At 40.5% G+C, this 576716-nt stretch overlaps 18 protein-coding genes and 1 long non-coding RNA gene across 42 annotated transcripts in view; 9 read left to right on the plus strand and 10 right to left on the minus strand.

The window, feature by feature from the left end:
• The window catches only part of nup155 (nucleoporin 155), a 20234-nt gene extending 18289 nt beyond the window's left edge, over positions 1 to 1945 (plus strand). Inside the window, exons 33-34 of the mRNA XM_085166722.1 lie at positions 1 to 5; positions 981 to 1945. The exon at positions 1 to 5 is cut by the window's left edge and continues 102 nt beyond it. Of these exons, the coding sequence (XP_085022848.1) occupies positions 1 to 5; positions 981 to 1119 (144 nt within the window). The 3' untranslated portion in view covers positions 1120 to 1945. The remainder of the gene's footprint in view (positions 6 to 980) is intronic.
• A 612-nt stretch (positions 1946 to 2557) lies between these two features.
• ora5 (olfactory receptor class A related 5) lies at positions 2558 to 4502 on the minus strand. Its single transcript, XM_085166723.1, has one exon. The coding sequence runs from the start codon at positions 4004 to 4006 to the stop codon at positions 2882 to 2884; it is 1125 nt and encodes a 374-aa protein (XP_085022849.1). The 5' UTR covers positions 4007 to 4502; the 3' UTR covers positions 2558 to 2881.
• Positions 4503 to 5210: 708 nt separating this feature from the next.
• zdhhc8a (zDHHC palmitoyltransferase 8a) lies at positions 5211 to 17941 on the plus strand. Of its 5 annotated transcripts, none has more exons than XM_085164674.1 (10): positions 5211 to 5806; positions 12095 to 12216; positions 12299 to 12479; positions 13132 to 13304; positions 13419 to 13521; positions 14910 to 15001; positions 15092 to 15215; positions 15315 to 15429; positions 15974 to 16086; positions 16180 to 17941. In XM_085164674.1, the coding sequence occupies exons 2-10, from the start codon at positions 12137 to 12139 to the stop codon at positions 17482 to 17484; spliced, it is 2286 nt and encodes a 761-aa protein (XP_085020800.1). In that variant the 5' UTR covers positions 5211 to 5806; positions 12095 to 12136; the 3' UTR covers positions 17485 to 17941. The 5 variants fall into 5 exon arrangements, with proteins under 5 accessions (XP_085020800.1, XP_085020802.1, XP_085020799.1 ...); XM_085164676.1 differs by having other exon boundaries at positions 5212 to 5806; positions 12326 to 12479; XM_085164673.1 differs by having other exon boundaries at positions 5220 to 5806; positions 12322 to 12479.
• A 14346-nt stretch (positions 17942 to 32287) lies between these two features.
• arvcfa (ARVCF delta catenin family member a) lies at positions 32288 to 52786 on the plus strand. Of its 3 annotated transcripts, none has more exons than XM_085167894.1 (16): positions 32288 to 32793; positions 39196 to 39372; positions 39988 to 40604; positions 41957 to 42435; positions 42508 to 42691; positions 42791 to 42908; positions 44465 to 44630; positions 45423 to 45440; positions 45567 to 45638; positions 46453 to 46580; positions 47913 to 48063; positions 48149 to 48341; positions 48611 to 48722; positions 49053 to 49140; positions 50202 to 50281; positions 51857 to 52786. In XM_085167894.1, the coding sequence occupies exons 1-16, from the start codon at positions 32773 to 32775 to the stop codon at positions 51947 to 51949; spliced, it is 2697 nt and encodes an 898-aa protein (XP_085024020.1). In that variant the 5' UTR covers positions 32288 to 32772; the 3' UTR covers positions 51950 to 52786. The 3 variants fall into 3 exon arrangements, with proteins under 3 accessions (XP_085024020.1, XP_085024019.1, XP_085024021.1); XM_085167893.1 differs by lacking the exon at positions 32288 to 32793 and adding an exon at positions 32804 to 33015; XM_085167895.1 differs by lacking the exons at positions 32288 to 32793; positions 45567 to 45638 and adding an exon at positions 32804 to 33015.
• Positions 52787 to 55624: 2838 nt separating this feature from the next.
• bmp10l (bone morphogenetic protein 10, like) lies at positions 55625 to 59680 on the plus strand. The gene is made up of 2 exons (XM_085167147.1): positions 55625 to 57308; positions 57575 to 59680. Exons 1-2 carry the CDS (start codon positions 56981 to 56983, stop codon positions 58615 to 58617), a joined length of 1371 nt encoding a protein of 456 aa, XP_085023273.1. The 5' UTR covers positions 55625 to 56980; the 3' UTR covers positions 58618 to 59680.
• A 5939-nt stretch (positions 59681 to 65619) lies between these two features.
• smad4a (SMAD family member 4a) lies at positions 65620 to 73545 on the plus strand. 2 transcript variants are annotated; one of them, XM_085167146.1, is made up of 11 exons: positions 65620 to 65986; positions 67266 to 67621; positions 67715 to 67889; positions 68123 to 68152; positions 68232 to 68435; positions 68668 to 68775; positions 69230 to 69280; positions 69393 to 69576; positions 69677 to 69845; positions 70007 to 70145; positions 70875 to 73545. In XM_085167146.1, the coding sequence occupies exons 2-11, from the start codon at positions 67382 to 67384 to the stop codon at positions 71084 to 71086; spliced, it is 1512 nt and encodes a 503-aa protein (XP_085023272.1). In that variant the 5' UTR covers positions 65620 to 65986; positions 67266 to 67381; the 3' UTR covers positions 71087 to 73545. The 2 variants fall into 2 exon arrangements, with proteins under 2 accessions (XP_085023272.1, XP_085023271.1); XM_085167145.1 differs by having other exon boundaries at positions 67330 to 67621.
• Positions 72658 to 92034, minus strand: rfx3 (regulatory factor X, 3 (influences HLA class II expression)). Its single transcript, XM_085167144.1, has 17 exons — positions 91881 to 92034; positions 86249 to 86361; positions 86041 to 86129; positions 84584 to 84842; positions 82394 to 82468; positions 81901 to 82082; positions 81644 to 81763; positions 81398 to 81522; positions 81180 to 81295; positions 79814 to 79929; positions 79513 to 79667; positions 79302 to 79399; positions 78698 to 78847; positions 78367 to 78575; positions 78108 to 78261; positions 77902 to 77944; positions 72658 to 77768 (listed from the first exon to the last, which is right to left on the minus strand). The coding sequence occupies exons 2-17, from the start codon at positions 86354 to 86356 to the stop codon at positions 77488 to 77490; spliced, it is 2280 nt and encodes a 759-aa protein (XP_085023270.1). The 5' UTR covers positions 86357 to 86361; positions 91881 to 92034; the 3' UTR covers positions 72658 to 77487.
• Positions 92035 to 94628: 2594 nt separating this feature from the next.
• glis3 (GLIS family zinc finger 3) lies at positions 94629 to 111113 on the minus strand. Its single transcript, XM_085169002.1, has 10 exons — positions 110736 to 111113; positions 109838 to 110302; positions 109045 to 109219; positions 107833 to 108964; positions 100018 to 100179; positions 99806 to 99916; positions 98322 to 98463; positions 98045 to 98123; positions 96186 to 96343; positions 94629 to 95491 (listed from the first exon to the last, which is right to left on the minus strand). Exons 2-10 carry the CDS (start codon positions 110202 to 110204, stop codon positions 95370 to 95372), a joined length of 2448 nt encoding a protein of 815 aa, XP_085025128.1. The 5' UTR covers positions 110205 to 110302; positions 110736 to 111113; the 3' UTR covers positions 94629 to 95369.
• An 81811-nt stretch (positions 111114 to 192924) lies between these two features.
• Positions 192925 to 325018, plus strand: unc5cb (unc-5 netrin receptor Cb). Of its 4 annotated transcripts, none has more exons than XM_085168904.1 (17): positions 192925 to 193581; positions 260703 to 260933; positions 269833 to 269976; positions 276037 to 276140; positions 295559 to 295739; positions 298343 to 298510; positions 298736 to 298900; positions 302794 to 302850; positions 305761 to 305952; positions 309365 to 309727; positions 314014 to 314101; positions 314226 to 314397; positions 318533 to 318766; positions 319442 to 319591; positions 319696 to 319860; positions 321047 to 321225; positions 324768 to 325018. In XM_085168904.1, exons 1-17 carry the CDS (start codon positions 193464 to 193466, stop codon positions 324925 to 324927), a joined length of 2871 nt encoding a protein of 956 aa, XP_085025030.1. In that variant the 5' UTR covers positions 192925 to 193463; the 3' UTR covers positions 324928 to 325018. The 4 variants fall into 4 exon arrangements, with proteins under 4 accessions (XP_085025030.1, XP_085025034.1, XP_085025032.1 ...); XM_085168905.1 differs by lacking the exon at positions 192925 to 193581 and adding an exon at positions 236601 to 236787; XM_085168906.1 differs by lacking the exon at positions 302794 to 302850 and having other exon boundaries at positions 192928 to 193581.
• A 124-nt stretch (positions 325019 to 325142) lies between these two features.
• Positions 325143 to 389539, minus strand: bmpr1bb (bone morphogenetic protein receptor, type IBb). Of its 2 annotated transcripts, XM_085168912.1 has the most exons (15): positions 389116 to 389539; positions 386502 to 386563; positions 385790 to 385859; positions 382330 to 382489; positions 345772 to 346100; positions 335577 to 335736; positions 334641 to 334743; positions 334301 to 334403; positions 332954 to 333044; positions 332729 to 332873; positions 332237 to 332429; positions 329495 to 329792; positions 329213 to 329388; positions 328994 to 329124; positions 325143 to 327996 (listed from the first exon to the last, which is right to left on the minus strand). In XM_085168912.1, the coding sequence occupies exons 5-15, from the start codon at positions 345857 to 345859 to the stop codon at positions 327871 to 327873; spliced, it is 1614 nt and encodes a 537-aa protein (XP_085025038.1). In that variant the 5' UTR covers positions 345860 to 346100; positions 382330 to 382489; positions 385790 to 385859; positions 386502 to 386563; positions 389116 to 389539; the 3' UTR covers positions 325143 to 327870. The 2 variants fall into 2 exon arrangements, with proteins under 2 accessions (XP_085025038.1, XP_085025039.1); XM_085168913.1 differs by lacking the exons at positions 385790 to 385859; positions 386502 to 386563; positions 389116 to 389539 and having other exon boundaries at positions 382330 to 385773.
• A 127-nt stretch (positions 389540 to 389666) lies between these two features.
• pdlim5b (PDZ and LIM domain 5b) lies at positions 389667 to 428687 on the minus strand. Of its 3 annotated transcripts, XM_085168910.1 has the most exons (14): positions 428481 to 428683; positions 424088 to 424193; positions 413376 to 413527; positions 399673 to 399709; positions 398158 to 398180; positions 397144 to 397170; positions 396679 to 396833; positions 395842 to 395869; positions 393164 to 393327; positions 391765 to 391945; positions 391399 to 391579; positions 390982 to 391102; positions 390784 to 390899; positions 390480 to 390687 (listed from the first exon to the last, which is right to left on the minus strand). In XM_085168910.1, the coding sequence occupies exons 2-14, from the start codon at positions 424184 to 424186 to the stop codon at positions 390598 to 390600; spliced, it is 1374 nt and encodes a 457-aa protein (XP_085025036.1). In that variant the 5' UTR covers positions 424187 to 424193; positions 428481 to 428683; the 3' UTR covers positions 390480 to 390597. The 3 variants fall into 3 exon arrangements, with proteins under 3 accessions (XP_085025035.1, XP_085025036.1, XP_085025037.1); XM_085168909.1 differs by lacking the exons at positions 397144 to 397170; positions 398158 to 398180 and adding an exon at positions 398833 to 399350 and having other exon boundaries at positions 389667 to 390687; positions 428481 to 428687; XM_085168911.1 differs by lacking the exon at positions 397144 to 397170 and having other exon boundaries at positions 428481 to 428682.
• Positions 414034 to 424081, minus strand: LOC146514287 (uncharacterized). The gene is made up of 2 exons (XR_014875431.1): positions 423778 to 424081; positions 414034 to 423741 (listed from the first exon to the last, which is right to left on the minus strand). It is a non-coding gene; the product is annotated as an uncharacterized LOC146514287 (long non-coding RNA).
• Positions 428688 to 433370: 4683 nt separating the features above from the next.
• Positions 433371 to 443619, minus strand: opn4xa (opsin 4xa). Its single transcript, XM_085168707.1, has 9 exons — positions 439497 to 443619; positions 437402 to 437535; positions 435670 to 435873; positions 435422 to 435593; positions 434527 to 434688; positions 434257 to 434364; positions 433996 to 434170; positions 433637 to 433785; positions 433371 to 433512 (listed from the first exon to the last, which is right to left on the minus strand). Exons 1-9 carry the CDS (start codon positions 439628 to 439630, stop codon positions 433488 to 433490), a joined length of 1263 nt encoding a protein of 420 aa, XP_085024833.1. The 5' UTR covers positions 439631 to 443619; the 3' UTR covers positions 433371 to 433487.
• A 7781-nt stretch (positions 443620 to 451400) lies between these two features.
• On the plus strand, positions 451401 to 467089 carry gdnfa (glial cell derived neurotrophic factor a). The gene is made up of 3 exons (XM_085165114.1): positions 451401 to 461960; positions 462813 to 463046; positions 465647 to 467089. The coding sequence occupies exons 2-3, from the start codon at positions 462839 to 462841 to the stop codon at positions 466210 to 466212; spliced, it is 774 nt and encodes a 257-aa protein (XP_085021240.1). The 5' UTR covers positions 451401 to 461960; positions 462813 to 462838; the 3' UTR covers positions 466213 to 467089.
• Positions 467048 to 514293, minus strand: wdr70 (WD repeat domain 70). Its single transcript, XM_085165113.1, has 18 exons — positions 514188 to 514293; positions 513074 to 513133; positions 512876 to 512959; positions 512691 to 512790; positions 512340 to 512556; positions 511137 to 511196; positions 510331 to 510464; positions 509144 to 509297; positions 504452 to 504528; positions 496991 to 497165; positions 488147 to 488246; positions 487600 to 487684; positions 487354 to 487492; positions 479749 to 479849; positions 479478 to 479557; positions 474955 to 475071; positions 472649 to 472811; positions 467048 to 471105 (listed from the first exon to the last, which is right to left on the minus strand). Exons 1-18 carry the CDS (start codon positions 514210 to 514212, stop codon positions 471021 to 471023), a joined length of 1956 nt encoding a protein of 651 aa, XP_085021239.1. The 5' UTR covers positions 514213 to 514293; the 3' UTR covers positions 467048 to 471020.
• A 784-nt stretch (positions 514294 to 515077) lies between these two features.
• On the minus strand, positions 515078 to 534036 carry cplane1 (ciliogenesis and planar polarity effector 1). 6 transcript variants are annotated; one of them, XM_085165110.1, is made up of 50 exons: positions 533902 to 534036; positions 533435 to 533563; positions 533218 to 533353; positions 533007 to 533126; positions 532422 to 532654; positions 532191 to 532294; positions 531912 to 532068; positions 531708 to 531811; positions 531091 to 531273; positions 530708 to 530957; positions 530433 to 530633; positions 529537 to 530324; positions 529207 to 529397; positions 528904 to 528984; positions 528637 to 528810; positions 527445 to 527609; positions 527127 to 527358; positions 526862 to 526998; positions 526541 to 526758; positions 526290 to 526454; positions 525861 to 526008; positions 525663 to 525772; positions 525421 to 525570; positions 525212 to 525323; positions 524609 to 524921; positions 523404 to 524519; positions 522959 to 523110; positions 522780 to 522853; positions 522628 to 522692; positions 522196 to 522460; positions 521787 to 522113; positions 521005 to 521634; positions 520734 to 520915; positions 520569 to 520647; positions 520377 to 520455; positions 519905 to 520039; positions 519651 to 519707; positions 519456 to 519541; positions 518872 to 519079; positions 518508 to 518773; positions 518281 to 518380; positions 517907 to 518080; positions 517585 to 517627; positions 517334 to 517465; positions 517072 to 517246; positions 516924 to 516979; positions 516678 to 516845; positions 515975 to 516114; positions 515616 to 515872; positions 515078 to 515397 (listed from the first exon to the last, which is right to left on the minus strand). In XM_085165110.1, the coding sequence occupies exons 2-50, from the start codon at positions 533513 to 533515 to the stop codon at positions 515251 to 515253; spliced, it is 9666 nt and encodes a 3221-aa protein (XP_085021236.1). In that variant the 5' UTR covers positions 533516 to 533563; positions 533902 to 534036; the 3' UTR covers positions 515078 to 515250. The 6 variants fall into 6 exon arrangements, with proteins under 6 accessions (XP_085021236.1, XP_085021234.1, XP_085021237.1 ...); XM_085165108.1 differs by having other exon boundaries at positions 520734 to 520912; positions 527445 to 527612; XM_085165111.1 differs by having other exon boundaries at positions 517934 to 518080; positions 527445 to 527612.
• A 9836-nt stretch (positions 534037 to 543872) lies between these two features.
• LOC146514292 (protein FAM222A-like) overlaps positions 543873 to 576716 on the plus strand; it is a 35583-nt gene continuing 2739 nt past the window's right edge. Inside the window, exons 1-2 of one of the 3 annotated variants that reach the window (XM_085165120.1) lie at positions 543873 to 544657; positions 566836 to 567001. In XM_085165120.1, the coding sequence (XP_085021246.1) occupies positions 566872 to 567001 (130 nt within the window). In that variant the 5' untranslated portion in view covers positions 543873 to 544657; positions 566836 to 566871. Of the gene's footprint in view, positions 544658 to 566832; positions 567002 to 575685 lie in introns of those variants that run through there. The other 2 variants (XM_085165119.1, XM_085165122.1) reach the window with 2 other exon arrangements.
• Positions 550125 to 551288, minus strand: LOC146514293 (uncharacterized). The gene has a single exon (XM_085165123.1). The coding sequence runs from the start codon at positions 551271 to 551273 to the stop codon at positions 550125 to 550127; it is 1149 nt and encodes a 382-aa protein (XP_085021249.1). The 5' UTR covers positions 551274 to 551288.
• On the plus strand, positions 551883 to 563915 carry LOC146514294 (uncharacterized). 4 transcript variants are annotated; one of them, XM_085165118.1, is made up of 2 exons: positions 551883 to 551920; positions 552623 to 563915. In XM_085165118.1, exon 2 carries the CDS (start codon positions 552625 to 552627, stop codon positions 557110 to 557112), a length of 4488 nt encoding a protein of 1495 aa, XP_085021244.1. In that variant the 5' UTR covers positions 551883 to 551920; positions 552623 to 552624; the 3' UTR covers positions 557113 to 563915. The 4 variants fall into 4 exon arrangements, with proteins under 4 accessions (XP_085021244.1, XP_085021242.1, XP_085021241.1 ...); XM_085165116.1 differs by having other exon boundaries at positions 551884 to 561478; positions 561511 to 563915; XM_085165115.1 differs by having other exon boundaries at positions 551884 to 561472; positions 561511 to 563915.

Genomic DNA, 576716 nt, shown 5'->3' on the forward strand with positions numbered 1-576716 from the left:
GACAGGTAATTACGGTCTGTTCAGCTCCTGGCCTGTAGTGGCTGCTGTAGTGTTCACAGCATTAACCTAAGGTCCCCAGTGAGCATTACTATCACAACTGTTGCCATCAGTCAGTGTGTAAGCTGATTATTTTATTTCTTTTAGAGACGATACACATTCATCAACATTACTGTACATGTGCCAGTGTTGGTTAAATCTCTGAACTTTTGTCCCCTGTACAGATGTTGAAAGGAAAAAAGAACACTGTTTAAAGCCATTTAAAAGAACAGAGCAAAAAAGTCCATGAAAATGAACCATATACAATAAAAACCACTGATATTAAATAGTACTGGAATAGGGAGTTTAAGTTTGCTGAGGCATTTAAAACACAATCACTTAATCACTCTTGTACTACCGATGAACCTGTGAAACTTTAACCGAGATTACATGCAAAGAAGTCATAAGAGGCATGCTTTTGTTTACTCATTGGGGGTGAAGATCATAACTAAGAACCTCTCAGGCCCAGATTATTCTCCATTTTGGACAAGGACAGCTGCAGATCCGATGCACGAGCAGGCATTCCTGTAGTCTTCCTTCTGGTAGTCTGCATTTTTTTTAGTAAGCGACTACATTTTCTAATTTTACACCAAAAATAGAAAATGTATTTAATGTTCCATAAAAGGAGCAAAATGATCACGCTTTAAATACAGGTCTTATCTTGATCACACTAGTGTGTTTTTTGTTTGTTTTTTTTACCCCTCTTCAGTGTGATGCATTTTTGCTGTTTCTAAGCAACAGATAATGCCCATCATGCCAGCTCCCAGCAGGCAGTCAGATACCGTGGACAAACATGTAAAACCTCACCTCGTTTGGCCACGTGTGATGTTTAGTTTGCACTTTGATCATTTCTCTGTGGTTTATTCAGGTCAGAGCTCACTAAGACTATATGAAGCATCCCATTTACAAACATTGTAAAGTTGTTTTTGTTTTGTTTTTTGCAGACGTCGCTTCACTAACGTGTGTCTTGACAACATCTGCGGTTACCTCGTGGAGCTGCAGTCCCTGAGCCCAAACTCTGTCCTTCAACAAACCATCGGCAACTTCAAGTCCCTGCAGGCAAAGCTGGAGAAACTCCACTGATGTAACTATGGTCATGAGTCGGGTGACTTGTGGGTGTTGCCCTGTTGGCCTTAAGTGAAAACTGCTGATTTAAAGTGTGTTTACATTGTCAGCAAAGGACAATATGATGATGACGTTTGTATTACAAAGTAGAGTTTGGCTCTTTTTTCCCCCTCCAGTTCGTTTTGCAGCTTGGAGAGACAGGTTTTTATAACTTATTTGATACATTTTGTTAGTTTAAACATTATGCAGAAATACAACCTTGGAAAGAATGACTGTTATTTGCATTGTGTGCAAATATCTGTCATACATCTAAAGATGAGAAGACACTTTTTTCATCACAAATATGAAATCCCTTTAAATTTTACAGCTTATTGGTTATAGTGGAAATGCAGTTATGTGATGGTTGATTTTTCTGGTAAAATGTCCCCAACTGAAGCCATTTCTTTACAGGGGAGTGATTTTGATTGTTCTATTGCTTGTCTGCAAACAGTTTAGTTTTATATGTTGTAATTATGTACATAACTTGGCCATAATGCCGTCTTTTCTGCCACAAGTCATTTACACATTTCATTTTATTATTTACAATGAATGTTTTGTCTGCTTGGGCGTTAGATTTAATGGTGCCATTGTGTGTGAGTGCTTTTTTTGTGATTGTTTTGAAAGCAGAACGATTTTTTAACTCTGCAAACTTTGGCCCACTTGGAAGAAAAATAAATAAAACTCATTTTTAATGAAATAAAACAGCACTGGAACAGGATGTTTTCAAAACACTACACAGAAACTAGGTGTTGTCTGCGAACTAGACACACATGTGTTCTTGGTTGAGATATATCTGTGTGAAACTCTACAAATGATCAGCAGAAAGGGGCATTTAATTGCTTTGGGTGGATGTGACACTGTTTACATAATTATCTTTAATTGAATCCCTCACTCATGCTTTCTTAGAAACATCAGGCCTACAAGGCAGTAATTGCTAAATTACAATTAGCTGTGTGTTGGAGTACACAATTGTGTTTTAATTCTTAGCCTCATGAGAAATAAACAGATTTTGACCTGATGTTGGGTTTATTTTTGTTGGTATACTTGCACATCCTCCAGTATAGTAATCCATGCATAATGTGTCTGAAGGTTTGCATCTGTTTGCCTAATGCTTGAATGTTTTTGTAGAAACCTAAGCCAGAACAAATACAGGGTTTTCCTGGAGTATGTGTAAACATTTTCCATTTGATTGTTTTAGACACATGATTGTCAGATATGTTTTTTTATAGCTGAAAAGTAGCAAACTGAACATATGGCAAACTGTTGGTACAAGCAAAAAGCCATCTTTTATTTGTGATGATGTAATCTCAGATACAATAAAGATGACAGTACCTTCTGTTAAGCGTACAACCAGTCACAGTGAAACTATTCACACTCTGAAATTACCAGAGAGCTTGTTCTAAGTAGGTGAGGGCCACTTGTCATATTGAATTTTCTGCTCTTTAAATGATAGTCAGGAGGTCTTGAAGATATCGTGCTTCTCTCAGAGGTTTAGAGGCAACTGTGGGCATTGCAAAGCCTTCAAAATATGTGTTTAAAATAGGTCTGAGTTCTGACTTCTCTGTCCTCTTTGTAAAACAGTGTGCTGACCAATTTGGATCTAGCCTTTTATAGTACAGGAGAAATAAAATGTATAAATAAATACAGATGAATAAACAGTGAAGCAGTTTGATATAATGTGTTGGACAGCTGAGTAAAAAGAGAGTACACTGAGGCTCAAGAGAAAGAGCTGGGTGTCTTTTTATCTTTTGGATGAGCAAGTAAGTTTTTTCACTCCGTGCAGGAAGATGTAGGGAATGATGCACGTGTAGGAGGCTGCGATGTAGCTGGACACCTCCACTACTATTGATGAAGTGTGGATGTTGTTAGTAATGTGCAGAAGCAAATGAGTCAGCCAGCATACCAGCACCACGCTGGCTACAGCCACCACGCTCTTGGCCGCTCTCACCTGAGTGCTTGAGTTCGGATGGGGTTTAGATGGTATCTGAGAGGGCCTCGAGAGATTTGGCTGAGCTCCAACGCTGCAGTTCTGGGGAGCATTGCGGAGACTATGGCCCGATGGCTGTCGGTTTGGAGAGGAAGGAGCAGGCACACCTGTATAAATGTGGTTTGTAGATGTATAATCTCTGAGATCTTTTGAGGTGGTTGGACCAGAGATGATGCTGACCGATGCCTTGTTGCGTTTGCTCTCAGATCTCTTTCGTTCCTCTTTAACCATCTCCTTGGTTTGATCAGAGTTATGACTCCTTATACGTTGGTGGTTTTGAAGCAGAGTGATGACAATCTGGGCACTGGTGAATACAATCCCAGCCATAGGTAAAGCGTTAGCCAGGGTTAAATAAATTGCTTCATATATTTGCCTAGCATTTGGATCAGGGAAGATCTCTACGCAGTCTTCGTGGCTGTCATTTGCCACCTCCAGTGTGAAAAAGAAGAAGTGTGGGACGCTGAAGACCACAGCCACCGTCCAGCTCCCAGCAAGCAGACAGCCCACAAGACACAGGCTGTCCATCTGCACCGGTGCGCCGCCTCGTTTCAGGGAGCCGACCAGCTTCTGGTGCCAGAAAACGCTGATGAAGAAGGTTGTGAAGATACTGCTGGTTTCAGAGAGGCCAGCGCAGAAGCAAAACACTCCACAGTAGGTCTTCCCCAGGAACCATCGCCCAACAAAATCTGCCATGGTGTCAGGCAGGTCCACCAGGTAGTTGGTGATGAGGTTGGAGATGGCCAGATTGATGAAAAGGACCTCGTTTGTGCGGATGCTGGATTTGTGCCTGGGCAGGGAGCATATAGCCAGCCAGTTGTTTCCCAGGATCCCTGCAATAAACATGAGTGCTCTGATGATGGCTTCAATCAACTCTTCCATTGTTTCACAAGATCAGGCAACAACTTGTCAGCCTTTAGATCAGTGTGGGAGCTTCACAACCTTTATATAATCTGAGGAGGATGCTGTTAGCTTTAGACATTTATAGAGGAGGGGAGAAATGGCCCAACCCCATGGAGCTTTCATTGTGCAGTCCCACTGAGATGGACGTGTGTGTTTCTCGTGTCATGCCTTCCCAGGAAACTTCCCCTGGTAGATTATAGAAACTGCCATCTGAGTAAAACACAGAAAGAGGTAAATCCAAAGCCAAATCTGAATGTTCAGTGAACAAACAGTGAGATTAAAGGGCCATCAGCCAAAGCTGTGAGTCCTCTGATAATTGACATGTATGGAGACAAAGAACAGAAACACTGTCATCCCCGGGCACCAAATGTATAATTTCCCAACAATCCAAGTAAAGCTTGTTCAAAGACATGTGAATGGAGCTCTGACCGAACGAATTCCTGCCAGCAGTTGAGAGTTTATCGGCACTAATCTTTGGTGCGTAGTAAATCATAACAAAAGTGTCCTAATTATCATCTTTTGTACTGTAGCTAGACTTTGTGATTTTCTCCATGATTTTTTTTAACGATTAGAGAAGGAACATTGTCCTTTTAATTTTACAAAGTTTCTGCCTCTGCTTGCTAAATCTTGAAAATATAACTGTTGTGCATCCTTAAATCTTCTAATCCCTTGGTCTTCCTGGTTAAACCACAGCAGGACCGTGTCTGGTGGGGTGGAGGTGGCACCAGCCCCTCCCCCAGTTTTTAAAGATGTATTTTTCTTTTATTAATCTGCTGATAAATCGCATTATTATAGCTCAAATTACTTAGCAAGAAACTAAGATAATTGGTTACAAAGCTAAAATAATACAGTGTGCACGATTTTGAAAATTGCCCTTCCACATACTCATTATGTGGAATGACACTTTTGAGCATGTGGTCCTTTAAACAACTTTTTATCGTAGATATAACGACTAAATGCTGTTTTTTTTCACTTTGCAAAACAACACAAAATGATTGCCACTTTAACGTAATAAATCTGTAAAAGGACACAGGGCACAATTTATTTCTGATTATTGCGATTTCCGGGACCCCCTCCCTCACGCCCTCTCCTGCCTAGTGGAAACACCCCTGAAAAGCCTTCAAGACAAGGCAAAGAATTTTCCACAGCCTCTTAAGTGAAAATGAATGAATTTCTTAGGAACCACGCACCAGTAAATAACTTATCACTGCAAACCCTTCATCTTATTACAGTGGTGTTATTAAGCACTGGTATGAGCAGCAGTGGTCATGTGCAACAATGGTGGGAGAACTGGAGGAAAAGAAGTAGTTCATGAGATCACAGCAGGGGGTCTCAGTCGGCCAAGTGTAGTAGTGCTTCACGTCATTGATGAGTAAAAGCACCACCTTTGGGACAGACGAGAGGCGGCATCTGTGCGCTGCTGGCGGCCGGGACAGACCAACCGGGACGCAGGAGTGAGGAGCGGCTCTGCGGGCTTTTGTTTGTATTTTTTATTTTTATTTTTTTTTGAGCTTTCGGGCTTTTTTTCTTCTTCCTCACCCCTTGACTATGATTGTCGTTTCTCGGCGTTTTGCGATTTATGAAGGGCTTTACAAACAAACGAGCAGGGACTTTTGCGGTGTATTCGCCGTGCGTTTCGTCGCTATGAGACACTGATGAGCGTGGAGAGGACAGGATGCCCGCCAGCGGCGCCGACTCGCTGAAACCCAGCGCCTTCATCCCGGTGTGCACGGCCGCCTGCCTGCTGGTCGGCTCTTCCTCCCTGTTCTTCGTCTTCACGTAAGTACCAAAGAGTCACGGGAAACTGGTGTTTTACTGCACGGATCATTCAGCTGAGCCATGCATTCAGACACCTGTCATCCACAGCTACTAAATATCAAATAGATCTGTTTAAGCGTTAGAAAATTATCACACATATCACCAGTGTCCTCTCTGGCACAGCTAAAGATGATTAAACTGAATGCAATTTACTCCACTTTTATTCTCCCTTTTTTAAATTAACATTTTATTTTGAAAATCCAAGAAGCTGTTAAAAAAAGAGCAAAATTTCCTCTCCTTTTCACTGTCTTCACTCTGCTGGCAGACCCACTAACATCTGACCTGGTTAGCTGGCAGTTTGGACTTGGGTCTGGGTGCCTGCCCGGTGCACCCTAAGGACCCAAGTGTGAGCACAGTTACTTTACGGGATAAGCCACCCACAATCAGCATGTCTCAGTGTGTCACTGTGACCCATATGTGTCATAAATTTAGCTAAAGGAAATCAAAAGAGGCTACTCGTCTTGCAAAAGCCCTGAAAATTCACTGCAAGGTTTCTCGCAATATGTGACAAACTAAAAAAAATATAGTTTTAAATATGCAATAGAGATGTTAGAGATGATGTTTCAGTCATACTGGCTTTGACCTATTTGTGAGGAAATTGAGGTTATGTCCAAGACTGAAAAGACTCCACCCAAGCCAAATTTGAATATAATATCCTATAATACCCTGAGAATCCAATTTAAACGATGACTATAAATTTGTGTAATTTGTCCAAACATTTCAAAGCTACACAGAGAACTACAAAGTAATACTAATGCACTAAATGATAAAGCTTTTCCATATTCATCATTGACTTTCTGCAGGCTCCCACATCATAGGCTATATGTCAACCTTCTGACCCCTCAATCTCTGTAGCCATATCTGACCTAGTTTTTCTCTCTATTCTCAGGCTGTGCACCGTTTCCACTGGAATCTGACACCAGATTGGGGGTATGGGATTAGATTCCTCTGGTTAATGTCATGTCATCCCCCATCTGGGAAAACCAAGTCTGCAATCTTTGAGTTCACAATAGGTTATTTGGCGAATAAGAGTCCGAATAAGTGGAAATGTTTACTGTAAATGCGAAGGGATAGTTTCGTAATTCCTTTTTCTTTGATAGTTTTCTGCAATATTTTTCCTGTGTATGTGTTTGAAATGTTTTAAATATCCCTGCTTTAGAAGAATGTGAAAATTAAATTCTTGCTCTCCTGTTTAAAACTATGCACCTTTAATCTGGTTAATCTGCAGAGATGTAGCTGTAGAAATCCGTGTGGCTGGATCAGCCACAACATTAAAACCATCTGCCTAATATTTTCGGTTCTTCCTGTACTTCTGAAGGAGATCTAATTATTTAGGGCATGAATAAGTGACCTTTAGGGGTGTCCTGTAGTGCTGGCACCAGAACATTGACAGCTGAACCTTTGGGTCATGTGTGTTGAGGAGTGGGGTCTCTGGTTTGCTTTGGTACACCTTGTGGATGGTCAGTTGGATGGGATCTGGGATTGTTGGAGGTGGAGGAGACTGGACTCTGCTCTTGAGTAATTTTTGAGATTTGTCTATACACATACATAGACACAGCTGCCATTAGGCCACCCACTGGTTTGTGAAGTCCAGCTTTTAAGCCTCAAGCTGAGCATTTTGGCTCTCACCATTTTGGCACTTTGGTGTGTTAGCTCAGATCTAACTTAAAAAACAAGGGGCATACAGTGGCACCATGTCAGCCACAAGTTAGGCCCTCTTGAAAGCAGCGGTCCCCAACCTTTTTTGCGCCACGGAGCGGTTTAATGTCCAACAAAATTTTCACGGACTGGTGATTAAGGTGTCGCGGATAAATAGAACTAAATAAAATGATACGACCAAGACAAACACTGTGGTATTTTGTAAATATAATAGTAAATGCGAATTCACTGTGTAATTGTGTAACTTTATTAGCAGCGTCCTCCTGAAATGCGCCAACAACATTGAGAGTAACATCTTCCTCTCTGCCCCTTAATGCTCTCTGGTCGCTATGGTAACGCGTAAACATTTCTTTCAAAATAAGACACAAAACTACAACACAGGAAAAGACCAAGTTAACCATTAAAAAACCCCGAAAACCATAAATTTCACCCTCAACTCTCCCATCTGGGGGTGAGGGGAGGAAAACAGGACAAAAGACACACTGTGGAAGAGAGTCAGAGATTAATAATAACTAATGATTAAATGCAAAGTTTTTTATTAACACACACACAGTGAAAAGAGGTGAGTGAAGAAGAAACATTCAGTGCATCATGGGAAGTGGGAAATGCATTGGCTTCACTTTTCACACACGGAAGCCATGTCCTTCTTTTATATACAGTCTATGGTCACATTGTACAGCTGTGTGAGGTTGGTGCTGTTGGAGCATCATTCCCATTGGTGGGTGGGGTGCAACAGTGTTTAAGTGGGTGCTGCATATCAAAGCAAAATCAACTGTAATGCTCAGTGCTTTTTGATGCTGGGACTGATCATTGTCTCTGTATTGCATTTTTATTATGGAGTGTTTTAATGTGGAATGATTTCCTTTATTCAGAAGTTTTTAAATGTTAGAATACAGAGATGTTACAAACGGGGAAAACTCTTCAGGCCTGAGACGTATAGAGACATAGAGCTCATAGGCCAGAAACTCTTGAGCATCCCTGCAGACCATCTATATCCTATGAGAGAAAAAAGAAGTCGATGAACTCCTGACATGATAGATTGAAAAGAGACTGCTTAATTGGGACTGCAATGCCAAACCAGCAAAACTAGGACACTGAAAGTGATTGAAAGTGAGTGCAAGTCAGCTGAAGCGACCTTATAACATACACTTTTAATTAATTATCACATTTCTGCAGAACAGAGACATATTCTGACCACAGGACTTCTGAATCCCACAGACTGTATCCCAATCTTTAGATAAACAACAAAACGATATGTCTGTCTTACCGACCAACAGAATAACATTTTGTTATTATTTGTGCAATTTAATGTAAATGTCTAAAATGCTCTTCTAGCTGTGCGGTTGTACATACTGCATGCAGCAGACTTAAAGGTCACTCACAACTGCCTTAAGCAGAAACATCTTCTTTGAGGAATAAACAGCAGACACTGAGTTTTGTGGACTGACGGTTAAATAGCTTGTTTATCATCTTGTATTTTTGCCTCGAAAAGCAGAGATGGACAGGTGCTGCACTCTGTTCAGCCCGTCCCCTGCAACACTGTCATCTGCCATAACATCATCGTTTAGTTCCTGTGAATCATGGAAACACACAGTAGTTAGAGAATACCAGCCAGGACAGCCTTGCACCTTTGAAGTTATGTCCTTTGTGTGCGCTCACGTGCACATTCACAGTATCATTGTTCATGTTTTTAAAGTGTTTTTAGCTTTTAAACCACAGCAAGGTGACATGAAAATTCCTCTCCAGAAATCGCAGTTACCCTGCAGCCACATCTCCTTTCATCTGCTAATATTCATGCAATTATCAGCGTCAGCAGCTCTCTATGAGCATTAGCAGTACGAGCATGCATACATTCATTTCTGTTTCCAGTCGGGCTTTGGGAGTGTCAGAGGACGACCTTTATATCCGTGGCGGCTTCTTTGTCTTCCTTTGCCTGATAAAATTCACCAGTTAACCGGTTTCCTGCTTTTGTTCCTCTGACCGTGAACTTTTGTTTGGGTCAGTGTTTAAGGTGTGGTGCATTGTTGAACGCTGCCAGATCACCAACAAAGAGCAGAAATGAGAAAGAGCAGCAGAAATCCCCCTTGTGCTGTGTTCCAGTCTGCCAGGATGCAAGCATTTTTGCATTGACAAATACTGATATTTAAAAAAGCTACAGTTGCTTAAGTGGGCCCCTAACTCCAAAAATACTGGTTTTAAATTTCTCAAGATCTTGCATGTGATCTGCTTATTGTATAGCAGTTGACTATTTCACAATAGTCAAACGAAGACAGTTATAATATGCTTAATGCTTAAATAACTTACTCAGTAAAGACTTTTCAAAGTTGGCTGATCACCTTCAGCCTCTCACGGTCATACTAGACCAAGTTTATGCTGCACTACCAAAATCTTTGAGTGTACTGATCCCATTAATCTGGCATTTTATTGATAAATTGCTTTTTTTAAAGGCTATTTTAAGTTTTTCACTGAAATTCAAAACACCAAGCTAAAGGTGCAAAAATGCATTCACACTGCGTGTGGAGAATGTATTCACATTTTCTGCATGGCTATTGTCTCTAGAAATCTGACAGATTATGATGTCATTTATGTAACTGCAGCGCTCACAAAAGGAGCCCTGGCTACTGGCAGTAGTGAAATTGCAGCTTGTCCGACTGAGTGGTGTCTGCCGTGCCACTGACCCACTGCAGGGATGAGCGCAGTGTGCAGATTGCAGAGCAGCTTACTGTTCTGCGTGATTTAATAGCGCCCCTGCCCAGACTGTTTCATTAGGTAGGGCCTGCGGCGTAATGAACTGTCCCTCCCTGCGGTCCAGATGGTCTCCGATCAATTGGTGGATGCATCCACATTACAGTCTGGTCCATATCTAGCTTCTCTTTGGTTAATACGTGGTTTGTGCTTGTAATTTAAGAGATAACTGCAAATGACAATGAGCAGTGTTACTCTGCTTAACTATGACAGTTTAAGGACATGTGAAACATGACCACACTATGTGAGAAGAACTTGGACACAAATCCCTAAAAAACTATGTGGGCTGGAGGCTCTGCTCCTTAATGTTTTTCTCACATATTTTTATATTTTAAGATTCAAATCTTTTTATTGTGCGGCATTTTTTCATATCTCAAAAGACGTGTTTTGCTCTGAAAGCGCTGAACAAAGATTGCAAGTTTTGTGAGAAGTTCCCTCACAACAATAAATGTAGTGGCTTTATGTCATGTTATAGAATATATAGTATGATGCTGTGTGATATATGGTCGCCTTGACTGCGTATGCTGTGTGTTAAGCATCTGATGTGAGGAATCCACAATGAACTGGACTGACAGAAATTGTCTGTAATCCAGAGTTCATAATCCAGGGATTACTGTGTTTGCAGCTGGCATGGCATCAGCAGGCATTCCTCCTGTGGGGCGAGACCCCTCCCCCACCCCTGCCCTAAAACCAGCCTGGGTGTGGGTTTGGTGGGTAGGTTGAGAGGGGGGTTTGGGGATTGGAGGACTCTTAATTTTGTGGCGTTTTCACTTTAAATCAGACTTTTTTTTTAATCAACTATGTTCCATGAAGTCATGTTCGAAATAAATAAATAAATCACATAACCTGTTTTGACTCGTTTTCCCTGTCAGTCCTAAAAGATACATCATATTATAGTATTTTATTATTGATCTGAACCCATACTGATAAATCCATAAGCAAAAGACTCATAGAGTAGATAGTCCAATCAACTGATGTTCAATCAAACACTGCTAACATAATCCAGTGGATATTAGTCTCTCTCTCGCTCTAATCTCATGCAGTAGAGTAGAATCGTTCACAACAGTTTTAATTAGTTAGTAGCGCTCATAGTTTGCAACATTTTATGCAATTAAACAGATCAAAATCCAACTTATGGTTAAATCCGCCAAATCTTCTTTTGACATTTTTTCCGGCCATTTGATTGCTTATTATAATTATAATATTAATAGTTATATCCATATGAGCCACCCTTTATTGTAGTTCTCTGTCTAGTAGCAGTGTGCAGCCTGTTGTTAGAGGGCTGAACATTTAATGAGTTAGTAAGGTAATTATCTACAGCTTTTTTTTTTTTTTTTTTTTGCCTCATCACATAGACACTAACGTTCACATCATTGTGCTGGGATCAGGGATGTCGCGGTGGCCGTCGTTCTATTTTCTGACTTTTCAAAGAAACGATTCAAAAGTCATCAACAGATTATTCGGTAATGAAAGTTATCTATCGTTCAAACCCTGTTGTGTAACGGGGCACAAGGTGCAGAAGGATTCTGTGCAAGGAGAGACGTCCATCGTTTAATCTCCTGTTGTGGGCACTGCTGAGCACACGCTAATACATGCTTATCTGTCACTGTAAACAATTACTTTTGGAATCCACAGCTCTCATCACAATAAATGGGATGAAGATGATCCCTTACAATCGTTTTCTTTTTTTAAAATTGTGATAGCTGCGTTAAAATTAACCTCTAAGTGTTGGATGCTTGCAGGGCTCAAAAACACCCATCCAGTTATTACAGCTGGAATTTGCATAAGTGCAACTGCAGGAAATAGTGTTTATGAATATTCTCGTGTGTGTGTGTTTGTGTTCAGGTGCCCGTGGCTGGCTGTGACCATCTGCCCTGCGGTGCCGCCATGCTGTGCCGTCCTTTTCCTTTTCGTGCTGGCCAACTTTACCATGGCAACCTTTATGGATGCCGGCGTGCTCCCAGTGGGTTAGTAATCAAAGCGAAGGGGTCGTGTTTATTATGTTTACAGCAGACTAGATCACTAGTTTATTTGGGAGTTTTATTTTAGCAACTTCACATCTTGTTTCCCAGCCAGCGAGGATGAAGACAAGGATGATGAGTTCCGCGCTCCGCTGTACAAGAACGTGAACGTGAAGGGCGTCCAGGTGCGGATGAAGTGGTGCGCGTCCTGCCATTTCTACAGACCTCCACGCTGCTCCCACTGCAGCATCTGTGATCACTGTGTGGAGGTGAGCGGAAGAAAAACTAGATGATTGAGAGGGTAAAAAAACAAAAAACACAAAAACAAATGCGGTGGGAAATTGAAATGGAGGAATTGTGTGATAAGGGTGTGGAAGGCACGGAGGGACAGATCAAGAGGGAAAATGAGTTGTTGCTTCTGAGTGAGTGTAGCAGTGTGTCGGGAGGAAAGTCAATAAGGGGGATTTCTGCAGGGTGAATGATGGCCAGAGGGTGTTGGAGAGAGAGGGGGAGAGATCTCATTAATCAGGTTAATCCTTTCTTCAGATCCTTTGTGGACTCAGTAGAAATACAATTTGAAAAAAAGGGCTCAGACAGCATCTACTGAAAAGTATGTGTTTACAAAGCACAGCAGGTCTTACTGTTCTATAGCTGCCTTTTTAATTTTTTCTCTCATTTTCTGTGTTTTTATTGTGCTGTGAGCTTTGTGTCTTTATATTTCTGTTGTGTAGCTCGTGTTTTATAGAATTTTCGGTGTGCTTTTTGCATTTTAAAGGCCCTGTTTTGGATGAGCATCGCAAATTAGCTTAAGCCATAAATGCTGCAGTATGGGATACTGTTTCATGCTACATACAAACTGTTCTACACCATACCAGCGAATAACTGATTTGTAGTATTTTCCCCCCTTTCTCAATCTTTCAGGACTTTGATCATCACTGTCCCTGGGTGAACAACTGCATCGGGAGGCGAAACTACCGCTACTTCTTTCTGTTTCTCTTGTCACTGACTTTTCACATGATTGGTGTCTTCACTTTTGGCCTCATATACGTGCTGCACCACATGGATGAATTATGGAAGCTGCACTGCACTGTCACGTATCCTTATGCACACTCAATATATGCGTGCAGCTATCTTTGCTTGCATATTTTGACTATTTTGTCTAACTGATTCTAACTAGAAGTAGTTTTCCTTATCGTTGCTTTTCCCAGTTTGGTAGTGATCAGTATATCAGGGCTGTTTCTGATCCCTGTCCTCGGTCTCACTGGATTCCACTTGTATCTGGTATCCAGAGGACGAACCACCAATGAACAAGTCAGTTTTTTCCATACATGTACATTACTGTTGAGAACATAGAAGCATATGAATGAAACTGAAGAACTTAATGATGTTGTGTTGTACAATTCTGTGCAAAAGTCATTTACTTCCAAGGAGCCAGACTTTTTAAAGTTGTCTTGAGCAATAGTTCTCCATGTTTTCTGAGGGTCTTTCAAACTTTTCCTTTGGACAAGGGCTGATTGTCTTCAATTATTTTCAGTCCAGGGCTTTTAACTGACTATTTCCAGAGGAATGTTTCTTTTAAAAAATATTGTTAAGCCACTAAACAATGACCTATAAATTGTCCAAGTGTAAAAAAGCACCTAACTATCTACATAAGACAGACAACTTGGCAAAGAATCAGTTTTAAACTGTATCTGTGCTTTGTTACTAGCAGCTTGTGGCAAATGCACATCATTTGTTCCCATTTCTTTAGCCGAATCTATGAAAAATGCCAAAGATAACACAGTTTGACAAGCATAAAATAGTATAGAAGTACAGAAGAGGCAAGTCTAAAAACTACTTACAGCAGATGGAGTATTAAGTATCATAAAGTCATGTCCGTATGAAATAGGTAAAAATATAGCAAAGCCCTGACACAGGACTTGAGAGATGCATCTGCCCCTTCAGCTGATCCATTTGCTGTTCACTGAAGCCTCATCAGAAACGGTCTCAGTGCAAGGCGGGCTGTCAAGAAGCCATTCTTAAGGAAGAGAAACAAGGTGAAAAGGCTGAGGTATGCCAAATTACACAAGAACTAGACTAGAAATCAGTGGCTGATGGAGTGATGAATCCACATGAGAAGTTGTCAATATGTATGGAGGTCAGGAGAGAGGAACAAGACTGAGTGTCTACAGCTGTCTGCAAAACACGGTGGAGGCGCTGTCATGGTTTGGGGCTGTATTTCAGTTGCTGGTGTTGGGAATAATCTTTACTGTTCAGCATGACAAAAACACACTGCTATTACTGTAAAAGCATAGCTTGATATAAAAGCACACAACTGAACGCTATCAGTTATGGATCGGCCTCTTCAGTGGACCTCAACATTACTGAAGCAGTGTGGGATCATGTTGACAGAGAGCAGAACAAAAGACAGAATCAGCTTTGATGTCCTTCAGAGTCCTGGAGAACTGTTACTGAAGACGAGTTAAAGAAATGAGAAAAAAGCTGCCAAATAGAGTTCAGATTATAATGAAGAATAAAGGTGGTCATAACAAACTTAACTTTCAAGCTTCACAGACTCTCCATAAACTGTGCTTCCATGTAGGTTTGCACGTTTCAATAAATCACTGCACCTATTTCCCATTTTCATAGCAAAATGTATGACTTTTGCACAGTACTGTATGTATACACGTAAAAATGTATATTTCCTCATATTTTCACAGGTAACTGGAAAGTTTCAGGGAGGAGTAAACCCTTTTACACGTGGCTGCTGTAACAACTTGGAGCATCTAGTTTGCAGTCCCATTTCTCCAAAGTAAGAAACGTTCTCCTCCTACATCTTCTGCTTAATTTAAACCTTTAAACTAACTTTGTTTTGCTGTCTGTCTTTGTCCTGGGACACCAGGTACACAGCAAGGCCCTGTAGGAAAGCAGTCATCCACATTCAGCCTCCGTTTCTGAGGCCAGAAATTGAAAGGCAGATGCCAGTGAAAGTCAGAGGCAACGGGATACAGAGTCTCCAGAATAAGGTAAGCACGGAGAGCTTAATATTTTCACACACTTGTCAAGTGATATATGATGTATGAGCTATATCTCTCATGTCTCTGGCTTTTTTTTTCTTCTGCCAGCAAACCTCAACCAGAGCTGTCAAGCTGTCAGACATCAAACAACCGAAAACTCCACCGCCGCTGCCTCCGAAACCAGACCACGGTCTGTTGAAGAGCCAAGTAGCTGCCATGGATGGTAATTTAAAATGACACATATGCTTATATCCTGTGATAAGCATGCATCTGTAAAGTGAAGCGGCCACATTTTTTGTAACATTTTTTTTAATTAAGTAAGAGAAAAGGGGGACACTTTGAGGACTTAATTATAATTTGATAAATAAACATGTACTGTTGGATTGTGGGCTCCAAATGTGGAATAATTACATCTTAAAAGGTTTTTTTTTTTATCAAGTCTTTTTTAAAAAGATACATCTTCTGTTATTGGAAGTACTTTTGGTTTTCGAAATCGGTAAAATGGAAACTTGTGACCCACTTTTCATAGGTTTACATCTATATTATCTATCAGAGGGCTTTTGGTGTGTGTGCTTTAGAGAGATTATGGAAAGTATTTAGAGACAAACTAATGCACTGTTGGTTTGTTTTTTATTTTTTTCCATGGGATTTGTTGATGATGAAAAACCAAGAACTCCTTTAAGCCATCTTTGCTCAGATGCATTGGCGGTTTTATTCCATATGTTTGCTGTTGCATGCCATTAATCTGAAGCTGACTTCTTTTTTAGATCCGGGGCATCATAATAAAATCGTCCTTCCTGCATCTATTCCCACCGTGCCACAGCTACGACCTGTCCTTGAGGCTATATCCAGAGGATCATCGCCCGTTCCTCCAGAACAGGTGACTTTCAGAGTTTATTCCTCAGTATATAAGTCTTGGTTTTGATTTGTGTCTGATAGACTCTGCTGTCTGTTTTGTATTGTTGTGCTTAAGTTGCTGAAGACGTCAGATCAGCAAGGGAGCAACAAAGGTCCTGACCTCCACTCTGAGTCTAAAGGAAGCCCTGTGAGATGCAGCCAACAGGCCAGCCTGCCTGTCCAGCCTTCACTCCAGACCAGCGCTGTCTCCAGCTCGCTGCAGCTCAACTCTCTGCCGCTGAACTCCCGTTCTCTCACCCTGAAACACACCAGTCGCAGTGGCAGCAAATCCCAGCTGCCAGCCATGCATGCTGACAATTTGGAATCCAGTCCCCTGCCTGGCATCCTGTCCTCTTCCAGCCTGCTGGCCAACCACAACACCAGCAGCAGCAGCATCTCCTATGATAATGTCATTCCTGCAGACCCTCAGGCCATGGCTCAGAGAGGGGCCCCTCCAGTCAGCTACCCCCATCACTTTATGACCCTGGGCACAGACGGGAACCTGCAGCGGTCGCATCCTCGCACATACAGTCCTGTGTTTATGGGCATCAGCAGACAGTCTCCTCAGCCTCGGGATCCCTCACCTTCTTTGCAGGGTCTAACCTCCAGGGATACCTCGCCTTCGTTCCAAGGTTTTATTCAAAGAGTCCCTTCTCCTGCTTTCCAAGGGCTGTTGCCAAGAGACCTTGCATCCCAAAGCGTAATGTCGCGAGATGTCCCACCTTTGGGTTTGGCGATGCGAGATGCTGCTTCTCAGAGTCCTCGAGGTAGTCTTCGGGATCTCATTCCTCCAGACATGACTCCTCCGCTGTCTGCTGCTGCGCGCTATGATAACTTTTCAAAAGCCATCATGGCTTCTATTCATGAGAGACGGGAGCTGGAGGAGCGGGAGAAGATGCTCCGTCGCCCGGTCAGGACCCAGGCGCTCTTCAGCCCTGATATGGGGATCTACGACATCCCAAGCAGGAGAAGTTTACCACCGGACAACATTCGACCTCCGGGCTCCCGGGGACCAACTCCACCGGCCTACGGCTCCAGGGAGTTTCTCATGAGTACAGGCATCCTAGGTTACAACATCAGGACCTCACCTCTCTCCAGCTCGTCCACATCTTCTCTCACACATGGTCCAAAAACTTCCAGCTCTCCTCTGCAGAATAGCAGCAGCAGCCTACAAAGCAGGGGCAGGTCTTCCTCTCCGGCCTATTACCCTCCCGAGAGGCCGGCCCCAGGCTTCCCTTCCTCTACGTCCACCCTGCCCCGCTTTTCCTCTTCCTCAACCTCCTCTGCCCCCCTGTACGCCTCCTATGCCAACACGAAACGTTCCTCTCTCCCATACTCCGGCGAGGGGAAAGACTCTGTCACTTTGGGAGCCCTGAAATGAAAAAAGAAAAGAAAAAAAGAGTCATGTTTCTGGTGGTGTGAATGACTCATCTATGCAGCGTTAGTCTCAGTCTTCACAGCTCCGCAGCGTGTAAATAAGAAGCCATTTGGGACTTCCCTTTGTAGGAGGGTGTGGGACAAATAAATACACAATGATGGATACACATAGAAACTATATTCTTGCAAGGTCATGTAAGTTTGAACAAATAAAAAAAAAACAACCCTGTGAATCTCAGGATAGCTGTGCCTCCTCTTACAGACAGAGGGAGCTCTATAAACTCAGAAGAGCTTTGTGAAGAATACAGATTAACTTATTTGTTTGTATGTCATTTGATAATGCTTTTGTGAAACAGTGTAACAATACACTTTGCCTCCTCCTGAACAACAAAAAAAGAAAACTCCCTGTTTAGTAGAATTTTGTAGCTGTTTATATGAATAAACCTATTTTGTAATTTCCACTTATGTTATTTATTTGTGATGTGAATTGCCACTAAAACACCATCCAGGGTTCCAGCAGTTCATTCAGTATAAAGGGTCTCACAATAATATTTCGCTATAAATTATAAAATTCTCCTATAATACTAAAAAAACGTGGATATACTCATAGGAACCTATAAAATGAGCAGTTGTGTCTCTACTGCCAGCCATGTTTGGGCCAATCGAAACTCTGATATGACTGCGACACATCACGTCACAAGCAAAATAACAGTATTTCCAGCAGGACGTGAGAATAAAGTGCTTTACTTCCCTTCTATGTAAAGTTTAACCACACCTGCTATAAATGAAAGCCTGCAGAGTGTGTAATAAAACTGAAAAAGGCAAAATAAATAAAGATAATAAAAAAAACCTCACACTTTAATAGAAATTGCTAGAACACATATATGTTTAGCAATAATGATAATACAAGTGGATAAAAACATATTATGAGTCCGTAAGGAGTGCGATAGGTATATTAGGGTAGTGGCTCCATACTGTCACTCTCTGCACCAAATTTGTGCACGGCACCCTCTAGTGAACAATTTCAGAAGGAGGCATAATGTTCAGCTAGAGCAGCATGATCCAGCAGATGATGCAGTTTTGGGTAAAATGCCAGAAAACAGCATGATGATGTCTATGTCAGGGGCTACGAGTAATGGAAAAGACCATAGGAGGCTCCAGCTCAAATGCAGTTTTATTACATAGTACGAGTGGGTCACATTAAGTTAATTAGAAAGAAAAAAGATGTGTCACCAAGACTTCATTCATCTACAAGAGGTGGTGTTAATGCTTCACAAGCATCAGATGAAGAATCAAGTGACAGATTTTTCTATTTTTTTCTGCTTCCGACAGCTTTAACGGGTCCGTTCTTCTGGTCGACCTTCAGCATCAGAGCGAACTTATGACTAATTCAGTGTTTCTGGCAGAAATATTTCTGATAACAGGAACTTTTACTACATCGAGCCCTGATAGACAGATTCAACGCTCTGAGGCCAAGTTTTCAGGTGAGTTATTGTTGTGTTTGACCTCAGGGCGGACAGAAGTGCAAAGATGACAGAAAGTCTTGAAAGACCTGAATGATTTAAAGTGCTGGCAGGAACTTCCAGCACTGCTGACAGATCTCTTGCCAGTGTGGTAAATTCAAAAAAACTCACTTAGTTAAAGACCTGACAACAAAAGACGTGAAACATGACACATACACACACAAAAAGGAAGCCTCTCCATTACGGTGCCAGAGTGCAACAATTAAAATGTAAACGACATTGTTAGGCAGTCATCAGAGTGCTTGTTATTGGCAAAAATGTCTAACACGTTTACAGATTACATTACACAGCCTTTTCTGTGAAGACTGTGAAGATGACAGTGAGAAACTCAGAGGGGGGAGGATGACAGACAATGTCGGGACCTTAAAAGCAATGCGAGAATCCAGGAGGAATATGAATAAGCTGTAAGAGTCACTGACATATTCTTGTCAAGGATCTGCGAACCAGTGCTCCATGCCACTTTTTAGAAGTGCGCTTTTATTTATTTGCAGTAGCAACAAGTGTGCAGCAGTGAAACGTTGCAAAACCCAACACAACAGTCGTAAAAAGCCATAAAAGACTCAATCAGGTCAATCGTGACGAGGCATTTCTGATTCCTCTTTAAAAGCCTTTTCAGCTTAAATGTAAAAGGATCGGGTTATTAAATATCACTTTTTTAAGATAACAGGCACATTTCTTCTCTAAAGCTCTGATTCGGGTTTATACTTGCTGTTTCCTTGGCTACTAATGTAAGAGCTAGTAGGCAGCGCTCTTTTAATATGTAAACACTGAGCTGGCTAAAGTTTAAAAAGGTGAAGCTTCAGAGTATGTAAAATAAAACAACCCAGTGAGGACTGGTTGGATGTGTAGCAGTAGGAAAAAAGAACTTCCTTGGCAGCACCTCAAAGCAGTTAAAGATGTAGACATGATCAAGACGACCTGCTGAAGTTCAAACAGAGCATCAGAATGGGGAAGAAATGTGGTTTAAATGACTTTGAATATAGCATAGTTGTTGATGTCAGACGGGCTGGTGTGAGTGTTTCAGATTTTCCCACACAACCACCTCTAGGGTTTACAGAGAATGATCTGAAAAAGAGAAAATATCCAGCGAGCAGCAGTTCTCTGGGTGAAAATGTCTTGCTGATAGCAGAGGAAAACAATCAGACTGCTTTGAGCCGTAAGGAAGGGAAAAGTAAATCAGGTAACCATGTGTTACAATCACAGTATGCAGAAGAGCATCTCTTGAAGCATCTTGAAGGCTACAGCAAGCAAAGACCACACAGATCCCACTGATGTCAGCTAAGAACAGGAAACAGAGGCTACAATTTGCGCCGGTTCACCAAAATTGGACAATTGTTCAGCTAAGACTTGGTTTTCTGCTGTGATATTTGGATCATAGGGCCAGAATCTGGTGTAAACAACATCAAAGCATGGATCCATCCTGCCTTGTATCAACAACACAAATTTCAGGTTGCTGGTGGCGTAATGGTACGGAGGATAGTTTCTTGTAACACTTTGGGCCCAACTGAGCCTTGTTTTAATGCCACAGCCTGAGTGTTGTTGCTGACCACGTCCATCCTTTTATGACAACAGTTGGTTGAGGAATGTTTTTAGCACCCTGTTGAATCGGTCCCATGAAAAATTAGCCAAAAAGTAAGGTACAGGTTGTACCTAATAAAGTGGCCAGTGAGTGTAGACTTTGATTGGACAATGTCAAGATTTTTAAAATGACAGTAATTGAGCTGCTGCCTTGTCTGTTCCACTCGGCAGATGTAGGCTGTGATGCATAGTTTTGTTTGCCAAATGAAAAGAAGATGAAAAAGAAAAAAATATTTTTTTTTGTGGCTGAATTGAGATTTTTCTTTCCACTCTGGACAGATGTCGTTATGAAAATGTCTGGGAAACAGCGTGGGCAAACATCACATGTTTTTAAAAAATAAGACAGCTCAGCGCTGAGACAGACGCCACGGGCTTAAAAGGGAGAAAACGTTTCTGTTTCTGCTCCATTGAAACTTAAAACAATGGCATCAATCAACACACGAACAAATCTCAGCGATGATTTTCACACTTGGTCAGGTTTTCTTCTTAAGGATGGTTTAATTTAAAGCGCTAATGCCTTGTACTTGTTCAAATGTACATCAGGGACACAATGAAGCATCACAATCCCATTGTGACAGATGAGCACACAACACAGTAGCAGAAACCCACACATCACATCACATGCATGTGCTATGCACTTCATTTGAGGCTACATATCCAGAAGCATACATCATTGCTGTGGTTTTTATATTTTCCACTTTTCACCCTTTCGACTTCAAATCTTACTCATGCGTGTGCTGTAGAAATCACTCACTTTAATGAAATGCATTTGGATGCCATGATCTGATGTTTTTTCCTCCTTCGCTCTGTTGTTTTCTTGCTGTCTCGCCCTCCTCCCCGTCTCCCCATCTCCAGCCTCCTTTTTTTTTCTAGCCCGGGGTAAAGTGATAATGACGGTAATGACAGGGATGCTGTGCAAAGACGGGATTGCAGGTCGTCGAGTTAGAGGAAAGGGATCAAAAGTATTCTGTGTAGGCTGTGTTGTCTGGAAAGCCCTCCATCTTACATCATGCTATTTTTACCGTCCATTACAAACATGTCTGTCTAATCTACATTGTCTCAGCTTTAATCTCAAAGTGCGAAACTATTGCAGCTTGGTTGCTGTGCAAAAAAATAAAAACATAAACCCCAAATATGCATGCTGTCGGATTTAAATGACACCTCCAACTTTAAACAGTCATTAAAGGGTTTATGTGCGCGTTGAAAGAGTTATTTGTTTCTGTAATTGTTTCCCCCGTAGAGTGAAGAGACGCACAACCCACCACGCAGGGTTTTTGAGCGCAGGCTTTTTCTCCTTTGTGCTTCCTCAGCTTTCTTATCAGAAATGTTTCAGTCTTATTTTTGTGTCAGTCAAAGCAGCAGTAGCTTCACTTTTCAGTGTCCCGAGCACCGCTTCTGCGTTAATCAAAAGAAAAACCCTAATTATATAACAATTAATATTCAGTACTTAAACTATTGAGCTGTACTCTGTAATATATGCTTTGTGCCTCTGGATAAATGCTTCTTTTCTGCAGTGCTCCTGGTCTTCTTACATACATGTTATGGGGAAAAAAGGAAATCGCTTGCTGGACTCGTGCTAACCTCTTTACATGATCTGATTTGATCCCAATCAATCTGGAAGTCGCCTAAATCTTTGATGAAACTTCTTCAATTGCAGCTGACTGACCTACATTCGTGCCAATGACTGTGGAGCTGTATCTTCCTCCCTCTCTCTCTATTTCTTTCCACCTCATTGATATGCCTGATGATTAGAGGCATCGCTGAACTAGCTGATTGTCATTTTCAGCTGCAGTGGCACTGATGCATTTCATTTCCCTCCCCGGGCTCTCTGTTGGTGTGATTAAGAAGTCGCTGCAGTGACACTCGACAAGGAGGATTTGGATTAATAGCAGCACTTGCTCTTTTTCTTCGTCAGACTGGGGCACATTTTATAATATTTACATTATTTATAAAGTCACTGGGAAGGGGATGCCACGTAGCACCGCTTGAAGCAAAGTTGCTCTCCGTGCAGGTGATGCTGGGAGGCAGCTATTGCTGTTTCTACAAGCTGCCAACGGGGCGCAGCATTTAGTCAAAGTGAAAAGTCAGGACACAAGGAAAAGCTTTGCCATCTATAGTCTGAAGACAGACTCTCAGTCTGACAGGAGCCCCTCTAGAAGCAGCAGGATTTGCACAGATTTTTTTCTTCTTCTTAAGTTTCATTCGCTGAAAATAAATGTGTAGATCATCTTTAAATATTTGAATATGAAAATGAAAGCTGACCTTTCTCTCCTGGAGCCGAATCGGTGACCTTTTCTGGTATTTCCAGCGTTATTATGCGCTCTGGGTGGCACCACCATCTGAAATATGAGCAGCATTCGACACTGCTGGCACCAATTTCCCGTGCTTCTTCTTCTTTTTTTGTCAACTCTTATAGATGTTTTGTCTCGGTATTGAAATGAATTAGCCTCAGCTGCACATGCCAGCTGAACAGAGCAGAGGTGGGTAGTGTGGGGGTTTAATTAGGACAGAAGTCTGCATTGAACGTGTGCCTCTGTGCGGCTGCAGGAAAAGGTTGTGAAATGCCCCGCTGAGCAGAAAAGACTGTGTGGGCATTTCATTGCAATTAATGTCTCACAATACACAGTGTAATGTAATATGTTTTCTTCTCTGTGGGTGTTTGTCAGCAGACCCTTCTTGCTGCACTGTACTGCTCAGCCTCAGTATGTTTGTGTGTATAGATTATGGGCAGCAATAATTACATTCATCTCTGCCATACTGTAGAAGCAATTTAGTAGCCTTCATCACATCCACAGCAGCCACAAACGGCATTATTGAAACTTAAAGGTGGTGTGTGTGACCGCAGAAGTGTGTGTGTGTGTGTGTGTGTGTTTCAGATGAAGTAATAAACAGTGCAGAACAGGGTTACTATTCACTCTTTACTTTAGAAAACATAGTTTCATGTGCATATTTGCGTAAAGGTGTGGAAAATTAATAAAAGATGTGAGAAAATCTATGAGATGAAGATATTTCCTGGTATAACAGTTGGTCTAAGTCTTGGCAAATGCTCATATATTAAATAGATTCTAAGCACTCAACAATGACCTTAACTGATACTTTGTATTTGCCACAAAGGGTCCTGGCTTTCTGAGTTTCAAGGAAAATCTTGTAATTCATCAGTTTGTGACAAAGGAATAAATTGCACTGTTAGACTATTAAACTATCATAAAAGGCGTGAAAAAAAACCTTTAAACCTTGAATCTGTGGAAAGTTTTAACCCTTTCATGTTGCGATTCTCAAAGAGGGACTTGTTTGAATGGCCTGTTTGTGCACAAAGCTGCAAAGGGTAGAATTAAAAAGGTTTCTGATTTGTCATAGTGCAGTGGTAGTGTTATAAAACAATGCAGCTCAGTACAAACATCTATTTATCTGACCCGAGTATGTAAAATACGCATTTACCTATAAACACAGATTGCCCTAGTTTTCAGTGATTTCTCTTTGTCTAATAGATGTGCAAACTGGATACAAATTTCTTCATATAATGCTGGCTGTTGTATTTTTTAGCAACGATAGAGTCCAGTTTTACATTCTGTTCCCAATTGCACTCATTGAATAAAGAAATATTGGAGACCATGGAAACAAAGAAGAGAGAAATCTCCTATTTATCAGAAAGTCAGTTCTCACATTTCTAAACAACACAGCAAAATGATGGATTATTTAAACTCTCATAAATGTACTGCAGTCTTTCTATTATGATCTGAGATGTGCTTCAGGGTTAAGAGCAGTGTATCCCTTGGAAACTAAAGTAGAGTCACTGAATACAAAACCACACTGATAGCTGAATTCTTGTCTAGATGCATGGTGCAGTTTTCCACCATGATCCACAGACCCTGAGGGGATACTGCGAGACAGGTTGATGAACGTTAAAATAATGCGGCTGTTTTTGCATTAATCAGGGTCACTGAATAAAGACGTATAAACATAAAACATGGGAAAAAATGCAAAAAGCATTTACAAAGTACCAAAGACAAATGAATAAATATGGCGAGGGAGGACAGTGAAAATTTCAATCTAGTCCATGGACTAACACAGTATTCAATTTTTATGTATATAAATATATACCTGTGTAAGGCTATGCAATGTTTATGGAAGTCTATGGAAAATGGGGGATTATAGTTATAATTTTATTTCAACTGCTTTAGCACGGCACAATAACCTACTTTTCCCTCCTTTTTTGACTTTTTATTTGCATAATATCTAATATAAATACACTGACCTGTCAATAAAAGTTGTACACTCGAATATTTCATTGGACAGGCTTTAGCTTTCATGGTGGCACACATTCGCTGTGGCATCGTTTCAATTAGCTGATGCAATGTCACAAGCTTGTTTTACCAAGATCTGCCATCGACGATTGGAGAATTGGACCGCTGTGTAAAGTCTTCTGCAGCACATCCCAGATATTCTCAAATTTCCAATCCTCTGAGTCTCTTCGCTTGGCTGTGACTTCGCTGTGACTCTTCTTTGAATCTGCCAGTTCAAAATGATTCTTCCAAGTTTTAATAATGCACTGATAAGCTTCTAATCTAATATTTAGTTCTGCACCCTCCTTCGATTTTCCATTTACTTGATGCAGGCTAATAATGTGGCCCTCCTGAAATGGACTAAAATCTTTTTCAACCAACCAGATATGCATTCATACATAATTAAATAATCTGTTGTCAGTAACAACTCCAGTCATTATTCAGTGGTATACTTTCACTTGTTTAGTTAAACCCAGGCGGTGGTTTTACCACACAATACAAAACAAACCCACCCATTAATGGGTGTGTCTAAAACCCTTGACGATACTGTATATCTATTGAATAATAAGTAAAACAATAAATCATCGCTCAAATAATGAGATGCAGGATTGTATATTATTAATGCTTTTCAAAAACAATACCAAATAAGTAACAGGAATAGAAAGAACACTGGTAAGCTGTTGATTCAGGTTGTGCTTAACTGGTTCACGTCCTCTCTGATTAAATGAAAAATGTTTATTTAAGCAAAAAATGATCAGTCCAAGCTGGCCAGAGTGAGGCACTAATTAGGGGCAGCTCTGCTATGCTGATGACACCCAGGTTTATATCTATTTAAAGCCAAATGCTGCTCTCCTCTCTCTACCAGCTGTTTTCAAGCAAATTGTAAGTCTTGATGTCATTTTTGACAGTACAGTCTCCTTTGATGGTGTCACACCCCATCTTTATCCACCTGTGCCCCTGTTGATCAGACCTTGATTTCTTTTTTTCTTGTCACAAATAAAAGCCTTGAATAAAAGTACCCAAGAAAAAATATAATATTAATATAAAATTTCTTTAAAAAACTGACAAATTGAAAGTATTTTCTTCAAAAATCAGCAAGCAGTCTTAGGTGTGTTGCACGTATTTTGCAGTCATTACAGCAGCAACATCATGGAAAATTCCGGAATGTTAATGTCCCCACACCCCCGCACTCTCTAATATTTAATGGCACTCTACAGTGTCTGTTCACTAATTATTAAACAAATGAAAATGCACAGCAGCATCAAGACTTTGCTGATGTTATGGAGGAATTTGGTCATATTTCTTTTAAAATCAATAAATTCATGTCCCTTTTCAGTGTACCTGGACTACAGGAAATACTTTTATTTCGATGTTATTCTTAAGTAGGTGATTTATTTCCTACACATGAAATCTTTCAGCAACACCATTTCACACCCCCATGTGCTGTTTTATCAAAGCTGCTGAAGTATTGACGTCTGCACATGTTTGAGCTGGACTTTGCTGTCTGGGTCAAAGCAGAGAAAACTAATTTATTCAGCTCATATGGCTTATTTATTACATCCTCATCCTCTTTTTTTTGCTGCTACTGTCATTATGTTTTGCTGTAGTACTGGATATTTATTTGGTGCTTATTTTTAAATGAATGCCATGGTAGATGAATGCCATGGTAGATGAATGACACCTGATGATTAAACATGTGGCAAACCCAGCGGAGGAAGGTCTCCAAACACTGAAAATGTCTATGGTAGGTGGTGTGCTGAGGCTCACATGGGTGAGAGAGGGTAAATGGTCACTTGGGGTTTGAATCCAGAAAGGCCACTTAAGTGGACGGACTGAGTAATGAGTTCACTGTAGGAGGGTTAATTCAGGCTGAAGTTAACGGCTGGAAGTTAAAAGCAGTTCAGTAAAAATGAAGGAGCCTGCAGGCAACACATGCTGTCACACTGAAAAGATGTGTGTATATCAGGTGGGTACAGACTCTTTGTGCCACAGCAGCTCTTACTGTCATTCAGCAGTGAAGCAATTTCTCTATTCAGCCTGTAGACAAAATAAAGAGAAAACTCCTTGAGTGAAATTTGCAGTTTAGACTTATTTAATGCTTATGAGCAATCTATTGCAAGTTTAAGATCTGAAATATGGAAAGAAGCCCATAGAAAAAGACAGATTAGTCTTGGCTCACAGATTAATACAGCTGGCATTCTGTACCCTTGAGTGTAGTAAAGTCAAAGTAATTTCCCAAAATTCACAACCTTGTAAATGTCAATAAATGTCATCAAATTCATTTTAAAAATTAAAAGGCCTCATCCATCATAATTCACATTTAAAGAGCTCAGCAACGTCATTCTCTTACACTAACTCAAATTCATCTGTCAGTATCAAATATTAAATCTGGTCACTTATAACTTGAAATAGGCCTGAATATATTCATGTTTTTTTTTTAAACAAACTGGAACAAATTGTGACAAGGCTTGGTCAAGATGTAAGATTAAGATTTAATAGGTGTTTGGTTTAAAGAGCACTCTCTAGGTTTGTGAGCTTTTAAAAAAATCCATCTCCGTCCCATTCACAAAGTTTTGCGCCATCTGCTAACTGACTAATAATCATGTTTTGATTTGTGACCAAATCCTCTCTGAAATCCTGCACCATACTTTTCTTTGTCATGATCCCTGACGTGGTGCCAGGATCTTGTGTTTTTATGGCTTGAATTTTTGTTTACTATTTGGCTCTTAGTTTTGTTTAATATTTTGATTCTGATTCTGATTCATTCCTTAGTATTTCAATTCCTTGATTATCTCATGTGTATAAATAGTCCTTCCCCCGAGAATTTGTCTTGTCATATGGTTACCATTCTGTTTGCTCACTTGGTTTTATGTTCTTTACTTTATTAAACTGTGTGTAGGACTTCATTAGTTTTGTTTATGGATTTTGCAAAATCCACATTGATTGACTTGTACGTTTATATCAGTCTGCCTCTTTGCACTCCTATCCAGATATATATATACAGTTGTGTATATACAGTATCTCACAATAGTGAGTACACCCCTCACATTTTTGTAAATATTTTATTCTTATTTTAATCTTTTCATGGGACAACATTGAAGATATGACACTTTGATACAATGTAAAGTAGTCAGTGTGCAGCTTGTATAACAGTGTAAATTTGCTGTCACCTCAAAATAACTCAACATACCGCCATTAATGTCTAAACCGCTGGCAACAAGGGCATGGAGTTCACTAGAGCTTCACAGGGTGCCACTGGAATCCTCTTCCACTCCTCCCTGATGACATCATGGAGCTGGTGGATGTTAGAGACCTTGCGCTCCCCCACTTTCCATTTGAGGATGCCCCACAGATGCTCAATAGGGTTTAAGTCTGGAGACATGCTTGAGCAGTCAAGTACCTTTACCCTCAGTTTATTTAGCAAGGCACTGGTCTTTATGGAGGCATGTTTGGGGTCGTTATCATGTTGGAATACTGTCCTGTGGCCAGGTTTCTGAAGGGAGGGGATCATGCTCTGCTTCAATATGTCACAGTACATGTTGCCATCCACAAATCCATTCCCTCAATTTACTGTAGCTCCCCAGTGCCAGCAGCACTCATGCAGCCCCAAACAATGACATCCTACCACCGTGCTTGACTGTAGGCAAGACACACTTGTCTTTGTACTTCTCACCTGGTTGCTGCCACACACCCCTGACCCATCTGAACCAAATAAGTTTGTCTTGGTCTCATCAGAACACAGGTAATCCATGTCCATGTCCATGTCTGCTTGTCTTCAGCAAACTGTTTGCAGGCTTTCTTATGCATTATCTTTAGAAGAGGACAGCCATGGTAAATGGTCTGTATTTGTATAGCGCTTTACTTGGTCCTAAGGACCCCAAAGCACTTTACACTATACACAATCATCCACCCATTCACACACTGGTGATGGCAAGCTGTAGCCACAGCCGCCCTGGGGCACACTGACAGAGGCGAGGCCGGACACTGGTGCCACCGGGCCTTCTGACCACCACCAGTAGGCGGTAGGTGGTCCAAGGACACAACGACCGAGACTGTTGGAGCCGGGGCTCGAACCGGCAACCTTCCGATTACAAGACGAACGCCCAACTCTTGAGCTACATCACCCATGTGATGCAGTGTGTGGCATGCGGTCTGAGCACTGACAGGCTGACCCTCCACATCTCCAACCTCTGCAGCAATGCTGGCAGCATTCATACATCTATTTTTAAAAGACAACTTCTGGATATGACACTGAGCACGTGCACTCAACTTCTTTGGTCGATCATGGCGAGGTTTGTTCTGAGTGGAACCTGTCCTGTTAACCTGCTGTATGGTCTCGACCACCGTGCTGCAGCTCAGTTTCAGGGTGTTGGCAAACTTCTTATAGCCTAGGCCATCTTTATGTAACAATTCTTTTTTTTCAGATCCTCGGAGAATTCTTTGCCATGATGTGCCCTGTTAGACTTCCAGGGACCAGTATGAGAGTGTGTGAGAGCAATAACACCAAAATCAACACACCTGTTCCCCATTTACACCGGAGACCTTGTAAAACTAACTTGTCACATGACACCAGGGAGGGAAAATGGGCCTAATTGGGCACAATTCCTAATTGGGCACAATTTGGACACTTTGGGAGGTTCATATATATATATATATATATATATATATATATATATATATATATATATATATATATATATATATATATATACTGTATATATGGGCTATTCGATACTTTGGTGTCACGGTTCGATATTTTTTCGATACAAAAAAATGTTCGTGCCTTTTTAATTTGTCATTTATGACAAATAAATTTGTCATAAACAAACATAAACAAATAAATGACAAATAAATTAGTCATTTATTAAAATTATAAATATATATATATATATAAAAAAAAATTCTATCTGATCGAGATATCACTCATCTTTGGAAAAGAGAGTTTATTACAGAGAAATGGCTCTTTCCAAAATAAAAGCTATACTATACGCTTCTTCTGGGCTATATTCTCAGCAGCATATTAAACATATCAGGTCCCCATAAGGAGAATCATGTGCTAACGGCTGTCTAAATGACTCGGGTAAAGATTGTAGCATGCGTGCTTGTTGTTTTTGTCTGCTTCCACTTGTCTTTGCACTAGGATGATGTCGGAGTAAATGTGCAGTCATATTCATTGTGTTCCCACTAGTGCTGTCAGCGTTAATCTGAAATGACGTTAATGCCACAACACTGCAAATCTCCGTTAACGAGCTACCGCGGATCGCCCCGTGCATGGGGCTGGACGGTGACAACACATTAACGAGCAAACTGCGCTAATGCACTAGTTCCCACCCATGTAATTGAGCATTGTGTGGCACATCCGACATACTGTTTTGTCCATGGCGCGCTTACCTTCAGGGTCATACTTCACATGAAGACCAAAATAGTTCCAAAGGCCAGATCTGAATGAGGGTGGGGGAGCTTCAATTTGCCATGTTGCAACGAGCTTAGCTTCTGTCTTGCTAGCTTGCGCTGCGCTCAGTGGATCTGCGCTCGACAGTGCAGCCTAGGCGGAGTAGACGAACGCAGATCCACTGAGCTCTCAACACAGACAGCATCGTCAGAAGAAAAGTTGATAAAATAAATTAAAAATTTGCATTGTTCAATACATATGCGTACCGTACGGAGCCCCGCAGGGGACATGGGAGAAAAAAAAATTAAGACGGACTTTTGCGAGATCTCGCAAAACAAACTCGGGATCTCGCAAAAGTTTTAGCCGCATTCTTCGGAGGCCGCCAGCTCGAAGCCGTCTCGACCTCCCGTTAGCTTTGAGCTAGTGGATGTCAGAAAACGTCGGAGCACTTTTGCAAATATGTGATGTCTTGTAAACCGGGCAGGTATCTGACGTTTACACAACTACATTCACGCCTCAAAATGCCTTAAAAGTGTATTTTGTGACCCAGAAAGAGTAATATTACAACTAAGTAGCTGTCGCCATTGTTGGAATTCAACTTTTGCGAGATCTCGCAAAAGTTTTGCGAGATCCCGAGTCCGTCTTAATTTTTTTTCTCCCATGTCCCCTGTGGGGCTCCGTAGTACCGGACCGAAAGCACTGTATCAAACGGTTCAATATCGATACGAGTATCATTGCACCCCTAATATATATATACACACACAACTGTAGCTGCCTCCACCAGTGTGTGAATGTGAGAGTGAATGAATAGTGGTATTGTAAAGTGCTTTGAGGGGTCCTGAAAAGCGCTATATAAAATGCAACCCATTATATATATATATATATATATATATAATATATACATATATATATTATATATACAGATCTTACTAATGTGATCACGTTCTATGGATGTTGCTTTGATTTTCTTTTGCATTTTTTTTATTTCATGCAAATGTTGTATTAAGCATAATCTGTTGATCTCTGAGACATGAAAACGAAGGCTCCTTTGGAAGAGCCACATGAGTGATTTTAGTAGCTACTCCACTGATGTGTATATTTTAAATGAAATTGCACACGACAGGTTTTTCACTAACAAAGGATTACATGAAATTACAAAGAGGAAAGGATGATTGCCTTACTGTTAAAAGAAACACACTTCAAAGATGCAGATGTGTTAGATTAGAGAAGGACAAGCTGTAGACTGTGAAAGACTATGCAATATGAAAGATCAATGATAGCGAGGGGTTCTCTTAAATCAATAAGACAGACAGCTGGAGAGCACTGGTCTGTGGATGATAGCAAATCATTTTTTATGTGAATTACTGCTGTCTCAGTACAAGTGGTCTGGTGGAAAATTGGAAGATGTCCTGGACTGCTTTTTTTTTTCATCTGAGAAAGTAAGTAAGACAGAGGACTTTATCATGATCTAGTCGAGTGGTGGATTATGCCTCAGATCAGCTGTGATATTCACAAAGGACATCTGCAATGAGTAATTCAAAATTTTATGACGATGACACCTAAAAAAAGGTGCAGCATTTACTTCACCTGCTGTTTTAGTGTGCTTTTTCTTTTTTTTTGTGGGGGAGGGGGGGGGCATATAAACTAAATGATAATGAATTGAGCAGGTACAGAATGGGGTGGCTTTGCTGGCAGACAGTGATAGGCTGTGAAAGGGAGCTTGATTTTTCTGAGCTAATCTTTTAGTTCACTAATCACGGAGCCTGTTCCTCTGTCCAGTGCTGCATGCAGTGTTTAGCCATGCTACCATCCCTCCACTGCTCAAATCCCCCTTGTTCCTTGTTATGCTGCACATGGGTGACATAGTACTGAACTAGTGCGGGCTGCTCTGCTCCAGCTGCATCAGCTTGTGAGCCCACAGGGGATGGTGTGTAGCTGCATGTGTGTGCATAATACACACTTGTAAGTGTGAGTGCATGTGTGTACACGTGTTTCCTTGGACCAGAGCTGGCAGAAAATATTGGGGGAGAGCACAGGGATTGCGGGGCTCTGCACTTACCTAAGCTCGGCATCACACAGTTGATTCAGCACCTCGCTAATAGCACACACATTAACTGCAGTACAGACCAGAGGAGGAGTGCAGTAATGAGAGAGAGCCCTGCGTTCATTCTCGCTCAGAGCATGTGTGCGTGTGCGCGTTTGTGTGTGTGTGTGAGAGAGAGAGCGCATGCGAGGGAACGTCTGCGTTGAGCAAATGTGTGCATGGTGCGTCTAGTGTGTGTTTGTGAGAGAAAGAGTAATAGAGGCAGAGCAGGAGGGAGAGAGGGAGAGAGAGAGAGAGAGAGCGCGCGGACGTGTGTTAGTGCAAGCAGGGAGGAAGGATGGCTGCTCATGTCTGAATTGCCTCAGATGCTGAAAGAGAGTCAAGGCAATATTCAGCAGAGGCAGAGAAACACAAGTCTCACTGGGGGACGCATCTTGTTCATCATTTGTGGGGAAGCAGAAAAGGTTTGGCAATGCCTGCTGAAGTGAAAGAGGTAAGTGTGTGGTGGAATGGCTCTATTTGCTCTGTACCCTCCCTCTTTTTTTTTTTTGCCCATCAGTTTTTTTTCTTCCTGCAGAGAGAAAACTGTAGCAATCCACAGCTTTGCATTCTGCCTCTGTCATGATGAATGAAAGAGGCATCAGTAGCTTCACCTCCTTACCTCTCACTGCTGGTCGGTGCGGTCTCCTTGTGTGCATGGGGACATGACGCTAAGGTCTTCATCAAGTGTGCGCATGTTTGTGAGTGTGCTCGTGTGAACATGCATGCTTTTTTTTGTTGTTGTTGTAGGCAATATCATGAGGAGGATCATATCTGATTGCATTAAGAGGAAAGGTTGTTCCTCTTGAGGGGTGTGGGGGGTGGCGGGGGGGGGGGGGGGGGGTGATGCTGCACACACTCTGCTAAGTGCATTGCCATGATGTACTGTATCAGTGAGACATTAAATCTGACCATGCAGCATTTAACTATTTGAGGCTCAGCCTGTGATCAGGAGTGAAATCTGGCTTCTGATGGAAATGTTGAGGAAGAATTTCCTCTCCCCATTTTTATAACTCTGGATTGTCATTTTGAATCAGTATTTCTTTCAAACAGAGAAGCGTGGCTATATCAAGCTTAAACATGATGCATTGCATAATGGCCCTTCTGCAGGAAATCACCCACAAATAAGAGGAGTTTTATTAAAGCGTCTGCCATTTCAGTGCAATTTTAACTCACTATTCTGCACATTTGCGCTTAAGCATCACTGATTCAACAGATAGTAGAGGGCAGATGAGTTGTGACAAAGTTGTGACTAATGTCTTCTGACATCAGCAGGCTGATGTCATGTTTTATTATCCCGTGGCAGCATTACTGTTTCAATCCTCCGTTCGGATAAAGACAAGCTGTCTGTTTAAACAAATTTATACCCCAGTTTGATCACTCACATATGACTTTGACCCTCACATGTAAATGCAATCAAGAATGCCCGTTGTTCTTTTTTGAAATAGACCTGAGACCAGATTGAATCATGGATGGTGTCTGTCATGCCCTTGAGCTGGTCACCAAAATCTGAACTTAGTCAGCATTAGATCAGCCTCTTCCTCCCAAAATAAAACCCTGAGTGCTGCTGCTGCTGGCCTCGATTCTGAGAGTTGATGGGAACAAGATTCTAATCATGTCATTCTGTCCCTGCACCACTGCACCTAACATCTATATACTATAACTCGTTTTTTCCCCCTTTAAATCTCAGTCGGATTCAGAATCGTCATCTTGACCTATTTGGCTCTGCGAGCATACTTAGTGATGGTGCAGTGAGTTATTTAAATGAGCTTTGACTCACAGGGGCCTGGCCTTCCCTGGAGCTTGAATCAGACAGAGACAGCACACAGGCCACTGTCCAGCCTATTAACATCCTGCAAATCCTTAATCAAGCCTTCTGTAGAGGACAGTAGTACCCCTTCTGTATTTTGGCCAGGCCTTCATTTAATGCTGCCTAACAATATCCAATCAGCCTCCCCCAGAGGTGTTCAGGCTAGGATCATCCCCCCGCTGCCAGTTTCTCCTGGGTGACCCTTTCATCTCCACTCCCCACTGACACATTTTGCACATGGATATGAGGGGCTCTTGTGAGGTGAGGTGTTTGAAAGCGAATCAGGCTCTCTTTCGCCCTCTCCACACATTCAGTTAGCTGCTCACTGCAGCCTGATTTAATGCAGTGGGTTTTAGTTCTCGCCTCTTGTTCAGTTTAATGCCGCAGCCTCAGAAAGAGGAAAGCTTGGGGAGATTTAACAGTTTATTTTGTTTTATCTCAGTATATTGTGCATGTGCCGTTGAGTGATCACGGGGAAAATTGATTTAGATTAGTTGGAGGACTTGTTGAGGATGGTTCACTGATGATGCAGTTGAATGATTTTCTTCATTATAAAAGATTTTAATTGTACTCTACTGTTTTGATTGGGCGCTTTCATTATTGCCTGTATAATTTTAACTCTTCACTCAGAGGGTCTTGAAGACTCAAGGATGTACATTAGCCATTTATTACAATGAGCAGAGCAGTTAATCAAATTTCTGCAGACACATACTGAAATAATTGTGAAGTTTAAAGTCAGCTGAAAATGTGTTTACAGTCAAAATGTTCCTCCAGTTATTTCTCAGACCAAGATGTTCAATAATTAATCCACTCTGCTTAATGAAACCAGTTTTGTTAAATTGGAGGGGAAATTTAACTTCTGCCTGAAATAAACAAGATTAAATTATGGAAATATCCACATTTTGTACCAGAGCAGTAGCACAGCTCAGGGCTCAGAGATGCTAAACCACGTTTCACCGATTTGTTATTAAGTAATTAACTGTCTGAGACTCGTACAGTGCCATTACAGTGTCGCTCTGCTCAGAGTTTCGCTAATGGGCCATTTCAAGAAATTCTTACTTAACACATTGTGAATAAAGTAGATACAGTTTTTAACAACACAGAGGAACCAGTATTACCTGCATGATGTTTCAGCCAGTGGAGCTGATCTGATGCATACTTAATTCTGGGGAACTCAGCATTATCCCATCCACTTCAGTTTGCAAGCACCGAAGATGGGGCAATATATGTCAAGTAATAAATATACAGAGCTGTAAAAAAGCATTTGCCCCCTTCCTCATTTTCTTATTTATTTATTTGCTGCATATTTGTCACACTTACAAGATTCAGAATATCATAGAAAAAATAGTTAAGAATACATTTAGTCTAATTAACATTAGACTAAAATAACTTTAGTAAGCGCTTGAACTGATGGCTGGTGATTCTCCTTCAGGATTTCCTGGTAGAGAGAAAAATTCATGGGTCCATCAATTATAGGATATTATCCAGATCCTGAAGCATCAACACAGCCCTAGACCATCACACATGTATATTATTTTTAATATTTTCGAATCAGTCTTGGGGATCATCAAGATGTTTTTTGGAAAATTTGGGACAAACCTTTGTGATCTTTTTGGTCAGCAGTGGTTTCTCCTTGAAACTCTTCCATGGATCCCACTTTTCCTCAGTCTCTTTCTTATTGCTGAATCATTAACTCTGAACTTAGCCATGTGAGTGAGGCCTAGATGCTATTCTGGGTTCTTCTGTGACCTCCTGGATCAGCTGTCCTTGAGTCATTTCTTTAGGCTGGCCACTCCTAGAAAAGTTCATAACTGTTTCAAGTTTTCTCCATTTTTTTTGATTACGGCTTTGATTAGGTGGTTCGGGACGTCCCAAAGCCTTAGAAATGGCTTTGCAACGCTTTCTAGACTGATAGATGTCACGATGTTGTTTCCTAGCAGCTCCTGGGTTTCTTTAGATTGTGTTTCCCCAAGTTATCTTTGTCTAATAATAAAAATAGTCTGATGATCTGAAACATTTGAGTGTGACTAGTATGCGAAAAAATTAGAAATCAAGGGCAAATACTTTTTCACAGCACTCTATCTTTGCTTAGTCTTTGAAAGCTTCCTTGTAAAATGACTGTCAAATATATATTTTTTTAATGTTGAAAGATAATTTAGCTCCCTGAAGTCATAACGTTTTAAGTTTTCACAAGTGCTGAGAAAGTTGGCTGATAACTTTATCAGTTTAAATAAGGGGAGTATTTTCTCAATTTTAACGGGAATTGAGTGTGAAAGTTCAGGAATTGCCTATTACAGCTAAAACAAATGGAAGCACACTCCAGTGCACATAAGTAAGAAAGCAATTATGCATATATCCAGGGATTATAGATATTTTTGATTAGATTACAAGATGGCAGAAACAAGCCAACTGATTCTGTATTGTGCACTCTAGTATGCATATAAGGCTTCCTTTTAGGGTTCCTTATTATGTCGCTATGTTTCTTTTACTCTCTCTCTTTGTTTTTGTGCATGATAGGCACGATCATGGACAGAACTGCCCTGAACCAGCTTGAGTCATTGTTTTCCCAGTGGACATTTTGCCCAATTAGATTACAGTTCACAAAAAAGCTCATACACAGACAGATTGTTGTGTTTTTTTTCCTCCAGACTTATATTAGTCTAATTTAAAAAGTGAGTATATTTTTCATCAGGAATTCACAGTTTGTGTTTTGAATTACATAAATTACATGATAATTGAAAGGAGATCTCAGCACTGACTCTGCTCACAACCCAACATTAAGTGCAGCTTCCTTATTATGTGCAATTGCTTTAATGACACAGTATGCTATTATAATGTTGTTTACTAAATTACAATGTCCTTTTTAATGTATTGTAAGAATTATGTACATTAGAGCATGGACAGCAATATATTTCTCAATTTCAGGCAGTTGGATTTAATTATATGCTATCAAATATGTATATGTAAATATATCCTATATATTCTTATGCATACGGTTATATTTTGGTCAGACGTCTACACACTATCATCATGGGTACGAGTGTCATGATAATTTGGGGTGTTAAATGATATCTTGAAGCTGTTCCTTTTCCAGGGTGGAATGACAGCACATATCTTCAATCACTTTACAATACAAGAATAGAGAGCACAAGTGCACATGGTTCTAAGTCTTTTAAATGGACAAGGCCAGGGCTTATTAAATTCTCATTAGTGATCATGTCTTTCATGAGTGAGTTTCTCTTTGCCAGCATAAAAATGATTTGTTTGATAGCTCTCACTGGACTGACCAATAATCAGAACAATGAGAAATCCCAAGGAACTCAGTGAAGATCTAAGATGGAAAATTGGAGATTTATGCAAGTTAGGAAGGAGCCATTTCAAAAAAACTGCATATTCCAAGATCGTTAGTTCAGACAATTGTACTTAAAACATTTGGATGTGTCACCACTTTCCCAAGGTCTGTAAGAAGACCCATCTAAGGAAATTGGTTAGATGTTCAGGACTAGCCAAGGCTCAAGTGAAGTTTTATGGTCAAGAGACAATGGATGAGCTATTTGACAAGACGTATATTTGGAGGAGTACAGATGAAGCTTTCAAACCTAAAAACACGATACTAGCTGACAAGCATGGTGGTGGGAGCCTTATACTGTTGGACAGTTTTGCTCCCAGTGGTGAAGACTAGGACTATCTCCAAATTCTTCAACTTCACCTTAAACCAACAGCTAGATAGCTAAAAGCACTTTAGTTTGGTGTTCCAGCAGGAAACGATCCTCCCAAAAAACAGGTTTTGGAATAGATAGAGCAGGTTAGCATAAAGCTCTGGAATAGCCTTGTCGAAGTCTTGACCTCAACCCGTCATAAGGAGTGTGAAGGTGGAGAAAGCAGACTTCGAGGACTTAACTAAAATAAAGTGGGGCTTTTATTGGGGCTGAGGCAGGAAATTCACATGGCTAGAGTCCAGATATTGGAATAATGATGTGGAGGAAACACAACAGTATGACACGACAAGGAACTAAGGAAAACTGAGGGCTTACATACACACACAAGGTAATTAGGGAGAGAAGACACAGATGGGAAAAAGAAGACACAGGTGAACAGAATCAGGTGGTACAGCAATATAAAGATAAGCCAGGGAATGCACAAACAAGACAACATTGAAAACACTGGGTCCTAGGCTCAGGGACCCAACCATAGTAAGTACTAAACACCAAGCGATTAAAGATGGAGAGCTGACAAAAAGACATAGGAAAGACATGATAATTAGAACTCAAGAACCAAAATATAACCTTCCAAAAAAACCCAAACAAACTATAAATTCCAGCACATAATCCAAAACAACATTACAAGAACATAGCAAATCATAAATATGGAAATTCTTAAAAAAGGACCAAGAATTACAAACTCAAACCCTAACTTGAAACTACAAAAATGTATGGACTACGCTTGAAAGCTGGACCAAACAATTTAAATGAATTCTAACACAATTCTGCCAAGAAGAGAGCGGTCAAATATCCACCTAGAATGATCCCAGAAGCTTGTCGTTAGCTACCAAAAGCATCTGGTTGAAGTGCAACTTATTAAGGACAATTTGATCCAGTATGTATGATTTTGACCTTTATGGATTCCACAGAAACTTCTGCACTTAATTCTTGTTTTTTTAGCCTGACATTTATCCATGATGAGTGTATTTAAGCTTCTGACCACAACTATATATAAAGATAGAATGCGCTATAGTTAGTATAGAGACAAAGCAAAATGATGGGGCAATTGTTTAATATTTCATAAAACAGCCACTGCTTGGCTCCCCACCCTCATCTGCTCAGCTGTGTTGATACACTGCTGCATGTGCTGTTGGACAAACTGTTTCACAAAACCTATTCTAAATTACTTTTTCTGAATAATGTTATGTATTTTTTCCCCATTTTTCATATTAGTCAATGCATTTCCTAGTAACGCTGACTGATTGATCGGGTTGGGTTGTACACAATACACACCATTAATGTGATCACTGACAAAGCTTTACGTGGTTCTTTTTTTATTATTTAGGAGCAGAGTGCAGAGGGGCCTCCTCCACTGTCTTTGTCCCAGGAAGCCAAAGAAGGAGCTCTGGATAACCCATCAGCCAGTGACGAACTGGACACGCCCACTTCCATTGCCTCTGTGATGACCTCGACCAATGAAAGCTCCACAGAAACCGACACCCCACAGCAGACAGACACTGAGGTGAATGACTTTAAGGTCACACTTTGCCACCACCTGGTAACTTAATGCACCTTGTTAATGTAGATTATGATTGATTGGCAAGTCCACAGACTTAAAAGGTGTATTAATCATTGGTCATAGAATTGAATATGGTTAGTTTAATTTGACAATAAGTTATCATACACTCTGCAATCCAAGAGTTAAAGTAAAAATCAATTTACTACACCAGACAATTAAATTTCCAGCAATTGACTCTGCTTCCAAACAGTGGCTGGGCCTCAACTTCTTTTGCTGGATTCCAATCTGAACTCATTTTCAATTAAGGGGAATTCATTATCCTTTGGCAGAAACAAAGAAGTCATTATTTACTAGGCTCACTAAGCCAGGGATGTGCTAAAAAGATGATGATTGATCATCACTATAAGAAATGGGATATGCCGTAGAATTAAAAACAAAATGATTAACACACTGCAGGTAACAGAAACAATTTTGTGCAACTGTAGTACATCCAGACCAAATACCTCCCGATGTCACTGTAAACACCAATTTTCTGGGATTAAAAGGAAAGAGAGAAAAGTGGGAAGATTAGCACAGATTCTGATAAGACTGGGATAACAGCCGCGTCTATCTTTGTAGGAGTCCAAGGCTGTGGAACAAGAGGGTGAAAAGGCCACGAGTGAGACCCAAGAATCTACAGAGATACTGCAGGAGAACCTGCAGACATCAGCCTCACCTGATCTCACATCACCATCAGTGGTTCGAGATGACGCTACCACTGAACAACCTACTCCTGAAACAAGCACTCAGCCCTCTGAGGCTGTTACACCAACCACAACAACCATCAGCACTACCATGGCACCCCCACAACCCCAGCTGATAGTGCAGCCTTCTGAGCCTCAGTCAGCTAACCCAGACAGTCAAAGCGCAGTGTACGCCCTACCTGATGCCTACAGAGGTATCGGGGGTGACTTATGTGCAGGATATGGAAGCCTGTCCCGAATTAACCTCCATGGCTACTGGTCCGCCAAAAACTTCCAGTCAGGGGCTCACTACACCTTACCCTTCCTCAGAGACAGCTATGCCTCTGCAGGCCTGAGCAGCCAGCCAGAACAGGACGGCCACAGTGAACGGGGAGAAAACCCTGTGGATATGAAGACCAACCACCCACCTCTAAATTACCCAACACTGGGGGGAATCCACCAGTTTAGGCCAATCACCACCATGGAGCTTCTCAGGGAGCCCTCGAGAACCAGGTAGGTAATGATACATTAGATGACATGTTATGGATCCCACAGTGTGTTTCTATCTTGTCATTGTGGCCTACAGATGGGGACAAATACAGCTCAGTCCTTATGTAGATAATTTGAGGGGAGAATTTGTAATTTGTAATATATTCGTGTTGGTTTGTCAGTCATTCTCTACACTATAGAGGTGAAGATTTAATAGGACATTCTTAAGTGAAGCAGTTGAGCGGGTTTGGTGTGGAGTGAGTTTATTTAGGGTAATTTATGTGTGTCTTTTGAGGAGGGGCTAGTCGGAGGCGAAGGAGTTTGGTTTATTGAAATATCAAGAAGGTCTCTGGTAATGAATTCACCTTTTACAAATGGCCTCTACAAACTGAAGCTAATCTGAAAAGCCAGTTGACCTTTGACATTCATAGCAAGCATATATCCACACTACAACTGATTAGTTTTTCTAGCATGATTAAAGCAAAAGGTTATTGACACGTTTTCTAGAAAAATTCCTGACAATTTCCGAAATTTTTTTTATAAACCTCACAACCTAACATTTTAAATATGTACATCTAATCTTTTATCAATTCCAACAGGTTGCCAAATTCCAATCTCACAGGACCCACCATGATAATACTATATACTAAATTATTTACCTGCACAAACATCTTCTTTGCTCCAGTCTCGAGTCAGCCTGGATAATAGAAAGACAGATGGACAGCAGTTAAGTAGCAGCTGGTATCAATCGGGGATGGCAGCCTGCTGCAAAGTTGATAAATAAGGAGGTTTCACCTGTTATTGGCTGCCAGAAGCTTTTCCTTCGCTCGCGCAGGCAGACAGAACTGTTTACCAAAGCTACAACACTTGTAAATTTACTGAAGCTCAATCTATTAGACACAGTGATTGTAATGTGAATCTGCTTAATTAAGCCTGTTGAATTTTAAAGAAACGATACGATAGCTTTTGGGAAATGTTCACTTTCTTGTTGAGAATATGCAGATGAAAGATACCACCTCACATACAGTGGAGTCTGAAGCTATGTGATTGTTAGCATAGCTAAGCATAAATTCTGTATGCAGGAGCAAAGAGATAACCTGGCTTTTGTTCAAAGGTGAAAATGCTAAAGTTTTAAATTTGTGGCCACTACACAACCAAAATGCACAAGCAAATTTAGGCACATTGTTTATTAAGCTACAGAGGTAAGCGGCTACTGGCTAATTTTGGTACTGGTACTAGCTAAAAAACGCTTATTAATAATTTCCACTTTTAGCAAGGAAGTAAACACATGTTCCAGATGACTTGATATATGAGATGTATTGTTATCAATCCTGATCCACACATGAATGTGTGTGTGTGTATATCTGTCTCTATAGAAGTGGCTACGACGACGCCTTCATGGCACAGCTGGAGGGGAACCTGAATCCTTTCTTCCAGGCCATGTGTCGAGCGCAGACCCTGCAGTTACCCCACAAACGAAGCAGCATGGTCAGCCTGGACAGTATCCGAAGAGACCCGCGTTGGAGAGATCCCAACCTGCATGAGGTGATCTCCATGCTCAGCCACCCAATGGACCCGGTCAAGTCCAACGCAGCAGCCTATCTGCAGCACCTGTGTTATGAGAATGACCGAATCAAGCAAGAGGTCCGCCACCTGAATGGAGTGCCAATTCTGGTGGGACTATTAGACCATCCTAAGGCAGAAGTCCACCGCAAGGCCTGCGGTGCACTGCGCAATATATCTTTCGGGAAAGACCACAATAATAAGATGGCCATCAAGAACTGTGATGGAATCCAAGCTTTAGTTAGGCTGCTGAGGAAGACTAGCAGCATGGAGGTCAAAGAGTTAGTGACAGGTATCGCTGATTTTTTTTAAAGCTACTTCTTCAACTTTATTCTTTATTCATAATTGTATTCTATCACTGCAGGCACCCTGTGGAACCTCTCATCACACGAGCCACTAAAGATGATGGTAATCAACCACGGACTTCAAACACTGACTGATGAAATCATCATCCCACACTCAGGCTGGAAGAGAGACTTAGCAGACCCCTCGAAACTGCAGAGCGCCGAGTGGACCACAGTCTTCAAGAACACCTCTGGGTGTCTGAGGTAACCCCGCTGGCCGTTGTGGAACATATGACAAACAGCCGGTAAAAGCTCACTTGTGATGGAGTTTGTGCAGCTTTGCAAACAAAGTTGTTTCTGCAGGAACGTCAGCTCAGATGGGGCCGAGGCTCGACAGAGACTGAGAGAGTGTGAGGGGTTGGTGGCTGCGCTCCTTCATGCCCTTCAGTCAGCTGTTGTCAACAAGGACACAGACAATAAGGTCGCTGCAGTCACTACTCTTATTTCAAGTTTAAGAGTAAATAAAAATCTAAATGATGACCATTATTTCTCAAAGCTGCAGAGAAATGTAACCATGCTTAAAATTGTGACATCATAACTGGTGATGCTGGTGACTCCTAATATACAACAGTGTAGCTGCATATTTGTGACATTATCACTGACTGCATGTTTATACACCATATAGTTTTTAACCTTAATAACCCCTATAGCTACTTACACCTCTACTATACAGTCATATACATTCTTATCAACCACTGTTTACCAACCCTTTAACAAAGTAGTGAGGTACATAATTGTGAATCCAAACAAGTCTGTGGGAGTCACTTGATGGAATGATTAATTGCTTGTATCGCTCTTGGGATGAAAAGATGTACTGGACATGCCCAACAAACGTGCCCGACAGATGAACTTCAGTAACTCTTCAACACTACGAGTCATGCTCCAAACTTATTTAAAATGGCCTTTAGTATTGTTACAATTCATTTTACCCAGCTGACCTGTCAGTGCTTGGGCCAGTTTGGTAAACTTCACATTTACTCCACCATTTGGACACAGAACCTAAACGTCTCAGCCATGTACCCAAGAAATGTAACTAAATATTGAACTATTTTTTCCACAGCTCTCCCAATCGTTGTACAGTTTTAGCCGCATAATTTTGGCTTTTAAATTCTATGCCCTTTTCCTTTTAAAACTACTTTTCATGACTTTTAGCAGTAGAATAAACATAGCTATCTATAGTGTTCATTTACAAAATATTTATTTACTACTTGACTATTACAGTTAGTAAAGTATTTTGAGTTATTTTGAACCTGCACAGCATAACAAGTACACCATGGGTATAAATACCCCTCTTTATGTAATGCCCATAAAACTTAACAAGGGAGATTTCAAGTGCTGCTCTAAACAACAGTTTGTAGAAATTCCACTTAGGGAAAACTGTTTGTGTTGCTCTCAGTTTGTTCGTTTCAGTGTCAGTCGACATAGGATGGATGGGGTATATCGGGATGTATTTCTCCGGGCCACAGATTTTTTTTTCTCTGATCCTGCTATTGGGAGACCGGAGCATAAAATCTTTAAACCCCGGTCATATTGGCTTATTACTTGAGCTCATTGTTTATTAGTGTCTGTCTTTCTAATTAAACCCGTGTTTAGTCTCTCTTACTGCTTAAGTGGAAGTTCTGTTTTTATTAATTTTTTAAAATGTTCTGTCTTTTAGAGTTTAGGGATGGTTTGTGAGTATATTTATTGAAGTACTTTAACTATAAAGTACTTGAAATAGAAAATCCACTGAAAGTCAAGTTGCTTTAGTCTAAACTTTAAGTTAATATTGGAAACAGCACCAGATTCAGACGGTTATTAAACGTCATCAAAGCAATCGAGGTATGGATGAGGTTCTTCAAAGCTCTTGAGATTTTCTCAAAATTCTCCTTTTTATAAGGAGACTCTAATCTAATGTCTCTGATGTGGTATTTAAAGAATTATTTTTCTATACATCCTTTTTTAAATTGCAATCTTTCATCACTGCTCTTCACGTAGTCGGTGGAGAACTGCGTCTGCATCCTTCGGAACCTGTCCTATCACGTTCACAAAGAAATACCAGGAGCGGAGCAATTTCAGGAGCCCCACGGAAATCATCTCATGAGATCCATCGGGCATCCAAAGAAAAATGAACCGGACTGTTTTTCAGGAAAAAGACCCAAAGGTTGGTAAGATACATCATAGCATGTGTGACTCAAATTAGGACTCTATATGCTGTATACAAGGTGAAAATATCTAAAACATATCCGCAGTAATTTTATGAGGGATGGACAGTTTACTATCAAAATGTTTATTCTCTTCTTCCTCCCTTTTCAGTGCTTGACACACATTTTCTGTACTAATATTCAGCGGGATACATTTTGTTTGTTTACACTTTACAGCTGTAATCTCTGACCAGATCGTTCGTTTTGCCTTTTTTGCTGTTAGGCCTCACATTTCTTTATTATCCCTTTATGCCTCTCAGAGTCTGAATATTTCATATTCCTGCAGACGGAGGAGCTGATGATAGATTTTACTTTTGGGCTGGAATGCAAGGTTCAGAAATTGGAAATTGCCTAGATATGCTTTGTTACATCAGTTATGCAATTTTTGCACCATGCCACTGATGCAACAATAAGGACAGCGAAGGCTGGACCATTATTTTTTAACATTATATACCTAAATAAAAATTAGACATGTTGCTGAGAATTAATAGGCTGCAGCACTCTGTGGAGAAGGAAACAACTTAATGGGGAACCATTAGGGTTTGAGTTAACAGTGATTTAAAGTTTTATGGTTCTGAGCAATGCTAAAGCTGACAAATACCCCTGTGAGCAAAACATTAGTCTGATGAGTTGCTCAGTGTCTCGCTACACGGAGGAGCCATGTGTTTTCTGCTGATGTGTCCGTTTTTGCGGCATAATTACATTGTTCTGACATTGTTCTTTCTTCTTTCCCTTCAAATCACATTAATCAGAAGAGTGGTTCAATCAAGGTCAGTCTGCTTATTCCTCCAGAATCTTTCCATAGCGGTGATGTTGTGATACCACGATCAATTTGTTGACATTATCGCTGTCTAAAAACCGGTGTTTGTGTGCATGTGTGTATCTGTGATGTGCAGGTTGGAAAAATGGATTTATGGACAGAAAATACAGTACATTGGATTTACCAAAATGTACAGAGCTAATGAAAGGTATCCAATAATACAGTAATAAGCCTCACACTGCACTTTAAATACAACAAATGTAGAGTACCTTTGCATCAGGCTTACTGTAAATAGCTGAAAGGTAACTGTATTAAGAAGGACTTCCACTGTCTATCATTATTATCAGTCATCAGTACCTGCTTTCTGCGTTACATTATTTGCTGTGCGAGCATGATTTTGGCATGGCCTCAAAGAGAATTCATTGAAATGCAAAGCCACACATCAGCACCTGCGCCACTTGTGGAAAATTTCATTACTAAAACAAAATAGCCCATCAACTCAAAGACTGAACGTTTTATCTGGCGTTTGCTCAAAACACTGGATGACCCACATGTCTTTATGTGGTATTGTATAAGATAAAAAAAAGAGAAAAGAACAGAAATCACTATTGTACCGTATGCTTGAATACTGTATATGTGGATCTGGCTGTCATTAGAAAAGAGATCAGAGAACAGCTTATGCCTCCCACGCTGCAGTCTGTGAATGCAAATCAGAATGACAAGCATGTTATGGTTCAGGGTCAGCTTTATTATACTTGTCAGGCATCCAGCAGCCTCCGCTCCCCTGGCTTAGTACAGAAAAAAAAGTCTCTGCAGTAGGGAGTCAGCTAGAGTAGTAATTTTCTACCACACTCTTCCATTAAACAATATATATTTAGCCCCTGACCTACCAACCTGCTGACCTGAACTGACCTACATAGACAAACGTCTTGAACACAAACATATATTTGCAAACTGGTTTGGGATCTTCTTCTTCTTCTTTTTGTTTTTTAGAGTAATATTTCTCTGACTTTGTGTTCAAGGGTTGGAGCTGCTGTACCAGCCGGAGGTGGTGAGGCTTTACCTCTCTCTTCTCACCTGCAGTCACAACCACAACACCCTGGAGGCAGCTGCAGGAGCGCTGCAGAACCTCGCTGCGGGACACTGGGCTGTGAGTAGATAGAAGAAAGAGTTATCTCTTATACGCACAAATACCTGGGTTGCTGTTGTGAAGTGTTTAAACTTTAAATGAATGAAGTTTTAAGGTGACACTTGCTTTGATTATACTCTCTATTGTTATAGAGAAGCTATAAAGAATATAGCTAAAGAAGAGCCTTAAAAAGGGGTGTTGAAGAGGTTGGCACTGTCGCCTCACAGCAAGACAGCTCTTGGTTCATATCACAGCTGGAACCTTTCTGTGTGGAGTTTGCTCTCCATTGTGCATGCTCCAAAGACTCCAAAGATGTTAGGTTCATTTGTGTGCTGTGAATCTGGGTTAGATGAAGTACTGCGTGACTGTAATGCTTCAAACATGACTTACTGTCTGAAATGCTTTGAGTGGTCAGTAAGATTACAAAATCACTAAATAAATGCACGTGTATTAGGAGAAGAGAAGAAGATGCTTAAAAGTTCTATCCTAAAGAAATACCGTAAGTGAATTAAACTGGAGCGATTTACCCTCTATTTCAATCACTGCAGCAATCACAATCAAAAGAGACAACCTCTTCAAGTCCTTCCTTGGGGATATGCGAAGCTTTCTTTTCTTGACTGGTTGGCTTTGTTTTTTCAGGCAACATCATTACGCAGCTTACTCTCTAGTCTGACCGTGTCATCGGCATCCAAAATAGCTTTTGCCACTGTGTGCCCCCCCCCCCCCCCAAGTGGGTCCATAGGTCTTCTAACTAATGTGCTTTGTAACATATAGTGCACCATGAATGTCACTACCATTTAAGAAGAAGGCCGCTCCGAAAATAAAAGGACTTTTTTTTTTTTTTTACAGCTAATCATGTCAAAAGAGAGCAGATAAAAGTGCATAATTGGATTTCTTATTCATTTATGTATTTATTTTTAGATTTTACCATAGTGTAGTGGTTGGCACATTTGCCTAACCATGTTGATCCCAGCAGGAGATGCAAATCCCTTCAGGAAGGGCATCCAGTGTAAAAAATTTGCCAAATCATGTATGTGGAGCTACCCGCTGTGGTGACCCCCTTGTGAAGGGAGCAGCCAAAGCTAGCTTCCTGTATTTTACCTTACAGTTTCAAAATTTATACACTTAAAAATCTGGTTAAACCCATTCAGTTTATACCAAGCATATTTTCCTTATTCAGTCATTATTTGAATAAACAAACATTTATTTTTCTTATATTTCAGTGGAATTTCACTGGAAAATATTGCTTCATGTTTATGAGGGCTAAGAATTAAGACTGACCAAACAACCAAACAACCAAAAACCACGATGTCTTCCCTCTGCTATTTTTCATTTCTGTGTTTCCATCTGAAGTGGTCCAGCTATATCCGGGCGACAGTGAGAAAAGAGAAAGGTCTGCCTATTCTGGTCGAGCTCCTGCGCTCAGATGTGGACAAAGCTGTGCGAGCTGTGGCCATTGCTCTTCGCAACCTGGCTATGGACAGAAGAAACAAAGATTTAATAGGTACAGGTTTCTAACGCCTGTATATGTTTGGCTCTATTCGCATAGCCGAGCTAACATTTTCAACTTTGTCTGTCTCTGGTTGCAGGGAACTATGCTCTGAGGGACCTCGTCGGTAATCTGCCGTGTGGGCAGCAGCATCCAGCGAAGAATCTCGAGGGGGATACGGTGGTGTCCATACTGAACACTATTCACGAGATCATCACAGATAACCCAGAGAACGCGCGGCTGCTCATTCAGGGTCATGCTGTGCAGAAGCTGGTGGCCATCAATAAGTCAAGGTTAAAAACCGAATCTTATACATCTACACATTTTTAAATATATAAGCTTAAATAATAAAAAAAGGCTGATCAAATAACATTTTTATAGATAAAACAGAAAAAAGATAGTATCATCGTAGTTTTATTGGCCGTAATATCTTCTTAGACTTCTGCCTCAGTGCATCGTCTCGCCATGTTCCAGTGCATTTAGAGTTTAATCATTGACACGTTACTGTCTTAGAGATTTCCTCTGCTTTTTTTATACAATATCCAATATGATCCGTTGTCAGCCAATCAGCGCGGGAGACAAAGGCAGCCTCCCATGTGCTTCAGACAATATGGGCCTACAAGGACTTGAGAAACACTCTGAACAAAGCCGGCTGGAACAAGAGCCACTTTAAGGTATCTGTGTTGATTTTGTGCCAATTTAAAACTTCAAGAAAAGACTGATTTTAACACAAGCATGATCATTCAAACCTTTTTACACATGGCAATGCATGCTGCCAAAGAGTTATAAGGAAGAAACAAGAAGATCTGTGTGGAAAAAAAGGAAAGAAAGAAAGGTTGAGAGTGTATTTTTGACCTTGATTTATATGCAGAAAAGCAGTGTTTATAGTAAGCTTTAAGCCACTTAGCAGAGGATTTCAGTGTCGTGCCACTTTATAAAATTAGAACATCACAAAAAGCAAACCATCTGTCATCCAGTAATGTTACGTTTGTCGTCTTTCAAAGCCCACAACTACCGGAGTGCCAAAAAAACCCAAGAGCGGAAAGCAAGGAAGTGATGACATCACCTTGCCTCTCATGGACAAAACTCAAGGTCAGAAAATTACAGCGTGCATTCCTTCAGTGAATTTTTATTAAATCATCATCTAAATGAGAAAAGTGTCCTCTAGCTCTGGGAATAAAAAAGCTGTCAAACACACTGAGGTTCTTCCCATGTCACGGACAAAGACATAAACATTTGCAGTCCTGGACTACATTCTTCTTAAACACTGCCCTCAAACCAGTGATGTGCCGCCAAGGTTATCAGTGCACAGACTCGGCTTATTAGCCTGAACAGTCTCTCCTGGAGGCAGGACAGGCTCATGCATCACCAGTCACATTTGATTTCAGAAGGACACCCACTTTCCCACGTCAAGAGCGACCTCTAGCTTCCCCTTAAACAGGTTTACTCTCTTCTCTCTCAGGGCTGTTTTGCAAAACATAAACACCACTTAAACATCCTTTAGGGGTTGGTGAGGGCTGGAGGTTTTTGGGCAATCTTCTCAGTGAATGATTGCATTTGCTTGTTTTTCTCTGCGCTTTTTGGTTTTAAATGGCACAAAGCAAATTTGTAAGGTAAAAGTTACACACATTTTAGCTTGTATGTGCCCCCCCCCTAAACAGATACTAAATAAATGAATAACATGCATAGAAATTGACATGAATATAATTTATCTTAATTGCTTATTAGTAAAAAAAATCCTGTTAAGTGAAGATTGATGCATTTAAGATGGGATTTTTTAGATTAAGACTGCCACACACTGACTGAAAACGTGTCTGATTAATGGTTATAGATTTTTAGGCTACTCATAAACTCTTATTATCACATCATCATGTCTGAGTGTGCAATTATCTTCACTTTAGTGGCCCCCAAATGTCTAAGGTGAGGTTAAATTCTAGTGTTTGTGTAATAGTCTTGTCCTTGTTACTACTGGGAGAGGCTCGAGCCCCTCAGTGACCCTGGAGTGGAATAAAATGGATAGATGGTGTTATTGTAATGCTCACAGCACCATAATGATTAAACGCTACAGCTGCCACTGGAGATGCAAAACGAAGCTGATCAGTACCAGTTACAAGAAATGATACTATTGATATAATAGGATTTTTCTCTTGCAGATGTTTATTCAAGCTTGGAGCCAAATGATAGAATTGGAGATGGAAAGGCACCCATTGTTGTGGAAAGAGACACTCTTCAGGTAATCCGGCTTTTTAACATTTAGCAGTGACTTTGCTTGGACCCTTCTGGTGCTAAATAGATGTAGTATTGTGCAGAAGTCTTGAGTGACCTGTTAATTTCATTATATTTTGCTTCCAAAGAGCCACAGGGGTCTTGAGCAATAGTTCTCTGGGCTTTCCGAAGGGCCTTCATAGTTTTTCTTTGGACACTGGCTGCTTTCTCACTCGTTTCTAGTCCAGTCCTTGTACCTGACCATTTTCACAAGGTTTTTATTTGGCCCTTCATCAGAAATGGTCTCTATGGAAGGATAACTGTCAGGATGCTTTTCTTAAGGAAGGGAAACAGGAAGAAAAGGCTGAAGTATTCCCCAACTACAGAAATTTTGGTTTCATCTAGCAAACACACTGGCAATGCAGTAAAAACACATACGTGCATAGAAAAACAACAACAATGACACCCTATCAGTCGTGGATTGGCCACCCCAGAGCCCCGACATCAATGTTATTGAAGTGTGATCTATCTGACAGAGAACAGAACAAAAGGCAGCCGAAGAAGAGCTTTAAATGATACTGGGCTGTGCATCTTTACAGGATAACAGTTCACAAAGCCTAAATGTTTACTCATTTTAATGCTTTCATTTAATGCTCTTCTGATGCTTTAAAAAAAAAAAGCATTTTTAAAACCTTGCTCTGGATGCAGGTTCGGTTTTTCCATTTTTTGAGAACTATGGGAGTCCTGTAGTTACTAATCAGTTATTAAACAGCCCTGCTCTCATTTTCAGGGTAGCTGATGAAATGTTTAATAAAGCGAAAAAGAGAAGGATATATCATCATAGTTTGAAAAAAGACACGAAAATAAATTCAGGTTACTTGAGTCAGGTGCACACAGTCAGTTTTATTGTGATAAACTGTTTATGGAGATTACAGTAGGAACAATATATGACAACCAACCAGTTTATAGCACCTTACAGTAAAGCTTGTATTCAACAGAGCACAGTGCAGTCATTTTTCTTTTACAGTAAGAAACTTTCACAAATGCACTTTGGACATTTTAGGAAGAATCTCATCAGGATAGTTTATATAGTTGTCCTTTCTCACATGTAACACACAGCTTCGTGGACATTCATACTCCTTGAAATGCTGTTTGTGCTCAATCGGCCGTTTGCATAGACCATTCAGGAGGCTGACCACGTGACAATATAAAATATGTCTGCAGTAATTGCACATTGGCACACTCCAAAATCACATTATTTTTTATTATTAGGTAGCTGACAGGTTAAAGACGTGCTAATGTTTGAGATCTCAGCGCTAGACATTTGCATTCTCGTGTGCACTTTCTGTCATGTGATGCCTGGAAGCCTTCTGGGCTGTGGGCTGGGCTACTTGTGTGAACGCTGCTTTATGCGGTCAGTGCACTGAAAAAAACAAAACAAACGATTGCAGCTGAAAACTGACAAATATATCTGCACTTTTACTGTAATTTAACAGAGTAACTGCTACAGCATGTAGGATTAGCAGATTGAAACTTGGTTACAGAATTTTGTTTTGAAGGATTTCTTTCTTGTGGCTTGTTTTTCTCATGCAAATCGGCCTAGGCGATAAGTGAAAGAAAGCACTTCATCAGAGCTGGCAGGCCTGCTGTGGGCCTCATGGATAACAAACCTCCACCACTGGACTCCTGGGTGTAAACGTAACAGCACGGCCAATCAAACCAGTCAAATCCTGCAGAGACATTTTCCACCGAGGATACCTGGACTCGTGCCACCTGAACATTCTTGTACAGAGAAACAAACAGATCCACTTACAAATGATTTCCTTTGTTTACATAATAATAAGATGTGCCAAATGCCTACATGTATCCATGTTTATTTGCTGATAGATTTTATGGCTTTTCGGGATGCTATAGGTGTACTGGATTCCTGAAATTTACGAGGGATTAAGTATGACATATGAAATAGCCCAAATATGCAAACTGCGGTGAATCATAACTCCAAAGAATATGACATGTGCAATTTGTATTTTACTCCTTAGCTACAGTATACTTCTTGTTTCTCAAGCTATTCAATTCTAAAATAATGTGGATTTGATGTTGTTCACATCAGTAGGTTTTGGGTTTACAATAGATTCTGATCTAAGTTCATTTCCGAACTATTTTTGTTAAGTGTTTGAGACATGTAGGATTAAGGCTATCACTGACCTAACCATCAAAAATATACTTGGAATTTTGTTTTTCTCGATTAATCTGAGTAGACTGTATGGCTATTTGCCAATCTCTGTATCTCTATTCCATTTGTTTCATGAGAGGAAAAATGGGATTGTACATGTGTAACAAAGGACTGTTAATATTCTAAATTTAGGCATTTATATTGTAATGTTTATTGTAATACTCATGTTATTAATTAAAAGTTATTTATGTGTATTAGCAAAGAGCAGTAAGCGATCCTACATTCAATACAACTCTGCTTTGCAGTGTTCCTTTTTGCATTGCGATGTTGAATGAAAATGAAAATAAATTATGTGCATAATTTCTCATTTCTGCTTTTCTTTTTATTTTCCAGACTGAAGTTTATGCCGTGTTCTGTGTTATCAGTGTGCACCTGTTAGATTAAACACCTCCCACTAGTCAGACAGATTTTTTTCTCCGAATGCTTGAACAGCGATTATTGAAGCCGTCTTTCTGAAAGCATTCACACTATGACACTAATTTGGTTACCAAGCACGCCGAAACTGAATGCTCATTGTCTGCTTCGCACTCAGTTTGCAATTTTGCGACACTCTTTTCTGCAGAACTTTGAACACAGCAGCACTCCAGGCGATGCTTATAATCTGCCTCAAGATATCATTACATATGATGGGAATGACATTTGGCTTTGGTTTTCCTTGAGGTAAGCTAGGAGAATAATTTAAGCAAAAAAAAGAGTGCTTATAGTTTCAAAGGTAGTGTCAAAGACATCAAAGATTATTTAAACAAGCCCATGAATAGCTGTATTAGACAGGTAACAGATGAAAGTAATATATAATATAGACATTAGTCTTTAAAATATCTCATAAACCAGCCTGCTGTTAGGATGCCTGGGTCGTTGACCCAGGGATTTTGAGTTTATTATATTATTTATAATTTCTAGTCTTTGGGTTTTTGTTAGAGTCATGTCTTATGGTTTGTCTCTGTGTAACCCTTAGTTGCTGTCTCCCCTGTCTGCTATATCCCCGTGTCCAGTCAGTGTCTGTGTCTGCCCTGGTCCCACATCTCTGTTCCCTCTGTTGTAGTGCCTGCATGTGAGTCTGTGTCTTTTGTTCAGTCTGTGTTATGTGTTTCCTGTTTTACTTTGAAGGTCTCTGTCTTATCTCAGTGTGTTCAGCTTACGCTTCCTTGTCTCGTCAGTTCTGATTTGCCCCAGCTGTGTTTCCCTCCTGTTGTCCATTCCCTGATTGCTCCCTCTATGTATTTAAGCCCTGTGTTTCAGTTTGTCATTGTCGTGATCTACCCTTATTTTGCTGTGTGTTCTGTCTGTGTAAAGTTTACCTTGGAGTCTCAGTTTTGTTACTTTTTTGGAGTTCAGCATTAAAGCTGTATTTAAGTTCACCTTTGATTTCCGTGAGTCTGCATTTTGGGTCCTTCATATCACCACCCCTGCGTGCACACAGCCTTCACATAACAGAAGATCGCGACCAGAACATGGACCCCGCAGACTCTTTTTCCTCGGAGTTCAACGGCGAGATGATGCGGATGGTGAGTCTGCTCGACCGCATTGCCCAGTCACAGGATTTACGGACTATGGCAGTCGGGCTAAGTGCAGTAGATGCCATCATTCGTCATAACCCTCAGCTCTCTCGGTTTGCTAAGGACACTAAGTTGGATGGCACCATTACTGCCTGGAGAGAGCAAGTCAAGGCTGGTGAGCTTGCTCTCTCACTCACTACATCTTCCCCACCACTGCCACGGACTTCCTCTCCCTCCCCACACCAGCCGGGTCCTCGTTCGCCTGCCTTTTTCCTGGCGGCTATGTGGTCGGAGGATGAGGAGGAGGTCTTCTTTTCTCCACCGGTTCCTGTTTCCTCATCCCGAAGGAAACGGCGTTCAGGCCGCCGCCACTCCAGGACTGTTGAGCAAACTCCTCTCGGGGGAGACGGTGACTGTTTATTGCATGCTCCATTTGAGCATTCTGACTCTGGACATTCTGACATCACACCCACTTCATCTGTTCTGCAACCTGGTCCTGCTGGAGGGTCCGAGGGGCCTGTCCGGCCTTCATCTGTTGGTCCCGCTGGGGGTTGTGGAGAACCGCTCCAGCCGTCTTCAGTCTCCACTGGAGGGGCTGAGTGGCCCGTTCAGCTTTCTGTCTCCGCTGAAGGGTCCGAGGGACCGCTTCAGCCGTCTGTTCCCGCCGGAGGGTCCGAGGGGCCCGTCCAGCCTCCTGTTCCCGCCGGAGGGTCCGAGGGGCCCGTCCAGCCTCCTGTTCCCGCCGGAGGGTCCGAGGGGCCCGTCCAGCCTCCTGTTCCCGCCGGAGGGTCCGAGGGGCCCGTCCAGCCTCCTGTTCCCGCCGGAGGGTCCGAGGGGCCCGTCCAGCGACCTGCGTCGCCTGCAGCGCCACCACCTGCGGCTCCCACGCCGCCCCCTGCAGCACCGCCTCGTCGGGTCCAGCCTCCGAGTCTTCAGCTTCGCCTGGTCCAGCCTCCGACTCTTCAGCTTCGCCTGGTCCAGCCTCCGACTCTTCAGCTTCGCCTGGTCCAGCCTCCGAGTCTTCAGCTTCGCCTGGTCCTGCCTCCGAGTCTTCAGCTTCGCCTGGTCCTGCCTCCGAGTCTTCAGCTTCGCCTGGTCCTGCCTCCGAGTCTTCAGCTTCGCCTGGTCCAGCCTCCGACTCTTCAGCTTCGCCTGGTCCTGCCTCCGAGTCTTCAGCTCTGGCGTCGCCTGAGGTCCCCGTGCCGTCTCGTCCTGCACGGCCTGCTCTGCCGCTTTCCGGGCCGATGACTGGACATCATTGCCGTCATGGACGGCCCCCTGAACTACGCCGCCGGTGCCTCCCGCCCGGCCGGCCTCCTGACCTGCTCGGTCGCCGCCGGTGCCTCCCGCCTGCCCGGCCCCCTGAACTGTCCTCTTGGCTCTTGGGCCGCCTGCCTCCGGGCCGCCCCCCTGAACTGCCCGGGTTTGGACTGTTGTGCCGTCAGCCTCCGGGCCGGCCTCCTGAACCTTTTCGAGACTGGTACCTGGGCCTCTGCGCCTTTCATGGGCTTTTTGTCTGTTTTCTTTTGGATTGTTGCTGGGCCGCAGTGCTTTTGTTTTGTTTTTTTTTTTTGTTTTTTTTTTGGGCTTTTGCTCCCTGTATTTTTTGTCTCTGGCTCCGTGTGTTTGTTTCATTTCCTGTTGTCCATTCCCTGATTGCTCCCTCTATGTATTTAAGCCCTGTGTTTCAGTTTGTCATTGTCGTGATCTACCCTTATTTTGCTGTGTGTTCTGTCTGTGTAAAGTTTACCTTGGAGTCTCAGTTTTGTTACTTTTTTGGAGTTCAGCATTAAAGCTGTATTTAAGTTCACCTTTGATTTCCGTGAGTCTGCATTTTGGTTCCTTCATATCACCACCCCTGCGTGCACACAGCCTTCACATAACACCTGCATACAAACAGTATTTTGAATTTTTTCACATGCGTTCCGGAGCAGGGCTAATTCACAAAACTACTCCGCTGTGGATACAAATCAGATAAAACCATGCACAAACAGGATTATGATTTCATCACCCTTGTAAAAATGTTGAATCTTATTTAAGAGGGCGAATCAAAAATTGAGATACTGAGACATTTTCTGAAGATTGCAAACCATAAAATGCTCATACTTTTTTATTTAATATTAATAACAATAATCGATTTTATATATAGGTGCCTTTCACCACACTCAAGGACACCTTACAAGGACTTAAAGAACAAAATCACAGCACAGATAAAATAACAGTAGGAAGACAATAAAAATAACTGTCAATACATCAGTCAATTTGTAATCTATTACCTGCATTTAGTGGGTCACAGTCATGTTGAGATCAGTCTCAACATCAGGCAGGGAGCGCTGAGAAAAACTCTCAAAGGCAAAAACTGAAGTCATTTCCAGCATATTTTATTTTTAATTCATTTTGCAAGTGCAGTCAAATTCAACTTTTCTCTTAATTCTGCAATACGTACAGAATGTACGACGAATTGAAATGTTTCACGCAACCCAGGGGGTAAAGCTTGAATAAATAAATACAAGACATCTATGAGATTATAATAAGTATCAAGTATAAATATGGGTTGTGTGAGTTATATGAAAGTCTATGTGCTATATGTAAAATTCAATTTGTGGTTAAAAAATATGGAAAACCACCCAAATCACACGGAAGATTATTTGATTTTAAAATGGTACATTCTACTCTGATTTTACAACTTTTTTGCCTAAATTCACTGCATGTAAATGAGAATATCAGTGGACTAAATGTCATAAGATCCTTGTGCAGAGAGAGAGGGCAGCCCATGCTTTAGCGATCTCCAAACATGCACAGCACATTGGTCAGCACAGCCCTGCCCTCAGAACCTAACCACCAGATCAACAAGGGCAAAGCTGTTTTCCCTTTGTCTCCAACTGCAACCTGTTGGCCTTTAACAGAGAAACCTCTGGAACAAGGTGTTTTCTCCAAAGGCTCTCATCTTCCTTTCTGATGTCTACTCTTTGGAATTAAGCATTTCCTCCATTCAGCCATGATCACTTCACTTTTCTCCAACCTTGGGTTTATCTACTTGCTTCTGGTGATCATTCATCTGAGCTTGAGCAGTCCTATCAACCCTGCTGAGAGCCATCACAGGGCATCACTTGGTAGTGTTGTGGTTGATAATCCACTGGTTGATGCACAGGACTTTCTAAGCCAGTTTCTGTCTACGCTGAACCTCACAAAGCTGAGGCCCCAGACCCGGCAAATTGCTGCTCACAAAGAGCCACCAGAGTACATGCTTGAGCTGTACAACCGATTTGCTAATGACCGGACTGCTGTGCCATCAGCCAACATTGTGCGCAGCTTCAATAATGAAGGTACAAGCTTCTTTTTGTTTTGGAAATATTTAAATATTACCACTTACATTTTTTCTTTCTTCACACTCTTGTCACGTTTAATGTTGTGTTCAGGAATTTAAATTATTCAACAGTTTTGACTTATGGAGGGGAAAGTGATGTACTGTAAATACTAATTATCATTGTTTTATTTCATCCTGACAATTTATGAGTGAGAGTGCCTTAAGTCTGATCACGCACATTCATACAAAAAGTTTGAAGCACGCTTTTTCATCCTTTAATTTCAGATTCATCCCCCTACGGTACAACACCCAAGGGTATAAGGATATATCCCTTGCTGTTTAATATCTCCTTGCCTCACCACGAACGAATAACATTAGCTGAACTTCGACTTTTCACTTTGGTCTGGAAGGCCCAAAGACCATCTGTTGGCTTTGATTGCAAGGTGACAATCTACAAAATACATGAGGGAGTTGTTTGGACTAAAGAGGTGGGGAAAGAAGGAAGAAGGAGGGGTAAAGAGGAGGTGTTGGAGATGAAGGATCTGGAGGAACTGGTGACAAAGCATATCCATGCAAAAGATAATAGCTGGGTGTCATTTGAACTGACGCATGTGGTTACACTCTGGCGGAAGTCAGGGTGTGCAACTCACAGACTCGAGGTTCATCTTGCATGTATGGGGTCAGAGGAGGAAGGGGCCACACAAGAGGCCACAGAGGAGGCAGAAACTTTGGTGGACATTGACAGGAGCTTGGACGGGAAACACAATACAATAATGATTGTGTTCTCAGATGATCAGAGCAGAGACCGCAAACAGGACAAACAAGAGCTCATCCAAATGATTAATCATGAGAATGACCTTCCTGAGAACATGGGCAGGGGCCAAGAACCCTTCTGGGAGCATGTTAATCACGGCCATGCTAAACAGGACGAGCTAAACCAACAGTCTCTCATGCGACCGCAGTCCAACCTTATCTATGACGCACCTCCTCGAATCCGTCGCAATGTTAAGAGCGAGTCATGCAAAAGAACACCTCTCTTTGTGGATTTTAAAGACATTGGCTGGGATTCATGGATCATCCAACCTCTGGGCTACGAAGCGTACAAGTGCAATGGCGTATGCAACCCGCCTATGACTTCTGAGGTCTCCCCCACCAAACATGCCATAGTGCAGACGCTGCTGAGTATAAAGAATCCAGATAGAGCACCGCGTGCCTGCTGTGTACCCACAAAGTTGGAGCCAATCTCACTACTTTATCACGATAATGGGGCGATTACTTTCAACCACAAGTATGAGGGAATGGTGGTGGCAGAGTGTGGCTGCAGATAGTCCTCAGAGTATTACTTATTACTAAGACTGTGTTGTGATGGATCTAAAAGTCATCATCTTAGAAACATCTCTATCTATCTATCTATCTATCTATCTATCTATCTATCTATCTATCTATCTATCTATCTATCTATCTATCTATCTATCTATCTATCTATCTATCTATCTATCTATCTATCTATCTATCTATCTATCTATCTATCTATCTATCTATCTAAGATCTTATGCATTGGTGTGTAAAAAGCACAGGTCAGGACTCAGTTGTAAATTAGAAATGAACACATGATGTAAATTTGCAATTGTATAAAGATAAATCAATAATCCTTATATTAATGTAGAATATAAGCCTTTCGATATAATGCTGCAAATCGTTAACCACAATCATCTATTACTGTAGTCGAAACAAGAGAGAGGAAACGATTGTCTGACAGCAAATATCTGAAAATCAAAGTATAAATGTTGTTCCCATCTCATGCCACATCATGAGGAGTAAGCCAAAAAGCTAAATAATGCAGACAACAGCAATAACCTTCGGAATATTTTGGGATTCTGAGAAAAATTTAACAAAAAACTTCCTTTGTAAGTCTCCACATTTTCTTCAATATCTATATTTATTTCAATAATTTATACATATTTTATGCACTACATAAACTGTAATGTGTGTGTGTTTTTTTTAAATTATGAAAAGCCTTATGATTAACAATCCTGCTGAAATGCTTTATATTGAGATATTCAGCCACAAATTTCTAAATGACATAATTTGCTTCTTTGCCCTGTGGCATGTTGGAGCCAGCCAGATGATTTAAAGACTGACATTTTTTCTCCTATTTGCTTGCCATACTTGCAGAAAATGTATTTTCAATGGCTTTTGAGCAGGAGAGGATTTTACGGTATGTTGGAGCTCTTCGGGGGCTTCTTGTCTGAAAAATGTTATTTTTCTTGCCTAATCTTGCAGTCGACTGCTGTGAAATCATGCTTTATACCAGCCATTCATATCTTGCTTTTTGGCTTTCGACATAAATGCTAATACGGTTGGTAAAAAAATAAAATATCTGAAAACAAATATGTTCACTGAGCAGTTTTTGAGCTTGTGCAACATATTTCATTGTCAGGTAATCACCGCACTCCCCATCAGTCAGCCGTAATCCCCGTCCCTCTAGCGCCACATGCCTGGCGGGCCTCACTCTGCCTGCTTCCATACCAGAGTGATAAAGAGGTGTCAGAGCCTGGAGTCTTGTAGGCCATCACTCAGGATGAGACGCCACTCCAAGTGGTAGCATTTGTGAGAAGGTGGTGTCAGATTCCTGGTCTCGAGCGCCAGCTTGTCCTAATGACAATTCTGCCATCAGGTTCCCTGCTGCCCTCTGAACCCTCCCACTTCCCTTTTTTGACACTGGCATGCTTACACTCTTATCAAGGCCAAGGCAACGGTACAAATGGAAAAAATACATGTCACATCATCACCTAGCTTTTGCTGTTAACAGTCGGAAGTAGATAACAATAATGGAATAACACTGTGGAACTTAATAGGATCCTCACGCAACGAACAGATTTACATGGGCCAAGTGTGCAGGGCAGAGATACGGACAGGCAGTGAATGGATTAATTTATCATTGTGGAACTTGGATGTGGGAAATATTTTATTTTACAGTTTTTCTCAGTCGCTTTGGTGCTTTTCTCACATCACTATTAACATTTGCACAGCAGTTAATGTATTTCTCAAAACAATTAGTGCAAACTACAAAACCTAGTGGATAACCTTCAAAAGCAGGTCACTTGCTCAAAATCAATAATCCATTCCTCAAAAGCAAGTATTCATGTCAATGAAACTGTCAGTGTCATCAAAATGAGAAGTCTTGACACCATCTTGATGAACAAATGGCTTCGTCATGTTTTCATTATGACAGTGTACAGTATTCTCTCAGTGTCTTCCAATGCAAAAAAAAGCTCAGAACTCGGTGACACTACTTGAAAATAATCAAGAGAGCACTATACACAAAATATACAGTAAAGTTAGACATTCCTGTAGTTATGGAAGTAAGTGAGTACAAGACACTGAATACGTATGTTTCACATTTTTACTGTGTAGGATTTTTGTAATTCTACAACATTGTGCAAAAGAAAAATACTCTACAGTCACGTATTTAGAATAAATGTGAGAAACACCCTTTTGGTAGAGCTGTGCACAAATGTGAACAATATAACAGTACATATTGTAACTGAACATACGTAAATCATTCTGGCACATTCAGACGTTCCTGTCTGTCTGGCCACATATTCTCATCTACATCACAACGGATATCATCCCTTGCAATGCAGCGAGGAAAGTATCTCCTGGAGTGGCGAATCCACCCTCTGCATGACTCTGCTGTGATGTCGTCACATGCTGCATCCATGGCTAGCAGGGCCATTTGTGCATGCGGTCATAAACCTTCCACCTCCAGGCAGACAAAAACTCCTCCATCGGATTAAGGAATGGGGAGTAGGGAGGGAGATATTCAACAGGTATTCTGTCATGTGCTGCAAACCACTGTCTGACCAGATGTGAGTAGTGAAAAGGGACATTATCCCACACAACAACATACTTGCTGAGTTGACATCCACCCCTCTCATTCTCAGGGACTATGGCATGAGAGAAATTGTTCAATTTCAGGGACAGGAAAAAATAATGAAAAAGAGGTATAACATTTGCTTGACAGCATTTGAAAACTAATTCACTATTTTTGTATGTAATGACTCAAGCAATGAAATAAAGACTATTATTTTTATTAGGGACTACTATTTAGCATCCAAAAGTATAGTTCATTTTGACTGACATGACATAAGCAAATGATAATGCTGTCGATGGCAGAGAATTGTAAGAAAGCACCTGATACATGTCCAAGAGCATTTGCAATTTGTTCAGAGGAAGGAGAAATTGCACAAATGACTAAATGTTGTGGAGGTTGCATTAATAGTTTTGAGAATTTTCATTTTGATCTGAGAAAAGCACCAAAGTGACTGAGAAAAACTGTAAGCATAAAGCATGAGCCACAAATATATACCAAGAATGAAGCCAACAGGAGAAGAAAAAGTCTTACTGTTTGTTTTTCTTATAATTAAGAACTTTCATTTCTGCAATATGTTTTTTTTAATTATAAACATAATCTCATTAAGGTTAAACATTTTACATGTAAACACTTTCTATTCAGCCTAAAATATCTACGAAACATTCATTAAATAGGCTTTCCTTTCTTCCAAGGCAGCGAAACCCAGAAAAGGTCAAGCTCGCTGTTACAGCAGTTGCAGATTAAAGGTACAGAACGTGACATTTGAAAAGCTTTCTGTTCATGTTAGACCATTTCTTTTATGTTTGCTCTCAGCCGCTTTGGCACGTTTCTTGGCCCCTTTTTAGATTTCTCAGTACTGAACATGCACTTTCCACAACAGTTCCTTCATGAAACAAAACACCATTAACCTCCAAAATGTTTTAACTGTCAAAATGAAATTTTACCCGCTGAGTCACAGCATTACTTTGATGCTGTATAAAACCAGGGTGGTAAAAATGCATATTCTTTCAGAACAATAGTGGACTGTGTAGGTGTATTCTTTACCTTCTAATTCCATAATAATTGTGTGTTGCATATGTTGACTGACACTGAGTAGCTGCTATTACAGACTATTAATGTTGTGATGATAGCTGACTGCTGTTGTGTTTTTTATTGTATTGTACTCAAAGAAATACTCTTCAAGAACATGTGGTTCTGCATTCTGCTTTATTCTGCCATTATGTTTGCATATAATGTAAAGGACACATCGTTCTCTCGTTCAGTGTCATGCTGGCCGAACAGCATTGTGTGCTTCAAACATCATCTGCAAATATCTATATATTCTTTTGCTCGAGTTGCTTTCGAATATTTCTGCTGAAGTTTTCAAAATATGTAAAATCCCCCTAAACGTGTGCTCATAATAAATAATAAGGCAAATGACTAAGTGCTATGGTTTACAGTGTGAAGAGTTACAGCCTGCTTATGTCTGTGTGAGCGAAACAGACATTTATATCAGTTCAATACTTTAATTGTCCAAATTAATGCAGCACTATTGCATTGTGTGAGTCATCATATTCAGAATCGCCTGTTTATTTGTCAAAATCTGCCAAACACACACATTAGAAGTCATGAGTATGAAGACTGTAAAGCATTTTTATAGAGCCTGAGCGCAGCAGAGTTACAGTAATTTGTGGTGTTGGAGGAGCTGCTAAGATAAACATTTAATGTGGGCAACAGCCTGCCAATAAGAATAAGGATATGTGATGATATAGCAATGTAAAGGAAAGTAAAAACAGAGCACAACAGTATAAAAGAAGATGTAGGAGAAAAGATCGTGGATGAAAATCTGCTGCCCAGGCAAGCGTCAGGATCACCCTCAATTTCCAGCACTGATTTGTTACTATAACGTACTATTGTACACAGTAGGCCTGTGCTCTGTGTCGACAGCCATGCCTTACATGTTGCAGATCATTAGGATTTTGTTCTGTGCTGTGTACAGTTTCTGTCTTTTTCTTACTGTGTCTGTTGTTTACATCCATGTAAAAAGGTTTTACCAGGATTTCTATGAAAAGCTAAGTATGGCCTGTTATTGTAAAACCACCTTTAGTATTAATAACTCGAGATGATTGTTTACTGTATGACTGTATCAATTTTCACACTGTCATGGAAGAATTCTGGCCCACATCATTTTTAATATTGCTTCAGTTCATTAAGATTTTCTTGGCAACTGTTTAGGCTGGTGTATGGATTTGTTTGTGTATGTGCTATTAATATATGGAAATTATGATCGCACTGCTGTCCTGCTTGGCCAGGACATTTTTAGTCTGAAGACTTTTTTCCCGGTTAAATAATAATAATAATAATAATAATAATAATAATAATAATAATAATAATAATAATAATAATAATAATAATAATAATAATAATAATAATAATAATAATAATAATAAACAACAACGGGCAGCACGGTGGCACGGTGGTTAGCACTGTTGCCGCACAGCAAGAAGGTCCTGAGTTCAATTCCAACATCAGGCCGGGGTCTTTCTGTGTGGAGTTTGCATGTTCTCCCCGTGTTTGCGTGGGTTCCCTCCGGGTACTCCGGCTTCCAAAGACATGCAGCTTGTGGGGATAGGTTAATTGGCTAATCCAAATTGTCACTAGGTGTGAATGTGCGAATGAATGTGAGTGCGAATGGTTGTCTGTCCCTGTGTGTTGGCCCTGCGACAGACTGGCGACCTGTCCAGGGTGTACCCCGCCTCTCGCCCTATGACAGCTGGGATAGGCTCCAGTGCCCCCCGCGACCCTGAAAAGGATAAGCGGAAGCGAATGGATGGATGGATGGATGGATAAACAACCCTTCCTGCTTCTCCAAGGTCATTGTTGATCTCTTTCCTCCTTGGCTTTGGGTTAGCACACAGCTGAATGTGCTCAAACTTCTTCTTTTATAAAGATGCTCACACTTTCTGATGATCATAGAGTGTATTTGATTAGCAGCACTAAAAGAAGCAATAAAAATCTCCTTAGTTATTCACAGGATTGCATTGAATCCTGTGAAAATGTTCTTTTTGACATGAAAGCAATTTTTTTTTCCTTTCCAACCTTGCTTTTGAATGCAACATTTCATAACTACTACAAAATGTCAGTCTGTTATACTCAGAAAATTAACAGTGTGGCACAGCAGGAGTTCAATGTCAGTGAAGCGTTGTAGAACAAAACTCTTAGGAAATTAGACAATGAGTAACACACTTCAAGAGTCATTGTGACAAAATAGCTAACCGTTTCCACCCCCCTGGTTTGCACTGTGCCAAAGGAAATTTTTATTTTGGCTGCACATACTTATACGCTCATGCAAAAATCTTGATTTTGACACATGAATCACAGATTTGAGATGAGTTATGGTCTTTTGCAGTTTATATATACATTGTGTTATGCTGCATGTATGAGCTGTTTTAGGAAAAGTATATTGTTACTACTGTAAAATGTTTTACAATACACATTTGAGTTGTTAGCATATTGATTGATTTTTGTCATTTAGATCAGCCGACTTACACAATTGATGATGTCTAATTTGGGAGAGTAAAACTATTCATATGAATCAAAGCAACTGAGAAAAACGTCACTAAAACTCTGTTAACAGTGGGAAGTAGATTCATGTTAAAGCTGACTGGGACATGATTGGCCATGCATTTACAGGTAGAAACTAGTGGCATGCAACAGGAAATAAATGTTTATTTGTATGCAGAACCATAAAAGATCTTCCTGGAAAAACTAGTGTTTAAGTGTCCCGGTTGTTTTTAATCAATTATTTGAAATCATAGCTTTTGTTTAATGATTATAGTTTGATCCACCCATTTAATTTAGCCCAACCAAAGGGCTAAATTCTAAATCAATCACAGTCCCAGATTGAGACTTGACTCATTGTCTCCAGTTTAACTCTGCATCTGAAAAAATGTTAAATACTTAAACTTATATATGTAGCAATGACAGATATTAATGTTAAACATAAAGCAATTTCACATAATAAAGCCAGCATATGTAGCATACAAATAAACCCCAAGACTAATTTTTTTTTTCTATACTTGTATGTATTCTATGCATCTCTCAGGAACAGTTAATTGTGGCTTTGATCACAAAGCCATGCTGTTCAAAACATTGGTTTGCTAGGGGTAACAAAAGAAAGCCTTATGACAGGAAGTCATGGTATGAATAACATAAATAATATGATCAAGTACAGAGAAACACATCTTTTTTAAAAAAATTATTTAATATTTGGTGCAGTGTACACGTAGAATATCCCAGAACTCACTGAGACTTTGATACTTGAAAAATGTAAATGTAAATGTTCGCTGTAACAATTTAGTCACTTTTCGCTCTCAGATATGAGCTTTAAGCTCACAGCAGCGCGGCGATTTTCACTGTCTTTACTGTAAAATAAACAAACAGCATCGCAGCGGCACGCCTGTCGTCTCCTGCGTGGGCATGCGCAGATGGAGCGTGGTGGGTGGAGATTTTTTTTGTTTATTTTCGTGGCTAACTAGCTAGTAAAACGCGTTGTTGTTAGCATTTATATTCCCCCTCACATTATCAGCAAAGTATAAGAAGTCGAACATATAAACGAGTGCGAGTTTAGCGAGTATTACACTGAAACGTTTTTTTAGGTTTGGGACCATCACAGAAGACCCTCGCGAGCTAGGCGTGAAGTTGATGAAGGTTAGCGTGCGCTAGCAAGCTAGCCGAAATAACGCTAAGGCGAGCTAGTTAACGCTGGAACTTCGTAGATAAAGTAAACCATATATTATCTCCTGCATCCAGGAACAAGGCTACAGCTCGGTGGTATCACTGTAAGTGCGCAACATTTTCTCTTTGATTTGTGTTGTGATTTATATATAGAATTAGTTGACGAGTAACCCAGTGTTAGCTAATGCTAACAGAGGATGAACTGGAAATTGCTGGCTCTCCTTATTCTGTTCATGAATTGTTCATTTGCTAAACGTGCATTAATATGAATACACATTTATTCATGATCACGAGCAGTGTAGTACCGACCAGGCTGGGCTGCATCATACTGGGGTATAAGGGATAGAGGAAATATAAAGTTACCCGCTTCCATTAGCTATATGGTGATTTCATCTTAAATCACCAGTTTTTTTTTTAAAACAACAACAAAACAAAACATTTTTTTTGCTCATTCATCTCCGATTTGCCTAAAAGGTGATGATCCATAGTTTGTATAGGTATAATTGTGGGTGTGAAGTTTTAGCTTCATATATGTAATACTTTTAAAGACATATTTTTCAAAAATCTGTCAACTTTCAGCACGTTTTTTCCCACTTTGAAATGTGCCTTGTTTGGCCTTGTTTGAACACGAATATCTCAAAAACTATTAAAGATATAAGCCTGAAATTATCACCAGCCTCTTTTAGCGTTGTAGGGGTTGTAATTTGTGACAGATACCGAAAACAGACAATTAGAAATGTGAACTTAGTCCCAAATTGCAGACTCTGATTGGCTTTTATGGTAAGAAAATTTCATGCTTGTATCTCGAGCATGGCCCCAGAGTTCAAAGAAAAACATATATAAACATTTAAGTTCAAATTTTACAAATTGGTCAATCAGAATGTTTACACTGATTTAAGATGAAATGACTTTATTAGGACAAAGGCTAGTTACATTTTTTTTGTGAGACTGTAGTAATAAGTAAAACTTTAACTGAGTATCAATTTATTTTTTCAGAAACTGAAGTTATTTTGTTCCCCGTACAACATACTGTATTTGTCAATGCAGTGTTGCTAATGGATGAATGGGAACTTTAAAGCAATGGTTACAAATTAATTATGTGCCTTACAACTCAAATGTCAGAATGACAACATTGTTATCAACACCTGTTCATATGTGCATAAAGTATTGAATCAAAGATACAGAAACAACCTTGAGCAGTCTTCTTTGGAAAAGTTGCCAGAAAAACTCTTCTTTCTGTGGCCAGTACATTGAGTGTTATGTCAGTTAGTTTTCTTCCCCACCTGAGGTGATTCACAGATTGATTTTTAATTTATGAATTGTGGTGTGAAATCCTGATTATTATCTCAACTCTCACTGAAGACAGTTCTCCTCCTGCTTTAGGTTGCTAAATTTGGGCAACAGTGGCTCGACAGTAATTTTACCTTCTCATTTCTTCTGGTAAAAGTAAAGAGGATACAGCTGGAAAGCCTCCCCAAGGTTGAAACCTAAGGAGCAAGATGTCAATCACAAGCACCCCCACGAGTAACGATGCCTGCTTGAGCATTGTGCACAGCCTCATGTGCCACCGTCAGGGAGGAGAGAGCGAAAGCTTCGCTAAGCGAGCTATTGAGAGCCTCGTCAAGAAGCTCAAGGAGAAGAAAGATGAGCTGGATTCCCTTATTACAGCCATCACTACAAATGGAGCTCATCCTAGCAAGTGTGTCACCATACAGCGGACTCTGGATGGACGCCTACAGGTGAAGTAGTAAATTCATACTTCTTTGTTTGTGTTACACCCTGTGACTGTAAATTGGAAAACTTAAGGACTTTGATGCACCTCTTTGCTCTAGGTGGCGGGGCGGAAAGGGTTTCCCCACGTTGTCTATGCCAGATTATGGCGATGGCCTGATCTACACAAGAACGAGTTAAAACACGTGAAATATTGCCAGTATGCGTTTGACCTGAAGTGTGACAATGTTTGTGTCAACCCATACCACTATGAGAGGGTTGTCTCTCCTGGAATTGGTGAGTAGATTTTAATTTTTGAGTTATTAATATATATAGAGTACTAATAAAGGGTTTATATAAGAATGTTACGGTTTATTCAATGTGATCATTTTCTTTGATATCATATCTCATATTTATACATAATATTTAGTTAAAATATCCAAGTTTCTTGCCTAACTTTTACTCTTGATTATTAAGCCACACTTAGAGTGATGCTGATTAAAATGTCTCGCTGTTAAATGTGTTTGCAGACTTATCAGGACTGACCCTCTCAAGTTCAGGTAGGGTGAGCATTTTCTGTTTGCTCAACATAGATTTCTGTGAATGTTCTTCAGTTCTAACCACATCCTGTTTTGCTAGGTCCACTCTTAGTAAAAGATGAGTATGACTACGATAACCAGCCATCTCACTCCAGCTCTGAAAATCACCTGCCGACGATCCAGCATCCACCATCGAGGCCGGGCCCACAGGAAACATTCAACAGCCCTGCTCTACTTCCCCCATCAGAGGGCAGCAGTTCAGCTTCTACTTCTGCTTTCTCGACCATTAGTGCCGGACCCTCAAGTAAGTCACGAAACAGTGTCAGCATCTTCTGCAAAATTAAAATAATGCAGCTACTTTAAAAAACACTGTGAATCTAAATGTTGCTGTTTTACACTTGGGGTTTGTTAGATTTAAATAAGCATTTTTTAAGGAAATGAATCAATTTGATTACTTATTTAGTCAAAGTTACTTTTATTTAGTCTTTTGTTTTAAGCTATTTATTAATGGAGCTGTTTTAAATGTATGCTTACAGATCCTACCCCGAACTGGAGCAGAAACCCCAGCTTCACCCCAGCGGGGCCTCAGCACCAGAATGGGCACCTACAGCATCATCCGCCCATGCCTCACACAGGGCATTACTGTGAGTGAATATAAAACATGCACAAGTTCTGCACAGCTTGGACAAGTCAAATCTGATAAATTCATTTGTAATTTTCTGCGTTCAAGCCAGTGGAGACAAATGTGCTATAAGGCTAATTAACCCTGTTAAGTAGTTTAGTTAAAGAATGGCTGCTGTAGCAGAACACATTAGTATTCTACAGAGACGTGAAGCCAAATAGGTGATGGTTTATTTATGAGTTATTGAAGATATTAGAGATAATACTTCTAATGTGTGAGTGGAGTTAAGCTTATCAAATTTACAAGTTGATTTGAAAATTAGTAAAATAGTCTTCACCATTGACGTCTGGTCAGTGCATTATGTTTCTGAGTCAGCCTCTTTTGGTCATTTTTAGCTGCTATGTGTTCAATACTCATTTCTAAATAAAATGTCTCTGTTTAAATACACGTGTAATTATTTTCAACATGATTTACAGGGCCTGTTACCAATGAAATTGCATTCCAGCCACCCATATCCAACCACCCTGGTAAGTACTAAGAAGAAGATCAAAGACAGTTTGCTTTTAAAAAATTTTTTTTATCCCTAATTGTGCTATGAGTGAACTTGATTGACCTCTGGTTGCTTGCTGGTTGTTTCAGCTCCAGAATACTGGTGTTCGATTGCATACTTTGAGATGGATGTCCAAGTTGGGGAGACGTTTAAAGTTCCATCCACATGTCCAATAGTGACTGTGGATGGCTATGTTGATCCATCAGGAGGGGATCGCTTCTGCTTGGGTCAACTGAGCAATGTCCACAGGACGGAGAACATAGAGAGAGCCAGGTACTATGTCACACACTTTAAAATATATCATAATATTGTTTAGTGAAGAAATTCATGTCAAATATGGTTACTATTTACTTCCTGTCCTTCATGTCGTTAGGCTCCACATCGGCAAAGGCGTGCAGCTGGAGTGCAAAGGTGAAGGAGATGTCTGGGTGCGCTGTCTGAGTGATCACGCAGTGTTTGTGCAGAGCTATTATCTGGACCGAGAGGCTGGACGTGCACCTGGCGACGCAGTTCATAAGATCTACCCCAGTGCTTACATTAAGGTGCGAATAGCATAATTATGAGATTTGGACTAATGATAATCTCAGTAGATTATGTGAAGTGTCCCTTTTTCGTTGTACTAGTAGAGAATTTTGACCATATATACACGGAGTCTCTCAATATTTGTTGACAGATTTTTAGCATTTGCCTTGTCCCCTGCCAGGTGTTTGACTTGCGTCAGTGCCACAGGCAGATGCAGCAGCAGGCAGCGACAGCTCAGGCAGCAGCTGCAGCGCAAGCAGCTGCAGTCGCTGGGAATATTCCAGGTCCAGGCTCCGTGGGAGGCATCGCCCCTGCGATCAGTGAGTCTTCCTACTGCCACTCTTAGCCTTGAACAAGTATATTGTTATGATTACTTGTGTTTTTATGACAAGCTCTATTTATGTTTGGAAAATGTTAAATATCAGACAAGAAACTCTGACCAAAGCACTTTTGAGATAAAATGTATTTATTCATAACCTGTTATGCACAGTTCGTCTTTTTTATGCATTAAAGCAAACAATGTTTTCCTTCCTTTACTTGTTGGTTTTGTCAGACTGTTTTGTGAGACTTTTTAAAAACAACTTAATTTTCTTTAACTGTCAATGATAATGACTTCTTTATAGCTGACCGGTGGTACAGTGGGTAGACTGAGTCTTTTCTGTGTGTGTCTTGCATGTTCTTCCTGTGCCTGTGTGGGCTTGATCTGGCTACATGCATATTTAGCTCAATTGTGCATGGATGAAAGGTAGAAAAAGTGCTTGAAGGGTGTAGAGTAAAGCACTGTATGAATGGATGACCTTTAGTCTGCAGTGCTTTGAGTAGTCAGTAAGGCTAGAAGGCTAAATTAAATTTAGTGGAAATGCAGTACAATATGCAACCTGATGTGAGTGGGACGAATGAGTATATTAGTAGTAGTCTCTGTGTGGTAACTGTACCTGTAGTATGTTCCACGCAGACAGACGGATTCCGTTGCCTCACGTTTCTCTGCTTTGGTTTGGCCTGTAGTGCCACATCAATCTAAAAATTGCCACTTGTAATTTCCGCTGCAGGTCTGTCAGCTGCTGCAGGCATTGGGGTCGATGACCTGCGCAGGCTGTGCATCCTCCGGATGAGCTTCGTGAAGGGCTGGGGGCCGGACTACCCACGGCAAAGCATTAAAGAGACACCCTGTTGGATTGAGATCCATTTACACCGAGCCCTGCAACTACTGGATGAAGTTCTGCACACCATGCCCATAGCTGACCCTCAACCTCTTGACTGAGTTAAAACATATGAACTGTATTAGGAAAAAACTAAAAAACTAAATAAATGAAAAATAACAGTTAAAAACAGAACAAAAAAAATCAGACTCTACTCTTAAGAGAAAAACTCCAACTATAAGCCTGGAGTGCCAAAGGAGGACTGCAAACACAGGGATGGTTAATAGTTTCTAGGAGTAGGAAGGAGGACATGAAGGCCAGCAGTATACTCCAAAACACACTTCTTTAAAATCCAGCACTGCAAGCAGTTTCCAGAATTCTGAGAGACTCGAGGTTTGCAGTTTCAGTGACTTCCAAACAGCTGGAGGAACATGTGAGTCACACTGGGAGGACTCGCAGCGCAGTGGAAGAGGACGGCCATGAAAAAGGAGGCTGATTGTTTACTAAGCGAGGCTGCTTAACATCAAACGAACACGGCCTGTGCCTCTCTAACCTCAAGGCTGAGGTTACAAAAACACTCAAGGTACAATGATAAGAATTAAAGAAAATATTTTCACTGAGAATATTAGTGCAGCATTAGTGTTGATGCTGTGCGAAGCCAATTCATCCATTTTCTTGCGTAAATTATTTAGTGAAATATTCGGCTCTCAAACAATTTAGGTGTTTGATCCCAACTCATCCTAAATGTGATTTCAGCTGGAGTATACGGCCGGTCCAGTCCTCCTCTTATGGCTCTCTTATACGGCTTCATGTACATGGAGTTATTTCCCCCTCACAGATCTGGACATTAATGTAAAATTATGTTATACATTACCCATGCTCTCGTAAACTGTAATCTTGCTTATTTTTCCAGTGCTAGCAGTCCTTGTTTGATGTGCTATGATTTATATTCTCCTTTTTTTTTTTTTTGTAATAACAGCATTTTGAAAAGCCCATTTTAGATGAACTCGGTTTCTCTTTCAACGCCATAAAACTTTCCTTTTTTAAACAACCAGTCAAGGCTGTTCTAACCCTGAGAAAGTAATGGCTTGGACTGAAAATTTTCCAAGCCAAATTTTCATTGAAATTAGGAAATAGTAAAAATAAAAATCTCACGCCTGTGTTGATATGTTACTGTATTTCTTTTACTAGCTTAGTGTCTTTTAGCACTTTATTAATTTGTAATTAATTTGTCTTCTTCATAGTCTCATTTGTGGTTACTTGTCGTAATCATATAATCTGTTAGCATAGCTGAAGGGTTTTCATTTCAAACTACTTGCGGTTTATGTGCTATCTGCCCAGAATCTGTTTTTACTTTCAAACACTCACCCACAGCAGGTTTGACTGGTGTATTTGGCTGACTTCAATACTTTAGAGACACTTTAGGTGGAGTATTTCTTTAAGATGGCTCACAATTACCCATTTTTATTTTAACGTATGAGATGAGTAACTGAGGGGTGAACTGTGAGAGGAAGTGTAAGCCATATTGATGCCAAAAAAAGCGAAAAGGTTATTGGACTGTAGTCATTTCAGTATTATGTCGCTTGTACAAGCTCGGTTTAAATTATCAGAACCATTCTAGTTTTGTTCAGCATTATTGATCAAACAATATTTTTGTTATCTGGAGCTCTGTTTACCTACAGCTGTTGCAGTATTTTATACTCTTTTTGCTACTTTTACAGTGATGAACCACCCATTCTAAAAAACGATAAAAAAAAAAAAAAAATGTACAATTTTCAAGAAATGCAACTTCATGCTTTTCTTTACAATTCTGCCATACAATCTGAATACATACAGAGTTCGAATGCTATTGATGTTTATATGTATGCATATGGTTGAATAAAATTTAATGGGCATCGCTCGGTGAGTGGATCAAGCTTGTTAAAAAGGAAGCCGGCTTTGAACAAGAAAACGTTTATTACTGCAAAGACAAGTCACAAATTTTAAGAAAAACAACACTAAAGCTAGCCTGAGCTGAGATCTGAAATATTCAGAAAAACAAACTACATGTGTCTTTAATAGTTTCTATGATCATCAATACGACACACTAAATGATAATGTCGTAAATATAAAACCCCCCGAATCATCCTGTTTTTTTTTTTTTTTTGCTTTTATGCAAAATACACGATACAAATCATCCTACACACGTTGGTTTGCTTTGCCAATTTTGAAAAATATACATTATATGAAGAAAACTTAACAGCACACAAAAGGAAAGTCACATGAAGTTTGTGTGTATATATTATATCAGATACTATACATTATCCAAAAAAAGAAGGGGGAAAAAGTAATCACAGAAGCACTTTGAGCCAACATATCAGATAAAATGTTCACCAAAAGAACAAATGAAATAGTTAAGACACAAATAAATATACCTTTTCTGTTTTTGATATATACACACTTTTGTCTAGGGTGAAGCCAAATAGAAACCTTCCCTAAACGCCACTCCCAAATGCTTGTGCTTGCATTAGAGGGTGCTACAGATGGCCACGACTCACTAGACTGTCAAATGGCACTTAGAAAAAAAAAAAAAAAAGGAAAATTACAAATCTCAAAACGGGTCACAGCATTCAGAAAATATTCAAAACAAATCACGATCATGAGAAAAAAAAAATTAATGAGAGAGCATTTTACTTACAGTTTTTATCATGGTTCATTAACCAGTTCTGTACAATAAAATGCAGGCAATCTACCATGAGCAACATGAGCGTCTGTGTGTCAAATCCAGTAAATAATCAGGAGTCCAGTCTGAGGACGTCTTTATGCTTCCTCAGCATTCTTAGTGGCAGCACCTGTGCAAGGAAATGTCTGCTCTGTAGCCTCTATCTGTAGCCCACCAGAGACCCAATAGTCACCAAGGCCCACTGCTCTGGCCGGGGTGAAATTAAAGGCACTGGAGTCCGCTATGGGTCAGTGAAGCTGCCATATTGTTCAGCTGAAGAGGCAATTCTCAGCTTTCACCAGGGTCTTAGTTGGAAATTTGCAAACAGTGGTTACAAAAACAATCTTCATCAATCTCAAAGACACTCAGAAATAAAGTATAATAGTGTTGGCTGCATTAACATTGGTCCAGCTTTTGGGAAAGAGGCAGGCTTTGAGATTGTGCCAGATGCTGATTTGGCTTTCTCAATCTGGCAAAAGTAAACTGGCTAAAGAGCTAAACTTAGTGAGAGAGATACAAAAATAAGAAGCTTCTAGCAGCACATGGCAGGGTGTGCAAGACCAGAAAGCACTTTTGATCCTAAAGGAAAACCAGTAAATCTATTTTAAGCCATTTTCACTTCGAATGCACAAAATAACTTTTCATCTCTGAGTGATGATAACATAATCCAGCTGGAGAAAGGTAAAAATGCCATTGCCAAGCAAAGAAGAAAAGTATTCTGCAAAACCTTTATTCCTAACAGTACACCCAAATTTACAACAAATTTGAACATTTTATAGACACAACCCCATTAAAGGAGCCTGTGGGAATGGTGCATTTCATTTTTTCAATTACGTGAACACATATTTATATAAGGATTTCCACAATATAAAAGAGATTAATAAATTCTCCATTTATTGGACATTTTTCATTACTTTCTCTGTTCTCTTAAGTTGCACTCAGTTTAATATCGAGAGTCAGGGCGGCAGTGTCTCGTCCGACACTCCGTTTGCTTGGCTCTTTTTGGAGACTTTTCAAGTTGTTCCTATTCAATACAGTTAAAATCTTGGATTTATGTGAGCCTAGTTCTACAATACGATCAGTGACTTTTTTTTTTCCTTAAGCCAGCAGGACAAGTGCGGCTAGTGTTACACGTTGGCAGGGCAAGCAGGGCTAGTGTTACAGATGTAGCATAGGTTTAATTGGTGAGGAAGCTGGGTTTGGAAATGTCAGAATTTACTTTTCAGATATCCTCATCCCCAAAAGGCTGAACATCAAGTAGAGTCCACTGACCCAATAGCTGAAAAGACATTTGCACTTTCCCACACTTCCCTAATGTTAAGCATGTTTTCTACACAGGCACACAAGCAAGGCTAAAAACGAAAAGTACCAGTGTACTGCTAGCATCTAAAGATGGCCGCTGAAGGGCTGTGATAACAGCATTTTTTTTTACCCTTAAATCAACATAAATGACAAAAAAAATAGAAAAGAAAAGAAAATCCAGCCTTTCTGTACAGGTCTGCTCTTTTTTCAGCAGAATAATCAAGAGTTATCATTAGTACCCATTATAACATATGCATAAGCAATTTAACAAAAACAAAATAAAACAAAAATCACAATAAATATCAATAAATAAACATTTTTGCAGAGAAATTGTACAGAGCATTTCAACAAGCATGAAAAAATAAGAACAGATATATTTTAGTAACAAAATGTTCCTATTTAGAGGATTAATCTCAATATTCTCCACAACATAGAAGGCTATAACAGTTCAAGTATAGATGTAGTCTAAGGAATCAGAAGTTAGTCACCATGCCTTTCCCATTTCACAGTCTATGAACTAATTACAGATGAGCTACCATGAGAAACATTCACATAGAAACAATCAGATCAACCACGTTAAAAAAACAAAACAAAAAAAACCCCAACAACAAATATATGTAGTGTATCATCATTATATATACTATACATATATATCTCTCTATATCTCTTTGAATATCAGAAAATATCTACTTTTGGTCCACTGTACAAAGATGATCTTTAAACAGGGAACAAAGAATGAAGCATGTCACGGGCTAAAAATTGAAAGGAACGTGTGTCAGAGGTGAGAGAAAAGCAATGCAGACTTTCTCTATCGCGTTGAGATTTGTGCAGTACAGTGGTGTGTGTGCAATAAGGTTAGGTGACTGTGCTGCACGCGTCAAAGGGCTGGCACCACTGGTTTGAGGTAGGGTGACTGATGGATGTGTTCCAACAAATACACACAAGCACACAGACGCACAGGCATAAACACACACATGCGTACATAAAAACGCAGCGCACACATAAGCATCCATGTTCACAAACACGCACGTTCACACACTTCACACAAAAACGAAGGCTAATAATGCAAGAATAGGCCTTGAGAGGGCAGAGTGAGGGCAGGGGAGAGGCTACAGACCACGATTCAGATAAGTAGCGGGCTAAGTAGAGCTGAGCTGGAGGAAACAACGGGCGTGTCTGCGCCTGCATCCCTTGGTCTCAACACTGATGAGCCAGCCCAAATCCAGCCACGAGTCACCAGAAAAGCCAAATCTGTGGCTTGGACAATGCAGAAGGGCTGTAGGCTCTCTACAGCACACAGTCAGGACTACACGGGCAGCTGCATTTAAAGATAAGGCACTATGATAAAGCCGAGGTACATTAAATCCCTGACATTCCTTCTGCTCTGCAACATGGCACTGTTGGACAGGAAACAACTTCTGTGTGGCCCCAGTTGGCTCACTCTTCAGTTTCCTCGCGTTAGTTTTTGGTCCACTGCAAACTTAAGGAATTTCATTAAGACAGAAATTGCAAAAACAGGGAAACGTGTCGGGTGAGTTGTTTTCAAGATTACAGCTTGTCACATAAACAGAATTACAGAGCATCTAAAATTAACGAAGGCAAGCGTTATGCACAGAGTGCACAGAAAAGCTAGCATTAGAGACTTTTTTTTTCCTTTTTAACAGCCTTTCTTCTTAATTTCCTATATACAAGAGTAGCAGCAGTGACATCTCTTTAGGGTTTTTTTTCTTGTTTTTATGTGGCTAAAAGCTATAAGTGTCTATCGGTGGGTGGCTACTAAATCATTCTCAAAGGGAACGGAAAAAACTGCCCCATGATCCTTAATTAAAAATCATATATAAAGGTTGTATCTTTGTCGGTTTTGTTAGCTACATACAGAAACATTTTTGTTCAACCAAAAGTGTATCAGCAGTTGGAATGTGTGACAACATGAAATCATACTAAAATTAGGAGGATTAACTAGAAAATTAAGGAAAAACGAAACAAAAACCCAAAACACAATGATAGCACCATGATTTCTTTTTTATGTAATATTAATTGAAATTATAGCAAAACTATTATGTACAATAGGTAAGGTCTTGAGTCAATCAATGCCTTTGCTCCACTGGGACTAGTGACATGGATTTGAGCTCTGAGACATCAGTAGTTATCAGTAGTAATTTGTCTTCGGGATAAAACCCATCTGCATACACAGACAGAGGCAGAAACGGGAAACATTTAACGGGTCGAATTAGTCCTTTTCCTTCAGGTCCCTTCCATCAGCTGCCGAGCACAGACTTAACGGATGACAGCACATCCAGAATCTAAGCAGTAAGACAAGGACAGAACAGCGTGGCCAGTGTATCAGGACTTCATTGCTCCTCCACTGACCCGGCTGGAAGAGGAGAGCACATCCACACTGGTGCAAACAGAGACAATGTGTGAAAAAGGACACAAACACCAAGACTTACAAAGAGAAAGATATGTGAAGAGTAACAGGGCAAAAAGAGGCCAGACAAGGTCGGCTGTGCCCCCAGACCCTCAAACAGAGGCATAGGTGTTGCCCGTGGTGCTGCAGTGGCGGATGGTCGGAGTACCAACAGAGGGGGTAAGGATGTGCTCAGTGTGGTCCTGTGGGGGCTGCGGCAAAGAGTGAAGTACACCAGGCTGGACAACACCCACCACAGGGTGGGACCCATCTTCTAGTGCCCCGACCTGGATCACCTGGATTACCTCGTGCTCCGACTTCTCCCGCTTGGCAAGAGGCTCCCCGGACTCCTCCGTGTCCTCTTCTAAGTCACTGTCCATCCCACTTGTTTCATCTAGACAGGAGAAAACAGCAAACACATGCATTAAAACGAAGCTTTAGAGACGACTGAAGATGCAGAAATCATCACAATTCAATGACATAAAAAATCTCACAATATTTGTAGCAAATATTATCCTTTTACATACCTTTGTCAATGTTAGTAAGGGATAAGGTGTTGAGACTGTCAAACTGCAAAGACAAACAATTATCATAAAGAATTTTCTGTTTAGTTGTTTTCTATTATTTCACAGTTTGTTATTTAATATAGTGTATAAGGATGGCACTAACTATGAAACATAATTTTAAAAAGTCAGAGAGAGTAAAGTGAAAACAAGATATGCAACATCTTTACCTCCCCCATGACACCAATAGGTGTCTCTCCAGTAGCTTGAGCCACACGATGTTCCACCAGGTAAAACATGTATTCATCATACAGCAGTCGAATCAGGTGGAAAGAACCAAAGCTGGCAGCACTGCGTAGGGTCAGGTCCCTGATCACCATCGAGCTGCAGAAATATAAAACACCAAAGTGTTTTTGTCTTTTCAAAACAATGCTGCACACTCTCATGTGTGTCTCAGAATACACTTATTTCCCACCCTCTACCACAGACCTGTAGAAGGACCATTTTAGCAGGAACTGTCGAGCTGCCCTGGGGAAGCTGGGCCGGTGCTCGTAGGGCTTGAGGACCTGAGTGACCACGTTGTCTAGCCACGCTGCCCATTGCTCCAGAGAGCTTTGCTGCTGTAATGTGGCCTTGAAGTCCTGCTCCAAGTGCTGAACCATTCCTTCCTCACACTGGCACACCCACGATGCCTGCTCCTATGCAACAGTCACACGGGGGTTTTATTTGGACATTTTCAGAAAACAATCGACAAAAAAACATTGGACAATTGAACAAGTGTCTATTCTTTGACACAGTAGTTAAGATCTTTAGTTCTTACCTGTACATTGGCAAAGTCAACACGATTGAGATCGCTGAGCATCTGGTTGATCTGTGATGTGTTTTGCAACACAGCACGTGCCGCCTGAGCCAGGTGGTTCAGAGATGTATATCTGCGCAATGTTTGCGCAAAGGCACTAACAGCGGCAATCTGTTAAAAGAAACAAGAGCCCAGATGTTATCTTTTTTTAAGTACACATGCATACGTATCGTAAACACATTAGTCTGCTCTAGGTATTCATGTTATCTATTATTAAACCGTAGTGTTATTACAGCCAGGCCTTGAAGTTATGCTCAGCCGCAATCCAACAAAATCATTTGAGCTCAGTGTCAGCCACCATAATTCAATTAAGTTTTATTTATGTACCTGATAAGCTTTAATGCATCCTACTGCAAATCTTACTTTGGTAGAACTACTTCACCTTATTTAGCCTGCACACAATTGCTATACATCTGCAAGCCACTTTACAAACCATCTCCTTGCTGTTGATCTCAGTCTCTAGATTTCGATGTATGCATACTTAAGGGTGAGGAACACACTCATGCTTTCTAAGTATGTGATCTGAGAGCCATGCAGCCAAATACAAACATCTGCAATAACATACCTTGGTCTGGATCATTCTCTGTGGAATGGCATTCATGGCATTGGTGAGCCAACCTTCCAGGCTTTTGGCAAAATTGCGAATGGCTTGAGTCAAGGCACCTGACAAATGATACAGAAAGGCAAATCTGACAACACTGCTTTAATGATTGAGCTGTCATAAACATTAACACAACAAACAAATAAAGCATGAGACATGTGTGACTGTGGCTCACTGGGAATGGGTCTCAGGACATCAGGAATAAGGATCTCCACAAGGGCCTGGTACATTAAATGGTCACAGGTGCTCATCCACTTGAGTACAGTTTCGTTTCTGCACAGCACCAATAGCTGTGATTTGGGGAGCCGCGCTTCAATCTCACTTATGCTGCTGCAAAATGAAAAACAAAACACAACAAAACAAAAAAACCCAGATTAACCCGTTTTTTTTTTTTTTTTAAATTTCTGACATTAAATATTTTAATATTTCTCCTTCAGACACAACATACTGCATGTATATCATTTACTTGACCTCACCTGTTTTCTGTGACAGTAGCACCCTCTACAGTGTCAGGGGGAGAATAACGCCAGAATGTCTGCCACAGCTTCTCAATCAGACTGAACTGGAGGTTGACAACCACATCCAGGATAGCCTGAAATGAAAAGAGAACAGTCATGACTGATACTGCTTTCTTTGTTCTTTTGAAAATAATGACTTCTAAAAACTTTTGCCAGTCAATTCTGTTATATTGTCAGTTTTTTCCATTGCACTTAGCGCTAAAATGAAATTCCATTCCTTTTGTATTAACAAGCGGAAACCTCTAACACGGACATTAAAATACCAAACTATCTGCAAGGGTTTGTAAGGACATTTTTTTTGTTTAACTTTTTTAATTTGGATAAAATGAAAATTTAGAGCTGTGGTCAACACTTGTGGATGATTTGATCCCTAGTTTCTGGGTCATTATCAGAGTTGAGGAGAACGTTCTGTTTCAAAATGTCAGCTGCAGGCATTTAAAGATCTCTGTCATACCTGATCTTTTCAAAAGTTGCCCCACTCTCAATCCAAAAAAACCCAACAAAACTTTAAATTCACAGACCTCTTTAAATTAAGCAAAAATGTACTTTACTGTATTTTTAGTATTAGCAGCTTTTTGTGGGGCGGCCGTGGCTCAGGTGGTAGAGCAGGTATACACATTTGAAGGTCGGTGGATCGATCCCTGGCTACTCTAGTCCGTGTGTCGAAGTATCCTTGGGCACGATACATCCATCAGAGTGTAAGTGTGAATGTCAGATTAAAAAAAAAAACATTTTAAAAAGCGCTTACACACAGATTGAAAGAAAGAAAGAAAAAAAAAGCACTGTATGAATGTGTCTGAGGTTGAGTGAATGAGACTTGTAGTGAGAAAGTGCTTTGGCTGCTCAAAGTGAGTAGAAAAGCACCATGTAAGTAAGAACCCATTTACTGTAGTTCTTGATTAAGAAAAAAGATGGTGTTATGATTGATAAAGAGAACAAAACTGACCTTACTCTGACAGAGAAAAACAGTCTTATTAGAAAATAAGTGGAAAACATGTGGGCCCTGCAGAAATTAAGTTAAGCCCGGGTTAATAGTCACACATGCGCGCGCACGCACACACACACACACACACACACACACACACACACGCGCACACACACACGCGCGCACACACACGCGCGCACACACACACACACGCGCGCGCACACACACACACACACACGATGACGCATCAATGAAGGTGATAAAATTGAAAGGGATTACTCAGACATCTTTTAGCATGAAAGAGGATCCTGACCCGTTTCCTTTGTGACATCAACTTAAGTGCCCAGTGTACCGTGTGTGTGAGACGCTGCATTGAATATAAAAAGCACTTTGTCTAACCTCACAGTGCTCTCTGTAAAGGGACTGGAGAGCTTTCACATCATCTAGGCTGATGTTCTCTGTATTGCTCTGTCCAAGGTCCAGCTCTACAAAGTCGGGGAGTGCCCGCGACGCATCTGTTGGAAGTGAACACAACAGAATCATCTAAAAGACATAATAGCCAGTATATGTCAGTTCATTTTTTAACAGACTTTTGGATAAAAAGAAAAGCCGCTGACCTAGGAACTGCTGGTGGTGCTGGCTCTGTGCTATAACTGTCTGCTCTGCAGCACCAGGATGGTGCTGCCCTCCACCTGAGTAATTCTCCCCAGAGCCACCATCAAACTTCTGCACTGGCTTGAACCTTAAAAAAACAAAAAAACAAAAAACAATAACAAAAAACCCCCGATGCCAAAATCACATTGCTTCCTACCTACTAAAACTACAACTTGCTAATATTGCAGTCCAGGCTGTGTGTGCTCTACCTCTGTTTCTGCTGAACAGGCTGCTGTCTGAGTGCCATGTACTGCATGTCTTCTTGGAGTCTGTTGAGTGGGGAATCTGGTTTCACACGTATACCATAGTAATGATATTTGGAGTTCCCTCTGCAACACAAACCCCAAAGTTAAAACACACTGATAGACTCACAGTGAGGAGGCAGGCATATTTCTAATAGATTAAAATGTCAAATCCCTAATGTAACAGCTTTTCTTTACTTAAGAAGAAGATAAAAGGCGCTAACCTTGTCCCGAGGCGTCTTGTACGGAGACCCATGAAGATGGAGCGGATGAGTTTGCCAAAAGAAGCTGCATTTACAGGGTCCAATTTCTGCTCCTGGCAATGGCGCAGATAATGATTGTAGAGAGTGGATCGTGGCAGACTTACTCCCTCTGCTGTCTCGTAGTTGTCCAACAGCCACTGGAGCTACAACAGCAAGAAAGAATTGTTTTTGATGACATTTTTTTAATCTTCTTTTTTAACTTAACAGACTCCCATGTTGCTCCTTACAAAAACCTTAGGCCAACAGTTAGTAAATATAATACTGCTCCATCACTGCTCTGCAAAAGCTTCTATAGCAGCCAGAAAATTTAAAGCGATAATAATTAAAACCAGCAACAAAAATAGCAGGCACCACACTGAACTTAAATGTACAGAGACTGGAGAGAGGCAGCAAGAGAGTGAGTTTAGCAAAAGTTAAGGTTAGACGTGGGCGAGCGTTCATAAAAGCAACTTACATGGCTGTTGAGCAGCGAGCTTCTCTGACTGGATAAACCCTCCGATTTTTGGAGAGTCTCAATCGCCATTTCAATCTGATAAACCACGAAGCACAGGACAACAAAATGTAAGGGGGGAAAATGAAAACAAAAGCAAGAAAAATAAAGAGTTGATGTACACACATGAATAGGCCACAAGCGAAAATAAAAAAAGCCAATCTAGAAAAGACTCCAAAGCAAGCACCGCTAAACCCAAGCAGAGCAGGATAACCTGTCAGTCAGGAAAAGCTTTCGAGATGACAATGATTCTGTAATACCAGACTGGCTCTTATTTTACGGGGGGGAGGGGGGGGGGGGGGGGGGGGGGGGGGGGGGGGGCATGAACACGAGACATAAAGTAAAGTGAGATATGCAGTAGTTGGAAATAAGACTCTTAAAAGACTGTTTGAAAGCTAATAATTTAGATGAAGTGTACATAAAAGTCCAGCAAAAAAGTAAGTAGACCCAGTGATTCAACACCTTGTAGAAACATTTTTAGCAGCAACAGCTTTTCAGTATGACTATCAGTGTCTCTCAATGTTATGGAAGAATTTTGGCACACTCTTCTGTACAGCGTTGGTTTAGTTCTTTCTGGTTTGCAGATATTTAGTTATGCACAGCTCTCCAGATCTCATTTAGACTGAGGGCTGGACTTTGACTAGGCCACTGTAACACCTTGATTCTTTTCTTTTTCAGCTATTCTGTTATAGATCTGGTGCTGGGCTTGGGCTCATCATTGTGTTGCATGACTCAGTTTGGACAAGCTTTAGCTGTTGGACAGATGGCCTGACACTTGATTCTAGAGTATTTTGGTCTACAGAGGAGTTCATGGTGATCACTACAAACTGCAAAACAAGCCCAAATCCTCAGCCCTCCACCACTGTGCCTAACAGCTGGTATGAGGTGATTGTGGTGATATGCTGTGTTTGGCTTTTGCCAGATGTGGTGCTGTGCCCTATGGACATCTCCACTCTGGTATCGTCCATCCAAAAGATAGTGATGAAGAAGTCTTCTAGTTTGTTTGGATACAACTTTGCAAACTGAAAACTAGCCACCATGTTCTTCTTTTTAAAGAGAAGAGGCTTTCTCCTGGCGACCCTTCCCAATAAACCATACTTCTTCAATCTTTTTCTAATTGTGTGGTAATGAACTTTAACATTTAAAATGCTAACTGAGGCCTGTCATTTTCTTCTCATTATTTTTTGCAATTTCTCTGATTATTGCACAGTCTTGGGGTAAATTGCTGGAAAGATTGTGACATTGTGTTAACCCACACCTGAATGCTCCAAACCAGCAAACTTCTGCTTTTATAGAGGTGCTCACACTTGCTGATGATCAATTAATAACGTATAATTAGCGGCACCTGGCTGCTACTTAGCCTCTTAATTCCTATGCAAAGCAATAAGGGTGCACATAGGTCTTCATAGACTTGCATAGAGTCCTGTGAAACCTGATTGCACATGTTGTTTTATGAGTAGATATTTTCTAAAATGCAAAATATTTTCTTACAGTGAATTCAGATCATTATAGCAAAATAAAAAGGCTACGATTTTCCATAAGCATGCCCTAATTTCCCCTCCTTACTGCACCTGTCTCTTAGCTCTTTATCCCTTCCCTGTCTTCTTCCTCAAAGATTGGAAATAGTAGACATATAAAATAAGGGATAAAAACAAACCCCTATATTGCTCAAATAACATTAAAGATGATAGTGTCGGTAGAATTTATATCACTCCAGAAACTCCGAGCCTACACAGTGCATTTCATACATCAGCACCACATAATGACCAGAGATAAAGCACACGCCACACACTGAAGGAAGAGTAGCACGCTAAAATTGTCTATGTATGATATGGTACAATATGTGCACACATGAAAATTTTGCACACATGACATAACTTCAAAGTTTAAATTTGGAACTCTAATTAAGAAATGGCCAATCCACATTTCGGATCAAACTAGTGCATAGATAGATGAAGCGTGACACAAACAGCATTTATGCTAATAGGAAGATTCCAAGCAAACTATTACTGGCCTGCATCTTACCAGGCAAAATTTATAAGTTACCAAATCACAACAAACTACATAACACTACTCAGATCAAGAAACAAACACACAAACGCAAAGAGGTAAAGGTAGACTGAGGACCCACACAGTCGATGCTATGCAACTTACAGTAGCTGGTGAAGCTCGTGCGGTCTGGGTTGCAGGGTGGGGTCCAGCACTGTCCATGAGGTAAGCCCCAGAACTGCTGCTGATTACCTGACCCCCCGCCAGACCCATGCTCATTCCTCCAGTGCCCCCTCCTCCATTGTTGGTCATGCCATGTGACGTCACCACAGTGGACACCTGTGCCGAGCTGCCCTGTGTGTCAAAGTAGTTCCCTCCACTGTTCTGGCTGTATAGCTGTGGCTCTGAGTAGGAGTAGGTTCTTCTGTTTAGAAGAGATGACAACAATCAGCCAGTGTGCCCAAAGTAAGGATAGAAAAATTACAAACGTTTATACATGGTAAATTTATTTTACAGACAATTTAAAATAGGTGTTATTGTGGATTTTGTGCTTTTAAGATAATTAAATGTGACAGTGGTGCACTGGTTAGCACTACACACTACCTAATTTGAAATGTGACTCTATTGAAACATCAACCACCAGCATGATATACAGTGACATAGCATAAGTCAAGTAAGCACAAAAGTAGCCTAAGCAGCATTTTCCCTGGACATTAGAAGTAAAATAGGAAAAAAAGGCTCAACACCGATTGTCACATTATACAACTGAAAAATATTTTCTATTTGGGATGATCTATCTTGGGTCAAGCTTTTTAACCAGCCGCTTAAAGTCATGCTTTTCTACCATGAAACCGAATCAATAATGTCCATCCACACCTTGTTCTTCCTGTTCCATGTAGTGCAACTAAAGAGTGCAGATACTGATGCTTTCTTGAGTCATTTGTTTACTTTTGGGTTGCACATGACCAGCTGCTAACATCCTCTGGAACAGCCCGGTTGTGCTCGACAGTATATTTTTCCGTCAAACGGTGAATCATGTTTGTTGTTTAAACTTAGAGTGGAAAAGTTTGTTTTTTTTTTGTGCATATTTTGCAAAGTATTGTGTTTGAGGTAAATCGACATCGGACGCTGAGATGGGCCTCACGCAATGACATGACTGTGCTTGTGTCACTGCTGTACATGCTGGGGAACATTAAAGCATGTAGTTGCTACAGCGACGATGTCATGATAAGACACTTTTATATCCTGTATTATCGCAGCTGATATAACACGGCATAGCCATACTTCTGCATTTTGTTTGCGTCACATATCAGCTTGGGCTTGTTATTGAGTGTGCATCTAACTCTATTCCCTAGACTCAAGAGACTCTTGGAAAGCCTCACCATTTAAAAGAAAAGACTACTTCAGGTCATTTTCAGGTGACTAAGCACCATCAAACACAGGTCTCCACACCACAAAGAAAAGAAATCTAACACAAAAACAACCATGCACTCCCACCAACATCATGTGCTTGTGACATGAATGATAGTGTGAAGAGACCGGGGAGCAGAAAGAACAGGCTTCAGAGATTTTACGTTAATATCTGTGGAGTGGTGTATGAGCAGTCTGGCTAAGTGACTCACATGGTGCCATTGGTGAAGACGCCACTGTTTTCCTCAACATACTGCACCTGTGCTGGGTAAACATGCTGAACCTGTTGAACAGTCTGGGCCTGGAAAGATAAATTGCAAAGGTTATTAATTAATCAACTTGTTTACTACACTTCTATATTGAACTAAGTAATACAAACATCCATTTCATGTGCACTGGCACCAGGCAGGCTGGACGTACCTGCTGCTGGACGGGGACCTGCTGGGTGGAGCCAGTAGGCTGGACAGGCACAGTGGTCTGAAGAGGGACAGTGGAGGTGGAGTCAGCGCCTGCTTCAGGGGTCTGCATGGCGCCTAAATAAGAAAAGGAAAACACAAAATCATTGTAGACCTGATAGTCTAACCGGTAAAGCAGCTTTTTACAGACCAGTTTATCAGAAGTTTAAAATTAACACAGGACAATATCGTGTTAATTATAATGTATTTAATCGAATATAGTGCTGAACATAAGAAAATGTGCTCAAAAATGTGTGCAAATTTTGAATTTGGCACCAGCAACACATTTAGAAAAAGTTGCGACCAGAGCAACAAGAGACTTGGTAAGTTATGTAAAGATAAAACCTGGTGAATTGTGTCACTTCACCAGCAGCATAGAGGAATCCTTGAGCGTGAAAGACTTTTATGGACAAATAGGTACAGGTTAAAGCTCATCAATGTAAAAGTACAAAGAAACTGGGGGGAGTTTCATCATCTGTGATATAAGGCTGAACAGACAAGACCTTCAAGGCCTTGTGGAGTACTGCATTGAGGACAGGCACAGCTCAGTTGAGGAAATGAAATCATGGACTCATGAAAACTTGTGAAATTAATGTCCTTGAACACAGTTTGTTGATGTGTTTAAAAAAAGAGAAAAACAAAATATAAAAGAACAAAACAAACAAACAAGAGACCCTGTATAATCATAGTGTTTTCTGTATGGGAGGACGGATTGAGGTAAAGTGAAAAGACTGTCCTGAAGTTTGACCAGGGAAAATGATTTTTGGAAACAGCAAACACCTGTGGAGTGAAAAAAGAAGAAAAGAAAAAAGAAACAGACCATTCAGCTTTTTAAATGCAAACAGTTCAAAAGCCAAGCATACCAATATGGCAGTGTAATGCACATCTATGGAATACACATTAATGCTGAGTGATATATATAACTTTGAGGGGAAAATTTGTTGCGATTTGGGGGAATCTTTTTACAGAAAAGGGTTTATTTCCTGCCTAACCACATTGTGCATCATAATAGCATGGTTATGAGTTCAAATCTGCTAAACTGGCCTGTCTGTAGTCTGGACCTGGTACTCTATCATCTGGACCATTACGAAAGCAAAATATGACAAATAAGGCCCCAAACTGTTTGAGTAGCTAAAAAAGCCTACATCAGGAATGGAATACCCATTTTGCTTGCTCCTCAAATTTAACGTCTGACTTTTCAGTTACCAAACATGTATAGGTTGTTGTTAAAAGAAAAGGTAATGTACCTTAGTGTTCATCATGCCTCTGCCCACCCCGAAAAAACAAAAAATGTAATACTCTATTCACAGCTAAATAGGGGGTTTATATTACTTGTAATTATCAGTGTAGCACACAGCTAATGCTAGTGTGCTATCAAAGATCAATGAACACCAGTTCTAATAGGCAAATAGTTTTGATGCACCAGCCAATCCACATGATTTGGTTAGGCCAGGACATAAAATGTAGGAAACCTTAGGTACCATCACAGAGCCTTGTATGTTTTACTGAAATCAATGCTAATAAAACAGCTCTAGACCAATCCTACGGAAACACCTGTTTCTGCCCTCTGGTACTCAGTGTGCCGAGAGCCTCATGCTTCAGTGACGCATGATCCTGTCTCCATGTTCACAGCCATAAACCAAGTTAATATTTAACAAACTCCAAACAGATGCTGCTTCTCATTTCTCTAACAGGCACTACTTTCACAGGTTTATATTACTTAAGACTTGCATGAAATAGTATTAACAAAAACCCCCAAAACAAAACAAAACAAAACAAAAAAACTGCCAAGAACAAAATACCTCATTATAGGTCTTTACCAGATGGGTTTAGTACTAACCAAAGACCTATATTGTACATCTTAAATTTAAGACTGCATTTATATACCTACTAAGACAGACTTTGTGAAATTAAGGACAATAGGGAGAACAAACCTGATGGTGAACCTGTGTTTGTGAGTTAATAATAGTATGACTACGCTTGCCTCCATTCCTTTCCTTTCTAGGGAAAGGCCGCCTCCTTCCCACCACAGTTTCCATGAACAAGCCTCTCTTGGTTAATTAAGCTGGGTCTCCCAACAGCTTCAAATCTCTGCAGGGACAGCTCGATCTGTCCCTTCACCTGACACTGGCTCCTCTCTTTAGACAAAAATTATCATTTGATTCTTGTTGAGGTGACTAACCTCAAATGAAAACAACCGGGTAGAGTCAACAGTAGTAGGTGCAATGAAAATGAAAGAAATAGCAGGGCAAAAGGAAAATCTTCTTAAGACACTGAAAGTTAGGACAATACGCTGACATTCTTACAACAGGATTAAACCTTTACATGCATGCTACAACAAACCAGTAACTTGGTTTAAAAGCCGGTGAATCCAAGCTACCAACCCTATTAAAGTGCCACACCTCACAAGCTTCAGCTTTTAGTTCATAGGAAAAACCATGATGGTGTCTATCACAGGTGTTTAGCCACCATTTCCTCACACAGCTTCATTGTGTCTTGATTTTATTCTTGCAAGACTCTGTATCTCTAGGACTGGCATTCTTCCCTCATTTGCTGTTTTGGTCATGGTGGCACAGACTGTCTAACACTGTCCATCAGAAATCTACGATAGATGTTCAAATGATCTGGTTATGGCAAGCCGCAGTTAATAATTCACATTGTTTTCATACCCGCTGATCTATTTGGTAAACTTGTTTGCCCTTGTGCAAAGGGGAGTCTGATATTGGAAAACACCACTCCCTTCAAAATAGAAATGTTTCATCATAAGATAAAGGTGACCACTTGGAATAACTTTGTATTGATTTGTAGTGACCTTTCCATCTAAGGGGGCAAGTGGACCCAAACCGCATCAGCAGAATGTCCCCCACAGCATAACAAGGGTCAAGGGTTTAGGTTTTTCCTTTAATCTGTCAACCATCTGCATATGAATGCTGAGAAAGGAACTACTTTGAGAGAGGACGTAGGGTTATATTCCACATTGCAGGTGAAAATCTCAAGTACAACTGATCCCACCTAATCGTAGGAAAATAGACCCTGCACTGCAGCACACTCTTGCTGCCTCACCTCAGACCCCTCCATAAAGACACACACACACACACACACACACTCCCTTGTGGCCCACTTAAATGCTGTGCTCCACTGAGCAAGTGCAAGCCCTACAAAGACTCAGAGGAACAAAAGCCACCAAGGAGTGCAACATTTTGCTCAGAGTTTTTTTTCCCCTCCTCAGTTTCTCCCGCTAATGCCACAGGCAACAAATAGTAAAGCAGGAAAGGTTCACAGTCACAGCTACCAGAAAATACAAAGAACTATAATTTGCCTCTCTAATGATTATGTATGACAAAGTTGGAGTTCTTATGCACTAAGCCAAGACATAAGAACAGGTGAACAAGCTTGAAAAGTACACCACACTCAAAGTCTCGCTTTCTATCGCTCTTTCTCTCTCACACACAAACACAGCACCACGATCACCGCTCATACAGCACCTGTGAGATGTAATTGGGAGCTGAAAAGGGAGGGGGTAGGGGGTATGCAAAGTACCACGTTTGTTTAGGAGCTGTGTTCTAAGATCGTAAAGGAGGAGTTGCTTGTAAGGACTGTCGATTCTGATTTTGATGTGAAAAACCTGCATAAATAAAAGGCAAGCATTAAACATTAAAACACTGATATGCCCAAAAATGCATAGCTGGAAAATTAAGTGCTGATAACTATGGTCATCTAAAATCTAAATGCATCCTTTATAATCTTTTACGTGTCCCCCTTTTTACATTTCTATTGAAAAGCTGTGGCAAATAACAAAACAAACGTGCTGCCGAGTGATGAAAATGGCTGACTGAATAATTGAATTAATCAGCCCCTCTTTAAGTGATTGGAAATGCAACAGGATCCAGGCAGCAGGTGGCATGGTACTATTTCTGCCCTAGTGGACTACAGGTAAGTGGTAACATGATCTTATAACTAGCAGTCTCCAACATCCTGTTTATGTGTGTGTGCATTTGGTGGGAGGGATGACCTATTTTGGGTTGTATATGCAAACAGATTAATACATGAACATTATTTTGAGCTTTAGCTTTTATTTTACAGGTGGTATGAATTACTCTGGTGCAGTGAGGTCCAGCTGCATGTGAGAGACAAGCGCTTCTCGTACAAAATACATAAGCAATCGCAGTGAAAAAGCCAAAGATGACCAACAGTTGTTGTTTCTGGATGCCCTCTCTATGATGGATGCATACAAATAAATGAAGATGGTAAAGAGTCCCCACAATGCTGCAGATGTGCCCATCTTTCCCTTCTCAGCACATGCGCGCGCGCACGCACGCACACACACACACACACACACCTGTTCTCTTGCCTAAGGGAAATCAGAGGTTGCAGGTGAACAGGTGGACTCGAGAGTAATTGTGATGCAACATTAAGAAACCTACTTTTTTTTTTATAAGAAACTGTCAGATTAAGGAATGTTCAAAACGTGAATGAAATACAAAAACAGAATAGTTTTACTCAACTCAAAAGCAGCCTGGAATGCCCACAAACAAACAACCCCCAAACAACCTCCTTTCTGTTGAGTGCCATAATAAAAACAACACACTTAACCCTCCTTCCATTCTTTGGTACTCAGGGTACAAAAAGATGAATAATAAAAATACAAAAATGAATTTCTGTCTTTAACAGGGAATCAGTAATTCTGCATTATTCTTATTGTGAAGATGGGGTGTATTAACTGTTACCGGTCCATTTGCTGAATCAATAATACAGATTAACAAAACGAGTCAAGAAAACATCACGCTGTTTAAAGGATAATCCGTTAAGTGTTGTTTTTCTCAAAGCTGCCCACTGCAAAACTTAGCCTTGCGTTATCAGTCAGCTTATCATTGCCATCTGATGCCACAAAGAGGGCAGATGGAGAGCTAGCGAAGCTATCTTGCTCCCTAAGACAAAAGGGAAAGTAATGGCTTAGCTATTGTCAATAGCAGTAAGTGTGTGTGGAAGGCTAGCTCACAGCACTTTCCATTGCTAATCGACGCACTGATCCTGTATGAGCAAACAGCTGAACCACCCGAAACACAAACTTTCAATATCCCCATAACGTTACCCTCTCCCAAAAAAAAAAGAAAAAAAAAAAGAGAGAGATACCAACAGGCATTGTCAGAAGGCATCGCTGGCGTTAGCAACAGACACCTGCTCCTGCTCCAGCTGACCAGTTAGCATCACTGACTAGCCAAGACCTACGCTACCATTCAGCGTGACAAGTTTAAACAAATAAGTTACGCAGAAAACACAATTTCCAGTCCAGCTGGAAGCGTTTCGGCCAGTTTTAGCCTCACACAACGCAGTAAGAGGCCGTAGCTAGCTCCCGGTAGCGAACAGGACCTCTCACAGCAGTGGGCATTACAGGCAACGTTAGCAAGCAGGCTAACACGTTACAAAGAAACACCCTCGCTAGCAAACTACCCCAGCGATTCATCGAGCCTTCATTCATCAGCAGACAAACATAAACCCGAGCGATAATATTTTCTTCAAAAGAACCAAACAAACTACAACGTGACGCCAGAAGAGAACTGTGTGTTGGCTAAAAATAGTAAAGAGTTTAAGCAAACCTGAGCTGTGGACTAGTTGATGAAGATGAGGATGGTGGAGGAGGTGGTAATGATGGAGAGAGAGGTTGTTGTTGGTGGGTTACAGTCGCCAGGACTACGGTGACTATGGCGCTGCCTCACTGGGCAACAGTTGCTATAAAACTGCAGCGCGCAACCTTACAGGCAGGTGGGAGGAGATTATAGCGCAACTAAAACTTAATTAAACACAAAACCATCTAATCATTTTATTTCTTCATATATAAGGATGTTAAATAAAAAAAGAAACCAAGAAATTACTTACAATTAGTTTCAGGTGCAAAGACGATGTTGTATTCTTTACAGTCTTTAACTAAGATTTTTGTTTCTCTCAGGCAAATTTTATGAGGATATCCAACCACGATTTAGGACCTCCATAATAACGCTAATAATGTGACTTCGTTTCTGTACTATCATAATTATGATCTGGCCATATGCTGATGGTGATTCCAGCGTGTAATTCCTTTGTAGGCAATTTTGCAATTTGCAAGATATTATTGTTATTATTTGCATTGTGATCAAAGATAGAGATAGATTAAGATATGGTTAATTGTAAATTTTAATAATCCCAGTAACTATTATTTGTTACAGCAAGAATCAAAGCTCTCTCGTAAGGGGTCGAGTCCTTTTCTCTCTCATTGAATGAGTTTAGTTTTCTACAGATAGATGTTTATTTTTCCTTTTGTTATTGTGTTTAATCAGACTCAGAATTTAGGGAAGAAATGCTTGTCACTGTTTTATGTTTAGAACAGGCCATGATCCTTTTGGGACCATTTATACTGACAAAACAACAACAACAAAAGCAAAACAAACAAAATATAATAAAACGTGTTTGTTAGGATACTCAAGTGCTGGGATATAATGGGGGATTTCGTGTAAAATTAAAACTGAGTGAATCACTCAATTTATTAACCTGTTAATAAACTGCAATGGGTGCAGATTTGTATTCATAATTGTCCACAGTCGATGCTTTGTGTGTCTTACTCACTACTTGACAGCCATTCTCCACTGTTCTCCTTACTATTTACTGACCACAATTTAGCATTTCTGCCAAAATTCTTACTATCCAACTAGTTTTAAATTTAGTAATTGCATCTCACTTTGTGAACAGGTACGTTGTAGTGATGCATATTGTTACTGTGCTACCTCGTGGTATTTGGTTATGACCTTTCTGACATGCTGCAAAACAATTGGTTGTTTTAGTTAAAAGGCCATAGGCTGTTTTTTATTTTATCGTCAACAAATCACAGGGCATATGCTAGTAAAGATTTTCAACTTGAAACATGTTATTCACTAAGATCAGATGTTTGACTCAAGTGTTCTGATTTAATTGCTCCCTTAATTTTATGAGGAGCATTTTGGTAATACCTGCACAACTTTAAAACTGGGACAAGTGAACAAACAAAAGACAGCATTGTTAAGAGGCTTCCTACTGCGCAGAAAGCTTAACCAACCACCTGTGTCCACTGCACACTGCACTGCTTTTTTTTTTTTTTTTTTTGATTTACAGTACTAAACAGATGCTTTTTAGAAAAGCTGTTGTTGTTGTTGCTAAGCAACTACTGAAACCCCCATCTGAAGCATGACTCTCTTGCTAAAAATTATTTTCAAGTAAAACAGTTTGTTCTTTCAATTTCAAACAAGAAGAAAGCACTGCTGTGAAGACTGTAGCCAAATAGACCCTTGCACACTTTTTATACTGAAGCACAGCAGTTGGCAGTTAATTATTTTTGTAATTTACATTAGCTTATTGCGTTCATAATTTCCTTGCAATAGTTATCACAAAGGAGTCGATCTCTTGTTCCTTTTAACTTTGTCTTGTTTTGCATAATGCAAATAAATCTAGGTATAGTTAATAATCTAACAGAGTCAAACACATAAGAACCGTTACATGAGTTTTCCTTTGAATAAGATTCATCGCTGTTATTTAAAGCAGTTTTATAAATTCACTATTCGTACTTTTTCACATGGTTTCGTGAGCCACAAAAACTCAACAACTCGTACCTTTAATTTTGTATTATATGAGTACTGTGATATTCAATATGTAAAAGCAAGCGTGTGTCCTTGTAAATGATCAGTGTGGTAAGTTTTCAAAAAAAAAAAAATGTCAGTCAGAAACTTGAATCAACTGACTCACACAGTGTTTGAGAGCTGCCTAGCAAGAGAACGTTTGATTTACCTTCTCTTTCACAAACTGCTCCCAGTGTAATGATTGCATTTATGTGCCATTGCTTTTGTAAGTTATCATAACCACCAATGTTTTAAATTCTCCATTGGTGTGCCACTTTCATGTTCTATAATATAAATGCTTATAGGTTTGATCTGTGCTCACATGCATTTGTTTTTGAGTTTTCTTTTAACGTATATACATGCCATAAACCTGCCTTAGACTGCAGATGAAAATTAGCCTGTTCATCCAAATCATTTACACATTTGACCCAAGCACTCATGTTAATTACGCTCCACTGTTCCTAAAACAAGCAATCCTCCAAACAACAAAACACGTAAACACCACGTCGGTGGTTTTGCATGCAAGATGTTAGCTGATTTTGAAATCATATGGGTTGCTGCAGATTTAAAAAGTACCTTTATGTTAATTGCGAATACAATATATTTTTGTGCTTGCTTGTTTGCATGGTAATAAAGGTAATAAAAACCCTTCCACTACCAGCTCAACCCAAAGCAACACCCCCCCCCCCCCCCAAAAAAAAAACATGTTTTTAGATGTCCATTTAAAATCAGTGGTGCAGATGAAGGTGCTAGCGTTTGATACACACCCAAGACTCAGAAGAATCTTCTGAAGTGATCCACATGGTTTATCACAAATAGTAAGGTCATCATTTTCACAAATTCTGGCACACAGGCTCATTTACCAGTTGTGGGTTCCACAATGTAATTTTCTTGCTGTGTGGACACAAACTGTAGTAAGGAAAAAGCTTAATAAAAAATATTTAAACACATTTAAAATCATTGTTCACTCATGCAGATTGCTAAATTCAAACAACAGCTCACAAACATTATAGTCAAAGGCATTCTTGCTACGTAGTTACACAGCCATGATTCTAAGAAAAAACCTTAATAAACGGTTCCTTGCATACTTTGATCGCAGTGTTCAATATTATGCAAAATGCCAACATAAACTACTCAAAGTGCTCACTACTTGTTGCACACAAGTGAGGAAATAACCTAAATTACTCTAAACATAAAAATCTTTGAGGCACAGACATTAATTTACATCGATTACTGGGAATAGGAGCCTGGGTGTTGAGTCAGACAGTACGGTACATTTACAGGAATTTAGTCGCAGTTGGGTGTAAGAGTCAATTCCTCAATTTTGACTTAACTAGGGGAGCTGTTTTATGATCCAATGTTCTTTTGTAAAAGAAGCTTCCTCCAGGTTCCAGTGTCACGTATGTCTTCTTCTCATTAAACACAGAGCAGTTCAAAAGGAAAGGAACCCACACGTGAGCCAGATCATCCCTCTGTATAGATGCAGGAGATGTGACTTGTGTCCTGGTCCATCACACTGAAGAAATCCCCTCCATGTAATTCTTGATTAGCTGCTAAAGTTTCTGCTTGATAGTGGACACCAAATCCTGCACACACACACACACACACACACACACACACACACACACACACACACACACACACACACACACACACACACACACACACGGAAATATAAAAATACATGCATTTATGTAGAGGTTATTTAAAGATTTGCTTGATTCACATTGTTAGGATTATTACAAGCTGAAGAGAGGCCGTCATTAAAGGTATGAATGTGCATACGGTCATAAGCAAATATTCCATTAGAGAACAAGCCACATCAACCTTTCATTCTTACTATGACAAAGAGCACAATTTAAGAATGTAGTTTTTAGATACTATAATGCTATAATCCAGTAGAAAAGCAGCACTAAACAAAAAAAAAACCTGTTTCTGAACCCCTTGTAAACAACACCGTCGTTGTCAAGACTGGGAGGGGGGGAGAGGTAAGGTGATATCTATTTAAAGGTACACAAAGTGAAGCTGCCTGATTATGTCTAACTAGAAAAATCACCAGCCACCTGCTACACATCATAAAAATAAAGATAAACTGCACGATTATTGTGCATGTGAGAAAATCCATTTAAACAGACTGTCAAACCGCCCACACATTTGCTAATAGGCTCTTCACATTCTCAGAAAAAACAACAACAACAACAAAAAAAAAAACCTCCCTTCGGGCGTAACTGCGTTTACATGAGTATTTTGACAAACTTGAAGAATAATGTGATTTCAAACCTGGGCTGCGATTTGCCATGTCAGGAGGCTGGCTAACCTGCTTCAAATCACAGCTGTTCTGCAGGGATGTCCCACAGGGAGGATGCGGGAGGCAGGTGGAAGAACAAGGTCTGCAGTGGTCCCCAGGGAAGAGCTGGCAAGGGGAAGGATCAACAAACCTGAAATATTTCACATCAAAATGAATACTCTGCTTGTAGAATTAAGATCATTTTATATAAATTAGCTTAGCTTTTTTTTTTTTTTTTTTAAATATATTGCTTGTATTTTACAAACCACTTAAAAGAATGGAGAACATCTCCTGCTGTCATCTCAAACTCAATCTTTGCTACATTCATGTAATGAATGAAGAATTACAGCTTTCACTTCATATGTGGCACGACTTCCCATGCAGCTGGCTTCACCTTTTTCTCTTTTTAACTCTCTGCCTAACATAACTTTTGTTCGCCAGTGAAGAAACGCGTGCTCTTTATTTTCTGCTCTGAATGGAAAAGCATGTGCAGTGCTGCTAATCTCAGGTTTTTAGGTTACAGAGTTCATGCAGATTCATTCGCTGTGATTGGAAGTTCATCTAAGCATAACATATGTACTGTGTCGGTAACTAATGATGTATTACACCACCATGCCATCTACACACTGCAATCTGTGCAGCACAAGCTCATTCATGCTATTATCAACCATCACAGTGTAAGCAAAACAGTCTGCCTGCTTTACTCCAGGCAACGTACATTTTCTTTTAATCTTCATATATTACTTTCTACCAGTCAGAAATAGTCATTAACATTACTTTTATAAATATACAGGGTTTTTTTTGTAATTGCAGAAAGAGTACATTTAAATATCATCCAAGGCCCACCGCAGTCTACTCCTCTGCTTTCATTTGGGCCAAGTAAAACATTAGCATGTCTGCTTGTGTCTATCAAGTTTATCAAGTATAAACAGGCCAAAGCTTGCAGACAATCCACAGACTGAGTGGGAACTGAAAGGAATCACAGAAAAGTGTACAAAAATGGCAACCAGGATTTTACAATTGATTTAACGTCTAAAAGGTAATTATAGCACCCTCTCCTCCCATTCAACCTTAAATGGTATTTTGGGGATTTTATGATTCACTTATTGAATTCCTCAGCTACTCTTGTCGGTGGCTATAGCATCCATTAATGCTAGCAGTTGAGACCAATGAGGCAAAGTAAGGTTTTCTTTCACATGCTGAATGTCCACACCGTGTCCTGCAGTGAATGCTTCGGCCTACCGCTGATATTAGGACAATAAATGCCAGCAAGGAGTCGTGAGCATCTGGCTGCTCGGGACAACAGAAATCCTTTATCACATGCATTGAAGTGTATAGATGAAGGGATGTTTTCCTATGGGTCCACAAGTAAAATGTGTTGCTGGTAATTCCCACCCCCCCCCCCCCCCCCCCAAGAAAAAAAAAGAAAAAAAAAAGAAAGAAGCCTCTCCTCTGCCATATGATCCACCCACACACCAAATAAAAAAAGAACGGCAACAACAAGAACAAAAAACAACTAGCCTTTGGACTCCTTCATCAGGGTGGTTTCTTTTAAACTTATTCTGATTATGAGCTTAGAGTCTTGAATCCATGACAACCGATGTTTAAGTCGACTGTTTCAGTTAATCAAGAGAGAGAAACAGAGAGAGAGAAAGGTTTGTGAAGAATTTAAATCAGTCATGGTTAGACTTCTAACTGTGCCAGTGGGAATACAAAATGAAAAGACGACACCAATACTGAAGCTAATGTGTTTTAATTTCACAGTATTAAATATAAAACATGAAAATGAAGCTATTCCTATAACAGTGAGATGATTATAATGACATTAAACTAAATCTAGATGGAGCAGTACCTGTAATTATCTTGCAAGGAGGAGGAGAACAACAGACCCAGGTGAGGATTGCTGCAGGAGTCTTCTCCCTGTGGAGCAGCTGAGGAACAGGGATGACAGACACTTCAGGGCTGTCCACCACAGCCTAAATCTAATGGATAAACCTATTATGTGCACATGGTTGCAGGGACATATGCTTACTTTAACCCCCCATTAATGCAAAGATATATATATATATCTTTGCATTAATGGGAAAGATATATATATATCTTTGCAAAGAACTACAGCTTACACATACCGGAGTATGACTCATGGGAGGCACCAGGCGATAGGCTCAAGTTGTTGTCTAGCTTTGCCAGAGGAGAGAGGCTTGGCTGCAGAGGGTGGATGGTTAAACAGTCTGTCAGGGTGTCCTGGGTCACATCAGCAGTGGATTTTATCTATACAAATAAAAAGTAAACATAAACAACATAAGGAGTTATGATAACAGTTCAGTATTGGCATTGCTGTAATATTTAGTGTCTAGTTCTACAGCCATTAAACATTTATAATGCATAGTTTTGAAATGTTGAGAAATCATGTGTGGTGAGCTTTAGTTTTCTTTTTATGTATGAGTAAAACACCTTCAAGTCTCTCATATTTGACATTATTTTCATGCCTGATGTCATCAGGCATGTGAGCACTTGTTATTTTTTGTATGTTTAAATGCTAACACGGAAAGTCAGTCATACAGAGTGAAGTTTAGCTATTATTTTCTATGAAAATAAACAAAAGCTATATTAAGGTTAATTCAAAGCATCTTCAGTGGGAATCCGGCCAAGATATGACACATGCCAAACCATTCTGGACCTAGTTTCATCACTTCAGTATCTGAGAAAGCCCTTTTAATTGTACTTTGGACTCAAGCCCATTTACGGCCTTCATAAATTCACAAAGACGGAGAAAAAAAAGGCTATAAGATCCTCGTGAGTGTTGCTATATTGTATATGGCAAAGATCCTGCACGTGTCGTTAATCTCAAACAAATATAAAATCCAGCTGTTCTTGAAAATTACATGTACAACAAAGATTCGTTATTTAACTTCTAAATGAAAAAAAGTTGAGAAGATGCAAGACTTTTATAAAGTGTCACCTTTTTTTAGTAACAACTTATCTTCTTTTGTCCGTATCTATGGCGACAGAAACTTTGGGTGCTAAAGAGCATCGCTCACATTCGTGGCAAAATCCAAACTGCAACACTTGTGGGCTTTAAAGAGAAACTATATAATGGAGTGGCCTTAAGTGTAAAATAAAGGCTGCGAAATAGAACAAACTACAAAACTGCATGTAGCTTTTGTGCACGTTATGCCAATGTTAACATAAGTATATTGCTAGTTATTTTTATTTAACAGCTTGCACACCTACATGTAAGTTAATAAAAGTCAGGTTGAAGTGAAGTACATTTTTCTGCGTACGCTTAAGTTGCAGAGTAAACAGAGTGGGATGGAAGGCACTTCACATTGAGTTAATTAAGACAAAAGAAAGCACAATGAAATGAAACGTGTAGCTCTCTCATTAACGTGGTCTCTTCTCTCTTCATAATTTAACTATTGAGAAAAAGTGTGGTAGTCCTCCCTCACTGAGGTTCACATAAGGTCTTTTATTAATCCAGTTTAATTTTTCAGTCAGTGATCGGTACGTTGTTCACTCAGTGTGATGTTTCTGGGTATTAATACTCTGCATTGTAGGTAATGTATTGGTAAGAACAACTCTCTTTGCAGTGTTATGGAGACATGGTACTTGCCTTCTTTCGTAAGTGTCGTTCTTTTGTTGAGTGGGACTTCATATGTTTCCTCAAGGAGCTGGGATCAGTGTAACGCTTTGCACAGCCAGGCACCTGGCATGCATATGGCTTCTGCACAAGCACGTATAAACACACACGTAAGCCCACGATGATGCAAATTACTGAAATACCATGCATAATTGTACATGCGTTGTTGCTGGGTTGCCGCTCACTGTGTCCAGGTGTGTACGTTGGTGCTTAGCTCTGTCACTCGAGTTGCTGAAAGCCTTGTGGCAGCCTGGGTGCTGACAAAGATAAGGTTTTTCCCCCGTGTGGCTACGCAGGTGGATCTTTAGATTTTCGAGCCGAGAGAAAGCCTTGTTGCAACCTTCGAACTGCAAATACAGTAAAAGTGTTTTCACAGATTAGCAGCATTTTAAATAGCACTTTTAAAAAAGGTCCAATGTGTTGTTGAGTATGTGTTTGGCATATCAGTGTCTGACAAAAGGCAGCTGACCTAAGAGAGCAAAGAAATACTGAACGGAAAATTTACTGTCCTTTATTTTTAGCTGACATTCAAGTAAGCCTTACTGTTCACTGCTAGTTTCATGGATGACTGGAGATGAGCTCTGAATCAGTAACACCTCAGAATGGACAAATACTTGGGGGAAACTGAGGTGATTTTACAGCAAGTTTGTTATGTAATCAAAATTAGAACTTGCTGTAGTGAACAGCAAGTTCTGTTTTTAATATCATGCAAGAACACTGTCATCTACTTACAAAGGTTGTAATCATTGTGTGGAATTGTACATATAAATCAAATGTTTTGAAAAATGGACTTGAGCATTTGGAAAGCGTTAGGATTTATTTTTGTTGGAGAAAAGGCACATACAACTACAGTCCACTGAAAAAGTATTTGATCCCTTTTTCATTTCTTAGTTTTTGCATATTTGTCACACTTGAGTGTTTCAGATAATCAAAAAATTTTAATATTAGACAAATATAACCCAAGTAAATAAAAATGGTTTTAAATAATGATTTTGGTTATTAAGAGAAAAAAAACTACAAAAACCTACCTGGCCCTGTGTGAAAAAGTAACTGCCCCTCCCCTCCGAGTTAACTGCTTAACCACATTTTTTTGGGGGAAAGCTGAGTTCAGTTTCACTAGCCACACCGAGGCACAAATGGAGAAAACTTGGAACATTGGTGAAACTTCCCTAGCAACATTACTCCAAGAACATATCGATGACTCACCCAGGAGGTCACAAAAGAACCACGAACAACCTATTAAACAACTGCAGGCATCACATGCTTCAATTAAAGTTAGTGTTTATGAGTCAACAATAAGAAAGAAACTGGGCGAAAATGGCATCCAAGGAGAAAACCACTGCTGATCAAAAAGATCATAAAGGTTTGTTTCACATTTGCCAAAACACATCGTGGTGATGCCCAAGACTTTTGTGAAAATATTTTGATGAGACAAAAGCTGAACTTTTTGCAAGGTTTGAGTTACATCTTAACAAAGCATGCAGTTAAGAAACGTGGCAGTGTGATGGTCTGGTGCCTGTTTGCTGGTTTTGGACCTGGACAACTTGTAGTAAATGTCAGAACCATGAATTCTGCTCTCTACCAGAAAGTCATGAAGGAGAATGTCCACCCATCAGTTTATCATGCTCTGAAGCTCAAGAGAATTTGCGTTATGCAGCAGGATAATGACCTGAAACACGCCAGCAAGCCCACCTCTGAATGGTTCATAAAAAATGAAGGTTTTGGAGTGGCCTAGTGAAAGCTTTAAATCTGATTGAGATGCTTTGGCATGACCTTAAACACTTTGATGTAGCTGAATTAAAACAACTCTGCAGAGAAGAGTGGGACAAAAGTGTCATAACCAACCTTTAGATTTAGGAGTGTAGTGACCTTTTTCACATATATAGGACCTGGTAGCCCTGGATAGCTTTTTTCCTTAACAAAATGAATCATAAAAGCATGATTTATATAACATTTTGTATTTACTCAGGTAATCTTTGCCTAATATTAAGATTTGTTTGATAATCTGAAATATTTAGGTGTGACAAATTTGCAAAAGTACTAGAAATTAAGAGGAATAATTATATATAAAAATATAATGAATAATAATAACAGAATGGTAATCCATTCAACAAGCCCTCTCTCTCTATGCTCAAACTTGGGAAACAGTAAAAGCTCTTGAAAAGATCATTCTTTTTTAAAATAAACTTTTTAAAAAAAAATAAAATAAACTCTTCTACTCTGAAGCTCTGCATCATAGTCCCCCCCTCCCCCCCTTTGGTTTACATTTCACACAAATACAAAATTTGAGGTAAATTAATACCTTTGATGCCGGTAGCAACACCAGCAGGGGTCAGTGTTTATACACTCATACGTCTATTGTTTTTGTTCTTGTGTGTTTTCAATCTTCTGCCTTGTATCACCTTGACAGCAGTTGGTTGCAACAGAAAAAAAAGAAAAAAGTAAAAGAAAAAAGTTGACTTTTAGTAGACTTGATAGATTTACTGTGAATCTGATGACTAAAAATTAAAGAAATACGCTGCAACAGCATCATACACATGACCTTCCACATGCTCAGTGGCTGGAGTTTCTGGAAAATACTAATGCCCTGGTAATTCCAACGAAGAAAACAACTACTTCGCAGTATAATGTGATCACAGTGACTTCATTGTGGAAATATGTGAATCATCAAAGCTTCAGGACCTTACTCTCCCTCTTCCTGCTCACAGGGGGGTTTGGAATGTCTTTAGTAAGCCTCATGGACAAAACACATAGACCATGTCTGATATTGTTATTTTTCCTCCAACACTGAATTCCTCACATACTGATACCTCTCAGTCATCACTGCCGAAGCTAAATTAATTGCTAATCTTTTTTCATCACGACTGCTAATTATTATCAACATCTAGAACAACTCTAGAACACCAACGAGCACATACTGTTTGCAATTAACCTCACAACAACATATTTTTCACATCACAGTTTGCTAAATGTTTCCAGCAAAACTATTGTTCCAACTCGCTGTTATGCCGATCATTTTTTGCATGTTGCACGGAAGCTGGAAAACGCATTTGGTCCAGGTGGCGAAGACCGGATACAAAGAATTCGTAATAATTTCTTAAGGCAAGTTCACTGCATTAAAAACGTAACAAAACGGTACAATGGAACAACCAATAAAATGCTTTACATAACCTCTTTCAGTGCATGAGAATAATGGAGCACTCTTTCCAATTCTGATTGTTCCCTTACAAAGGGTTGCATTGGCAAAATAGACCAATCCTAAATACACGGTAAAGAAAAGAATTAACAAAATACCCCCAAACCAAATTGCCTCTAGAAAAAAAACAGCACAGACAGAGATAAATAGTCTCTCAGAGCCACAGTGGACAGACAAGTGAGAACCAGCATGCAGCTGAATCCCTGCCAGGACTCCAGGACTATCTGAAGGGAAGGTAACTGTGTAACTCTCTTTCTTTCTGTCTGTCTCACGAAGCTCTCATAAAGCATAGGGGGCTTTTTAGTCTGTAACAAGGGACATTTGGCCTGAAAAGAAAGCAGTATGGCTCCTCAGTGTTGATGAGTGTTACAGCCAGCTTCTGACAGGCCCTGGCAGGTACTAATGCCCTGGCTGAACAATGACAGCTCCAGTCTGTGCCAGCAGACTCTGCCCGGTGCCCAGTGTTACTCTGAGGTCAATTCACTCTGGAATCCACTCTTCGCTGTTTCACAAGTGATATTTCTGCTCCTTTCTTGATTGTATTGACTACTATTGTTTTTTATCTCTCCGCCGTCACTTACTTCTAAATTTCACATGGAATTTAACATTTTAAGTGAGACTCTGCAGCCTCTCAGAAAAACACAAACAAACAAACAAACAAAATATGAATTATTTTGAAGTGATGACTGAGTTAGATCACTCTGAACTATTGTATAAATGGCTCTTAAAATGTTGCCAGACCTGAAATCTCATCAGGCATGCCTTTAGTGGCATTGGCAAGTGATCAGGTTACAAGTGGCTCATGTAAGGACATTTAAAGTGAAGAAACTCCAATTTCATCATCATACATCGAAAAAAGACACTGGCTGATATTGAAGGAAAAGCAGGCAAAATTAATTATTTTTTTACTTGATATACACTATTATCAATCTGTCATATTTCAAATTCTGATTAATGAAAATTAGGTAAGGTAAGTAAGATGGATATATTTTTTAAATTATTACGTTCAGAGTTGTGGTGATATTAGAAAACACTGCTTCCACAATGTACAAGCGACTCATACCAGAGAACGAGGCATGTCTCTACCACCTGAGGAGCGATGCAATCTGTGCAAACAACACAGAATATATTAAAAAAAATAAAAAATAATCCTGCTGCCACATCATGGCTGTGAAAATCTGTTGTTTGGACTCAAACTATCCCTTTAAAATCTTTCATGCTTAAATCATAGAGACGCACAAACCCAGGCATACATTAACAAACTCATCAATCATCATTAAACAGACTGTCAGATATCAGGTGCAAGTCTGGGCCTGCCCTATCTTTACTGTGTAACAAGAGCTACCTCTTTGTTGTGGTGCGGGCTTGAACATTTCATAAACCTATAAAGCATTTTTTTTTTACCTGCCAGTAATTCCCTGAGAAAAGCAAGGCTCTACATCCTGGATGTCAGTTTCTCTAAATATAAATGTATCAGTGTCTCTCCTAACTTTTCTCATTTTGTTTTAATATCTAGCAAAAACCTTATATATAATATAAATTATATATAATATATAATAACCTTTGAATTGTATTCTGGTTAATGAATATGTTCATATAAGCAGAGAAAAAAAAAGAATGAATTACAGCAATAATGTTTAGCCATGACCTTAAATAAAAATATCTTATTAAGGCACATGTGCAATAAGTTTAAATGTGTTTTCTCCTTATTCTTAGAATTATTGCGTTGCAGATGTCATATCAGTTCTGCTTTTAGGAAGTAGGCTGTACCCACTGGATTGAATCATTATTGAATGATTACAGGGAATGCAAACCCATCCAATGATTGCAGCCCCATGGCAACAGACCTGGTTTCAACTAATAAGTGAGTATTTTGGATCAAAAGGTCGACTGCAGGCATGCACGCTGTTAAAAATTAACTTGATGAAAGCAGCGACATGAAGCATGTTTGGCCGGTGGTTTGTTAATTAATCAACTTACTTTGGTATTTTCACAGCGAGAGTGATGACAAAGCAAAGCAGATAATACAATTCAAACATTTTATTTTACCTGCCTGACTATAAGTAAAAGTGCAGAAGTGTTGATGGTATCAACTTTTTTATTACTTTGGTTTAAAATGTAATATTTCAACAATTACCAAACGTGTTGGGTCCAGACATTTAATGGTCCGAGGTAACGTATTCTACTGATTTTAGTAGTCTGACATTTATGTCTTTTCATAAAACATCTCAACAAATAGTGGCTGAAGAGAGCCACATTGTCCAGGCAATGAGTCCTCACTACTTCCCTTGAACCAACCCTCATTTCTTTATATTTTGCCAGACTTTCTTGTAATTTTTTTAAAGTGGTCTTGAGCAATAGTTCTCCAGGCTTTCAAAGTTTTCTTTGGACATTAATTGCTTTTACCTTGTACCTCACCATGTTAAAGGAAAGCTTTTTGTTTCTTAAGCCACTTGACATTGATTTATGAATCATACAAGACTAAATAGCGACCTTACTCAAGGGATGAACAGGTTGTACTTCTAAATTGTAATTCTAAATTGTATCTTTGTGCACTTTTTTACTAGCAGCCTGTCACAAAAACATGTAATTTGTTCCCATTTCTTTAGTAAAACTGAAAAACTGAAAAAGATGAGTCCATGGAAAATGCCAAAAAATAAAATAGTATTTTTTTCTGATGTGAAGGATAAAAGAAAAAGTTGCAAGCTTAAAAAAAAAAAAGCCCAACTCTACAGCAGAACAGTATCTAAAAGTCACGTCCTTAAAAAACAGAAAAAATTTCCAGCAAAAACCGGGCATAGGACCTAAGAGATCCATCCGGCCCTTTAGTCGGTCCATCTACTGTTCATTGAAGCCTCATCAGAAATTCTTAAGGAAGGGAGAAAAGGGTGAAGTATGCCAAATTACACAAGAACTGGCCTGAAAATCAGTAGCAACAAGTCTTGTGAAGAAATTGCTCCATACTTTAAATTATTATTTTCCTCACCAATATGAAAAATGTCAGGAGACAGGTACAACAGTTAGTGCCTATAGTCATCTGTCTCTGTTATGGCGTTGGTGATGGTCACAGTGTCAACACAAGAAATACTATCAGCAAGTACCAGATTTTAATCCACCATGCAGTGCTATATGGAAAGGAACTGACTGCCAGTGGCTTCATATTCCAGCATGACTCTGATGGCAAACACACTGCCAGTTCAATGAAAGCATGCCCAAACTATCAGTCATGGATTGGCCTCCGCAGTGCCCTGGAGCTCGACATTATTGAAGCACTTTGGGATCATTGTGAAAGTGAACAGAACAAAAAGTAAAATGCATTGAATGTCCTCCGAGAACTCTGTAGAACTATTACAAAGACTACTTAAATAAATCACATGAAAGCTGCCTAAGAGAGTTCAATCCGTTATGAAGAATAAAGGTGAATAACAGCGATCATACCAAATATTGATTTTCAAGCTCATCAGAATTGTATAAACTGTCTTTTTGCCTCATGAACTAATTTTCCATGTATGTCTGAGCATGTTTAAATTAGTCACTGCGCCTGTTTCCAATTTTCCAAGCAAAATATAAAGAAATGCAGGGTGGCTCAAGCTATTTACTACAGGAAATCGTTCGCTGAAAAGACAACATAAAACTTGATATAACTAGACATATTGGCTATTGTTATTGATCATCAACCTTTTTCTCCTATACTGCCAGATATTAAAAATTTTAAAGTATCTTTAGACCTAACCTTATTATAATATTTTCAGAGGGTTTTGTGGTCTTATGAGGATGACTTGTAACTATCATTATCCCAACAGGCCAATTTAGAAGAAACTAGAAGATGTTATTATAAATTCCTGTATCACAATTTTTCTGTTAAAAGCTTATGAAAAGATAATATCTGCTTAATATTTACATGTTAGCATTTAGCTCAAAGCACAGCCTGAATTGAAATCTCTGAGTGAATACAACAACGGCAAAGATGGTGGTAGAAGTATAATTTTTTAAACTGGTAAATGATGGCTGCCAAGTTTTGTGACTTACTTCTAGAAGGAATTTGGTGCAACAGTGTGAATATGGACTCATTGGATTTTGACGCTAGGATGTAAAAAACAACCAGTAAATAGATTATTAAACCGCAACAGATCTAAGAGAATTACATCACTTATCTTGGAGACACAAATCTTCATCAATAATCATGGATGGATAAAGTCTGTCTCACTAGCCAAACAGCTCCTGACTACAGGGCATCAACCTTCCCAGAACCACCGCCAAGTTTGTCAGATGGTGACCTGGCAAACTCCTGGCAGCTGACAGGCAGAGTCGCTACGAGAGGGCTGTAGTGCCATGCCAGATCTAAAGTTCTGTTCTGTGCCTCCTTTGTGCTGATATAATACGGATATAATGGAGTTAACTCCCATGTCAATTATCACAGAGCTGTGCTAATTATTCCATGGCTTAAGTTAGAAGAAGAGAGGGAGCCTATATTTCTGATCTAAACACTGGCTATAAACTCAGAGCACATGAAGGAATTTGCTGGAAACTAAGCACGGTGGCTTTGAAGCAACAATCCAAACTGAAAGCAGCGAGCCTCGACATTCATTGTCTACTTGCTTTGACTGTTTTTACTCAGTTTTTTTCACCAGTTGAGTAAAATAAATATTCATCTGATTAAAAGCAAGCTTTGCTATCTGCGTGTTGTTTCAAGTGAGATAGCGTGCAGCATTTTTGTTTTTTCAAGAGGCAAAGAAAAAAAGTAAAATATTGAATTTAGTTGCATGAAAACTTGAATGAATATAGAAATGTCTGCAAGATATACCGAGCATTTGTTGGGTTTTTCTCCTGAATGGACCCTCATGTGGATAAGAAGCTTGTATCGTGCATTGAATGGCTTGAAGTTGCGTGGACAGGCTGCCCAGTAACATGTGAAATCCTCAGCCTTCCGCTGGTCCACATGCAGCTTTTCTATGTGCCTTACCAACTCCTCCTTTTGGTCATAAACTGCATTGCAGTCCAACCACCTGCAGCAGTGAGCCCCATACTCCTCCAGTTCTCCTTCTTCTTCCTCCAGCATTGGAATCTGGGGTAAAAAACTGACCCCGTGCCTGGGATGGACTGGGGGAATGGCACCCTTTGTGACAGGCTCCTGAGTAAGGGGCTTTTTTTTGCACTGATGTCTGGAGAGGTGAATGTGCTGGTGTGAGTGGTAGGGTGGTGGAGGCCCATGTGGAGGAGTGGATTCTGAGACAGGAGTCAACAGCAATGGCTCTAACTGTAGAGGTAGCAGCATTTTATTGGCGGCTGAGGTCTTCTCCAGCACCCCTTCTTCATCTGGGAGGCACTGCTGTTCCACCATCATGTTAGCCATCTGGCTTTCCAGGCCCATTCCCTCCTCAAGCATCTGCATATTTCCACATGTCGACTGCGGGGCCAGAGCTTGTGAAGAGCCTGTCATGCTGTACAGATGGCTCTGTGGAATGCAGCGGCCTCTCACACCCAGGAAGTGACCGTAACTCTCAGACTGAACAGGTGAGAGTGTGGGGTGGGAGGCTGGAGAGGTATAACCGTTGATATATGCTACAAGTGAGGTAGGTGATGTGCGTATAATGGAGTTAAAATCTATACCCAGGACATCTGACAAAGGCGACATGGAGAGTGCTCTCTTCTTAGCGCGTGTCTGTCTGGGGCTTCCGGCCTCACCTGCAAAGAGGTATGAAGGCAAGGAGGCAGAAGTGCTTGTACCACCGGATATGGTCGTGCCCGACATGGCCGTGCCAGGAGAAAGGCTGAGCTGCTCGCCGCCCTCGCTGGCTTGGGCAGAGCACTGAGGTAATCCCAGAGGAGGAAGCACACGGTAACCATATGGCCAGTCATGTCTGCCACTAAACATTGACTGTGTTTCAAACAGACTGAGGGTGGTGGATGCCAAGGATTCTCTGGACAGTAAGGACCTGAAAAAAACGGTTGTGATTCACTTGAGCAACACTCTTAACTCTTTTATCGGCACATAACATTTACTGATATCACTCACCTGGTGTCAGAGTGGGGAACCGGCACACTATGAGACTGTGGAGGAAGGTGAGGCACTGCGGGTCCTGCAGTATATGGCTGGCCTTTGACAAGAGCCATGGGACTGCTGGTCACTGTTACATTAACAGCAGCTGCTTGACCAAATACATCCATGGTAGGCCCAGACAGAGAGCAATCTGCTGGACACAAGCCCAGAATTAAATAAGCAAAATATCCACATGGGATATGCAAGCTAAGCAAAAACAAATGTTCACAAATCAGTTTAAAGCTTTGCAATAACATTACGCCACTGTCAGGAAAAGCCACTGAAAACAATAATTCAAACTGAAATACCGCACATTAAGTGGGCTATTCTTTAACTAATATTATAGAGCAGATTATTTCCCTCACCAACCAGGACAGAGACACTATCTGCTCTGTTAATCACTAATGAGCTCTTTATCTGCTTGCACTTTTCTGTGGAAAACTGCACTTTTAGGCCCTGTGCTTGGTAAATTGTTAGTAAATATGAGAACAAGATGTCGAACAGAAGGAAAAAAAATACAGAAGATGTCAAGAATGCAGAGGAAAAGTACACTTTTGGCTCCAGGGAAGGGAAGAAGTTTTTTTTTTTTTTTTTTTTTTTTTATGGGATATGTGCACCCTGATTTCTCAGTTAAAATTGAGACAGATTGTGTGCTGAGCTGGGCTTTCAGAGTATTGCACTGTTTTAAAGCTAGAAAGTCTCATTTACATTTTCCTCACACAAGTGGGTTAGTTAGAGTTGAGTAGACTTTTTTTTTTTTTTTTTTTACCTTTAAAGCTGTCAGAGAGTCTTGTCTGTATGGCAGTTGCCCCTTTTGTGTTTATAGGATGTTGAGTAGGTGGTTGCTGGTGCGGGGATCTACTCGGCATGTTTAGATGTTTTCCATTGGTCAACACCTGTCTGCGAAGACTCAGGCTTGGCAGCATAACATGAGTTTCACCCTGTTTTTCAGAGGCAAAGGAATGAACGGTCCCTCTTTTCACTTTCTGCATTCTCCCAGAAGAGGAACTAAGGTTGCTCTGCTGAGAGGAAGATACAGGCATCCTGATGGACTGGGACTGGTGTCCTCTGATCACACTTAGTGATGGGGACACACTACAAGGTGACACCAGGAGCTGACACCCTTTCCCACTCATGGCTATGGCAGATTTCCCAAAAGTCTGGAGTGCAGAAGGAAGCTGATTCAAGTAGTTGTGTTTGCTTTATACAGAAACTGGTAAACCAAGGCTCACACCTAGGAAATAACCCAAGCACAACAATACATAAAACATACGGTCTGTGTGCAATAACATATCTAAATAAAGCATTTTAAAAGTAAACCAACAATGTACAGTCTGTGTACTTTGGCACAGAACCATTCAACCATAACTAGCTCTGTATATTTGTAATAAGATTACAATGTTTCCTCTTGAAAACCTAAAAGCATATTAATCATCAAGCAAAACTATCCTAGAATAAAACATGGTTAATTCAAATAAAAACATGATCAGTAAGTGTTAATGTATTCAGGACCATAAACAGGAACTTTCTTACACGTAAGCCTATAGTGTTTTCGCTTTTCTATACTGAAAGCACCTACTCATCTAAGAAAGTGCTCATACTGGTTAAAACTATGACCTCTGCAGTGAAGTTTTGGGTTCGCTATAATTCATGACGGATGAATTTACCTGCGGCTGCTGCTGTTGTTGTTGTCGCAAACACTTTCCCCTCAAGTTTCATGTCAGGATGAATGGCTCCTCCAGTCCTCCGCTGTGACTGTAATCCGGGTAACTACCGGGTGATCAACTGTCGCGTTTCTCTCGGTGTGCGCGGAGCAGGGCAGCGAAACCTCTGCGGAATCCGCGGCGTCCCAGCTCACTCCGTTTCCAGGAACTTTCCCGATTACTCTTTTGCCCTTGACACGGCATTATATCAGCGACGTCATTTCAGACTGAGTGCACCTTAAGAGTCAATAATTACATTTTTTTTGTAGCCCTTAATGTGCTTGTGAGCGTGCACGCGAGGCAATGCGTTCAGGTGAGCTCACGCGCCACCGTGATAAATTTTTAACACGTATTCTTTATCACATATATATTTAAATATGTACTTGTTACAGAGAAACGCTCACCTATTTATTTATTTTTCTAAAGTTTTTCAATTTTTTTCAGCGCAGAAAGCACCGATTTTACATTTTAATATGGCTTCAGGTAATCTTTGGTGTCATGTGAAAGACTGTGAGGTAAATCATCAGCTGTGAGTAAGGGAAAGAGTGTGAGCCAGCTCAGTGGCCTACTTTTTCTTTTCTTTTTAAAGGTGATTTATTTATGTTTACGCTTATGCTTACGCCGAGGATCTGAAAAAAATCTTTTAAGTTTGCTCTGAGAAGGAGGAAAATCCAATCAAAAATTTTTTCCAGTGCAATTACTGCAACTCATACTTTGCTCAATCCAAATTGCAGAAATTCGTTCGTTTCTCCTTTGTATCGCTGACGGACCTCTCCAGATTTAATTATATTGATTTAATTAAGTTTGACTCTACAAATCCTTTGCTTGGTTGCCATTCAACACAAGTCATAATTTGTACGTTGCGGGGATCTGCTGTACCTGCTTTGCCCCCCCCCCCCCCCCCCAAACACACACCCACCCGCCCTCTTACGCTTTCCTTCTCTTCCTTCTCCTCCTCCAGCCCTCCACATTGTTGGGCTCTTTTCTGCTGGCTGCTGGAGTGTTTGCTCCATGGATCCTGCTCCAGGCTGGCATGGAAACCAGAATGTTTATAGAAGGAGGGCAGGTGGCTGCCCCCCCCCCCCCTTTTTTTAGGGGAAGATAAATTGAGGGGGGTCTGATTTGCAATCTGTAGTAATGATAAACTTATTGTCAGACAGACAGCATGGACTTACTGAAAATACAAGAGCAAATACAGCACAGAGACTGAGTGCTGCTTGAATAGTTGGAGCCGACAGTCACTCATAATCACTGCTGTGAATCCATCGATCAGAATAGTGGGTTGTATAAGAGCCATTAATTCCTTATGTCTTATCAGCTTTTCACTGTATTATCCAAATTGAGCAATTAGGCGGCTATGTTGCTTGGTCTTTGTTTTTTTCTTAGTTTTTTCATTTTAATTAAACTGCATGCATCAAAACCTTTAAGTTTGCACCAGGAAAGCAGCTGATTATGAACTGGTTGATGATGTTGATGAATGAGGCTGATCACTCGAGTAGCCTGCCTACCTCCAGGGTCTCTAAAGGGAAAATATCTAATTGCTGCACTTCAATCTGTAAAAGCAAACTAGGCCCTGCATGTATTCAGCGTCTTCAGATTATCACAGTGTTGCCTTTACTCGACCACTTTACATATTTTTCACATCATGATGCCTTCACCAACATTTTATTTCCATCTTTTCAATAACAGCAGTGAGTGCAGAACAGGTCGCTGTGTATGTGTTCCCTCTTTTGCCAGCAGGGGATACTGTTAGTACACTAATGAGTGGATCAAATCTTGTTGTGACGATAGCTCCACAGATTCTCAGATGCAGTGAGAAGAATATGGGGGGGGGGAAAAAGGGCATGCAACAAAGGACAAAGAATGATGTTTACGAAGGTCACAAAGAAAAAGACTGCTGCTTGTTTGCATAATTATATCAAATATACCCCGTCTTTCAGGGATCTTGTTTGCTTTGAGCACCGATTTGGCTTATTCTTCTCTCGAGTGAGCAAGTCACAGTGTGTTTACAAAAAGTCATTGTGTAACAGGATGGCAAAACACCTGAGCCGGAGGCAGAGAAACAACACAGATATGCACTTACTGTTCTTTTCAGCACCAAATGCTGCCACTTGGAGCAGTCAACAAGTGCTCTGACATTCACACATATGCACATAATGGATGATATTTACAGGTTAGAGCACCTTATGTCAAACATGACATCTTTCTGGAGGTTTTAAGAAAGTGTTAGGAGGAGAATAAGGAATGGGGACTTAATGCAATACAATGAAAAAAAGGTCTGATGAGATTTAAGTGTTGGCCATTTCTGAAGAGCTCCCATTTGTTGCAGAATTAATGCAGTAATAGACTCTCCACCACTTACAGAATCCATTTTCTGCCTCTTGATGACAGCATCAGCACTCCTGGAAGTAGCAAAGCATTCATTCTGGTGTCAAGATGAGAAATCATGGGTGATTTCTCTTTAAGTTATATTACAATAGTCACTTAAGGTAATGTACACCCCAGTGGACCCGCGATTAATTAATCTACTTTTGATTCGCTAATGACAGTTCAAGTCAAATACAAGGTTAGTGAAGACTGAGTCAATCCTTTTAACTGCAGCAGGAGGGTGTACAGTAGCGGGTGTAGGAGATATCAATTTATTGGTATCATCCCTCATTATAACGGCTCCTATTAGCCTGCGGCACCTCACATGCTTTCTCTCAGGATATTAAATCTTGAGTACAGTATTCATAACCGAGACTGCGTTAAAAGTTTCCCATAAAAATTAGCATTATGTATGTTGTTATATAGCCAAAAGTGTTAAATTAATGTTTTGTTAGATGTCTAAACAACAAAAGGAACCATTAATAGTGTGCTCTTAAGAGCAGCAGCACCTTTTGCTGCACATGAAGTACAGTAGGAAGATAAGACCCATCCATCCATCTCCTCCTCTGCTCCTCTACTGTCAGAACCAGCACCCAGATGAAGATGAGTGTGAAAGAGATGGGCTTCTGAGCATCTTTCATCTCCATCCATCAATCTTAGTTGACTACTCTAATAATCTTTACAGAAAAGTGATGACTGATGAAATAAAATAAAGGACAGCAGGGAATTTAGGCCTCCATGTTTTCTCCACCGGGCTCCATCTTTTTCCCTCCCTCCCTGCTGTGTTTCTGAACAGGATGACTCTAATAAAAGACTGCTGACACATCAGCCCCCATGTTTAGAAGTGCTGTTAAGGCCATGGGCTTGTTTTTAATTTGAGCGTACATTCAGGGTGAAGCCTAAGGGTGTTGGTGCTATAAGCTCTCTCCTTCCTTTTTGGATGTTATTACCACCGAAGCTCTGGAATCACATCTAGGACGAAGAGGCCTGAGCTTTCGAACACAATCACAGGGTTCACTCTGACACTGCCCAATCAACAGAAACATTTCCCAAGGCTTCAATACAAACACAAAGAGTGAAAAGAAGATCGGGCAACAGAAGTTGGGGATCAAAAGTGAAAAGGAATTTAATTTAAGTAACAGAAATCCAATTAAATCTGTGTTAGTCAACCATTACACGATGTGGCTCAGTCGCAAAGCCTAATGCTTTCTTTTTACTTGTAATACTTTTGTGCACCAGACCTAGAGCCTCTTCATGTGGGCACATTTGTAGTGACCCCTCTGATCTTCTTAGCATGAAAATTAAGCATACAACAAGATACAAGCATGCATTTTCTACTCACATTTTACTTTTGAAAAGCTTTGAATAGCAGTTTCATCATGTATGCTTTATACAGTCTAAGTTTACTATAGTTTTAAACTGCTTAAGATGTGTGTCCTCACCATTCACCATTAAGTGACATAGTGCAAGCTTGTAAGTGTGTGTGAGTACTTGCAGTTTCAGGAAGCTTGTTTGAAGTCTTTGGTACAAGTGCGATTGTGAGGGCTGTCAGGTCATGTAAGACAACCTAGAAGGTCCAGACATAGAAGGATGTGTCATTAGACCCCTGCCTGTAGCCCCCTGGTCAGATCCTCCCAACATCCATCTTCATTAAAAAGGTTGCTCTCTGAGCAGATGGTCATTAACAGCACCCCCCTCTTTAGTCTCGGCACCCACTATGCACTTGGACACTTCCTAGAGGGCACCCAGTGTCTCTTGGGAATTATGGGAAACTGCACTAAAATGGAAAAAAAAAGTGGTGCCAGTTGGTAATGACCACTCTGGGATCTTCATAAATCTCTTTTTTTTTTACCCCAGAAATAACAGAATACCCATGGAGCTCTAATGTAGCTGAATGTTCACTATGGCAAACTAAGGTGGAGCGGTCACAAATACACAATGAAAGGTCACAAACTGGTCAACACTGATTTGTGTTGTTGTGTCTCTGAGTTTCTTAGATGAACTAGAAGCTCATACTCTGAGACAACAAAGAATAAAATGAAGCCAATGACTCAGTGCATTAATAGCAGTTCCTCAAATGACTACCTGAGGCTAACCCCAAAAGTTAGCCAAAGCTGCAGTTAAAAAAAAGAAGCTAATTTCGACTGCTCCCTTATTCACAAGGTATATTTTAAAATATAAAATGCAATGCAGAAATAAACATACTTTGAGTCTAGCATATGTAACTCCTCCCTTCATGAAATTTGTACAGGGGGTAATTTTCACCCATTCAAATTTGATCAGGAGTTAAAGTTTTGCATTATTAGTAGCATTGCCACTGTGAGTGACAGGTGTGCTGTCAAAGGTGGCTGTAGCTGTTATATGTCTGCAAAGCCTCACCACAGTTAATTTGAGTCACAGAAAAGGGCCTGCCCATTAGATCTATACTAGTTTGTTAGAGTGTAATACTGTATTTTACTCAAAGGTTACTTTGCACCAGTTAGTAGTGTATAGCTTGCTAAACAGGCTTGCTAGCATTAGCTGGCGATGCATTAGCTAATGATTTGAGCCTCAAAATAAGACTTCACAAACCCATAATTGATCAAATTGAGGCTATATCTGTTTACTGTATACAGTCTGTCTGACTAACACAACTAATACAAATGGCCAAAAAAGTATTTTGTTTTGTTCCAGTCTGTTTTATATGACTAGCATATCAGTGTTGTTTTTAGCATGCACTTGTGTCCAGACAGGTGTGGCAGAGGATTCCTGTGTGAGAAGTTTAGAGAAATCCCAGGTGAAGCATGTCAGAGTCAGTTAGGTTCTTTTGCTTCACTGAGCCCATCAATTCTGAAACTTTTTGAACCTGATGTGAACATATCTTAACCGAGTCCCCGAAAGCTCACTCTAGGAAGAATTTCTTATACTATACATACAAATCTACAATGAAAGTTCACAAATCTGATTTTGAGGTTGTTAGCGCTGATTTGTGGTGTTGTGTCTCTGGGTTTTAATAATGTAAATGTTATCTACATTGCAGTTGAGACAGCCTCATCACAAGCATCTCCAGTGGCAGCCACCACGGATCCCAATTACTAGAGTAATCACTCCCTAGCTGAGAGCGTGGTTTCAGACAGGGTAAAGTATTATCCATCTTCATCATATTCATTATCAGGCAGCAGACGCAGGTGTCCTGGCCTCCCACTGCTCCATGCCATTAGTGACTGATAGACAGAGATACTATAATGACTTCACAGAAAACACCCACAATAAAATTATTAAAAAAACTCTTAATTTAAATAAATTGCTGAGATATGCATACTATTTTTTCTGATAATTTCAGATCTATTTTTCATTTTAGGCTGTAGCTATGCAGCGTCTGTGGACAGGCTAGCTTGTCTACAGTGCATGCACGGTCAAATGTCACGCAGCAGGGGATTTGCAGCACATCATTTGTCCTCTCCTGATTATCCTCTCCCGTCTCCTTAACAAAGAAGGTCGGTATGACAGACATATATGATCTGTGTTTGAGACGAGCACAGGACAAAAAGGTGACTGAGATAACTTGGAGAGAGTGGTGGTATGTCTGTCACATATCCATTCACCTTACACATACACATATAGGTGGAGAGAGCAACCTGCTCCCTGCTGAAAGTACCTGTACACGTACACCCAGCAGAGACTGAGTCAATGATATGTGTCGTGCAGATTGTTGTACGTGCGGTGTGGTAACAAAAATAAATCATCTAATCAGCCTACTCTCTAATGGGTTATTGTAGCACCAGGTTGACATCGTGTTCCAGTGGAAGCTCACGAGATTTCAAAATTCAGAAATGCTTTTGGGTGGGATCGTTTTCCTATCCTCTGGCACCTGGTCGAGGTCATTCTATTAGGAGGTTTGATTTACATATAAATTGAACACGCAGTATTACGCACCTCCTTAAACTCATCTGTTTCACCGCCGTATCCCATTATCTGTCTCACATACTTCAACAAGCATTTAATCTCATCTTTCATATTGTCTTATGTTTCATTATGTCTCAGGCGTTATTTATTAAAATTCATTTAGCTAATAACGCCCATGCGTGCGGCCCCTTTGTGTTGCACCGTACCTATTCTGATGCGTTTGGAGTCTGAGTATCCCGAGGTAAAATGGGAAATGTTGAAAATTCACTGGAATATGAAAAGCAATCACATTTTCTGTATCAGTAAGCAGGTCTGTTGTAGCTTGGGGTCATTCGTGCTCTCTGCTGTTGCTTGGGGAGGCATTTTGAATGATCCCCTAAGGCTCACCTAGTTAATTAAGTTTTTCTGATATTAGAACAATGTAACTTGTAATTTTACTGCTTCACAAAGCCACTTCTCTTCCGCTGCTGAGGTAAGACTTGATGGATGTTACGTCTTCTCTGCAACGATGCTTTAAGTGGAATATACCACCAGCAAAAACATTGTGTTGTGACGCGATACACGCCAATAACGTGCAAGATATAACTCTTACTTCAATTGTATATTTCTTAAGTCAGAGATTTACATTCTTGCAAAAACAAAAGCAGAAGAAAAACTGAAGAAAGTGAAAGAAACTTCTCTGAGTACACTATGTGCACATAACTAGGTACACACAACTATGCAGTGGCGTTGTCTTGGTGATATGAAGTTTGAATGCTATGAAGAGGTGGAAAGGAAGCTCCAGATATAGAAACGTGTGGGTGTGTATGTGACTTTATCCACTGCCAAGAAATAAATTAAGCAATAACATTGGCTAGGTGAGGCACTTATGAAGAGTGAGAAAACAAATTGATTCAAACCTATGTGGAAAAAGTGCAGCTGAATGGTTTTCTGCTCCACCAGTGCTAATAGTGCACTATTTTCTGCACCCCTTGAGCAGATGGTAGGGAAGGGATTAAAAAAAAAGCTCAATATTTAGTCTTCAGAAGGTGAAAAGCATGGCCTTGCAAAATGTTTTCAAAGCATTAAGAACTCATTAAACCGCAGTGTTTTGTTGCTTTCTCAGATGAACTAAACTAATAGGATAAGGAAGAACACAAATTATATTCATTAAAATTTCATGAATTTTTTTTCTTGGCATTTTTTAAAGACATTCCAACATTTGATGTCCAGGTAAGACATACAAGAAGATGTATAATTATCACAAACCTCTGAAGCCAGGAATATTTTAGCTTGTTTTTTCCCCTCATTAATAAATAGCTTTTACTGAATTTATCAACCTGTTTTTTGGGGCTACAGAAATCAAGAATGTTCAGAATAAGACCTGAAAAACCCCTCTGTGCTCCTCCACCAATTACCATCTTACTGTGGTTGAAGGGTTTCTGTGTCCAAGTGATCTCAGTGACTATGACGTAGGGGCAGTTCCCCCCTGGTAGGGTCTTCCAAGGCAAATTACTCCTAGGTGCGGGGCCACGAGACCCCTATAAAGAGAAAATTAACAGAGCACATCACCTTGCCCATGAGAGGGTGAGTGGGGCCCCACTCTAGAGCAAAGCCTGGAGGGGCTCATGGTTGATTATTTGCTGATCTTATCCCCTAAGGAAAGCACTACACGGGTCTGTGTTCAACCTATAGAAAGGGCCCTAGGGCTTGGGTGTAATGTGGTCTGAAAAATCTTCAACTACTATCATTTCAAAAGCATTTTGAGTGAAATTTGGGTCGTTGAGTTTTGCAGATGTACTGCTGGGGTTGCTGCGCAGATCTGCAGATGGTCAGCACGCCCTGAACCACAGAGTGGACACCAGAGGTGAAGGGAGCCTGAGGTCAAATAATAAATTCAAACTTGGTTAGCTTGTGAGACTGTGTGCGGAGTGTGGCTTTGGCAATGGCTGATGCAAAAACACTAGACCATGGAGAAAGACTTTCTACTGGCATTGAAGTGACTCTGGCAAAGTGTCTGATGACTCAGGAGGGGGAAGCGGTGTTCTGCCGAATAGTATATGCAGTGACAATGAAGTGTTGCTGACCTCAGCTGGGGACATAGTCAGGGGTTGGAGGGAATACATTTATGATCTCCACAAGGCTGCCATCACACCTTCCATAGGGGAAACAGAGTCTGGGGAGGAGGGGGATGACTCGTCCCATTACCAGGAAAGAGGACACTGAGAAAGTAACAAAAACCCCAAAACAACTGATACAGTGTATGAGTACCTACTCCAGGTGGGTGGAGGAGTTTAAATATCTTCAGGCCTTGTTCACATGTGGGGGGAAGTGGAGCAAATGATTGACAGACAAGTTGGTGCAGGATGTGCAGTGATATGGATGCTGGGCCATCTGCTGTGCCGGAGAAGAAGCAGAGTGTGAAGGCAAAGGCAGTGATTTATTTATGTTCCCACCCTTACCTATGGCCAGGAACTGTGGCTAATGACTAAAAGAACAACATTATAGATACAAGTGACAGAAATGAACTTCCTCCAAAAGGTGTCTGAGCTCAGACTTAGAAATAGGATGAGGAGGAGAAGTCACAGCTCCTCTCCATCAAAAGGAGCCATTTGATGTCGTTAGGGCATTTGACTAGGACGCCTCCAGAAAACCTCCTTGGTGAGATTTCTAGGCCATGTCCTACTGAGATGAGACCCCGGGGTAGACCAGGATAAGAGATTGTGTCTCTCAGCTCTAAATTGTCCCTTGTGAAGAACTGATGGAGGTGAAAATATAACCCAGGTATTTACCAGACAAAGCTATTTATAAGACTTTGATATTTTAGGACTGTAGCTGTTAGTTACAAATGGATTACTTTGTCTCAGTTGCCCTAGTTATTGCAGCAACTAGAGCGACGGGGCACAACATTAATACCACTGGTGAAATGAGTCACGAGACCATGTGATTACACTACAATTTTCAGCTAGAAAACTCAGGGTCCCGGCAATCTAATGGATGTTACTGTGCTTAAATATATTGCAGGCAGAGGTGGGGAGGCACAGGGATCCTTTTGGCCTGAGACATAATCCTATCTGCTGTGCAGTGTGTAATGGAATAAGACAAAGCTGGCCATTATAAAGGAAAAATAATTTAGTCACATTCTTGGGGCATTTTTTAAAAAAAAATGAAGACATTAGATTGGTTCACAAATAATAGAGAAAGGTGTGATAGACTATCTGTGCTACGGACCACCAGACAAAAGGCATTTTTGTCCCCAAACAAAATTTTCTTCAGTGCTGTTTGATGCAAATATGACTTCAGGCTTCTGAGTCTAAAATGTGGCAGCAGCAATTTCAGATACAAATATGTAATGAAAACATTATGTGACTGGCATGTTGTAATTAACCAATAACATATGCAAATGAGTGCACATGATCTGAATTTGAATACAGGCTGTGTTTATTATAAATTATCTCGGAGAGGTGGTTTGTTCGTGCCTACTCTGTATACATTTTTAATGTGAAATGGATTTTCACGGTTACAAACCACGTAACAAGAATTTCTGACTTACCTGGAATATCACTGATGAGATGCTTGCCGAGAAGACTAGGGTCAGTGTCTCCCAACCTCCACGGATAACAACCATTTTTTGTCACTGCGCTGCAACACACTTAATGATGTTGATTTGAATAGGAGAATATTTCCTTTTACATATGACCACCAATTACTGGAAAAAAAAACATCTCAGAATGCCAAACATTTGATGGTTACAAATGATATTGCAAATTGCAACGTTAATACAGTCTTGCAAATGATGCTGCGAGCCAACAAAACACAAAACAAGGAGCTAGAAATTATAATCAGTGATTTTATAAAATGGTTTTGTTTTGTTGCCTGGAAAATCTCTAACAGCAAGTCTGCATTGTAGTGACTTCATATTATTCCTTGTAATTTTCTATCATCACAGCGTGGTTCGTCCCATTGTGAATCACTTTGCTTCTCTAGTTCGAGTCCTCATTTTCTTGAATTTGGCACAAGCATAGTGCAATTTTTCTTCCTTGCTGTTTAGTGTAACAGTAGGCAGGGGGAAAAATAATCCCACAATGCATGAATTGTGGAAATGGGACATGACACATGTTGTATTTATTAGAAAATCAGCCTTAGAACAATGATGATTATGTCATTCTAAAAAGATTTAGAGCGCATTTGCATTGTAATAAAAAAGTAAAGTCAGGCAGCAGGCATCTAACGTTCTCTCAAGTATATTATTAATGACTCACACATGGTTTCTGACCTATAATAAATACTGTAGAGATCCTAGAGAGAAACCTCAAACGTTAGACGCGTACAATGCCTTTTGTTATATAATATTGCCTTTTTGATCTCCGTGGTGCAGTGCACATCACACAATGGTAACTGTGTATGTTAATGCAGACTGTGTTTTATGTCAAAGGTGCTGACATACTCCTCCACAGGAGGGCATCTGTCATCTTTCCATCTATCTCCCCTCAACAGAGCAAAGCTCTGCTGGCAGAATAATGAGGAGCCACAACTACAAGGTAGTTTTCTTCCCCTGCAGCAAAGCAGATTTAACACCTCTGCAACCCTCTCTCTCATGTTCAGCTCAAACAGAAGATGCAAGCTGAGGCTGACAAGTGTCTGAAAACAAATATGATGATAGACAGACTATCATGTTTTTTCAGCTAGAGCCAATAAAGTGGAATGTTATCAGGCCTCTGCTTGGCTTCACAAGAAGAAAACTCTCTTGCATCTTATATCTGCAAAAATAGACGCCAAAACCACCTTGCTTTTGCGAGCATCAGAATTATTAAGGGAAAAAAAATCCCCTGCATGTCTTTGGAAAAATGCACAAACAATTTTTTTTATATTAGTTTCCAGTTCATCTACCCAACTGATAGGTAGAAAATTTTGCCTGCAGAAATATATGGGTACAAGTATACAACCCAGCTACAAGATTACAGGAAGCTTGTCATCTTGGTTGTCCCGAAACAGGATAAATAAGGAGAATTGTCTAACTAAGTGTATCTGGAAAAAAATATTTACTAAATCAAACATGTGGATCAGGATAATCCATACAAGGCCCAGATGGAGGCAGACAGTCTACTGTGGCGACCCCTAAAGGAAGCAGCCAAAGGAAGAAGAGGTAGCAGAAGACGAAGCTGCAGGTACAACTGTACACACATTTATAGTGTTAGAGAAGTGCCAGGTAGAGCTGTTGATCAGGTCCATGGATGAGAGTAATAGATCCGTTTAGCGTTAATCAATGTCGCTCACAGGCTCATTGAGCAGTGCACTCAGCATCCCGCTTTTGTGTCAGAGAGCCTTTTAATCTAATTGGACATTAAACTCCTGTCATTATTCCTCATGCTCTGAGACTTATTTATGGCTCTCCTGCTTGCTTGTCTTTACCTTTTCATTACAGCATGCCAGTCTACATCAGCAAACTCATTAATGGAAATGAATCAAAGGAGAAAGCTGATGTGTGGCTGAAAAGTGTAATTTAATAAATGTGTGTTAGGCTGCAGTGCTCAGCACATCATTCATGTTGTTTACGGGCTGTAATGTGTTAGCAGGTGAGGGCACTTTAATAATAAAGGCCTTTCCACAAAGGCAAACATCAGCGGTGCATTTTAATACACGGACCTGCAGGGAGTGCCAGGATTATCAATGCTGAATGCAGCCCGCAGGAAGGTGTGAATGTGCTTCAGGATTAAGAAACTTTCATGTTTCATTAAGTTTACAAATAAATAATGAACGGTAATGTGGTATGCTAATGTAAATTTGGTTATTTTGTTTTTTTTTCCCTCAACTTTTTAAAAAAAATAATGTTTTTCACTGCAAATGGAAACTTTATCTAGGCAATAAAGCAGATCCTTGCTCAGGTAAATCCACTTAGTGGTTCAAGCAATTCATGGTTTTTAATTTTTGCGAATTTTTCCTATATAATTTTCATATAAACCTCTCTAAAAAGAAAGGATAATGCACCAGAAGATAATTAACAAGGCATTTTCTGCTTTTTTATGCAGTTTTTTTTTCACTAGATCTGGTGTGACCACTAATAGCAGCTAATGTTGGTGTCACCTTTCCTCAGGGCACCTGCTCTGCTTTTGTTGCTGTGACAAGTCAATATGTATGATGTGTTAATGTGACAATCTAAATACTGGAGATGGATAACATTAATAAGAAAAACTGGCAAAGCTAAATTTGCTTAGAAATCAGGTTGCTGAGGCTGATTCACATTTCCTGTAGCCGTCACCTGAGAAGATGTCAGCTGGTTTTCCCAGTGCATTAACTCTCTCGCTTTAAATCTGCACCTGTCAGTGTTTCCTTTCTGTTACAAGTGGGTCAAACGAGCATTGCCCCTTTCAGGTGGACTCAGTAAGCTAAAACCATACCTAGGTTTGAGATCTGTTTGGGTCAGCATGTGTCAGCTGTTCCTCTAGGGTTTGGTCACCCATTGCAATCAAGAATCAAAACTATATCAGAGATGCCAACATTTTTATGTCTTTACACCAACCTCTGCCCACACTGAGATGAAGGATGGCACTAGTGTCACTGAAAACACTTTACACTACAAGCCATGTGGGTCCTTTCTATGTAGAGACACATCATACTACATTAAAGTCTGAGTTATGTTATGCGTAATGTATCTAATTAGAGAAATAGTACCTAACACTGCATTTTACCTCAGTTTTAGTATCGTTCGCCTCATTGTTTTGGTTTAATGGTCTGCAAGTTTTCCTGTTTGTGTTCAGCATCACTTTCACCTGTTTGGGGAACAAAAGCTCTCTTCTGCTTCACACAATCTTTACAACAACAAAAAATACAAACAAAGTCAGCAAATGGCTAGTCAGTATACTGTAGTGGAGTAAATATAAAAGGTTCAATCATTAAGTTCCTCTTCTTGTCCATTAAAAAATCAAAAAAACATACCTGATTTTAATTTTGCTGATGCCCACATCAGGGTAATGCTCCTGTGAAATCCTGGAACTCTTCCAGTTTTAAAGCTCAGTGTCCTTTAGTTTTCAGCCTTGAATGATGCACAGCCAGCAGGCCTTGATCATGTGACCTCAGGGTCCTGCTCAGGCTGTATGGATGTAAAAGATTACTGATGTATGCTGGTGCCTGTCCATGCAGAGCTCTCAAAGTCAAAACCAGAATCTTAAAGTGAACTTGATGGGGAGCCGGTGAAACTGGATTAGCTACTACTGGATTAGCAGCTGTGGCTACAATGTAGCTTGCCATCACCAGTGTGTGAATGGGTGGATGACTGAATGTAGTGTAAAGCGTGTTGGGGTCCTTAGGGACTAAGTAAAGCGCTATACAAATACAGCCCATTTACCTTTTTACTAGGGGTGCAACGATACACAAAATTCACGGTTCGGTTCAGTTCGATACTTTGGTGTCACGGTTCGATATTTTTTTGATACAAAAAAAAAAGTTCATGCCTTTTTAATTTGTCATTTATTAAATTTTCACGGCACATTCTGCACCATATCTCTGTGCGTTCATCATTAGTTTGAAGCCAGCTCACCTCCTGCAACCACTTTTCCGAGAATACGCGCTTCTTTTGTGGTTCGGACTCCTTCTGACATTTCTTTGGAGGCGGAGGTACATCACAGTAATTGCTTAAAGGAGCTTCTTCGACATCTTTAAGAGTTCTAAACAAATGTCTGTCCTCCTCCAGAAAATCTTATGTACGCAAACACGCGTTGCAACTTCTTATCTTGTGCACGTTTTTTATTTTGACAGCGAATGCGCACCTGCGGACCACTTATGTGCAGCCCTGGTTATTTAGCTCGTCATATTGCAGCCACAGAAATTCTTTTGTCCATGAAACCATAAAGCTGCACTTTCTTTTTGCCTTATAGTCTGATTTGTCATAACTTTTCCGTTTTGTGGTAAGCTTTTCTTTGGCTGTCACTTCTTCACCCTGACCTGTCTTATTTGGCTCAGCAGAACTAAAATATATATCCTGCTGCTTTGACACACGCACACTCACATAACGCTCAGCGATTCTCTGCGCGATCAACCTCTCACATGTTTAAGCTTGCTGCGGGAGATTTCACTTGTCATGTTTGCATAGTAAGCTAATGATTGATAAGACGATGTCAGAGGAATTGGTGCGCAAATTATCATCACTCACCAATCAGTACTGTCGCTCTCTATACACAGTTCACGCGATTGCAAAGTGAAAGCAAAAAACAAGCGCAAATTCAAACGCGATTTCAATATGTCACATATTGACAGTGGCTCACCGATGCCAATGACATAATTACCCAGCTACATTTCTGAAAGAATGCAAAAGCATTGACATAGATTTTTCCTTCCTACGATAGCCCGACGGGCAGGGCAGAGAGATTTTGGTAGCCCGACTGGAAAAATCGCTAGCGATTTTGCGAGCCCTGTATCTGATGGAGAAATCACTCATCTTTGGAAAAGAGAGTTTATTACAGAGAAATGGCTCTTTCCAAAATAAAAGCTATACTATACGCTTCTTCTGGGCTATATTCTCAGCAGCATATTAAACATATCAGGTCCCCATAAGGAGAATCGTGTGCTAACGGCTGTCTAAATGACTCGGGTAAAGTTTGTAGCATGCCTGCTTGTTGTTTTTCTCTGCTTCCACTTGTCTTTGCACTAGGATGATGTCAGCATAAATGTGCAGTCATATTCGTTGTGTTCCCACTAGTGCTGTCAGCGTAAATCTCATTGAAATGACGTTAACGCCACAACACGGCAAATCTCCGTTAACGAGCTACCGCGGATCGCCCCGTGCGTGGGGCTGGACGGCCAACACGTTAACGAGCTAACTGCGCTAACACACTAGTTCCCACCCATGTAATTGAGCATTGCTGGCACATCCAACATACTGTTTTACTTTTGTCCATGACACGCTTACCTTCAGGGTCATACTTCACATGAAAACCAAAATAGTTCCAAACACCAGATCTGAATGAGGGTGGGGGAGGTTCAATTTGCCATGTTGTAAGGAGAGCTTAACTTCTGTCTGCTAGCTTGCGCTGTGCTCAGTGAATCTGCGTTTGACTACTCCGCCTAGGCTGCACTGTCGAGCGCAGATCCACTGAGCGCTCAACACAGACAGCACCGTCAGAAGGAAAGTTGATAAAATAAATTAAAAATTTTGTATTGTTCGATACATATGCGCACCGAACCGAAAGCACTGTATCGAACGGTTCAATATCGATACGAGTATCGTTGCACCCCTACTTTTTACCATTTACTCGCTGAATTATTGAAGTTCTGAACAACCTGCAGACATTCCAGTGGGGTTTTGTTAAGACAAGTGAACAATGAATTACAGTAATCCAGACGTGATGAGGCATGAATAACAATCTCCAAGTCGGTGTGTGACACAGAGGAACTCAACTTGGCAATATTTCTTATGTGATAAAAGTAAGAGTGAACCAGAGGTTTAATGTGAGCATCTAAAGTGGGAGCAGCATCAAAAGTCACTCCAAGGTTGCTGATGGAAGATTTACCAAAACATGACAAGGGGACCTTGATTTTCTATGATCTCAGACAGAAATCTTTTGGAGACACAAACAAGGACTTTTCTTTTCATTAAACTGGAGAATATTATCAGCCATCCACTTTTTAACTGAGTCTAAGCACCTACAGTATGCATGGATGTATGACCTCTTGGGACTTAAAAGAGATAAACAACTGAATGTCATCTGTGTAACAGTGATAAGAAATGTCCTTAAAATGCTCAAAATGTGCTGAAGAGGGAGCAGATACAACAGTGTTGGCAGAGGTATGAAAATGCGCAGGAAAATCTGACGTGCATGGCAAACTTCGCCAACGATATTTAGGGAGGAATAAACACACATCAGCCTTTGGCCATTTTTGATGAACGCATACGCCCCCTAGAGCGCGCTAACTTTATTAACAGCCACACAAATGTAAACCACACATCAAACATAAATGAACCATTTGACTGTCTCCATAATTGAGAGCATTTTCTCTTCTTATGTCAACACCCCCACTTGCTCTCATATTATGATGTTCTTAAGTAAACAAAAAAACAACAAACAAAGGGTTTCTTCCTCAGTACTGTATATACATGTCCGTATACCATGTTAATGCCCAAACATAAACTTCTCAAACTTGAACAGCTTAACTTTTGTTGCAGGTTTTGTCATTACATCTGCAACCATCTCTTCTGTTGAACAATAGTCCAGTTATTTTTCCTGCACTCACAGTTTTCCTCACAAAGTGGTACTTTATGTCAACATGTTTACATCTCTGTCTCGTCACAGGATTCTTCGCCAACGCAATTGCACCCTGATTATCTTCATGAACTTTTGGCGGTGCAGATTTTTGTCCATCGATACCTTGTAACAGTTGCATTAGGTACAAAACTTCTTGTAGGGTTGCAGCTAAAGCCATGTACTCAGCTTCACAGGTAGATAATGCAACAGTAGGTTGTCTTTTGGTTTTCCATGAGATTAAAGGACCATCTACAGACAAGCTAATGCAATAACCAGTTGTACTCCGTCTGTCTGTTACATCAGCTGCCCAATCAGCATCGCTGTATGCCCACAACCTCAGTTCTTTGTTGTCACATTTCCTGTAACAGTTCTTTCTCGGTTGTCCCTTTCAGATATCTCAGTACATGTTTTACTGTAGTCCATTGGTCTTCAGTTGGCTCAGTAAAGTACTGTGAAAGTTTACTGACTATAAAACTCAAGTCTGGTCTTGTGCATGTAGCCAAATAGATCAGACTACCAACTGCCTCTCTGTACCTTTTGACATCACTCATCCTTTCTGCATCATCAGCATAGTTCAGTTTTTGCTCACAAGGTGTCTGTCTTTCTTTACAATCCTGCATGTTGAATCTTTCAAGTATTTTTTCCACATATTGTTTTTGTGACATTTTTACACAGTTATCACTCTGGTCAAAATCTATACCAATGAAATGTCTCAGTTTACCCAAATCCTTCATTTTGAATTTTGCTGCAAGCATTTTCTTCACAACAGTTAGTTCACTTTCATCACTAGCAGCAATGATCAGGTCATCTACCCATACAATCAGAATCACCTTCTTATTTTCTGTCATTTTTGTGTAAACACAATGGTCAGCAGGATTCTGCACAAAGTTGTTCTCACTCAGATATTCATGCAACAACTTGTTCCAATTTCGGCCTGATTGTTTTATAGCGACTTTTCCAGCTTGCACACCAGTTTTTCATTTGTGTCGGATTTTACCTCATAGCCCTCTGGTTGTTCCATGAATACCTCACAATCTATTGGTGCGTGAAGATAGGCAGCTTTAACATCCATCTGATGTAAAAGCATGTTTTCTTGTGCTGCCTTTTGCATCAACACTCTGATACTAGTCAGGTTAGCAGTAGGGGAAAATGTTTCTTCATAATCCACACCTATCCTCTGACTATATCCTTTAGCAACATAACGTGCCTTGTACTTCTCAGATCCATCAACATTGTTTTTGACTGCGTACACCCATCTACCCCCCACTGTCTTCTTACCCTCAGGCAAAGTGGTTAAGGTAAATGTGTCATTTTCTCTTAGTGATTGCATCTCTTCATCCATTGCACTGACCCATTTCTCTGAGTTAGATGAAGTTATTGCTTCCTTGAATGTTTGGGGGATGTTACACATTGCTCTGTAACAATAATCCATGTTTGTGAGTACTTGATCACAATCCTCCTTATCAGTAACATATTCACTTAAGTACCCAGGCCTCTTTCTCACTCTGGAAGGATACCTTGCAGCCTCGCAGTCGAGTTCGTTCTCCTGTGACTGGCTGCTCATCTCAGACATGCTTACTGGGATCTGTTCCTGAGTATCTGTGTGTTCTGTACTCACATCAGTCTGTTCTCTGGTCTTGGTGAACCTGTTTGGTGTCTCAAAGTCACCCTCATCATCTGGCACCTTGTCAGTCTGTGTTTGTCTCTCTACTCTTGTTTTAGTCTCAAACTTCACCAGTCTATGCTTCTGTACTTTCCCACTGTCTGGGTAGTCGACCATATAAGCTGGACTGTTCTTGTCATATCCAACAAAAATTCCTTTCTCACACCTTGAGTCTAGTTTTCTCTTGTTCTGCCTGTAGGCATAACACACTGACCCAAATGTCTGCATCCTGGAAAGGTTTGGCCTTCTTCCTGTCAGCATTAGATATGGTGTCTGTTCTGTGCGTCTGTTAAAACATCTATTCCTCACTACAGCTGCTGTTTGCACTGCGTAAGTCCACAACTCTTTAGGTAACTGTTTCTCTATTAACATACACCTGGCCATATCAAAAAGAGTGCGCCAATTGCGTTCTGCAGTACCATTTTGGTGTGGTGAGTATGGTGCTGAGGTCTCATGCCTGATTCCATTTTTGCTAAGGAGTGCCTGATACTCATTTCCCATAAACTCTGTTCCATTGTCAGACCTGATACATTTAACTTGCCCATACGGGGCTGTATCAGCCAAAACCTTCTGTGTCGCTTTTGCTGTGTCACTCTTATTTTTCAGAAAATACACAAACACTGCACTGGAATAGTCATCAGTGAATGATAGTGCAAATCTATATCCATCTCTGGACTCTGGGTCTACTGGACCAGCTACATCTGTGTGTACCAACTCTAAGGCGGTTTTGGCTCGTGCATCAGGGTCCCTGTTTCTAGTTTGAACAAACTTTCCCTGTGTGCACACTTCACAATGCAGGACAGATTTATCTGTTTTTCCTTTGATTGCCATACCATCAACAACACCTTGTAATCTCTGAATGTCATCAGAATTACAGTGACCAAGAATTTCATGCCATGTTTGCATGTCACAGCAACCCTTACACTGGTCTTTACCTTCAGTGTTTACTGTTTGCAGGTAGTACAGTCTGTTGTACTCATATATTGGGAACCTTGTACTGTCTTTGTGTCGCAGGGTGTCTTTTCCTTGCTTGAAGATCATAGTTGCTCCATTTGAGGTAGCTGCTTTCACAGAGAAGATGTCTTGTGGATACGATGGGATGTACAGTGCCTGTTTCAAGGTTGTTTTGTGGCACTGTCCCCTGCTGTCCATCAAGCAAAACTCTGCCTCCCCTCTTTGCTCTGCAACTCCAGTGCACTTAGTGCCGTCAGCCAACTCTATGTAGTGTGACTTGGGCTGGAAACTGTCGTCGAATCTCCTGAACTTCGTTATATCTGTAACAATATGCAAAGTTGCCCCTGTGTCCACCATCAGACCCTTTTTGTTGATGCCATGCTCTGACTGGAACGCTGCATCCTTGCTGCTCACCCGGAATGCGTAGTCTTTGCTACCCGACTCCTCGGAAACTTTCCGTGCGTTGTCTTGTCGCCGTTTCCGTCTGCATGTTGAGTCCCGATGGGTGGTGCTTTTACACTCGCTACACCACTGCTTGCGCTGACACGTCCTGGCTTTGTGTCCCTTTAGTCCGCATCTGAAACACACTATGTCTGCGTTGCCGGCCCCACGGTCATTCGATTTTTCAAACGTGGGATTGTCGCTCGGTCTTGCACGTGCTTTCATGATGTTGTCATCTGACGCTGCGGCGCGCATTTTCTCTGTGTCTTCAAAGCTTCGCAATTTAGTTTTAAAGTCAGCAAAAGTCACTTCGACTTCACTTTGTGTGACATGGATAGCAAACGGTTTGAATGATTCTGGTAGTCCCTTCAAAACCATTGCTACCAATAGCCCATCACTCAATGTTTCTCCAGCATTCCTCAGGGCTGTGATTATTAGTGATGGGCAGATGAAGCTTCATGAAGCACTGAAGCTTTTCATCCAATTGGTTCACCCCAGCGCAAAGCTTCTTGAAGCTTCATTTGCTCTAGTAGGACACCTACTGGACGTAAAAATTCTATTCATTCTCATGCAAAGCTCTGTAGTGCCTAAGCATGGATGAGGTGTTGTTGTTATATCCCAGCTCCCTGGCACATAGCAAACACTTCACCTTGTACAAAAGTAAAGACAGCTTAACATATGTTTTATTGCACCATCAGTATTATGAAAATACATCTTCTGTAGAAATTTACATACCTTGTTGGGAGGAATAAAATCAAAATGTTCCCACACAGGGGAGGACATCCTCCTCTTCTTAGCTGGCTCCATTCTCTCCTGACTTTCTCTCCTCACTCTCATAAACCTCCAAACTCTCTCCAAACTGTCTCTAACTCTCACTAACCGCAACTCTCCATCAAACACCTACATTTTTGAATGAAGTCTGAGGGGTTTATATCACTGTCATATCTCGCGGCAAAGTTTGAACCGCTTCATGAACCAGTCACGTGGTACAGCCGGGCAGCGAGGCTTCGGACGTCATCATTTTCAGCTCCTCCCATAAATGAAGCAAGCCTCGATACGCGCTTCGCGGAAACGTCCCCTCAATTACTCGACACACGCTTCGAAGCCTCGATACAGAACGTCACATCACTAGTGATTATTGTCTCTGCTCATATCACATACTCAGTCACACTCTCACTGCTGGACTTTTGGAGCGAAGTGAGTTCTGTATACAGGCTAATTATACGAGGCTTTCCTTTACCTGCATAATAGTTTCTTAGAATCCTCAGCGCCTTCCGTCCATCATCCGCTGCTTCTCGCATAACAAGAGACAAACTTTTGTCATCCAAAAACTGGATCAGCTCCGCGTAGGCCTCTGTATTCTTTGCTCTGTCTTCTTCTCCCTCCGCGTCGGTAGGCTGCTCCAAAATAATGTCTCTTAAACCTTGCAAACGAAGGTGGCCCAAAAATTTAGTCTCCCATAGTTCGTAATTCTTTTCGTCTCCATCAAAAACTAGCCGAGCCCAACGGCTATTTGACTCAGCGGCTCGTCGGCTCATGGCGCTAGCATGGTATGCTAATCCTCACCGAGTGCGCAGTACGTCGCGGCGTTTTCTCTCGGTGGCAAAACCACAGGGACTCCTTCGGAAAACTTCTTAGCTTCCTGGGCCCATAACCTGTTGGCAGAGGTATGAAAATGCGCAGGAAAATCTGACGTGCATGGCAAACTTCGCCAACGATATTTAGGGAGGAATAAACACACATCAGCCTTTGGCCATTTTTGATGAACGCATACGCCCCCTAGAGCGCGCTAACTTTATTAACAGCCACACAAATGTAAACCACACATCAAACATAAATGAACCATTTGACTGTCTCCATAATTGAGAGCATTTTCTCTTCTTATGTCAACAAACAGAAACTCAGCCTATCAGGCATATTGTGATGGCCAGTGCGGTCACTGAAACTCCTTTTCTGACCATTTGCACGGACTTCAAACTTCCTCAGAGAATAAGTAAAGCAAGCAAATATAAAACTCACCCAACTTTCATTAGGGGAACATAACTGTAGCTTCAACCCATGGATCAAACAGCAATGTTAAATTGCACTGGGCCATTAGTGTAAGCACATGAATACCCGTGACAGTGTGGTTTGCACAAAATCTCCCCCATGAGGCTTCTGACGAACTACATTTAGAGAAAAAAAAGCTGACGCTGAAAAGCCGCACAAATACAATCTTTGCTCACCCCAGCTTTTAGATTTGAAGGGTGGCATTGTCTGTTTGTCACAGCAGAGGGGGTCTGGCATGGATCATGGACTCCCAAATGCAAGTGGTCAGAACTGGACTTTCATGAATTACAAAAAAATAACAATGACTGGAAACGTTGCAATCCTGCTAAAGAAGACCACCTTAAGGGGGAGCTCAGTAAAATGATGATTTTATTCCATTTGCCTTTAAGGGGATGATGGAGAACTAAACCAAGATAATGAAAATGGACTTACTTTTGCACAGACACATTACACCTCACAGCAGAGCCAGAGAGTTTCATATGCTGTGGGAGTGTCTGGTCGGGTGTGGTCCAGGTTCCTGTTGTCCGTCCCCTGGGGTGGAGTTGGCCAGCTCATCACCTGCTTCCAATTTCCGGGGCTCCATCTAGAGGGTTTTTAAGCCAGCACTGCCTGCCACTCCTCGCCAGTTCGTCCTGCCACCCGTGATTCATCACCCGTCATACTCATCAGCAGCGCTGGTTCCGTTTCCATCCCGTTCTCCAGTCTGCCTAGAACCCTAGGACCACACACTCACCTTCTCCTCACCCTGCCCTCCAGCCCGTACTTGAACTTCCCTGGACACCTTGGAACCTGGACCAGCTTCCCCACACTCTCAACCATCCCTGGGACGTTCCCACGGCAACCCCTTTCCCGCCTAATAGCCTGTGTTTTCAAGTAAGCACAAGACCCTCCACTAGAACCACTCACCTCTGCCCTTTAATTATTTCCCATTCAGTAAAACCCTTCTCCTGTGTTTGCAGAAGTTCCCGCCTGTGTTCTCCTTGTGTTCAACGTCCGTTTCTCCGCCCTTGGGCCTCCCTCAGTTCCTGCGAATGATTTCTGTTAGACCCAGTCTTGTTTAAGTTCCTTTTCCTTTCAATAAATTGTACATAGTTCAAGCAATTGAGTCTGCTCTTGAGTCCACTGCATACTTGTTTGTGACAGAGAGGCAAGGTGCTGAGGAAGAACGTGGCCATTACAAGGCTTGAGGGTCTTAGGAGACCTCCAGCTATTAATGTGTGCGGCACGCCCGTAGAGCACTTCTTCATGGGTGTTTAAGCAAGCACTTTAAATGGAAATGTACTTGACATGTTAAGAGACGTAATCATTGGGTATTTGAATTGAAGTCACTTTGCCCACAAACGTCTCGGTTTAACTCGCTCTCTCCCAGTCTTGTCATTCTTTGATGCTTTCTCACCTTTTGTGTTTCTCGTTTTGTTCTTGCTCTTGCTCTCCTCCTCCCACTCATTCTGGTACTGAATTATTTGTGTTCCTCACGGCATCCTTGCATTTTATGATTTGTTAGTGTTTGTTGGTAGTCTATGTTCATTCCCGAACTGTGAAATTGTCAGAGAGCGTGTGGGCAGTACCTTTTATAGTCGCAAGATTTGTGGTTATTTGGTGGAAATTACTATGCTGTAGCTTCAAGTCGCTAAATACGACTGTACGACCATATGACTTTTTCTGTTTCACGAGCGGAAATGTCTTGTTTTTTGCCTCAAAAAACATATTTTCCGTGCTTTAATGAAGTACTCAGGACGTGTTTAGTGAAAGCCATTGAATGACAAAATTATAAAGAAGTGCAGCAGTTTTTTGTGGGAATTTGGAAAATCCAATTATCAGATGTTCCCATATCGAATAATCACCTCTGGCTAATTTGAGTAATGTTCACGTCTGATCATTGATTGAAGTACAAAATTGTTCTCCAAAGGACATTTTGTACTATTTTTCTCAGCTACTGAACCTATTTTCTTTTGTGGAAATATAAAGTTCCAACTTTTCTAATTTCTTAAATTATACCTTCTCTAGTTTCTGCTCTGCAGCCCTTAATTGCGGCCCTATGTTTCTCACCCTTCGTCGCAGTCTGCCCTCTCATTACACCAATTACAGCCTGTGAACATTTCATTAGTCTAATATGCCTAGGCCGGGACATACAGCATTATTGTGCTGAGCCCACTGTTTCCATTACACTCTCATTGCACTGACCCCTCCCCTCGTGCCAGCCTCAACCCTTGCTGTCAACTGTAAAGCAGGAAAATTAATTGTGCGCATGTCCAGTGTTTTCCTAACAAATCAATGCATGAAAATCATTATGTTATATTGTGATATTTAGAAGCGCTCATCTTATTTGCGGTTTAACTAGCAAACAGGGAGGAGATGCCTTAAGGACAAGAGGTTTCCAATCAGAGTGTGGGTGGGGAACAAAGGTATCCAGAAAATCTTCCAAACAGATTCCAAACATGACTATTCCCACATGAACACTTTTCTTAGGAGAGCTCCTCCTTTGTTCTTTTTGCTGTGATGGCCTGTCATTTGGACTTGTCTTGCCAGGAACAGTCTGTTCCACATTAACTGCTTGAAAAGTCAAACCAGCTTGATCATTAGCCTTCACACGAGGCTCGGTCTCTCGCCCACATCTGCTACATTTATTTTAAAGTGCTCCTCATAACTTTGTGCCTTTCTTCTAGTTTCTTCATGTTCTTTGTGTTCGCTTGTTTTTCATTTTCTTTCCTCACGCAATTGATGTTTGTTGTATGGATTGGGGGGGAAAAAAAGCAAAAAAAAACCCCAAAACAAAAATAAACAGTCACACACTGCTGCCTTTGCCTATAATAGCTGTTTATGCTGCTGGAATAAAAAATAAAGTCAAATTGTATTAGACGTATGTCCTCATGACAGTATTATATAGCAAAGAATTAAATATGATCATCATAAATGTAATCTTAAATAATGTGGCTATCATTCCTTCTGTCATAAATTCATAAATCTAGCAATATGGCACAGTCTGCCTTTTTCTCCTTGAAATGGAGCCGGCTCTCTCAGCTCCTTGTGCATGGCCAATCACATACACATTGCACGGGAAATTAATTCCATTATTAAACATGCCGCACTTCAGAAATTTCAATTACCGATGGCAGCGTGAGGAGGAGAAAGAAAGTAATGCAAGCCCTCTCTAATGCATGAATATTGTATTAGGCCAAGAGAGTAATCATGGCTGATAGCTACAGAAGTCAAGTGTCTCCAGGTCCATTTATATACATGACTTTTGGCCAGATGGCCACCATAGACAACAAGTTCATTTCTGAAGGCTACTTATGCGGCCATCAAGAATTGAAATGTATGAAAGTGGTCAAGAGTGTGACAACCATGGGCTCCAAAACAAAATGGCCACTCTGCTTAATGGGTTTAAGTGGTATAATAGCAAATGCTACATAAGTGGGCAGCTCTGTTGCAAATGAATGAACACTGCTGACCTGTCTGCTTGGCAACAGCAAGAGTTTGAAATACAGAGGAACATTTTGTTGTCCACAATCATGCAGTCTGTATACTAATTAAATTTTCTCTCAGAACACAGTGTCGAAATCAACGTGTAAGCTTTTTCCGATGTCTTCTTGAAAAATTGGCAAAGCATAAACACAAGGGAACAAAGTGGTGCGTTTTGACCCCGTAGAGGACAAACACTTACCACTGTTAATTTCCTCGCTTGCCATTTCCTCATGTTTTGCAGACTTGAGCACTCTTTCCAGTTGGGTAAAATGTCCCTTGTTGCCATCGAGCCATGAGTCTGAGAGGAAAAAAAGGTCAAAGCAATTTATATGTGACACATAGAGTTTGATCGCTTTGTCATCGCCTCGGGGGCCAAACCTGCTGCTCTTATAAGTACACCCCATGCACACACACGCACGCTCACTTGTTATGAGTGTTGTGCCTGGGCGCGCACAGGGACACACTAATACACGCATGCACAAGCAGATGTGTGCACATGTGTATGCACAACGCACACACACGCACGTAACCGCTATCTGCATAAGAATGTGAGAAAACAATTTTGGTTCAGCCTGGTTTCATGCCTTTGGCGTCTCTTTGTCCTCTATGTGAAACACAGCAAAAGCATCACAGTGAAGAGGTTAAATAAAGGACTGATTTAAGATTCAACCTTATTAATAGATAATCTAGAAAGCGATTCTTTACAATGAGCAGCTCATTTAGTGAAATGCATTAATGTTTTAGATCATCCTTGAGCCTGGAATCTTGATTTTTTTATTTTATTTTTTTGGCCTGCTGCTCAGTGAAGTGTACGTCCTAACATCAGCGCTCGCTGTCAAAACGCGTCATATCCCCTGGTTCGCACAAAAAAAGGTGCACAAAAATGTCTCACCACTGGTTTCCAAAACTGCAATAACAGATGTCACATTTGGCATGACAACTTGTGGAGAAGCATATTAATTTTAGCAAGCATCTGACATCAGTTGTTAATGAAATACTTTGACATTTGGGAAATATGCTTAACTGCTCTCTGGCTGTTAAAAAACGGAGCTGCAGCAAGCAGCCAGTTAGTTTAGCTTAGTTTCAAAATTCTGGTTAGCAGGACCTCCAATGCTCAGTGTGCAACTTTTTCTTGGCCGGCATCAGTAACCTCCCAGAGTCTCTGCTGGTTGCCTGGCAACTGCCTGCAGCCAAGAAATAGAAGGAAAGGCATATGTGTGCTATATACATACAAGAAATTGCTATCAAGTGATGTCTAAAATACATTTTAGGTGTATTAACTTTTCTCTGCAATATTTATAAACAGTCAAACGTTTTGCAGTTGATTCTAAACAAGCATGAATAAGAAGTGAATGTGGGAATAATCATCAAATGAACTATTATTATTATCTACAATGTCAAAAGCCAAGTAAAGAACTAAAGAACTTATCACTGTAGCCAGAATAAAGGTAGGTTCCCACAACTCACTACACTGAAATGTCAAAATACTGGAAGGCAGAAAAAAATGAAGTCGTCTCACAGGATAGTGACCATGGAATGTCTGCTCCAACTGTACTGTAACAGATGAAATTGCCCAGATGTGTCATTATTTATCGTACACATCTGCTTGGGTTACTGGCGACAAGGAGAAGATGGAAGGGTGGAAAGACTGGGAGGCAGTAGCTGCCTACGCGAATACCCATCATGCCAATTCCACTGTGATTTATTGAGAGTCTTGCCAACGCAGGGGACAAATGACCTTCACACATAGTTATCAGTGGAAGATATCATTGGACAGAGATTTCTTTATCGCATCCCTCGTTGCCCCAGGACCCAGTCTAGACTCCGTATTCATGTCTGTGTGCAGGTGTGCAAGTGTGTGCTGTTGTATAAAACTGACATTGAGCTGGGCCTCAGGGCGGAGGAACACTTCTTTTTACTTGCTGGTTCCACTTGTGGGTCTGTCTTGCTTGTAATACCATGTCTTCATGTTGGGACAATAATGGCCAGTACCTTTTATTTCCCCTTTCTTTTACTACCAATGAATGAATGATTGAATGAAACTAACTTGACCCAGTGTGTCATGCCATATTGAAAGTTTGGACACTTTTGCTGCTACTACAGCACCACAGTAGTTCCAATAGGCTTATTTAATTTCAGCTGAGCATAGGGAAGGTTTATATAGTTTACAAATCATCACCATACATTTTTATATACAGCTTATGCAGGTTTACGGGTTTTGGGGGAAAAAGGGTCTATACACTGAATACACTTTCATATCTGGTGCACAAAGACTAGAAATATCATATGGTTGTTTGCAACAGTCTCAAGGCACCCCTTATTTCCAATCAGATGTTTCCCATATGGTATTGCATGGTGGAACATTGCACAGAGGTTACTTTGCTGGCTTCATGATTCTACCAGTTTAAATAAGATCCCGATCACTACTGAAGTTTAGACCCAGTTTAGAGCAAAACCCTGACAGTGCTTCACAGTGCTGCATATGTATTGATGATGATTTTGATGATTAAGATTTTCACATTACTCCACCTGCTGCCACTGGTTTTCAGTCCAGTTCTTGTGTAATTTGGCATAACCCAGCCCGAGAAGCTTCTTCAGTTCGGAAGCTTCTCAGATGAGAGGTGAAACGTTTTCAAGCAACTTAAAGAAGTCCAGATGCTTTTTGTTGAAAGCTCCTTAGACTACGATGACCTGGATGACTGAGAACCTTCACAGACATATTCCCTACACGTGGCTTCTTGACAGACACCCCTCCACTGAGACCATTTCTGATTATGTTTTGCTGAACAGTAGATGCGTGAAGGGTCAGAGGCTTCTCTCAGGTCCTGTGTCAGGTCTCCCGTGTTGGATTTTTTCCCTATTTTTTATGAACATGACTTTCTGATACTGTTCATCTGTTGTAGATAGGTTTTAGGTCTGACGTTTCTTGCTTTCCCTTCACTTGTCTACTTTCGTCAAATTTTTTAAGGATGTGCTCCACACCATGCAAGATATGCCAGGCTTTATGCTAATAGCACTATTATTTTTATGCTGTATTATGCCTGTTAAACTAGGCTTTTTCTTTGTTCATAGATTAAAAAAAAAAAAAAAAGAGTTAAGAGGCTTAAAACAGTCAGGTACTAGGACTGAACTGAAAATGAGTAAAAAAAACCCAGCAAGTGTCCAAAGACAAACTTTTAAAGTCTGGAGTGACACAAAATGACACAAAAGTCTGGCTCTTGGAGGAAAAAATATAAAGAAATGAGAAGTCGCTCAATACTTTTGCAAAGCCTTTTGTCTATATTTAATTCCTAAATTTAAGTAAAAACAACAACACAGGCCTTTCTTAACTACAGTAGTTTCACAACTTTCCTCAACATCTGACTGAATTTCTCGTCTGTGTGATCCTGTGTCTGTCACACTGTGGCCACGCTGATTCTGGATGTAGGAGTACAAGCTGTTTTCCGCAACCCCAGCTGGTGCGTGTCATTATGTCCCTGACGTCGCTCCAGCTTGCTATTCTAGGTCTCGCCACATTGACTTTTCAGAAATGTTTTCATTCTTCTTTCATAAAAAAACACACAAAGAGTAAGCTTTTCTAAAATTATGCACTTTTTCAGACTATGATTATACCGTCATTTTGTAAAAATAATCTACCACATTTTATGAAACTAATCTACAGGATTACAGGTTCTTTGTTTGAACTGCTTTGAATGCTGATAATCGCTTAGAGCAATCACTGGACTTAAAGGCAAAGGTGCATTGTGCACTCTTTCTTCATAAAACTTTGTAAAATCTTTACAGAAACATTATTTTACATGCAGTGTTTGCTTCCATATTTATGCACTAGACTTTGCAGTCCTCCTTTTTATTGCCTTTGCTCACTCCTTGCTATATTTCTTGCTACATTACCTTCACTTGTAGATCAAAGGAATAGTCTGAAGCCTTCACACCATCGGCACAGTTGAATGGCTAAATATAAATCTTCGTAAAACTTTGGTTCACATCTCTACTAGAGGCCAGAAACTTCACAGAGTACCTTAAAATTATGTCTAGAACTCATACTGAGTATCAGCTCTGCTCAAGTCAATAACATAATCAACTGTGGTTCAAAATACAAGGATGGAGTGCAGGAAGCTCTATTGTGGTGCCTTGCTCACAGCTAAATAGAAAAGATCCAGAAGAATGACTGTACCATACTTGCTTGCAGAACTCTTAATTGCATTTCTGGTCTCTCGCTGACATCATTATCTACAACAAACAATAATGTTGCAGATAATGAGAACACAAACAGTTTTATTACCGCTAGTTAAGTTTGTTAGACTAATTCAGGATCTTTTTCCGGGTCCACATGTCTTTATTACAAATTAAAGTATTTCCTGCCTGGTTTTCCCCATCCAGGTGATACAAAGCCTTTCTCTTTCTGCAGACATCTCCAATATTTTCCCAGTCTTTATAACGACACTAAACGGTGCTAGAAATCGGTGTGTCTCATTTGTCAGCCCTTTTTACTGGAGGCTCCTGACACTGTAGTCCACAGATCACGAACCCAATTAAAGCAAGCAATTTGTGTTAAATTTATTACGCTGAGAACCGCACTGCCATTGGCTCAGAGCTCGTCAGGCCTCACCTTTAACACATTTAGCAGTTCAGACTGGTCCCAGAGAGGTCTGTGGTCATTTTTGTTATTGTTCCTTTGATTTATCTTCCTCATAGCAGAGAAACTGGCCAGATACTGCCCTCACTGCCCACTGAGAGTAAAATAAACTACTGCTTCATTATGAACTCTCTTATACTAGACTGTACTCATATATTGGCAGCAGTATGTAGAGGGAATCAATGCTGAGTCGTTCAAATGTCTTCGCTCATCACATTTTATCCCAATTGACCATGACATTACGTTTAATAATATTACATTTTTTTAAACTCAGTTACAGCCATGATAAAACGAAAGTACACTCTCAGGTTTTACATATCTGGAAAAACTAAAAAAAAAATACTTTAGTCCTTACCAGGTTTTAAAATAAGGTAAACAGGACCTGAGACAAACTACACATGACAAAAAAAGCCAAAGAACTGTGAAAAGTAAGTACACCCCATGATTCGATATCTTGCAGAGCCACTTTTAGCAGTAGCAGTGATTTGAAGTAACTATTTTCTGAATGACTTTTTCACTATCACATTGTTGTGGCCCGCTCACACTTATTTACAACATTGCATTAGTTCACTGTGGTTTGTAAATTTATGCACATCTTCTGCGCAGCATTTCAATCAGTTTGGGGTCTGAACTTTGGCCGGGCCATTGCAACACATTCATTCTTTTCCTGTTAAATCATTCTGTTGCAGGCTTGTTGGTGTACTTGGGATCGTAGTCTTATTTCATGACCCAATTTTGGCCAAGGTTTAGTTGTCAGATGTCAAATGACCTCACATTAAACTCTAGAATACTTTGGTATCCAGAGGAATTGACTGCAAGGTGACCAGTTTGCTGTGGCTGCAAAACAAACCCAAACCCCTCTTTCCCTGCCCCGGACTTGCCCTTGGAATCCCTGGCACCTCTTCTCCCTTCATCACTGTATATCCACCGGTGTTGTAAATAAACTGTTTGACTGCACAGTACAGAGTCATGCCTAATAAGTCCAGCATCAGTAACCATGACAGGCCTCATCTGTCCAAGGATTATTGTTCCAGAAGTCTCGCTGTTCATTCAGATGCAATGCAGCAAAGCTAAGCTGTCCTGAAACATCCTTTCAAACAAGCCATACTTCTTTGGTCTTATTTTGAATTGTTCTGCCCAAAACCTTTAACTTTTAAGTTTTAACAAACTAACTGAGGCTTGTAGAGTGTGAGATGTAACTTCTGGGTTTTTGCAGTTCCTCTGAGCATTATGATCTTAGCACGAACTAGTTGGGATGACCACTCCTGGGAAAACTGGTATTCTGTTAACGAATAGCTGGTGTTTGCTGGTCCCTGAATAATTGAGACAAGAAAACTGCCAAAACTCCTGTTATTACAGAAGTGCACATACTTGCTGACAGTTGTAGCCCACCTCAGGTTGTATTTATCTCATATTAAGAGCTGCTAAGGACAAATAACTTTTTATTATGTCTTCATTAGTAAAACTCTAGAATTTAAAGAAGATGTACTTTATTTTTAGCATGACTTCAGGTATAATGAGTCATTATATTATAATATCTCAAACATGAAATATTTGTTTTGCTATGAGATAAAGATACATTAGCATAAAGGGCACATCATTGTTTTTTGCATTTATTCTACTCGGAACCTCGATTGTAATGCGCGAGCGCTGTGGTCTGAAACGAACAGATTAACAGTCATTTTTAACATCCCCCTGATTGCCACAGTATACGTTTGGAGCGAGCACTCGGAAGCAGCCTCATGAATGCAAGAGTTATTTAACAAATACTAAAACAGTCTGCAGCCCAGGAGGGGTGGAGACAACGGTATTGTTCCATTTCAAGGTTGTCAGTCTGACTGATGACTTCTAGGCCTTACATCATTCCTCTCTTTCTTTTCATTGTATTTATGATTTGAAGCAGAGGAATTACAACACAGGAGGCCTGCAGAGTTCCTACATTTATTTTAAATCTTCATTTGACTGTCAACTGCAGCTGTAGTTACTTTTTCCTCTAAAGGACATACGCATTTAAACAATATGAAAACATATACACGATCTATAGAAGTAACCTGTTTTGTGCAGGCTTAATGCAATTTTCAACCATTTTTCAAAGCACACACTGTGTTTTAAATTTTGTCCCTGCCCTCCAAACATCTATTCATGCTTTTCATGCAAAGATGCTGTATGGAAATCAAAAGACTTGAAACTTGCTTGAGATAGCTAAATCCATTCCAATGAACTGTGCCTAGTTTTTCCTTTTTTCTTCTATTTTTTCACCCCTTTTTTTCAAAAGTCTATTATCTCGGTGTGGCTATGCATTGATTATAAAAGTTTGCAGTGAAGTGGATTCACTTTTGGAAGCTCTGAAGTCTTTGATTTGTCTATTAAAGAGCTTTTTTTTTTTAAAAGCTATGGCGACTTAGATAAAATAACCCAAACATTTAGTGTTTTTAAAGAGGAAAAAGAAAACCTTGGGAATATGTTTTAAATTGCTTACACAATGCATCGAAAGTCTTGAAACCAGTCTTCACGTGATTATAAGAGAAACAGAACTTTGACAGGTGTAATATATATGTCTGCTATGATAAATGACAAAACTCAAATGAGTTTCACCAAGTTTTCTGACCGTACAGAAATGAACTGATGCTTGTTGCTGGAAGGCTGAAAAGAGTGCATTAATCAAAAATATTGTGCAATGTTGTTAGAAATTCTAAACTGGTCAAAAGAATCTATGAGGACACTCGATCATCAAAGTTCAGGGATACCAATCTGTCCAGTTAGCAAGCACATGTGAAGCTGTTTCACCTGCTTTGGTGTGAATGAAAGTGAGAACAGGTAAACTGGAGAGGCAACAGCACAATAAACCACAAAAAAGAATGCTTTTACAGGTGGTGGCTGCAGATCACTGGTTACTCCTTATTACTTGCTTACTGAGTTTTCTCTAGTTTTGCTTTTCGCTAGCATTGTTGTTGCTGCTGGTTCCAAAAAATGTACCTGCAGCCCATTCAGATTGCACAGACAGCCCAGGTTGGCATCCATATGTGCTAACACCAATCGTGGGGGTAATAAGTTCCAAAGTAACTGACAACTGTAATTGAATAACATTGCTAACACAACTTTGCTAGCATTTGTACAGACAGCATGCTAATACATGAGCAAAGAGCCCAGAGTGACGATAAATCTGAGCTCAGCCCAGCAGGTACAACCTGAAATTCAGCTAGTATTGAGAGCAGTGATGAGCACCGTAGCCTCAATTTCTACCTGTAAATGTTACTACAGTAGGACATGCTCTTGATGGTTCTTCTTTGTGTTTCTTTGTCTTCAAATTTAAACACTAAGAGAAAGATTTTGTGTGTCTTTGTTAGGATACAGTAGTATTGGCGTATGGGATCTAGCCTTGTTAATTGGTAATATGCGACAATGCGTTTTAGGTCTCTAATTACTCTAATTCAATAAAATATATATACTGCTTTCCATTCCAGAAAAGTAAAGCCTAATGTGTAAAGCATTACTTGTTTTGAGTAATGGCCCTAACACTGATCATCACAGAATGTGATGAGTCTCCCTGAAGGATCTCAGGCCCTCACAGAGTCTGATTTTGACAGTTTAGCTGTAGGGCTCTGGTGGTGCTCCTCCTGTTTCTCCTGGCACAGAGGAACAGATATTGGTCCTGCTTTGAAGTTGACATCCTTCTACATCTCTGTCTCCCGGCGTCTCCTCCACACTCGTGACACTGCTGGGAGATACATCAGGTGCAATGACTTCACAGTAAAAACCATACTTCCTTACTGGACAAATTGGTATCCTTGAATTTAACTAATTTGGTGTTAAACCGAGATGATCAAACCTCCCTTTAAAACATTTTGAGCATATTTATAGCCAAAATGAGCCAAAGTTGTTTTAAGAAGATACAGTGCCTTTTATCAACACTTATCATTTCCTAAAACATGGGGCATAATGGTTTGCTCTTTGCTATCTCTGCATTAATACAGTATGATGATCAGTCAGGTTCTTTTCCTTATAATTGTCACCTCATTGGTCCTTCCATCTTCATAAAAGACTGTCTGTCATTTAGTTTTCTGAGGGAAGCCTAGAGGAATCCACTGAGGGGGTGATTAACTGTGCTGATAAAAAATAACTTTACACTATCCATCTGCTGTATATTAAAAAAGGAGCCATCAAGCAGCACAAAAATCACAGAATGTTTTGATTTTATAATTTTTATCTCAAGCAAGAGCAGACAGAAAGCACCGAATTTAATCAGGGAGCAAATCAGAGCAATCTTCAAAGTCACAGGGGAAGCATGTATTCTATACAGAGCTGTCAAGGAAATGATCACACATGAGCACACACATTTCCTTTTTATTGGCAAAATAAATAGAATTTGTTAAACAATTTCTTCCCTAAGCAAACACACGTGCATATACGTGCATTTGCACCAACATGTGTGTGCACTCACCCATATGCACACACCGAAACCGAGGCATTGCATTAAAGGAGAGTCCCATCTGGTAGCTTGTGCAAGTGTAGCACTCAGCGGACCCTGATTTCATTATCTCAGCGTGTTCTCTGTGACCCGGAGAAAAGTGACATCTGATTTACCTCAAGATCAATTTGTATGTAAATCAGTAAGAAACTGCGGGGCAATAGAGGGGTGGGATAACAAAAGCTGTTTTTCAGTCTGTGAGCGGGTTTGCGAGTTTGGTGGATGCAGCAGTTCCCACAAAGACACTAATAGCGCTCATTTAAGTAATAGGACCCCTCGGTCTGTAAAGATAACCCCGCGCAAACCATGCTGTCTCATCGCGTCCAAGAGCAACGTGTTGGTGTGAAATATATGTAATTTTCTGTTTAATGCTCACATAGCTGATCATTTATAGACTCTGTTTACATGCTAGAAAGTGTTTTAACTTTCCAAGGTCTCTGCAAGTTGAAAAGCCAGCATTGCCCTTTTCATAATGTACTGATTATATAAAGATGCGTGGAATTATAGAGAGGTCACATGTTAATCACTCCAGTGACCTGCAGTCATGGTACTATGAACAAGACACTGATAATACTGAAATAATTATGCCAACATTTTTTTTAATTTGCTGATGTTTTCATCAGTTTCTTCCTTATTCACTTGCAGCCACTTCATTAGGTACACCCCAAATATCTGATCAGCTATTCACATGGTAGCAGCTCAGCACACTTAGACATGGTGATGTGGTTGAGACAACCTGCTGCAGTTCAAACTGGGTATCGGAACTGGAGAAAAGGGTGATTTTAGGTGACTTTGAATGTGGTTGTTGGTGTCAGAAGGTGTGGTCTGAATATTTCAGAAACTGCTGATCTACTGGGATTTTCCCACAAAACCATCTCTAGGGTTTAAGAGAACGGTCCAGAAACAACAGCCACAATTCTCTGAATGATCCCAGAGGTCAGAGGAGAATGAACAAACTAATTTGAACTGATAGGAAGACAACATTAACTCAAAAAATAAATAAATAAAATAAAAAAAAGTTCATTACAATGAAGGTATGTCTGAAAGTACAACACTTCAAACCTCCTCCGGTCAGCTAAGAACAAGAAACTGAGGCCACAAGCGCTCACCAAACTTGGATGATAAACTTGGATTCTCAAAATCTGCTGCAACATTCAGATCGTAAGGTAGAATTCAGCGTAAACAACATGAAAGCTTGGAGTCATAACAGCTCGGGCTGATGGAGGTGTAAGGGTGTGGCACACTTTAGGTCTCTTATTACCAGTTATTGCTGACCATGTACTGCCTTTTTGACCATATTCTGATAACTGCTTCCAACAGGATAATACACCATGTCACAGAGCTCAAAATATCCCAGAAGTGGTTCCCTGAACACAACAATGACCTTACTGTACTTAAATGGTCTCCACAATCACCAGATCTAAAAAAAAATCCATTTTTAATTTGTTAAATAATGTCTGTTTTTGGTATGTAATCTTATTAATGTCAGTTGTCAGTAAATTAAACAACCAGCAGCTCAGCATGGGGATGTAGTTTTTGTGTGACAATATTGTAACTTTATCAGCTTGAAACACTTTGTTTGAAGTCAGCAGACTTTCAGGAACTGTACAAATTACAGCTGGCTTCAAATGTAATGTCTGTATTTATTACACTTTTACATGTGCACACATGCGCACACACCCACATCAAACTGTCATATCAAATATGAGCTTTTGGACTGTCCAACAAAATTGCATCAATAAATTATGTTGAAGGTAGTTTCATTTTATCTGCAAGGCGAAATGGCCAATCAAAGTGGGCCAATCCCAGGGACACGGTCATATAAAGGCTCTTTCTATTATTAAATGAGTAAATCTTTTCAGGTCGACACTGACAGTTCAGATGACAATGGCTGCATTAACAACAAAACACCTTTAACTTCTACATAAAGAAGAGTTGACTTACTGCTCGGTGATGTTTCCAGAAAACAACCTGATTTGTTAAGTAATCAAGTTGTCTGTTGACTTTGCTAACAGCAACGCTTATAATTTATTATTAGGCATTATAATCACACGTTATAATTAGTGATATTTTATGTTGTGGTATGGAGCCAACGTTCAACTGCAGACTTTTGGGACAAAGAAGTGAAGTTTCAGGCTGGCTGATTCTTTCCCCCAAACATCTTACTTTGATCATTAGAGAGGTTTATGATGTAAAACTGTTTTTCATTTTAATATATACTGTATGTACACTACTGTACATCTCAGGTTTCAGTGAATGACTACAGGCTCACTTCACACTTTTCCAGCTCCTAAATGAAGCGCGCCCCGTCCTCTGTTAATGCATTAGTCTATTCTATAGAGCTTTACAGAATATAGGCATGGTGGACACTGTCGTCCTCGGGCCATTTCCTCCTCAGGTATCACTCACTCTCCTCAGCCCAGGGGGTGTTCCTAGCACTCCATGGCTCTCCTGGGCTAAAATGAGCACGGACCACCCACAAAAAGGGCTAAAAGTTTATGATGACCTATTTCGGCTTCTCCCTTCCATAAGTTACTTCATTAATGTCTGCATAACAGCACCAATAAAGGCACAGCACTCAACATCTGCTTCTTAGGACTTGCAGAAAGCACGAGTTTTGGCTCATCAAGTATTACTCAGAATAGGACCCAAAGGCACATGAAAAACTCAATGAAAAGCAGCCAAGGTGAGCTTTCTTCTTAAAATTAAAGCTGATTTACCACAGCCTGACAAAATGACATTAAAAATGCAAAAACTAAACCTAAACACAGGGGACAGAGTGAGAAGCACAGGAACACAGCTGATGGACATCAAAGGAAAAGCAACTGATCAATGTCAAAAGCGACACATAAAAAACAAGACTAAATATGCACAGAGGGATTAGGAAATGAGACACTGGTGGAAACGCAATACAGGCAGAAACAATTTAAAGCTGGACATACAATCAGGAACAAGGAGGGCAAAAAACCAAATAACCTGCAAAGTAAAACAGGAAGTACTACAAGACAAATAAGACTGAGACAGGGGAGCACAGAAGGTAGAGGGAAAAGAGGAAATTGGAGACATGAGGAGGACCACGACACGTCACACAAAAAAGCCGATAACAACAGTAGGAAGTTGTAAGGTGTTAGTTAGGTAAAAGTATTGCACTCAGTGACAGGCTCGAGGTAAAACAGGTAATTGTGACTGTACGTAGTTAAATATTCATATAAAACAGAAAGAGTTTTAAAAACAAGCGCGTCCATGCTCACAGGTGTACACACGGGTGCTCACACACACAAACTACATCCTTTTTGGCTCCTACCTCAAAGCACATTGTGCGCTGTCGATCTTACGTGCTACAATAATGTTTAATATTTAGTATTTACTGTTATATTCCCATATATCATCGTGATGTTGTTTATTGTATTTCTCTCGTTTTCTTCTGCTTGTTTTCTTTTTTCTTTCTCAACAGGTGATCCAGGTGATTGATATATGTATTTTTTTTTGTCTGCTTATTTAGTTGGTTTTTGTTTTTTTTTGCCCTTTATCCCCATCCCTCTTCTCCGCTGTCCCCCCCCCTTCCTTTCTCCCTTTTGTTTTCCTCATTCAAGTCTGTCTCATATCTAGCAAGTGAAAATAAAAAATAAATAATATAAACAATAAAAGGTGAATCAAATAGACCATTACCGCAAGGCTGGGATGGTCAATTTGGTAAAGTAAATCTGTTGGGCATCTTTCTTTGCCTTTAGACAATAATTCTGATGGCAAAAGAACCAAACGAGACAGGCAAAAACAAACAAACAAAAAAACAAAACAAAACAGAAAGAGTTCAGAGTGGACCTTTTAATGTGTTTCCATATTTTTAGTCTGCTGTGTTTCCAGCTCTATTCACAACAGCTGGCAGAATCTTCCTTAAATCTTAGTCACAAACAGAAATCTGCTTTTAAGTAATGTATGGATATCAATCGACTTTTCAGGAATTGCAAATATTTTGACACCGCTTAGGACTGTGTTCAAGTTTTAATGCTGTTTAAAAGGCTTTATTGGTTGTAAAAAAAAAAGAAAAGAAAAGAAAAAGACATGGAATATAAATTTAACTTAATAATAGTACAGTCTATTTTTTGGAACCAAACACAGCCAAAAGCCAGTATGTTTCTTTTTGCGTAGAGTGATGCTAAAAGATTATCATGCTAAATGTGCTCTCCACTTCACTGTTCATTATCAGTTGTAGCAGGTCTTGAGTGCAGACCTCACAACCCTGACACCTAGACCTAGATTTGCCCCCCCAACAATGTTGACTTAATGGCTAAAGTGTAAAAGCGGTCAACAGTAACAGCAGGCTAATGAGGTTATATTAGCATACTTAAAAGGGCTTTATCTCATGTCTAACAAGCTATTTTCCCTACAGACAGCCCCACCCCTCACCCCAGGAGACAGGGGTAATGTTTTTTTTTTTTTTTTTAGTAAGAAGAGGGAAGCTTTCTCTCATTCCAATCAATTTTATAATGCATATTTTTTCTTTGCTTCCGCTCTCTATGGTTTTAAACCACCAATTATTTATGACATTTTATTTGTGTGATACATGAGTCAGTAAGCAGTTTATTGTTATGGTTCAATTACTGTCATGTGGGTTTTTTTTCTTCCAACTTTTAGTTTTAAACTTATTTGTTATGATAATGTTTTATTGTGTCTTTCATAGTGGTGGTTTGTGACACTGCATGATGAAAAACGTAAAACATCACCCCAAATTTGGACTCTTCCTGTTTAGGTACCAAGGACATCTAAGTTTAGATGGGTCACTCCCCAGTTGGTCATATATCACATAACCATATGCCCAGCCCGTACTGGTCGATAAACATACTGGGCACACATGATTTCAAATATTCTTATTAGAATATAAAATAAGAAAGTCATTACTTTTTAGATTCTTCATTTGGGTGGAAAAGGGGATTGGAATGAGTGCAGTGTGCACATCAAAGTATACATTTTGTTTTGAAAATAAGAAATGATTTTTTTTTTTTTTTGTTTTTGTTTTAAATAGGTTTCAAATCTGTTTTCAGAACCACTGCAATGCCAAGCCAAGAAGGAGGCGCTGACAAGCACCAAATTCTGTTTGCAGAAGCCGCAGACATCTCACGAGAGATTAGGAGCGATTATGATAAAATTGAACTTTAGCAGTTACTTACTGGAGCTGCTTTAGTGGAGTGACAGAATAAAAATCTGGAGCTGGAGATAAGCATATTAGGTCCCCTTTAAAAATCTAATTATGGGATTTGTTAAACACACACAAAGATCTATCTGTCCATTAGCTTTACCTGCTTTATCCTGTAGAAGGTCTGGGTAGGGTGCTGGAGTCTTTCCCAGCTGGCGAAGATTGAGAAAAAAAATATAAACCGACTCCAAGAAATCATTTTAAATGAATCACAGAGGGGGGAAAATGAGCATTTCTAGAGCCCTCCCTCTGCTGCGTCTTTGATCAACATAAATCCTAAAAATGGAATCCAGTCTTAATTATTATTCACCATTTTGTCAATCATTATCATAAAATATTTGTTATGCAGGCTGTACATTGATTGTTGAATGCAATTCACTTTCATTTTCTAAAAATATGGGTCAGTGATACTGTAAAAACTTTATATTGTGTGATATTTTTCATTTGATTGTATAACTTTAGAACAAAGAACAAAGGACAAAAAAGGAGCCTGCCTATACATTTTTCTCCTCAACACTCCAAAGAATTAATCTCGCAAGCAGTTTTGACAAGTGACCCTGTGGGGGGTTGCTAATGTTATGGCAAGGGACCCTATTTAAGTAGTCCATGTCTTGCTTTTCTTTTTTTTCTCTCTCTCCAAACTGAGTGATCTAATTATTGCATGTTAAATAGGCATCTGGTAAATGGTGCATATAATGATGCGCTTCCACAGAATTAAGTGCCTGCCTCTCCTGCTGCTGGGCTAACGCACAAATTGGCCTTCCTCTGTTCTCTCCTCCTTTTCCCTCCTGCAATCCCTCATTTGAGTTCTGGGGTTAACCTCTTGCAGAGACATGCCTCAGGTTCTCCCCGGATTAATGACACTAGACTGAGATGAATTTTGGTCTACAAGCCATGTCACATAGAGGGGACACAACCTAACCAAATGCAACAGATACATGAACCGAATCCTCAAAATGTTGTATTTGCCCGATTTAGCAAATCTGTTGTGTTTATTTACATGCCGTACAGAAAGAAATACCCACCTTGACTGACATTTGAGGGGATCATTCGGCCTCTTCTTTAAATCAGCTCCAGGGCTGGACAAGAATTACTGTGAGAACCAAACCAAATCTCCCCCAATTCTTCACTAGACTGGGCTTTATAAATATCAGCAGGCAGCATCATATCTGCTCCATTTCAGTATAAAGCCTCACCAATGTTGCTGACATTTATCTCTATCTCCTGCCAGAGAATAACCTTTCTGAGTTATGAGAAGCTGCTCAGACCTGCCTGTTTAAATGTCGTAACACACGAGTTCATTATCAGAACTCTGAGGACGAGGCTTAAATGCCCTTCTGTGTTACTAATGTAAATAAAAGGGGAGCCCTCCCCTTCTCCCCTGGCTACCAACCCTCAAAACACTGGATTAAAATCTATTATTTGTTACCAAAAGAGTGATAACGACAACATTATTATGGCTATTGTCATTAAGCACCAAATAAATCAATAAACAGCTGTTTGAGCTCATCATACTCAGTAGGTGGGTGTACAGGGGCTTTTGTGTGGAGACACGCTTTGTCTTTTTCATGCAGATTCATAATTCATCCACGTGCCTTCAGGGGGTGCTATTTTAGCCACTATCACTCTGTAATCCTAACTTGTGCCCCTCCACGCCCTTCTGCAGAGATCTTTTAAACTATTTATCTGAATGAATTGTATAAATGTTAGAAAAGTCAGTGTGTTTCACGCACCAGCGCTGCAATAGGAAATGCATTCCAAACCAGCACAGATGGGACTCTGGATCCAAACCTGGCAGTCTCACGAGTGAGAGCTGTTCGCTTTGTGTCCGAAATCCACCCTAATCTAGTACAGCAGACTCCAGTGCAGTTCATAAATGTGCGCTTCATTCATTAGAAAAAAATGCATGCAACCATGAAATTTTAATATAATTCATCTATTTGTACTGCAACTAGGCATAGCTGGAAAAAAAATATTGGTATTGTTATCATGGATTTAAAAACTGCCCACTTTTAGACTACTAAACAACATTGACAGAAATCAACATGGTGCACTGATCTGTATTTGTGGAGGTCTGAGCATCTGACCATGTGCTCTGTGTGGACCTTTTTTTGTCAGTATGAAACCAAATCACATGACCTTGGCCTGAGTGATTGATGACAGATACTGAAGTATGCTGCATAAGCGTATTGTCTCATATCTCATTAACTGACATGCCTATTAGTCATGAGCAACATGTTCATAGACTCCATTACCCATGACAAGATTAGAAGATAAAGAGGTTTTTGTAACAGTATATAAGAGAATTTATTAGCCAGACTTATGCATGCTTTTATAAGCCTGTTTGAAAGGGATATAAAATAATCATGGGTAAAATATAGATTCAAGCTAAAACCACATTAATGCTTCTGATCTCTGTGGTGATTAAAATTAAGCAGGTATTCAAATATATAAACTGAGCAATTAATTATTTTTCTATAGGAATTTCAGAAATACTGTATGAGTAAATTCAATCACTTGCAGCTGTGCCCAAGGCAGATGGGCAATAAAATTTCCCATAAAACTGTAAGCGTACTATAAATGTTTCACACTTGTGTTTCTTGAACCCTTCCACTGTATGTAGTTCAAAACTCGGTGGTCTCATTTTTACATCAACTCTCAAACTAATGAATAAATTGAGTAAACTGCATTTTGACCATAAAAAGCCAAACTTATTTTATTATTTTCAAGCTTTGTGAAACCTTTGCATATAAATTAAATACCCTTATGTGAAAAAAGGTAAGAACATTTCCAGGAAAATAGCTTAATTTTTGAGCAAAAACTATAACAGGATTAGTTTTTGAACAAAAGCAAGAGTTGGGTGACCAAGCCTGAGTCGTGTGGCGTTTGTATTCTGCCTGTGCCATGTCTGGCCTGGTTGGCGGGCCCAGGAGCGACTGGGAAACAAGTGAGGCTGAGGAGCAGCAGACTGGAGCTGTACACTCCAGTGCCTCTGCATGCTGAGGACAGCTGACACACGCTGGTATTAAGACAGACACATCTACAGTCCAAAGTTACAGAGAGGCGAGGCTGTTCCAAAAACCTGCCTGTTCCCCCTACATCTCTCACCTGCCCATGTATTCAGCCAAGTCCCCTTGGAAACATGCTCCATGTGAACATGCATACGTGCACAAAGACAAAAGGACATGCGGCCTTAAACGTACACACGAAGGCGTATAGCTGCTGACATGAAGGCAGGGGAGGGAGGGAAAGAACACAAAGCCAAAAAACGACACACACACACACATATGCGCGCACATAACAAATACCCTATTACTGAGTCTCACATGGTCCAATACAACTGTTGTCCTGACCACATGTTCTGACCACATGTATTGACCATATCTGTTGACCTGAAGTGCTGCTTGCATGGGGAGGGGGGTCACTGGCTGTGCTGCCACACTGGAATGGATTAGCAGACAGCAGGCCTAACAGCTTGGTTTGGTGCTATCCTGCATTGCTGCCATCCTGCCTTGAGCACTGCAGATGCCACCTCACTAGTGGGTAATGCGAATGTGCAGCGAAGGTGATACTTTACTCCTAGCAGACCCCGGCTTTCGAATACATTTTTTAACACTTCACAATACTCTTTTACAGCAGTCGTAAAGTTTTATCATATTATTCTGAGCGATGCTGTACAGTTAAAGCTGAAAAGGAGCAGAAATCATTCATACTGGACAATTCAAAGATTTAGTGATACAGGTTTTATTAAGTCACGGCTCAGTGCAAAAGGCTTGTGGACTATGGTTTTATTGGTCTAATAGCTATTACGCAGGCATCATAGTCCACCAGGGAATGTCTTATAGAGGAATTCACAGCTCAAGGTCGTTCAGGTTTACAGCATGCCCACCATAAACAAACAAGCCTCACATGCGCCAATCCACTCCTCTGATACTTCCCTATGGGAGTCTGTATGTCTGCACACACGACTAGTAAAGTTGCCTTAGCTGTGAAGGTCACCTTGAGTGGCTTCCCCAGGATTTTACCTGCACTCCACTAGTGAACATGAAATCCATCACCTGGCACCACCATGGTAATAGACTCATTTTTTTCTGGCGGCTGGTTGTCGGGGAGATTCACGAGGGACACAGGTGTATTTCCCGAGCAGTGAATAATTGACCCTGTGCCAGGGGGAACGTGGAGGTCATCGCTGCCAATGACAAAAAGGACGCCTCGTAGCCTGTGTTTTCTTTTTCTTTTTTTTTGAATGGGGAGGTAGACACGAGAGAGGGCGTGGGGCAATGAAACCAAAGGAGCAATAAAATTAGTGATGAGGAAGCAACAGCGCTGAAGGAGTTAACAGAAACAAGGAAAATAGTGGACTAACTCCATTAAGCAGGATGAGTAGCAGAGGGGAGAAAAGAAGCAGAAATATTTTGGCTAGTTATTATGGCCACCATAATTTCTTTTTATTTGATTGTTATGGCCATCAGCTAACTGCAGAGTGTCAAATATGTGAAATTTGTGTTTATTTAGGGTAATTAAATTTGTGATGTTTGCATTTTAAAAGGCGGAAAGCTGACTCACTGGCCAAGAAGCATTACTTCAAAACTGCAACCAGTCAAAAAAAAAAAAAAAAAAGCCCAAACAAACTCCCATAGATCGTTTATTTCATTTTGCTCACCATAGAGCAGATGAAGAAAAAAAATCTTCTCCGATCGGTCATTCCCTTTCTTTTTGTGCTGACGTGTTTGCTAAACAAGCATGTAACATGCAAACCTAAATTCATACGTTAGGGAGGAGCGAATGAAAGAAAAAATAAGAGGCAAAGGTTCACAGCCAGTTCAAAAACAGAGAGTCAACAGTACTATTTTCCCGGTGGACCAGAGAGCGGATATTACCCGATGTGTTGTGGATATTAACGTGCAGTCTGGTCTTGCGATGTATTTACCCAAAGGGCATGGGGTCCTTGCGTCTACACATGTGATGTGTGAGGGCTGTGGCAAGAAATCTGTGCCTGGCTGCAGAGCTGGCACACTATCTGAAAATGATGTCAGAACCGTGGTGCTCCCCTTCTGTTCACATATACTGTACACACAGCCATAACGTCTTCTTCTTTTTCAAAACACTTGTATTCCCTTTATTCTGTCTTTTTGTTTTAATATTAAAGCCCTTCTTTCTTTGACGTGGCTTTAAATAAATAATTTCTGTGCAGATAAGACTGGCAACAGTAGATAAAAGACTAATTGCAAGAGCAGAGAGATGTTTATGTAGTAGTGTGATAGAATAATAAATGCCAGAGATGCCAGGTTGATGCTGTGCTTTTTTCTTCCTTTACTGCATAACACTTACTCAGACACAGAGAGTGTACATACTCCCCCGCAATAAATACATTTCAACAGATGAAGGCTTTATGAAGCAAATTACTTTTCATGTGAGCTCAACCTGGAGTATTTCTTCACAGATCCATAGTAGTAACAATCAGCGTAATAGCTGACCTTTACTTATTAAAATATCTTTTAATATCACTGTTATTGTTTAGTAGCACTTATGCCATTATCTCTGATAAATGATAAATAGCCTAACCTTAAACCATAATTAAATTGAGTTATCTACCTTTTAGATTAATCATTCTTCTCCAGTCTGGATCCTGTCGACCTTTCTGCTGCCACAAATAACTATTTTATACTTTATGTTTATTGCTTTTACTGCTTTTAAAGTTTCTTTCTCCCACCCTTTTCTTTACATTTCCTCTTCTCGTTCTGAACCACAACAGTCAAAAGGTTAAAAAAAGAAAAAAGAACATGCTAAAAAGCAGAAAATACATTTTTACATGTTTGTCAACAATGTGTGAACTTTGTGCTATTAAAAAAATTGCTTTTAAAAATCTAAGCTGCACCTGTTTTGCTTTCCACTTACCCAACGCATGGCAGATGGCTTCCCTCCGTGAGCCTGCTTTTGGCAAGGTCTCATAGGTGATTTTCAGATTGTTGAGCTGCTATCTATAATTTTGTAGGGTCCTTACAACATAACTGATACATACAGTACTTTTCCAGTCTTTAGTCACTCCTCATCTCTTTACATTTTATACTCACGCTTTACATTCAAAGTCCATTTTGACCACCTTCCTTCCTAAACACAGCCTGAACTCTCTTAGCTTTCTTGTCATTTCCTTAAGCAGTTTTCAGGAATACTTCTGCAGGCTTCTTTAAGGATATTCAAAGCTCTTGTTTCGGTGTTGAATGCTTTTTAATAATTCTCTGTCAAGATGATCTCACATTGCTTCAATAATGTTGTCGTCCAGACTCTGGGGAGGCCAATCCATGGCTGATAGTGTTCCCCTGTGGGTTTGTCTATCCAAGTATGCTTTTACTGCGTTGCGAGTGTGTTTTGGATCATTATTGTGAACCAAAAACCTCCAAGTTTGGATTCATTTTCAGTATAACTTTTGATGGCTTCTTGACAGCTACCTTAAGAAATCTTGGAGAACTATTGCTCAGGACCACTTTAAAAGAAGTCTGGAAGTCTGGAAGCAAAATATGAAGGGTGACTGACTTTTAGACAGTAGTGTACAACACTGATATTACTTCTGTTGTGAGTTTTGTGAGTATAAAATAGAACTGAGCTGAACCTGTAAATTATATAACATAAAAAACTATATCATATAATATGACAGTCATGGCAATACTGTGATAGATTTCCAAAGGTATGAGCTGAAGATGTGTTTTTCAGGGTAGCCTAAAAGTAACAGTGAAGGTTAGGTATTTAGGCCAGCAGCTGCCAGCCATTCGGTTTGCCCACCTCACTTCTGGGGATCAGGTGACCGTTGACTGTGTTTAGTCCACTGCTGTTATGAACTTTGACATAATGTCCAGATTATCCACCTATGGGCACAAAACACTTCATGATTTGACTTTGCAGAAATCAAGGGTATTTTAAAACCGGCTGTAATAATAATCCATCCATCTTACTAAAAGCCCATCCACCATAAGGATGTGGGGGGCTGGAGCCTATCCCAGTTTTCATAGTGGGAAAAACAAAATAAATCAGGGAGCTTCTCGCTGTGAGGTGACAGTGCTGACCACTTACTTTGCCACCCTATGATAATAAAACTACACAATAATACAATAATATTAAGTATATTTCTATGCATTTTACACTGACTGGAGACAAGTTTATTGTCTTTGAACAAGCTGAGTCACAGCATCTTCTGGTCACAGTCAGAGCAGGTGCTCTCCCTTTTCCTGGATCTAACACCAGAAATGCTTCAGTGCGCACTCCAGCTGCTATAAGTAGATAACTGCTCTCTAGGAAAGGGCTTTGGGGAAAGTAGGACCTGTTCAAAAATAATGGTAGCAATATTCTAAAAATTACTTGAGTCCAGAATTGCCCCTCTTGATTTAAGACCTACAATAAAACTTGTGATTAATTGCACTGCAAACCTGTCCAGAGTTGAAGTATTCAGCAACTATTAATCAGTCTAAGAACCAGATAAAGTGTTTCTCCCTCTTTTTTCTGTTGATGTGCACCTTGTGCTGCTGATCCCAAAAGTGTAACAAAGTCATTTGTTGTAATCTGGATTTAAATTCCCCTCTGTTTATGTTTTGTGAATATATATTTTTTTAAACCACAAGTTCTCTCTTAATTAAATCACGAGGTGTCCCCGCACTGGACAAAATTTCTCCCTTTTATTAAATAAGGATACAAAATGCGCCTGAAACATTTCTGGTATCTTTGATAAGGGGCACGTCTGGTCCTAAAGTACAAAAAGGAAGTCAGGTGTTGGGCTTGATAATGAGCCTCAGAGGGAGAACATATTACTAATCGAGCTGCACCAGAGCTGCTTTAAACCAAAGTGAAAGTCAATACTTAAAGTCTTTCAGGTCTGAGGTTGATTTCAATAATGAATACTGCACGGTATTCAGACACTGTCTTTTCAAAGCCGGACTAACTTTGTCTGTACAAAGCTGAGATAGCTGAATGTGGAATGTTAATGATCAAATATTGAAGGTTTGTGGTCATGCAAGGGCTGTGTATTTAATAGACCTTTTTTTTTTTGACATTGTACAAAGTCTAATTCAATTTTTTTTTCTTTTACAAAAATAAAAACTTGAAAGGCTTCAGAGCTGTCTTTGCTTTCATGGCTAAAGTTGTATAAAATCTCAGGTTACACAGAAGCTGGAGCATTTCAGTCTGATCTAGAGTTGGCTCAGTACACCTGCAAGCTGCAAAAACGAATGTTTGCAGCTGTAAATCTGAAAAAAAGAGAAAGATGGAAAGAAGGAAAGAAAAGCACAGTTTGATCATCATTCTAATGAGTTTGTTTTTTCAGGTGTCTATCGAAAGCCATCATGTGCAATAGTAGCATGTTGAAACTGAAGCCGTTACAGAGAATCAAAGTCAGCCTGTTTTTTTCCATTTAAAACTTTGCTTTCTCTACTGTGACACGTCAAAATTTCCTCCGTAATAAAAACATTTGGCCTGAATGAAAGAGACCATTTCTATCTTTTTTTTCATCAGTGCTTGGGAGGTTCCTGAGAAGACTTCCTGTCAGATTTCCTGTCACTCAATTTGCATTTTTGTTGTAAGTTAATGCCACAGTATCCTGGCTCTCGGGGGGAAAAAAATAAAAAAAAAAGTTACATGAAAGTGATCATAACGCTAAAAAAAATAACTCAAGCCTTAATATCACGACTTATATGTTTCACTCGTGTCTCATTTCTTCAAAATTTATATACACCATTTCTTTTCCCATCCGCAGTTGTCTGTATGATAACAAACCCCCGTTTGCACAGATGTGCTGCAATAGCTGCCTTTTCTTGTGTGCGGAGCTGCTCGAAGGACCCCACACTGAGAAGCTCCATCTTAGCTCTCCGCTTCCACTGAGCCACCAGCTGCAGAAATGAGCAAAGCGGGCTCTTCACAACAGGGTTATTCCACAAGAGTCTGCCAATCCAGCCCTGGTAATAATGAAATCTTTTTACTTTTTTTTTTTTTTTTTTGTAAAAGAGGAAGATGCTGAGCTGCTGCTCTGTGGATATGCAGCTCGCACAGGACAGGCAGAAACTGGCGCACTGCAAATTGTCCTGATCCTGGCTGCAGCTTTATCATGTTTGACCACGAAAGCCGATTAGTGGATTTCACCCCAGCCTGGTAGAGCTGCCTCGCTCCCAGAAGAACTTTCTTGAGGAATCCAAAGCCCGAGCACTCAGTGTGGGAATGTGTGGATTCTGACAGGGAACCATGAGTGAGGGAAATTAATCAACCCAACTAAATACATAAAAGTATGTCGGTCATTCATTGAACTGCCACAACTGGTTCACAGTTCATCACTGTGAACATCATTACCTTCACTGTTGCATGTTAAATTACTGCCGTGCAGTTGTGCGGTGTAGATTTTTCAAATGTTAATCAACAGCTGATCACAATTACCACAGACAAATGCTTTTATAATAAACACTAATATTTTGCATAGGTTTTAAAAAGAAATGTATCACTTGTGATGTTCAACTTCTTGTGCGTATGGTGGAAATGAATGTAAGCTACTGCACTTCGTAGTAAATGGTACGGCCCTTTATGATGCTCAGCTATTTCCTCATGATTAGCAAGCTGAACAAACACTCACTCTCTCTCTTTAAATGTGATTTCCTTTCATCTTCATTTTAACTGAGTTGCATTTGTTCATTTTGGTAATGCAAAAAGAAAAAGAAGGAAAAAAGATGGGGTGAGTCGAAAGTCAGTAAATGACTGTAATAGAACATCCTTATCTTGTCTGTGACTCAGACTAGAAAGGAGTGTCTGTCTGAATGACAGTGAAAACAACACAAAAGACGACTGCAGTCAGTACAGTTCAAAATATGTATCTGAGGGGAGCAGCTAGGATCGGCACTGATATACCCAGTTTTAGTGGCTCTTATGTGTTGTGTGCATCATGAGGTCTGTGTCTTAGTTATGCAGGCAGTAATGCTCCAGCTCAATTCAGCCGGACCTTTTTGGGCTTTTTGGGGGGTAATGTGCAAATGTACAAGTGTACAAAATGCTGTTAATGTCTTGTTGTTACCTTTGATACTTATTTCATATTATTGAGCCACATGAACGTTACATTTTATTGTAACCAGTCACAAAAAAGAGGAAAAAATCACTTTCATCATCTTGTTTCTTTTGTATAAGTTTAATTTTACTCATCAGATCTGACTGGCACCCCGACTCATTAATTAAAATGTCATTGTCACGGGCCATGATGTTTTTTTGAGTGTAACTTAAAAGCAGACATGTTTGTTATTTCCTACACTTTAGAGAATGTCATTGCTGCCTTTTGGATGTCACCCATGCTGAAAGATCTTTATAGCCCACCTGTACACTGTGTTGGGCCTCGCTGCCATTTACTGATATTTTAGTGAATTTTTGCCAGCATCTATTAATGTTTTACTTCACTCACTCACATGCTGTATATCACATGTCTGCATGCTGTTTAGATGTGTTTGGGTGCAAAGGGGCAAATACACATGGATTCGTTCTCTGCCACTTTACTTGTACAGACTTATAAGCTTTTATCCGTTTATGAATTATATTCTCCAGTAAATAAAAAGAGCTATGAACAATATTCAGTGTGTGTGTGTGTGTGTGTGTGTGTGCTGTCAGGTGCTTTCTAATTTCTATTTGTTTAGTATTGATTTTTTTCCTACTTTTTCATTTATTAAAAAGATTTACTGAGCAGTAAATGCATTTTAGAGCCCTGTGCGGTAGAACATTAAATGCATTGTATGATGACACCTCTGTATTTTCTTATCACTTGGAAATAAAAAGTTACAGTGTTTGAATTTATATAAAGTGGTTAAGTGACTTATACTTGGGACTAATAGAGAGAAAATCATGGAGGTGATTGAGTGCTTTAGCAGTGCCACGTGGAAGGTATACATTTCAGTGCCACAAATAAGCCTGTTCATCTATGGCCTTGTTTTTACTAGATAGATTCTTATAGCAGAACTCACTTCCATTTAAATGAGTGTGGGAAGTGATTGCTAGCCTCCTTTTGTACAACACAAATAGGTTTTGAAGGCTTGTGTACCATCTCAGCACCCTCTCTGTCATGAAATAAATTGTTTGTCTGCAAGTCAGAGAGTGTTTTATATTTCATTTGTTTGTTTTTTAAAATTTACCCACTGAATGCATTTTCTCTTATTGTAACATAAATGAATTGTTCTCACAGCATCTATTTAATCCAGCAGAATGAGAAAGGTTTCCTAACACTGTTGTTTTGCTATGCAGGTAAGTTTCTTAACAAAAAAAATTATAAATTGGTATGTATTACGTTGCCTTTACGTATCTTGTTTTATATTGTGGTGTTACATTGGTTATTAAATTGTTTTTACTTTATGTTAACTCTCTATTTCTGCATGTATATATTATATACAAGTAGTACTGTTCACCCCCTTGTGCACCCTGGATTACTTTCAGCACTCCCCCCCCCCTTGAGAACTCTCTAAAAGAACACTTTTGTGTGCACATCTTTGATTTTACCATATATCTCAGTGTTGCACAAAGCAGACATCAAACTTTTTGGTCAAACTGACCAACCTTTCAGTTTAGGATAGCCACTGGTGGTGAAACCTGGGTCTCACTGGCTATGATCCAGAGATCAGCAGCCTCCAGCAGAATAGTCCTGAGTGTCCAAACCCAAAGGCGGTGCATTAGGTCAAAAGCACAAACAGGAGCACTTTTATCACCTAAAAAAACATTAACAGGGTTGTGCACCAAGAATTCATTCCCCAAAACTGTCAGCAAGGATCTCTACTGTCATGCCCCTGAAGTGTCTTAGGGCACAAACAACACACATGCACAAACAGGTGCATGTGTGTTGGCGCACTCTCACAGCTCATTTGAACATCATACGTTTTTTTAGTCACACAAACACATTATTCAATAACATGTGGCTACTTGCCAGATATGGCTCTCTGCAACTCTGAATCATTCCCAAAATGAAATTCAAGCTAAAAGCACTAACTGCGCAAAATTCTTGTTACCCTGGCAAAAACTCCAATCCGAACCACTCAGCAGCATTAGAAAATGTTAAAGAGTGCATAGATTTTGAACTTTTAACGGTAATTAAATTTATTTGACAGCTTTTCCTATTGATAAAGACCCCCATCCTTCACTGCTATCCATCCATCCATACATACATACATCCATAAAGTCCAAGGACATTCTCTGTGAACTTGGAAAACTTTATATTCTAAATGTATAATTAGGGGACAGTTCTGTAACATTACACGTATATAATTTCCCTTTACTGGTCTGGTCCACTTCACATCAAAGTGGGCTGTATGTGACCCACAGTGTAAAGTTCAGTAGCATCCTACAACCACTGTTGGATGTAGGATGCCACAGTTGTTGTAACAAGTCATCTTGTTAAATTTCTTCCGACCTAAATATTCCACTATTAAATGCAAGTGGTATTATCACAAAGTGGAAGTGTTTAGGAACCACAGCAAATCAGCTATAAAGTAGCAAACCACATAAAGTTTCATAGCAGAGTAACTGAATGCTGAGGTGTATAGTTCATACTAACTGTCAACTCTCTGCTGATTTAGTTACTGCAGAGCTCCAAACCTTCGCTGACATTAACATCAGCACAAAACCTGTGAACCGGGAGCTTCCTGGCATGTATTTTTTTTTTCATGGATCAGCAGCTCCTGTTGGTGTAATGTGTAGGTAGCTTAGCACTTTTTGTCTATATAGTATGGCAAGAGGGTGGTAGGTGAAGTGATCCAGTGATGCACAAGGTACCGGGTCGGAAGTTCAAGTAGTTTTTGCTTTCTGTTGACTTTTTGTTTGCATTTTGTGTGGCACCATTGCATCAATGAATATACACATTTGTAAATTAAAAAAAAAAGAAAAAAGAAAGAAAGAGGTAACTGTACACTTGAAGTATTTTAATTCTGGCTAAACATTGTAATTTAATCCTTAATGCCTTTCTACTCTAAAGCTTTTCACGTTTATGCTGTTACTTGATGTACCTTAAAAAAGTGTGTGCGTGTGTGTCAGTGCATGCGAGTCTGCTGTGTGTGCACTTCTAAAAGAATCTCGAGACTGATTGGAGGAGAGATAGAGATACATCTGATTGTCATTATTTTTGCTTAACTGACAATTTCCAGAGAGTATTCCAGTCCTTGCTCTCCAAACCTACTCCATCCCTGCTGTCATTCCAGTGCATGGGCCTCTAATTGATTCTCTCTTCCATGCTGCCTTCCATATCAGGCTGACTGTCAGAAGATGGGAAGCACTGAGAGGTACACTGCTGTTTCAGCAGATCCGATGGATAGCACAAACTGTATGGACTTCTGCCTTGCAGACATGCAGAAGAGGAGAGCATCTTTGTCAGTGTGCTGTTTCCTAAACTGCTCAGTTCTGTCTAACCTGCAGAATGGCTTATTGGATTTAGTATTTCAGTCTACGTTGTCTTGTGTTCATTCTGTCCTGTTCTGCTGACACATGTTGTTAGAAACGAAACATTTGGTAATATTATTTTAATTGCTAGAAATGAAGTGAGGAAACTTTGCCGAACTTATTATTAACAAGGAAATAAAAGCAAACATTGTTTTAATTTTGATGGAATCTTAGTTGTAAAAAAAGTGTGCTTCCTTTTGTTTTATTTATTAATGTTTTCACTGGACATGTGAATAGGATCACCACATTATGTGAAGTGTGCGGCAGTGATGCTCTTGAACTGATCCTGCTGCACTGATACCTCATTCATAATCCATGAGTGCAAATATAGTAGTGCAATAAGACTATAGTTATGCAATATCTTTAGTCAAGTGAGCACTGTAGATTGCCATAAAATATACAATATTTTTTTAAATGCTTTTATCTATCTATCTATCTATCTATCTATCTATCTATCTATCTATCTATCTATCTATCTATCTATCTATCTATCTATCTATCTATCTATCTATCTATCTATCTATCTATCTATCATGTACTCTAGAAAGGCAGTTTTGTTTTGTTTGCTTGTTTTTCATCATGGACTGCTACATTCATAAACTTTTTATTATTATTTTATTATGTCGAGACAGCTGATTTAAGTCCATTAAAAATATTTCAGTATTGAAAAAAACACCATAAAACTGACATTGCACATTATTTCACTTCCAGCTAGTATAACACTGGAGTTACAAGGATTTGGGAGTTAAATGAATGTCTCTGACAGTTAATTTTCTTTTTAAAAGGCACACTCCATTATTTAATGTAGTTTGTTAAATGGTACTGAAATAAATGAGGGAATGAGCAGTAATACTGTGAATAAACAGAAATGCTACAGTGATTAATGAGCTGGGAGATGCTGCAGAACAGAAACAGAAAGACAGCTTGGTGCCTCTTTCTTCATTCTGAAGTTATTGTGGACAGGATAATCTCCTCTTTGTCCCGTGCTCTCAGAAGTTGGGTGCTCTGAAGACTTTACAAAAGTCCGTGAATATATATATGGCAGCACTACAGCAAAGTTTCTGCAGTGAGCCAAATGTATTATCATCCAGCCTGTGAAGCACATCTCTATAAGCATCTTCAGAAGGCTTTACTGTACAGCCCCAGTAGCAGTACATAAATTAATAGGAGAGCACAGTGTTCGCTTTAGAAAATTATGCAGAGAAGGCGTCATGGGCTGTCTCTTGCGCCACTGCAGCAACATTACTGTGATTAATGCTGCGTTTCACCCATCCCAGAGAAGAAAAGTCCTAAAACTGCCTCTTGTCCTTCTGCTAATGCACCAGCCAGTTTGACCTAATTGTAGCTCATATCAAGCTTGAAAGTTGTTCACTCAGAGAGTTATTAAGTATCCCATTTCCCTGTCATGAAATCGCAATTGCATCAGAGCATTTAATGTTTAATACTTCTATAAATTTACCAGCATGTGTCCTGCAGTTGGAAGCTGAATTGTCGATGCACTTTCACTGTCTCCGGCTGTGACGTACAGCCGGGGCGCTCTCCAGTTCACCCATTTCTTTGTCTGGCACAGAATGAGGGTGCGGTACGTCTACTGTGTAGTGCAGGGTGATGTTGGGTGTTCTCGGTCTTGAGTCCTAATAAGGAAAGTCACCAAGTTGCTAAAGTTGAGGAGAAAACACTTTCCAAAGAATTTCCCAATGAAAGGTTTCACTCAGTCATACCACTTTTAATCCACTATCAGTCCTTTCTAGTGCAATGTAGAAATCAAAAATATATTTTAAAACCTGTTTAAAATAAGAATATTTCTTTCATTTTTTTGAAATACAGTTAACAGTCTGTGCTTTTTCCACTCTTCAATCAGACATGACAAACTAAATATGAGTACATTTGTAAACCTCAAGGTGGCACCCCAGCCACTGCCTTACTTCCCACTGAGAGCATCTCATAAACAGCCATGTCGTCATCAGCCAACACACACTGCATCATTGATATTAACCAGAGCTTTTGGGGTGTATATATATTTATGTCATGACCAAATCTATTCTTCTTTCTGATTTTGAAAGACATATTATCCTCAAGCATAAGCTAGATGAGTTATTATTTAATACATTATAGCATCCCTTGCTTTGTAATGAGAGTCAGTAATCCAGTTAAGTGGCAAGGACGTTATTTTTGGAAACTTCCTTTTCTACATCCGAGTTCACCTCATCACCGCGCTCCCAGCCAAACACATGGTCGGTCCCAATCTGTGCCCAAATGCAGTCCAGCTGCCTGTTGTCTCCTGCACTGTTGTAAGAGGTTAATGAAAGAGTCCAGGTCCCCTGATGAAAAGACCTGTGCCGAAGCCTTTTCAAGTTAGCTTTTGTAAAACCTTAGGCAGGCCTGCAAGCCAGATATGTTTCTCTGTTTAATGAGGAATGCGTATGAGAAGGAAGTCAAAACTATCCCCTTAAACACAAAGTTCAGTAACAGCAAGTGTTTGATTGATGTGCGGATGCAGGATGAATAAAGAACGGCGACTCTTTTTAGACCTGTAGCTTAGCAAATCATTAAATCGTGCCCTTGTAGCTGTTCAACAGCCTATTTTAATCGTAAGGATTTCATATTTGCTTCATTAAATTTTTTTTTTCCCCTGACAGTTTTTAAGACCGTTTCTCCGATCCAATGCAGAAGGTGACAGATCAATACACTGACTCCAAGAAATTTCACACTTTTTTCCTGAAAACCCAAGCTGGTGTCTCATCTCAATATTCAGTAGGGTCAGACTGCCAAGAAACAAGAACACACAATGTGCCATCTGGTAAATCGTAGTCCTCTCATCAACCCTGTCCAATCTGGAGTCTCCTTCTCTCTCAAAAGAAGAAAAACAAAAAAAGACATCAATACACTAGCTTGACCAGACCAGAGGGTAGGAACATTTTTATATAGAAAATTAACAGCATTAAAAAAAAAATCAAATTCATTTGGGTTTTTTTGTCAATCTCTGTGAATAAACAAAGAGAGGACTCTATTAAATACACGCTCACGCTTAATAAACAACTGATATTTAAGGCAAAAAAAGCTCCTCAACATGAGACCAGTACTCATCCAAGATAAATGGTGTTTGTTGATGTGTGAAAAGGGGTCATCACAGCCATGCTTGGCTTCACTTCAATGCTCAGATATACAAATATTGTTTGTGTTTGTGTATGCGTGCTTATGTCTATCTGTTTGCATTTACCCCCCATCCTGGCATCCTCTATTCTTACTTTGGGGTTAGAGGACCTGTAATTGATTGCCAAGGCCCAGGAACAATGTTTTTTCTTGAGCCAGTCCCTGATGACTGAGCAGGAGGGCTGGACAAATGAGAGGAGGGGGCCTCTTCAGTTCACCACGATCCACAGACTGGAAAAGTGGGAGTATGGTGCATGCAGCTGATTTACATTTAGAGCTCTTAATTGCCTTCTTCTGAGTCCTTTTACTGGAGTTTCATACCTGTTTATGTTGCCAGCCCCTTATGTTCCTCTAGGATTTGAAATTCATGTACTGTCTCAATCGTCAATCTTACTGACAGCTCGAAAGAGCGCTCCAGCTGCCATAGAGACCAAAGGCTTAATAGTTTGCCTATAACACTAAACACTGCTTCAATTAGAATAAGTGGCATTCCTATAAAGCTGGATCTATGACTAAAATGACTAACTTGTATTTTATATTGATATATTATTTAATTTGAATATACAGTATCTTCAGTTTTCAGTGAAGAAAGAATTTCCTAAAGTAGAGAAAACACAGACATGTATGCATATATGTAACATTCCTGGTTCCAAGCTTTTGCAGCTGTGCCACCATCTAAATTGTTAGCTGTCTCCTCAATTTTTTGTGCTTTTGAGGTTCCCATATTAACCTTAAAACACTGATCTCAATATGCTGTGTCATGACAGGTCTAGTATATAGAGCTTATAATAAAAGCCGCAGTACTGTGCTTTCCACGGTCGTCTCCAACATGAAAGAACAGCAGCTCATCTAGTGTCCCCATCCTAATCACCAGAGTGCAAAAAGCTGAAATGCTGTATTAAAATACTCTCTTTGCAGAAAAGTTCCTCAGAAGGTTGCAGATGTAATACCGCGTATGCATATCAAGAGCTGATATGCGGTAGCTTCACAAAACCATAAATCCTGCAGTGTCAAAAGACATTATTTGAAGTACATTTGCTTAAACAGATAGAACAGCATATTTAAAAATGCTCCCAACAAATTGGACCCAGAGGCCGTTTGGTCATCAAGGCGAAGTAAGCCAAGGAAATGCTGTTGAATGCAAATGCCAAGTTGATAATTAAATTTGTTGGGGAATTGTATATATATAAATTTTTTAAAAAGATCTATACGAATTAAGTTTTGGTTATGTAATGGAATTACTATCACTAGAGTCATACAGAAATGCCTGAGTAACTTGAAAATTCATGGGGAACCAGTAGGTAGTTGCCCCTAAGCTAAATGTGGTTAGACCTTGCATTAAAAGTGTAGCCACTGATTTTACATCAAAGTCTGTTTACAAGTCTTAAGGAGGAGTATTAATTTATGGGTCAACAGTTTGAAGTGAGGTCTGATTGCTACTGATGTAATATGATCCAGTCACGGGCTGCTGATGGGCTAACTATATGATGGTCACAGTAAAGTTTTGAGGTTTTGGTAAGAATAATGTGTGTGACAAAAGTGCTTTATTCTGCTTCAGTGTTATTCTGGTCATTTATAACAAATTTCATTACAATTGAACACAATAAGCCTTACATACACTCATTACCTACATTCTTAAGTTAAACCTGTTCATCTTCATGTTAATACAGATATCTAAACAGTCAGTCACATTGCTGGAACTACGTGCATTTAGGCATGTAGACACGGTCATGATAACCTGCTGAAGTTCAAGCTGAGCACCGCAATAGGGAAGAAAGGTCATTTAAGTGACTTTGAATGAGGCATGGTTGTTGAGAGAGTGCTCTGAAAAAGAGAAAATATCCAGTGAGCGGCAGTTCTCTGGGCAAAAATGCCTTTTTTTGATGTTAGATGTCAGATGAGACTGGCCAGACTGCTTCAGGCTGTTTGGATGGCAACAGTAACTCAAATAACTACTCATTACAACCAAAGTATGCAGAAGATGATCTCTGATTGGACAACATATTAAACCTTTCTCAAGCCCTTGAAGCAGGTGGGCTTCAGCGCTAAAAGGCCACAACAGGTGCCGCTCCTGCTACCTAAGAACATGAACTTTGGCTACAAGTTGCAAAGACTTACCAAAACTTATCTGATCTCGATTTCTGGTGCAACATATGAATCACAGGGTGTTAGGGTTCCTGGGTCCAGTGTTTTCAGTTGGATTTTGTCACTGTATAGTTTTCCATCCCTGTTTCTCATCTTATTGTGTTAGTCATCTGTCTGTGTGCATTATGTTCAGTTCTACTACTTATCTGTCACTAGTTAGATTACGTTCAGCTGTGTACTCACCTGTTTCTTGTTATTGTCATTATCCTGTGTATTTAAGCCGACCAGGTCGCATCATTGTCTATTCTGCATGTGTTTCCAGTTCCGGTCAGTCCAGTTGTTCATGTTCAGTTCTGTTAATAAACACTGTGCTCATCTTCAACCAGCCTGCAAGTCCTGCGTTTGGGTCCTCTCTTCCCTTCCTCCACATCCACATGGTAACTGTGACACAGGGTCAGAATTCTGTGTTAACAACATGAAACCATGGATCATTCCTGCCTTGTATCAAAGGTTCAGGCTTGTGATGGTGGTGTAAGGGTGTGGGTGATATTTTCTTGGGTCTCTTACTACCAGCTGATAATCATCATAGCCTACCTGAGTGTTGTTGCTGACCATGTTCATCCTTTTATGGCCACAGTGTATCGACCCTCTGATGGCTGCTTCCAGCAGAATAATGTCACAAAGCTCACTGGTTTCCTGAACGTGACAATGATTTCACTGTACTCAAATCCAGTGAAATATGAAATTTGCATCACCAACGTTGTGATCCTATCATGTTTCTTGCCATGTGTTGGCAGTACTGAGTGCTGCACCACCAAGCTGCCTGAACTACACCCATAAATACACCCAGTGTCCATCAAACACTCCTCACAGCAACTAATTAATGCTGTGTCATAAGCTTTGGCTATTTTATAATAGATCATTTCTGCTTTGTGTATTAAGTGCTACAGATCTATCAACAGGCCATCATTTATTGTTTGTTCTTCCTTAAACCTCCCTCTTATTTTTAATGAAAACAGTTCAGGCAGAATAAAAAACTTTCCTCCCAAGTTTGGGTCAAACGTAATGGCTTACAACACGACTGATGTCTCTAAAAGCAGGTAGCTAACAGCGTGAAGGGCTCGGCGACTTTGGAGGTGGTGTACACGTTGAATGACACACAGTAGATGAAGGGAAAATGTGAGTGAACAGCATTTCCCCCAGGACTTAACATCAAAGCCTCACCAACAGGAAACACAGTTAATCTCCCTCTTCTTCCTCCCCAGTGGGGTACTGGGAGCACAATGAAGAAAAATATGGGCCAAGTGCAAGGCCTATAGAAAGATAAACACATATGTGCACAAACAAATGTGCATGTATGTGCTTTAGTGGCATTCAAACACGCGGCATAGTCATAAATAAGTCCATTGTATTTACAGTGACTACAAGCAAGCCTTTCATATTGCTGCTGGTTTTTTTCTTCCTTTTTGAAAGATCTACTTCAAAATGTTTGTCTCAGTCCTATGAGATTGTAGATCTCGAGTGGAGTGTTTACTGGCACAGCAAAAGAGGAAGAATAAATTTTACCTTTCCACATATCAGAGCTGTATCCAGCCATGACACAGTGCTCCACACTATACGCTGAGAGGAAATAGAGTTAAGGACCAAGCCCAGCTTAATGGCCTACGCTCCCTGAAATGAAGCTATAATTAAAGTTAAGTGAGCAGATGCTGAAAGAAAAAGCATTTTTTTTTGCCATAATAAATGTGGTTTTGAATTTAACACCTCGGGTAGAGGAACCTTATCTAAATGACCCTCCAGCTCCCACCACTTCTACAGTATGCTATAATGGTGTAAAGTGCGGTGACAACACCCTCCTCCACTTGTACTCGGCTCTCTCCTCCCCTCCCAGCCCGCTGGCTAAGGTTGAAACCCTTCTGTTTCAGAGGGGATTAGGTTACTGCACTTAAGTGTAGCAACAATGTTGATGAAATTGAGACCAGCAGTGTTTGTGTTGTACCTACAAGGTACCTAACCCCAAGAGCAGGAAAAGGTGTGGGAGACAAAAGCAAAGTTTAAAACTGCTTTATTTTGTTGTTGTTGCTCATTTTACTCCAGACTGTCAAGAAATGAAAGTTAATGACAGGCAAACTTGCAAGCAAGGATAAATTTGCATTTATTTATTTTCATCTACAGTTTCAGAATATGTGATTTTTCAAGAAGATGTTGCTCTATTTGCAATTGAAAATTGGCTGTGGCTGTTTTCTCAGTAAGACAGAAAACAGAAAATGTTTTTTCAAAAAGAAAGTAAGTAATTTTATGCATTTTGTCTTTGATAAATATCATACGTCAGAAATAGAAATAGATTCAATTCTCCTATCAGTTAATATTGAGTCTAAATTAGTCAAAATTTCTTTCTTTCTTTCTTTCTTTCTTTCTTTCTTTCCTTCCATCTCCATTGTCCTTCTAAAGGCTGATTAAAGGGGTGAATGGTTCTGTTTGATATCAGCCTCTTTTTAATTGAGGTTCAACCAGAGGGTAAGGACACCCTTTAGGGACTTAAAGATGAAGAACCCCCCTACTATTGCCAGTGTAACCCGGAGCAGAAACCGAACAGGGGTCCTGGAAGATCATCCGCCCCCTGCCCAGGAGGACCCCCACCAGCTCACAACTCCCCTGTTTCTCAGCCTGAAGTGAAGCCTGACTGAAAGCCCCAGCTATTCTGCCACAGCCTGTCTCAGCAGGGGAGTGGAGGAAAGCTCTCTGGGCTTCAATCTGGTGCAGTGGAGCAACAAAACTGGAATTAAGGCCTTCTTTTGTTTTCTCATCAGCACCTCCCTCAAACGTCTGGTTTCTGCTCCTAGGGCAGTGGGATCAATAACATTGTTGTCTGTATTAGCTTTTTATTTTAATTGATGTGCTTTTTACTTGTTCTTCTTTGAACATTACCCCAGCTACTAAGTGTACTGTTTACTGGGCATTAAAGGTACTAAAGCAGATGTTTAGAATGATATATTATAAGGTGCGAAAGTAAATGCCAGCCTAATATACAATATATATATACAATATATTTTATATTAATGGCTAATAGTTTTACATGAATGGACTGGCATAAAGGGCTTATAAGATATTAAATAAATGAGCCCTTGTTTCTTCGGAAGCAACTGTTTATTTACAAATTAAAGTCCTTACCTTTCAGGACTTCAAGTGCTTTTCGAGCAGCATGATTTAATGCACCATAACTCTGAGTGTTTATAATGAGTCAGACAATATATATTCATTTTACATTTTTCCCCCTCTCGGTTTGCATATTGCTCCCCTCTGGCGACAACCTAATAATGAGACAAGCAGGTCATTCCTTGAAAAAGGATGCTTATATGTACTACAGCTACTCATGAAAAAAACGCACGTTTTTTGCCCTTTATTGTTCAGTGGACACACACACATACACACACATACGACGTGCAGAAATACACTTCAACTATTCCACTTTTCTTTTAGCTTGTTCGTGGCTTGAGAAGGGCCTGCCAGCTGGTCTGCGATTGATCTGACCCCGCACTCACAGCTTGCTTGTAAGCCTACGCTGCAGCAGCGCGGCGCACTAATAGCTTGTACTTTATGCAACAAGGATGTAAATCCCAGCTCTCCACATCCAGCTCCTTCTCCCCGTTCCTCCCTTTGTGTTTACACGTCCCCCTTTCCTCTGCAGCTGTGCAGATCTGATGGCTGATGCATTAATGGGACCTGTGTTGACTAATGGGGCAGGATTGGAGTTTGACACGCTGACCCCACCCATCAGTGCTGGTTGCCACCAAGACCCCCACAGGACGTTCTCTGGAAAATGTCTCCACTGCTTATTGGAATTTCTTTGATGAGCCCGAGTTTCAGGTTACAGTAGTGCTCTCCACAGGACTGGAGAAGACTCATGTCATGTTTGTCTAAGTATCATAAGAGTGTGGATGACAGATTGGAAAGTTTATTGTGGCAACATTTTCTTTGTCACTGAGATCTTTCTTCTGCAGGATTTCCTTCTCAGTTCACTTATGCAGTCAGGAAGTAATACGTCGGCAGAGCAATTTCTCTAAGATGTTTAGATGAAGTACTTTGGCCGTTCATTGCCCTGGAACGAGACTGTTTTTCATGCGAGATCATAAGAGTGGAATGTGAAAGGGTGTAATGGATTCCTGTGTGAGCTTTCATTACATGTCATACACTGTGTTTACAGTAGCTTTTTCAGTCTGACTGCATTACCGCAACCCGCCGCTGCTCCCTACCCCCCTCGAGCGTTCATAAATCATTGTTAACAGACAGACCTGACATCCTGCTCATACATCACCACGCAAGCCTTTACTCCTCAGTAATTCAAACACTGGATGTACAAACACCCCTCGCCGTGTCATGTCAGCTCATAACGCAGACGAAACTCACACCCTAACAAAGAACAACGGGCCTCACTCTCAGACGGGCGAGATGAAAGCATCTTAGAGAAAGTGGAGAGCTCTTACACCTCGGAACATTATGCCAACCTTTTTTCTCTCATCTAACAGGAATTTGAATTTTTGTATGTAATCCTGGCAAACTGAGACAGCTAAATGAGACTGATTCAGACTATTGGGAAACTATTAATTCGATGCTGGTGAACGTGCAAAGGCAGCTGGAAAGTAAATATCGTTAAAAATGTTTGCTTTTTAAAACATAATTACCGTAGTTCATAATGAATATTGCAACTACATGCACTCATGTGACTATTTGGGATCAGAAAACACGCCGTAGAGTCTTTAAAAGTCCTAAACCTGAGATTACTGAAAATATTACAGTTTTATGAAGTTTTAGGTTATATGGAAGAAATGAAAGATAAACTTTAAGTGTGGAAATGGCTTTTTCCCCTCCTTCTCAATTGCATCCAAACATTGCTTGGCAGCCATCTGGCAATCAGAGAGCTGCTCCTGCTTTGCCAAGACTCCAGTTGTTGTCCAACTGTCACTCCACATAAAGCAAAGGACCTTTAATGCCGCTTACTCCGACTGCAATTTAAAAAAAAAGTGTGATATGTGATCTAATGACATATACATATTTATAACCAAAATTACAGCAAAACTAGTGCATTAGAAACACCATTATGACCGGGTCAGTTGAATATGTGCAGCAACTGTTTTATTGAGGGTAATCTGACACCGTTTTTAAGCATTTCCTTTGGTCTGGTTGGGCATTGTTCGTGATACGGCCATCACAATGAAACAGACAGAGAAGTCTCCTCCCTGATCACTTACTAGCTCCTTTTAAACCATCAATACCTTTTAAAGCACCACTTAGGACGAGGAACATATGTCTCCCTGCTGTCTCCCAGAGCGGCTGTAACAAGCTGGAGACCAGCACGAGCCGTATAATGGCTTTAAGACATGCAAGAGTCTGATTCACATCCAAAAAGGGAAACTTGACAAACCACACGTGCAATGTAAATAACACAAAATGTACAAATGAGGGTGTTGCCGGTGGCTGCAATTACACCTCCTGTCTGCAGTGGCCAAGGGGAGATTGCTTTAAAAAATGCTATTTGGATAGAGGTGATAGAGTTGAAGTGAAAGCCTCGTGGCACAAAATTCTATTTTTGTGCTCCTGTATCGCAAGGAATCACAAATGACTAATTCATTAATAACAAGACTACAGTTTCACAAGATATTTCCCTGATTTTCCTACCTGCGCATTAACCTCAGCAGGATTTTAGAATAAAATATTTCTTTCCCCGTCGCTTCTCATCACTAAAATGCACCCCAGCAGATCATTGATGGACTGCTGGGGTGCATTGGGGTAGGTAAAATCAGGAGTCAAGCATTGTTTCATTACTTTTAAATAACGGAGTTGGGAAACTGAAATAGAAGCATTACAATGTGTAAAGCCTGAATCCATCAGTTGTTGATGGGCACCTGTTACTGTTATTATTATTTTTAATACTGCTGTTATTATTAACGCCGTACCAATTAACACATTTCACTCCTGTCAGTACATGCATGAAAGGATAATGTTAATGGCTGTTATTTTTGCACTGGGAATGTAATTGTGTTCAAAGCACATTGGGGGAAATAAATAATATTTTGCATAAAAAGTGTCGGTAATTGCCATGAGTGGGGAAAAAAGTGACATTTTTGGTAAAAAAAAAAAAAACTGCCTCATTTGTGAGTGCAAATTAATCGGCCATCTCTAGAGTTAGCTGTCACAATAAGTTACCTAAAAGTTTTCTATTCACACGTTCACCAAGAGACCTTCAATGGTGCTCACGGGCATATTCAACTAATATTCATGTCTTTATTAGGCGATATTTGTCAGAAATCCCGTGTCAAGTCCAAGTCAAGTGTCTTTTATGTTGAGCTGCATGTGAGATTTAAGTAGACAGCAGCAGCTTTTCACTCATTGCATATTCATTACTGTGCGGTGTATTGTATAACTGCATGTTTGACTAAAGTGCAAGCAGCTTTTATCACAGTCTGCTTTTATGCACTCAGACCTAGACCTTTTGTCCCTGCCCCCATTGTCAATAATATGGCTACTGCCTTTATTATCCACGTTTATCAAGGCATCTTTAATGTCAGGGTATGAGTCCTTCATTTGTGACTCAGCACAATCTACATTAAAAAGCAGGATAATCATCCTAAATATCAAAGTCAATCTGATGCGGAAGGGCTTCAGACAAGTACTCAGCCATTTTTGGAGGAAAAATGTAAAGATCAGGTTAGATTTTGTGACCACTGTATCCAGAAAAGCAGAAGCAGGTGCTGCAGAGAGCATCATCTAACCCTCTATTCTTCACACTGTACATAGTGTAGAGCCAAATTGCAAAACTTACCTTTCTAACCACCTTATCAACCCCACCTTACTACTTTTTAATCAGGCCACCTAAAAGCTGTTCAGTCTTTCTCATTCATTTTTCATCTTGTGGCAGCTCTGGATGCCTAACTTAGACCGAGAGACACTGCCATCCATAAGGCTCCATTGCCTCTCCCAGTATGTGCACACACTTTGGTCAGCTCCCTTTGTTTTATAAATGTGCCACATATACTTAGAGGACTTTTATTAAAAACATTACGGCAGTAAAAACACACCAACAAAAAGAAAAACATTTGTTTCCCTTCATGTTCCCCTAAAATGGTCTTTAAATATTGGTTAACCATATATTTATGAGGCTATAAGAGGATTAAATAAGTTGTTGAATTAGCAAATGAGAATGTTTTTGGAAGAGCTGCTCGGAACCAATAAGCAGATGTATGCAGTCATCTTGCCATCAATGGGAACTGAAAAAAGAAAAAAGTATTGCTGCGGTATTTCTGGATCCTTCAGAAGATAAATTATTAACCAATATAATTTCCGATTCTTCTGGTGCCTATGGTATCCATGGTCACTGGTGCTATTTTCATCTTGTACCTTCTGTGCTCCCCTGTCTCTGCCTTTATGGTTTGTCAGTCTTTATGCTTCAGAGTTAGTTAGTTAATAGTTATGCAGTAGTGGGTAGTGGGCCCTGTGTTAGTCCACATCTTGTCTTAATTCTCCTCTCCTCGTACATTACTGCTTTTAAATATGTGCCTTCAAGTTACTGTATCTATTGGACTCCTGTGTTTCTTTGAGTTTTCTTTTGGCAATTAAAGGTGTTTTTTCCTCTGCTTCTGTGCTCTGTATTCAGACTTGACATTAATCATCTTTTATTTGGATTGTCTTTGGATTAAGATCAACTTTTTAGCTGACAAAATATATTCTTGTCCGCAACATATACCCCTCTATAACTTCATGAATTCAATCACAGTTAGTGGACAGGATAACAGTGTCTGGCAAACTGTACATGTTTGTTGGCAATTAACTGGAGATTCTATTACAATGGCAGTTGATCGGTGGTCTGCGGTCACTCAGTGGCATTTTAATGCAAAAATGGATCATTAAAGATGTCATGAGCATTACTAATGTTTTTTGTTTGTTTGTTTTATGGAAAACTGTAAAAATGTTTATTTAAAAAGCAATACAAGGATTAAGGGAAGGGGAACAATGTACTTGTACTTGCCCCAAACATATGTGAGGTATTATTTTGTTATTTTAGCACAAAAGTCTGAAATGAAATCCAGATTACTGTAGATATTTGAATACAAAGGCTTATTTGTAAAGTTTTTTCTTAAAAAAATGATTCATAAAGCCCCATAAAAAGTCAATTTGATGTGGTCACTCAAGAAGAACTAGTAATTATGACTAAAATGACTATTTTATTTCTTACATGGTTCATGAATTGTGTTAGATTGTGTTATTTTGCTATTGTGGAACTAATGAAGAAACAGCCCAAAGAATACAAAGAGATTATCTTGAATCTCTAAATAAATATTCTACAACAAGTAAGCTGTGTGCTAAAAATCAAAGACTACAAAATACCAAAATAACACCTCACACACACACACCTTAATTTTATATACAGATGTCAGTACAGACTAGATTTTGTTTTTTATTTTTGACATTTAACATTGAAAATGTGGCTTATTTTTGTTACTTTGTGACATTCACAACTAGGGATGGGTATCGTTTAGGTTTTATCCGATACCGGTGCCAAACCGGTACTTTTGAAACGGTGCCGGTGCTTAAACGGTGCTCAAACCGGTGCTTAAAGAATGGAGAACACAAAATTGGTCCAAAAACCTCTCATGTTTAGCTGTTTTTTTGTAAAAAGATAACAATGTTAGCCTTTTCTGCAGCTATGGGGCATATATGTTATCACTCTTGGCTGGAAGCAGTGCTTAAACAATGGAAAAAACACAAACTTTATCCAAAAACCTCTCATGTTTAACTGTTTTCCACTTTTTCTTTGGTCATTTTAGCCTTTTTGGCCAGGGTGAAGGGAGTATCTGCCATCAAACAAGAAGACAGCCGCATGTAACTACGACCGTGTTTGCTAGTTCACCTTACATGCATTAATTTAATAACGTGGTTAGCCTACTCAACGTAAATTACACACGAACAACATTAAGCTACTCACGCAGAGAAGAACGGCTGCTGCTGCCATGATCATCCGTCATCATTTCTGCTACACTAGCAGGGCTCCGGGTCCGATAACAGACACCACACCCGCAGTAGATGTGCACGGTGTGAGGTCTCGCAGCAAGCTATCAAATACGGCGCATTTTTCGGCTTTAAAAAAAACGCTATGCGTCGCCAGGTGTTTCATCGGATTTGAGGTGTTACCTCCTTTGACAGTATCACAGTATCAGCTTAAAGCACTTGTTGCAGGCTGCTGAGTTTGCATATTTTGCTGTGAAGTACAGCCAGACTTTTGACCGCTTTGCCTTGGGCATTTTTAATCTGTAGCTCTGCTCTAAAAGAACGTACGTACCTGGGCCCGCCTACTATCCTCGGAAACGTAAAATGATTGGCTAGAATCTAAAGTGTATCACATCTCAGGTGAAATGTGCGCTGCTTTTCGGTCTGGTTACTACCGTTTATGTCAGAACCGGTGCCATCATGGCACCGGACACCGGTACCCATCCCTATTCACAACACATAACTCTTTTGTACTTGTTCAGTCGTAAACTCCTCGCTTGTTTCTAAAAAGGAGGTGGAGGGGAAAAACGAGAGGAAACAAAGAATTTCTCTTAGCCCACTGCTCCAGTTTGCAACAGCATTTTTCATCCATAGCCAAAGTCTCACCTCCTCCTCTCACTGTCCTTGACACACTTACCCAAGGTGGACACGCTGACCCCATCAGCTGGTGCTGTACACATCCCATAGGGAGCCATAACACCCACCACCCCTCCAGCATCTATCTCCCAGTCCCATGTGACTTTGTGTGGCCCCTTTCAAATGCCTTGGGCTGTCCCTCAGACAATTCCCTCTCAAGAAGTGATTAATGCCTGTTTACTTCAGAAAGGCCAAACCATTTCCCTGCATGGGAGGTGGGGACTGTAGAAAAAGAAAAAAGAAAGGAAGAGGAAAGGAAGAGGGGCCGAAACAGATTCAGACAGTGAGATGCCACAGTGCGAAACATGCCATATGTGCCTGGCCTTTAAGCCGAGGTAGCGAAGGATAATAGGGGTCTTTTATATATTCAAAGAAATGCAGGAACCTCTGCAGATCTGAATCATAGCATGTAGTGAAAAGAGACTCCTTTTTTTCCAGTGATGTTTTTTTATTTAATTCCACAATGAATCACAGACATTCTGTCTCTGCCTTGGGGATATTGCAGTAATGCTCGTCTGTTGAAATGCCACCAGTCCAGGCTGCAATTAAGGTGATGTGGTTTTGAAGGACAACAGTCTAAAGAGTCTTAATGAGCTTAGGTCTCCAGTAAAAACCATCAGTGGGACAAAGAACACTAAACATAGAAGAACAAAAAATGCATGCATCCCACTGTGTGTTAACATGTGGCGGCATTGCGATTATTTCCTAGAACTTTCCACAAGCATTATTGCATGGCACACAGGATGCTGTTCTAAAATCAGTTAATTGGCTGCGTATATTTATGAGCTGTTGGCTTGTGTGTGACCTGCTAATGTTTGCCACTGTGTCTTGCATTGCTTTTGATGTTTCGGTAATAATTAATGAAGCGCCACTATTCCACCTCCATCAAGCCTTACTGCTACTATTACTGTACATAAGTTGTCATGAATCTTTTTTTGTTCATTTTTTTCCTGATCAGATTGTGACCTGCTTAGATGGATCTGATTTTGGGAAGTTTGGACTGGTGCTGGGTGCTTTGATCAAACCGGGACAGTGGAGACGATATAAGATGTGTCGAGGTAGGGGGATATCTGGTGGCACAGCAGGGCGTTCACCTTCCCCCAGGCTTGAGTGTTCAAATGAGAAGTCTGAACTATCAGTACCTGGTACTGATAGTACAGGCTCAAGGCCTGGCTTGCATCAGCAGTCACACTGAAGCCACCTGGGTGGTCTAAGGAGCTACAGGAAGCCAATATTATCAGCACCAGCACTTTGAGTATGCTATACATGATAAATAGGTAAACAGAGCTACTGAGTGTTTTTCTAGCTTATCTACGTGAAACTCGGGAGACATTTACTCATAAATAAAAATGCTCAACAATCAGATGTATTGGTCGCTCAACGTGTCCGAAGCCCCAACTCTCAACATTATATTTAATTCAAATACTAAAAAATGATAATGATTTCCCCCAAAGTTCAGGTGGTTGCAAAATAATCAATAACAGAGAACCGGCAAATTATTAAATAGATAAGATCAGAATCAAAACGCAATGATTATTTTTTATGTGCTGCAAATGTGATCAGCTTCACATCTCACTTGTACTGCATTACATAATTTAGGGGGGGGAGCCGTGTGCACTGATTGTGTAACTGTCATGTTTAAACACTCCTGGTGGCAGCAGTGTCTTCGGCTTGGTGTGTTTTACAGGATGACTCACAGTCTGATGGACAGGCAAATCGATATTTTGACTTTGTCCACTAGATTTTCTCTTACAGGAGGAGAGACGGTAATGGAAGAGGACTGTAAATAAGTGGAAGGTTCTTGACAAATGAATCCATTAACATTTGCCTGTGTCGCCTGGCGAGCAGATTTGCTGTTTTATGGAGCAAGAAAAAAGAGCTAGTAAATCTGAGGACGCTGTAAGGGTGAGGAGCTGAGAGCAAGCTGGGGAACACATCTCCCATGATGCAGCACTTTATCTCCCTCCCAAATGGCATCTTTATCTGCCTAAATTAAGTTTTGATTCCTTGCCACATACGGAGCAGCAAATCACTTTTAATACCGATATCAAGAGCAGCAGTAAAGTGTGCCCAAAGCGATGGAAAGCAGCTTTACTGTGTGGCACATGACTGCTGTCGCCGCCATTCACTGTCTCACCGTGGCTCACTGTTGCAAAGTTAAAAAAAAAAAAAAATCAGCCACAAACCATTGCTTTGTCTGCAAATCATATTGTGCCATTTGTCATAATTCAAAATCCTCAGTATTCTGGAGCTTGGCACACAGGTTGACTTTACCTAGCTACCTTTAACTCTATTAAGGAGGATAAAGGATACCCCTAAAGGTGACTTAATTTATAGCTGTGATTAATTTCCAATTCCATTTTCACTCAGTGATGTTTATCTTTGAAATTAGAGCGAAGCCAGGGTCTATTTGTGTGTTGCAGTGGGAAAGGGGGATGGGCTTTCCACATAGAAATCGCATTACATTGCCTCTGCATTATCATCAGTCTGCCTGCATATCTCTGTTTGTTTGTCTGCCTATCAATCTGTCTGTCACTGTCGGTCTAATTGATCCACAGGCTGATGGGAGAGATAGAGGTTTTGTGAGTGCTCAGCAGGAGTATGCGATGTCTGACATGAACAGCCCAGAGAGCCGTGTCTCTCTAGAAAACACATGAAGGATGTGTGAAACTAGGCTAAGAATCTGCAACCATGCTGATAGCTTTGTAAGGCAAAGTTGGACATGATGCTTTAACTGGATGCCAACATTGTCAAGCTAAATATAATTTTTTGTACAAAAGATGGATATAGACAAGGTGACATCTCTTATAAATTTGGAGGCCTCAGTTCTATTGTAGTGGCTATTTCCATATTTTAAATGACAGTAGTGAGCTTGCTTAGCAAGGGGGAGTGCATTAGTAAAGGTCAAAGTTCATGATTTAACAATGAGAAAGAGACTGGGCAAAAATGGCATCCATTGGAGAGTTCCAAGGAGAAAACCACTGCTGACCAAAAAGAACACAAGGGCTCATTTCACATTTGCCAAAAAACATCTTAACAATCCCCAAGACTGTTGGGGAAATGGGATTGATGGGTTAAATGTTCAACTTCTTGGAAGCTCCGATTCTCATTATCTCTGGTAAAAAACAAAAACAAAAAGAAACAAGAAAGATGAAAGAATTGGTAATTCTAAAGTGATTGCTGAATTTAAATGCAACACAGTAACTGGATGCCACCATTGCAACAAGCCAATTCATGATATTTCTTCCTTCCTTGTTACTTCACAAACTGGAAGTGGAATTATTCCAAAGTGGAAGCATTTAAAAACCATAGCAACTCATCCATGAAGTGAAGTTACCTGTTATTTAAAAAAATGTTGTTATAATGTTCAATGGCCACCATTTTCATGGCATTACAAGAAAAGGTCAGGGAATCAAAGCTATTAGGATTCAACATCAGGGGACCATGGCCCTGGTAACTCTTCTAGAAAACAAATAAAAACATTCGTCAAGTAGTATTCCAGATGTTTTACAGAACAGCACTGACCCACTTGTGCCTACAGATTAGAAGCAGGAGGATCGTCAAAGACCGCCTTACTGATCCCCTGGGGAACGTGAATGTTTATACGTAATGTAACGGAAATTCACGCATGAAGGTCTGACACAATAGTCACTGGAATTATTTTGAGGAATGTCAACTAACAAAATCTAATAAGTGTACCATGTGTGTTCGCCCACGCTCAGAGGTAATTTGCATCCTTGTAAGGTTCATACACAACTTCCCACTCCTTCCCATACAAACTAACCACTAAAAATACAAGTTTCTGTATCTGTCACGGTACTGGGTCATGTGACCTAGTGTTTGAGTTTTATGTATTTTTGTATTCATTTTCGATCTAGTTAATTTCTAGGTTGCTGCTTAGTCCTTATTTCTTAGTTGTTTCTGTCATCTCCCCCTGTACTCAGTCTCCCTGGTTCCTGTGTCTTTGTGTCATGTTTCATGTCTATGCGGTTATGTTAAGTTCATGTCATGTTTTATCTCCATGTCTCTGTCTCCGTGTTTCCTGTTTTATTTTGGAAGAGTCTGGTGTTCTTTGTTCATTGTAGTTAGTGTTGCTCTCCCCTGTATTGTCATTATGTTTCATTCTAGTCAACTGTGTTCTCATGTGTCTCCACTTCCCCTGATCACCTCATGTGTGTATTTAAGTCCCCAGTCTTCCTTTGTTCGTTGTCGTCGTGTTGTCTGTGTACCTCCCCTCTGGTCAAGTTAAGTGTTTTTCAGGTTTCTGTGCAGTTCATGTTTGCCATTTGGTTTATGTTGTTTTTCATGCAGCTGCACAATGAGGTTCCGTGCAGGTCATGTTCATGTCTGTTTCATCATGCCATTTGGTTCACAGTTTCCATGCATCTGCACAGCATTCTGTTCACAGTGATCATAGTTATTCCTTTCAGTCAGGTTAGTGTTTTTCCAGTTTAGGTTTTTGGTTAGTTGCGGTCTATGTCCCTGTTATGTTTTGTCCACTCCCCTCTGCATCAGCCCAAATAAAGGCTCGCTTTCAGTTTAAGTTCACTCCCGTCTCCTCGCCTGTGTTTGCGCCTGGGTCCACCACACACAATCTCCACACAGTCTGCCCCCGTTGGCCGTGACAGTATCAGGTTCCCAGAAATATTCTTCTGTGTATTCTCATTATGTATTCTCATTATGTAATGCCATTTACATGAAGTAAATATGTAGTTTCAATTTCCTTTTAGATATAGCTATCTTTGGACATTGTTTCCAGTGTAAGCAGTTACTTAGTGGGTCCCAAGAAAATAAAGGCACGGTTAAGGAATGTTTCCTACAATGTTGAAACATCCGTTTACAACAGTTCTGTGCGCTTATTTCTGGCAAAGGCATGCTAGTGAAAAGAGTTATTTGCTGAGAGGAATTTGTGGGTCAATGTTTCTGTAATACACTGACTTTTCACTCCTGACACACGGACATTTCTCAAAAGCTCCAAAGGTCTGTGGCATATGTTAAAAGACACTTTGCTTGAATGTGTCCCTTAATATTTATCTTATTCATTATGCACAAAGAAAGACTTCCATCACTTCTTTACACTATACAGTAATTGCCAAATAGAAGGCCGCTCAGCTGCACTGAGAGGCTGTTAATAATTTTCTGATTTACTAAACAACTACAGAAAATCTTGGAAGGCCTGCTATAATTCAAGCCAACTGACTCACACAAGGTGCCGTTTGCTGCTTTCAGGATACGCACCTCAGAGGCTCACGAGAGACGTCAGCGGAGAAAGTCAAAATTTGTTCAAGTTAACAGGCCACAAATAAATGACAGCTCAGTACAGCAGCGGTGTGCAGAAGGACGTTTCAGAAAGCACACATCATTTAACCTTGAATTGCACTGGCTGCAGCAGCGGAGAGCTATGCCACTTTCCACTCCAGTCAGCAAAGAACAGGAAAATGAAGCTATGTGAACCATGACCAGGACTGGATGACTGAGGAGCTAAAAAATAAATAAAAAATAAAGTGCTATCTAAAAATAAAATAAAATAAAAAAGCTCAATTGTACAGGGTGGGCCATTTATATGGATACACCGTAATAAAATGGGAATGGTTGGTGATATTAAAGTCCTGTTTGTGGCACATTAGTATATGTGAGGGGGCAAACTCCTCAAGATGGGTGGTGACCATGGTGGCCATTTAGAAGTCGGCCATCTTGGATACAACTTTTGTTTTTTCAATAGGAAGAGGGTCATGTGACACATGAAACTTATTGGTAATGTCACAAGAAAAACAATGGTGTGCTTGGTTTCAACGTAACTTTATTCTTTCATGAGTTATTTACAAGTTTGTCTTTGTTCACAGCCATTGACATGTCGAAGAGGTTAACACGTGAGGAGCAGATCGAAATTGTGTTGATATCTGGTGAACGCAGTAACCGGATCATTGCAGCAGATTTCAATGCAAGACACCCGACGAGACCACCCGTCTCCCATGCTACAGTTAGCAAACTGCTTGCTAAGTTTCGTGAAACTGGTTCAGTGTTGGATTTGCCAAAATGTGGACGCAAGAAAACTGTCACTAATGAAGAAACATCAGTGACTGTCCATCAATGTGCTGTCCATTGTGTTGATGTTTCCCTCTTTATGCACTGAAGCTGGCACGTTCCCTGAGTTTTTCCAGCAAGATGGTGCACCACCACATTATGGGTGCCAGGTCCGAGCATTCCTAGATGAACAGTTTCCTGGAAATTGGATTGGTCATCGTGGGCCAGTTGAATGGCCCCCAAGGTCTATCGATCTAACCCCCTTAGACTTTTATCTTTGGGGTCATCTGAAAGCAATTGTCTATGATGTAAAGATACGAGATGTGCAACACCTGAAACTACGGATACTGGATGCCTGTGCTGGCATTTCTCCTGTGGTGTTGTTATCAGTGTGTGAAGAGTGGGAGAAGAGGGTTGTATTGACAATCCAACACAATGGGCAGCAGATTGATGGACAGCCACTGATGTTTCTTCATTAGTGACAGTTTTCTTGCTTCCACATTTTGGCAAATCCAACACTGAACCAGTTTAACGGAACTTAGCAAGCAGTTTGCTAACTGTAGCATGGGAGATGGGTGGTCTTGTAGGGTGTCTTGCATTTAAATCTGCTGCAATGACCCGGTTACTGCGTTCACCAGATATCAACACGATTTCGATCCGCTCCTCACATGTTAACCTCTTCGACATGTCAATGGCTGTGACCAAAGAGAAACTTGTAAATAACTCATGAAAGAATAAAGTTACATTGAAACCAAGCACACCATTGTTTTTCTTGTGACATTACCAATAAGTTTGATGTGTCACATGGCCCTCTTCCTATTGAAAAAACAAAAGTTGTATCCAAGATGGCCGACTTCTAAATGGCCACCATGGTCACCACCCATCTTGAGGAGTTTGCCCCCTCACATATACTAATGTGCCACAAACAGGACTTGAATATCACCAACCATTCCCATTTTATTACAGTGTATCCATATAAATGGCCCACCCTGTACTTTAACACACTGATGAGTGGTTTGGGATATGGCCCTCATGGTCACAGTGCACCGCCCCCCCCAAATGGACACACATGGCAAGATAACACGCCATTCTTGTGCACACGTTGAATCAAGATTATTTAAAGAATGTGGCCGTGGCCTCAGTTTTCTTCACATTACTCGCTCACTCTTCATATCTCAAGCATACAGACCACCTTTGAGATAATGTGAAAGGTGTTGATAACAACATGTATATATTACTGAGAAGTCAGCGTGGACCAACCCCCACATGAGAAATCACCTTGTTGAATCTAAGCTGTTGTGAAATGCTTACTGGCACTCATTTATTTTATAGTGCTCACTCTGAGTTATTTTGTAGCGGCATTGGACTTAGGTCCCTCTCCAAATGTTTTTTTCAGCTCCTTCTGGGGGTTCATGAGATATACATGACCAGATGAGACACATAATCTCTCCAGCATGTTCTAGGTCTTCCCTTGTGCCTCCTACCAGTTGGATGTGCCTGGAAAGCTTCCAGCGAATCCTGATTAGATACCAACTGGACGCATCCTCGACTGTCTGAAAAGCACCCTTCGATATATCGGAGGATGACAACACCATCTCCATAGGTGGAACCAGAACAAACAGGTATGTTCACAGCTTTCTTACCACCACAGGGTTCACCCTGCATTTTACCCTAACTCACAACCAAAAACAAAACAATGGGCACAAACTTGGAGGTACTGGTTGCTTTACATTTTATTCAAAACTCGTTCCAGTGTGTAATAAAGCCAACATATTCCTAAATCAGACCACACCATTCCTCCCCAGCTGCACCTTTAAAGCTTGCATGAAAATCACAAACAGAATCTGTGATAAAGGAGGATGCCGGTGGAGGCTGACACCAACTAGGAGTGCCACTTCCTGCCAAGAATACAGATACAGCTGCAGCTTCCTAGTAGCCCCCTACAAAACTTCTTGAGGTCATAAGACATTTCTACAAAACACACGCAGACTGCTTGGACTTGGTTTAGCTGGTCCTCTTTTGACAGGTGAAAGAAGAAACTGCCCTGTTCCTTTCTGAAATTTCAGGTTGAAAAGTGAGGAAGTGAGTTTTGTCTATTCCTAGGTCTCATCTTGCTTATAATCTATTTCGTTAACCACAGTCAAAATTTAGAACAATCTGCAATTTCATAAGTTCATATTGCGCAAAGTGTAACACATACTTGTTTTGGTGAGTATGTGATCATGTTCAGGCTAAAAGTGGGCAACACCTATCCTTAACCCTTGTGCGTTCCACGTGAAAAAAGGGTAACTTTTTTCACGTGGAACGCACAAGGGTTAATATAACCATGCTATTGACAAAAGGTTGTTGGAAAGAGTCCACATATTCAGGTCTATATTCAAAAACCTCAAAGCCCCTCTGATTCACCTTGGTGATTTTCAATAAAACAAATACACTCAATGGATTATGTACAGAATATGTAGAATATATACCTATCATTCCTTTCAGAAGACTGAATTACTCAAATGCGAAAGCAGTTTTGTATATATAGGTGCCTCATCCTATTGATGTAACCCCTTCTGCCGGGGCTACTTGCACGAGAAGCTCTCACGAGCTCGAGAAGATGTGGAGGGTGAAGGTAACTGTGGTCCCAGTGGTAATCGGAACACTAGGTGTGGTGACTCCCAAGCTAGGTGAGTGGTTCCAGGAGATCCCAGGAACAACATCAGAGATCTCTGTCCAGAAGAGCGCAGTCCTAGGAAAAGCTAAGATACTGTGGAGGACCCTCAAGCTCCCAGGCCTCTGGTAGAGGACCTGAGCTTGAAGGATAGACTGCTTGCAAGGGCGAGAGGGGAATTTTTAAACACACACAGACACACGTCCATATGTATGTACATATATATATATGTATATGTACATATATATATATATATATATATATATATATATATGTACATATACATATATATATATATATATATGTACATATACATATATATATATATATATATATATGTACATATACATATATATATATATATGTACATATACATATATATATATATGTACATATACATATATATATATGTACATATACATATATATATGTACATATACATATATATATATATATGTATATACATATATATATATACATATACATATACACACACACACATGTATACATATATATATACACGTATATATATACACATATGTATGTATATATCTATCTATCTATATATATATATATACAGTGGGGCAAAAAAGTATTTAGTCAGCCACCGATTGTGCAAGTTCCCCCACTTAAAATGATGACAGAGGTCAGTAATTTGCACCAGAGGTACACTTCAACTGTGGGAGACAGAATGTGAAAAAAAAAAATCCATGAATTCACATGGTAGGATTTTTAAAGAATTTATTCGTAAATCAGGGTGGAAAATAAGTATTTGGTCAATAACAAAAATACAACTCAATACTTTGTAACATAACCTTTGTTGGCAATAACAGAGGTCAAACGTTTACTATAGGTCTTTACCAGGTTTGCACACACAGTAGCTGGTATTTTGGCCCATTCCTCCATGCAGATCTTCTCAAGAGCAGTGATGTTTTGGGGCTGTCGCCGAGCAACACGGACTTTCAACTCCCGCCACAGATTTTCTATGGGGTTGAGGTCTGGAGACTGGCTAGGCCACTCCAGGACTTTCAAATGCTTCTTACGGAGCCACTCCTTTGTTGCCCGGGCGGTGTGTTTTGGATCATTGTCATGTTGGAAGACCCAGCCTCGTTTCATCTTCAAAGTTCTCACTGATGGAAGGAGGTTTTGGCTCAAAATCTCACGATACTTGGCCCCATTCATTCTGTCCTTAACACGGATCAGTCGTCCTGTCCCCTTGGCAGAAAAACAGCCCCATAGCATGATGTTTCCATCCCCATGCTTCACAGTAGGTATGGTGTTCTTGGGATGCAACTCAGTATTCTTCTTCCTCCAAACACGACGAGTTGAGTTTATACCAAAAAGTTCTACTTTGGTTTCATCTGACCACATGACATTCTCCCAATCCTCTGCTGTATCATCCATGTGCTCTCTGGCAAACTTCAGACGGGCCTGGACATGCACTGGCTTCAGCAGCAGAACACGTCTGGCACTGCGGGATTTGATTCCCTGCCGTTGTAGTGTGTTACTGATGGTGACCTTTGTTACTTTGGTCCCAGCTCTCTGCAGGTCATTCACCAGGTCCCCCCGTGTGGTTCTGGGATCTTTGCTCACCGTTCTCATGATCATTTTGACCCCACGGGATGAGATCTTGCGTGGAGCCCCAGATCGAGGGAGATTATCAGTGGTCTTGTATGTCTTCCATTTTCTGATGATTGCTCCCACAGTTGATTTTTTCACACCAAGCTGCTTGCCTATTGTAGATTCACTCTTCCCAGTCTGGTGCAGGTCTACAATTCTTTTCCTGGTGTCCTTCGAAAGCTCTTTGGTCTTGGCCATGGCGGAGTTTGAAGTCTGACTGGTTGAGGCTGTGGACAGGTGTCTTTTATACAGATGATGAGGTCAAACAGGTGCCATTCATACAGGTAACGAGTGGGGGACAGAAAAGCTTCTTACAGAAGACGTTACAGGTCTGTGAGAGCCAGGGATTTTCCTTGTTTGAGGTGACCAAATACTTATTTTCCACCCAGATTTACGAATAAATTCTTTACAAATCCTACCATGTGAATTCATGGATTTTTTTTTTCACATTCTGTCTCTCACAGTTGAAGTGTACCTCTGGTGCAAATTACTGACCTCTGTCATCATTTTAAGTGGGGGAACTTGCACAATCGGTGGCTGACTAAATACTTTTTTGCCCCACTGTATATATATATATATATATATATATATATATATATATATATATATACATATATATATATATATGTATATGTATATGTATATATATATGTATATATATATATATATATATATGTATATATATATATATATATATATATATATATATATATATATATATATATATATGTATATATATATATATATATATATATATATATATATATATATGTATATATATATATATATATATATATATATATATATATATATATATATATATATATGTACATCACCATACAGTCCTGTGAAAAAGTATGTGACACCTTCCTGATTTCTTATTTTTTGCATATTAGTCAAACTTACATGTATCAGGTCATCAAATGCATTTTATTATTAAACAAACATAACCTGAATAAAATTTAAAAGGGGATTTTTTTTAAATGATGATGATTTAAGTGAAGAAGAGCCCCAATCTTCTTTGCATAGTTGTTTAATTCAGCCACACAGAAACATGTTGAGCATGAAAGACCTGCTTAAGATTGTGTTCTTTGTGGTCAGCAGAGTTTTTCACCTTGAAACTCTCCCATGGATTTTTCTTTTGTGACCTCCTAGATGAGTTGTTGATGTGCTCTTGGAGTAGTTTTATGAGGCTGGCCACTCCTGGGAAGGTTCGCCACTGTTCCAAGTTTTCTCCATCTGTGGATAATGTCTCTATCTGTGGTTCACTTGAGTCCCAAAGCCTTAGAAATGGCGTTGTAACCCTTTTTAAACTGATAGATGTCAGTGACTTTGTTTCTCATCTGTTTTTGAGTTTCTTTAAATTGTAACATGTGTTGGTTTTTGAGATCTTTTAACCTACTTTACTTTTTCAGACAGGTTCTTCTTAAGTGATTTCTTGATTCAGCAGCTCTGGCAGTAATCGGGCCTGGGTGTGGCCAGTGAAGTTCAACCTCACCTTTCCAAAAAGTGTGCTTAATTACAATTCATTTTTGATTTAACAAGGGGGGCAATTACTTAGCCAGGTAGGGTTGGATAGCTTTTTGCCTTAATAAATGAAATCATCATTTAAAAGCTGCATTTTGTATTTACTTGGGTTATCCTGATCTAATATTACAGTTTGTTAGATGATGTGAAACATTTAAGTCTGACAAATGTGCAAAAACTTAAGAATTCAGGATGCGGGCAAATACTTTTTTCACAGCACTGTGCATAAAAAGGATTACAGAGAAGGGGAGAATACTGTGTTTCTTGAATTAGATTCATATTTGAAAAGTTTAATTTTGGTACAGAGATAGTGTCAAGTTCACACGCCACATTAATCACAGTGCCAAGAGCACTGCCTAGGCATCTCTGATGCATATGTAATTACTTATCAGCTTTTATTGAAATCACTGAAACAAATTTCCCCCTGCAAAGCAAAAGTCATGTATATGTCTGTGTGTCTCTGTGTGTGGGTTTGAAAGTCTGTGAGGCTGAGCTCATCATCGATCAGGTTTTGTGACATACTATTATTACTTCTAAATAGAGCAGAAAATGGAAGCACCTATTTGCACTATACTGGTAGGGAATATAAGAAACATTTTGTGCTCTACTGTACAGGAAAAAATTGTTCTGATTTATTCTGCTACTTTATGTTGTAGCTGTGTAAACAAGGAAATGTGCAGTTATAGGTGATGGATGCTTGTGACTAAAAAGTGGCCGTATCTATGTGGGGATCATTTTCATGTTTTAGATGTCTGAGTTGTTGTCTCCTTTTAATCAACAAAAACCCTCAAACCGTTTACCAACTTCTGCGATACTTTAAATTCTCAAGTGGTTATCCTCATTCCCTGCTGAAAAACAAACAAAATTTAGATGTATCAAAAAATTATTTTGTTTTTTCTTCTTTCCTCTCCAGTTAATCATCTCATAGCCACTTGTACTTATTTTGTGACCCTTTGCCAGAGAGCAGTGGGGATAAGGGAGTGGGTATTCAGGTTTTTCTTAATGTGCGTTGGAAGACCAGGGGAAATATTTTGTTTTTAAGGAGCCAGAAATTCTTGTATTTATTTTAAAAGTCTTGAATAATTTCTTTGGTCATTGGCTGCTTTTTCCACATATTTTCAGTCCAGTCCTTGTACCATACTATTTTCAGAGCAATGTGTTTGTTTGTTTGTTTGTTTGTTTGTTTGTTTGTTTGTTTGTTTGTTTGTTTGTTTGTTTGTTCAGCAACTTAAAACTGACCTATAAGGTTACCTATGAATTAGCATATCTCAGCATGGTGTGTTTTTTTTTCTTACAAAAAAAAAAAACCCTGAGGAAACTGAAATAGGAAAAAATCCAGATCACAGAGCTGTCACGGGATCAGACAGATGTGGTCTTGCAGGATAAGTAGCTGTCAAGAAGCCATTTTAAAGAAAGGGAAACAGGGAGAAAAAGCTGAGGTATTCCAAATTACACTAAAACTGGTGTGAAAATCAATGGCGATATGTCTGATGGAATGATGAATCTAAATTTGAAGTATATGGTCAGTATGAAGTTTATCGTCAGTTTGAATGGAAAAGAGGTACAACGGTGAGTGTCTAAAGGCATCTGTAAAACACAGTGGAGGCTCTGTCATTGTTTGGGGCTGCGTTTCAGCCAGTGGTGTTGGAGATCTTGTCAATATTGATGGAATTATGAATGCAGAAAGTACAGTGAGATTTTGAGCCACCTTATAGTGTCTGATTGGCCAGTGCTTTATTTATTTTTTAGCAATACAATGATCCCAAACGCACTGGCAAGCAGTAAAAGCATACCTGGTTAGAAAAACACACAATGGCACACTATCACTCATAGATTGTCCTCCCCAGAGCCCGGACCTCAACATTACTGAAGCTGTTTGGCATCAACATATTGACTTTTAAGCTTATATACTGTATTTCCACGTATGTTTGCACATTTCAGTAAACCTTCCCATTTTCCTTGCAAAATATAAAGAAATTAAGGGTGACTAAATATTTTTGCAAAGTACTCTTAAATTAACGACTTATATCATATATGTAGGGGTGAGTTTGTTGATGTTATGGTGCTGATCTGTATTTCTAAAGTTCAAATGGGGGTAAAAACATTTTCACTGCGGATCTCTAAGCCTTGCTGTTGAGCTAGTTAATAGGTATGCCCTCATTGTCATCTGTTGTGATTTTATTTTGAAAGGATGCTTCCTGTTATGCTGCAGAGTGCACACGAGAGTTCAATAAACAAAGTCACCTTTTGGTGTGATGTTCCGGTGAAAGCTGATGCCCCACGTGTGATTATTCCTCCGACTAAATAATAAGTATCTTCAATATTCATGCAGAGCCTGCTGGAAGACCCGTCTCTGCTAACACTTGCTACACATAAATCAGTATTTAAAATAGTTTTTAAAAAAGCATATTGAAATGGACTTAAACAGCTTAAAAGGATTTTCCCTAATGATACTTTAGTTTTGGGTGCAGGAATTTACGCGCAAGTACAAGTGTTACATAACGGATTCATTCCGCCACTGCATACGCTCATATTTCTGTTAATCTAATTTCTGTCTCGTAGTCTAACCTGGATGAATGCATGATTAAAATTCTCAGCTAAAAAAAAAAAAAAAAAATCAGCATCCATTCCCCGCTGCTGTCCGGGCCAGGTTTTGATGCAGCGCCGCCACTTGCCGGAGCACTTGGATTGGCTGAAGGAGCAAGGTAGCCCGCAGAGACGGCTCCTTGCCCTGGTTCTTTCAGTGCCGTCAGTGGAGCGCTGGAGACGCGGTGCACGCACACACACTGCTCTCCCACTGCACGAGTGAAAAAGGGTTCTGCACAGACTCGGACTCTGCTGGACGGACTTTGCTTTCATGTGGGAGCATGACTTTGCCGTCAGAACATCGATCCACACCTCTAGCAAGTGAACCTTTAGAGGGAAAAGCAAGCGGATACAGATTTTAATGCAACATCCTCTGTGACGGAGGGCGATGCACCCACTTCTTGTTTCATAAAGTGTCACATGTTTGCAAAAACACTGCGCTGGATATATTTTGTCGAAAGCCATTTTCTCTTTCTTTTACACCCGGGTTGTGAGGGTTTGTGGAGTGCTGCGCAGCGTAACGAGGGACACCAGCGCGCGTTTCATATCAATTTCTCAGTGACTGGGACTCGCCTTAGAGCGTAGTTGAACTCCTCATCATGGGGTACTCTGCGCGGACTGACAGAGAAGGAGGAAGATCGCCGAGATCCTCTCCTGAGATGCCGACCGTATCCTGGCTTTTGCTTTTCCTCCTGGTTGACATCGGTGTGGCTCAAGGTAAACTTTAAAGTGTATTCTTCACCAGTGAACCTTTCGGCTTTGCTCCCAGGAAAACTTTTATGAACTCTCGTGGCGCTGTTGTGGTGGGCAAGAAAAAACGGAATCATAATTAGTCACACTCCTAATAGAAGAATACAGTGTGCCACCTCATGCCCCCGAAGTTCGGCTGTACTAGAAATAATAGGCTGTAGCCTTCATTAAAGCAGGCTGCCTACTGCTAAGCAGCTTTATGTGAGGTAAATATGAAGATACTACATCCAAAGAAGCCTTCACTGGGGAAAAAAGTTTTCATTCAATAATTTATATTAACTAGCTTTGCACTTGGAAACCAAAGCATCACAGCCCTGCATCTGTTTCTCCGAGGAAAGAAATGGAGAGGTGTTGCTCTGAAGCTCAAGAGATGCCCTTAATATTGTGGCTGTTGCTTTACATCTTACTAAACCGTTAAAGATTTTAGTGTAGGCACACAAAAATAGCATTACACGTTTAAAAAAACCTATTAGAAAACTGTAGCCACAAGAACCCTGAATCACAGCAAGTTATTACAGGTAAAATATAACATGTAGACCATTACCTGCAGTCATATTAGAATATTCCTGTTCGGGCTGCTATTAATCAAATCAAGAAAGCTGAACTTCCATTCATTCTCATATTATTCAATCTTACTCAGTGTTGATTGATGACTGCTGTAATCCCCAAATTAGAGGTCCACTATTTGAAAACAATCAGATCATCTAAGAATGAAGAATGATCTCAAAGCCCAGTGAAGCTAGTAATGCTTAAATGATCTTGACTTTTTGCTCAGGAGAATGTCTAATTAAATAAGGAAGTTTCAGTCGTGAAGTGAAGTTTGCCAAGAAAATCTTCAACAACCCCCCCCCCCCCCCCCCCCCCCCCACACACACACACACACACATCTCGGCAGCGAGCTTTCATTTGTCATTATGCTTGGTTTCAATCAGTAAGCAGATTTACAAAACCTCTCCTTCAAAGAATTGCCTGGTGAAAGATGTTTCTGTAAACTGCAGAGTGGCTGTCAGTCACAGAAATCTTGGAGATAATGCCACAACACCTGAAGCCATTTACTTAATCTTCTTTCTACCGTGCAAGATTGTCAAACAAAGGGAGCTGAGAAAAAGCCATCTGTGTTAGGATTTAGTGTTCACTATGTGTTTGTGCATGTGTATCAGATGCCAAGAGTGTATGTCTGTGGAATTAAGGTAGGTGGTCTGTCTTGTCTGGAATCTACTGTTGTCTGAATAACATGATGAGATGGAGGGGAGGGGATGGGAGGGGAGGTTTGACCGTTTCAGATATACTCCCTTCTGCAGTGACATCATGAACAGTTAGGGGTTTTTTTTGTGAGGCTTCAGTGCTCATGCAAAAGTGTTACAAGCTCAAATTGAAGTCTAAGCACATATCCCAGACAGGGGAAGAGGGTCTGTGAGCAACCTTATCTAGCTGCTCCAGACCTTCATCTCACTCCTACATAGTTAATGAGCAAGAAGAGGAAGAGGAAGAAAGAGAGAGGAAAAAAAACCCCAGCACAGGTCCAGTTTCTGAAGGGCATGGTGAGATGACATAATACCCATTCCAAAACCCCAGAGAGCCCAGTGCCATTGACTGGATGGGAATGCGAACAAGGTTCTTATCTGTCCATTAAGAAGTCGATACACTAGGAGAACATTGTTTGAGCCTAATTAATGGGCCTCGCTATTTTGGGGCACTGATGAGCTCTACACATTTTCTAATCGCTGGAGAGTCACTTCTTCAGTGTAAAACTACTGGTGATCAAAGTGGCTCACTTACCCGGGCGCTCTCTGTAACGCTGTGCTTCTACTCGCACCTCTTCAGACCTATTTTCTGTGGCTGTAAATATGTGTTTACAGTTTTTATTTATTTTTTGAGAGTGCTTTCTAATCCCATCTAGACAGAGGTGAGCACCGGGAAGTGATCCTTCTCATTAACCTGCTGAACTCTTCAGAAAGGAGACAAGTTGAGACAGATATAGGCAATGAGCTGCCAGGAAAGTAGCTGAGGGCTCTGACAGCAGCTTGATTTGAAACCCTTGGTGCAAGAAAAGATACAATTCAGTTTTTTCCATGGAGGTGTCAGAGCTCCACCGTACTGTTAAAGCTGATGGAGGATGTCAAGTTCTTACAGGGAACATATGGAATAGCTTCTCTGATAAAAGATTTATTTGGCAGGCGTGCAATCAGGTTGTATTTTTAATTGTTATTATTATTATTTTTTAAAATCTTGGAAAAAAACCAAGACATCTGAGATTAAACAGTTATTGTGCCGCATTCAATTTAGCAGTGGATCCGCTCTTTTCCGTCACATTCTGCCCCACCCTAAAAGTCCAAACTCACTCACCATTGGGCTGTGGCTCATTTTAGTCCAGTTCACATTTATTTATCCAGGTTTATTAAAAAAAAAATCAATAAATGCATATTAACCATATATGCTGCTCAATACTCTTTAGTGGGTAACATGCGTGCGTTGTGCTACATGCATGATTAGGGAGGGAAAATCACTTTTTAAAGGTGTTTCCTTTTTCTCGATTTCCTTTCATTTCCATGGCTGACCTTAACGCTGGCATTTATATAGTGTATCTCTTGTGTTAGGCAGTGGATACATGGGCGCTGGCATTCCTGGGATTAGTTCAGTTTTTCCACAGCGCTGTTCTTGCGCTGCCTCTCACACCATGTTTCTGTCTCTCCTGCCTCTCCACTTTCTGATGATGTGTCCTCTGAGGATTGTTTATGGAGAGAAAAAGTTAAAGGACAGCTATGGTTTCAGATATATTGTAACTCATACACAGTGAGGCTTCTTTGTTTTCCTTGTACGGCACACTCGTTCAGCTTTTAGGCTACTTCTGTGTGCTTCGTAAAGAATGCAGGTAAATGTGAATGTTGGTTTTTTGTTTTTTTTTCCCCCTCCCTATTATTATTCTAAGAGGCTTCCCCTGGGGCTGCTAACATTACAACCATAGAGGTCATTATATAAACTGGGTCTACATGCACAATGAGAGCATTGTACGAAGAAGCAGTACATATAAATGACCTCCTGTGATAGCCTTTGCCATCAATGCAAGCTCACAGTACGTGATATTTAAAGCAAATTTATGTAACTGAAGGATTTTGTGTAAGTGAAGGAAATTAAGATTGAGCTGTGATATGCACAGGTGAACGAAGAGAGCAAAGTAAAAAAAAAAAAAGTGTGTACACAGTATGGCTGTGTGAGGTCACAGTTGCATGCTGGTTGCGATTTAAGCCAGACGGAGCCTGGTAGCGAGTGATAATTACTGTGAAAAGTAGCTGCTGAGTTTGCTTCCTTGCTCTACTTGATGTCATATGCTATTGTTATGAAAGCAAAAACTATACTCTGTTGCTATTTTGGGGCCGGGAACAGCTGTGGCGGTGGACACGAATACTGTCTGTCATTGCACTCAGGCCTGTCGTGAAGATTTTTTAAATTTCCTTTGGTTGTGTGTTCACATTCCCCTTTAGTTCAAGTCGTCTATCTAAGAATTTTTTGGCCAGTTCATCAGAATGCCTTGGTTTGATTATTTTGTGCCTTTACTTTTCTTTTCTTTTCCAATCTTACTGCAGCATTTGAACTTTTACTTTTACCTCAGTTTGATGATGCAAATATGGCAGAGTACCAAATGATGTCTAAATCAGTCACATTTTTATAGATGGTTCACAAAGTGGGGTCTGGGGACCCCCGGGGAACGTGACCCATATCCAAGGATAATTTTCTATAAATAACTGAAGTGTTCTATATCATTAAAAGCTGCATGTGATCAGTCGGTGACCATTTATGTCAATAAAAAAATATTATGCCAACAAAAAATATTGTGTCCATTACTCCCTCCCCCATTATCAAAAGAAAGCCAAAAGAAACTCTGACATTGTGATACATCATGTCATTTTCTCATGAAACCACTCACATCTCTTAGGGTGTGGGGAACCATTCCTGCTGCTATATACTCATTAGCCAGCTTGCTAGCCTTCCATCATGGTAAAAGAGTCAAGCCAGTCGACATTTTGAGTAACACTAAGCCTAAAATGCCTAAACTCAAGGGGGCCACTGGGATTTTTCTTTCTCTCCCTCCTAATGGGCCTAAAAACATTAAACTGGCTAATGTTTCAAATAATGTGTATATATAATGGCTCACTGGGATTACGTCTTTAAACTGTACAAGTTCAACACTGTACACAGTAATCCCAGTTAGTGGATATTTAGCTCTGCCCCACCCACCTTCTATTCAAACCTTCTGTTTGTTAGAGACAGCCAATCTGAAGAATGTGAGAGGAGTTAATACGGCTTTGTTTCCGACAGTGGATAAACCGAGGCACGCTATAAGATTAATAAGTAATATTTGATTGAATCATGCAAAGCTGCTCCAGTAGAATCCTTGGATAAACTGTGGACCTGGAAATGAGCATATTAAGACCACTTTAGGATCCTGTAATCTGCCCCTCAAAACCACTAGAATGTAAATTCCTTATCAGAGAGTTAAAAACTTAAAATTTCCTATAAATTCTGCCTTGTTTTTCTCAACTCATGTTAAAATGTAATCCCTGATCATCAGCCTAATAGAAAGTCGAAGCTCCTTGTAAACTAAACCTAAACGTTTTCTTTTTCCTACTGAGTTTTGTGTTAATGCTTCCATGCAGTTTTGATGTGTTGTGCTCATACTGCATGCCTTTAAAGCAATTTAAAATTTAGCATTGCGAACATACTTGATTTGCGGGGTGAATAATAATGTTCTCAGATTGCCGTGTGCTAAAATCTTGAAGTAAATGAAAAGAGATTTGGGGAGGGGGGGGGACTTCAGAGAGGGACAGAAAGATTAGAGGTGAGGAGGAGGAGAGGGACCTCGAGGCAGGAGAGGGTGGGTGAGAGAAAAGGGTGAAAGCAAGATATGGAGCGAGGACAGGGACAGGCTTGGAAGGAGAAGAGAGTGTGTCATTAATCACCCTGTGTGACACTCTCAACTACAGGGGAGCTTCACAGTGCAACATTCACTCCTATTAGCAGTCCATTAGCAGAACTCGGCACAAGTAGCAGCACTTGACAAGCAGGCCTTTGCCAGGGAGGGTGACTTGTGTCTCAATACAATGCATGCTGCACCACCTAAATTGCGGGCGTGCATGATTTTTCTTTTTAGGGTACAGTAAGTTGGAGTGCACCACAAGGCAGAAATTACTCGCATACTGTAGGCTACGGACAGCAAATGAAAATAATTGTATAAAAGGTCCCACTTTCAATTACGCTGCTGGATGAGATCGGAGATAATGATTGTGAAGACGACGATAGTGGTGACCTGATTTCCTACCTGCTGTACACCCTTTGCCAGAAAACGGCTCTCCAAAGTTGAGATGGCTGATGCATTAGAGGTACAGTCATTTCTCATTCAAAGGCTTGTTGGCCTCTTACTAGCCAAGAGCCCTGTGATTACAGGAGCCTCGGCAAGGGAGGGAAGGGGGTGTGGACCACTGTCCCTGCTCTTGATCTACAGTTCATTTATGATTAAAGATCAGAGCCGACAGTCAGAAAATCAGGGGTTGAGGTGGGCTACAGAGGAGGACAGAGCCAAAGGGAGAGAGAGAAGTGATTATGAGTTAAGTGGCCCTTCTCATGCCATTATAAGCAGCAGGGCTGACAGAGCACATCATGAGTGAGTATAAGTACACACTCCACTCCTGCCCTTTAATTTGGCATCATGGCCTCCCCCCTGATGTTCAACCACTAATGTCCTCCTGCATTTTTGTGTTCCTAACAGGATATCAGCCAAGGACAGGCAGGTAAATGAGGGGAAAAATATGTGGAAGGAACTCAAAGGAAGTCTCACTGTATTTGTGCGTCATGTTTTTTAAAATGGAAGGAACGGCCTGGCATTTACGTAGGGCTTTTCTAGTCTTACACTGCACCTTTTCAAACACATCCATAGAGCACTTGTGTTTTATGGACTTAAGCACTTTATCTATCTTGCATCCACACCTGTGGCCAATTTAGAATAACCAATTAACCCGACGTGCACATGTTTGGACTTTGGGAGGAAGCCAGGCATGCAGGCACAGGGAGAAAATGCAAAGTCCACACAGAAAGGCCTGAAGACCAATTAATTAATCAATACGTGTTTCTTAAAGATTTGTTAAAGATGCACAATATTCAATATACAAATTATATTTGTTATACAGTAAACTAACTCTTATCCCATATTTCTGATGTTTTTTTTTAAATACAATTGTTTAATAACCATTTGCATTTTACTATAATTGAGCTGTTGCTGTTTCCAGACATGCTATTTACTCTTGTAAAGTTGATTAGGATACAAAATAAACAGAATTAGGGGGGATTTGAGAAGCTCCTAGAACGTGGCTAATCTTATGTAGTCGCACAGACGCTATAAAAAGCAAAATGTGCTGGCTGACAGAATGCAGTTATTTCCCTGATGTCCTTTAACGTTGTTCCCTGTAGTCTTAGTTTCCTGGCCCAGCATGGAGTATGAACAGCCTCGGTAACTGCTACAGAGCAAGCACTGGTCTTATGTGGCATAGCTCAATAATCTAGGCCAAAGATGGGTGGTAGGAAGTTTGAAGGTAAGATGATCCATCATCAATCCATATTCTATTTTCTCATGCTTATCCAATTTAGGGTACACCCTGGACAGGTCACTATGCTGTTGCAGGGATAACATGTTCAGTCAGCTAGCCAGCCGATAATTGTAGATTAAATCAGTTGCTTGATTTCAAGCTAAAGTGGCACTTGACAAAGTAACCGGAGCATGCTGTTTCTGACCAGAGTTGTGCATTTGGACAATTGTATTCACCTTTAAAACATCGAGAATAGACAACTTTGCATTATTTTTCTCAACAAGCAACAGAAGTGGTGGCAAGGTTGGATTTGTAGTGTTAGGGGCACTGCACATGCACAGCTCTGCTAAAATACTGATGATCACCAGTCGTTGGAAATTGTTGACAACCAACTTTTGAACCCTAACACTGTCATTAGTGTGCCTGTATCTCCTACATACATGCATACTAAATATTCCTGGTTAGACGTAAGAAATTCCCCAAAAACAAACTTATTGTAGCTGATTAATAAATAATTGGGGCTCTACAAACACTCTTGAACACAAATATCATCCTTTCATAGTACTCTTTCAGTGCTCTCCTCTGTTACCATCACGTTACCATCGTTTCTGCTAAAACCAGACTAAATGTTTAGTTCTGATGAGGAAATCGGTAATGAGCGAGATGTCAGTGGTGACTCATAACACCTGACCTGAGTCACAAATATAGCACAGACTCACTCAGATTTTGGTGTTTCTATAGAAATTCAGTCTCTTCCTCTCAGAATGGAGATGCAGCTGCTATCCCTCCCTCAGTTCTGACTCTGATTGACAAAGCTAAACCCTTAATCCCGGCTTTGCCCCGTCTTGTGCTCAGAGGCAGAGCCTCACTCGTGGAATGAGACAAAAGCAGATATATACAATGAAAAGGAACAACACTCATCTGTAATAAATGATTTGAGAAGCCGGCTTATATTGAGTTAAACTATCAAGTGGAAACAGCCGCACATTTTATATACTTGCAGACTTCAACGTTTTCCTCATTTTGTTGTCTCATCTCTGCATTTGTTAGAGGGGTGGTGGTTTCCAGTCGCTGCGCTAATGTCTGGTTGGGGAGGGCTGTGGTCTACGTATGTCAGCAGAGCAGAGAGGAAGGGGGTAGAGGTTATAGGACCCCTTGTCCCGTGTGAAACATGAGAGTAGGAGACCCACGCTCCCCATTTCCTGTCTTTACTTTATCAGCATCCGGCTCTCTTGTTATTCCTGCGCTCTTAAAGCATCTGATGAAAGCCCGACCACAGATAAATGTTTGTGCCGTCTTGTTTTTTTTATGGGGCTCAAATGAGGTACTTTACCCGCCCGTCCCCCTCCTTCATTCTCTCTCTCTTTTTTGCCTCATTCCTGTCTGCTTTTGAGATGCCACAAGAGAAGTTATAGTCTCTGGTTTATATTATGGTTCCTTAAAGATAGACTTGGGACATCTAAAAGGACAATGGGAGCTCTTGTTCTTCAAAAAGAGTAAATTTTTACTAGACATTGGGGAAGAGGCTTAGGAAAAGTTGTATTTTTTGTCTGGAAAGCCACATTTGTGCTGACTGTGTTAAATATATCTGTTTCTACCTACAGATTATTTGGCATCCTTTAGATCTGGGCAGTGAAAATTGGTAATATTTTGAAAATCCTAACTCCTAGCTATGTCCTTTGCGCTCCACTCTTTTACCATTTTAGAAATGTTCATGTACTGTACACTCATAAATTCAACGTGCTTCTGTTTTCTTAGCCTTCTTGCACTACGGTGTTTTGTGTGCTGCGCGTCTCTTTGTGTGCGCACATTGTTGTGTGCCTGCATATGGTGACAGAGTGTGTGTGCATGCGCGCATGTATGTTTATTCAATAATAACAGAGTCCGAGAAAGTCTGTTTCAGATAAATCTGTGTGAATACCAGACCATTCATCCCTAGGAAATCAATCTTTCTCATAATTCCCCTCATTTTTCTTCCATCTGTTATCTACAGAGCTGCCAAACAGACTTTTAAACAGAGCAGACCATTACCAGGGGGCAGAATTAAATGTGTGTCAGAATGCCAGCCTGTAAAGTTGTTGTTTTTACTGAGTTAAATGAGGTGCTAAATTAAAGCTTCACAATTGTTATGTACTGCTGGATGATTGATCCCCCCGCCCAACCTTCCATACACTCCTGTTGAGTCAAAATGCGAGAGAGGGATATTTTAAAAAAAACACACGTCTCTCGAAATCATGCTCGTCTTGTCTTTTTTTTCCGTAATTACACTTTGCGTGTCTCAGCAAACACTGTGGAATTCATCAGGTTTTAATGTAAAAAAAAAAGAAGACGACTTTAAAAGCAGCGTTAACTACACACTCCACCATCATCATGTCTACCACCACAGGCTCAAACAGCCTTGTGCCTGACCTGTTTTCAGCATTTCAGGCTTTATTGCTGCAAGTCCAGTAATAGTTTGAGGTTGCACTTGGGTGTCAGCACTTTCCTGTGTGTTTGTGTGTGTGTGTGTGCCATATCTCCATGATCAGACCCTGGTGTTTTAAGTACTGGCAGACAGTGTTTAACTGGGGCAGGCTCAATGGGTCTCATTTAAAGGGGGCCCAGACAGAAGCCCCACGGTGAAAGGTTATTTTATGACTCCTAACATGTAAAGCACACCGTTGAAGCTGCTGCAATTTGTGGGCTTGCCAGAGCAGGCAAAATGTACTGTATTGTTGTTCTTCTGGAATCTGTCAGGAAACCAAAAGGCGCTGCTAATAAGTTACTCTGTTGTCTTTTGATTTGTATGCATTCCTATTTTAATGAATGGTATTGAGATGAGGTTGCTAATAACAGAAGACAAATGAGCAAATCTGAAAGTTCACTTCTGTAGCTAAATGTCAGAATTACATTATGTTCTAAGACAAAAGGATTGGAAAAAGCAGCACAATATTTTCCTGCAGGGCATTGCATTCATATATTCATTGGTTTAAATGCGCTTACTTTGATACATTATAAAAGTTGTACGGTGCAGTAATGAATTGGTGGTAGAGGAGAGCTTGCAGCTTTGCCTTTGCCCCTTTCAAGGACTTAACCAAAGAGTAGGCAGAAATTGAATAATGGATGTTGTTGTGATGATTTCTCAGAAATACGAGGGGGGTTGGCAGCCCCCCCCCCCCCCCCCCCCCCAAACCAGGTCAAATGTCTGAAATGGATATATTTTGTATACAGGATGAGCTTTACTGCATTCAACACAACTCTTGTTTGATGTGTAACCTTCACAAGCTCCTAGTCCATCCAGGCTTGGAACACAAAATAGACGTTTATTGTGTTTTAAATGCTGCTGTCACATTTTACAGACTTAGGGATACAGGCATATTGGAGCGCCAGTACTGTTCCATTTTGAAAGGATAATTTTCTGCAGTTTAGAAATATGCATGAATAGCTCAAAGTTAAACTTGGTGGTTCTGAAGCTGTCAGTTGGGTGATTGCTGTGTGGTCTTTGACAACCTGTTTTTAAAATGTGTTTACGGTGTTTCCAGAAGGATAGATGCAGCTTTCCTCTACCACCAGTATAAAGTTATTTGCTAGAACTTGTTTCACATCATGGCGTTTGACTGCCTATTTACAAAGCTAGCTGCTCTGCAATCAGTCATCTGTACTTTCAATTCAATGATGTTCAATTCAGTTCAGCTTTATCTATATAGCACCAAATACGAACAGTTGCCCCAAGATGCTTCATATTATAAGGTCAAAGCCCTACAATAATACATTATAAAAGATGTACAGTGCAATAATGGCCAAATAGTGCTTACCATTAGCATGTCATTGTGGCTTTATAGTGTAGTCGTTCACTTGACAAGCAAAAAGTAGCAAAACGTTTCCCACTGTCAGGCCTTTAGTTTTACTGGTAGTTACAATATTGGCAATAATACCTTAATATTGTATTAAATGTAGAATTTTTGGAACATCACACGTTCTATTCGATTTTCCATTTAGAATAGGATTGCTCCTGGTAACTAGTTTGCTAGGTTTTTAAACAAAAGAAAAAAAGCTGGACTAGTTGCACTGACTAAAAGATGGAGAACATTTAATACTGAGCATGCTTAAAACAGACAAAGTTTACCATTGGCCAAACCAATATCTTGTGTGTATTTTATGAGCTATATCAAAATTTCTTCTTGAGTCAACTGATGTTTTAGTTAGCATGTTGAAACATTTGGCTGTGTATAACCTTGAAAGCACGCACAGTGTTAGATTAGTTTGTTTGTTTTGCTAATCTCAGTAGTGCTCGTAACAGTAGCCTCGGTCTCTTTCATGCTAGCTGCTATAGCCCAGTGCAGATAATGGTAAAACCTGGGTCTGTTATAGTTTGAACACCATCTCTGAACTGGTAACTATCAGTTTTTAAGTAAAATAAAATGAGAATACATTTTACTGACTAGTATTTCTAGCTGACTAGGAAGGTTAGCAACATTTATACTTCTAGTCACACACAAGCATGTAGTAAATGAGAGAGGGAGAGAGAGACGTGGACCAAAGCTCTCCCTCTGGCCTGGAGTGAATGATGTGGTTTATGGTCAGCATTTTAACCACCAAGGCACAGGAGTGCCCCTCTGGTATCAGGGGTTTGCCAACCTACCCATCACTTTTTAAAGATAATCGCTCATAACACACTTGAAGGGTTTGTAGAGCTGCTCTCCCTTGAGTTAAATCGATGGAGATGCGCAATCTCGGTTAGGGGGGAAAAAATGGCAGAGCTTAGTAAGATAACAGGCTTGTTTCTCTAATTCCAGACATCCATAAACTATGACTCCATACAGTACACCAGCTGCACTGGAGTCAGCACACTAACTGTAAACTGATACACCATAATGGCTTGCTGTAGATATGCAGGAGCATGTGCAGCGGAAACCGATAATTCAGTGGTGACACACCACGCATAGGGGTTCCCATGGTTTTTAGGCTGACGTGAGGTAAGCTAATCCTTTCAGGTAAAAGCAAAAAGGGTTACACTGGGGAGATGTGGTGGGGGCGAGCGGGGTAACCTCTGCTGTGTAAAAGAAGGAGCATTACCGTAGTAAATTATTCCTGCTGATGAGTTTCCTCGGTAGTCGTTGCCCGCGTTCGTTACTTCTTGCATTTAGAGAGTTGCACATTACTAAATTGCAGTATTTTTGTTTTTTAGAAGTCTACAAAGGCCTAACTTGCTTTCTGGTAGCCACTTTTTTTTTTTTATTATCACTTCTTTTCTCTACCAGATATTTTATATAGCAGCTCATTATGACACCCAGGTAACAATATGTGTCCAGAGGAGGAGTAGGGAAAAAGAAAAGAGGCGAGGTGGATACAAGGATCTCAGAGCCAGGAATAGAAGAGCCACTCGTAAGCTGCATGGCTTTTACCCACAGGATGAACAGCCTGAGAGCATCCAGGATTCAGACACATTAACCCTCAGCTATTCTGGGCTGTTTTGTGTGGCTTTTTGTTCGTGGAAGAGAAGCAAAAATCTAGTAAACAAATACAACAGTGTCGAACAAACCAATGTTTTGTAAGGATTGGGCAGCTCTGAGCGTTACCAGCTCACTTGCATATTTCCATTCCCCTGCAGTTTCTTGGGAAATTTGGCTGAGTAATCTGAACCTTATTGTGTTTCTTCTCTGTGGAACACCAGATACCAGCGCAACCTGTTTTTGGTTTTGACTGCCATTTTTCTAGTCGGCAGTTGCTCACACAGAGATTGAATTTGGGGGGCAAGGGCATGCAAACTCACGCTGGAATATTTACACAGTAGCTTCCATTCTCTTTCTGTTACTGTAGTTTGCTTTAATAAGAGCTTGACAGAATGCAGTACACTGTTGAAGGAATTTAAACCAGGCATGTCGAATCCAAGGAGTGGCAGCGGTCACTCCTTTAACACTCTGTTTTGTCTGAAGTCGCGGAGTCAAATTGGATTGATCAAAGCAGCTCTGACACACAAGGGTTGGACATGTGGGAGGACAAAAGTGATCAGCGCTTTGATGGATGTGTCACAATGAGGGGATGTAGCTGTCTAACATCTATCAGTGGATAAAGGTTTTCTCTGCTCAGCCTGCCACATCCAACTTTACTCATTTCATTTCTTTTCTTTTTTCCCGTTGGCTCTCTTCTCGCGCTCTGTTAGAAGAAGCTTCGTGTCAAGACGGGGGGGGGGGGGGGGGGGGGGGATACTGTCAGTGCCTACAAAGAGAGTTTTTGTGAAGGCTTACAGGATTATTTGCTACTGCATGGCCCCAGTTACATGCAGACAATCTCTGTCCTTTGAATTGGGGTGGTCTCTTGGGAGTGAAGCAGACATTTAAATTCAATCAGTTGCAATGCTCCCCCCTCCCTCCGTCCCCCCCTCCCCCTTGCGAAACTCACTCATCATCTCACTTCGCTGATACAATTACGAGCTGTTCTGCGTTGGCCATCTTGTTGTGATTATATATGTTTACATGGGAGGGAGGTGTTTACTGCGGAAACTTTGTCCACCTACCCGCCAACGCTCATTTAGCTACTGGAGAGAAAAAAAGAGCTTCTGTGAGATTTAATGATATTTATCATCACGTGAAGAGAGTTATGATTTCCTGACAAACATTGTGATTGTATATTCCTGAGTAACATTCTATTGAGATGAGCCGCTCCAGCTTTACTGTAAAAAAAAAAGAAGTTGATGTGTACATTATACATTTAATTCCTCTAATTAGACAGAAGGCCCCTCAAACAACATATGTTGTTTTCATATGTGCGTGGGGATCTATAGCGTCAGCTCATGCAGCCTGTGCCCACATTTGCTTGTTTCTTGTTGCATTATAATATAATGGATATACAGGCCATATGCGGCTCTGTAGGCATATGCAGATTAAAATATCAGTTATGAGATGTTTTATTCTCGAAAATGTTTTTTTTTAAATCTATTTTTTAATAAAATAAAGTTCCAAAGAAATTATAACAACATAATATGAAACCAAAGAGAATAAATAATTGGATTTTAATTTTTTTCTTTCATATTTTTGGCTTTCCACAAGAGGGTAAGTAGTTTTTTAAGTGATTGCCTCTACAATCGGTCTCTTAAATTGCAGGAGACTTTTGAAAAGAGTGAATTAAATAATTTGTTTTCCATTTCATATTTTTAAGTACCCGTCCACCCTGGCCTTGCATTGTCCAATTACTGCCACGTCCTAGTGATAACATTGCCCCACTAATCTTACTGATGGTCACATTGCCTGCTCGGGCCCCCAGCACTCTGTTTTATTGGCGGAGCATTATTCGCAGTGTTTTGACCGTTGTTTACTCCACAACATGCCACTTGTTATCTTCTGCAGCAAATGGCCATGTCTTGACCAATCTTGTCTGGCTTTTGTCTACTTTCCACTGGACGAGCAGCCATTTAGTGCAAGGGTCAGGGTTGTAATTGACAGCCACCACTAAACAAATCTGCTCGGCCCGGCGGTAGACCAACCCCAGCTCCCGTCCCCTCCCGCTACTCTAATCTAACTAATGCACCCATGTGTGTGCTGGAAAGTGAATTAAGCATAGAAAACTCAATACCTGATCCATCTGACGGAGCTGCCTGCGTGCACATTAGCAGTTTCTCTGCAGCCTCTGTAATTGTATTACACAAGTTGGCCGCTCTAACGATCGGGCCTTACACACACTTACACACTCATACACACTCTCGCTGTTGTTGTTAATCGCTGCCTTCGCTGGCCCTGGAGGCGTGCAGCAGGCCAAGAACAGAGCGATCGGGAAGGGGGGTGATGATGAGGCGAGGAGTTCAGCTCTCCCTCAAGGCTGACATGAAATGAAATCATGAAATCATAGTGTTTGTGTGTGTTTGTGTGAGCGGATTTGTGTGCATTTGTGCTCTGAAGCTGGTATATTGCACTGCATGTTCTTTTGTTTTTATTGCTCTTTTGTCATACTCGTTGTATCTGCTTCTCTGCCTTCTAATCACTGTCTTTTTGGGCACTCCTGCTGTGTGGCCCTGTTTCTGTTTCTGGCATATCCCTAAAGCCTGATATCTGTATACTGTCAGCAGTCCTACCCTTTGCCAGAGAATACAGCATGATAAGATGAGCTTAAACTCTCCTCCCTACTAATCCCCCTTATGTGGACCTATGCAAGGTTAGAAAAATATATCTCCTGAAGTATTTTTATATTATGCAGCAGATAAGGGGTAAGAACTATGGAGATGCAGATGTAATAAACCATATATTTGATCTCAGTGGTACAGTGAATGCGTACCTGTGATGATTATCCTCCTCACAGAGGTCGCTAGACTTTATCGCTGGGAGCCCAGAGAGCAGAACAAGATAGGGAGCAGAACAAAAGGACTCAGAGGGTGATTAAAGGGGTTGTTGTGTTGATTTGCTACATGTTGTCATGCAAGCAACCATTTGCTCTGGTCTCACTAATGGAGAGTTCAGCTCGAATCCAAGGAGAAGCTCTTTAAAATTTTATTCCTTCTAACAGGCTGATTTATAATGATGAGTCCCAGACTCTTTCCACCACAGCAGGACATCACAAAGAATCCTGGGAAGCATTGGGACTATATATAGAGCTACCACGAAGGGACTACAGGCACAAGAGAATTCAGCAGACAGATAGTGAAAGATGAGCCACACAGCCCAAGTCGAGGCTGACAGAGTATAGATGCCCGTTGTTGTCCGTGAGACTTCTGTGACCTGCACAGCTCCCAGGGCCTAGTGATACCCTAGTTGCCAGATGACATCCCATGATCTTGTGTCTGGGAAGAGGTCTAGCTGTTGTGTGTGTGTGTGTGTGTGTCCATGTGTGCGCCTGTGGAAAAATCCCTTAGGGAGGACTTTTCATCTACTTAGAGCGTAGGTCATCAGATATGCCTGTGTGTGTTCACCTCTGCGTCTGTGCACGTTCACATTTCTTTGTGCACACACACACATGGGAGGAAGAGGTAAGAGCTGGGATGGACAGCTTTATCATGCTTATCTGAAAGGTCACTCTGTCATTGTCGGAGCGTGCTTCACAAAACCTTCTCGTGGTCACCGCAAGGCAAACTGATCTGGGAGAGACAGAAGAAGACTGAAAGACGCAGCCTGTTCCTTGAAATGTTGCACCACTTTGAAAGAATGTGCATTCCCATCACTTGTGTTCAGGACAACAAGATCATAGTCCTGTTACATTGCTGGTATGTAGTGATGATGAATGGTAATAGCAGCTCCTTCTCATCTAAAATTAAACAGATTAAACAACAAAAATAAGCAAAAAGGAGTTCCCACAACATTGTTGGATGTCCTAAAAATAATTTCCCCCCTCTTTCATTCCTCTACTTTTACTTCTCCTTTCATATTTTTCTCATGCAGTATAAAGTTTTATTGATCCATATTTAATCTTACAGTCACGTCGTAAGAGGAAAAATACAAAAGGTGCCCCTTTCACGAGTAAATCGTATGAGGCGTGCAAAACAGATGAAACATACAAGTTTTTGTGTTTCTTTTTCACATGGGAACAGATGTCTCTTCATCTTATTTATTGTATGTATTTTTTTGTGTAAATAGTTTATAGACAGCATTAACAGGAACAGTTAGGTCATGAAATGTGTGATATCTTTGTATAGGCTCAATCGCTCTTTAAATCCTCTCACAGTCTTTTTTAAAATGAGTGCCTCTGCCCTACTCCTCCGCTCCTTTGCAACACATGAATAAAAAGCAACAATATTATGACCTTTTTTTTTCTTTAAATCATTATTTCTTTTTAAGTATGTATAATAATTACATATTTTACTACTTCTCGTCACGGAGTACTCAACAAATTCTGCGAGCACAACAAAGTCGATTGTTCTTTTCGAAAACTGTGATAAAGAATGGAAAATACTGAGAATGAATGGTGAAATAAATAAATTTGAGTCTATAGGCGGAGGAAGCTAATCATTCTCCTGTGCCTACTGTGCAGAAGCGAAATCTCTGAGCAACACTAATCCCGCTCGGTCTTCTGGTTATCTCTTCTCCTTGGTCTCCCCTGCATCCCTCAGCAGGTATTTCTCCACTGCCAAAGTCCCTCACTGACATCCATCCCATGTTTATTGCCATTCAGGTCACCTGCCACCCCTCCCAAACTGACACCCCCACTGGGCTCTGTTTGTTTCCACTGTTGTGTCCCAGTGACATTATCCACAGTAATCCAATTGAAAGCTCCTCAGACCCTGAGCTGGGTTCTGTGGGGTTGAGACGTTTCCATGGGGATCGCATGGATTCCTAATTAAGCTCATTAAAGCTTGTTATTAAAGCTCGTTAAATCTCATCCTGACATGGTAGCGCCACTACTGGTGCCTAACTTTACAAATTCATACAGAAACATGCCCTCCACCCCTACCCTTTACAAACACACACACACACACACACACACACACGCGCTAAGGAACAGTTACAGATTTGCACACTTGCACACACCGGTCTAATGCACTTTGTTCAGTGTAATTAAAGCTCTCAGTAAGCCCTGTGGCTTTCCCAGCTGCTTAGTTTGAACAGAAATGGAGAAGTGACACAACACAGATTCGGTGAAAAATAAAATCCAAACTCAACCACCTTACTATTTCTTCTATTTATTGTTGTTATTATTACTACCCAGCGTGGTGCACTGTGTGGAACATTTGCCTTGGACATTAAAAAAAACTAAGGATCATCAAAGAAATAAACATTTATAATATAAATTCAAAAATGGTCCAAGCCCTGAAAGAGTGAGCAGGTAGGCATCCAATTGAAAGATGCGCTTGAGCCTTGGAAGGCATTTTGGTCAAGTGGATGGATGGGGAATAAAGAGAGCTCCACTTTATTTTTCACTCAGGCACGTTAGTCCCTCTTGTCGCCCTCACTCTAAATTTATACGTCAACGCCAAATATTGTTCTTTGACTGCGAGCAGGAACAGTAAACTATGATGTTTCTTTTGGGGTCTTCAGGGGTCTGAGTGGAACAGCATGTGAGGGTATGTGTGCGTGTAGAGAGGAGGAGAAAGAGAGCAAGAGAGACTCCTCTCGCAACCTGAATCAGCCCTTTGATGCTGACTGGCCTTGACATCAACAATGTGGCCTTTCACAGCCCCCACCCACCTCTGAGGAGCTTACCAAGAACACACACGTACAGAGTCTTTCTTTCTGTGTCACTCTCCCATTTAGTTTTTTTTTTGTTTGTTTATTTTTTTGTAGTTCACAAGGGAATAGCTAGAAAGAAAATATTCCAAGGAAGGGGGTGGAAGTATTTACATGAGCCCTGTAAATAATAGAGAGCATTGGACTCAGTGAGAAATGGTCATTCTGCAAATTCCCCAGCAGAACCAATGAGGCTCAGAGATCTTGTTAAGTCCTCTGCAGAAATTACATGGTAAACACCAGAGAAATGAAAGGATATTGAGGAAGAGTGAACAGTGGAATTGGTCAGGGCCAGAGGGACACATTATATCGCAGTGGATTTCTTAAGTGCCCCCTCACAGTGTTCTTTTCCCCCTTCCTCCTCGTCCCTTTAAAACAGTTTCGTCTTCTCCTTTACCAGTCGTGTCATTCCTTTGACATTAAAGGGATTTCAGTGCTGTCTCACAATGGCTGTGGTTAAAGAGTTTGTTCCAGATAAATGTTGAAACATTCAGAGTCCTCTGAAGAGAGGTTCTGAAGTTCACTCTGCCGGGGGACATCCATCATTGACATCTCTGCTAATTTCGGTGACACGTTCGGCAAAACATGCCCAGCTGTGTGTAAAAGAAACACATGAACTCAGTGTTTCCATGTGATTTTATTACTCCATACTTTTCAGCAGCTTACAAAGGCAGACAGTTATATCAAACATGTGTTTCTTTAATGCTCAATGTGTGAAAAGAATTGACTGTGATTGCCCCAGCAGATGATGTTTTCAGATGTGTGTTGGGCTAGAGGAGCATAAATTCTCTAAACTTAATCTGTGTTTACTCTGGGCAGGCTGTGATGGACTTGTTAGCATTAATTAGCATTAATTCTGTAGTAACACTGCTAAAGTGTGCAGCTGTGGGTAAAAAGAAATTTATGGAGGTTGACAAAACTTGACAGAGGTGAAGATCAGCCCTTTGGCCTGTGGCCTTCTGCGCACCATAATAACATGAGAGTAATGAGAGAAATAATGACTAGTGTATGATTTAGTTCACTCAGTATAGATACTCATCAAGAAGTTGTTGCATACCCCAAATCCAAAAAGAAAGAAGCACTTTCCTAGTTTTATGTTACTGCAGAAAGCAACAACAGGCCAGTGGTTAGGACATTAGCTCTCTCTCTCTCCTCTGACTGTCTCCAGTTAAACACATCTCACAGAGCATGCTATTTCCTGAAGATGAATGCTACTCTGTGATGAGCCGGGCTAAATGTATCCAGTCATTTCCCCTGGAGCACGAGCCTGTGTTTAGGTGACGGGACGTCCTGAGGATGTGGGTAGTCACAGTATGGCTGCTTTGGTGCCTTACTGCCTGCCGGTCTGCCACGTGGACATTGGCCATTAAATCTGTTGTTTTCGTCTTTTTTATTTCTTTACTGAAAGCTCAGCCACACGCCTGACCTGAAAATGGGTATGGAGGCATATGAAGATTTCAGAGGAATCGTGTGAATTTTTACTTCTTCTTGGTTCAGTTTTAGCCACCCATACAAAATGAAATTGTAGCTAAAGCTTGTAGAGGTCAGAAAAAGAAACCGACCAGTTTAATGTGTCTGGTTATTAAGTTAGTTTAGAGCCACTCGTGATTTAGACTGCAGTAATCACCATAATGGCTACAGTAGATGTACAATCCTGCTGCCCACTGATGGTTTAGGGAATCTTGTTTTTTCAGCCTGTATAGCGCCAGGTCAAACCAGCTGCTGTCAAGGAGCCTTTGAGTTTTACCCCGCTGTTGCCTCTGCGCCTGCATCCACAGCTTCAGTGGTCAGAGGCTCATATTCAAGTCTTTCTGACAGAGGTGGTTTGCTTTGATAGTCAGGCCTGTTTACCGCTCCATGTCCTGGGGGCTAACCGAGCTCAGATCACCCTCAAATGAACTGAAGAGTGAGGGAAATATTCAACACAGCTGTGCTTACTCTGGGAGCAGGGGCCAGGAGAGACGTGCTGCTATGCTTTCAGGTACTGGGCAGGTCTCGCCTCTGAAGCTGTCTTTAGAGAGCCTGTTTGCATTTATAAAAATGTTTGCTTGGATATGAAAATGAAGATTTCCCCAGTGGCAAGGGATGGGAACGTAAAGAGAGAAAGCGAGCTGGATGGAGATAAAAGTTTTTTTTTAACAGGTAGCAAATCAGCTAACCCAGCGGCTGCTAGGGAATATACTAGCAACTCCTCAGCAAATCAAAGGTAGGCTGAGGGTTCAAGCTGGCAATTTCTCCCTGAGTAAATCTAGCCAGTCTCTCCCTAGAAGGTTGGATTAAGAAAAATGCTTGTGTGAATGTCATTTACTGGATGGTTTTTTGGGGGGCTTTTTTTTTGCGTCGGCCTTGTCTTATGCAGGGTTAATGTACATTCCTCCACTGAATATGAGGATTTGTGTTGGGTAAACATTTGGCCTTTCCTCTTTATTCACTGAGTCAAAATTTCTCTTACCCAGTTTTGTTACTTTGACCAATTTACCATCTCTGTGTCTGCACAATGGACCCAAGGCTGGCAGCATCAGTGTGAGTGGAACAGAGAGAAACTGTGGTGTAATGAATAGAGGGCATGGCTATTTGGCAGTCCAAGTGGATGGGAGGGGGTCACATAAGCTGTTAAAGTGGGCAGTCAAGAAATATGGCAGGTAGTATGGAAACAGCTTTGGCTTGCCAATAACTGACGTTCATCATGTTTAATGAACATTTCTGGTTTAGAATTAAACAGCCAGCTGTGGAGCAGTTGTCACTCATATGTGTTTATGCTCTCTGACCATGCTTAGCCTTCTCTAATTATTGACCTATTTTTCATTCATGAGAGAGTGTCCTTGGAGATTTATTCACATGCAAGCATGTCCAGTTTCCCCAAATTAGGATCCATACAGTGCCGTTTACCCATGCCCCATTTTCCCTGTTGCTGTCTTACACAAGCACACATACAGGCACACCTTAAACGTGTTATTTTAAATGCAAAAAATACATACTAAACATTCTGCAATTTATGCACTGAAGCACTGCGTTGCATAGAATGAGCTGTAGCAGGTTTTGGTATACGCTATGACCCCGAGCTGTAACCACGATCAGTTAAAAGATTTACATTTTGTCTAATTAACGCAAAAATCACTGGACAAATGCAAATGTGTCTTTTTCAGACGTTGCCAAGTCAATGTAATGCCTAGTAAAATATGGAACAACTGTTGTCAAGAGAAGTGGAAAGTCATGAGCAAGCTGTGAGCAAAACCATGTTGTGAGTGTATCCATTCTGCCCACTGCGTTGCTGGCGTCCAGGCTGGCCTCCTGTTTGCGTGTGCATCCTGTACCCCTCTGCTTCACAGCCCTCCCTACGCTTCTCCATATTTCCACTAGTTCTTTCTGTCCAAGCTTTGCCTGGTGTGAGTTCTGGCATGCTGGCCCTGCCCTGCCCTCCTCTTCTACTCTGCTCCACTTCCTCCCCCTGGCTCAGTGGCCTGGCTGCCCGGCGGGGGCAGCCTGCTCACCTCCGGGGCAGCTGGCATGCCTGATGGCCCCATTCATCAGACCTGCGGGTGAGGGGTGGGGGTCTCACATACGAAAGAGGTGGGGGTTTATCGTTGACTTTATTGGGATAGTTATTAAATAAGCCATGATGACAGGGGAGGCAGAGGAATGCTTTCAACTTCCTCTGCAGGAGATGTCTTACACAAACCCTAAAACTAGATGGATGACGGAAGGAGGGAGGGACAAAGGCAAACAGTAATTTTGTCATCCAAAATGGGGGAAGAAAAAATGGTCACGGAGATGTATTTATGAAGTGAGTACCTCTCTGAAAACAAATAGGGGGTTTTTTGAAGAGAAAAGTGATGGGGAAAATGAGGATAGTTTAAAGTGTGAATGGGAAAGGCTCTAGTTTGTTGTCTTTTAAAGATAGATGACTTGCCTGGCGGCCTGCAATGTTGAGGCTGGTGGCTGAATGGCTTATGACTGAATAACAGAACCCCCTCCTGAGATTGGCCAGTAACACACACAACACACACACACAGAGTCCATTGAGTGTCCCAGCAGGAGAGAAGACACAGCCTCTGGGCCAGGGGCCAGTGCAGGGATCCAGAGGGCAGTGAAAGTCTCCCCACAGTTTCCAATACAGCCAACAGTTAACTATTGGCATGGGAAAACCCAGCCCAGTGCCTCCACACCCTCAGCTGCATTCAAGCCTAACAGTAGCACATCCTTGTGTGCATGAGATTCCCTCGACCCTAACCCTTCTCCACAGCTGCTGAACAAGAGAAAAAAGAAAGCTGCAGCACCAGAAACAGAGGGACACAGAGAGAATGGACACCAGAGGTGAGAAACCATAGTCCCCAGGGCAAAATGAATGACTCACTGACATCCACTTGGCTTGCCTTCGATGTCGAGTCCTTCTGAACAATGCTAGAAAAAGAAAACATTAAAATCCACGACATTTATTGCCACATTCATCATTCAGTTATTTGTGTTAAACTAACTCTCTGAGGGCTTCCTTCTATATTACCTGGGCTACAGTAATAGCTCACCGACTGCAGCCGCAACAAAAATGATGTTACAATTTGTGAAATAAGCTTTCACAAGGCGTGGCTGAAGAGTGTTGCCATGGAATAGTAATTACTGAGGTTCAGTCTTTTGCCACATGTATATTATTTAAGGTCTACTTTGAGAGGACTGAGCCAGTGATTGACAGGGTTTTAATAGTTTTGCAATTTTCATTAGTTTTTATTTTTATTTAGTTTTGACTTCAGATTTTCAATTTTATATCGTTTTAATTAGTTTTTACCAATTGTTTGCTAGTTTAGTTTAGTTTTTATTTTTTTGAAAATCCTTAGTTTCAGTTTAGTTTTGATTAGTTTCAGTTATAGTTTTAGTTGTGTTTGCAATAATTAAGTGTAACAAAATCCCAGTTTCATCATATCAGTCATTCTCTTCTGCTTATCCTTGGATATGTTGCTATTCCAGCTACCATACCCTTGACCCTGGACAGGTCGCCTGTCTGTCGCAGGGCTAACACGCAGAGACAGACAACTCACATTCCCACTTATGGGTTCTTTAAATAAATAAATAAATAAAGGCAGATGAACAACCATTGATACCAGGCAACTATAAAATGTATATCTTGGCCCCAATGAGACTATTAACTCTTGTAGCACCGGGTGTTCGTAATTTTGGTTCAAGTGAATTGATAAACTTTTTGAAGGCAATTGACTCACACAGTTGTGTAGATATCCCCGTCATGTTGTCTCGGGATGCATCACGCTGCCTTGCCTGGGTTAGCTTCTGTTTTCTGGGGATGAGGGTTGAGTGTGCTCCCTTACCTTCTCAAGGTAAGCTAGGTTAGCCTTCTTGTGTGAGCTTTTCAAGTGCACTTTAAGGTTTGTGGGATTTTTTTCCCTTTAGAAATGTCCCTCATAATTTGTCTGTTTCCACTACAAGACACTTGCTTTATCCAAAACACAGTCATATTCAAAGTAATCCCAAATTGGACTCTGGCTCCCGACTTTTCCTGACATGATTCTGCGCGAGGACGGAGCAGCAACACAGACGACTCGACTAACGTACTTGCCACCTGCTGGCATAATGAGACACAGCAAGAAAAAAATCTGGAAACTAAACTTCATTTTCACCCTTGACTATTGTATGACACGCACACATCAATGAAAACTAAACACATTTTTGCTATAAATTCAGTTAATTTTAGTTAGTTTTGTGAACACTCATTATAGTTTTAGTTAGTTTTCCTTTTTTTGTTTTTATTTTTATTTCCGTTAACGAAAATGTTTTTTCACTTCTAGTTTTCGTTAACGATAATAACCTTGGAGATTGAGCCCATTGTTGCCATTTGTTTTCCCTTGAAGAGCTTAATAGCTTTGTTGCTTCTATATGCAGCCAAAATTGAGCAAAGCGTTAGTTCAATCAGGCTACAATGTTAGGCCTGCAACAGACTGGAGGTCTGTCCAGGGTGTACCTGGCCTCTTCTGGTCCTGAATTGGATATAAACTTAGGGTTAGCCTGAAATGTTGGTGGATCAGTATCTGCTAGCCGCTTTGCAACCAACCTTTTTTTTGTGCTATTCCTTTCATGCTATGTTGTACTCAATCAATGTCATCTCTGTTATCCCTGAATGCTCTGTTCTTAGGGGTTGTGCTGCTGCTCTCAATGCCTCTGGCTTTCATGTGCATGTGGAAGCTCAAACAGGTCTCAGAAGAGACTCATAGCGCCAAATCTGAACTGCTTGGATGGAAATAACAATCATCTTTTGACTACACTGGTCTTTACTGACTGAACTTCTGTTAACAAAGCAAAAAAAAAAAGTTCTAAGTATCTCTTTCTGAAAATAATCACTATAGTGCATCTTGAACAATTGTTTTTTCATTCCAATGGATTGAACACTATCCATAAGATAAGTAAGCAGATTCACTTTTCTGCTTGGTTTCTGGTCTTGTTGTCATATTATGTTCGTACAGTGTTTTTTTTTTTTTTTTTTAAATTTGGCTAGCGAGGCTACTGGGTAAAAGACTGTTTTTGAGGGGAAAATAACAAGAGTAGCTTTACTGCAGCCAAGTTTCCCATGAAAAAAAAATTAGCAATGTACTTGCTCATTACAAATAAACAAATACAGCTGCCGGCATAATGAAATGTACTTCAAAACATGTGCACATGTTCAAGAGCCCATCTATGCTTCAGTCTTAAAAATGCACTTACAGGCATGCTTGCACCACTGTCAGTTTTCATCCTTCGCCTCAGTCTCGTAATTATCTTGTCAATTAACCTGGAGCTGGAAGGATAAATGACACACTCGTCTCCTTCACCGTTTCACCATGGCTCCTGTTTTCCTCCGCTTCCAAATGAATGCAAAGCCGAGCGAGGGAGAGGCTGATGTATGTTTTTTGAAAATCAGGAGGTATTTGAATTTGACTTTGCTGATAATTTCAAGGTTGCTCTTCCCCGCTGAACTGTCTGCTTTTCTTTGATTCCATCATGATGTGCAAAGTGGCAAAAACCTCAGATTCTTGTAATCGTAGCGAGCTGTATTTCACTTAAAGCCCTGATCTTTTTTTTGTTAAGTCATAGCGTCGATGCAAAATACAGTAAAACTTATATGAAGTATAATTCCTTTGAAACCAAACAAAAAAAGCCAAACAGTTTTTTGTTGTTTTACACGATTGAGTGTACCGCTATTGATAACACCCGTATTATCTAAAAATGAGAAACGGATGTGGGTGATTAAACTAAATTTTCTGTTACGATTTTGGCTCCCAGCCATAATAGAAATGAGGCTTTCTCTCTCCTTTTTTGTTTGTTGTTATTATAAATCCAGTGCAGCCCTTTCCTTTGACAGTAGTTTGATTTTGCATCTTACTAAAAAGTCCAAGTAAAATCACAAGGTTTCTGTAGGTGAACGGGTGGAAGGAATATTAACATGTGCCTGTTGGTTTTCCATTTTCTGTCACACATCCTGTGCTTGCTGTGAACATCTCCCAAAGCACATAAGTCCGCTGCTGCCTGGCTGGGCCTCTCTCTGCCCCCTCTGCCCCCGCAGAATGGAGGCAGACTGCCTCCCTGCCAGCCTGTCAGTGCTCTTGTGAGAACAGGCTTTACTGTCAAAGCCGCAGCCAACTCCCTGTCGGATGATCCCGCGTGCCCACCACGCTCACCTCCTTTCTTTAGTATTATATGAACAGTATTTAAAGTTCAAGAAAATCCCATTTAAAAAAAAAAATAAAGACATGATTTTATTAAATTCAATAAATGCACAATGTTTGTTAATGAATGGCTGTGTTCAGCTCGGTTAGATTATCGACCAACTTAATGTTTATTATGATTTTTGGTGTCTTTAAACAAGCGCCGTTGTATTTTAACACAAATGTGATAAAATCACAAACAGTCTTGCACATGTGCAGGTGTGCTTATGGACTGACTTTCACTTGGTGCCTGACTAAAGTACGCTGGTCACCTCCAAGAGGATCCTCTTTTCTATTGCAGCAGTTACTTATTGTCGCAAACCGGAAGAGACTCGCTTCCCCACGGCAAATGTGCCAAGTTGTGCCGAGTCGCTTGCACAGGTGTAGCAAGGCTGTTGTTACCTTGTTGAGTGAAGCAGTGGAGACAGGTGAACTGATGAGGACTCAATTCTTCATTTCATTACCGACCTGTTGTCTGCTCATCTGTTCCTGTCTGCTTTTCGAGTGCTCTCAGCTGCAGTTTGTTGCTGGTCTAATTGAGTTACTGCAGGTTTGTGCTCTGTATTACTTTCTTACTGTTTTTTTTGTTTTGGGGTCTTTTTTTTTTTTTATAATACAGGCTGAGTACTGCACATACCAGTGACATTTCATCATCCCAGTTTAGCTAAATCGTTTTTTTTTACTACCTGCCTTTCTGAATTAAACACTGGTAACAGTTTTCACCAGCCACATTTGCATGCAAGACTACAATTAATACATTTGAAGAGGAATTTAACTTTTTTTTTTAACACATTGGGATATTATCATTATCACGAATCATTTTACCACTCTAACTGTGTCATGAAAATCTAACACTGTGACCCTAATACAATAAAGTCCTAATAAAAATAGGTTTCTCCCTCTGAAATATCTTTCTATTTCCTTGTCTGGACTGTTTTTCTCTCATATTTTGCACCTTGATGAAAGCAGACATAAAAAAGCTTGCTTCATCCAGTTCAGTGAATCAAACAAATGAATATAGGCTTTTCGCCCTCATTTGCTCTGTGTTAGGTATGCTTTGTGCCACATCTGTAGCAGTGCATGTCAAATCTTCATCTGTTCATCAGCGTAGATGCGCCTGTCTGCGAATGTGTCATGCGTTCGGAAAAAGGGACAGTGCGCAGTCACATCTGGCCGCATAAACTGCAGTGCTCGCTGAACCCACGCGGGATTCGGCTCTCACTGCAGAATTCCAAACCTCAGCAACAACGACAAGCGCTTTATTGAAAATCTAAAAATAGCGTGACAAGAGATGAATATCTGTAGCATCTAATTCATTTTAACAAGACTCATGAAACCAAATGAAGTGGCATACGGTTTGGGAGAAGAGAAGGGAGAAACGTGGTTTTAGTTTTGAGTGATGAATGCCACTTTTTATCCTCCAGTGCTCAACGTGTCTGGAAAAAGCTGGATTTTGAACATTTTCAGTGTGTGCCCCCAAGGACATTCTGAATGCACCATACCTAGAACTTAAAAATAAAGCTTTCTTGTGGTGGGGATGATGCATTTTTCATTTTCTTTAGAAGTCTCAGACAAATTCGCTCTGAGATTCTATAGAGCAAATTTTATATTAACTAATTGTTTCTAAGTGCAGTCTAGAGATGGACAAAAGTGCTTCTATTGTCAGTGCAAGCAGACAGTCAATAACGCAGGCTGGGCAGTTTTGTTTTTTTCCTCCTAACTGACTAACTGACTCATTATTCTGTATCAACTCATTGAATCTCTGCTGTCAAAACATGTTTGTGTACAGACGAGCCACTGCTGACAGATGTGAAAGGCATTTAATAAGCAATATAGCAGTCACAATTTTCCATCGAGGATAAAGCAAGAAACATAGCTTTAACATACCAGATTAACAATGAGCCGTTAAAGGTAAGGGGAGGATTTAGGTTTTAAATCTTGTTTTAAGCGATTTTCTCCTATTTGGCAAACCTAAATGGAAGAGAAGGACTGTAATGTGCTATCTATAATGTGTTATCTGCTGATATTGGCAGTAAGATTTATCAAAGATTACTTATTTCTTTATTTTTTATTTTATGGAATAGATATCCGTGCCACTATTTCTTTTCTCCAACACCTGACCTTCGGGCGTGACTCTGCAGCGATGCGGACTAAGACCTTCAGATATTGGCATTCTAACACTTAGTAATTGCCATTATAACACCTCAGACATGAAGTACCAGCGCCTTGCCCCATGTGACCGTGCATAGCAACGCTTATACATCACACTCCACTAAGCGCATCCACTGCCTTGTGTGTGTGCGTGTGTCTGTGTAGGTGTGTGTGTCTGTCTGTGTGTGTGTGTGTGGACAAAGACAGGAGGAAAGAAAGAAAAACAGAGAGAAGGAGATACGATCTGTCCATCAGCTCCTTTATCAGTGCATCTGTCCTGTAGGTGCATATCTGGGGCTGCTCACTCCACTGAGCACTCAATCACTGGGGCTGGTCTGCGTGAATTTTGTGCCAGAGGAATGAGTGTGTGTCAATACATGTGTTGCAAGGTTACCCATGTGGAAGCAGATCAACACACTGAATGAATTAACACACGTGTTTGAGGTGGTTGGGATGGTGGTGGGGGGGTGGGGGGTCTCTCACTGTAGTCTTTTCACAACTCCTCCAGGTTATGCCACTTGCGCTCGGAGCAAAGCTTTTGTGAGCTCAGGCTTTTAATTTTTCAGAAGCTCATGCTTGTTAACTTAACCTTAGAGTGACCTCGCTGATGTCAGTCTCCTTGGGTTGCCATGCCTCACCCCTTTCTTTCTTTTCTTTTTTTTTCCTTCTTCTTCTTTTAAACCAGCCCGCAAAATGTCTCAGAGATTAATTCAATGGTAGGATTGGGACTTAATTACAGAACCAACATAAAAGACTTTGGTGGTTGCATAGCACCGTAGTCCCAGCAGGGCTGATGGGGATGGTTTAGATAATGTATTAAACTGTGCGTACTATACTGGGCTGTTGGGTCACCTTTTAAGACGTTAACAAGCTGGTAAATGGATTTTCTTAATTAGACAATATAACATGTATAATAAACAGTGATTAAGTTGGATTTGAAATTGCTATAGTTACCTTTGAAAGTGTGCGTCACATCCCATTAATATTCTGTCGCTTTTTTTCTTGGCGCTGGATTTTTCAAATGCATAGGGAGCTTAAGAGCAACAACGAGGGAAAGCGCTAGAACAGCGGGCGGCGCAAATGTAAATGTAGATGAAAAGGACAATATATTTCCCTAAACAGAGAACACATGCTGGTGCTGTGGCCTGTGGAGCATCTCTCTGCGGAGAACTAGCTACAGCATCCCCCTGCACTCATCATGTCATACCAGATAAGAGCGAAAAGAAGTGGAAAGAGGAAGGAACCGAGGCGGAGGGACTGCATTTGACATTCAGCCCCCCTCTTTCCCGCCAGTCATCCATTTAACCCTGCCACCGTGACTGGTGCAATATTAATGCTCTTAAACGCAGATGAGGTGAAAATGTGTCTGAAGGAGCAGATCCCTGCGGGGAGAGCAGCTGCATACATGCATGGGGTTATGAACACACACATGCATACACAAACACACGTGCATGCATGCACTTGCGCACACGGGCACGCAAATAGTGCACAAAAAGAGACTTGGATGTTTCTTTAAAAAAGGCATTGTCCATTTACATTCAGTTGGTCTCTTGAGCCAGATGTAGTCTTTTTACTGTACATGATCATTTCAGCAGCCTGCCTGCCTAAGTGTTTGAACAGGCTCCTTTCCTGCTGTTTGAAACTGAAACAGGCTTAGCAGAGATTTAGGGATCAAGGTGTGTTTATGTGAAACCCTAAACCAGCTCAAATGCAGGCTATTCTGCCAAATACCCCCGAATGCTCACTCGTGTGGCTGGGCCCTTTGCACTCAGCGTGGAATGTTGATCTAAGAGGAAGAGGAGGCAGGTGAGAGGCGAGATGTGAGGGCAGGAAATCGATTTGGTCCCGTGTTACCTGAATAATGAATAAGGTGCTGTGTCCCTGGGTTAAAGGGCTATAAGTGGACAGAAGAAGAAGAGATGGAAATTTGTTTGGGCCTGAACTGCTTACTTTTGTGCTTATAATAAGATTCTAGCGAATGTGACTATAAGCACCACTTTGTTAAAGATAAAATCGGGTCTATATTCTAAATCTTATATACAAATTAAGAGCCTGTCCACCTATTTGTCTTGCTATTAATCTCATTGTACTGAGCTTGGCTGTTTTTCAAGTATTGCTCTTGCGAGATAGTCCTAAATAAATAGGCAATAAATGGCAAAAGAAAAGTTATTACACTTACTTTTAGACAAAAGGCCAACTTTTATTTTAGCTTTCACAAATATGGTATCGATTATATGTTATGGTAATATTATATGAATTGAACTAATGTCCCTTTTGTTTTTCTTATAGAGAACTGCCCATAAAACATTAGCGCTAATGTATGCTGATTGATCCGTTAAGGATTTACAAGAAGACGCACTCCCTTGATTGCACCGGTTTTATAACAATAACTACAGCCAATGTTAGGAATATTAATAAATCAAGACCGAAGCTGTTTGTGTGTATGAGAGGAAGCGCATGGATTCGGTGGTGACTGCTATCGGCTGGAAATTTTCTGCAGCTCCTCGTTGGATTTTGTGTGAAATCAAAATGGCAAATGCCATAAAGTGGCTCATGTGGCTGAGAGCCTGATTCATTCTGGCCTAGCTCGCAAATATCCCCTAGTAAAAGTGGAAGTTTTGAGAGTGGAAGTTGTCCTGTGTTTAGTGATTCTCTGCCTTGATTCTAAAAATTAGCTCAAAGTAACATAAATTCAGCTGATTGTGGTTTGTTTTGAAAGAATTTTAGTATTACCAAAAATCATCCAGAATTCATTTCATCCAGTATGTGTCAGCACATATCTGTAGCATGGATTAAAAAAAGATATTTGCTTTAAATAGGCCAAGACTGCCTCATGCCTTCGTAGCTGTAATCGGGATGATGTGACCTCCCTAGCACAGTACTTCAGGGAGTAGCATATTGCAGCACTTCAGTTATTGCGGTCCACACCTCTTAGCCCCATGCCAAACCCCCAACCTTTAGTTAATGCTACCCTGCACTGAGCGAATCCCACATTGCTGTTTCACTTTCTGCATTATCTAACCCCGCTTTAGCTGCTCCAGTAACAGCTAGTGCTCCCAGTAATTTTATATTCTCTTTTATTCTGTGAAAAGTGTGTTCGAGGGGTCTCGGGGGTTGATGGAAGCAGTTGTGTTGGCGAGGGGAGAAGGAGAAGTGCTAAACAAGAGAACCGAGGTCCTCGGGGAGAGTGAGCTCAAAACAACTTTGCAGCGCTCTGTAACCTTAACTGTTGCTGCTGAAAGACCAAGAAGTTATTTTGCAGCCCCCAAAATACTTGCCATTAAGTGACTCTGAACCTCTGAGAGTGTTTTCCTGTCACCACTGCCCTTGGCTGGCTTTTAGGGGATGTTTTGCTTGGATCCTTTATTGACATGTGGGTTAAAAAAAATGAAAAAATGTTGCACGTTGAGTCATGCAAGTGAAATTTAACAGATTTGAACTTCTGACACTCTGGTGAGGGAGGGGAGAAAGTATATGTGAAAACTTTTGCATCAGTAGGATCATGTCGCTGTACTGGATGAAGTCAGTTCCTTAAGCGATGTCCTAGCCACTACAAATATGCATTTTAAAAACCTCTCAACCCCAAAAATGTGGGAGTAGCTTTTTTTCTTTTTTTCTTTCTTTCTGTTTTTTTGTTTTGTTAAAGCAACACCCTACGAATGACCTCTCCTTTTTCACAGCTGCTGCTCTCACAAATGCTTCTGTACCGATTACTTTTGCTTCGTAACACAAGAAAAAACACATCGACACAGAAGCACACACACAGGCTCTCACGAGGGTGTTAATGGCAATAGGATGACAAAGATAGGGTTAAAATTTAGCTTTCAATATTTGAGATACTCAGAGGAGTTTGGCATGTGTTTCAATCGCTGTTTCGTTTAGTCTGCCTCTCTCATGGTGTCTCAGGTAAGCGATTGTAAAGAGACATTAGAATGCTTAAGGAAACAGATGGTGCTATGTAACCTACTTATATCATTGATTTATCTTTTTATCCAATTGTGTTTCCTTTTGTAACCTTACTCTGGGCTATATCTCTTCATAGTATGAAGCTGCACCCGCTGAAATGTTTATCGACAGTCCCTGCATATTCAATAAGCAGTCAGTAGGTTCTGTAGCGTGGGTATCACATAAATTTCATCGCTTGCTGTGTTTGAATTTGCCACTGGGGCTTCCTCTTTTCATGGAAAGTTGTTAAAAATCCAAATATATATATATATATATATATATATATATATATATATATATATATATATATATATATAATTTTTTTTTTTTTCTAACTTTCAAAGATCCCAGAAGACGCAGTATTTGATGTCATTGTTTGTTGCATGAAGGAGAGCGGTGTGCGCTGTAGCCCAAATAATTGGCGGAGGATTCTCAGCAGGGGAAGGTAAACTGAAAGTGACACCAGGGTGGAAGGCTCGGCATGATGCCGTCTTCCTTTCAGCGCTTCAGCTCAAACTACAGACCCTCTACAGTTCCACCATAACACAAGAGAGAGCTCCCTGTCTGGATGAGCAGAGAGCATTTGGCAGGCCCAAATGCTGATTTCCCCCCCGCTCTCTTCCCATTAATCTTTTATATCCAGGGCTAAATATGAGCCGAGTTGATGTGACGCTGCATCTGTGTCAGGGGCCATCTAAGTAGGAGGGGAGGGCCTGTTGAGGTTAAGTGCTCTGGTGTCTGTGACTTGGGGGACATGAAGAGAAGAAAGAGGGAGGGGTGTAGTTTGAGGGAAACTGAAGGTGAGAGAAAAGGGGTGCGGAAAACAATGGGAACATCGTCCCATGAGGGGAGACCTCAAAGTTAGGGTGAGATTTTATGAGTTTAGACTCGAAGCTTGTGCGTCCTTACACAGACATATACAGACAAGCAGACGTACAGCTGGTGAGCCTGAAACAAATGATCACCTAATCCAGGCCGCTCTCATGTTTCAACCCCGGCCCCAAAATTCTGTGAGTCCATTCATATTTAATGTTCACTGTAACAATTCAAATATTCATTCATTTTTCTAAAGCCTGGCTAAAATAAGACATGTTACACAGGTCAACACATACTTGTTTATATAGTTAAATCAAGCTTCTCCAGTTTATTTTTAATCAGTTTAAACAATGTGATTTCATAGCTTTATTTTTTATGTTGGTACATTTGGACTTTCTTTAAAGCGATTTAAAAGTATGCTAGAGAAGCTGGATTTCATTGACAACTAACATAGTAAGATGCCAGTTATTTTGTAGCAGGTAAATTTAACTGATATCTTACTATTTCAAGTTGTTGTTACGATACCAGAGGCCGTGCATAAAAATCCGACACAACCAAGGTGACATCACAAATGGATTTTTTGGTGTCTGGATTTTTTTTCCACTATAAACATATTTTGTTCAGATGGTGGAGCTCAAGAGTCAAACTAATGCTAGCATGCTCGCAAGGTGCATGAGTGAATCTCACTACAATCGAAGTCGTACTGTTACTGTACTAAATAGGTGAAGTTTTGTGTTTAAAAAAAAGAAAAGAAAAAAAATCACACCAGTACTCAAAGTGCTTGATACAGCTTGCCTCATTTGCCAAGCACTTTTTTCTAAGTGCTTTCTATCTAGCATTCACACTTCAATGAATGCATCGGAGTGCAACTTGTGGTGCAGTACCTGCTCTATCTTCTGAGCTACAGCCAACCTATGAAATTGGAGGAATGGTTACAGAGACCAAAAACATGTTTATTTCTTCTCTAAAGTTGAGTCATTTTTAACCTCAAGTGGCCATTTTGTGAACTGCAGTTTTTGGCTTTATTCCTGGAAGTTTCACCTTGAATATGATGCTAGTTCTTGCTTACACTGGATGCATCTAATTTGTAAGGCTCCTACAAGTTCAAAATGCTGTTGTATCTTATTATCACGTGGCTTTTAAGCTAATAACCTTTAATATATGAACCAACTCCATGATGGAATGTGGTCATTTCCTTTATTTCTTTATTTCCAGGCAACAGGAAATAAATAAGTATGGAGTGATGAATGCTGTTTTTTTTAAAATTGTAGGTTCAAATCATTGTTAATATGCAAAGTTTAGGAGAGAGGTACAACAGTGAATTTCTACAAGCATCCGTATAACTCCGTTAAGGTCTGTCATGCCAGTGGTGGTGGAGATCTTGTCAAAACTGATGGAATTATAAATGCAGAAAAGTGCCATCAGATTTTGATACACCATGCAGTACCATCTGGAAAGCATCTGATTGACAACTGCATCTTTTGTCAGCATGATAATGATCTCAAACACACTGCCAATGTAGTGAAAACATACCTGCATAATAAAACACACAATGGAACACTATCTGTCATGGATTGGCCTTCCAAGAGCTCAGATCTCAACATTACTGAGGCAGTGTGGGATCGTCTTGATAGTGAACAGAACAAAAGGCAGTCAATATGCAAAGTAGAGCTTTGAATGTCCTTCAGGAAGCCGGGAGAACTATTCCCGAAGACTACTTAAAGAACTGACAAGAAGGCTTGTCAAAGAGTGTTCAGGCTGTGTTGAAGAATAAACACGGCACTGTAGTGCTTATTTGAATCATATCTATCTAATAGACTGTAATTTCTTTATGTAAATGGAGAGTCCTCTTCACACACAGAGGTTAATTATGGAGTTCCACAGGGTTCTGTCCTAGGACCTTTTCCTTCCCACTGTCACCAAAGCACTTGCTCATAGCGGGTCATATGATTGCTGGTGTTTTCTCTGTCTTCTTGTAGGGGTTTTTACCTTACAATATAAAGCACCTTAAAACAAATGTTGTTGTGATTTGGCACTATATAAATAAAACTAAATTGAATAAAAGCAGTCACACCAAATATTGATTTTCAAGCTTGTTAGAATGATGAAAACTCAGTTTTTGCCTTAGAAAAACACAGAAATATAGTATCTGAGTTTTCCTAGCAAAATATAAAGAAATAAATAGAATAGTACATCACCCAGTGCTCACCAACACAGATGTTTCTTTCAAGAGGAGATCGGGTCAGTAACAAGAGTAACGTTCAACTTTTGATTTCAAGTTCTCTCGCCAGTTGCCACAAAATAAATGTTCAACTCAAAGAATCAGGGCTGAATCTTTCTCTAATGATTTGAAACATTTGCTTTCAGTAGGCAGCTGGACGAGTTTCTTTCTGTAAAAATCCTGTTATTCCCCTCCGAAGAGGATAGAGGCATAATATTCCAGTTACTATCAATGAAGTTTTTTTTTTTAGAAAATTCGCACAGCAGTGGTTTTGATATCTGGGCTAATGCAGATCTTCATGGGGTATTACTACACAACTGGATTTTTCTCAAAGTGCCGTATGACTCTATTGTTGCTGAAATTTGAAGGGAGTGCTGGGGATGCAGTAGAGCACACAGCAGCTCTTGCTGCCTCTTGCTTTGTCTCTTGCTGTGCACTGCAGCACACACACACACACACAGGCGCACACATACATAAGGCACAGCAAGTCCCTGCTGTGATGTGAGATTGTATGCTACAAGATGCTGATTGAAACCTATGTCTGTGTCTCCTCGCGTATATGAGTTTGTGCGCATGAAGCAGAATACGGCACAGCAGAATGCACCCTGATCATCATATCAAAACAATAATGAGGAGAAAAGTCAACATTGTTCTCTGCCACGCTCCATTAACAACAGCAGAATCCATAATCGTATTCATTTTCAAGCAGCTTTATTTAATAAAGTGGAATAGGCCTGGTACCTCCATTACCATAATGCCACTTAACATTAATCTTGGTCATTAAAGAAGACTCATACACAACCCCCAGGCATCTGAGTCATAGGAATTAGGGATGAACTGCGGGAAAAGAAGTGCTTATAACTGTAATGATGTGTTTGCCCCTGTTTTTCAAATAAGGAGTCGCTGCAAAAATCCAAAGATTCTTAATGTATCTGGAGGTATTGATGCTGCCAACCATGACTTGGAGGTGAGGTTTTGATCTTCTGCTTCTGGATGTAAACAACTCATTAGGCAGAGAGCAGAATGCCTGCTGACTGGCAGGGACAGCAGGGGTGCTGGGGATAGCTGGGAACATGTTAACTATCTCGGTATCACTATCTCTCTTGGTTGCTCTTCTACTCCACTTTCATCCGCTCATCAGCCACCAGAGGCTTACTTGGGAGATGTGAGGGTATAATTGTGTCTTACTCACAATACCCACTTCTTCTCTCTGTCTGTCCTCTTTACCTGGTGATTGAGTCTGAACCTGCTTTAAACTCCCCTTGTTTCCCCTTCCTCTTACTATTTTAGATATCCTTTTATTCCACCTTCTCATCCCTACCTTTTTCTTCCCCCCTCCCTCGCTGGGCTGTCTCCTCTCACGCATTCGTGGTCTCTTAATCAATAACCCCCCTAGCTGCTTCTCAGCATTCTGCATTTCCTCCGGCTCCCTGTGTCTCACTTCTACTTTGAAGAGGATGTCAGACAGCCTTTCCTCATATGGAGCCATTTTCATTCAGCTCCATCACTCCAGAGACGTGACCTCTCGGCGTACTTCTTTCTTTCCCCTCCCTACCTACGGTGTCTCTTCATTGCTCTTGTACCTGCAGTTCTCAGCTGAGTCACTTAGGAGCTCATTAACAAAGAAATTCTGTGGTCATGTGAGCCTCTCGCCTCTTGCAAGAAACGGTAAACGTCTATTGTTTGACTACTTTGATTAGTGAGACGCTCTTAACAGGGAAGGCTATGAATTTTACATTGTGGCTGAGTGCGGCGCACATGGCACACAACACCCAAGCAGCCCTCCAGCAAATGAATTTAACCTTAAAAACTTTATCATTTATTCCTGCAGATCCCATCGCTTGGCCCACTCAAAAAACCTCAGTGTGGAGTAGCGCTGTTCTTTAGCAAAGAAGCAGACTTACAAATCCATATTTACTGCTGCTGTGATCAATGACTAGTGCTCTCAACAAGCGAAGATAGTTTCCATTGGTGATGCATTGATTTGAGCTAGTAGTTCATGCATACTAATGAGTCTTCTGATCCATAAAAGAAGAGCTTTAAAGTCAGTTTTACAATAATGATCCAGTATCGAGCAGCCTGATTAAGACATGAGGCACAGCTCAAAAACTGATTTTAAGGTTGTTTTTCCATGTTCGTTGGGCAGGCTGTATCATAACTTTTCTTTATTAGTTATCAAAGTTAGTCCAACAGTGCTAATTGGACTTTTATTGCCCAGGCCTTTTCAACTTTGATTGGTACTTTTCAGCCATCTAGTTCCTCTTTTAGTTGAAAGTATGCTTCGTCAAGTTGTCTGCTGGCCCACTTACCTCCAGCCAGCGAGTTGAGAAAGGATTAGTGTCCCTTTGTCCCACTGACTGGAACCTCGGACTCTGTGACAGATCTGAGAGGCACCAGAGTCCCATCAGATCAACTGCACTAATTAACTTGTTTAAACAAAGTGGGAGGGGGAGTCAGGAGAAAAGCTTTCAGTCTTCAAAAAAGCCATTAAAGTGGAGCAGGGAGGGAGGGGGGATAAGTGACACAAAAGAGGTGCTGTGCAGTTTATTGACGGCCTGGAACCTGAGTCTTTTCTCTCTGTATGCGTTTATGTGATGGGAGACAAGATTATGGAGCGCCGGGTTTACAGCGCAGGTTAGTCAGGAATGAGAAGCTTCTGAGAAATCCCAGATGTGAGCAACTTAACTGTTGACCCCTGCGTATGGAGTCTAATTAGAAGTCGCAAGCACGAGTTCTTAAAAGAAAGAATGGAGAGAATTTAGAAGGGTCAAATAGATAACTAAACATACCTAAGGGAAGGGCTCAGGGCACAGCTTTATTATTAACTCCATTTAGCTTGATGATTCAGCTTCACTCATACCCAGTTCATCAGGCAGTTTGTCTCTGCTCCCAAGTCACTGGATGAGTATATTTCTTGATACTGTGCACGCACTAATCTGCCTACTAATTTTCATTTACCATGCTATTTTTGATGCAGTCACAGAATTTGCAACAGCGATTATAAAGCTAAGCTTAACAAGGTCCATACACATAGGCCTTCACCGAATTGTATATGTGGTGCATATCACCTTGTTCTTCCGCCTCCTTTATGCTGTGGCTGTCTGTCTGTCTTCATGATTGCTCGTATTGTAATTAGATTTTTTTTTCTCCCTTACAGACCAGCAGAACACTCGCCTTGGGGATTTTGTAGCACCGAGAGTTAATAATAGACACGTTCAGGCTGAGTAAAAGCAGCATTTCCACAGGGGCTTTGTTTAGAAATAAAAAGCCCCCCTACCCGTCAGCATGCAGTGGACACTCATGCCCACACGGTCTTTAAATGGCACAGTCGTATCTTGGGCTTTGATGTATACCTAAGATCAACTCTCGTTTAGAAAATCCCTTGATTTTAAACAACATCTTGCACTACAAATGTCAAAATGGTATCATTACAGCGTGGAATATACACAAACAGATGCATAGACAGAGAGAGAAGGAGCCATGTTAGAGTTGCAGGAATGCCTCAGTGTGATGTATGATCTTCATTTCCCCCCCCCTATGGGCCATCTCCAGCTCAGCACCAGCCATAAGACAGACAGAGGAAATGAACGCTGGGGAATTTATCTCCCATCCTGGCATTGTTTCTGCCTGGTGAGCTCTGAATTAACACATTTATTAAAGTGCTGGGTTGAGACCTCCACTTATTACGGGGCAGAACTGCTGAGCAGGGATTGTGTGTTATGTGTTTTTGTAAAAGCACAAATGGAAATGAATGCTGAATTAAAAGGATGGAAAATTAAAAGGTGGCACCATCACTCCTATCATCTGTGTATTTATACCAAGGGCCAGAGAGATAATTGGAATGAGCACAGCAACAGAAACAGTGTTTGTATTTTCATAGTTATACATTTGCAATGAGCTCATTTTAATTCAGTTTGCCTCATATAGTATTTTCATCTAGCATAATAACATATTGTGTTTTTACATGACTGCTGTGGTCCGAGACCTGACTGGCTGATGCAGTCTCATTGTGAGATAATATCTAATAGCCTTTGACCATTTCTCTTTATGTAGTTTATTGCTAGATCTTGGCAGTTACACAGGAAGCGTGTGTGATTTGTCCCTTCAGAGAAAATTGGAAAAAAACACACGTTAGAGCATGGGTGTCAAATATAAGGCTCAGGGAGCCAATCCAGGCCACTGGAAGGTTTTGGAAAATGTTAGGGAGTACAAAGATTTTAAACTTTAAAATTTATGAAAATAAAGTTAAACCATTAATACACATAATTAAGTAAAGTAATAGATATACAATTACATGATAGCAATAAAAAATGGGGCTTTTCTATCTATAGATATTAGGGAGAAAAAAACTATGTGAATTAGGAACTTTATATTTTATAATTTTTATAAAAGGTAAAATTTAACGTCTTTGTAATTACAGGACACTTCCGCTTTTTTTCTGTAATTTCACACGTTTATCAGGTGAGATAAGACTAATACGATCAAAGTGGGCTGTTTGAGGGTACAGAAAAGGTTTCATCTTAAAGTTTTGTCTATGCTTTTGGCGTTTTTTGCTGTTTTGTGCTGTCCCTAGCTACTTGACGGTTGAGTCAAGGTATATTTGAAGCTGGCACGTCCTTGCAAATTTTAGCAGATTTTGGAACGCGGATAACAAATCCATCATGCTTGAGCGTGTTGAATGTGCATGTTAGCCTTTTGACAGGTTGGGGGGCATTTGCTAAAGTGAAGTAAATGGATGTAGCTATTCCACAGAAACTGCCTGCATAAAAGAAGGGTGAACAAGCTCAAACGCCATGGGCAGGTTTAAATCATTGGGCACCCTGGCCACTAGTTAATAACGTCCTTGACACAGCATTAAATAAGTGGCAACAACCAACATTATAAACATTCCTTCATTGGTGATTGCATCACTCAGTAGCTCCCCACTAAAATGCATCAGTGTCAAAGTTTAGAGAGGCAGCAGAGCAGGAAATGCTCCTGATTAATAAAATCTGAATACACATTTGCCAGAATTTGAACAGTGACTACACTGATTCTTTTGATGAGACTCGAATGTGCAGCCTTTGAAACTGGTGTAGGCCCAGTGATATATAAAACCGCTTCTTCATCTTGTCTCCTTTCCTGTGCTAGTTCCTGCTCTTTTCCTACAATGACTGTACTGCCTCTGTCTTGGGGCTGGAAGGTAAAGCAGTAGCTTTGATTTGGTTCCTGTGCAGCGGTCTTTAACTTTGCCCTCCAGTTCTTTTCCTTTCTCCACCCTGGACTGATGTCTCAGGGGCACCTCATCTCCTGTCTCTCCCTCACTCCTTCATCCACTGTACCTCCACCTCAACCCCTACGGCTGCTACAGTCAGCCGGGCTAATAGAGCCACTTACTGCCTCTTTAAATCTTTACGGTGCTGGTTAACCCTTTATTGATGTTCCCAGACCCCTCGGCTGCCTGCAGGCTGGCCAGCCTGTAAATCTACAACCTGGGCTTGATCACCTGCTCGCGGGGAGACTTTGAGTAAATGCAGGCTTGGTCATTAGACAAAAAGGGGAGAAAAAAAAATTAAGTATGGCCATTCGTCAAAAACGAAACAGTGATATGTGTGTTTCCTCTGCAAGCCTTTTGTTCTGCTTTAAGGCTGTTGCCTTCTGGTGTCTGCTGCCACTTGAGATGGGACATGCTGAACATTATGTGGCTTGCCAATTTACGCAGTGACACGGCGGGAAGCAAGGAAAAAGTTCTCAACTCAGCTGGTGCACTCCTATATCTGACTCTAATTTATTTTAGCTCGAGGCTTCTTTTTGCCTGTTTTTTTGTACGTGCGTGCGCACAACGACAAGCTGGCAGCGACAAGTTATCAGCGACTTCAGCTCTTGTAAGTAAGATGTGTCTCTACATCAAATGGATCAGCCTCAGTGGCAATGGGTAATCTGATCACAAAGCTAAGATGTATACACATTAGCTGTAATCTTACGAGGCCCATTTCCAGCAATATAAGTGAAAGTTAAATGGGGGAAAAAAAATGAGAAGAGAGAGAAAAGTGTGTAAGAGTGCCGGTTGTAAGTGAACAATGACAGGCATCTAGATCATACGTCTCGGATCATTTCACCTTCCATATTGGAGTTTATGGTTTGTAGATTCTACTGCAGTAAAGAACGTATTTTCTGAGGCAGATGTTAGCTTTTGATTGATTTTCTTCTTGCCACAGAGCTCCTCACAGATGCTCACTTTGTGTTCCTTGACTATTTGTAATACAGAGACACACTAAAGCCTTTAAAACCATCAGCAGATCTCCCTCGAGACTCCAGAGCTTTATGCAGTCTGGAGGGCTTGTCCAAATACATAATAATCCATCTATGGTCTTTAAAATATATACCCATCCTCATCCTATATGATTCTGTTTTCATTTGAAAGCCCTGGCTGAGGGAAATGTGGCTCATGACATCTCCGCTGGTATGCATGCAAGCATCTCCACACAAAAGGTGGCCTCAGTTGTGGCCCAATAAACTCCGAAAGCCTGTTTAGCTTCCTTTTTTCTTTCTGCCCCTCCTTTCCAAAGGCCAGCAGTATCCTTTTACCTCAGGCGGGGTTGGTCCGATGATCTGGGACATGTTAGCCAGCTGCCAAATGAAAGGGGATAAATCACGCAAATGAAAACAAATAGAGCCAGGTCGGCTTAACTCTAATTAAAGCCGGTTCCCCTACTCTCTAAACTCTGCTGTGTCCTACATACTTGACAGTGCTCCCGGAAACATGTGTTCCTCCCGAATTCCTCCATCTCTGAAACAGAGCCATGTGTGGCTGCACAGGGGGCAGGGTATGGCTGCACCGCGGCTTCTTTACATTTTGACCAATTCGCATATACAGTGGGGCAAAAAAGTATTTAGTCAGCCACCGATTGTGCAAGTTCCCCCACTTAAAATGATGACAGAGGTCAGTAATTTGCACCAGAGGTACACTTCAACTGTGAGAGACAGAATGTGAAAAAAAAAAATCCATGAATTCACATGGTAGGATTTGTAAAGAATTTATTCGTAAATCAGGGTGGAAAATAAGTATTTGGTCACCTCAAACAAGGAAAATCCCTGGCTCTCACAGACCTGTAACGTCTTCTGTAAGAAGCTTTTCTGTCCCCCACTCGTTACCTGTATGAATGGCACCTGTTTGACCTCATCATCTGTATAAAAGACACCTGTCCACAGCCTCAACCAGTCAGACTCCAAACTCCGCCATGGCCAAGACCAAAGAGCTTTCGAAGGACACCAGGAAAAGAATTGTAGACCTGCACCAGACTGGGAAGAGTGAATCTACAATAGGCAAGCAGCTTGGTGTGAAAAAATCAACTGTGGGAGCAATCATCAGAAAATGGAAGACATACAAGACCACTGATAATCTCCCTCGATCTGGGGCTCCACGCAAGATCTCATCCCGTGGGGTCAAAATGATCATGAGAACGGTGAGCAAAGATCCCAGAACCACACGGGGGGACCTGGTGAATGACCTGCAGAGAGCTGGGACCAAAGTAACAAAGGTCACCATCAGTAACACACTACAACGGCAGGGAATCAAATCCCGCAGTGCCAGACGTGTTCCGCTGCTGAAGCCAGTGCATGTCCAGGCCTGTCTGAAGTTTGCCAGAGAGCACATGGATGATACAGCAGAGGATTGGGAGAATGTCATGTGGTCAGATGAAACCAAAGTAGAACTTTTTGGTATAAACTCAACTCGTCGTGTTTGGAGGAAGAAGAATACTGAGTTGCATCCCAAGAACACCATACCTACTGTGAAGCATGGGGGTGGAAACATCATGCTATGGGGCTGTTTTTCTGCCAAGGGGACAGGACGACTGATCCGTGTTAAGGACAGAATGAATGGGGCCAAGTATCGTGAGATTTTGAGCCAAAACCTCCTTCCATCAGTGAGAACTTTGAAGATGAAACGAGGCTGGGTCTTCCAACATGACAATGATCCAAAACACACCGCCCGGGCAACAAAGGAGTGGCTCCGTAAGAAGCATTTGAAAGTCCTGGAGTGGCCTAGCCAGTCTCCAGACCTCAACCCCATAGAAAATCTGTGGCGGGAGTTGAATGTCCGTGTTGCTCGGCGACAGCCCCAAAACATCACTGCTCTTGAGAAGATCTGCATGGAGGAATGGGCCAAAATACCAGCTACTGTGTGTGCAAACCTGGTAAAGACCTATAGTAAACGTTTGACCTCTGTTATTGCCAACAAAGGTTATGTTACAAAGTATTGAGTTGTATTTTTGTTATTGACCAAATACTTATTTTCCACCCTGATTTACGAATAAATTCTTTACAAATCCTACCATGTGAATTCATGGATTTTTTTTTTTCACATTCTGTCTCTCACAGTTGAAGTGTACCTCTGGTGCAAATTACTGACCTCTGTCATCATTTTAAGTGGGGGAACTTGCACAATCGGTGGCTGACTAAATACTTTTTTGCCCCACTGTAACCGAGATACCAGCGAGTGAAAAGCGGTTGTGTAATGCTTTAATAATGTTTTAATGCACTGCAGTGTATTTCCGTGCCCCTTGAAAAAAGTATTCCTGCACTCATGTGTTTCTCTCTTTCTCTCTCTCTCTTTTTCCCTTCTCCCCTGTCGGTCCACGTTTTCCCGTGCCTGCTGATTCTGCTGCATATAGGTAAGGAAAAAAAATCCACCACATTATTACCTTTTCATCTGAATACTTTATGAATTGCTACAAATGATGCAAAGTTTGTTTGTATGAATTATACAAGCGTGGTCTAAGAATGCTTTTGCATGCTTATCGTATGAACTTATACACATAACTGTAATTCCAGACTAATCAGCACTGGCTGGCTACTAAGTTAATGGGCCAAAGGGATCAGCGACATGAACCTGCCCCTGCACGGCATGTGTCACTCTGCATTACTGCACTTTTTCATTTATATTACTAAGTCAGTTCCATTCACAGTGCTTCTATTCAGAGGAATAGCTGTGTTGGCTGCAACTTGTTTACATGTGTGCTTGTGTGTGTGTGTGTATATGTGTGCTTAACTGCAAATCAAATGCCACATTTGAAGGTGAAACGGATCAGCTTTCCTTTTTTATTTTTTATTTTTATTCAGTTTCCTTGTATGCTCAGGCTGAATGAGACATAAATGATCCTATGTAGGTCTTGTGATATGACAACGAGACAGCAGATTAGAGTGCCTCAGGTGGACGTCTGTCTTTTCTCCAGCTCATTCTTATCCACCGCTGAAAGAAAATATCAAGTTGCTACTCTCCGTAATCCTCCCCATCGCAGGGCTCAGTGGCTCCTCTCTAGCTGACCGTAAAGCGCAGAGAGTGCCTCAGTTGTCATACAGCGGGAGGCAGAAGTGCCCTCCAGAAACAACCGTTTCTGCTTTGCCTGAGTGTGTCCGCGCACAGGGAAAACAGGAAGGCTCACTGACCCATGGATCAGTTCAATTAGCATTTGCCAACGACACCTGCTTGCAACCAGCCACTCTAGTGTGAGCGTGTGCATGTATGTGTGTATGTGTGTGTGTTTGTGCTAGTATTGCTGCACAACCCCATTAAAAATTAAAACACAAGGCTGGGAGTGCACTGGGGTAGACCTTCTGTTCCCCTTTCTCATCAAAAATAAAAGGACAGAAAAGTATTTTTAAAAAATGGAAAAAGAAGTGGGGGAGATGAGAGGGTTTTACAGCAGCTAGTTTGTGTGTGTGTGTGTGTGTGTGTGTGTGTGTGTGTGTGTGTGTGTGTAGCAGGGTCGAGTGCATGAGCGAAAAACAAGCAAATTAATTGTTAAAATAAAAGATGAAGGCAATTATGAAAGTAAAAGCCCTGTTAACATATTATGAAAGTAAGATTTGGTAGTGCAGATGAAGGTATTCGTTTCAGCAGATTTTGTAACACCTGCTTTCATGCTGGGTCAGTTTTAACCTGAAGCACTGAGCAGAATAGATAGACAGGCCGTTATGAAAAGAGGGTCAAAGGTCAAAAAGTGTAGCCACCCAGCTCGTAATGACTTTAACCTATGACCCTGCGCCGTGTCATGAGTTGTCTCTTAATGTAGCATGAGTGATACCTTGGCAGCCTTTTCACATTCTTACATCTGTGTCTCAGCGGAGAGAAGAAAAGCTCAGATTGCTGAAAAATAAATAAATAAAAACCCAAAGTTGCGATGGCTAGGTTGTAAATAGCTGCTGAAAGTTTATCTCCAGGAAGCCCCCTACTGTAGCATGGCGTTTGTGCTTCCTTGTAGCCAGCATCCCGGCTTTGTGTCTAATGGAACAGAAGACTTCAAACGTGACTAATTGTTATCTATTTGTTTGTTAATGTGTCTCTTGTTTGGTGCTGTTGGGAACAGATGTGCCTGATGAGCTTTGTGAAGTGGCAGAGATATGCACTGGGATGAGCCTAATCAGTAGCACAATTATAAGTTGTGGAGTACATCATCTGCGCGAGCTGAGGAGGAAAATTGTTGTTTTTCATTTGGTGTGCATGCAGCATCTTGAGCATGTCCCTTTCACAGTTAGAGAGCTGCCAAGTTTTCCAAGAAGAAGGGGGAAAAAAGGAAAGAGGAGCCCTATACTGTGTGCTTGGTTCAGCACGGGAAGCATAAAGAGTAACTGATATGGGTGTGTTCCAGCCTGTATAAAAAATACATGGAAAGGTTAAGAAGAAGATGATGTTTTTAGTGAGAAATTGGGGTGGATCTGTTGTTGCTAGTGGAAGAGTGGTGACATGCTTGCTGACCTTCTACGTGACCCTCTGTGGTGATGCCTGCAGGCTTCGGTAAAGGCAGCGACCTCAGAGCTCAGTGCAATAAGCCTTGGGATGGCCTGTAAACACATGCTGGGTCAGGTGCTGTTAAAGAGTTTCTAATCAGAGGGCATAGTTTTTTTAGTCAGGTTATTGCTGTGACTATAAACAAATTCAGACTTCATGTTGCCTTTTATTCAAATTTGAAAATTTCTATTATTGTTATTTAGTATTAATGCAGTGAAAATAACAACGGCTCCCTTAGACCAGATGTTTTTTGCATTTGCAGTGGATGTGATTGAGCACTGAGGACTTGATTTGTGTGTGTGTTTAAACTTGTCCAGTAGATCCCACTTTTTCTTCTTTTCTCTTTTCTATGTGTGCAGCTTTTAGCACATGCCTTCTAGCGTCAGACCCTGTGAGGCCACTGAAATGTGCTGGGTGTTGAGGTTGTGTTTGAGCAGGTCACAGCTCAGCAGATGACATGGCCTCCTTTGTCAGTGTGGAGCACAGAAATAATTCAACTTTAAGGTTTTCGGAACAAAAAGACAAGTATAATATTTATCTGCAGTGATGTCTTTGCATTTAAATGTTCAGATGGAGTCACATTATTATAATGTTACTTTGCAGTATATTGTTATAATATGGATGATTTTTTTTCCTTGTTTTTTGTATCAGTCATTATTATAATGCTTTTTATTTATATATTATAAATATTTTCCATCTTTCTCTTTTCAGTTCTTCCTACCACGCTGTATTATAGAGTGAACATCAAATTAGTGTTATTAACTAGTGCTTTCAAGAAATGAAAGCTCAGTTTCACTTTCATTCAGTCACTTCACTATTTAGTAAAAGTAAATTGTGGCACCAAATGGACAATTACAAATAAATCAATAAATAAAAACAGAATTCAGAATCATGGCTTTCTCATGTGCGTGTTCGTTGTCTTCCTGGAGGAATGAAAACTCCAAACCGAATCTCATCAGGGATCAAACTCTGCCTCCAAAGAGGCAGAAATCTCTGCAGGCTGTCTGGAAAGGCTACACATTCAAATTGCATTTTTACTGCACAACACATTGCAGCTGAACACACTTCACACCACTTTTGTGCTCTGAATGCTGAGAGGACTGTCACCATATGGAATGAGGTTTTGTTATGTGTGTGCGTGCCATACACTATTCTCTGTGCATACGTATCTGTGCGAATTCATACCTCTTTAGATGATGTATTGTGTTTTTGCTTGCATGTCTGCAAAGTGTAAAAATCTCACTCTGTGAAGTGTGTTATCCTAGTGTGTCACCAGCACCAGGAGATAATGGTACTAGACAGAGGCTAATGTACAGTCCTATAAACCGTAATGGATCCAGCGGGAATACAGAGCTGATATGAAACTTGTAGGCCACTCTTGTGGTATATTGCCTTTAATATTGTGTGGTTGACTCTGTGTATGGTGCATGATGGGCAAGAATGTTTAGAGGAACAGCAGGATTATGACATGGCTATATTAAAAAGACATTAAAATAATATGACCCACTCACAGGGATAGGTGGATTGCTGAACCAGGCTCTCCTTTGCAAGTAGATGGAAGATCATTTTTGGGGGGGATTTTAATGGTTTGAAATTATTCAGCTGTTTTGGAGATAGGATGTGAAATGATGCTGATTTTATCAGTCTCCTCCACTGAACTTTGCCATTAATCTGAGTGTGCATTGTTTATTCCACCTATTATTAACACAACGGCAGACAAATGGATTAAATAAAAGTCTCTGGTAAGGATGTCCCATTCGCTGTTTTATGGAGAACCCTGGGATCTAACGTAGTCTCTGTGATCAAAGAAAAGAAAAACAAGTTATGATGTTTATATTATGTTATATTGTTTAGTGTAGTCGGGGACAGGGGTGCTCGCATGACCAGATACGCCATTAATCATTCTGTCGAGCAGGGAGGGAGCCAGGGCCACGGGGCGAGGGGTCGGGGTGGGGTGGTTTGTAAGGGTGGGGTGTGAGGGGCAGTGACAGTTTGGCAAGGTGATGTGAGCCGAGCTACTAGCCTGTGGAGAAGTCCCCCTCCCTTCAATCTCCCCCAATATCACACCATCTCTCCCTCAGTAGCTTCCGCTCTCTTTTTCTCTGTCACCTTCTTCTATCTTACCAGCCACATTTTCATTCCCTCTATTAAGGCACTGTGTTTACCCCCCGGTGTGTATCTCCTGGGCCCGAATGTCACTCACGCGCTGTGAGTGCTAGGCCCCACATATCACATGGTGATAGGATATATTGAGTTCACGGAGTGTGAGTTCATAAATGTGGGTGTGTAACACTTTAAACGCGGGAGCAGTATTACTAACACAGTGTATTCTCTATGTGTAAAGTGCAGTGATCCAAAATGATCAAACTGGTGCTGATAGAAATCTCGCTCTGAGGCTGGCACTGGATACAAATCCAAGCTCTTCAGTTTTACTCAACAAATGATATATTTTGACCTGTGAGTTACAACATTTAGGTTAGGGAATCATTGGAGTCGTCAGGTTCATTACCTCTGGGGACCACTGATGTTTATTCAAATGCCACAAAACTCAGTTTAATAGTTGGCATTTGACCCTGGACAACCAAAACACTCATTATTATTTTCATATCTACTATTCAACAGATAAAAAGGATTTGAAAATTAAGTGTGAGGTCTTTACCTTTGAAAAGAGTGTTGTTGTGACTTGGCACTGTTTAAATAAAATTGAACAGAACTGAATAGATGCCTGTTTTTGTTTTGTTTTTTGCCTATATCATCCAGACTTGCATGTCTCAGTATTTTGTAGGTACTCTCTTCTGACATAAACTAATAAGCATATACCAACAATTTATATATTTACTTTTTAAACACGCAACCTCTCTATGTGGATCCTGCACAGTCACTTTTTTGTGGCTCCTCGTGGCGTGTCGGTTGCGAGATGAATGATTGACTTGGGGCAAAATTTTAGGGGTGCTTTTTCCTATTCACTAACAGATATGTGTTCAGTGTTGCATTTAGAGTTACAATGACCATCAAATCATAATAACATAAAAAAGTAATGTGTCTTTCCAATGTTGGTATGCTGTAAAGACATCACTTGTAGCTCAGTTGCATTAAGTTCACCCTGTAGTCAGGCGTGGAGCTTTTTTTTTTTGTGATTACTGACTAATATGATTTGAGAGTAAATGTCGTTGTAGCTCCTCTTCATCACAGCCGAGCCTTTGATGTTTTAAATTCAGTCCAAGGATTGCACGCTTCTTAATAGGATGACAAATTTGTAGAGGCCCATGATTCACGAAACCATTTCTAAACCAATTAGATAAAAACCCCCAAAACCCATGGTCATCAAGCTAAAAACAAGACTGTAAATTACAGCTCGTGTCAGTCACGACTTGTTGTCACATAAACGCTTACGCCTTCTGACAACTGAAAACATTAAATAAACACTTTTTAGAAATGTTGTCATTCTGAGTTGGTTTTAAATGTCAAGTGCACTGCGTGTAGCTCACGTAGGCCTGAAATTTAAGGAAAAAAAAAAAAGAAAGAGCCTCTGATCTGCAAAGTCCTGATATGAACTGGAAGCAGCAGTGGACATTCCTTTAACACAACCGCGGGGATAATTGGTTTCTTTAAGGAAAACATTCTGTGGTAGACTTTCAAACATTCTTAAAGGTTCATCCCTGTATGTCTACTCTTTGATCTGTCAGCACGATTTCCCCGAGAGGTTTCTCCCTTTATGTTGTGTGTCTCCATTGAATGCATGCTCCTTGTTGGACATGCATTTGCGGTATGCCAGTTAGTATTTTTTTTTTGACTGAAGGCCACGTGTGTACGAGTTTTCAGCAGTGACATCAAGGACGTGCCATGGACAGAAACCCCGGGGAGTTGAATCAGCACGACAGCCAGACTCACAACTATCTAAAGCGTGTCATCTAATTTAACCTCTGAACTTAGTCTGAGTCACATAATCAAAGACCATAAATGTCTATAAATGCGTATTGCTTGTTTGTCGCATTTTTAAAAAAATCGAACTTTTAGCTCTTTCTTCATCACTCTCTTTGTTTCTTCCTCCATATTATTTTATGTCCTGGTTCGCGAGCGAGGCTTCTGTGTCTGACGTGCATTAAACACCTGCTTTGAAAACAGAGATCAGTCGTGTGGAAAAGCCCAACAGAAGCCTTCAAGGGCTGTGGATCACAGGCAAAGTCAAATATTTGGCTATGGAGTGTCTGGGAGGTGCATAGAAGAAATCTTTTCATCCCTTCCCCCAGATGAGGATTTCTGCAGCTGTCAGAATGCATCTGAGGGTTTTGGGGAATGAGTCCTGGCAGGTGACAGGGTGAGCTGATTAGTGATTGCAGTATGGCTGTGTTATGACAAGTGGCTCACCATTATTGTTGGAATTCCCCCCCAAAATTGCTAAATTTACGGTATGGTATACTTTCAGTATATCCCACCGTTGGTCTGTGTCAACAAAGATTTACCTCTCTTCCTTTTGTTGGTACCAGAGAGGGCATGATTGGCTACTGCAGACAATAATGCTAGACCAAGAAATACTGACTAGAAAAACAGAGTAAAATGGGAAAAAATACTGGCAGAACACCTATGGTACGTAGAAACCAGGTGTTTATTTTGACAATGGTATTATTTAATGATACCTTTAATAATATCTATTATCTGATTTTCTTTTTTTACTTATTATTTTTACTTTTGTTACTTTTAGCGATACACAATCTATTGTTGCTGTAGCACCAGTTGCTTGATGAAAGTGAATACGAGAGTTCTGTAATGTCCACCCGAGGGCATGGCAGCAGTTTTTTTTTTTGTCTCTAAAACGTTGAGAGGGGGAGCAAAAGCACTTACATTTTCACCACGAGACTGCGGTGCAATTTCCTTTAGTGTAGACAATTTAAAAGCAGTGAAACATACGATACCTACGAACTGAATACCACACCGTAAAGGAATAACAGTATCATCGCTGTAAGGCACCACTTTTAACTGTTAGTGTCTGAAGTGGCAAGTTCAGGAATCTTGATGTCTTATTCATCGGAGACGGGGAGGAACCCGGGATTAGTGTACTCACAGCAGCCATATGAGAAGATTATTACAGTGAAGGAACTACAAATGATCTGGAGTTCACTGTAGCATCTGAAAAAAGTCCTGATTTGTTTACTGGATTCACGAAGGAGATGTTGCATATGAATATTTTAATGTTAATGTCCATGCTCTATGAGGGAATTTGTGACCAATTAAATCACATTAGAGGAAACGAGAAATGATCACTGGTACCACTTCCAAATGTACAGCCAGCTGAATGGGCCGCATCTTGTTCTACGTAATCAATTTACCTCTTTCTTGTTTTTTTAGGCCACCGTTAACTTGACAAGACTCAGCTTTTGCCAAAAAAGCACTTTAGGGATATTTTAGCAAAAAGCTGCAGGGAGTTGTTTGAGAAACGGGACATGAGGCCAGACTGAAAAAAGGGCATCTTCATATATTTTAGCTCTCATTATTTATTACATCGTGTTTCTTAAGTTCCGCCAAATAAAGTTAAAGAAATGCAACACTCTGCATCGCTGCCCTGTGGAGGAACCTCAGCTGCTTGTGTCTGCACTGAGGTTCAGTCTGAAACCAGGATAATTGGCTGTTTCTTTATGTCTGCTGTGTACTGTCATTTCTTGCCTTTAGTATTTTAGATATCTGCCATTGGGGAGTGTCAAAGAGATGTATGCAGTAGAGATGAGAAGAGGCAGCCCCTACTTTTTAGTCCGCTGTGCTGTTGCTATCTGTGGCTATTTATCTGCATATTCCTGCGGGTGACAGGGAACGTGGCTGAGCTCGGCTCTGGCTGAGCTCCGTCCTTGGAAGTGGGGTGAGCAGCGGACAGGCTGGGAGTCAGACAGATGCCCTCAGCTTACCACAGATCATTAATGCATGAGGGCGATGGAGATGGGCAGTATCTTGTTCCACTGGAGAAAAGGTCACAGCCAATGGAGACTGCAGAGGAAAAACAACATGAGTTGAGGGTGCAGGGAGATGCAAAGTAAGAAGGGAGGTAGAGAAGGGGTAGAAGAGAAGGAGGCTAGAAAACCAGAGCATGCAGAAGAATTCTTAGTGTGGCAGTGTTATGTTTGACTGTATATATGTATGAATGTATGTGTACTTGTCCAGGTTTGTCCATACACTGTACTACCTGTGCATGCATGCATGTTTTATGATAAGTGATCCCAGTATATCTGATTTGCCTTTGAATCAATAGCTATATTTCATATGTACAGCAGAAGGAAAATATTGAATTTAGTCTAAACATGGCAGTTTTTAATAAATCTGGTTTCTTGGGTTGTCAATATGAAGGCTATGATTACTTATCAGGGATTTTTCCCACCACTCCAGTATTCAACTGCAAACACTTTAAATCCTCACATTTAATATGATTTTGCAAAAAAACACAATGTTTTAAGCAGTTCCTTTTATGTCTACATTAGAGTGGATTCTAATGGTGAAGCATGCAAAAACATTCCCAAAGGGGGAAAAACATAAACACTGAGGAAGTTTGTACTTGAGAGTAGTCTTTAATGGCATAACAATGGAAAACACACATTGACATGTTTTCCCCGAAGAGATATTTGGCATGCATTATCAGGCTGGAATAGCACACACCACGTCTCAGTTTGACACAAGTGTATACTGTACTAGTACGTGTCTGCTTTTAATACATTAAATAATGCATTAAAAATGGGACTCTCCAACTTCTCTTTTAAATGCCATTTCACTAACAGCAGTGCAAAGTCACTGCATAGCCTGCTCATGTAGGGCCATGCATTGTCCTCAGGTTCTCACTCATCACGTTCAGCTTTAAAAAGCCAAGGTGACAAGTGTCAGGATAGATATTTAAGCCTCTATTACCTACAAAATACCAAGTCTGCCAAAGCTCATCTTTACATTTTTACTTACTTCAGTATCCTTTTCTAAAAAAAAGCTTGCGATACATCGATGCAACCTTTGTATCCCAAATTTTAGTCATGTACATCTGTAATACGTCCATAGTAACTAAATATATTGCTGAAAAGTGCAAAAAGCCTCAAAAGAAATTGAAAAATTCCTTTTGCACACATTTTCTAGATACAGAAATGTCAAAGTTGTATCCCTCAAAATTATAAATGGACATGGCACAAAATCATTTCAAAGCACAGAAATTGTATTTTGAGTATGTGCATAGCTTCATTTTTGACATACTCTCGTTTTTATAAATGGCAAGAAGAATGCATATTGTGTACAATTTTTGATAGTGTCCCAGGAACTGTATTTACTGAAAGGTATAAAGTTAAATATTACTTTCCTGGGAAAATGACATCACTTTTCTGTTGTTACAGTTAGTTGTACGCACAAAAACACGTGATGGTCTATCCTGACGACCTGATGATGTATAATTTATCTGCTGTGAACAGCTGATTAGATCAATAAAGCACCTATAATTGGATTATGAAGTTTTTGTTGTTGCTCTCACTTTTCACTTGAGTTCTGCAAAATTTCTGTGTTAGTAGAAGAAAACAACAGTCTGGGACACATTGAAGGTGTGATATACTCATCCAGTTTTGCATGGTAAAAAGGATTATTGCTCTAACTTATTTGGTTTCAATTTACCAGCATTTTGAAATCGATCTGCAAATGAGAGTTTGGTAATAAAGAATTAAAAGACTGATGTAGCTTCCTGATCTGAAAAGTAAAGCCAGTACAGAGGTGCCTTAGAGATGCATTCTTTGACCAGTTTTAGTCCACATGCTTTGGGCAGATGCTTCAAAATGCTCAGCTTAAAGACTTGAAGATCCAGTCAGTGACTTTAGAGTGCCTACATCCATCTTTTATCTACAGTCTATGAATTCAATACATAATTCAACTCATATGTTGAATGACATTATCTGTAAATTTCCAGGCTGTGATACCTGGATGCTTCCACTTGATTTATTTTCTCAGACTTGGCTAAAATCTCCCCAGAGCCACAGAAGACATTATTCAAGTTTTCTTTTTCACAAGCTCCCCATGACCATTAAATTCACTGCCAACTTAATGTTGAAATAATGCAGTCCCTGTAAAGACATTTTTCAGTCTCGTGCTTCCTTGGAGAGTGACAGTGATGAACCGTCTTGTGTTTGCAAACATTTCCACACAATACACACAATATCCATTATTAGATTTTTTCCCATTTCCCCTCCCCGTTCTCATTTAATTTTGCAGAGATTAACTTTTTAAGCCAATGCTACAGATTTGTCTCGTAAATGTGCGTATTCCACATGAGATGCCAGGAATCTGCTCTGCTCAAGCGTGGCTGTGTAAACGAGTGTTGTGGCTGCGAGGTCGGCATGTTGTGGCTGTCTTTGGCTTTCTCTCCCCAGCCGGTTTCTGCTTGTCCGTGGGGTGCCATGGCTTGCTTTTCTATTGCGGGCATGGCAGAAGCAACGGGTGGGGTAGTGTAAAGGGACATGGGGAGATGGAGGCTTGGGGGAGTGCATACTTACTCCTCATTGCCCCTCCATTATATGTGGTTGACCTATTTCAGCAGTGAGCAGCAGAGAGCTGGGAGGGGTACAGGGCAAAATCACAGGCTGACAGTAGTCCCCTGGTGAGCGGAGCAGGGTGTGTGATTGCCTAATGGAGTCACCCCCCCACCCCCCACCTCCATCCCCGCCACCCATCGCACACACATACACGTACGCAAACACACACACTCACACAAAACAAACATGCACCAAATATCTTCCTGCCCTTCTACCAACTGTCTTTTCCTCTTAACACATCCATTAACAGGTGTGATGTCTGTGCGTGAGTGTGTGTGTGTGTATGTGTGTGTGTGTATGCGTTCACGCGCGTGTGTGAAACACAGGTTGCTGGGCAGTGTTGTATTTCTGTTACGTGTTCTTGTTTATGTACAGTGTTTCAGTGGAATAGATCATTTCTTATTCTGCTGCCAGCAGAACACTTTCAGTCTTTGGAGCTCTAGTGAAGTACTGTTTGGTGTTTAGATGGCGTCGGAGGACGAAGCTAACAAGCTAGTCCAAAATTCCCCATAGATGTTCAACTGGGTTCAGAACCAAAGGCAATAGCAAATGCCTCATAATATTTGCATGTATCGAATACCTGTGAGCCTCTGGCCGTTATTCTTGTTTTACTTACATGTGTGTCCGCGCTTGTGGGTTTGTGTCTGTAGCTCGAGTCAAAAGTGGACGACTCTAAACACAAGCATACTTGTCAAGATACGACATGTAGTCTCATATAGATGACGGTGCATGGGATCACCATATGGAGATGGGTCTCATCTCTGTGAGATGTCTTGTCACATTTGTGTGACTAGACATAGTTCCCAAGCAGAGAAACTAAAGTCGTAGCTTTTAGTTCGCTCTTTTTCATTCTCTATTTTCACATCTTGATTTGAAATCTCATATTTCTCCCTCAAACTTTCCCTTCTGGCTTTATGGAAACTTGTCTGGGTTGGTTTGAATCCGTGTGCAGTTTCTCTTCCCACAGTGAAGTAAATAAATAAATAAATCAAAATCAAAATTGACCAGGGCAGCAGAATCTGATCTGAAGTAGTCAGTCAAGACATATTTCAGATGCACTCTGTTTCCAGATGTGAACTGCAATCTATCTCAGCCGGATATGGAAGCAGTCGGGATATGATCCTGTGATACCAGGTTCGGTCAGGGTCATAGCAGCATAGTGGCATTGTTTATGAGTGTGCAGCACTGGCATCATATGTCCACTTTTGTCTGTGTCTGTTATACAATGAAGTAGCGCCATAATTACTGCAGATTCCTCACTGTCACTCCATCTTTAAGCCTGCTCTACCACCTATAGAAGCATTCATTGGATCATAAGGCAGGGATTGTATAGAAATGATTCATTACTTGATATTTGAGTAAGCAAGGATACAGAGGATCATTCAAGATGTTATTGCAAGAGAATGGAACAGTATGAAATGGGCTGATTCATGGTCATGATGATCATGGGCTGTTTAAACCAATTTTGCCAGGGCTTTGCATGTAAGGGAGTCCCCCAAATGGACCCAAGTGCATGTGAGCTAATGGGTGTTGGCACACCCAAAAACTACACAGTCGCCATCCTACAGTAATTACACATGTATGTAATGCAGCCTGTGTGCAGAAACCAGCGTGGTGCAATTACCCTCGAATGCTTACAAAGCCCTTTTCTTTTTAGGCGTAAGCCCAGCAAGCGTCCTGGCTACCCTTAAATAAGCATGCAGGAGGACACACTAGCGGTACGGAAATACAATGGAAAGATTCTGCACCGCAGAACTATTTGTAAAGCAGCCAAAGAAGCTGCAATTCTGACTGTGTTGCTGTGCAGCTCCTCTTGTTCGAATGAATTCAGCATTTTTAAAATAACACGCTTAATCTACATGGAAGAGCAAATATGCTGCAGGCCTGCTGAGATGCAAGTTTTTGACTGTAAATTCAAGTTGAATATGAATTGTTGTCAGAAATGCAGAAGAAAAGTAGAAATGCATTAATTATTGCTTAAATTCAGAGGGGGATTGTGTTTGTAGCGAAACCAGCCTACTGTATGTGTGCATAATATAGATAGTTTATTACCTATTTCTATAGGAATAAAGCTTGAAACATAGAAAAATCAGCCTTTATATTATAAGTGAATGACATTTATTATCTTTGGATCAGGCAGTCAAGTATCTGGAAGCACAAGATGGATTTGTAGTAGCAAATCCTACTACTTTTTTACAGCATAAAAGCAAGTGAGTCGATGGTGACAGCTGTCAGATTTTGTTGAGCAGACTGTTGGGATACACTCTGATAACTGATCAGCTGGTCAGTCTTCTTTTGCGACTGAGGCTTTTTAGAACTTATAGTAACACTAGCTGGCTTCATCTGTGTTTTTGATAAAGTGAGTGGTTGCAGTTTTCTCGACAGAAGCACTGTTGCAATTTTTTTTTACTGCCATCTAATGCTCTCTGCACTGTAAATAAAGAATTAGCATGTTGTACAACAGCGAGCTTGTGTAACAGTATTAAGATTTTAACAGTATTACAGCCATATCTAACACTTGAGCTGTTAGGCCCAAAGCGGCATAATAAATTGCTGGAAAAGCGGATAGAGTTTGTGTTTTGTGCTCTCGGTGTGTATCTGGTGTCACTTGCATGTGTGTGTGTGTGCATGTCATCGCCCTTAGGCCTAGATACGGAGTCATGTCTATTAGCTGGCTATTGCGGTCGGGTTCTTGTTTTTATTATCAGCATCATAACGGCAGCATTTGTGCGTGTGGGTGTGTGCGCGTTTCTGCCCTTTAATATATCACCTCCTGCTCTCCCTCTAGTGATCCCGGGGCTAAGATTTATGATTCTGCATTACATCTGCCTTGTCACATTAATTCAGCCATCACACAAAGACACATGTACACACATGCAAACGCATACTTCACCCCTCCACACACAAACACACCCACATACACACCCATGGTTAGACTATCAAAGCCCGCATTAGAGCATACACCCATGTTTGGTATATTACAGCGCACAACAAATCCTGATCTTCTCATTTCCCATCATATCTGAGGTCTTTAGTAGATGGCTGCAGGTCAAAATACACAAATCCTCAGCTCAGCAGTAGGCCCGGGAACAGAGTAGAAGGCACAATTGTGGAGAGAACATTAAAAAGAGAGAGAGAGAACTTTTCAAGGCACCGTATGTCTCTTTATGGTTTCTCACTTTGCAGTTTGATTGACGAGATGGCGAGAATAAGATTTAGGTTGATGTGGGCATGAGGGCTCTATGTGCCCGTGCATCTCAGAGGAATAAGCAGGCAGCCAGATTCTGTGACAGACGTGCAGAATAGACTATGCTCTGGGGATGGTGTCTCACACTTTCTGACACACTTCCAGTCTGTAATGTCCTTCAGATAAAGTGCTGCTAGGGATTTTTGTGAGGTTGGACATTCGAGTGCTTTAGAATATATGTGTGAGGTAGGCATATAAAATGAGAACACATCACTGAGAAATGATGAGATGGTTGCCTTGTCTTGATTCTATGTAGTTATGCAGTTACGATCCTCATCGCTACACCTGTACATCGCTGTTATGTCTTCTCTAACCTTGCTGTCTTGTATCAATGGTACCGCTATTGCTTTGTGAATCCATAGAAAAATACACAAAAATTCAAATTGAGTCTTAATGTCTATATAATATAATACAAATGATTTACATTTAGAAGTCCTCCACTCAGAACTTTTGAATGTATTTGCAGTGTCACGTGTCATCTTCGGCTGATAGCTGCACAGTAGAGGAGCGGTGTAATTCAAAGCAGAAAGACATGGTATTATAAACATTCTGCTTTTAAAAATCTGCTGAAATCACACTCTAATCTCTTTGTATGCATATGTCCAAATTATCAATGGCTTTACACTAAGGCAAGGCTAGACGAGACACAGAAACATTAACATGAACATGTTGAAAGGGTTTGAAGAATGGAAAATTCTTGAGCTTTACATGCAAGTAACAAAAGGCCATAAGAGTAATTAATTCATGTATAGCAGATAAAGTATATGTTTTGATATACACAGGACAAATATTGAAGTGTAGCTCATGAGCAGATTGGCAGCTTCTACTTGTCGGTACTCGTGTCTTTTCAGGAGTCTAATTTAGTGCTGAAAAAGAGTTTGTTACTGTTAATTTTCTTTGATAAGCAGCTCTTCTCCAGTGTGAAGACAGTCTACACTGGTGGTGAAAGGCGTGAGATTTTTCTCTCTGTCTTTTTGAAGACACGGGTACATTGGTAAACCACTTCTAAAGCTAATGTGAGGTATTTGAGAAATCCTCTGAACCGCTTTATGGGTACGTTTAAAACAAATGCCAAAATGTCAAATGCAAAAACAAATGTAAATGAGATTATTTTGCTGACACTTTCTTGCATGGACAATTAATTTCTCCAGAGTTTATGTTGTTGATAAGTTATGTAGCTTATTCTGATCATAGTTTTTTTTTTTGTTTTTTTTAATGAGATGATCCTGTGCATCTGTTGTCATCTTTTGTTTGTATGTCTGGCCTTTTGGCCTTTCGATAGTGGCAGAAACAGGCTGCCTACTGCTATGGGCCAATTAGCCAAGTAGAGGCATCGCATCAAGGCGTTGGGCACAGTGAGGGGTCAGAGAGTGCAGCGCGTCTCCTTCTGACAAGCACAGCTCCACTCCATGGCCCGCTGGTCAGTATGGGGTAGGGTGATGGCCCTGTCTGGTTTCGGGCACCCAGGGGTGTGACATGTGACAAGTGAATAGGCTTGCCATTTTTGCGATAAAAGGACCAGTCGTTATGTCTGCAAGTGAAGCCAAGCAATGGGGCTTATGTATGCAATGGCTGCTTTAAAACATCATTTAAGTGTTTGTGCATCAGTGAATGCAAGTGCTCGAGTTGTGGGTGGGCAGGAAGGCGCGGGAGCATGACACATATTCATATTGACACCTGTCATTGAGGACTTGAAGCATAAAGATGGCAAATACCCATCCTGTGTGAAGTTAATTGGGGTTTGTGTTGTACTGTCTGTGTTTGAACCCCTGCTGTACCTCTTTGGAATGGGTTAGGTTGAACAGCCCACTTGTTCCTTACACCTTTTTCCTCTCTTTTTCTCTCCCGTAAACTCAGAAAGCAATGTATGTGCCGTGCCTTGCTGCACCATAAATTAGTCCTGGGTGGCGGCATGGTGCTTGCTGGGTAATTTGGACAATGGGGCGTTTGACAGCTCACCCATCACAGCTACAACGCCCCAGGGAGCCACTTCTCCTCCAGAGCTTTTCTCTGTCTCCTTGCGCTCTCCTCCCTCAGTGCTGATGGACTGACTCTCTAAGTAGCAGCATCATTCTCCAATCAAGCACCGAAATGACTTTTCATCCATGAGCACATACGGGAGGGAAAGGGGGGTGGATGGGGAGCATATTGTATCCAATGAGAAGGTAATTGTAACTGCAGGAGACTGAGGAGAAAAAAACATTTAGAAAAAGCAATAGAAAAACAGAGAATGTGACACATAAGGATAGGGGAGCTAAAATAACATCCCAAAATGAAATTAAATATGTAAAATGTTGGTCATGCATTAAGTTAATGGCAACTTTAAGGTTGTAAGACAACAAGTGTGAATGCAAACACATTCTCAAACATTATAAAAGAATAAAGAGGAGAAACATAAATCATCTAAATGGGCTTTAATTGCCAATAGTCGTACTCGTTTATGCATCAAAGCAATTCAACCACTTGCTCACTGAATTGAAAAGCCTACTATTGGTCTTTACACATAAATTTTAATTGTCTTGTTTTTTTTTCCTTGTTTTTTCCTAGTTACTTTTCAGTGTTCATGTTCCCACTTGTAAAGGGAAAAATCTCATAGGCGGACGTTGGATGAACACTGAATAAAATGCTGCTTTCTTTAGTTTAAAAAGATCGCTCACCTATCTCGTTTGTCGAGGTCTCGGGCATCTCTCGTGCTTTTTCTCACCTCTTTAGTGTCTCCTATCACATAACTGAATAATTATTAATTAATAGAATTACATTTGGTTTGAGAAACATAGAGCAGATTTCTAGTCTTCAATCCATCATTTAATATCTATTACCAGCTAAAAAGTCTGACCAGATTAACTGCTTTCCTGGCACACAGCGTGTTTTCAACCACAGGCAGTAACATTTAAAAATGTGTTGATCTAAAAATTTCCATTTAGTCTTCTATTACGTCAAAATATAGTTTTTGGGGCAGTGAAAATGTGTTTAAAAAATGAAATGGTGAACCTTGATAATTATGATGCTTTGACCTAGTCTTTTCTGGCACCATCATGCAACTGGACAGGCAGTGACCAAGGCCTAGCATGACCCTGGCAACCGCCAGCTGCTTCCTGCCAGAGTGCAGGCAGAGAGAACCAAGTGAAGGTCGGGGATAATGATCAGAGAGAACATGTAAACGCAGACAGTAAGAAAGACATGATTGCATGTGCAAAGTCACAAAGACAGAAGTAGGTCTGTCCTCCCAAAAAAAAAAAAAAAAAAACCACAATCAGCTTTTGCTGATTTATTTTTTTGTATTTTTTAATATTGTTTTTTTATTCTCCACCTATCTGGCCACTTATAAGTCACAGAGGAAGCTGTGGAAAAGTTTAGGAAGCTGATTATCGTGCAAACTTTACATGTGCATCTCTTTTTCTCCCATTCTTTAATATTCCAGTATTTTTCAGCTGCGCGTTTGTACTTCACCACAGTGGCCGAACTCAGTTTGCGCATTAATTTTTCCAATTACATCACATGCGCCGGTAAAGATAAAACCAGTGAATTGGGGTTTGCTATACTGAGCACATTTAATTATTCATTCTGTTTATTTGGTGTACGTGAACTCTCCCTCCAGGTCGCTGTGATTTCAGCCTGCAATGACATGACTATGTGCAGTGAGCTGATTGAGCTCAATGCTGACTTTTAGGGAATGTCTTCTTGTTGTTTTTCTTTTTCTTTTTTTTAATTTCTCCTCCCCTGCTAGGTTGTGTGATGGTAGGATTCCCTAGAGATGATATATGAGTGTGCTTTGCATGCCTCAGCAGAGAGGCTCAGATAGGACGGGGCGAGGGAGAGGTCACTGGCCCTTAACAGTAATCAATAAATACCTGCCGCAGCCAAGTGTGAGACGGGACCCTGCAGACAATGTGTGTAGACACACGAGTGTATATAAAGCACTCAGCTGGAAAGAGACATCAGAGTGGAAGGAAGCCTGTACTTATTCTGCCCATTTCTCATGGAGCTTCTAAAGGATTTTGCTTTTAAACCAACAGCCATACATATCGATTTTGAGCCAATGGGATGTATGGGTCTTTACTTAATCCAATACTAACAAGTATTGACTGGGGAAAGTCATTACCATAGATTTATGTTCACTCAATATAATGGGTAGGTGTGCTTAAAGTACATTTATTGGGAGATCTGATTGACAGTCTACTTATCCTGCTTCACTTGACTTGACAGCTGGATGGTTTATTATTCTGCTTGACCACCCAGATGCAAAGCACCTCTTGTCCTTCCCCATAGCGGAGTAGCAAAACACCGCCAAGTAAAACTCCACCCTTGTCCAGCGATCAAGCCAACCAGTCTTTTTCTATATCCAGATGAGGGATGTATACATGAATGATGAGAGGGCTGAGTGAAAAGAAGGTGAAAGGAAGAAGGCAAGAAGGAATAAGAGGAGAGCAAAGTGGACAAATCAGAATAAAACGGGGATGAACAGAGAGGAGGTTTATGTTGGTGTTCATTCTTTTTCATGCTTGACTCACCGCTGATGGAAGGGAAACATTGTCCAACTGATACAGTGCTTTCTTTGGGACAATAAATCAGCTTGAGTACAGATAAAATGGAGACGGCTTATCTTGCGCGGTGATGTCACAGCCCAGCATTGAAATGCTGTTATCAAAAGCACTCACATACAATATATGATATAAGATATACGGTCTTACAAATATTCACACCAGGCATGCAGTGCAGGAAAATGGTTCATTCTATAGTATGTGCAGCAAACATAGTGTACATAATGCAGGCTATTTTCTAATCAAAAAGTATCACCTGTATCAGTAAACAACACCTTACAGTGTATTTTCAGCATTTCAGAAATGGCTTTTGAAAACTGAAGCCCTATCATCTAGTCTAAAAATTTTGTAGTAATATTGTGTTTCAGTGTTTTACTTTGAAATCCCATTTACTTCTACTCACTGTAGAAAATCCACACAAATCTCCCTGGTTCCAGATTTGGACATATGCAGAGTGTCTGTTGCGAAGAACTGACTTTGGCTACAGCTGGCACCTAAACACAAAATTTAAAAGAACAAGAGCTTTTACAAGTTTTTGTGACTTCAGTGGCTCAAGAGAGAGAGAGAGCAGGTCATCCACTGTCAGGTCGGTGGTTCGATCCATGGCTAACTGCCCTTGCCCAAGATATTGGACCCCAACTCATTTCCAGTGCATCCATCAACGTTTGATAGCTGCATTGCAATGTAACTGTCAATCCATGACGTGCCTTCAGTGTGTGTGTCTGTGTGCGTGTGTGTCAAAGGGGCAATGGATGAGCAACTGAAGTCCAGAATACCCCAGATATGCTATGGTCGTTTTTTGTTGTTGATTTGAACTGCGTTGTTCGGACGACTTTTGATCAACCAGTTTCCACTTATAAATACTCCTATAAATTATCTATTATTACTTTATTCCATATCTAAGATGCAGTAACATGATTTTAAGCCAAAAAATGTTAAAGAAAATATTGGCAATATCAGTATCAACTCGCCAAAATAATAACCAGCAAAGTAAACACTGGCTAATTAAACTGGTCACTCTTGGTTTTGCTGGTTTTGCAATCTGTTTAGCACTTACTGCATAGAGGTTTCTCCTGTTACGTTGTGCTTGTATTACATTAGAACCATTTGTCATACTGGACCTAATAAGGTTCTAAGAATACACATTTTTTCCAGAGGTTGCCCGATAGTCGTAAACTGCTTTCTAGGCTTGTGTAACTGAGGCATTCACTTGATCCTACATTGTTATTGTGATTATCACACGTCCAGAATGGTCAACTTCACGTGGTTAGTGCTCACATGTTTGCAAAATCTCAGTGTTGACCACATTGAAGTTGCGAAATATGATCTCATATTTATTATGAATTTCTTTCTTTCTTCTCTGATGTGGGTTTCCCACTTTTCTATGCAACTGTGATTCATTTATGCAACACTTCTTTTTTTAGTGTACCTCTTATCTCGGACTCTGTCTTAATATATGTTGTTGTGCCAGTGCTATGAGCCTGTTTTGACTATTGTTCATGATTTGTTCATGTCCAAAATGTAAGCATCCCTTAATATTGCTGCACTCCCACAGTTACTGGAGTGAACTCAAGCCAAAATAGAGAGTCACTGCCAAGACCTTCTCTTATCTTGCTTCACTCCCACTCACTAATCGCGGATTAATTCGATTAATTCTGATCTGTCTTTCCATTTTCCAGACCAGCGTGCCTTCTACCTAATAAATTCATTGACGATGCAAAATGGCAGTATCCATTCATCCAGTAAACTTATTTTTAAGGGTTTTCTTTTTCTTTAGCAGCTCATTTGCCTTCAAAATTCTTTTTGTTCTTGTGTTGTGAATTTGATCTAAAATTCAAGTAATATTCAATTTGAGTCTTAAAATATTCACTAATAAGAGTTACAGTATGCATTAGGAAAACTTACCCCAATTACAGAGCAAAATACAATTTGAATAAAAGTGCTGCAAGGACATATTTCATTAAATTTTAAACACTCAATATGAAAGCAATTTAGATTTTTTCTGATTAAAGTCAAGTTACAGAATTGCAGATGCTTGGAAAAGTGCATATTGCATATCAAACACTGAAGGCATGCCATATTAATGTTCCTGTTAAAAGGACAGTGACACTAAAAATGTATTTCATAATGCATGTTTGGTCTTTAGAAGCATTGCAATATGCCATTACACAACATAACTGTGCATTGTCACGAGCACTCATTATTTTTAATATGCCAGTGCCTAAACATCTAAACTATTTTATCACCAACTGAAAAAGAAAAAGTCTGAGCTTTTGTTGCCCTCTGCATTGTTTCGGTGAGGGAGCAAAGGTGGAACGTACTGAGATGTTAAGCAGTGATTTACAAAATGCGATACACAGGGATCAGTAATTGGCTATATCATGAAACAGTCGTGATTCAAAAAGTGCATTTAAAGAGATTACGGACAATTTACATCAACACACAAGCATATCGTGTCTATGAACAGGTTAGAGGTGTTAATAAACCTGGCTTATTAACTGGCTAACTTCCAAGTACAATCCATCTATCCATTTTCTTGCACTTCTTCAATTCAGGGTTACAGCGGGTGGATGCCCATCCCAGCTGTCATAAGCAGATGCATCCTGGACAGGTCACTTTCTGGACTAACACAGAAAGACACACAGCCAGTTTAAAATAACCAATGAATGTCTTTGGAATTGGGGAAGAAGCCCACATAGAAAGGCCCCAGACTGGATTTAAACCCAGGATCTTCTTGCTGCAAGGTGGCCAGTGCTAATCATCACACCACTATGCAAGCATGAAAACAAATTAGCATCAGTCCACACTGTCAAGTCACACTAATCCCAACCCAACTAAATCCTCCCACATTTATATGAAAGGAAGAATGTTATCACTTATATATAATTTCAGATTGCTCCCAACACAGGTTGTTGCTTAAATATACCCTTGTATGTTGCCTTTTAACAAACCTTGCACATCAGAGAAAGCAAGTGTTCCTGATTAATGTTCCTGCAGTTCAGTCTGTTTATTTTCTACTTTTTGTGAACTGACTCTGTTGAGGTGCATAGTTTGTTTATGCACTCGGCCGACGCTGGATGGGTCCTCTTAATTTCCCTGCTTGCTCATTGTAGACCTGTACATTCGGTCTATGCTAGTTTCCAGCCACTTGTGCCTTACAGCACGGTGCCTCACATTACTTTCCAGCTTTCACTGGCTGTAGGTGACAAGGAAGAAGCTTTCCAGTCACATTTCAAAGAACGAAAATAACAAATCTGTCCAGGGAAGTGAATGTGAGTATATGTTTCTTATACGGGAAACGTACACCACAAACATAAAACTACTAATGCAGGGTGTTGAGGGGGAGCAGAATGATTGGTAAGAGTCAGGGTCTTTCATTTTGTCATGTTTCGTTTTTTCCCCATTTCTGGGCTGATTTTTCACTGCAGGGCTAGTTCCATTCACTTGAATTTATTATTTCTTGCACTGAGGAAGCTGATGAAGTCCAATGTCTGTAAGCGAGTTTGTGCGTGCCTCCGCGCACATTAACGCTTGTGCCGGGTGTATGTGTGCGAGGAGATGAGACACGCGTCTCTTTATGTGTAAGGGAGCCACGCTTTCATGGCTGTTTCAGATCTCCCTGCCTCAGAGTTCGACAGAGCGACGGAGCCAGAAGCGAGAGGGAGAGATGGAGAGATAATAGGAATGGAGGGTGAAAGAAGGCTAACACAGTCTTTAATGAGTTTCCTTGGCTCTCTTTGCCTGTTTCTGGGTCAGGGTCCCCTGGCTGAGGATGTGGGTGGACTGAGGACGATAGAGCAGAAAAGAACAGTGTAAGCCAAGGTCTGCTTAAATAGACTTGTACATTATAGAGTCATCACCTACAGTACATAAAGATGCATGGGAGGAAAGGCCACACAATGTTTAGCTTATTTCTTGAATTGACAGCGAATGATGGAAGTTAATCAAAACAACTAATGGTCTTGTTGTGGCTCTTTATTGCACGTACACAAACACAAACCCCAAAGGTCAAAGGTCACTTATAGCTTATATTCAACTAGCAGCAGCTTACAAGTCCATAAAAATACATCCAAGCTTACTCTTTTTTGATGAAATGCAATCACACACCTACAAAACAGGATGTGCAAATGGTAAATGGACAGGTTCTCATAAGACCTCACCTGCATCATAACAGGACAGAGAGAGACCCCTCCTCCGCCTTGCTGAAGGTGGCTTTGGCCATTTTCTGGTTGACTCCTCCTGCCCTTTCATTTCCTAGCAATCAACTTCAATCTGTGGCAGGTATGGAGGGAGAGATAACATTAGGGAGACATCATGGGGAGATATCTGCTCAGCCAAGACATTATTTAGTGCTCTCAAAGCATCCAAGAGGCAACCTCTGTCAGACAACAAGGCTCCAGCATGTCCACACAGGACAGAGAAATAGGTAGATAGAAGGACATGGAAGAATTACTGATGGGCTGATAAAGTATTTTGTTATCTGAACAGTCTGCCTTCCTGTTTCTGTCCTCCTGTGCTATGTTACTGTCTGTCTGCTGCAACTCTCTTTCAATGACTCAATCCATGTCTGTCTGTCTGAGTTGTCTCCCAGTGTTCCTCCGTCTCTCACCTTATGTTTCCCACTGTAGCTCTGTCTCTATTACTTTGCCTTCTTTCTTTCGCGCTTGTGAATAATTAATGTCTACCGGTTCGATGGTAATAATAGAACAGATCTGGAGGTGACAAATGGGATGGCCAATAGGCTTCATCCTTCCTTCTTCAAAGAGTTACAAAGTTAGCCGGGCTCATTTGGTGGGAGTGTACACCCATATATTTGTGCCACTTTTTTTTTTTCTTCCCTCCATGTTTGTGTGTGCATGCACATGCAGTTGTGTGTATGTGATTTAAGACAGGGAGATGAAAGGGACTTGTAATTACAGGGAAGCATATCTGTCTACTGCAGAAGTATCCGAGGAATGGCATAAAATGGGCCAGAAGCCTGAGGTCATTAGATGTGGAGCATGTGTGCGTGCTCGCATGCCCGTGTGCGAGAAAGTGACAAAAGCAAAGAGCGTGCGCGCGAGAGAGAAAATGGGAGACACGGATAGATCAGCTTATAATTTCAGTTCCTCGGAGTCGACCTCTGAACTCTGCTTCTCATTATTGGCTCTGCCGTGCTCGCTTCTCAGCAGTAGCTGATTGTGGTTAGACCGAGGAGGCAGTCTTATTGCCGGAGAGGAATCACAGAATTTCCTGCGCTCTAAAATACACTTGTGTAAACATTCCAAAATATCAAATGATAGGGATTTCACTGTGTGCTGTGCACATGGATAATCCCATGCAAAGGCTGTGGTTATAATACTGTCCCACTGTCTCTTGTCTGCTTTCCGCTCTTCCATCCCGTCCTCCCACTTTCTGTCTTGGGATTTTGGCTTCTGTTCTCCACTTCGTCCTCTCTTTCCTTCTAACCATTCTTCCTTTGTTTCTCTCTTCACAGTTGAGGATGACTTCATTGGTCTTGGTGAGCTGCCAGAAACGTTCCCCTCAGATCCCCCAGAGCCGCTGCCCGTGTTTTTAATGGAACCAGAGGAGGCCTACATAGTCAAGAACAAGCCTGTTAACCTGTACTGCAAGGCCACACCTGCCACCCAAATCTACTTCAAGTGCAACAGCGAGTGGGTTCACCAGAAGGAGCACACTGTGGAGGAGAGGGTTGACGAAAACTCTGGTCAGTAGAAAGATCGGCTACGTGCTGACTAGCAACTCTGTTTTAGAAGACATCTTGCTGCACAGACCATTAATAAAAATTGTTTTCTTCACAGAAATGCAATGTTATGACAGCTATAACATGATTTGGTTTTATATTATCGTTTAAGAAAATCAAAGCACTTGGTTAAGGTTCGCAGAAGGTTGTTGTTCTGATAAAAAGTTGAAACCATAACCTTGAATTACAATATAATGTTTTCATATTTTCCCAAAAGCAAGTGTATGAGTATGAGTTCTGGCAAAAGTGTCTTTACAAACATACACACAATGTGAATCTCTGCTTATAAATCTTATTGTCCAGCATATTTAACTGCTGACCTTGCCACTCAGACTGTAGGTGAGGTATCTTTCATTTGGCACCATCATTTCCATCACAATCATGCGTTTATGCATTTGAGCGTGTATATTTTGTTTCGGTGCCTGCTCAATAATCCAGATAAGGAAATTCCAGAAAGTTTTTCAAACGGTGTTTGTGGAGTGGAGAAAGAGTTTGCCGCTCATTCAAGTGACCTCTTCAGTTTCTGCAGGTTTCCTCAACTTCATAAACAACACAGATGCAATAATGACCGAAGCGAGCGCCATTGCCTAACAAAGAGCCACATGCTCAGTTTCATGATTGTTAATATGCAAATTGTTTTGGCCACTGATCGTTCACAGAGAGTTGGGGAATGGCTGCACAGCACTGTAACATGGGGAAAGATGTATTCGTACGCCCCCTCGTCAGTTCAAGATGGTTGTTCCCTTTTCAATTGGGATAACTGCTGCTTAAACGATCACCACTGGAGATCACCATTAGTGATCCTTTATGTGTCAGGAGTTTGAGCAACAGCTGAGATGCATTTTTTCCTCAAAAACACAATGTTTTTCTGGCTTTCAAACCTGAAAACACCCTACAGTACACCAAAAATTGTTCTGCCCTCTGGCACAAGAGCAAAACAGTGTACGCGATTAAGTGCTGAGAAGATTGCCGTAATATGGGGATACCAAGCAACTTTTGGCACAACACTGAAGAGCTGCCTTGTTGGGCCTGAACCCCTACAGACCAGATGTCACTCCTTTAGCAATGATGTTGTCACATCCTTGTCGGGGGAGAAAAGGTGGTTTGAGCAGGAAAGTCAAGGAAGCCGCGTATGTGAAAAGAGAACGGCCATCTCTGAACTAAGAAAAGGGTACATCTTTCAGTGCTGTGATTGCAGTCATTTCCCAATTTTCTGTGAATAGTACTCATGACTGTGGATCAGTGTTCTTGTCAATTTACATTTTAAACTGAGCTTGTGCCTCGTTGTTAGTCAGTGGTTCCAGTTTCCGTCATTATGCAGCTGAGACTGAAGAGTTCATTTGGGTGAGTGATGAAACGTTTCTTCCACTGAAAACGCTGCGCATAGATGAACAGAATCAACTTTTTGGGATATGTCTGTTTACGTACCTGTTTTGTTGAGCATCAAGAGGAAGTGATGGTAGTGAAGCTCCGGTACGGTTGTTTTTAAGAATTCAGTCCCCAAAGGCACCAGAGCCATTACACACAACAGCCCAGCACTGATTGGCTGCATTCAGCTGCTGTATTGGAAATTGAGTTCGTTCTGTCACCCACAGGTACCAATCACATCGCATTTACCCTTTTCATTCCACTGTTTTGACACACACACACACACACACACACACACACACACACACACACACACACACACACACACACACACACACACACACACACACACACAGATAGTTTCTCCTTTACTTAAACGTGAATTCACACACATGTGCATACACTTTGAACATCGGAAAGCGTGTTTTAACTTTGGCATTTAATAAAAAATACCTCTGAAGCCAGAGCATATACAAAAGAAGCGTTACAGCAGTGGTACAAGATACAAAAGCAGATACACAGACAAAAGGATTCTTGCAGTGAGCACAAACATGAAAGGAGTTATTGGGGAAAAAAACAAGAAAAACAACACGCTTTCCAACCTGAAATACTTTTATTTTGTGACCTAGTGTACTTTAGGTTGAATACACCGATCTGAGCTTGTGTTTCGTAGTTATGATTATGACAAAGAAGAGGGTGAGGTATCAGTGGCTCTTAGCCTTTATGTCAGAAGGTTTTTAGCTAAAAGCATCAACATGGAAAACAACCCACACATCATACACGCACCCACTCTACATAGCCATATCCACAGGCTATTTACTGCAAAGATATTCATTCATTTATGCTCTTGCACCCAGCACAAACACACACAACACCACAAGAGCTCAGTGGATGTGTGTAGCCCTTCTCATCCCACTCCACTGCGCTCTGATTTCCCCAGATTGGCAAAAAAGAAACACCAATAGAAACTGGCCAGCATGGTCAATAACACTGACAGTGTAGCCCAAAGAAATCTGATCTCTTCCTCTGTACGAGTAAATCTTGAGCCCATTTTCTCTTTTTCTCTCGTCTTACCTCTGTTAAGGTGTTCTGATCATAAAATAAGAGATTGCGAGATTAAAAATGTTTATGAGACAAAGGATAGAAATTACAGGTGTTCCTGGATTCCATTCAACTTTTCTTTTAAATACAATCAATTAAATTCATTGTTAGATGCCTCACTTGATTTGTTTTTCTTTCTTCACAAGAAAGAAGACAATGTGCTAATGTGCTGCTGCTGCAGCTTTAAATCTGTCTAGTTCTGGCCCATGATTGTGTCTCTGTATCCGTAATCAACACAAAACACAAGTCTGAAATTATATCACATGACTTTTTTTTCCTACTTCTCACCAAAGTTTAAATGAATTGTTAACACTTTTAAAATTTACTCTTTATCCTTGCACTTTTGCACAGTGCTGTACATACAGGGGAACACTGTATACATATACACAAACAAAGGGAAGAGACATAGTGCAAAAGTTTTAAAGGGCACATAGTTAAAAAGATAACACTAGGTTCTATTTAAAAGATTTCACCTTCTTCGATCAGTATTGTAGCATAAACCATACAATAAAAACACAGGGACATCCCAGAAAAAAAACTTTGGAAAAATGTGATTGATGAGCACATGTCAGGGAAAAGATACAATTTTCCTGTCACTGAACATGCACAGTACAGGAACATCAGCCTCTAAGAAATGGAAAGAGAATTACACAGTTGTAATTCTGACAACTAAAAGCTTTCCTCAAAAACACATCTCTCTTTCTCTCTCTCTTTTTTACTTACAAAAAGGACTTTTTTCTGTTAAAAAGGCTACAAATCAGCTTTGACTCAATCCTGTGAGGCAGTAAAACATAAACGTAAATGTTGTGAATACTTTTTAAAGGCACTGAATGACGCAAATGACATTAATTTTAAAATTTAAGATGTTTGCGTCATGAAATCCTACTGGCTAAAAGCACAATGTGTGCGTCATCAGTAGCTGGAATGCAATCAGCAATACAGGACTTGATTCACTGTACAATGTTAACCACAGCATGAACCAACTTACCTGCTGCCTTACATCATTGGTGCTGAAGTGGCTTCAGGTTTATGTAACGTCTAAAGGTGCTGTAAGCCACAAGTAGCACATGAGCATTAAAAAACATACACTACATAAAAAACACCTCAACAAGTGGCATGATTGTACATGATCTTTTTGCAAGGAGCCGGTGATTACATGCAGAATAAAGGGGCCATTTGAAGAGTTTCTTTTGATCAGCAGCCAGTTATAAAAGTAAAACAGCATGTGCATTTGCCTGTGCAAAGGAAAAATAGTCCAAAAGAAAAAGGGAACTTATATTTACACAATTGCCAGAAGGAAGCGTCATTCTGACATGTGGCCATGAACCATTTCAAATTGGTTGGTGCTAGATTGGATCAGCAGGAGGGCTGCTTTGCTGTGATTGGTTATTCAGTTGTCTGCCGTATGTGACGACAGACTCTCCTGACCATCTGGTAGATAAAGGTGCATTAGAAGAAGCGAATTAAAAAGTACTGTCTGAAATGTTTTTATCACTGTGGGCTTCACTTTATGTGCAGGCGTTTCACAAACAAAGGCAGGTCATCTAGAACCAAAGCCACTGAGAAAACATTCATAATTTTAAAGGTAAGAACAAGGCATTAGCTACCCAGCTCACATTACTAAAATATCATTGCACATTATGGCTTCAATAAATATATCTGAGTGATGTTCTGCTGATTATGTTAAAACGTTCCTGTGGTATTGTGTAAAATGATCAAACGAGGGATGTCAACTAGGAAATGGTTGAATAAATGCAATACTAGATTGTAATCTACCCACCCTGAATATGAGGTCAAAGGAAATTGGCTCATGTGCGCATCTACAATCATGTGAAAAGAACATTTTTACAGAACAGAACATTATGTGCAGTCCTGTGACAAAGTAAGTGCACCTTTAGTGCTTCTATAGGACTTAATTTTGTTTGTTGGGTGTAAAAAGAACTAGAAAGGACATGCAAGTAAGCCTGGACAGATACAACACCCGAGCAAAATAACTGGGTATTGAATGCAAAACCTTTTTGACGATTTTGTAGGTGCTTAACGTGGCCCAAAACATTGTAGCATTTTTAAAGACACTTCATAGTCTCTGTGAGTGGAGAATGCATTGATCTGTGCAAATGAGTAGCAAATTAATTATAAGTAGGTGCAGGTAGTGCAACGTACACCGGAGACAGCTTGTCACTTTCTCTGAGATATACGTTAAAAGATCTAACAGATGCACTCTTTATCTCACAGGAATATCAGGGCACTTATGCCTCCCACCTCCTCCATCTCTCCTTCAGTGACGAATACCATTTTGCTTGACTGGTTTGATCAATAATGTTTCCTGGTGCTAACAATAGGCTGCTAGGCTAGCTCATGTTAAAAACCACATAAATAATGAATCCTCTCAAAATGAAGCCCCTAATTTAGCCAGTTATTAATGGCTTAGGAAGATAGTAGCCCTGCCTCACTGGCCCTGACACAGTTTACACACCTTGATTGTAAATTGAATGGCCGGTTTTATTTTGTTATCATTGTATTGATATAAAGCACACTTAGAAATTCTAGCTGAGCACATATGAAGTCACTGGATGAGGTCAGCGGGCTCGTTTCAGAGCTCTGATTTTTCCATCAGGGTGATTCTTCAGATGTGTTTGAAGTGCAACACAGGAAAGGAAGAGTTTAATCCAGGTTTAGTAATCCCCGTGAAGTCATGAATGACTCTTAAAGGAGACTGATAACCACTGCAGGCATCGTCATCATTTTCGATTCTCTAATGGTATAGAGTATGCTAACAACATCAGGCGGATAATTGATCACTGTAGAGCCCTTTATGTCTGCAGCGCTGACAGAAAAAAAACAAATGACTGATTCTTGCGCACGTTTTAGACCTTCTGAGAATTATGAGAATCTACTTACTGTTTCCACTATTGATTTTCCCTCTGCTAGACTGGATGTGATGCTCCCACAAAAGCACATCCATCATCACATTCTCAAACTAACAAAACATCCTCTCAGGCGAGCATACTGGCATCAAGTAGCGACGACCAGAGGCGCACTCTTTGGCACTCGCACATATGTGTTGAAAGCCATACACGCCGAAGCAAACGGTGACACAACAGACGTGGCTGTACCCCTGCCTGCTGGCACACTGTGTAAATTTTACATGAGAGGTAAGCTAGTGTGTGGGATGTCACTATGCTTGCTCTGTGCCAGAACAAGGAGGCTGTGTGAATTCACTGAACCTGAAATAAATTGGCATGTTCGTTTTTTAACCATCCAATTTCTTTGCATTTTCCATTTAACCAGAATGTCACACAGCTACCATATAAACCAATCAGAGCTGTGCTCTAATAATCTAAGGAAAAAGGTTCAGGATTTACACAGAGATAATGGTTTTAATGGGCATACCAGCAGAGCAGGATTAGTATTCACTCCTGAGATGCTGTCTCAGGCAGTTATCAGGCAATAATCTCTCACATAATAATTAGTGATAGAAAGTCTGCTGTTACATTAACATGAGTGGCAGAGATGACTGCACATATGTAAAACTAAAGTAACACTGAGACGAGTTGTTTCGGCACAACGTTTGATTTGAGCCAGGAGCCTTGATTCAGATTACTTCTTTCTTTTCTTCTCCGGTTTTCACATCACAAACTAAGTTTACAAATTGTTGCAAATTAGCTTATCATCTGAATCAGTTGGCAGTGATTCACGCTGCAAAGAGCTGGATGTCAGTCAGAGATTAGATCACTGATTAAATGCACATTGCGGCACAGATGAGTCAATGATCTATGACACAGTTTTGAGACTGTACATAATAGCGATGCCACATTGACAGCACATGGTGTCTCTTAGGTAAGCTTAGTTAAAAAGATATTTTTTAGCATAATGGCTAAGTTAGGTACACTCAGATATACAGTTTAGAGCTCTGGCTGATGTTGGATTTAGATGTCACAGAGCTATTTTTGGAGATCTGTCAACACAACACAGTTGCATCTAATACAAAGCAATGATGGTTTGACAGAATAGTCAGTACTACTGTCAGCGGTTGCTATAAGGCACACATACAGTAAGACCTACATAATGATATTTTCTGCTTTATTGGCTTAGCCCAAACACTGTAAGCTTTGTTGCTTTGTGATTTAATTTTTATTTTTTTTGTGGAAATTTCCAAACTTGATTATCTAGAGCAGGGGTGTCCAACATAATGCCCATGGGCCAGAATCGGCCCAGTCAGGCTGTGGAAAAAGTGAAGGAGGGCATACATTTTTTACTTTTAACCGTGTTTTCATAAGACCTCCCCCACTGGCCATTCGCACTACACCAAAGTAATAGAGATAAACAGTGACATGACAGGAACATTTTTTTCACCATCTGCTATAGAAATACTTATTTATTTTTTTATATGGGTCTTTGCTTTAAAAGTTAAAAAAAAAGGTCTGTTTTATTATTACAAAACACTCTGAGCAATGAGATACCAGAAAATATTCAGTAATTTTGTACATTAATTCTCACAATTTAAGTCCAAAGAGTCGTGCTGACAGATTTTTCATTTACTTATACGCATTTCTTCATCTTGTATGAAACCTGAGACGTACTGTTGAAATTGCTCTTCTTTATCTTATAATAAGATACCTTAGGGATGTTGTTAAACTTCTTTACATTGAAAGAAAGGGCAGCTTCACTGGTCCGACCCAAGATGTAAAATAATTTTGACAGCTATGACAGCACAAAAAGTGCAAAATTCAAAACTGGTACCTATCAATACCTACCCTTAAAGTTGCAAGTAGGTAATTTATTCATTTAATACAGTATCTCTAACTTTGAAGAAGAAAAAACCTCCCTTACAGAGTAACAGTTGTAGTCTTTTGTCAACACAGGCATTAATCATTAATTCCACCACAGCCCACTGTTTAAATTAGCATGCACTCTGTACAGCCCTTTTAATTTGTGCCCTGTCAAGAGACACCAGCCACACTATTCTTTTTGAATTAACAGACAATGATAGGGGGTTGTTGCAGACAACCTAATGTTCAACAATAGGATTAAAATGACCCAAAGATTTGAACATTTTTGCAGAAAAAAATAGAAAAAAGGTTTGCACCACTCTTTAAGTGCTGAGTTAAAATAGATTTGTTTCCAATTCAACAGTTAGTCATCGTCTCAGCTAACAACAAACCTTTCTACAGGGCAAGGCACTAAAACTCGATGACTAATGACTGGGGGGGGGGGGGGGGGGGGGGGGAACAAATGACGGCCAGTGTTTTGGAACTGATGTCAGGGCCTGAATTTGGTATACAAACAACATGGTGTTGATGGCACAGGCAGCTGCTGATGGTGTAATGGTGCGGGGAATGCATACAAAAAGGCGATTCAAGAACAACTGGCAGCGATTTGATAGTCCCACTTTCACATCATTGCTGACCAGGTACATGAGCATGAGAGTTCCAGGAAAATGACATCAGCTTAATTTCTTTCCAGTAGGATACACAAACCCCATATCTAAGCCTAATGGGGCAGCACTGTTGGGATGAGGTGGCATGGGATATTCACAGCGTGAAAGTTCTTTTTAAAAAATCTGCACAAATGTTGCAGGACTGCTGAATGTGGATCCATGCAAAATGCGAGATGTTCCAGTGCCCAGCAGCATCCAAATGCAGTTATAGGGACCATCTCCATACATATGGAATACTTTACTTCTATTAGTTACAAGCGTGCTCTCGTTTTAGTTCGGATACTTGTTGAGATTCTCATGATGTCTGCAAAACGCAGTCTGTTGCAAATGCATTTTTTTTTCTCAACCTAGCCTTTTTGAATGCATCATTGTCCTCTTAAATGTTCCATCCTGTCAGAAAAAATATTATGGATTGAGAAATGAAATAAGCACTATAATAACTAATAAGCATAATACACGCATAGACTGTTCCTAGGTTGCATGTACATAACTCAAATGCTCCAACAAATAGGAATTTACAGACATGCAGAGATGTGCACACGCTATGGTAGCAGCATAATCTGCTCTAGAGGGGCAGCTGTGGGTAGAGGCATTTGTTTTGGGGATGATTTGTTTGTTTGGGCCCTGGCACCCAAATGAGCAGTAATCAGAGGAGTTAGCAAACAGGATTGTGTTAGCCATGACGCTGAGAATCCTCCCCCACAAGGCCCAGACCCAAGCAGCTCAGTGCTCTGGCTCTAGAATCAGGACAGACTGACACAAATATGTATTGTTTGAGTTTGGTGTGTATGATGTCACATTATTTTAACCATTTCAGCTGTCCATTTGCTTATATTTTCTGGTGTTCAAATTAATGTCATTTTCCTGCACGGTCAATTCTTTGTTTTTTGTTCTGTTTACTGTTTCACGTCTCCATGATTTAAAAAAAAAAATCCTTTATGCTCTTTTTCCCAGGTTTGGTCGTGAGGGAGGCCAGCATAGAGATCACTCGGCAGCAAGTGGAGGAATTGTTTGGGCCAGAGGACTTCTGGTGTCAGTGTGTGGCCTGGAGCTCCGCTGGGACCACCAAGAGCCGCAAAGCTCATGTCCGCATCGCCTGTGAGTATACTCCCCCTCCTTTCATCCCTCTCTTCAGGCCATTATTCACTTATCGTCTCTCTCATCTTTGTATTTCTCTCCAAACAAAACCTTTCGGTTGCCAAGAAAACGCATCTCAGCGACGGACTTGTGTATCTTCACAGATTCTGGAGATAGTAGCAGTGAAAAGGAGGTTTTGCTAACATGAGATTCAAGCGTCGCTTTGAACTTGAGTTGGTAAAAAGCCAGTACAGTGGTTTCCTTGCGGGCAGCACAGACCTGAAGAAGAAGCACAGAGGGGGAGAAAAAGAGCTGAAGTGGCGTCTGTGCACTAGGAGAGCTGTGGTGCATGTTTATGACTTCATTTGTGTATGGTCCTCCTTTGTTCTCGGTTTGTCGTCCTGCTGAAAAAACACCACACAATTGTTTCTAAATAATGAGAAACATTCTGTACTGGATCTAAAGTTTGGGCTCATTTTTTAACAGTGTTCCCCAAAGGATGTGGCAAAGAAAATCAGAAAAAAGGGTAATGAAACCCCAGAAGACATGATGCAGAAAGCAAGAGCTGCTTAAGTCTGACTGTGACATCAAGGCAACATTTTTGCAACACAGCTATAACGTGACACAACTACTTACACGTTTTTGTCAAAATTCCACCTGAAGGAAATCCTATTATAGTATCGGCTAGATCATTGCACTTCCACCTCCTGTCAAGTAGTTTCAAGGCACCATGACTGACGCATCTTTCCCATCTTCACTGTTTCTCTTTAGACTTGTGGCAAACTGGGGGGAAAAAAACCTGCAATACACACTTGGAGAGTGTATTGTAGTTTATGTCAAATATATTGTCAACACTGGATAAGGATATGACTTGAGCTGTTGATGTTTGGTGGGGAACTGTCAGAATGATTTCATCTTTGCTATACAGTGGCTCAGAAAGCACCTCGCAAAGTCAATATCCAGGATTTCACCTGAACCGCTCAATTAAAAGCAACTTAGCAGTGATGGAGCTGTCTCTCCCTATTTTTATTCGATCATCTCCACTTCTTTGTATTACTAGCTCTGTATTTGCTCCATATTCTGCACAGTTTGTCTCTGAATTTAGTGCATTCCCCTTCATTTCCAACACCAGTATCTCTTCTTATTACTGCTTCTATTATACTAGCCTGGTGAATCCGAATCACGCCTCTCAGTCTCCCACTGAGTCCACTCCCGCTGCTCCACCTCCTATAATCACCCGTGATGAGCAGCCTGCCAGCACTAACCTATCCCTCAAATCACAATGGACCCCTCTTCCCCTCCCATTAGCTTCTGCTGAATGGATTAGCTCCTCTACTGGGCTTTCTCTCCAGGCAGGCTTCTTGTCAGAGCCAGACTCTATCCCGTTAGGCTAATGGAAACTGGGGTTGTTTTCCTCTCCTCTCCCATCATCTAAACATATACAGTTTAATCAGACGGTGAGTCACATCTAGCGCAGATGAGTTAAGAGGCTGCCGTGTTGAAGAAGGAGCTTTCAGTCTTGCTGGAAGTTTGGCTGAAATTACTGTGAGAGCCTGTCAGAGGAAGAGAGAACGTGGGCATTTTTTGTGTGTCCTTCTCTTCATGTGACCTCCACAGAACCGTTTTAATTGGCCTCTATTTTTGGGGTGCAGTTATTGCTTGCCACCGAGGGGTAATAAAAGTATTTTCACAGAAGCAAATTAAATAAATTAATCAAATCAGAAGAAATGGCTTTCAGGACTGGCGGAGGGGAATCATACACAGAGAAAGCAAATTGATTTTCTTGTCTGTTTGTGGACTTTTGGAGCAGGTAAAACCAAAGCAGCATTGCATGTGACTTTCCTCGGGATTAAAACTCAGAGTAGGCCTCCTGATATCAGATTGCACCAGTAGCTAATGATTTACTAAGCAAGAAAAGTAATAATTTCTGAAGTGCGCAGTGCTGGTGTAATTTTGCCTGACAAGTAGCCACTTAAGGTAATGGTTGTCATATGTGTATCTTTCTGTGGGCCTGCGAGGCTGGAAGTGTTTGCTTGCTGAGGGGAGAATGGTGTGTCTCCCGCAGGAATGTCTACTCAGCTGCTCCCACACCCTCTATGCCGCAGTACCGCTCAGGGTTACGAGAAGTGAGGAAAGGAGAGACTCCAGCGGGGAGGTGTAATTTAAACCGACATCCAATAAAAATCTATATTGCAAAATAATCGCTCGTATGCTACTTACTGTTTCATCACAGGTACATTTTGATTAGTGAACTACAAAAGCAGCGGGTGTTCGATTTTTAGTTGAATAAGAAGGCTGAGGACTAAAAGTGTGAATATTCCACATAAACACACAAACACTGGCCTTTGCCACTGATAGTAACAGTGTTGCCTGTTAAGCGAATTTATGCTCTGAATAGTAAATGCATAATTTAACTAAGAAGAGCTATGAAATGAAAGGAAGAAAAAGAATTGGGTTTTGTTCCAAACAAAAAGAGAATAAAATATGTAATAGGAACCCACCGGCCACTTCATTAGGAACAATTTGCTAATAGCAGGTTGGACCTTTTTTTTGCATTCAGAACTGCCTCAGTTCTTTATGGCACAGAATCAACAAGGTGCTGGAAACATTCGTGAGAGATTTTGGTCCATATTGACACATTTGTAGCCCATTCATCGCCTGCATGTACATGATGTGAGATGAGATTGTTGTGGCCATGGGAGTTCTTTGAATACAGTGAACTGTATATTCATGAAACCAGCTAGAGATGATTTGAGTTTTGTTTATGCAAAATTCTGACCCTACCATCTGAATGTCACAGCAGAAATCGAGACTTGTCAGACCAGGCAGCATTTTTCCAATCTTCTGAGCCCATGCGAGCTTTAGCCGCAGTTTCCTATTCTTAGCTGATAGGAGTGGCGCCTCGCGTGGCTGCTTTAGCCCATCTGCTTCAAGGTTTGACATGTCAAACGGTTATTTGAGTTACTTTTGCGTTCCTATCAACATGAAGCAGTCTAGCCATTCTCCTCTGACACCTGGCATCAGCAAGTCTGGTATTTCAGAAGCTGTTGCTCAATAGATATTTTCTCTTTTTTGGATGTTTTCACTTTATTCAGGATGAGGGGCGGGGGTGTCAAAAGACCTCAGACAGGTCACCCGTCTAATGCAGAGCTTAGACAGAAACCATTCACGCTCACATTCACACCTATGGCCAACTGTTACCAGTTAACCTGACACATGCATGTTTTTGGACTGTGGGGGAAGTCAGAGTACCTGGACAGATAATTAAATTTGTTAGATTTGACTGTAGTGCAAATTTTATGAATCATAAAGTTATCAGTGTGTACCTGTCATACCGTGACTTCTAATTATTTTATCGTTAAGGTAGCATCCATCGCTATAGAATATCTCCTTTCCTTTCCTCCTGCCCACTTTATCTTAAGGAAACCAAACAGCTTGTGTGTCCTTGGATTGAATTCGAAAAACCTCTGTCAAAGAATATACCCCTGCAGTCATTCTTTCTTTTAATTTCATACCAGACTTTTACGGAAATTACTTTCAATTCAGCAGTCACCCTTTCAGCCATTACAATACATTGAAATGTGCTGAATTATAACATATTCCCCTGAAGACACGGGTACTCTCGGGTTGAACTGGAACAAGGATACCTCATGAATTTGTTATTTTAAGGATCATTTTTCCAAATAAAAAATGAACCGTAAAATGACTATAGGTATTCTTTAGTGTTTCCAGGTGCTGCATCATCATGTATTCTGTAATAGGAACATGATCTGTCTTCTTCCCTTCGGGGATGCAGACCAGTTCATTCTAAACAGTGAAACATGTCTATTTTAAAATAATGTCTCTAAACCTAATAGCTATTGAAAGAAATGAAAGCAAATGAAGAAACAAAAAAAAATCTGTTGTGATCAGTCTTTGGAGATCTCTTGTTTTATTACAGGTGGTAATGCTCTTTTCATTCTGTATCCATTCATACACCATCTCCCCAGACACTGAAAAGCATTTCTTTACTATGATAGATAAGGAAAGTATATCCTGTTACACACTGTGCCTAAGAGTCTTGAGAGTCTTTAGAGATTTACACGCAGTTTGCTTTGACTTTTCAAGTGCAAATCCTGCCATGCGATCTGTGTCACTTCAGACAGTATGCCCACATCTAAAGTCCATGTGCTATTCTAGGACTATAAAATATAATAAATCTGTGCCTTATGTTGGTACACAATGTCAGTAGTTGTACATTACTGCAGCATTCTCTGAAGAAGAACAGCTGTATCCTTTTAAAAGATCGAGTCCCGAAATGAAGGTCACTGCAGGATTTGTTTTCATGGACACAGTTAGGTGTGGGTTGGACTTTCCATGTGGTCCCTCTGCTTTTAGGGTTCCTCCAGGTACTTCGGCTTCAACACTCCAATGACATGCAGGTTAGGTTAGCTGGACTTTCTAAATTGGCCATAAGGGTGGATGTCATCATGCAAGTCTCTGTGTCTGTTTGTTAGCTGTGTGATGGACAGGCAACCTCTTCTGTCTTTGCCCTGCTTCTCTGTCCCCAGTGTCACGACTCTGGTCGGTTAAGCATTTAAAAAATAGACCAAGGGATGGGTGAACTTTTTTTAATGTTAATTAAGAGCCCATGTTGGCTTATCAAAGATAGGATCTTCAGGTCAGCCTTCATTCTATAGCTTGTATAGTTCAGTGCTGCCAACATCGAAAGCTACAGGAAATTGGTGTAATGCAAAATACAGTTTTATAACTGGGGTTTTTTTGGGGGTTTTTTTTAAGCGTAATGTAAAACTAATTAAATGTAGTAAGTAACATGTGGCATGTGGTTGTTTTTCTAGAGAAAAGAGTTCTAATGGGTGCAATCATGTCCAAGTCTCTCCTCTGAGCATCTCATCTCAGTTAGACTTCCTGGTAAAATAAAATACAGTAGATGACATCATTTTTCATTATTTTGATGAAAGATTAACATACATTGCAATACATTACATTACATTTCAAAATGCATTTTTGGTAGAATAACCAGTGACATCTGTTAGATTATAAAGCTTGCATTCTCGACATTGGTAAGTTGTCATATTTCCGATTGACTGACAGATGTATAAATATCTACCAAGTACTCATGGCCACCTTTGTGGTACTTCTTGCTGCAGTTTGCTGTGATGGCACGCACGCATGCACACAAACACTCACACTCTCTCTCTCACACACACACACACACGCACGGACGCACACAAAGAAAGAGACAGCTGGTGATAGAGCCTTTTGGTTTGTTTTACCCTTCAGTCATTCTTGACTGTGTGCGTTTCCCCATCCACATACAGTATAGGTGCCACATTTTCTACATTTGTCTCCTCAGGAAAGGGAACAAAGTTATGTAGAATTGTTGTCTGGAATAAAATATGTTTTTGTGCTTTGCTGAATGAAGTTATTCACCCCCAAACCGAATGTGTCAATAAAAGTGCGTATGACGAGAATTTTGCAATGCTTGTGAAAATGGTATCACTGGGGTTTGAAGGATTGATTGTAGACATGATGCTTCAGTGCCTCTAACGTTGCTAAGTACTACTGTACCTCCTCTCCTCGCCCCTTCTCGTCAGTTGATGCCCACTGCTACTTTCTCAGTCTGTGCAGCATGATATATGTCTAATGGGCTTCAGGTTCCAGTGTAGCATGACACCTTCAGTAATCCTAGCCTGTCAGCTCCACTATACCTTCCCTGCACTAATCCATAAGGGCTCTCACGCCAAGAAAATGTTGGTTTTCTGATGGAGCGCAAGTGAGCCCCTTCTCCCTATTTTCCATCCATCTATTTCAAGCAAGTGTGTGTGTGTGTGTTGAAGATGAGCTTGGAGACATAACACTCACCTATAGTCTGTTTTATATATACTGCTTTTGCACAGAGGCAGGTCTTATTGACAACTTAACCTTTCTTTTCTTTTAATTGTTTTTATAGTTTGTGGCATTAACACTGGTCGGCTTTATGTTTAATCTTAAACATATTTCAGGATATACTGTCGATGTTCCAGTATGATATGCTTTCATTTAGCACTAATACACAATGTCTTTTATGTGTTTTTTCAGACTTGAGAAAGACATTTGACCAGGAACCTCTTGGAAAAGAAGTGTCACTTGAACAGGAAGTGTTACTTCAATGTCGCCCACCCGAAGGCATCCCAGCTGCTGAGGTAAGGTCCAAAAGGGTGTTTCATGAAGCCAGTGCACGTTTGTTGTTAGGATAATTGGTTTGAACAGGTAAGTACTTTTCAGGGAAATGCAGGCAAACTGCTCTCACCTCAAATCCACCCAACTGACTTCTTTAAAAAGAGGTAATTTTCACTGACTTTTGGGATGGGTTTTTGGAGATATGCCATCATTATTCTTGGCATTATTTTTTGTTAAGTATATAAAATGTTAAAATATCACCTACAATATTGTACTGCATAGCGAGCTCATGCATTTTTTAGCATATATTGTAATTTTGGTAGTGCCAGTCACTGATTCTGTTCTTCTATTCTCTAAATAATTCAGGTAGAAACTGTGTGTTGATTACAGAATTTGCCTCAGTTTTAAACTTGCCTATTTCAGAGGTTTCAAATAAAATAACACTGAATAAATCTGACACGCCACACTGCGCAGATAAGGACATTTTTCACCACTGCCCGGGTTATTAAAGTTCTTTGGGTATTTCCTGAACATCGGCCTGTCACTGCAATTTGGAGGAGAGAAAATTGTAATTATCTGCCGAGGGATAAAAAAAAAAAAAACACATTCAGTTGTGTGACTTTGCTACCTTAGCTTGGCCAGTATCTCCTCCCTGCCATTCTTTCTCCCTGCTCGACAGTAGAACCCTATTAGGACTGTATTTGAAAAGGCTCAGTTGAGATTGCAGGACCATAGATACAGGATGAAAGTGTGGTTTGATGGTTTGGTCGGGAGGTGTTTTTTTTTTCAGTTGTGAGTTGTAGGGACTGAACTCTGTAAAAGCTTATGAATGACCCGGAAAAGCTGAGTTAAGTGAGTGGAACTGCACAGCATTTATCCCTGCTGAAAGTGCTGACAAGCTCAATGGACGAAAGTTTAGGAGTAGCACTCTGCAGACTCTCCTCATACAATCCAGGCTTTAGTCTGATAGTTTTCCTGTAACAGCTGTATAGTAATGGTGATTTCTACAGCCAGTCTGAGGTTACTGTAAGCCCTGGATTAGCTCAGTGTAGCGATCAAAGACCTAGCTTGATTACAATCATACCACATCCTTCTGAATTGCTGTGGCAATCCAGATGTACAGTGAAGAGTAAACAGGAGATTCTGTTCGCCTGGAGTAAAGGAGCCGCTGTTGTTTTAGTGTAGATACCCAAGGCGGCCATCAATTGAGAAAACAGAGCACTCATACTATGTTTAGCTATTGTAGTAATTGACCTCTTTTAAAAACATTATAGTCTTTTCAGATTTCCCTTCACTTGTATTCAGACTAAAGTCAGTAATTGCTTTCTATTTACTTTTCTTTCCATGATCTACCTGACTTTTCAGCGTGTGTACAGAGGCACACTTCCAACTCTTTTAACTGGTCCCTCTTACCTCATGGCTGCTAAAAAAGACAACAGTCCCATTTCACTAGATAGTTCCCCCACTCTTTTCTTCTGAACTCAAACTCAGCTGCCTCGGAGGGAAAAAGGACAAAACCGAATGCTGCTTTTTCATCTGTGTTTGTCAGGCCTCTTCTCACATAAGCTCGCCAGAGAAAAAACCTTGGAAAAAGCAGATGGGCTAAGTCTGTGGTTACATATGAATCTGGAGAAATATGTAGCAGCCGCTGTTGAGAGAAAGATCTGTCATATTTCACCCACTCAAGACACAAAAAAATATAGAGAGGATGAAGGCAGAAGGAGAAGAGCTGTTAAGGTTTGTCGGGGATTGGATCCACCGAGTTGTTGTCAGGCCTCCAATGAGCTGTCAGCTCACTCTGTGGTTCCTTTGCAGGCCTTTGCCCAGAGAGCAAGAGGCTGGCAGGATGGCAGAGCTGTGGCGGAGCCATAAAAACCCCATACTCCCACAGCACTTTTTCTTTAAATCATGTGCTGTGTGGCTTCTCTGTCATAAAAAACGTACAAGTAAGGCATGCACATCTGCTGACTGTCCATGTACTGCATTGTCATATGTTTTAACTTCCACTGACATGTTCCCATGACAGTATACCAGCAAGGACATTAATTTGCCTGCATACAGAGAACTTGCTGCCAAAAGACTGTTCGTCCGTTCCATGTAATTACCGGTGTGATTCCTGGCTCACCAGCCAAAATTAATTCACATGGACTGCAAAATAGATTCACCACTAATAAATGACAAGGAAGAATCTGAATTCTGTGCTTCCTCTTTTCAATTGAGAATATATATATATGTGTATATATACAGTGGGGCAAAAAAGTATTTAGTCAGCCACCGATTGTGCAAGTTCCCCCACTTAAAATGATGACAGAGGTCAGTAATTTGCACCAGAGGTACACTTCAACTTTGAGAGACAGAATGAAAAAAAAAATCCATGAATTCACATGGTAGGATTTGTAAAGAATTTATTCGTAAATCAGGGTGGAAAATAAGTATTTGGTCACCTCAAACAAGGAAAATCCCTGGCTCTCACAGACCTGTAACGTCTTCTGTAAGAAGCTTTTCTGTCCCCCACTCGTTACCTGTATGAATGGCACCTGTTTGACCTCATCATCTGTATAAAAGACACCTGTCCACAGCCTCAACCAGTCAGACTCCAAACTCCGCCATGGCCAAGACCAAAGAGCTTTCGAAGGACACCAGGAAAAGAATTGTAGACCTGCACCAGACTGGGAAGAGTGAATCTACAATAGGCAAGCAGCTTGGTGTGAAAAAATCAACTGTGGGAGCAATCATCAGAAAATGGAAGACATACAAGACCACTGATAATCTCCCTCGATCTGGGGCTCCACGCAAGATCTCATCCCGTGGGGTCAAAATGATCATGAGAACGGTGAGCAAAGATCCCAGAACCACACGGGGGGACCTGGTGAATGACCTGCAGAGAGCTGGGACCAAAGTAACAAAGGTCACCATCAGTAACACACTACAACGGCAGGGAATCAAATCCCGCAGTGCCAGACGTGTTCCGCTGCTGAAGCCAGTGCATGTCCAGGCCCGTCTGAAGTTTGCCAGAGAGCACATGGATGATACAGCAGAGGATTGGGAGAATGTCATGTGGTCAGATGAAACCAAAGTAGAACTTTTTGGTATAAACTCAACTCATCGTGTTTGGAGGAAGAAGAATACTGAGTTGCATCCCAAGAACACCATACCTACTGTGAAGCATGGGGGTGGAAACATCATGCTATGGGGCTGTTTTTCTGCCAAGGGGACAGGACGACTGATCCGTGTTAAGGACAGAATGAATGGGGCCAAGTATCGTGAGATTTTGAGCCAAAACCTCCTTCAATCAGTGAGAACTTTGAAGATGAAACGAGGCTGGGTCTTCCAACATGACAATGATCCAAAACACACCGCCCGGGCAACAAAGGAGTGGCTCCGTAAGAAGCATTTGAAAGTCCTGGAGTGGCCTAGCCAGTCTCCAGACCTCAATCCCATAGAAAATCTGTGGCGGGAGTTGAAAGTCCGTGTTGCTCGGCGACAGCCCCAAAACATCACTGCTCTTGAGAAGATCTGCATGGAGGAATGGGCCAAAATACCAGCTACTGTGTGTGCAAACCTGGTAAAGACCTATAGTAAACGTTTGACCTCTGTTATTGCCAACAAAGGTTATGTTACAAAGTATTGAGTTGTATTTTTGTTATTGACCAAATACTTATTTTCCACCCTGATTTACGAATAAATTCTTTACAAATCCTACCATGTGAATTCATGGATTTTTTTTTCACATTCTGTCTCTCACAGTTGAAGTGTACCTCTGGTGCAAATTACTGACCTCTGTCATCATTTTAAGTGGGGGAACTTGCACAATCGGTGGCTGACTAAATACTTTTTTGCCCCACTGTATATATATATGTGTGTGTGTGTGTGTGTGTGTGTGTGTGTGTGTATATATGTATGTATGTATATATATGTATGTATATGTATATGTATATATATGTATGTATATGTATATGTATATGTATGTATATATATATGTGTGTATATATATATATATATGTATGTATATGTGTATATATGTATATGTATATATGTATATATGTATGTATATGTATATGTATGTATATATGTGTATATATATATGTGTGTGTGTGTGTGTATATGTGTGTGTGTGTGTGTATATATATATATATGTATCGATATTGAACCGTTCGATACAGTGCTTTCGGTTCAGTACACATATGTATCGAACAATACAGCATTTTTAATTTATTTTATCAACTTTCCTTCTGATGGTGCTGTCTGTGTTGAGCGCTCATTGGATCTGCGCTCGACAGTGCAGCCTAGGCGGAGTAGTGCAGATTCACTGAGCGCAGGGCAAGCTAGCGAGACAGAAGTTAAGCTCTCCTTGCAACATGGCAAATTGGACCTCCCCCACCCTCATTCAGATCTGGCGTTTGGAACTATTTTGGTTTTCATGTGACGTATGACCCTGAAGGTAAGCGTGTCATGGACTAAAGTAAAACAGTATGTTGGATGTGCCACGCAATGCTCAATTACATGGGTGGGAACTAGTGTGTTAGCGCAGTTAGCCTGTTAACGTGTTGGCCGTCCACCCCCATGCACGGGGCAATCCGCGGTAGCTCGTTAGCGGAGATTTGCCGTGTTGTGGCGTTAACCTCATTTCAGATTTACGCTGACAGCACTAGTGGGAACACAACGAATATGACTGCACATTTACACCGACATCATCCTAGTGCGGAGACAAGTGGAAGCAGACAAAAACAACAAGCACGCATGCTACAAACTTTACCCGAGTCATTTAGACAGCCGTTAGCACATGATTCTCCTTATGGGGACCTGATATGTTTAATATGCTGCTGAGAATATAGCCCAGAAGAAGCGTATAGTATAGCTTTTATTTTGGAAAGAGCCATTTCTCTGTAATAAATTCTCTTTTCCAAAGATGAGTGATTCCTCAATCAGATACAGGGCTCGCAAAATCGCTAGCCTGGACGTCTCGGGGCTAGCGATTTTTCCAGTCGGGCTGCCCTGCCCTGCCTGTCGGCCTATCGTAGGAAGGAAAAATATATGTCAATGCTTTTGCATTCTTTCGGAAATGTAGCTGGGTAATTATGTCATTGGCATCGGTGAGCCACTGTCAATATGTGACATATTGAAATCGCGTTTGAATTTGCGCTTGTTTTTTGCTTTCACTTTGCAATCGCATGAACTGTGTATAGAGAGCGACAGTACTGATTGGTGAGTGATGATAATTTGCGCACCAATTCCTCTGACATCATCTTATCGATCGTTAGCTTACTATGCAAACATGACAAGTGAAATCTCCCGCAGCAAGCTTAAACATGTGAGAGGTTAATCGCGCAGAGAATCGCTGAGCGTTATGTGAGTGTGCGTGTAAAAGCAGCAGGATATATATTTTCGTTCTGCTGAGCCAAATAAGACAGGTCAGCGTGAATAAGTGACAGCCAAAGAAAAGCTTACCACTTAACGGAAAAGTTATGACAAATCAGACTATAAGGCAAAAAGAAAGTGCAGCTTTATGGTTTCATGGACAAAAGAATTTCTGTGGCTGCAATATGACGAGCTAAATAACCAGGGCTGCACATAAGTGGTCCGCAGGTGCGCATTCGCTGTCAAAATAAATGCGCACAAGATAAGAAGTTGCAACGCGTGTTTGCATACATAAGATTTTCTGGAGGAGGACAGACATTTGTTTAGAACTCTTAAAGATGTCGAAGAAGCTCCTTTAAGCAATTACTTTGGTGTTCCTCCACCTCCAAAGAAATGTCAGGAGGAGTCCGAACCACAAAAGAATGGTGCAGAATGTGCCGTGAAAATTTAATAAATGACAAATTAATAAAAAGGCATGAACATTTTTTTTGTATCGAAAAAATATCAAACCGTGACACCAAAGTATCGAACCAAACCGAACCATGAATTTTGTGTAGCGTTGCACCCCTAGTATATATACATATGTATTTATGTGTGTATATATGTGTGTGTGTATGTGTATATATATATATATATATATATATACTGTTTCTTCTGTATACATGGCTCTGCATATTTGTTTTATTTTGCAGTTTTTCTTTTACAGTTTGGTTTTAGTTTAAATATTTGCATGTTTCAGTTTTGACTGCTCAAAAGTGTTTGGCTTTAGTTTATCTACTTATTTTTTTCAGTGTTAGTTTCTGCTAGTTTCCTTCATCCAATGACTACTGGGATAAGCCACAGCCTCCAAAAGTAGTAGAGAAAGAGCATAGATGGATTTATTTCAAAGGGAAATTTAAGACATACACAGGAGGCATTACAGTATAAACACTTAGATCACACTCACGTAGACACCCCAGTTTTGCGTAAGATGAAGTAAATCCACTCCAAGCTGGTTGTGTTAACAGACTAAAACTAACAAAGTGGGACATTTCCTACACATACATATACAATATACAAAAAAGCACTGGTCTACAGATTGGGGTGTTTTCAGTCCCATTACCAGAGTACCTAGTTACTTGCGTAAAATCAAGTAACTAGGTAAGCAGTCTTGCTTTTAAAAAAATAATGGGTCAATCTTTAAAGAGGTCACTGAAGATTTTGCTGTTATAGGATGCTACCATTGCAACAGGTCAGGTTTGGAAATGTCTTACCTGCTAGTGGAAGTGGAAGCATTTAGGAACCACAGTCACAAGATGGAAGACCATTTAAAGTTACAAAGCGGGATTGCCGAGTCTTGAGGAACATAATGCGTAATTCGCCAACACTCTGCTGACTCAATAATTGCAGAGCTCCAAACCTCCTCCTACATTAACATCAGCACAAAAACTGTTCACCGGGAGCTTTGTGACATGGGTTTCGATGACCCAGCAGCTTCTCTATGTTTAACCCTTTAAGACCTACCATAGAACCAAGTCCGCCAGAGCTTATATTATATTTTTACATGCTGTAGTGCCATTTTTGGGAGCATTTCAAGTTGATATACATCAATACAACCATTATAGCCCAATTTTTAATAATATGTATGCATTAAGTGCATACCCATATGAAAAAGATATATATCAATCTTATAAAGTTTGTATCTGTCTTGTGTGAAACTTGTATGAAAAGCATACAAGAGTGAAAACAGATATAAGATCCCTTGAAAAATTATATAATGAAACTTGTATGTTTTGGATACTTACTAAAACAATATATGAAAGTAATGAGAAAGTGGCCACTTTCATGAATAAATCATGTAAGCCTTATAAGATTTAGTAAGTCATATAATTTTTACTATTTCTTTTCCATATGGGTAATAATTACATAAATTGCAAAAAAAGTGCAATAAACTACAAAAAAAAATTGAAAATCATTTTTGTTTTTTTAACATATATTTCTAGTTACAGAAATTTAAGAGGCTTATGCCTCAAAACTGTAAGTACAAAAAAGTTTATAATAAAAATTTATTTTGAGTGTCTTCATAGTTTTATTTTTGAAATACACCAATTCTTATTTACTACAGGAAAAACGAAAATAAATATTATAATGCAAATTTGCAAAAAAAAAAGCATATGCATCAAAATAAACTATTTCCAGCAGTGCAAAGTGATGTCTAAGCATCCCAGAAACAATACAGAAAGTCATAAAGTCAAACATAACTTTTAAAAACACCAGTATAGGCTCATAAGGCCCTGAAGGTAAAAAAAAAAAACTACATTTCCGAGACAATGATGTCACTTCCGGTTTCAGGCAGGTGTGATAGTTTGCGCTGATGATCTATTCCAACATAGGAAGTGTTACAACAGCTGATCGGATCAGTAAAGCTTGTTTCTGGAATATTGTGTTTTTATTGCTGCAAGTGGTTTTTATGCAATTTTTGCAAAGCTATATGTGGAAGGAAACTGTGACCGAGGACAAGCTGATGGCATAAGATGTAAGTACAACTCCTCCGGTTTCATATGCAAAAAAAATTATTGCGCTAGCTTACCTGGTTGCAGTTCTACCGGGAATTAAAAACAGCTATGCAAAGTAGTTGCATAGTATTAAAAGTAGTTTTTTTTTCCGGTAGCATAAACTTTTATTTAACTGTAATAACCCTGTCTATTGCTACTGTTGATTGGTGGCTAAAAACATTGTTCCACAGGTAGTAACATATTGCTCTGTTGTTTTGCTTTAGAAAAGATTATGAGCTTTCATTAGAACTGAAAGCACTGATAGTTTGTGTTATTTCAAGGTGAATAATTTTGGTTAAGCTTTCAAAAAGGCATTCTGTCGAGATCAGCTACAATGCCAAAAGTGTTTCAGCTGTTTGAAACAATTAGTTACCAAAGTAGTTCAGCGTCCTCCCAACCACATACATACTTGCACATTCAAAGAAGAAAGAAGGCCACATTTTGCAGAATCAAAGTAAGTCAATCCTAATTAGTTTTGATCTCAGATTACAAAGAACTGCACTGTTTGATGCGAGCTATTATCTATCTCCTGGTTCGTCTTTGTCTTCCCACTTTTTCAGATGATTTACATTATAAGCTGTCATGATGGTTTACCATAGTAATGACATCCTGTGATTCTTTTTAAGTGGTTTTGAGTTTTTCTTGGCTTTCTGCGTGGGCTGTTGCCCTGAAAACTAAACATTATGCTGAATAGCTTGGATTGCTTCTGTGATGATGCAGCAAGTTTTCATAAAAAACACATGAAACATCTCAGAGGTTTGGTACTTGAAGTTCAATCTGAGCCATTTTCATGTTTACTTAACTTATTTTTACTGAAGCACAGTAAAAATGCACACACACACACACACACACACACACACACACACACAGTTTTGCACACACAAAGAAAACAAGCAGCAGGCATTTATCTTGGCTCTCCCTGTGACCATTACCAATGGAACTTTGGCCTTTGAGAGCTGAAATACAGCGAGTTGGGTTTCTGGAATAGCACAGGGATTAAGTCATCTGAATGTCTTGTATGGTCTGAATAAATTAGACACTCAACAGGCTCCCTTAAAGTCATTGTTACACGTTTCCATAGCCATGAATATTTGATATGTACTTAATGAAGAGCAGAAGGAAAATCTAACTGTTGAGGCTATTCTAGGAACAGTAGAATCGGAGTGATTTGGCACAAAGGCTCTGTGCACTGTTTCACTGTTATATCGGCTTAGTGGCTGAGTGCTATCCGTAGTTATAGTAATAAAGGTAAAGATGGGAACTGAGAGCTTCTCATCAGCTCAATGCAGATCCTTCCCTTTGAAAACCCTCAGGAGGCTCTTTCATCCACATCTAAAGGACCTCTAGACAAGCAGCAGCGGCCTCTTTTTATACTTAATATGTGGCAGCCTTATAAACTCGACAGCAAAAAGAATTGTTTCTTTTCTTCGCCCATTCCCTCCGTCTCCATTTCGGAGCGCTTGTCACAGTCCTGAGACAAAGACAAGAGTTCAGAGGTTACGCCGGACCGGGAGGCACTGTGCCTATTTCCATGGAAGCAGGATTTTAATTCAGGCATCTCCTCAGTCTGTCGGGGTCCTGCCGTGTTATCACGGGTAACGAGTCATTGATGCTCTGCAGGGTACGGGCCCTGCTGCCATGATTAAGTCCGTTGGCTTACTAAGAAGAAAGATGGGAAACACAAAGATCTTTACTTCACACTTTCTCATCCAGAGAGGGGAGAAAACTAATGCAGATGAATTAAAACAGCTGAGACACAAAATTCAATCCATTTCAGTTCATGAAAGATGTCATTGTTAATTTAAAAATATGTTCAAAATGCTTCATTATTATATATAATCCAGTATAGTTCTTATATCTGGTATGCGGCACTTATCAAGCTTCATCATCAACCCCATTTTACACATAGAGCATGTAAGCAATTAGTGTTTTTTAAGCCCACTTTTACTTAATTAGTGATATGAAGGCATGCTGCGACCGGTTGCCCATATGTTCACCTTGTCAGAAAATAGCTGAGTGCTTTTACTGCTGTAAAAATGCTGCATAGTTGCGTTATGAGAGTGCCAAGAATGTCAAGAGAAAAACACTTTAGTGCCCAGTGGAACAGGGAGGGCATTTTCATTAAGGCAACCCATGGGAAGAAAGAGTCACAAGGCCAGTCTAAATCCCTGTGGCAACCAACTAAAGATTGCCCTTCAGGCACTCACCTGTCAATCATTGCAGGTTTCCCGTGAAAAGACTGCGATTAATCCTAGTAGCCCCGCATTTGTGAGGTCTGCTGCCCTCACAGCCCTTTCTACTGTTGGGTGGGTATGGTTTATTTGTCAAATGTATTTCATTCTGAAGATGATTTTCCCTGCATATATTAAGTCAGACTTCTGCTGAGAAAGGAAAGAAACTGTTGTAGAAAAAAAAATCCTGAATCCCTGCTCCCTATAGTAACGGTGTGTGGTGGTTGTGTTACAGTGAGGGAAGTATTTTGGGTCACTGATCTATATAAAGGTGTTGTGAGTGACTTTATTCTATCAGAAAATATTTCTGTGTATCTTTTTGCAGTATAAGAGGTCACCGAGTAAGTTAATTCTGAAAATGATGTGGATCATAAAGTACAGTTTCATAACAAGCAACAGCATGTGGAATCTATCTGTATAGTAAAGGCGGAAGAACTTGTAGAATCACTGACCCCATAGACTTCCATAATTAAATGAACAGCATCCGTCCATGAATGTATTCTACAACTCATCCACTTATATTAAAGATTAGTTATACATTATTATAGTTGTGGCTGCTTTTAGTGACAGGTGGATGCTGACACAGCAGCTGTAGCCAGTAGTTGCTCATTTGAATCACTAAGTGGATTGCTTAATTGTATTAACAGCTCATCCAAAGGGACTGTGCTCCAGTTTTTGTGGGGGAACTCTATTTGGATATTACTTAATTGAAATAATTAGCAGGTGCCCATGTGTCTCTCTGATGCACTTTTAAAGTCTATAAGTGCTCTTTGGTAACCAACCGTGCTTGTGTCAGCTGATATCCTAGCAGTCCAGCATCTCGTCCACCGGAAGCAATTTGCAGCAACGTTCTTACCAGAGATCATAGAAAGTGACATTTAGCAACATTATGATGACAGGTGAAATAACCACTGGCAATATGAAGTGGGTGAGTCCCGAGTTAAACTCGGGAATTGCGAGCAACTGAAGCAGCTACTGGTAAGAATAAAGGCTACAACTGGCATGACTGGATGGTAAATGAATCAGAGAATTGCTTTGGCAATGTCCGCGAGCAACTGACCATAAACAAACAACCAAACAAAAAAGCAAAACATGACGAGTGAATCAAATCGCTTCCTGTGTGAACGCCCCTTAAGACATTGTTTACTTTAATCTGCATGCAAGAAACTGATTCTGGAAGACAAAACCAAACCAACATTATGTATTAGAGTCCCACTCGCCATTTGTAAGATTTTGAAATTTAGGCTATCTGGAAGCATATTTTTCACAAGCCCTTTTTTAGCAAACAAATAACGTTTGTTACAGATCATATAGTAAAAGAATAACAAAACCCCCACATTTTTCCAAGCAAAGAATACAACATAGTGCGACTGTTCTTATTTGGTGGGAAAATTATTTTTTTATCACCTAAAAAAACCAAAAAAACTCCTTACCACCTTTAAGCTGTTTGCACAGGGCTTGTGCTGTTTCAGTTTATTCGTATTCCTGAAGGTTGCATTCTGTATACCAAGTGAGATCTGACCTCTTGAGCAGCTCAGAAACCCCTCTCCCTTGATGGAGTTATCATCTAAGCTTTGTTAAAAGTCAGGGCAGTCTCAGGGAAACCAAGCACTGAATGCAGAGAGTATATTAAACAGTTCTCTGACTGGGAAAGCCAGAGCCTTAGTAATGGTTTATGTTAGGTTGTTATTTAAAAATTCTAATGAAATAACATGTGTGCCATGCCTCTCAATAGCCAACTTGCACTTATCCACCCACATGTGGTGAATTTATTTAAAAAAAAAAGTATTGGCAGAAATCCCATAATCACATTATCACTGTCAGAATTTAATCATCCATTTAGTGACAGAAGGAGGATTTACAGAGACATTTTTAAACTATGGATTCTTAAGGTAGTTTCCCAACAAACAGACATTGGTAAAAGAGTATTGTTTTGCCACACGTATGAGGTAAATGTACCGGGAAAAGGGAAAACAGAGTAAGCAGTGCCTCGCTATCCTTGGAGCCAGTTTAAGAAATGCCTGTGTTCCCTCAGCAGACTGTAGAGGAGAGCTAAAGGTGGAAATGAACTGGGAGAGGTCATTATTCCTGGCTCGAGTCTTAGCGATCCATCTCCTCTATGGACACCTACAGTAGTAACCGCTCCAACTCCACTACTGTTATCTAAATTTGCCCTCTCTCCTCCTCCTCCCTAACCTGTCCCATTCCAGCTCCTCCAGAAAACACCCTCACAGACAAATATACTGGTTCGGCTACAACAAGCAATACCGGCATTAACGCTCACTAACATTTTTCCCATCACATCTCAAGATATCACACGTTTGAGCATTTGGGCTTGTTAATATTTATACAGCTCACATTTCCATACTTGTCATGCAGGCAGATGCAGAGCATATGGCTTGTTGTCTGTAAGTGAATGATTGAATAATCAGTTTATAACCTTTAGTGGCTCATTCTCCAGGTGTGTCATTCAAGCCTGGAGCAGATATATACTGTGAAAAAAGGGAAATGAATAAATTATATCTGATACATAGTTATAGTGCATGTGGAAAAGCAGAAGAGCTCATAATGACTTCTCTGTAGAAGTCTTGCACATTGCTGTGGAATGGTTTTTTTTCTCTCCCCGTTCTTTCTTTTCACACCCCTTTCCACCCCCACACTCTTCTGTACACTCTATTTCTGACACGACAGCGATGAGTAATGAATGGTTTTGCTTTGCAGTGGTTCTTAACAAGTGAGAGGATTGTATACAGTGTGTTCTGTCTATTGGGCTAATTAGTGTTTTGCTGGCACACCCAGGCAGAAACATCCCACTCAGTGGCTACTCCTACATTGCTGCTGTAACCAGGTCTTCAGCCAGTAATGTTTGATAGTGGGAGAAGAAGTGACAGTGGAGGCGCACCAAAGCTGCACTCTTATTTGAAAGCTGGGTGGTTTAAAGGACGTAGGCCACCTGGGTAGTCATTTAAAATAGAGCTATGCCTCACTGAGAGCAAAACTAATGGTGCACCGAGGGGCTACAGCTCCATTTATTAAGTTTTGATTTTAGACATTCAGGCTAAGGTCGTGGAGTTGCATGTAAAATAAAATAACACAACATATCAAAGCATTTAGCAGCTAGTGCTAACTATAAAACTATATAACTATAAAACACTGTAAAGGTTTACCTTATGAACTCCATGAGATCTCAATATATCAGTCTTGTTTAGCGCTCATGTCTGCTGACCCCAAGTGGTCGTGCTAAAAAAAACAAATTATGTGTGGATAAGTGGATGGATGGATAGATGTTTCAATGATGGATGGATAAGTGGGTGGTTGGATGGATGGATGTACAAAAGCAGAAATTAAACATCAGGTATGTTCCTTCCTGGAGAACTGCATCTTTAGTGGAGACTGCACGTGTTGAGTAGATTCTCACCGGTTCTGTGAAGAATACTGCTGTCTGTTTTATCACATCAAATTCCACTCATTATTCTTTAGCTGCTTATCTTACTCTATCAAAATTGGGGGCTGTAGCCTATCTGAGGGGAGTACACCCTTCATTCCCTCCTTGTGATGAGACGCCATCTTCAAAGCTCAAAGCTGGACAGATTACGCTATGAACCTTTCCAATATAAAACAAGGTGTAACTTTAACATTACTGTGACTCCACTTGGTGTAAAGCCCTATGCAATAGGGAAAAGGATATAGAGTCACTCCATACCAAAATCAGTTATTTGGCTTCAGTTAAATTTGACCAAACTTAAAATGTCATTGTAACGACATTTAAAACGCAATAACTGAGAATACTCACGGACAGTTTCCAAGGCAACAACATAAACCCATCATCCATAGCAGAACAAGCTAGTCACACCATGTGCTCTGCCATGCCCCACTACCACTGACTGCACTTTCTTAATGCCATAAGGTGGCACTGTGGTTCACGAAACTTCTCAAACATTTGCATGCTTTGATACCGAGAGCAGCTCAGCGTGAGCTCACCCTCCAGTGTTTACCAGTGCAACAAACTTTTGGTTCTCATTGTCTAATACTCTGCCCCAAACAACTTATTGCGTAAAAAACCTTCCATGAACTCTTTATTTTTCAGTAATGATGGGAACAAACGTTAGTATACAAACCTAGTTTTTTGTGTTTGCATCTTCATGTGACATTATCACGGTGTGGTTTATAAATACGTTTTCTGTGATTTTCATTTAAAAATGATATAAAGGGTTCTGGTATAATTAATCTGATTGAACAGATAACCCATGTACTTTAAGGCAGTTGCAGAGGCCTTGGTTCAAATCTGCTCCAAGGCCATTAACTGCATGCCCTTGGCCTGCTTTACCGTCTTCTCTCCTCTATCCGTCTTAAGTAAAGGCTAAAAAATACATTAAATTAATCAAAAACTGACCAATTCACCCTTTCATTTGCTCCATGCAAATTTCTACAAGCTACATTTCATGAACAAATTTGTCTTGTCAATGGAATAACCCAGCATTTTATAATTGCACGAGATTTGCAAATTTCAGATGATCCCACCTCTGAAATAATTTAGTCTAGTCCGTGCACAAGAAGTCAATGGACTTTTATTGGCTTCAATGTCTAATTTTCTTAATCGATCCGTATTATTTGTGTAAATACAATTCAGTATGTTAATCTGTGAATATCGATGTGATTTTTCTTTGTTAACCTCGTGCTTTAGACTTTGTCCCTTCTCATTCATCTTAAATCTTCCTTTCTTCAAGCAAAAGTCACTTGTTTGTAACATTTTTCCCCCCAATCGTCCATCTTTCTTCTTTCTTGTCCGTCCTTGCCTCTCGGTGATGATGTATTAGATATATTTTGGAACACTAGTGACTGCCCTCCTGGATGTGCACCTGCTCTCCTTCTCACTCATCTGTCTTTCTCCTCTTTGTCTTACCATCTCTCATTTACCTGTCCCCCTCGATTCCTAGTTCTACGTGCCCCCCCCCCCCCACACACACACACACACACACTCACTTTCCCTCTCTCGCTCACTCTCTCACTGTGTGTCACTTTGCTGTCTTCAGCCAGACAGGCTTTTTCTTTATGGCGGCTGACATGTGGCAATTTCCTTTCGTTAATGACAAGAAATGTGCCAATTACCTCTCCGGATGTTTTACTGCCAATCAGACGCTAACGAGCTGTGAGCGTGAGCATTTGGATGTGTGTGTACAACTTTGTGTATCTGTGTTTATGTCTTTTGAATCTGTTGGCATGAAAGAAACCTGAACAAGTTCAATGTGACATGAAGTTTTCTGCACATATGCAATTGGTATACAGACTGTGTAGCTTAATTCCTTTAAAGACTGGTACTAGATTAGATCATACAGAAGTATGCCGTGCTGTGATTGTGATTCTGTTCAGTTCAGGTTTATCTATATAACGCCAATTAACAACAATAGTTGCCTCAAGGCACTGTATTATTGTAAGGTACAGAACCTATAATGATACAGAGAAATCTCCAACAATCAGATGACACCCTATGAGCAAGCACTTGTCACCAGTGGGAAGGAAAAACTCCCTTTTAACAGAGGTGAGTGAAGGAGAAACACCCAGTGCATAATGGGAAGCCCCCAGCAGCCTACGCCTATTGTAACATAACTAAGGAAGGATTCAGGGTCACCTGATCCGCCACACTTATTACACCACATATGCATAAACAGACAGTCTGCAAAGAAGAGTCTGTAAAAAACTTCCACCTGAAAAAGCACAGATCATGCTAAAAGTATTCTTTCACGACATATACAACTTACACACAATATTACACAATACACACTATACATATATATACACAATATTACAGTTTTTGATGCTTGCATGTTGCACTTTGAATTTTAAAAAATTTATGTGTGTGTGTGTGTGTGTGTGTGTGTGTGTGTGTGTGTGTGTGTGTATGAATTTCAGTGGCCCTAATCTTCTTCTGTAACATGTAGCTTTACCTGTTCAAAGTACGTTTCAAATTAACGGAGCATATGTGAAATTGTACAAAGAAATCCTATCACATGAAGGAACATGCCAAAAAATAGAGTGGTTTCATCCTTTAAATGTGCAAATTTGCTGCTTTTACTTTTAAGAAGTTTGATAATAAAACCTGTTTAAGCTACCTGTCAGCAGCAAACCTCAATTTAAAAAAAACAAAAAAAACAACAACATTAAACATGTATTTTCGCCAAGTCTAAAACTGACCCATTTAGCTGTTTTGTGATCTTTTCGAATGTCCGGAGCATTATCAGTTGCCTGACAAAGAAACCATCAGTCACAGCCCTGTAGCCAAACAACCTTTTATAAATGAGTCCTAAATATAGTCAGTACAAAATAATCGGTGAACCATTGCTCAGTTTAGCTCTCTCACACGTTTCCCCCTTTTGACATGAGTTTCTACCACTTTATATTTCTTGTCACTCTGTCTCCCTCCCACCCCTCCATCTGCACTGAAAAGCGCTTTTGTTCAATTTTTAATTACCTTCTCATATAAAAGTGCTCTTGACATCTGAACACAGCAAATTTGAAGAGGCAGCCTCTGTGATTGGTGCAAAATTGGATAACCACCTCTTTGTATCAACTGTCAATCTCTATTCTAAGAAGAGACCTTTCACTTTTTAATTCCCTGTGCCCAACACACACTGATGCAGGCACCAAAAGAGAAAATATTTATGTCAAAAACAACAACAAAACACAAAAACAGCCATTGTTTCTCCTTTTTGCATCATTAGATTGTTTGCTTTTGGTATTGCTTGTGTGTGGGAACAAAAGACAAAAAATGGCTGATCACTGTCAAATCTTTGTTCTCTGAACATGGGGGTCCTTCTTTTTGGTAGTGCTCGAAATGTTTCAGAGTTTTATTCATTATTAAAGACTGAGGGTGACACACACATGCACAGAAAATGTATGGGACCCGTACTCAGTAACTCTCCTGATGCCTGCACTTAAATTAGTCAGTTCTACATATATAAATATACGTAGAATTCTATACATATGTATAGAATATAAACCTTCTTGTTATATTTTTACAGTTACAGTTTGTTATTGCCATCTTTGTAGTGAGATCGTGATAATGTACACAGCATATGTGACTTAGTTGTGTCGGTATATAATAAGAGAAACTTTGTAGAAGATGTCTGACTGCCACCTGAGCTGCTGTCAAAATAATTTAAAGAAGACAGCTCAATAGCAGCAAACAACTAACTATAAACACTCACCAGCCACTTCATTAGGTACACCTTGCTAGTACCAGATTGGACCCCTTTTTACCCTCAATCTCTCCTAATTCTTGCACAGTTCCTGCAGATTCAGCAGCTGTACATCCATGATGTAAATCTGCTGTTCTACCACATTGCAAAGGTGATCTATTGGATTGAGATCTGGTGACTGTAGAGCAGCGGTCCCCAACCTTTTTTGCGCCACGGACCGGTTTATGCCCGACAATATTTTCACGGACCGGCCTTTAAGGTGTCGCGGAAAAATACAACAAAATAAAACTAGTGCCGCTACTGAAAAATAGAAGAGTTATTCATAACACACGTGAAAAAACCCAAGAAAACCGAGTTTAATGAGAAAAACAATAACAAAATAACGCTGAACACCGATAAAAACCCTGAAAACCATACATTTCACACCTGAGCCTCAAATCTCGCGGCCCGATACCAAACGACTCACGGACCGGTACCGGTCTGAGGCCCGGGGGTTGGGGACCGCTGCTGTAGAGGACATTTGAATAGAGTGAATACATGAATGGAGCTGAATGACATGATGTGTTACCCTTCTGGGTGTGTGTGTATGTAAACTCTGCTTTTATTAATGATCTAGACAGAAGTCTAATGAACTAGGTTAACATCAAAGATTTCTTTTTGCATGAGTTCCTTGCAGAAATTATTATTTTTTAAATAATGATGTATCTGTGAATGATGTATCTCCTATATATTGCAAAATACAGTCTGTCATGCTGCACTTTGTTCTCAAGGGAGAGAAATGTTTAGTTATATTTAATAGACTGCAAGTGATGGAACTGCGTCCCTCGTGGCTCTGTGACATTGATTCGACTGATACGTGTTTATAGAGGAAGAAATTCATAAGCACCAAATCAACAGTGAATATACATTAAGCTTACAGTGGTTCACTGAAATGCTCTGCTGATCTTGTGTTTTAAACCCCGTGTTTTTTCCGATGTAAGTGTGTGATGGGATAAGTGCCTGTTGATGTGTTGTATGCAACAATTTGGGACGTGTTTACTGAGAATTAACTGTGAAAGGAAGTATTTAAAGTCTCTATTTTAAGATAAGATAACCTTTACATAGCAAAAACTAGAAAAAGAAAGAGCAGGTAGTCTTGCTGAGGTGCGATGCCGGTGATGCTGATATCCCAGTGCATGTCATAGTGGGTCTGTATTCTCTTTTGAGAAACTCCTAACAATGCCGGTCTTATAACAATGGCCAGTGTATTGTACGTTTTCACAGCACAAAATGCTGTTTCTGTGTTGTTGCCTAAGAAATTCAAAAACAACAGTGACTGTTTTGTCTTGGCCAGTCTCATATCAGGTTATTGCCCTACTTTTTGCGATATTCTATCTCTCATGAGAAAGCCCCTTTATAAACATCCTGCTTATCTTTCTCTGTAGTCCTCCTTGGTGTCTTATCTCTTATCAGGCCCTGTTACTCATGGGCTATCACAATGCACAGGAAGTTAGCTGTTTGCCAGGCCTCTTCATCACTGGACAGTTTCTTTGAAGAAAACCAGAGAACCAGGAAATATTTTGAATCAAACTGGCTGCGGACTGTGAGGCGGCACATGTTTTTCTTTTCTCTCTTCTTGAAGAGAGAAAAGGGATCTCGGTGAATTACAGCAAATAAAGACTCCAAATGATCTTCTGTTCCGTGATAGTGCCTGGAGTGCAATATCAGTTTCATTTGGAAAAATGAAACTCAAAAGAAAAGGTCAGAGAGCTTCTCAGCCTGAGGAATTCTGGAGAGTTTTCTTGTCTCTGTTGTCTGACAGCGCTGCTGTTACTGTGGCGCTTTGTTCTAGGGGGAGAATAAAAAAAGCATGAAAGCTATTGACTTTTTGTAGCAGGACCTCAGAGTAAACATAGTAATCCTGGCACTCACAGTTATTTGAGAGGTTAGACAGAAACTACACAAAAACGATCACTGTTTAAACACTTCACTTTGATTTTTGGTACAATTTAATGAGGTTAAACTGTCTTATATCTCCTTTCACATCCTTTTAAAAAAAAAAAAAGCATTTCTGTTGCCTCCAAGCTCGCAGTTTTCTTTCTCACTTTCACATTCCTATTTGCTTTGTTGTTGTTTTTTGTAGGTGGAGTGGCTTAAGAACGAGGAGGTTATCGACCCTGCAGACGACAGAAACTTCTACATCACCATCGACCACAACCTCATTATTAAACAGGCTCGCCTCTCTGACACGGCCAACTACACCTGTGTGGCAAAGAACATTGTGGCGAAAAGACGCAGCACAACTGCCACAGTTATTGTCTATGGTAACCTACAGTCTTACCTTTCTGCACGTTAATACAATTCAAAGTTGTTTACATGTGTCCGACCAGCTCATTGTTCTTACTAACCACACGGCTGATTAGTAAAGTGAGGCACTAGTGTTGAGGAAACTTCCTTTATGAAGTTCAGCTCGGCTCAAAGTAAAAACAAATTTCAAAGTCACTCTGCATACATCAAATCTCCCTCTCTCTCTCTCCTGCAGCGTGTAACATTCACTCATTTTGTTCCTGCCAGAAGGTGTGCAAGGATTGGAAGATTTGTTTTTTTTTCTCTTTTTTGATCTGCAGAGGTGCTGATGTGGCTGAGCTGTACTTAAAGAGACCCCTGCTGTGGTTTCACGCAGGCTCGCGCACTGTCTCTCTAACATCAGCTAACATGACTGTTATTGCACAGCACGGTTCTGACGTTAAACTTCAACAGCTGCTGGAGGCTACTTAAGACAGAACAAATGACACGTGAAGCAAATGTTCCTTTGAACCTCAGACATTGTTTTTTTTTCTTTATAAATGACTACTGGCTTGATAGCTCATTTAACTGAGGCCAGCAGAGTTCATCCTGTGCTTGATAGAACTTTTCATGGCTTTGCCAATTTAACTCTAAAAACTGAATAATAAAACAGCTGCCCTCTTTCAGGTGCAGAAGTGCTTACAGATTTTATTCACTTTGCACGAACAGTGTAATGCATATTTCTAAATGAAGGTGGCGTATAAATACAGATGTGCATATAGTGCACATACCATAAAGGTGACCAGATGTCTGATACCATTATCAGAGTTTAGCTTCAAAGCCAGAATTTTCTCATCATGTTCCCTTATCTCTTCCCTGGACTTACTGCATGGTTAGTATCATAATAGGAAGGCAGTGAGACAAGTGTCTCTTCAAGAATTTCATGTTACTAGCAGAGTATATTAGAGCCAAGTGTCAAAAAAGCACTTTGATGTCAGCCTGTCCTTTTCCTTTCCAAAGAGGACTACACAAGCTTTTATGTATACCCTGATTACCTAAAAAGGATGGGACTCTGTCTTAAGTGTGAAAGAGATTGCACTGACCTATAAATCAGTTAAACGCTATATTCATCTAAAAGAAAAAGCTGAACATGTCAAAATATTGGATAGGCCAACAAAAAACAGTTGTTTAATGCTGCTAAAAAGAGAATCAGGACCCCCTGGAGTAACCTCTTATGATCTGTTCAGTTAATCTATAATATACTGTAATATCATTAAAGGATTCAGAGAATTTGGATAAATCTCAGCGCACCAGGGTAAAGTCTGCAAATTGTTATCGAATGGCTGTGTCCTTTGGCTGCTCATGTGGCACCAGATATGATTCTGTAGTGGAAAAGTGGAAAACACAGCTTGAGTTCAGAAACACTTCTGAAAACCTCTGCAAATAAAAACAAATGGTGTAAAAATAAGATCCAGAAACGCTGCAGCTTTCTCTCTGCCTCATCCTGTGGGTCGGTGCCGGTGCACAGCTTAAGAGTATCAGTATCAGAAATGGTATGGGGGGAACATTAGTGCACATGGTATATGTGACCAGCATTGTTGATGCTAAACAGTATGTACATGTTTTGGATATGGGTCTGTAGTAAGTCTGTAGTCCAGGTGCTAAACTGGCCTGCCTTTGGTTCAGACCTGTTGGAAACATTTGTTTCAATGTGAAACAAAAATAGTTTTGCAAATCTTTTGCATTTTACACAGTCGTTCAGCTGTTTTGGAAATAAGTTTCTTTTGGAAAGGGGAAGCATAAGTTGACAGTACTATTGAACAATATTACTGTACGTGAAAGTATACACATTTCCCTGCAAAGAAGTGTGAGAAAACCTAGAGAATAGGGCTATGCCTAATACTAGTGATATATAAATTAGAAGGAAAGGGAGCATGTTTATATCCCAGAGGTTTCCAGCAAAATCCCAGAGAAAGATACTAGAAACAGTAAGTTGATAAGAAGAAAATGGCAGGGAGAGAAGAAGAAAAAAAGAGGCGCGAAAGACAGAAGATAGAGCCTTTATTCATGGAGGAGACAAAGCAGACAGTAAATAAATGTGGGTCTTCCCCCAGAGTCCAATATTTTGGGCTTCACTCATACGCATGTCACATTTGAAGGTCTGAGACTCCAAGGGGCCTGGTTCCACCATCTGAAATGCCACAGACTTGTTCTCAGCCACAAGCCCTGATGTCACTCTGCGCTGGATTTAGTCGCTGACAGAGATGGATGAGAGAGGGAAGAGAGGCATTAGAGGGAATCAGTGAATGGAAAATGCAGCAGTCTGACCAGAATTTACTGTCTGTCTGCAGTGCAAAGTAATTGCCCGATAGTTTAAGGTCAAAATGCAAAACAACATGAACAATATTGGTACATTTTATAGTAGACAAATCACTTGAACCTCTGAGCTGGGCTTTCTTAGACAGTCAAATTAATGAGCTGGTCACTGAAAACAAACATGCAGAGTTTTTAATTTCATGGGTTTCATGGGTCTTTCACTCTAATTCACACAAATGTGTGTTTTATTTTATTATTCAATTTAACAGTTTCACAGACCATAATCAAGTTATAGTTAACATGTTTTACCACCGTGTGTTTCCAGTGAATGGTGGATGGTCGACATGGACAGAGTGGTCAGTGTGTAACAGCCGCTGCGGCCGTGGTTACCAGAAACGCACACGCAGCTGTACTAACCCAGCGCCACTCAATGGCGGTGCCATCTGTGAAGGGCAAGGCATCCAGAAGCTACCGTGTAATCCTCTCTGCCCAGGTATTAAAATGATAACACGCCCATCAGTACGTGGGCGTGTTGAGTTCAGGTGCACATAAACGAAATGCATTCAATTTGATGCGACTCTGTACGTTTGCACAAATTCCGTCCTGTTTGTGCGTCCACCGCACCCACTCCCCCTGCTCGCGCGCTAAATTCATCTTCATCTTCTCATTTGCCATCTCGTTCACTCGACCCTCATCTGTCCTGTCTGTTATGTGATAGTGGATGGCCTGTGGACAGAGTGGAGTAAGTGGTCCACCTGTGGGACAGAGTGCACCCACTGGAGGAGGAGAGAATGCAGCGACCCAGCACCCAAAAACGGGGGAAAGGACTGTGAGGGCATGGTGCTCCAGTCTAAGAACTGCACCGATGGGCTGTGCATGCAGAGTGAGTACCCGATTAATCCTCTGCGACTGTCTGACCTGCCAACAAAAGAAATCTCTTCACCCTTTGACCGGGACTTTCACTGTGCTCTTTCATCACTGCGCGCTGTGTTTCACATCCTCACATAACACGCTCACCCTGTCCTCACCCAGTCTGTTTCACTTCACTCATACATAAACAATAAGACAAGCCGAAACGCCTCTCTGTCCTCTGCACTTGATCTGTTTCTCTTTATTTTTATGTACACAACAGAAAAAAGCGTTTTTGATCAAAGCAACATAAAATCAAGAACCACCACACATCTTCCTGTGTCAGTTCTATTGCAAGCATAAGTACATGTTTAAAAAAAAAAAGTGCTTGGCCGCAAGAGGACGCAATCTAACTAATTATCCTTGTCATAAGCTAAGAATTTGGGAGGTATATTTGAAAATAATAAGTCATTATGCACTAATTACAGAAAGGGGAGGGGGCACAACGACTAAACTGCTTTGATTACTACCTTTATTGAAAAACTCTGGATTCCTGCGTCCAACGATAGGAAACGCAAGGCCACAAAGTAGCACGTGTTTGGACTCGCCCTCTTTTCCGAGCTGGCCTTTATGTTCACTGTAAAGTGAACAAATACATATCATTTGGTATTACAATAACTTAAAAAACCACAAACGACATCCAGATGCACCAGCATTTTTCTTTCTTTGCTTTTACTATGTCTTTCAAGTAGCAAACTAAAGCCAGTTTGTGGTGCAGCCAGATATTTTTCTGCAGGCAGAGAATTGTTTTCTTCTCCTCTTTGTTCCAGTGAAGTTAAAAACAGCCACGCACTCCAGTGAAGCCAACAATCCTGCTTCCTCTGCCTTATAACACATTCACAGATTAGAATCGAGCCGCAGTTGCTTTGATGCACGTTTGCGTGTATGTGTTTGCATGTGTTTGCATGCGTGCCGCAGTATTATGTTGTTACAGGGTGAAACACCTACATCCTAAAACATCAAAACTAAACCAAAAGTGCTAGTAGTGATTCTGTGCCTTTTAATAAAAAGAGAGAGTCTGTGAAAGGGAGAGAGCATTGCAGAGTAAGTGAATTAAACTCTGTGTCTAGTTGAATAAAATTCTTATTTAATAAACATCTCTGTAGGTGTAGGACCCAATCGCTGTCACAAATGCCTCTGTCGTGTGTATAACCTATTACAGTTGGTGATGTGACACTAATAATATAACAGCAGCTCAGCTGCTAGATGTATAAAATTTGAGACAGCTAGCGACTGCTGTGTGTAGCAGATCTGAGTTTTTGCTGCACCATAAGGTTGTAAACTGCTACCTGTCGATGTGATGTAGCGTAGGTTACATCTTCAGATGCAGATGGCTGGTGGATCTGTATGCCTCTGAAGTAAATGCCTGCCGTCACACGCATGTTCTATATGTGCTAAGGACGGTGTTCAGGAAACGTTTTAACATCAGAGAGAGGTTGCATTAGCTCATTATGAGAGGGAGCACGTATGTAAACAGCATATAGAAGCGAGAGAGAGAGAGAAAAAAAATCAATAAGAAGGCCGTGACAGATGTGCTGTTATTTGTCTCTCTTCGTCTTGTTTTATTTCCCTCTGCAACACAACATATGTTCACCCCACACTTTCCTGCCCTTCTGTACGCCCTTTGCAACTCAGCCTACACCAAAAGCATTAGTTCTTGGTAGATTGATGGCTAGTTTTCAGAGAATATAAAGCCATAATGTTATAGATTTAGGATCATTTCAGAGATTGATTTTCTTTCTTTTCTTTTTTTTGGGGAAGCTAAAAGGGTGAAGCCACTTATGTCAATGCTAATGACCATTTCCACAAGCATTTAGGAGAACGGCCCATTATCTGAAAGCTCATGTTATGGCAAATATGATTGGGAATGGAAGTTGTGTGCAATCTGAACTCACCTTGGACCGCTGGTCTGCTCCCTCTAGTGCAGGGCCGTGATCTGAGCAAACACGTGTCTGTGGATTCCATTGCAGCTTGATCTTATTTTCTGTTGTTTGAATTTATTTAAATCATTTCAATTGAAGTCCATCACCGAAATCCACCGAAGGAATTTGATAGACCAGACCTTGAAATAGAACGTGGTGCTCAGCTCCATCACTGCCTCCTGCACAAATACAACTGACTCGCGTCAAAAAGAGTTGTTATAATTAACTTTGCAGCTTGTTTATCACATTTAGACTGTCAGGGAGTTTTCTGTGGGGGAGGGGTTGGATTTAACAAAGTTATGTGTCTTTAAATTGATCTAGAAAGGTTGCACTCTGCGTGTTTAGAGAGAAGTTCCCAACTCTTACACATGTAGAGTTTTCACTGTTCACTTAGCCTGACCTGTCTAAATCTCTATTTTGCGCTCCCCCTGTGGTCTGCAGCTCTTGATACTGATGTTGTTTTTCAAGCCTTTGGTAACCCTGCTCTCTGACACGACATTTTCTCTGACATATTGATCTAGAGAGAGGGGAACACCGACTCCAGCAAGGGGACACGCTTCATTGCTATCGAACACCAGAGGCAGGACAGCCGTGACTCCTAAGCCTCAGTTCAGACTCTTAAGTTTCAGTTCAGCCTCCAAACGCCATAAAGTTATATCCTCTGTGTTTTATATGCGGTTTCAAAGATTAGTTAAAATGTCAATAAATATTATTTGTCATGTAATTAGCAATTTCATTAAACATAGAAGAGTAAGGAGCCTTTAAATAACGTGACAAATGACTTTCTCTTCCCTAAATGACAGTGTATTTCCCAGAGATTGGAAATCTGTCACATTCAAAGGAGTAATTGTTAAAACACAGACAATGATTTCCTGTACTATGCTTCCCTCTTCTTCTCCCAGCTCTGTGTTGCAATAAAGAATAAACTTCGGCGCTCTGACGTTTCCTTCGGAGCCCACCCACTGAAGCATGCCTTTATGTCGGCTGTGCTGTAGACTCGGTTGGGCTGAATAGAAACTCCACAGGATGGGTTCAAATGGGCCATCAGTTAGACTGAATGCAACAGCCAACCTCCCCCTGCTCCGTCCCGGCATCCCGGTTGCCTGATTACATGTACACACCAATCCCATCTATCAGGCCATTGATTTGCCTGTCAGTCCACTTGTCTTCCTGTGGCTCTCTCCCTTTTCCAATAAGGACTTCATTGTTTGTATAGTTGTTTATGGATGTCCCAGGGAGACTGAATATTATGTGTGCTTGTGCACTATTCCTGGCTCTGTCTTTCTAGCCTGCTTTGCACTTCATTTCAGTAAAAAACCTGGCCACAACAAAAACCAACCAAGACCCCAGTTTGGCACAAAAAAAACACACACACACACATAAAAAAAAAAAAAACAACCTATCTTAGCTGAAGATTTTTCTAATCTCTCAATCGCATGTCTTCAACTTTCCACATCACTGTCCTTCAGCCCTTTTCCACTTCCTGCTTCCCTAACATAATCATTCCTTTTATCTCGCGCACTACCCTCTCCATCCACCTTCCAGTGACAGATGAAAGGCTGTAGGTTCTGCCGACTCGGCTGGAGCCCACACTTTATCAGCCCCTCCATCCCCCTCACCTGCCAGCATCAGTCCTGCTGCTGCTAAGGCACTAAGCCCAGTTGATGGATCGTGCCACTCTCTTACAGAACCTCCATGTTTCCCCTGCTCTCCTCATCCATCTCCATACACAGATATAGAGAGGAGGGGCCAAATCAAGAAAGATCGCTTCCCCGTGCCATCACTCCTACTCATGAGTTTGTTGCTGTCTCATTTGTTGAGTTTGTTTTTCTGTTGGAAATTTGATTTTCATCATCCCTCTCCTCCCCCCACCCTCATCTTTCTCTCTTCCCTCCCCTTCTCCATACCTCTCTCTCTGCTATCCATATCCGCTTCTCTCTTCAAGGTTCCTTATATCAGAAGTCCTCTGAGGCAAAAGACAAGAGTGATATTGGAAATTCATGTGAGTTATTGTTTTGTTTTGTTCCCCCCCCATTTCGTTCTTTTTTCATTATTTCTGCATTCTTCTCACGTCTGCCTTTGTTTTTTTTTAAAGGCATCTTTAATGCTTTAATGTGCACGACCTGAATTTGCAGTCTTACATACAGATCCTCCTTTTTAGCAAAAAGCAACATTTCAGAAATAGCCATTTTGCACTAAAAGCATAAAACAAAACACAACAACGTGTCCATAAGTAAAATGAAAAACAATGTTTGCAAATGTTCTTCTGTGTCCATCTGCAAGTTATTGTTGCTCTTCTGTTTTTATTCATAACCACCTCAGGATATGATCCATTTTGATCGCCCTAACCCTTTCCTCGTAATGTGTCTGTGCTAGCAGGCTGCTTGTTTACAGCCACGCTACTATTCTCAAAGTAAGAGCTGACCCTGCTCTTTACCCTGGCGAACTTTGCCTCACCAGCGGCTCATGCATCGTGTCAAGCAGACATTTTAACCTACCAGATAGTAAAGCTTTCGGAAATGAACATTGTTTATTGATCAGTTACCAGGCAAGAGCATAAACTCAAAATAATATTTGCTGTGACCTCCATTTGGTTTAAAATATCACCATATCTCATAAAAATATCCTCAGTATGTGTGTGTGTATATATATATATATATATATATAAATTCTCAGCTAGAAGAATTTTTGTAGGTTGTTCTTGCACAGTTCTTCTGTGGATTTCGGCTGCTTTAAGATTTTTGTCTCTTCATGTATAATTTAGGGCTGACTCAATGTTGTGGTCGGAGTGAGGGGCGAGGCTCTGTAAGACTGCTTCTTGGTTCTAAAGGTCTTTGTAAATCTGGCTGTTTTTGGGTTGTTGTTAGTTTAAATGTGTCCTTTTCAAAGAGCCCATTTGTTGGTATATGCTATGGTTAAGAATTTGAACATCTATGCTGATTTTTTTTTGGGGGGGGGGGGGGGGGGGCATTATTTTCCATCTCTCACCCATCCCTTTGTAAATTTTTGCAACCTTGCTGAGAATGAAGTGTTCAATAATCCCTTTCAGTTGAAATTACATTCTCAAACTTTCATCACTGACTCCCTGCTCTGTTTTCTGTTTGTGTCTGCGCTAGAGGAAGGATTAGAGGATGTATCTTTAATGCGATGTCTCACTCCAGGCTGAAAAGTCATGGCTAGGACATGCATGTCCTTCCTCACAGAAAACATGTATGGGAGCACTGCAATATTAATACCCTTTTTTCCCCACTTAAATTGTAGTCTTTCAATAAAAATTACAGAAATGATCTTTAATTGAAATGGAGGTCACTCTGAATATTATTCAATAGGGATTCATCAAGAAATTAAATGTAATATGATTTAAATAAAGTGTTGAATAGTGGACTTATTTAATTACATTGAAATCCTTTTTGTGGAATAAACATCAAACCATAAGTTACTGAAAAAGAAGCTAGAAAGGAAGTATGTGATTAAAACGACACAACGCGTGACTTTCACTTGTCACGAAAGCACTCTGCTCTTGGTTTCCTTTCGCTCCGCTCCTTTATCCTCCTTTGTGCACGAGAACACAAGAGACACAGACTGAGTGCCATCTGTATCCCTGAGACACACGAGGCTAATTTACACAAATGCTCGGCCATCATGCACGTCTTCAAAGCGCCCTGTATGGATTTATGGGTGACACTGCCATCTACTGGTGCAGATATTGTGCAATTTAAACACACACATCATCTCAAAAATTGTTGTCTGCCCGTCACAACACCTTCTGGTTCTCCTGTTGATAAGAGTGTGTTTGTAAGCATTTGCTTTGGCGTTTGCCTTTCTTTAGACAATGACTTCACTTGTGCAATGTCCACGCATGTGTTGAACAATACGTGCATACATGCTCATACATGCCTTTTGACATTTCGTGTCCTCCACATAAGAGCTTCACCCCCATTTGTCAACTTGGTGACAGTGAAGGACATTCCTTATCAAACACCAAAGAGAGTTCAGACTGTCAGTAGGCATCCATTAAAAGGTTTGATCTTTTAATGAGAGCCTGTCTGAGTCTGTATTTCTAAAAGGCACATATATCCATGCCAGGCCTACTAATCACTGAGGCTTCTCCAGCTGGATAGTGGACAGAAAGTCTCTGGGAGGGAGACGGAGATGAAAGACAATTTGAGAAATGTGAGCCATGTCTAGATCTTATCTGCAGTGTGTAAGAACAAAAACAGAGACAGACTCTGAACTTCAGCACAGAGCATGGTAATTTGAAGATGAAAACATCGACATCTCTGTCTTCAGAACTTTTGATCTTGGTTCTGAGCAGAAATCTTTGTGTCACTGGACTGCGGTGGAACAGCCTTCTATATTAATTGTGCTGTTTAAATAAATTTTTGTCACCATTTACTTTATTATATTGTTATTACATTGTTATTTTATCACATGACACAGTGCAGTATGTATTATTTCAAGAATTCTGAGGCCATTTTTAACATTCGCATTCAAGATAGTGAACAGATGTTGGCGTGCCTTTTAGTGTGTCGCACATGTCCAAAGCAAACAGTGAAAAAAGGCCCGATGATGTGTGTCAAACTAAGTTGCCTGCATCATTATCTCGCCTCAGTTTTAACAATCAAGAGAGCCTCGTGTTTTTTTCATGAACTGTGTTTCCCACAGCAGGTCAGCATTAATCAAAAAAGACTGGAGCTATACTTCGTGCATTTATTTCTCAGTAGATAGTTATTAATATCCGGCTCAATCGTAAACCAGGATATTACCCTGCTGATAATGGCTTCATCACAAGTCCTGCATACTGAGAGAAAAAGGCTTTATGTCATAAATGGAAGCATTACGAGATCTTAAAAGACTATTTTTTTTTTTCTGTCTGTGTTTTTTGTCTTTTGTCCCCAAACTCCTTCTCCAGTGGCCCCCACTACTGATGATGTAGCTCTTTATGTGGGTATTGTGATAGCAGTGATCATGTGCCTGGTTATCTCCGTCGTCGTGGCACTCTTCATCTACAGGAAGAACCACCGGGACTTCAGCTCTGACATCATTGATTCCTCTGCCCTCAACGGAGGGTTCCAGCCGGTCAGCATTAAGACCGCTCGCAAAGGTGAGTTATACGAGAGAGGCGTGTGTGAGTGTTTGAGCGTTGGTTTTGCTATATATCAAAATGTAACATGCATCTCAAATCGGTACATAAATAGATTAAACTTTCTTCTGTGTGAAAGGTAAGTGCACCTTTGCTGTCCTAGAGTTGCCCCCTTTAATCCAAGGAACTATTAGATCCGTAACTGTGTCACTGTCTTAAAATTCTTACCATTTTTCCAAGTAAAAATCCCTTCAGTTGCAAGATATTTGAAGAAAAGGCCATTTGAATGGGATTCTATAGCCCTCCATTTGTTCTTTTTGAGCCCATTATTAGTGGATTTCCTTTTGTCATTAGTATAATTATCCTGTTAAAATGTCCATTGATGGTTTAGTTTCAGCTTTTGGGCAAATGGTCTCACAATATCTTCATTTGCTCTTTGATATCATGAAGAATTAATTGTTAAATCAATCACTGCAAGCTGCCCGGTCCCAGATGCAGCTAACCCTAATCCATTACATTTGGTGAGCTGTTATTGGTCTGCGCCAAACATTTTTTTGTATTCTGACCAAGCAGTTCTGCCCTCGATTCGCCTGTCTACATCACATTATTCCAAGACGCGTCTGGTTTGTACCTGTATGTTCACTGGCCAGCTGTGATTTTGCTCTAATGTTCTTTTTGGACAACTTTTCAACTTTTTCCTGGAACGCCTCTCACGCACGTCAGATTTTAAGATTTTCTGGTTGTATATTCAAGCACTTGCATCCCAACAGTTGCAAAATAAACCCGCAAATCATGGGATCAAGTTTTCAAGTATTCCTTGATGACTTCTTTTTTGCATCAGACAGTCTGCTTTTGCTGTGGCAGCTGTTCCCACATATGGAAATAGCTATTATTTTACCAAGAAGTGTAATAAATTTAACAAATGAGGCAAAACTTAAATGCACAAAGTTTTGAAAGAACCTAATGTACCAAATGTTTTCTCAAAACCTGCCCAAAAACCGTGTTAAAAACTGAATATTTTGTTTCCGTAAAATTAAGATACAGAAAGTGGCTCCATGTATTGTTGAAGCTTAAGCACAATTCAATCCTCTTTTAGTAAAGGTGTTGCTACTTAATGGTACAGACTCAGTTCAGCAGATTAAAAAAAATGTAATACTCGACCTTAGACACACCTGTGTTGTCAGGCATATGGAATGACTTTCATTAGTACTGGCATTAATAATGGCTTCATTATCTTCAAAACATTACCTTAACCCACTGAGACAAGTCTGACTCTGGCAGCACGTGCGTCAGCCGTGGTGAAACTATTAAAATGCTTGCTGTGGGAGGCCACATTATGCCCAGTCATTAAAGCACAATAAGGCCAGTCTCTGTGTAATTATATTTGGACTGTTGATGCAGGACTTAAAGTAAGTTACATGCATGAGGACAGGTCACCGTGAACTGGCCAAAAAGACAGCAGGGAGAGAGACAGAAATATGTAACTGTGTTGTAAATGATTAGTGTGAGCTTTTGGAAAGAGAAAATAAATAAATAAATAAAAGCAGAAGAGATAAAAATACAATGAAGAGACTAGAGAGGAAGCTTTTTAATGTGGGACAATTCAAAAAGATAAACACCATCGAACAACAACCCTTGTTAAAGGTGTTGCTTCTGTCACCGCTCTTATAAAGTAAAGGATAATTTGAAGCCAAGCCTATTTAAAACAGCTCCCGAGCAGAAGGCACTTAGGTTAAAGAATCTGCCAATATTCAAGCGTTTTTTATTTATTTATTATTTTCTAAAAGAAATCCAAACTCTGAAACTGTATAATGAAGCTGAATTTATATGAATAACATTATATTTAAATCATTTTACTTTCTGTTGATTATATATCCTTAGTCTTAAATACAACATTATCCTTCACCTTTACAGATATAGTTAATATATTAAGTATTATAATATATATAGATGATACTGTGGGGTTTTTCATATTTCATATGTTTGAACCACCTGATCATGACAGAAACAATTGGTGGTGATTTAAAAAACAGTGGTGTTGGAGGGATCATATAAGTTGATCCACTTTACTTCCACCTTATCTCTGTCTTTCCTAAAGTAGCCTACTAAAAGCTGTAATTTATGTTCCATATACTGTATGAAGCATGCATAAAGCACATCACACACAATTTGCTGTGAAGAAGATAATTCATGGGTGGAAATGACACATCCTCCACACAGTGCTCAGTGCAAACAAGGGTTAAATTGGAATTTGTAATGTTTGGGAGGGGGGGTCCCTTATTTCAGTGTTGCCATCGGTGCGCGTGCTGTGTGCAGGAGCAACAGTGATAGGGGAAATAGTCCTACATGCAAAGAAGAATTAACATGATTAATCTAATTTGACAGAGTATGTGAACTATAACAAGGTCTGATCTCTGCTGACAGCTCTCTGCTCTGAAATGTGGCAGTGTGTAACAAATTCTCATGTTTCTGTGTCAAATACACAGTAGGAAAGATGGTGTAGGAACTGGTGTTTGAATAGATGCAGACCAGTTAAGGGAATCATTGAGATTTTGCGTTTTACGGTGCTAGACACAGGCATTAATGATGTGCTAGGAGATGATTGTGTTAGCTTTAATTACCAAGAAGTGGTGCAATTTGAGTTTCTGTGATATTTTGCTCAAATCTTGTTTGCTGGTCATGACATTTTGACTTGAGCTTAAACCTGCAAGCCATGTTAATGCGACACTTAGCTGAGATTATCCCTTGTTAAGTAGGTCTCAGTTTCATCCTGCAGTCCGTGGCACCTGTGCAATCTAATTAACAAAAGAGGGGGGAGGGGGGTTATCTGAAACCTGGTTTTGGGGGAAACCTGAGGAAAATATACAGTTTTATATGATGAGAGCAGAAGCATATTTTGTTTAATTTCCTAATACAGATTGTGAAAATATGGGCCATACATTCTTGGAGATGGATGTTGCAAAAAATGCCCTCCAGTGACACACTAGTACTTGCACTACTTCTAATTTATTACTGGAACAACTTTTCTGACTCTCATTAACATCTGCATCATTTAGAAACTTGTGAGGGGGTGGAGACAGTGGAGAAGCTGGAGGACAGAGAGGCCCCCACTGACCCTCGCTCCACCCACTCAGTCCAGCTATTGAACATTTATCCTACTGGGTAAACCGAACATTCACGGTGCCATCTGTTACTCATAAATCACAGCTGCACCTATAACTTCTCTGACTGAGTAATGTTTCTTGGTGGTGAAGTGGACCTCCCTAATGAGTAAAAAACAAAAAAGCCGTGCTGCAGTCTCACTGATTGCTGCCAGCAGTTCATTTCCTCATGGATATATAGGCTTCAAGTTAGTTTCTTCCTGATTCCTTTCCCAATACATGTGTTAAGACATTTATTCTGCTTTACCCATGTTGTTTTCTTTCCTTTGCAGCTGATCTCCTATCAGCACCCCCTGACCTGACCTCAGCAGCTGCCATGTACCGCGGCCCAGTTTACGCTCTCCATGACGTGGGTGACAAAATACCCATGACCAATTCTCCTCTGCTTGACCCGCTCCCTAACTTGAAGATTAAGGTGTACAATTCTTCAGGCTTAGTGACTCCACAGGATGACCTAGGAGGAGAATTTTCCTCTAAACTGTCACCTAAGCTGCCACACTGCCTACTGGACAACGGTGACAACACAATGGGCCGGCGCACACAGACCCAGACGTTGCTCCGCACCAGGGATCCATCATGCACTGCTCTGGGCTCGTTCAGCTCCCAGGGAGGACAGCTTATTGTGCCCAACTCAGGTACTATACTAGCCAAAGATAGGTAGTGATTTTCCATATTTATATATATTTATTTTATAGGTGATTCAGTTGGATATCAAGAAAAAATGTTGCATATTTCAAAGTATGCAGGAATGTAAAAAAGAAATAGTTTAAAAAATGAATAAACGAGCTTAAGTTCATGAAAAGCAGCATCTGCTACTTCCAGCAGATTCTATCAGTGTTCGTCTTAAAACTCATTAGCTGTCTTTTGTGAGTTATGATTGGAGCCACATTTTTCATTCACTCAGTGGCACATCAGCATTTAGTAATAGCACCTCCACTTGTGTGTATGTGCATGTGTGAATGTCTATGTGTGCACATACTGAAAGGAAACTCATCTCATTGTATAGCCTGATAGGAAATGAAATATACCATCAGCTTTTCTCATTGTGTCCTTAAATGTCTACTCTTGTTTCACTTAATAATGTGCTGGTGATGATGATCTTGGCCCACGTTTCCCTTAAAGATCCCATTTTAAAAAAACATTAAAAGAAACTTCAAACACAAAACTTGCTGGTGTCTCCACTGGATTTCTGCCAGTCTCATAGTGATGACAAGACTCCGGGAAGTCACTATGTCTGACCAGGAAATGATCTGGCACATAATACCCTCCTCATAAAAGTGCAAGTTTACATTATTTATTTTGATTAGTGAACATTAGAGGTTGTGGTAGAGCCAGGCTGGCCGTCTCCTCCTGTCTTTATGCTGAGAAAAGTTTACTGGCTGCAGATTTTCTTTGATTTAGTTAACACGTTTGACAGTGATATTAATCTTGTCATCAACTCTCTGCAAGAAAATACATTTCAGAAAGTTGCTACCTCCACCAAGGAGGTTATGTTTTTGGTAAGGTTTGCATGCATGCTTGTCATTCTGTCTGAATTCTGATAAAACTTTGCAGGAGTGTATAGTGGGGTCAACTTAGCAATCCATTCAAATTTGGCTTACGGTCTTAAGGTCTTCAAAGTCAACTTCATGATTTATTGGTTCAAAATTTACAGAAAGCCTTTTAATTATAAACTGATTCTTACAAATGGGGTGTGTACTGTCAACCTCTAGAAAGATTTCAAATATTATGGCATATTTGACCTCTGACCTCTCCTTCAAGGTCAATAGACTGATTTGAAAGGTCAAAGTGATAATAATGCTATATAGAGCTATTTAAAACTATGTTCCTTACCACCATGGTTGGTATTGACATTGTATAGGCATATAGCGAATGATATATGGGGATTCTAAATATCACGTTATAGTTTGCATCCAAACTTCATATGACATGTGACCTCTGCGCTCACTTTTTCAAGTTGACCCCAAAATGTGTGACATCTTTAACCCTTTAAAACCGGTCGGAGCGGGCACGCTCTGTTTTGCGTAACTATTTTTAAATCCCGGTAGCTCTGCAACCACGTGAGCTAGCGCAATATTTTTTTTTGCATATGAAACCTGAGGAGTTGTACTTACATCTTATGCCATCAGCTTGTCCTCGGTCACAGTTTCCTTCCACATATAGCTTTGCAAAAACTGCATAAAAAGCGCTTGCAGCAACAAAAACATAATATTCCAGAAACACGCTTTGCCGATCCGATCAGCTGTTCATAACACTTCCTACATTGGAATAGACGTCAGCGCGAACTATCGCATGTCCGCCATAACTTGCCCGAAACCGGAAGTGACGTCATTTTCGCGGAAATGTAGTTTTTTATCGTCCCGGCCTCAATGAGCATATACTCGTGTTTTTAAAAGTTATGTTTGACTTTATGACTTTCTGTGTCATTTCTGGGATGCTCAGGACTCATATTGCACTGCTGGAAATAGTTTATTTTGATGCATATGCTGCTTTTTTGCAAATTTGCACTATAATGTTTAGTTTCGTTTTTCCTGCAGTATATAGAAATTGGTGTATTTCAAAAATAAAACTATGAAGGCACTCAAAATAAATTTCCTGTGGTGGGAAACTATTTTGTGCAACTTTTTTGTATTTACAGTTTTGAGGGATAAGCCTCTTAAATTTCTCTAACTAGAAATATATGTTAAAAAAACAAAAACGATTTTCAATTTTTTTTGTAGTTTATTGCACTTTTTTGCAATTTATGTAATTACTATGCACTTAATTCATACATATTATTAAAATCTAGGCTGTAATGGTTGTATTGATGTATAGCAACTTGAAATGCTCCCAAAAATGGCTCCACAGCATGTAAAAATATAATATAAGCTCTGGCGGACTTGGTTCTATGGTAGGTCTTAAAGGGTTAAAGAAAGTATTGTCAAGAGAAAGAGAATGAGCTGCCTAGTTAGTTAGAAATATACTGTTGTATAGTATTATATAATAAGCTCAAGCTATTTACAAATCATTACCTATTATCCATTACCTACTCCTACACACGCCTACATGTTTCTGTAGTCAAAGTAAACATGTGTGATTCTACCCTTAACTGCCTTTTACAGCACTACAAACTTCTTAAAGTACATTTAAACAGAACAAAGAAAACAAAATTAATATATACAAATTGCTTTTCCCTTAAAAGTAAACTACTGGCCAGAGAGTGAGCTGCCTTGGTGAAGGTTTATGCTCCCTGAGTGCTTCCTGTTTAGAGATTGCTTTTACTCAAAGCTTAGCTTCATTTCAGTTGTTAATAGAAGCTCGTTTTCTCCCCTGGAAAAACGACTTGCCATCCATAAGTCAAATTTTCAGTTTATTATCTCTAGATTTCAAGTCGGGTATCTCAAAATTGCGACTTACTGACTTAAGCAAGAAGCAAGAGGAAAAAAACGGCAAAATTTTTTTACATTTTTTTTCTGGGGCTCAAACAAGCTTCCAAACTTGTTACACTTGCTCTCGCTGTCAGTGCAATATGAAGATTTGGGTATGTGAGAGCTTAAATATAAAGAGCTCTTCAGTAAAGTGAAAAATACAAAACCATTGCAGCTCTCAGTAGACACGGCAGTTCAAATCAACCATAAATGTTAACTTAAGAATTGTTAATCTTTGCAAACCCCAAGCAAACCTCTCAGTAAAAATAAAAGAATTATTTTTAAAGCATATGCAGTATCATTCAATACTTTGCTGTCTGTAGCAGTATATCCCTGATGATCTGCGACTTTGAAATAAGCTAAGCCATGTGCAGCCCATCAGCATATTGACTGCACGTAGTATGACAAGAGTTGATGGATACCCAAGGTGTGTGCACCAGAAGTGCTGGAGGTGTCCCGTTTCAGGCAGCTTACATTAGCCATGCTGTCCTCACTTCAAACACATGCAGACTGTTTGTAACGCACCGCAGATGCATGCTGACAGGCAGAGACAAACTAGCAGTGACATTAAAGGATACGCAGACTTCTCACATTTCTTAAATTTCTCTCTTTTTTTTTCATTTTGATAACTGTAAAATGTTCTCAGCTGTTGGCTGCGCTCAGCCACCTCATCATGTTACATAGGAATAGGGAGAGGAAAGAGCACATTTGATATTTGATCTGTTTGTGAGTCTGGGTAATGAAATATTTTGTGGTGCTGTCACTGTGGCTGTTTGGTATTTTGCATCTTAAAATGCATTTCTCATCTCTTTGAAGCTTTGCTGTGAGGCAGAGTAGCAGCGCGCGAGACGTTCCCTTGGCAGAGTTGTGATTGCCTCGCTAGCTAGCTGGAGAAGCTGTCTGTCACCTTTTGAAAAGTTCAGTACAAGGACATGGGAAATCAATGAGCTATCTGAGATCCCTCCCCCACCACCACTCCAGAGAGAAGCCATGTGTGTGTTTGTGTGTGCGTATGCATGATGGAAATTGGGGGTTAGGCTTCTAAAAAACGCACACACGCGTATCGGCTAGGACATCTTATCGAATAAATCTGAGATGGAAAAATGTAAATCGCGCCTGCTGCAGCAATATGCCAAGGCTGTGACGAGCAAAGAGATCATTGATTTTTAGAAATGAAATTCCACATCATTTCCTGATACCATAAAAGAAGGTGGTAAAATTACATAGTTGCTGTGTGTGGGACTGAACGGCAGTGCAATTATTATTGTGTTTATCCAGGAAAAAAATTCGATTCATATCTCTGTAGTTGTGCAGCACTGCATGAAGACACACTAGTTAAATGTAAAATTATAATTTACCTTTCTATATGTGGAGTAGCCAGGATTCACCAGCCTGTTGGTCTCACTCTCTATACTCTCACATTCTTGCAAAAGTCTCATAACAAGCACTGACAGTATAAAGACACCTCTCGTATACCTGTCAACTTATCTTTTTTTTTGCTTTTTGCTTCCCAGGGGTTAGTCTGCTAATTCCTGCAGGGGCTATTCCTCAGGGCAGAGTGTATGAGATGTATGTGACAGTTCACAGGAAGGACAACATGAGGTATGCGACGACACCCCAGAACCTTATTTGCTGCTGTCAACCGCTCCATGTCACACATACATACTGAGAGTGCCATCAGATTGTGGCTAAATATTGTATGTATGCTATCCCTGTGCGCCTCCAGGCCCTCGGTGGAAGATGGCCAAACGGTGCTCAGCCCTATGGTGAGCTGCGGACCCCCGGGGACCCTGTTGACTCGTCCGGTCATCATCACCATGCATCACTGCGCCGTGTGCGATGGCCAGCAGGACTGGTTGATCCAGCTCAAAAGCCAGTCGCCGCAGAATCAGTGGGAGGTGAGATGTGAGATTCATAGAGAAATTTGTGCTACAGTAGACTCTAATGTCTATTGACTGCGCTCGAGTTTCGAAAATGGGCTTCTTACGGTCGCACGCACACAAGAATTGAAATTATGTGTTTACAACCGAATCTCTGCTCAGTGTGTCAGCGAGCAGTGAAAAAGAAAAGATGCTGTGAGAAATAAATCCATGATATGGCATGGGAGAACTGATAGGATGGAGGAGGTGAAAGGGATCAACCTCCCCTGCGTTGTTTGTCCAACTTATAGCAGTACTCAAAGTAAACCCCTGCTGCACATAGGAGCTGAAATAGTACCTCTCTAATAGCAGGGAATGGACTGGGACTGTTTTCTTGCACAGGCTGTTTCCTTGTACCTTTATAACGGCAGGTTTTTCATCAGGTGTGAACATGTATGGGGGGTTTCTGTTCGTGTTGCTCTTCCCTTTTGCTGTTTTTGTCACACACACTGATGCAGAAATGAACCAATTACCAAGGGATCGTTTGCAGAGAAACTTGAAACAAATCTGCTTGTTAGAAGGAAACTTTGTTAGAAATGTGCCAGGTGGTCAGCTTCACTCCCAAACATATCTCTCAGCACCTCACCTGACGTGGCCGACCTTCTTGCGGGCAGCTATCAGCATCTTTTTCTTAGCTGTCAAAAGAAAAAAAGTCTTCCTTCCTTGTGGTTTTTAATTAACTTTCTACTCAAACCTTTTTTAAAGAGAAAGGCTCCCTTAAAGATAAAAGCAATTAATAAAGGTTAGCAGGAGCAGGGCACAGTACAGGAAGCATAATGAAAGGCAATGCTTTAGTGATACGTAACACGACTCCAGTCTATCCAGGCTTATTGCATAAATGATAAGATGATAATCAAAATGCACATTACTCTCAGGAAGGCCATGTCCAAATATATAGCATCAGTCTATACCCAATAATAAGGCCTTCTGTCAGATCATCATTAAATAGTGACTTAAATAATGTAATTTTCAGCAAGCCCTTGCATAATTTCCTCTTGCTGAAGCGATGACATTACTTACAGAGCCGAGGAAAAACTGCCCAACTGGCCCCCACATGCCTTCGTGACATTGATGAATTACTTGGACACAGCCAATAAAGCTCAGTGTAAACTGAGGATTTTTAAGGAAGAAATGATTCCTGATTACATCTCCGTCCTGCCACAAATGCAGATGGTAATATGTGATGTGACGGCGGCTTCCTTCGTATGAGTTTCCTTTTCCCTCTGAGGCCAGCCTCGGCGCTGCATGAGTGAAATATTGCTTTATATGACATGCTCTGTCAAAATGTGTTTTCATCACTGCAGTGGATACAGGAGAGATGAGCTCCTCCAAAGGAGTTTTTCACGGATATTTATATTGAGAATAATCAGTTCCGTTGGCGTCTGGGAGCCCGCAGCCCTCCCCAGTTGATGCACGCACGCACACACCGATTCACACACAATCTCATGGTGTTGTGATGATGATGAAGATGGCGTGTCATATAATGAGGAACATGTGGGGATTTCTGCTTCAGTAACTCTCCTACTTAAAATCCTCCCACGTCTACATGGGAGGGGAAAAAAAGCCAGCTGATGAATTTTTGACTAAATTAACGTTTGTATGTTTGTATGTTTAATTGTTTCTGCCTGCACACAGTACCACATATGAAGCAGGGCCACTTTTTCACTGTGCGTTCCAATTATCCCCCAATAAGGATCCCTAGTGCCATCCCACAGGAGCAGTTAAGAGTCTAATGATCTGCCATAATACTGCTGTTAAACGGCCTAGCTCACAATAAAATGCTGTAATTCCTCTTCTGTCTCTCATAATAGGCTGAATTAATACCAGTGTGCCACTCTGTGAGAGTGTTTGGATTAGAGCGAGAACGACGGAGAGACGGAGAGAAAGAATAAGCGCGATGAAGAGAGATGAAGAGAGGGTTAAAGAAAAAGAGGGAGAGTCGCAGGAGGCTCCTCAGACCTTGCAATCCTAATGAAAGAGAAATGTGTCCTGGCATTGGTGTCGTTACAGGGGTCAGCTGCAAATAGTCGGGATATTTATGCTTCCATTTTCCGCGTGAGACAGTCTCAAATATTAGTAATACACACACACACTAAGTGTTACTTCCAGAGTACACGGCTTCTGTGAAAAGGTCAGGACATTAATTGTGCTTTCTACATTAAAATGCAATTTAAATTCATTCTGTTTCAGTTAAATGTAACTGAGCACATTTCTGTGTGGCAAAAAAGCAACACATGTACAAGTTTAGCTATTAATTACCCAGTGGCAAAGATTTCATGTAAAAAAAATGTGGTTTTCACTAATTAGCCAATCCAATTTAACGTTTACAAATCCACACTTGAGGCTTTTAAATACACTCTTTTAAATACACAGACTCACTACTGTAGGCCAGTTAATATATGCATAACTCCACGCAATATACTATACAGTAACTCTGTAGTCTAGTGGTTAACAATAACATGTAAAAGATCACACAGTAGTTCAAGACCAGGAGGAGACACAAATCCCAGGAAGGGCTGTAACAGAAAGTGCATCCACAAGAAAAATCTGTGGTGACCCTTTGCAAATAAAGAGGCAGCTGAAAGAAAAAGAAGACACTGTACCGATTATTTATCTAATCGGTTTCAAACATGGAATTCAGCAAACAAGCTGTGACATTTTCTATTCTTTTGATAAAATTGCTGCATATTTTCCAGTTTTTCTGCAATGCCAGATGTACAAATAAGGCAAGAATATGGTTCTCACATAGGTTTCCCTGGACAACATGCATTAAACCGTTTACAGTTGCTCTTCTCCTGAAAGCCACTTTGCAACCCTCCTCTGTACCGTCACCTCCTTTTCATGCTGTGTTTGAAGTAATCAGGGTGATGTTTGTTGAGGTCTACTCTGGGTCATTTCTATCTTGGGAAACAGCTAGGGAATTATTTCAACCACTGGATGCATTTCAGAGGCTTTACTCTTGATTTATATGCTTTTGACTGAGTAAGTCAAATTTATGACTTCAAAACTTCATCTGAGCTTCTTCATTTCACGTAAAAGAAAATAATTCAAATTACGTCAATCTTATATTTTGCTCCAGTGGTCCAATGACAATTGTATCTACACAGTGCTGTGCGGGTCGAGGGATTTATCCCTCTCATAGCACTGTAGGCTCAGGCATTCAACATTCTTCCTTTGCCAATGTATTCCCCAGTTCAGTGAATTTCAGATATTTGATCCATGATGCATGTCCTCTGTGTAGCTCTCTTATGCTGGCACGCCCTGTCATGTGCGTGTATATATACATATGCAAATATATAAACAGAACTGTGACATCTATAGCACTTTCTACACTGCAACATGGACACAATTTTAAGGTTTATGCGCGTATGCAAACGCAGCACTGCAGGCTACTTGGGGTTTAATATCTTGAATTATCCAAGGACACTTCAGCATTGTATGCAGGAGTTGGGGATTAAGCCACTAACCACAGTCAGCCCTATGCCATTAAAAACAACAAGGTTTTGGGGAGGTCATGGGTAACCAATGAGCAGTGTGCAGGTCCATCTATGAAATGTAACTGAAACAAGAAGCATTACCTGTGCAAATGATTTAAGAAAAAGCAACTTCAGGGTACTAAAGTCGACTTCTAAATAGTTGAACATGCACAATTTTACACTAAAACCATTCATAAATGCAAGTCTTGCTTACTTTATGTAAAGAAAAATTATATTTTCTGCCTTTATCATCAGCCATCACGAACATGACTGCAGTTTTCAAATGGCTAATGGGCCCGATCAAAAAAGTAATCAAAAGAGAGCATGCATGCCAGTTTTGGTACTTGTATCTATCTGTGAACATTTTGCTGTAATGTGAAGTTATCTGCTTCACAAAACAGATCAATACAACCAAATAGAAATAACAGCTGTAGCAGTATTGTGCGAGCTATAGTTTGGTCTTACTTAACAGCAAATGGAGATATGTAGGGAAAATTGGATATGGCATATTTTGCTCTAGTCAAAAATCGTATTAACCATGCCCCACTTCTATTTTTTGCTTGATACATACATAACAAAACCCAGGCTTATTCTTCAACATTCCTCTTTTTTCCCTTTTCTCCTTGTCCACGCTCTAGGATATAGTGGTAGTAGGAGAAGAGAATTTCACCACACCTTGCTATATCCAAATGGATGACGAGGCTTGCCACATCCTGACAGAGACGCTGGGCACCTATTGCCTCGTGGGTCAATCTCTCAGCGCTGCCACCACTAAGCGCCTCAAACTAGCCATCTTTGGCCCCGTCACCTGCCCAGCCATGGAGTATCACATCAGAGTCTACTGCCTGGACGACACACAGGACGCACTCAAGGTAAATGCGCAGCACGCTGTACTGAATGTGTGCATAGCCTTTGTCTCATTATTTGTATCACTGAAATGAATATAATTGTGATTTTTTTTTTCACTGTAACTGAATTGTTTATGCGTAAGCACAGCCAGCAGATGATGTGTGGGAGGCAGAATGAGAAATCTTTGTGTTGGTGTGTCACAATAAGGAGATACAAGCGCCTGTATTTGAATAACGTTGCCTCTATTGGAAAGACAGAGCTGCTGCAACAACACAAAATAAGCCACATATCCCTCCTTCTCTACTGTTGTCTCATCACCTCAATTCTGTTTAATACCTTCATGCGCCTGCATGAAGGAAAGATAAGGAAGGATTATTGTACTGAGGAGGGATATTGAACACAGTTATTAAGTTTGGGAATGAGTAATGAGAAGTGATAGTGATCCTGCTGCAAGGACACACAAGTTGATTTCAGGTTTGCATGTCTAGATTTAAGTTTGTAAAGCCCTGCGGGTGATTATAATGTAATATTTTATTAAAAAATAATCATTTGTAAATGTACTTGTGAGAATTCCCCAGAGACTATTATCACAGGAATACAGCAGCAGTTTGTCTGCTTTTCAACTGGTATAAAGAAGAAGCTTTTTGAGGTCGGTATAGATGGTGTCCTTGTAATCAAGCTTGCTTTTGTTTATTTAGGAAGTCCTTCAAATGGAGAAGCAGATGGGTGGGAAACTGTTGGATGAACCAAAGACTCTCATCTTTAAGGACAGCACCCACAACCTGAGGCTTTCCATCCATGATGTTCCCCACACATTATGGAAGAGCAAACTGCTAGCCAAGTACCAGGTAAACTGCTCATTTTACTCCTTTTTCAGTAAAAGGCCATGCACAGTGTGCCACGTGGTTTCTTCCACCGATGTAACTCCTCTACACTTTCCACTTCTCTGCAGGAGCTTTCCTTTCAGCAGGTGTGGAGCGGCTCACAAAGGAACCTCCACTGCTGCTTTACCCTGGAGCGCTTCTCTTCCAGCACGGTGGACCTGACCTGCAAAATATGTGTGCGCCAAGTGGAAGGAGAAGGACAGATTTTTCAGCTGGACACTACACTGTCGGAGGTAGCGTTTGATACTTGGAGTAAACATCACCCCCCTGCCCCTGCAGGTGGATGCTGGGCCGGTGGAGGGGTTGAAGCAGCAGGCAGTGATGCAGGGCATCAGCACCACTGACTTGTCAGAGGGAGATTGGAGATTTTGGAGCCTTAAAAAAAACAATAAATTAGGTGGGGACGGTGTATGACACGAGGAGAGTGAAACATGTAAATGTGTATGACGGACAGGCTCAAGTTGGATGCCAGACCTTTAAGTATAACAAATTAAATACCATCCGATTTCATTATATTCACATAAAAGAGCATTACACGACTAGCACTACGGGCCGAGGAAAAATGCTTGTATTTGATTTTGTAATGAACTGTTTCCCTCCTAATGCTTTCACTTGATTTATAAAGGCTTAAAGTAATTATTCACCTTGACTGGATACAGGGCATAGCCTTCGAAATTATAATGGAAACCTCAAAGGTCTGTGCAACTTTTGTGCTCTGCTTTCACATGAATTTTGCATCCAGAGCTGTTTTGACTCTTCCCCTCCACCTCGCCCTCATTGTCCTTCCACCGAGCCAGACGCTCGGAATGAATTTAACCTCGTTTCCATTTCCTCTTCCCGCTTTTTGCAACGTTCACAAAAACTGGCAAGGTGTGAGACAGGGGACTTTCAACCATGCCGCCTACATAGAGTCTTGCTTATGACAAGAGAGGAGCACAGGAGGGTATAATAAGCCTGCCCCCCCCAGTCATGCTGCACTTGCTTTACAAAGGCCATCTGGCTAGGAGAATAGAGCTTGAGGGATGGAGGAGCACTCATGCTTTGTGCTCAGTAATGAGATAAATTACAGTACATACAGTGCAGAGCTGTGTTACTGCCTGGCCTTGGTTCATTTGTCTCTGGGTCTTGATCTGGTTTCTGTAGCCAGACATCCAGTGCTTAATCCTCCAGATGCAGTATATTTAAAAGAAAATCACTCAGCTTGCATCAGTAAATGGATGGCGATGCAACGAAGGGTTTTCAATTTTTTTTATGGCACCTGGAAAAAGAAATTTCCTGTGCTACAAATCCATTTGAACTACATTATGTTTCATTTTGCGAGGTGTTGAATTATGTCCAGGCAGTCTGCAAACTAGGGGGAAAAAAGCCACAGCTACAGTCTGTGTCTCTGCTTTAATCCCTCTCATTCTCTCTTTACAGGATTCCCAGAGTATTGACACATCCCTGCTGGATCCTGCCAGCAACATCACGACACTGGTAGGGCCAAATGCCTTTCGCATCCCTGTTTCTATCCGTCAGAAGCTGTGCGGCAGCCTGGACGCACCGCAGACCAGAGGCAATGACTGGAGGATGTTGGCCCACAAACTCAATCTTGACAGGTGGGTTGACAAACAATGTAAAGGGTGAAATGGTGACTTACATTCACAGTCACAGTCTGGCCACAGAAGCAGGCTTTACTTTAAAGTTAAATAGTTTAAACAAAACTATTTTTCTGTTAATATAGACGACTAAAATGAAATATATTAGAATTTGTTTTAAAAAAGTAATTATTCATTTATCCATCCAGCAGGCCAGCCATCCGTACATCTTATATATTACATATTATGTATTGAATCATAGCTAACGAGAGGAGATGACCCATAAGCCTTTTATATATTACATTATGCATTTGTTCATATTACTAGAGGTTGTTGTTTAGTCATACAGGTTTAATTACTGATCTGTGGTCTCACTTGGAAAACATTTAAGTGTCACTTTTCAGCCTGCAAGATTAACGTTTTGAACAGGCATAGTTTAGATTTATTAACCTAACTAAACAACCAGTGAACACATACATAATGAACAGAACATAAACCGCAGCTCCAGGTTTAAAGGGTTTTTTTTTCTCCCACTGGGACCCGGACTGTCCGCTGAAACACAAGTATTAGAAATATCAGATGCAACTTTAAAATAGCCACACTGATAATGTTCATTGATTGGTTTAAAAAACCAGTTATCAACATATTTATTTGTCATTTCACAGCATGGGCCTTTTGTCATGAAGGTTGTGTGTTTTCCTTGTGGCTGCATGGGTTAATTAATGATTCTACATTGTCCTTAGATGCATATGTGAGCATGAATCGTCTGAGTTGCTGTGTTAGTTGCTGTGATGGGACTGGCCAACTGTCTGCAGTGTACCGCACCCTCACCCAATGTGTCCTAGGATAGGGTCTAAGTGGCTCTAACACCTAAATAGCTTCTAAATACAGTGTAATTAACTGTCAATTTTCTGTTTATTCATAGTGGTTTTTATAGCGTGGTACCAGTAAAGAAAGAACGGCTGTTTTTTCATTAGAAGTAAACATTAAGAGTCCATGGGGACTCCAACTGTTGATAAGTTATCTATTTTTAATTTGATTGTGAGTGATCTGTGGGAATGTGACTCATTCTGATAAACATCAGAGCTGAGGAAAGATGAAAAAAACAATGGAGACAGAGTGACGTTCCTCTTTTTAAAACATCATCCCCGTGTCTTTGATAGTCTTCCATTTGTGATGGACGTACAGTGCGCACCCATTTTTAAGGTCCCAGCTCAGCAGGGCAGCCTTATCACAGACAGCAGCTGCAGATTGACGAGACCACTGGCAGACTTTGGCATGAAGGACAAAGGGTGAAGGCGAGAGACTCGAATGAATGAATGAAAAAAAAAAAAAGTAATACATATATATATATATATATATATATATATATATATATATACACACACACACACACGTGTGTGTATATTCGATATTGAACCGTTCGATACAGTGCTTTCGGTTCGGTACACATATGTATCGAACAATACAGCATTTTTAATTTATTTTATCAACTTTCCTTCTGACGGTGCTGTCTGTGTTGAGCGCTCATTGGATCTGCGCTCGACAGTGCAGCCTAGGCGGAGTAGTGCAGATTCACTGAGCGCAGGGCAAGCTAGCAAGACAGAAGTTAAGCTCTCCTTGCAACATGGCAAATTGGACCTCCCCCACCCTCATTCAGATCTGGCGTTTGGAACTATTTTGGTTTTCGTGTGACGTATGACCCTGTAGGTAAGCGCGTCATGGACTAAAGTAAAACAGTATGTTGGATGTGCCACGCAATGCTCAATTACATGGGTGGGAACTAGTGTGTTAGCGCAGTTAGCCCGTTAATGTGTTGGCCGTCCACCCCCATGTAAGGGGCAATCCACGGTAGCTCGTTAGCGGTTAACCTCATTTCAGATTTACGCTGACAGCACTAGTGGGAACACAACGAATATGACTGCACATTTATGCTGACATCATCCTAGTGCGGAGACAAGTGGAAGCAGACAAAAACAACAAGCACGCATGCTACAAACTTTACCCGAGTCATTTAGACAGCCTTTAGCACATGATTCTCCTTATGGGGACCTGATATGTTTAATATGCTGCTGAGAATATAGCCCAGAAGAAGCGTATAGTATAGCTTTTATTTTGGAAAGAGCCATTTCTCTGTAATAAACTCTCTTTTCCAAAGATGAGTGATTCCTCAATCAGATACAGGGCTCGCAAAATCGCTAGCCCGACGTCCCGGGGCTAGCGATTTTTCCAGTCGGGCTGCCCTGCCCTGCCTGTCGGCCTATCGTAGGAAGGAAAAATATATGTCAATGCTTTTGCATTCTTTCAGAAATGTAGCTGGGTAATTATGTCATTGGCATCGGTGAGCCACTGTCAATATGTGACATATTGAAATCGAGTTTGAATTTGTGCTTGTTTTTTGCTTTCACTTTGCAATCGTGTGAACTGTGTATAGAGAGCGACAGTACTGATTGGTGAGTGATGATAATTTGCGCACCAATTCCTCTGACATCATCTTATCGATCGTTAGCTTACTATGCAAACATGACAAGTGAAATCTCCCGCAGCAAGCTTAAACATGTGAGAGGTTAATCGCGCAGAGAATCGCTGAGCGTTATGTGAGTGTGCGTGTAAAAGCAGCAGGATATATATTTTCGTTCTGCTGAGCCAAATAAGACAGGTCAGCGTGAAGAAGTGACAGCCAAAGAAAAGCTTACCACAAAACGGAAAAGTTATGACAAATCAGACTATAAGGCAAAAAGAAAGTGCAGCTTTATGGTTTCATGGACAAAAGAATTTCTGTGGCTGCAATATGACGAGCTAAATAACCAGGGCTGCACATAAGTGGTCCGCAGGTGCGCATTCGCTGTCAAAATAAATGCGCACAAGATAAGAAGTTGCAACGCGTGTTTGCATACATAAGATTTTCTGGAGGAGGACAGACATTTGTTTAGAACTCTTAAAGATGTCGAAGAAGCTCCTTTAAGCAATTACTTTGGTGTTCCTCCACCTCCAAAGAAATGTCAGGAGGAGTCCGAACCACAAAAGAATGGTGCAGAATGTGCCGTGAAAATTTAATAAATGACAAATTAATAAAAAGGCATGAACATTTTTTTTGTATCAAAAAAATATCGAACCGTGACACCAAAGTATCGAACCGAACCGTGAATTTTGTGTATCGTTGCACCCCTAATATACACATATATATATATATATACACATATATACACATATATATATACACATATATACACATATATATATACACATATATAAACACATATATATATACACATATATAAACACATATATATATATATATATACACATATATACACATATATATATACACATATATAAACACATATATATATATATATATACACATATATACACATATATATATATACACATAGAAAGATAGATAGATAGAAAGTAAGAATTAAAGTATTTGACGATGAAAAGATTATTGCAGCACACCAGTGAGTTTTTTATTACTAATAAGCAAACTCATTCCTCTCTATTAACCATTTATCTGCTTTTCTAACCTACCTCTCTCTGGTTTCACATGATCACTCTTTTAGGTATCTTAACTACTTTGCCACCAAATCCAGCCCCACTGGAGTGATCCTGGACTTGTGGGAGGCCCAGCATTTTCCTGACGGCAACCTCAGTCGCCTTGCCCAAGTACTGGAGGAGATGGGACGCCATGACAGCCTTGTTCCTGCGGTGACTGAACACTGACATCTGCCTGCCAGGGACAAGTGACATTCCAGGGAGGAAGAAGACACAAAGTGAATATGAAAAGAGGGTGGACCCCCTCAAACACACCCCACACACACCCCAAAAAACAACAACAAAAAAAAGCAGGAAAAGTCATTCTCGATGACAAATGCACGCACACACACTCACAGAAGCTGCCTGTGTGTACACTCAAAGAAGTAAGGAGATAGTCACAGCCAGGTCTACCCTGCCATGACCCAGTTAAATATTGGCAACAAAGGTTGTGAAAACTTGGAGAGTAAACAAGAATCTCTGCCAGTCATTTTCAGGCTGTTTCTCTCCTCGTTCTTTCGCTCTCTCTCTCTCTCTCTCCCTCTCTTGTAAGAATGATTTGATATTTTTGGCTATGGTTTCCTTGGAAACATGTTTCCAGTTTATTCGGATGGACTGTGGAGATGTGGATGATGCCCTCACAACAGTGACACGCACTAAAGAGGTCAATGGATCAAAGGAGGAAGATCGGCGAAAGAACGTCTCATTCTCCAAAAATCAGTCTCCATGGCAACTCCATGGAAAAGTATGTGTTCTGTGACAACATAGTGTTTAATGATATGCCTATTTATACGTCTTTTTTGTATCTTATGCTGTCTGTCACTGAACCGTATTTCGTTTCTGCTTTCATTGCGTTTGACTGTATTACAGCACCACCTGGTGGACACCTGGCGCTGTAACTATTCTTTCTGTCGTCCACATTTATAACACAGAGGGAACTCAACGATCATAATCATTACACCGTTTTTTAAGTGTCGTTATAACTGCTATTAATACTTTTAGTCATGTTATGTATAATTATTGCTTTTCTATTATGGGTGATATTTTTGAGTTGCATTGGTGATTATTTTTCTTTTTCTTTTCTTTTGTTTTTAGCAGGATCATTTGGCTAACTACATATCTCTACATATCGTATAGCCTGTTAACAAAAGGATATGGGAAATTAGCCAGACTGAAAAAAAAGTGAGTGATGCAAATTTGTGTGACGTTCATGATGATGTCACGTTCACATAAGATACCAGGCAGAGCGAAGAGGGAGATGGTGCAGAAAGGGAAATCAAACCAGTATATTTTTGTAGGACCAGTCCAACTGAAAACAACTGCTTTTTACCAAATACCTGACATGTAAGGTTTAATACAGAGGGTGATCATCTAAATATTGTCTCAATCAACCGAAGTTCATGCGTACTTTTGGAGGATAAGAGATTTTAACTCAGACAACGATGTTTGTACATTCACTACAGAAGCCATCAATATCACGATGACACTGATTCTGTGCATAAAAATGATCTGTAAATGTGACATTCCTTTGATGGAGCAGCAGTTGCGCCCATACAAGTGTTCTTGGTTGGTTTTGTTTTTTTGAATGGCAGTTGTCCCAGTTTTCTTGAAGCCGTCTATGCAAACTTTGCATCCCTTTGAAACAATCTCTACATTCTCAGTGGGCTAGCCTTTGCATTCCCTAGTTGTTCTTCAGCTTCATGATTAATATTGTGTATAGTGAGAATGTAGCCTGTCTGTTTCTTGCACTCATGATGTTCCTCGCAACGGCTTGCATTTCATCTGTCAAGTTATTGTACAAACTGTAAGAAAGAATTTTTAAGACTAATAATAAATTATATTTATATGCAACATTGAAAATGGAGTGCGACCATTTGACTTGTGAGACTGTTTAAAAAGAAAAAAACCTTATGGGCTTTCAAGATATATTTTTCAAATATTTTTTTAATAGGGAATGTTCTGCAGATCCACTCATACACCATCATTACTTACATATGTACAGATTAAATAAGGCACGTGCTACAGTGGCAGAGTGGATGAGACATATATGTATAGACACTGATCAAAAATGCATTTTACCATCCAACAAGGCAATAATACATAGATTTCAGATCAGCTTCGTATGGATGAAAAAGAAACGTGACCAGAAAGATGAGACGATGCAGGATAGCAAAGCCCAGATCTAAAGAGAGGTTGTATGTGTATATACATACATACACACACAAATGTATAAATATATATATAAATACATACACAGGTTATAAAGAATCATCTGGTTTCAAAAGGCATCCTGTACATTTTAAACTAAAAGGCTAAATATGGACGGATGGTATATATCCATACGATAGTCAAACTATAAAAACAACCACGTGAACCTCACAAATTCTCTCTGTTGTCTCCGGCTGTTGAATTAAAGCACACTGAAATCAGAAATCAGATGATTCTTTTTTGATTCACCTTGAGTGTGTGTGTGTGTGTGTGTGTGTGTGTGTGTGTGTATGCATGTATATTTGTTTAATATATCTATATCTATATATATATATATCTATATCTATCTATTAATCATGTTTCTGTTTGTTCAGCAATAATAATAATAATGGTATGAATCCACATCTTCTACACTGAGATCAATGGATGACTATCATCGTCATAAGTCCACTGTGATATCACAGCATGCAGCGGCTGACTCAGAAAAAAACAAAACAGCAAAACACACACACACACAAAGCAGCTTTGACAGTACAAAAGACTGCCCGTAGAATACTGCTATATGGCTTTAGAGGAGCAGCGCAAGAGCATCCTCCAGATTTTAGTCCTGCAAGGCCCCCTGAACAGTCTGGAACCAGAAACCACTTAGCTTTCACAGAAAGCACAGTCTGAACACTGAGGGAGAGGCGCCTCAGACAATGGTAGAGCAGATGTCCCCTGATATAATAAATTTTTTGGTATATATCATTATTCTGGCCCTACGGTGACCATTATCTCTATCACTCATCCTCCCTGTCAGTTATATTTGTTCTATTATTCACAGTCTCTCTTTTTTTCTTCCCTTTCTTCTGGCCAGCTTGAGTGGCCTGTGCCAGTGGTAATGATGAAACTCTGGGAGATGATATCTTTTCTGTGGACTCTCTGTCACAGTTTGATATCTTGGGACTCTAACATCTTCGCAAGAGTCTTCTTCACCCTTAGGGCTGTGAGACGACAAGTTGGATTGTGAGCCCAGCACTCCGACATGAGTTTCCCCATCTGTCGTAGACACTAAAGACACACACGACCATATGCATAAGAATACAAGTACATTTTAGGCAAATGGTTTAATCCATGATTACTAATTATTTATGGGCATGCAAAAATATGTTTAGCAAAAATGTACCTTACATCCACCAAGACCTACAAAGTCAACCTATAACGTTGTGTTTATGTGCAAAGTGCAGGCTTTTATTATTTGCCAAGCTGAAACCCATTTTAATATACTTGATATCATTTTGAGTATAATTATTATTTTTATTTATGTGGATATAATAAATGGGTAGCATTTAATAATAAATATCAATTAGAAAAAGCGGTTATAATCAATAACTGTAATCCACATAACACAGTAATAATAAAAAAATGTGATATTAAGAAACCCCATATATCATTCCCTGTATGCTCACTCTATATGCTGTAGAAATAACATAGTTTAAAAAGGCCAATGTAGAATCACTTCAAAGGTGAAATATGAAATGCTATTTTAAATCCTTATACAAAGCTTTCTATATTTTGATAATACACACCACACTTCATCATAGTTTCTAAGTTATAAGGCTTTTTCTCAATTTCCGACCAATAAATCATAAACTTGACCTTGAATGACCTTTGTAGATGATCTACACTGCTACAAAGTTTCATCAGAATCCATTCAAGACATTTCGAGTCATCATGTTTACAGACAGGAAGAATGATACGCATGCAAGCACTACTACAAACATAACCTCCTTGGCAGAGGAAATAATTTTACTGATAAAGTTTTACAGGTAAACTGTAAACTAAAGAATACTCTGGAAAAGTGTATGATTAACAGCTGTTGTGCTAATAACAGCTGTTTCAATGCATCATTTCTCTCATACTATGAGGCAGAAATCTCCACTTAGAATGCAGATTAATGCATATTTACATGGATTTATTTTAATGTAAGTAACCATGTTGATGTAATGACGTTCACACATAAACACCATTAAGTTTAAGTTTTAAAAATGGATAAAGATAAGAGTACCTCATCACTGCTCCATCGATTAGCAAATGAAGGTCTTTGTTTTTTTATGCAAACCACTTCTCTCATGTCCTCATATGAAGGATCGGAGGGGACGAGGTCATAATAAGGAAGCTGATGTTCCTCCACAATACCTGGAATTATAATGAAAGAAAATGTCCATTAATTATCATTAATAAAATATTAAGACACTTCAAGTCAAAATAAACACATCTTCCTCACCTCCAGAGATGCATCGTCGGGCCATCTCCCAGATAATAAGGCCAAAACTATACATGTCAGCTGTTATAAAAGACTGGAAGTGGCTCCTGTTGAGGGTCTCATCCAGTACTTCAGGTGGCATGTAGCGCTTTGTTCCAACGCGTAGGTTAGGAGGGATGTCTACTTCATTGGTGTCACTGAGACAGGGAGGGAAAAAAGGAATGAGCCAAAGAATTTTTAGCATCGTCCAGTATTCCCCTTAATTAAAATAAACGCTCAAAAGACTCAAAATGTCTTGTGTACCTATTAAACTTGACAGCCAGACCGAGGTCTGCAATACAGCAGGATCCATTCTTTTTAACCAAGATGTTTTTGCTCTTCAGGTCTCTGTGTGCAATAGCTGGTTTGCCCTGTGTGCCGTAGATCTCAGTGTGGAGATGACAAAGGCCTGATATGGAGGAATACGCCAGCTTCAGAAGAGCCTTGACGTCTAAGGTGTTGGACTTGAGGTAGTCGTATAAAGAGCCATTCTCGTGGTAGTCTGTAATTAAGTACAGCTGAGTCCACGAGCCGGTTCCTTTGATGTCGGCTGCAATGAATCCTGGGGATTAGATAGCTGGTGTGAGGGGATTAAAATATACACACAGAAATCAATGCGCATGGTTTCATTCACTTTTGGGGACATTTCACCAACTTCTGCTCAGTCACTGAACATCCATTTGTGTGTGTAACTTCTAAAACTTAGAATCAAACATAGTGCATGTTTAATATCATGCCAGACGATGTGGAGGTGGAAGTAGAAACCATGCACTGTATTTTTTCTTTCTAATACTCATTTTCCATTTGTTAGTCAGCTATTACCTCTGCTTTTGATATGCAAAACCCAGTGTATCGCTATATCTCCCTGGAGACATGTTAAAAAAATGTGTATCTTTACAGATATTTCATATTTTTTTTGTCTTTGTCTATGACAGCTTGCTGTTCAGACTTTAATTGCTACACTTGTTAACAATGAGTTCTGAGCAAACCCAACACTCCTTTCCTCTAAATCTAGAGATTTCAAAGTCTGACCCGCATGAGTGTGGAAGCAGAACAAAATGAGACCTCTTTAGTTTTAAATCTAAATTGTCTTAACATTAACATAGAAATCAAATGTTAATAGACCTGAAAAACCTATAAAACCTACATAAATATAAATATAGCCCTTTGAGCAGATGCATAAATACTAAATGTGCAACCGTCAATCATTCACGGGCTTTTGACATTGGCACTCAGTTATCAAAACTTCCAGAGCCCTCTGAAACTCCAGAAATTAGTCGTTAACCCCAGAGGCTAAGTCAGCAGTCCAGTCAATGAGTTCCCAGAAGAGCCTAAACTAGGGGTGTCAAACGTAAGGCCTGGGGGCCAGAATTGGCTTGCGACACTCCAATCCAGCCCTCTAGATTGGAATGACAGCATAAATTTTGGACTTTTACCTGAATTTTCAAAGGTTTTACAGCTTTTCCTTCTGATAAAGTCCTCCCCCGTAGCTATTCATACCATACCAAAGTAATGAAGTAATAAAAAGCAAATAAATACCAGAAGAGATCATATTTTATCACTCACTACTGCAGAAATTTCTGTTTTTTTAACAATAGATCCACATAAAAAAAAAGAAAGAAAAGAAAATATGATTATACAATAACTATTAAAGTAATTTTACACATTTGCCAGAGAGTCATGCTAACAGATTCCTTTCATTCATTACAGCAGCATTCCTCTAACATGTGAAAAAACTGTGGAGATTGTACTTTTTTTTCTTATATTACTATATTATTCGTTGACATGATCTTCAACAGTATAGGTCCTTACTAGACCAAGAGATACGTATTTAAGACTGATGATAAAAATGGTATGGAGATTCAGACTGACGTAGATGCTTTGTTGGAGCGCCAAAGACGGGACAACAACTTGTCTGTTCCTAAAATGCCCTCCATTAACCTAAAGGTTGATCCTGAAATTGCTGCCATGAGGCCTCTAAATCAGATGGCGTGGATGATGACAGCAGCTACAGCAGCTTCATCTCCTATGTAGAAATCTACAACTACAACATCTACGATCTCCTGGAGGAAAGATGCAATCAAGCCCACATCATGTATGTGGCTGGTTGTCTGGAGGTGGAAGTCAAATCCGCAGAGGAGGCTTTTCAAGTGTTCTGGAGAGGTCAAAAAAAGAGGAAGGTTGCAAACACTTGGCTGAACAGAAAGCCCAATCGCTCCCACAGTGTGTTCATTATTAAACTGGCTCAGGCCCCTCTTGATGCAAAAGGCAAGAATGTTCTCCAGGATAAGAACCAGATAAGTGTCAGGCAGCTGTGCCTGGTGGACTTGGCATGAAGTGAGCGACCTGGCAGGACAGGGGCAGAAGGCACTAGTATACCTGAAGCAGGTAATATAAATTAGTCTTTGCTGAATCTGAGGACATGCATCAAGATACTTTGAGAAAAACAAATGTGTGGCACAAACAAGATATCAAAACTCCAAAATAACCCACCAGAAAAACGACTTTGATAGCGATGGAAATGTTAGAATGGTTGTCTGTGGAAGTCACGTGGTACGCCCGCCCAAGATGGCAACAGATGGGGGTGCCGGGGCTCCATGGGACACCAACTTGGAATGGGAAATTATTTTTGGAACTGTCGATCCTTTTATGCATTTGCATAAAATTGCGTATCAAACTTGGACTTTAGATTTCCTTTTGGTATTAGTTATTTTATGGCCTTATTCCTGTATTCATGGATGTACCATTTGAAAGTTCACCTTTTTCTTCTTAAATAAACTTTCATACATTTAATACAGCAGTTGACTGTTCTCTCTTGGATTTTTTGTCTTTACCATTATATTTGCAACATTAACACATTCCGTAGAGTAACTACTTTCCTGACCTAAACTGACCTGTGAGAAGAAAAAACAAACAAACCTTAATTGTGCTGAATGCAACCGCTGCTCACTGTTAACTAAGTGCATTCATTCTTTTACACTCACTTCGCAGTTTTCAGGACCTTACCCAGTATGTTGTCATGTCTCATCAGGAAGGTCTGATAGATTTCAGTCTCTCTGAACCAGCTTTCTTCCTCAGTGGTGAAGAAGACTTTGACAGCCACTCTCTCTCCTCTCCACTTGCCCATCCAGACTTCTCCATATCGTCCTTTTCCAATCTGCTTAACCATCTGAATCTGCTTGGCGATGGTGCGCTGCACCTGGAAACAAATTATTGAAACAACAAAACAAAATAAATTCCATTTTTACAAAGACAAGTCTCTTTAAAATCCCTTTTTTTCATTCTAAATATAGAAAAACTTCCTTCTGAGCATCTTGCTCTGTTTAAGTTTTATACGAGTGAACAGGTTGATGTAATTCAGAAATTTTACTGCACTAAAAATCATTGTGTGACATTTTCTTCTGCATATATTTACAAACAATGGAGTGACACAGTGATTATTTTATCACAGTTAATCTCAGCTTGAGGTGAAGCAGAGGTGTAGAGAGTTTTGCTTACCAGTAGAGGGAGTCCTGACCCAGAGCCAGACCCAATGCTACGGGAATGCTCTATCAAGTCCTTCAGAGATTCCCCAGGAGGAATGTAGGTCTCATCCTGCTCCAGATCAATACTGTAGCGTGGCCGTGACTCCTGCCGTTTATATCTGCCGCAGAAAGTTTGCTGAGTGAACATCCAGAGGTGTGAAAGTGTTTAAATTCTGTGTGTATGAGACGACCTTCTTACCTTAGGTAACAAAATACGAGGATGATGCCAAGGATGATGCTGCAAACTGTGACTGAAATTAAGAGAGCCATGTACTGGATACTGTGGTAATCTAAAAATGTAATGATGAGAAGATGTAAATTAGAGTTTTTAATTTTTTTTAATTTAGCGATTTTGAAACAACAAAAAAAATAAAATCCTGGTCTGGTCAAGATGGAAAGTCAACAAAACAACTACTGATGAATGGTGGTGACAGTCAGTTGTTCATGGGTGTCATTCCAAATATCTCTCATTGGCAGGGACAAGTTTTCCCCCTACCATCTCTCTATTTCTTCCCTGCACCCCCTTTTCTGACTGCCTTATCGATCACATCCCGCTCCCAAATCTCACATATCAGATGTCACACGGACATCTACAGAAACCCCAGAGGTCTGAAGCAGCTCTGGGGCTCTAGACTTTCTGCACTGGTCCTGTCAATCAGAAGCACAGAAACACGAATGCCTGAACAGTGATACTTAATGGTGGGGAAGAAAATAACACACACAAACACAATAAGAATTAATGGATAAAGAACTTCTTATAAGGTCACTGCATATTAACTGATGACAAGTAATGTTTCAAATAAACCTACATTTAAAGGAAAACATAATGCATAGAATAAATTACTACCATAACTGTCCATTGTTACTGTTTAAAAACTGACTTCATCCTCAGACGTGAGAGCAGCGCTTGCTGTTTTCTTGTGCTAATCTTTCACTTGGTGATAAAGCCGCGTTTGCAACTTTTTTAAACACTTCTTTCTGGCCCATTGAGATTTTGTTCTATCCTATCCTCAGATCATAGTAAGAACTGTTCCTTGTTATTAAAACTGATAAGAATGAACCTCAAACTACGAAAAAAGAGTCAAATAACAAAACAGCAGAGGTAGCTTGAATGTATAAAAAATACACATAGGTTAGTGTATGTGACAGAGGGAGAGAGAAGGTGTGTGTATGTGTGTGTTAGTTAGTGGGTTGTGGCATGACAGATGGACAGATATCTCACATCCGCCTTGAGGCAAGAAACTCAAGCAGGCCCTGGGGAGAGGCTGTCCTTTTCATTAGAGGGTGAGAGAACAAGCCAAATCTGCAGGCTCCGTTTCATCTCTCTCTCCTTCTCTCTCTCTGTCTCTCTGCATGTGCCACTTCACTCCAGCACCACACTGTGGTTTGTAACAGCTTAAACTGTCACTACCCATCACCAACCCAGCGTGGCCTAAAAGAGCCAGTTTTGAAAGCCACTCACACTTTAAAGAGGGGCAGGATTTCATTATGTGGGGAAAAAATGTGTGAAAGAGTGGATGTGTGTGTGTGTGTGTGTTTGTCTTACTTGATGTCATCAGTGGAGGAAGGGTGGGACGCAAGTCTCTGTTGCAGAAGTCTTGATCCGTGCAACACTCGAGAGCTCTCCTTGAACGTGCGTTCCACGTGTCCTTTCATGTACACAAACAAAATGTCAGAACTGTGCATGTCTATGTAACACTAATGAGAGGAATCTAGTTAGCATTTTGTAATATAACAAAAGCTCTTCTACTGTGTATAAAGTAAACACAATGGACTCGACAATTCTTATTTAAATGGGTCTCATCAACAGTAAGTCAAGTAAAGCTTATAAAGGTTTAAAAAGATTTCACGGGTGACACACGCACATTCACATGCAGCAGACTTACTCTGCATTGAAACTCAGAGCCAGCCAGTCCCAGGCAACCTGCAGTGAGTACAGCAATCCCCCCCTCCTCCTCCTCCACCATAGTGAAGCAGTAACCATCAGTCCTACAAAGAATATGCACACAATTTCACCATTACAGAAATCCAAATAAATATTTAGATTTGAAGATCATTTTTATTGACTGTCAGCATGTTAGTCGCGTGTCTAATCTAGTGGCATGAGTAATTGTGACAATACCAGGAATACACTAGCACATTTATGAATGTTTTGAATGTGAAAGAGCCCTGACTTCAGTTCAGGAGATGAGGCTTGAGGTGAGGACGATGAGGATGAAATGGAAATGAGGAAGTACAGAGAGCGGTGGTGATTGTGGCCGCTGTATTCATGGCAGGGCAACATGGTGGCTTCCACAAATTAACGCCTATATATTTTCAATGGATTCATTCTAAGCTTACGAGAATCCATCAATTTGTAGGAATATGTAATTACACACTAAATTATGTATATTTATGAGTACATTTTTACCTTTAAATATAGTCAGAAAATTGAAATGAACTAATAATGACACAAAACAAATAGATAGCAAAGATGACAAATAGTACATTCATATCCTTATATTTTAAATAACTGCATCTAAGCACATATAGACCTTGTACCACTAAGTATTAAAATGTAATCTCTGAAACACAAAGAAACAAACAACTGAAATGGATAATGAGAGTAGAAATAAGCTGTGCCTCACGAAGCTTCAGGGGTTTCAGAAGAATGGAGCTGAATTAAAACATTTGTGTGCTTCTGATCTAATCACGCAATTATGAGTCTTTTTTAATTACACCGGGTAAATGTTTGCGTTGTCTTTTAATGGGCTTAATACAGTGTTTTTTAATAGTTTGTATGTGTCTGTTTTGTGAGCGTGCAAGTGTGTAGTCCAGCATACATGCAAGTGTTGTTGACCGAGTCTTCAGGACAGTGATGGTAGCAGTGGCACCAAAGCATGTTCTGAGCTAAAACTGTGGCTGCGCTGCTGCTCTCCTCCACCCTTCGATCCGATGCCCCCTTCCCCCCGTTCTTCAGGAGCATGGTGTCCAACATATTAGCTGTACAGTGAAGACACAGGAGACAGAGAACTTTAGTACACTGATCAGTGATTCACTGGAAAAATCACTGGAAAATCAGTGATTTGATCAATAATAATAACACATCCCCTTTTTCAAAACCTGTCAGGTGTCTTCCTAGCTTAGCATTGTTTGGAGTTTAACAGTGTGCTGCTGAAAGAAACCCTGCTGTTCTGAATTTAACTCCAAGTGGTCAGAGTTTAGCAGAGATGATAAAGGAGCTGATCAAGGAAACAAGTGAAAACATAATATGAAGTATGTGTATCTATTGCATCTCCCACCTCACTGATCAATGGACCGATTTGCAAACTTCATAAACTCATATTCACAGTAGAACACATAACATAGATAACATATCAAGTGTTTAAACAGAGGCATTTTAGTATTTCATGAAAAATATTAGCTCTATTTTAAATTGTTGGCAGCAACGGGCCTCAAAAAAGTTGGGATAGGGGAGGAAAAGACTGAAAAAAGGAAGCGGTACTATAAAGAAACAGCTGGGGAAGAGTTTTTAGAAACAAAGGGGAGAGGTTTAGCAACCTGCAAACAAACTGTGTCTATAAATTGCAGAATAATTTAGGAATAATGTTCTGTAATCAAAGGAGCTTGCAAAGAAAAGCGTCTGGACTTCTTTAAAGAAGTCCAGACGCTTTTCTTTGCAAGCTCCTTTGACTACGATGACCTGGATGACTGAGAACCTTCACAGACAATGTTCTGTAATGCAAAATTGTTTAATTGACTTTGAATATATCATCATCTACAGTACATAATAGCATCAAAATTTCAAAGAATCTGAAAAAAGCTCTGTGTGCAAGGGACAAAGCTGAAAATCAGTATTTTTAGCTTTGTCAGAAAATCAGTATTCGATGTTCCTCTCATCCTCACTGAACTCAAAACAAGCATGACTCTGTCATGGACATCAGAAACACCAGAACCAGACCAGAAATCTTTGTCTGTGAACACAGTTCAGCTTGCCAGCCACAAATGCAGGTTAAATCTTTACCATGCTAAGAAGCAGCCACAAATGAGCAAGATCCAGAAAGGCTGCTGTCCTCTCTGGTCTGAAACTGGAAAACTATTCTGTGGTCCGACAAATCAAAATTTGAAATCCTTTTTTGGAAAACATGGATGCCATTGCCCTTGTGGATTAAAGAAGAGAGGGACCATCCAGCTTGTTATCAGCGCTCCTTTCAAAGTCTTGCACCTCTGATTGGTTCCGGCACATCTGGAAAGGTACCTTGAATGCTAAAAGGTATATACAGTTTTTAGAGGAACATATATTCTTCTATCTAGATTACATCTTTGCAGGGAAGGACTTCCATATCCTTAACTGCCCTGCCTGTAATCCGGACCTTTCACCAACTAAAACCATTTGGAGTACCATGAAACAAAAAATATGACAAAGAACAGCCAGGACTGTTGAGAAGCTAGAATCCTATATCAGACCAGAGTGAGACAACATTCCTCAGTCCAGCAGCCTGCCTCCCACAGACTGTTGTTAAAAGAAAAGGGAATCTACACAGTGGCAAACACGGCCCCACCTTTTATGAGATGTGTTGCATGACCTGATATTCTTCTGGAAATGGTACATTTTCTCAGTTTAAACATTTGATAGGTTCTGATTGTTTAAGGCCTTTTTATGTGAGGTTTGGGTGGATGGATGGATTGCCCTGACCTGACTGTGTGCTAAACAAAAGGAAATTAGTTATTTAATTGTTTAGACTGTGAATAATGCCAGATATATGACCTGTAATCGTACATTGTCAAATACATACACATGTATAACAAATATTTGGGCTAAAAAATAATGCAAGCTGAAATCTCCAAAAGAAGTATAATTATTTAAACCAGTATGACACACTATAATAACCCTGCTCATTGGTATAGAAACATTTTTCAATTGAAAATAACTGTGCAGCTTATGTGCTTATTTTTTCACTCTCACTGTAAAGTAGCTGAAGCTGCATAAAATCTTTCAGTGCAAAATCAAATCAGTCATGACAGCAGATAATCCCCAAAGACCACTGTGGTCAAAGAGCGGAACAGCATTGTGCCACACTAGATGGATGTCTTTCTCTTGCTCTCTGTCCGATTCTCACTTTTCCTTTTTCCTTCACATTATTTTCCTTGTATGTATGTGTGTGTGTGTGTGTATATATATATTTAAAAAATTAACCTGTTTAACAGATTATACACAGCGAAGCCAAAGTCAAGGCTTTCAAGACATCAAGAATGCCCATTTCCATGTTAGCGCTCAGTGTCAGTCAAATCCAAGAAAAGTTTCCTCCTGATAGATGCAACAAGATCTAAAGGGCAGAAACAGCCAGAAAACCAACCAGGCATTAAAAGGGAGACATGATTAATCCTCCAGAGGAGTATGTGATGAAAAGGCTAAATCAGACTGCAATACCAAATACAGTGACTATTCTTTAAGTGGGACTCTGTGTCCTTTCACTCTGTGTTGCTGTTTCTGTCAGAGGGGAAGTTTGTGGAGGTGTTCAGATCCTCCCTCACAGTGGCCTTGGTCTCTCTATCACATCTGTTTTGCAAATATTCAAAACAAGGACACAAGAATGGAATGTTTCACGAGTCTGTGAGGAACTTTCTGTCTTGAAGAGCTCTGATTCACTTCATCTTTTGCTAAACAAGGTGCACGTTGTGCCATAACAGCACTTAACTGCAATGACATAAACACAAAAATGATTATGCATTACGTAGAGCAGCACATGGATTACACATTTTCTAAACAGTTCATTTGGCTAAACAGATTAGTCTCAAACAATTTGTACTTATAAATAAACTTGCTTGATTACACATACTGTTTGACATGAAGGCAATAAGTTTTAAAGTTTGCTGTACAAAGTATGCAGATTCTATCATATCCGCCAGTTCATTGACTGGTGGACCAATATATAATTCCAATTAAGCAAATGTTGGGAGGCTGTGTAAATTTTTAAACAACAGAACATGATCTGCAAGCTCTATAAACTCACATTTTATTTACAGTAGAACACAGAAAATGTATCAAGTGTTTAAACTGAGACATTGTGGCATCTCATTAAAAATATAGTTATGTTGCTGCCATCAATTTGAAATTGAGGATATAGATAAGGCCGAAAATCACTATTGGATGGGCCCTCAACCTCACTACAATACAAACTGTCTGTTATGGAAGTCATAATGAAGGTATTTATCCAACAAGTTTTAAAGCCTGCTGTACATAGTATATGAGTAATTTTACTGCAGAGTCACTGATGTTCAACATATGACTAAAAAACCTCAATGATGGGAAGAAAAAAATCAAAGAGAAACTACCTCTCTTAAATTAAAGATAAGAAAATAACCAAGATGTGACATTTTCTTCACATTGACTCTCACATAATGTGTCAAATGCATTCTCCCAATTAGGCGGTCTAGCTGCAGAATGTCTCATCCCTCTCTCTCTTACATCTCACTGCCAATACCACCTTTCATCATTTCCTGCTGTTTCCAGCCTTTCAACATCCCAACTTCCATCTGCAGACCCTGGAGGTTTATTTATTTACCCATTATCGCCTCATTATTTGTATTTGCAGGAGAGTGGCATCAAATTCTACTAATATTCTGTGTCCTATGGTAAATGGTAAATGGCCTGTATTTGTATAGCGCTTTTACTAGTCCCGCCTAGGGACCCCAAAGCGCTTTTACACATCCAGTCATCCACCCATTCACTCTCACATTACACACTGGTGGAGGCAAGCTACAGTTGTAGCCACAGCTGCCCTGGGGCAGACTGACAGAAGCGAGGCTGCCATATCGCGCCATCGGCCCTTCTGGCCAACACCAGTAGGCGGTAGGTGAAGTGTCTTGCCCAAGGACACAACGACCGAGACTGTCCGAGCCGGGGCTCGAACCGGCAACCTTCCGATTACAAGGCGAACTCCCAATTCTTGAGCCACGATCGTCCTATAACTTAATGTGTCTGGAAATCACATTAAGTTTGACTCATTAAGCTACTAAAAACACCTCACCAGTGCACTGTCACCCATGTATGCACATATATATACTGCCCACCTTTCATTTCGTTTCGTCCTTATATTTACTCTCGTCTTGGAGATGCATAAGCTTACATGGACCCTCACACAAACTTGCATTGTCAGCGACGTAGCATGCTGAAGGTCACCCAGAAACCTGATCTGCATCCCTCACACATTCCACAGGCAGCTCCTCTGTCTCTGACACAATATTACACACACACACACACCCTCTGAGCAAGCGAAGTGTAATTATGGTGAATTACTCCAGCTGGAGAACCTTCAGTCACAGCTCATCACCATCGGTGGCACTGTACATGCGAGTGCTTCCACACTGGATTGAACTTTTCCAAACATGTCTGCATTATTGACGGTAGTTTATCTGCCACCTTTATGACCATGTTTCTCATTTCTGTTCATTTCTGAAGTCTGTGACTGAGCAATATTGGCCTTGTTTGTGACACAACATCCTTCCTTTTTTTATAGTGCTAAGCGAAGCATGACTATGACCTCTGTAACAATCTTATAATGGCAGCAATAACAAATGGGAGCCGTCATGGAAGAATCATGGAAATTCCCACGTGATAACATGTTCTGTTTGTTAGGATTTTTGGGTGTGTTTTTTTTAAACATTTTTTAAGACATGCATTTTTTTAAATTAACTTTATTATTTTTGCCAGTTCTAATGGAAGACGTGCTTCCATTTTTCCTTATTCTAACCAAATGTTCGACTTTTACTGATTGTTTTAAGTTGAGTCAGTTTGAGGTGCTACATTGTTGTTTCATTGAACTTTTTTTACTTTCCTTTTTCTTTTTTTACAAATAAAAGTTTTTAATAAAAACAGTAACAAAAATGGGATGTGTTGCAGTTTGCATGCCTTGAAAAATAAGCACTCCAATTAACAGAGCTGTATAACAGGAGCAGACTTCACAGACTAGACAACAGGCATTTAATCTGTGAGCTGTGACCACTGCACAGACTGTTAACTGTTCGTCATGGGTGCAGAGGAGGATAAGTTACTCCAGGTGGCCATGATAAATCACCTTCTCAAAAAGAGGCATCTTCCCCCTTGTCTGCCGGGTGCACTCTGACCCTGAGGGGGTCATAACCAACCTGCAAAGGGCCCATACATCCTCCTCCACCCTGCCACTGCACTCTCATTCCTCTTAACCCCCTACAGGCTTCAAAGGCCTGTGCCACATGAGACACTCACACATGTGCGCATATTGTACACGCACACACAAGAAAGTGTCCGAGGAGCACATTCCACACTCTTCGCTTCTTCTTCTCTGCTGCTGCTACACCCACATCAGGTCATCGGTTTCCAGCGCGCAGCTTCCACCAACCTGTTTTCTCTTTATCGGCTGCCTTTCTGAAGGATTGACAGGGGCTCCCACCAGACAGAGCAATAATACCACGACAAATTTATGGAGTTGACCCTGCCCTGCATTTTTCTCAAATCCCACCCTCGAAAAAAAACTAGCTCCACTGTCAGAAACGAAATTCTACATATGGGTGTGAATACAGCAAAGAGCTGCTATATCCACATGCAAATACTCAAACACAGGCAGATGTACACACAGACAGACGAAATAACTGCTCTATTCACAACAGATGCCAGCAACATAAAGAGACAGAGACACAGAGGCCTATATATAGGGTGCGCAGATGCACTAAACTTCTTAATCTTGCATATAATTGTATGAATCTCGCAAAAGGTTTGTAGACAGACACACACTGGCTGACGAACACACACATTGATAGACAAGAAACAGGTGTAGGTGCTGACACCACAAGTGTATCTGTCTCCTCTCAAACCCATCTTCTCTTATTTATTTTTTTAACATTATCTACCCACAATTCCCATCAACGCGTCTCACTGCTCGTCTATCTATTCATGTGGTCTGGACTTACTGGAAAAAGCCACAAGCGACTGAAAAATTCTGGGGTTCATTACAGACTGCAGCCATAGCGCCACCACAATATGTCACCTTAGCCATTCTGCCTCCCCCCCCTCCCATAAAAAGGAAATGTTGGCAGACGCTTCTCTTTTGTACTTAAGGTTGTTTAATCTATGTAAGTATTGTATATTGTAAGTATAGCATAGTACACGCACATGTCTATATGCTAAATATGAAAGTACAGCCAGGAGAGTAGTATCTTAGGGTGAAAAACTTGAGCCACCCCTACATTACGTATGTTTTGCTTTCAAGGAGCTTTACAGAATTTCATGTAAAGTTTTAAAGGGGTCTTCAACAATAGCTCTCCAAGCTTTTTGAAGGTCTTTCAAAGTTTTTCTATGAACATTGGATGTTTTTTTCAGACCAGTTCAGTGCAGTCAAGCATAAAAGGACACCTTAATGAAGGGATGAATTAGTGTTGTGTCTAGACATTACAGGAACCAATTTTAAAATATATCTTTAGGCTCTTTGTTAGTAGCAGCCTGTCTAAAATAGAACATAGTTTCTTCCCATTTCTTTAGTTGACTCTATGGAAAATGACACAAATAACACAGTTTGACAGTATAAAAAGTATTTTTGCACCAACAACATGATTCCCAAAGAGCTATTAGCTAAAAACTTCTCAGTATCCTGTACAGAGTGTCCTTAAGAAAATTGAGCAAACTGGTCTAGTGGAGGGGAAAAAATGGCAGTCTTAAGAAACCATCTCCAGCAGATATCTGACAATCATGTTGATAAGAAATAGGAAAAAATCCACCAAATGCACCTGATGCAGGACCTGAGAGATAAATCTGACCGTTCAGTTCATCAACTGTTCTACTGTTCACTGAAGCCTCAGTAGCACTCAGTGGAAGGGTGGCTGTCAAAAACTACATTTCAGACAGTGTTGATGGGATCTTATCAAATCATATTTTGATCAACCCTGTAATACCATCTAGACAGCATCTGGTTGCAACAGCTTTATTTTTCAGCAGTGACAATGTTCTCAAACACACCGTCTGTGTTCTAAAAGCATACCCGGATAGACAAAAACAGTGTGGAATCATCTTGGCAGCACGCAGCACTTAAAGAAGAGCTTTGAATGTCCTCCAAAAACCCTGGACAACTATTACTGAAGGCTACCTAAAGAAATATCAAGAAAGCTTGGCTAACATAGTTTAGGCTGTGTGGAATAATAAAGGTGCTCATACCCAATTCTAAATTTGAAGCTCATTAGAATTACACAAACTCTCTTTTTGCCTTATATATTCCATTTTCAAGTATGTTTGCCTTTGACTAAGGACTTTTGCACACTCACAAAATCCACCTGCTGCTACCTCTAAAGTCTAGTAAGAATCCCAGCTGAAGCCTGCAAACATAGTTAACTTTGTTAACTAATTGTTAGACAACAGGGCCCTTTTATGTAACTTCATATTTCAAAAGGATTCAACTAGGGTTTAGTAGTCCCTTCAGTACGTTCTTAAAACTCACAAAAAGTAGTCCCAAGTTTCCAAACCTCACAAAGCAATATATTAACATGGTTCACATGAATGACTAATAGACACACACACAGACACACACATATAGAGTTTTTACTCCCAGGCTTGACCGCTGGAGCAGCACATCTGCCTGGGGATCAAATTCTGTGTGGGGGAACCGTATCCACATCCTGACAGGAAGCAGCACACAGAACGCTGAAGGAGCTCGGTCCTGCTGAGGACCAACTGCTGCTGTTTTGTACTGCTGGACCGCTACGCCACGCTACACTCTGACCTTACTGTGCAGCGCTTAGCTTCACAAACATGTTCCAAAGGAAAGGTATATTATTGTTGCATATAATTTTTGTCCTTGCAAAGTACTGAGCAAAAACCTCTGCATGTTTGTCTGGAAGATTTTGAGTTAGGTATCATCCTCCTTGAGCATCCAAAAACGCCCGCTCTCCATTTAAAATAACTTCAAATAATGTATGCAGTACGTGCATTAGTCAAGACTTTTGTCTCGTATAAATAACATAATTATTAATTGCAGTAAAAATGTAACACTACCTACAGAACATTAAACTTATTCAGGTTTTCCTGCAGGCTGTCTAAACCACTGCATGTTCAATGCACATTTTTCAAATATGTGAAATATATATCGCTGGAAGTAAAATATAAATGGCAAGTTATTTTAGTAGCAGCTCTTCAGTGAAGACTCCTGATTATAAAAATCTTTCAAGAGAATTCCTCCAGTTTACTCAAGCAAACTTTCAGACCTTTTATATTTTCACGTCACTAAGCCAAACACATACCATGTCAACTTCTCCCGCGTCAACTTTTGTTCATTTTTCCCTTGAATGGTAGTAGCTGAACCAGCAGCGATACCACAGATATTTTATCGATCAGTGACAAACATGGGGAAAGCCTAACCCAAAATATAAGGAGGAAATTAACACATATCAATGTATCAGTTTCAAAAAAGCCTAACTTATTACGATATAACCGACCCTATTTTTGATATTTCCACTGCATTGCCACAGGATGAACAGTGTTTGGACTCATCTATTCTCTGTGAACCTTACCAGCCTAGGGAAACAGGTGGCAAACTGGCTGTGCTACTTAGATTTATGGGCTACCTCCCACATGTTAAACTCATTTGGGTGACCTTTAAAAGATCAAATCACAGGGGAAAAAGAAAAGGTATTGATAAAAGTTAGTGGGGGAAAAAGCTGAGCATAGGGGAGTGAAACTAAGGAAGCTCAAGAATAACCTTAGTATAAAACTTTCCCAATAAGCTCTTCAGCTTCATTTCGGGAAGTATTTATCAGTCTGTGCTGACAGGAATAAGCAGACACTTTGCCTCCAGTTAGTTAACGCTGCAGTTTTGGAAGAGTGAAAATCAATGTTGCTCTCCGGAGGCATTTTTGATGAGTTTTGCTCCAGTAACCCACATAGTTTAGATCTGAGTTGGGCTAATTCACTAAAAAGGATTCATCAGCAAGAGCAACTGTGAAAGTTACATTTATATATATATATATATATCAAATCATCTAAATATTAATTGTGATGCTGAATTTTTGAAGCCTTCCGTTTTCCAATGAGCCTCTATCCTATACTAAGAAAACAATTTAACTAACGGAGAGCAAGATGAGGCCAACACAGCACTGGGTGAACAAATGGGAGAAGTGGCATGCCATCTATCACTTAAGGGAAATCCACTCACAGCTAAGAGTCATGCTGAAATTTTCCAGACCATCTCTTTATGGCAGACTTTATAAACACTGCATGTTACTGTGTGCAAGCAGATGCTGGTTTTACAGCTTGACACCAAACTCTGTTGTTACAAAGTATGAAAGTCAAGGTGCAACTAATGATTTGTTTAATGTTTCTGTTTTTTAATATTAGAACTAACTTTTTTTTTTAAATTATCTGTAATAGTTGGTGTAAAAGGTTTTAAGAAAAAGAAAATGCAACATGAAAAATTGCAGAATTCATTGATTAATTTTGAAATTTTTAGATTTTAAACAAAGAATTTAAGTGTTGATTTCTGTGTCATAATATCTGTAAATAGCAATAAAAACTGAAAACCACCTAAACATGGTAATACCCATACTGACCTACTCCAACCAGAACAAATGGGAAAGTGTCATTTTCTTGAGACTGGGAGTTCAGCTTGTCACAACCTTACGGGGCACTGTGACATTGCTAGCATTCATAATAAAAGACAACTGGCTGTCCATCTTCAAACAATTCAAAACATGAACGGGGATTTGGGGACATGAGGGTTGTGGGGGTGGACAGGACGGCAGAGATAAATGCACACCGGTTTTCATGGCAGCCCCTGTGGAGATCATAATAGCTTTTCATCATAAATACCCCAGGGCAAAAAATAGACTGACTAGCTCACGCAGTGTATGATATCGCCTATAAAACATGTGAAAACGTGCTTCTAACTCAACCAGTAAAAGAAGTGCATAACCAGTCTAGTCTCAACATACACAGGAAGAAAACATGCCTATGATGTAAGCCAAACGGTTAATTAAAACATAAAGACAGCAGGACAGCAGAAACATCAAAACACTCACCATCAGACCCAGGGCTCAGTGATGCTAGTCCAGTCACCAGGAGAACAGCCTGCCAGGCCCACTCCTGAGGCAGCCACACCACCATCATGCCAGCATTAACTTTCCTCAAACCCCTGAGGTCCTGGCACAGCGAACACACCCCGCGCAACAAGGAGGAGGTGCGAGAGTGCACTTTATATCCTTCTGGTGAAAGAGGCTCAGTGCTCTTTTCTGTACAAGTGTTTCTCTGTGAGTAACTTCCCCCTCAGCACTCTCAGGAACTTCCCACAGCACAGTCGCCTTGCAGCCTCCAGCACTACTCCACACTGACAGCCTGGGAGAGACAGACACTGAGAAAAGGGGGGGGGGGGGCAAAAGAGAGGGAGGAGGGTGTTACTTTGTTGCTCTCTCACTGTGCTATTTGTCCAGCCCTTTCGATGTCCACCGCAGAGGGAACAGCTGAGTATATCTACACATCCCCGAGGTGCTGCTACAACACAGGCACACGGGGCAAATTTTCTCATCCCTCATACCCAGAAAAGACAGCAGTGCAGAGGGGGCATTCGGGGGTGAACCGGGGCGATGGATGCAAGCATGAGGCTCCATGAGGTGTGAAAGGTAGCAGTGAAGCCATTATGAACTGGTGCAAACACACAGCATGCCAAGAGGGACACAGAAGCTACAGAGTGAGCTCAAGACTATAAACTTACAGAGGACATGTGTATATATACTATGGTAAAGCAAACTGATATCAAATCCTGCAAGGCAGAGAGAGTATGAACAACTAAAGCAAGAACCTAGAGGAAAATTTGCATTTGTTGTTAATACAAATAGGTTATTGCAAGTTATCCATCTTGGCTCGGCATCAGTGCTCCAGACATGACATTTACGTCTTTCTCACCGCAGAGGTTATTTAATGGCATCTAAGTCTCCCCCTTAACAATTAGAAAATCTTAAGAAAGATTATAAAATAAAAGGCTTTCATCTGCACCTTTCATTTGTTTGATAGTTGAAGAAGAAAGGCGACGCATTCCACAATAATCATCAGGGGAAAAAGAAAAAGAAACCGACCTTTCCACAACCCCATCTTGACCTAAAGTGTGCTGAGCTACAGCTGCAGACGCAGGTGTTGTGTGAATGGCAAAAATCGCGCAGGCATTAATCTGTAACTAACAGTATGGTATTAAAGTTCAGATGAAGGCTCAATCTTGTTCAGTTGCTCCTGTGAGCCTGTGTGTTAAAGGGGTGAAAACACAACCACGCGAAGAACTTCAGCAGGGATCAGCCCATCACACATCAGGTGATTAGAGGCGATTAGAGCTCACACCTCCAGGCACCGCCACAACTTTGCAACTTTACACTAATCCAGCACGCATGCAAACTTACAACCGAACAGAAGAAACATGAATAACAATAGGTCAAGAGGATTGACTAAGCCGTGTACCATAGTGCGTCAACTCTACAAGAGCGCCTATAGAAATCATAAACGTTTCAGAGAGGGAAGAATTTCCACAATCACATGCCGTATGTATGGGTCTTCTGGGTGGAGTTTCATTCATTCCAAATGGTTCAAGGGGACACAAACAAAGCAAATGTGGTGCTAAAACAAGGCAAAAACAACAACAGCCAAATGGGCTTCTCCACCCACAACTGTCCCCTCCGAAAGTCTCACTGGGTGGGAACATCGGTTCCCAGAAGCCTCTTCGTCTTTCTAGTGCTCCAGCCTTAAAGCTGTCACTCCTGATTTGTGCATTTCTGTGTATTACATGTGATAAGTCAGACTATTCTGGAGCATGAACGCGTGGGGAGCAATGTGAATGGGTCATTGCACCTTACACACCCTACTGCGCTCCATCAAATGCCCAGCGTGGAGCCTCTCTGGACTCTCACACAGCCTACTTGGGCCCAAAGGCCAGTGATGGGGGGCCCAGTGGAGTAAGCAGCTCCGTAGGTGGGCGTCACTCCACCAAACAAAGGGGTTCAAAGTGGGGCAGACTGGTTGCAAGAGCTATTTTCAGTTAAATTAATTCTTCCTTTCCTGTGTGATAGCACATCTGCTATCACACATATTTAAAGACTATTTATACTGCTTGAGAAATTGTTTGTCTCATAGTCAGCTGTAGGATCAATCATCAATTCAAAATGAATGGGAATTCCCTATGTGGCTCTGTCTTTCTAGGAAAATAAAATCTATGATGATCTTAACCATTTTTTTGTTCTAAATTTATGAAATACACCTTGGTCAATATCATGGATTGGATATTTCAGCTTGTACTGGCTTGATCTTTCCTTAATAAATTGTTCTCTTGCAGGCCTTGCAGCCTTGCACCTTTAAGAAGCTGCAGACCTAAATAAATGAAGAACTCATTTAATGACTATTGCTTACAGTGTGAAATATAATGTGCAACAACTATTACTGTCTAGTTTGTTTGCGATGAAATATGCTCTGACCACAGGGTGGGTTTAGGTCAAAAGACACCCACTGATTCAGATGTACTTTCCTGTGCACAATATTATGCAGAGTTATCAAAAGGTCACAAAGCCAAAGAAGGGCTTTCACGGGCCAAAAAATACATAGCCCAAAAAGCGTGCACGCACATGTCCCCAGTGAGACACTTTTATTAGAATGGTTGGGTGACCATCCTGGGACATATCTTTTTATAACCTCATTTTATTTTTATGTCTGCTCAAAATTTCTTCATCAGACTAAAGATTTTTCCTTCTCCCTGTTGGTTCTGATTACAGCTCATCGATACAGCGCAAAACCCTCTTCTCACTGCTCTTTTCCATCAATATTGTTGCAGTATTGCTGTATGCTGTAACTTAAAAAATCAGGACAATTCTAATAAATCCCAAATGATTCCAGTAAGCATGAAAAGCAGGCGTAAAATTGCAGTAAAATTGCATGGGTAATGACATGAGGGAAACTGCACTACACTAAGCTATTTGAAGAGAACAAATTACTGCTTTTACCTGAATAAAATAAAAAAAATCTTGTTTTTTTGTTTCTTCTATAAACCACATACTTGTATGAGCCCCTTTCACTTGCCATTTTAGGTACAGTAACTTCTTTGGTGCTGCTCTACCATAGCTCTGGCTTAGTAAACTGGGTGCTGTGCTACTTCGCCCACTTTGATTTGGAGGGCTTGTGTGGAGAGTAGATTAGCTCAGAGATTATTGTCACTTCGTTTTGCAGATTTTATATGCTTCACATTCTGCCCTCTAGCAGTCAGAGATCAATTATTGCATTGTTTGTAATAATCTGTCTCCATTTCATAAAGTAATAATTTTCTTTTGAAACAGAGACCCTACTTTAATACCCGCACTAGCATTGCAATGCACCATGAAAATGAGCCATGATTTTTGTTTCAGAAAGTGACTTTAAAGAAGCGGGCACGCATTTCATCACACAGCAAGAGGAACGGGATAGATGACTGTGAAAAATCACCGCTAACCTGTGAAACAAAAAGCCATGGCAGGACACAGATGATGAAATTACTCTCAGAAGATGGAATGCGTGTCTTGAACGATTTTTCAGCTGGGGCCAAACTGACCCTCAGCTCTGTGAAATTAGGAGGATTTTCAGCAGCTCGGCGTTAAAACGGCTGTCACCGAATCCTGGAAAGCACTTTATTACCGTGGCAACACAGCTGTCTAGACCAAATGGTCCAATCGGGGTACGAGAGTCAGGAAAGCGTGACACTATCTTCATCATCCAGCAGGACAAAGATTAGCTTCCTTTCTTCACTGAGTTATAAGAAAAGATTATTAACCACATTTGATACAATGGAGCTGAACTAGTGCTCTGTCTTTTAGTTTTCAGAGATCCAGGTGACATCGCTGAGATCACAGCTTTTGTCTAACCAACAGTGAAATTAGTGGTCTTATGAACGTGAAGACGGGAATTAGCAACTTAACAATACTCACAAACTCTATCAATCTGACAGAGTCTTCATCAAACAAGCATTCAATATGTTGTGTGTGTGTGTGAGTGTGTGTGTGTGTGTTCTAGCTATCTTTGTGAGGACCGAAATCTGCATTCTACTATACTTGTGAGAACCAAAAGTCACTTGTGAGGACACACAACCCGGTCCTCACAAATTTGAAGGCATTTAAAGGCATTTTTGAGACTCAAAATGTGGTTTTAGTGTCAAGGTTACAATTAGGTTATGGTTAGGTTTAGGGTAAGGGTCAGGGTTAGGCATTCATTTTTGATGGTTAGGGTTAGGGTAAGGGGCTAGGGAAAGCATTATGTCAATGAAGGTCCTCACTAAGATAGCTGAATGGGGTTGTGTGTGTGTGTGTGTGTGTGTGTGTGTGTGTGTGTGTGTGTGTGCGCGCATGTGTGTGTGCGTGTGTGTGTGTGTGTGTGCCTGTGCCTGTGTGTATTTTAATATAGGTAAGTGATGTACGCAAAAAAAGTGTAAAATAAATAAGAAAATTGAATGCCATAAAAAATTACAAAAACAAGTTAAGTTATGTAATTAATTAAAAATTAATGAAGGTACCTAGTTAAACAAAAAGGTTTTTAACTGGTTTTCAAAAGACTCCACAGAGTCAGCTAAATGTAATTTTAGTGGCAGACTCTTTCAAAGCCTTGGTGCCCCAGACTGACAAGCTCATCACCTGGTCTTCAGTTTTTTAGGTGGAACAGCAGATTCTGAGCATGTGATTAAACACTGCACGCAGCAGTGCATTTGGTAAGAAGCTGAGATAAACAGAGACTTTACATGCAAGAGGAAACCTAGGAAGGAATCAAATATTACATTAAGATTCTGAACACTGGATTTAGCAGCGGAACAAAAAGAAGTAAGAGTCTGACTGACTTCAGAATGTAAATCGGGAGGCGCTGTGATCTTGGCCTCAGTTTTGTTCAAGCTTAGGTCAAGGTAACTGAAGGGCCAAGCACAAATCAAGATTAAACAGCCTATCCAGCTGGTGAGGATTAAAAGACATACAACTGAATGTCAAGAGCATAGAAATGATAATGTTTTTTCCTTGCCACCATTGCCTAGTGCTCGCTCATAGGAGTTCATTTGATTGTTGGGGTTTTCTCCAGAATACTATATTGTAGGAGGTATAAAGCACCTTGAGGCAGCTTTTGATTAGTGCTGCATAACTAAATAAACTAAATAAACTGAATAGAACAGAACCTTGGTCACTCTTTTATTGTCATATCTGCACCTTTACTCTCCGTCACTTTACTCCTGTGAGAGGCATTAAAATAATGTGAAGACCATGTTCCATTCTATTGTTTTATATATATTTGTTCTGGATTTTTTTTTTTTTATATTTCCAAATAGGTTGCAGCCTACAATGCTAAGACTTAACAATGCCCATGTGTAGACAGGACACCTTCTCTACTGAATCTCTAAGGATAATTCAGAATATAAATCTATAACTATATTGGGAGAATGTGAATATCCCCAGCAAAGCCTCGACCTTCAAGTAAAAGAAAGATCTTCATGAATATTAAAGATTCCCACAATAGTAGGGCCAAATCACTGCGCTGAGATTGACGTTTTGAATACTTTTTAGAATGCTGAGTGGGAAGAAAAACTCCATTCATAAAGAGTGAAAAGGCTGTCACAGCAAGATTCTCCCTCCTTCCCCTCCCTCTGTCTGTCATGCTGTCTCATTCTCTCACTCAGTCCGTCTCACCGTCTCTTTCTTCATGACACTACGACGTGACACCGGAGAGCACTGAAACATGATCACACTTCTGTTGAATCACTTTTCTCAGCCAATATTATTGTTGTTAATCACTATAACCTCTGAAGAAACGCTGGAGGGTTCGTGCTGGCTGTTAAATGCTCATCTGAAGTTTCAAACTGAAACTAAAAAGCTCGTGATAGAATATGTAATGCAATTATGTTTGATTCGGGATGTGACCTGTCTGATGGAAAATAACAATGCTTGTAAACTCCTCTGAAATTCTCTGGGAACACATATCCACGTACTAGCATTTATGGCATCAAGACGACCATTAAATGCACAGTTCGCAAGTAATAATTAAGTCTGTCGCAACCGTGCACTTTCTTCATCAGACTATAAATGTCAAAAGTTTGTGATCCTCATAAACCTTTCACTGCACACTGCCTCCAGCTAGTCAAGTAAAATGAATGCAGAGAGGACATGTAAAGCTGTATTTGCATTTTCTAGTGCATTGTGAATAAATTATTTTATCATGACGGAAACATTTTTTAATGTCATACCCCTACTTAAATATCAATTGTAAAATGCAAATTCCCACAATCTGAGATCTTACGAAACCCAGTACGTGCTTAACTGCCTGTGTAATCAAATTAAAATCTTAAAATGTAATCCAGTTCTGCCTGTTTTTATGACGTAAATAAGGTGAATACCCACTCCACTCTAGCTTCTTTAGCCCTGTTTGTGCGGCAGGTCTCATCTGCGGCCCTTATTGGGCTGGTGTGGCTCGTTTCCAGTGACACCAGCAGCACTTGGGACCAGCGTGCCAGCGCTCAATAAAAGCCCTCAGAGCTCAGCTCCTGTGTGGCTCTCTTCCCTCAGACACCTGTTTTTTTCTTCTTCTTTTTTTTTACACAATGTTCTTTTCTTCTTGCCCTTTTATTTTGCACTAAACAACATTACACACTTAATTTCTTCAAGCATGCTCTAATTTACACCTCTGATTATGCTACACATCAGGGCTAGCTGAAGTTCTTTCCTTGTTTCTTTCATTTAAAGTAAATAAACATTTAATAATAATGAGAGATAATGAGAGACAATGTGGTCATAATAGACATGGTCAGCAACAACACTCAGGGACTCTGTTGTATTTTAACGAAGGTACTAAGGGGCCCAAAGTGTGTCGACAACATACCCCTCTCACCATTACACTTACACATTTTTTTTATTTTTAATTTGTATGCTTGTCCCTTTTCATCATGGCCATGTAGCTTATTTTGTGACAACATTCAGTTTTTGTTCTTTGGCTGTGGTTTTAATTCAATTACATGCTTAGCCACTGAGGGTCATGGTTTTTTGGGGGTTATTTTGGATTTCCTAGCTAATCTGCATATTTTGTTACTTTTGAGCCTTAGTTTTGTTTAGGAATACATTTTGCTGTCTTTTGGTTTTTATAATTATTCTAGTGTTCTGAATTTGGTTAGAGGGATTATTCTGTTTTGATTTCATTCATGCTTGGTCATTTTATTTTTGTATTTCTTTAGTTTGGCCCCCATTGTGTCTGCTTGCATTTTTTTTTTGTTAAGTTGGCGTCTGTTTTCCCGTTACTACTTGTTTTTTTTAGTAGTCCTTTGTCTGTTTTACCTTTACGCTGCTTTTATGTCCTCCATCTAATTGATTGGTTTCACCTGTACCTTGTCTTATTCCCCTGGTTAACCCTCAGTGTGCCGCTCCTGTGTTCTTTCTCAGTGTTTCTGTTAATCTCCCCTTAGTTTATCCTGTCTGGTTAAAGTTTTGTTGGAAAGTATTTTGAATGCATGCTAAGGCAGCCTGCCTGTCTTTGACCCCCGCTCCACTAGACTACATTATCTTCTATAAAAACAGAAATATTCAATAATTAATATGATTTGTTTATTAAGAGTCAAATAATGGGATGAAGCAGTAGCTTCAGGATAAAGCTAACTATAACTACACTACATTGTTGTTTAATTTTGGAAGCTTTTAGACTGGCGATTGTTAAACTTTCTGGCAAAGAAGCACATCAGTCCATCATTGGCTTACTAAGGTCTGGTTTTAAAGTCTGGGCTGTAGCAGGAAGTCAAAGAACACATGTAGGCACAAGTTCCAAACTCCACACAGGAAGGCGTCAGCTGGGAGACTCTGGATTCGAGCCCAGTGTGAGGTGAGTGTGATAACCACTGTGGTACCCAAGATGGCAAATATATTAATTTTCATTTAATAATTGCAACATTCATATATATATATATATATATATATATATATATATATATATATATATATATATATATGTGTGTGTGTGTGTGTGTGTGTATATATATATATAAAAAACACCCAGCACGCCCCTGCGGGCGGTTTATCCTTCAAGCTCGGGTCCTCTACCAGAGGCCTGGGAGCTTGAGGGTCCTGCGCAGTATGTTAGCTGTTCCCAGGACTGCGCTCTTCTGGACAGAGATCTCCGATGTTATTCCCGGGATCTGCTGGAGCCACTCGCCTAGCTTGGGAGTCACCGCACCTAGTGCTCCGATTACCACGGGGACCACTGTTACCTTCACCCTCCACATCCTCTCGAGCTCTTCTCTGAGCCCTTGGTATTTCTCCAGCTTCTCGTGTTCCTTCTTCCTGATATTGCTGTCATTCGGAACCGCTACATCGATCACTACGGCCGTCTTCTTCTGTTTGTCTACCACCACTATGTCCGGTTGGTTAACCACCACCATTTTGTCCGTCTGTATCTGGAAGTCCCACAGGATCTTAGCTCGGTCATTCTCCACCACCCTTGGGGGCATTTCCCATTTTGACCTCGGGACTTCCAGGTTATACTCGGCACAGATGTTCCTGTACACTATGCCGGCCACTTGGTTATGGCGTTCCATGTATGCCTTGCCTGCTAGCATCTTGCACCCTGCTGTTATGTGCTGGATTGTCTCTGGGGCATCTTTACACAGCCTGCACCTGGGGTCTTGCCTGGTGTGATAGACCCCAGCCTCTATGGATCTTGTACTCAGAGCTTGTTCTTGTGCTGCCATGATTAGTGCCTCTGTGCTATCTTTCAGTCCAGCTTTGTCCAGCCACTGGTAGGATTTCTGGATATCAGCCACCTCCTCTATCTGCCGGTGTTACATACCGTGCAGGGGCCTGTCCTTCCATGATGGTTCCTCGTCTCCCTCCTCTTTCTTGGGTTTCTGCTGCCTGAGGTATTCACTGAGCACGCTGTCAGTTGGGGCCATCTTCGTGATGTATTCTTGGATGTTCGTTGTCTCATCCTGGACTGTGGTGCTGACACTCACCAGTCCCCGGCCCCCTTCCTTCCGCTTAGCGTACAGCCTCAGGGTGCTGGACTTGGGGTGAAACCCTCCATGCATGGTAAGGAGCTTTCTTGTCTTTATGTCAGTGGCTTCTATCTCCTCCTTTGGCCAGCCTATTACCCCAGCAGGGTACCTGATCACGGGCAGGGCGTACGTGTTGATGGCCCGGATCTTGTTCTTACCGTTCAACTGACTCCTCAGGACTTGCTTGACCCTCTGCAGGTACTTGGTGGTTGCAGCTTTCCTAGCGGTCTCTTCATGGTTCCCATTCGCCTGCGGGATCCCCAGGTACTTGTAACTGTCCTCTATGTCTGCAATGTTGCCTTCTGGTAGTTCAATCCCCTCAGTTCTGATTACCTTCCCTCTCTTTGTTACCATCCGACTACACTTCTCCAGCCCGAACGACATTCCAATGTCATTGCTGTATAGCCTGGTAGTGTGGATCAGGGAATCGATGTCTCGTTCACTCTTGGCATACAGCTTGATGTCATCCATGTACAGGAGGTGGCTGACAACTGCTCCGTTCCGTAGTCGGTATCCGTAGCCAGTCTTGTTAATGATCTCACTGAGGGGGTTCAGGCCTATGCAGAACAGCAGTGGGGACAGAGCATCTCCTTGGTAGATCCCGCACTTGATGGTGACTTGTGCTATGGGCTTGGAGTTGGCCTCTAGTGTTAGTGACCCTAAGAGCCTGATGAAGGCTCTTAGGGTCCCATTGATCTTGTACAATTCTAGGCATTCCAGTATCCAGCTGTGGGGCATTGAGTCATAGGCCTTCTTGTAATCAATCCAGGCAGTGCACAGGTTGGTTAGTCTGGTCTTGCAGTCTCGGCTGACTGTTCTGTCTACCAGTAGCTGGTGTTTTGCACCTCTGGTATTCTTGCCAATTCCTTTCTGTGTCCCGCTCATGTATTGACCCATGTGCCTGTTCATCTTAGCCGATATGATGCCTGACAGGAGTTTCCATGTAGTACTGAGGCAGGTTATTGGTCGGTAGTTGGAGGGGACTGGTCCCTTCTTGGGGTCCTTGGGGATCAGGACCGTCCGACCTTCGGTTAGCCATTCCGGGTGTCCCTCGTTAACTAGCAGCTGGTTCAACCCCGGCGGAAGGGGCTACATGAATAGGATGAGGGACCTATGGATATATATATATATATATATATATATATATATATATATATATATATATATATATATATATATATGACTTCCAGATATGTCTATTTCTGTAATCCAGTTTATCTAATACCATTCATTTCACAACTAACATGCAAACTCTACATCCTCCTGTTCTGAGATGTTAACTGATATACCTGTGAGGGGATTTTTTTTCTTTATTCTCAATCTGCTACTCAAAATCTACAGCTGCAGTGCATGTCGACATGATCAGATTTCCTACTAAAATATATACTTTTCTTTGTGTATGTAGCTTCTTCGTGAGAACCTTATTAAAGCTTCAGCAATGTCGTAATCTCTTTAGAAATAACCACCAGCAATGGAGCCCAGCTCAGCCTACAGTTACAACAAAGCACAAGGTCCTTTCTGTTGACAAACTGGTAGCTGCACCTGAAACACACCTGTGGCTCAGATTTCAAACACTGGCACAAACAGCTGCACAACACTCCGAGATGTCCATCTGGCTCTGAAGGTGCCATTAGGAAGGTGATTTTTCATGGCCAAGGCAACAACGCAGACTGGCCAAGAACAGCAGAATAAAATCCTTTGCCTCACTCTCATTCTCTGTGTCTGCCTCTGAAGGTCACTGGACCAGGTTGTGGTCCTGGATCTCTACAGCGTGAGACCTGTTGTCTTTGTCAGCGAACTTGGCTGCCACTGAGCCACACTTTAGCTAATTCCCTCACAGCTCTGTTTCCAATCATTTTCTGGCCACTTGGATCTCTTTAGTTTGGCAAGTTACATAACTCATATTGCAAACATACACTGACCAAAAGCAGCAGTTTGCTGAAATAACACTATGCAGCAGTGTGTAAACCTATAATTAATGGCTCATGACAAAAAAGCAAGATTTTACAGCTTTGAAATAGACTAATAAACAGTTAGGCACATAATGTCACTATCACCCAAGGTATGTTGTGAATCTTATTGCTTTGTAACTATTTTCCTTTGCAAAAAGAACGGGGGGGGGGGGGGGGGGGGTGTTTTTACCTAGCAACTACATGAATATAAATAGTCTACAAACTAAGGCTTACACATGATCGTTTCTCAGTAAAGGGAACAAAAAGTGCTCTCATTTCTCAAACTGAGAAATGAGAGGAAATTTCCTTAACATGGCCTTTGTGCAGCAGGAACTGGGAAACCAAATCTCTCCTTGTCAAGTCATCCAGGAGCATTTAATGAAAGGATTGTTGCGGCATGTCTGCTGGGCTGCATCGGGCGGACGTTACTAACTAAAGGGTCTAATTAAGGGGTTCCTCTGACGGTCAGACAAAGCAGACAGCAGGGGTTAAGACGCTGGCTCACAAACTGGCCGTGACCCTCACACCTGCCTGCTTCCATTACACTGCAACATGCCTGCACACATTGGACAGGCTCCTACTGACACATCACTATGGAACTGGTACTCATACAAACCACCCCCCCCCCCCCCACACACACACACACACACACACGAGCTGAGACAAAATTTAAGAATGAGGCAAGAGCCAACCAGATCTATAGGCAAGTAGTTACACTTAAATGTGTGATGATGAATTTAGAAAAAAAAATCCAGCCATGGAAGTGTTGATCAGTGCAGAGAAGCATAATCCTGAGGTCTGTATTTGCACACACACAAATCTGAAACATCAAAGGAGTTATAATGAAGATCATCTTTTCAGAGTATCAGAGGCATCAGTGTAATCTGTTTCCCTTCCTTAATGTGTGCAAAGAGGTGCTTTGACCAAATAACCCTATAATATAGATACTTTAATATTAACTGCAGTAAGTGAAGTCTTACAAGCTTCTAGGGCCCCCGTAGGCGAGAGCGTCAAAAGTTCATGCCCTCTTTTCAGTGTACACCCTGGAAAAACAAAAAGACTGCCTAGCGTGAGCTAAGGCTCTGCCACTAATAGGACTGATTGTTACACAGTGGCTCCACCTGTCTCTCACTCCAATTAGTTGTTCCAGCCACTGCAGAGACATATTGCAAAATAGGAAAAGCTTGAAAAGCCCCCCCTCAAAAAAAAAACAAAAGAAAATGTAGCCAGCGTGAAACATAACTACATGTCCATTTGTGTAGGGAAAACAAAGGATGAAAAGACACAATAGTTGTCTTTCAGTTTTACTTTAAAAGGCAGCAAAGGGCAAGGTGACACGAGTCAACCAAAGCACCTGCTTCCTTTAAGGTTCACCCAAGACTGTGATGCTGTGAATATGTAGTGTTTCCCATATCGCGTGCTCTTTAACGAGCTCTAATAGAGTGTGTGCCCACTGAATGTCATTCCTAAGCAGCAGGGGGACATTTAATAGAGAGACCAGCTCGGGCAACATATAATGTGTCAAATCTGTCAAGAATAATAAGAAGTGGAAAGTGTGAGCCCAAACTACCACACTGTGAAATAAAACAAAAGCCAATTAACATTTTAGTTGGTAAACAAGCAAATGTCTTTAATCTTGTTCCATTTTCAGCTGCCAGAGGATACGTTCTGCTGTAATTCAGAGCAAACAAAGCTGTCAGGATAACACAGATTTATTTAAGAAAACATAAGACAGTTGGAAGAACTGTCTGAATTATTAAATTATTGCAATATTTATGTTTTTCCTCTCTATTTTTTGAACCTTAAATTTTTTTTTCTTTCTATTTTTTTTAAGCAACGGTCTTAATACAAAGACTGCACAAGAAATTTTCAGAACAATTGGCCCCTGTGCTGACAGCCTATTTAGACAAACAACAAGCCTGTGTTATTTATTTGCCCACTGAATCCCCTTTTACGTGGTCCCTGCCCCTGGCTGCGGTAACGCAAGAAGGAAAGGATACAGCCCAACCCTTGGAACAGTTATTGGGCTTCATTCATGCACCTCTCTACGGACTAGTTGACACAGACAGGTGGGGTTTAAATGGCAAATTAACTGCCCGTAGATGCCCCCAGAAAGAATCTCTTCACTACGCCTAGACGCTCTGAGCCTTTGTGATTAATGGTGTCTGGACAAATTTTCGTTTTACAGCTTTATATAAATCAGAGGGAATTAACAGAAGGAGCCGGCCCACTGCCTCTGCTCAAACTACCTGCTCTGTGTTGTTGGAGTGTGATTGAGACGGGCTGCAGGGTGAGAGCAGGAGGGAGAGAGAGGGAGGGAGTCTTCAGCACATATTTTCCATGTGCGGCCACACCCCTCCCTCGACTGTGGTGCTGAAAGCTCTTTTGTGTGTTTGTGAGTGGTGTGAAGGCTACAGTGATAAAGTATTCACCACAGAAGTTTAACGTGCACGGTCACTAAAAACTTTTAATATTAAATTTGTGCTTAACTTAGTAGCTTCTTTGTCATTGCAAATTAAGGTGAGGCTTTAAAAGTCCTTTTATTTAAAAGACAAACAAACAAACTCTTAACTCTTTAAAACATTTCGATTCTCTTACATCAAATAAGCACGAAATCAGCAAATATAAGACTGAGAGGCCATCCGTTCACTAACATAGCAAAGACACTGAACGGAAGAAGAGATGAAAAGATTCAGTTACCGTGATTCCTCCCTGAGCACATGGCTGCCTTATTAAATTAACTAAATGAGTAAATGGAATAAGGTGTACGTTTTCTGACCAGACAAGGACACACAGTAGCTGAAATGTGTGAATCTCACAGCTGGACTTACTCAGTAAAATTCTCACTTCCATGCTGGAGCAAATCAAGGACACTGACCTTTTGCTAAAGTAGATTTTTTTTCCCATCAGAGGCAGTTTGGTAATGCCTAAAAGAGCAGTAAAGTTACAGGTGGCGCACTGGAGTTTTAGCGTGCTAAAACACACTTCAAGATCAAAGGTATTTTTGATATGGCTCTTACTAAACTTACAAACCTACAACATTTTTTTTGATAAGTCAGAATTTAGAAGATAGTATTGAGGTACATCATTTATTCTTGTCTGTCAGACTAAACTGCTGGTAAAATATGCCATGCCAATTTTCCCATTTATTTACACGTCAACATATTAATTGTCCTTAATTACCAAACTCCATCAAAAAAGTCTCAATTTTACTCTGTTATCATAAAATAGTAAAGCCATAGGTAATCCCTGTTGTTTGTGACATAGTTAGGGAGCACAAAAACCCCCAAAACAATCCAATATACGAATTCTGCAGCCATGCAATCTAATTACAAACACATGTAAATATGTCAGCATTCAGGGGTTAAATTTAAAGTCACTGAAGGTCAAGTATGAAGTTTAATTTGACTCCAAAATCAAATCCTTATCCACTTGGCGAACAACAACAAATTATAGTGTCTAATACAACAACCACAAAACACACTTTTCCATTTATTTATTCTAATCTCACTGGCTTCGCCTCCTTGCACTCAAGGGGCTGCCCATAATAATCCCCGTGCTCTAACAAAAGCAGTAGAGACATTCCTGTTTTCCTCCAGGAAGTTTTGAGTGAGTGTTAAACCATCTGCTCCTGTGGCTGATGGGAAACCCAGGGGCTTTGCAGTCTTGGCAGCGAAATCCTGTCTCTGGTTGCCTGGTTGACCCACAGTTCATTTATCAATCAGACAATTTTGGCCTTAATTAGAAGAAACAGTCCATCAGCTTAGATTGAGGCGCCACTGAAAGACTTATTTCAGTGGGAAAGGTAATTTGCTTAATAATACTCTTCTTCATAGTCTGCGTTCCCTCAAATCTGTCAGTCCCTACACATGGTGGAAAATATGGACACCTGTTTTTTGTCTTATGAAAAACAGATTTCAGCAGCTTTGGATGAAAATGAAAAAAACAAAACACACTGAATCATTTGATTTTACACACACACACACACACACATATGTGTATGTATATATATATATATATACAAAAAATGTAGCATATTTATAATTTTAGGCATCCCATTTGTTTTTAGACAAATATGCAGTACACTACAAGTCTAATACACAGAGAAAAATTCATATCCTCAGTGTGGGAGTAATAAAAGACATGTGAGATGTTCATGATGGACCGTCTGTGAAAGAGAGCCACATCAGAGACTCACTAGTTTGTCTGAATATCTAACATCTGTGTGACATTATGAAGCCATAACTGAGTTGTACGTCTCAAACAATTTGATATATTATCATAAAGAACCCTCTCCTCCTGCAATTATTTAACAATCAATGAGATTTATTATTTTATTTTTCACTAAAAACCCTAACAATAAAGCCATATTCCATAATGCACACTTTGATATTACTTTCTAAGAATGCCGGGGAATTGCAGCTATAAAAATTCCAACAACTTCAAAATGCAAACAAAATGGACTGCAAAGCAAAGCTTTCAGAAGAAACTGGAAACAGATTGGTAAGCCCAAAAGTTGTCATAAAATTGTACTTAAGCATTTTCATTATAGTTGCACCTCCAAAATATTAAAGAAGGGACAAGGGTAGAAGCTTTTGTTGTTGGTTATTTTTATTTTTGCTTCATTTTCTTTTGTTGAAGCTATGAAAAATGTCATAAATGACAGTTTGACAGGCATGAAATAGTATTTTACAGCATCAAGGTGATTCCTAAAAAGATACTTTGCATATTTCACCATGGTGTGCAGTGTGTCATCTAATTTATGGAGGGAGTCAGGAGAGAAGTACAACAGTGACTATCTACAGCCATCTGTAAAACACGGTGGCGGCTAGGTGTTCGGCTGCATTTCAACCAGAGGTGTTGGAGACTTTATCAACATTTACAAAATTATAAACAAAAAAAGTGCCAGGTTTTGATCCATCATAGATAACATCTGGAAAGAACCTGACTAGCAGTGGCTTGATTTTTCAAGAAGCCTGGAGAACTATTCCTGAAAACTAGTTAAAGAAATTATGAGAAACGCTTGCCTAAGAGAGTTTAGGCTAAAAGTGGTCATAACAAATAATGACTTCTTTCTTTCTGTTTTTTTAAAATGCACTTATTTGAATAAATTACTGCATATGTCTCCCATTTTCGTAGCAAAATATAATGAGATGAGTAGTGACTTTAGCACAATACTGTATATAGCATCTTTTAATCTATTCTGTGGGGAACTTTAGTGTTTCTCTTTCTCTCACACACTAGTGGCAATGAGGTCACAATCAAATTTTATCCACTGATGACTACTCCACAATACACTTTAGGATATGCTGTGGTTCTGTTGTGAGAAATTTTAAGTATTATTATATATATCTCTCCATCAGCAATAGCTTATTTTGTGGCGTCCAGACGTGCAGTAAATTACTGGGCATTGTATTCCATGTAAATCTTTCTCCCTTGAGGTCTGAGTGCATTAGATCCGGAGCTATCAGTACCCTTTCCCCCTGACAGTGTTGTTTGCTCTCTTCCAATGATAGCACAATGAAAACACAGGAAGTAGCCTCGAGAGCGCGGGGCCTGCGATCGATGTCTCTGTGTCCAACTATAAGCTAGGTGATGTCTTAACAGCTGCCTTCCTCACTTCTCAAACCTCTCTTTCCCTGCGATAGCCCGTCAAGCTTCCCTCAACCACTAATGTATCTGAATGCAGTGTCATCCAGCGCGTCTCGCATCAGTCGATATATACTGGAAATGCTAGCCATCTTTGAAACATCACTCCTTCACTTACTGTAAGTGCACATCACAGAGGGCACCATCCCCACAGTGCTGACAAGGAGGAAGACTACACCAGGCGGCCCCAGCCATGACAGAGCATCATCATATGCAACCACAGACATAGTTTTTACTACTAAAATTGCAGTGTGTAGACTGCGTGTCTAAATTGGGCTCTTATTTTAAGATATGAGCCTGTATTTCACATCATTCCAGGAGTAAGAGATACTTTAAAAAAGACGTCGCTGGGAATGGAGTATGATAATGTGCAGCTCTGTTCTTATGTCCTTTGATACTTCTTGGCTTTAATGTTGACTTTTATGAGTTCTGGGCAACAAAATCCATAATTGCTGCACATTGGCAACTGAGCCATATAAAACAATGAAGGAAAAGAAAAACAACTAAAAAAGAGACTAAACAACTCCTGCTATTAGGTACAAACATAACTTTTTGCAATATGATATATAATGATTGCAAAGAGCAATAGAACTAAACTAGTAAGTCAGTCTGGCTGATGTATAACGGCGTTTCCAGAGAGGATTGGATGCTGTAAAAAATCCAGTAATAATGTTTATGTGTTTCTTAATAAACGTCAGGGAAATGCAAAGACATTAGATGCAACTGAAAAACTAGATCCTCCTACTGTCAGCGCACAGAGATCCAAGGGATGGTGATGGATTAGTCAGTAGGCCACAATTTCATATATTCACGTATATTTTTTTATCTTTGCATATTAGACTATACTTGTAATTGTGGATTCTTCATTATCATTTAAATGAAAATGAAATTAAAGTAACTGTGCTTGTCTCTGGACCATTCAATAGTATTTTCCCTTTTGTGTCTGGGTTTCAATGGGCCGATGAAATTGTTCATATGATGTATTGTCCGTTTAACATGGGTTAAATGGTTTGAAAATCATTGCATTTTTTTTTTTTTTGGGGGGGGGGGGGGATTAAATTAATAAATGGGGTTATATTGATTTGTATTGTTAAAAAGCATTTAGGGGGGCATATAGCAGCAGTTTCTGCCAAATATCTATTTTTTACTTGTGAACAGGACCATAAGATGAGGCCTACATTTTCTCTTGCAGAAGGAGAAAGTGTCTGCAGTCAGAACACACTAGTAAAATCCACTCTGACTTCATGGAAAAGTGTTGATTTTCTTCAAATGATTGTATCTGGTTGTTTTCTACTCTCTTGACTCTTGGTGTTGGCTGTGAAGCCTGGAAAGTTGTTGGCAGAAGCTTCTTATTAGACTGTTCCACTTTAAAACCTTCTGCTTTCCATATTTTTCACAAGGTATTCATACACCTGGTTTTGGTTATTGTGATACATCAAGCTTGGGAAACTATTACACACATAAAGGTATATGCAATGTCAAATGGCACCATTAAGATGTGGAGAGTGTGAAGAAAATTTCAAGGCCAAATCACCCAATGCTTGAGTTGCCCACAGAACGTATTATTACTGTTGTGAATTCAGTACATGGTGTTTTTATTAGGTTTCGAGCCAAAAAAAAAAAAAAAAAAAAATAGAAATATAGCTATTAGTTCTCTTTGCAGGGGTGTTTCCTGGGATTTGGGCGCTTTGGGGTGTTTTTTTTTGATCCACAGGACATTGGAATATTTAATCAGAGAGAAAATCAGTGTCCTAGAACACATTGGGTGTGATTTATGCACTTGAGGGCTGCCTTATGTCATTGGACAGGTTTATTACATGAAAAGTGGCTGTTCAAGAATTTAAATATAATATCGCTGTTTTTCTCCCTTTGTCTGGTTCTGCTGGATGTTTCTTCCTTTTAAAAGGGAGTTTTTCCTTCCCACTTTCACCAAATATTTTCATAAAGGGGTCATTTAATTGTCTGCTTTTCCCTGTATCATTGAAAGTAGTCGTATATATATTTAAAGTATATATTTAAAGTAGAAATACACTGAGCCTGTACTTTGGTACAGTAAAATACTCAAGTGCCAGTGAATCTACTGTTGCTAGATTGTTGTTGTTATCAGTACTCTCATGCAGTGGCTTTGATGGGGGCACCAGAGGAGACTACAGGGGCAACAAAACCACCACATGCCCCTGCTACTGAGAACAAGATGACAAATGTGGGAGGCATCTGTTCAAAGTAATACATACATACAAATCCTATTAAAATGACAGCACACAAACAAGCGACTCCTACAGAACAAGAAAATCTCCTTACAATATAAACACTGACACTGCTGTTGGCTTGGTTCTCAAAACTGAGTCAGGCAGCTGGGTACACTTTTCATACCTTATTAGTGCTTTTATTTTTTATTTTCCTGTCCAAGGAAACAAGCCCTTGTTATAGTGCATTTGTCACTCTTTACTGGAATAAAGGTTACTGTCTCAGTATGTGTGAATTAGTTAACTGTGACAAATTTCTACACTTTCCCCGTATTTGTCATGTAATTTATACCCACTTCTTATCTGATCTAACTTCCACTGACAGCAACAATAAAAGTGCATATTCCAATAATATTTTGAGTTCGCTGTAACCTCCCCAGTCATAGTAATTAATGGCGCCATGGGTCCTATGAGAGTGGGACCAGCTGCATGTTATGTCTTGTCACCAGTCCCAATCTGTTTGACACCTTCGGCCACATCTCTCTCTTCCGATGCCAAGAATACTGATGGAGTACTGGTCTGAGGACTCTTTGTGCCCACCCTCAGAGAACAAACACTATTAAGACTCGACAATGTGCCCCTCTGCCCATCCCCAGAGTGCAGGCAGTGCCAGCGTCTGTAACTGGAGAACAGAGAGCAAAACAGCTGCTCCCAGTCTATCCTGCATCTGCCACAACTGTGATTTCATGGAACAAAGCGAGAATGCAACCACACGGTTCGACTGGCTGTTCAGTCACACTCCAGCCATTGTCCCTGTCACTCTCTCTCTTTCTGTCTACCTTCTCTTCTTATGTCAACTGGATGGATATTTTTCTAACATTTTCAATCTATCATCAGCAATTGCTCTGCCTGGTATTTTTATGCTCGCACACTTCACTGTATATAACATCTTTCACCCCCACTTCACACACTTATCCTGTAAAGCAGTGGTGCACCCAGTTGGTCACCAAGGCCACTGCTTGGGTTCTTCCAACTGACTGATCAGGGGGGTTTGAGTAACTGCTGTCCCAAAGACAGACGCATCAGACAGACTGTAGCTACCAATTTAGCCATGCCTGCTATTATCATCTACAGTGGTCTGGCTGCTCCTATTAACAGAGGGGTGCATTAAATAATGTACAATTATGACGTTAGGTGTCTCACAGAAATGTTTAAAAACAAATTATGCAAAATATGTTGGAAAAAAATATGAGTAAGACACCCAATCAGAGTGACAACAAGACGCTAGTTTATAACACTGTTACACAAAACTCCTGGATCTTTCAGTGAACCAGTTATCATTGTTTCCTATTAATGATGGTTGTTATCAGTTCTTCTTGGACAGAATCATGACCTAAGAGCAAGATGTGGATCATTAGCAGCATTTCTGCACATTTGAAGTTGATCTACTGCCAGTGACACTTTAATTCTTTTCATTCCCCAGAAGTGTACGTACAGCATTAATGTCTGAGAAATTTCAAACAAAGATTTCTATCCGACTCATTAAAATTCTTATTCACAGATATTTCCAAGCTCTTTGACACTTTCTCAATGAAGTGTTGACAGCAGCTCTTGACAGCACACCTGAACACTGCTCCCTTCGTGGCTGCATCTCTTTACTACATAAGAGCGGAAGGGATTTGTCAGACTATTCGATGCTCTGTCAGAGTATTTGTGTCTTAGAAAGGTAACATTTTTTTCACATACCCACAGGCAAAAAAGTTTTGTTTTTGTGTTTTGTTTTGGGGGTTTTAACAAATGATGTTTAAACAGAGCAGGGTTGAGGGTCCCTACACTGACAAGCTATTGTGGTGTATAAACAGGATATACATTTCTGCAGTCAGCCCCTTGTTTTTCCTCTATTTCTCTCAGCTAGTCCAAATGCACACAGTTCATTTGATAATTAACAGCTCAAATATGAAAAAATTATGAGAGGAGACACGGTCGGTGCAGGAGTTAAACCAGGGCACTGGTTTAATTTCACATTACTACATCAAAATACTACAATAATAACAAAAATAGCATGATAATAATCTCATATTTGGTAATTACATGAGTATAGTTGAGCCCTGCAGGCTTGTTTGCGAGACAAAAACATTTTATTATTAAACAAAGTATTTTGACATAATAAAACTGGAGGTTTTTTTTAATTTTTTTTTATGATTTTGGCTGAGTTAAAAAATGCTCTTTATTATTCCTGTGTAATGAAAAATAATCATACACAACAAATTCTATCTGTTTGCTCGTTCACTAACATGCACAGGGTTTAAGACTCCTCCAAACTTGCACTTTGGCTGGCAACTTTTTTGAGTAGAGCGGACTCCCTCTAGTGCACTTTAGCTTAATTAGGATAGATGAACACAGTGTGTTAGTCAGGAGAAATGAAGAATTAAAAGCACATACGACAACTAATAATGAAAAGACTTCTGGGACAGACATTTAAACTGAACTGGAAAATAAACTACGCAAGTTTGCCTTTTTCGCCCTAACATAATGACTCCACTATGAGCCGTTAAATCTACCACAAATTGTGCTCAGCTTGTACTTGCTGCTATAGTTAGATGTGGCAAGGCATGCAGCCTGTGTGGCTAAGTGCCCATAGGTACAGCAGATTGTCGGTCCACCAGACAGGCTGTCTAGGAAGGATCAATACAGGATTACATACAAATCCCTCCCTTCAGACCTTGATTTCAATTATGCACAATCGTGAAGTGTTAAGTTTTCCCTTGCAAAGCTTCTTGAATTGTCCAGACAGGCAACAACATCAGCCTTCTGCTTCTCTATTTTACACAAAACAGTTTGGCAAAACAAGAAAACTTCTTCAAAATATTAGTTTTTCACAAAATCTCAAGATAACTCTTTCTCTCTCTCTCTCTGTGTGTGTGTGTGTGTGTGTGTGTGTGTGTGTGTGTGTGTGTGTGAGAGAGAGAGAGAGAGAGAGAGAGAGAGATTGCCATCATCATGTGTGTCCATGCAGGGAGAGGAAAAAGGGAAACAGAGGAAAGCTGGCTCACACTGTTTGAGCCCACAGTGGACGAGGCTCACTTTGCAGGGTTCTATGAATAACTAAAACAGATGACTGACAGAGTGACTGACACTCATGGAAATCAACTAGGACGTTGGGTTCTATGTTGCCTGTAAAATATCCATAAAATCAACCAATAACAACTGGTCAGGCAGCACTTAATACAGTACACAAAAAGTGTCAGATCCTGAGAAAAACATCACCCTCTGAGGCTGTAAAATGAAGCCATTGCACAAGTGCCAAAAACTGCAGTTTTGAAAATGTCCACTTTAGGCTGGCTCCAAAAACAAAAGTCAATACCCATAGCTTCCTCCTATAAAAATGTCTAACCTTTAAAGTAAGAATAAAACGCTAAAGTGACTGTCAGTCTACACACTCAATTACCCCATTCCCATCTGTGACTACTGCACAGAGGGATGAGTTCATCCCTTACACACTGTGCATATTTTAGGCCGTCACACACACAGCAAGTGTCTTTCCAAAAGGTTGAACTACACACATCTACTGACATTAATAAACAAATGAATGATTAATCCTTAATTAATGTTTCATAGAGCAGGAAGAGTGTGTTGTATTTGGAGAAAAACACATGTTATCACACATCATAATGCCATAATGATCTGACACTTTTTGTGTACTGTATTAAGACATAATATCAAAGCAGTCATGATGATGAAGAAGCTTCTCGGATGAGAGGTGAAACGTCTTCAAGCAACTTAAAGAAGTCCAGATGCTTTTCTTTCCAAGTTCCTTAGATTTAAATATATTATTTTCTTATATATCTACTGCAAGTTAGAACTGGGATGTATAAATCATGTATAAACATTACGACTATTAAACACCATCCTCACTGCTATATTGTAATAAATTAATTTATAATTGTCAAATTTTAATTAAATATTTAATTAACACTTAGAACACAAAAATACAAATAAAACGTATCTCAATTTTGCACTAAAAAGATGACAATTATAGTATTTTTTATTGCTTTCAATTGTCAAAATGTGTCAAATTTGACCCTAAAACTATGTAAGCTGTTTGTTAAACTCTAAAAAGATTTAAATTTACAGACTATTAGCAGTGTGATCATCTTATCTAAGTCGCTGACCTACCCAACATGTACTAGTATCCTGTGGGGTTGTGTTTTGGAGCATTTTTAATGGAAATAACCAACAATATTATGGTTTAATGTATTTTACATGAACTGCATTTATGGCTAATATTTTGTTTTTATATTTATAGCAATATTTAGAAGCTATCTGTGTCTGTGTGACGCACCACACTAACCAAGCTATTAACTGTTAGCTGATAATTTAACACTTGAACCTGCAGCCGTCGTTCAAATGTGTTCAACTTACCAGAGCAACTATGAAAATGAAGCAGAGAGAAATGGTACCACAGCTAATGATGCTAAATCATGTGATCAACATAGCTCTTTACCAAAAGAGAGCAGACCAATCAATGAAAAGAAATAAGAGATACAACAGCCAGACTTACAAAATATTTTATATTAATCACGCTGATAACCAGTTTACTGGTGGCAGCTGACAAAAAAAACCTTGAGTAAAAACTTATACTTGCTTGGTCATTTTAAAGACCCATGACCCTGATGAAGGCCACAACCCAAAACACGTTGGTCAATTATTAAAGTTGTTCATCTTCCCTCAAGTGTTGCTGGAGTTCCTGCATTGTGAATCATTTTAAAGAAATAAATACATCATATGGAACGCCAGGACTGCCATAATGAATTAATTAAATACACCATTAAATAATTAATTAAATGTGGCAATAATTAAATAAAAATGGGAAATAATTAATTAAATAAATAGTTATGACACATTTAATTAATTAATTATTGACACATTTAATTAATTATATATGTATTTCACATTTTAATTAATTATTGACACATTTAATTAATTATTTAATGATATATTTATTTATTTCATTTTGGCAGTCCTGGCGCCTGGCTCTCATCTTGAATTAATTTTATCTGTCAACCTCACCCATCAAACTCAGGGGGCGGGGTTAACGCTGATCGACTCAAAACCATTGCTTTGGCCTGGTGGCCATTGTTTTTAGCACACAACAACCTGCATGTGGAAACTAACAGAACTGAACTTTGAAAAACCCTGTTTGAGTGTCACCAAATACAGTTTTAATATTTTTTTAGCCGAGAATGTAATGGTTTAATCTTCATGTGTCTGGTCGGTTTGTCAAGATACAGCCTCTTTGCAAAAGTGCTTCGATGATTTCGGAGATGTCTGCCCAGTCTCACGGCAAAGCGTGGGATAGACCCGCTCGCCTCGCAAGCAATCGAGCTGTTATTACCGCCGACAAAGCGCAGGCCCCGGTACACCTGTAATAATCCCCGCTGACACGGACTTCTTTTACTGAGGTTATATTTATCAGGGTTTTATTTCCTGATGTTCTTATGTGTCCTACGTGTTTCAGTCGCCAGTTCTGAATTATAACTAACATTAAAAACACATTTAAGGAGGAGAGAGAGCAAATAAATTCGATTAACAGCTGATCTTTGGGTTTTTGTTCAGTAATCAGTGTGACCTGCTTATAAAGGCATAAAAGAGATAACGTTGGTGTTTCCTCATGTAGTAACTGCTGGCTTTAACTGTACAAAGGTTGTTCGACACTATGACACACATACAGACTTCATGATGTTCGGCTAATATTTTTATTATGAATATTAATCATGAGGCTAAATGAACCTGTACACCATGGAGGAAGATCAGCATATCCACGATATCTTCAGCTCTCTGAGTTAACCCAGAGTTTCCCAGCTGACTAATCTAACTGTCATCTACGAATAATTCACGGGTCATATCAATATGATTTTACAGAAAAGCATCCTTAATACTGCCAACTATTCCAGAGACGTGAACATCTACAGCATAAAGAACACAAAAATATAGCAGTCTAACGCAACACTGTAACAGAGATGAACCGTCAGTTTGTCGCAGATCAAAGTGGAATGAAAGCGATTGGTTGAACAGGTGTGATCTGTGTTTTCTGCATTTTCATCAGCATAAGAGACTCAGCAGCAGATTACAATAACAGTTATACATTTAATAAATTACCAAATGAACGCAAGAAACGAGCAAACCTGTTCCGACAATTTGAGTTTGTGTTCCCTCAGCTGCAGACTCGCTGCTGTTTAAATGTTTGAGAGGAAGATTCGATATAAAGCAAACGTCAAACATAGACTCAGTCTGCGTTCACATTTGATATGAGGGCAGGACGGATAATGGCTGTGTCCTGTTTTAAGATCATACATGTAAAATTGTTGTCTGACCTCCGTCGATCCAGCCGCTCAGAGTTAACTGAAGTTAACTTGGATAAATTATAGTTAAGGAGTATCACAGATAACACCCACGTGAGCTGTGTGACTGTTCACCACTACACTGAAATCAGTAGGCTATTACTGAAATACACGTGCTATTTCATAAACTATGATATAAATAGGGAGGCCCTACTAACATATAGTTTTAAAGGACACCTTCCTGCCTTTAGTCTCATTCATGAGCAGTATTAGTTTTCTTCTAACGTCCAGAAGTCTGCACGATGTGTTTCATAGTTTGTAACAAACCTTTGACAGTTAAACATAACATGACAGAAAAAGCAAAAAAATAAATAAATGAATAAAAAGAGAGAGAGAGAAAAAAAAATCACACAAATTATATGTTAACCTCATTTATTTTTAGTTAAGTAAACTCAAAAAATTCTAACAGATCTGGTGCTTAGAATACAGTTGAATAACTATTAAAAAACAGATGATTATATAATATTTCTGTCCAGGTTGCAGTCTGCATTATGAACATGTAGTTGGAAACTCTGCTCCTCTCGGTGGAAATGCACCTTCTCTTTCCTCTTTGTATAAAAACATTTTAAAAGTCAGTTTAATCTCAAAATTAACTGTTAAATCCAAAACACACCAGATAAAGAAAAGCGAATAGTTCAGTCTAACACATGTGTCAGTGAACCATTAAACGTCTGTAAAACTGTGCAGTTATGAAACGTAACTTTAACCTCAGCCAAACCGATTTGCTCAGTTGTAAATAAAACAGCGAAGTAAACGTGACCCGACAGACAAAACCTGAGTGAATTAAGTCCAGCGTTTAACACTGAGAGCTAAAACTCAGGTTAGGTTTCAAAGCTGTGTGCCGGTGATTGGACATCAGCCGCTGATGAAGTGGGTTCGCCTATAAAGTGCTCTGTTGGGAAACAAGCTCCAACCGCTCTGCACTCGGGAAAAACTATATTTACTTATCTTGTGCAGAAAAATGTGCTGACATTGCGTTATATCGAGCACCGGCTGCCCAGTTAAACTGTGACTATCACCAGGTAACGTGGGTGTTTCTTGAATTAGCAGCAGGTGTTAAACAGCTGACAGGTGAGGAGGAGGATGCATGCAGGTAAACTGAGGGTCTGTTGAGCTGATCGCTGGTTTCGTGAGAAAAATGTCAGCTCGTTCTTTATGTTACAGAAGCACAGAGACACAAGACCAGGCGGAAAGACACGATCGTTCGGTGAAAATGAGAATCTGCGAATGCAAAATGTGGAACACGGAGAGTGGAATATGTAAACAAACCAGTTAACGTAACCCCCTCGGTGCACTCTGCATGCTCACTGTTAGCAGAGCTACTGAAATCTCTGAAAACATCTGAGCACTTTTGCAAACATGTTCTATGTTGACAACCTGACGAGACATGTGAAGATTACAGCGCGACATTCGCGGCTAAAACACTGTTAAAAGTGTAGTTGGTGACAGAAAAACAGGGTATTTTAAAACTACACCACCACCATTGCTGCCTGTGATTTGAAATGCATTCTGGGATACTTGGCTGCCCCAAGTCTACACAAGCAATCCATTATTTAGGATCAACCTGTTTTGACTGGCTTTGCACGTCAACCAATCAAATGTTAGAGAAGCTGCATGGGCAGCGTTAACCCCGCCCCCTGAGTTTGATGGGTGAGGCTGACAGATAAAATTAATTCAAGATGAGAGCCAGGCACCAGGACTGCCAAAATGAAATAAATAAATATATCATTAAATAATTAATTAAATGTGTCAATAATTAATTAAAATGTGAAATACATAAATAATTAATTAAATGCGTCAATAAATAATTGATTAAATGTGTCAATAATTAATTAAAATGTGAAATACATAAATAATTAATTAAATGTATCAATAATTAATTAAAATGTGAAATACATAAATAATTAATTAAATGTGTCAATAAATAATTAATTAAATGTGTCAATAATTAATTAAAATGTGAAATACATAAATAATTAATTAAATGTGTCAATAATTAATTAATTACTTGTGTCATAACTATTTATTTAATTAATTATTTCCCATTTTAATTAATTATTGCCACATTTAATTAATTATTTAATGGTGTATTTAATTAATTCATTATGGCAGTCCTGGCGTTCCATAACATCATCACTCCAGCAGTTTTAAAATGAAATCTACTGTAAAAAAAGTTGTTGATTATCCACAAAATGCAAATGTTACCCACTTACAATAATCAACTTTTTTAAAGGGAACTACTGGCTTTAATGAAAATCATGTAAGTAAAAGTCTAAGCAGACCCACACATGCTGCGTATACCCAAATAAAACATAACCACTCTCCACCCTTCAAACAAATGATAGACCAAACAGTATTTCTTAATTGTAACAAGGATATTTTAAACATATCAAACCACAATGGCACTGAGCCAAATTACTGTATTTACTTAGCTAATTCCGAGAGCTTTTAAACTTTGAAAGCAACACTGCCAAACTATCAACAACAGGGGAACACACATCTGCCTCATCTGTCAACACATCCCAGCAGAGCCAATAACAAACCCTGAGCTCCGAGTGAGGTAGCAGAGAGGTCAGTGGACGGAGCAGAAGGAGAGGAGAGAATGAGTGTCTATTCACTGCATGCTCACCAGGCCTACACTCAGTCTGCCCAACCCCCTGGGAACTAAAGCCACAACGGGCAACCTGAAACCCATGATATCATCCTCAGAAAGCACAAGCTACCAGGACCAGAGAGAAAGTGTACCAAACCCAAAGTCAACATCACACAATTGCTCGGTTTAATTGTATTTAAAGAGGAGCAGCTGTAGGAAATTAAGAGGTTCACCAGTAAAGTATTGTACCTGTGTGACAACATGCAAAATCTCTCGAAATCTGGCTGACTTATAAATTATACACTGACTCTAATGGCAACCTTTGTTGCAACAACATAAAATGCACTACCTTCAAATCGTCACTTGAAGCTGGCTCCAAAAATGAGCCAAGCCCCTTTTTTGCTTATTGGCATGGTCAGGTGTTGACTTACAAGTGGGTCCTGAAACTGTGGACATGCTAGAACCGCTAGATGTCTGCTAGGCTTCACCTTTGCTAACGAATAACTAACTGTACCCACAGACTTTCCGAGAAATCTGTGTACCAGTTTGTTTGTTTTATTTATTTATTGTTGGTGGGGGCATTCAGTAATACTATTATTATTGAATGCATTAGTTGTTGCCATAATTATCAGGTTTTGGGTCTTAGTAACACAATTATACACTGTATATAAAAGATGGCATTAGACACTCAGTTTGAGCTTTTTGCCATCTTGGTATTCTGAAACCAGACAAGATTTCATTTTGTTTAGTGATATTTTTTTTTTAGCTTTTGAAGCATTTTTTTCTATTTGCTGGTGCATTTGAATTGTCAGCACCACAGAGAATGCAGGTTTAAGTCATGTCACATTTTAAATTTGAAACTCTGTCCATCCTTTATATACAGTCTATCACAGTACCTATACAGTGTATGGATGCTATTCTAGTTAAACAGTGCTCGCTGATAACTTAACCCTCTCATCTAATTGGGTTCACTTTTAGCAATGGCAAAGGTCAAATGCCAGATAGGTTTTGGGTATATATTTACGATTGCTATCCTTAAGAGAGATGAAGTCTTTGAGCTTTGACTGAAAACAGGCATAAAAAATTCTCTATCATGCCTCATTTGTTGCTTCTGCAAGCCATAACTGAAACACCACTTTCAAAAGATGAGGTGAAGAGATTTGGGTCATTAATAGTCATTAGTCATTTTATGCTAAATATATATGATAAAAATCTTTTTCATCAGTCGATAAATCTTTGATCAAGAAATCTGCTGGTTTCTTTTTGATTTGTGTTCAGAAACTGCAATCCTTTCTTTCTGCTTTTTCTGCTTGATGATGGTTCGCATCTTATGAGGTTGCATTCACAAAACCTCGTCTTGATTGCTAACATAGAAACGTGCACCTACAGTAAATGGAAACATGCACCGCACTTCCTGTGCAGTCAAAAAGAGGGTTTCCTTTGCAATATGAACATCTTTCTTAACACCCACATATCTTGTCCTTAACGTGGTCTTGGTTTCCATTTTCTAGCTGATATATCTCTGATTGCTCCTTTTTTTAGCCTCATGACCTTTTCACTCTCATACCCACCTATTCTCACCCCTTATAAAAAGACAACGCCAACTCATATTAAAAGGAAACTTTCAACCTTTATGCTTAGTTTTCAAATTTAATACATTTTAAAGCAGAGAACCTAAAGAACAAGAAATAACTTGAACAAAACTCAGATAACTATCATTCTGTGTATCTTATTACTGCTGCGATAAATTACTGGTTGCATGAATTAACTTATTGTAAATCATGTTTGTTTAAAAAGGGGGGATTAAAGTTTCTGTGAGTCTACAGATGACTCATCATGAAGAAATGTATTGTTAAGTGAGTGGCCTGGTATTCTTTTATAATTATATCCAGCCTGGGTTTGAGCCAATACAAAGAAAATAACGTTAAGAAACAATTTCCATATTACACAAATGCATGCTTTGTAAACCAAATCAGACACTGATTTGTATCAGTCCAAATTCATTTCAGTATTGCCCTCCATTTAATCCCTCTTCCAGAAAGTAGCCTCTGAGCTGCACTTGTCTGAAAATGAAAAGGTTAGTGGAAAATACAGATAAAAACACATACTTTTATTTTTTTTTACACTGAGATGTAGTGATAAATGTCTTCCAATTGGGAAAGGTATGGCAATGTTAGTGGAGACCCAAACAGGCAGTATTTTTAGTGTGTGTGTGTGTGTAGAGTGGGAGAGGACAAACGGTCAAACATGTCATCACATGCTACACATGATGGATGGCAGTTTCCGCCTTCTCCAGAAGTTTATGTAAAGGACTCCTACTGCTGTTCAGCTTAATGGTATCCAAGGGTGACAACCACAAGGCTTTTCATCTGAAGTGTCCGTCTAACACAGAAAATGGAACCTCAGGCCACTGCAGACTATATCACTCTTAACTGATGGGCATTACTCCATCAATATCATTAGCTTGCTGCAGTGTTTTCAAACAGCAACTAATTTAATCTTTTCAGCGCTGCAAACCATAACTAGCTCTCATATACTTAATCCTATAGAGACAACAACATATTCATCATGGTGATTGGGATGGCCTGTTTTAAGGACTAACTACATCCTTTTTGAGAATGAAGTGGGTAAAAAGTCACTGAAATGTCACGATGATCCTCTGCAGTATGTTTATCATTGTTTATTGGATGCTAATCAGCAGTTATGGCTTTCTTATGATCTCTGCAGTTTGCATTTGAAGGCTCTGTGTGAAGGAATGTAAACAATCATGGTGACCAACTTCAGTCTCATTATGGCTTCTGTTTGTTTATGACACTAATCTGTGGTTGTTGGCCTTCAGGATGAAGTCATAACTGCTGCTGTATTTGTGTGTGTGTGTCACTGCAGAAAAGCAGTGTCCTTGGTTTTGATTGGCAATTTACTGTAATACTGTACGCTATTTTACATCAGCAGATTCATAGTCCACTGTGCAGATAAGTTTTGTACAATTGTGTCACACACTGCACAGTTTTCAGTTTTCAGCATGGCATACTTTCTCCTTCACATGAGACATCAATCCTGCACCTTCATTGGACTGGCTTGTGATCAAAGTCTGTCAGATTCACTGGTGATGATTCTTCTTTATGGTTCAATGTCAAAGCAAGGAGACGGCACACTGAGTTATACATGCCAGACATAGAAACAGCTGTCCTGTCACTCTGTATCTAATGAAGACAGACAGTGGGTAAAGAAACGATTGGATGCAGTGATCCATCCTTTGAATTCACAGGGGACTGAGATGGCCATGAACTCTATTTGTACTGGGTCCCCAATATAAACTTGCGCATCTGCGTAAGACAATTACAGCCTGATTAGGTTTCTGCAGCAACATATAAAGTGAAACAAGAGATCTATAGCAAGAACTTAATCTTCAAAGTCTGATTATGTATGAATTTAAATACAGACAGCAGTCAAATTTACCATCACATGAATGAATTAAATCATGGTGTGACTGGAAAAATAGCTTAGATTTACATTGTGTAAAATATCACCACTAGATGTGCGGTCATCTGAGATCTGTTTTCTTACCCCTCCCATTTCAAGCGCATAATTCTAGCTATGGTGGTTTCTGTTAGTGTAGGATATCAGTCTTCTGTTTACCTCAGCTATCAATATGTGTCAGTGTTTATTTACTCTGGAGGAGACTGTCAAACTTAATTAAAAGAGTCCAATACAAGTCGAAGAGTTAATAAGGCTCTGACGAATTCTTGTCCGCTTGCTGAGGATATCCTGAACTTTTCTTATGGTAAGCGCTGCTGTTTTTCCCGCCCTTAGCCTCTGTTAGCTGCTGTTAGTCAGCAAAATTGGTATGGCCCAGATCTGGCCCACACAATGTGCTTATACATGGCCCGCATACCGCAAAGAATGACGGCCCTTTGGTGGCCCAGATCTGGTTTGCCAAAGGTGGCCCATACATGGGCCAGCACAAGGCCAGTTGCAGACACACTGGTGGTCCTTTGCTGGCCCACGTGTGGATTATCTCTGGCAAACCTGGTCTGGACCACCAAAGGGCCGTCATTCTTTGCGGTATGCAGGCCATGTGTAAGTTGTGTGCAGCCATGGGCCAGTTGCAGACACAAATGATAAAACTCTGTTCAGACAGTGAATGGACTGATTCTTATATAGCGTTTTTCAATTCTACCAGATTACCCAAAGTGCTCTATACAACACGCCACAGTCACCCAATCACACACTTTCTCTTAACTGAGTGCTTTCTAACTACATTCATACTCAAACTCTTGACATGCAGACTGGATGAGCCAGGGATCAAACCACTAACCTTCCGATCAATAGGTGACCTGCTCTACCGCCTGAGCTACGGCCACCCACTGGCAGAGATGAGTAAACCATCACTAGGTTTTGGATATAGTGTAAACTCACAAACCTGTCAAACCTGCATTTGAAACGTTGGCTACCATAGCAGTATAGTATTGCAACATGGCATTTGGGTCTTCTAACTAAAATAAGAAAATAGGAACATAAATAGTGCATCATTGCCAGACCTGGCCCACATCTGGTTGACATACACTCTGCCATAACACCGATCACTCAGAAGTGGCAGCTTGATGCCAGATCCCGCCAGACCTGTTTTCTATGGGCCTGGGCCACATAAACCAACCCACAATCGAGCCAGATGTGGCATGCCATCACATAGATCACATCACATCTATGCCAGGCCTGGCCTATATCAGGATGACATACGTCTTATCATGCCAGAAGTCAGCCAGCAGTGCCGGCTTGATACCAGATCCGGGCCAGACCTGCTTGCTATGTGGGCATTAGTGAAACTAATGTTTGAAACTAAGTTAAACCTAACATTGTTGGGCGGAGACACTTTGCAAATAAACTTGTATAAGATGGGAGAATGTGATGAAATTGTTTATCAGAGGGAACATGAGATATTTTTTTTCGACACTAACATTAGCCGGCATAATGTTAGCTTAAAACCCTCTGCTGTTGATCTTAAGCTAGCTCACTGTTAGCTATCAGACAGGAGGGTTGCATGTCAAATCTGCTGACAAGAAGTAACTGTTACAATATTGGGACCAAATGAGCATGTTTATGCACGTTTCTGTGTGTTGGTGCCATGATTTCAGTTCAGGACATGAGGGTTAACTTGAGTAGGAAAAGGATGATATTTTCTCCAGATGTGCATCACGTTTTCTTTTTCCTTCACGTTTTCGCTTCTTTGGTGAAGGGGAACCCTTGTCAGATGATAAAAGACAGGTATGAGTTTGAATTACAGTTTGCCACTAAATCACATAACCAGAGTAGTTAGAATGTATTGATGACTACTGCCATTAGACAGCTATCTCTACAGATGCACATGCAAGCAATCCTTTCAATCATCAACCTGGTAATTAAAACTGTACCTATTATAGAAGGGACAAACAGAAGCTACAAAACATTTAGTATGCTACAAAAAAGCAGCAGCAAACGCAACATATGTTCAGCACTAAGTTGCAATGATGATCCTCCTTCCTTTTTTCAAATGTATTCATGTAGTGGACTTCACTTGTACTAACCCCTTGTACTAAACTTGACAAACATGCACGCAAACAACAGAATGTACCATTCCAAACATGTTGGAACAGACAAAGTTTGTTCTGAGTGAAAACCCTAAGGGCTTTGTCCTTGCCAGAGCATCTCTCAACCCCCGTCTTCTATCCCAACATCCTTCATCCTTCTGATGAAACCCTGGGGAATGTTCAATTTTAGGGACTAAACTCCAGATTTGCCCCTAAAGACTGTCTCTCTCCCTTTGCTCTGTTTTGCTTGGTTTAGGCCAATTTACTGCTTGCAGTTATACTATTACCACTGTCAAGCCACCATATTCCCACAAGAGCGAGAGAATATTCCCACAGTACAGTCCTGATGTGCAGCTTACACCAACACTGAAACCTAGTAAAACAACACTGAGGAGGACCTCTACGAGCTTTGCCAACAGGCCTTATTGACAAGTTAGGACCATTAACTTTACTCGCTTGTTGACACTGGTTTGCCGCGATGCCCCATCATCAGTCAGTCTTGAGTGCTTTGGATGAATCCCAGTCAGACCTGAATCATGAAGCTGGAGGCAGATCTGGGAAACAGCGACCACAGTTGAGTCCACACACAGACAGTGGCCAAAAAAACTCTGCCTCCTCTCTGTCCAAAGCTGTCAATGTGACTGTGGCAATCCTGTCCGTGATTGATGACCGTGGCTCTGCATATTTCTGAAGCTGACACGTGCTGCCTCTGTTGGCCGGGTGTCCTCTCTGTTCTATTTTGTTTACATTATTCGTCTTATTTCTCTGACCAGCCCAGCTGTCGAGTGCATATGGAAGGGTTTTTTTTTCCATGCCCTCAGTTGTCCAGGTATGTGTAACAAAATCTTGAGTTCTGTTTTGAAAACCCTGGGAGTTCCAGTCGTTTTCACATTTGAGGTTTTTCTTTAAGCTCCCCCACCCCCGCCTTCCCTCTCACCCACTTGTACTCCCATAGAATTGTCCACCCAAAGCTTCTGACTGCTTAATTTGTAGCACTTCCAAAAAGTAAAACAAACATAGGTTTAAAAAAAAAAACAGTGGGCACCACCCAGCATCTTGACCACTTTATGTAATGAAGTAAAAAGGCCTCTGTGTGTGCCTACATTATTAGTGTTTTTAAAATCGGGCATTTTCAGCTTACCTTTTATGTTGGCATCAGAGAGAAAAAAGTTACTGACTTTCCAATTTCTTCATGTTTTATTCTCAAAACATGAGCTTTCGGCTTGATCCTATGAAAAAATGACCAATCAAAATAATTGTTCGAGGTTACAGCACACAGTTGGAGAACAAAAGGAGCACCTGTCTACCAACACAAGTACAAGCACAAACCAACACATCAAAACACACACACTTCATAAAAGTTTGGGGAGTGAGAGTGAACTCTAAAACAGGGACATAGCTGTTTCATCATACAGTCTTGCAGGTTAGTCACTCAAACTTAACTAGTTATTTCATCTTTTGCATGACCCTAAACTGAAGCAGCTGATGCTGAAATCAGACAAAGATCAGGTATAAATGTTAGGTTCTTTAAACTGAAAAAAAGTTAATCGAGTTAACAGAATCAGACCCACATACGAGTGTGTGGATCCAACAGGCTTTCAGACTGCACAAAATGTCCCAGAGTCTACATTTTCAATGCTTTACAAACAGATGCAAAGTATCTTGCCTATGAGTGAATTTGACTGTAAGAAAGAAACTAACCATGAATTCCTTATATGTCTACATGCATACAAGGTCGGTAAAAAGGTTGAAGCAGTAGAGCACAGAAACCAAGTAACCATCTCCTGATCCTTAAAATGTGATCTGTGCATTGTGGCACAGCAACATTGGTGCATGCAGCTCCACATGTGTCACCACACAGAAGAAATTAACAGCTGTAACTTCTCTTAAACACCTGCAATAACAATCCAGCGTGTAGCAGGTTAGCTAGCTTCCCTGCTCTCCCTCTCTTTCTTTGCATTGTCATTTGATCCAACCTCTGCCCTACGTAAAATTCTCAGAGCTACAGAAGAGGTTTGGAAAGCAAAGCAGAGAGGCCGGTCTCTTCTGAGTCTGGATACAACCGTAAGTAAAGATGAAGGAAGAATGAAAGATTGATGTGGCCAAAATGTGTTTCCCTAGGACGTTAATTTAGAAAGCAGGACATACTCTCCACTGAGTCTGTATCAAGTCTTTTTTAGACCACAGTTGGAACTGAAATACACACAGAGTTACCAGTGAGGCTGGGTGGCTAAAATAAATATGCTGATATTACTAAGCAGTCACATTTAAAACAACAAGTCTTCCAAAGGCGTCGCTTTAGTTGTTTCCCATATCTTCACTTGAGGGCAGACCCAACGCAACTTGAACTAATTTATTTAGAGGAGCCTGGAGCTTTTCTTTCACTGATGTCATCAGTCATCTTTGCCGCAAATACAGAAAACAAGTAACTTAATCGCAATTGCAAACACTGCTACCTAGGTGAGTCAAATTAGGCTGAATGCCAGCGAGTAGCTGTAAAAGGTTTAACGGTTAAAATTTCAAGATTTCCAGAGTAATACACGATAAACTTCCACACAGAACAAATAATATCTTCTGGAAAACAGATCACAAAAAAAAAAAGAAAAAAAAGTTGGGAAAGCCTTGAAAACCATGACAGCTCAACACAAATGCAAACTGTTTTAACAAAGGACAACAGGTGTCATTAAAGTGTAACTGTCCACCAGAGATATATTCAGCAAACGAGGCTTGGCAGCTTGTAGCTGCTCTCATGCAACATACAGTAACTTGACTCACCTTTTGTTTGCTGCAGTAGTTTATTTAATCTGAGGTTATAGTGCTTTTCATGAAGTGTTGACACGAGTTTGTCACCTGTTACCTCTTTTGGCTCATTCCCTAATCTCGCGACTAATCCCAAACCCTGTCAGGGATTCCACCGTGTGTCGTGTCTGACAATGTATGTGTGTGGTTGTTTCCAAATAAAGCAGAGCGAGCAGCTGGGATCCAAACATCACAACAGAAGCTGACGACATGGTGAAGTGAACAATTAATCTCCAAACGCTGTGAACGCGACTGACAAATGCGGAACACTTTATCTTGGCAGGATCTTCTCATGTGGTTCAAGGTAATGCTATTTTTAATCATCGGCACACAGAGCGCTTCATTCTTCACCGTATGTTCCAGGATGAGACTGGGTCTTTAATTAACAGATTAGCATTGATATGAGATGTCATTCTGAATACAGACTCACCTGATCTGATCTATGCAAACTCAGCTTCTTCTACTGAAGTATCCTCCTCCTCCTCTTCTATTCCCTGGCTTTAAAATGCAAATCTCTGATGTCAGCACATTTCCTCGCAGACTGCCTCACAGGTATGACTCTGAATACCCTCTGCCCTCTCCCAAACCTGCTGGAAAACAAAAGACACACACAAAACCCATTTTGCAATCTGTCATCAAGGGCTGGGAAGCAGGAAAAATACGCACGAGACAGAAATTGATTTCATGTGTTTCTCCATCTCCTCTCGCAGTCTGACTGGCACTCACTGTCGCTTCCTATTAATCAGACGCGGTGCAGAAAAAGGTCGACAGCAGAGCAGACATGCTGAGGACCGTAGAACAAAGCTTTTTCAGATTAGTATGTTGAAAGATCAAACTGTCAAATGAGATCAGGGTGACATGTTTTGAATGAGGTGAAAGGCAGAGCCCGCTCTTTATACACATATAAGGAAATATGAACTTCTCAGGAAAAGAAGGCAAGCGCCATGAAACATATTTCAGAGACCTTGAGACAATATTGTATGAGCAAAATTACAGTGAGCCACAGCTGGGTGCTGAAGTGAAACAGCGAAGTTCCTTCACGGTGCAAACAGGTGACTCGTACTGTGTTTCTGGGTGGTCTCGGCTGACCTGTATTTTCTTAATAAACCAGTTAGGGTGTAATTATAGGCTGTCGAGCTGCCAGCGTGTCAGACTTGTATGTGTGAGTGAAAGTGCTGACAGTGTCATATCAGCTGTGTGAACTTACATGTGAACCATATACACACAAAAATGGAGAAAATATTTGCATAACTGTAATTTTTTTTTGTTTTAGTATCATCTTTTTTTCCACCCATGCAGACTCACACAGCTGTCTTTTATTTGCCAGGATCCAGCAGCAAATGGTGATACATTGTGAACTTTAACACACAGATTCTTGACATTCTTTATGGGTGTGAGTTACTCTCCAACTCAAACTGGTGTTTGGCTTCAGGACGCTTTTCTTTCCGGACAGCAGGTCACTGTCGCAGAAGGAGTTCAAGCAATCCTTTCCCACATATACAGACTATTATTGACCTCTGTACATGCAGGAAGTCCATTTTTTCACAGTCTTGCACAGGTTCAGCTCCCTGACTGAACACCACTTGAAACAAGGACTCCAGGTTTGGAGCTGCATCAGCATATTTTGCTGTGTATGACGGGTCTTGCAGCGGCACGCTCAATGTTGCTTAATGTAAAAGGAATGCTAATTAAACGATGCAACAAGCCAACTCAGGGCCGAAACCAAGATGCAAAGATATAAAAATGTATCCATGAGCTACTATATGTTTATATTGCTGAAATGCACTATGCAAGTAGGCTGAAATATTTTTTATGCAGGAAAATATGTAGAAGTATCAATCACAAGATGACCTTCCATAACGCCACTGAGCTCTCAGACCGCATCCATCCTGAAAGAGTATTACATGTTTTTATACACTCACCGGACACTTTATTAGGTACACCTCCCTTTTGTCTTGAGAACTGCCAAAGTTCTTTGCATCATAGATTCAAGATATTGCTGGAAACATTCATCAGAGATTTTGGTCCATATTTACATGGCAGAATCACACAGTTGCTGCAGATTTGTTAGTTGCACGTGCAAGACGTGAATCTCCTGTTCCATCCAAAAGGCGCTCTATTAGATTGAGATCTGGTGACGATGGAGAGATTTGAGTACAGTGAAGTCATTGTTGTGTTCAAGAAACCAGTTTGAGATGATTTGAGCTTGATGACATGGCACATTATCCTGCTGGAAGCATCCATCAGAAGATAAGTACACTGTGGTAATAAAAGGATGGGCATGGTCAGCATCTGCTCAAGTAAATTGTGGGTTTTATATTGTTCTCAGTTGGTACTGAGGGCACCACCTCAGTGAGTGACACCCAGAGTGGTTTCTGCTGCTGTAGCCCAACTGCTTAAAGGTTTGATGTTTTGTGCCTTCAGAGATGATCTTCTGCTAACCTTGGTTGTGACGAGTGGTTATTTCAACTCTTGCTATCCTATCAGCTTGGTCCAGTTTGAACATTCTCCTCTTACCCGTGGCATGAACAAGGTACTTTTGCACAGAGAACTGACACTCACTATTTTCTTTTTTGTGGAACATTCTCTGTAAACCCTAGTGATGGGAAAATCCCACTAGACCTGCAGTTTCTGAAACACTTAGACCAGCCAGTCTGGCACTAACAGCCATACATGGTCAAACTCGCTTAAATCACCTTTCTTCCCCATTCTGATGCTCAGCTCGCAGGTTGCCTTGACCTGCAGCTCAGTGCATTTAGGCACACACACAGTTCCTAAATGCACTGACTAGAGAACAAACTGTTATCTATTAACGAACAGTTGAACAGGTGTACCTAACAAAGCGGCTGCTGAATGTAAACCGGATAAAGATAAATCATACTGGGAGGTAAAAGTTGTACTTCACAGTTAAAAGGAATGTGGAAAAGGGGTCCTCTTGTCTCATCAGTCAGACCATGGCTATCTTCAAACCTTCATTTTTACTAACCACCTGTAAAGTTTTGTGACTGTGTCGTTCACAGTTGTGATACAGACAAACAACTGCCAAAGAACTCAGACTACAGCTGTGGCTACAGCAGGTTACACAGAGACAGAATCAAAGGGTGAAAATAACATGACTTACACTTGTTTGAATTGGATTTGATGAATTCTTCTGGTACTCATTTATACTGACATTTTGCATTTTTGGATTTCTGTGTCTATTTCCTTGTTTCAGCATCGTCTTAACATTACCACAATTAAATTTCTTTCTTTTTTTTTTTGTTTGTCTTATTTTTATGAGAAGGTACATTCATCAATACAGTGCTCTAGTAATTTACTCAGGTGTGTTTCTGAGAGTGTCTAAAATTTACTACACTATATCAGATGTTGATCTTCTTCATTTCAGTTAGTCAGGTCAGTAGAGGGAGTCTGAGCCTGACCCAAAACTTGAGTGGAGAAAACAGGATTCTATTATAGTCAGAGCGGTTTATTTTACATAGCCTATCAACAGGCCGAGCAGAAAGTCAATTAGCCTGCCACTTTGGAGGCCAACTGCACGCACACACACACACACACACACACACACACACACACACACACACACACACACACACACACACACACACACACACACACACACACACACAGGATGAGCTCTGTCAAATACTACCTCTAACTCCAGGAAAACAGAAAACGTGATCAATACAGCTTTTAGTTTTGGATTACATTTTCTTCACAATATTATCGGTGTGGAGCTTCAAGTGAGACCACTCAACTTTACATTTGTGAGTTCCCATTTAACAAAAGAGCTCGGTTTTACAGTCAGTCATGTGCATATAAACAGATACTATTCCATTTATAAGAAATGTTCTCAGGCACATGGATAGAGAGTGCATGAGAGTTTGACTCACCATCCAAACCCAGGGCATCAGAAAGCATCCTGTCACCATGCCCAGCCAGAGCTTCAGCACTTGTCCTTCTCTGGAAGAAATAAAAGTGGAAATACTGGAAGAAGCTCATATGTCTGTCATAAAACTGCAGACTAAATTTCAAACTCAGGTCATTTCCCCACTTTTGCATTAACCCAATCACGCAAGGTACCCTTCTCCTTTCTGCTCTTTGATCTTCAATCATCTTCCACTCATCCTCTTTTTTTTTAATACAATCCTATTTTTCTCCAGTAATACGATGAACTTACAGGCAACCTCCCATCATCTTCATTAGTCTTTCATCAGCAACCCTACATAAAACGATGAGTGGGTCATTTGTACTTATGTGTTTGTGAATTAGCATTAATTGTCAAAGTCCCAGGGGAATCTAAGCTAACTGAAACAAGATCGACTATTTCAGATTGGAACATGTAACCTGTGCTTCCAGGTTAATTATATCCAGAGAGGAGTAATAGGAAAAATCTACGAATGGTAATGACGACAGAAACTTATCATTTAAAATAAAGAATTTAACTAAGGCAGGATAAGATTTCTGAGAGAAAAGCTTCCCAGGTGCCACCTATGTTAAATACTGTTCCTGTTTCAAAGAGCTTAGTATGGAGATTTTAGGATGGGATGACAGACAGTAGCGGACAAAATATGAGTGAATGAATGGCAGATGGAAAAGCCATACCTGTGGAAAATTCTTGATGTGAGATGCTCTTCCTTCAGGGAGTGCACACAGAGGAGAAGAAGCTAAAAGAAATGATGAAAACATATAGAGTCCTGGCAGCTGGAAAAGGCATTGAGCAAAGCCTGTCTGTAACTGGATCTCTGATAGTTTGTATCTCGATATACTCCATTTGTCTCTGTGCTCATGTTACATGAGTGTGAGGTGATGAGCTAAAGTCTTCATTATTGCTTTTTTTCTGCAGCCCTGACAAAACTCTATGAGTAAAAACTTCTCCCTCCTCATTACCTGTGCGGTCCTCAAATACTGCTCCTATTGAGCTTGTTAATATGCGGCAGTGATCTCTGCCTGGATTGGCTGTCCTTGCTTCCTGTAATTATAAGGGAGGAAACTTGAGGTGAAAGGTCGCAGCTTGCTAAGTTTAGCCCTGTGGACAAATCCAGACATAGGCCAGTATCTAACCACAGTGATTAGGAGTGTTTGTGCATTTATGTGCACCACACACATAAATATGATGCTATTTGATTTAAAATTCTGATTTGTCTAAAGCCACATATCCATCACTTGTGATTCCTCATCATTGCTACACATTTCCACCCGTGAAGGTTTCAATCAACCAGATGAAGAAATCTATTGGTTAATTACTCTTAGTCAACACTGCAGTCCATACAGAGCTCTGTGGGAACTCCATCTGACATTTTTCACAGACAGGGCCGCCCTCATGCTGCTGCATAACAGGCCTAACAAGTAGAATATACACACACTGTGTTAGTCATCAGTGCCAGAGAGTCCACCACACTGAAACACTTGTAGCAGGAGTCTGCGGTAGACCACAAAGGGCTGCCTTGCCAGCCACCCTCACTTGACATGCCATCATGCCTAAGGACAGGCGTGACTCCTGCCAGGGGCAGAGCCAGGGCAAGAACCGGGTGGTGGGCGGTGGTTTGATCACTCTCTGTGAGTTTAATATTACCAATAAACACTCACTCTGTTGTGCCTCAAAGAGCCTCTCTGTCTTGTAGAAAGTTAGAGGGGCTGCTGATGTGTTCCAAGACTACACCACAGGCCTGAATGAGGTGTATTGCTCCCACCGGGCTCAGAGATAGTCGTGTAAACATGAGACGATGTCATAGACAGTTTACTTTGTGTCATCCGTTCAGTGGTCAAATATTTCCATCAACCCTATGCCACTGAACTCTCACAGAGAGAACAGTCCCCCACATACAAGCTCCTGAATAATCAGGCCCCATCTTGTGTTAAAGACCTCATGGTACCATATCATCCCAACACAGCACTTCACTCTCAGGTTTGCTGGCTTAATTGTGGTTCATGGTATATTTAAAATTAGAATGGGAGGCACAGCCTTCAGGTTTCAGGGCCCTTTTCTCTGGAACCAGCTCTTAGTTTGGATTCAGGAGACAGCAACTCTCATTACTCTACTTTCAAGGCTAGGCTTAAAACTTTCCTTTTTAATAAAGCTTATAGTTAGGGCTGGATCAAGTGCCCCTGAATCATCCTTTAGTTATGCTGCAATAGGTCTAGGCTTCTGGGGGATTCCCATGAGTATTTCTTCTTCACTCATTAGGTCTTCATACACCACTCTGCATTTAATCATTAGTGATTATTTATCTCTGACTCTCTTCCATAGCTCGTCATTTGTCCTGTCTTCCTCCCCTCAGCTACAGATGGACGCCCCTCCCTGAGCCTAGTTCTGTCAGAGGTTTCTTCCTGTTGAAAGGGAGTTTTTTTTCTTCCCACTGTCGCCAAGTGCTTGCTCATAGCTGGTTATCTGATTGTAGGGTCTTCACATTACAATATCAAGCACCTTGAGTGCTTGTAAAATTAGTAATTGTAATTGTAATTGTAAAATTGAATTGAACTGTTAATACCTTCAATCTACCTCTAGTCATAGAGGCAGTGTAAATCTACGTATTTTATCCCCCCTGCATTATCTACATCCCAGCTGACCAATAAGTACAACAGTGGCAAATCAAATTAATCACAGTGATTACATGATTACATAGACTTTGATTATATCATATGATCTTTATCAGCTGATGGAGTTTACCCAATTTGATATGTAATCAGTTTAATAAGTCAGATTAAACACCAATAATGTATTATAAGTGAACTACTGGGCTAACCTTATCTGGTGATGAAGATGACCGTCATAATCAATGCAATGAAAACAACTTTGAATATCTATCGCAAAATTGGCCAAATTGTCGAATTTAACAGGGGAGACCTTGATAACAACTTTACTCAGTGGGTTAAAACAACTGTTTCTTATCATAACGCAACTCCGAGGCCATTGTCCATCTGACCAGGCATCAAAGATGTACCGCCGCGATCAATTTAAGCATCATCAGCACCGTCACAGACTCCACCAATAACGCTGTCCGGCGTCGCGCAGATCGCCCGCAGCTGCTGCCACTAAATAACCCCCCTCGTAGGGAGTCAAATAAGCACTTCGGCTGAATTCATTTGAACAGTAGCACGGAAAACAAATCACGGACCCCTTCGGGTTTCACTGACGAAAGTCTGGACATCCACTGCACGAGTACTTCCCAGTGCAGCTAAAACTGCGCTCCCACAGAGACAACAAAAATATACTTACCGTCTCTTCTTAAAGCTGCACAATAAAATCCCAGCCGGTCCTGATTTCAAATCTACTCTGGTCTCTTTTATTTGTGCCCATGTGCCTCTACGTCTGGAGTTTTCGAAGTGTAGGCTACCGATAGTTTTTGGAGGCTGCTTAAATCTCGTGTCCCACAGCTCCCACCTCTGACGTCTTGGAGAATGGCAATAACCTGAGCTCCTGCAGTTATTTGAATATCACTGGATATGTTTTCAGTTATTCCTGAATCTCTCACACTTTATAGCCTATAGCAGTTACAAGACAAGACAGAAGACCAAGTATAGTTTCTTTAATTCTTATGTAGACATTTGTAAGCTACTTAAATTTCTTACTGAAGTTTAAGTGCATGGTGCCCGTCTGCCTGCCTCTTAAGCTTCCCCTCATAATAATAGTTATATCATACACATATCAAGCAGTGATACATCACACACTCATCTCAATGCTTTCTGTCCATCTAACGTCTCATAAACAGAGCATAAACAACAACAGTTTGGATCTAGTGTCCGGTGCAAAAGAATAGAATAACATGGTTTTGAAATGATGCATGGCAGCCAATGTTGGACCGTTTTATTTCAATGAATGCATAGAAAGTGTGCAAAACAAACAAACCAAAACCTGACAGCAGAACTCCACTTTTGAAAATATATTTTAAAATTGTTTTTTGTAACTTGAAAATCCCACAAAACTGTGATTGAATGGCTTAGCACAAAATAGGAAAAATAAAATGCTTTTTAATGCCAGGAGCTGGTTCAATACCACTGGAAGGATGCTCATTTAAACATTTAACTACTGAAGTATAGACTTTACAACATGAACAGAAACAGCTGGATGTCCCCACTTTATTCACTTGACATTAGGAAGTCTTTTCAAAATACTCCTGGATGCATCAATAGTAAAATACATGCACAATATATAAATTGCACATTTTAATAGGTTACTGCCTGGTGTTTTCATTTCATTGTGATAACTAAACAGCACATCATTTAAAGATTTTACTAAAAATACTATTAATAATATTTCCCATTGTTATGCCAGACTGAGTGATCCCTGTCTAAAATATACTTTGTTTTTATTATTATTTAAAGTTAAATAAGCTTAATTTTTAAACCCTGTAAACTAATTTTTTCTCATCTTCAACACACCACCACCACACGGGTATTAAAAATGCATCGGTGTAGATACGGAACTGACAAAGAAGTCAACAGTGCACTGAATTTACTCTTGCATATTAAAAGTTATGTGACATAACTAATGATAATAGTCAATACCAATACTAGAGCATAGAATGAAGCTTACAGTGGAATCTCTAACCAAATATTATTATTATTAAAGAATGCCAGTAATCCAGTTTATTTATTTATTTTTGTTTAAATCAAGAACATATTTAACATTTGCTTGAAATATAACTTGCTGCAAACTGATGCTCCCTCTCTCTCTTATGTATATTCACAGAAGGTCAGCTCAGATGTTGACAGTGTGGGCGTGTTTCTTGCACAAAGGTTTGTCTTTCTTGGAGAAGAATGCCTGACCCTCAAGGTTAGTAGAGCACACCTGTAGAGAGAAACAAACATAATATAGTTGGTTTACTTAATGCGACATGTGGATTTCCAGCTCTTATTGCACAGAGAATTCATCTCCTGAACATACCGCGCACACAAAACAGGTGTCGTGCCAGGTGAATCCTAGAGCCTTCAAGAACTTGTCCCCTGCCTCAATGGGGAAGTCGCAGCCATGACAGTTGGTCCCAAACAGGTTGTAGTAATCTGAGTGAACAGCAAATTGACCAAATGTTAGTCTGTTTGAACAAGACATTGTCTTTATTTTCTTTACAAAACATCGTTTAACCTTTTTCACAGTATGGCTGTCCGTCCTCCATGTGAAACGTGTTGCCTCTGATTGGGAGGTGGCAGGCCGAACAGACGAAACAGGACACGTGCCAGGTCTGTTTCAGGGCATTCATGATCTCCTGTGGAGAAAATATATCAGCAGCTGATATATGGACAGCAGCTCCTGCTATAAACACATGATTGTACACAGTTAACAATATTAAGGAAAGTTAGCTACAACTTACATATGTATATGTGCTACAATCATATTACAGCTCTTTTTTGAATATGTCAACACACAGTATGTGCTGTATATTTTTAAATGTGTAATCACACACACTTCAGTGGATTTGATCAGTGTTTGCTTCATTTCCTGGAATAGAGTGGAGGGTAATAGGAGTTTCTAGTTAAAGCGGACAAAGACACTTTAACCCACCCCCAGAATCTTCTGTTGGCAGCGGGCGCAGGTGGGAGCAAAGAACTGCTCATAGCACTGCACACAGTACACCTTGTTCCCCTCCTCCACAAATCCATGGTCTGCCAGGGAGGAGCGGCAGTGAGCGCAGTTGAACTCCTCAGGGTGCCATGCCATACCCATGGCCACAAGGAATGGTCCCCTGGTGGGATTGAGCACAGATTATAAACATAAGCAAAGCGCCACTTGAAGAGTTTTACATAAACATTCTGCATAATAAGCTGTAGGCTGTACAGACCTTTAGACTTATTTAAATGTAAATGTAGCTGATGAGGAATGTTTTACTGTTCCAAAGCTCCTTTGCCAAATGTAGTTTTTCTGACGTACCTGATGATATCGTTGCACTTGCAGCACATTGGGGTGCGCGTACCAGCTGGGATGTGCTCAGCACGCTGTACCAGAGAGTTGAGGTCCTCAGGATGTGGCCGCGGGGTGGGGCGGTCTGGTCCTTTTGGAGCAGGATTGGTGATTTTGCCAAATGAAGGAAGTGCTCCACCCTTAGGAAAACCTAAATGAGAAAAAGCTATGGGTCAGACGACTGAAGAAAAAAAAAGAAAAAAGATAAAGTCCTGGTTTATGTTTCAAAATGAAAATGAACAAACAACTAGTAGTTACTAGATGCAGTTAATAGAAAAGATGAGATTAGGGGTGTGTGTGGTCAGATGAGGAATGGGAATTATTTAATGACTTCAGTGCCTGAACCATGACAGATCAGGCTTGGACAGAGCCACCCAACTGTGATTTTCCTACTGAGGCAAACAAATTCCAAGACACCTGGAAAAACAGAACGGTTTTTAACAGAAACTGATTCTTACTGGAAGCGATTTTTAGGTCTTTAAACACAAAGAACACTGAGACTTTTAAAGCTGGGGAAAATATTTTCCCGTGTAGCAAATGCTATTTGCCTTTTAGGCAGCAGCTCTTTCACCTCAGTCTGTTTTTGTGGCTGTGATTTTATCTCTGCCCTCCTCACAGCTTTAGAAAACAGGCATAGAAATCTTTTAATCCAAACACAATGAAAAATGATTCTGATGTGATGATGATGATGATGATGTGCTGCAATTTAAATTGTGAAAATGATAAATCACCTATAAACACTGTAAATCTGAATGATGCCAGGCACATTCCACATACTCAGTCCCCTTTCACAGATATGTGCTTGTTTACTTGAACTCAGGCACTTGTTAATCTGATAAATAACAGTCAAAGACCTCACTGTGTCGCCTCCTGCTCTCTTTCACCTTTCAGCAGATGTTTTTAAAGGCTTCCAGGGAAATACTTTTGGATGCACAGTGCATCTGTTCATGTGCGACAGCATGCTTTTATCATACAGCTGGATTGATAATAATGATCACAGGCTGATTCCTTTCAACAAAAAGACAATTTGCTTTACTTCCTAAAGTTTTCATGCCAGGGTTTTCTGTATTTAAAGAACAGCTTTTAAAGAATAAAACCTATAAAACCTCACTTTCACAATTGGCTAAGGGGATCTTAGGAAAAGCCAGTAATCTAAGCACATTAACTGAATAACTCTGGCTTTTATGGAGCTCATAATCTTAAATAGCTTGGTGTCAGATAAGATGAATGGGTGCTGCCATCTGTAGGCTAGAAGCAACAACTACATCACGTGATCTATGTTCAAGGCAGAAGCAGAACCGTGTAAGTGGCTGTAAACAACAGAAGTAGGAAGCGAAAAGGAGGATTTCTGTACAGGATGTTACTCTACCTGATGGAGCTGCAGGCTGATAGGGGGCTTTGTTCTGGGCTGCAGGACTTTTAAATGAGGAAGCAGGGACAACCTTGCCATTTGTGGGTGCCACTGCAGGTTTGGAGTATGTTTTCGCTGCAGGTGAGGTGTGCACAGTGGGATTGGTTTTCTCAACAGACTCACTAAAAACAGATATACATATGTCATAATTCAGCAACACACACACACACACACACACACACACACACACACGCACACACGTGTGCACAGTAATTTTTCCATGACTTCAGAGGACATTACATTGACATTTTGATGTAGTATAAACCCATAACTACTACTTGTTTGGCCCTAACCTGAACCATGTTTTCACCTTAAGCTTTAATGACCAGCAGTAGGATGAGTCACTGGCTCACATTTGCATAATCAACCGTCTTCTTTGAACTGAAAATGAATGTGTGTACGGAACCATTTTAACCACGTCTCCCTTGATGTAAGAAAACTTGCAACCGTTGGAGAGACAGTGACAGACGGCAAGGGATCCCAGTTAGCGATCACTCGGCAGACCAGCTTTGCTTCAACAGGTTAACAATTTGTACATCTGGATTATTTTTCAGCCAGATCACATTGAATCTTATCAAACAACTAAGTCTATGTGTTACAACAGACTTGAGGTTTTATGTTTATTTGTAGTTTTGATCTCATCCAATGTGTTTTCTCTGTCTTATGCTGTCTGTAATGTGTTACTGTTTGAATGACCAGTAACTCATATAAAAAACAATCCAAGCAAAACTACACCGAAAAGTTCTTCTAGTGACAAGCATCATGAAGAATAGTTAACCGTTTCAAACTGGATGCTATTTTGAATAATGTAATGCAATACAGTTCTGTGGAAAACAAAGTAAATCCTTACTGCTTCCATAGGAATTAAGAGGCTGCGTAGCTACTTCCAAATGATTAACTGATCAGAGTGTGAGCAGCATAAGTTTTGTCATTTTACTGGTTTGGAGCATTTAGCATTTGTGTTAGCACAAATATGGTTTGTTTGCATTCCTCTAAAGTATTTTAGAGTCAAATGTGAGGCCATATGTCCAACAGCTAAAGCTAACTGAATGATCACAAGTCTGAATGTCTAATGTCTGAAAAAGAAAAGAACCCGTGTGCTTTAATGGCCCCATCAAAGTCCGACCTCAACCTAACTGAAACGGTTTGGTGGGACTGTGCTTAAACTAATGCCCTACAAGGTGCAGAATTGTGGAGTTTTTATTACATGACTGGAAATTTTAATTTAAATTCTTCATGTACAGAAAATTCTTTCACATCACACACATTCAAAAACTGGAAATTTCTTACTGGCAAAGCGACTTTTTCCATCACAGAAGAATAAAAGAAGAAAAGAGTGGAAAAAGATCAAGAGCAACACAGAAAGAAGTTTATTGAGGTAAAATCATACAAGGTGGACAAATATCACTTTGGTTAGTGTACAAAATACAAGAAAAAGACAGAAAATGCTCAGAATGATAAGGAATAAGATTAAGAGTGGAGGCTCAGATATGAACAACTCACTACAGAAACGCATACTATACACTACAGAATCACGTTGTGCTTCATTTTCAGTCAAACACATGTACTTCCATGCATGAATCATTTATATATTTAAATTACATGTCACCAGAAAAAATATACTTTAAAACTATTTTTGCAACATAGTTTGTTTTCTTGTTACTTTAGAATTGGACATTTTAAAAGAGTGTGCCAAATGATGGGTGCAACTATGCTGCTGCGCAAAGGCCAACAATGTAAATTTAATCAAAAATCAAAATTAAATAAAGCATTAAGCAAAACAAACCCTTTTCTACTACACATTTAGCACTCGTGCTGAAACGCCATGATGCCAGTCTCTCAGCTTGTTGTACTTGTGTCCTATAACTTCTGGGTCCAACTTGTTCAATCTGATTTGCCCCGCGAGAAAGGATTAAAGAAAAGAAGAGAACAGGGAAAGGTGGAAAGGTTAAGTAAGTTAAGTAAAGATAACACATGCAAGCAAGGAAGCAAAGGTATGAATTAAGGAAGTATAGAAAACCTACTCTTTATAAACTTTTATTTATTAAACAAAGCAGATGTGCAATAGTCACTTCTCCCTCAAGAAAAGTTCTCTGAATTAAATGTCACAAACAGAAGGAGAGCAAGAATCTCTTCTTGGCAGATCTGCTTTTACCCACGTACCATTTAACAACCCACAACGCGCAGAGTGAATGACACACTGGTTGGTTGGGGTTCTGGTACAGTGGGCAGACTGTGTTTACTGCGGATTAACTCAACTTCAACATGAGAAAAGCCGTAGAAATCACGGCCTACGCTAAGCCAGTGGCTGTCTCCACTCACCCATCTTCCCCCCCGAGAGCTTTGAAACTGGCTTCTCCAAATTAAGAATAATTCGAGCGTTAAGATCAGGAAATCAGTGCTTTACTTTAAATCACAGGCTCGTCCGTATGCTTATACAATTATTCTGAGGGCCAATTCTGAACCCAAAACCTCTGTGATCAAGAACTTCTTATAACAGTACAACTGCCAAAGCAGATGCATTTCTTTCTGCAAAAGTACTCAAAACGCAGACACCCAGACAGTGAGAAAAATGAAGCCAGACAGAGGGGGGAAAAAACCCTCAAACATACACCAAATAAGATTACAGTACTTACTTCTTTCCACTGTTGTCTGGGGTTTGTTCTGCAACAGAAAATAACCAAAAACACCAGTGAAAATGAAGCTGAATGTGGATTAAATAGTCAGTGAACATATATGAAGACGCATGCTTTTATAATTTATGGGCTGTGGACATAAAGCTTATCAGCTTCTGAAGGAAGGCAAGGCCAGAAAAGGTTTTACGCTCAGCTTTCTAAAGGTTGTAGCTTTACCTCTACTCGAACCTATTTTAGGCTCATTTTGTGATAAGACTTCCTGAACTATTCTCCAGTTGCTCAGCTGCAGACACACCACACACAACAAATCACATGTGTTTCACACCAGTCTGGTAAGTGTGCCTGACAAAATTAGAGGGAAAAGACATCTGATCTTACTTCACTGAAGTGAGCCACTGTAAATGTCATCATGCATCTGAACTGATCCACAAACACTTGCACGCACTACGCTTAGAGCTGGAGGAAAAGCCCAAACCACAGCCTGCTCATGTAACATCAAATGTCACTTACAGTCAAAACTGTAATATGAAATAATAAATCAATCATATGGTGATGAAAGCTTTTTTCTATTATTTGAGGAAGCTGCAAAATCACTATAATCTACACCAGCAATAGAAGTCCGAGTATAAAAATGCTGTTATTTGAAATACTATACTAGAAGTTAGCTTTAAAGAAAGTAGAAATATACTATATAATATAAATATAATAAAATTAATTAAATTGCAATTACAAGCAGTGGTTTAGAAACTGGAATTTAACACTGAACTGATCCTTACAGTATTTCCTGGTTCCTGAAATAATGTCCAGCTAGTTTCAGCATTTTATTTTGGTACACACCGTTCTCAGTGCCAGTCATCTGGGCCAGGATACGGAAGGAGCGTGACTGGGAGGTGCCTGTCCGTGGGTGCCAGTCCTCTGTGTCCTCAATCAGACGCTTCTTGCTGGCATCACTTAGTGGGGATGAATGATTCTCAGGCTGCACAGCGGCTTTCCTTTATAATTAAACAAATAAGAAGAAATCATATTAAGGACGTGGTAAACTTCTGTGCTTTAAACATGCATCAAGGAGGATAATCACTGCCCGACATAACACAAATAATGAATTTAGTACAAGTTCAAATATTTAACACAGTCAAACAATTTTAAATGCACACTTGAGGTGTAACACTCTTGCCATCACGGCAACCAACACACACGCTGTGCACACATGTGCAAAAGCTCAGTACTGAGTCAGTATCAATAGAAGGTGCAGCTTGTAGATGCAGGTTTCACACTGTGACCTAAAAGCTATTCGATTTTTACCTCCGAGGTCTAGCTGGAGGTGAAGTTCTGCAGGCGAGCAATGAGAATGTACAGAGGAGAAAAGGAACAAGGACAGAAATGATCTGAAAGTTCAAGCCTCATAGAGCTCCAAATATTTAGTATGACATTATTCTGCTTATATGTGACACTGCCCAGATTTTTCTACATTTCACTATTGGAGTAAAAGTCAGCCAGTGAATAAAATCTATGAAACGTCCTTAAAAACTCTGCTTAATGTCTAATGCTTGATGACATGAGTTAAGAGAAGCCAAAAACAGTTTAATTCAACACACGGGGTGCATGTTAACAGCAGGGAGTGACCGAGAAATGACAATGACCACAATTCACCACAAGATGGGAGTGATGTGCTCTTGAATTAAGGGCTCGTCTTTTCCACCCAAACTAATTTTACCGCACTCTGGAATACAATAAGTGTAGTGTTCGAGTACTGGTCTAAGCTTTGGGTCGATTGAATGTCAAAAGCCCAAGTTTATGCAAGCTGCTCCACTATGTGTTTGTTTCAAGAGAGAGGAGACACGGTGCGATCAAAAAGCGCACAAAACAGGCTATTCTCAACCAAAACACAATACACTGGCTGTATTTGATTGGCCTTGAATAAACACAGTAGCAGATGGAGCCAGACAGATGCAGAGCTGAGTGACTTAAGAGGCCCAGTGTGATGACAGGCCAGACTTCACTGGGTGTAAACACGGTATTAACCAGCACAGAGTCTGATGCTACTAAAAAAATAATAATTAACAGCATGAAGTGACCTCCTGCTGGGTGTCGTGTGGGGGTTAGAATCAGAGATTGGTTATTTACAGGGTTTCACAGTTCCTTGGACCTTGAAATAAGCAAGTATGGTAATTTAATGAATAGAAACATAAGGTTTGTGAGGATTAGGTCAAAGAGGTGCAAGCAGCATGCATTCGGTAATCATAAAGTAGAGAGATGTAAAGGCTATAATCACATTCCACATGGTTAAAAAGCTACTTTATCATTCACTGCACTAACTTGGTATCTGTCTCTTCTTCCTCCTGTGGGTAAAGAAAGGGTAAATGGAAAATAATTGAAGCCCATAAGGAACATAAATAGACCAGTCGGAAAGAACAAGTATAGTTCAAAACACTCTTTTGAGAGAATGTGCATTGAGGAAACCACAGAAACCACAACAAGAAGACATGCAGGTTAGCACACAAGCTCACACACGCACACACACACACACACACACACACACACCCTCTAGAGGCCAACAGTCCAAGATTGCAGGCAAAGAAAAGACTGACGAGATGGTAAAGAAAGCAGTTTTACATGTAAAGGATCAGGCTACTGTAGCCCGGCTACTGATCCAAAAACCTGCTGATGAAGACCAATCCAGCCAAACTGCTTCCTCTGTGGTCTTTAGAAGTACATAGCTGCAAGGATTTAAGCTAATTAAAAACAAATGTTGATGCAAGTACTGCAGTTTAGATAGAGTATCTGTTTGACAGCTGTAAAGTGTAAACGAGCTCCCACTGCCAGTGAGGTAAGAGCGGAAAATCAGATTAGGATATTTCATATTCATTCAAGGCAATATTTTAGGAAATTTGAGACGCTACGATGTCTGTGGTTTACTGAAGCACATATTGTGTTTATATTAAATAACAGTTTCCTCCTTTAGTTCCTTTTAGATTGATAAATGGTACATACCCATTAACATGCTCTGACACTCCCTGGCTCTCCAAAAGACCTCGCCTCTGTCCGATAGCCACCTCACAAGCATTGGCATTGGAGTAAAGGTTAATAGGTGTGTTATAGACAGAGGGCTGTGGGACGTTAGGATTGGAGGAGGTGGTTGTCATTCTGGCAGGAGAGGAGGAGTTGGATGAGGAGGAAGAGGTGGATGAGGACGTGAAGGTGGAGCGACCAGGGCTGGGTTTGGGAACTGAACTGGCTGGAGCCGAGTCTGTGGCAGCTTGGCTCGACCTCAGCGGAAACGGAGGTTGCGGCGGTTGGGAAGGGGCAGCTGGTGTAAAAGCAGATGACTCAGAGGGTATAGAAGCGACTTTAGGAGCAGCCGGTGAGGAGGAAGCCCCACTGCTGCTGCCGCCAAATGGACGAGCGGTCTTGTTGTATGCAGGAGTGGCCTGACTTATTGGCTTGGTGTATGTGGTGCTTGGGGAAGGGTGAGTGATTGGAACGGGCTTAATGATTTCTTGAGGTTCATCCTGCATGAAAGTGAAGACAAACAACATGCACAAACAAGTTCACAACAAAACATCCCATGCGTGTACTCTAAAACAGCATTCCCAACAGCACAGCACAACATGTAAATAAACTGTGTTTTCACGCACTTTGTTTGTGCCATATGGTTAAAAATGGTGCTCTGGGCCATTGCACATGCCAAACCAAAACTGTGGTTCAACATAATCTCAGAAGGGCACAGCGAGGATGCTTACTTGCATGTAAACCTATAATATTTCATAAATAAATAGAGATGAAAATAGCTTAAGCTAATCTATTTTTTATAGCAAATATTTTCCTTCATACCTTGGGTACTCCATCTTTAGAGGGGGCAGCAGAGGGCCTGAAAAGACAGAAAGAAGACTATTTAATCAGTGCTCATTAAGCATCTTTTCAGCATCATTTTGCAATTGACTTGGTTTCACTAGACCTGCTAAATGTATAATAGACAAACATGGTTCAAGTCGTGGCTTAATTCGCTTGTGGTCAATTAATAGGTTTCATTATGAGCTGCCAAACACCGGTCTTATACTTAACATCTCTGTCTTTTTCCAAAGGCCCTGTTCTCAGACCTGTTCTTAGGATTAGAGAGGATTTCCTAAGAATTTCTGGAGAAGGTGTAAAAGCATAATCAATATCAATTTCAACAAAGGCCACGGTGGGAAAAGAGAATCACTTCAAAGGACAGACATATGCACTTTATCCACATGCTTCAATTTAATGCAAAATGCACATCCGGTATAGACATCTCATGTACAACTCTCAACTATAAAGTTCACTAAAAATAGCGCGATTTACAAGCATGAATATGACCGCTACTGCTAAACCCTAATTTAGAGTTTCTCTACGTAGAGCCTATTATGCAGCCTACGCACGTGGCTGACGCCAGTGCAAACATTTATACCTGCAACAGACTGTGTTGATGTGGTGTGTTGTTACATTTCTTGGTTAGTGCACATCAGATTACGTCATGTTTCAGCACACGGTTTGAGAACAGTTTGCGGTTACAGTGTACCTGCTGAATAGATTTAATGCAGAGAAACAAATAAACCATAACATGGGGAATTTAATTAAACAAAGGCTTACACATAATTTTATACAGGCCTAAATGTAGAAACTTAATGGTTGCATGTAAAATTTAATTTAAAAAAAAAAGTTTTGTACTGCCCAAGCTGTAAACTCTTCAAAACCCAAACTACATAATTTAAAAACAAAGATCACCTTGCACCAATTCAGAGTAAAAGTATTAATGATAATAATCACAATGTGTGATAATATAATGCTGTGGGAGAAGAGAGTAATCTGTTTTTCTCAAGATGTTTAGGAAAACATTGAAATCTGCATCATGTATGTACAAATATCATAACCAGCACAGTTCTTAGCGTCAAACAAAACTAACCAATTGTAAGCCCTTGTTAGGTAAATTAAAGGCTTTTAAAAGTGGACCCTACTAAGCTCTTTTCTTTACGCATATACATTTTTAGAGTCTACTTCAATAACCTTGCATGTTTTACAATTCACAATAGTCTTTACTGATCTTATGCTGAGCCTTGCTGCAGCCCCTCAGCTCATTCTCTGTCTGAAAGAAACTGTTTTATGCATCTTTCTATTACTTTCTTGTGATTGGCTGTCCCTCATAAACCAGAGATGTACGGCTGCGATCATCATATGAGGGATATATGCTCTCACTGACATCATACAAAGACGCTTAGAGCAGTCTAAAGTGATTACTTGTACATATCCTTCTTCTTAATTTCATAATTTGATGCTTGGCTACCTTGAGCCACCACCACTGTAACAGCATATAAAAATAATGACAAGCACAAAACACGCTTAGTGATCTCTTAAGATTCAAATACAGACAGAGGCATTCATTAACAATGTGTCCTATATTTGGGCTGAACATGAAGACAATGTGCCTCTTATGCCTCATTAAGATAAAACAAAAAAACAAAAAAAAGACAGACAGTGAGTCAGCAAGGCTGGTTCCGGACCAGGAGCTACGGTATGTCCTCTGGCTCGCTTCCTTTCGCTGCCATCCCTTATAAGGAAAACAGTCAACAAATTCATGCATTTCCTTTCTGATTGTGCTGAAGTGCAATAACTGAGCCAAAACCAGGTTATTAAAGAGCCCCACCCTTCAACCAGATGTTGATGTCATCTGTGCCCTTGCTTGCATTGACTGTTTTCCACTTAACAGTTAATATACAGTATGCTTATTTTCCAGTGTACTATTCCATTGCACTATTAGGCTATAGTTGCTTATGAAGGAAACACCACACTGTGCCAAGGAAAACAGCAAAAGGTCTAAAGATCAAACAGCACAGTCCATGAAAAACAGAAACCGGCCTAAAATGAGGCAGTATGTATCCGATATCAGTGTCGCAGACTGGGGCAGCTGGGCGGATTCACTCTGTCAGCCTTTTCCCAGAGCAAACTGAACAAACACTTGACAGGGTGGTCCCGTGAACATCTGCTCCGCTCAACCCCTCTGCTATCCTAGCTGGACCTGCTTTTGTTCTCCTACGACAAAGAGACAAACACTGCGTAACACAACGGGCCCACAAGTGTGTATTTAAGGTTCAAAGTCCAGCTGTATGTGTTGGTTAAGCTCAGTTTAACTAGATGTTCAGACCTAAGAGTGTCAAGGGTGTCGTGACAACTATCTGTGTTGTTCTACTTTTCATTATGAAGCTGGTTTCTGTTGAGAAACTAACTATTATTTTATATATTATATAAGATTACTGGACTGTTTTCCTTCTGTATCAAAGCACCACTACTTGTATTACTGTATATATTCATGAAGACATAGTTCCACCTTTAGTATTTGTCTAATCGTGTGTCACAGGCAAAGATTTATGTCTTATGTGCACAAAATTTTAGATTCTAGATTATGCACCAAATGAAATGATGAATAATAAATATTACATCTGGTTGACTTCTAAATTAGACACCAAAAAGATTTCTTCAGAGGAAAAAAAGAGTTCTCAGTGTGCCCACTCTGTCACACACCAACACACACACACACACACACACACACACACACAGAACACGAGAATGAGGAGGCAACAGGAGGAATCAGCCTGAGGGCAAAGCAATGTGACGTATTTCCACTCTGCCTGCGTCTCTTTGAGGGCCAAGAGAAACAGTCTGGCATATGGCATTTGACTGAATGATGGAGAGACTAATAGACACAGCTTTCTCAACACAGACATGTGCCTTACCAGCCTGCAGACCCGCATATCCACTTTTTGATGGAGAGGAAAAACTGCTCACATAGGAGTGGCCGTTAATTTTCCCCATACGCGTTTCACACGCATTTTCTGATGTTGGAAAGAATCTATAGAAACATCTGTCTGATTAAAGCTCAGATATCACACATGGGAAGATAGGGCTGACTATAATTCATGCACACAAAAGGTTACATTATTCCAAAACCTCTGCTGAACGAAGTCTGCCCTGTTATGTTTAACTTCTGAAAAACTGTTGGAACTTTGTAGCTGATGTGGAAATCACAATGTGTTTTCTCAGACATGGAAGAAAGAAGATGGCGCTGTCACTTGGTGTTCGCTCGCTCTGTGGTATAGTATCGCTTCCTGTTCCTGCTCAAACACAGTGGTGTTTCTGAGTAGCTTATTTGCTTAGCAGTTTAATTAACAACTTCTAAATACATTCTTTTTTTCACAGTATAATCTTCACGTGCTTCATCCGAAGCACACTTTCTGTGTACTCACTACCTAATTTATAGCCAAAGTATTCACTCACTGTCTCTGTACTGTTTCGCTAGCTTAGCTCGTAGCCGACCCGTTAGCACCATGGCTACTTCACCTGTCCCTTCTGCACTTTCTTGCTCATTGTGTCAGATGTTTAGTTACTCCTCGGCCTCCTTTAGCGGTAATGATATCTGTAACAAATGTAGCATATTTGCAGCTCTGGAGGCCAGGATTACTGATCTGGAGACTCGGCTACGCACCTTGCACTCACCCTTAGCTAGCCAGGCCCCTGTAGCTGGTGCAGCCGAAGATAGCGTAGGCCCCGCTAGCTGTTCCCCGGCAGACCCCAAGCAGCTGGGGAAAGGCTGGGTAACGGTGAGGAGGAAGCGTAGTCCTAAACAGAAGCCCCAGGTACACCACCAACCCGTTCATATGTCTAACCGTTTTTCCCCACTCGGTGACACACCCGCTGGGGGTCAAACTCTGGTAATTGGTGATTCTGTTCTCAGACATGTGAAGCTAGAGACACCGGCAACCATAGTCAATTGTCTTCCAGGGGCCAGAGCAGGCGACATTGAAGGAAATTTAAAACTGCTGGCTAAGGGTAAACGTAAATTCAATAAAATCATAATTCACGTCGGCAGTAATGACACCCGGTTACGCCAATCGGAGGTCACTAAAATCAATATTGAATCGGTGTGTAACTCTGCCAAAACAATGTCGGACTGTAGTTTTCTCTGGTCCCCTCCCCAATCAGACCAGGAGTGACATGTTTAGCCGCATGTTCTCCTTAAATTGCTGGCTGTCTGAGTGGTGTCCCAGAAACGATGTGGGCTTCATAGATAATTGGCAAACCTTCTGGAGGAAACCTGGTCTTGTTAGGAGAGATGGCATCCATCCCACTTTGGATGGAGCAGCTCTCATTTCTAGAAATATCGACAAATTTATTAAACCCCTCAAAACATGACTATCCAGAGTTGGGACCAGGAAGCAGAGTTGCAGTCTTACACGCCTCTCTGCAGCTTCTCTCCTCCTGCTACCCCCCCAAAAACCCATCTCCATAGAGACTGTGTCTGCTTCCAAAAAGACAAAAAACAAACTAAAAACCAGCAACAAACAACTTAAACATTTACAAAGAAAGAACAATACAGTATCCACATCTGAACCAAAGAGTAAAACAGTGAAATGTGGACTATTAAATATTAGGTCTCTCTCTTCCAAGTCTCTGTTAGTACATGACTTAATAATTGATCAACAAATTGATTTACTCTGCCTTACAGAAACCTGGTTGCAGCAGGATGATTATGTTAGCTTAAATGAATCAACAACCCCGAGCCATTCTAACTACCAGAAATCTCGAAGCACAGGTCGAGGGGGCGGTGTGGCAGCAATTTTTCACACCAGTCTATTAATTAATGAAAGACCAAGACAGACTTTTAATTCATTTGAAAGCCTGATGCTTAACATTATCCACCCCAGCTGTGAAACTCAGAAACCAGTCTTACTTGTTATCATCTATCGTCCACCTGGGCCTTACACAGAGTTTCTGTCTGATTTCTCAGACTTTATATCTGATTTAGTTCTGAGCTCAGATAAAATAATTATTGTGGGTGATTTTAACATCCATGTAGATGCTAAAAATGACAGCCTCAACATGGCATTTAATCTGTTGTTAGACTCAATTGGTTTCTCTCAAAATGTAAAAGAACCCACCCACCACTTTAATCACACTCTAGATCTTGTTTTAACATATGGCATAGAAACTGAACATTTAACAGTGTTTCCTGAAAACCCTCTCCTGTCTGATCATTTCTTGATAACATTTACATTTACAATAATTGATTACGCAGCAGTGGAGAGTGGACTTTATCAAAGTAGATGTCTTTCTGAAAGCGCTGTAACTAAGTTTAAGAATATAATCCAGCCACTGTTATCATCGTCAATGCCCTGTACCAACACAGAGCAGAGCAGCTATCTGAACGCTACCCCAACAGAGGTCGATTATCTTGTTAATAATTTCACCTCCTCACTACGTACGACTCTGGATACTGTAGCTCCAGTGAAAACTAATGTCTCTAATCAGAAGTACCTGACCCCGTGGTATAACTCTCAAACACGTACCCTCAAGCAGACGACTCGTAATCTGGAGAGGAAATGGCGTGTCACAAATTTAGAGGATCATCATTTAGCCTGGAGAAATAGTTTGTTGCTTTATAAGAAAGCCCTCCGCAAAGCCAGAACAGCTTACTATTCGTCACTGATTGAAGAAAATAAGAACAACCCCAGGTTTCTCTTCAGCACTGTAGCCAGGCTGACAAAAAGTCAGAGCTCTTTTGAGCCAACCATCCCTTTAACGTTAACTAGTGATGACTTCATGAACTTCTTCACAAATAAAATTTTTATCATTAGAGAAAAAATTACCAATAATCATCCCACAGATGTAATATTATCTACAGCTACTTGTAGTTCCATTGATGTTAAGTTAGACTCTTTTTTTCCAATCGATCTTTCTGAGTTAACGTCAATAATTACTTCCTCCAAACCATCAACGTGTCTTTTAGACCCCATTCCTACAAAACTGCTCAAAGAAGTTCTGCCATTGATTAATTCTTCGATCTTATATATGATCAACCTATCTCTAATAATCGGCTATGTACCACAGGCCTTCAAGGTGGCTGCAGTTAAACCTTTACTCAAAAAGCCATCTCTAGACCCAGCAGTCTTAGCTAATTATAGGCCAATCTCCAACCTTCCTTTCATATCAAAAATCCTTGAAAGAGTAGTTGTCAAACAGCTAACAGATCATCTGCAGAGGAATGGTTTATTTGAAGAGTTTCAGTCAGGTTTCAGAGCTCATCACAGCACAGAAACAGCTTTAGTGAAGGTTACAAATGATCTTCTTATGGCCTCTGACAGTGGACTCATCTCTGTGCTTGTCCTGCTAGACCTTAGTGCAGCATTCGATACTGTTGACCATAATATTCTATTAGAGCGATTAGAACATGCTGTAGGTATTACAGGTATTGCACTGCAGTGGTTTGTATCATATCTATCTAATAGACTCCAATTTGTGCATGTAAATGGAGAGTCCTCTTCACACACTGAGGTTAATTATGGAGTTCCACAGGGTTCAGTGCTAGGACCAATTCTGTTTACATTATACATGCTTCCCCTAGGCAGCATCATTAGAAGACATAGCATACATTTTCACTGCTATGCAGATGACACCCAGCTCTATCTGTCCATGAAGCCAGATAACACACACCAATTAGTTAAACTGCAGGAATGTCTTAAAGACATAAAGACTTGGATGGCCACTAACTTTCTGCTTCTCAACTCAGATAAAACTGAGGTCATTGTACTCGGCGCTGAAAAGCTTAGAAATTTGGTATCTAACCAGATTCTTACTCTGGATGGCATTACCTTGGCCTCCAGTAACACTGTGAGGAACCTTGGAGTCATTTTTGACCAGGACATGTCCTTCAACGCACATATTAAACAAATATGTAAGACTGCGTTCTTCCATTTGCGCAACATCTCTAAAATTAGAAATATCCTGTCTCAGAGTGACGCTGAAAAACTAGTTCATGCATTTATTACTTCCAGGCTGGACTACTGCAATTCATTATTATCAGGATGTCCAAAAAACTCACTGAAAAGCCTTCAGTTAATCCAAAATGCTGCAGCAAGAGTACTGATAGGGACTAGAAAGAGAGAGCATATTTCTCCTGTTTTGGCTTCCCTTCATTGGCTTCCTGTTAAATCCAGAATTGAATTCAAAATCCTGCTCCTCACATACAAGGTCTTAAATAATCAGGCCCCATCTTATCTTAATGACCTTGTAGTACCATATCACCCTATTAGAGCACTTCGCTCTCGCTCTGCAGGCCTACTTGTTGTTCCTAGAGTATTTAAAAGTAGAATGGGAGGGAGAGCCTTCAGTTTTCAGGCCCCTCTTCTGTGGAACCAGCTTCCAGTTTGGATTCGGGAGACAGACACTATCTCTACTTTTAAGATTAGGCTTAAAACTTTCCTTTTTGCTAAAGCATATAGTTAGGGCTGGACCAGGTGACCCTGAATCCTCCCTTAGTTATGCTGCAATAGATGTAGGCTGCCGGGGGATTCCCATGATGCATTGAGTTTTTCCTTTCCAGTCACCTTTCTCACTCACTATGTATTAACAGACCTCTCTGTATTGAATCGTATCTGTTATTAATCTCTGTCTCTCTTCCACAGCATGTCTTTATCCTGTCTTCCTTCTCTCACCCCAACCGGTCGCAGCAGATGGCCGCCCCTCCCTGAGCCTGGTTCTGCCGGAGGTTTCTTCCTGTTAAAAGGGAGTTTTTCCTTCCCACTGTCGCCAAAGTGCTTGCTCATAGGGGGTCATATGATTGTTGGGCTTTTCTCTGTATCTATGAAGCGCCTTGAGGCGACATTTGTTGTGATTTGGCGCTATATAAATAAAATTGAATTGAATTGAATTGAATTGAATTGAATTGAATTGAATGAACAAAAACAAAAAGGGAAAGAAAACAACTAAGTTCAACAGATATGAGACATTAGGGGATGTGGTGGAAAAAACATTTTTTTGTATTTGTGTTTTTATGCAGCCAGCCTATCCGGTCAATGGCAAAACTCGGCATGTGTTTGGCACAATGCTTTTCCTGTCTGTCCATGCGCCCTCCCCCTTCATATTTCAATATGAATGCGCATCTCTGAAGAGGAAATAGTGAATGTTACAACAGACAGTTCAAGAGTGGGGACGGAGGTTTAAATAGGTGACACACACATGCTGCTCACTGAGGTAAAGCTTATCAGCATGTAACTAGTCAGTTGCCTGGATACCAACTAACATAGTAATCTCCTGTCTCTGCACGTCCGGTGTGTGTATATATTTGCCGAGCCAGAACCCTGAGCTCTTGTCCGTATCAGCTGTCACGTGTGTTAGATTGATACCATTCGCACGTGCATCACTCTGAATATTACAGCTCCTCCACACGTGAAAGTGATACTCACTGATCGCGTGCGCTTGTCTTGGCAAGAAAATTGCAATATGTAAAAAAGTGAACTACAGCATCATAACAAGATATTCAGATTTCAGTTTGATTATATTCAGCAAACCCAAGTCACATCCAGACCAGGTTGATTTATGCTGGAAAATGAATTTTCCTTAAGGATGAATCACTGAACCCACAACAGAATAAACAGATTCCAGTTAATGTATTTTTTGAAAGCAGTGTCCAAGCAATTTAATAAACCCTCATCCTTTCTTACGTTTCTTCCAACCACCACACCACATCTGACTAAGCCAGCAGTAAGTGAGGGCTTTGGACTGCATTGGATTGTTCTGTATCTTCCTGTGATATAAACAGCGTAAGACAGGTTGGGTGTACATTGGCTATATATAGATGTGTCTGCAGACAGACTCCAGAGCAGCCTAGCAGGTGACTACTGTTTAGCTAAAAACATAGACTGCAGCTAAAGCACAGGCTGCAGATACAAATCTAATGATAGCAGAAGTGATGCCAAATTCATAGGATTCTGGTTAGAAGAGGGTATTTTTGCAATTTTCTACTTTCTCCCTCCCATTTAAAGGTTTCTTTTGACTTTTTGAAAACAATCAAAAGCACGATGATCGGTTCTTCTGGGCAGCAAACTTTCTGTATCGGATCATTAATATAGCAGTTGCACAATTAACACCTTTCAAAAGGATTCTCACGCTGTTAGTGCTAAATGTGGAAAAGAAAATCCAAAAAGAGTGGTTCACAGGGGCTGGCTGTGCTGATCCGTATTATCTTTGAGGTTTTGGAACCAGGTGCACCCTGCCACAAGCTTTCGGAAATGGTGTTTTATTACACTGTGCTGCATATTTCAGTGACAATAAATAAACATCAATTATCATACTTTCCTAAGACTTCTTTCCACAGCTGCCAATGTTAGCTGGTCAGCAACAAGATTTCCATGAAACTGGAACAAAAAAATAGATAAAATTCACTCAAGCCCACTCTTCATGTTGACTCTGTGCACAACAAAGATGATGTGGAAGATCTCAGTCTGAAACATTTAGACAGCCAGTGTTTTGAGGTCATTAAAAATAACCATTTTCAGCAAATGCTGTCTTGTGTGTAAATGTGCATGCCGGTAAAACTAAACCATAGAAGTGACTGGATTCACCACAAAAACAGCCAAACTAAATATAATTATACTGAGTCTTCCTGGCTGTGATTCCAATTCAAAACATGAAACTGCAAAACTAAATAATATAAATTCCACTCGGATTAATGACATTCTGACAATGAGCAAACAGAGATGCTTAAATTCCTTTTCTCATACTACAGTCTTGGAAAATAAAACCGGTTTTATCCATTTACCAGAAACTCTATGACAGCTCACCCTCATCTAGTCATTTGTTATGATTTACTATATAACGCAACAACAGGATAGGAAGGGCACTTCCAAGGTTCATTTCCTTTCTGATGATAACATGTTTATCCTCACCTAGCAACAATAAAATAACATTAATGCATTGAAATCAGTGTCTGTGTGGTACAAACAAGTTGTGCAATTTGACTTCAAATTCCTCGGGGCCCTTATGTAGATTCACTTCAGTGATCGCCTATTTTTTCCACATTGGAAGCTATACAAAAAGGTTGGGACACTGTTAAATGTAAATAAAAGAAGAATGGACAATAAATGATTTTTACATTTCATAAACCAGTATTTTCTTCACAAAACAGAAAAGATATAAAATGTACCACTGAGAAAATGTACCAGTAAAGGTCATATACTAGTTAGGTTTGAATTTGATGGCCATATGAGCAGAACTTTATCAAAATGCAAAAAACTGTATACAAATTGTTGATTACACAATAATATATTTTTCAACATAGCATTGCAAAGGATTTAAAAATCTCATTATTTATAGCACGTATAGTACATGTGGAGTTGGCAGTTTGTAAATCTGGGAAGGCGCCATCAGTACTGAAAGGTATATACAGGTTTTAGAGCATCACATGTTCCCAGACATCTTGTTCAGGGAAGGCCTTGCGTATTTCAGAAAGACAGTGCTAAACCACATATTCCATCTATTGGCTTTATGGCTCGGCTTCGTAGTACAAGAACTTGGGTGCTGGGCGTCTGCCTGCAATCCAGACCTTTCACCAACTGAAACCAATTGAAACATCATGAAACAAAAAAATATGACAAAGACAACCCGGGACTATCAGACAAGAATGAGACAACGTTCCTTTCTCAAAACTCCAGCAACTGGTCTCCAGACTTTTAAAAGACGACGAAATGCTACACAGTGGTAAATTTGGTTGTGTCACAACATTTGTGATGGCATTAAATTCAAACTTGAAACTTAAAAATGTTACATTTTCTCAGTTTAAATATGTCATTCATTTTCTGTGTTCTACTTTGAGTAAAATACAGATTCATAAGATTTGTATATCATTGCATTCTGATATTAATTTACATTTTACATTGGCGTCTTTAAACACCATCATTAGTTTGCATGCCATACCTGACAAGTGTCTTAAGACAATTTTGGGCCATTACACATTTCCAGAAAAGACACTGACAATGGTTTTAGAAGTCTGTGTTATTCTACTGGATGACTGGAATTTGGCATTTTAAATGACTGAGTGCTTCTAAGCAGTCAGAACATATGACCGACATCATTTTCATAGTCACTGAACCTTTCAGTAACACCTGGTGTCTTATGAAGGGAGCCATTGTCATCCTAGAAGAGACCACTCCTACCAGAATAGAAACTAAGCTATTTTCTATGCAGCGTCACCGTGTCAGACTAACTTTTCATGCAAAATTAAATGTACTTAAAGTGTCATTTTTTTAGACTTTGATATTAATGACCATAATATTCTTTCATATCAAACTCCTGATAGAAAATCAATACATATATGCCGTCTAGAAAATGCACCGTTAAATGTTGTCAGATGAATGATGCTATTTGGATGGTCACATATCTTCTATGTGAACTGTTTTTCATAGCTCACATTCTTCAGAGCTACATAATATAGGAATCTTTTAACTGCCATATTAATCATCTCTTGGTAGTCTTGTAATGTTGCTATGGCACAAACAGTCTTATCAGCAAATTCATCCATTCGCTTCCGCTTATCCTTTTTCAGGGTCGCGGGGGGCGCTGGAGCCTATCCCAGCTGTCATAGGGCGAGAGGCGGGGTACACCCTGGACAGGTCGCCAGTCTGTTGCAGGGCTAACACATAGGGACAGACAACCATTCACACTCACATTCATTTGCACACTCACACCTAGTGACAATTTGGATTATCCAATTAACCTATCCCCACAAGCTGCATGTCTTTGGACGGTGGGAGGAAGCCGGAGTACCCGGAGGGAACCCACGCAAACACGGAGAGAACATGCAAACTCAGCAAATCGTAGCACATAATTGGAGATGGTAAAGCTTCACACCAAGTATCAGTTATGCACACTGGGTTTGAAGTATTTCAGAAAACAGCAGCATAAAAGTACTAATCAGGTTATGTACTGTAGTATTCTTAAGAGTTTTTATACAAACCAATATAATGCACCCTGTACACTATAAATAATGTATTTAAGCACAGAGTATTTCAAATACTCTGTCACTCAACAAGATAAGCAATAATAAAATTTCAGAGCAGCATATGAAAATGAAGCCATAAACAAAATACTGCAGTAATGTAATATTTGCAACAAGAAGGCTTTTGTTGTTTATTGAGTGAATTTACGTATACTCTGAAATGGCAATGTTTGATGTTTCATTGCGCATCCATTACCCGCACTAGATTACATACAGCTGCAGGACGGGGTTATTTTCAGACAGTTTTCCCACGATTAAAGCACAGAGGCTCCTTTCTCCTTTGATGTGGTGTTGGAATGACAGTACAAGCAAACCAGGCTTAAGTTTTCTGTCAACAAATTTTATAGTTTGGAAAGTGTGCGTGCTTGCTTTGGTTCTCTTTGTTTATGTGACAGTAAAGTCGCTCTTCGCTGGATTCGTATACACTGTTAGATTCACCACTTCACCTCATTCAAACAAAAGACTCGCCAATAAAAATAGTACCGAGTTTCACTATTGCTAATTTTAATCCCTCCTCTTCTTCCCTATTGTATCACAAACTGGATACAAAAATATCTGATGATATCTAATATATTTACCAATATCTTGATCATTACAATAAATATACTCAATAAATATAAATTGTATTGTATATTTTAAAGGCAATTCTCCGTGTTCAATAAGTACATTGAGATATTTACTACAATTCAAATTGATTTTAATGCTGTTCCTACACTTCTATATTAGCATAGTAGTTTCATAAAACCTGGGATTCTATTCTTTCCCTGGTCAACTCTGTTCCCCTTCCAGAAGATTAACTGAATGGCTCCCATTAAGATAAACAGCAAATTTGACTGTTCAGTCAGGAAACTGATAGAGGCCACTTTTTCTCACTGATGTGGCGATATGGTTGCCAAGCATTTGGCAGAAAATCCACATTTTTCTCTATTTATAAGTTTATTCCTCTAAACATCAGTACATTTCTACTCCAAATGTGTGTTTATGGGTGTTTTCCCATAGAGTTAGGCTTGTTTGTTGTCAGCTATGAGAACAGAGCATGATTAACATGTGTTGTGCAGGGAAATATGTCTTTGAAATGTCTTTGAAATGTCTTTTTTTTTTTTTTTTTTTTTTTATTTAGGTATATTATTTTATGTTTATACCAATGCATTCAAGGCCAAGTTAGTCTATAAAATGATTTATTATATGCTATAGTTGACTATAAATAAGGCTTTTACATGATTAAATGTAAAAAATATAATAAAATATTATGCCAATAAAACCAATTTCCACTGATTTTACTGCAGCTCAGTGCAAAAACACTGAACTGTTTTAATTAGCACAGCAAGACTTCATCTGCTTTAAATAATAAAAATGTCTAATTAAATAAAGCACAAATAAAGTAAAGTTATAACAAATCAAGCTTCTTATTGCAGTTGTCAGCCTTTCTGTCCTACAAAAAGTACCTTAAAATATTTACTATAACTTTTGTCAAAATACTTTTAATTTGCTTCAATACACACAAGTAGGAAAAATCACTTCATAGTGCTTTTGAAGCTGTGTTAAACCAGCTATAACAGCATATTAATAAAAATCTAAATGTTGACAGGAGTCCCAGGGAAGTCTGTCTAGTCACATAAGTAAGTGAAATTCATAGGTTGTCCTGAAGAAGTCCCAAGATGTGTGAGTGATGTGATTTTCATGCAGTTACCTCTGTAGAGTGAGGCTGAGATTGCCTGTGCAGGCCTTAATCTTGTTCTGGGCCTCGAGGTGATTCATGCTGTCTGTGGAAATCCCATTAATCGACAGAATGATGTCTCCAACACTCATCTTGGCTTTGACGGCCTTGCCTCCATCAGTCAGCTGCAAAGACGCAGAAAAAAAATACCAGTAAGAAAAGTATGATCATTATGGACTCAAATTAATGCTATTCACATAGCATTTAAGTTCAAACAACTCTGCCTCTGTGTAGTTGAAGGAGCGAAAGAATGTTAACCAGTAATTATGATGCATGTATACTGTGCTCATTTTTTCCCTTGTAATCACTAACTATTGTGAATTCCTTTCCACTTCCTGTCTTATGTAATTGTTGTCAGATAAGATAGTCATCTTATTCTCCTCACAGCATCAACATCACAACATCAGCGAGAGGACTCTAAATCTACCCAAAACCATCTTCCCATAAAAAAGCCAAAACATTCCCACAAAGATGACTCACATGACCAAATGACAAATGACCACAAATCAAAACCATATGGTTTGAAAGTTTTCATTTTAATCATTAAAAAATAAAAATAAGAGTCCTCGCCTGGTCAGGCAGGGACTTCCAGAAGCATTCCTGGAGCCCCTCCAGGCTTTTTTTCTCCCTTTTGTGTAATTTGTTATTGTGATGGTAAAAGGTGCTGGTGCACAGATTGTGTTCTCTCTTGTAGAAGTTAATTTTATTTTGTTCCACTTCTTGGCTTGATTCAACCTTCCATTCATTAAAATTTTGGGTGCATCACACAATCAGTGTGTTTACCTGCTGTGTAACACAGCTACTGCTGTTTATGTAGTATCCACTTATTTTTATTTAAATTGAGTTTTATTAGGTTTTCTATCCCTTGCTATCATGCTGGACTTTTTTGGAATCAACATAAAAAAAAAAAAATTAAAAAAACATGATGATGACATGACTGGTGCAGTGACTGATCAGTGATTAGAAGGGCGAGTACACTTCATCAATCACTCAGCACACTCTTAACACTCAAAACCTGTATAGCCACGTTTAGGCAGAAAAGGGATTCTGCGTACTCATCCTGTGCTGGTCTTGTCAATGTCTCTTAATGTTGTGAAAGAGCAAAACTCAGAAAGTGTCAGCACATGCAAGCGAAGAGGGTGTGAAGCCTGAAGGAGGGATTTTGTCGATCGATTCAGTGGATTATTGAATGAAATGTACCAGCTTTGTACATAAAACTCTGTATTAACCTATAAAATTTACATGTATCCAAATGCACGTGTTTTTCATCTCTCAACATCAAGTTATCTTTTAAGTTAATCATTTTAAAGCCGATTTACAAGGGGAAAAGACAAACAAGGTGTTTACTTTCGCCACTGCTAGATAATACCTTTAGGTTATCAGTAACACTAAAAGCAGCCAGTTGAACGTAATGAAAGTGCCATTGTGTGAGCTCTCATAGTAACAAAAGGAGGGGGAAACAGTGGGAAAGAGGGGGGCAGAAAGAATGAGGAAATGACAACAGTGGTTTGAATTGACTGACACATTTCTCTGGAGCTGTGCATTCCTCATGTTTCCCACAAGTTCAATAGCAGGAAGTGTCAAATGCCCAGCTTAGATGGATCTACCCATACCAGCATCCAGGAAAAACTATAGCGCTGTCACATGCTAAGTACGACTAACAAAAGGCAGAGTGCTCACTACACTAGCCACAACACAATCATAGCTTCAACTGACTCAAGTGTATGACACAGACCAGACTCCGTAAACGATGGCAGGTGTGCCTCTGAGTCTCCCGTGACACATTTACTTTCAGCAAAGTAACTTGTAGCTCTTCGGGGCAATAAAAGTGATGTAAGCACTGTTCAGAGATTACTGACATCTGCCAGCTATGTCTAAATCTGCTGCACAGCTCCGGAGGCCAACAGCAAAGAGCTGCTGAGGGGTTGTGAATGCACACATCCGTGAGACATGGCTCTCCACTAAACAGAGTCTCTTTTTTCCTGTGCCTGTGAGTGTCAGGCAGAGAGAAAGGGTGGAAAACAAGATCGGAAGTTCTCTCCTTGTAAGGATGCGATTGCTACTGCTCTTTACATGGAAAGCTCTCAGAAATGCAGCACCTCAAGACAAGAAGAAACAGGCTCTTGTAATATTCTGAGGAAAAGAAATGCGTTGTTGGATGGGCTTTAGTCTGTAGAGAGCAGAGAGATAACCTTCACTCAAACACCGTCTTTCTCATGTGGCCACGAAACAAATAGGCGTTACAGTAAGAATCCCTGGCATGTGTAGTCTATAAATATAAATGGAGAGGCTTGAGACACTCGTGATGGAACGGAGATAAGTAATGAACAGGAACTTTGGCTGTGCTTCTCCAGTTCTCTCAAAAGATCAACATGTTTTAGCAAAGTGTCGTCAAATCCAATTATCCAGGCCATATTATATAATGTGTGGAATCAAAAACCTCTTTTCAAATGTTGCTATAAAATCATCCAAAAGGGTTTCACACAGCATAACTTGCAGTAAAAAAATCAGAAAAATTTTGTGCTTTCCAAATTAATGACATCTTTTTCCAACTTTGTTTACATGAATGGGATTCCAGCCGCATAATGGTGTGACTGTGGCGCTACAGCGGTCCTCCCACACTGGTGATTTTACTGATAATAACTGGTTGTTCCACACTACAACTAAACATGTACTAACTCCAGCACTACTACATCCTGCCTGCAGTTAAATTCACCAATACATGGCAGATTTGTGCAGGGATCGCCAAATTCATTCCTGGTACAAAAAAGCATTTTAAGAACTCAATATTCAAACAAACCAAAAAAAAGGACACCTACGAAACCTCACAAGTGGAACAGAAGTCAAGAAAACGTAACACTGTTTCCAAAATGTCCATTGCTTCCATGTGTCTTCATCTATTGTAAAGTCATAATCAAATAGAGACACAAAGAAAAAAGGGAAAAAGTTTCATGTGTGAAGAATTAAATGTGCACTCAATTATTAATGTATCCTTAATATAGTGATATGTAAACAAAGACAAAGAAAACACATTTATAAGATTTATTTTGGTGGGGAAAAAAAAGAGATTCTGTTTTTACAGCTAAATTTATAACACATGCGTTCCTTCTCTGGAGTCTGTGCCAAATGTCTTAATACTCTTGGATTCTTTACTAAACTCAATGCTGTATTTTTATACCACTGATTTATGATTTTATTGTTACACCAACTTTTTTTTTTCTTAAGTTCAGGCAAAACTCTTCCTAGAAGAAGAGGAAGACACTTCTTCTGTCAATTATAAATTGATTAAACTGGGTGTGTTTATGGTAATACAACACATTTAAGATCACACTCCAATTTTATGGGGTTAGCAATCATCCTCCTGGCTGGTCAGTGTCTAGTTTCCTGGCTTTAAGGAAATTATGGAGTAAGGAAGAAGGTTGCGGTCATTTTTCATCTGGGAAGTCATGTTGGAGGAAGTGTCTTGTGGTAAGAGCTGGCAGGCATGCGAGATGAATGTCACGTCTGTATAGGATAGTGTAAGATAGAGTACCTTATATGGAAAAAGACCGAGACCTAAAATTATACCATCACAAACGCACATGATAAAGCAAACTGACCTCCTCTCACTGGTACCTACTATTAAAGTGGCCTTAGACTAGCATGCTTTCAAACTCCTGTGTTATTCTTTCCTGCAAATAATACAGTGTGTCGACCTCCTTCTGTAGATTTGGGAACACCAAATAGAAAACCTTAAAGAGCCTAAATACATGTTTGAGATTTTATTTGAAAAGATGCCAAAAATACAATACAGCCCTAAGGTTAACAGTTCATAGGAGTGATACAAAACAATTCCACATGAAAAATTAACTTTTAAAGCTCACCAAAAGGTAAATATTTACCGCACAGTCTCTTCTATTTGACAGCACAGTGTGCAGCAACCTGCTGTACTAGCACGTACAGTACAGCTCATTGTCAAGACGTCATCTTTAAGATGGCACACCTGCAACACCTTGCGCAAACTGTTCAAACAGTAAAGCGGAAGAGTATGCATCATTGGAGAGGAAGCATACATTGGGAGGGGACCACATTGTAGCTACTCTTTCTCCTTTAAGCCAAACATCCCAATTAAGGGCACTTGAACAGAGGTAGAAAGCGGTTGTCATGGTTTGACCCCGGTCTCACTCTGCATCAGTCTGGCTGCTAGAAAGCACGAGATGCCAAGCAGACCTACAAGGAGGTCTTAGTCAAATTGCCATGGCAACGCAAACAAAACACACAAAGCAGTACCAACCCTGCACTGAATACTGAATGCTCTCCAGTCAGGTCAAAAACAAACCCGGCTGACTAACACTGCTGAGCCAGATGATATGAAAAGGCTTTTAGACATGGTGAGGATTAAGCCAAGTGCCCGTTTCTACCTTTATCTATGATTTGTGCAACTCTTACATGAATTAATAAAAATGGGATTTTTTTGGACTTTTATTGAACTAAGTGGCACGGTCATTTTCAGTGTTTACCTACTGCTCTGCTACATTAACGCATTAATGGCAGAATTGGCAAAAAATAAATAAATAAATAAAATTAAAATAAAAAATGTGTAGTCACCTAACATTTCAATACATTTATTGCATATGTGCTTATTCTAGTTCATGGAAACTGGCAAGTCAAATCAAAGAAGTAGATTTACTTTTAAATATACTTTATCCAAAAAAGTGTGAGTGATCTAAATCAAAATCAAGTGACAGCTTAGTTATCCTTTATAGCTTTGCCATGTAACGTTAGGGAGACTGGAAGCAGATGCTTGCAATACAACTCAAGACAGACACCGGAGAGATCAAACACATACTACAAATAACGGTTTCCAACAAACCCATATGTAACCTGAACAGGCACATATTGAAAGACTGTTTAAACCAGAATTAAGACCTTGCAGTTATATGTATATATGTGGGGACCAAAGACTCGTGTCACCCATTAAGTATCCAAATAAATGTGAAAAATGGTCACAATCTGCTTCTCTGTTGCTGAATCATAACATTGAGTAATGGCAGGAAATGTGGTTTTGCATGAGCTATAATACCACACTGCAAGTTAAGCTTGGGCTTTTTAAAACGTTACCAGTTTACTGTTCAGCATTTTAGTGTATAAAGGTTTCAAGGACGGCCAAGAAAAATGGCTTGACTGCGAAATTCTGATTTAACTTCAAGTTCAAGTAGAAACTAGTTCCAAATATGAAGAAATTCCCCCAAGGCATTGTAGAGATTTCACATTCACTAGAATAGGACTGACAGAAAACCCAACAGCATCCATCCATCCATCCATTCACTTCCGCTTATCCTTTTCAGGGTCGCGGGGGGCGCTGGAGCCTATCCCAGCTGTCATAGGGCGAGAGGCGGGGTACACCCTGGACAGGTCGCCAGTCTGTCGCAGGGCCAACACACAGGGACAGACAACCAGTCGCACTCACATTCACTCACACATTCACACCTAGTGGCAATTTGGATTATCCAATTAACCTATCCCCACAAGCTGCATGTCTTTGGACATGGGAGGAAGCCGGAGTACCCGGAGGGAACCCACGCAAACACGGGGAGAACATGCAAACTCCACACAGAAAGACCCCGGCCTGATGGTGGAATTGAACTCAGGACCTTCTTGCTGTGCGGCAACAGTGCTAACCACCGTGCCACCGTGCTGCCAACACCGTGCTGTGGACAGCATATAGCACATAATGTTAAAAGTACTTTGTAGCATTTATGTTCATGTATTCATCATGATACTGAGCGATATTGGGTAGATTTAATTGCTTTCTACATTTTAGTTTCTATGTAACAAAGCTCAAGAGATTTTATACAAGGAAAAAAATGCAAAACAATGTTTAGTGCTTTGCAACAAAGGCCACAAGCTATCGGTCTCAATGGTTTCCTGAAATGCTTGCTTTTATGTTTTCTGGGCCTGGGCCATAAATTATGGCTTATAGTCAAACAGCAAGAATATCCTTTATCCAAAGAGCTTAACAAGATTCAAATACTGTGTAGCAATAACGAAAAACCCAATTCTCCTGGTTGCATAGTATGCAACCAGGAGAATTGGGTTTTTTTTCCTGTTACTTGGACTTCAACAGTTGCTGTAAATTTGCCATGACAAGTTCACATGAACATTTTGAGAACAATATCTAAAGTTGATCCTTATGTGGCCAAAAATAATACAACACCCTCAAATAAGTGTCTTTTCTGAACCACCTGCATTTTAGTTGAGAAATGTTTCTTCTTTTGATTCCAGAGAAAACATTTTAAGCAGCTCTTTGTCACTGGAGCTTATCCTCACCATTTCACAATGTTTTATAGCGGTGTGACAAGTATGATGCAGTTAAACTGCAGTTTTGGTTAGCCTTTGAAACACTGGATTTTTAAAGTGGCTAAGAAAAATGTTTGTGAAGAGGAATGTTTGGTGAGTGAAGAACATGTTTAAAGTTAAATTAAAGAGCGCAGTGAAGGGTGCTGGAAACCAAAAATATTCACAATACTTGCAAAAAAGGCAATAGTTTCACAGTTTCTTACTGAACACTCAAAACACGAACGTTCATTTATTACTCGGTGGGGAGTTTTCTATTAATACATGAACAGTATTATCATACCATAAGAAAACTTCCCCTCCCTAACGTGAATGCACAAACTGTAAAATGTACCTACTGTGTTGTTGATGTTTTTGCCCAGATATACTACGCCATCAGATTCTTCTCCTTTCAGTGTCAAAATAGCAAAAAAAAAACCAAAAATGTGATATGCCAGTGGTGCTTGACAATACACGTACTCTTGGCTGGGGTGGAAATGCTCAAAGTAAACACAGGGCCAAAATGAGTTTCTATTATTTTCCCTTAAAGCATCACAACCCACTAAAACAACAATAACAAAAAACAAGAGGAGGAAGTGAGGGGTCGGGGGGGGGGGGGGGGGGGGGGGAATCATTGTGGTGACCCTCAAATGACCCAGCAAGCAGGCATGATAGATCCAGACATGCGTAACAGAATTACAGTTCTGTGCAAAAGTCTTGAGTCGCCCTTCCTGTTTTTTATATTCTGTTAGGAAAGTGAGAAATAAGTGCAGCAATGTATTGAAACACACATAAACATACATGGATATACAATAAGAGGCAGAAATTTGAGATTGTTCTAATAAGCTTGAAAGTCATATATTCTTCAACACAGCCTGAACTCACTTAGTCAAGCTTTCTTGTCATGTCTTTAAGCAGGCTTCAGGAACAGTTCTCCAGGCTTCTTGAAGGACATTCAAAGCTCTTCTTTGGATATTGGCTACCTTAGGTTCTGATCTCTGTCAGGATGATCCCACACTGGGGAAGCCAGTCAATGACTGATAGTGTTCCACTGTGAGTTTGTCTATCCAGGTATGCTTTCACTGCACTGGTAGTGTGTTTGGGATCATTGTCGTTCTGAAGAATGAAGCCATTGCCAATCAAATGTTTTCCAGATGGTATTACACTGTGGATCAAAATGTGTACTTCCACTGTGTTTACAGATGGCTGTAGACACTAACTGTTGTACCTCTCTCCAGATCTCTTCGTATATACACCGATGATCTGGATGCTAGCAATAAAGTACCCAAAGATACAATTTAAAATGCACTGTCAAGTTGTTATATGTAGACACAAGATTAATTCACTCCTCACTCCATAGGACAGTGTTAAGTGGTTCAACAAATTGGGGAAAAAACCCCAAATATTCCTCTAAAAATGTTTAGATACAAGGACTGAACTGAAAATGGGTGAAAAAGCAGCCAATGTCCAAAGGAAACCTTTGAAAAAGCTTCAGAAAGCCTGAAGAACTATTGATCAAGACTACTTTGAAAAAAAATTACAAGAAAGTCTGGGTCCTTGGAAGCAAAGAATAAAGCAATGACAAATGACAATTACATTTAGACTGTAATGATATAATTGCACTTTTCTTCTGTCTTTTGAAGATATGCCTAAAAAGTGAACAAACACAGATTGCCATGGATGGAGAAACAGAAACAGAGACACGCACACAAGTAATATGCACAATTGGATCCCTGCTCCATAAATCAGCCATACAGTATTAAGAGATCCACTCTTCACAGTGCGCAGCCTTGTTGGAAGGTTACGTGAACAATTACATATCCACTCACTCAAATTTTTCTAACACATCTGAGGCGCACATCAATCCTGCCTTTTTTTCAAAAATAGAAAATGTTCATGTAGAGCATATATCTTTTCAACACTCATTCAAAGAGCAAAATTTTAAAAAGGCATCGGAACAAACGGCTGCTGTGTTCTTGTGACCACCCTCATTTTCTTTGTATAATCTTTGAATTATGTGCATATGGTAAACATATGTAAAGTGATTACATCATTATTCCACAGCAATCTCATCCATTTAAGCAAAAATACATGCACGCTTTTATGTGATGTCAACAAAGTAAGTCTCACTCCAAATTAAGTCTGTTTAACATTGTGGATCTGTAATGAACCTTAAAATGAGCTCAAGGTCAACGCAATTTTCTCATCACTCATCTAATGAAGGAACTGAAGTAATGATTAAACTGTTGGCAGATGTTTCCACATATGTACTGCCTACCAACTTAACAGTGACCTTTACTAACCTAGAAACCAGATGCGGCTGATAGCTCTGACAATTTTACGGATGGCATACCGCTCTACTACACACAATCATTTATAGGCAGTGCCATTTGTGACCACAAGATTCTGACTAAGATAATCAAAGAAAAGGATTAAGCTTATTCCTCGTGCCTTAAAAATAACAAAAAAAGAATCTAAGCCATTCACTGGTCATGTGGTGGGACAAAAATGTGTCACAGGAATGACACTACGTTCACACTGCAGGCAAAAGCGCATCAAATCCGATTTTTTTTTTTACCCTATGCGACCCATATCCGATCATGGTATGACAGCGTGAACGGCACAAATCCGATATTTTCAAATCCAATCTGGGTCACTTTTGTATGTGGTACTGAATCCGATACATATCCGATGTTTTAGAAAGCGACTGCTGTTTGAATGGTCAAGTCGCATTAAATCCGTCTTTTACGTCACTGACACAAGACAGACGCCAATTATCAGCGCCGGAGAAGCGCCCGAGAAGACATCGTAAACGCTTCCTGGCCATCCAGCGTAGATGTCAGTGAAACTGTTGGGAAGACAACGTTGGAGAAACGTGAACATTTTATTTGTACTGTATAATCCGCAGATTCTGACAGAAATCTGCAACTATCCTTTGAAGCACCGCTCCTCTAAAACAGCAATAAGGATAATTATAAGAGTTGTGGTTCCTGGTTTAGCAGTACTATGACACGCTCCAAACCACAAATGACTCAACAGAAAGCTTCTGTTGACCTCCCCCCCCACCCCCACCAAAGCTCACCTGTATGACTTTGTTTCTTATACAGCAGCTATAGCTAGATATGAGGGCATATATAGCTGTGCAGACTTATAAAGTCAATTTCGAATTGTCATAAAGTATATAGGTGCTCAAAGTGATCTGGATAGACAGAAAAATGCCTTTGTGTGGATGCATTTTGTACTATAAGATGTGATGACAAGAAGGTTTGCTGACAACCACGCCGTTATGTCCTGCATGCCGCTGTTATCATAGCTGCAAAACCTAAAAATAGACGGGGAAGCTATGCTGGCCTTTTAAATGCTCTCAGAGTTACATTGTCAAACACAGAAGAAAAGTCATTTCTCTCCTCACATGATATTCAAAGTTCTGTAACTGATCCTGCCACTAACAAATAAACAAAGTGACTGACCTTTGTCATAGAGTTGAGATTACAGTTTCAAAACAGGATATAGTGGGAACTAAATGATACTGCCCACAGAAGCACAGCTGCACTCAAAACACAGAGGACAAGTTGCTTCCTTATAATCCTACTTTACAACAGGAAAGGCTACTATAATAAAGACAACTCAGATGTCCTTGGGAAGAAATAGATTCTGACTTTGCAAACAGTGAGCTGCACTGAAGGCTTCCTTTAATTTTTGCAGCAACCACAGCAATTTGCACACAATCCTCTCACACTGTGTACCTAAACAGTATGTCTGTGTGTAGGCTGAGGCCCAGACCTCATAAACAATCATACTTTTTAAACAGCGGGCCATCCATCAGCCTCAGGACTTGAAAGAATACGGCCACTCAACTTCTGAATTTATGTGACTTCAAGTCCTAAATAGTTATTACAGATCCATTGTGGCTTTCTAGAGTTTCACTCAGTTAAGACATTTGAAGACAGGTTCTTATGCTTCCACAGCACACGGTCAGCAAAGGTCAGCACACTTAGCACTATCGCTCATCAGCCGTTAACACCTATACGCCGCGTCCCCCAAATCTTTCCAGAGCAACCACGTGAGGTTCAAGGGACTTTTTCCAATTGACAAATGTTGTGAAAATAATGTCACGTCACATTATTTTCACAATAGGCATGGCCTTGCTGTGACGCATGTTAAGGTCAGTGGAGATAGAGTGACAGGGGCATGAAGTGTTAACAAAAGTGTCTAAATGCAGCACTGAGTGTCACATACGAGACAAATGACACACGCACTTTTGTCAGTGACAAGGCAAATGGCATAATAGGAATGACCAGCATTCCTCTGAAGTGACTGTCATGAAGTGAAGCATGCATAACTTGTGTGTGTGTGTGTGTCCCACTCACCCGTGAGATGGTGAGGGGAAGACAGAAGTCCTTCCCTCCCTGCAGTCTGAAGCCCCAAGGGGCGGGGCCATCCAGGGTGACATTGTAGTTGGTGTTCATGATGTACCTAGAAACAGAACAACACATATCAATCTCAAATCAATATTCTGAAGCTTCACTTTGGGGCTAATATGTTATATTATAATCACACTTTCCTCTACACATGATCCAACAAAGAAGCATTTTTATAAATGCACCACTCTTTTTCTAATAGAAAGACTGGTCACATTTTTCATTCCTGGGGTTTAGGGCTGTAAGGATCGACAGATGAGGGATGAAATGCCCCATCTGCATTCACATCTTGCTAACAACTTGTTTTAATCCCAAGTGTGGTGTGTAACAGAATGAGTGTACTAAGCCTGCGAAGGGAGTTAAGAAAAGGCATACCCTGCACTGCCAGAGACTTGTTAGAGATCAGCTTCAATTCACTGGCAACAGTTTGATTTTCTTTTTCGCACCGCCATCCTTTTTGGCTAAATGAGACACCACCTACATCACCTTTTGGGACAAATACGCTATTTATGTGAATTATGTACATGGAAATTAGTAAGAAAGTAGAACTTAATTGAGCAAAACTTACTTGGTGCAAATAATGTAGTTCACGCACTATTAAGTTTCACTGGTTTAAGCTGTGCCTGTCATGCATTCCTTTTCCCCTAAAAGACTGAAGCAGCAAACATTTATTGGAAGTGAAACTGAGGTTAAATCCAGTGACATGTTACGATTTAGCGCTTCATAAAATTCATTAGACTGATTATTGAGGAAACTGGGATGTTTGCAAAATATGCTTTTCTAGCGCGCGTGGGTGCGTGCGTGCGTGCGTGCGTGCGTCAAAATCACTGCGACTCTTCTGTCAACAGCAGTGAATCTGTCACTGTGCCGGTCAGATCGGGCAAGTCTGAAAAACCACAAATCATGTAAGAAACATTTAATCTCTACCTGAGCCAACAGGCTGACACAAAAATATGGCATCAAAGCCTAACCCAAAACCATTATATGTCACACACTGTATGTTTTAATTACAAGAAAATGAAATATGGAAGCACATTTTTTAGCAAATAACTTCAAAAACATCTAAAAACCAAAAAGCTGCAGTTTTCTAACTAACTAAAGGTCTGACACGAGATCAGTAACCAGTCTTTGTACTTGAATAACTTTCTCTTTTATTACTGGTTTTCATGGAGAAGATTTCCCTTTAAGGACATAACCTGGCAGCTGAAACACATCAGAGAATGTAACTCGTACTGTGTACAATTTCATTGCCTGGCGTGAAAAAGAGGCATAAAAAAAAATATTCACACATTTTTTGCATTTTTTCCCAATGGGTATTTCATGAATAATAATGCCTTGTCATCCCACAGCTATGCCTTTTTGGTGTCATAATTCATGCTACCATTACAAGTTCCCTAAGGGACAAAGCAGCACCTGTTAGAACCCGTCACCTGGTTAGTTGTACTAGACATAAATCAGATCAGAGTGTTGGCCTGCGCACATCATCTCATCATCACGCCCAGAGGGAAATGAGCTCTTAAAAGAAGAGGACACAAAAGACTGTTGGGAGCCTTAAAATCATGTGTGAAAGTGATATGGAGAAGGTGAACACCCGAATAGCACAAAGCACACACACAGCAGTAGTATGCAGTATTTAGGACAGGCAAGGCAAGCTGTCACAAAACCTCCATGAGGTAAACAGGGTGACTTGAAAGAAAAAATGGCATTTTAACCTCTTTTAACGCCGTTCTAAATGTAATTTTTCTTCTAAAATATATGACTGGGTTGTGTTTTTACAAAACATTAGGCTACATTTTTATATGACAATGAAAAACACTGACGGTCAACTTGGTGAACTTATTAAAAACATACTCATAGTCATTGCTGTAGTGGCAACTATATAATATAATATAATATAATATAATATAATATAATATAATATAATATATATATATATATATATATATATATATATATATATATATATATATGTGTGTGTGTGTGTGTGTGGCCATAGCTCTGTTATTTGTAGAACATAATAATAATATTATCAAACCAAACTAATCACCAGGAAAAATATGCAAGTCTATATTAAAACTCAAACTGATTGAAAACAGCTGTCTGCCTGCTCAGGGTGACCTAAGGCTGAGTTGTGAGCCAGGAAGTGTATTTTTGGCTAAAATGAAAAATCCCTTCCTAAATATAAACTCCATAAACTGCATTCACCCAATTCAGCTCGTCAAAGTACAGCGTCACATGTTAAACATATTTGATAAATATTTTAATAAATCATTCTTTCAGCACAAATACAAATGTTTGTCTTATTCTTTAACAATTTATTGTAACACAGCAGAGCTACACAAACCAACAGGGCTCCAAAAACAAGAACATGAAAGCGTCTAACTTCCTAACCTCAAAATAAGGAACTCAACCACACCTTTGACACTGCCAGAAGCTTTGTTTACTATCCCACTTGAGTTCACTCCGCTAAACCTCCAACGCTGACAAAGAAATTGTTTTATTGATAGTGACAGGACACAACAAACAAATACCGTCTGTGCAACGGGAAGATCTTTGACCCAGAAAATGATGTCTTGGCAACACACATGCACACACGCAGGCCTGAAGTTTCTCAGTTGTTTAACTTATTCGTTCAGTGTGAGTTTTCAGGAGTCTCAAGAAAGCAAAAATACTGCAAAACTGGTTCACGCTGACTGAAGTCACACATTACCTAATATGGAGAGAACAAACATTACGCTCATCTCATGTTGCTGCTTGTTTTGCAATCTGCAGTGATATCATGCATAGACATGAGCAGACACACCTTTTAATGTCTTCATAGAAAAGCAATTGAGTTGGGAATGAGAAAATATTAACAAGACTAACGTCAAACCTTCTCTAAACTGGTTAAGGGATGAATTTGAGCCTTTTTTTTTTTTTTAAATCATTCAAGTTCCTCTCACAATGCTGCTTTCTTCTGATAAACATTTCAGCACAATCACGCTATCAAGTTATGGCTCAGGCAATTGTATGTACTTAGATGTCATTTAACTTCCTGGATCTTAACCACACAGTCTGAACTCAAAAGTTCCTGGATTTACATTAAACCATAGGTGTCAAACTCTGGCAGGCGGGCCAAATTTGGCCCGCAGCCTAATTACATTTGGCCCGCAAAGCCATACCAAGTTACTATTAGAGCTGGCCTACTGGTATTATACAGCTAATATATATATTGTTTAGTATTAAGCTTTGCTTGTTCCATATTCAGTTTTTCAGCAAAACTTGTTTGAGTCCATAAGAAAAGATTCATTCTTATATCTAGAGGAAGATTTTTTTTCCAATAAATATTAATGTTAGCCTGCGACTTTGTTCCAGTTTTGAATTTTGGCCCACTGTGTATTTGAGTTTGACACCCCTGCATTAAACAGTAAAACTTGTATGTTACTGCACATGTGGCCTCACAAAACCTGTGAGTCAAATCACACTTTGACTTACATTTCGATCTATATGTAACTCCAAACATCAGTTCCTGCTTGTAGCAAGATTTAAAAAGAAAAAAAACAAAACATGACACAGGCTTCAAAATAAAAAGCTCAAAATGAAAATTCCATTCATGGTAGGAAAGCCGTCTCAGTTACGAATCACACACATTGAATGTAAATAGCATTCACAAACTGCTTTCCCAGCATGTCAAACTACAGCTGTGTCAAGTCCGGTTTCCTACATGTGATCTCCAGGTAACGCGGTCTGAAGAAGGAAACTTTAAACGGTCTGCACGTCAAACGCGTGTCCTGTGCAGTTACTGCAAGATATGTTGACTCACTTAAGTGGAGTATGTTTGCATTGTCACACCCAGGCAATGGTGATCACATGAAATTGATCATACTCAAATGATTGCATTTTGCATAAATAAATGACAATGTCAAAATTAAAAGCTACTTCTTATCAAACATGCAACTTTTCAACATGCACCCTTTTAATTTAGCGTGCTGCCTCACAGTGCGCGATGAGTGCACTAGTAGTAACAGCAACGGTTGTTTGCACCCATGTGTCCCCTCTGAAAGAGGTAAGAGAAGCGAAATGAAGCCGAACCAAAAGTCTCTTAGCAGCTCTCAGACACAATAAAGCACATGTTTAATATAATGGTGAATATTTCCACATGGACTTTTAGCCTGCTTGAAACCGTTCTCACGCAAACTGGGTAAAACAAATTCGTAACTCCGTTTGCAGGACTGAAAATTTAAATACGGTTATTCTTCTTGGAAATGCTTTGTAACGGAAACATGAAGCTGTAAAATAGCGAGCGTAACTTTCTCTGAATTGTTACTAAGAAAACTGGCGAGATGTGCCGCGCAGAACTCACCTTGCTGTGTGGAGCCGGGTTTGGTGGTGAGAGAGAAGCAGCAGTGTGTTTAGTCCCTTCTCAGTTTTGAACAACTGGACTGAGCGGAACTGAAACTTCCGTGTTAAAGCCAAACCTATCTGGCTACCGGGTAGGAGGGCTTTAGCGCGCCAGGCGGTTCACTGGAGGCGACGCGGCTGCCTGCAGGCGTGGGCTTGTTTAGTGCTGGGGCAGTGCAGGTGAGTGGTGGTGAATAAAAAGCACGGTGGATGAGACTGCAAGTGCACACTTGATAACTGGTGGTATGCGATACTGCAAAACTCGGTGCTGATGCCAAATAAATACAGGGCCGGTGTCACAGACACCATTGCCAATACCGATACCGTAAAAAGGCAGCTTATAGTGCGTCAGGATTTATGACATGAATCGTCACAAGTTCTGAACACATTTTAATGACCACGACTTAAGACAAGAGGCTTTTCAGGGTTTTTTTTTATGTATTTTGAAATATTTCTTTTTTTCTCCCTGGAATGTAAACGTGTCTGTCTCTAAAGCACTTTGGCTCAACTTCTTTTGTTTAAGTGTGTTATAGGCTATAAATAAATTAGATAGAACAGTCAACACAAAAAGTTTTGGACTTTTCTCATGCTCAATTCAGTGAGCTACATACTGAACTTCCTAGAAACTTCCTAGAAGCTAAGTATCGATCCTAAGTAAGTATTGATCCTGTCCGATACCAGTACCAACGCTGGTATTGACACTATCGATATTTAGATCAAATCCTCCACCTCTACAGTTACAACAGTTTAAACTCAAGAGCCTACTACAACTACAAAAACCCCAAACTGTTCCATCTTCACTGTTTTTTTGTTTTTTTGTTTTGTTTTGTTTTGTTTTTAGTCACTTTTGACAAATAGACAGTATTTAGCTTGTGTTGTATGAAAGCTTAAAAAATATTTTTTTTTAAAGGACCCAAAATAATAGTATCACTTAAATTTGTGTCCATAGCTTCTTAAATTGGTTCATTTACAACCTGTTAACGTTTTGCCTGATGTAACGGTCTAATTAACAATAATTTTACCTCTGTAGTGGATTTAGTCACAAGTGAATGCTATCAAAATATCAATATTATCGATACCAGATTGATATTGACAGAATCAATACATTGTTTCTGTCATTTAAATTCAGTAATGTATGTAGCCTGTGTAATTGTTTAAATTAATTTTCTTTTTAGGAATGAAAAAGAAGAACCTCAAACTTTCACTTTGAGAAATGTCTTTTTGTGTTTACTGTTATGTCTATTTTCTGTATAGCCTGTAACACACTTAAACGAAAGAAGTTGATCCAAAGTGTTTTGGAGACAGATACATTTACATCACAGAGAAAATTATATGAAAAGCTAAAAGGTGTGTTTTGTTGTGTTAACTAATTATTGTGTAATATTAAAAAATGATCATTAAAATGTGTTCAGGAATTGCAAATGAACAGTGAGTCATGTCACAAGTCATGACAAGCTCCTCTATAAACTGCCTTCGTAAGTTAAAACTATCTGTATCAGTATTGGTATCAGCAATACTGCCCCTGTATTTACTTGGTATTGGATTAATGTCAAACTTTGCAGTGTCGCACAGCAGTAGATTTAGGCCTGCAGCAAAAATGAAGAAGTTAAAATAGCCTCACTGGCATTTTTGAGCTAAGGAAAGTTAGTAATTGAGTAGTAGCTGATTGTCAGTGGTTACTGGAAGGTATGAGGCTGATACTTTTGCATGATCTTATGAAAGAAATATTTAAGCATCTGACAGGGCACTGACTTCCCCTGTTGCATCACTGAGCGATGTCATCATGTTTTCCACTAACTTGTGGCGTACCAGTGTGCAGGTCAGACATGCTGTAATACATTTTGAATGATCAGCGGAGACATCAGTGTTCCCTGCTTTGCATTTGTGGTGGGAATTTAAAAAAAAATAACTGCATTAATGTTTAAAATTCAAAATACATGTAAAATACATGTAAAATATTCACAGAGGAATCCCACACAAATTCCTTTGTTGAGTTTAAGGCCTCCTTTTGCATTGATTTGGATTGTATAACCAATAAAGCCTTTTCTCATTTTTTACACTTACATTTATAAATTTGATTTTTGTTATCATGTGGCTGCTGTAATATGGCAGTGATTTAGGTTTTAGTGTTAGTGTGCCCTCTAGTGGTCAGAAAAATGCTTCACATCCACATTCACTGTGGACTTTGACTGAAGATACCAGGTGCCCTCGGGATAGAAATTTATTTCAGAGGGTGCAATGTCATTTGAAAATGAAAGCAGAAAGGATTTGCCTCGACCTATACTTGTTTGTTACTTAAAGGCCCTTAAGCAGTTTTTACATTTCTTCACATCAGCCATATCTGGAAGGATTAAAAGGTCTAGTGTACTGCGCCGCTATATCTTAGTATGATTTAACTGTAACTGAATGAAACAGGGAGTTGTTACTTTTTTCAGCTGGAGGCAGCAGAAAACTGTTAAAAGTAATTACCTTTCTACCTGCTCTGAATGTCTGCTTCCTCTCGCTTTCATGCATTATATGCAAAAGTGTCGATTGTTATATGCAAAAAAAAGAAATTTCTTCAGTAATAAATCGCTTTAAAGTAAAATAGTGGAACAGATTTATTTTGGATGTATTTTTGCTTTAGATTGAAATAAAGATACTGAAAATCATTTGCAAAAGAGCATATGGAAACCTTTATTTATGGCAGCAAATACACACATAAGTGTGTGAACAAAGACTCGATGCATGTCAGTGATTGTGACAGTTCTATGCCCGAGAACATGTACTGACAAAACGGTGCATTTGTTGTGTCTTCTGCACATAAATTCACATACTTTGACTTGCACAATGCTTCATAATAAAAATAGTTCCCAAAATACTTCCAGTGAATAAAAGCGGTACAAAAACATTTTGATCTGACTGTGATCCAAGTTGGATCAGAATGCTTTCTGTTTCAGATAAATGTTGAGTTGCAGACTAACCGTGTCACTGTCTTCCCAGTCTTAGGTTGTAAAAATCCTAATCTGCGGGATCACAAAAACTTGTTGTTATTCAGTGTCTTTAATGCAATCAAATCAGTTCATCGATGAGCAACACTCATTATAAACAAATATATTTAACCTTCTAAATAATACAATATAGAACAGACTTTTACATGAAATACAGCAGTGATCATATTTTACTGAGGCATATAAATACATGTAGCCTTAGTTATAATGTAAACAAATGGATACAATTAGCTTCCTCATTCAGTGCTGTTTTAAAAAGAGAATCCTCAGCGTCCTTACAACAAGATGATAATAAACAAGTCCTCGGACACACACACATACACACACACACACACAAACACACACACGCAGACAAAGAAGATCCTTAACTATGCACCTATCCAGCGTTTTCCCAGTTTGAATACAATACCAGCACAGTGGCTTTGGATATCTACTGATGCCAAATATACCAAATATCTGATGCTGATGTTAAATTGACAAGCTGTATTCCTCACTCTGTGAAAGAGATTGAGAAATATTATTACATTTTTTATTAAAATGATATATCCTGGCTCCAAATGTACTGTAATGCATATATTAACAGCTTATTAAATGGCAATGAAAACAAAGTATTTTTTTGTTTTGTTTGTTTGTTTGTTTTTACATATATGGTCTTGTCTTATTTTAGCTTAGTGTGAGAGGCATTGTTATATGCTGCTGTTATTCAGTGTTGCACAAGGTTCTCGTTTTCTTGCTCTAACTGTGCACTTGTGTGTCAGTTGTGGAGTGGAGCTGGCAAGAGACTGAGATCATATTAAGTGACTAAGCCTGCAATGAAAGCTACCCAACGAGTGTTACAAATATCTGATCCAAGCGCTGGATTGGTGCATCTCTTTAACATTTAACAAGCTAGTGTTTTTGAAAGAAATCTTCACACATTAATTAACTGAACATAGTTGCAAAATTGTGACTGTAATTTAACTGCAAAATGTCTTTGGTGCTCTGCAACTTTGTTATTGGAAAATAGTCAGAATACAACCATTTGGCACCCAGTTTAGTTGGTGTCCACTGTTGCAAAGAAACGCATCACATACAAGTTGTGCTCATCTGCACAGATGGCAGTTATTTGCAAACCTTGGCGATTGCAGTCAATTCAAGTCAGACCAGAGTTGTTTGGAGACAAGTTCCTCCTATAATGTGACTCGTGTAATCGCCTTGTGGTGAAAACTGGTTGCCCAGAGGTTAAGACTGTTAAGCACTAGTTATAATGTAAACAAATGGATACAATTAGCTTCCTCATTCAGTGCTGTTTTAAAAAGAGAATCCTCAGCGTCCTTACAACAAGATGATAATAAACAAGTCCTCGGACACACACACATACACACACACACACACACACACACAAACACACACACGCAGACAAAGAAGATCCTTAACTATGCACCTATCCAGCGTTTTCCCAGTTTGAATACAATACCAGCACAGTGGCTTTGGATATCTACTGATGCCAAATATACCAAATATCTGATGCTGATGTTAAATTGACAAGCTGTATTCCTCACTCTGTGAAAGAGCCACTAACTAGTCAACCTCTGGTTGACTAGTTAGTGGCTGTAACTACTTGTAATTGTTTCTTTGTTTTGCAGTTACTGGGTAACTGTTGAGTTTTGCAAGTTAGTTGCAAGAAGGTTGACATCCTATTTTTGCGCTAGTGTTGCTGAACCATAAGTCAATTCACAGTTCTCTCTGTCTGCTTTGTGTAACTTCATTTATTTTTCTCAAAACAGCCTTCCTCCAAACATCAGTCTTTGAAATTGAGTGTGAAGATTACACTGGATGAGGACTTCATATTTTTTGTGCTTTTTTTTCTTCTTGTTTAAACTCTTATCATACCCATCTTTACATTTCTTTGGCTGATTCCAGATTGTAGATTGTCCGTATTCCTCTTCCTTCCAATTTGCAATAGAAGTCTTTTAATTGACTCAGTCAATAGATCGTGATCACAACTGTTCACTGAACCTTGCTCTGAGAATTAAAATGAAATATAAATGTAAGTGTTTTGTGGGAAAAAGACATGTTTTATCTTCAAAGCGTTTGACTTGCCAGTAATATGAATTGGAAATCAACAGTTCAAATGATTAGGGCCTACCTTAGCTGTTCCTGGCTTCGGCTTTTCTTTCTTTTTGTGTGTTTAGTCAATGACTGACACTCTCTATCCCTCAGAGTTCCAAGGGAATAGCTGGATCCCAAAGTATGACTCTGATCAATAGGATTCAGCTCCACATCATTCCAAACATGCTACAAGACACGTATGTATATCAAGGTAAGAATTTACATCTGCATATTTCCAACATGCAACTGCTCTTGTGGTAAAACTACTACAACTACTGACATATCTAACTAAACCCACTTTATATGAATGGGACGGTAATTGTATACTGCTGTAAACAGTTAACATGCTCAGGATTTTTCTCACTTTCAAAGACTAGTGCAGCATCCAGTACTCACCGTGTCAGTTGTTGTAATGGAGGAAACTATGTGCAGCTTGGATGTGGAGTCTGATGACTGTCTACTCAGCACGGAGTCCCTTAAGGAGGATTCGCTGAGCGATACTGATATGCAGTCTTTCCTGCGAGCATGGGCTAGGAAGTGCAAGCAAGGTACTTTTTCTGCAAGGGTGATCCTGTTGAAGAAAAACATGATCTTTTAACAAATTGTGCCATTACGTTTCAGAATTAGTTTGTCAGTTAATTACATGATCGCAGTTACCTGTATTTTGAGTGAATTATGGCATAGATTACAGGATTGTATATGGCTGATGACTTGGCTATAACAGCTGGGACGGCTTTGGAATAAGGGCTGAGAATGCCTCCATATCTGATGGACAGAGATGAAACATGGTAAGAGATGATCATACTTATACTGTAGCTTGAAATGCTTTAAGTAAGGGTGTTCTACTACCTGCAACTCCCTGCAAACCAGGGTCTACCAAGCTATTTTTACATATCCTAGCATTAAGTGCTAACGTATCATATTTACCCAGCCCATGCTATGAGGGTGACACATGCATAGGGGGACCAAGAAAGCACAAACACTATGATGACCACAAAAGCAATCTTGGCTAGCTTCCATTCAGTTTTGATGGAGTGCTGTTGGATCAGTTTTGACTTCCTCACTTGATTGCCCAACTGCTCCACATCTCTATAAGAAGACAAAGAATTTCGTGGTCAGTAACATATTATAAGACTTTAGAGGGTGAAATGAAGGCCAGAGGAGTGGGTCAGCGATCTACTGAGAAACTGGGATCTCACTTTGACATTTACCACCTTTTTAAACATCATTGCACATGCATACACTTAGTTTAAATTGAAGTCCCAAACTGACCAGGTGCATGTGAGCATTTACAGTGTGCACCGATCCTATGATCTGAATGATGTTGATGGCCGCAAAACTCATTTTAAATTATGCTGAAGCAGGCATGTGCTGGAATGCTTTACAGCCCAGGCAGTCAAAGGGAAAGGTTATTAGTTAGAGGTCTCACGAGCTTGCAGTAGAACTGCACTAATTGTCCTATAGGACAAATTGACTATGTACAATCCTGCAAATGTAGACAGAAACATTGAGATGCATGATCCTGCTCTGATGACCTCAGACTTAAAAACTTGAGTTTAGTCCACTAAAAACTGATGCTTGGTCCCTGGGTTGTAGCCAAAAACCCTACTTTCATCACTTCTTGCAGTACTCGCCATAAAGGTGAGTACTGTTTATTGGAAAAGGTATTTTTTTTCCCCTGGCTACATGCAAGTGGCCAGAATGGGACTTCCAGCAAACATGTATTAAAATGACTTCCTAAAAACAATATTAAATTATGCATATTCAGAAAAAAGTAATATTTATAATATTGAATATTATAAATCTATTTATTTAGATGTACCTGCTTGCTTGGCGAATTGCTAGGAACATGCAGAGGTAACAGTAGGATATAATACCAAGAGGGATGAAGAATACGAAGCAGCACAACATCAAAGTGTAACTTTTATTGGCTGGAGTGGAGGTCACATAGTCCCATGTGCACGAGGTCATCAGACCTTCTGGTATATATGAACCTTTAGAGAAAAAAAAGTATGATAAGGTGGACGCTTACTTAAAAATTGGTAAGGAGGGAAAAATTAAGTCACTTACTCCATCCTAAGAGGGGTGCGAGGCTCCAGGCTAATGAATATAGCCACACGAGGGCAATAATGAGGTAAGTGCGTCTCGCGGAGGTCCATTGTAACGCCTGCAGAGGTTTGGTGATAACAACATAGCGGTCTATAGAGATGGCCAGAAGGTTTATCATTGAGGCGATTCCAAATAAAGCACCACAGAAGGCATATATTTTACATCCTGCAGGGGGGAAAGGAAAAAAGTACACATTTATTTATTTATTTTTGTTCTCTGTTAGACTGGTGAACACATCTCCACTAAACATTTTTCCACTATCAACAGATTCTAACAAAAAAAAAAGGTGCTATATAAAGTAAGAAAGTGCATACTTTATTTATCCATTGGTTGGGAAATGTCTTCATTACAGCAGTTAAAATTAAGTTATGGTATGTAGCTCAATAAGAGATTTCAATATGATTACAATATGAACAACGTTTATGTAGATATATGTGTAAAGGATAAAGATATTTAATATTAAATGTAAATTATTTATACAGTCATGGTAAAATGAAAAGCACATCCTGTGTTAACTCTAAGGTTTTACATATCAGGACATAATAAATACAAACTGGTCCTTATCATTAGGTAGATACAACCTCATATAAGCTGCAAGCAGATCATTTATTTAATAAGAAACTAAGACAAAATGCAGAACTGAAACAGAAAATGCAGTGTGTGAAATACTAAGCACATCCTTGTTGCCTCGATATGAACTAAAAGGGAAAGTATCAGCCAGGCACTGTTAATCAGCAAATGTGAGCACCTCTATAAAACTACAAGTTTGTGATCATTTGCTGGTCTGCAGCATTCAGGTTTCCCACAATCTTCCCAGAACTCGACATTGCCCCAAGGTTAGGCCATGCAACTATGTAGGCCTCGGTTAGAACATTAAATGTTAAAGTTCATGACAATACAATTAGAAAAAGACTGAACAAGCAAGACTTATTCGGAGGGATTGCCAGTACAAGCCTCCCGGTTTCGAGTCTGTGTGTCTTCCCCTGTTGAATCTGAACAAACCGCAAGACTTGTGGAACAATGTCCTTTGGAGAGACACGACCAAAGTGTTTGGTCACAATGATCAGTAAAAGCTAAACACAGCAAATTAGCATAATCCTCATACCAGCTGTGGTGGTGGAGAAGTGATGATTTGGGCTTGTTTTGCAGCCACAGGACCTGGGAACCTTGCACTCACTGAGTCAACCATGAACTCCTCTGTTAACCAAAGTGTTCTAGAGTCAAATATGAAGCTAAAGCTTGGCAGAAATTGTGTCATGCCGACAATGATCCCGAGCACATCAGCAAATGATTAAATGTACAGCAGCATGCCTAAAAAAGAATCAAGGAGTTCCCATGACCCAGTCAAAGCCCAGACCTTAGTCTGCCTGAAATGCTGTGGTGGGACCTTAAGAGAGCTGCACATAAACAAATGCCCAAAAACCTCAGTGAACTAAAGCAACATTGTGAAGAAGAGTGGGCCAAAATTCCTCCAGAAAGATATACAGAAAAACACTGATACTGAAAACTACTACTTTAAGTTATTGTTGGTTGCATGAGCTACTGAGTCACGGGGATATCATAGCCTTTCACACACTTCTTCTTCATGTTGGCTCACATTTTGTTGTCAGGTTCTATTTATCTCATTCTAAGACCTGATATAATTATTTGTATTATCCTCTGATATGCAAAACCTTGGATGTAGGAAAAATACCTGTTATGCCAAAAATCCAACCCTTGTAAAGGGAATTGACAAAGAAGATGGGTGATTGTGTAATTGCCATGAGGAAGTCACTGACTGCCAGGTTAATGATGAAGAAGTTGGGGGGTGTCCGCAGCTTCTTGTTGCTGAAACACATTAAAAGCGATTAGTATCCCACAAACCAGTTTTACTGTCACACTACTCTTCATTGTAACATGACCGGCAGGGACATTATTACCCCACCACGGTGCTCATTGTGTGTTCATCATGAGAGCTTTTGTTTGCCCTGGAGTTGTTTGTAGACATGGTCAATTCGGTGTTCATCCAATAGTTTGTATGTTATAGTCCCACTCAACAAAGGAATTACGAAGTACTAATAACACCAAATAACAGTGTCAAATACATTTTAGATGAAATGCTAGCTCAGCTTCAATAACAATTGATTTTTTTAATGACTACCTTGTTACAGCCTAAGGACTAAATCAATCAGTTACCACATGTAAGTATTCGTTAAAAGTCACTTGCATTATTATTATTAATAAATTCTATTGTTTACTACATTACATGTTAATAGGATGTAATTATATTTTATTTTATCTGTCATAACTAGAGATGCACCAGTTACAATTTTGCCTGATTCAGAAGTTTGACTTTATAAAACTAAGAATATGCAAACAAAAACAAACTTTTCTTCAATGGAAAATATTATTTTCGCTATTGTCATTAGAATTTCAACCACTTGTATATATTTCAGAGGTTTTCCACATGATGTTTGTGATTTTTGACTAATTCTATAAGTAGAATTTATACATTAAAAAACTTCTCCACAGCTTCCTTATATCAAGTAAAATACAACAATTGTAATGGACTATATGCTACATGTTATCTAGTGCTTAAATGATAGCTGTAGCTGCACAGTAATCACAAAATCAAAACCTGACAAGCATGTCTTTGGACGGGTTCAAATCTAGAACTTGCTTTAAGGTTACTAAAGCGCCACTGTGCTGCCCAGATATTTGTTATACTCGCTAACTCATAACTCATCTAACAACACTTTAATCTCGATGTCTTTTATTCACTGCAACCTGCATCCACAGATATATTTTTTAATGCTCACACACACACATAAAGATGGACGTATCAGAGGGTACTTCAGGCTCAATATCTGGCCTGATCGAACTTCAAAATAGGGATGCTAGAACTGGAGATTGAAGATGCTTGAGAAAATTTGCACACTGTGGCCTTGTCCTCCTGTGGATCCACCGCCTCTGTAGGGTTCTGGTGCTATGAGCATATTTAAAAGTAGAATGGCAGGAAGCGCCTTCAGTTTTCCGGCCCATCTTCTGTTGAACCAGCTCCCACATTACTTTTAAGATTAGGCTTCAAACTTTCCTTTTTGACAAAGCTTATAGTTAGGGCTGGATCAGGTGACACGGAATCCTCCCTTAGTTATGCTGCAATAGATTTAGGCTGCTGGGGGATTCCCATCATTGTTGGGGTTTGTCTATATTATTTTAGGGTCTTTGCCTTACAATATTAAGCACCTTGACGTGACTGTTGTTGGAAATTGAGAATACATAAATAAAAGTGAATTGAATAGAACTGAATTCTAACAGATTGGTACAGTCTACATCTGCAGTAATGCGAATGCTGTACTGGGCAGCTGTGGTAAAGAGAAATCTGAAAGCAAAGACTTAAATATACCAGTTGATCTACAATCCCACCCTGATATACGTAATTGACAGAAATGACCTTCCTCTGCCTGGCCTCTCCCTTACAGACAGGATGAGGAGCTTGGTCATTCAGCCAGGACTCAGAATAGAGCCACCTCAAATGGCTCACTGAAATTATTTGAAATGTTATGAGCATCATCAAATCCAAATGAATAGCAGAAAATTCATCCGCCCATCACATTTTTTGTGTAACCACAATTTAAAAACACTCAGGGTGCCGTGTGAAAAGTAAATAAGACACATATTTTATAAAACACACAAAAAAGTATCAAATATTAAAATATTCCAAACTTATTTTCAGGTCCGCAAAGATGCAGCTCTAAAAGATAAACATATTTGTTCCCATGATCATTTCCATGTGTAGGGTGGCTTACCAGTAAAAGGCATACATGACCAAGGCGTTCCCGGTAACGCCCACTGTTCCAATCACAGAAACGACAAAAGCAAAGATGTAGTGAATGTGGTCCTGGACCTCCACCAGCTGATAGAAGCCACGCTCCACGTCCATTTCTGTGACTTCAACCACACAGACGTCAGCATCAGTGGATCTTTGTGCACAACGGTTTCTTTCAGACACACACACAATATTCAGCTTTGAGCTGCTTAACTCCCCAGCAAAAAATATTATGATCAACAACTATAATACTGCATGTGAGGCTGAAAACAGACTGCAAGACTGCAACACTCTACTTAGTTACTGTTTCTGTTCACTGCAATTGATTTTTGTGGATTTCTCTTCAATAATGTGCCATCTAAGCGTCATCATAGGATTAATCATGTTAGGTTTGGTGAGAACTGTTTTTTTCCTATTCCCTAAAGGTCTTGAGGTTATATTGTGATGTTCTTTTGTATCAATTGGAGGATTGTTTTGATATTTTATATACATATTAATTTAGGTTAATGTCAACATTTAAATTGTCCACATACTTTCACAAATTGAGCTTAGAGTTTGATCAGGCAGGCCATGAAATCATCCTCAGCCTCAGTTCTTCATGTCAGCTGATCCCAATGCCAGCCCACATCCATCTCACATGCTGTTTAGGCTGCTCAAAACTATTGCACATCTCCAGCCAGCTTCGTGACTCACCTCAGACCCTGCTCCTCCTTTCATGCCGAGTCTTATTTAGTCAACACGACATCTGTCATCTGCCTGCTTTGTTATATGCTGCTGCTCTTGGTTTTCCACATACTATAATTCTTCTGACTATAATGCTCCTGAATGATTTTTAGTGACTGCTTTATGTCAATTAAAAAATAAGTCAACTTGAATCCTTTTTTAATTTCTTTTAAAATTAGATCCCTCATTTTAAAAACACTGCAGTAAACTGTGATGGTAAATTCAGTTTTTCAGTCTAGTTCAGTTTTATTTATAAAGCACCAAATCACAACAACAGTGGCCTCTAGACACTTTATATTGTAAGGTAAAGATCACTGCAATAATTGCTGAACATCAGTGTATGTGCAAGTTGATTTTGTAAACAGCAGGTGTTAGCATATAGCTTAAAGCTACACTGATTTTGGGGTAGCTTTAAATGTTTTCACACTTCCTGTTCATAGCTGCCGTTTCTTACATTTAGCACGCAGTACGGAGTAGTTAGCACCAGCTGCATTCCCACTGAAAACTGTTTAGGAGAGGACACCGTTGTGTTGTGACACTGGGTAAAACCAGTGCACTAGGAAGTATCTAGATTAAAAACTCTATTATCTAGCTGCTTTGGAGATTTCCTTTCCTGCATGCATCTTTGTTGGTTAATCTATAGAAAAGCTCAGAGCTGAATGCACATTTGAAAACTACTTTAGAGAGCACGTCTGTACACTTTTAATCTTATGGGTATATCATGGGGCCATGTGTATTACCAACAATGCTGCTCAAAAAACAAACAAAAAAAATAGTGAGGGGAGCTTTTCTTTCTCAGGGTTACTGAGCAGATGTATAGAAGTTTATAGAAGGATCTGAGGTTGACATCATTGGGTGGGGTAAGAAATCAGACACTAAAAATTTACATCTGGCATCTCGCTTTATTTTGTTCAGGTTGCTCTGATTTTGTTAGCTTTGTACATTCTGAGACTTTTTAACCCTCTTTAAATTTCTTAATTTCTTTGATTTAAGATTTAATGACAGGAGAAATTGACCATTAGCTCAGTGTCTCCTCAGTGTTGGGACGCACACGCTTCCCTATGGAGTGGAATAAGAACTCATGTCTGTTAATATATATGCACCACAAAAATCTTCTATACAGTCCAGAGCTTTCATAAATCCGGTTATTCTCAAGACACATATTTCAAAATTGATGTCTCTTTGGGAGCTGAGGTTTATGGAAGCATAACAGCATTTTGTTTAAATGTCAAATTATAGTTTTTTCTGTAAATAAGAAATGTTTATTACACAGATGGCATAGATGAAGTCCTGGAATTTCTGATTAAACAGGGTTATGTTTTGTTAATGTAATGGAGTTAATACCATGTAATATTAACTGCATCTTCAGAATAAGAAGAAGTTAGCTACCGGTAAATCTGACACTTTACTGCATTAATAATTTGATTGTTTAAGAACAAGAACATTGAAAATTAAGTTAAGTGATAGCACGATATTTACTCAGTCACAGCTGTGGTGAGTCTTATTGATATTGCATAAATTGTCTTTTCAATGTTGTTTTTGCACACCTTTTAAAATCCACTAAATGTGTTTATGTTTTTGAAATGATGGAGCTGAATTTTATTTTGTGCTATTAACCATAATCATACACATAGACATGCCACAGAGTGGGTGGAGTACACATAGACATTCACTGTATGAAACCAACACGTTGATCTCTTGCTATCCTCTCAGCAAAGTCTTTGTGCGTCAAAGGAACTTAAAATGACCGCTTACTTCCCCACATTAGGCATCAAAGCATTGTTTCACATGAAAGGCTCAAGTCCCATAAATTGCATGCACATCTAATCAATGTCACTGCTGAACTTGCATTGTCTGCTTCACGTAGTGCTCCTTGCTGACAGGGTATGCATCTGTCCTAATTCAATTACTGCTCATGAGTATTTATTTAAATCCTAAATAAGAGTTTAAAGAAATCTCCCTGTAATAACAGTAATAATTTATTTAAATAAACTTCAGAGGAGTTTGCTCCATACTACTCATGCAAAACTTAGCTAAAGCTAAGCTAAATTAACAGAACATTACTTTACCGTTTTCTCCAGAAAGCCCCTGTGTTCTGCGGCAGTGAAGCTGCACAGTGTATAATAGTGAACACTCCCCCCCAAATCCAAATGCAGGCTTCTGCTGCTGTCAGTGCTGGATAGAAGATGAGAATACCCAGAAGGGCAGAAAGCAAGCAAGCAACGCACTGACCCAACCTCCCCTGCAAGCCTCCCATCACACACAGCTCTCTTATGGCAAAACACATCGATCAAGCTGGTGTGTGATGCGTGCATGAGGGTGTCCATGTGCTGCTGTTCATGTGGCCGGCGCGGTCAAGTCAAGACATTACACGTGACAGATTTTTGTGTCTTTTCCAAATTTTGTTTTCCTCTCATGCACATTAATAACTGCATGTCTGATACCCATTGCTGGAGGCACAACGTGAGCCCCACATCTAAAGCTGCTTTCAGAGGAAGTGAGGAAATGACACACCCCAGCTCTCTGCTGCATCCCATTGGTGCTTTGAGAATTAGGGAGAGACAGATTGGGGTTTTTGAAAAGCAGCAGACCACTTACAAAGTGTCATACATGTTTCCTGCTCATCCTTGTGTAAAGAGAAAATGCTCAGATAAAAGCCTCTCAGTGTTTACCTCATGCTGCCAACTGTAGCCCATCCTCATCTATACCACCTTTTCTTCTCTGTTGAGACTTAGTATGGTTACATTCTAGCCAGAGGAGGCTAAGCCTTTCACACTTCTGGGTCACTGCACTTCCTAGCGAAACCTAGCAATATGTGCCAATTTCCAACCACTTAGCCTCACTAATAATAACCCCTGACATAATACCTCAGGGAGGCAGATGTTAGTTGTTTCATGCACTTTTGTCGGGGATTTTTGTTATTTATCTATTTGTTTTGGGGGCGTTCTTTGGCGTTTTTTCCATGATTTTCTAGGTCAAACGATACAGTTGTGATGACCAGCTGATTCACTGGAAATGCTTTTAGCGTCTTGGGTACAAGGCTTCACTGTTCTCAGCATGTAGATGAGACAAAGAAAGCTTTCAGCAATTCTATTCTGTTAATCAGAAAGAAAAAAAATTAATGTTTCCAAGTGATGGTTTTCCAGGAGGGCAACTTAATGTAAACATTCAGTTCGTCGAAGCAAACACAACCTCATTGTTAACTGGAAAATTTTAAGGTGATTTTTGTCCAGAGAGTGAGCATGAGCACGACTATTTTAAGCTGGGAGACTCTAATGTGCTGCCATATTGTCCGACTTTTCTATGGCACAAGGAAGATGCTGCACCTTGTGAGTAGCAGATGTGTTGATCACTAACACTGTTTAGACCAAGAGGATAGTATTATACATAAGTATGTGTTGGTTTACAGCCATCTCAAGAGCTGAGATGGCTGTAAACCAACACATACTTACGCTGTAAAATTCTGCCTGTTAAGTGTAGATGTAAGAGTCCAACTGAGGTCAAGGGTTGGAAATTAGCAATAGCTGTAAACTGTCCGTATTGGAAGTAGTAGTAGTTAAACTGCATTGTTGATATTAAATAATAATAATAATAATTAAAAAATAAATAAATAAATAACAAAGCACTTGTCAAAGTCATTCTAGAAGAGCTGATGAAATAGCTGGTTGTTTGCCACTTTTGCCTCTGGTCACCCTGCCACAACTATCAAACATCTAATTACTGTCAAAGCAGTCTGTCACCTACGTCACCCCGTCTAACGTGTGAAAAAGACAAGCACGTCCGGCACTGTACACTTCAATGAGGTAGCTTGTACTTGAGATTTAATGTGCCCGAGATAAGCAGTAGAATGAAATTCAAGATGATGTGCATGTAAGAGGACTCCTTAAGTAGGTCTAAAAAAGATATTAAATAAAGTACTCACTTAATAACAATGAACCGTTTAGTTGTATGGCACTTATAAAAATCAGAATCACAAAAATCAAAGTAAACCTATGAAAATAGACCATGCAGGATCCAAATGGAATGTCAAAACTAGAATGAGATACAATGTGATTGTAACAAATAGGTTAAAGTTAACATGAAAATCAAAATTTTAAAATAATAAGATGAAGTTAAGCTAATAATGTCAAAAATGTCAATCAAACTAGCTTCTCAGTCTTGATACATTGCCTTAAATTTAATGCTATAAAAGTCTTAAGTTTTCCTGTTTATAAATGCTTTTAAAAGGTGCACTCTGTGGTGTCTGTTCACAGTACTTTTTCAATGTTGCTTTTATGGCTGCCAGTTGTCGCAGGATTGCTTGAACTATTGTTACTGCATTAGATTTTCTACCAGGCTGATTTTTAGCTGAATTTTATTTACTTTTTTCACTCTGTGTAGTCAGCTTTGCCCATTAACTGTTGCTTTGAACAAGTATCTTTCTTTAGTATTCAGTAACACTAACAAGTATTGACATGTACTTTGACATGTATGAATCTGAATTAGGGAGTTGTTATCTAGATGTAATGTGTTCTCCCACTGGGAACCCATACTGTAACACTTGGGGATGTCAGCGTTACTCCAGATTTGGATAAGCTCTGTTGTCCTGTTGTTAAGAGCTCACAGGAATGAGATGTTATTAATAAACCCAGTGGCACAAAGGACTCTTTAACGAGCTGCAATGAGAAATCAATAAATTGTAGGTATTGATTGTTTTACCTAATGTCATTTGCAGTGAAGACCGCTTTTAGATTTTCTATACAAGCATGTGGATAAAAAAGCATGGACACATATGGTACTAATAATTTTAAAATCAGTTCTGCTGTAGTTAGAATAATGTGTTTTGTTCAAAAGGGGCTGTTTGCATTGGACTTCTTTACATAGCAGGTTGCCAACAACATACAGTAAGCAATTAATTATATTAATGGGGTAAACATTATCATAGAGGACGCCAGACACTATGTGGGGAATGCCATGTCTCTATGAGCTATTATCAAGATTGCATTAATAGTTTAATATAATATGTTGTAGACATTTTGCATGAAACTACTAGAAACACAGAAGATATGTAAGGTGCTAAAATGAAAGTTTTCATTGACTACATGGTCAGTGTTTGGGAATGCACAGAGGTTCTCTGGGAGGTCAACAGTCTCTAGGCCTGTGTGAATGGGGCTTTAACTTTCTGCTTCCTTGCTGTGATGCATTTGCTCCATATCCTCTTTCTCTTCCTGTTAGCTGGTGGTCTCAGTCTAGATAATACAAAGCCTCCCATGTGCCTCCTGATGCTTGCTTCATCCAGTGGTATTAGAACTTTTTGCAACAATTACAACACACAATCTAAAATCCAAATTGTTAAACTCAACTTTGCTATATAAAATTTATTGTATCAAGGAACTGCTGTGTATAGTCAGTAACCTCAGCACCAGTTGGGAGCCCATATTGTATTGTAAGAGGTTATTAAAGGTGAAGAGCATGGATGTGTGTGTGTGTGTGTGTGTGTGTGTGTGTGTGTGTGTGTGTGTGTGTGTGTGTGTGTGTGTGTGTGTGTGTGTGTTACTCTGTACATGAAACAACTTTGTAGAAAACCATTTTCCTGTCAAAACATTAACAAACACAACCAAAGTTTTATTAACAAACGAATTACTAACATCCCTCTCTATGATATTGATTTATTTTCTTACAGGATTAAAACTGTAAATTTTACCAAACTAAAGAAAGTAATACAAAGTAATAATAAAACTTTTTATCATTTAGTTAAGATACAACATCCATTCTTGTCATAGTCGGTTGTTACCACCAGAGGGCGACATGGAGTACTTTTACCCATGTAGAGAAACGCTGATATATTACACACGCACCAACATTTTACTGTCTATTACTACATCAGTCTGTTTACATTAAACTGATATTGATAAATAAACTCACAAATATAGCTTCATGAATTTGGTAACGTCCTGTAAGTCATATCTTCAAATGCTTTTGTGCCATATGGTAAAAAAAAAAAAAAAAAAGGCTGTTGAAATAATGATCGGTGTGGTTTTTACAGGTGAATGAGCAGCAGAATAACTACAGAGAATCTGTGAATACATGAATGACCTTTTGTAATATGCCTTCAGCTTACAAACTGTATGGATGAATATAGGAGCTTGTTAACAGGTTAGCATGTCCAACTAACAGACAGGAAAATGAGCTATGTGTTTTTTAGATATCATGTTATCAGCTGACCACTGAAAGCTCTTTCTGCATATATCTTCTACACGTTCTGTCTCTTGTCACGTGTGTGTTTATATTTAAATCATGTATGTTGATTATTTAAATATGCTTTTTCATTCATTTAAAAAAAATGTCAACAGCTGTTGTTTACAGATTCATTGTTTACTATATGCTATATGTTTTATTGAACAAAAAATAATAAGTGATAAAAGGATCAGTTAAAATACACACTGTACTTTTTTGTCATATAAATAATTTCTGTGTCATCTGCTCTACATTTAGCTGTAGCTAATATCTAATTCATTGCATATCTTTTCATCAAACCTGGAATTTGAGGACCTGCAGGAGTGTAATTGAGTATGATCAGTGGTTACAGATCAAGGATCGAAGGTTATTCACGGCACTGGAACGGGAGATGATGCTCTCATGTTGCGTAGTTTAGTTCTATTTTAACTATTTGAATAATAAATTTAGTAAGTGTGCCTCATTGCTCAAGACAACCAGCAGGCATTCCAATACTGTTAGCCACACTCTGACTCTGACCTGGACTTCTCAGCGACCTTGAACAAGAGCCCAAAGGTTACGGACCCTGTTTAAAATTAAAGTTGTAGTTATGCATACACGTGCATTCCCATTTACGCATTTATAGTTACATCCAGCTACGCTGTGGTTTCATTTTGCAGGGAAATCAGTGTCTGTGCAGTCCTGAGTGGCTTTTTGCTTATATAGTCAAGGATCAGAGTTCAGAGATACCACAGCTACACTGTCATGTGGCTGATGGCTGATGGAAGTCATTCGTTTTAGGATGTCAGATAAAAAAAGATGCTCCGCGCGGACCTTTACTACCACCTGGTGGACCATGAGGTACATAGCCTCCTCCGTACCTACAGTATTATAGTGAAAGAGCACTTGTAGGTGGTCTGAGGTGGGCCTCTGCAGCTGTAAATAGTGTTCCAACACGTGTGTGACCACTCCAGTGTTGGTGACCTCTCACCCCTGAAAGCTTAGCTTTACCACCTGGAGGTAGGCTGTTCTTGATCACACAGCACCTCCAGGAGGCTGGCACAGAGCTTGCTCTCTGTTTCCCCGTAAAGAACCTCTAGGTGTATTTATTGTGCACAAACAGTCAAGTACAGTACCTGTGTATGTGTGTGTTTGTGAGTGTGTGCGTGCGTGCGTGCGTGTGTGCGCGTGTGCGCGTGTGTGCGTGTGTGTGCATGTGTGTGCGTGTTTTGGGTCCTTCCTAGAAAAACAGCTCTATTACAAAGCTATTTGACATGGAGCTCTCTGGGACTGTGTTCCTACTCATTACTTGTAATATGTTTGTAACAGAGTTTGTTTATATTATAAATATCTCAGTCAAAACAAGGTCAGACTCAAAGTCGAAGCACATGCAGTGCTGTGTAAATTCTGCGTATTATGGTTTTCCTCTGTTTTATGTTTGCAGCGCGGATCTGCTCGGCTGACTCGTGTTTCACCTTTGCCGTCTGATCTTTTTAATTCCAAGGATGACGATTCTCAACAGTGCAAGCGAAGGTTCGTCTTCACGTCAGTGTAAAAAAGGATTCAGCACAGCAAAACTGGATTTACCTATTGCTTATTCTGGGATTAAGCACATCTGGGGTGTGTTATGAATAAGGCACTCTCTTCTCCTAAGATCATCACCGACTTATTCTCTCTCTCTTTTTTTTATGATTGTGTAAAAGCACATCAAAACTTATAACAAAGGCTACAAGATGTCTTGATGTCCCAGATACAAGCAGGAGACTCTGCGTACCTAGTTTGAGCGAAACAGATGGTGACAGACATTGGATGATATTAAAAACATACCCCAGGTGCGGTACACAGTGAGCTCTCCTCAGGCGTGCCTTTTCAAGAGCTACATGATGAAGTATGACATTAATGTTTCTACACTATGATTTTTTTTAAACTCCTCCACGGTACCTCAGCCGCATACCCCCACCCCCGCTCCACTGTATTCACTCTCCTCAAAACCTACCAGAGCAATCATATACACGCCTTTGATCAGAATTATCCCTCACTTTAGTCGTGTTAAAAAAAAATACAGCACTAACAATGGGCCAAAATGTGTCTCACTCCCACTGCCTACCCTCCTCTCTTTTTCATTATCTTTCCTCTTTTATTCACTTGTCCACGTGCAGCACAGAACAATGCAGCGCAGGCGGACAGGGTGGAGGCTCATGACAGGACTGGTAACACGATGACACACCAAAGGCCAGGTGAATAAAATCCCCCCTCCACAGTGGGACATGTGTCACGGTCCAGCCATGTCTCCAGCCTTTTTTGTGGTCTCGTTTCTCCCTTCTCGGGCTCTTTTCCCCCTGCGGCGGTCACGATAAAGCGCCCATCTGCTGTGGAGACCCTGGCTTGTCTCTCTCTGAACTGATCCCTCATAGCAGCCTCCCCTTTGTCAGACATGCCGATCATGTTTCAGTTTTGACACCTCTCTGTTATGCACATGCGACAGGTACCGAAGTTCTTCTGTTCTCGGTAGAAATGTATTGGAAAGATGATAGTCATCTCTTTCCAAAGCTTTGCCCTTTGCACTCTTATGCCTTTGGTGAAATTTTTTTTTAAACAACAGAAAAACATTTCTAAAGGAATTCATGAGTGTGTTGATCCCCAGTAAGAACTGGATAAGTGATCCTTTGCTTCAACGACAATTCACCACAAAAGATCCAACTAGCAACCTTTTTCTTTTTCTCAAACATCTTACTTGTGCCTTGAGATGCATGTAGTGTGTGTCTATCTATCACCCTCCTGGCTCTCTATACGTATAAGCATGTATACGTTTATCTGTCTGTCATCCATTAAAGAGGCTGTCGTTCATCCATAGTGTTCTCAGCTGTTTCAGCGTGTCAGCGGCGTTGCTCGTGATTCCGCGCACAAACCCGCACATGCCAATTGTTAGTAACACTAGCCGATGCAGCATCCTAACCTGCAGTGAGATCACCTGTCACAGGTCAAAGAGACAGCTGTAGCGCTTTCAGATTTGGGCTTAAGCTGATAAAGTGTCTTGGAATGGGAGCGATGTGCGATACGATGCCAGATTATCTTGTTTCAGTCATGATAAAGTTCACAAGTTGTCATGTGTCCCACAAACCTTCGATCTTTTTATCACGCTTACTAACAGACTGTTCACGATGCGTCAAAATGAGTCCATGCTGTGTTTTACGAACTTGACTTTTTCAAAGCTGGATGACAGGCAAACCCGTGCCCAGAGCCATTCAGCATGTGACACCTGAAGCATGACCTGTGAACTCAAGGATAAGCCTGCTGCTACTCCAGCTATTGGGTAGACTCGAAGCTACTAATGAAAAGAGTTTGAACTTTTCTCTCATCCTTAGATTACTCACCGTCTTGTATGATCCAACCCATTTTTGGCCTTGAAGCTCGAGACCTTCGTAAATAATACCAAATAAACCCGACTGTCATATTCTGATTCCTATTCTTGTAACAATGCATTATCACTCCAGATCTTTGAGCCAAACTCTGTCGATCAGTGTTTTCCAGTTGGTTACAACATACTCTTTAGTTCATAGGGTTGCTGATGCTAACAGACTCAATAAACTAATCCGCAATGTTGTGGGGATGGAGTTGAACTCTCTTAGGGTGGTGACAGAGAGGCGAATGTTGTCCAAGATAAAAACAATGTTGGATAATTCCTCCCACCCACTTCATGACATGCTGGCTAGCCACAGGAGAACGTTCAGTGAGAGACTGAGATTGCCAAAAAGCACCACTGAACGACACATGAAATCATTCCTGCCTGTGGCCATCTCCCTGTACAACTCATCCACCTAACACACTGTATACTGCAATAGCTACACCTTTTTTGCACATGCTCTTCTTTCTGTTTCAGATATTTATTAGTAAGTGACTTACATGTATGTATATATTGTATATATTGTGCTACTTGTTACTTCTTGTATTGTCTGTTTTGTTACTGTTTGAACTGGAGCACTGCAACTAACATAATTTCTCCTTGGGATCAATAAAGTATTCTGATTCTGATATTTAGTAGTACTTTACGTCTGATTCAGTCCAGGATCCAAAGATCCATACATGCAGCCCATAGCTATTACTAATTTATTTAACCTTGGAAGGACGTTGACACTGCAAGTCTTCTTTCCCATAACCTCTACACCCAAGTGATCTGATTAGATTATCATGGCATTATATTCACTTGTCTCTCTGTATGCTCCATTTAGTTTGTTACTGGAAGCCACTTGTTATGAAGCAAAGTTCAAGGTTGCTGCCACATTTCGCTCATTTTTCATATCATCACAAGAATAACAACAGTGAGTAACAGCGTGTGCTAATTCTCCTCATCGTTGCGTCTGTTAGGTGTTAAAGTGGTAATGTAATGTAATAGTAGCAGAATATAAAGGACCGGGAAATGCCACATCCTGTTTAGCATGATCCTGAGTCATATTTTTTAGGTCTGGAAAGGTTCACCTCCTTTTTGCCAACATGTGTCCTTAATGGATTTCGACTGCCTGGCAGCACCAGGAGTTTATACGTGTTCACATGGGTGGTCCAGTTAAAATCTGAACTTCTAACATTTGCAGTGTGAGAGCCTCGTTAAGTGAAGGTGTGCATCTGGGTGTAGTTTTCTACTTTCAGTATTGAAATGACCCAATTGTGTTATGGGACAATTTGTGATTAAAAAAAAAAAGTTATCTACCTATTGATGCATATAATGGGAAGTCACTCAGAATCATTTGCTGACAAAGTGTATTATATAGTTCAGAAGTGGTAAACCTGTAAATGCAGAAGGAGTCTGCATGTATTTGCAGAATATGCAGTTAAATGTACAAAAAAAGGCAACATTTAACTATGTATGATTCTTTTCAGAATCAGAAGCAGTTAGAACATCAGCAGGGTGGCCCACTGACTGATCTGTTTGATCGTGTTATGGCTTTGTTACTGTGCATATGTTTTTATATGTTAAAATATTTTTTCTGTTGAGTTGATTTTAAATACACTCACTGGCTACTTCGCTCCATTAGTTAAACCTTGCCATTACCATATTGGGATGATCATGTGTAATTACAAAAATAGGAATGAGAATATGAAGGTCAGGCTTATTTGGTAATCACTAAAGTGTTTAACTTCAAGGCCAAGAATGGGGTGGATCATACACGGCAGTGAGTCATCTAAGGATGAGAGAAAACTTCAAACTCTTTTCATTACTTGCCTTGTCATAAAGCAGCGTGTTGGCTCATTTTAACGCATTGTGAGCAGTGTGTTTAAAAAAAGAGTGATAAAAGATGAGTCTCCTTCGGAGCTGGCTTAATTCTTCATGGCATAGATTCAACAAGGTGCTGGAAGCATCTTTCAGAAGATGGGTACGTGCATGGTCATAAAGGTATGGACATGGTCAGCCACAATACTCAGGTAGGCTGTGGCATTTAGTTGCTACTAAGCGACCCAAAGTGTCTCAAGAAAATATCCCCCACACTCTTTCATGTTGCGTACACCAAGTTCCAAAACTGCTATCTGAGTTTTTCAGCAGAAACAGGTAACATGTTTCCAGTCTTCTGTTGTCCAATAATGGTGAGCCTGGGTGAACTACAGCTTCAGATTTCTGTTCTTAGCTGACAGGAGTGGCACCTGGTGTGGTCTTCTGCTGTTGTAACTCATCTGCTTCAAGTTACCGTTGCCTTCGTATCATATCTAAGCAATCTAACCATTTTCCTTCAACCTCTGGCATCAACAAGGCATTTTCACTCAGAGAAATCCTTCCATGCATCTTAACTGTGCTAAGTAGCATACATAAAGCATACATGTTAAAAATGACAATAACAATCAATAGAACTACATTCTATTGATTGTTATGGGTCTTTGATATGGGTCTTTGTGATGGTTTCTGAGTTGTGGTGTGGGACCTATGTGGCTAGCTTGTTCGGGCACATCCTGCAGGTTCTTGATTGGTTTGGGATCTGGGGAGTTTGGATGCTAGGTCAGTGCAATGGGCTCTCCGATGTGTTCCCTGAGGTGTTACTTAGTAGTTTTTGCTGTGTGGTGTGGTGCATTATCCTGCTGGGGAAGTGCGGTAACATCAGGAAAAAATTTGTTTGAAAGTGCCAATGTAGCAGCCACAGAATGAATTCCAGGATGTAAGGTTTTGCAGTTATTCACGTCATCTATCTCCTAACCATCATCCCTGTTTTTAATGTTATGGCTGCTGATGGTGGACAAGATTTCGCTCTTGTGCTTTAGTTTCGAGCAGTTTTCAAGCTGACGGTGCTGCGTGATTTACATCAAAGTGATCATGTGGTTGTGCTGCTGTGATCAACTGTCTCGTCTGCCTAGAGAGACATAATATCCTTGAGGTTTTACTGACAGGGAGCATGATACGTGTGTGTTAGTGTCTGTGCCTCACTGTATGCCTGTGTGTCGGTGTGTGTTCACTGTGAATGTGTGCAGTTACACAGGCCCGTATGTATGAGTGTGAATGTGTGACACAGAGTATTTATGTAAGTGGCTGACATATAAATACATCAAGGGGAACACACAGCTGTCTAGTGCCATGTTTCCTGGGGTTTAGTACCTTGAAATGGACTGTGGGAATGTTTCTGTTGGGTCTCTTAGTCCTCAGTTTCTTTTAGCAAACTTGATTGTTAGTTCAAGTGTCTACCAGACTGTTGTCTGTTACTTAGTGCACAGCAGTAAGGGAACTACAGACGTAGCAACTCCCACTGCACAGCCGCCGGATGGCTGCGGTGAAAGGGACCTGTTCTGATCTCAACACATACCAGGCTGGATTAGAACAGGGAACCAGAGCAGATACAGGATCTGACTCTCTCTGGTATCATTCTCTAACCCTGCTGCCACTTCCCAAAGACATCTTCAACACTTCCTCCTCCAATTAGTGTGACCTTGTTTCATTCAGATACGTCTGTGGGTCTCGTGTAAGTCAAGAACAAGTTGCATGCAGCACACTTTTAGCACAGCGGCCAAAGGAGTGGACACGGAGGCCTGAGGTTATAAACAAAATAGCTCAGTTCGAATCTGTAAACTGATACAGACACATTAAACAAATGGACAACAAGCAATGTAATAGTGTCCCTTCCCCGGGGAGCTTTATGTTTGCTCAGTGGTTGTGATCAACACTTAGCCTGCCCTGTTTATTTAGTAATGTAGTCGGAGGAGGCTCCGGCGGACGCTCTTTGAATACTAAAAACCGTAAAGCCAGCATAGAGTCTGACACCGTGCCACCTTGGGGAGGACTGCTAGTATTCCACACGTCCCCTCTTCGAAGAGGGGCGCCACCGACAGCTGCCGAAAGTCAGGGGTCAAAGTCATGCCAGGTAAATATCAGCAGTCAGGATTACAGCAAGAAAGGAGGATGATCGAGGGCAGAAATGAAAGAGCTGAGAAACTCTATCAGCCTAACTGAGACATCCTTGCTGCCCCATATGTTTGCACATATGGCAGATCGTACAATACATAATACACACAGTTCTTTCTCCTTTCTGCATTTGTAGCAAAGACAGCTGAATGCAGATGCTCCTGGCGAGTTTCATTGGTTTGGGTCCTAGCCAAGAAGTGCATCTATGTACCCCATCTGTCCAGCCTTGACTCGCAGAAAAAAATAGAGTAGGTGGTTAAAGATTTGTGGGATGCAGTGTTGTAAATGCTTACACATCAACAACTTTCACTGCTCTCTGCTGCACTCTAAGGACCTAGACTTAATTGTTTATGTCATGGCTCAATAAATTCCCTCTTACTGGATTCTTGTGTGGCCGTGGCCAGACTATTTAGCTGAATATTTAGCTATAAAAATAAAAAAAAAGGTCTAACAGGACATGCGGGTTTTTAAATGGCTCCTCATTTAGTAACTGTGTCTGAGAGATTTAACCTTCCTTACTTCCTCCCTTCTATTTATAACCGTGTCATAGGCCTGCTTGCACTTTGATAGTACCAAGTGATCTCATTTACACACACACATACACACTCATGCTAGCACATATTTTTGCATGCATACAATCTATCTGTGAACGATGCCAACAAATACTCGTACAATGTTTGAGCAATGAGTGAAACAGATGGAAATACTGCGCTGAGTGTCACAAAGGCTGGGTATTTGGCGGGGGGCCATATCAGAATTGTAGCATGTCCTAATGGATAAGCTAAAAGCCATGCGAATCCCTCCATATCTGCCCTGACTACCTGCTCCCTGTCTCTCTGTCTCTGTGCCAAGGGTGACCGGGCCTCTGTGCCCGCTGACAGATAAGCTTACTCTGGCAGATAACTGGCACTTCTGCACACTACATTCGGAATACAGATCAACACAAGAGCCCGAAGTACAACGATATCCAGTCTGAGCTAATGTGCAAGGGGTGGCGACAGTAAAAGGGAACATAAGAAATTTGTACTCTTGCAGTAATGAATTGCAGAAAGTTCTGTTACAAATCAGATTTTTCTGCATAAACACGGAATTCAAACGCAAGCTAAAGTTGGTCATTTTGGTCACCTACTCTGCAGCCTGTCTTTCTTAAACACATTGTTTGTTTCAGGGTATATTTCCCTGCTTGCAGTGCATCAATAAAAAAAAAAAGGGAAAAAAAGCTGTAATTGAGTCTCTGGGGTAGCTGCCAAATACTGATGTTCATCCTGGCAAAGTGTTCTCATGAACCCAATAATAAATTTCATCTGTCAAACATGCACTAAAAACATAAATTTGTCTAAAACACAGTGAGTTAGGCGCTATTTTAACATTATTTGTTTTAACTTCATGCTTGTAATGATCAGTGTTAAACACCCTTCTTCTCATTTTTTTATTATTCACATTAATTTAAGGGAGATCTTTATCATTAGAGTTTATCAACAGTTTGACATAATATTTCAAACTACGGGACACCCATGAAGAGCTTTCTAGGCTAGTATGCAGTTTGGACACTTAATCCTTCTTTTAATCTGCAGAAGTGAAAAGAAGTGACTCGTGAATGCTGTTCTTCTAGGCAGAGCTACAAAAAAAGCCCTTAAAGAAAAATATTAAGATGTGCTAAAGAGCAGATTTTTGCACAGAGGAAGAGCTGCCCTGGTGTTTAATGGGCATTATGTAATGGAGGTATCCACTGAGGACTTGTCACAGGTCTGTACTGTAGAGAAGATATTGTATCTGTCTTCTTGCTGAGTTGTGCTTAATGATCCTCCATTTGCTTAAGCAAAGCAGAAAAGCGCAGTCCACTTACCACTTGTTGTTGAATCATGAACTCTGACCTTAACTAAGGGTGACAAATATGCAAACGACTAAGAAATCAGGAAGGGAGCAAACCGCTTTTCACAACACTGTACGTACAGTATACCTGCCATAGATTGTGAGGTTAAAAAACCTAAATGCAGACTCAGGGCTCAAAGTGAAAACAGGAGAGCTTTATTTTAAAGATGATAGCTCCAGTCCAAAAACAGCAACAAGCAAAGGGGAATCCAAATATTAGTTTTCCAAAAACCAGCAGACTGGTAAGAGGACTGCAGACCAGCAGACAAGCTGACAGAGGCTACAATGAAGACAGAACTTTTTATACAATGAGGGCAATCAGGGAATCAGGCACAAGAGGGTAACAAGACACTGGTGTAGACAATAAGAACAATCAGACAGGGTAGGAAGAAAAACGGAACACCAGAGACACATAAATATCAAAGTAAAGCATGACATGAATAATTACTGAATTCTAAAACTATAAACAGTAACTAGAACTAAAAGACATCCAGTACTAACGTCTCTGGAAACTGACTAAATCAAACAGAGCACCTGAAAATAAGAAAACCAAAACACCAAAAGAAACAAAGGAAACCTGAAGAGAAACTCAGGAATCTGCTACATGCACAAAGCTCCAGGATCATGACAATACCTGTTCATTACAGTGCACCTTGTGTACCTGTTACATTCCTCTGAAAAAGAGTTGAGCATTCAATGATTTTGATCTGTTTTTGCTCCAACCCCAAAAAAAGAGTTCCTGCTGCTTTTTCTGGAAAACACCAGAGCACTGATATTGTCATATTTTATTCCCATAACTCTTATTTTGAAGTTATGAACCATGGCAAATCTAATTATGCTCTCTTGGTACTAAATAGTCTAAGGTTCATTTCTCAAACTAAGCCTTACATTGACAAAGGTCAAATACTGACCTCATCGTGAATATATTAGGGTGGATCAAACAAAGCATTAACCTGCTGCCTAAAGTAAATCCTTAAATAAGACTGTTAACTGAGTAAAATGTGTTTAACTGTTTTGTCCCAGTGCACAATGTGTTTTAATTATTTAGAAGTTTAGTTGGAAACAGAGCCACAGGTATCCCATTTTGGCTGCATGAGGCACGCAACAATGGCTCATAAAGTCAAGAGGCAGGAAACATGAACAGGACTATGAACAGGTTGCAAGTTGTTTGACATTTCCTTTTTTTTTTTCAATAATTTCAGCCATTTAAATCTAATAAGTCATCGGTGGATACAGATGACGAGAAGACAGGATACCGAAAGACAGAAAGAAAAGCCGATTAGCCACATGTGACATTTGTTTCATATTATTATTATTATTATTATTTTACAGTTTGTCGCTAAACTGAAGCAGACGCCGTGATGTGGTTTTGTTTATGTGAGCTTTGTTAGATGCTCTTATAAACTCTGTGGGGACTCGTGGGTATTTTCCATCTGAGGTCCCGTCGAGTGCGGCGTGGAGACGTGACATCAAACATTAATGCGCTCATTCTGTCGGTGTCACAAATAATGAAAGAGGCTTTTCTGTGTGAGTGACGACGCTCTTCCTCACACCCCATGTGGTGGTGATTCGTTGAGCTTACTCACGTTTCGTCTCCTAACAAATTAATATTTATTATAGTCACTGAGGCATTCAGCTCGGGGGATTTTTGACACCCAACAGACAGCGCAGCACTCTCACATAAAGGAACTCTCTAAGATGGGTCTATTTTCAGTGACCATTATCTTCACAGCTCCGTCTGTGTGAGGCAGAGGAGGGTCACAGAGGACTCCTTTGGTGACATGAGTGACAATATCAATAAACAATACAGTCTCTGTCTGTCATATCTCTGAGTAGGCCGTGTCCTACACTAGCCTGCAATGTCACACGCAGTGACGTGTAAAAGTATCTCCTAAGAGATCTGCTGCATACACCAAGTGTGTGGCAGGAAGCACAGCATACGTCACAGTGCCGGACACATCAGGGCGCTCATGTTGAAGAGTATCTTTGCATTAATACAGTCGTGGTAAAGAGAAGGTGTGGCCTCTGTCAGTTTTAGGATCTTACATATCAGGCAATCATAAATTTAGGTCAACTGAACCCGACTTGAACAACAACACATGGCTTTTTTCGGTTGTCATTATTTCACAAATAGTACTCAAAAATGCAGAAAGTGTGTCAAAAACACCCCAATCAGGGTCACTAATTGTTTTCTGTATGACTTTATCAGTCACTCACATCATTGTGGAGCAATTTTGGCCTATTCTACTTCACGGGATTGCTTCAGATCATTGAGGTTTGCAGGTATTTGTTTATGCAAAGCTCTCTGCCACAAAGGTCCTGCAGCATTTCAGTCGGCTTGAGGTCTGAACTTTATCTGGGCCATTGTGTCACCTTGACTCTTTTCTATTTCAGACTATTATAGTATTGTTGCTGTGCTTTGGATCATTGTCCTGTTTTATGACCCAGTTTCAGCCATACACCAAGGACTTCATGGCTGTTTTGAGGACTGCAAGGGTCCCCGGTCCTGTGGCTGCAAAACAAGCCCACATCATCACCCGTCAACTATTGTGCTTGACAGTTAATTTGAGGTGTTTGTGCCGATATGCTGTGTTTGATTTTTGCCAAATGTGACACTGTACATTATGTCCAAACATCTCCACTGTGGGCTCATCAGTCTTGTTCCAGAAGATGCAATTTTATAAAGTTCCAAAACATTTGTTTTTATAGAGGTACTCACACTTGCTGATGATCAGTTAATCAAATACATTTGATTAGCAGCACATGGATGACACTTGACACTTGCCCTCCTCATTCCTATGGAAGTAGTAAAGGTCTACTTAATTTTTCACACAGTGCTTGTGCATTTTGGCTTGATTGCTGTTAAATAAATAATGACATGGTGTTACACGGCATGTGTCGTACTTCCTACTGATATAGAAACATTAGAAATGAGAATGTACTTAATTTAATGATGACTGTAAGCTGGTGGTTTTAATATCCTAAGTGACCATTTTTAATGTTGTTGAAATATATTTTCTAGCTGACACCATGTTGATAAATCATTTGGTGTATAGTATAAAATCTCCATCTCAGTTTCCCGTTACATGTGATGACATCTGCACCATTTCTTGTTCTGTTCGACCAGTAATCAAACAGATGGGTATTATATCTTATTATATCTTATTATATTATATTTTTGCTTGTGGACAGTAGACTTTGTCGTCCTGACCTATCTCTCTCTCTCTAACCCTTTTAGGCATACGTAACTGACCAAATCTAATGATTAAATATGGACTTAATAATTGCTCATAAAAATTATACACAGAGGTTGAATAATCTGCTCTGTCAGTTTCAACTCAAAAAAATGCAGTTGAATAATTTTTCCATGCAATGCAAACTCCACAAAGAAAGACTCTCTGCTGCCTGTGACCTTCCTGCTGTGAGGGGCAAGTGCTAACCATGCACCATGACGCCGGCCATGCAGCCACCCACTGTGTGGAGTTTGCATGTTCTCCCTGTGCTTGAATGGGGTATCTCAGGGTACTTCGGCTTGCTCCCACAATCCAAAGACATGCATGTTAGGATAACTGGTGACTCTGTGTGTATCGCCTCTAATGTGCTAGCCCTGCGATAGACTGGCAACCTGTCGAGGCTGTACACCAACTACCTGTGACAGCTGGGATAGGCTCCAGCATCCCCCACTCCAAACCTTAATTGAATAAGTGGTTAAGAGGATGGATGGATGGATGGATGACCGACTCAATTTTTAAGGTACAAGTGGACCCTGGACATGCATGTAGTAGTAGTTGTAGTAGTTGTAGACAGTGTAGTAGCCATTTGTAAGGGTGTGGTAGATAAATAAAAAAAGATCAAAACATGTAATTAATCTAATAATCATATGTTATTCAGTAATTGCTTCTCTAACAAATATGAGATAATATGTAGTGTAATTGTTTTTTCCCCCAACTTCCTTCCCTAAACTGAACGTGCATGTCTAGCAAGTGGCTCTGCTTTTAGGTGACTCAGTCTTTTATTGTAATCTGCTCAAAGCGAGTTCACATTACATCCGTACATTTGAGCCTGTTTACATAAGCACCGACTGTCTCTCATTCATTTTCTACACCTGCTTGTTCCTGTTTTGATCAGTGTGAACAATTAGGCAGGAAAACATCACAGAGTGACATTTTTTGACAGTCTGATTTTTTCCATTGACCTTAAAAAAAATGTTATTCAGTTTTATTTCACAGATGAGCAGATTTGTGTGATTGTGTTACATTGTCAAATGTGAACATAAGCATCAGCTAGCATGGAAAGCTTAAATATGGAGTCTTAAAGTATGTTTGGAATTTCTTCATTTGTGGCCCATGTGTTCCTTTATGCAGAAAAAAGCCATTTTTGAAGAGATCATAACATTAAAACATTAAAGAACCACACGTGAGAGACTTGCCCTTCTATAAAATAATTAAGAGCTCCAATATGACTCACTATAAAACTGTAAACAAAAATAACATGTGAATTGAGAAGATTGTATGATGACAAATGAACGTTCACAGCTGTCATTTAATACAATGAAACCATGTGAGAACATGACAGAGAGGAATCCATACAATGAAGATTTGGCTCAGTACCATACAGACACTTTAGAATTGGGCAGGGCGCACAGAAATGCTTGAAAGAAAGCATGTATCAACAAGAAGTTTCAGACCAGGAGCAAACAAATATAAGCCTTAATACCTCTGAGAAGCAGACAGGTCAGCGTGGATTCGAAGTGACAGCGCTAGATTTTCTTCCCTTTGTTGAACAGCCATTAGCAGCATTTCACGTGTTAAATTAAAACCAGAGCGCTTCTTGGAAGTGTGTTTAGCTGCATTTGGAGCGGGTCTCTCCTGGCGCACGAACACAAAATTACTTTAATTCTTGAAGGGCTGGGTTACTGATGGAATTCAGTTTTGCGTTAGATAAAAGGCAAGTGAAGCTTGTAAATCATGAGAGGAGATGGAAAGGCTTTCTCGGGTGCCATATCTTAAATAGTGCAGCGTCCTTTCTTTGTGGTCTGCGTGGTGTTGGCCTGAGCTCACCTGGATATAAAACCGCATATTGAATGACAAAATGCTCCAATTTGTTAACCTGTGAATGTAATTTCTGTGTAACAAGTTTTGAAGTTCGAGAAATTGCGAATAGGTGCATGGGCTAAGTGTCTGCTGGTATTCACAATTTAGTTCTAGTAAATAACAAGTGAGATAGTAACCTCACATTTGAGACGTGCTGTAGCCGTGAGACGGAACTTGACGCCGAGGCGCACAGAGTGAGGAGATCAGGTTAGAAACATGGATCGCAACAGAACATCTCCAAATCGCATTCCGCTTACTGAAATCTAACCCGGGGACATCAGGATGTGTGACATAATCCCCAAGACATCTGAAAACCGCGCTCCTCCAAACACGGCTCCAGGGGTGGTTTGGAGAGATATGTGGACCACTGTTTGCTCTTGCAGGGATCTATAAAAGAGGGGCGGACACCAACTGCCCCCAAACGTCAGAGCGCACTTAACTATAAATCTCTCCAAACTGCTCTATGCGCCCGGCGCGTTGTTATGCGCAAACATCTGTCGTGCCTCAGTCCAATATGAAGACAATGCGTGTGGACACCCTTCGAGCTTCATAGACACCAGCTGACCTGGAGAATATGGAGAATAAATACCGCCGGGCTTCTTGTTTACATTGACGAGATTTGTATAAAATGTTGGCGATTGTGACATTTTAACGCAGTTTCTGGATATGAGAGGTTCTTGACTGTTATATCAAAAGTCGGACTACACGATCGGGCACTCTGGCAAACATATTGCGCACTTTCTAGCGCCGTGCTCGTGTGCTGGAGACACTGATGTCTTCATTGGACTCCTTTCAGTTGGAGATGGTGGCTCTCTCTCGGATTTCCAACGTGGAAACGTAGCATCCAATTAATCAGCGGCAGCAACTGTACCCCCAAGGCGCAGTGGCACTTGGTCCGCTCTGTTCAGCACCTACCTTTGGACTCTGAAGTGTGAAAAGGCGCGTGGATGGTCGGTGTGCTGAGTCCGAATATGAAAAACATAGCTGGTGCGTTACTGCAGCCTTTTTTCTCCCGCTTGGACACAAACTGAAATTGAACTCGCTTGAAGCACATTTTCGTGCTGGGGTTGTTGAAATGATTCACGCAGCGGAATCAGCTGGGAACATCAAATGAGTGCCGTTTTCTGTTTGGATTTTTACCACTAAAAGCCGAGCTAGTTTCAGGTCTGCATGGGCCATATTTAAGGTAAGTAAGTCTTTTTTTATTTTCTCATTTCAGAGTGTCACACCAAATACTGCCTATAGTTTCGGATTGTCTGTGCGCATTTAGATAAAAAACAAATAGTGACTGTGAACGACGGGACTTTCACACGTATAAAGACAGTAGAACTTTTGTATTGTATGTCTGAGCCAGTATTTATCTATGCATAACTGTTTAGTTTTTGCTGCAGACTCAACATGCCATTAGACAGAGTCACGTAAGCTTTGGGGTTCGCCATCTGGCCAACTCACACTACTATTTAGGCAATCGTTGCCAAAATGCTTCGATGCGTGCTTTAAGCAGCGCATTTTTTTCCCTGTGAGGCGCACCCTCCCAGTCTCTCACAAGTAGTAAGAGCTTGGCTGATTTTAACGCAGCGTGAATAAATACAACCAATCTGCCATCAGTAGCTTTCTATTTAATCACGCATTTAAAACAGTACTTTTACGCACAGATTTGCGCATTCTTGCATTGTTATTTTTAGCTTTCATTTGTGGTCTTTTGTGGATTTTTGCTCTTTTACGGTACAATATGCTCATTTATTTTGTTTTAAAAAATGTGAATCAACATTTTCTGGCAGCTTCACTCTGATATTCACGTTCACGGCACATGCACAGAAAAAAAAAACTGAGGATCAAAGCTGCTTGACATGATGACACAGTTATTAATAAAGAATGAGTCAGGGTAGGTCTGGCCACAACAGTAGTGTTTCAAACACTTTGCTGACTTCATTACAAACTAGAGGAGGCTCACATTCACTCTGCCCATTTGTATACCCATCAGTTTGTTTTGATTTAAAATAAAATATTATCTTGTATTTTTTTGTTTTGTTTGCAGCTTTCTTCATAGGAACTGAGTCTAAGATGAAGTTATGGGATGTTTTGGCCATGTGTTTGTTGCTCCTGAGCTCTGTTGCTACAAGGCCTCTCTACCAAAACACTCAGCCAGCCAAGAGGACTTATTTCCCCAGCAGCTATAGTGATTCTGTGCCCTTGCCTTCTTTGGAGGACGAAGCGCCATCGTTTGAGCGTGAAGACCACCAACTGCAGGAGATCTCAAAGGAGAATCAGTGTAAGTATGTTTTTGTAAGATGTGTAGTCTGTCTTGAATTTGTAATTATGGCTGTATGGGTGTCACATAAGAGATGTACTGTTTGTCCAAGGTAATGTCAATGTAATAATATGCAATTAACCATTATATAATCCAGGCATATTACCCCATTGATTTGATGCATATGTAATTTTGGTCTTCCTTGACTAATTACACTTGGGAAACAGCACACGCAGTGATAAGCGAGGCAATATGCTGAGCCCACAGTGGAGAGTCCCATATTGATAAGGCTGTCAGACAGGCAAGTTATCAGATGGAAGATCTTAATTTGCGTTTTATTGGCGCTTTAGGTTGCATCATACGGATGTCAAAACAATCCAGCAGGAAGAATAAGAGTGTGAGCAGCTCCAATCCCAAACATGGGGTCATTTTCAACACTACCCCCTTCTCCCTTTGTTTATATTCACCTCTGCCTCTCTGCGGTTTAGAGACCCGTAACCTTTACCCATCTGCCAAAGCTCAGAAATTATGGTGTGGTTTAGAGAACAGGGGCCAGGTCATGAGGATTTTCGACAGACAACACCGGAAAGTTTGAAGCACCGACTGAGAGTTCTGTGTTTATGCTCATTTTAACAGCGACAGTGGGCAGGAATTTATTTTGTTTGGATCAATGTGACACTGTAACATCTTCACGCAGACGTGAAACACGGCCAAGAACTAGATAAGGAATGGAACATTCGGACAAGTGTTTGTCCTGCCACCTCATATTTTGTTTGGGCCGGGGTTACATCACTGATCTGCTGTGCAACCCAGGTACATTAACTATGTTCAGATACTGTAAGCAACAATCGAGATCCAAAGAGGGAATGGGTCTTTTTGGTTTGTAAAAATAAAAAGCTTATTTCTTTTTCATTTAAGTTCTAGAAGCTGCAGACACCAGAAAATCAGCGGTTAGATCTGATCTTATTGTTGTGTTCAGTGATTTTTAAAAAGCAAACTTCTTAACTGTTAACTCTGTAAAACTCCAGCACGGTTTGCACAGCGAATCCCCCCATTTGTTGCTGCTAGTCTAGTCGATTAGCAGGTGTAAACTGTAGCCACCCTGCCTGTCATCTGAGATGCTGGGGTTTGTCTAAATCAAAGGGTAGGTGTGTCTAAATAGATTGGCCCTAGCTCACCTGATATATTAGATTTGTGGCTCAACAGGCTCTGAAGCTCAGGCAGATCAGATGGCCTGCGCTCTGCCAGACAAATAGGTAAAAGAGGAGCGATAGGAGATACTGCAGTTTAAAGGCTGTTACACACCACACTACCTGCCAGACATCACACGCTGCCGGCCTAACCTCTTGGTGACACACCCACGCTGACTTGAGCTCTTCATTTGAGAGCAATATGTCTTCATTATCTTTATGCACACTTCACTGTTTCTGGAGCTGCAGGCACTCAACTAGGAGAGACGTTACTCTGTAATAGAATCAACATGTAACAGTGCAGCATCCAAGCCTTTCAGTCAGTCCTCATCACTCCTCGCAGCAGATGGCAGAGAGCTGTGCTGGTGCATGTTTTCAGTTTTGAGCAGACTGCAATCTGCCTCATCTGAATGAGTCAAAGCATATGATTTCCTCTTATTCGGCCTTTGAAGTCTAGGCGTTCTAAAATTACATCCGTCCGAGATTTAAATGCATCTCTAGGTGGTGTAATTGTCCTGTGCCTACTGTATCAATACAGTCAGTTCCTGTGTGAAAGCCTGCTGGATTAACTTAAGCTGTAGAGTTAACCTTTAACGACTCAGGGTTGCATGGCAGCGGGGTAACCGCATTATTTATCCGAGGTCAAGTCTGCATTTGCATGCCTATATTTTTTTCCTCCCATCTCTGACTGAAAAAAACCTGAAAATGAAATTGACAACAACCTCTGACCTTCAGCCTCCAACTCATCACACAGCAGCCATCATGGAAGAGGTTAAAACAGGGCACCTGTAAACCTACGTCTGAACTGCTCTGGACTGGGCTGCTCTGCATTCCTCCACTCAAGACTTCTTCTTGAGCGTCTGAGCAGCACATATGCCAGTATTTCTGTGCATTGTCTAAAAAAACAGTCTACATTCGGATAGCGTTGTGTTATTTTTTCACATCTGAAAATTCGAATATTGTACTTCCTGCACATAGTTAGATGACAATAGAGATACTATTTTCATATGTCTATTACTATTTAGGGCTAATGCCTGAACAGTTTGTTGGCAAGCACCTTTTTGGAGGTGCCAGCAGGCAAAGTTTGGATTGGACTGTCTCATTCTAAAATGATGAGATTGTAAGTAAGATAATGTCTTACTTACAGTAAATGTGTGCATGTCTGTGTGTGTGTGTCTTTTTGTTAGTTGTGCAATGTTTTAAATGTCATGTACTATCACTGTGGTTGATGTGTTCCTATTCCCACAACGATCTATCAAATTTTATCTTATCTGCTCATGCAGTCTTTCAAAACAGTAAATTATTAATTACAATATAGTTGATGATCGTAGAGCTGACATGTCAGAAAACTGTTTAGTGTCAGCGGGAGCCTGGATATGAGCTTTTTAAAAGCAGCTTTATAAGCAGATCTCTCTTTTCTGTATCTTCCAGATGACATTGGAGGTCCCTATCCAGATCAGTTTGATGACGTAATGGATTTTATTGAGGCTACCATTGGCAGACTCCGGAGATCTTCGGAAACCAGCGGTGGTTCCAGGGGAAAGAAGGAGCAGAGAAAGAGAGGAGCGGCAAACACAGGAGGCGCGAGAGAGGAGGGGAGAGGACACGGCGACAGGAGGCGGAATAAGGGCCGAGGGGGGAGTAGAAATGGCAAAAGAGGACGAGGTGAGAAAGGGAAGGAGAAAGAGAGTATATCTGTGCAGACGCGGGGGTGCTTGCTAAAGGAAGTCCACCTCAATGTGACGGATTTGGGGCTGGGGTACCAGACTAAAGAGGAGCTGATCTTCCGGTACTGTAGCGGCCCCTGTATTGAGGCAGAGACCAACTACGACAAGATCCTGAACAACCTCACGCACAACAAAAAGCTGGACAAGGATACACCCTCTCGCACCTGCTGCCGGCCGATCGCGTTTGACGACGACCTGTCTTTTCTGGATGACAATGTGGTGTATCACACGCTGAAGAAGCATTCTGCCCGGAAGTGTGGGTGTGTTTAAAGAAGTCACATGAGCAGCATGTAGCAGACTAAGGATATCCTTTACAAGCTCGTGCTGGAGAGGGACATGTGTACACAAGGTCAAATTGGGAGTGTTTGTCTCCTTTTTGTTGTTGTTGTTTTTGTCAGTGGTCATCAAAGGAGGAGCAGGTAGGTGTACTGAGACCGCCTGAAAGACACTGGAACAGCCGCTTGAAAGGAAACTGTGCGTTTATCCGATACTCGACTGTTCAAACACGTGCAAAACAAAATGTATCAGGTGTGCACCAGTTTGCAGAAGATTAAATACTGTTACACTTTCAGATTTGCCAACTGTGCTATCTAAAAAGGGTGAGAGTAGAAGAAACATCAGTTGTTTTGTTTTTTCCACAGCTGGCTCTTTAGACTGTAGATGAATCCAGAGATTTGACGAGCTTCAGTTGCAATCGAAACACTTCCAGCCTGAATGTTGGCATTTACATTCAGAGCCAAGGAACCCCATCGGAGTTAAGCAAAGACTTTTTTTCTTTTTTTGTGCAACACATCTACATTAAACCCAACCTATATGCATACATATAGTATATACGTGTGTCAGAGGTATATTTATTAAGATGGAATTAACTTATTGTTATTTATTTCAATCCATTTTATTAAAACAAAATGTCTTTTTTTAATTTATTTAAAGCTTTGTTTGTCCTGGATAATGCCAAAGTAGAGCATTTTCTCAAGTAAAACCATGCAAGCTGACTCAGACCTGTTAAAACACTCCCACGATCCCAAAGCTTATTTATGTCACTTAGATTCCAGGCTTTCTCAAGCAGATCCAAATGATCATTGTTAGCCGTTAAGGAAGGATAGAGAAGCAGAGGAGGGGACCAATAGAAGATTTCTTTTTTTTTTTTTTAATAGAGCTGATCTGTTGTTGCATTTTGAGTAGTTCACCTCGTTATCGCTAATGTGACCACACTAAGACAGGGAGAAAACGTCACCCGGGTACAGCCTCCCATTCAAAGCATCCTTTAAGAACACTATGTTTACGCGGAAGCAAATAATTCTTTGCTGCTGTTTGTTTATAAAGTGTGTGTGTTGTTTTTTTAAAATCAACAATCCAGGACAGACTCGGCGTCACTCCAGCCATAAGCCATAACGACTTTTAATTTCAATCTGCAGTCGACACGAGAGCGGTGTGGTCTCGCGAGGATCTGCAGGTGCCTTTGACGATCCATCCTTTGAGTCACACAGTACAGAAGCTGCTATTTCTGCCTGTCAGCGCGCGTTACCTGAAACCTCGCCCTGGCCTCGCACCAAATCTGAGCAAAAGGCTTTGCAGCGATAACCGTCCCGGTAGGCTTTAAAGTTCACGGGGCTGGCCGTGTTTCTGTCTGAGCTGTGACAGACAGGACTTTTTTTTTTATCCTCAAAGGGGATTTGAAAGTGATCCTCTAACATGAGTCTTAACCAAATATCCCCACCGGCAAAGGCAGTTTAAGGAAGATCTAGCTGCTGTAGTGGATGTCATCACACAACTGATATGAATATTTCAAAGGACTCAACAAAGGAGTATGTTTTGGAATTACTGAGCAAATGATTGGTCGGCTCAGTGGGTTTTTTCGGTGTAATAACCCGTCCAGCCACCTGTCCCCAAAGTTTAGGAAGAAATATACATTAAGGAAAGGAGACTCTTTAAAAAGCGCATTTGTTTGCCCTGTTAAGGGGGTAGTTTTAAGTGGAACAAAGAGAGCCCTCGAGTAGGTCTTGATGTTAACACGGATTAGGGACCAAGGTATCTGTGCCCACCCATCAGCAAGCAGGCCAGCTTTACTGTGTAATCCCCCCACACAGAACAAATCCAATGCATCAAGCTGAATTTAGGCCAAATGCTACACAGACAGGGAAAAAAGTCTAGCTTTTATCACAGCATACCTCATCAGTTGGATCATCTTCCCCTTTAACAACTGATTCGTGCATAAGCCTTCCCAGATGGGAATGTGGAGGCTTCCCAGAAGCCTCCAGAGCACCTCGCTACTCTTCCACACCATACATTAAAGAGTGTGAACTGCGGCCACTCGTCTCATCGGTGATTAGTACCCCAGTTTTGATGCAAAAGTGTAAAGATGCGAAGGAATCCTCAGTGTTAATTTTAGAAGAAAATGACTACATTTGTTATCACTCCGCTATCACCTCTGTGGAAAAGAAAAAACAAACTGTCATGTCGTCTCACTTGTTGTGTGTTACAGAACCAAAGCTCTGGGCAAACTTTATTTTTGTACAATATTCATTTTATAACTTTTTACAGAATTAAACTTGTTTCTATTAAATGAAAATGTCTCCTGGTATTGTGCCATGTACGACAATGATCCACCGGTGGCAGATGGTTCTAATTTGCAGGGTAATGTTCACACAGGCATCAAGCAAAATTGAGGGTGAAAAATTTGGGTTAAATGGGGGGAAATGCGAGGATGGTTTGAGAGATGGCCTCCGCAGTGTGGCATCCCCCTTCTGCTCTGAATTCTTGAACGGGAGCCCTGGGGTCGTACAGTAAACAAAAGCCAGCAGAAAAGTGCCACCGACTGTATATCAAGCTGCTCGAGTCTGTTTCCATTGTGCAGAGAAGATATGTAAATGGCAATGAGAAGGTGGCAGAGGTACAGATAGTGAGTCATGACACAGACGCAAGGAGTGCACACAATGTATACCTGATGGCACCTTCTAATCCCTTTGCTCGGCCTGGTTAATGTGAACCTAAATGGACAACTGGTTAGTTGCTGTTTAACAAACCTGAAGGTCACCTCTTTACCTCTAAGTGCAGAAAAGAGGTTGTCTTCAGTCTCATTGCTTAAGCAGAAAGATGCTCCAATGAAAACGAGGTCTGTGAAATATTTGAATTGACCAGGAATATAAATAGAGATTTATCCCCCCAGATATTCACTAATGGTACTGTAATTAAAAACATGTTTGAATTTGAGAGCGAGTTTAGTCTTTTATAGGCCTATAAAAGGTTCTACCTTTAGACCTACACAGAGCTTCTCCTTTTCACGTGCCAGACGCTTTTTCACACAGTGACGGACTGATCCACCGTCCCATTTGAATCAAACTGCAATCACTCCCCACCTCCCGCTGCTGGCTGAGGACTCTGCTCTTGAAGAGCTTGACGTCAGCCTCTCCCCACGAAGCCAGTATCCTCTCTAGATGCTTTTAAATACATCACTCACTGTTTCAGTCCATCCATGTTTCTTCAGTTTCATTTCATGGCCACAGGATGCTTGCCAGGACACACAGAGACATTTTATTTGTCTTCTTATAATTTTAGTTAGGACACATTGCTCTACATATATAACCCTTTCTAAGCCGCTTGGTAAAAAGATGAACCAAAAGCCAGATCTGGATAAAAAAGGTGTAGTATTAGTTTACAGTTTTTGACATTCACTCATTCATTTTATTATCCAATTCAGGGTCTTAGAGGTTGGGGCTGAAGTCTATCCCAGCTGCCATAGGTTGCGAGGCTGGGCACACCGTGGACAGCTCGCGTATTGCGGGGCTCCTGTTTGTCATTATGCAGGCTAATCTTGTTACAAACTAGATACATTTGAAAGCCAGTGCGTTGTAGGCAGGCGATGCATTCCAGAGAGATGCACAGTACACAGAACACAAACATGGCTTTCATTAACTCTGTATGTTGTGGTTTCTCTCTGTCAGTTGAAGGATTTTAGACACTACCCAGGTCAATCAAAGGATTGCTAAAGAAAAGAAAAAGGTATGAATGCACAGGGAAACAGGACCTCCGTGAAACACAATGAAATTAAGGAATCCGACTGTAGAAGTTCATCATTCACCTTGACAACAGCTGTTTGAGAAAGACTCAGCTCAGCGCTGGAAATGAAATGTGTACGTGGGACATACTGAGTAAACTTCCATATACTGCGTTTAACATGTGGTTGGATACTGCTGAAATTTACCTTTTCAACATAACGATGGTTTACATAATAAACATTGCTGTGCTTGCAATTATGTTTTTTGTAAGAAACCAGTGAAAACAGGTTTGGAGTTTTTTTTGGTTTTAAAGCATAAGACTGTGTGCTGTGTATTTTACATTCATAGCCGCACAGAAAAGGTATCTGGCAAAGATCTCCCTTTAATCAGCTCTTAAAACCATTTCACTTTGGATAAAATATAAAATTTGACATTTGGATGCAAGTCTTTTATTAAGGTGTTAGGCGGGATTGAGGGTGTAAAAAAATGTTAAATTAGAATAAACATGATTTGATAAAGTTTTGTCACAACCCACCAAAAAAGTACATCTGTAGAAACATTAAAGCCTTTAATACGTCTCAAAGTAAATTTGGATGGATTTTTTTTTGTACTTCTTAGTAATTTACTTTGTACAAAGTGGCAAACTGTTCTTTGTAATGACAAACAGCTCTAGACCGCAAAATCTGGAGGCGATTTACGAGGCATTAGCAAACGCTGGAGATGTGGGGTGAGAGGACAATAGGAGCGATGAAAATAAAGTACATACAATCTAAACAGACGTAAAAAGCCAAGCTTTTCCACTGTTTATGAAGTTTATGAATTGCAGTGAGAGGAACATAAGCCTAAAGAAAATGATATTTATGATAAAATCCTTTCTGATTTATGGGTTTCCCCTTAACACAGAAGAGTGCACATATATACACATAAAGGCTTCACAGCGTTGTCAGGGGGGCAGATACTGTACCAATTTAGGAACATAATTGATGCTCCTTTGCTAAGTTCTCAATAATAATTCTGTCTTGCGACTAATTGCCCACCCTGTCAGCTGTCCTGTATAAAATAAACTGACACTGAAGTCTCTCAGATTTTGCGTTTTTTCCATTCTGGCTCTTGGTCGGGCTCCTCATCCTCTGATTCCTCTGCAAACACGGGCTCTGGCTGGGTCCTAAAGGGATTAACAAAGAGAAATGATTTAACTGCTTCTTTAAACGTCTTCAGAGCAAAACAATGAAACGTACAATAAAATGTAGTGCACTCCAGTGCACTACATTTTTAGTGCACTGGAGTTTTATTCTATATAGAAGAAACATGGCTTACTGAAATTTAGGCCGTAAACTGAAACTTTCCAGATGAAAAGTTTCACAACACTAAAACATTAAACTAACCTGAAATGTTTTGAATGACTTTTAAAGCAGAGTCTATTTAGCAACTGTCACTCCTGTGATCTGTTGGCCAGAGTCTCTGCAAGTTTATGATTATGACAAATGACTAACTGATCGCGTCAGCGCACGTGATTTAAAAATAAAATAAAATAAAAAATAACTCCTGTGACGACTTTGGCTCGTTGAGTACCTGGAACGTCAGCCTTTGTGACTTTTTAGTAAAAATTTCTTCTGTGTTCTAAGAAATGAAGGTAAAGTCGTGCAAAAAATGTCCAAAAAACTGAAACATTCATGCACAAAGTATACAACTATCTTCGCAGACCGCCATAAAAAAAGGCACTGGCATGTCGTTGTGCACCCCTGAGCAACAGGACAAGTTTATCACGGCCAACTCGGCAGCTTTATTAAGTAGCATCCAGACTGCGCAGGTGTGTGAAGATAAATACACACAGTTGGAGGGATTTTGCAGTTTACCTCAGAGAATAATCTAAAATTCTTAGACCAAAGAACACTCTGACAAGAATGAAAATAAAAGTTTATTTGAAGGTGAGCATCAGATTTAAAAAATACACATGAATGTCTGGTGACGTTGGGACCAGGTAGATTTTCTCCTAAAACATAATTCCATTAAATGCTGTCAGATTTCTGATTATTCCCATTTTGTTTTAAACAATGTGCTTTACTTTCAAAAACAAGAACATTTTAAGTTACACTGAGCTATGGTGTGTGCATACTATTGAGTCATTTTTTTCTTTGTTGTTGTGTATTTTAATGCAAAAGCTCTTCACTCTGAGTGCTTGTTTTTGGACCTTTCAAATAAACATGCATAATTGCAACAAAAAAAAATCTACAGCTGCTTGCAACACCTCTAAGCATTAACTGAATGTTTAAACCCACAGAGAGCTGTAACGGTGAAAAGTAGCCCACTGTGTGAGCAGCCAGGCTAACGTACTTCATCTGATTTACCTACTACACTGTGTATCACTAGGATACTAAATTTAACTCGAGCTTGTTTGCCTGCAGTCTGAAAGACAGACTGTTTGATTTGGCTCAGATTTGTTCCACGCTTACATAGCTGTCGGATCCTGATAGTGATCTAAAACTGTCTGTTGCTCTCTGCTCTGCAGTTTCGAGTGCGTGAAACAGTACAGCTTTTTAAACATTTAAACCGGTAAGAAGAAACCTACCTGTGTGACACCTCGCAGTACCAAAAAGCAGACACACTCATCTTACACTGTCTGATAATGAGAGAGGGTGGGTGGGTGAGCAGGACAGAAACCGTCACATGGACACAGTGTGTGAATTATTCATGCATTTTTCTCTTACTCTGTGTATGCTGGAGCAATCCAATAAGGGTTCTCTGATGCTTCCTTGGCATGACGCAGGATGGCCTCTCGCGGGTTACTGTCGTCCGTTTTATCTAATGCGATGTTCTTCACAATGAATGACGACAACGTGCCGCCGTGAGCTGCGACTCTGCCTCCTCGACCTGTCAGTGCACACAGTTAGTGGATTAGATCCAGCTGAGACTCATAGACATACAAAACTACGTGTAAATTACTGAAACTGTACATCTTCTAAGAGTTCAGCGAATCCTAATCATCAGTAAAGTGTTACTTTGAATAGTTGGCAGTAAATCAGCATGTCCGTGCAAACGCAGCAATCCACCTCAACCAAAACCAGTCTCTAGGCCTGTGTTACTGGGGCCTCATTCACTTAACCCCACCTTAATAGACAGGAACATGAGCTGACATCATCATAATGGGCAAACAGCAGATGTAAGGCTATGATGAGTGTCCTTTTGTCACCAGTGGATTTGAGACCTCTTAACTAGCTAATGAGCTGAAGTTCTGAAAACCGGGATTTTACATTTTTCAACTTCGGCGACTTCCCAGTGCGTCACAGGAACATCCCAGATGTGTGAGATTTATTTACTCATATTGATGTACTACATATTAATCTATAGTACAATATGAGATGTTGGAAAGTGATGAAATTTGTGGGTTAGGTAATTAATTTTTGGCATCAGTGGGAAAAAATGCGTAACCTTTCTCGATACTTAAATTCATGTGATCTGAGAGGAAACTAGACTTCCAAACCTCCACTTAGCTTTGTTTTCAGGTTTAAGAAAATCTAGTTTGTGACATGAGGCTTTAAGAGAGAGGATGTTCCAGTTGGCTGTTTAAAAATATAGATGTGACTCTCTTACTACTTTAAAACATAATGGGAACATTATGCTTTCTTCAATTATCGGGTTGTCACATATTTAATTTTTAGTCCCTCCACAAAGCAGCGCATACAAGCTCAGCTCTTTGCTGCAGCATCCGTATGCAGTTGGCTGGATTTGACTGCACTTAATGGAACTTTTGGGGGGGAAAACTTCCTGCTTTCCAGAGAGGACATCTTAAAGGATCAAGGGTATGATACACACACATGCATGCATACTTAAAACATGTAGGGATTTCCTGCTGAAGCTGGGCCATAGGTTTGTTTGGGGATTGAGAGGCACCTCTTTCCATTGCTTGTAAGCATCTGGCCAACCACCAAATGTTACCTTGCAGTTATCCAAAGTCATTTTTCACAAAAAACAAACAATATAAAGTTCGTCTGTAATCTAAAAACCCAGGACCTGCTATCAAACATCCCACCTTTTCATGAAGTGGATCCTCATTTTGATTCGCAGACTGTTCAGTTTAGACTTGTGTCTTTTTCTCAACCTTATTGACACTTTTATTCGTTTCATTTATTTTATACACACACACACACACACATATACATATATACATACATATATATATATGATATATATATATATATACACACACACACACACACACACATATATATATTATTATTATTTTTATTTTTTTTTCTATTTGCTATCTTTGTGTTTACTATTTATAAGCCTCTATAAGAGTTAAACGACTTATATACTATTTGGTATATATTGAAAAACAATTATTTCCTTGAATCCAAAACATTTGATTGGCCTCATGTGCAGCATAAGGTAGACCTGTTGTGATTGGCCTAAACTTCCAAATGGCTTAAACATGTCTTTTGAACTTAAAAAAAAATCCCCACTGTGGAACCATTACATTGTTGCAAAGACATTGTGCTGAGGGATTAAGTGAAAAAACAGTGGTAGTGAAGAGACGGTGAGTCAGCTGGATACTGTGATACAGGAAACACTGTCTGGCCCTTTGCCATATTGAAACACGGCTCACAACGGTACCTATTATTATTTTTAGGTGTAGTATTTTGTAGAAGTGTGTTAAAAGGCGTCTTTAAAAAATATGAGGCAAGAGTAAATCTCTGAGAGACTGTTACAGCTCGACATCAGCTGGATTGCATAATATCGAGCATACCAACAATTACGGGTTTGCACATCTGCCTTGCACCAAATCTTGTAGGTGTCCAGTTACGAACAGGACTCACATCCAAAACAAAAACAGCCGCTGAATGGCAGCCAAACCTGATTAATCTAATCTTGTTTAACATCACTTTTCATATCACCTTTGGTCCTTTCGTTTTCTTCTTGTTCACTTAACTTTTTGGTTTTTGCATTACTAATTTTAAAAACAGACAACAACAAAAAAAAAAAAAAAAAAGAAAAGAAGAAAAGAGCATGTTACCTGGTCCAGACACCGGAGGCTCGGGTTTGTGGGACTTCTTTGGATCAAGTCTGTCCTTCTCCAGCTGTTTGCGTGTACTGCGCTGTCGGGCCTCTCTGAACATGGGTAAGGCATGAGCTGGAGGCGCACAGAGTAAACAAGGACAATCAGTTGCTTAGGTAACTAAGACCAACACAACACTGCCACACAAATAAGCAGTCAAGGCACCGAGGAAATTGTCCTTAAAAAGTACAGACAGAAATAGAAACAGAAAGAAAATGAACACATTTCACGATTTCACCTACTGCACTGTTGGCATTAGATACACAGCACACATGCAAAAACAGGCACTTGCACACAAATTATTTCCTTAGATCTAAAATCTACTTTATCGCCAAACCAGCATATCAGCTGTTCTCTGAGCCAGGATAATGTTGAATATACAGGTTTTTCATGTCGCCTATGTTAACTGATAAAACAATCACCAGAGTTTGTCAAATATCTTCACAGATCTGGAGAACACAGTGTGCAAATATGTCACTAGCTGCATTTAAATACATTTTTGGATAGATTTGTGGGGGGTTTTGGTGAACAAATGGACTCAGAAGGACACCAGGTGCACAGATGGTGACCACATGTTCAACTTTACTGACTTACACGCTTGATTTTTGAGCTAAATACAAATGTCTGACACCATTAGTTATGTACAAGTCCATATAGAGGCTTCACAAATCTCAAGCAATGAGCTAGATGACTGCATTGTGCAGCAAAACAACCTCCTATTCCAAAAAGTACTCAGGTTATAATTGTTTATTTTATTTGGTTTGGTGCGCTTTCTTCTGAAATTGAACATTATCTACAAGGACGACCCTCAAGAATTTTGACCACTTATATTTCATAAACAAGGCCCCAGGTGACCCCCAGCAGCGTCCCACCTATTGTGTTCTTCTTCTGCTGTAATGCACACCAGCATATTCAATACAAGTTTCAATTCAGACAATCACTCTACTGCTTTTCACACCTTTGTGCACACCATCACAACAAGGGCCTCCAGTACTTAAACTCATGAGTGCATGAGTGAACTGGTGCCCTCAAAAGTGTGTGTGTCTGTGTGTGTGTGTGCGTGTGTGTGTGTCTGTGTGTGTGTGTGTGTGTGAACAAGCCAGTTTGTGTTAGAAAGTGTGTATGCTTTGCTCTTATCCTCAGGGGTTACAAGGTGACACTCTAGTAAAGAGTTAGATAAAGTGATTTTCCATTCGGGAGTCCCATCAGTGTTAATTCTTCTGCGCCATGCTACATTAAGCAAAAAGGTTACTGTTAACAGATTCCCTCGCTTTTCTCAATGGGCCATCACTTGCTTCCTGTGCCTTCTAATTTTCCAATACCAGGGCATCAAGTGCGTCACTCACCACTTTTGGCAGTCAAATGCCTGTCTACTTCACACCCTGTTGGCATGGCAATGAAATCACATGATGCATTTGAAAAGGTAGCCCAAACAATAAATGGCATTTGAATGGGGTCCTAGAAGCCAATCAGCGACGCCGAGTCGGCAGCTGTCACGGTCCTCTAGGTCTATGACTTCAGTCTGGGGCCACAGGAGTGAGAGGCACGCACCCAACAGATGACAACCTCGTGTGTTGGTGATATGACAGCATGACAGGTAGTGTTTGTGTGTGTGGTTAGACCAGCAGCGGATCACGCCAGCGGGGGTGGGAGAGGAGGTTGTCCCTAGCGTGATCCTGCATAACAGAAGACCACATGGCCATCGCGTGGCACAGTGTCCCTCCGGCTTTATATTCAATACTCCACACCCAACTCCATCTGCTAATGAACACCCTGAACACTCACTAATTCCTCACAAAGCCTCCACCCGTCATGAGATAAAGCGTGTCTGAATATTTGTGTATGCGTGTGTGTCTGAGAGGGAGACAGAAAGAGAAGCCAGAGCGGATGTAGGATGTAAACCAGGTCTGGCATTTTAGTTCTCTCTGTCTGAAAAGAAACATGCTCTGCTTGTCCCGTCACATTTCGAAGATGGTTGGTATTGTTTTGGTGATACTTCTTTTGTCCTGTTTAAATCCCACTGCCTTACTGTATGAAGCAGATTAGCAGATCGTCTGTGACTTGAGGTTGACATGATAAAAGCGGTATAAACTCACTGGCCACTTCGCTACTTACATCTCCTCAACTGCTCATTAACGCAAATATCTAATCAGCTGAGTATTTCAGAAACTACTAATCTACTATATTTTTTCACACTACAATTTCTAAGGTTTACAGATAATGGTCTGAAAAAAAGAAAAAAGATTGAGTGAGCACCAGTTCTCTGGGTCAAAATGCTTTGTTGATGTCAGAGGTGGAAGAGACTGATCAGACCACTTCAAGCTGATAGGAAGGAAACAATAACCCCAATAAGCACTTCTTACAACCAAGGTATACAGAAGAGCATCCCTGAACACACAATCGAGCCTTGAAGCAGTACAAGACCACAGTGTGAGCTCTGCCAGCTAGGAAACCGAGGCCACAATGCACAAAGGCTCATCACAATTAGACAACAGAGTATTGGAGAAATGTTGCTGGTCTGATGAGTCTTAATTTATGCTCTGAAATTCAGATAGCCGACTTAGAATTTGATTTAACCAACAAGAAAGCATGGATCCATCCTGCCTGGTATCAAAGGCTCAGGCTGGTGGTGGTACAATGGTAAGGGCGATATTACCTTGGAAAATTTTAGGTCCCTTAGTCACGATTGTGCATCGTTTAAATGCAACACCCTACCTCAGTATTTTTGCTGACTATGTCGATCCTTTTATGACCACAGTGTACCCATCATTTCTGCATTTCTAAGGGAATTCCCTTAGAAATGCACAAGTGCAGATTCATATAGATGGTGTAGAAACTGAAAGAGTACTTGAACATAAGTTTCTTGGTGTGATTATAGATGATAAATTAAACTGGAAGTCTCATATAAATCATATACATAACAAAATTTCAAGAAGTGTCTCAATCTTGAGTAAAGTAAAACACATTCTGGACCACAAATCACTCCACATTCTCTATTGTTCCCTGATTGCACCGTATTTGAATTATTGTGCAGAGGTGTGGGGCAATACTTACAAATGTTCGCTATCATCAATCTTTATATTACAAAAAAGGGCCATAAGGATAATCCATAAAACTGGTTACAGAGATCATACAAATCCACTATTCTTAAAATCAAAAATTCTAAAATTCACAGATCTGGTTCATTTTCTCACTGCACAAATTATATATAAAGCAATAAATAACCTGCTTCCTGACAATATTCTAAAAATGTTTTCTAAAAGGGAACGGGGATACAATTTGAGGGGGGAATTAAATTTAAAACATCCTCATATCCGTACAACATTAAAAAGTTTTTGCATCTCTGTGTGTGGAGTGAAGCTGTGGAACAGACTAAGTAAAGATATAAAGCAATGTCCGAGCATGGCACAGTTTAAAAAGCGGTTTAAGGAGATGGTTTTTACAGGGTACAAGGAAGAGGTAGAGATTTGATAGGGTGTTCTTGTCTAATATTTTCATGTGTGTGCGGGTGCACGGGTATGTTGGTATGGGTATATATATATATATTTGTAGGTTGTGTATCCTTTGAGGTGTTAATGGGGTTATTGAAAATGTGTATATGTGCGTATGTGTATATACGTATGTATGGATAGATAGAAACATATATGTATGTATGTATGTATGTATTTATATATATATATATATATATATATATATATATATATATATATATATATATATATATATATATATATATATATAAAGGTATTTCTGTAGTCTATAGATTTCTTGATAGTGGAAAAGGGGTGGGATTAAATAAGCTTATGCTTCTTCCTGCTCCTTTTTGAACATGAAAGTTATTTGTAGTTGTGGTTGCTCGTTTTCTTTTTGTTTTGCTTTGTTTATTTGTCTCTTTTAATCCTATGTTGTTGTACTTTTTTAACATGTTCAAAATAAAGATTCAATCAATCAATCAATCAATCAATCATCTGCTGGCTGGCTGCTTCCAGCCGGATAACACACCGTGTCACAAACCTCAAATCAGCTCAGATTGTTTCTTGAACATCTGAGTTCACTGCACTCAAATGGCCTCCACAGTCTTCATATCTCAATTCAACAGAGCACCTTTAGAATGTGATGCAACGGGAGATTCACATCGTCCACGTGCAGCTGATAAATCTGCAGCCACTGTGCGATGCTGTCATGTCAATATGGACCAAAATCTCTGAGGAATGCTTCCAACACCTTGTTGAATATGTCACGAAGAATTCAACTCAGTACCCACCCAGTACTTAATAAAGTGGCCGATGAACATTTATGATTTGCATTAAAAGGTGAGTGGACAAGCCCATCCAAGGTGTACCCTGGATGGGATAGACTCCAGCCCAACTGTGACCCAGAATTGGACAAGCAGAAGCACATGGATGGATGGTGAAAATTAATAACACACACATTATTATTTGGAAAATGTGTTTTCTACACTTGTGTGTAGAGAAACTTACGTGTGATGATGTAGTCTTGTGTAAGAGCCTCTGCATGTTTCTCTTTGCGCTTACTCTTCACTACGCACAGCTTAGCCCCCCTGGAAAGAGTTATACACGGTGCTATTTAAAAATATTTCATAGAATGAGTTTATGATCCGGTGCGCTCCAGATTTATGGTTAGAAATATCAGAATTACTTGTTATTTAAGTCTCATCTGAGAATTTCACAACATACTTCAGATAAGGCAAAAGTGAGAGATTTATCTGTAAAAGGTCTAAACCGAACATACCTGTGACTTTTAACGGGGTCATAATACACCTTAACCAGCCCATTTCCAGTTCCCACCATTATCTGGTTAAGTTTGGGGTGCCACAGGCAGCGGACAACACTCTGAAATACAAGCAAAAAGAGACAAAAACAAAATAATTCACTTAAGCACTTTTCTACAGTAACCCAAGGCTGTATGTGTGAGGAGGTTATACTTTCAAACAGAGGTCTGCATCAGTTTAGGTGCCAGATTTACAGGCACATTTTTGCTCCTCAGCTAACAAAGGTAACAATCCTATTTTATTGTCCTGAGTATTGTGAGTGTGTGTGTGACCCAGGTTGGTTGTGATACAGAGGGGATCAGTCCCAGCGTGCTCTGCTGCTCTAGTTGACTATATTTGGTTGTTGGGATGAGGCCTGGATGCCTCAGTCTGTGTGTGACAGATGGCCCAGTGCCAATACGCAAATGTGACCACATTTATCCAGAGGTTTGGTTGTGTGTGTGTGTCTGAGAGAGAGAAAGAAAAATACAGACAAAACAGGGGCAGAGTAAGAAATGTAGTCATAATGACGAAGACTCTGTTCATTCTGTGATATGCAAGTTACAGCAGAGAACTCGAAACCCCCTGCAGTTGTCTCTGCTTTCTTTGCACACGTTATTAGATCATCACAGCCTTCAGTGGTTAATTCTGGGCTATTGTTAACACACACTTTATCTGTGGATAAGCTTGTGGTCTGTATGTCCTGTAGTTGTACAGACATTTGGTATGTCTTTATATGGAACAGAGAAGGCAATCTGATGGGGTCTGGGACAGAAGCGTTGGATGGGGGTAGGTAGGACTATGACTGGGATGTCCTGGGATTCTGTGAGAGTGAAAGCTGCTTAACGCCCAGCTGTTCAGCTTCCCACCAGGATACCAGAGGAAGGCGTCTCAATAGCACACATGTGATCATCCATACACAAGCACGTACATGCACACAAAAGAACAGACAGGGGAGTACTTGTACATAATCGAGGAAAACACGCCTAGCTCTTTCATATGAAAACTATGAAGAGTCTACAAGTGTTCTATAAACCAAGATATTCTTTCACAGTATGAAAGAATAAAATTGCTTTACGCTGACCCATTTTCCAAACACACAATTAAGACTATCTATGCTTTCGGTAAATTAAAATCACACAACCAGGTTTCGTTTTACTCACGCCTCATACATATTTGCACCATCAAGCCAGTAGCTCAGTGGTGTGTCACTCATGAGACAGACGAGGGTTAATCTGCTCAACCAGATGAGCCAGCTGTAATTGATTGGAGGATCTAGAAAAATGCTAGAAACAGAACGTGCCGAACACACGCCTCGCATACTCTTTTCATACAATGGGAGATGCATAATTTGAGTTAATAATTCCAATACAAATGCATGTGCAATACATACACTGGCTCATTCACCTAGTCTCACACACACTCATCCAGCACTGAAACTATTTGGTCTGGGATAGATGCGTGTCCCAACACATACCAGCGTGCATGAATTATAATTTCACAAACTGTGGATTTGTTTCAGTTTAAATGTGTAATAAATTGGCCTATCAAAGTTGCTAAAGCAACAAAAGACAGTCATGCAGAGAAATGCAGACATTCTATTACACTTCACAGGTCCTGTCTAAGCACGCACTCAGAAAAGCCAATGCAACAGGATGAGTGACAAAGAGGCCAGAACAGCTACCTAGTCAAGTTAAAAAAACAACAACAACAAAGCAAAATATGCTTGTTGATACCTCTGAAAATAACTGTGTTAACAGTGGAGCAAATCTAACATAAAAAGCTGAGCAGCCTAAAACGACCTAGGTCAGCGGAGCCAACCCAGCTGCACCCACCGAAAAGTCCACAGCCAAGCACAGCTCAGTCCAGTCCAGAGTGCTTTCCAGATATTCAGAGAAGCATGTTTATACTCCAGGAACCCCTGTTTACACTTCATGTCCACAAAATTACATCACATTATGAGAGAGGAAACTTTAATCAGTCAGTTCTTCAGTAACATGCTTCTACGTTCCATCAGATTAAAATAACGAAGACTGACTATGGATAAACATAACAACAGCCACTTGGCCAATATATATGCCGATTATGAAATAAGGCACTAATGAGACATAACAGTCAGTTGTAGTTCTTGTTTGGCTGCTGGTGAGTGGATCCAAATGTGCACTGCTTCTGAAAGACTGAGTTATAATGGTTAAATGAATGCAGCCGAGGGAAAAAAGAGAGAAGAAAGCTAGTTTAAGCAACTCCGCTACACAGTAAAAGGGCTACTCTCAAAGAAGTCTACAAATAGCACAAACTACCTGACTGGAACTCTATGCTGACTTCCAAGATACGCTTGGTAAGAGAAAACACAGGACACAGGTAAGTCCCCTTTAAAGGTATGGTAAAGAGAACTGCTGACTTTCAGTGAGCTGTAAAAGAAGAACAGCTCACTTCAGAGGTTTTGTTTTTGTAGCTAAAGGAAAGAAGAAAATTAAATGTTGGTATCTGCACTTTAAACACTGTACAGCTATTCAGCGCTGGAGGTTTGGAGATGCATTTATGCATCTTACTTTAAAAGGCGCACGATTTCCAGAAATGAAGCACTGATCAAGCAGAATTCAAAGCACCATTTAACGTTTAATCCTTGCTATATTAGACTTTGCAACAAAATTTAAAGTTTCTACCAAAATCTCTAAATTTTTCCAATCTTTACCCAAATATGCTAGACTATTCCTCACATTATCTATTAGGAGCTCAGTCATTTAGAAGAGGTGTGAGGCAGAGCAGCCAATACTACACACTGAATAAAGCCAGGAGAGATTGGTTTGGGCATCTTTGTATGTTCTGGGTATGCTGAAGAGATTTCATCTTTCTGCTAGCTTGGAAACACCTCAATGTCACCATTAAGTTCCTAGAGTCTCCCCAGCCACGTTGCCTAGGGAGACTGAAGTCTATCTATGCTTATGGCTCACTCACACTAAAGCAGAGATAAGACAGCAACCTTCTTTAGACTAGAGGGCAAAAAAATCTGTGTTTGCCCAGAGTTTGATGTTGCAGCATCTTCAATCTTTGGGTGACCACTTTCGACTGCAAGGTGAATGCACAAGGCACCTGATAGGAGGCAACCTGTTTCCAACCAAATGCAGTCCAACTTGGACTGACGGCACTCACTTTCAGACAAACTGGTGAAGATCTGCATAACTTGTAAACACAGAGTGCCAGAACATTGCAGCCTTGGGTAGTCTGCGTTGATGAGCTCAACAACTCTGTGATGAGTCTCTTTCCAATAAGGGACTAAAATCAACTGGTTGTATTCTGGTCATATTCCTATATAAAAACGTTACCGGGTGCCTATGTCATTCTGCAATTAAATTGCAAGTACATTACCATTTATTGAGGAGTTTCTGAATTTACAATTTTACTCTCTGAGATTCTGGCTGGACTTTGAATGCAAATAGCCAGTGTAAATTTCAGTTTAATGTGAATGTAGACGACAGAGTTGCAGCAGACATATTTGCGATTTTCACGAAGTTGTCACAGATAGCACACGGATACAATAATTTTGGCTGTGCCACAGTGACCAAGCACTGTTTTTACTAGTTGGATGGCAGCATTAGACTGTTGCACCCAGCTAAGTTGCAGGAAATGGATAGATGGAAGCACAACCAATCATCATCACTGTGTTTACAATCTCAGGTATCATTGGAAAGTGGACTATTGGCCTTGGTGGAGGTCTGCACTTTGCCATTGTGATTCTGCTTGTGGAGTATCAATAATATAAGGCCAATACCGCGTGAATAACGTGAATTAAATTTGTGATTTGAGTGACGTATCAAAACATGATTAATATTATTTACTACACAGCAACAGTAGAGACATAACAGAAGAAAAAATTTCCATACAGCAAACGTCCTCAGATGGATTTTCCACAGCAGGAAATGTCATTATATAAAGTATTTATGGTGCACATATGTAGTTGGGATCAAATGTGCATATATAGATAAAATGACAATCGGCACACAGAAGTATACACACACACACACACACACACACACACACACACACACACACACACACACACACACACACACACACAGATTTACAGAAAGTGCATAAGAGCTGCAGGGTTCAGCCTCCATTTGAAATGCAGCCAAAGCTCAATGCTTTTTTAGTAAACAGGATCTCACCTGGTTTCTGACCCATCTGATGGACTAAGATAAGCTTAAGCGTGTCTGAAATATTTACCAAACAAGCCTGAAAAAACCCCTGCTCCTGAGCGCACCCCAGAATCCAGGTCTGGGGTTATGTAGACTGTTTAGTTAGAAATGATTGGTGGCCCTTCCTTTCACTCGCCTGCTTGGTACGCCACTTTATAAAGACTGCACTTAAATTCTGGAGCCATCTGAGAGCTGACGGCTGATGTAAACATAGTAAATAGCACATTCATCAGGTTCACCGAGTGCATGCTGGAGATAACTGATCTGCTGCACAAAACTAAATTCACACATCAAAATTACTTTAGAAATCTAATTAACTTACTGATACGAGCAGGTGTGGGTGACCGATTTATACTTGAAGTGTTGTGTTGTTGGTCAGCGGTTGTGGTGAGGAAGTTTATCAACTCAACACAAGAAAAAAAATGGTCTAAGCTAGACACAGTCTATTAATCATTCCTCCTGCAACCAACCACGCTTTTAAATCATGTTTTAGAAGAATTTATGATTCTTAAACACAAACATTTCTTTGTTTCTTACTTTATTTCTGTGTCCCTGTGGGCCAACAAACTGAGGGGTTTTAGGACATAGGAGGAAAAAGACATTAGTCAAAGTAGTCAGACCCAAAGAAGACAACAGGATTGCTGGTTCTTGTTCATATAAGGTTTTTGTCTGTGTGGTAGAAATTTAACTCACATTTGTGGAGACAGTGACAGACTTTTTTCAATGATAAGCACCCACGAGCCCGTGCGGTGACTTCTGTTACAAAGCCATGCCATGTTTCTAATGTGACATCCATTGAAATCTACTCAATCCATCCCACAGAAAAATTCTTTACTCGTAAAAACAGAACCCCTTTTAACTGGATGCTGTTTATTGTTCTAGCATTACACAACTTTCATTCTTATTTTGTTTTATTTAAGACTTTTTTGAAACATGCAGCTGGTATAAAAATAAAAAGTGTAATAAAATTTGGCAACTATTTGATATGTTGCCTTTATCGGGTTTAAAAATAGGGCTTTGGTGGATTGTATCATTGCATTCTGTTTTCATTTACGCTTCACAGTGTGTCCAAACTATTTTGCAAATGGGGTTGTAAATTTTGGGAGTTTAGTACAATTAACACAAATAAAAGCACTGCCAAGACGACTTGCAGCCTGCATCATTCCTTAATCTAAAATCTTTTTTTCTGCGGCATTAGGCTGGATTTTGTGGGAAATCTACTGGATGTCTGTACGGCTCACAGTGTGAAAAGACAGGAAGAGGTATTTTGCCATCCTTTAAGTGAAACTGAGCTGACACTTCCAGAGGTTCTTCGAATGGCAGATGGTGGAGCAAGTGAAAGGCCAATGGAAAAATCACTTCCAAATGTTTACCCTCTTCAGTAAAGGGAAAGAGAAGACAAACGTCCACAGAGTGATGCAAAGGAGGAGGGCTGTTAAGTTCTGCACAGACTCTTTGACCCAAAGCATCTGAGGTCTTTTGTTTTAATGCTACCTATAGTTAAAGTGAGAGCAAATGTTATAACCACAAGTGTGTAAGTGTTTGTGAGGCTTTTCAAATACTTAAATAAAAGACACAACTTTAACTGCTTTGTCTAAATGACTGAGAACTACACATAAAATATGTGGATTATGGTGTTTGCAGATTAATAATGCCACCATTTCTGAATGACAGCATTATCATTACTCAGAGGTCAAGTGTACTCAGTGGCGTCAGTGTTTAGTCCTGTCAGGTTTGTGGAGTGTCTTCTAACTGTCACCAATCAGAAGCCCTAGCTATCTAGAGAGCAGAAAAAAAGCAAGACCACTCACGCAGAGTGGAAATGTGGCTTTGAAATTGAGAAACTATTTCATAAACAATAATGGAAAACTTGGTAGGTATCTTGGTACATACACTTCATGGTATTGGTGTGTCAATCAGTTGACAGTGAGGGGGTATCACGATGTTAAAACAAGCTGTTCTTCTTTTTTGGCAACATTGTAACCAACAGAGAAATCAGAGAATTCATTTTGTGTCGACAACATGGACAATATGACAAAAGTTACCAAGTGTATGGACACCTGAAAGCTTAGATTTAAACTCAGTCATTTTATTTAAGACAGCTAAATTGCAATTACAAAACAGGAATGAATAATGTTTAATTTCAGGTTTAATTAAAAAAACTGACCATTTTTCCACTCCCCTCAGTTAGTGCAGCTGAGCAGTGGGGTGTGCACTTAGTGTGAATGCTGGGCCAAGTTTTGCAAGATAACAGCAGCTGGCTGGCAGGGTTGGAGGACACACACACACACACACACAGTCTTTTCTCTTTCCCCTACTCTCGTTCATTCAATGGCCTATGTGGAAGGAGCATGCCTCAGCCGAGGAAACTGAGTTAGAAAGCATTAGTTTCAGTAAGGACTCAATGTTATGTCTATAGATAGACACCATTAAATCTCTGAAAAGGGTTTGAAGGATTGAGAGAAAGAGGCGGAGGAGCAGGAAGCAGCAAAAAAGTGCTTTCTACTGTAGAAAGCACCTCTGCAAATCATTTCAGCACCTGTGGCTGGTTGCCCTCACCAAATGGATTTCTGAGAAAGCGGGATTAGTGTTAAAGTACAGAGTATGCTCATGTGTCTGACAGAGTACTCTGTATGTGGGAATGGGACGTGCGGATTGTGTTTTTAGATAATTAAATTTCAAATATAACTCAAAGGCAGTGCGCGTAAAAGTGTCAAGAGCTGTCTTGCCAATAGGTTTGTGGGAATATTACATTAAGGAAAGGTCACATTGCCCCACTTTTACCTTTAACTTGCCTTTATTCTCCTTCAAAACTCAGCTCATAGAGCTCTGATTTTTTTCTTACCTCAATGATGCTATATTATACTTTGTTTACAGATGAATTCTGCTCACACACAGTGATTTACAGAGGAAAATGTCTAGTCACTGCCAGACAACTGTGCTACTTATTAGATAGAGAAAAAGAAAAAAAACAAACCCACATTTCTTTATCTGCAGAAAGTCATTCTTTAGCTCAAATGATAATTTAAGGCAGTTTTGTAGAGTTGTTTATTGAGTTTAGCTCAAATTCTGCAACGCACAAGCTGAAATCATAAAAAAGCAGTGGAATGCATTGGGTTAAACAGATCTTTAAATGAGTTCTTAGACTACTGCTGTTGTGTTTTCAAAACATTTTAAATGCTTCAGTTTTGCTTGAGCGCAAACCACTTATGTTGAGAAGGAATGACTGTCATATTGATTTCATTATGTGTCATTGTGTATTCATCATCTTTTCCACTGCTCGTTATGTGTTCAAGGTCACTGCTTTGTTTGTAACTAACATATCATATCAACGAGCTGGAAAACATCTTGTTGCTGTGGTTGTTGGGGAATTGAGGCAGAACTTACTGCGTTGGTGACATCTATTTCATAGACCCTCTGAAACGAAATGCGGTCAAAGAAAACCAGCTTCCCATTTCCTTCATCTTTCTTCACTGACGTCCCCGTCACCAGAAGCTTGTCATCTGGGCTAAAACAGCAGTCGGTCCTAACAGGGAAAGTTACAGACATGTATTATTGGGTAATAATGCATATGTAAGCACTTACAGCAACAAACAGGCAGATTATAATTAAGATAATAGTTAAGACTCTCACATAGAAAAGTAGTTGGTCAGACCACTAACTCCATTCACTGGCTTCCTGAAGTTGCGTATATCCCACATCTTGAGAGTGTCATCGCCTAGGGGGGGAAAAAATAACAGTTGGGGACAAAAGGCAAACTGTAAATTGTGAGTCACCACAGACAAAACTTTCCTGAAGGTTATTTACTTTACTATAGTGCAGCGCATCCTCCTTAACATAGAACGTGGCTGTATGAGTTATTTTTCATTTACATTACAGAATAATGTGAAGCGAAGGTCTCTTATGCAGAGTTATTCCAGTTTACCTTTGTGCTAGACATCTCTTCTCCAGATTACATACCAAGCTAAGTCTGCAGGGTGTTGCTGTTAATGATCCATGCTTATTTGTATACTCAGACTGAAAAGCCACTGCTTCCCAACAGTGATCTTTGACCTTAAAACAGACCCTCTTAGCTTGGGTACTGATGACCAGAACTTCAAATTGTGGCTGTTAAGCTTTGCAGATAAGGGTAAGGCTTTTTTTTTAAAAAACTTTATTTAATGTTCTGTTTTTTTTTTACCTCCACGTGAAGCAAGCATCGTGCCATCATAAGAAAAGCTGAGGCACGAGGTGTCCGATCCTGGGGTGTGGGCTTGCCGACAGTGGAACTTTGTATGAACCTAGAAAGACGGAAAAAGAGAAAGCGACACATTAGCGACATCACTTTCTACAAGCCATGGTGCAGGTTTATGGTTTCATAATGATGTATATTACAACTGCATGATGCAGATCCTATCTAAAGATCCCAGTTCACTTCTGTTTGTTTTGCAAGTGACACAAATAGAAAGAACTGGACAAAAATGTTAAACATGTTAATATTTATCACATAAACATCACAGACAAAGCGACAGCTAGAAAAAAAATGCGATAAGTCTTGATAAGTAGTTTTTCCATAAACACAACGTTTTTTTCAGTCAATATTAATCATCAGTGTTACAACCTCTTGATAAACCACTGCATGGAACTGCCACTGCTCTGCTTCAGTAGCAAGACATTTTAGTCTTGCTGTAGTAACAAAAAGACCTTTTCATTCCCTGTGTTTTCCAAACAACACACGGTTCCCATTTGCACTATGAGCACCAAATTATATATTTAACTATATAAAGCCCTCTTAGAGCCTATGAAATACCAACAAGACACCACACTCTCCACTCTTTTCAGCAAGACCACAGACATTTATCTTGGCAAGTTTTTAAGTCCCTGCCTGACAGATGGTATTTTGATTTTTTCCTACCTGAAATAGTATTGTAATACTCTTACTGCACACAGTTTAGTAGCCTGCAACAGGCGAAAGACACACTATCACTGCTAGGGGTCACTCTTTGGTATATTAGCCATCTTTGAATGAGTGGTTTGCCACAATCGTCACCCAGTAACAACAACTAGCAATGCACAATATCAACAATTCCACTTCTTGACAACATGTGCAACAAGCATAGATGACAGTAGCAGCTAGTGGAGTGGACAAGATTATTTTTCATACTCTTCAAAGTGTGGTGATTAAGTATTCATTTAATAAAATATGTTCCGTTCAATTTTTAATTATTATTATTTGAGTAAATAATTTGGCACAGAAATTGTGAAATATTAATGGGCTCTGGTGCCACTAATATATGGATTTTCACAAGGTTCTGTTTCTGAGCCCTTAATTTCTACTTACACGTTGACACTTTGCCATAATATTTTTTTTATCATTTTAAGAAGCTTATGTTCAGTAAGAGAGATCTATGTTCCGTTTGGTTCCAGTATTCCTGGGTGCTCGGGCTAATCAACTGTTTATATCAATCTCAGCTCTGCGGTCATCACTTTGGCCCAATCACTTTCTTGCCTGCCTTCTGCGAGCCAATCAGCCTCTGTTACATGTGCTTTAAATGCCATTGCGCTTATGTCATTCTGCCCTTTGTGCATCCCGCCTCAACTCCACCTCATCCTAGTCAGTAAGAGACTGGGATGATCAGCCTGCTTCATCTCTGCCACCGCCAGTGATTACACACTGCCATGAAATGCTCATGACACACAGTTATAGTTTCAAGCTAATGGAAAACAAGGTCTACATATGCACAGCTGATTCCAGTAACTGGTTGGCATAAGACTCTGCATTTAAAATTAAAAAGTTTATTATCATAGGTCTAACTTAAGCGTAATTACCCTCGATTTTACCCATTATCATTAAATACCTCAGTGCTGACTAGCATAATAACTGTTATTCAGTCATAATTTTCCATTGGGTAAGAAGCCGCGTACACCCTGGACAGGTTGTCAATCTGTCACACACAGACAGGCAACCAATCACACCCATGTTCACACCTGCAGTCAGTTTAGACTCATCAATTAACCTAATCCCATGTATGTCTTTGGACTGTGGGAGAAAACCCACAGAGACATAAAGAGATCCACACGGGAAAGTCCACCTCAGACTGGATTCAAACCCAGGACCTTCTTGCTGTGAGGCAACAGGGATAGCCACTGCCTCCTGTCATATAATTTTCCAGTTTAAGACAGAAAAATGTCAAAAACCATTTTTATTTGGCAGGAATTTAGAAACTGTACTTTATGCTCAAATGTGAAGATTTCTTTTGTCCCGTGTAAATGTAAACTGAATACTTTTTTTGGGTTTGATCTTTGTTTTTACTGAATCAGCATATTAGTTGACTTTTGAAAATAACTGTTATTTTGCTAAATGGGTATGTGCAATCCTAAAACAGAGTTGGTACAGTTACATCCCAACTGGCTACAGGGCAAAAGCAGCTGCAATGAAAACATAGGGGTAAATTGCACATCGCAAATTACAACCTTGAGGCAGCGTTTTCACTAAATTGTGAGTAAAGTTCTGCCCTTGTGAACATTTCCTTGGGATGTTGCTATATACAGAATGAGAACGTGATCCTACTCATCTTGGCTGTGATGACGAGCATGTATCAGTGAAAGCTAAGAAGGCTAAATGGCATTTCATTCGAGGTCATGGTATAGAGGTGAGAAAAGACAGAGTGAATGGACTTATCTTTGTAGTCTGCAGGGTAAAGACAGATAATAAGATTTAAACGATTATTCCTGACGATTCCCAGCCAATTCAAACGTCTACCCTGTATAAATAGTGGTTCCCAACACGCCTGTACCATTTCTTGCACTTCCTGAGTTTAAAAAGAGCAAGAGATTAACAGAATTTTAGATTTTCGTCTAGAGATGTTTTTTTTCCATTGCTGATTCATCTAATAATTTTCCAAATCAATCAACTAGGCAATCCAAGAGCTCATGGGGATATCCAGAATGCTTGCCCCTAGTAACCATCCCTCCTCTCTGCTTCCTCCCGTTTACTTCCCAGCGCCTTTTACCTGAGAACAGTCAGATTTCAAAGATCGATCATTAATAGGCGCTGATGAAGCAACAGTCTGGGAAGTAGGCTTGCTAACACTCAAACAAACATAACCTTGGTTTATACAGCTCCACTTTCATTAATCCCAAATGGAATGCAAATAAATCAGTGGAAAGAGAATTGCAGCAACGCAGGCTTTAGACCAAAAAAAGAGACGGATAAGGAATTTGAAGTGAGCACACAGTGTGGAAGACAGATAAGGCAAAAATATAGAGAAAAGCTGGCAAAAACTGCAGGAGAGAGTGGAGCGTGAGGTGAATGAGTGATGTGCCCTGGCGATAACAGAAGGAAACGAGGCCATACTTCACTTCCAAAGTAAGTGGAGGGAAGTTATTAACTTGCACGAGACAGATAACACTGTTACCTTGGACTGTAGATAACGTGGATTACACTTCTTCAGGCCTCGGCCATTTAGTCTCTGTAGTCTCTCCTGGAATAATTTTCTGCTCCCCATCATCATTTTACTCATAGATTGCCTCTGACTTATTTCCATTTTTCCTCCACAATTATCTTACAAATATCTGCCTATTCATTTTTTACTGCACCAAAATTGACTTGGTGGAAAGTGCGAAGCCAAGAGGTCAATTTAATACAGAAACTAGATTTTTTTTTTTTATCTTAAGCAAGCTATTTCAGTGCTAATAAGTAGCAGATAAAACATAACATATAATATGCGTAGCCCTTGGAAGACCCCATTTTAATCCTGCAATCACTTGCAATGACCATTGTGACTACTGAGCTTTGCAAATGGGCAATAGGGGCGTATCCAAACATGCATTCATGTAACTCTGCACCCATTCTATGCATGGTAACCACCAACTGGGTGGAGTCAGGACACTATGAACAGGAGGCTTTTGCTCATGAACCATTTTGTTGTAATTATCTTGTCTTAGCATGTTGCTCAGTTGCAAACCATGAAATTAGCCAGCGGAGCAGATATGAACTGAGGCTCCTTTTAGGGGTTTGCAGGAAAAATAATAAGCGGTGCAGTCTCAGGGTGAGAACAAATGGCATCAAACATGTAAATATTACAACATAAATATTCAGCGAGGGGAAGGTGATGAAATCTGCTTTACATAACTCCACGAAAGAACTGCACAGATGTGCTTTTTCCCCATCTGAATGAACCTGTTCCGTGACCTCAAAATGCACAGCCGCAGTTTTCGTCAGCTCGACTAATGAGAAAAGTTATGAGTACTTGTTCAACCTGTGATGAATCACTCCGCGAAGTGGTTTTTCTTCTTCTTTTCATCTGACATCTTTCTTTCTAAGATGAACACCATCTGCTGTAAGCACACGCTGTGTTTTGACCCCTTTCATGTCCTTTTGTTACATTATACTTTTGTCTGTGTGTTTTCTTTGAACTGAAAATACGTTTCAGCACTTCCTTTTGTCATCCAAACAAACAACCAGACAGCAGATAGGAAAACCCTTGCCTGAATCTGGAGTAAATTATCAAAAAATGAAAAGGAAAAAACTGAGAAAAAGATGCTAAATGGGTATAAATATAAGACAGAGGGTTGTTTTTTTTTATAAATAGTTTATACATAAACTGGGGGAAAGCAGCACCTTTAATAGGTAGTTTGTGGTTGTTCTAGATGCATACTGCAAACATACACCCCCGTCAGCTATTTCTAGATCATATACTGCTGTTGTGAAAGCTTGAGTATTTATTTACTGTCCTGATGTTGGCTGGCATTAGCAGATGCCATTGCGTTTGCTTCCTGTGCTAATCTACACAGCCGGCCTGTGAAACCAGATTCTGTTTGAAACTTCACTCGCGCCTTGTGACATCCTCTGTAAGCTGTAGCCTCTTCTCCAGCCAGCAGGCACGAAGCTAAATGATTAAGATTTTTTTCAGTAAGCTAATGTGCGTATTTTTATAAACAGCATCCAGTAAATTATGAAAGTCTTCCATATATGCATGCACGTATGCGCGCACACATTCGGCAGCACGAGCTGATACATAGCTGAAGGAACACAGCATTGGGTTTCATCCTGAGCAGACTATGATAACAATCTACCGCAGCACCAACTGTTCCAAATCACGCTATCGGAGCATTACATAAATACTGCAGGGCTCTTTATCTCAGCTCCTTTCATACTTTTACAACAGCACACCTGAAAGACTTGATGAACAGTGTTCAGTTAGTTTCACATCTCATTCTGACCTCTGTTACTCCCTGAGGATTGAGTGGCCAAACCACAGTCCTAACAGCTGCTCTGATCTTTCATGGAAATCAACAAGTGGTGGTGGCGAAGAGGTTCTAGATAATCCAAATGTTCGCTATGGTAAAGTAACTGTATTCCTCTATGTCTCAGTTACAAAAGGCTATAGATGGCAGGAATATTTTGCACATGCTTCTCTTTTCTTCCAAGTCCTGTTCAAGGTCAAAAAAGGACACAATAATGATAGCGTTGGCATTGCTTTTCTGTAAAACACTTCTCTAACATCTTTTAGTGGACCTAGACTGTATGTATAAGACGGAGATAGTCTTGATGTTTTGAAAACTTACGTGATGAGCAAGGGGTGGATCTGACAGTAATCTAAAAGCGAGTGACACTAGGGTCATAAATTCAGAGAACAAAATAAGCTATAGGCTTCTCTATAATGGGGATTTCTTTTTTTTCAATTAGAAGAGTTGCCTCCTGCTGGGTATTAGAAAGAATGATAATACCCAAGAATAGCTTCCCTTGTAATCAATGCTAATTTCGTTGACCAATAATTTTCATCACAGTTTTATTAATGACATTTTTTTTTTCTGGTGAAAGCAAGGCGATAACTAAATAAAAGCTAATGCACAAGTTAAAAAAAGCTGATGAAAGGTGTTAACACTTTCATCAACGAGCAAAAACGAGAGGCATGCTGGAGAGACGAAATCCAATCGAAACTAATTAAATTGTGTAGAAAGGCGGGACGTATTTGGAAGTGATCAAATCAGAAGTGATGTCCTTCTATGGTAAGGTTAGATGAGCACATTTAATCTGTCCCCAGGAAACGGTACAACTATTTACTGTACTCCCTGTTTCTAATGAAAACTCAACAAAATGTTAACGCTTTGGAGGAAGAGAGGGGTGGACATATGGACACATTTCACACGAAGCAGGTCTCACAGGTAAAAAAAAAAATGTTTACACTCTATATTTTGGTCAACTGAATCAACTTTAGATTTAGTCTACTGTAATCTTATGACATTTAGCCTAATAAAATGAAAACATTCAGATGCTTAAATTATGAATAAAACTAAATGGCATTTTAGTAAAAAAAAAACAAACTATGACTAAAACAACCTCAAATCTGTTGTCAAGATTAATGCTGCTTGTAAATATATTAACTTCCCAAACAAAAACCTGATCTATGCTATGAATTCCTAGTTTGAGGATCTCATCGGTATATTTGATGTCTCTGGCAAGACAAAAACCTTGACTTACTAATCATTAAGTAAGTCAATGTTCTCATACATGTAATAATGAAGTCAATAATGAACTACCTCTGAATATCTTTCTTTTCAATTAATATCTATTTCAGATCAAGTGGAAAACTAATTTCAGCTATGTTTAACTCCTACGCTTACCAAACCGAAATCCACTTCTAGACAGAAAAAGCAGTGTTATAAGAGTGATTAATGGAATGAAATTGAGTCTGGACTCTTAATTACTTTTATATCAAGAGCAATATAAGATCAAAGTAAGACACAGCAGGACCAGCTTGCTCTTATTCAAAAGCTTGAAAATGTGGCAGATTTTTTTTCTTTTTGCTTGCATATCTGATTCACCACCTAACCGTAATACTCTGCACGGTGTAGTTTTTCAAAACCACCTCTTTTGGGGTCCCACTTTGAAGTCTGGAAACATGTAAGTTCACCTATGACGCCATAACATTCCTCAGGTCTCTGTGGTAATGTTTTGGAGCAAAAAACCTGGACCATCAATGCACCCAGTATCACAAAGTGCACATTACCTGGCAACCATTTAAATGCAGTCTTGCAATCCTGGCACCGACCCCTTTGGTCAGGGAATGAACATGCAATCACCCTCTGTGGCAGTCCACCGAACGAGACCTACTTGACTCCCATCGCAGGATCAATCAACTCATGTCAGGGTTCAAGAGCGCGATGTGTCACTCTCAATAGCTTCTCTTCAGACTGAGCCATAGATCAAGGTCATGTATGAGATTGATCATGATTGATCTGCCTGCATATTCTTGCCATGAGTAATAGTGGCAATACAACAGCAGATAGGCCTCATTTAAAAGCGGGGGGAGGGAGCAGCAATAAAAGCATCGGGAGGTCAACTCCTTTTTAGGCTTGTGGCTAAATTCGAGTCAGCAGCACAGGTTGCTGATTAGGGCAGAGGGCACCAACTAAATTCTTGAGCCATTCAGAGAGGACAGGCTCCAGTGGTCAGGAAACAGCCATGACTATTGTAAGCTGCTATGGGACGCAGGGTAAATATTTAGCTTGGAGAAGGAGGGGTAATAAATTTTGAGAGCTTTAACCCAATTGCAAAAAGCATGCTGCTGTGAGCAGCACAGGGGTGGGATGATGGGTGACTGGAGCAGAGAAGGGAGTCTATATAAAGTGGGGTTCATAGAAGCAAAGACATACAATAGGAAAGCCGTTACAGCCACACACAAAAAAAAAAATCATACAAACTACACTGTATTTGATTATGAAGCCGGTTGTTGGATTAATTAACGTGACAACTACTTCCCATTTCCCTAATCTGGATAAGCCTTTATGCCCAATCAGTCTGTTCCAACTCACTCACTACAGCTTACTATTACTATTTCTGTTCTCACACAAAATAACAAAAGCATTCACCCCTGACCACAGATAGAGCTGAACAGATGAAAGGATATGAAGTGGAACAAAAGAATTAGAGAACAAATGTACTGAAAAATAACTTATTATTCTTCAGATAGTTAAAATTAGACTTATACCGACAAATAGTCAAAAACTGTCCTTAAACTGGCTTCTATTAAGCAGTGTATATGTTTAATAGAAGCATAATGAATAATCCTTATTCACTTTTATGTTCAATCCTAAAATGTACGTTTTCAGCGTTTAAGGACTCTTTGATGACAAAATATCAGCCTATAATCTCCCAGAATGCAATGATGCCTGCTAAATTGATTGCTGTAGGTCCATTAAACTGTTTTTCCCTTTCTCATCTTTCCATCCATTCATGGAGGTAAATGTTTTGTGTGACTAATGAGAAGAACAATAAACTGTCAGATATGCCTTGTCGCCAATAAACAGGAAACAGCCGCATTTGGAGCCCAGACACTGACATCACATCACTGGGGCAGTCATGAAGGAGAAAAGATGAAGCAAATTAGTATGAAGACATTGAAGAATGTGTTACGGAGTAAGAATCAGTGAAAAAAACTTTCGAGTCACCCAAAAGATCTGATGGACGTCATGCTTTCTTAACCCTGAATGGAAGTCATTTTTATCAACAGTGTTGATTTGTCAAATAACTCAAATAAGTGAGCGCACTGCTTGCCAGAAGCCAAGATCAACTATTACCTCAACGATGTGAATCTTGAGGAAAGGAATGTACACTTTGATCACTTAATTGCCTAATTACCTAATTAAATGGAAAATGTGCAGGGGGAAATTGTGATTGGGCCTCCCAGCAACTTTCATGTAACTCACCTCAATCATTAACCATCAGTTAATTCTGCGCTCTTTCAAGCCATGCTAGGGGAGTGGCTCTAGGGGGGTCATAACATGTGCTGGCTTTCCCCCCAGTATCAACATCAGATCAAATATTTGATCACATCAATACTTCAGACTGGGCTATTTCCAGTTTAGACAAAAGCATTTAAATTCCTTGGGCTTAGCGATTTGCCAACCTCTGACCTCTCTGGCCTGTGACCTGAGTCTCATGACTCTGTACTTGAGCCCATAAGAAAACAGACATCCAATGTTTACAATCCACTGCACATTGCCGGCGGCTGGCATGCGTTTGTGTTTTAAAACTCACACTGAGGTTTCTGTCCCAGATCTGGATGGTGCCATCTTGGCAGCCCGCTGCGATGAGCTTTCCGTCGCGGCTGTAGGTGCAGCATGTGGGGATGACCTTCTTACCCTGGAAGGAGCGAGGCTTGAACACAGACTTGTGCTTCTTCTCTGAATTAAGGTCCCATGTGCGCACAGTGCTGTGAACAGACAGATAATTTAATTTATCCTAACCCGGTTGTCATGAATCACTGAAAAAACGTCCATCTCTCACAACATATTTGTTCTTTAACACCTGCATCCACCATAATAAATCAGAACTGTGGCGATACAGTGTCCCCTGTCATTTCGTGAAACTTTAGGTCAGGCAGCTCTGTGACGCAGGGTGAGAAGTTTTGCAAAGAGCACAACAGTAGATCAGTCTGACAGGTACGTCTGAAGCGTCCATGAAATCCTGATTCTCTTTCCTACATCTGTTGAACACATTACACAACCTGGAGCACTGAGAGTGGGGGTTTGAATGCAGACCCGTCGTAAAATACAAATGAGAGATTTCATTCCAAAACGTCATAAAATGAGAGTAAAACAATAAGCCCTCATGGATACAGGTCAGTCTGTGTAACACTTTACAGTTCTTTGCTGGATCGAAACCAAAAATGGGTTTGAAACTTTCTGCGAAGGCACCGCTAATGCTGTATGATGTATTCATGCTTTGGAGCTACATATGCTGTCATACAGAGGATAAACTTATTTATTGATTGATTTATTCACTAAAACTGCATTATGACAAATGTTGCTAGCTTAAAATTCAAAATGAGCATTCATCTAAAAAAATGCAACAATAATGCAGTTTTAATACTTAGATTTTTGTACATTGCAAATAAATATAGAGTTTAAATGATGCTTTTATCTGCCTTTCTCCTTTATCTAGCTCTGCATCATCTCAGACTGATAAAGTAAAGACAGCAAAAAAATGATAACAGCACTAACTCAGGTGCCCACCAGTGATGAGACAGACTTCACCTCCCACATTTATTTATTGGAAGTGTGTTAGTACACATCGACATGCCTAGCCAGCACCTCACATGCTCCCACCAACATTCGTGACAGACACAGTTCATCCAAATGTGTCTGTGAACCCACTGCCTGCTTTAGTGGGTATCTTGACCTCTGGGTCACGGGGTCAGCAGGGGAGTATAAACATACAGGCAGGGCTGCTACTAACAGCCAGGGAAGGATTCCACTGTGGCCGGCTACAAAATCACAGACACACACACTCAACTGTGTTTGGATAAGTCTAACAATGTGATACAAATGCCAGCTGAAGACATATGGTTTGAGTGAAAACCTGCAAGGGTCAAATAAAACTCTGATGCATAGTTGTGTTTAAATCCACATAACATGAAAGCTGTTAAATCACAGAAAAGAAAAAATCCCGCTGGGGAAAAAAGTGCAAAGGCCACATGTATAAAATCATATTTTCCAATGCAAACTGAAGGCTTCTGCACTGTACAGTAAGCTGTTTACACAGCAGATTTCCATGTGTATGTGTGTGAGTGAGGGATAAAGAGCGGTAGCCACAAACTCAGTGACATATTGGTCCACCTGCCGCCTCACACAGACATCTCAATTCTGTTTACAGGAGACTGTGGGCGAGTGTCAAGCCAACAAAGACAACATGACCTTTCATGTACCACACAAAACCTGGAATGGTATTTATCGTAAGAAACTCTTTCCAAAACATGGCATTGCTGGCTGTCAGAGGGATAGAGCAGAGAGGCTGGAGCCCACCAGTGCTGAGCAGAGCGTAGGTGATGGGGAAAGACTGCACACAGTCACTTGTCGGGAGTAAGATGCTTGTGGGAAACTGAGGGCTATCTAAAGGGGTTAATTTTAGTTTTAACCTCTTAAGACCCGAACTCTTCCACGGAGTGCATTTTTAATTTCTCTTTGATATTTGGGCATATTGGGGCCCAATGAATGTAAAAACAAAGAATTACCAGATTTTTTTTTTACCTGACTTTTGTTTTTAAGAAAAACCAGAGCCACATATGAGTATATCCGTTTAAAATTTTTGATAGAACAGTAGCAGTATAATGTCCTCGTAAGTGGATATCAGGCCCTTGTAGAGCAAAATTAGAGTATTTTGGTCTAAATAAGCCCAAAATGTGATGTCTATATATGTGGACGCCAGGTCCTAGGAGGTTAAAATTATTCTATCCCCCATTAAAGGACCAAAACTTTAAATAATTTTAGTTAACATCAGTCTTAAGTTTGATTTCTTTATTTTTATTTTTTGGATGGTTGGGGGAGGGGGATAACAGGTATATATTAAAAAAAAAAAGATACACAGCATGAACAAAAAAACATTAGCAGGTAATAACATTGTCATTTCCCATTTCTCAAAGGCCTGTTTTCCCTTCAATCAGCAGCCCCCTTTTCTTGCACAAACGCTTCACAGACAGAGGGGTGAATGCAATAAAATGAGACCCATTCAACCTCAGTCGTGCATGTGCACTTTACAAGGTAGCACAGTCGTTGACACATCAACTGAGGAGTGACAGCTCCCTAGGCCCCGGGTTTTATCTGTACATCAGGTTATAGGCCCAGTGGGGGTGACGGCTGCTAGGATCACCTTTCCAGATTACGGGATGAAGAAGAAAGACGGAAAAGAAGAGTGTTCGTCTTGTATAAGGTTGTTTATTGGTCGAATTCCAGTGATAGGCTGAATTGCCTGTTTCCTGGTTGACTGACTAACTGGGGCTCTGTTATGAGAAAGGAGGATTAGGAGGGAAGATGCTCAATCTTCCATCACAGCTAAAGAAGATAACAGAGGGATTTAGGAGGCATGCACACAATTGTACCCAAGCAATGAATCAAAAGGAGGAAGATTGTGGCCATTGTGGCACAGATGGGCTGTGGGTACAGTGACAGACTCATTCACAAAACTTCACAACATTTTCACAACATTGTTTCTGCTCACTAGCAAGGCGGGTGAGACCATACACTACAAAAGGCAAAATGCCTAGAAAAATATCTCTTGAGCTTGAGTCAAGGCAAGTTTTCAGATTTAATCAAGCAAAGGTGTGATAAGTTGCAGCCCAGTTCGCTGACAAAAGAAACAAACACTGTATTTCACAGCTCTCACAGTAACAAACTAGAGGCTACTGTCAGTCAAAAATTCAGCCATGGCTCTAAATTGAACAAAAAGGATTAATGCACTCCTTGAAGCTATGGTATGTGCATTCGTGGGCAGAATATGGAACACTTGCAATGTAAGGTGGGAAAGAGTTAGCAAGCAGATCATTACATGAAAGAACATTATAAAAACAAACGCGTTCATGCTCACAGGTGTACACACGGGTGCTCACACACAAACGACACCCTTTTTGGCTCCTACCTCAAAGCACACTGTGCGCTGTCGATCTTACGTGCTGCACAATAATGTTTAATATTTAGTATTTACAGTTATATTCCCATATATCATCGTGATGTTGTTTATTCTATTGCTCTCGTTTTCTTCTGCTTGTTTTCTTTTTTCATTCCCAACAGGTGAAATTAAAAAAGTATCTACTGTTATCTATTGTTAGCTAGTTTATTGTGATGGTGTTGTTTTTATTATGTTGCTCTTTGTTGTTTGTTTTCTCTTCTGGTTTTTTATCTCCATACAGGTGATCCTTGTTTTTTTGTTTGTTTTTCTTTTTTTTTCTTCCCCTCTTTCTCACCATCTCTTCTCCCCTTTATTTTTCTTTCATTCTTTCTCCCTGTCCTATCCCCCAGTCATGTCTGTCCCGTCTTTAAAAAATGAAAATAAAATAAATACATAATTATAATAAAGGTCAATCAAATGGACCAATATGGCAAGGCCATGATGATCCACTTGGTAAAGTAAATCCACTTGGCATCTTTCTTGGCCTTCAGACAACAATTCTGATGGCTAAAGATCCAAATGGGACAGGCAAAAAAAAAAAGGTGGGAAAGAGTTGGAGATGTGCTGGACTGTGGATGAACCCGTCCAGTTCAGTGAATTGCCCCAACATGCTCACCCACACTTTGAGGAGTCATTCCTCATATGTCATCCATTTAACTCTCCTTTCCTTTAAAATTGAAAGTAAACCATTACCAAGGGCACTGAAAAGCAACTGACTTGCTAATTCGTCAAGATCCCAGTGCTAGAAATGATCAATTAGCGCTCACAGCAGACAAAAGCAGAGAGAGTGAGAGACAGAAGTACGACCTTACACAAAGCCTAACCAAAAGTACCATTCTCGCAAAACAAGATGAATTACTACCACAATTTATCCATGCGTTAAATCGCAAATCTGCTTTATGGGACTTTGTGTTTGTCGATGCTCTCTGGTATGACACATTTCAAATCAAATGTTTAGTTTGAGCACATCACAAAGACAAACAATTTGTCAGCAGTAAAAGGCCCTGCCATGTTGTCCTCTGGGTCTCCTTGTATACAGCTACACATCCAAGTCCAGCTGCAGCCCTGACAGCAGGCCAGCACGAAGGGAATCCCTGGCATTCAAACCTCCTGGAAACATTCCTCAAATTGTGTGTATTTGTGTGTACACATGCTCAAGTGTGCTTCAAGATTCGACAGAAGTAACATGTGGGCCCAATTAGAACGTCGCCATTTGTCCTGTCCTCTGTGCTCCACTGGCTGAAATTTCAGTCGCAAAAAAAAGGAACATAACATGGATTTTTAACATTCTCCTAGGCACTATAAAACTACGTATGTAAAGCCAAGAATCACCAATGTCCTATCCTTCAAAACAACAACACAAATCTTTCCAGTGTTATACTTGGTAAACTGTTTTATGCAATGTGGTTAGTTAAGTGTTAAAGATTTGGTGCATTAGAAGTTAAAAAATATATATACACCAAGTCACAGCTATATTTTAACTGTTTTACTACTTCAAGGTCAGCCCTGCCAAAGAAATACTTCCACTGAGAGTTAACCCAGCAAGTATTGCTTTCACTTTCTTGGAAATAAAATCTGTGGCTTTCAAACATTCACCAAAGACTCAGACGCAGTTAAAGTTGCTTCATACTTGTGCGGTTTGTTCCTTAGGATCAAACATGAATACTGTTGGAAAACACTGTTTCATTTTACAACTGCATGCTCTCAAACAGAATGACAGAAGAATGTGAAATGTTGACACACACAGCGCAACACTTTTCACTGACTGACTCGATTCGCACAGTTCTACTGAAGCCCTATTCAAGCCACAGTTTCTGAGAACACCCTGCTGCTATATTATCAGTGCTTCCCTCTCATCCACTTCCTCCCAGGAGGGGAAAAAAAGTATGGGTTAATGAAATCATTCAAGGCGCTGGGAGGTAGCCCTTAATGAATGAGATTCCACACTACTGGGGGATCTTTAATTAAGAAGCTGGGCGGTCCAGTGATCATGCTTAATAACCTATTCAAGTAAACACAACAAAGAGCCTCTAACTAGGCAGAAAGACCTGGAAAAGCCTGGATGTTGGTCTAATATTGAAGCAGACAGACAGCAGCTGACAGCCTCTCATACTACTGGCCAACTGCTGGCCCATTCTCAAGACGTCCACTGACTACCGCCTGGCCCCTGTGCAGAATCCATACTTATTCACTAAAGTGAATGGAGTGGATGGTGAGACAAAGAAAAGGAGGAAGACTGTCCTTAATAACTGAAGCATTAATAATCCATGCTGAAAAGCATAGATGTCTATAAGGTTTCAGTGATGGTACTGTGTGTTTCACACCTTCATGGCAACAGAACAGTCTCATTAATGTAGAAAGATCCATAGACAGTAAGATCCTCGACAAACCATCTGTGATGTTGTAAATCACTGAGTAAACCCACATAAATTAAAAGTGAGCAAACGAAAGGAACTAATATGAAGGGACAGCCTTCCAAATTATTATAGCCTGAGTCAAGCAAAAAACCCCACAAATATATATTATTAATATTTACGTTATGGTGGCAACTGTAGTTTAAGCAACATATCACACATATCGCAATTTTAATCATTCTTCTGCAAACCTTGTGTGCTTAAAGTTATCTGTTTAGGACTTGTAGTAACATGCAGTTTGCTCCGAAGCAACAAAAAAGGATTTTTGATTGAAAACATTGTAGGTTCAGGGACAGTGTGTCCACCAATAAAGTGAAATTCTGCACCAAGTTGCAGAGCACATTACCAACAGAATAAGGTGGGAAAATGTAACCAGGAACAACCTCCTCCACCTGTAAATCAACATAGCCAGCCCCCCACCCCACCCCCTCCTCTTTTCTGTCTTTGCCACATCTCTGAGACTCAGCTTGCCACACCGACTGGGTCTGCTGCTGTGAACCTCTCCTGCATGCAGCCCCTCTGCCTATGAATGGCTCCCTGTGCGCTCCTCTCTGCTGCTCTCCTGTTAGCTGGCCAGGAGAAACACCCAATGCTAACGTGCCAGGGGAGGATTTCCAGAGCCTCAATGAGAGCTAATTAAACCAACCTCCACATCTGGGGGAGCAGTAACACTGGTAAACACTGGGCTGCGGGCTGCCCGCAAAGCCGGGCCCTTGTTTCTCCTTAATGATGATAGCCCTAGGTTTCTCTACTGCTGTCTGTCACACTCTCTTAGACTCATCAATGTGCTGTAGCTTAGTCATACTCTTTGCCTTACAAATGTTCCCGCACACCTATACACAGGACAAAGAATTACAGCTTCTACAGGTTTAGTGCTGATTTAAGGATGTCGCTGACTGTTAAAACTCTGCGGTCTGAAGCAAACAATATAAATATCTGTGTATGACAGCGGTTGATCTGGTCTAAATCACTGCATACAAATAAAGGGCTCCATTTGGACAACATCCAGTATAAATATGCCATGTGCAAACACACAGCTATGAGGCCATGCTACAATTTTCAGAGGCATAGTCTGGATTAGAGGACTCCCTGCTGGTGACGGAGGGGATGAGAGCCAAGGAAAGTCTGTTCGGTGAGAGCATTACTTTGAAAATCCGACAGCAAGAATTACTAAATATAATGCTGGACATTAATTTCGTATCAAAGAGGTGTGGCCTATGTATGATGGGTGTCACTGTGCTATCAGCAGTGCTCTGAAGATGAGAAAGGGTATTTCTCACTGACTGCATACTCTTCAATTTCCTGAGGGACTTTCTCAATGATTATTACTATAAATGGCACAGGCTGGTTTGACAGTTATTGTTTAGAAAGACCAAAGGTTTGTTTTCATTTAAAGAGATAAAATCAGCCAAGATTAAAACTCACTATACAAAATACACATGCTTGGTGAGTCACAAAGAGACTCACCAAGGCCCATCTAAAAGCCATTTCTGTTTTCTCCTCCCTGAAAATCAAGACGGCTCACTGTGAAGCTTAACAACTGGATCCACAACATGTGCAATGTAACAGCGCGAGAAAGACAACGGGGGCATGTAGGCTTCTGCCTTTAACTCACAGCTTACAATGCTTGGTTAAAACTTACCCATCATTGGAGCAGGTCATGAACTCTTCTTTAATCTTGGGATGCCAGCACCCACAATTAAGCATAGCTGTGTGGCCCTGAAAAAAAAAAAAGCATAAAGTGAAAATAAACAAACGCACACTTTTAACAAGCACTAAAATGACCCAATATCCTGTGGCTGGCTTCCAGTGGCTTTCTTTATTTTGGATCCAGTGCGCAGCAGATATTGAGAGTTTCCTTTTCTTCACAGCAGTTTTTAAACACTTTATATTCAAGGGCAAGCCACAGAAATAGTAGCTAGCATGTGCTGTTAGAAACTTTAAAGGAGATTAAGACATATTTCGTAATCGTGCGCACAAATAAAGAGTAAAGACAGCTGTTGTTTTTCCATTTTGGCAAAACTTGCAACACAAAAGGTCACCAGATAATTAATCCGATGGTGAATTTTCCAGCACTGTGCATTACAAATGTGAGTCCTTTATCCATATCCTTAATTAGGTTACACTGTAATACATTGACTTTACATTAACATTTAGATTTCCTCGACATAAGCGTCACTTTACAACTGTGCTAGTGAACTCAGAGGCCCTGAAGCTGGCTGTGTTGCAGTTTAACAGTGAGCTCTTTGCTCTTTGTAACTTCTACACATTTCCTCTGCTGGAGAGTCATGTGGAGAATTACTCATAACAAATAACTTCAAAGCAGTATAACCCAGAGAGAGGCCTGCCTGGCTGCCAGGTCAGAGTGGAACACTTCAGTGTGCTGCGAAGGGGCTTCAGACAAGACATACTGCTATTTGACAGGACGCTCAAGAAGCAGAGCCTTGCATGAGCAGAAGCTGACCAAATGGCATTGGTATGTGTGGATCAGGAAGAGGGCCTGTCTGTTCACTGTCAAATACTTTAACAACACACCATATTAATAACTGATTAAGAATAATTCCATATGACCTGCTGTTGACTAAATGGCATGACTAAAAAGCACTACAAATTGCTAAGCTGTTAAATTTTATGGTAAAATATGCACTCGCTATATGATCAGGAAAGTACAAATGGTCCGTGAAGCCCCTCACTAATTCCCTCCTCTGTGCAATAACAGGAACCTTCAAAACAGCTTTGCATGAGCGTGAAAAAGGCACTAGCTTCCTTTAAAGACCGATACAAAGTGGTGCACACGTTAGAAGTGGAACAAAAATCATACATGATTCCAAACATTTTTTACAAATAAATAATTGAAAAGTGGGGTGTGCGTAATTATTAAGCCCCCTTTGGTCTGAGTGCAGTCAGTTGCCCATAGACATTGCCTGATGAGTGCTAATGACTAAATAGAGTGCACCTGTGTGTAATCTAATGTCAGTACAAATACAGCTGCTCTGTGACAGCCTTAGAGGTTGTCTAAGAGAATATTGGGAGCAACAACACCATGAAGTCCAAAGAACACACCAGACAGGTCAGCGATAAAGTTATTGAGAAATTTAAAGCAGGCTTAGGCTACAAAAAGATTTCCTAAGCCTTCAACATCCCACGGAGCACTGTTCAAGCGATCATTTAGAAATGGAAGGAGTATGGCACAACTGTAAACCTACCAAGACAAGGCCGTCCACCTAAACTCACAGGCCGAACAAGGAGAGCGCTGATCAGAAATGCAGCCAAGAGGCCCACGGTGACTCTGGACGAGCTGCAGAGATCTACAGCTCAGGTGGGGGAATCTGTCCATAAGACAACTATTAGTTGTGCACTGCACAAAGTTGGCCTTTATGGAAGAGTGGCAAGAAGAAAGCCATTGTTAACAGAAAACCATAAGAAGTCCTGTTTGCAGTTTGCCACAAGCCAATGTGGGGGACAACGCAAACATGTGGAAGAAGGTGCTCTGGTCAGATGAGACCAAAATGGACCTTTTTGGCCAAAATGCAAAACGCTATGTGTGGCGGAAAACTAACACTGCACATCACTCTGAACACACCATCCCCACTGTCAAATATGGTGGTGGCAGCATCATGCTCTGGGGGTGCTTCTCTTCAGCAGGGACAGGGAAGGTGGTCAGAGTTGATATGAAGATGGATGGAGCCAAATACAGGGCAATCTTGGAAGAAAACCTCTTGGAGTCTGCAAAAGACTTGAGACTGGGGCGGAGGTTCACCTTCCAGCAGGACAACGGCCCTAAACATAAAGCCAAGGCAACAATGGAACGGTTTAAAACAAAACATATCCATGTGTTAGAATGGCCCAGTCAACGTCCAGATCTAAATCCAATTCAAATCTGTGGCAAGATCCGAAAACTGCTGTTCACAAACGCTGTCCATCTAATCTGACTGAGCTGGAGCTTTTTTGCAAAAAAAGAATGGGCAAGGATTTCAGTCTCTAGATGTGCAAAGCTGGTAGAGACAAACCCTAAAAGACTGGCAGCTGTAATTGCAGCAAAAGTTGGTTCTACAAAGTTTTGACTCAGGGGACTGAATAATTACCCCACTTTTCAGTTATTTATTTGTAAAAAATGTTTGGAATCATGTATGATTTTCGTTCCACTTCTCACGTGTTCACCACTTTGTGTTGGTCTTTCACGTGGAATTCCAATAAAATTGATTCATGTTTGTGACTGCAATGTGACAAAATGTGGAAAAGTTCAAGGGGGCCGAATACTGTATGCAAGCTGTTGTATGTTACCTAAAGCATATGTATCACGTGTATTGATTCTTTCGAAACCCAAACCAAACCAGAACTGGATTAAACTGGCAAGGCACTGCTTGCTTGCATGGAATCCAGTTGCCAAGTAAATGAACGCATCTCTTAGGACTTTAAGGTTTCTCCTTAAATTAGAAAAAAAAATGCAATTCTTTTAGTTTAATGAAACATTTTTTCCTAATTCTGGTGTAATCATCAGAAAACAATGGAAAATTATTCTTCTCCAGTAAATGCATTATGCTTCTCAGGTTCACAACAACTTGCGAGAGACTAAAAAACAGCAGATATCGATAACAAAAGTAAGCGCAAAGAATTATAATGACAAACAGACAAGAACGGATGGGCAAGCCCAGTTTCTTATTATCACAATTTCCTTAGGCCAGAAAAGTGTCTGTGTTAGCATTTACATTTGGGAATACTGAAAGAATAAGAAGAATAGTTTATGCAAAAATTGGAACTAGTACAAAAATTATTTTCACCTGCTGATGGAAATTTGTCTTGTCTATAGTATTTATTCAGAGAAGTATCACTGACAGCAATACATGTTCAGGGAGACAGAAGCAATACCATGTGATCATACATACCATGTGATCGTACATACAGTGCAGGCCTGCGTGTGACAAATCTCTGCACACAGTGGGGTTAGTTAGGAAGGAAATTAGTTTTGTCAACAGAGACAGAATAAAAGCAAGGACTTAATTATCACATAAGACACAGCTAATTGACTGGGACACCGTCACCCGTCCAAAACGCATTTTCACTGAACCAAACTCCCCCATCAGCACCAGATGTGACTGTGCAGGACAAGAATGTAGGACATCAAGGAAAACACTATTTGCGATCAATGGGCCTTCACTTCAAGTAATTCATATGGGTGGTATAAACCATGTCTAAATGCAGTGCAGCAGGCACAGATGCTCATTGACTACCAATATGGCCTTTCTTAAACACAATAAAATCCAAACATGGACACTCAATTAAGATCCTTCTTTGTAGATTCAGGTATATGCAAGAAATGAACCGCGACAGTCCCGAAAGCATGTGTTCCTCTCTTCCTGAGTGCCGCTGGCTTCTCACACAGCACACACATCGTTATCCCCACATACAAAAACAAAACCAACTACACATTGCTACCATTATGCACTGGCAGGGTCAACCCGCAGCACAGAAGAACAGATCATCCGCTGCATGTTTGGAATTAGCAGTGAATCCTTGGTAGACCGCAGTTGCTATAGAAATGAAAACACGAATACCTGCAACATTCTAGAGTATTACAACTTGTACCATATTTTTTAATAAGATTTTACTATGATTAGCTGTGATTTTACTCTCCGAGATAAATGCTGAAATCTCAGAATACTTTGGCATCACAAAAGTTGAAATGGGTAGAAAATATGGGCTGTTAGATGATCAGTCACATCTGTAGTATTACAATCTGGCTTCAAAGAAAAAATCAAGGGAACAGTGAAATGATAGCAAAATGTATCGTAAACATCTAAAATAATAACCAGACTGACACAGTGATTGTGCATGCTTACAAATGTGATAAAACAACAGACAGGGAGTTGTTTTTCTTCATTATCAGGGTGTGATGAAGACTTTTTACTGGATACATGTAGGTCGCTTTTTCCTTGCTCCAACTATTTTATAATTTTATCATGTCTATTAAATATTTTTATAATTCTAACCAAGAGAGCCTCAGGAAATCTCTTGGTTAGACTTGCACTTATTGAGTTGTTTCGCCGTACTGATGAGCACCTGTTTTATGTCATTTACAGAACCACGCAGCACTTTCTTTTTATTTATATTTTCTGAAGAACAAATTTTTCATGACTCAGATTAAAGCAGATGTGGAAACTGTAACAATGGAGTAACTTTTTGGCATAACGTGTGGCGTTTGACTGCAGTGAGCGATTATTACTGACATTTCTAGTAAACTCGTGTGTTCATTGCCACTCGTCTGATCCTCTTGGAGTGCATTGTTATTGTTTCGTTAGATTTTATTGTAGAAACTGACAGTCAGCAGGCATACCTTTGTATTAGCCATATCCACAATGTACTGGTCTCCTTTCACACACTCCATGACACTGAAGCCATCACGGTCCAACACCTTGGCCTGTGCATTGCCCGAAACCACTAACATGACATCACCGGTGATGCTGTACTGCAGGGCCTTGATCTGATGGCTGAGGAGACACAAAAACAGCACAACAAAGACTGCTTCACTAAAACATTCTTATATAAGAAGCTTTTAATTCTTCACTTTTTCAGGCACAAATAAACACCAGATACTTGCAACTATAAGAACAAAACATCTCAACATCTGATGTACCTGATTATTTGTATGACTGGCCTACAACAATAAACAAAGACACCCAACTATAACAATAGCATAATATTTCTAATAAAGTGTTTTTAAAGTATAAAAAACAAAGCTTTCACAGAGAAAATTATCCACTGATAAAAACTGATGTTTAAAAATAGGGGCAGGGTGCTGACATTGTGAGGTTAATGTGCAAATGCTTATTAGTCTGGAACCTCTCAGTTCTGCTTGGAGCATTATCAAAGGGCAAACCCTACAAACAGTTAGAGCAAAGCAAAGCGAGAGGTAGCAATCAGCACTGGAAAAATGTAAACATACTACAGTATTCACTGAAAATAACCCACCCCGTTTTAGATAAACGCTTCTGATTGGTTGAGCAAGGGCAAGACCAGGTGGAAATCTGTTTGAATGTGAGATCAGCCAGATGCTTTCTGTCAGAGCAAATGAAACATGAGCCCTCAGATTCAGTTCCCAGGCCGAGGAAGCTTCAACAACTTTCTATATGAAGCCCAGCTTGTTAGTAAACCAAACAGACTCCTAGATCACACTGTAATCAAATTAAATGTAGCGTTAATAAGGGGAAACCTGCGCCAGCTCAGCCCACTGATTCCCAAAAGCAAAAAAGAATTTGATCTTTGATGATGACTTTAGTTAAACACGGAGTAAACACACATGCAAACACACAAACAGACACATATCTTAACCATCTGCTCTCAAAAGGCTCATTTTGCATCAAAACAGAGGATGTCGCAGAGTTAGCATGAGGTTTGGTGATGTGTGTGTGTTTGTGAAAGTGTATACACTCTGGCACATGGAAATGCAGTCAGTGTAGTGGATGTTTACATGAAATTAATTATTGAACACGTGTTAAGGAGGTGTGTTGATGTTCTCAGTACCACTCGCAGGGCTGCAGAGATCTGAAGGCCTGCAGAGCCTGGTCCATCCCAGCAAAATCCCAGAATCGAACGTCATAATCATATCCACCAGACACCAGGCGGGCTCCAGAGGGGTCCAAGCCAAAAGCAGACACCTGAGGAAGCAGTTTAAAACCAAGAGACAACTTATGAGCCTGTACAACTCAGAAAGCAAGCCGCTGCTGATTACTAGTTATAATACTAGAAATCTTTAACAATACAGTCATGTTGGCTTTGTTAAAAGGCACAGAAATAAATACAACCCATCCATCCATCCATCCATTCGCTTCCGCTTCTCCTTTTCAGGGTCGCGGGGGGGCGCTGGAGCCTATCCCAGCTGTCATAGGGCGAGAGGCGGGGTACACCCTGGACAGGTCGCCAGTCTGTCGCAGGGCCAACACACAGGGACAGACAACCATTCACGCTCACATTCACTTGCACATTCACACCTAAATACAACCCAAATATTTTAAGTTTATTCTTCAATAATTTAGAACTAAACTGTTTAAAAACTGAAAAAGTACTAGATCTGGATACCAGACTAAACAAAAGCAGAAAAGTAACAGCCTCACAGCCGCTCTTTTGGCTAAAATCAGTGAGATAAATGTTAACTGAAAATCCAATGAGAGGCCTCCGAAACCAGATGTTTGTGTGTGTGTGCATAATATAAGCAAAAGTTGTACTGTTTACAAGCTTGTGATAAAAATAGAATTTTATTCAATGTCAACTGAGAATAGAGTTGTCACCAGCTCTAATTACTGGCTGGGTGTTAGAGGCGAAAGCCTTACCGTTTTAGTGCCATGCTGCAGCGTGATCTCATGAGTGTCTGGAATTTTTTTCACTGGATTCTGGGACAGAAAGTTGACATGAACGTGAGGAAAAGGCAAAACAACACAAGTCTATATTATGTCAATTGATCAAAGTGCATGTATGATATTTTTACATTAAAAGGTTGTGAGTCTAAGACATTTAACGACAGAAGTCATATTTGTAAATGGTTAGAATCTGAGATATTGTGTAGATAGTACTTTCCTGTAAAAAGCAATACACACATTCTAAAAATGCTTCTAATTAAAAATTCAGATATTTTTAGGTGTCATTGTCCTTTTGGTAATGTAAAGAAAACAAATAAAAAAGCACAACTAAGAAAATAGGCAAAATGTTAACCTTTCATCGTGTACAGTGCAACACTAACAACGTTAATCTTTTCTCCTGCTGCCATCTTGTGGTTGGATTTGTTTTAAAAACCTCAAACACAGAACACAATGTTGGCTTTATATGTCGAGATTGTGATCTGTCACAGTAGGAAAATCACACTATAAATTGGCTTATAGTGAAAAAAAAGAGCTTTGAGTGGTCAGTATCAATGTAAAAGCACTGTGGAAAAAGCCAGTCCATTCCATTCTTCAGTATCTGGGTCCTGTAACTGTGCATGCTATTTCACTGTTCAAATAGCTATTCATTGTTTATTTTTATTTACTTTTATTTCCCTGCAATGATAAAAAAAAATAGTAGTTCTTTTAGCGACACAGAGACGAGGTTAAGGGAATGCAACCAACGTGGAAATCCAAAAATCCAGCAGCTCATAGCCTAGTGGCAATTGTGCCACGTATAAGGAGAGAGCTGATTGGCTGAAAAGTTATCTTGTACAGGAAGAGAAACAAGAGCAGAGTTCACACCAAAGAGGAAGAGCAGCTTAAAAAAAAAATCAACATCTTCATAGTTTTTAACTCTTAGATAATTCATGGCAAGCTAAATAATGAAGAGCGCATGCACAAAGAAGGGTAACTCACAGTACATAGCTACACCATGTAAACATGGATCTGCAAAGCGCTGTATAACACCTATGGACTACTAACATACCACCAACATTTACTGAGAAAATCTTGTTTTCTTAATGAGCAAGAAGAAAGTCAACACTAAGTGTAATCGGATATATGTAGTATGCTGTAATTCACAGCCTATTAAGAGATTGTATAATTCAGACATACATCATCGTCGTCATCTTGTGCCTCTCCTTCTTCATCATCGTCATCATCACTGTGAGCCGTGCTGCCTGTGTAACCTGGTGGAAGAGGTGGCCCTACGTGCTCATCATCATCATCGCCCTGCTGAGCTGCATGCTGAGGAGGCACCGGTGGCCCGATAAGCTCTGAGTCTGAATCAGAATCTGAGCCACTGTCACTGCTGCTGTCACTCTTCTGGAGTCTAAAAATGATAAAAATAAATAAATAAGCTTTGTCAGACAAAGCAAAACGTATTGTACACTTAAGTAGACAAACTGGAAGCCAGAACAGATGTAACAGTCAGTTAAGGATAAAACCTCATAAATGCCTCCCTACCTGGAAGAAGCAGCTTTTTCTCTCTGACTCTGGACTGACGGTTTGACTGACTTGGAGCTCTCCCCTTCCTCCTCCATCTCTATCTCCTTCTGCCGCTCCTCTAAGGACGCAATAATTCCAAATGCAATTAAACTCATCATGACTACTAAGCAGGGTTATCACATTGCCAGTGATGAAACACTTACCTATCACACGCTGACTCCTCTCGATGGCTGTTCGCCGGGTCTGCTCAAAAATGGCGTCAAGATCAAATGTGCGGGCTTTCTTACCTGGAAGATAAAAATAAAACTCGATGTATGACTGCAACAATTCAAATTGTCACTTTATCAGAGAATATTTTTTTACGTTTAGATTTTCTGACAAGAGTGCTGGACTACACATACCAAACCCAGAGAATCCCATGACAGAGGCAATGTCTCCATCGTCACTCGTCTTGCTTGTTGCTGTAAAAGAGGTCAGTGCCTTGTTTACAGTGTTTGACTCCATAGTGAGAATTTCCTTTTCAGATCGCTTCAGAATGCTTAAAAATGAAAAGTAATTCAATTTGGGAGGGTTTCTGTTTTTCCACTGTAGAGCAAAGAAGAGCTTCGGCAGACCAGGAAAAATACTGGGGTTACACAGACCTCCCAATTAGTAGACTCCACAACTAACTCCTGAGCCACTGTTCCTGTAGGTGTAATGATCAGGTAACCCAGTGGTTTTATCCATATAGTGCATCAACCATTATATGGCTATGAAAGACATATATGTTGAGAGAGCATCTCTAACTCTATTGTTTATGCTTTGTTTAATACTCCACACTAGCAGCGTACACACGGATGAAAAGAGGTATCCTCCTATGTCTACTCTGAATGTTCCAGTAATGTACAGTATTTCAATCAATAACCCCACCCTTTCCCTTTTCATTTATCATGATGTAAGACATGTAAACAAATTGGGATATAACTCTACATAAACTACGGACTATGGGGCTGTGAAAGCTAACAAGCAAATAATCATGTGCAAGAAATACTGATACCGACACAACAACCAGTTTACATATTGGCATGGAATTCATTCCGGGATTTATATGTAGGCTTCCGATAAGTGTGTTTAATCCACTTCAAATGTATTACAATATGAAAATACGTATGTTGTCCTCATTTCAGCTTACACAAAAAGATTTACAACTAGCAGTAGATGTTCGTCTTTCCCCTTTTAAAGGGCAATAAGGATAAGATAAAAAGGGATAAAATGGGGGTAAATAAATGTGTGAATGTTGACAACAACTCGGCGTTTCAAACTATGCTATGGGAAACAGATCTCACATTATAGAAAACATTAGTTAAGCTAACAAATAAGCTAACAAAAAGAGCAACGTTGCCCATTTCTTCACATGTAGTGTTACTAAATTAATTTCACTAAGAACTCAGGATATAGTTTATTGTAAGTGGTCATTCATGTTTAAAATTAACATAGTGTCCGGCTTACAGATAGACAACGGCAAAAAGTTCCTACCTTCATCTCCTCTTTTGGAATCCATGTTTTCAAATACGAACGTTACCTTTGACCTCCGGACGTTCTCGTTGTACGTCTGCTGTGCGGCTCGCAGCGCCGCTGCTGGTGTGCTTCGGTATGACCTTGTTTTGATAAACCAATAAGTTGTCCAAGCCAATAAGATATAAAGTAATAATATTTAGCTCAGAACAAAGCATCGATGAAACAGAGGAGCTCACAATTCTTCTAATGTTCGAATTCATTGCAAACACTGGATTTATTTAGGGTGCATTTTTGTGGATCCATTGTAAAATAAGCTTTAGGAGAAGAAAGTCACCGCTCGTTAAAGGCTCATCTCACATTTGCTTTAAAAAAAAAACAACCTATGTTGATAATGCCCAACACTTTTGGGAAAATATTCTGTGGACTAATGAGACAAAAGCTGAACTTTTTGGAAGATTTAAGTCCTGTTGCATCTGAAAAAAACCCACACCATTCATAAAAAGCTGCTTCAGGGCCTGGACGAAGCTGTAATTAGGAGACATGAAGGAGAATGTCCGGCCATTATTCATAGCCTGAAGCTCATGCTCACTTGGGTTATGCTGGACAGTGATCCGAAACACATAGCAAGTCCAGCTCAAACAAAAAATGTCTGGACTCAAATCAGACTGAGATGCTTCAGCTTAAACAGGCCGTTCAAAAACCCTTCAAAGTGGTTGAATTAGAGAGGATCGCAGACATGAACATAACATTATAAATGGAAGTTGAGCAAAGGAGAGAAGAACAGCCTCAAAATATTTATTATTAAGGAAGTGAAGTATGTACAAAAAAGTACAAATGTAGAAAGTTTTACACATACACAAAAATGACACAACCCTATTACGCTACAAAACTGATGACATCATATGTAATTTATTGTTTTATTATTATTATTATTATTTATCATTTTCATCACAGTTTAAAACACTTTGGATTTACAGTATATGCAATAGGTACATACAAATGCAGCACATTTCATTTTTCCAGCAATATTTTAAGCTATTTAAGTGTCTACATGGCACCATTTTTGCTTTCCTGGAGACACTCAGACTTCCTCTCCAGCCGCCATCCTCTCAATAGCTTCCCAATCTATTTTGCTCAGGTTGCTGCTTCCACTCTCAGAGAGATTATCCAGCCAGTCCATCTCTGATCTGGAAGCATCACCATGCTCATCCAAAAGCCCTGCCAAAGCCTGAGAAAATATTCAAATAAAAATACATTTTAACACAAAACCACATCATCTGTTTTCCCTTTAGTTACACAGAAACATTAAAATTGCTGTTTGGTTTACTTAAACTAATTAGCAATTACAGTTTTTAATTCAAGCACTGAGTGATCATAAGAGTGACTCAGAGTTGATTTTCCATCAACAGCATCTGGAAAATAGGTGGCAAAAAGTGAGGTTCTTACTATGTTAGACTGCAACTCCTCCTGCAGCCTATCGAACCCTGATCGCTCCATCTCTTCTCGCTTCTCCGGCCTTGTCTGCTCCCTCAGGATCCCTCTTCTTACTGCAGTTCCTTCTGAAGAACTTCTGTTCACTTCCGTCTTTCTCTGGTACCAATCATGCTGTTCCTTACTGTGGCTTGCTGCAGGAAGTTTACTTGGGCTCTTGAGCATACCACGTTTAGTCACCTGAGACAAGCGGTCCTTTGGTAAAAAGGTCACTGAAACAAATAAATAAAAATGAATCACACAACCTAAACATTTTTCTTTTTTACAGTTTAAGCATCCATTTACTTTAATACCAATATATTTCATTACAGTACCTGGTCGGTGTAGTCCCAGTCTCCTGTGGTAATCGTCAGAAGGCCGTACCTGCACTTCAGCAAACTGTGGGCGAAGGCTGGCTGGGGTTTGTTCTGACTGGGGTTTCAGACTTCTTTTATTATTGATATCACTGTAGACTCTAGGACAGAGAAATTAACTCCATTACTATATAAAGCCTCAATTCTTTTTTTGTTTATTTTTTAATACACCGTCTCTGTAGGTACACGTCTTGGATACTCTGCAAAAGTTCTGAATTCATTCTGTAACTAGAAAAAAGGCCACGAAATGTAACTGTGCGCTCATCTTTTAATAAATGTCAAAACAACTAGAATAACAGCTCTCACTGATAATTAAATTATTATTTACTGATGAGGATGAATATACGACAGAGGTAGTCGACAGCCCTGACCTCAACATCCTGGCACAAAGACACAGAAGCAAATGAGAGAACAACCTTGGTGCACTTCTATAGATGAACTGTTAATGCACTCGTATGATGATGATAAATTCATGGCATCATAACAGAAGCAGCCTTATTGTACTTGGGCCTTGGACCTTCAGAAAATAAAGTCCAAGGGTTCACATAGTTTTCCTTGTCACTGTATATAATCTTTAAAAAAAAGTTTACAAGGAACGTGTTCAACATTCTTATTATTCTTTAATGAGTCTGGTTCCCGGTCGAATTACTGTCACAGATGATACCTGTGAGTGCTGCCTGAGGGAGGAGCAAAGGAAGAGTGTGTGGCGGAGGCCACCTGAGGTCCTTCAGGCCTTGACGAGCTTAATGTGGATGCAGGAGAGGCAAGAAAGTCACTGACCAAAGAAAAAGCCTCATGGGTCCTCTTGTTGTACTGCTCAAGAAGCAGGGCCCTAATAAATCAAGAGAAATAGGTTTGCACAGGCAGACGCATTTCTTTAAGACAACGATTAAGTAAATAAAATACATACTTTTCTTTCTTCTCTCTGCTTCTCGAACTGGTCGTTCTATTTTTGGTTGCTGAATACTGAAGAGAGCAAAAAAGTAACAAAGTGAATGGGATATTTCAAATACACAGCATGTGATAGACACCCTAATGAAAAGGCGACTGAATCTCACCACTGCCGCTGAAGAAGAGAAAGGTTTGTGCTCCCTCTCTCTCAGGGTCTCTCTGTGTTTTTGATAAGCAGCCAGTCTTTCCCTCTGTCTTCTTCTCATCCACATCCTCAGCTCTCTTCTCTCATCCTCTGCATGATTCTGCGACATGGAGCTACTCTGCAGTTGGTCCTGCCTGCTGTGGGACATATTTAACAGCTCAGAGAAAAATCACACTTGTTTAAGTCACCATTTGAGCAGCACTCATTTTTAGTAGTCACTATACCTGCTACGGTGTGGAGTCTGTGAGGTGGACAAATCCAAGTCAGTCTGAGATAAATAGCCCTCTCTTATCAACTCGTCTAAGATTTCTGCTGTATCGGATAGCTCAGTCTGACCCAGATTCTCATCTGCTGATCTAGACATTGACAGGTAGAGGGCAGAATATTTTAATATTCAAGAGAAATGGGGGAAAAGGCAAGCAAATCAACAGCAGAAATGATAAGTTATAAGATCAGTATACCAACTTCAACTTACACATGAGATATCCTGAATGTTTCATTTAACTGAGCTTCCATTCCTGTAGATAAAACATACAAGAATTATGACTTAAATAACCACGTATGCTAGTACAGCATGTCCTCCATCTATAAAGACAGATTCACAATCAGGTCAAATGGTACAGTAGTCCTCTATTAGAGAAAAATAAACATTATTATACCCAAGTTCAGCTAATTTTGGTGAGACAGAAACATAGAAACAAACAACAAGAGTGACCGCTAGTAAGTGTTATTATAAATCAGCCTGCTGTTAAATATATTTGTTGTCATTAGTTTCTTTTGATTAATTGCGCGATTACTTGGTGGGCTGTTTAGGTGGGACAGACCAGCTCTGTGACCGTGAGGAGAAGTGGAATAATGAAAAGAAGTTGTTCTTTCAGGACTGGAATCAAACACAAACTCCTCTTCTTGATTTTCACCATCTTCTTGGGATTCACTCAGTTCAGGTAAAATGTCCACATCAGGTGCCCATGCTGTTAGACAATATATAACTGATATCAGCATTTGAACAGAATTAAAACAATTATTTAAGAAACAATGACACACAATGTAATATCTTATATTTGAAATATATTACAAAAATAACGCTTTCATTATATACTGTAACTCATTTTTTGAGATGAACTAATAATGCAGATGATTTCACTACAGATGAATACATTTTAGGACGCACCTTTCTTAGGGACAGTGAGTCTGACAGTTTTCTTTACTGCTGTGGTCGTCTTCACATAAGGGACCTTCCCTGGCTTGAGCTTTTCAATAGTGTTAACCAGCTACACGAAGACACAACAGAATAACCAAGAAATTACCTATAACATAAGCATGTCAGCTGTAGAATTTAATTTGTAAACTTGGGTGACATTAAAAATACAAGTAGTATAAGTACAAAACATTTTCTACCATCCCGGAGTTTGAGAAGTCCTTCTCCAAATGATCTGCAATGTTCTGTAGAGCAGCCAACTTGGAATCCAGCTCTGAGAGGCAAGAGGAGAACCTGACTATAGGAGTTGAAGAGGAGACCCTGGGTGGTTCAGAGCTCTGGGTCTTTATAGCCTGAAGGATCTCAGAGTCAGACAAATCAACTGTCTCGCTGTTTAGTGGAGTGTTTCTCTCGGAAACCCTGCTGGGTTCAATGTGGCTGACTGAAGGGGACTCCTCGGGAATATCTAAAATATACAAAGATATTTGGAAGAATAGCAGTGGTGTGCTTTAACAGCGGCACGACAATTTTCAGTAGACGGAACTCTATAAAATGTATAAAGACCTGGTTGTGTCGTGGGTTTCAGGAGATTCTCTGGAATTGTGAATGCCGGTTGCGGAACGGCACCGACATCATCACCCCTGATAACAGAGGTTGCAAGAACATGAAGCTGAGCAGATGTAGGTGAAGAAGGGTGGATGAATGGAAGATCCTGACGGTGCCTCCTTTCCTCTATATCTAAGACACTTATGAACTGGCGGCTGCCCACATCCTGAAAAAACAAACAAACAAACAAACAAAAAGATACTTTAAGCAACCTCCTGATGAAATATAATAAAAAGGGGTAAAAGTGTGCATAAATCATATGAACTTAATACATTATAGTGACTGCATGAAAAGACCTGCATACTTTTATTTACTGATTATATGACAGGCATTAAAGGAGCATCTATGCTGAATATATTCAGTGCATCCAGGTAATAACAGACCCTTTTTCCACAGCAGCTATTTTTACATGAAACAGCAGGTTAAAAAATATACTGTTGTATTCAAATATAGCTGTACAATCCAAAAGCACAATTTACTGTAGCTAAAAATTGTAATGCTCCTTTATTTGGTGAATCCAGCATGTATTCCAAGGATCTTACCAAAACTTTGTCTTCCTCCTGTCTTGGCTCCTTGATGTTCTGAATAGTGACTTCACTGCACACGCGGAAATCCCCAGAATTTTGTGCTAGGTGGAGAACACAAACATACACACCCACAGATATTCTCAGTTGTATCATATAATAAATAAATAATCAGACCGTTATCACTGACCCTGCAAATTCAAAGAGACTTACATTTAGGGCTGCCAGCCTGGACAGATACAGCTTTATCCACAAGCTTGGGAGTATAACCTGAAAGAAGAAGAAGAAATGCTAAGATTTTTAGTGATAATTCAAGTTTTTCTTTAACTGTTTATGCTAATTATTTCTTATGAATAAAAACAGTCAGGCTGTTAAAGAAATTTCATTCAACTACAAATAAATGTAAGCTGTGTAGTAACTTTACAACCATGTAAAACCATTGCATCAACACTTTAACTTTAACTCACTTGGATCTGTGTTGGTGGAAGCATCATGGCACTCTGGGGGCCGTTTACATGTGGAAGCAAAGGCATGGAGCTCAGCTGAAGTGGACATAACTCTGTCCAATAATCTCTGACCAGTCAGTGAAGAGTCAAAAGATTCTAGGAGTTAAAAAGAAGCAGATCAATAGAACTGCAAATGGGACATAATATATGATATTGTCTCATCAAGAATGTCCTTATCTCCTTGTTCTTATTTCTGAGGAAATTTTTAAAGAGTCTGAATAATTATTGCTAGTTCAGAAGAGATTTTTAAAACAGTATTACTTCTCCGCGATTTCAAAAAGAAAGCATACATTTTGTGGCTCCTGGCATCTACAGAGGTGCTTTAATACTCTGAAACTGGAAACTCAACAGTGCCAAAACCTACTAACATACAGTAAGCATGCAATGTGTGTTTATCGCTGTAAATATCAAGTGTTGTGCATTTAAGACCAACCAGGAAGAATGGGAATATCCTGTTCAGGGATAATCTCTTTGGCAGCTGCAGGCTCTTCACTCACAGGAAGTTCAGCTGGCTAAATATATAAACATACGTAAAAACATAATAATGAAGCAAACATATGATTAGTGTATTGTAACTTAATATCTATTAAGCACAAAAAACTTTTTGGAATTAATATTGTTCTACCTCATGTGTAGGAATGATGGAGTCATTTGGTCTGAATGTGACCTCAGTTTTTCTCGCCTTCCCCTCTCTCCTCTTCAGCCTAGAAATGACACAAAATGATATATAAGTAAAATAGTGACCAAAAAAGGGGGGAAACCACTTAATATAAAACTATTATGTGTTTGCCTCTTGCTGGAGATAGAGGTGGAAGAAGTGGGGTCTCTTCTAGTTGTTTCAGCAGATGGGTCTACTCTAAGTAACTGCAGCCGAGCCTCTTCAGCATTCGGGTTTCTCTTCACTAAGTTAGTCAAATCTTCCATGGAAAAGAGACGAGTTACATGGGTTGAAGCAGTGGCCAAGGGTAACTTCTATGGGACAGGCATCCATCAATAAGCTATAACACAAGATACAGTGGTACCAAATGTGAAAATCAGGACGTTTGTGAAGCACTGCTTACCATTTTTGGTTCAGATTTAATATGCAGAAGCTTGATCGCAGGTGCTTCTCTAATTGGAGCTGCAATCAAAGGAGGATGTCTGGGAGAAGAAGGCAATCTGGGGAGGGTGATGTTGCTTTGAGAAACAGACTGTACGTGCAGAAGGCGAAGGCCCTGCAGTGCTGCAGGTGTGTGAGCTGGAAAAGCGGGAAGGAGTAGGGAGAACTCTTGACCTCTGGACTGCTCCGATGGCCAAATCTGATTTTGAGAGTTTCTGGGAGTAGGATTGTGTGGAGGATTAAAATTCAGCTGTCTTATTGGAACTGAAGACCCGTCTGCTTTCTTTAAGGTGGTTTGGTCACTGTGCTTAAACTTTTTCTGATCAAATTTTGAGGTTGCAGGATTTAAAGTGTGCAATGCTTGGGGGTTTTGGGCCGGATAACACTGCGGGGCATTCTGCTGGGGTAACTTCAGGCCCAAAACCTGTGGAACAGAGTCATTTTGGTTGCTACCATTACAAGGCTGCAACACAGGAGTGCTGTGAACAGTGTCTGTAGTGGTGAGAAGGCCCTCGGAGGAGGGGATTAACTTCCTGCTCTCAAACAGCTGAACGTCTGCCGAGTCCGCCTGGACGGACAGTGGCTGCATTTCCTGAAGAAACAAGGACTTATTTCAAACTTGGTTTCACTGTGTTGCAAGCATTATTCACACAGAAAAGCAATATGTTAAAATTTTTCTAAAATTAATGAATTTCTCTGTTTTTAGGATAAATAAATATATTGGTTTATCTTATCTTATCTTACCTGAAAATTTACACTGGTTGTACTAGACAGCAGAGCTTTTGTCTGTGTCTGTTGATTGGCAGGCTGGTCTGGAGGTCTGCATGTATGGGTGTGAATGAACTGGGTATTCTTGGATCCTGAATATACCTGTACTGGATGTGGCACAGAGACGGTAGCTTGATTGGGTAAGGCACTTGGTTCAGGAACGAACCTGGTAGTGGAAGATGATGGCACATTAGGGTCTGAGGAGTTCATGTCTGGGTGGGTCAAAGAAGTACTCTGCTGGGCAAGTTGTAGGTTAGCAAATGTAACTCCTAAAACCTCTCTCAGGCTCATGTAGTTGATATGCTGCAATGAAAGGACAAATATGCTCAGTTCAGTGTTAATCTTTTGAATCCAATCCTTCCCTTTTGGTTGGTCCCATTTTTACCTGAACCAGCCTGAATAAATCTTCACCCAGACGTTCTCTCATTGGTGGAATGTGGGTGGTTGACGGCTGATTGGAGTTTGGAGAATATGCAGTGGCTCCACTAGCTGTGGAGCTTTGTGGATGAAAGTTTGAAGGAGCTACAGATGGTTTTGGGGGTGGCATGCCAGCTGAATCAGAAGTTTCTGCCTGGACTGTAGCCTCAGACTGTATAATGGAAGGAGCAGGAGGCTCTGGGTGTGGAGGTTCTTGTATGCTTCCAGCATGACTGTACAGGAAATTTCACCAATAATTTTGCATGCTTAGATTTGCAGAGATACAAATAAATTTTAGAAATGTCTGAGAAACATGCATTACTGAACAAATTAAATGTTCTCCTCTGAGAAAACAGTGTCACCATTATATATAGGTATAGGTATAAGTATAATAACTTACACAGAGGTGGAACTGGACACATTGTCAGTTTTTTCTGAGCAGTCTATGTCTGCAAGCTTTAAACTCTGAAAACAAAAAAACAACAATCATATTGTCTTTGACAGTCACGATGATAGAGATGAATACTGGGAATTTTAACAGAGAATACTAACCATGTCGGGTGTGCAGCTTTTTCCACTGGAACCAGAAGACAACACATCCAAGCCCTCACTGTCACTGTGCTTGACTAGAAATATAATATAAATCCATTAGTATTTTCTCTTTAAAAAACAAACTAACAAAAAACTGTGTTATGGCAGCCTTCATGTTGCAGTATAACATAGCTTCATACAGTCTTTTTCAGGTGTAACATCTAAGTCATCGAGAGATGGCTGTATTGGACTTGACGGTCTGTGTGGCACATCAAAAGTCAGCTGATTCTGGACAGCAGGGAGAGGACTCTGGTGACTCTTCAGCTCTTCTGGTTCATCTATATGAGAACCACTGCAAGGAAGAAAATAAGAACGACTCACTGGAGAGGCAGCTAAATGGCACAGAGGACCAACAGAACAGCAACATGTAGGAAAAAGTAAGACAGGAGGCACTAACTAAACACAACCCAGTTTTATAAACTGATCAAGACTTATCTATCAAAGACTAGATTTCATTTGGCCACCTATAATCCAAAATAACTGGCAAGTACACACTGGCTCGATAAAGACATCCTCTGAATGTGTGTCAGTCCAGTTTGTTTAATATAGAAATTTATGACTGTAAATAAAATATTGGGCACTCACATGGATAGTTCTCCTTGCTGTAGATTGTGATCTAGACCAGTGAGAGGAGTGTTAGCTGATCCGGGGTAGCCTGTGTCAACACTGCTCTCTCTTTCTAGCTTACTTTCCACCTCAGACTGCAGCACAGGGGCTACTGTCCGTTCCATTTCTGGGACTCGGAAGTGGGCGCTAAAGCAGTCCATCCCAAGTTGAGCGGTGTACCTGCGCTCCAGCAAACTGAGGGAAGTAAGGATGGCAGGTGCTGAGGCTTTGACACGAATCACTACACCTTCATCTGCTGTTCGTCCAACTTTTCCTGCTTTATCTTTCTTTACTCTACCATGATGCCCCATTAGCGCCTTTTTGTCAGCCCAGCGAACCATCCACTCCAGCAGCCTGCCCAATTCTGGAAACTTAGATTCCAATCGAGTATCCAAGCCCTGCTGCAATTCAGTTACAGCTTCCACAGACACTGAAGGACTAAATATGTTATCTGATGGCTGTGCAGTGGTTAAGGCACTTTGAATAGGCCTACTTTCACTACCAGAGAGCCCTCCCATCACTCTTTGGTCTAAAGGCACACTGCTTTGCTGTCGGAGGCCAAACAAACCTTTTTGCCGCCCTATTCTCAGTCCAGGATGAGAACTGGCAGAAGGGTTAGACCTGGTTATGGGGGTTTCATTCCAGACAGAGGAAGTTTGCAGTTCAGGTGTTGTGCCACGTTTTACAGGTCTGTAGCAATAACCAGCTCTGAATACAGGTGGATCATGGCCTGGGTGTTTTCTTGCTGGATTGAGCCCATCTCTTTGACGACGATGTATGGTGGTGAGCACGTCAAAGGTGAGAGAATGCAACTCCTTCTTCCTCAGCTCAGAGCAGTAGCCCTTAAACAAAGGTAGTTCACTGCTCAAGTCCCCACCATCGGTACTATCCTTCTCTAGCACGTAGCTGAGGAAGAGCTCCAGGAAACTCAAGTACTCCTCATCCTCCAGCTCAAACTCCCAGGTCCCAACCACTGGTGGGGAGGGCTCCTTTATTTTCTTGGCACTGCCTTGGTTACTCTCCTCTTGAATTACACTTTCAATCTTAACAGCAGTCTTCTTTTCATTTTCTCTTTCTTTCTCCTTTCTTTTGACTCTGAAACAATCACATAACGCAAAATAAGATACAAATAAGACACACAACACCACAGAATAATGGCAGTGATAGTATTTCACACTGCCTACCCAGTCATAGCTCTAGAATACTGTTCAGGAGAGACTGCCCCAGATGTATCATCTGTTGTGTCTCCATCAATTCGCATTGATGGGAACCCACAGTCAGTTATGGTGCTGGTACTCAGACTTGTACCCAATGACAGCTGCCCTAACATGGCCATCCCATGTTCCTGATCATCCTCCTCTTCATCCTCTTTCTCCCACAGATTGAGCACAGGGGGAGCCAAGTGCCTTTCTAGTCGTGCCAGATGTTTCCTTCTTTGCCTGTGTTTGTCTTGAATGAGAATCACCATGAGTTCGTTGCCTTCTTCTTTTTTCCCATCTAGGAATCAGATATTACACAGAGAATCAGCATCCAGTTATCACGTGTTTTCAACAGAAATCAAAGCTCAAACACTACTATTATGACTTGTTTTAAAGACCATAATAAATTATTATACGGGCATCACATCTGGCCTTTTAAAATATAAGATGAAGGCTTTCACTGCCTTCTATGCATTTAAAATGTTAAAAGAAGGATTAAAGCCAAAAGCTATTAATTTCTTTAAGTGTTGCACAGCACTTCAAAGCAACTTGCAAGTTGCTTTGAAGTGCAAAAAGTGGGGTCTGTACCAAGCACATTGCACTGCCTCAGCCTCTCCAACAGCGAGTTATACTTTTCTCTCAAAGGGACTCTGACAGACTCTTTCTCCTCTGGGAAGGCTTTTACAAGAGTGTCTGCAACCTAAGAAAAAAGAAGACAAACCAAAGAATGAAAAATGTAGTCACTAGAGTGTCTTTCATCATAAGATACCATGTATAATTAGACAAGGGATTGTCACCAGAGACACAGGAGGTAGTTCAGACATGAGGCTGAGAAGTATGTCTTGAAGAATTTCATCAGCACTAAGGAAGCGTGAGAAAGGCAGAAGTCGACAGGCCCAAAGGAGAGCATCAACACAGGCAGAATTCACTTCAGAATCTCCAGAAAACTGAGGAGCATAAATATACAAGAGCATTTAGAAGGCATCAGTGGCTAAAGAATAGAGAATAAATTGCACATTCACACTCAAAAAAAGTGTACCTTTTCATCTGTAACATGCTCTCTGGCAGCCTGATACCTCCTGCAACATATTGAGAGCTGGTCTCTGACATGAAGCATCCAGCATAGAGCACACAGCTCCCTGAAAACAACTTCATAGCAGAAATATGGTTAATACATATCACCTGAAACTAGATCATCACCAATTATATCCACAATTTACAGTAAGCAGCATCTTACTAATAGTCTGAATGATGTCAGAGTCCAGGTGACCATCATTATTCGGCCCCCTTCTGAAAAAACCACTACGAGTGATGAACTTCATCAATCCCTCTGAGAAAGCCTTTTCCTCCTCAGCAGCAGATCCATAAGAATACTTCTTCTTGATCTGATTAAAGATAGAAAAATGTTTACCACCACCTATTCCACAGGACATGATCGACCACATTATTTTGTCCATATGCATAACGAACCAATGAAGATCTATTAAAAAAAGAAAAGGGTAGGCAGTGAGACAAAAAGCATTTTCACGTGTCTTTTAGAACACACTCGTAATACAAAATTGTAAACAAGAAAAAAAAAATTTTAATTATCTAAATCATTCATTCAAACTAGAATATCCCACTTCTTTTAGCAGCATTTTAAGCCCTTCCTTAAGCAAAGAAATACCTTGTGTAGCAGGTGTCTGGCACGGCGCAGAGAGCTGATGTACCACTGAGCAGCAGGACGGCAACACCGGCCAGATCTTAGGAGCAACACTAATCTTTGAAGATCCATAGAGACTTTGTGTCGACATGTGATTTCTGCAAACTGCCCCTCTGTCCCTATTTGATCCTAACCATAAGACACACGCACAACATTTAGCAGACAATTATCCTGTGAATGTACCATATGTAAACACTGATCTTCTATTAATGCACCTGTGTGTTGGGAGAAGGCTGTGGACAGTAGAGAGGTGGGGAGGGAAGATACAGTCCACTGGGCACCAAGGTAGGTAGGGAAGAACACAGGTCTTTGGCTTTGTCCAGCAAGGTAGACAAGGGTGAAGATAAAACATTCAGTCCTGCAATGACTGAAGCTTTCAGAATCTCCTGTATGGAGATCTGTAACAAGTCCCAGTCTTCTCCTTCCAAAGGATCTTAAAAAAACAACCACGCAAAGACAAAACAATAGCACACACAGCGAGGTTAAAAGGTTTCATGTGCACTGGGATCACCTCATAGAAGTCAGGTCTCACTAACCTGATAAGCTCTTGTCAGCATCTTTATCAATGCAATCTTGGGAGGCAGTCTTGTTCCCCAGAAAAGACTCCAACTCCGCCTGAAAAATGCTTTCTGGTTCTAAAACTGCTGGCAGGTGGAGCTCTCTCCTCCTGAGCCTGTCATAAAACATGTCACAGGGAAAAATAAAAATACACAAATATTGAAGTCCATCCATCTGCTTATGCAGCTTAATATATGATATTCTAAAAACATCAGCCTGCTTGTTATACATTTTCAAACTGACCGAGTGAAGTCAAAATGGTTGGTGCAGTAACTGGTGTACGCCAGGCTCAGAGACACTGCTGTTTTCCAGTCCCCCAGATGATAAGCTAACCAAACAGACTCAGGAAGTAGACCCCCTATCAGGAGCAGGTCCTGAGCATAGTCCACTGTCCATACTTCTGAAAGATGCTGCTGTCGAACTGCACGAGCCACCTCCTCTTGGCACAACGACACCACACGCTCAACACTAGGGGCTGAGGAAAGACATATTACATGATACAATACATGTTATGAATAAATCATAATAAATTTTTAACTGATGAGTAAGTTGTCAACACACCATGAGGTAGATGTAGTGGAGGCAGAACTACGACATTGTGAGGGGGCAGGATGAAGAGCGGCTGGTTGGTGAAGTAAGAGGCCATGAATCTCCCCAGTGTCTGAACCACCGCAAAGGCAGCGTCATTGTGAAGGTCCATCGGGAGCCATGGGCAAGGAAGAGAATCTACTGCAGGGTGTGAAGGCAGAGATAATAAATAACATCTTCTATTTACAGTGATTTGGTTACTTGATCTCTGCATATAACCAGTAAATTAGAATTATGGTTTGTCTAAACTATATGTCAGATAGTCAGATGAAGTCAGTTTTCCCACTATTATCTGACATTAATACTCCCCTCAGAATTGTATGAAAATGAAGTTTTCATGACACTTCATGTGTACAGTAACACTATCAATGTCTTTATAGAGAAACAGTCTGAAAATGTGTTCAATTTTCCTGTCTTGCCACCCGTCTACTTCTCCAGCTGGCAGCTGGTTTTCATATAGAACTCATATAAACACATTTGATTTCCACTGTGGTCAAATTGTGCTTTTTAAAGTTATTCTGAGAGACTGTAACCTACTGCCTATCTATGAGACATAAAGGCAGACAGTAAACTCTGCTTTAAAGCAGCTTTTAAAGCCTGGTCTTGTAGACAGAGAGATGTATGTGAATGTCGAATCAAAGTATTTCATGCTAATGACTCTTTTTATGTGCACCCTGCATGCTTTAAAGCATGAGGTAATATAAAATGATGTACTGCATGCAGCAGAATATGGTCACAGAACAATCTGCAGTAACTGTGTGAAAGATCACATCAAGAACAAAAAAGTACACTACTGCCCTAAAACTTTGTTAAATGTAATAAGACCTGCTATCACATATAGTTACTGCCTTGTTTTTCCTCATTTTCCTTTGGTCTGTTTATCAAATAATGTCTGTTCTGGGTCATCTGTTGTTTAAAACCATCTGTTGTAATTGCTTGCATTACAACAGTTTAGCAGCATATTTTGCGACCTTTCCTCTGTTCTGTTCTTGGATTTTCTAATCTGATCTAGTGAACTGATTTTTTGCCTCCAAATAGCACATTTCCATTGTTAAATAATGAACACTATCCCTGTTAAAAAAAGACAAGCCTAACTGCAAAGGATTTATTAGTAAGTTTCCAACAATGGCTTTAATTACTTAACATCTTGATTCTGGAAACTTACTCAAAGATGAGGTTTTGGAGGTCACGCTGTCCTTCTCCTGTCGAGCCCTGTACAGTATCAGCTGAGACATGTGGTCCCCCAGCTGCTGGGCTTCTTTTAGTTGGTACTGTGATAGCAGACTATACAGGAGAGCCAGACAAATCCGTGTCTGCTGAAAGACACTACGATCATGACCTAACAAGAGAGGCATATAATGACTATTTTAAACTGACTGTGACTATGCAGTTTGGTGCCCTAATGTAAGACCTGGAATATACTTGTTCTTACTTTTGTCACTCTCTTGACAAATCTGTAACCGCCACACATCGGCACTTTCCGGGTATAAGCCACACAGGAAAAGATGTTCACCTAGTGCAACAAAGGACAAACTTTTAGTTAAACAACACCCACACAAGATGCACTATTTCTGTGTGCTTATTTTGTCTTTTAATACATAAAGCGTAACTGTTATATTTGGTAATATTTGGTTAAAAAATAACTTTTTGTTTCTTTTTGGGTTTTTTCACTTTCTGTATCTGGCATCAGAGTTACGTTTGAAAAAATACTGTAGTTATCCATCCTGCTCCATACCTGGATAACTCAGCAGTGCGGGGCCCTCTTCTAGTCTTTCTCCAATACCCTGCAGTGCTGTCTGAATCTGGGACATGATGACAGACAAATGCTGATCTTCCTCGTCCCAGCCATCATAGCCTTTAAATCTTTTTAGTTCTTCTTTATACTGCTGGGTGACCCTGTACACCAGCTGCCACACTCCCAACAATCTGCCCCAAACATAAAACAATAAAATCAAATTCTGTAAGACTTTGATAAAGCCTTATATTCAGTGGACAACATGAAATTTAGTGGCTAAAGCTAAGCTTTGCTTATAATTACTGATGTAGAGAAAAGGCCTGTTCCAACCTGCTGGACGGTCGCTGAGGAGCAGGTTGAGCTTGAGGTACAAAAATTGATTTCTCCTCTTTCTCATCCTGTAACTGAGGCACATGATATATATCTGAAGACGAGAGCTGCGGTGGATGTGAAGAAGATTGCTTCTCAATAGAGGGCCAGTCAGATTCTTGCTGCAAGCAGTAAGTGTGGTCAAGAGAATCAGAGATAAGCTGCAATATAAGCATGACTCTGGATAGACTTTCAGATGATACCAGGCATTGGCTCATGTGTTTGGAGTCAGGATGAGGGTTTAGAATAAGGCATATTATCTGTTTCGTAAACTCCACCATCAGCCCTAAGCAGTTGGGCCCATCTGAGTGAACAGTATCCCAGGAAAGGAAAGAAAAAAGGGTCTTGATGAGCTGTGAGAGCCAAGTAAATGGCGAGGTATTCATTCTTCCTGTATGGATGACAGAGTTGGGTACCAAATGGAGTAAAGCAGCAAATCGAACCACAAAGTGGAGGGTGCGCCTCAGCAGAGGAGCTCTGAATTCCACTGCATTTCCAAGAGAGATGCCAAAGGCCCACGCAGTCAACAGTCTACTCTGGATCTTCCCAAGTTTACGGTGAAGAAGAGTCTCCCTCTCCATTTCAACAGAGTCAGTTTCATAATCTTGGCCAGTAACAAATGAGGTGTCAGCGTGTGTCTCTAGGGCATGGATCGTGTCAAACATTGATGCAAACTCCAAACAACCACCATCCTCCACATGAGAACCGGCAGGAGGTCCATCTAGATCAGAGTCATCTTCAAAGACAGCCTAGGAAGCCACACACACAAACAGCAGATTAAAACAGTCAGGACACATTATAAATTAGTGTTACCCAGACTAAAACAAGAAATTGCTCTCTAATAATATGTGACTGACTTGTATGTTTTCAAGAAGCTCCTTTGTGCCACCCAGTGTCTGCTGGTCCAGCAGAAATTGAGGCAAAGTGGATCCTTTTGTGGCTGCTGAAATGAAAGAGCCTGTGGTCTTGGGTCGAAATGTACTAGTGGGACTGAATACATCCAGGCTGAGGTCCAGATTCAAGCAGGATACCGAGTCCAACCATGCCTTTACATGACTCTAGAAATAACAAATATAAGTAAATTGTAATGCTTAGAGTACTAATAATTTTCTAAAAGTCCTGGGCTAATTACCTGTGATTCATCCAGCATTCGGCTGGTCTTCTCAAGATCTTTTCTTGTGTCCTTCAGAAGTGTTTTTAGTAACAGGGCAGGAGAAGGCCTGTCTAACACCCTCATCACTGTGGCCATGTAACCATCAGACACAATGAGATACAACAGTCGTGGATGCCAGGTCACAGAATACCGCTGTCTCATCACATCCCGCACAGACAAACTGGAGCTGGACAAAGAGGCTTCCCCATTCCTTGTAGACATGGGTGGACTTCATAGAGAAACATAATATCAGCACAGAAATTACAACAAAATAAAGAAAGGGAACATATGCTCAAACCAATCAACAACTTCTCAAATGGAGTAGTAAGTGACAAGCACGACAGCCTTTAAATAAAGTATACCGGTAAGTGACGAGAGGGTGCAGGGGTAGGAAGTGTGCAGGTCCAAAGTCGACATTGCAACCAGAGCTTGTTAAAGTGAGCAGACCCCCAAGGCGAGCCAGCATAAGAAGAGAGCCTCGCTTCAAAACACATGCGAAGAAAAGGCCTCCAGGGGACCAGCTGACACTGCCCACCCAATAGGACCTGAAAGAGAAGAAATGCAATTAGTTTCAGCTCATTTTTACATATATAGCACCAAATCATCCCTAACAAGTGACTTTACATATTATGGTGAAGGCTACATAATGTTATAAATAAACTCCCGTTTCATAAACACTTAGAGATGACAAATAATGCAACAGAGATCCCAAAATACTTTCAACCACAGAGAGCCTTGTGTGATACATCACACCATTTAGTAGTAGTGGAAGTCTTGATTGCACTTCTTGGCAATTTTGACACATTTGTACATATATAGTTGATTTCTCTTCCTGGGATGCTGGGAAGGGATCGTGCAATGCTGTTTATTTCTTGTAAATACCGCACAATCCAGTAATGAGTCTTAAATAGAAGTTTTCTCGCAAATTTAACTGGATGACTGTCGCACAGTGCAAATAATTTTACTTGTACACACTGACCTTATGTATTTGGAGGGGATCTCCATTTTCTTACTTCCACATCCTCCGAGGCCACTTGATATCGAGACAAAATTCTGCATGCTCACAAAGAGGACCTGTGTAGCCTAAATTCCAACAGGCAACACACGTTTTGACTTATGTTTCTACTGATCAATGGACCTAAAAAAATGTAGATGTGAAAAAAGAAAGAAGCTACATGCTCACCTTAGGTTTCCTCTGGTTCAGAACAATGGCTAACAGTCGGCCGTCTGGTGAGAAGGCTGGCACCAAAGCCCCTCTGGACTTGACTGGTTGGCACGGTGGAGTGAGACGAGACATGGGATATGTCTTAGTGGCCCACTGTATCCTGTATCCCACAGAACTAAAAGGAAAAAAATAGTCCTTTTAGTTCTATATGTTTAGTATTTAAATTTACTATTTTAAATGTTTCGAATTATATTTACTCAAGGAGAGTCTTACTGTTACAGCAATATGTTCACTCACCCTGATTTCACGTGACCTTCTTTCCATTTAATCTTAAGGCAAGTGATAACAAGCTTCTTCCCAGATGTGAAAACAAAGGCAGATAAGCAGCTATCACCCATAACCTTAGGTAATTTGGATGACAAAAAAACATATAAGATCTTGAGACAATAAGAAATGATGAGAAGGTCTTTAAAATGCTTTTGTTGATTTAAATATGGCACAAATATGGATTCTGTTTAGAAACCAGACCTCTGTCTTGACAAAAATTGTGTGCTGGGATGCTTCTTTGTCTTGGGAAGAAGGCAGGATGGTGTCTTCTAGGGACTTTATCAGAGCCCAGTGTCCTTTGACTGGACCATCTCGCAATCCTGTCAAATCCTTCACGTCTATACATTCCCACAGGAAAACTTGCCCAGTTATGGCCACCAATAGCACACGTGTCCCATCAAAGGAAACCTGGAGGGACAGCCTTGTGGAATTCCCTGTGAAAATATCGGATCGGATAATTTTGTTACAGATGTTCACTACATATATGTGTGTGTGTGTGTGTGTGTGTGTGTGTGTGTGATCTATACAAATAGAATAATTAGTTAGAATAAGTTAGGTGCCTAGAACAGTTAGGATAAGTAAAACTAAGATATTCATACAGTGCAATGATAAATTAAAAGGAAATATTCCAAAGTTAAAGCAATACTTTGTTCAGTATAGACAAGATATTTAAAGTGATGCATATAAAGGTCCCACAACTGATTTATTCAATTTATTGAAAACTTTCAAATACTACACAAGTCCAACTATTTTGCCTCTAGATGTCTTTATAAAATACACACATACCCTGAAAAGAAGTAATTATCTGAACTATTTCTGGGACTCCTGTAGCAGTCTTCAGCAAATCTTTATCCCGGTTCCACAGAAACACTTCTCCAGAGACCAAAAGACCACAAAGCCACATACCTGGAACAAAAGCCAAGAACAAGATAAATTTCTTAGCCAATAATCAGAGCTAAATACATTATTTTGCTTCGAGTTGACATACTAAGCTCACCGTTTTGCGATGAAGCCATTGTCACAACATTGTTGAGCAAAGGGTAGAGTTTAGGAGTTCTCTTCTTGGTACGACCAGACACCATGTTAATTTCACTGATCCTCTTGTCATCCAACAGAAACACAGATTCCTTCTCCTGAAGAGCCATGACACCTGCTTGTAATCATATTTTGTATGTCTATAGAAATGTATTTTCGTAAAAGTGAATTCCCCTCACCTGCCCGAGCCAGCAGAAGCGCGGCCATGGTTTCTTCCGTTTGATGCTGGATGACAGAACAACTTCCAACTTCAGCTCCATATTTGAAAGACAGCATCAGTGCTTCCTTGTGACTGTGCATTCAGGAAACTGTAACGGCAACACAGTGTATTTTTCCAGACGTAGTCGTAAATCTCCCTGTGATACGATAAATAACGTGCTCACTGCAAATGTATTCATTATATTAAATAAACGTTGCTTAAAACCAATAGCAACAACAACAAAGACGGGGGGGGGGGGGGGGGGGACTTTACTGTAGGTAACGGTATGATTAACATGAAAAAAATAGCGTTAGCAGCCTAGCTGGTTCTGTTTAGTGCGCAGAGACGAAGTCCCTAAAAAGCCTAACCTGAATATTTAAAGTACATTGGCTATATTCACTGGTTATCTTCAGACTAAGCGATGCTGAGAATTTTATTATAACTTACCTATTTGGAATTTATACCGTATATAATCACGAAATATTTCGAAACTCCCTCCGCTTCAGTAGCCAGAATTGCTTCCCATGATCCTCCGGGAGGAAGCTTCAGCGCGTTGCCGTAGGAACGTGACGGCAGCAGTGGCAGACGCTCTCCGCTCCCTCCATGTTTTTAACTCTGTGCGTCCCAAATCCTCACAGCTGTTATTTTGCTCGTGAAAGATAAACAGCTTCATGTCACCCCTGGAAGCTGAACATATTGTAAATTTCCTCTCTTCCATTCGTCATGACGTTTATATGACTTTCTGGCTCGTGGTCATGCCAAATGTTGTATTTTTTTAATACTAAAACACTGCAGCCTGAACATTGGAGGGACAATTTGTTACCGTTCTGTCGTGCGGAATAATGCTTAAAAAACAAACAAACAAAAGGGGTTAACTTCTAAAGTTATTACAGCGAAGTCAAGCTAAACTAAAAAGAGTAAAAATGCGTCTTAATTAGCTGACATAAAACAAGACCAGACCATCTCTTAACCTTGCCTAATTTCTCTTCAAACTGCTCAACCTAAGCTGTCCATCTGATATACTCGGTCTAGGCTCTTTACCTTACAATAATAAAATTGAATTGAATTGAAATGAATTGAAGAATATTACAAATGAATTAATAAAGTGAAATGGCAAAATTGACTCTGGCCGATACTGAAATTAAACCATGTACAAAACCTGAAAATATGGAAAAATACAAAATTAGAATAAATCTACGTCCTGCTTGACATTTGAAATGTCATACTTGCAATATCAAAACTGAAAACAAAAGAATGTTTTTTTTTCTTTTGTTTCCTTGCTTTTTGGTTGTGTTTGTGCATATTAGGTGACGGGGGAAAGGACTAATGGGCACTAGGGATGGGTACGAGAGCAATAAACAAGGCCGGTTGTAAATTGGTTTGGCATAAAATTTAAGGAATGGACTTTTTATATTGACAGTGCCATATTAAAATGCTCCACACCCAATTCAGTGAGAACTAACACTAACAGTACTGATAATAATTGCACTTTTTCTTTAAACATCAGTGCATTGCTCCAAATGCACAATGAGTGTTATATGCAGGATACAAAAAACAAAAAACAGAACAGGGCTGTAAAAGCATTCTAATGCCAGCAGATGGCGACCTGCTGCAATAAGAATGAATTCTTCTGAGCACAGAAAAGCATTTTTGAGTTAACATGAGGAGCTTGACCCGAGTCAACGTGAGCACTGTGGCAAATAAACAGAAGCATAAAAGGCCTTTTGTACTTTGTCCCTTCGCTGCTGCAGATATCTTCGACAAGGTCAATTTTCTCTCAGGAACAACAACCCATCTGAATGTTTATGTGCGGTAAGTGATCATCTTCACTATTAACGTGCTTTGGGTTGTGCAAGCCCTTAAGCAATAAGTATCTTATTGGCTTGTTACAGAGAGTTATTAGGTTTGCCCCGCGGCCCCTGCTGGTATTTAATTACCCTTGCACTCTCTCCTTTTCATCACGACGTGGATGATGGCTGCCATTGCCAGTAGGTGAAAGAGGAGACTTCACCAGACCTTAATTAGTTCATTTGCCTCTGCCTGCCAGGCACAGATGGAGCTCTTTATTACTGTCACTGCCAGGCTCATTCTGCTATGATGAGGAGTGTCTTAAGAGGAAGAGCTTGACATCCTAAAATGACACGATGACATGGCCAAAACAGAATCGGTACGAGTTCAACAAACTAACCAAAAGCAGTTCTATTTTAGCCAGTTCATCATGGAGCAAGCCTACCATATTATAGTCTCATCTCTATGAGATCACAGTGTAAAGATAAAATCTAACCACCTATAAGGTTTCACTTTAGTCTTTCTGTTTATTCTTCAATAAGACCTTTTTGTTTGGGGTGTGCTTGCAGTTTCATGCCTTTAATAATTTTATGTCTGTTTATTTAATCAGGTAAAAATCTCACCGAGACTGAAACGCTTTATTTAAAGTGAGAAAGCAGCAGAGATTTTAATAAATATAACTAAATAAACAAATACAACTGGCACACATGACAGCTATATTTGTTAATGTTATAAGAAAGTGAACAAAACAACAAAAGCATACATTATAACATAACTGTTTTCCTACTTTAAAATGGGCATAAACTCCCTCAGACAAACCACTTCTCCTTCCGTAGAAAAAGGGGCAACATATTTAAAAACTTTTTTTCCTTATTCTGATTCTGTGGTATATAAAAAACAACCAATGGGAAAGTATGTGGACATACAGGGATGAGTGTACAGAGAACAGTGATATACATGATTGATGCTATCCAGCCTCTTTAGTTTAGATACTGTGATTTCAGCAGATGTCTGTATGGTTACAAACATTAGAATACTGTACATAGATACATATTTGTATATTTGTGTCCCAAGTAGTTCTTAACATCACCATTATCTTGGAGCCAACACATAAAAATACAACATCAGCATACAACCCTCTATGGGGTTAATGTCACACTTCCCCATTGCCTATACAGAAACCAGTCAATTTCATGGGTCAGACTGGGTGATCTGGATTAAATCAAAAGAAAAGAAATTATTCTAACTACAATGACAGCGATAATTTTAGCAGTAAATAGAAAAGGATAAATGAAGGTAGAACAAAACAAAACTAAATTTCCATCAGGAACAATTAGGGTTTTTAAAAAAAAGATATTAAAGGGGAGTCTGTGTAATTAAATTCATATTAATTCATCTTTAGTCCTGACATGAGTCATTATTCAGTGAAACGGTTCATAATGCATCCAGTCTTAGGATAACTCAAGAATATTCTGGTACGATAGATTTAAGTGATCATCCACAATATTAATAATGTGCAGATCTCTTCTGTATCTTGACTCTGACCAGTCTGGGCATTGACACAGGATCTCTGTGGGTGTCTTTCACCAGGAGCTAATTTTACCAAAATAGACTTTGACTATGGTACAAATAAACCAAAATAGTCATGTGTCTAAATTAATCCATTGCGCTGACTTTCTCGAGCAAGACTGTGGTACACTGTTTTTCTTGCACAGACTTACTTCAGAGAAGAAATCTAGCATCTAACCACTCAGCTATGTTTACTGCGGCAGGAAATGTTTGTCTTTTGGAAGAATTCAACAGTTTAAAGGTCCTTTTAGATGCTGCCTTATTTCCCAGCAGGTCACCCCTGCGGATGGATCCACGTATTTGATTTGACACCGGTTTTAACCCGGTATCTGTGTTTGGGACTGGCACAAGGAGTCCACCAGCTTATAACACCCTCCTGGATGAATTCAGCAGTAGACAGTAGTAAACAAAGAGTGTAACCATGAAAAGGATAAGAACAAGTAATGACAGCAACAGTAAACAGTGCAGGAAACTTCCTGTTACATAAAATCTCAGCGCAGTGCAAACCTGTAGCAAAGCTTTGACACTGTGGTTTGCTAATGGAGGTGGGCAGACTACTTCTGTCATTTACTTAGTGAGCTCAAGGATAGCTTTAGTGAGCAAACAACAACACCTGACAATAAAATGTACTTTTCAAAACTACTGTACTTTTTCACTGAGTTACCACTGTCTCTGAAACATCTTTCTCTTCTTGCTCTTGCCGGGAGTCACATATTTTAACTCTCATTTTCTGCTTTTAGGTTTTGGAGTCACATCAGACATCAGTCTTAGGCTTGAGTTAGGTAAGGGTTGGGAAGGGTGTGTGGGGGTGGTGGGGTGGGGGTTCTACCCCTCTCACTAGCTTAGGTCCTTCTCATGAATACTTGATTGAGTTGGGATCTGTTGGAGTTTGGCGGCTGGATAAATTCTTTGAGCCATTAGTAAACGTTTTGTGGTGCTCTGTCTTACTGGTGGAGGCCATATGGAGATATGCTTTGCCTCCAACAATGTTTAGTAGAGTGTTTTTTAAATCTGTCAAAGGCTCTTATAAAGTAGGCAAATATACACTATATCCAGACTGCTAGATTATAGAAAATGGTTTATGAATAGAGTAATGTACATCTACTCTATAATTATGCTCTCTTAAGAAAGCACGCTGGTGGTGGATAATGGGTTAGGATTTCTGGATGATCCTTTTGCAAGCAGTTATGGGGCCAACTTCAGGATCAGGATCCCATGTTTAGCTACAGAGGAACATCGTTTGCGTCTTTAGCACGAACTAAAAGTGGATTTTCAATTTAGCGGCCTGTGATTAACTAGAAAACTATTTCCCATCTATAAATTCACTGCTCAAAACAGGGACATCAGTTGGCATGGTAACCTCATTTCCCATCTGCAGGCCTCATTCATACTGAAAAATGACACTCCGGCAGCTGTCAAGAAACAATTCAATATTCCTGCCGTAACAGCAGGTCAGAGTATGTCTTCTCTAAATCTTGGTCATGGTGTATATCTTTCTTAGGAAATATCAAATGGCATGTTTAGAAAGGCTTTAATTTGCTGTGAATATGATTTGAATTGATTGATTAGTGTATACAGTGCTGAGTGCAGGAGTGTGTTAAGTATTGACACATTTATATATAGAATGGTCTTTGACATCTTATTCGACTTCTGGAAATGAAAACACTGAAAACTCTGTGTTGGATCATGGCAGACTTTGACATATTGGGTAAAATACTTGCAGAAAGTCAGTTCCTTAAAGCTTGCAGGAAAGGCATACAAGGAAATTGGGTAGCCTTTATTAACGCATTTTCAGATAAATGGATGTGTAACCAAGCTGTGGTTTTATTGGAGCTTAAGATCAGGACTATTTCTTGGCCAGTTGCAGTGACTTTCTGTAGTCTTTAAAGGCCTCACCATTAGAAGTTACTGGCAGCAATCAAAGACATTCAGAAACTGTTGACTCATATAGGATGGGGTGGTATATATTATAAATGTTGTTAATACAAACAAATGTAGAAAGAAACAGTTTTAAATAGCTCTGTATAGCATTATTATCTCTTTGACTTTCAGTTTCAGTCTACTGACCTTGAAGAAGAGATCAGAGGTCAAATGTGACAGGATTTGGTGGTGGTAATAATAATATAAAAGTATGACTGTACCCAACAGCCACTTAGTTAATATGTTGTATGTTCACACTACAAACAACAAAGTTACAAAACAACAATATCTCTAAATAGTTGCTAAAGTTTTCCTCAAGTAGTCTTCAAAATCATTCCTGGGCTTGTATACATGAAAGTATAATGCTTGTCACGGTGACAAGCAGTGGCACGCTTGCTGCAGTGGTTAGCATTGATGACTCACAAAAAGAAGGTCCTCGATTTGAATCCACCAACTTGCTTGGCATCTCTGTGAAATCTGGATGTTCTCGGGTTGGTTATTCTAAATTGGCCAATAGTGTAAGTGCTCTGTTATCCCTGCAATAGACTGGTGAACTGTACAAGATGCACCCCCACATTTCATCCCGGGACAACTAGGATAGACTCCAGCACCCCCAAGACCCCATATTGGATAAGCAAATAAGAAAATGGATGGAAAAGAAAAGAATTTGAAATGTTCGTGACATTGTAGATTCGTATTGCCAGCTTGTGCACAAAGATTAGAGTGTGTTCTTGTAGGCATTACTGACTCCGATCAAAATGCATTTGTTTAAAAGAGGCAAGCCTTTCAAGCCTCTTAATATAACGTACTGCACGAATACAACAGATGGAGAAGATAGAACTTTACTCTCAGTAGATGTAGAAAAGGATACTGTAGATAGCCCTGCTTGATGCTCTGAATAACAATGTTATTTCACAAGCATTTAATATTAGTAGCTTAGTAGCTTTGCCACCCTTATTGTTTAAACTAACCACAGAACCCATTGTTATGTTGCTGTGGCACACAAGAATATTTCTGGTACACACACGAATATCTTTGCTGTTAAGACTGGTCAGATGCACACATAGCTCTATTTGAAGATGCTGTTCGAGGTATTCTTGAGGTATAATTACAACTTCCAGATTATTTTCATTTTTCTAAATTTTCTTTCATTTTGTTAAACAAATAAAAGGGGCAGATCCATCGCTTACGTTTCCATATTTAAACATATTTACCTGTTTAGCATTTGTAAAATTATTGAAAAAAGTTATGATCCTACCTTTGAGCTCATAAATTAGAAGAAAGATTAATAGTATCTGAAATTAATACCCCTCTAAAATTGTTGTACCTGGTCCAAATCTTTGCTCTTGCCATTTTTCTCCTTTACTACATTTTGGCATTTGTGTGACAATTTTATTGTGAAATGATAGATGAAACAGGCTACAACTGACATTGCTATACCTGGCAAATTACGGTGTTTTTCAGTGGTACTATTGGGCTGCACAGCTGCAGACTATAATGTATTACTTCTCCCTAAAGCCAACCCAGCATGGGTCGACACTGAATCATCTTAACTTATTCCTGAACTAAGACTAAGACACATGTACTCTGCAAATATTAAAAAGCTGAGAGAGGAAACACCTGATCCATTAGATATTAATACTATTATTATCTGGTATACCATTTCTTCAGTTTCTGGTTATAGCCTAGCATGGGATAATAATGACTTTAAACCTGGAAAAATGGACGAAGGCATCTACCTGTAGCCCACCAACAGATGGTATGTTTCAAAATGATAACTTAATCATCACCTAGATTACTCCTTGCGACAGGCACCACTTGTGGGGGCTCTGAGCCTTTGCAGGTGGGATGCAGACAATGAGGTGAAAAACATGACGTGAAGTAAACCAACAATTGCCTTTACTGACAGCTCCATCCATCCATCTATCCAGCCAACCAAAATTGTAAACATAGAAAAGTACAAAAAGCAGAATTCCAGAATGAGGAGATTGACACGTGAAAAACAACTGAGAGGATTCATTAGCAGGATCTAACAAAGGAAAAGGGAAGGAGAGGACTGTAGATACACAAAGGACTAATTGGAAGCATGACCAAAACATTAACACTTAAGACATGAAAGCTAAGTTAAGATCACAGGAAGACGTGAAAAATTTGATTAATGGGTAGAAGACTCTACATGCTCATTGCATTGCTTCTTGTTCTTTGCTAGCTTCAACAAAACTATTGTCGTTTTGGAACAACTTTAAATATCCTCTGAAGTATACATGTAATGTGCCAAGATAATGACTTTAATGTGCACAATTTTTGTTTAACTTTCTTCTTTTTTTTCTTGTGTGGGTGTGCTTGTTTAGTCTTTAATTCAGTGTTACTTGCTATAACCCCAAATCAAACAACAATCTCTTTATACTCTGGTGAACAGCAGAAATTATTTTTTTTAATGCATTATGGCACCAATTCAAAGCAACAGGGGTCTTAAGGTGATTTATATTACAAGCAAAAGACCTTTCAGTATTAGAGAGATGACCCCCAACAATTAGACAACCTTATTTGAGCAAGCTCCAGGTAACTTAACAGAAGAGAACATAACGAGACAAGGACAAAGCACAGACTATGGAAGAAAGAGGAACATTTTTAATGACATGCAGATGTGGTATACAATTCACAGGAGAAGAGGTACTTGTTGCATCATGGGGGGTAGCCAAGCATATAACTGTTTCTTTAAAATGCCTTGTTCACTCATCAGAGACACTTACGGTGAAACACTCCTGACATTTTCCTCGCCACATTACAAAAAAGACGTGGTAATAAAGACATTTAAAATCCTTCCTTCCTGTATGTTGCAGTGAGCAGTGAAAAAGTGACACTGAGCCATGATGTGCAACTCCAAGGGCCTGAAAGCGAGACAGCTAAATAATATTAAACTCCTACTTTAATCCCTTACACATGTACATTTCCTACTATGTTATATCACTGTAAAAGGCTTATATTGTTTGACACAATCTCTAGATACTTCAAACAAGCACACTTGCATAGACACATAAAAATGCACAGGTACATTTACCTCCCCTCTATAATGCAATCACCTCATGCAGTCATGTCATTAGACTTACAGCATGTTCATTGTGGCAGCCACTGGGCACTATGATTAGATTTAGGCTGGGTGAGTAGTCAAGCATTGATTGTCATTTCTATCTGAATATGTCATATACCTCATGTCCTTAAGGGTAACAAGACACAAGGCTATTATATTGATAAATGCTCTAATTTTAAATGTGTCTACCTCAGGGAGCAAAATGTATAACATAAAGCAGAAACACAGTCTGGCACACACTGTTATTCCACTTCCTACAACATCTATATTTGCATTTCAAGATCTAGATTAACTGGTTTCAAATAAACTTACAGTTCTGCTGGTGTTGAATTACTGCAATAACGATGGCTTCATTCAGCGCAGTAAACTGTGTTAATCCCAGCTTTTTAAATGTAGCTATTGGCAGCATTTTAGGAGAAGAATGCACCACTCGAGCGTTACCTTTCAACGTTTCCGATCCAGCAGTCATATCAAACTAAAATCTTCTTACACTGACAAATACAACCGGTATTAAAAAACAAAAACAAGTAAATTCCTCCTCACTAACAGTTTAAAAAATATGAGCCATCAGTCCAGACAGTCCCAGTGAAAATGCAAAATAACTCAGCTGTGAGAGTCCAGACGCTTTTCTTTCCAAGCTCCTGAGACAACTCAGCTGTAGTTGTCTCAACTTTTGTTGTAGTAGTAGTAGCAATAGTAGTAAAATTAGTTTGCTAATGCTTCAGGTACATTAATCTGATTATTTGCATTGGAAATGTATTCCTGTGCATTTTAAATTTGCCTTCTTTGATGTGTTGTAGATTTCTCATGAGCTTATGTTGAAAACAGGCTTTTATCTCTGAACTGATGAGTCCTGACTTTTTTAAAGGTTACAGTTTGTGAGTGTCAGTATGTGTATCTGTTGCCTCCCAGTCATTACCTGACAGTGTTAAGTAAAGGGTATTTTCTGTTTACCTTAAGGTTACTGAACAGTTTCAGATGTATAAAAGATGCATTCAGATGCATTCATTAGAAATTCCCCTACACCATAAAGTAGTTTCGTCTTATTCAAATAGCCTACAATAGCTTTACAAACTAACAACAATAATGACAGAACAATGACTTTGTAATAATAAGCTCATTATACACTCACTTTATAATCTTTTGGACACATACACACTTTACTCGGTACACAACCTCACTAGTACTAGGTTGTGTACTCATCTTCTGATGGCTGGAAGCAGAAGATAAGTACACTAATCAGGAGTAACCCCCCACCCACCTACCCCCTCTGGACCCTAGAAGAGGGTGGGGGTGTTTTGTTATACAATGACTCTTCCAGTCAGTTTGTGACAATCTGTGGTGAAAGGGCTTCTCTCATTTGTTCATTAGATACATTACAGTTGTCTTCATGTTACTTTAGCAAGGGTTTGTGATAGTCTAGCTGAAGAAAATAGTGTGAGTTTCTGTGTGTGTGTGTGTGTGTGTGTGTGTGTGTGTGTGTGTGTGTGTGTGTGTGTGTGTGTGTGTGTGTGTGTGAGTGAGTGAGTGAGTGAGTGAGTGAGAGTGTGTGTGTGTGTTTCACCTTGTTTCACCTGTGACTTTTAAATGATGCCCAGATGATACCAAGGAACATAAAGTGTGTCAGGAAAGTATCCCCCACACTATTACACCACCAACAGCTGCTTGAACTATTAATTCAAAGCAGGATGGATTCATGCTTTCATGTTGTCCACATCAAATTCTGCCCCTTCCATCTAAATGTTACGGCAGAAATTGAGACCATACAACATTTTACCAGTCTTCTACTGTCCATTTTCCAAATAGTAGACTCAATTTCCTGTTCTTGGCTGACAGGAGTGGCACCCCGTGTGGTCTTCTGCTTCCAGACGGTGCCTATCTCCTTCAGGGTTTGATGCATTGTGATTTCAGCGCTGGTCTTTTGCATATGCCGTGGTTGTAACAAGTGGATGTCTGAGTTATTATTGCCTTCCTACCAGCTTGAATCAGTCTTTTCTTTGACTTGTAACGTCAAAAGGCATTTTCATCCAGAGAACTGCCACAGGAATACCACAGGATAGTTTCTCTTTTTCAGACTATTCTCTGTAAACCCGAGTGATAGCTGTAGGTTGTCAGTTTCTAAACCACCACCATATAGATGGCCCGTTAGTAACAGTCTAGGTGTATAATATATAGCTTTTGGACAGAGGACACCTACTTGCAGTTCTCCTCCTGAACACCTAATCTAATAAAGGGTTGATTAAGCACTGCTAACTGGATAAGCTGCAGAAAAAACCCATCTGGAATCCTGGTGTGTAGCTCTCTTGATCGATCAGATGTGCTTGTGTAAAGACCGAAAACTTACATTTGTTCTGGGACGCTCTTCCCCTTTAAATCTTTCCGCTAAACGGGAACGTGCTTCCTTTGACTGGTTTGGGATCACGACAGCGGCCGCCCTCTCTCGCGCACGATTGGCCGAGCCGTGGGAATATTCAAATGAAGCTTTGATTGATTGGCCCGGAGCCGGTTTCAACAGTGCAGAGGACTCATTTTCATTCCGACATCACTCTCCGTGGTTCACACGGCTCGGTTAGGCTTGCTGACATGATACGCAAGCGATGGCAAGGAAAACCTAATCGGTGAAATTATCTCCCACACCAGCGGCGAATATGTCGAGGAAGTGCAGTTAACGGAGCCAGCTTTATCAATGGATATTCCTCCCGGGGTTTCAGGCGCTCATCGCGAATTCTGTGGCGAGATTGCTTTTGCAGAGGAAATACGCCTTCCGAGCAGGAGAACAACCAATCAGCCGTGGCGAACCAAAGATAAACAAGCCTTATGATAAGACAAAACTCTGTAAGACATCGATCACGTTTCCCCCTTTTCCTCTATAATAATGTTTAATCTCCTCTGTGGGGACTCCTGTGAAATGTTTGTTTTTTAGTTTTTTTCAATAATTTAGTTTGCCATGCATTTGTGCCAGTCAGACTGCCTCTAATTATGGCTGTGTGTGTGTGTGTGTGTGTAGTATTTAACAATAACGGAGTGAGAAAGGAAATAAGGTTCGTACGGGAGCTTCAGCGTGTAATGCCAGCATTGATTTTAGGTTGACAGCGCTGAATTGGTGAAAGATGCCCAGTGCGCACTAATAGGATAGGAGCGTCTCGCCCTTACTGTATATCATTATAGCTGTGTATCATATCTATTGGCCAGTGTGCATTCATCAGAGTGGAGGTCGCTCATTTGTTTTCGTCTTAAACAATAATATATAGTATTTACTAGCTCCAACATGTATTTAACGAGTAATTGTAGAAAATATAGGAGACACGTGATTTTTATTTTATTTCAAGACACAAAACATTTTTAAATTTTTAGTCTTTTTTCCTATAGAGGCCTTATGGCGTAAGTAAATATCAGTCTGCACATCCATGAATGGAAGGAAGGCTTTGAAAGGCGCTTTATATGTCAGCATCTCAGTGGATATGGGAAGTGCTTTGAAGTATATTATCGGTCATTCATGGTTGCCTCAGAAGGTTTCCATTTCTATTGTCTAGAAGCCGGAGGTGGGATCATCGCACCTCACTGCACCGGTGGCAGCCGAGGTTGAAGGTTAGCCGCAGCGGAGTTCCTAAAGATTATTGGCCAGGTGTGAAATTCTACCCTGCATGCTTTTCCTGCTTGGGCCAGATCCTTTATTACCCAGAGAGATGGGATGTCACAGCTTAGCACCAGAGGCAGAGAAGAAAAGCCAGCAATTTGGTGTTTTATTATCATCTTCTTTTTCTTCTGGCTGTTTCCAGAGCAAAAGAGAAATATATGCCAACTCCCCTGGGTTTAGTTTAATAGGCTTTTCTGGGTCGTTTTTCTTCCTTATGGCTTTCCTATAAACATATTTAAATCATGACTTTCTGGCCTTTGATTTATTATAATGTCAGAGTGTATTGAAAATATTGCCGCCTGCTCGTTTCCATCGCTTTTCTTTTCACTCTGAAAGCTTCAGTTTGAAAATCTTACTTTCAGCTAACTAGCTGTAATTACATGTTCACATTGTGTTTGCGTGTTTGAAGTATGTGTTGACCGAGTCCGAACTTGCTCGAGAGGCTTTTAATTTGCATTGTATCACGAGCAGTCAGTGTGCAGGTAACCCCCATGGGGGTTTCCCTCTGATCTCACATCTCACACCCCAGCAGTAATTCCAGCTCTGTGAGGGAAAAGGGATTTGTCATTTGGCTGCCTGCTTCCCTTTGCTTTCTCAGGAGCGAAGCTGAGCTCTGATTTATTGTGAAATTTCCTCAGGCTGGCTCAATCTCCAGGCCTACCGAATTACTGAATGGAAGGAGCTGCTCGCTAGGAGAATGACCTTTTCTTGAAAGATTATTACTCAGGCAAGTGCAAGGACTAATTAAGGTCATGTCCTTTTTTCTGCTATGTCATCCATTGACTGACTTTTCAGGGTACAGCGAATTTTCTGTGGTGTATCAGTCCATGGTTAGGATGTGGAATGATAACATGAAGCAGATGACTTGGAAAATATATGGATGGGTGACAAACAAAACCTGATCCCTTCTCCTCTAAGGGGATCCAGTGGCCCCGTTGTGATGTGGATGGGATTTTTGTCCTCTTTTTTGTGTTTCCAGTAAAAAGTAGCCACACCCTACAATGCCCTGTCTTTATTGTCTTTTCTACTCAAAATAAGCCCATGGTTTACAAATTGAACACTGTGTTGTATCCAGTAAGACTTAAAGTAATGGCTCGAGTGATAAACGCATAAGGAAAGTGCTTACTTAAGCCATAAATGAAGTGAAAATTGGGGCGATTTTTTTTGTAGGCCGTGCATTAATTGCTGTCTACTATCAGAAGAGTCGCCCCCTGCTGGTTATTAGAAAGAGTTCAGATTTAACCAATTTCCAGACTGGCTTCTGATCCAGAAACTATTTTACAGCCTTACCAGTCACCTGATTTCAAAACACTGAAATACCTGTGGGACGTTATGGACTGTAAGCACTATGCACAACCATCAGACTTGGAAGAATAGGAAGAATCAATGCCAAGGTGCACCGAGGCTGTTTTGGTGGCACATGCTGGCCCGGCACTTTACTCGGTGCTATTTAATTTTTTTTCATTTGGTTTGTCATCTGTCTTCTGTGCACTCAACTTGTCCATTTCACTGGGATAATGTCAGTGGTTTTGTTGCTTAGCAATTTCTCCTGTGCACCCTTTGTAATCAGCTCTTTATCTGCTAGGAGATGTCAGGTGTAATTATGAGCAGCCTGTCATCTTTTGAAATTTGTCTAATTGGTCTTTTAATTCTAACAGGATGAAGGCTTAGTGAGACGTGGGCTGTGGGTTGAAGGTTAAGGACTGGGCCTCCTGAGGTTAGGGAGGAGGGAACCGGCCCTCCTAAGGTCGTTATTGTTTTGTCTACATACTGCTACTTGGTAATTATTTTTGATTAATGTAAAGCCAAATTTGAACTGATGCGTCATCATTTAGTCTGAAAAGAAAGGCTAAAGAAAGGCGGTGAGATGATGTCTTTATAAGCTGAACCAAAGATCAAAGACTCTTTTCTCATAGAGCATTTTAATGTTTCTGTGATGCATGGCAGAAAGCTTCTCATTAGGTTCATCTCCTGCATAAGAACCATACAGGCAGCATTTTCTCCACAGTTTTTAATGAGTTGTTTGTTTGCTCCGAAATTTTAATGGCTTGAAGGAATCAGTGACCCTTTACAATTTAGCAGTAAACTAAGAAGCCAGGAGACAGGACTTGGGAGAAGATTGTTTGTCTAACATAAACTCATTTTTATCTTTTTTGTCATGGAATTGGAAGACTAAAAACAATTCTGCCTGTCCACGGTTTGGCAAACAGATGTCATGTTAAAATAATAGTCTTCATCTACTGACAAAAGAGCTTATGTCTCCACAAAACCTACAGCTCACTCTCATTCACGATCTGTTATCTTTGAAGTCAGGGTTTTCTAAAGGCCAGGCTGCATACCCATAGCTCTTTGACAGTGTGTCTCAAGTGTGCATACTGGGATAAAGATAAGATAAAGCTCTGTTTAGCCTCTAATGCTGCTTTGGCATTGGCCAGTCTTTACCCAGTGTGCAGTGTGTTTCTTTTACCTTGGCACTGTGTGTGCACACAGACCATTTTGGGTCAGCCCAAGGCTTCCTGCTCAAAAAACAAGGCTGTTTAAAAAGGTTTAGATTCGTGGCTGAATTTGTGCTTTGCATCTTTATGTATAAAATGTCAGAATTACTGTTTTCCAAATAGTTAATGTAGTATTTAGACTTCTTTTTGTTCTTTTTCCATTTTTTCCCTAATACTAGCATTTCATGCTTGCACAAATGAAAGCTGAGCATAAAAGCAAAATTCTACATGTGTATAGGTTGTGTCGTGTAGATTAAATACAGACTTGTAGAAATGACCTATATTAACAGAAAAGTAAATGATTAATTGTTTGAGAAAAACTGTGACCCTCACAGATCGTCAGTTTCTATATCAAAGTCCTTCAAGAACCTTGAGCCTACCGTGGACTAGGTCTGGTCATTTGTCGACCAGCAGTTTCACTGGTCCCAGGACATATATACAAACTACACATAAAAATCACCCAGTGAAATCTAAAAAACAAAGCTTGAAAAGTTTGATTGCTTTTCCCTGAAATGTAGTTTTAAAAAGTTGAATTAACTGTTTGTTTTTTTTACCCTGTAAATTATACTTCTGCCACCATCTTTGCTGTTGCAGAACTTTTCCATAGATTTCAATTCAGGATTCTGCAATTTTGCCGTGTGCCAGTGTTAGCTATTTAATATTAGCTGGTCAATCTATTGGCATTGTCATGCCTGTTATATAAAATATTTTAAAAGTAAAGAAGAGATATATCTTAAGGTTATGTATATAACCCCGGTTCTCTGAGTAGCATGAGTGAGTGTCTCACTATGGGAACGCCTCCTGCGTGACCTCATCAGAAGCTCAAATACCATTACGCCAGCCCTTACAGGCTGGCTAGGTGACGCCCATGTCAGGAGGGGCCAGTGCCTCCCTATATAATAGGCTGACATAGCGTCAGATGTCATTCAAAACAAGCCCACCTCTTCCTCGCTTCCATAGCAAGGAGGGCGGTCTGGTGAGACACTCACTCATGCTACTCAGAGAACCGGGGTTATATACATAACCTTAAGTTCTCTTTCATAGCATTTGTTTCGTGTCTCACTATGGGAGAAATACTGACTCCCGGATTGCCAGACATGCCTGTTAAGAAGACAACTGTCCCCAACAGCACTTCACAGGGGAGAGGCCCCCACCTGGGAAGAACCTGCACTGAGGACTGAATGTGCTAGGTTAGGCGCTGTCACATCTAACCTGTAAAACCTAGCAAATGTATGAGGTGAGGTCCAGCATGCAGCTGCACACACCTCCTGAATAGAAACACCCCTAAAGAGAGCCCATGAGGTTGCCAGACCTCTAGTGGAATGGGCATGTAAGCCAGCAGGGGGCTGAAGGCCCCTGCTAGTATAGGCCAGGGCAATTGCTCCTACTATCCAATGGGAGAGGCGCTGTTTAGACACAGGCTTTCCCATATGTGGCTTAGCCCAGGACACGAACAGCTGGTCACTTTGTCTGACACTCTGGGTTCAGTCCATGTAAATGCGCAGAGCACGGACTGGACACAAGGTATGCAGCCGCTGTTGCTCCTCTGAGGAGAAAGGCGGTGGGCAAAAGGCCGGCAGTTCTATAGGGGAACATGTGCCAACAACCTTCGGGACAAAGGCAGGGTTGAGCCGCATACTGACCCTCGTATTATTCGAGGAGAACTGAATGCATGACCGATGCACTGAGAGAGCGTGGATCTCTCCCACACGTTTAGCAGAAGCTAAAGCAATTAATAGAGCCGTCTTCAAGGACAGAAATTTTAACTCAACCTGTTCCAGGGGTTCAAATGGGCAACAGGAGAGCGCAGCCAATACTGTGGGAAGGTCCCACGATGGAGCCAACGGCCTAGACATAGGCAATTTACGCCGTGCACCCTTCATGAAACGGCATATTAAGGGATGCTGGCCAACAGTCTTTCCCTCAAAACCAATATGGCAGGCTGAAATTGCTGCCAAATACACCTTGATGGTGGAGAAGACTTTACCCTTATCAATCAGGGCCTGAAGAAACAACAGAATCACAGCCACAGAGCACTGAAAAGGGATGGCCTGTGATTCTAAGCACCAGCTTTCAAACACATGCCACTTGTGCTCATATAGCATCCTAGTAGACGATGCTCTAGAACACTGAATAGTGTCGATAACACTATGAGGGAGCCCCACCGTGTTCAGGTTAAACCACTCACGGGCCAAGCCCATAGAGCTAGCCTCTCTGGGTGGGGGTGGAATATTTCCCCCTGTGCCTGAGACAGGAGGTCTCTGCGTAGTGGTAACGGCCAAGGTGGGCCGCACAGCTGCTGAAAAATCTCCGCCAGCCAGTGCTTCCCTGGCCAGTGCGGGGTTATCAGAATCATATAGTGACTTCTCTCCCTCACTCTGGCCAGAGTTGGAGAAATGAGGGCCACTGGGGGAAAAGCATAGAGGAGGGTTCTCGGCCACTCGTGAGCTAGAGCATCCACCCCAAGTGGAGCTCTCTGATCGTGCAGCGAGTAAAACAGGGGACACTGAGCATTCTCCCTGGATGCATAAACGTCCACGGTCGCCTGACCAAATCGCAGCCAGATCTGCTTCACCACCTCTGGGTGAAGCTTCCAGTCCCCATACAGCGGGTTGCCCCTGGAGAGAAGATCTGCTCCAAAGTTCAAGATCCCCGGCACGTGAGTTGCTCTCAGTAACAGCAGGTGGACACTGCTCCAGACTATCAGTCTGTGTGCCAGTGTGTGTAACTTGGGGGACCCCAGACCCCCCTGTCTGTTGATGTAAGCCACAACAGTGGAATTGTCCGACCTCACTAAAACATGATGACCTCTCAGCCAAGGGAGAAAGTGTTTTAGCGACAGGTGAACCGCCAGCAGTTCCAGACAGTTTATGTGGGTGGAGCGCATGTGAGGGCCCCATTCCCCATTCACTGTTCTGCCCTCGTGGGTGGCCCCCCAGCCCGAAAGAGAGGCATCTGTGGAAATCACCTTCCTGGCTGAAACTGCCCCCATGGCAACGCCCTGAGACAAGAAACCTGGCCTCTTCCACTCGCGGAGAGCGAGTGAACAGTCTGCAGAGACTCTCACGCGACGGTGGCCGTCTCGGTGAGGGTCCAGTCCCCGTGAGCCCACCCAGCGCTGAAAGCCTCTCATGGAAGGCGTCCCAGTGTTATCGCCACTAGAGAAGAAGCCATCAGACCGAGCAGCCTCTGGCACTGTTTGAGGGTCACTGTGTTCCCTCTGCGAAACAGTGCTAGGGATGACTGTATGGCCGCTGTTCTCTCTGGGGACAGAAAAGCCCTCACCCGAAGGGTGACGCCAACTCAATGCATAACACATTGACGCCAACTCAATGCATTACATGAAAGTAATGCATTGAGTTGGCGTCAATGTGCTCTTTTCCACGTTTATCTGGAAACCCAAACTCTCCAGATGGTGTATGAGAGCATTTGTGTGACAAGTCGCTCCCTGGTGGGTTGGGGCTGCCACCAGCCAATCGTCGATGTATGTGGCCACCCGAATGCCCTTTTTCCTGAGCGGGGCCACTGCTGCCTCGGTACATTTCACAAACACCCTTGGGCTCAGTGAGAGACCAAAAGGCAGGACTACAAACTCGTATGCTATCCCCTGGAAAGCAAATCTCAGATACTTTCGGTGTGGGGGATATATGGGGATGTGGAAATAAGCATCCCTCAGGTCGATTGATGTGAACCAGTCGCCCGCTCGTACAAACCGTAGCAGCGAGGCGTGTGTCAACATCCTGAACTTGTATGTCCTCAAATGCCGGTTCAGGGCACGGAGATCCAGAATGGCTCTCATCCCCCTCCCCCCTTTCTTTGGCACAAGGAAATACCTTGAATAAAATCTGCTGTGCATTTCCTTGGGAGGGACAACTCTTATAGCTCCTTTGTCTCTCAAGGTGGAAATTTCCTCCAGGAGAAAACTGGCTGACTCGCTGTGATGGCTGCAACTACAGCCCCACAGTGGTAATGCCCACCATGTCTGTAGAGGCTTATAAGTAACATAACATTCACATTTGTCTTTCTTTAAATATAGGTATTAGTTTACAGGGTAATAAATAACTGGTTTTTGTTTAAAGTTAATTCACATATCCACATGACACTGTATTCTAAAATAAGTGCGCACATTTTAGTTTACACTGTTATGTATGATTAATCTTTTGTTTTCCAAGTTACCTTAGTTGCAGCTGCTCCAGTCCCTTGATTGAGGAGCCAAGAGGTGGAAAAGGGGCGGAGCGAGTTTTAAAGGAACAAGACAAATTGGTTCATGCCATAATTCGGGACCATGGGGGGGAATTGGAGTTTATTATGTTTGGTTTAGTTAGGTTTTGTGTATTTTACCCCTTTTCCTGTTTTTGTGGGCTGATCAGCCACTATTTAAGTTTCCCCTTTGTCTTGTTAAGTTAGGTCAGTTTGTTTGAGTTACTAGTACTTTGAGTAGAGTTTTGTTATTTTGACCTCTTTTATGGGCCCAAGATTTTGATTCTTTTGTCATGATTTAACTAATTATGTTCCTTTGGGTTAAATAAAAAATCATTTTTTTGGACGTCAACCTGTGTCTAATTTTCCTTCACTGCTCGGTCCATCACAAGTGGTGTCAGAAGTGGGATCAGCAGTTGAAGGCACAGGATTTTTTTTTCTCTTTTTTTCCCCTCTTCACTTATTAAGCCATGCACAGAATGGGAAGGAGTGGCAGAGGAGCAAAAGGAGATTGTCAAAACCAGCCAGTTGGAGTGGTAGAGCAAGTAGAAGGAGAAGAGGAAAATGGAGCCTCTGGAGGGGTGGATAGTACTGAGAGCCAAGGTAAGGAGCCGACAATGTCAGAACTGATTTCCATCCTTCGTTCTCATATGGGTCAGCAGGAGGCCCAGGAAGCAAGAAGAAGGGAGGAGTTTACCCGCCAGGAACAGCGCTTTAGAGCACTACAACATCAGTTTCAGCTGTTGCAGGTAGAAGTGCAAGCTCGTACCTCCCCGGTCCCTGAGCCTCAGATGGAGGTCTCTGAGCTTCAAATGGAGGAACCTGAACAACCAGAGGTAGAGTCCTTTGAAGAGGAGGATCCTCCTGGTGCTGGCTCCAGTAATGAGCAAATACATCCTCAATCAGGTCAGTCTCGCTTTTATGAACCCAGGCTGGAAAAATTGACAGAGGAGGATGATATTGAACATTTTTTAACAACATTTGAACGCATGGCTGTGGTTTGCCGGTGGCAAAAAATGGACTGGGTTTTTCATCTGATTCCTTTACTCACTGGCAAAGCAAGAGGTGCGTATGTTCATATGGATATGGATGACTCTCTAGACTATGACAAAGTTAAAGCAGCTATTCTTCAAAAATATGACATTAATCCTGAGACATATAGACTGAGATTCCGTTCGCTGGAGGTAAAATCTGATGAGAATCCAAAAGAACTATATGCAAGATTGAAAGAGTTATATGAGAAATGGATAAAGCCAAAAGGAAAAACGGTGCATGAGGTTGGTGAAATATTAATTTTAGAGCAATACTTGAGAATGCTGTCTCCTGAGTTACAGATATGGATTAAAGAACGCAATCCAAACTCTGCAGTGGCGGCTGCAGAGCTGGCTGATGTGTTTGTGGCGGCACGGAGAAAAGGACAGCCATGGAGCCACACAGCATGGAAAATGAGAGATATTCCAAAATCTGTCCCTCACTACCAGAAAGCAGGGGTGAGTAAACATCCAAAGAGCCAGCCTGTCAATATGCCGTCAAGACCCCCACCTAAGACTGTGATTTGTTATTTGTGTGGGATGGAGGGCCATACAAAACCTATGTGCCCGAAGAATTCTACAAAAATAACTCAGATGTGTTTTGTGCCCCGACAAAGTGTGGAGCCTAAGGTGGAGTTTGAGAATGGTTTCAAAATGACCTTAGTTGAGGTTGATGGGAAACCATTAAAGGCCCTGGTTGACTCAGGAAGTACTCAGACTCTTGTGCACCGAGACTTTGTTCCTGCAAATAAAGTTAATAATGTGGAGACAATCCCTGTTCGCTGCATTCATGGAGATGAGAGGTCATATCCGACAGCAGATCTGTACATCAAGGTACAGGGACAAACGTATATTCTAAATATTGGTGTTGCAGAGAATCTGCCATTTCCAGTAGTGCTGGGTCGAGATCTGCCTGTGTTGTTTGACTTGCTGAATCCTAGCCATACATGCAATGTTGCAGTAACAAGAGCTCAAGCTAAGAAGAAAGAGGAGCCCTTACACCCTCTCTGTGCCTTGCCCTTCTATGATGCGGACATAGAGACTGCACCCGGGAAGTCTCGTAAGTCACGTGGACAGAGAAGGCAAGAGAAGTTTCTACATACTGCTGTTCGAGTAGCTCCTAGCACAGAGCCTGAGTTACCTTTGGGTTTTGAAATCCCTGTTAATATTATTGAAATGCAACATGACGATCCATCTCTAACATCTCTGCTCCAGAAAGCTGCAGAGAGGAACCAAGGAACGAAGCAAGATTTGAACAGCAAGGTGGAGTTTCTGCTGAAAGATGGCATTTTGTATCGTCAGCAGGGTTCAGCATTGCAGTTGGTGGTGCCTAGAGTAGTCCAGAAGGTGGTGCTCTCCTTGGGACACTCCATTCCATGGGCTGGCCACTTGGGAAAGCACAAAACCATGGCCCGCATTAGAAAATATTTTCATTGGCCTGGAGTGCGCTCGGATGTGACACTGTTCTGTAAAAGCTGCCCTCAGTGCCAGAAGTCTTCTCTTAAAATCCCCTCCAGAGCTCCTCTCCAGTCTCTACCAATTATCAGCACTCCATTTGAACGGCTAGGAATGGACATCGTTGGTCCTCTAGAAAGAAGTAAGGCAGGCAACCGTTACATGCTTGTTGTGACAGATTACGCTACAAAGTACCCAGAGGTCTTTCCTTTGAGATCAATAAAAGCCAAAGCAGTCGCCCTCTGTCTCATACAGTTCTTCTCAAGAGTTGGTTTTCCTCGTGAGATTCTCACTGACCGTGGCACTAACTTTATGTCCGCTTTATTGAAGCAGGTGTACCAGCTCCTTGGGATTAAGAGCCTGAGGACAACGCCATACCACCCTCAGACAGATGGCCTAACAGAGCGTTTCAATCAGACTCTGAAACAAATGTTACGCAAATTTGTCAATGAAACTGGTACAGACTGGGATCAGTGGCTGCCCTACCTCCTCTTTGCATATAGAGAAGTACCCCAGGCCTCTACAGGTTTTTCACCTTTCGAACTATTGTATGGCCATGAGGTACGAGGCCCCTTGTCTCTTCTAAGGGAGACTTGGGAGGGTGACCAAGAAAGATCACAGGCTGTCAATGTTGTCTCTTATGTTGTCCAGATGCGGGAACGGTTGGAGAAGATGACAGAGCTGGCCCAAGCCCACAAAGCAGAAGCGCAGCAGCACCAGAAGGCCTGGTACGACCAGTCAGCTCGGCAAAGATCCTTCAGCCCTGGTCAGAAGGTGCTGGTGCTTCTTCCAAGTGATGACAGTAAGCTGTTAGCAAAGTGGCAAGGGCCATATGAGATCCAAAAGAAACTTGGACAAACAACCTATAAGGTCGCTATTCCAGATCAGCCCCGCTCCAGCAGAGTACTGCACATTAACCTGCTTAAGGAATGGGTGGAGAGACCAAAAGCAGATGTCTTTCTGATTCGGGAGGTTTCGGAGGAGGAGGAAGTGGATGATCAGTATCTGCCAAAACCCACTCCTCAGGACCTGGATCTCAACCATCTTCCTGAGGAAAGACAGGCTCAGGTGAGAAACCTGTGTAAATTAGATGTGTTCAGTGAAAATCCTGGTAGAACGGACATTGTGGAACATGACATTGTGTTGAAAGATGGAGCTTCTGTGAGGAGAATGAGTTACAGGATACCTGAGCGTCTACTGATCCCGTTGAAAGAGGAGATCAACCTGATGTTGTCACTAGGAATCATTGAAGCCTCGAAGAGTGAGTGGTGCCATCCAGTGGTCCTGGTGCCAAAGAAGGATGGCAGTATCCGTTTCTGCATAGACTTCAGGTACCTGAATGCAATATCACAATTTGATTCATATCCAACTCCCCGCATTGATGACATGGTTGAGCGCCTTGGGAAGGCCAGATACCTGACAACAATAGACCTCTGCAAGGGTTATTGGCAGGTACCACTGACTGAGCGCTCAAAAGAGCTGACTGCTTTCCGGACGTCGTGGGGCTTGTTCCAGTTTAAAGTCATGCCCTTTGGACTGCATGGTGCCCCGGCAACATTCCAGAGACTGATGGACCAGGTACTGTCTGACATGTCTGATTTTGCTGCAGCCTACCTTGATGACATAGTGATTTTCAGTTCAACCTGGGAAGAACACCTGCAACACCTGGAGAAGGTATTGGGGCGTCTTCAGTCTGCAGGGTTGACTGTTAATCCAGCTAAGTGTGCCATTGCCGAGGCTGAAACTGAGTACCTTGGGTTTGTGATTGGAAATGGAATAATAAAACCTCAAGTTAATAAGGTCACCGCCATAGAATCCTGTCCCTTGCCAGAGACCAGAAAACAGCTGAGATCGTTTTTGGGTATGGCGGGATTCTATCATCGGTTTATCCCTCATTTCTCCGCCAGGGCCGCTCTTCTGACGGATCTGACTGGTGCCCGGAGTCCCAATAAGATCACCTGGACAGAGGAGGCTAAGATGGCTTTTCAGGACCTACGACAATCTCTGAGTAAGAGCCCAGTCTTGCACAGCCCTGATTTTGAGAGAAATTTCATTCTTCAGACTGATGCCTCAGAGAGAGGATTGGGAGCTGTTCTGTTACAGGGACCGCCTGGAGAGCGTCATCCAGTGGCCTTCATTAGCCGCAAGCTGTTTCCGAGGGAAGTGCGATACTCAACCATCGAGAAGGAGGGACTTGCCATCAAATGGGCTCTGGACTCCTTTAGGTATTATCTTCTCGGACGGGAGTTCATATTGGAAACAGACCATAAGGCTCTTCAATGGATAGAGAGAATGAAGGACACAAATGGAAGGATCACGCGATGGTACCTTGCAATCCAGCCATTCCGGTTTACCATCAACCACATCCCCGGCAAAGATAACTGCACTGCAGACTGTCTCTCTCGCTGTCCCAGGGAGAGATCTGAAGAGGGGGAGTGTGTGATGGCTGCAACTACAGCCCCACAGTGGTAATGCCCACCATGTCTGTAGAGGCTTATAAGTAACATAACATTCACATTTGTCTTTCTTTAAATATAGGTATTAGTTTACAGGGTAATAAATAACTGGTTTTTGTTTAAAGTTAATTCACATATCCACATGACACTGTATTCTAAAATAAGTGCGCACATTTTAGTTTACACTGTTATGTATGATTAATCTTTTGTTTTCCAAGTTACCTTAGTTGCAGCTGCTCCAGTCCCTTGATTGAGGAGCCAAGAGGTGGAAAAGGGGCGGAGCGAGTTTTAAAGGAACAAGACAAATTGGTTCATGCCATAATTCGGGACCATGGGGGGGAATTGGAGTTTATTATGTTTGGTTTAGTTAGGTTTTGTGTATTTTACCCCTTTTCCTGTTTTTGTGGGCTGATCAGCCACTATTTAAGTTTCCCCTTTGTCTTGTTAAGTTAGGTCAGTTTGTTTGAGTTACTAGTACTTTGAGTAGAGTTTTGTTATTTTGACCTCTTTTATGGGCCCAAGATTTTGATTCTTTTGTCATGATTTAACTAATTATGTTCCTTTGGGTTAAATAAAAAATCATTTTTTTGGACGTCAACCTGTGTCTAATTTTCCTTCACTGCTCGGTCCATCACACTCGCCCAGAGCACGAGAGTAAACGATTTCTTTGAAATGTGGTGGAGCCACACTGAATTGCAGCCTGTAGCCCTTTTCCAATGTCCTCAGCACCCATGCTGACTGAGTGCAGGTGGCCCAGCTCTTCATGTGGAGAGACAGAGCGCTCACTGGCCACTCCACCGAATATGGCGTTTTGGCGCCCCCTTGTGGTCGCAGCGCGAAACATACGCCATTTCGGTGTCCCGTCACCTCTGTCACAGGCGAGCGAGGTGACGGGCTCATCTGCATCATCACAGCCGTGGAAACGCGAGTCTCCACGGGCTGCGTTATGGCAGACGGTGCTCTGTTTTTCAGCATGTTTGAGTTTTTCATGCGTTTTGCAACACTCGACAGCGCCCTCGGCAAACTGCCTGGATGCGCGTGTCGGGGCTTTTTTAATACAGAATGCATGAGAGAAGTGCCTGTGAAACAACACTGCAAACTTTGGCTCTCTTTCCCTCTGGCGGGTCCGGTGACAGGAACGCCGGCCCGAGTTAAGCACTCTGTGTGTTGAACTCGCTCTGGAACGGAGCTGGGAGGCGGCAGGGCGGCCCATGAAGGGGGGAAACTGGGTTCGCTCCCGCCTAGAGGAGAGGCTGTCAGGCCGGCCGCTTCTTCCTCCTCACGATCGCGGCAGCGGGGGGAGGAGGAGGGGCTGCTTGAGGTCTGGCCTGGGGAGACTGCTTCCGAGTCCATGGATTCTTAGGGGCCCTGGCAGCCTGGGGGGGCTGCCTGCGTCTTAGGCACTTTGGGAATCCTGAAAGCAGGGACCGGGCGAGACGCTGACTGGCGCGGTGCTGCTGGGGTGGCGTGCTGGGCCATCCTCGGCAGGCAGAGTTTCAGAGCCTCATCATCTCTCTTTTTCTCCTCACATCTCTTCTGCATGGATGTAACAGCCGCACCGAAGAGACCGTGAGGGACGACAGGGGTGTCGAGGAGTTCCTCTTTTTCCTTGGTCGTCAGGTTGGTGAGCCCGAGCCAGCGTGCTCGCTCCTGAAGAACCATGAGGCCCATGGCTCTTCCAGTAGCCTGTATGGCTACCTTGTGGAGGCGGAGGACGTGGTCAGTTATAACGCAGATTTCTTCCCACACTGTGGTATCTGGGTTAGCTGTCATGCTCTCTTCTAGCTCAGCTTGGTAAGCCATTAGCATAGAAGAGGCGTTGTGGGCTCTTACTGACAGAGCCGCTGCCTTGTAGCACTTATCTGTAAGGCTAGACTGGAAGCGGTCTGTTTTGGAGGGGAGAGATGGAGCCGATGAGGACAGAGACGTCTTCGGGTGAAGATGGCTCGCCACCAACGGCTCCACTTGTGGCATCTGGCGGAGGCCGATAGACTCCATCCCCTCACAATCCAGCAGAGAGCTCCCCACGATGGGGTGTTTCTCGCTGTAAGGTTTTGCTTTCCACGTCACCGCTATCTCATCGAGTAGCTCAGGGAAAACAGGCAACACATGCTTCCCCGTCTTTTTCGCCTTCGGCAATTTCTTACCGTCAAAACGAGACTTTACAGCCTCTGTTTGTATGACGGGCAACGGGATGTTGAGCCTAGCGGCTGCGCACTTGCACATGTCCTGCATGTCAAGATCCAGGGGAGACGGCGGTGTCGGTTTTTCAACCTCGCCGGTAGTCGAGGGCTTTGCAGCCCAGCTGATGCTAGCCAAGCAGGTGAAATCTTCCTCCTCGCCGTCGTCAGACAGCAGGAGCTCCGAGTCAGCAGACTCATCTCCGTCCTCGTTAGCATCTCCTCCCCAGGTGACTCCAGCATCGGGGAAAAACACACGATCTCCGTGTGCCTCCAGCGACGGGAAAGCGGTCGCGATGGGCTGAGGGTCTGCCTCTGCCCAGCTCGGCCCTGGCGTTGCGGCCAAATCATCGGGCATCTCAGCCATGGTTAGCTAGAGGGTTGCGCACGTTAGCGAGACTGACACTGAGTGCGGCGAATATTGCTATTCCTCGCTAACGTGGGGTGAAAAGTGTTGCTACTTTTCTACAGGTATTGCTACCTAATGTGTAAAAACCGCTAGCGTCAAAGGGTATTGCTACCTGATGGTGAAGCTAGGGGTACCTTTATTAGCAAAGTATTGCTACTTCCCTGGGTGAAAGTATTGCTACTTGGCATCCGCACTAGCTACAGAACAGTATTGCTACTGCTTGTATGCTAGTGGACAACTGAAAAGCTGGGAACAAAGCGCCCGGCGACCGAGTTGTTCACTCGAATCTGTGGACAGTTTAGCTTTAGCACCCAATAACACAATTGTGTCAGGGTTCCTGGGTCATCGACCCAGTACTTTCGGTTTTGTTCATGTTCAGTTTATTTTGCCACTGCCTGTTTCACTTCCTGTTTGTTCCTGTGTCAGCTCGTCTCGTGCCATTAGCCAGATTATGTTCAGCTGTGTACTCCCCGGTCTCTCATTATCATCCTCATCAGTCTGTGTATTTAAGTCTTCTGTTTCTACTCGTTCTTTGTCGTGTCATTGATGTTGATGTTATGTCGTCGTTTCCGCCAGCCAGCCAGCCAGCCAGCCACGCAGTCCGTTCGTCCTTCCTTTATCCATTCATTCAGTCAGTCGTCCAGCCAGCCAGCCATTTCCTACCTCTGTTCTGTTTGCTCACGCCATCACAATAAACACCAGTCTTCACCCACCTGTGAGTCCTGCGTTTGGGTTCCTTCTTCCTCGCCTCCACACCACGCCTGACAAATTGTCTACAGGCTTCTGCGAGAAGAGGTTTTTGAATGACATCTGACGCTATGTCAGCCTATTATATAGGGAGGCACTGGCCCCTCCTGACATGGGCGTCACCTAGCCAGCCTGTAAGGGCTGGCGTAATGGTATTTGAGCTTCTGATGAGGTCACGCAGGAGGCGTTCCCATAGTGAGACACGAAACGAATGCTATGAAAGAGAACAGTATTTGGTATCTATCTTAAAAATCTTGTATCAGTCAGACACATCTCTGGAAGTTAGAAATGTCAACTTGTGCTCAAAAAATGTTGTCGCTATTAGATAAAGGGAGGGTTAAAATTTGGTCATTTGAATTGTATGATTGTGGGATTTGCAAAAAAAAAATGTCTGTGTTTAGAAGGAAAAAGTGATTTACATAAGAAAGTAGAGGGCACACAGCAACCTCCAGGACTGGAAAAATAACTGCAGATACGTGAATGGGTAAAGGCTGTAAACATGTTTATAGCTCACATTTTAATATTAATCATATTTTCCCAGTGACTTATTGACCTGGCTAATAATGCTGCATAAGTTACATCCAACTGAATGCTCATCTGCCGCAATATTACACATGATAAATTACATAAAGTTTGTGCTTGCATAAATAAGTTGTAGGAAATGCGTTGTTACACTGTTGTAAAGCCTTTTACAGGAACTAATCTTGGTGCTAATGAGGCTCATTGTTATCAGCCGCAGGCCCAAAGTGTTCTTGCTACTAAAGCAGAGTGACTTCGGGTTGTTTGGCTATCCCGTACATGAACCTTTGTTTCCTTTCTCCTTTATTTATTTATTTTTTGCTTTCTCCACACTAAATGTGAAAAGAGAAGTATGGCTCTCTTTTGTATGCTATTCTGATACCAATTATGTAAACTATTATAGAATTTAACCAGGCCAGCTCTTATCGGTTAATCCAGAAGTAATAGATTCTATTAAAAATGTATGAAGGGATTGGGGACGGATGATCTGTGTGTGTGTGTGTGTGTGTGTGTGTGTGCGTGTGCGTGTGTGTGTGTGTGTGTGTGTGTGTGCGTGGAGATGAATTCAGCAGCTGCAACACTGCTGTCTAATTCTGTCTCTATGTGAGGTTTGTCTGGTCTCCATTACTTAGACAGGTTCCTGCAGTGCCTCTGAAAGCCATACATAATATACAATTAATTATACAATAAGTGGATTGTTATTCATGGACCCTGTCATTTTTATTCAAAGTGAGACACTGCTTTTTCTCTTTTGTAATAACTAATTGCTCTTTGTTAGTCATTTATTGATTCTCATTGAACCTTCTTTTCTGGGTTTTTGTTCTCTCTCTTTGCCTTTTGCTTGCCTGCAGTTTCTGAGTAGAAGGAAAGGTATTAGCATAGCACCCGTGCTAATCCACTGGCAGAGTGAAAAGGGTGCTCGTCTTTTTCATTATCATCTAATTATTTACAGAGGATCCTGAGAACTGCTAACGGTAGCTGAGATGGTTCGGTTAGGGAGGTGTGAGTGTAAATGTGGCAGCGTGAGTGTGTGCGTGTGCGTGGAGCCAGTGTGCATGGTGTATTTGTGCATTTGACATTAGTTGAGAAGGAGGCTCTTTGTGCAATTTGCCTCTATCTCAGCTCTGACCCTTAATGCTGTGCAAAGTCATAAAAGACTCCAGAAGGTCAGGCAGATGCTCTTGTCTGAGCCTGTGTATAATTTAGGGCTTTTTCCTCCTTTGATGGATGTTCTTGTGCAGCTGCTTTATACATCCAAACAGGTAAAGCAAGAACACAAGCCTTTTTATGTGTTTTATAATGCAGTAGCATTGTCTAGGTTATCATGCATACCAAACCTTATTATCTCAGGGAATGAATTTATAATCGGTGAATTGTCAGGATATAAATGGTGCTGCTTTGGTGGTAGTCATCTCAAGAATAACAAGATGCCTGAATAATTCAGTTTGAATCATCTGCAAACTGTCTGTTAAATTAAACAACCATACTGAAGTTCACCTCACCTCATCATCTCCCAAAATGCCTTGTGCTGACAGACGTCACATTATAATATGAAGCATTTTACAGTATGACAGGGACAAAGGGGAAAGGCTTGAAAAACGACTTTGTCCGCCAACATATCCTTATCAGGGCACCATGGGGGACAGTTAGATGGGCTGCAAAAACAAGGCCTTTATCTCCCTGTCAGGTCCTCAGTGGGCCACACGACATTGCTTATCACTTGCATGGATGTCGCCTGAGAGTCAGAAGACCTAAATGCTCGAGTAGCTTATATCTGAATGCATAAATACTGTAGATTATGGAGCAGACAGTCGCACATATTGCTTAATTCACACCTCATTTCTTTATATTTTTCTAGGAAAATGGGAAATACGTGCAGGAAAAAACTGCTTAAAAGTCAATATAATAGTATGTATGTAATAGTACGACCTCCTTTATTCTTCACACAGCCTGAACTCTCTTAGGCAAGCTTTCTTGTCATTTCTTTGAGGAATAGTTCTCCAGGCTTCTTGAAGCACATTCATATCTCTTGTTGGCTGTTGGCTGCCTTTTGTTGTGTTCAGTGTAAAGATGATTTCACACTGCTTTTTTCTATGCAGTATGTTTTTAGTGCATTGGCAGTGTTTGAGATCATTGTCATTGCTTAAAAATGAAGCTGCTGCCAATCAGATGCTTTCTAAATTGTTACCTCATGTTGGAATTATATTTGAAAGTACTTTTCTTTGTTCATAATTCCATCAGTTTTGACACGAGCTCTGGCCGTGAGTGGCTGAATTGCAGCCCAAACCATGATAGAGCCTCCACCATGTTTTGCAGAGGGCTGTAGATTTCTTCTGACATCCACAGTGTCAGTTTGAACTAAAAATTAAAAATTTGGACAGATCAGTCTATAAGATCTGATGTCACCGATTTTCAGTCCACTTCTTGTGTAATTTGGCATACTTCAGCTGTTTCTCCCTGTTTCCCTTTAAGAATGGCTTCTTGACAGCCATCCTTCCACTGAGAACGTTTCTGATGAGCTTTGGTGAACAGTAGCTGGATCAACTGTCAGGTCAGACGTATCTCTCAGGTCCTGTGTCAGGTCTTTGCAGGATCTTTTACCTATTTCTTAATGACTTTCAGATACTGTTCATCTGCTGTAGATACGCAAAAATACTATTTATTTTATGTGTTATCATTTTTGTCGATTCAACTAACAGGCTGCTAATAAGAAAGCGCCTAACAAAAGAGTTTACAATTGGTTCTTTGCTAAGTTGCCCGTTATGTGTAAAAACAACACTGGTTCATCCTTTGAGTTAAGAGCCTTTTTTTATGCGCGAATAATTCAAAGGTCATTCTGAAGTGGCTTAATGAACAAAAAAGCAATGTTACTCTGCAAATGGTCAGAAGCAAAGACTGAAAAGCAGACAGTGTCCAAAGAAAAAAAGACCTCCAGAATGCCTGGAGAACAAGTCCTAAAGACTTCTTAAATAAAAAAATACCAGACTCGCTCATTGGAAGCAAAATACAAAGGAAGGATATATCATAAGAAAGTGCAAAACATAAAAAAGATTCATCGAGCAAAACTATGTCTGTATAAAAAAGATGAAATTGCACGAGGGCTTGAGATGATATCATGCATTCTGACATTACTTTAATTTCTCTTCTATTTTGTGGATAATCAGACTATTTTTAAGATTTAAGTTTGCGCTCTCAGTGACTTTTTTTGCCCTCTCTTTGAAATATAGCACCCTGCTTGATGCATTTTCTTCCAGCTGCAAATTGTGGGAGTAATGGAAGGTATTCCAAATTCATGTCTCATTTTCTGCTTGTGAAGGGATTTCTCCAGACGTGCATTTCCTCTCTTGTGTTCCTTCTGCCTTTTTAGTATTTCCCTCTTGACAAATGTGTAGTAATGGAGGGGTTGTTGTGAAATTGCTATTATTTTCAAAATGGAATCCAGGCATACCGAGGCTTTTAGCTCTTCAGATGTGTGTGTTCAGATGAGGCAGGTTGCGCTGAGCAGTTTGAAGTGAGCTTGTCACCGAGGGACAGATGTTGAGTGGAAGAAGGGAGTAGGGGAATCTTTTTTTCTTTTTGGCACCTGAGTAACATAAGATCCACTCCGTCTTCTTCCTTTTGAGGCGAAGGTAATCATGTTTCTGCAGCCCATTGCTGAACATGCTGTTATGTGGTTGACGTGCTTTAGCTGCCCTCCAGACCCTGAGGCAGAAATCAAAACAAAAATCCAGAAGAACCTTAAAAGTTAAAAAAAAAAGGGCAATCTGAAAGCTTCATGCTGCAGGCTCGTAGTAGCCATTTTGGGGACTACTGCACATGTAAGAAAAATACAGTGTTTCAATTTGTAATCACCAGATTGATTAACTAGTAATGCCAATAGTTCTGCGGCATTTTGAACTGACAGCAGTTGTCTGTCTTCGAGATGGGCTACCTGATACAAATACAGCAATACGTAGTGCAGTGATAGCCTGAGGTTTCTTTTTTTCTTAGTTTTGCAACGCTGGCATTCAGAGTTGCTGACTCTTTCAGATAATCAAACAGAATGTCAAATGCGATTATCGCTGAAATATTTCCTCAAAGCGCAGCTCGCTCTTTTTAGAGTGATTGCTTCAATCAGCACAGCTGTGGCTGTGGCTTTGGCGAGTCTTGTTCAGACACAGGCTCTCATTTCCTCTGACAGTACTTAACACTGCAAACAGCGCAGCCTATTTTAGGGAGCGAGCTGCTTTTGGCTTTCTCTGCTGATCAATACGGTCATAAATTTATAGAACAAGAAACCAAGGTCTCAGAGCCGGTTAGAAATTGAAACACGCGGCCTGAGGCTACAGGAGGGGTTGTAAATGATCTGTGATCACAACAGGCAGAAAGCAAGGTTGATAACGGGAAGGAGCCATCATAACAACTAAGCAGAGGAAGGAGATGGAGTCATCATTAAATTATATTACTTTCTTAAATTTACAGTCTCTGCATTTCATCGAGGAGCAGCTGAATTTTAATATGGTAAAAGGATCCGAGCGGTTGCAGAAATTTAGATCTGCGCTTTACAAAGAACACGCCTGTTGGATTTTAATGTCCACGAGGAAGCTTTGCAGTTTGCTTCCATCAGCAGTGCCTGATGCTTATAATTTGAAGTTAAAAAAATCACTGTGGATAATCGAAGGAATAATTAGCCCATCTATTTGATAGATGGGATGCCACAAAACTACACACAACTGTTCATCTTCCCTAGAGAAGGAAACCCAGTGATTACATTTAGCTCCACAGGCGCAAATAAGGCAACCACCTGCTTTAAAAAAATACATATATCTATTTTGAAGATTAGCTTGAACAGATAGCTGTTGGTGGTCAGAGGCTGAATCTTTATGCTGAGCAGGTCTGATTTTTTAGTAACTACAGACATCTTCTGGGTGAATGTGACTTTAACCCTCTAAAGCAGTGGTTCTCAAACTTTTTCTGGTATGCCTTGCTTCAGATGCTGGAAAAAAAAGGGTCACATGCCGCACTTTTTATCAATCAGCAAAGAATCCGAGTAGAATTTTAGTTAAATAAAGACTCGTTTTGTTATTTGTCTTTACAATTTACCCCTGGACTTCAAGGCTCTGGCAGCAGTGGCTCTGTGCTCCACAGTTTGAGAACCAGTGCTGTAAAGCAGGGACGTCAAACTTATTTTACATCGCGGGCCACATAGAGCTACTTTGATCTTCTGTTGGCCGACCGGTGAAACTCCCTTGTCTGCCGGTGTACAGAAATGTAACTAGACATTTAATCCCTGAGATATTTTAAAATAAGAAAAATTAGTGCAATTTCAACAGTGCGTGTCAGTTCTTCTGCATGCTGGTGGAGTAAATGAAAGATATCTGCAGCACAACTCTTTAGTCTTAAATTGTATGTAATAAATGTGTAAAATTACAGAAATCTAATACTTATGAATGGCCATTGGGAAGGTTTGTATTAGTAGGAAAAGCTGTAAAACTTATGAAAATATAGTTAAAAGTTAAAAATTGATGCCACCCCTCACATTTTCCAGAGTCATCCAATTGGCTGGATTGGAGCTGATTCAGTCTCCTGTAAAGTCTAAAGGGACTGTGAAGTTAACAGTGGTTATTCAAAGAAATATTGATGGTAGATGGTTATTTTAATGACATTCCTTCTGATCTTGACTGTACTTTGATGCCTTAATTAGCATAGGTGTTAGTATACCTGCTAAACATCCCCACATTAACATTTTCATTGTGGACAGAGGGGAGTTAGCGTTTAGTTAACTGTACAGTCTCTAAAACTTGCTGATATGTCTGTGAGGTTTTGTCTATCAGGTGTTAAGTGTTAACCAAAGTGTAAAATCATGTGTTTTCTCCTGTTTTTTTTTGTTGCCTGGTTCTAGCAGGTTTACCCAGGCTGTGCGCAGCCCTAGTGAACTATCATGCTGGCCTGTATCCAGAGACGGCAAAACTTCTCGTCGCAGCATTTGGCCTGCACACCCAAAAGCCTCGATGTTCCGCCGCCGCCATTGCTGCTGCCGGTACCACCGCTGCAGTCATGCACCCACAAAGGTGAGTCCTATCGAACACATTTAGGACATTTTGTCATAAAGTATCTGTTTTTCATGACACACTGGGAGTAAAAATAAAGTCACGTTCTACTTGACCTTGTTGGCTCAAAGTGCTCGTAAAGATCACACGTGGTTGTTTTCAGCAGCGCTCGCTGAGATTCCAGGTACTGTGGAGCATTTTGAATTAAAGTAATGGGCTACTTGATGATAATGCCTGCTAATTGTAAAAGCTTGTAATCAGCGTGCTCATGCAGTGCAAATGCATGCAGGTCAGAGTGGACAAAGTGAAATTACAGAGTGACTCAAATCGCCCATACAGGGTTACTAATGATGCTCACACTGTGCAGAAGGTGCTTCGTGTGTGGGTGTTGTTTGACCTTCATTTTGAATGATTGCACTGCATGTGCTGTAAGGTTGAGTGTTGAATCTTTGGGAGTGGAATTTATGATTAGATTTCTTTCAATTAACTGATTAAATGAGATGATTATTATTTTCTTTATGTAGTTTACTCTGCTTTCATGCTCTTTGTGTAGTTGTCCAACTCGCTTCCACTGGTTCATCCTACCTGCAAAGCCTACTTCTGCTCTGTTCTCTGTTTCTCATTACCCGCCCACTTTCTTAGATACACCTGTTCAACTGCAAATATCTAATCAGGTAATCGCATCGCAGCAACGTGGTCAAGATGACCTGCTGAAGTTCAAACCGAGCATCAGAACAGGTAGAAAGGTGATTTAAGTGACTTTTAATATATAGTTGTTGGTCTGATGTATTTCAGAAACTGCTGATCTGTTGGGATTTTCCCACACAGCCATCTCTGGGGTTTACAGAGGATGGTCCAGAAGAGGAAATTAAATGGTGTGCTGCAGTTTTCTGGGTGAAAATATATTTTGTTGATCTTAGAGGTCAGAGGAGAACAGCCAGGCTGCTTCGAGCTGACAGGAGGGTAACCATAAATAAAATAGCCAAGGTTTACAGAAGAGCGTCTCTGAGTGCACAACACATGAAACTTTGAGGCAGATGGGCTACAGCAGCTAAACACCACTTCATTCACTTCTGTTGATTAAAAACAGGAAATTGAGGCTACAGTTCTGCACAGAAACTGCACTGGTCTGATGAGTCTTGATTTTGCTGTGACATTCAGATGGTAAGGTCAGAGTCTAATGTAAATAACATGAAAGGATGGATGGCTTGTATCAGTGGTTCGGGCTGCTGGTGGGGCTGTAATGTTGTAGGCGGTATTTTCTTGGCACACTGATTGGAGTGAAGTTGCCCCCCCTCCCTGTTTGACACCACTTTTGTTTGATTTAAGGTGGGGGGGGGGACTTCACTCTGATTACCAACTGAGCATTGTTTAAGCATCACAGCGCAGCTGAATATCGTTGCTGACCGTGTTAAACCCTTTATAACCAGTTTGCCCATTTTCTGATGGTTGCTTCCAGCACGATAACGCATCAAATCATCTCAGACTGGTTTCTTGAACTGACACTAAGCTGACAGTCCTCAAATGGTCTCTGCAGTCACCAGATCCAAATCCAGTAGAGCACATTTGGCATGTGGCTGAATGGGAGATTTGCGCCATGGACGTGCAGCCAGACACTTCTGCAGAAACTGTGTGATGCCGTCATGTCAATATGGACCAAAATCTCTGGGAATGTTTCCAGCACCTTCTTAAACCCATGCCTTGAAGAGTTAAGGCATTTCTGGGTCCAACACAGTACTAGCAAGTGTACCTAATTAAATGGCCAGTGAGTGTTTCCCAGTTGTTTCTTAGCTTATCTGACTCATTATGTTACCAGTTTTCTTTGTTTGCATGATCTTGTGCATGATCTTGTGCATTCTCGTGCGTCTCATTCTCATTTATTTCTGATAATTAGATTTCCTCAGGTTGACCTTCTATAGAGTCATGCTGTGAGTCTAATGAGGTCACCAAACTCCAGGCAGTTAAAAGTACCATAAAAAGTGAAACGAGACTAACAGCATGGGGGGGCATGTCAATTAAGTGCATTGTATACAGTTACAATACAAGCTCCAATCAGCCAAAATAAGTGAAATCTGTGGTGTCGCAGACTGCGCAGTTAATTATTATGTCTTCCTTATTTACTTGTAGCCAAGCAGTGTGTATCCAACCATATTCAAATTTGAAATGCTAAAAATTCATTCCCTCTTAAGCTCCATCTACTCATCCCTCATTTCCCCAGGTGAAATACCCCTTTGTCTTTTCTGTTATTAAATATTAATTGGGAATCAGTGGAGCGCTTGTCTGCTAAATGTTGGAACAGAAGGGCCTGGTTTGCCTCAGGCAGAAACAGGGATGCATTTTCTCATCCTGTTTACCTGCAGGGCCTCCACCCACCCCCCTCTACCCCCCTTCAGTTTTATGCACTGCGCTGTGCCTGGTGCAGCACCCTCCAGCTGTAGCCTGACATTTCAAGCGCAGCCAGAGGGAATAAACTGCTGATGGGAGCTCATTCTGTGTGGTCTGGGCTTCTTCGTTAAATGAGTCGTTGGATCAAGTTAAAAGGGGACAGTATTAAGCCACTGCTGTGCTTTTGAAAGCCATTTTCATTTTTAGCCATCGATAAATGGAAGGTGCGGGGCCATTAGAGCTCCCGGCCACGCAAACCAACGCGAAAGATTTCTGAGAAACGACTGTTAGGAATTATGTGATGAGAGTAAATGAGAGCTGTGATGTTCGCTGTTATCTCAGCTTGAAAGCCGTGGCTGGAAATGCTTTTTTTCCCACGCTGCCGGCCTGCACTCGGCCCGCCTTTGAGAGGGGGAAACTTTGCCCAAGCGGCATAGAAACAAATGAGGAATGACACTGGTGCAAGGAAGTATTTGGCCAGAGCCTCCTCGAGCACACATAACCAAGTGTTAAACCCTGAGGTTACTCTGTTCTGTGAGTACCTAGCCTTCATCCAGGGAGCACTGACATGGAAAGAGCGAGGCTCGTGAAAATGAGGCGAATGAGTGTCTGAGTGTTTTTATTTTTGTGTTTACCAAAGAAGCCTGTGAATAGAGAGGTTAGTGTGAGTGAGATTTAAGAGCATACGGTGTCAGCGTTTTCCTGTGCCTCGTTGCGATGTGAAGCGCAGAGAATTAGCACTCAAATCTGAAGCTCTGTTGAGCATGGCGAGTGGCTTTAAACACTACAATAAAAGCTTTTGCCGCTACCGCTGTGAAGAAGAAGAAGCAAATCACAGCCAGCGTTTTCTCTTTCACCATTGCAGTTGGAGTTAAAACGTCTCTGCACTGTTGTTAGTTTTTGAGACAGTGAATCAACTCTAACTACAGTAGAGGTGAGCCAGCTTTGAGTCCCCAAAGATTATCTGTAGGGAAAATGAATGGGATGTCTTTTTTTTTCTTGAACTGGGGGCACCTGAAATAACTCTGCTGGTGACTTTAGAACAACTTTAAAACTTTATTGTGAATCTTTTTAATGCCCTCTTTATTAATTACTCCAGGTTTAAACTAAGTTCAGTCAGTGTGTGTAAAGCTGAGCCGTTATGCATTTCCTTACGGATGCTTTGATTATTCACAGTTTCAAAAAATGAACCTAAAGCTAAGGCTTCATGCTGCTCTAAATGCTTAATTTCAAATGGTTTTTTTTCTATTCTTGTGTTGAATTGATGTCGACTCTGTACATATGTCCTTATATGCTCATCTCAGGCACAGCAAGAGCCTGAGATTGAAAAGTAAAAGGTTCTATTTGCAAAAGCCAATAAGTAGGAAATGGGCTTTTAGAGAGGGGATCCTTAAAGAGATACAGTAGTGTGCAAAAGTCTTTAGCCAATTCTCATTTCTTTATATTTTGCTGAAGTGGCGTTCAGCAGTAGTTCTCCGGACTTCCTGAAGGTCTTTTAAAATTTTTACTTTAGACATAGGCTGCTTTCTCAGTTGTTTTGAGTCCAGTTCTTGTATCTGATCACTTTCAGAGCGATGTTTTTATATGCTGTTAAGCCACTTAACAGTTACCTATGAGTCATTTAAGCATAAAAAGGAGCCTAAATCAAAGGAAGAACCAGTGTTGTGTCTACAAAAAACCCAGCTTGGCAAAGAACCAGTTTTAAATTGTATCTTAAGGCACTTTGCTACTAAAAGCATGCCAGGATAGGGGGGAAAAGCAGTGTAGGATCATCTTGACAGAGAACAGAACAAAAGGAAACTAACATCCAGAGATAAGCTTTGATTGTCCTTCAACAGAGCCTGGAGAACTATTCCCGAAGACGGCTTAAAGAAATGACAAGAAAACGGAATAAGAGAGTTCAGGCTGTGCCGAAGAATAAAGGTGGTCATTCCGAGTATTACTGACCTTCAGGCATGTTTGAATGTATTTCAATAAACTGTTGGACTTATTTCACATTTCCCTTGAAAAATAACACTTTTATGAAATATAAAGACATGAGGTATGAATCACGACTTCTGTACAGTACTATATTACTGATATTATTACTGCTTATACACAGAAGATGAATGGCGCTACAAGACAAATGAGTTTTCTTGAACTTTGAATCACGCAGCTACTCTGAGTCACAATAAAAGCATGGCGTAGGTCTGCTTTATAATAAAATTGGAAGCTGGGAATTAACTGAAATAATCAATCGCACCAGGATATAATTGGGTTCTAATCATGTAAATAATGTAAAATAAAATACCAAAAAGATAAATAAAAGCCATAAAGTTATCTTCCGTTTGCTCTAACAGGCAGATAGTCGATTGCAGAGGCTTGTCTTAAACAGATGAATGAAGGCAGGAGCAATTAATTACATGGTTCTAATGACTGGACTTACTGGGCCAAGTGAGTGCACGGAGGAGGTTGTCATGGTAACAGAGGGATGGCTTTTAAAAGCGTTCTTGTATTTCTGAGCTTCGTCCCTAGTTATTAAGGTATTTTAAATATCAGGATTATTGGTGTGGTAAACAAGTATTTATGCCTGCTGAGAAGCGCTGTTCTATAATTAACTGCCAGTTCTCAGTGCCATGTTCCTGCTGAGGATTTGACACTCGTAAACATGTTATCACACAAAAGTGTTCAAGATAAGTCTTTAGCCTAACATCAAAGGCCTGTGGGTTTGGTTTTTTTTTGGTTTAGTTTTTTTGGTCTGGCAGTTCTGCCAACATGTATGGATAATAACAATGAAATGGGATTTTTTTTGTTTTGTTTTAGTTTTATCTCATTTGGAAATCGTATCTAGCAACCATTGTAATTGTTTCCTTATGTTCTCCCTCTGGGCATGAAATGGTTGGAAGCCGTGGTTTTGGAAACTCAATGAGCCTGTCCAACTCCTGTTTCAGCCCTGCCTCTGGGGCTTGTTTTGCCCATAAATTAGTGATTAACTCAAAGTGCTCCAAAACAATGAGGTCCCTGCTCTAATCTGGGGGAAATGGCTTCAAGTGTGACCACGGGAAAAAGATTAGCCCATTTTAAAGTGGCAGAAAGCGTCGAGTGGGATTGCGTGTGGGTGGAAAAAGGTTATGAAAGACCCATACGTATGTATACATCGACATAACACTGTATGATTAAAAATGGTTTATCCCTCCAGATTATTTTTATGCTAATATTAATGAAATCTCTGTCCTGAAGCCACAAACACACACACACACCCGCACAATCAGGCGTAGTGGTGATTGAGCGTTTATGATTGCCCCTCACCCTGAGCTCTTTCTTTCCAAGCACGTCCCGTGCGTGGAAGCAGGAAATCAGGATTAGTTGTTTCCTGTGAAAGTGTGCCAGTTTCAATGGGTGCCATAACAGCACCCATTGAAACTGGCGTGTTAAATGTGTCGAACCCCTTTCAACCAAAAGAAAACGCCAAATCCTGACCGGAGGAGCCACTAAATGTATCATCATGGTTTTTAGCAGCACCGCACATCACAGTCCAGTGTGCCTCACATAAACAAGCTCGATTCAATCAGTCCCGTCTAAAAAGCAAGCGGTGGAAATGCTAAAAGGTCAAAGCTTGTTTAAGCACTGCGCGATGGCTTTGGTCAAGACTGCTTGCGGAAAAGTGGCTGATGGTATTTTCTGAGCTGCTTCTACTTCTGCTGCTGCTCGCTGTCAGGGCTGAGGAGAGAAACAGCGTGCTGTCTGCAGGTTCAGGGTGATTAAGTGCTTAAGGTCAGACTGCTAATTATCTCTCTGCCATGTCTTACCTCACAGCACATAGCTGCCATTTCCTTGTTGTCATGCGAACAGCCTCGTATTTGTTTTCACTTCTTCACTTCTGCCTTTATTTCATACCACTGAATTTAATTGTGTGGATACAGTGCCTTTTCACAGTAAAGCAATGTACACTTTGGAGAGAAAAGGTAAAGAGATGGTTTTAAACCCCGCTTTTTTAAAAATCTGGTTTCAAATTAAATAGACAAGCAATCCCCCCCCCCCCCCCCCCCCCCCCCCCGGCCTCATTTTGAATCCTCTTTTGCTCATAATCCTTCACAGCTGAGCAGTGGTTGTCACCCTCACTGAGCGCCCACTTCAAGGGAAAACTGTTTTCTTCTCAGATGCTTCTGCTTCATATCCTTTTCAGTGCTATCTGATCTCTTCCTATCTTAAAAGCCTTGTGACCTATGAGATTGACGTCTTGAGAAATTAACCCCACCCCTCCGCACTGGATCCACTCAAATAAGCTGTGAACGACATGTACGCTTTACTTTCAAGCAGTTTATCGACATGATCTGGACTCGTGGCATTATCTGTTGGAGTTTTAGAGCGTTAGACGCCCTTTAACCTGTGAAAAGTACATGTAGCTGTCCACTGAATTCACAGCAAGAGAGCGGTCATTATGTGTGTCACTCTCACTTAATCCAGCTGAGAATTTCCAGTACTGAGCCTGTCTGAAGGAGACTGTCCCCTGCTGTGTGCTAAACGTGATAAAGGGCAGTGGCACACAGTGTACCGACTTGACCCTAGCGACACTCAGAGTTCATGTGGGAAAATGGCTCCAGTCTTCCTACAGCACACGCCTGTATAATATTGCTTATAGCGTAAAAACTGACAATGAATGTGCTAAAAATATAAGCCTGCATTAATATAAACTTACTGTAAGATCAGCGTGCATGATCCCATAATTGCAGCAGGGAAAGATTAGAGTAGATGAACTCATCGTTGGGTTAAAAGTGTGCAGCAGTTTTATCTCACGCATTCTTATCTGCAGAATGAAAATAATGAGGTTTTCCTGCCTCGTATGCTCATGTGCTGCAGTTGAAATGCTCTGAATACAATCCCTGTGGCTTAACACTGGAAGCAAATGAATGGGAATTAAAAGCTGGCTTCGTTTTTATTGTATTTTATTTTATTTTTTTTACTTTTTGTTTGCTTGTTTTCAAACTAAAGGAGGAAAGGAGCACGTACTGCGAGGTACACAGTCTGCTTTGCCTTGTAACTTTTCACAGTAAAGTTCAAACCTAATCTCGGAGTGTGCAAATGACCTTTTCCTACCTGCGGATCGCAGTGGAGGCAGCGCTTTCTGCAGGCCGACGGTTTTCACTCTAATAATATGCATATGTTGAGTATTTGGATAAGGTAGCAGCCGGCACAGTAGGCTATTGTCTAATTGGCAACTGGAGAGAAAACGTCCGCTTTCACACTGCAACTGATGAACTGCACTTTTTAATTTGGTTTGGGTGTGCTCGCAGGAAAGCTTATGTGTTTTGCGAGGAAAGAGTTACTGCGTTACTTTCATTACAGCTAACACACGCTTTGGGGGAAGCCAACCCGCGTGGCGCTCACTTCACTGCCATCAAACACTACCGACTGGAGGTAAAGCCTTCAAGATTGAAACAAGTACCTGCGGTTGCAATTTTGAGCAAATTTAATGCCGCTCATGCTGTTTTTGATCACACTTGTAACTTCACATTATCCAGTGGTTGGGGTTTTTTTGTTTCGTTTTTTGAAGTCTAAACTGATCCTTTTTTATGCCTGTGTCACACAGTAGTGGTCCTCAGACGATAAATATGTGAATGCAGAGTGCCTATTTGGAAATGAGGCTTTCCATAGTGGCAACATTAAGGCAGCCGCAGTGGGAAGTGCAGCTGTGTTGTGTCTCCATAGCTCTGACAGGGCTGTAATCTCTGGACTAACAATATCAGACACCCCGTGAAGACGTGTTAGCATTCAGAGTGTTTGAAGTGTTTGTGGAACAGCAAGCCAATCACAGCATGCTGGGGCTTAGCACTGACATTTTACTCAACCAGAAACGGCTAAAATGTCTGTCTTTGATTTGTTTTGCTAAATCATCCATCTTTGCTTAACTGAGCGCCGTTATCAAAGGCGGGGAACAAAAAAAAAGAGGGGGAGGGAGGGGGATTTTTGTGCTGTGGTGATGCAAGCGGTTATTACGCTTTTAAATGTGTCATCGCATCTAATCATCTAAAGCTCCTTTCAGGTGGATGTGATCCTCTTCTTCTTATGCTTTGTAGTCATGAATATTTATCTTATGTTTTTTATTCGTTTGCCAGAAATTGTTATTGCAGCTGCTTTTTCCTCGATACCCCCCCAATTCTCTCCCCCCCCCCCCCCCGTGAGCAGTATTATGGGAAACCAGAGAAGGGATAGCTCCCATCTTGATGTTGTATACAATACAAACACCTCTCCAACATCCCAGCTGTCATTGTTTTCTATAGCAGCGCTGCACCGCGATACATAATAAGCAGTGTTTTTGCTTTTGTTTTATTTCTCCCCAGAATTCATTCATGCTCCTGGCACCGTGGTGCCTGCTCCTTCTGCTCCGCTGGGAGATTGGTGGATGGATTGAACACTCCACCTTGCCTCTTTCCTCCATTTTAAACACCCAATTTATTTCTTTCATGAGATGGATCTTGTAGATTGACTCATTTTCACAGTCGGGAGGCTCACTGTAGGCCTGAAATGAAATGAACTCCCAAATCAATTTCAAATGGGAACGACGAGCGAGCGCTCCCCTGCATAGCTGGAATTGGATTTGTTATTGAAAATGAAATGAAGTGTTTTGTTTTTTTGTTTTTTTTTTGTTGAGGGTTTTTTTTTCCCTTTTCACTCTTTATTGCAGATTACAGCTTTGTTCTTTTGCCTGCTGTGATTTCCTCCGACTTACGCTGCGATCTGGGTTAATTTCAGCAGCTTTTCTTTTTATGTCAGAAATTCCATAAAAGTGTCACCCCGAAAGGTGGTGGTAATTTCTACACTGTGATTTATTGTTTTTAAATGGGGTGCCTTTTCCCCACCTTAGTCACTAGGAGTTAAGCAGCCATGAAATTGCCTGAATAATAGTGTTTAAATCCAATCTTAGTTTGTCCCGTCTGCTTTCCCACACACAATTCAATCATCTGTGTCCTCGACGATTTTTTTCTTTGTCCATCTGCGTCAAGTTTTCCTTCACAGTTTAGGCTGCAGGCTTTTGCATAGATTAGGTCCAAGTTTACGAAGGCATAAAGTGGAACGGCATTTCACGGGCAGGACGTGGTGATACTTGAGTAATTATGTTGGTAAATTGCTTAGGTACTCCTTATTAGATGAGGCTTCTGCTTCTGCTAAGGTGTGCTCCAAGAACCAAGATTCATTTTGATCAAATTTTTAAAAAGCAACAATTAAAAAAAGGTGTTGCTTATTTGTCAGAGTTTCCTATATCAGGATCATCCTGCATTTAGTGCTAGCTGCTGTTTTTATAGATTTTGTACTACTGTGAAATTAGACCCTTTGCTTTTTCCTGTTTCTTCTTTTCCCAGAATGAACTAAT

The sequence above is a fragment of the Neolamprologus multifasciatus genome, chromosome 7 (assembly GCF_963576455.1).
Source record: "Neolamprologus multifasciatus chromosome 7, fNeoMul1.2, whole genome shotgun sequence".
Lineage (NCBI taxonomy): Eukaryota > Metazoa > Chordata > Actinopteri > Cichliformes > Cichlidae > Neolamprologus > Neolamprologus multifasciatus.

Coding starts and splice junctions, on each gene's coding strand:
- ora5 (XM_085166723.1), bottom strand. CDS start 4,006: ATGGAAGAGTTGATTGAAGCCATCATCAGAGCACTCATGTTTATTGCA.
- zdhhc8a (XM_085164671.1), top strand. CDS start 11,982: ATGCTTGCAGGGCTCAAAAACACCCATCCAGTTATTACAGCTGGAATT. Junction 13,305..13,418: donor AAGCTGCACTGCACTGTCAC/GTATCCTTATGC, acceptor TGCTTTTCCCAG/TTTGGTAGTGATCAGTATAT. Junction 15,002..15,091: donor TGCAGTCCCATTTCTCCAAA/GTAAGAAACGTT, acceptor CTGGGACACCAG/GTACACAGCAAGGCCCTGTA.
- arvcfa (XM_085167893.1), top strand. CDS start 32,929: ATGAAAGAGGCATCAGTAGCTTCACCTCCTTACCTCTCACTGCTGGTC. Junction 42,909..44,464: donor ACAAGGACACAGACAATAAG/GTCGCTGCAGTC, acceptor CTCTTCACGTAG/TCGGTGGAGAACTGCGTCTG. Junction 45,639..46,452: donor ATGTACAGAGCTAATGAAAG/GTATCCAATAAT, acceptor TTTGTGTTCAAG/GGTTGGAGCTGCTGTACCAG.
- bmp10l (XM_085167147.1), top strand. CDS start 56,981: ATGATCACTTCACTTTTCTCCAACCTTGGGTTTATCTACTTGCTTCTG. Junction 57,309..57,574: donor GCGCAGCTTCAATAATGAAG/GTACAAGCTTCT, acceptor CTTTAATTTCAG/ATTCATCCCCCTACGGTACA.
- smad4a (XM_085167146.1), top strand. CDS start 67,382: ATGTCAATCACAAGCACCCCCACGAGTAACGATGCCTGCTTGAGCATT. Junction 68,153..68,231: donor ACTGACCCTCTCAAGTTCAG/GTAGGGTGAGCA, acceptor CTGTTTTGCTAG/GTCCACTCTTAGTAAAAGAT. Junction 69,281..69,392: donor ACCCATATCCAACCACCCTG/GTAAGTACTAAG, acceptor TGGTTGTTTCAG/CTCCAGAATACTGGTGTTCG.
- rfx3 (XM_085167144.1), bottom strand. CDS start 86,356: ATGCAGACCCCTGAAGCAGGCGCTGACTCCACCTCCACTGTCCCTCTT. Junction 82,469..84,583: donor CACGAGCTTCACCAGCTACT/GTAAGTTGCATA, acceptor GTGGTTTATCAG/ATTGAAATGGCGATTGAGAC. Junction 78,848..79,301: donor AGAGAATGATCCAGACCAAG/GTATGTTATTGC, acceptor TTCTTTTAACAG/ATTGCCGCTGTTAGTGCCTT.
- glis3 (XM_085169002.1), bottom strand. CDS start 110,204: ATGAGTGGGAAAGGGTGTCAGCTCCTGGTGTCACCTTGTAGTGTGTCC. Junction 99,917..100,017: donor AACGTACACACCTGGACACA/GTGAGCGGCAAC, acceptor GTGCTTGTGCAG/AAGCCATATGCATGCCAGGT. Junction 98,464..99,805: donor AACGACACTTACGAAAGAAG/GCAAGTACCATG, acceptor TTATTTGTATAG/ATAAAATCCACTGCTGATGT.
- unc5cb (XM_085168904.1), top strand. CDS start 193,464: ATGGGGTACTCTGCGCGGACTGACAGAGAAGGAGGAAGATCGCCGAGA. Junction 193,582..260,702: donor TGACATCGGTGTGGCTCAAG/GTAAACTTTAAA, acceptor CTCTCTTCACAG/TTGAGGATGACTTCATTGGT. Junction 318,767..319,441: donor ACACACAGGACGCACTCAAG/GTAAATGCGCAG, acceptor TTGTTTATTTAG/GAAGTCCTTCAAATGGAGAA.
- bmpr1bb (XM_085168912.1), bottom strand. CDS start 345,859: ATGATGGTGGTGTGGCTGCCTCAGGAGTGGGCCTGGCAGGCTGTTCTC. Junction 333,045..334,300: donor TCCTCCACTGATGACATCAA/GTAAGACAAACA, acceptor TTACATTTTTAG/ATTACCACAGTATCCAGTAC. Junction 327,997..328,993: donor ATCGATGGAGCAGTGATGAG/GTACTCTTATCT, acceptor GTGTGTCTTTAG/TGTCTACGACAGATGGGGAA.
- pdlim5b (XM_085168909.1), bottom strand. CDS start 424,186: ATGAACACCAACTACAATGTCACCCTGGATGGCCCCGCCCCTTGGGGC. Junction 391,580..391,764: donor AAGTGCAACGATATCATCAG/GTACGTCAGAAA, acceptor CAATCCCACCAG/GGGACCATTCCTTGTGGCCA. Junction 391,103..391,398: donor GCCAACAGAAGATTCTGGGG/GTGGGTTAAAGT, acceptor TTTTCTCCACAG/GAGATCATGAATGCCCTGAA.
- opn4xa (XM_085168707.1), bottom strand. CDS start 439,630: ATGGACGTGGAGCGTGGCTTCTATCAGCTGGTGGAGGTCCAGGACCAC. Junction 435,594..435,669: donor CGCACCCCTCTTAGGATGGA/GTAAGTGACTTA, acceptor TTTTCTCTAAAG/GTTCATATATACCAGAAGGT. Junction 433,786..433,995: donor CCATTACAACAACTGACACG/GTGAGTACTGGA, acceptor CGTGTCTTGTAG/CATGTTTGGAATGATGTGGA.
- gdnfa (XM_085165114.1), top strand. CDS start 462,839: ATGAAGTTATGGGATGTTTTGGCCATGTGTTTGTTGCTCCTGAGCTCT. Junction 463,047..465,646: donor GATCTCAAAGGAGAATCAGT/GTAAGTATGTTT, acceptor TGTATCTTCCAG/ATGACATTGGAGGTCCCTAT.
- wdr70 (XM_085165113.1), bottom strand. CDS start 514,212: ATGGATTCCAAAAGAGGAGATGAAG. Junction 512,557..512,690: donor GAAAAAGCTGCTTCTTCCAG/GTAGGGAGGCAT, acceptor TATCATTTTTAG/ACTCCAGAAGAGTGACAGCA. Junction 479,850..487,353: donor AAATAGATGTCACCAACGCA/GTAAGTTCTGCC, acceptor CTTGTATTTCAG/AGTGTTGTCCGCTGCCTGTG.
- cplane1 (XM_085165106.1), bottom strand. CDS start 533,515: ATGGAGCTGAAGTTGGAAGTTGTTCTGTCATCCAGCATCAAACGGAAG. Junction 525,773..525,860: donor TGACATCATTCAGACTATTA/GTAAGATGCTGC, acceptor TCTGCTATGAAG/TTGTTTTCAGGGAGCTGTGT. Junction 522,461..522,627: donor GTGTCCAGTTCCACCTCTGT/GTAAGTTATTAT, acceptor TTTCCTGTACAG/TCATGCTGGAAGCATACAAG.
- LOC146514293 (XM_085165123.1), bottom strand. CDS start 551,273: ATGTGTTATGCATTGAGTTGGCGTCACCCTTCGGGTGAGGGCTTTTCT.
- LOC146514294 (XM_085165118.1), top strand. CDS start 552,625: ATGCACAGAATGGGAAGGAGTGGCAGAGGAGCAAAAGGAGATTGTCAA.